The sequence below is a fragment of the Misgurnus anguillicaudatus genome, chromosome 8 (genome assembly GCF_027580225.2).
Source record: "Misgurnus anguillicaudatus chromosome 8, ASM2758022v2, whole genome shotgun sequence".
Lineage (NCBI taxonomy): Eukaryota > Metazoa > Chordata > Actinopteri > Cypriniformes > Cobitidae > Misgurnus > Misgurnus anguillicaudatus.
In genome coordinates, this window is record NC_073344.2 from 3,835,271 (window position 1) to 4,364,753 (window position 529,483).

The window sequence follows — 529,483 nt, forward strand, 5'->3', positions numbered from 1 at the left end:
GGCATGATTCAGTTATTGAAGGACACGTGACAAGGAAGCCTATAGTCCTTTAATATTTTTCTATGATGACTAATGATGTGTTTTTAAATATTGAGAAGGGAATTTCCCTTGGCAGATGATGGTGCAATGTGGAAATGAGATTTGGTTGAAATAACGTCCGTTGTTTGTTCAACGTTGATACAACATGAAACAAAGTTGAAACAATAGTGAAGTAAACGGTTGCAAATGGACAATAAAATAATGTTTTATGACATTGTAAAGTGTGAATAACTCAGAAAAAAATAAAAACAAATTTTATGAAACTGATGAAAATACTAATGTTTAAAAATGTAACATGTAATTGAATATACAGGTAGCGAGGTAATCTCGCGAGATTTAACAAGACTGGACTGTTTTGACGGCTGTCTGCGAGATCTTGCGTATCACACGAGAACGCTTCGGAGAAAGAAGAGGTAAGGAAATATAAAGTCAATAGGTCAATGTTTAAAACGCATAACGTTATTTTATTCACAAAGTGTTATGTCAAAAAGCACGATGCCAATTCGTTTTTTTATTTTTGTTAGTTGGGAATGTATCCGTTATAGTGGTTAATTTGCTAGTCCACGGGATGTACCCCCCGAAATTGGACTTCGTTAATATGAATATTAATATGATATCTGTTGTTATCAACTTAACCACTTGGTTGTTTTTACCTTAGAAAAGCAACTAGTTATAAATGTAAGTGCTTTTTTGGGCAACTTCGGTGGAAAAAGTGTTAATATCGTAGTTCAGTCAGTGTATACTGTATATCCGAGAGGTCTTACAGGCGCCACAGACACCTATCAGCCTTTTGTAAGGAGGAGCAGCTCGATGAGTGCGGTCAGTTAATGCTGCTTGCTCTCTCAAATTCATGTTACTGATTAAGTGTTAAAACTTAGATGAGATGTTGGTGTTTTGTGGCTCACGAATTCGCAATAACGGATACATTTAGCAATTCGTGTTAATTACATTAATCTAAACTTATTGATGACGTTATACAATGGGGGTCGAATCCAACATTAATCATGCAGAGGTTTTCACGACGGGGTAATGTGTATAAGTGCAGTTATAAAGTTTAAAGGGACTGGATAGTCGACGTGACCTTAGTGTTTCCATGGCAATCGGTTAATCACATGTTACATTACGTTTATGCTCGAACCTGCGGTCCCTCGCGCTGTATCCATGATTTAAAGCGGCATGAAACACTTCCCTACTAAAAAATCCAGCAAAGTCCAGCATAAGCTGGTAGCTGGTTTTAGCTGGTTTAAGGTGCAGGAGCTGGTTTAAGATGGTCCTCCTAGCCTGGAAAAGTGTTTAAGCTGGTGGGTTAGCCGGTCTTCCAGCTGGATTTTTCAGTAGGGTTAACTCCTTTGTATGAAAAGGTGAAGTCGTGTAAGTTGGCATGTTCTATTCGAATTAAAATTAACTGTAATGGTGTAATTCTGCTCACTTCTCTTGTTGAATAATTAGCACGTTTTAATGGAAATCGAAAATATTTGTAGACAAATGTGCTCTTGTTTTCAGTATATCTTATAACTCTTTTGTAATGTTTTCGTTATCAGAAACCTTCAATTTAGAAAAGTGATGGTGATCTTGTCAATGCTGAGATTTTCATGCATCAACAGCCACTACATCTGGATCAGGTAATGTTGTGTTAACCCTAATTTTCCAGTTATTACTTAAATGCAGTATGCAAGTGTATGCATTCATGTTCTGATAAAGGTCATTTATAGAATTCATTTCCAATATTGCACTAATTTTACTAATTTTGTCAGGATTGAACAAGAAACAGACAGCAAGGGTTGTCAGCTCAGAAACAGAATGACACACAAACACAAGAAACTTCACAGGTGAGAAGTGAGAGTGGCTTTATAAAAACACCTGCTAATTGTTTCTCAGGACTGGTTTATCATTGTCATTAGGAAAATAATGTAGGATACAATGGTTACTTTTCAGCATAGCAATTAATTTTTGTATGCCACTATTCCTATTACAGTATGTAGGCCTACATATTTCAAACCCTTTGTTTTCAGTATACAGAGACAAAAGTTAAAGGTGCTCTAAGCGAATTCACGCGTTTTAGACCATAAAATTTTTTTGTTACATACAGCAACCATCTCCTCACTATCTGCTTCTTGCCTGTCCGCTGATCAAACTGTAAAAAACGTGATCTCTGTAGACAGCCCAGGCTCCACAAACTGCAATAGAAACACAGTGGCCAAACCTAGCACCACAAAACAAAACAAAGTGTTCCAGCCAATAAAGGAGGAGAAGGATTTGGGGGTGGGGGTTGGGCATGTTCATGAAAGCACGGAAGGGAGGGAGAGGAGTTAGCTATGCTCCGTTAGTTTGAAAACAGTTCAAACATCAACAATAAATGACGTCTCGCAGATTCGCTTAGAACGCCATTAATTCATAGTTCATAGTGGATGTTGATGCAAGTTTTAAAGAGGCTTCATGTTGACAGAAAAAAATGGATCTTTGTGGTGGTGTACATAACAGCATTTATTTTTTCCTATCTTTATGTATTATGGCTTTAATCATAATTTTTTTAATTATTGCTATGTCCATGAGCTATCACCCACCCTTGTAATGCACCACCAAGCTACCATTTAGTAATAAAAATCAGTAATTTACCATTTCTTTTTGTGAAGCGCCTCCCCTAAAACCTTACAATGCATTTAATATTTGTTTTGTAATCGAATCAAATTCTACTAATCCTAATAATTAAGATGCAGTGTTTTGTATTTCACAATTTATGTTTTCTTTTTTAAAGGAGCTATGACTTGTTTTTTATTTTATTATGTGTTTTAAATTGTAGGCAGATCACCATGCAATTTGAAGAAGTGTGATAAAATACACGTAAGGGATAATGTAGAGGCAGCCGGTAGTTATCGGGAAATAAGCCCCTTCAGTGTGATACAAGACCCTCCTCTTCGCGTCGGGTCCTGATCACACTGTCGGGGCTTATTTCCCGATAACAACCGGCTGTCTCTACATTATCCCGCTTATTACACGGCTACTTGTCACATAAGAAAAAAAACAGACATGAATATGAATTTGAAACATTTTTTTTGGCATATTTGTTTTAAATTAACATTTTTATCCTTCCGCGAAACTTTGCACAGATGCATAAAATGATCGTAATACCTTATTAAGATCCTCTGCTTCATACTTGTCTGTCTCCATTTTTTCTCTTTTAGCCAGTCTTTGAGAAGTTTTAATGCCCCTTCTGTATTTTTTTGTGTGTTGGCTTCGTAGCTGTCATGCTCTATTTTGTCAAGTTCAGTCTCAGTAAGCTGTCTGTGTCTTGTCGTGGTTGTCCAGTGTTTGTCACAAGATGGCGCCAAACGGTAATCTTTATTGATCTTTATTGGCGCGGAGCGATTTTACTCGTACAAGTAGTCCGGCTATGCGTTATTACTTTGGAGTGGTTATTATTTAAAAAAGAACGAACCTGCAAATGTCTCAACTGACCAATCAGAATCAAGCATTCCAGAGAGCCGTGTAATAAAGTGTGATAAAGTCGTGTGTCTTTTCAGATGCCCAAATCATTCCCCCTTAAAAGGTAATGAAGTAATAGTGTCATGACAAAAATGGAAACATTCTTAATTTCTTTAAAAGTTGTACTTTGGCCACAGTTTTCTTCTAACCAAAACATTACATTTATGTTTCTGTACTAATGAAATATGTTTTTCTTTTTCTGAACTTTATCAAATGCAATGGTCGCTAAGATGAGCCTGAAGAGGAGATTTGGGAAGATGGTGTTTCATAAGTCTTTGTTTTGCCAGATCACCAGTGGTAAGTTTGTAAAACTTATATTAAAAATAGGATTAGAACATCTCCTAATCAAGTTTTTGATCAGGTCGGGATGTCTGCTAACAAGATGCCTTGCTGGTTTGGGCGAGTTTGAAGTCTCACACAGACAGTCCAGAGGTTCTGAAGTGCACGTAGGAGTTTTCCTTTACTCAAAACATGTTCTGAGGGCAGAAAGAATATGATTGGTTCACAAAAACGACCGATCAAAATGCTCGTTACTGGTTTAAACCCTCAGCGGAGCCTTCAAGGCAGCTTCTGCAGTGAAGCAGTTCGAGCTCACCGTTGGTAAGATGAGTAGCGCAGAAAGATAGGAATGAGAATGTTTCGAGCATTTAAGTGACGTGTTTCCGTGTTTTCACGTGTCCGTGGCACGACTTTCTTTTTCGTGCCAGTTTCACGTATTGGTTATTCAATTGTTTTTCCTATTTTCTTACCATTGTTGCTTGGGATTGGGGTTAGAACAACTTTCTGTTTCATAAAATGACATCCTCACCCTAACCCAACTCTAACCCCAAGCAAGAACAGTTTAAATTTCTGACAAATAAACGTATAAACCAATGCCATTCTAACCCAAACCCAACTTTATCCTCGCGCGAAAACAGTTTAAAAATCTGACGAAAACCACAAATCTAACCCCAATCCCAAGCGACGATGGTTTGAAAAAAGGCAAAAATATTGAATAACCAATACGTGAAACTGGCACGAAAAAGAAAGTTGTGCCACGGACATGTGAAAACACGGAAACACATCACTTAAATGCTCGAAACATTTCGAGCTGAATTCAAAAAAAGTCTCATTTCTATCTCACCATATCTGCGCTACTCATCTGACCAACGGTGAGCTCGAACTGCTTCGCTGCGGAGGCTGCCTTGAAGGCTCCGCTACTTCTGGCATCCATCTAAGCTTTCATTGGTAAGGGACTGCACAAGAGACTGTTAGATCTACACATAAAGCAACCAGTCAATATTTTTTGTTTTGTTAAGCATCTCATTTGGCGGTGTTGAAAATATAAGGTCGATATCACTTAAGCATTCAGTATTGGATTCATTTGTGACCAAATCGATCAGAAGCACCATTCGCTTCCATAGTATTCTTTTATCCTACTATGCAAGTCAATGGTGCTTCTGGTCAGTTTGGTTACAGACATTCCTCAAAAAAATCTTCATGTTCATCAGGACCCTTTAAGGTGTAAAAACATCTCAGCAACCATCAAGAAAAATTGGAGGCAACTAAGCTTAATTGCAGATGTTGTTGCAAAGGGCCTGAATATGTATAATGTAAATATGATATTTCAGTTTTCTTTTTTCATACATTAGCAAAAGTTTCTAAAATTCCGTTTTTACTGAATTATTATTAATGTCTTAACAATTACAGTATCACGCAACAACATAAAAATAAAAAGTGAAAGGGGTCTGAATAATTTCTGAATGCACTGTAGATGATCTTGATTGAACCTCATTGTCATCTTTGTAAACACATCAGCTTTCTTCCTTCATCAGATGGCTATGCAATGTTTCAAGTCAGACCATTAAAGAACACGGATCTTGCCCTGATGTGCATTAACAAATAAAATGTGTAAAATGCAGCATTTTTTAAAAATGTAATAACTTGTTGTTTTACCTCTTTAGATGCTGTCATCATATTTTAAGTACATCATGAGCCAGAATGGATGGATGGTGGTGGCCATAAGAAGACAACTACACCAACAACAAAATGTATATTTGCAGATTCAGATGAATAAAATGACTTTTAAACATGATTTTGTTTTTATTGGAAACCATTAGGAATTTCTGTGGTGGTTTTGTTGTTTTTTTCAGCAGGGTTGAAGGGCAATTTCCTATGCAGTAGCCTTGTAAAATAGGCTATGCATTATATTATATGCCACGAGACAGCTTTCTGTAGGCTATGTCTTGACATAAGCTATATATGGTAATGCATATAGGGGCGGTTTCCCGGACAGGGATTAGACTAGTCCTAGACTAAAATAAATGTAAGAGCTGTCCAAACTGAAAACAACTTGCACTGACATGTCTTACAATACATCAGTGCACTTTGTTTAGCCTTAAAATGCACACAAGTAATGTTTTTAGTAAGGCATGTTTGTTAAAACTAGTTATATTTCCTAATTAAACTAAAGCCTAGTCCTGGATTAAGCTAATCCCTGTCCGGGAAACCACTCCATAAAGTTTAAAAATCTATTTATATGGAGAAATATAACCGCAATAGAAAGGTTTGTTTCTGTTGCTGTCAATGTTGTCTTTTGGACATTTCATTAAAAAAAATCAGTAAACTCAAAATCTGACGAGGGTTTGAAAGGACATGATGCTTCTGCGCAGCAACAGTACCATGGGATCTTATAATAATCATTACTTCATTTTTAGTCTATCGTCTGCTTTTCTTAGCAGCTCAGTCACGCGTCACCTCGCCATGATTTGGATCACCTGCATGGCGTTATGCGTGTCTCGCTGTGTTTGCACGATCACCCTTTGTTAGATTTAATCCCGAACAGCTGATTCCACTTGATGACTTGTGATTAAGAGGCGCATTAAGCATTCAAATTGTCACATGTTGTGCATTGCAAAATTAGCATACGCCAATGTAAAGTGTTTGCAGCCGCGTTTCAAACGAGGCATTGATCAATATTCTTGCGTGTGCTGGTTTCTCTCCGCGTTCTGTGCTGCTGGTGGGCGAGTCTCGGGCTCTGATCGGCCCCCATCCAGGGCATTTGCATTGGATGTTGTTAGTAGTGCATAGTTTCGCGCGTTTCCATGTTGGGGTGTCCACTTCCAGGGGTCTGTCATGAGATGTGTTGATAACGTGCATTTTGGTATTGATGTGTGCCAAGACATTTTAGAAATCATGACCGGATGGCGATTTACGGCCATGTCCTGAGTACAGTACGTATGCTATGTATAGTGACCCTATATATATACAGTAATGGTGACACAAAATGATTTAAAACTTGAAATAAGGTTTTGGATATTGCACATCTCCAAGTCATTCACTCCATGTGCAACTGCGTTCGCTTTGTCGCGCCACCGGGTGTCACTGTGGCCTCGGGGCTTCAGCACTGGCACTCAGAGATCGATTGCTAAGTCTGAGGTAAAACACGCCCCCCTCATTAGCATACAGACGAAGAAAAGAAGAAATAAATAAATGTATAAATAAATAAATGTGGAAATAAATATATATAGAAATATATAAATGTATAAATAAATACGTGTAGACATAAATACATTTATACATAAATAAATGTGAAAATAAATAAAAGTAAAAATAAATCAATGTATAAATAAATGAATAAATAAATAAATAATAGTGTGAAAAAATACAATTATACATAAATAAAGAAATACAGGTATAAATACTCATTTATGTTTGTTTTTTTACATTTTCATGTATATATATTTATTTATTTATTTCTGTATTTTTGTTTTTTACATTTCCTTGTATATTTATTTATGTATTTATTTATTTATGAATATGGCAGAATTGGCTCCCCATACATTTAATGCTTGTACTTCGTTTTGTAAATCAGTTACTTTTCAGAATGGAATAAAGAATACATCTTCCTAAACATTTCTCAGTATCAGAAATCGAACGCATGGCTCATGATTAAGTGCTGCTTCACATAATCCTCTGACACTACTCACATCGCTGTTAAAGGTACAAATAACGGGTTACCTTTCAGCCCTTAGGAAGTAATGGATAAGTTTTGTTACCACAAACGAAGTGTGTACCATTAAAAGCAATTAGTGTTTCATTTGTCATTATCAGAAGAGCTTTGTCACATCTGGAAAACTGGAAACGCATTTCTAGTTTGTAATGTTTACCCCGTTTCCTTCAATATCAGAAAGAATTCCCTTTAAATTTACATTTAGAGCAAATCGATGGTTTGATACAGTACTGTTGTACGCAGGCAAATACTAGGTATTACTTGGATAAGATAACTTTTTGTAGTGGCAAACACTGCTTGTGAATAGCAGACTGCTTTCCCATGATTAATCGACAACCTTAAAAACACATCTGTAAGGATTTGACATTATCAGTGATTCAATAATAATACACTTGACACCAACTTCACCTTGTGATTTGGTACAATTAGAATTCCCCCAAAAAATCATGAAAATATACTCTTTACCACCCCTAAATGCCTATGCTATGGCCATTTCCAACTTTAACAATTCCAGCCATTTTCAGCATCTCTTTCCAGCAATAGGGCATAGTAAGATAAACAAATTGTCTGGTAAGGTTGCAACTTTGATACCAAAACCATCAACTGGTGACTACCAAAACCATCAACTGTGTAAACCACTTTGAGTGTTTAAAGATGGAATAGAGATGTCGATTATCAAATCAATAAGAATTTTACAAATGTTACCCATGTTACTTTGTTCAATGATGGAGATTAAATCAGACCGCGGCAAAGGACGTACATATAGATGTAGATTTTTGAAGAAAAGATTGACATACCCAACAATTGGAAATATTAGGCAGCATCTTAGCGTATGTATGAGCTGGAGTTACTGCCGAATCAAGATTACTGTGATTTCTAACCATGGATGGAATAATGGATCTGAATTGTGAATCAGAATAGAAATCAACACAGCAAATAACATAATCGTGTTCATTTGGCTCACATCCTTCAATGTCATAATTAAAAATGACCCATTTGCCTGGTTTAAATCTTAATAAATCTTGTATAACAGCCAAGTGGCTTAAATTTTAAAACAAAACCCCTGTACATATGCTGTGCATGTGTTAATTAATGGCCAATACAAATACTGAGTGCATACAGTTAGAGTGAATCCATGAATCATTCTGAACAGATGTGAAACACACATCACATCTAATATATCTCTGACTCTGCCATGTCATGAAGACAACACTTGCAACCATGTCAGTTGTGATTCTTGAAACTCAGAATGTCTCTATTCATGGAATCAACCGGAATCCACGAAGTCTCGCCAGTCCGTCCTTCCGGCAGAATTTAGAAGTACAGCTGAGTTCCAACTGCTGTCTGCTGGAGGTTGGCACCAATGAGACTCGTAAACATGATAAGGCTTTATTTTTCAGCGATTTTCTTGAAGGCCGCCGACATATATCTCTGCAAAAACATAAAAACAAAAGAAAGGAAAACAAGAGAGCTCCATGGCCAAAAAACAACTTTGTATAAACAGATTTGTTAGGAAATATCTTGTTTTGACTATTGCTATAACTAGTTTTGACTCCCATAGAAAATATAGAAAACAACTTGTTTTGATTCTCATAGAAACCTGGAGAGGTTGATCCATAAACTGACTTAGCTTGAAAACTTGGATGTTGAACATCGACCTATGGGCAAGACAATCCAACGCATCCCAGACCTATCTACCTATCCATCGATCTAACTGATGGCTGGCTAGTCTTCGGAGGGTACCAATTAGGAGATAGGAGATCTCCTACCCGGAGTAGCTCCAAAAATAACAAACTAAAATAACAAACAGCACGCCAACCACACAACTGGCGCTAGGAACAGCCATGCTGGTCATGCTCTTACTAACCGGAAAATGCGTTGGACCACCCATGTTTGAATCCTACAACATTTCGATTGTTTAGTTAAGATTTGGGAGTATAAGCTAATTTTGCAGACTAATATTTGTCCATCTAGGTTTACCTAGCAACTGCACTGCTGAGTTTTATTGTTGAATTTTATTCTTTTATTGCTGAAGGGGTACCTAGTAGGACCGCATAATGATCGTCCCATCTTGGTTTTAGACCTGAGTGTTGTACATTTTTATAAATTATTTGCCCTAGCACAATATTATGTTGTCCATAATTTTTACAGCATCCTGAACCTAATTTTGCTTTTTTTTGTACCGCTTCAGTCAAAGCCATACAAAATGTAAAAAGAGAATCTGATATTAAATGTAAGTTTACTTCTGCAAGGTCTGAAGTTCATTGCAGCTATGCCATTGAATCCTCAAAAGCTTACAGACATCCTGACAGACCTTACCAGTAAAGCATTTACCCTGATCACAATCAATAATGTTTCATTTCATCTGGAATGATGTTTTGAACCAGCATATTAGCCATAAAGGCAGCAAAGCCTTTCTTTGTGAAAAAAACTTTACACCAAACGAGAAAAATATCAGTTATAATTGTAATATCTTGATAACCCTTGCATTTAGGTGTAAGGTTATAAAGTCACTCTGCAATTCACCAGACAGCCCTGAGGTGTTCTGCTTATAACTGATAGAATTTGGGTGCCGAATTGTGGTTTTGACAAGTTACACATGCGCAAACAATTTCTTTTGCATGTTTCTTAAAACCCCTCGCCTACCAATTTGCCTTAAAATGTGAACACATTTGAAAAACGCCTAAGCGTCCGACACTGTGTATCTGTGTGACCACATAAGGAAAAGACTTTTGGCTTTACGAATTGGTGTTAAAATTTCCAAATATTGTCATTTGCCAATTTGCAACTATTTTCAAACCATTCTCATTTCTCCTTTCTGGAGCATTGAATTTGAAAATCAGCTTCTCAGCTATGTCTGTGAGCTGTTTGTCACCATAGATGACACTTTTGAGCAGTAAGAGTTCCTCTGCAGGCCGTTCATGCGGCTGGCAACCGTAGCTGCCTGGTCAGCAAGGTATTTCCTTTAATCTCACTAGAATCTCCCTTCCGGTGGGCTTTTACCGCAACCTGTTCCCGGGACATCTCAGGATGCTGCCAACCTGCTCGAGAGATATGCACAGCTCCACAGGCATAACAAAATATTAAACATAAATGTTAGTTTTGTTACTAGCCAATTCACATGTTTTTGTGATTTTGCCTTTCATTTCCTTTTTGTCCACAAAAGATAAACATCATTGTAACAATCAAATTGGAATTCTTAAGTGGCAAATTGTCTAAGAACACTTAATATTTGTATAATATCTATACAGTCACAGTCATGGCTGTTTGGAATTGCTTCAGACAGACCAAGTAATTTAGCTGGATTTGATGGTGTGCCTTCTTCAATGTCATACAAGCGGCTCTCTCTAAAGATAATAAAGCATAAACAGAATATGGCAGATAATGGTTATCTTTTGACCAAGCAAGGCCAAATACACTGCCTGAATTTCTCGTAAACAAGCCCCCAGCTTTGTAAAACAAAGTCAAGTTGTTGTGAATAATACCCATACAGTACAGACTTATTTCAATTTGTTCGTTAACATACAATGTAAAAGACTTTCTGTGATTAATCATGTCAAGTGCAGGAGCTTTGCATAAGGCTTCTTTCAATCCCCCAAAAGCTATGTTAGCTACTGAAGTCCAGTTAACTGAGTCTTGGGCCTTTAGATTACCTTTTAACAAATTGTTTAACAAAGGGTTGTGATTTTTCTGCATACCCTTCAATCTAATTATGACTGTAATTACATAAACCCAAAAAAACACCTCAGCTCTTTAATAGTTGTTAATAGATGTTTTTTTTTATTATTATTGCCTCACAGCGACTAGGTGTTTTTTGTCTTTTACCCTGCGATACTTTGAATTTGGGTCAAAGATTACTTCTGTTACTTCTTTATTGTACAAGAAATCAAACAGCCTGACGTCTCTCTCATGTTCAGTTTTTGTCTTCTGAACAATTCAATATATCATCAATATATTGAATGATGACTGATGTTAAATGTCTTAAAAGTCTTAAATGTATTTTGCAAAGACTGCTGATATCAGGTTGACCTTAACTTGTAAAAGTAAATAATGATAGAATTTATTTTACAATAGGTACAAACCAAAATCCATTAGTCATATCAAACACTGTAAACCATTTGTGTTCCGGTTTAATCAAGCTGGAAATCGTTGATGAGTCAGCCACAAGAGGTCTTATCTTATCAATGTATTGGTTTGCTTAGCTACTCTATAATCAATTGTGAGTCTCCATGATCCATAACTGCCATGTTACATTTCAACTTCTTAAATTAATCTGAATTTCAAATTAATCACCACATCCAAACACAAACGCCTGAATAATGTCACTTACTAAACTGCAACAGTGACTACATGTGGGACAAACTGAAAAATGAGAGGAAGATCTAAATATCATGGATGAGTTCACATTTATGTTACGAACCCTTGTTTAAAATATGCTTGTTGGAAAAGGGTTTAGCAACATAAATGACACGTGACACTCACTCACACGTCTCTTTTCCCCTATTCTCAACAAGTGATTAAACTTAAATTATGCTTAAACCAAAAAAAACTTAACACAGAGAAACATCAAAATAAAACACAAGTTATCTCGATAGGCCAGCCAACATCATGATGCACACAGAATTCACAGCTGCGTACCGCACAGCAAAGCGGCTGCCTAGCCCATAACACCAAGTTTCTGTGAGAAAAGTCAAACTTTCTCCTGTTGCATGAATAGTTTAGTTTCTGATGTTAAAGAAACTTCTGTAAGAAAATCAGATGGAAAGATTGTTATCTCTGCTTCTTATCAATGAAAAAATAAAATATGTATTTAAAATATGGACCCTAACATATAGAGTAGGCCAAACATAAGCACTCTCTCTCTCAAAGCTTTAACGAGAGAAGAGAAAAGCTTATCGTTGTTTTGTTTTTGCTTCAGCAATTGCTGGAAGAACAGATACAGCGCCTCACAAACCCCCTCCTTTGCTCACACAAACGTTCAGTGATTCTCAACACTTTCATTTATCCTTCATTTACAACTTGCAAATTCATTCCAAACTACTTATGTTGTTCCTTCCTACATCAAACCAAACCTAAAGATTTATCCAATGATCTCTTTTAGCTCTATCGTCAGTTAAACGTTCACTACTTAAAGTTTCACCAAGAACTTCTTCAAACTTTTTCTGTCTGCTCCTGATAGATTGACTGAAACTATGTTGAACCCATCTCTGAACAATAAAGAAAAATAAATCTATTTCAGAGATTACAAACAGTTAAAACTGATCATGGATATTACATTCCCTACTTCCTTTGACCATCATAAACTTACTCCCCTTACTCTAACCTTCATACACTTACTTTGAGCCCTCAACTCTATGAAAAACAGCACACTGTCTTTCACACACACCATTCGTATCTGAACATAAATTTATTGAGCATTATATTTTATTTAGTTAACAAAATGAGAGTTGAAACACTTTACCCTTTATTTTACCCATCAAAGGTTTTAGAAAAATTTTCTGTGGTTGTGTACGCTCCTGTGGAGCTTAATGAAATAGTCCCTTTTATCAGACAGTTGATAGCAGCTGTAATCTTAACAATAATTTGGAAGATTCAACCACAAACTTATAATCTTGTCCCTTAACTGTTATGTTTATACATGGCAAATTTTAAAAAGCAACTTCCTTAAACATTGTACAATTAAACAGCATATATATCATGGTATAACTGGCATTTGCAAAGGCAGATCTTCATTGCCAAGCACAGTATAGAAGTAGCAAAACCAAAATACAATACTCATCTGAACTCACAAAGGACATGATTTACCCTTTTTACAAACATTTTCTGTGTCAAAATCTGAAACTGGTTGTATCGATGTCACTACCAGTGTCGCATGCATTTAAAATCTGGTAAAACCGACGTAATTTGCTTTTGATCAACAAAGAGTTGTAACTTAAACATAAGCCATTTTAGATTTTTGTTTATTTTCAAACTGAGCTTTTAACTTTTGCCTATCTATCTTATAACCCCTTCAGCATTCCCTCCATAACTTCTTTTATCTCTGTTATGTTTGTCTTGATTTTACATTTTCACTTTTCAATTTCTACATTTAGACAAAGTGACAAAAATCCAAGGGATACGCTTCGATTCTCTGGTTTTCATTTTTTTGAATTTTACACGTTTTTTTTAACTCTTTACACTCTTAAAATGAATGTGTTAAATTAACACATCTTGTGTCTAGTTAAGGACAACACATCTAGTGTGTTGTCCTTAACTTAACACATCTCTGTGTTATTTTTGGAATAACACACTTTGTGTTGTTTTAACACATCTTGTGTTGTGCATTTCATTTATTTAAGCTCACATTCTACACGAAATGACACACAATGTGTTAAAATAACACAGAATGTGTTAAATAGTTTAACACAAAACAATGTGTTAAAATTAACACATCCTTTCTTAGAGTGTAGATACGTCTTTAATATGTCTTTACTTTTACCTTTGTCTTGGGAACCTAAAGACCGCCCAACGTACTTTGATGTTATATTAGCAACTGAATTTTAATTTTTCCTCTTGTTTGATCTTAAAGTGCTCTTTCAGCTGTTGTTTTAGCTTTTTAATTATATCATCTAGCTTGATTGATTTTTAACTATAACTGACTGCTTCATTATCAAAGTAATATAATCTGACCAGTAGACAAGCTACCAACACAGTACGTACTAAATTTTCCAAAATGTCAGAACAGAACACACTCACTCTTGCTTTTGCTTAAGTGGATGTGTCAGGAGAGAACACCGGACCAGCCAGAGAGTTACCCCATCATCACTCGCGGCTCGGAGTCAGAAGCCAGTGGTCTGGAAACATTTCCATCTGGATGTGCGAGACAAAATCCCGACTCCTCGTTCGGATAGAGACAACAAAAAAGTTATTCTATCCTGCCGACTACGCCAAAACTGTTAGATCTGGTCTCCACACCACAGACAAATAAAAAACGATCCAGCCCCGGACACCAGATCACGTCAGAAAATATACGTTTACTTTGTTAAAGTATTTGTCAGATATGAGGCTGATCAATCGTTGCTAGAGGAGAGCTTAAACAAAGTCGTAAACAGAGTCGTGAGACGGAGGTTTTAGATGATAAAAATAGAACAGAGTTTTATTGATGGACAGTTAGTTTCAGTTGCATATGCCTCAATGTTCAAACCTCGTCCACCCCAGGAATACAGCATGCACTTGTTATATCCAAATTTGCTCAGCTGTAACATCCCTTAGACCTTGGGCTTTCATAAACATTCTCTTTATCTATCTTGTTTACACACAGACAGAACAGCTCTATGAAACTTCCCAAATGTGAAACTGAACCACCAAGAGACATATAAAATATAGAAATACAATTAATTAATATAATAAAATACAGAAATATAATAATGAATGAATAATGAATAAAAACAATAATGAATAAATTAATTAATAAACAATAATGTAATAATAAAATGATAATAATGAAATTGATAATGATAAAATAATATTAATCAAATACAATAATTAAATGGATAATAACTAATGATTATAAAATGATTATGATGATTATGTAAATTAATGATTAAAGATAAAAAAACACAATAATAAAAACATTCTGCACGTGAGGATCTAAGGTAGGATCCTTCAAGGGAAAACAAACTTTCTGCTGCACCACTACGATCACCAATCAATATAATATGGACTGACAGCTGCTTTCTCCCAAACACGAATTTACTTGTTTAAAAATAACAATAGCAGATAATGTCCATTTAGGTGTTACTTTGAAATGACAGAATAATGTTACAAATATTTTATATTTTTTAGCATTTCTTATTATCAAAATATATGTTAGACAGCTGGAAATGTTAAATAAAATAACGAGACATTTACAAAAATTAACCATGGTTAAAAAACATGGTTACTGTAGTAAAACCACGGTAACCGCAAAATAACCATGGTTTGATAACTATGATTAGTGTAGTAAAACCATAGTTCCCTTTCAATACGGTTCACTTTGCATTGCGTCAGTTTGCTGACGCTATGGGGGGGAACTCCTGTTTACTCCGCAATTGAAGCCTATTGGTTAACGTCTATAGAAAATACAGACCATTGACGTTTGAGCCCGCGCGGGGCGGGGCGTCACTATATAAGCCCGGGGCGTCACTATATAAGCCCGGGGAAATATATCAAGAGCTCATTACTTTTCTCCTTCAGTGCGAACCTTCTCGCTGCTCCGAAGAAGAAGCCCTTACTCGCCGTCGATCTGAGCACTGCAGCGGATTACTACACACCAGCGTGTTCCGCTACCGCTTTCCGGTTGAGCATAAAAGAGCGAATCTTCATCTAAAAGAGCAGAAGCACGTTGAGATAATGTTGCTTCAGCATTGCGGCTCATGCCGAGCCCCTTTGCCTGTGGAGGATTTCCACAAAGAGTGCGTCATCTGTCTGGGTCCTGCCCACGCCGAGGCCGTACTCACTGAGGCGGGCTGCGCCCACTTTGAGCTCCTTCCCATCACGGTGCTGCGCTTTCCTAGATATGTTCAAGAGGAAGGCTTCACGTGATCTCCATCCTAAACAGCAGCGGAGCCGTGAAGTCGAAAGTCGACCCGATACCGAGTCAAACAATCTCATCCCCAGCGTGCTCTGTCTCCCCGACGTCATCCTGTCACTTTCGTCCATGAGGACCAACGCCCCCTGCCGAGTGCTAGCAGCATGGTTTCCTTTGGGTCCGGTGACAATTTGGAGATGATGTCATCCTCTAAGGAGTCGGGGATTGGGCGGCTTCGGATGACGACGCCCACATCGCCGCCGCTGAAGAACCAATCGAGTCGCGTCCTCACGACTCTGAGCTCATCCCCATTCTAACGAAAGCTACAGCAGAGCTCAATATCCAGTGGTCGCCGCCGTCAGAGCCTCAACTTAGCCGGCTGGATGAGTGGTATCTGCAGCCCGGGCACCGTCAATCATCCCGCCAACGGCAGGCGCCGTTCTTTCCGGAGGTTTACCAGGAGCTCACCAAAGTCTGGCGTGCTCCTCATTCCACCCGAGCTCAGACCGCCGTCAACCTTTAAAGACCTGCGCAGCGCGACTGACTTGGCCCTCCGCGCTACTAAAGTCGCCACTCAGGCTGTGGGAAGAGCCATGGCCAGCCTGGTTGTTCTGGAGAGACATCTGTGGCTGAACTTGACGGAGATCAAGGATACGGATCGGGTTGCCCTTCTTGACTCGCCCGTGTCGCCGTCGGGGCTCTTCGGCTCTGCTGTGGAGGGGTTCACCCAGCGCTTCACTGAGGCACAGAAATCGTCGCAGGCTATGCGGCATTTCCTTCCTAAACGATCTGCCTCAGTGTCTGAGACCGGCTGCCCAAAACCGCCGCCAGCTCAGCGCCCTAAGCCAGCGCCAGCTCAACCCCAGCAGACAGCTGAAGCGGAGGTCAAGCGCCAACGTCCTGCACGATCAGCTGGCCCGCCTCAACGGCGCGGTCCCCGTCCTCGAATCACGCTGGACCCGGCGCCGCCTCCCTGAAGAGAGTCTGAGGAGGCAAAGAGGCTCTGGTCCCGCTTCGACCGGCCCGCCCTCAAAAGTTCTGCGTGTTTCAGTCCCCTCGGGCACTGGACACACCCTCGCTGTAACAGCGAAAAACAATTTTTTACCTTTTCACAAAAAGAGCAAATTTCCTCCTCTGTACACACACACACGGCTTACCGTCCATAAGCATATCAACGCTCGCCGTCAAACTTCACGTTTGGCAATCCACCCCCGGTATGGCGGGCTGGATTCTAAACGTGATCCAACACGGTTATTCACTTCAATTCGCTCGGAGACCACCCCGGTTTTGCGGCGTTCTCTACACCACCGTCCCAGACGATCGCATGCAGATCCTCAGGGAAGAGGTGCATTCTTTATTACTAAAAGACGCAATAGAGACGGTTCCGGCGGATCAAAGCTAATCAGGCTTTTACAGTCGTTATTTTCTCGTTCCAAAGAAAGACGGCGGCCTCAGACCGATATTGGATCTACTCGTTTTGAATCGCGCTCTTGCCAAACGGCCATTCAAAATGCTTACAGCCAGATGAATCATGGCATTAATTCGACCGGGCGATTGGTTCATATCAGTGGATCTGAAAGACGCTTACTTTCACATTCCGATAGCACCATGTCACAGGCCGTTTCTAAGATTCACGTTCGACAGGACAGCATACCAGTACAAAGTTCTGCCCTTCGGATTATCTCTGGCACCACGCACATTTACCAAATGTGCGGATGCGGCTCTCGCCCCTCTCAGACAGAGCGGCATCCGCATATTGAATACCTCGACGATTGGCTTATTCTAGCCCAGTCAGAGAGGGAAATGATTGTTTACAAGACCGTTGTACTACAACATTTGGGGAATTTAGGGTTCAAAATCAACCTCCAGAAGAGTTTGCTAACCCCCATGCAGTGGATCGCGTTCTTAGGCATGACGCTCGACTCGATAAAGATGCAGGCATGGCTTACACCGGAACACGCGCTCACGGTCAGACGCGAGGCGGCATCGTTCAAAGCGGGTTCACATCTCCCTCTCAAACGATTCCAGAAAATATTGGGAACCACTAATACCGTTGGGAATGCTGTTCATGAGACCGCTTCAGTTTTGGTTGAAAGCGAAAGTTCCGCCCCATGCTTGGTTGTCGGGCCGCTTATTAATCAAAATCACGTTCAGCTGTGTGAAAGCGCTTTTGATATGGACATCCCCTCACCTTTTCCTCTCGAGCACGGAGCTTGGCTTTGTGAGCAGGAGGAAAGTGGTGACTACGGATGCGTCTGCGACGGATTCGGGCACGCACTGCGACGGCGAACCCGCCTTCGGTACGTGGAACAACCAGCTGTTTCAGCTACATATCAACCACCTCGAGATGTGGGCGGTTATCTTACCGCTGCGACACTTTTGACCGAAACTCCAACATCAACACGTTCTAGTGCGGTTGGGCAGTATGACGGTGGTCTCATTCATAAACCACCAAGGAGGGCTGAGATCTCGCTCCCTATCCAGGCTGGTGAAACGGCTTTTGTTATGGGCTCACGCGAACGTACGTTTGTTAAAAGCGACTCACGTACCGGGTGTAGCCAATACAGGTGCAGACATTCTCTCACGCAGCGGTCCGCCGACAGGAGAATGGAGACTGCATCCTCAGACGGTCGAGAAAATATGGACCGTCTTCGGCCAAGCAGAGATCTATCTGTTTGCATCCGACGAGAACCCGCATTGCCCGATCTTCTTCTCGAGACACCACGATGCCCTGTTACAAGCATGGCCGGTGTGTCTTCTATATCCTTTTCCTCCGGTGGCTCTGTTACCACAGGTCCTGCGGAGGATAAGAGAGACGAAATGTGCGATAATTCTGATCGCCCCGCTTTGGCACAATCCACCGTGGCTCCCCGACCTATGGCAGCTGATAACATCAGCACCATGGCCAATACCGCTGAGGAAAGACCTCCTATCTCAGGTGAGAGGGACGATTTGGCATCCACAGCCGGAGCTATGGAAACTACACGTTTGGTTTCTGAACGGCAACCATCACGCCTTTCAGGACGAGTGTTAAATACTCTATCAGAAGCTAGGGCCCCATCTACCAGGCGCCTTTACGCTCAAAAGTGGTCTATTTTTTCTGATTGATGCACGACGAAAAACTTAAACCCAAACACCTGTGAAGTGGAGCATATTCTCTCCTTTCTACAGGAAATGCTGGACAGCGGTCGCGCACCGTTCTGCCTCATACCGCAAGTCAGATCAGCTGTTCGTAAGCTTCGCGCAACACTCTTTAGGTATGGCGCTCACTAAACAGAGGCTATCTAAATGGATCGTCGAAGCCATTGCTTTAACATACGCCTCCCTGAATGAACATTGTCCAGTCTTTTTGAAAGCTCACTCCACGTGTGGTATGGCTTCATCGTGGGCTTGGTCTACGGGGATTTCTATTTTTGACATTTGTAATGCGGCCGGCTGGTCCTCGCCTACTACGTTTGTCAGATTTTATAGCCTGGATGTCCCTGCCTTACAAGCACAGGTCTTATCGGCTTAATGTTCACGCGACTGCGTTTCTGTATGCCATCACGGTGCGCTGCGAGCTCACCGTCATGGCTACCTATTAATAAATCATGCACAAGCTCGCGGCGCGCTCAGGGAACCCGCCGTCTCGTGCTCTGTTATATATGCATCATGGTGCGTTTAGAAACTTCACTGTATGCGTATTAACTGTCTTATATATGGTGCTTTCACTTACGCTCGCTAGAGCTATGTACACGCTTTGTATAGGGCCACATGCAGTGTCTCTCCGGTAAGGGCACCTCAGCCCGTTGTGTATGCATGGCGGGATGGGATTACGTTCCTCCATAGCATCAGCAAACTGACGCAATGCGAAGTGAACCATATTGAAAGGGAACGCTTAGGTTACTCACGTAACCCCGGTTCCCTGAAATAATGGGAACGAAGCATTGCGTCGCTGGCCGTGCTACAAACGTCTACGCAGCGAGTGTTATTCGGCTGCGCGCTTCAGTCGAATAATAATGAGCTCTTTACGTATTTCAGATTGTTTGCTCATCTGCAATACGTCTCTGAGACGTTTCCTAAAAGATGTCATATAGACATATTGAAGACATCCGCAAGATGTTTCTGATTTAGAATGTATGTAAAGCAGCTCTTTCTAAGACCTTTATAAGATGTTTTTACACACCAGATGTATTCCAGATCTCCAGATCTTTACCAGACATCTTGCAGACGTACCTGTGCTATCTGGGATGAAGTAGGCGGTTTCGGACGCAGCACTGCTTTCGGTGCTGCGCATATAGAGGGTATGCACGTCACGTCACCTTCGACGAAAGTGACTGCAGTTACACCCATTGAGTGGCAAAAACAGAGCGGCAGCATTTGAGTACAGTGTGAAATCAGCAAGAACACGGGGAAAACGTGTCTAAATGGGAACAGCTGTTGTGCGATAGACTGTACTAACAGATTAACAAGAATACAGAACTATTGTTTTACAGACAAAAAACACATAAAGGAGAAGTAAATTGATCGTTCATTCCGTTCACAGATCACAGGTGGGTTGACAAGTTGCTAGGGTCACTATAAAGCAGAGGTTTTACTTTCTACCTAAAAGTATTTTTCAAGTATTTGTATTTTAACAGTGTTTTCCTTTGGAAAACATACATTCCAAAGCATTTCATAATGTTTACACTATTACATTCCATAAATACACATGTTTGATTTACATTTAATATTTAAGTACATTAACGTACTTTTACTCAAGTAAAAGTACACAATTTTAATGTAATTAGGTATTAAATAAATTTTTATATGCAATATTAAAGAATACGTAGTATGATTATGCTTTAGATTAGAATGTAGTGAAGTAAAAAAAATCCAATACAAACATCCTAATAAAGCCAGCTTGGAAAATGTAACTAATGTAAGTATTGTCCACCTCTGCTTTCAAGTCCAACTAAATTTAATTTAAGCTGATAATAGTCAGTTTTACTGGCATTTTCGCAGCAGCCCCTATGAAAATCAGGCCTTTTATTGAACGTTTGCCACTCAACAGGGCGAATTCCGGCGTGGTCACGTGGAAAAGTGACGTCAATGCATACCCTCTATACACATATCGTTAGCCTCATAGCATAATTGCCTAAGTCATTTTTTGGCCAAATTTTTTCTGCCTACTTTTACTGTCCTTCCACTGCTGCATAATCCTGCCATTCTAACTATGTCCTTATAGCCAAGCACATAATCCAAAAACACTATCTGTCTTAGCATACAATGTGATTTCTAAATATTGTGTTTTTTCGTGTTTTCCAAAAACATTGAAATATGACTTAGGCAATTATGCTATGAGGCTAGATATGCATCCTTTCCTGTAGGCTATATGGGATATTTTTTCAAACGAATGACTCAGGATCCTCGACATTGGAACAGTCCTTCGACGGATGTCGAGGACATATCATGCTTAAAATTCTGGCTTCCGAGGATCCTCCCTTGACATTGAGAAACACCTCATAGGCCTACACCAACTTTTGCTTTTGTAATAGACATCTGTTGAGGCTTTGAAACCTTTAATCATTGGTTCGGAGCGTCTTTCAAATTGTCCAAGTCACGTGAACTTAGCAAACGAGGCGTAATGTCATAACTGTTCGAAACGTTTCGAAACTCCGATGGTTCACCAGTAGGGATGTGTTGATCTAAAAAGGAACTCATGAATCAATGTCTACACTAATTTTGGGTGTTTTATTATTATGAAATGTTAATAACATGAAATGTGTTTATTGTGTTTGTTGGACATTTGGAATTTAACGTTATTTTTATAATGATTGACATAAAAACCAAGGCCGATTTTTGATAAGATTTTGAGAATTTGGAAAACAATATTGTTAGGTCTATGTCATCACCTAACATACCACAATCATGGCCGTAGCCAGGGTTTGAAAATTACTGAGGTACAGGGTGGGGTGTTAAGATGCTATCCCAGGTGAAAAAAGTGCACTTAAATAAAATAAATTTTTTAAGTACACTTAGTAAATGTACTATTTTCGTGCACTCATTTTGTGGCTTATATCACATTTGTTTTTGGTACTTCTTAAAATTAAGTTAAGAACATCTAAGTGTTATTTTGAGACATCATTTATTTCAATAAAAATCTAGTTGGTACTGGTATTCTTACTTTTTCAGGTAAACTGAAGTATAACTTTACATTACTTACAAATGTACTTGCTAGTATTTAAGTGGTTTAAGTACATTGAAGCATACTTTATTTTTACCTGGGATCTAAAATATTCTGTCTTAACCTTTTTACACTTTGATTACACTTCTGTTTTGGGGGATGGACTTGGACTGCTGAATTATTTATTACTTTTTCATGCAACAATGTTTATTTTTGTAATCATTTTAATAAGCAATATTATATAACAAAAACGTTACAAGATTTTAAACAAGAACTTGTTTAGTGCTCTTATTGTTTTCAGCATGAGTTTGTTAAAGGTTAACTTCAAAATTAAATGAAATATTAGAATTATTAATGCTTATGTTTTGTTGAGATTAGCTTTACCGTTTTACGCTACGTGTTTTAACATATTTGGCATATTTTATTTAAACCCAATTCTTCTACATCTTTGTAGCCTACCAGAGTTATTTTCTGTTTTCAATAGTGTTGTTGATACTGTTGATACTCTTACAGACACAATTATGATGATTACTGCTTTTATCCTGTCAGCAATAACCTGCTCTCGCTGAATGGTGCTTAACTTTCAGTTTCCATGTTGCCAGATATTAGTACGAAAAACAAGCAAAAATAATTGGCCTTAAAAAACAAAGTTTGTCCAAACCTTGTATTTCAGAAATAAATCAGAGAAATCGCTAATACTAACCTACACCTAACAATAACTTTATACATAATGTCAAAGTGTCACATTAATTGCTAAAACACTACGTCTAAAGAGGATTTTTAACAATGGAATCTGGCAACACTGCAAATTACCTGCGCCGTCGCAGCTTAAGCCAATCTTCTTCATTTTACACTAAACTATACAGTAAACTGTCCTAACTTAATTATATATGCGGATTCGTTTTGAAAAACGAATTAGTCATTCAGAGAAATTCAAATTTTATTTTTTTATATGAAAAAAGTACCGAGGTCCGGACCTCTGTGACCTCATAGCTGGCTACGGCCATGACCACAATAATACTAATATTTATTACATGTAATGATTTGTAAGTCATGTTGAAAGCATTATACTCTTGTGAACATATTTGCAATTATTTGAATAAGGATTTATGTTTGGACCTAGATCATAACACATTTTGACCAGCAGGGATCGCAGCGTGTATGGTGTTTCGTTGCCTTTACACATTTTGACCAGCAGATGTCGTCAGCGTGAATGGTGTTTCGTTTCCTTAACACGTTTTGACCAGCAGGTGTCGTCAGCGTGTTTCGAACGCTTCGAAATAGTGAAGCACTTTGTGAAGAAATTGGTTCAATTGATTCAAAGCTTCAAAGGGCCTCATTTCTCCTATTACTGTTTAACCATCATGTTACCACTAGACGACTTATCTTGGATTGACAAACAAAAAACTACTAACATGGGAATACCGATTGCATTGTGACAAACAATTCAACATTTCACATCAACACGTTATCTCGCCAACTCCAGCTTTTCAACATCATCTTCCCCAGAGAGTCATATGTCCCACCCTTGAAGACGATCTATTGGTTAAAAAATACACCCAGACAATGACGCAGCCTTGGCAAGGCGGAAGTCGTTTCTCATTGGTCAGTGTCGTTTAAGGAACATTCAACAAACAAGATAGGCTGAATCACTGTCGAGATGGATGCAGGTAAGAAAATCGCAAGAAAACAATCCATTTACAGTTTCCTTTATGTGACCAGATGTCATGAAATTGTTAAAAAACAAAATTCTTCTTTCGACATCCGACTACGTGCCCGTTATTGGAGAAGCGGCCTCTACATTTTGGGATTTTGTCATTAAATATGGTACATAGATGTCCTAACTGCTGGCAGCTGCACAGTTAAAAGAAAGTCTCCAGTCATAAATGAGATGGACACAGTTTTGTCGCCTACACCATACTGCACCAACACGTAGTGGTCAATTTGAGAAGCTATTTGATATTTTGTATGTTACAAAAGATTGTACGCGGCTTTTCCAAACCGCATTTTGGGGCATAGCGCGCTTCAAACGCGTTTACGATGCACAAACAAGCTGTCTTGCTAGACTTGGCAGGTTTTAAGAGACGGTCAATATGTCTGGTTGCACGTTAATTACTAGTATTGACGAGGCCGGGTACTTGTTGTTATGGACATTTTGTAAATAGGTTTTTGAAGTCCTCTAATAATCTTTTTGCCAAGAGATTCTGCGTTGTGCCGTGTTTTAAGCTTACAATCACGTGAATCAGATCAGCAGGTGTCTTTAAAAATAACGTCTGGCCGTCTAACAACGTGAAAATTACATTAGTAAGTATGCAGTCCTGTTCCTTTTCCACCAACAGCTACTCTCACATACGACACTTTGCGCTTTGGTGAGATCGAAGATTTCCCAGAGACTTCAGAGCCTGTCTGGATTTTGGGAAAGCAGTTCAGCGCCCTTACAGGTTACTAAGCTGTTGTTCACACAATTTTGACATCCAGCTCTCAACCAGAACTGATTACTGTGTGATAATCAAGTACTGTTTTGTATATATATAAAGGGGTGATGGTTTGTGTTTAGTTTTTGTTTCTCAAGTGATTTCCTTCGTTCCCCAGAGAAGGAGGAAATTCTGGCTGATGTCACCTCACGTTTGTGGTTCACCTACAGGAAAAACTTCCAGCCAATCGGTGAGATGCAAATACTTAGTCACCAGTCAAGATATAAAGGTGGTCACACACCAACAGTCCAGTATTATTTTTTCAAAGGGTTTGTTTAGAGATGTGATGTTACAGGTGGCACTGGGCCTACTTCAGATACTGGCTGGGGCTGCATGCTCCGATGTGGACAGATGATTCTTGCAGAGGCCTTGATCTGCAGGCACTTAGGTAGAGGTAAGAGGAAATTGTTTTTTTTTTCTGGCTTCAAAGCATATTTAGTCTTTTATCTGAGATAATGTTTATTATATGTTTTATAGACTGGAAATGGAGTCCAGGTCAGCGACAAAGAGCGGAATATATCAGTATTCTCAATGCTTTTGTTGACAAGAAGGACAGCTATTTTTCCATCCACCAAATAGGTACATCTTAAGTCATTTAACCGAGTATTATACATATACAACAATGGTGGTTTGGTTAAAGTTTTTTTACTTGTTTTATTTAGCTCAGATGGGTGTAGGTGAGGGCAAGTCTATAGGCCAGTGGTATGGTCCTAATACAGTGGCACAGGTACTCAAGTAAGTTTACCAAATCAAATTTGGTAACTTTAAAAATATAACACACTAACTTCAAAACACTACTCAGGGAAAAAAATTATACAAGTGGTCTTTCTTCTTGGATGACCTTTGCATAAATATTGAGTGTCTACACTACTTTGCTCATTTAGGAAACTGGCAGTATTTGACACCTGGAGCCGACTGGCAGTTCATGTAGCTATGGACAATACTGTGGTCATAGAGGAAATCAGTGAGTTTCCTTTTGTAACCTAAGTTAGGACGACACAGTTTTTAATGGTTGAATTTTAAATTCTAAATATGTTATTGCATGTTTATACCCTTTTATACATATCCCAACAATCTGAACTTATGTCAACTTTGACTTTATTATACTTCTGGTTATTTATAAAATACTCAAGTCCCCCCTTAACATCAGCACTGAAAAGTATGTGCTCCAAATTGCTTATGTATTGTGAAACCATCCTTAGCAGCTACGTGTTTGCTGAATTCAGCATCTATGTACATATACATCTATGGTCTGAGCTTGTACATTTGAGTGAAGCCAGGGACTGATTCGCATATTCATATCTATGGTCCGAGGCTTATTTGATTAAGTAAAGGCGGGGACTAATTTCCATATTCATAGACAAACAATTATGTAACAAATAAGACAAGGATGTACAACAGTGTTTCATACAAGCTTTTTTAAAGTATAAAATAAACTAAAATGTTTGTTTTGATCTCAAAAATTAGATGGCTGACAAGAAAATATTTTGATTGTCGTTTTTTTTGGCTGTCTGTAGAAAGATTGTGTATGCCGTGGCTGGACTTTGAGAGGGGAGCCTATGCAGCTTCTGTGGAACCTCAAGAGATGAATGGTGATCTAGAGGGGGCGTGTGCTCTGGCAGAGGATGAGACTGCTTTGTGGAAACCACTAGTTCTGCTGATTCCTCTAAGACTAGGCCTGAGTGATATTAATGAAGCTTATTTTGAACCACTCAAGGTATAATCTATTGTAAATATTGACTTGCTCACACAGTATCTGTTGAAGATTAGTTGCTGAAAATATTGACATACTCCATAACGATCACGCATTTGGCCAAGTGTTTGACTTTTTCTTATCTCCAGCAATGTTTCATGATGCCTCAGTCTTTGGGAGTAATAGGTGGGAAACCGAACAGTGCTCACTATTTCATTGGCTTTGTGGGTGAGCAATGTTTCTCAGCATAATCTTTACAGAAAGACATGGATAAGTTTAAGTAAATGTTTACTGCTGTACATCAGTACATTTTATTTGAAAACACTACTTTTATGATGGTGTCTTGCAGGTGATGAGCTTATTTATCTAGACCCTCACACCACTCAGCCGGCTGTGGATCCGAGTGAAGATGTTCAGTTTCTGGACGAGTCTTACCACTGCCAGCACCCTCCATGCAGAATGCATATATGTGAGCTTGACCCCTCCATTGCAGCTGTAAGTGGATCCTAATGCAGGGGTTACAAAAACCCAGGGCATTATCACTTAAGTAGCGTGCACACCAAAGCATTTATGCCGGCGTATGTTTTCAATAGGGCTGCAGCTATCGATTCTTTTTTTAATCGGTTAATCTAGCACTTAAACTTAAATAACCAAAACAAATGATCCATAACGAAATGACGTGACTGTAAAATGACCAAGCATTTGGCTTTTATTTAAAAAAAAAAACAAAAAAAACAGAGGTATTGATTCCAATTCCAACATTTGTCTCCAAAACTAAGCCTATTTGTTGCAGTTTTTACTCATTTAGTGTGTATACTGTTAGTGCCATTTTAATTTATTTTTAGAGCAATTTAATTTATTAATATGCACAACAGGTTTCATGTTGTAATCTAGCCCTGACATCAAAGTAAATATCTGTTTATGTAGATTTCTACACCTGCAGCATTTACCATAGGCTACTAACAACCTGTGTGTGTGTGTGTGTGTGTGTGCGCGCACACATGCTGTGCATGAGGAAGAGTGACGCCCCAGTCAGACCAGTTGCTTCATTGCAGTTTGGTACGGCAGAAATACATACATTAATTTTCAATAGAACGCTGCATTTAGCTTGCATTGCGGTGCATTTTAGGTGAAGCATCCGTTTGAAAAAAACGTCATGACATCACGTCTTTGTGTATACAGTGAATGCATGGTGAAATTCAGGGTTTCCTGCAGAAAATTAGTTAGTTAAGGTGGTAGAGTTGTGCGGGGGCGTGGCAATTAAAGGGGAGGGGCGTATGCGTCATGATGAAAATGAAAATATTTTTATTAAAAACACTCAAATAACACTTAATTTTGAAGAAACTATGACAGAAAATGAACACATACTAGATTATTCAAGAATTAAATGTTTTTAACAGATACCTCTAACGGGAATAGCTGTGTGATGAAGTGAAACTAAAGGGTTAATAAACACAAACTAAAGCAGATGTTGTAGAACGTCTGGCGAACGATGATAGATAGCACGAAGATTGTATAAACTGATTATTTCCCACTGTTAATTATTATCTTAAAGGAGTGTAACTACTGTAGCATGTAACTAATGCACATAAATAACGTGAGCAAGAGCGCTCAACAATTATATCTAATCAACAGGCATGTGCAACCTAGCTAGCAAGTTGCATAAACAACATAACCACTATCTAACTTACTTTAAATTTGCAAGAAATATAGACTAATACAATATCAGGCTTAAATAAACCAAAACATAAGTCCACTGACAGTTCTCACGGACACACGTTTTATCAACTGTCTATCCTCCAGACAGTGTCGGACAACATCTTTGTCTAATTTCGGCCGTGTGGTGCGCGTGCCCACTCTCGGTGTGAAGCGCGTCTGCGCTATTCTCCGAGATGCACTTGACGGCCTTTTGCGCAGCGGAATTATAATTTTTTTGGACAACCTAGTTAAGGTGGTAGGGTTTTCCAGCTTAGGCGGGCCGCCCGAACTGCAAAGTGCTGCGGGAAACCCTGAAATTATTGTTGCGTGGTAGCATAAAAGTTTAAGCATATGTGATGCATACATTGCTGCGATTGGTCTGACTTGTGCGTGAGAGACGAGGGTGCACGCGTGTGTGAAGGGGTTCTTTTAGGGCTATACTCTTTTGCAATTGAACGTGAATACACTTACTCAAAAACATCAAAGCTAAACATCATATCTACTCAAACCAAATCGCGACATCGCTACAAATACAGTATGGGATTAAAATCAGCGAACATCAATGTATAGGCTTAGGCTACGTACCTTGTTTTAGCGACGATTGGTGAAACAGCAGTGGATGTTTTCGGTTCAGATACTGATTGTAATGTAATAAGAATGTAATGATCCCAAACTTCAGACATTCTCTGACATTTATGTACATCTTTACTCTCCGCCATCGAGCCAAATAAATTCAAAATGTATCACGCGCTATGGCGTGCTTCCTGAACATTGAACAACGGTCTGTTGTTCAACTGTGAGTTACTCGATTAATCATTTCAGCCCTAGTTTTCAAATGTTTCCAATGGAAGCCTCGCTTTTCAAAGACGCCAGCAGCTGGCGGGTTTTGTCTGTGCTGAGAGTTGAAAAATTTTCAACTTTGGGTGAAACGCTCAGCTCGTCAATGTCACTTCTGACTTGGCCGTCCAATCTCAGTGGAGGAGGGGCGGGACCAATATCACAACAAGCAATCAATGCATCGTTCAAGACTGATAAACAAAGCAGAAGTATTATAGCAACCAAACCGACCTATAGTCTGCATCCACTTGGCATTTCCAGCCGCATTTTAAAGCTTTGGTGTACACGCCCCCAGACATACTAAAATTAACCCTGCTTTATTGTCTTGTAAAGCCATTTTTACTCCTCATTAAACAATTTTTAACACTTGTATTATAGAGTGATACAGTAATACAGTGTGATATAATGTTTCAGTGGGTTGTTTACATGTGCTGACCTGGACCAGTGCTGACCTCATTAAATATTCATGCAATTTATATGGTTGCATAAACACTCTGCATACTGCTGTAGATTCAGTGTCTGAAGGGAAAGTTAGAAATGCCAAAAACTGTGTTAATCCTGGGGTTTCAAATGTACATTAACATGTGGATTAACAATTTCAAGTGTGAAAACTCTTGCAGTATTATCAATACAAAATATTGTCTTTCAGGGGTTCTTTTGTCAAACAGAGGATGATTTTGATGACTGGTGCGCACAGATTCGTAAGGTATCTGCTCATTACATTGATCTTTATTTTAAGAAGCGTCTGTCTTGATTATATCTCTGTTCACTGTTCTTTTATGGCCTGTGCAGGTTTCAAACTGTAGAGGCCTCCCTATGTTTGAGTTAGTGGAAAGTCAGCCATCTCATCTAATTACAGCAGATGTACTCAATCTCACTCCAGGTAATCTCTTATGATGTATGGCACTATGTACATAGATTTCATTTGTTCATGTATACAATACATGTTAGAGAATTAAAGGCACAAATCCAACGTTATTTTGTTGATCAAACTATAGGTTAAAGGAACCGTATGTAGGATGGTGGCCAGAAATGGTACTCCAATTACTTTCAAATTACTGTAGAGCGGTGTATCCCATTCCCCTCCCCCCTGACTCGAGGTTGCCAGATACTATAGCCTGCAGGATCCAATAGGAACGTACTGGTTGCTACTAGAAGCTTCCAATGGCAAGTGATGAGTCCTTAGGGGTGGGTGATATCTCGATATTCAAACTATATCGATATATTTTAAAAACTCGAAATGGAATTTGACATATCATATACATCGATATAATGTTTATATTAAATTCTGATTTCGCCACTTTGCTTCTTTGCCTTCTCTGCGTGCTGTGCTCACCCCCGCCTCCTTGCTTTTGTCCCCCCTCCCCTTGCGTGTTGTCTCATTTAACATGGCGGCGCCCGTTGCGGAATCAACACTGGCCACCACGAATTGATCTTCCATGATTCCCGTTTACATGTATATTTTACTGTTTAAAACGGCTTAAATTCATTGTTGCGAGCGCTCAGCGCGCCCCTCTCTCTCTCTCTCTCGTTGCATGAAGCGCTTCGACAGCGCGCATCTCTCTCTGGTGACAGTGAGAAGGTGGCAGTGCTTTAATTCCCGTTTCTCCGTATACTTTCTTTTTCGCGTAAATGTCATCAGTCACGGATGTTACTGACAGAGAAGACGACTGATCTAGTTTATCATGACTACACAAAGGTTAGCAGTAGTGCTTCACACACACACACACGTTTTCTTGATGTGAGAGCTTTCTCTCTCCCTATGATGCGGTTTGCAAGCGCACGTGTTCTGTAGTTTTCTGTGTAACAACAACAGTGTTTTCTCTCATATTTAACCCATTTACTCCTAAAACCTATGTTATTCCAGGATAAATACCCTTATCTCCTGAGGTTTTACAGAAAAAATACTCAGAATTCTCAACATCTACCAAAAATGTAATATCTAAAGATAAGTTGTTTTATTTTTGAATAAAAAGAAGACAATATGTAATGTATTTTCTTAGTTAAAGTATAATTTTTGTATATATTTTTTAAATGTTGCAGAAGCACTTTGTTCCTACGTGAACTACCTCTTTGCACTTCAATAAAAAAGCACTTGTGGATTTTGATATATTTGTTTTGCAGTAGTTTTTTGGGGAGGGTATTTTCCACGCAAAGGCATCGACATATTTAAGCAATATCGCTCGAGTAGGAGTGTGATATGTAAGGGATAGTGTAGAGGCAGCCGGTAGTTATCGGGAAATAAGCCCCGACAGTGTGATCAGGACCCGACGCGAAGCGGAGGGTCTTGTATCACACTGAAGGAGCTTATTTACCGATAACTACCGGCTGCCTCTACATTATCCCACTTATTACACGGCTACTTGCCACATAAGAAAATAAATGGACATGAATATAAATTTGAAACATTTTATTAGCATATTTGTTTTAAATTAACATTTTTATCCTTCCGCGAAACTTTGCACAGATGCATAAAATGATTGTAATACCTTATTAAGATCATCTGCTTCATACTTGTCTGTCTCCATTTTTTCTCTTTTAGCCAGTCTTTGAGAAGTTTTAATGCCCATTCTGTATTTTTTTGTGTGTTGGCTTCGTAGCTGTCATGCTCTAATTTGTCAAGTTCAGTCTCAGTAAGCTCTCTGTGTCTTGTCGTTGTTCGATCTTCTATCCACTGTTTAAATGTTTTGTTTTTTCCGTACATGTCAAATGTCAAATTAATTAATGTCAAATTTTTCCATTCTTAATTGTGGTTGTCCAGTGTTTGTCACAAGATGTCGCCAAACAGTAATCTTTATTGGCGTGGTGGGATTTTACTCCTACAAGTAGTACCGGCTATGCGTTATTATTTTGGAGCGGTTATTATTTGAAAAGAACGAACCTGCAAATGTCTCAACTGACCAATCAGAATCAACCATTCCAGAGAGCCGTGTAATAGAGCTATATCACACGACTCCGAGAGCGATATTGCTTTTATACAACAGTTCGACGGCACACAGAGTTATTTTAAAAGTCTCTTTGTTTGAGAACTACTACTTCCGCCACGGATTTGAGGGCGGCCAGAATGACAGGTAACACTTTCGGCTGCTTTGAATCTCATAACAACTCAATGGACGGATAGGCGTTTCTTTATATTAACGTTTCTTGGTCACAAAGTGTAGTTTTAAGATTAGTTCAGTCGAGAATATATAAGTATTATATTTAAATCTACAGTCGATTAGTAAAGATAGCGCCTGTTTGAAAGTTTTGCTTAGTGAGATTCGGTACGTATGAGAACCAAAGCATGAGCGGACGTCAGTGTTCACTCGCCCCGCTGACCACCGCCCTCTCTGGGCTACATCTCTGACAGGGGTTCCCTGGCTCTCATGTTGGCGTTGTTTGTTTTTGATGGTCAAAATGAGATCAAATCAGCAGTATTTGGTGTCATGATAAAACTTAACTTGTTTTCTTATTTATATTTAGTGTCTTTTGTGTTGTTATTGTTTTGGCGCGAGGTAGAAGTTAATAAAACTATACTTCTATAATGTTACTATTGGTTTACCATTTCGTCTTAACGCGATACGAGCACTCGGTTATTATTAGACTTCGTTCTTGTCAGTACTATATAAAACTGTTTTTTTATAAGTGTCAGAGAGATGTTTTTGCATGCTGCTTATAAATATACCAGTGGCGATATCTCATAACATGTTTTAATAGTCACGTCGCGATTAAATAAATGATCAATGTCCACATTTAAAAGCTGCGGTGCTTACCTGCAGTTCCACTGTGTTTTCGCGTTCAGATAAGAGATATAGCTCCAGAAAAAATTTGTGTTTACATTCCTCTTTCCAAGTGTTAATCGTCCACACGATGTGAAAAGACATTACTCCCATTAACTTTAACGTAACATCCAAGAGCGCTGATCTTTGACGGAATAATAACTTTCGATTGGGCATTCACAGACTGATTTACGAGCTAGTGAACAAAGAGACACACGGAGAGTGATTCAAAACAGAGCGGTTGTGTGTGTCCGTGTGTGGGTGCAGTTTTTCCATTCAGAGATGAGCCTGTTTAGAGGACCTCCATTCACTAGGTGGCGGAATGATACGAAAGGTGAAGCGGTTACTGTGCCGTTATCAGTAGAATATTGCACGCCTCTTAGCCAATCAGATTCGAGAACCAGAAAGAACTGTTGTATAAATATATAAATATATATATTGGCTATCGAGATATAGCAAAATATACCGAGATATAATGTTTGCTCCATATCGCCCAGCCCTACAAGTCCCACACATTAAGTTTTTTTCTTTAAAACCTTTTAAGCCGACCGGCCACGCTAGCAGGCCGGACGAGTCTTTATTTACAAACTATTAAGTTTACAATGTATCATATTGATGAAGAAAGGTATTAAACTTGTCATGCCATATATCATTACAAAGGGTTTAAATGTCATTTTGAAGTGCTGTTTCATGAAATAAATGCTATAGCAAAATAAATAATACAATTAATGCAACAAGGTCATATCTGATTTGTTCATTCATAAAATGACATCATACCTTTTATGAAACAGCACGTCCATAGTAATCCCAGACTCGCGCTGCTCCATGCCAAACGTTCACAATATAACATCCTCTTGCAGTTTTTGTCCACACACATATCACATATGAGAAATATTGATATTCCATCGGATTTTGTATAAAATAATCCTCAATCCATATTGTTTTTTTATAATTGTGCACGCAGTGCGATTCTACTATGGAGAAGGCATAACATTTCGGCATACAGGTTGCCAACTCTGCTGTAGTTACCACAGCTGCAGCAACGAACGTGTCGGATAAAAAATGTCTAATGTTATGAATCCGAAATACATTGACAAAGTTTGAATAAAAAAAAATGTGTACAGTAGATGGCTTTGAAAGAGGAGACGGCTGAAAACGGAGAAAATTTTGAATCTATCACAGTTTCGCAAATGCATTAAAAATCTACTTAAATAAGTGACGATTGTATAAACACTTGCCTAGTTTAGGTCATCTTTTGGCGAACGGACCACACTTTGAGAATTACTGGTATAACGTTATACCTTCTCCATAATAGAATCTCGCTGCGTGCACAATTATTAAAGTCGCCATGAAACGGAAGTAGCGAATGCCTTATTTTCCCCGTGGTGACGTATATCCGAATGAAACGGCTTTTGAGATGAAATAAGGCAGGGCTGGATTTGAATTTGTCCATCGAGATCTGATTGGATTGTTTGAAGTTGGGTCGTGTTGCTAATTGCTGCGATCTTCTCCCGGACCCCGCCCACTTGCCATACTTTTGACCGGAAGTGAAGAGAGATCATTTTGAGGAGGGGAGGAGATTTGCATTTTTGATTTAAGATTATGAGCACACACGATTTTTTTTTTAAATAATGAAGCTCACAGATAAGTCATTTGTTAATAATACCACAATATAAAATATATATATATATAGTTTTTCATTTCAATTTCATTGCGACATTGAACAACATGGATTGAGGATTATTTTATACAAAGTATGATGGAATATCAATATTTCTCATATGTAATATGTTTGTGGACACAAACTGCAAATGGATGTTATAATGTGAACGTTTGGCATCGAGATTGCCCTGATCGCATAACGTTAGGCCTTCTACATATTAGAATCGCGCTGCGTGCACAATTATTGAAAAACAATATTGGATTGAGGATTATTGTATACAAAATCCAATGGAATATCAATATTTCTCATATGTAATATGTTTGTGGACAAAAACTGCAAGTGGATGTTATAATGTGAACGTTTGGCATGGAGCAGCATGAGTCTGGAGGGACGTGCTGTTTCATAATAAAGGTATGATGTCATCTTATGAATGAACATTTCAAATATGACCTCGTTGCATTAAATTTATTAGTCATTTTGCTAGAGCATTTATTTTATGAAACAGCACTTCAAAATGACATTTAAACCCTTTGTAATGATATATGGCATGACAAGTTTAATACCCTTCTTCATCAATACGATACATTGTAAACTTAATAGTTTGTAAATAAAGACTCGTCCGGCCTGCTAGCGTGGCCGGTCGGCTTAAAAGAAAAAAAACGTAAGTGTAGGACTCATCATTTGCCATTGGAAGCTTCTTGTAGCAACCAGTACGCTCCTGTTGGATCCTACAGCCTATACTATCTGGCAACCTCGAGTCAGGGGGAGGGGAATGGGATACATCGCTCTACAGTAATTTGAAAGTGATTGCAGTACCATTTTTGGCCACCATCCTACATACTATTCCTTTAAAGTTAACATAGCATATAAAAGTAACTTTAAACACTTAGGGTGGATTGCACCAACAAGGATTCATTAAATATTTTGTCCGCCATGATGAAATTGCCTGTGTAATTAAACAGCAACAATGTAGATGTTGTCATTCAAAAAGTAAATAAACAGTTTATGCAGGGAAAGGAAATGCAATTTTGGTATTATAAATCACTACCTAAATAAATCTGTGATCTAACTGGCTGATTCAAAATAAAAACATTTGACAATTTTTAAAAGCAATCTATGGTATTGATTAACGAAGCAGGATATATTGCAAAGCTCAGATATTGTGATATAATGAACAAGATATGTGGATGCAGTTGTCATGTTGCAAAGCGCTGCCATGTTTGTTCTTTTACTGCCATTGTTTCTCACTGTAACGTGAATGACGGAGAAGCACAGTATACGAGCACCGGTCACCTGTGCTGTTAATATTCTGTGTCTTTATGAAAGATGTCTTTGTATGTACTGTAGGATAAGGAGGGTATCCTGGACTTGACAGTTCAAAGCTGAAAAGACTAAAGGTCGACCAATATGGCTTTTTCTCTGGCCGATGCCGATATTTGGAAATCAGGGCAGCCGATGGCCGATATGTTTGGCCGATTTTCTATATGTACATAATAATCAAAATGTTCTCATCATTAGCAGATATTTTAAATGTAAAAATGTCACTATTTAAGTCAAAGTATTTAAACAAATTATGACTGGTCTTTCTGAAGAGTTTTTCAACCTCCTCTGCACCATGCATTTATCAGACACAGATATTACCTGACACTCTGCTGTCATCATCTTTGATCAGTTTTTTACCATGGCTTTTATTGCTTTGTAGGATAAAATCCTTATTTGGTAAGACTGATAAATTATTTATTCATCATAAAGTTGAGATAGTAAATGTGTTTTGTTTTTTAGTTGAGACTGTTATTTAGGGCAAATCTTTCTAAACACATTAACATTCTCATTTCTGAGGCGCTATAAGTGACTGATTGTGCTGACAGTGACGTCTTGTGAGTTTAGTGTTGGGACAGATCTGTTGTTTCAACCGTTCATTCAAACGAATCCGTTCAAAGGAATCAGTTCGCGAATTGGATGCGTTATGTTCTAATCCAGGCTGAGCAGCGCAAACCTGTAAACAAAGTGTTACTGTAACAACACGAAAAACATTTCCTCAGTGGATATGATTTGGTCTTCTGACCTTTCGCCATTGAGTCAGTTTTGTTTTGAGTAATAAAAGCAGGGAGACGGTTTAAAGACAGAAAGTGTGCGTGCGCGGCTCTGCTCTCTCTGTCACGCAAACAAAGATCATCATCACCCATTAATCACATGAAATGAGCCTAATCTTTGCACGGACAGTGCACCGCGAGACATAAGCCCGTTGCGCTGTTGTACTGGCTGCTTAATTCGCGCGATCCCGCCATCCTTTACTAAAGCTGTTTGTGAACAAGGCACGGCTGCACACACGGGAGATCTGCTTGCAGCAAGAGGCAGCGTCACGAGTTCTACAACAATGCTTAGGTGCCCGCAGATGCGTCTGCCTAATAATCGGCCTAATTTTGCAGCAAAATCAAAATTTTAAAATATGCCAAAAATAGGCCAATTAATCGGCCCGGCCGATAAATCGGTCGACCTCTAGACAAGACAAGTAACTGAGCCACCAAACTCACTCTGTTAAGACGTTATAATTAACGCATGGTTGAATCGTGCCACCGCGCTCGTACCCATGTCTGTTTCTGATCATTTAGTCACACATATAATTGTAGATTTTTTTTAAGCCTCCTCAATTGCAAGTTTAAAGTTAATCCCTAAATGAGGATGTGGTTTTTACTGAAACGTTAAATTAGGTCAGGCCAGTAGTGCTTTGTTAACCCTATAGCTTGGAATCTGTTGAGAAGCTGAAGTGCAGAATGATCCCTGATCAGTGGAACACTATCATTGGAAGTGAGACATTCATTTTTTTTATGCTTACTAAATCTTTTAAATGCAAATCTGGTCAATGTTTTGGTGCAGACTCATTTATAAATATCCTGAAAGGCAAATTTGTTACTACTAATGCCAGTTTCATACCCAAGCATGAGCAGTGCACGCTCACGTAGCAGGAGTCGGCTCTATTTTTGGATTGACGTGAAAAAGTGTAATTTTATCCTAAAATCATGAATGTGATTCTAAGTGTATTTTAAACAGTCATGACTTTGAGGAATTTAAAAGACAGCAATGAAATATTTTGAAACACTGTTGCCAGAAGACTGTGCTGATATAATGTGCCATGGGCTTTTTATGTCTATAATTGTGTATTGTGTACCATATTCATGCTAGCTGCAGTACAATAATAGGCGTTTTATTTTCCTTTGTAATTTCTCAACAGACTTCTCTGATTCAGACCGGCTGGAGCGTTTCTTTGATTCTGAAGATGAAGAGTTTGAAATCCTGTCTCTGTGAAGAAATATTACATTTGGCCAGACTTTTAGAATCCTATGGCAGAGCCCCTCCAAAGAAAAGAGGGGAGAGAGAGACAAAGAAAGAATATCATTGACGTCCACGGCCAGTGTGGCATAGTCACCTGCGTCAAACACACAGCTTTCTTCTTAAACTGCTATATTGACTAATCTGTGTCCTCCTGAGTGAGCCAAAGTCAGGGCCCATAGTATCTTCATGTACTTGCATTTAATTGTATCTATAAGTCTTAACACTATAGATTTATTTTTAAGTGATATGGTGCCTTTTTACCCTCAGACACAGGTTTGCCATAACATGTTTTAAGGTATTGGTTGGAATAACTGCTTATCAGGTTTGATTTAGCATTTACTTTCGACAAGGTTTTGGACCTGTATTAACTTGTAAATGGCAATCAAGGAAGGTTGAGCATTTACATACTGGGACTTTTTCAAGTTCAGAATCTCTGTACACAAGTTTATTTTATGAATATTTAATTTGAATTCATTAAAAATAATAACAATCAATTAGTTTTAAGTTTGTTAAAGGAATAGTCTACTCATTTTCAATGTTGAAGTGTGTTGTTGCCTTGACTGGGAGTTGTTGGTGCATCCCTCTGTCGTCTGTGTGCGTGCGCGTGGGCGCTGGAGCGTGCTGCGACGCTTCGGTGGCATTTGGCTTGGCCCCATTCATTCGGTGGTGCCATTCAGAGACAAAGCCAGAAGTGACAAAACACATCAACGTTTTTCCTACTTAAGACGAGTAGTTATACAAGCAAGTTTGGTGGTACAAAATAAAACGTAGCGCTTTTCTAAGCAGATTTAAAAGAGAACCTATATTTAATGGCGCAACAGCACCCTTGGGAGTACTTCGACTCGCCTGAAAAGTCCGCTCCCCTTCTCCCTCTCATAATGGGAGAGGGAGGGTGTTACTGCGCCGAGTCGAAGTACTCCCAAAAGTGCTATCACGCCATAAAACATAGTTCCTCTTTTCGTCTTAAATAGGAAAAACGTCGATGTGTTTGGTCACCTCCAACTCCACCTCTGAATGGCACCACTGAACGAATGGGGCCAAGCCAAACGCCACCGAAGTGTCGCAGCGCGCTCCAGCGCCCACGTGCACGCACACAGACGACAGAGGGATGCATCAACAATTCCCAGTCAAGGCAACAACACACTTCAACACTGAAAATGAGTAGACTATTCCTTTAATTATGCAGCACAGTCAAATATAAAAAAAACATTGCTCATTTAAGCTAGCTGATTTGGAGGAGCTGTTCACCTCCACAGAGTTCCGATTGGCTTATTCTCTGATAAGCTGATAATATTCTCACTTAAAAGCTTAATATCTTTGTGCACTTCTTCAATGGTTCTTGCTGCATCAATCACCTGGATAAGAGAAATCAAGAAAAACATGTTATACATATTATAAATACATGCTGTAAAACACATTCAGTCTTAAATGTAAAAAACCCGCACCTTCCAGTTTACAGAGGTATCTTCCATTAGCTCTTCAAACCTTTGATGAACTGTGTTTTGGAAATGGCTTGTTTCATACCGTTCAGATCCAAACTCCCCACGGTTTTCTGCCACACTAGGATTAAGCTGCAGAAACATCACCAGGTCTGGCTTTGGCAATCCAACATCTGGATTCTTGCACCAATCTATAGAAAAGCCCTGAACATATAAAACAACTAAACTGATTTTTAGGCTTGAATTCGGCTGTTGTTGACTTATCAAAGTAAAATGATTCAATGGACATATGTGCTGTCATCATGTTTGTTTAAAGAATTCATCTCAACATTATTTATACTATTTTTAAATCATTTCTTTGATAAAATGTTTTGAAGTAACAAAAAACACTTACAGGCTTGGCACTAGTGAAAGCCACTCCTGAAAATGCATAACGGTCCACCACTAGATTAATTCCCTGTTCCAACTTCTGTTTCATCAGAGGTCTGAAATAAGAAAATGGATCTCTGAAATACTGACTAGTTACATGTTTATCGACCTTTGATAGAAGCATAATCTCTCGCATTAATGGGAAAAGATTTATATTACATGTGTACTACGAAACATGGATGAAAATATTAACTGGAATAAAATTACTGTCGCTGCAATATATTTAGGAATGAAAACGTACACCATTTCCCATCGGTTTGCTGAAAAGAGCAGATGTACAGTGTGATCCTCCAGATTACTCTTCTTCTCCAAATATGAACTGATGAGTTGACCAATCACCGTCGTTCTGTCTAAAAAACATTGTTTACCAGCACTGTGCATATTAATTACACCTATGTCTCAAACCCAGTTGTAATCTCTAAGTGAACTCACTTCCAACATTGAATGATGGAGCCCAAAGCCTGAACGTACATGTGTGAATACGTATGTCGTATTGGTAACTTTAGCATTAATTTGAAATGCCCCCGTGTTTTAACTTGGCATGACTAGCATTACCTTTCAACACAGTCTGTACTCTCTAGATATGTCTGCATAAATTCCGCACCTGGTAACCTATACAATGATTTCTAACAAATCCAGCAAGAAGGAACGATTTATTACTGAAACTCATTCATCAACAGAAATGGTTTTACCAGGGAATCGCATCATTTCTGTTGCTCGTCCACTCTGCTGTAACTCCTGCACAAGTTTGTGACACTGTGTGGTTTTCCCGGCTCTGTCTACGCCTTCCAACACAATCAATGCTCCTCTTCTGCAAGACATCTTTATGGCGAATAAAGACTTAGAACCGCAGAAATAAATACAACTATTGAATATCAGGCCGTGCTCTCTTTACGCGGTTCTTTCATTCAAAACCTAAAACATTTCCGTTGGCGCAAGTCTTTTCTTCTTTTTCTCGTTCTACATCCTGTTCTTCTTCTTCTTCGAGCTTATTTGGCGGCTCGCATTCTTAAAAGAGCATTACCGCCATCTACTGTGGGTAATGGATCAAAGACACTATATATCCTTTTCCCCAGACCATTCAGGACTCAAGCTTTCGATTGTTGTTGTGTGTTCCAGCTCCTCCATCTCCAGCTCAAGTCCGTCACAATCCAGAGAATAATAATAATAATAATAATTCTATCTATATTCTATTTATTAAATTAGTACCATTTAAGAATTGCATTAATAAACTGTCCCCTTTCTCTAGATCCAGAAGCTTCTTTAGTGTTAGTTGTTGAACACATTTCTTCTTAAATTCTTCTATTAGTTTAGCCCTTTCCTCTGAATATCTATTGCATTTAATAAGTACATGTTCCACTGTTTCTCTAATTCCACACCAATCACACAGTCCTGTAGGATGTTTTCCTATTACATGCATTGTTGAATTAAGTCCTGAATGACCAAGTCTTAATCTTGATATAATACAGGCTTCCTTCCTTCTCCCCCTCGAAATCCTTCCTCTTCCTGCCATTGGATGTATTGAATGTAAATATCTTCCTTTTTGCTCATTATCCCAATAAGATTGCCAGTTTTTATTTATCTCTCTTTTTATTATTGACTTGAGTTCTGCTTTACTATACATTATTTCCACATCCCTTTTTTTTATTTGCCCTAGATTGTTTTGCTAACTTGTCTGCTGCTTCATTCCCTAATACTCCAGTATGGGCCAGGACCCACAAGAATTGAACTATATTATTTGTCCGTTGCGTTATCTGTAATATCTCCAAAACAACATCCTGTCTAGTTTCTGATTTTTTTACTTCTAGACAAAGCAAAGCTGAACTTGACACATACAGCTCGGAGACATCGATTTGATGTCTGCGTTTATGCAAGACGTATTATTATATTGTTATATTATATTAGTATATTGTTTGCTCATCTGCAATACATCTCTGAGACGTTTCCTAAAAGATGTCATATAGAAAAGACGTCTGCAAGACGTTTTTGATTTAGAATGTATGTAAATCAGCTCTTTCTAAGACCTTTTATCAGATGTTTTTACACAGCAGATGTATTTCAGATCTCCATGGCCTGTATTCATAAAGAATCTTAATGCAAAAAGTATAGTGATGCAATTCTAAGAAAATTCGTAGAAATGTGGGTGTTTACTCTTAAAATTAAAGAAACAATCCTAGTAAAGAAAAATAATTCAGAAAGCATCTTAACCCTTAAAAAGAGGTCTTAAGGTCAAAATTGTTAGGAGCACCGACGAGGACTTTTAAGAGGCTTAAAGTCGCCATGAAACGGAAGTAGCGATTGCCTTTTATTACAGTTAACTATGCGAAGTGATATGGAACTGTAATGCGGTTAAGAGAGCTGCTTGGAACTACGTTCGCCGTGTGTTTCCCAGAAAATAATTGCACACCTCAGAACATTCATCATCCATAGTATAATCAACTTTATTATATAACATAATATATAATAATATAAAATGTTACATATATATACACACCTAAAGGATAATTAGGAACACCTTACTAGTACTGTATGGTACTGTGTTTGACCTCATTTCGCCTTCAGAACTGCCTTAATTCTATGTGGCGTTGATTCAACAAGGTGCTGAACGCATTCTTTAGAAATGCTGGCCCATATTGATAGGATAGCATCTTGCAGTTGATGGAGATTTGTGGGATGCACATCCAGGGCACAAAGCTCCCGTTCCACCACATACCAAAGATGCTCTATTGGGTTGAGATCAGGGGCCTCATTTATAAAGCATGCGTATGCACAGATTTGATCGTAAAGTGTGCGTAGGCAAAAATCCACGGCAAAGTCCATATTTATAAAAACTGTCTTTGACGTGGAAAAGTGCTTAGCACCACGTCAGGGTCTGAGCAGACGTACACACTTTTGCTTGTTTGATTGCTGCAGGTTTTTGGAAATATAAGCCATTCTTGCTGTTTGAAATTGGGTTTAAACATTGACAAGCGCTCTTTTATATGTCTGACATTAATTACGCATCATTTAAAGGCGGAGATCTAAAATTTCTCGGCTGCCCGCACAAGTTCAAGTTCATTTGCAATTTATATATTTGAAAGGGGTACGAGCGTTTTCTGCGCGTATGTTCGGTTTATGAAGCACACGTACGCATTTTTGTTAAATGATCGTAAGATCAAATGTAGGATGGTTTTTACGCAGCATTTTATAAATGAGGCCCCTGGTGACTATGGGGGCCATTTTAGTACTGTGAACTCATTGTCATGTTCAAGAAACCAATTTGAAATGATTCAAGCTTTGTGACATGGTGCATTATCCTGCTGGAAGTAGCCATTAGAGGATGGTCATAAAGTGATGGACATGGTCAGAAACAATGCTCAGGTAAGCAATAGCATTTAAACGATGCCCAATTGGCACTAAGGGGCCTAAAGTGTGCCAAGAAAACATCCCCCACACCATTACATGACCACAACCAGTAGGGTTGGGTATCGTTTGAATTTGAACGATTCCGATTCCAATTCCGATTCCTTGTTTCGATTCCGGTTCCTATCGATTCTCGATTCCGATTCTTTTAAGAGGCAGGGTCAAAAATGTTTAGGATATTTTAAATGAGCTAGCTAACCAATGGTCTTTCTGAAGGAAATAGTCTGACCTTCACCATCAATTTTAATTTTATAAACTTTTGACTTTTTATGAACTTTACTATTAATTTCTCACATGGCTGTTTTCAACAATATAAATATCAAATCTATGAACTTGAATATAAATATTATAAATTATGAATATATTTTTACAGGGGTACACTTACCTCAAGAGAGCTTTATTTTTGAAAACCTCATGAAAACACATGAGTGTATGATGCTGCTGCAGGTACTTGAACATGTTACTGTGCTCCCACTGATGGGCTAACTAACATTCGCATTCTTAGCTCATAAATTGTCTATGAAAAAATACATGGGCTAATTTGTTAGCTCAATGTTGGTGCAAGGCATTCTTTTCAGGGCTCGCAAAATCGCTAGCCCGACGTCCTGGGGCTATTGCGAATTCCTGTCGGGTTATCAAAATGCATCTTCGCTCTGCCCGTGCGGGCTATCATAGGAAAAATATTTTAATGTTTTTGCATTCTCTCAGATTTTGTTAGGTAGTATGTACGGCGTCGTCTTGTCAGTCATTACTATCCTCACGTAACAAGAAGTGAAACTGAAAGCATAATTAAACCCATTATTCCTTTCGTGTTCACGTCTGAGATGCGCACTCCTCTGCATCCTGGGTCCGCTCTTCACAAGTACGCGCTTGTTCTTGTGCTCAGCAAAAAGCGCGAACTTAGGTAATTTAAAAATAATTAGTCCTTTTGTTTTCAGAGACTAACATTGTTTTAGCGTTTCTTTTTTCTACCAGGGATTTCGAAATTTAGCGAGCCCTCATTGTATATATTGTTTTACTTACTTGATACGGACTGCAGTGCAGTCACTGCTGTGCCAAGCTGGGGGTCATAGACAGAGGAAGAGGCAGCGGAGGACGGTCGGCGCAGCGCGTCAAAGACGGGGCACACATTTATTTCTACTCAATGAACGAGGTGCTTTATTACGTTCAACGTGCACCCTCCTATGCACGAAACAGACGCTTCTTTATTGGTGTTCAGCGGTTTCTTTATCCGGTCGGCGGACTGTGAATCGAAACTAGGAATCGAATTTTAAACTTTTGAACGATTACGGGGAAAATCACAAAGCTAGTCCCGGTTCCAATCGATTCTCGATTCTCGATTCCCAAGCCTAACAACCAGCCTGCACAGTGGTAAAAAATCGAGAGTCATCAGACCAGGAAAAAATTTTCCATTCTTTAACTGTCCAATTTTGGTGAGCTCGTGCAAATTGTAGCCTCTTTTTCCTATTTGTAGTGGAGATGAGTGGTACCCGGTGGGGTCTTCTGCTGTTGTAGCCCATCCGCCTCAAGGTTGTGCGTGTTGTGGCTTCACAAATGCTTTGCTGCATACCTCGGTTGTAACGAGTGGTTATTTCAGTCAAAGTTGGTCTTCTATCAGCTTGAATCAGTCGGCCCATTCTCCTCTGACCTCTAGCACCAACAAGGCATTTTCGCCCACAGGACTGCCGCATACTGGATGTTTTTCCCTTTTCACACCATTCTTTGTAAACCATAGAAATGGTTGTGCGTGAAAATCCCAGTAACTGAGCAGATTGTGAAATACTCAGACCGGCCTGTCTGGCACCAACAACACGCTCAAAATTGGGGGTTGTCTTGACCAGGACCACACCCCTAAATGCATTGAAGCAACTGCCATGTGATTGGTTGATTAGATAATTGCAAATTGCATTAATGAAAAATTGAACAGGTGTTCCTAATAATCCTTTAGGTTAGTGTATATATATATATATATATATATATATATATATATATATATATATATATATATATATATACTGTTATACTTTGCTCTTATGGCAGTGTTTAAGAGCACCAGCCAAAGCCTCTAACACCTTGTCCACATTGGCCTTGCTGCTGTTACATCCCATCAATCCCACACGTAAAACCTGTTAAACAACATGAGAAAACCAAATAACTTCCAACCGTTTTTTAAATTTTTGTAACAAAATACAGTACATATATAATATTCTCAATTTTTGTAACATTAGCAAAAAAAATTATATAATTGTCCTGTTGTCTGCTAAGTAAGTGATCAGGCCACTTAATGATTTCTTACCATACCAGCAGATGGCCCCAGACCCCCAGAGATTTCAATGTTATAGGTCTTCATTATATACCCAGTGATTTCTCGCCAGTCATATCCTGGTGGAGCTACTATTGTGGTCACTGTGGGAAGTCTTGCTTTCTATAAGACACAGTACGTTTCAGGACATGTAATAATAGTTACATTCATGTAATATATGTTACCTGTTCTCACCAAGATGCGTACAAATGACACGCAGTGTGACCATCGCGCAATAGACACGCCAAACCCCGACCCCGCGCGCACACGATACGCCAGTCCCTCCCATTCACCTATATGGCGAATTGTTTCGTGACGTTTTATTTATTGTTTTCTCATTTGTTTTCTAAGTGAATGGGAAGGACTGGCGCACCACATGCACGCAAAATCGGAATTTGGCGTATCTATTGCACGATAATCACACTGCGTGTCATTTGTACGTTATATATATATATATATATATATATATATATATATATATATATATATATGTATATGCTTAATTGGTAGTGATGTTTATGACCTTGTCCTGCACAAACAGTTTTAGGCCCATCTCCTCTAGGCCTTTATGAAAGTATTCTGCGACTTCTCTGTGTTGTTTCCATAAGTTCTCAAGACCCTATGAAAAGATACAAGATAAACATTTGACATTTTCTACATTAAACATAAAAATAGTTATCTTAATCTATTAAAAATAATCTCTTTCTGGTTTGCAATATAATTGGATTTTGATTGATGCCACAGTATGTTTCTGTGTGTCTTTTAAAAGTGAATGTCTTTCTTAATTAAAGTATTAAAATGAAAAAATCTGATAATCAAATACAAAGTGTGTAAGATTTAATATGCTCTTACAGTTTCTGCAACGATTGCCAGACTCTCCCGCAAACCATAAAAAGCAGAGACAGGTCCAGTGTGGTGATAACTGCAGAAACAATCATTTTACCTTCAGGTATGTGCAGTTTTCTTAACATGGACAATATAATAATAAATGCTTGTAAAATTCATTTATTTTTGTGGATAAATATGATAAATGGTCCTTACGCGCGTACAGGCTTGTCATCACAACCCCAATAATTTGCCAACCAGCTCAAGTCCAGAAAGTATGAGAATGGCTTGGTCTTCCTGTTAAATATTTTCTGGCTGTTTCGCGAAATAAAATGTAAATCTGATAAGACAAGAAGCCACTTAAAAGTAAAGAAGTAAAGTAAAGAAAATTAGGCTTTAATTAATTGTAGATGCTTGGCACACCATGCTCTCTCGCTGAAAGAGATTGGCGCTGTTCCTGGTGGGGCGTTTAAGACCTTCTGAGAGCCGGTATACATAATGTCAATACCTAAAGATACAACATGTGTAAATGTAAAATCACAGATCCACAGGCAGTGAATGTGATCACAGAGCACAAAACATGCTGATACCTTGTTTATCCATGTGGATAGGAGCACCTCCGAGTGCAGCTACAGAATCAACCAGAAACAAACAGTTGTACCTGAGTGACAGATCAGAAATTACACTTTATTATTAGTTTTAATGACAAAGGAACAAAAGGGAAAGAAATTGTTTGTAATTGTAATCTGGCACCTATGGATAAATCAAAGCGATTGCTTACTTGTGGCAAAGGTCACCTATGCCGTCTATGGGGTGGACCACTCCTGTGGAGGATTCGCCATGGGTGATAAAGAACACCACTGGTCTATATTTGTCTAATGCCTGTAAAAACAGAGCAGGCGTTTTTAAATGATCAGTCAATATGTTGCAATCTGTAATTTAGAAACGTTAACCTTACCTGCTCAATTTCCTCATTTTTAAAGTACCCACCAGCAAAGGTTACAATTGTGTTCACCTTGGCCCCTGTTGAAGAGTGTATTTGAAATATTACTGCAACTACTGCTGCTACTGTTTCTTTTTTTCTTGTTCTAAAAGCAGAATTAGTACCTATCCTCTCAGCAATCTCTGCAGCCCTCTCTCCCCATATGCCATTGACCGCAATGAGCACACTATCTCCAGGCTCCAGTGAGTTAAAGATGGCACACTCCATAGCTGCATGACCTGGTCCACTCACAGCCAGAGTCACTCTATTTCGAGTCTGAAATACATACTGAATGCCACTCTTGATATGATTCATTATCTGGAATAAACAGAAGAAAACATTATTAGATATTTTAAACTTTCATGTGGGGTTTGTTTGTAAAGGATAATATTTAGTCAGTTGGCCAAAAAATACCAAGACAGAGTATCAGGAACCTAATGTAAACCAGAGAGGTCTTGTATCATGCTCAGGGTTGTTTTAGCTTATGGTTGTGAAAAATATGGACAAAACCAATCGATGGCTTAAATTAACCTATAGAAAGTGTCCATATTTGACCCAACAAAGAATTAAAACAACCCCACGTTTTGAGTTTAACCCTTATGGGTTGTTGAGGCCATTTTTGTTTGTTTTTTAGTCTTAATTTGGTCAGAACTTTCTCTGTGTTTCAGCAAATGGAATGATTTCGGTGACAAAACTTATATTAGCACATATTTTGAGAAAATGCTTTGAAATTTTTCAAAAACTCAACAATATACCATGGGCAAATTTACTACCCTTTTGGGTTGTCCGTGTACAAAAAAGCCACTAAATTAAATGGCTGTAAAAATTTATCAAATTAATATTTTTTCCAATTTTTTTCTCACAAATCTGTTAATCGCCCTCAGCACTGATCAAAACTACAAAATGCTTAAAAAATGTCCATGATTAGGGCCCGAGCACCGAGGAGCAGGCCAGAATGGCCTGCACCGAAAGGTGCGAAGCCCTATTGTTTTTGCTCGAATTTATTATTTTTTTTTTTTTTATTTTTTTCAACACTTGTGCTAATTTGGGAGCCTTAACATACTCGAAAAGTCTTGAAATTTGGCACACACGTCAGAGTCGCGTGCCACTAGGCTCATGCAAAGGCTGGAATACGGGCGTGGCAAGGGAGCTCTGTAGCGCCCCCTGTAATTCAAAAACAAACATTGGGGCACAGATCGGGCAAAAATGTACGCACATGTACGAGAGTTGGTACACATATAGATCTCATCGACCCGAACAACTTTCGCCCTCTAACATTTAAGCTCCGCCCAACAGGAAGTCGGCTATTTCGGATTGTTTAAAAAATGCATGCGGTGAACTTTTGAATACTCCTTCTAGGGGATTCATGGGATTGACACCAAATGTGGTGATCATGATGTCGAGACATTGTACTTGCTAAATTGCGAAGGGATTTTTGATATCTCGAACGGTTCTGCCATGGCGAGGCGACAAATTAATGGCGAAAACAGAAAAACAGGAAGTGTCTAATATCTAAGGCAAAAAATGTCTTACTGTGATGCCAAGCGGGGTGTTTGTTCATCTGAAGATTCCGATCGTATCGATGTGCCTATTGTGAGTCTCGCGTATAGCTCCACCACCAGGCGCCAGGAAGTGTGTCAGTCACAAAGGTGGATTTTTTTGACAGTTCCATCCGATGTTCTTTTAAATACTCCTTCTAGGATATTCATTCGATTGACACCAAAAGTGGTCAACATGATGCCGAGACATTGTAGATGATAAATTGCGAAGGGATTTTTGATATCTCGAACGCTGTTCCCATGGCAACGTGTCAAACTTTACTTTCATTTTAAAGGCATATTGAAGCCTTTCAGTTCCATGCAGTGAACTTTTAAATACTCCTTCTAGAATATTCATTCGATTGACACCAGAAGTGGTCAACATGATGCTGAGACATTGGAGATGCTAAATTGCGAAGGAATTTTTGACATCTCGAACGCTGTTCCCATGGCAACGCGTCAAACTTTACTTTTATTTAAGGCTTTTTTAAGGCTCTTGGCGTGTTTGGATTAACTTTAAATTTGGCACACACATCAGAGTTGTTGGCAGTTAAGTGTTGACAAAAAGGTCAGATAAAGGCGTGTCTATTTAGTGGCTGACTAGCCCCCCCCCCCCCCCCCCCGTTTGTCTAAAATGTGGGGTTTCTTTTACCTACAGTCCCCAAATGGGTCAGTAACAACATTAAATAGCCCACTGATATTTACCCACTTGAGGCCCTTGCCCACCGTGCATCGTTTTCTCGGACGCACCGTGTAGCGGAAAAATAACGCGCGAGGGCCCGCCATCGCTGCTTGCAGCTATATTTTTAACTTTTTAATTGCCACGTTCATAAGTGGTGTCACTGATTTGATGGAAAAAAAACACACAAAATTACGGATTTTCAATATAAAACGTGATTGTGGACTGAATTTTTTAAAACCTTTTTCACAGTCTTGGGCTTGTCAAAGATTGGTAAAAACACTGGCTTTGATGGATTTTTAGTTTTTGTGCAGCATCAGTTTTTATTTTTTTATCCCTAATTAGTTGTTCGTGGCTTTTTTGGCCCCATTGACTTCCACCACAACAACATTTCTTGATTGCAGAGCCATGGCACCTTATTATCATGCATTCTAATTGTTGGCGGTTTTTCCTTTTGCTAAGGGGTAAAATTTGTAATTTTTACTGTTGATCACCATGTGGCACCATATAACTCAATGTACAAGCCAGAAATTAGGTCGACTAAAGGCTTAATGGTGCCACATGGTGATCAACAGTAAAAATGACAAATTTTACCTCTTAGCAAAAGGAAAAACCGCCAACAATCAAGAATGCATGATTATATGGTGTCATGGCTTTGCAATCAAAAAGTGTTGTTGTAATGGAAGTCAATGGGGCAAAAACAGTAAATGAGGGGGGAAAAGAATAAAAACTGATGCTGCACCAAATCTAAAAATGCATCAAAGCCAATGTTTTTACCAATCTTGGCATGCCCAAGACAGTAAAAAAAGGTAAAAAAAATCCAGTGCACAATTACTTTTTATATTGAAAATCAATTTGTGTTTTTTTTCCGCCCCAAATCAGTGACACCACTTATGAACGTGGCAATTAAAGAGTTAAAGTCATGGAAATTTTGTAAACATTTGGTAGGTTTGATCAGTACTGAGGTTGATTAACAGATTTATGAAAAAAATAGAAAAAAAATTAATCTGATAAATTTTTACAGCGGGCTTTTTTGTACACAAACAACCCAAAAGGGTAGTGAATGGGAACAACCCACAAGGATAAACAATCCAGCATAGGTTAATTTAAACCCAATGGTTGGGTTTGTCCATATTTTAACTACAGACTGAAGAGTCTAAAAGGGTTAATTTTGTTATATTAACCAGATGACTGTGTGTTTTCCTGCTTACATAGCTACTACCTGAATAGTTTCATACAATGGGGTGGACATGGAAATATCCATAGTGTATGAGACTGGTTATCAGGTAAGAAATATACCACATTAAACAACATGCATTAAGAGTTGGATGATAAGTTGCATGATTCATAACAGGATGGATCTGGCATAAATACAGTTTTATTGTTTTTTAAGAAGCTACTTTTTGCCACTTCACACTTTCGACAGGAGAACTTTACTAGGGCTCTCTCACAAGCCACTTACTTACACATTTATTTCAGCCAATATTTACATTGAAGCAACACATTATTTAGCATTAAACAGCTCATGTACTATAAACTTTATGCATAGTTTCAGCTAAAGTACACACTAGATAAGGACTTACATTATCTCAATGGTTTCTGTATGCAGGTGGCCCAGCATGGGCTGTGCCCCAGCTGCTGAGATCCGTGCAGGTACATTGGATGGTCCTGGCCCGAGCATGAGACGCTGGGGGACGGGGTAGGGCTGTAACAGACATGCTGGTGGAGGAACGGACAGAGAGGACATGCTGCTGCCAGTACACTGAGAGACTGATGCAATGGTTAACTCGTGTAAACTATGGGCAAACATTTATCCTGTTGGTCAATAATCTAACTCTGAACAATGTGTCAGAGCGGTAAGAGCCACTGTTTTATAAACCTTAAAGTTTTAGGTGAGAATCTTTGAAAACATAAAAAAATTACACAATAAAATATTTTTTGAAAAATGAAACTCTACATAAAATAGAATCTTTTGCTATACTGGGTTAATTATTAGTTGCTTATCTTTGCAGTGATGTAATCAAGGTTCATTTATACTTTCCAAAAGCAGAATGATTACAACAGAACTCTATGGAGCAGTTTCCAGGACAGGGCTTGTAGTCTCAGAGTAAACTTTGAGCAGTTTAAGCTGCCTTAATTTTAAAACACTTATCTTAACATATATCAGTGCCATTTTTTGTCTGAAAATGCACAACTGTATATATGCTTTAAATATATATATGCTTTTTATATATATATATATATATATATATATATATATATATATATATATATATATATATTTGGGTTGACAATAATGTTTCTTAATTTTTTTTATATTACAAACTTCATAAAATACTGTGAAAGTTTCCCGATGAAACCGTAAGAAATGAATGCAATTTATTACTATAATATGTTTTGATGTGGTCAAATACTTTCCAAAAAGTACATAGTGATATTAAGAGGTAGCATAAAATGAGGTTAAAGCATTGTTTAATGTCATGCAAATTGTAGTTATCAACATTTTTGTACACATGTACAATGAACATTTATTTTATTTTATTTCATTACAATTATTAGATAGTTACCACAATCATTCAAATTACCAACATTTAATTTTATATGCTCTAAAATTGCATAACAGAACAGTTTGCATCAGTACTCTAGCACTTCTTCACAGTGATGGCTAGAGATATTACAACAGTTATATGCTTTATTTGCTTACAGGGAGGCCTGTGTTTTGTGCTGGATAAGCAGATGCTTCCCAAAAGGGTGAGAACTAAAACAGCCCTGACTGTAAACCACCCTACCCCGAACTATAGTGCCCTTCACCTCCCCAAGAAGAGTTAGACCAAGGTATGGAGTCAGCTAAAAAGAGAGACACATGAAAAGAAAATATTTTTTCTCATCAACATATTAATAATAAGCTAAATATCTTTTATGTTTTGTTTAACTTACTTTGTTTTTGTGGTGAATGTGCTCCTCTTTAACCTGTAATAATAAGTGAAACAAATATTGTTGCAGGTGTAGCTTAAACAAACATGTCCTTAGAATGATCTCCTTGATAGAAATAATTTGGTAGATTAAATCTATCTCATACTTACTGTAAACTGTTTTTCTGGATCCCAAATAACTAAATCTGCATCATGACCTGGAATGAGATACCCTTTTTGGTTGTCAAGGCGACAGAGTTGAGCAGGCTCTTTACACAAGAGTCTTACTGTGTCAAAAAGCGAAAACCCTTTTTTAGAAGCTGATGTCCAGAACAAAGATAAACCTGTTGGGATGAATAGAAAATGTTGTAATATTAGGGTGCAGGGAAAAAAGAGCATGTGAACTTGCAGTAACCTCAAGCAGACATATTCTATAATTGCAGATGACAGCTGCACAATGTTCAGGAGGAATTTTATACCATTTCTCTGTGCAAAGTTTCTCTGTGGTTTTGGGACATCTGTTGTGAACTGGGCTGCGTTCCCCGAAACCTTCTTAGCTCTACGTCGTTCTTAAGTTGTACCTTAAGCTGTACCATTAATACGTGTTTCCCGAAACGTTCTTAGTTACGTATCACTTATGAAGTTTATTTAACTAAGTTCGGGAGGAGCATGGTCATGTGATCCAACCAATCAGTGCAAAGAGGTGCCTATAAATGGCAGTCCCTCACCTCTGTCCCGTGACAGATTTTTTGCAGCATTTGGCCCCGCCCATGTGTCGTCACATCCGGTTTCGAGCGTTGTTGTGCGACGACATGCTTTCTCGGCCCGCCACTACTTACCCAGCAAGGATTAATTTCTTTCTACCTGAAAATTTGGGGATATTAACCGACACTTTCCACTTCACACCAGGACGCCGAATCCTACTCTCGCCCCTGCCAGCGAGACGTCCGCCATTTTTTTAGCCTCGGTTCCTATCCGGCCCAATCGAGCCGAATCATTAAACAGGGACTGATAAAAGCCTCGAAACGATCACTATTGAACTATATCTTTCGTGCAGGTTTAACGCTATGACTAAATGTCTCCTTTCAGACTACTAACCATTTCCCATTGAGCCTCTCGTACTCATCTAGCAAGCAAGGCCACCGGGCCCAAATTTTGCGCCCTCCACCTTCCACCCTACTCCGCCGAGTACCGGGTTTTTTCCTAATGCCTCTCACCACCGGTGGCAGGCGCTCGGCAGGTCCGGGCCGCGTCCTAGAGCGCCGGTTTCAATCAGTTCCCTCGCCCGCATAACAGTGGCTCCCGCTTCCATTTCACCAAATATTTCTGTTATATCCGCCAGCGTCGCAATCCGTTTTCCTCATCTGTATTTTTGTCCATAGGATGTTAACTTCAGGTGCTTCCTAGCGTGAGGCTGCCTCCGCTAGCGGCTCAAGCCCTGACGCTATTATCTCTCATTCCTCTGTTTTTAGTTCAACCTGTTCTAAATATCACCAAATATAACCGGAGATTGCCTCCGCAGACCACCGATCCTTATTCATTCAGTACCTCCCCATGCAATCGTTTTGAAACGCACGGATTATTAACACAGGGACCCAAAATAGTCATTGGTTTTTAATCGATATAATATATGCTTCCTCTTTTTATCGATATTTTCCTCTGCAACTCGGACTTCTCGATCTCAATGTAGACCGTGTTGATTTTTCTTTCCACGTTACTCTTAAAGTATTGTACTTACATCCTTCGGTTTGTATTGATTTAGCTACTGTACAGAAATAATTTGCTCTGCTTTTCCCTCTAGTTGCAAACCTAATAAGCAACCGCTCACGCTTTCATCACAACGGCAGACTTTTGCGCTATCACCACCGGCCCGAATCATACTTTTAAATCAAATCTGTCAGTCAGTTCTGTAGTTTTTCGAGTCGTGCGATCTCACATTTGCCAATATGTAAGTTATCTAGAAGCAGCGTCTCCAGCTGCTGGTGATGCGCTACCAGGCGGACCTAACTCGCTTATTACACACTATTTTAGAATATATTGCGTTTCTCGTCACAGACCCCCAATACAAACTTACTTTAAAGCGTAACTAAACCCCTGGTCAAAGCCTGACTCCACCCACTGGCAATATTTGAAAAATGCAAGAAAAGTGGGCAGATCCCAACGGAGATAGAGGGGACGAACTAAGCTCGTACCAAGTGTGTGGTGAGATCGTAACAAGGGCGTGGTGAGCTTGAACCTGCTTACGTCACGAGTAATTTTTTGGACCCAACATCCAATAGGAAAATTCAACTGCAGTAGCCACCGTTCAACCTGAAGAGGGCAGCACTTAGACGTTTTTACACCATATATTGGAGTATTGAAACACTTTATATCTTAATGTCAAAAAACTTACTAAAATAAATGAACAGCACTAATAAATGATCATTCTTACAGATCATTAACTAAAAAAAGTTGGTTTAGGGTTTAGTTACTCTTTAATGGTTTTTCCCACTATTAAGACGATCATTTACTGCCGACACCGTGCCTCTATCGTGACCGGCGTTAAAGTGTCGGCTCGTATGTCCTTCTAAAGGACGGTTTTTTGTTCACTAAGAAGTTCACTAACTAGCTCAATCCTTGCCGCCGACGTTAAAAGCTGTTCCTTGTTCGCGTCATACCCTGATGGATATACAGCTTACCAGGGTTTTTTCAGCACCCGCAGCAGCGCGCTCCGCATGTTTCCCTCACGTTAAGGGGTTATTTATTTCAAAATCTAACTCTATATTCGTCACCTGCTAGTCGATTCGTTCTTTTGTAGTCGATGGTGGAGCTATGACGCTGATTTTACCATTTAAATGATGTCTGACATTAATCATTGCTTAATTCTGTCCCAGGATCCCTACATACTCGAAATATATTATTCCAATCTGCCTCTGCAGATCCCGAGCTGTTTAAATCATATGCCGCACAAGGTAATCTCTTAATCTTCCTTTAAGCGTTTTTTCCTATTTTTAACCAGCCCGTAAAATAAAAACCTGTAAGTATAGACCATGGGAAAGTTGACGTTAGTCTAATACCCTGATTCGCAGCATTCATTTAACGCCCGCTGGCGTAATATAGGCTACCGCATTCAATTCCGCATCACGGTTTATTTAACTTGTGGGGAAATCAGTCGCAAAAAAGTTGGGTTTTCGGTTTTATTTAATGTAACTATGCAATTCCCATATTCGCTGAAAAATCTCAATCTAACCACCCGATGCTTTTCCAGCAGATCTCCCTCACAGTTCAAAAGGTTTTAAAGATCCTGGCATTTTGGCATCGCTGAGTGCAAATCATGGGACCCATCCACCTCCTTCGGGTTTCTGGGTTTTAAGCTATATTTCGGTCATATAGCGTTGTCGTATTTAATCTCCTTAGCCAGTTTTGTTTTAAATGTAAACTCCTCTCATCTAAAATTTTGGTCTGTCCTACATGCTGCTCTGGTAGCATTCTAAATAAAATTGAAAACGCTCAATTTTTTTAAATTTGTCAACGAAACACTGCGCCCCCTCGCTATGCTTTTACGATGGTCTTCGGAATCAAATTTAACTGCCACGCATGTGCCAGGGAGCAAAATCGTATTTTTTTTTTCCATCACCGGTAGTTAGCCTGCCGGCATCAGAACTGGATGCAAGTCCATCCCTAGTAAGTCATCATACAAAAGCGTTTTTACAAAGTCACCAGGTAAAATCTTGATACCTCGATTTATATTCAGAGACATTTACCCTATCCTCCAAAGGTATTAATCAACGGTAAATCATTTAACCATGAACTCTTTTTTTTCTCTACACTGTAAAAATCAAATTGTTGGCCCAATTAATTATTTTTTAGTAACTAAGAAAATTGGTTTAACTTTATATATATATATATATATATATATATATATATATATATTTTTTTTTTTTTTTTTGCCATCCAACATTTCATTAATTGGATTTTTACAGTGTAAGGAAACCACACCTGGAACTAATTAATTTGCTCGTTTCCAACACCTGAGCATTCCCGCTGTTACCAATCACATTCGCATGTTCACATGCCAATTCAATCGTGTTTTTTCTAATTGCTCAGCGCTTGCATATTAGCTCTTATTTCACGTAAATTTCTATCAGCATTTGCTGCTTGTCTAAACCTCATTATATTGTCATTACATAACAATAGTTTTCTTTTTAAGCTCTGCTATTTGCATTACTGCACATTTCCCCCAATCAGAAACTATGCAAAGTTTCTTTCTTCTGTTTTTTTCGTCTTGCCCCTTCAAAGTGCTGGGTGAGCCCCATTCGACCGCAGGTGGGACCTACCCGTCTGGTGCTGTGAGCATTCCAGCTAAAGCTCCCGCAGATGCTGCGAGGGTCCTCCCTGTCAAACACTTAAATTCGATGCCCAGTTTTGCTCCAAAAAATTCACGCCTTTTAATATATGCACTCTTGTTTCGACTGCATATGGGGTCTACCTCTCCGATGCCATGGGCATTTCAGGTCCGTTTCCGGATTTTTCTTTGTTGGGCATCTCATTTATTCAACAGTTAAGTCATTCAGGCTAATTAAGTGGCATTAATTTTTATAAACTAATCTTTGGCAAACCTTCATCAGCTATAAACAACTCTAAAACTCTCACCCGTCATCAAAACTATACAGTTGTGTTCAAAATTATTCAACCCCCCAATGCTGTTAAGGGTTTTAGGGAATTTAGTGTACATTTGTAATTGTATTCAGAATGAAATCCTACAATGACTTCTTAAAGAACCATATGCAACTAAAATGACATCAATTGGTTTTGTAATATAGTAGTAAATGTTTCTTTTGTGAATTCTTCATTGACACAATTATTCAACCCCTTAAAGAACTACCACTCTGAAGAACAGAGGTTCATTGAAGTGTTTTCAATCAGGTATTGAAAACATCTGTGGATGTCAGGGAACAGCAATAAAGCCTAATAAGCACCAATTAGGCAGCTTTAAAATGACTGTGATACTCAACTCCTTCTAAACATTTACTGGTGTGGTTACAAACTTGGTGAAGTCAAAAGAATGGTCCAGGAAGACAAGAGAAGAGGTGATTAATCTTCACAGGAAGGGCAATGGCTATAAAAAGATTGCAAAGATGTTAAACATACCAAGAGACAACATAGGAAGCATCATTCGCAAATTCAAGGCAAAGGGCACTGTTGAAACGCTTCCTGGTCGAGGCAGAAAAAAGATGCTAACTGCGACTGCTGTGCGCTATCTGAAGCGTAGAGTGGAAAAAAGTCCCCGTGTGACTGCTGAGGAACTGAGAAAAGATTTGTCAGATGTGGGTACTGAAGTTTCTACTCAGACAATACGGCGCACCCTGCGTACTGAAGGCCTCCATGCCAGAACTCCCAGGCGCACCCCCTTGCTGTCTCCAAAGAATAAGAAGAGTCGACTGCAGTATGCCAAAAGTCATGTGGACAAACCACAGAACTTTTGGGATAGTGTTCTGTGGAAAATTAGAACTGTTTGGGCCCATGGATCAACGCTATGTTTGGAGGAGGAAAAACAAGGCCTATGAAGAAAAGAACACCTTGCCTACTGTGAAGCATGGTGGGGGGTCAATCATGCTTTGGGGCTGTTTTGCTTCTGCAGGTACAGAGAAACTTCAGCGTGTGCAAGGTACCATGAATTCTCTTCAGTACCAGGAGATATTGGATGACAATGTGTTGCAGTCCGTCACAAACCTGAGGCTTGGGAGACGTTGGACCTTTCAACAGGACAAGGATCCCAAGCATACCTCCAAATCCACTAGAGCATGGTTGCTGAAAAAAGGCTGGAACATTTTGAAGTGGCCATCGCAGTCACCAGACTTAAATCCGATTGAGAACCTCTGGTGGGACTTAAAGAAAGCAGTTGCAGTGCGCAAGCCTAAGAATGTGACTGAACTGGAGGCTTTTGCCCATGATGAATGGGCGAAGATACCCGTAGATCGCTGCAAGACACTTGTGTCAAGCTATGCTTCACGTTTAAAAGCTGTTTTAACTGTAAAAGGATGTTGTACTAAGTACTAAGATTGAATGTCACTTGGGGGTTGAATAAAACTGATAATGATGTGAGCACAGAAAAGACATTTGTGGTTATTTCATTATAAATGTTATGTTATATTTGGCTGACCTACACATGCCTCTTTGATGTAATTGTAAGCAGGATGACTGAATGATCAAAATCAATGTCAAACCGGCCAAAACAATCAATTTCAGTTGGGGTTGAATAATTTTGAACACAACTGTATTTAGAAATAAGCCCATTCGCCCAAACTCCATGCCGCCCATTACAATTGACTTAATGTCTAGGTGCCTTTCCGCCTTTCGGCTCGGTCACCACTCCCTCTACCACTCCATCTATACTGCCCGCACGCTGGACGCAGTGTTCATTTTGTGTTTTTTGCTTTTTTGCTTTTTTCACTGTTCAGGATTTGCAGTCATCTAAAATTTCAGTCCAGTCATCTACCCTACAACTTCTGATTAAAAAGTTCCAAAACCTTGATACAATCTCATTTTTCTTCAAAAATAGTAAGACTTTCAAATTTAAGAAGGGGCACTTTCTATTTTCAGTTTACCGAACCCCATCCAATTATATAATTCGCTACTAAATTACCTGCAGTACAGATGATCCTGGTCGAAACTTGTTTTGATCCTCTTTTCATCGACAACCGAATTTAATTGGCTACGAGATTTTGGTAAAATTTGTTTTAATCCAGTCTGATATCCAAGCAATTAAATTTTCATTCAGCTAATTCATTCAGCATCAGTGCCCCAACCACTCCCGCTCCAAACCGCCTCTCTAATCAACAAACTTAGGCCCTCAGTTGCCGGATGTCAGAATCATTCAAATTCTACATTAGATTCAACCACTTGCATATCAGAAAATCTTGTGTAAGCCTAGTTTGTTTTGTTTGCTTCACCTGCACATTCATTAAAATGAATAAATAATTATATGTATATTTATCTGTGAGAATACACTGTATGTACAGTATGCGTATATATTTTTTCCCAGCATTTTTTTTTTCACACACAGTTGAACTCTACCGTGCACGTCGGTGTATGGGCTCCCCGTTTGTAGGCAGTGCGGGATTTTCTTCAACAAATTTAAGTTTCGCCCCTTCAAATCGCTGGTCGAGCCTCATCACTCATAATTTTCTTACCTTTATATTTTCATGTTGAATTTGCAACAGGACCTACCCATCCAATGCTGTGAGCATCTCCGCAAAAGCTCCCTTCGGATGCTGCGAGGGTTCTCCCGGTCGGACACCAAAATTTTTGCCTTTTTAACCCTATTCTAGAGCCTTCCTGTTTGACTGCAGGCGGGACCTACCCGTTCGATGCTGTGAGTATCTCCGTTAAAGCTCCCTTCGGATGCTGCGAGGGTTCTCCCGGTCGAACACCAACATTTTTGCTTTTTAAACCTTATATCAAGCATTTCCTTTTTAATACAGGCGGGACCTACCCATCCGATGCAGCGAGCATCTTCGCTCAAGCTCCCTTCGGATGCAGCGAGGGTCCTCCTGGTTGGACACTTAATTTTGCTTATTTAAAAAAATGTATCGTAAAGCATTCCCGTTTGACTGCTGGCAGGAACTTCCCGTCTGATGCCGTGAGCACATCAGCCAAAGCCCCCGTCAGATGCTGCGAGGGTCTTCCTGGTCAAACGCCTCATTCGAATTTTGCTTGTCTTGCTTATTAAATTTCTCACCGTCCTCACCAGCATTTCCCCTCTGCATGTGGAGACGTCTCGTTCGATGCTGCTAGCATCTCAACCAAAGCTCTCGTTGGAAACTGCAGCGGCCTTCCAGTGAATTGGCCTTAACTCGTTTAATTTCCGCACCATGTTCTAGTTCGCAAATGCGCTCCCCGTTTGACTGCTGGCGGGGCTTTCCCATCCGATGCTGCGAGCATCTCAGACAATGCCCCCGTCGGATGCTGCGAGAGCCCTCCCAGTCAAACCACTAGTTTTCCCACCGCTTTCTATAGGTCTTTACGCTTACACTTTTTGGGGATGTTTTTTCTGGCTGCTGTCTGTCATTTATGTGGCATTTTTGGGGAGTACTCTGGGTTCGGGCTAAAATTCCGAGCTCGGAGCCCTCTCCTCGGACAGCACGCCAAATATGCTTTATCTCATTCCCTATCGATTACATGTTAATGCGAACTCGGGAAATGAAGTTTATTTAACTAAGTTCGGGAGGAGCATGGTCATGTGATCCAACCAATCAGTGCAAAGAGGTGCCTATAAATGGCAGTCCCTCACCTCTGTCCCGTGACAGATTTTTTGCAGCATCCCTCCTCCACCCCATCACCTCACTCTCATCTAGATTCATTCATCACAGTTAAAGAGAGGGGAGTACTCTGGGTTCGGGCTAAAATTCCGAGCTCGGAGCCCTCTCCTCGGACAGCACGCCAAATATGCTTTATCTCATTCCCTATCGATTACATGTTAATGCGAACTCGTGAACTGTAAGTCGTTCGTTCGGAAGGTTGGTCTGGAGCACTCTTAGCTATACCTTATCCCACTTGACTCCGCTAGGGGCCATGATTGTGATAAAAGCTTGTGTATATTGCAGTCTATATAACTAAATATCTGTAAAAAAAAAAGTTGAAGTACACCCCGTGTTAAATTAGCCATTTTTTTTATTTAAGAATAAAACATTCACATAATTAGACATTATTAGACTGATGGTTGTTAGATTTTTAATATTTTTTCCAAAGGAACATCAGCTTCGAACTATTATTACAGGCTAAGGGGCCAGTCACACCAAAAGCGCTTTAAACGCTTGCAAACGCAAGGCTTTTCATATTGCTAAGTAACCACCGAGTCAGCTGTCTTGTCAATCAAATATTGAAGCATGAGCGCTCTTTTGCTGTTAACTGTCATATTAGCAGAAACTTTAAAAAGAGGGCGCTTGCTCTGACCTTGTTTGAGGGTGAGAGGTGCACAAACACGCAGGAGAGAGTGAGCGAGTGGAGTCCGGTTCTTCAAAGCAAATGTAAACTCCCCTTACCACAACGTAAGGCCCGCCTCTCCCCTCATTCGATTGGACAATGGAAAGACTCGAATGACGTCGGGCGCTTCTCCGCTCTCAGCGCTCCTTCAAAAACGCGTGTGCGGCAGGCGGCAAAAAACCGCAAGGCGCTCGTCGCGCATAAACAGCGCGCAAACGCGCCCTGCCCATAGAATATCATTCAAAAAAGGCGCCTGCAACCAATACTAACCAACTGCGGAGGCGCAGACACATGCGTCGTGGCGGTCTGGGACTGACGGTCCCAGCTTGACGGTCTGAGGCCGGAAGTGGGCCTTATAAGGCATTCCGCTACTTCTATGTCGTTATAAGTAATACGGTGATTATGCAGGCATGCGGGTTTTCTGTCTTTTATGCTCCGTATGGACGCTAACTTTGTTAGAAAATCATATACCCATTATATCAAAAGCATGGACTATGATCAAGACCCACGTCGATAAAAAAAATGCAGGGCTTGCAGAGCGATTCACTCGACATCAAAGTACCGTGAGATCGTGTTTTGCTTGTTTTAAGAAATGTATTAAAAAGATTTAATTTAAAAAGATATATTTACGATATTTGAGATGCAACTGTATAATATTTATAAATATATAGGGCGATTTCAGAATGACTGAGGCACTTTTTGCCTTATGAGATGAATTATATTTTATATATACACACACGTATGTATGTAAGTTATGTCTGTTTATGTATTTGTGTAAAATAATGTAAAACGTAAGAATTGTTATTTGCTACAGACAATTGTTAATAGTTTTTTTTTTTTTTTGTTAAATGTATAGTTTATTATCCATTTTTTATTTGTCATAAATAAATAAAAAAGTAACACAAATCTTAAAAAATAAAGCTTGAGCATTTGATTTGAATGAAAAAGCATTTTAATAGATTTTAATGTTTAATAATTCTCCGTCCATCTCCGGTCTGAGATTACAACTCCGCCACTTCCGGCCTCAGACTGTGTGTCATAAATGAATAAAAATAAATGTAACACAAATCTTAAAAAATAAAGCTTGAGCATTTGATTTGAATGAAAAAGCATTTTAATAGATTTTAATGTTTAATAATTCTCCGTCCATCTCCGGTCTGAGATTACAACTCCGCCACTATAGAAAGATATCATATGTTGTAAATAATTTGTTGTTGTTGATTAAATTTTACATTCACAAATGTACATTTTGTAAACTCCTCCACGTTTTGTAGTGTTTAAAGAGGAATTTGCAATATATTTGAAGACATTAAAAAGTATGAAAAGTCCTAAAGCAAGTTATTTATATACTTTAATACAGGATTTTGAATTAGAAATATGAAATCCCCCTACTACGCTGTTTATTTCCGATGTTTTTTTTTTTTAATGTTTTTATCTTTTTTTTCACTTGATATGTACTGAAGATGAATGTAAATTTAGTCTTTGTGTGTAAATCTCAGTCTTGTTTTATAATTCTCATAGTTATAAATGCCTTTTTGTATCTTCTTTCAAACTTTGAATAAAAAAAAAACTCTGCCACTTCCGGCCTCAGACTGTCAGGCTGGGGCTGTCAGTCTCAGACTGTCATGACGTAGGGTTCTGCGCGTCTGCAGTTGGTCCTATCTCCCTGCAACTGCCATAAACACTTTTGTGTGACTGGCCCCTAAAGACACGATTAAAAAAACATTCTGGGTGGAGGAGTTTGTGAAACTATGGCAGGCAGCTATACAGCGAATCTTACTATTTCATTTGTGCATTTCAAATCCGTTAAATCTTTAGTTTACCGGCTATTTTAGCTGCAATAAAACAAATCAAGTAAAATCGCATGCCACGGGAGCACATTCATCACAAAATCATAATTGTTAATTTTCCTAAATAGTATTATTGATGTTAAGTCGACTTTGCATCAAACTTTTTAACCCTTGTGTGGTGTTCGGGTCTGTGGGACCCGTTTTTAATGTTTACTAAAAGAAAAATTATGCAATTAATTGTTGTTTCATCCTCAGATTCATTGGCCTTGGCTCATTTTCTATAAAGAACATAAAAATAAACAACTTTATAATTACTGTACACTGTACACCCCCCCTACACATTTATATTACATATGTGGTGTTCGTGTCAACTGGACCCGGAGGTAATAAGAGAGTGAAAATTGAATGTGCTATGTAACTTCACTCTGTTTTTCTCTTATCTGGGACTCCTGTGAGTGCATGAGTGTGTTTGTATATATTTCTGTATATATGTGATGTATGCATGTTAGAGTTTTGTCCTTCTGCTCTTGCTGTAACAGCGCAAAGATACATCATGTTATATATCAAGCATGAACACTTGTCTGCCCCCACTGTCCCTAACACTTTACCTTTTGTCTAACAGGAACCATTCTACATTTTACCATTATATCCCTTACAAAAAATAACCATGGTTGTATTGTAGTAAAAGTGTAGTAATCATGGTAAACTGTTGTATTGATTACTATTTGTAAAACCATGAGTTACCACAAAACCTATGGTGTGTGTGTGTGTTTGTGTGTGTATGAGTGTGTGTGAGAGAGTGAGAAATAGAGAAAATAAAATTTCATATCCAAGCATTTTCATTATTTTAGGTTGTAGCCAAAAGCAACACATTGTACTGCAGTGTGTGTGGACATAAGATGGACAGGAAGACACAGTACATGTCTATAAAATGCAAGAAATGCATATGCAACACAGCTACACAGTAAAAATCTGCTTCTTATGTGTTGTGTAGGCTGACATGAACAGGTAATGTGTTCAGTGTAGATAATGTGTTATAGTACTGCATTTGTTCAGATGGGGCTTGTGCTGTGTAGACGGACACAAATGTGTACATTTTCAAACTAAACTATTCAAAGAATTAAACATCAAAGTGATGAAAAACTTATTTGAGATGAAAAAGTGATGAAAATACTTATTTTATATAAACATCTGGGGGAGAATAGAATTTTCTTCTCTTATTTCATATTATCACAAAAACGAATAGCACTTTAATCTATAACTAGTCCTCTAGCAGTGGTAAATGACAAATATTAACCATAAATTCTGTCTATATTACTTGCAATGAGGCTAAAGTAATCATCTGTAAACAGTTATACATAAATTTGTATGACTGCATTGGTTTAAGATACAAATAATACATTGGGTCCACTAGACCCACAAACATTGTCTAAGTAACAGAAATATGAACACCACACAAGGGTTAATGTTTTCTAACTTTTGAGGCAGCTGCATGCCATATTCTTTATAAACACTCAAAAGAAACTGCTCCACTTGATTATTGCTTGTATAAGGTCAACAAATTTCCACATTAAAACTAATCAAAGCTAAAATCTAAAACAATCATAATATATACAGTATTGTTCAAAATAATAGCAGTACAATGTGACTAACCAGAATAATCAAGGTTTTTAGTATATTTTTTTATTGCTACGTGGCAAACAAGTTACCAGTAGGTTCAGTAGATTCTCAGAAAACAAATGAGACCCAGCATTCATGATATGCACGCTCTTAAGGCTGTGCAATTGGGCAATTAGTTGAATTAGTTGAAAGGGGTGTGTTCAAAAAAATAGCAGTGTGGCATTCAATCACTGAGGTCATCAATTTTGTGAATAAACAGGTGTGAATCAGGTGGCCCCTATTTAAGGATGAAGCCAACACTTGTTGAACATGCATTTGAAAGCTGAGGAAAATGGGTCGTTCAAGACATTGTTCAGAAGAACAGCGTACTTTGATTAAAAAGTTGATTGGAGAGGGGAAAACCTATAAAGAGGTGCAAAAAATGATAGGCTGTTCAGCTAAAATGATCTCCAATGCCTTAAAATGGAGAGCAAAACCAGAGAGACGTGGAAGAAAACGGAAGACAACCATCAAAATGGATAGAAGAATAACCAGAATGGCAAAGGCTCAGCCAATGATCACCTCCAGGATGATCAAAGACAGTCTGGAGTTACCTGTAAGTACTGTGACAGTTAGAAGACATCTGTGTGAAGCTAATCTATTTTCAAGAATCCCCCGCAAAGTCCCTCTGTTAAAAAAAGGCATGTGCAGAAGAGGTTACAATTTGCCAAAGAACACATCAACTGGCCTAAAGAGAAATGGAGGAACATTTTGTGGACTGATGAGAGTAAAATTGTTCTTTTTGGGTCCAAGGGCCACAGGCAGTTTGTGAGACGACCCCCAAACTCTGAATTCAAGCCACAGTACACAGTGAAGACAGTGAAGCATGGAGGTGCAAGCATCATGATATGGGCATGTTTCTCCTACTATGGTGTTGGGCCTATTTATCGCATACCAGGGATCATGGATCAGTTTGCATATGTTAAAATACTTGAAGAGGTCATGTTGCCCTATGCTGAAGAGGACATGCCCTTGAAATGGTTGTTCCAACAAGACAATGACCCAAAACACACTAGTAAACAGGCAAAGTCTTGGTTCCAAACCAACAAAATTGATGTTATGGAGTGGCCAGCCCAATCTCCAGACCTTAATCCAATTGAGAACTTGTGGGGTGATATCAAAAATGCTGTTTCTGAAGCAAAACCAAGAAATGTGAATGAATTGTGGAAAGTTGTTAAAGAATCAGTGGAATAACAGCTGAGAGGTGCCACAAGCTGGTTGACTCCATGCCACACAGATGTCAAGCAGTTTTAAAAAACTGTGGTCATACAACTAAATATTAGTTTAGTGATTCACAGGATTGCTAAATCCCAGAAAAAAAAAAATGTTTGTACAAAATAGTTTTGAGTTTGTACAGTCACAGGTAGACACTGCTGTTTTTTTGAACACGCCCCTTTCAACTAATTGCCCAATTGCACAGCCTTAAGAGCGTGCATATCATGAATGCTGGGTCTTGTTTGTTTTCTGAGAATCTACTGAACCTACTGGTAACTTGTTTGCCACGTAGCAATAAAAAATATACTAAAAACCTTGATTATTCTGGTTAGTCACATTGTACTGCTATTATTTTGAACAATACTGTATTTATATATCATATAATATATATTTTTATGTTATATTTAAGGTAAACAGACAGGCGCGGCTCCAGAAATGTGTCCATTAAGCGTTATTCGCATTGTAAACCGCTTGCGCATCCAGTGTCCAAGCACACCCAGGTAAAAAAGTAGTATACTTTAGTGTATTAGAAATATGATTGAAGTACATGAAGTATAAAACAAGTATGCTTCTACTTGTTGTACTTAATTTAAAGAGTATTTAATATGTACTTTTTAAAAGTATACTTCCAAAAAGATGAAATTAAGTTCAACTTAACAGTCCAAAAATAAGTATACTAATTTTCCAGTAATTCAATTATTTTTAAAATGTACTTTTGGAAAGTATACTTCCAAAAAGATGTAATTAAGTTCAACTTAAGAGTCCGAAAAATAAGTATACTAATTTACCAGTAATTCAATTATCTTTTAAGTGTATTTTTTGAAAGTATACTTCAAAAAAGATGTAATTAAGTTCAACTTAAGAGTCCAAAAAATAAGTATACTAATTTACCAGTAATTAAATTATTTTTTAAATGTACTTTTTGAAAGTGTACTTTGTTGTCAATGTATTTTAAATTGTATAGAAGTTTATTTTTTGTTAAGTGTATTAAATTTGACATACTTAGAGTGACAATTCAATATACTTATGGGAAGTATATTTTTTGGAAATTAATTGTTAATTTACTTTTTTAAAGTGTACTATGATCTCACTTCATTAGAAGTGTGACTTCTGTACACTTTATACGGTACACTCTAAAATAAGTGTATTTTTAGTTGCATATCAGAGTACTTTCATAAAATATGTTAGAATAATAAAATGTATACACTGCATGAAAAGAGCTGTATCCAGAAAATACGGATGGGAAATCCCTGCTTAACTTTAGATTTGTCAGATAAATGAGGCAGAGTGCTTGGAAACGTAATACTCAGAAGTAAACTCGTGAAACATCCAGAAACCTTGTGTATATAGACGGGTTGCACGGCGACGTCACTAACTGGTTGCGCGCGCCACCGAGAGGCAGAAAGAAGAGAAGTGCATTGTGTTGTATGGTAGTAGCGGTGTGCTGGGTGCCTGATGTTAACATACCAGTAGATGCGACTATTACTAGCATTATAATTATAACATTATAATTCATACATGTATCACAGTAACACTGCAAAAATAAAGACAGAAAAACAGATCCAGCTAAAATCAAGTCTTATTTATATACAAACAATAAAGAACGCTTCAATAATTAAGGTTGTTGCAGTTGCGGATCAGCTCACCAATCGGGCTTTCTGCCTCCTGAATGCGCGCGCACCCTGCAATGTTTGTAAACTTGCAACCCCTCTATAGGAACTGGTGGAAGTTTCCAGGAATCCTCACAGCTGGATAATTCATAAAGGTTTTTTATTTAAGAAAATCTGAGCATCACTCAAAATCATCACTGTTTTGTAAACGTTATACATTTTATAAAAATATTTTATATTTTTATTATTGATAAAGTATAAAGAACAAATCAGTGTGAAAACGCAGATTATAAAAAGTACATAAAGTGCCAGCAGAGGATCCAAAATAATGAAAAAAAACAACATTTGAAACATCCAATGCATCTTGGAATTTGTAGTCAATTTATATCTACAGCATGTAAGAACGCCAGGGCAAAAGACTCCAATTCCCAGAATGCACCTGCACCCACCCATTCATTCCCACCAATCAGGATCAACGTATTATTCAAACCGTTACTGACTCGGTCTTCGTTTTCATGCTAAACAGTACGGCTGAGGTAAGTTTGACTTTCATTCCTCTACATCGCGCAGATCTGTTCCGTATTTTTTTCCTATTTTGTTCTTCATTGTGATTATTTTTGTCTTTATACGAGAAGTGTTTTAATTTAAAGCACACACAGGAAACATTAAGAGTATACACTGTACACAGTAACGTTAACGTTAGTAAGTTCAACATGCGGTTTTTCAGTGAGCAAAGTTAACGTTACATGCAAAATGCCTGATAAACGAATCAATTTGATGTTTAAAACTTTAAAAATAAAACTGCAAGATTACTTGTGTTGGAGACTGTGTTGCTAACTGTAGCAAATGGCTCTTTCTGCTATTTTAAACGATATAGACGATCTTCTGTTGTTTAAAAGCTCATTGCTGTAACGTTAGTTCTGATAGATGCTGCTTATTTTGCAAGCCTGTTTTAATAGCTTTATTCTGTTTAGTAACCAAGCCAGCTTCACTTTAAAGGCACACCATGAAACTTTTTGGCCACTAGGGGGTGCTAGACATGTATTTTTCACGCCTAGCGCCCCTAGAGGCCACAAGCGCCGCAGCACTGTCGCAAAGGAAAGGGACTGGCCAACCTTAAAACTAAGCTAAAAACTAAACATTTAAAACGCTAAACGATCAACATTTTGAAACAACAGGGAGAAACGCAGTCATGTTACAACTTTCTGATGAGGAACTCGTCGTGGCAGAAGCCATTTCTCAATCTGAAGGTTGCAGCCTCCGGATGTCGTATTTCTAAGCTGCATACGTCATCAAGACTCTCTTATTTCACAATATTAACGATTATAAAGTTGACTATTGTACTTAGTTAATCGTAAATTGTTGCAGTATGCTTATGACTTGCGAATGTAATGCTCAGTTTACCTTAATAAACCAGGCTTGATGACGTATTCAGCCTCCATATTTGACCTCCGGAGGCTGCAGCCTTCAAATTGAGAAACGACCAGACGTATTTCCTTGCCTTTTTCCAAACAAATATTGTTGCATCGTCTCTCTCTCCCTCGCCACCAGGATTTTCCGCAATGGCGCTCGTTTTTTCTCTCTTTTGTGTGAAAATTGTCGCTCCAAATCCAAGTAAACCGATGTGATCCAAGCAGACCTAAAGTCTGCCGCTTTGTAATACGTCACGCGAGTGACAGCGGAACGCAGCAAATGAGGAAGAGAGAAGAGAGAAACGCTCGGATCTGATTGGTGAATGAGTAGGGTTTGGTTTTACACTGTGAGCAAGTTTGACTGCTGTAGCATCCTGAATTGTAATGTAAATACCATAGACACAGTAAAAGAAAGGTAAATACGTGAACACAGCATCTGAATACAGCGAACTATAAGCAAGATAATCGCCGTCATTTATAAAGAAGATCGCATTTATGTATGAATCAAGATCGTGAGTTTATATAAAAAAATTGCCTTAAAGGGGAATTGAACCCGGGTCGCCCGTGTTATAGGTCCGTGACACTAAAACTGTGCCACAGAGTCACATGCTATAACTTGCTCTCTACACTCCTCAAGTAGCCTCTAGCAAAATTCACGTTAAAAACAAATTTTGTGGAGGAAGTGACGTATGCCGTAAAGCAGTAGAATTTTGTAGTTTCTTTTGGTGCTCTGGTTACTACCAGAAACCCTAAGTTTTAAAATACGAGTAAAAGTGATACAGACCCCGTCAGGCTATGGTAGACATGTCATTCAACCTATTTAAAGTCGATGTACTACCACAAGGGTCTTGAAAATTTATTATGAAGGTTGAAAAATTGCATGGTGTCACTTTAAGTTTAAGATAAACTAACGTTAGATGCTGTTGTAAAGAAGCTTGGAGTCAAAATATATTTTAAAGTTGTATGATTGCCTTCTTTTTTAATATGATGTCTATCCATGTTTGTGTTTACAGAGGTCATGTACCATGTGGTCGACCTTGCTGACGCCGAAGAGGTTTCTGTGTAAAAATGATGTAAGTTCAGTTTAATCAATTAATTTAATCTTGTTTTAATTCATGCCCATGTCATGCTAGCTACCAGTCAAATATGGCAGACAATTAAAAATACTATTAATCACCTATAAAACCTTAAATGGCTCAGCACCTTCGTATCTTAGAGAATTAATATCAGAATACAATCCAACACGTACACTGCGGTCACAAAATTCTGGTCTCTTAATTATCCCTAGAATATCAAAAGTGTCTAAGCTCTGAAATGATTTGCCAACTGATGCCTGTGAATCAGACACAGTCAATCACTTTAAATCTAAAGGGACACTTCACCCATTTGTATTAAGCTTTGAATCTTTAGAACCCCAGTCATATTTTTAAATGGTCATGCATCATTTCCTGAGACAGGAGAAATACAGATTTAAGTGTTGCACTTCCTTCTTTCAATGATGTAAAGATCATCATTTTGCATCATTGAAAGAAGGACGTCCAATATCTTTGTTGAGGGGGTGAGACTACAAACACCCCTTTTTCAGTCAAATAGGCACCAAATTCGAAATGTATGTTACATTTCCACTACAAATATGAGACACTTTCAATAAAGATTAATGTTTCTACAGGTGAAATGGTCCATTGAAGGATAGTTCTGGTGTTTGGCACTTTGGGTCTCGTTGTTGGTTTGTTTTGGATGGACTACAGTGGTGGACACTGTGGTTTTGACAATGGGTCGTGTCTTGAATTTTTTTGACTCATTTGACTCTTGACTGCTTCGGAATGGAAGTCGGGGGCCATTAACGGGGATGTCGTTGGGACGGCACTTAGCGTTCATTTTCAAAACTGAGTGGTTTGTGTTGTTCGTTGATGATTAAAAACAAGTAGTGTAGCGAAATGCAGTTTCTGTCGTGTTTTATTTGGCATTTTGTAAAATTCCATTGACTTCTCTTGGAAGACTCATTGCTCGCTGATATATCACTCTGCCGCCGGAAATGGAAAAGGGGTCTGTTTACATGTGGTTGTAGTTTTTTCGCTCGGTTTCTCTCAGAAGGCTAGCATGAGCAGAGCAACTGTGCCCTCGGAGTAGGGCACAAATTTTCCCCATATTTGATGGCTCAGTGACCAGCCTTAGGTTTGAAGTTGAGCTCGATTGTGACTGTCTATACGCTAGACACCAAGTTCCGTTCAGCGTCCTTGTACGGCAAAGTGGTTGTCGCCATCAAGTGGTCAAGAGTGTGCTAACGCTTTAGACTCAAATATAGAGCGGAAGTATATGCGTGGCTGTGAGGTGTCTGAAAAAATAGATACACTATAGCAAATAACACGGATTGAAATCATACATTGCTCTGATATATGTGTTTTTAATCATCAACGAACACCATGAACCACTCTGTGAGTAGCAGAGTTTTGAAAATGAACGTTAAGTGTTGTTTTAATGACATGTTTGTGCATGGCCCTTGACTTAAATTCTGAAGCAGTCAAGAGACGCTTCTAAACAAGTCAAAAAGTCAAGACACAACCCATTGTCAAAATCCCAGTGACCATCACCGCAGTTCATCCAAAACAAACCAGAAATGAGACCCAAAGTGTCCAACACCGGAACTACTCCTGAAGACTTTTTTCTTTAACAAAGCATTCACATAATTTGTCTAGTATATTATACTTATCTCGCAAAAGTTAGCTTGTACGGAACAAAGCATTCACATAACCGGTCTGGGTAATTTACTAATGCCGCAATAGCTAGCCTGTCTGGAACCGAGCATATATTAAAACACAACACTGTGTGACACTTGCATTACATGTGAATGGCCCCTACGCTAATAGGATTTTGTTTCTCTCTTCCTGTCTCGTCCTCAAACCCGAGGACATTGAGACAAACAGACCAGTTCCGGCTGCCGTGGAGGTCAACACACCACTGATCTACTGGCTGCCCTTCAACGTGATGCCCAGCCGATGCCTGACCCACCGACGGTACCCGTTAAATCTCCTTATCCGTTTACATCCCATATATATATGTGTATATCTTTTCCTCCTAGGACTTTTTGTTCCTCCCTGAGGTTTTTTTCAACCCCGGGGAGTCAACCAACATTGGCTTAACTTAGCACCCTCTTGTATATGAGACATTATTAATTTGCTCGCTTGTAAAGTTTATTCATAGCCGCTGTATTTTGCTACTTATATTGTCTGTCGATTTTTCTATGTTTCCCGTGCTTCTTTTAATGTAAAGCTGCTTTGAAACAACTACAAATTGTGAAAAGCGCTAAATAAATAAAATTGAAATTGAAATGTCTCTTTCCTGTTTTACAGATGCAGTGAGGGAGTGATTCCCCAACATCGAGGTGGCAGAGATCCAGGACCTTCTACGGAGGAAGTGCAACAATGACAGTTACAAGGCCTCCAGTAGTTCAAATCAGAGCTAGATGTGCATATAGTACAAGTTTGTCGCAAATGTTCTCTTCCCGGCATTTCAAAGAAAGTCGACTGTTTAAGGTTCCCCATTTTGCCAATATCTGTTTTGTGTGTTACTTTTGTGTCAATAATAAAGATCCTTTTTTGAAATGCAGTTTGTAATCTGTTTGTGTGCATTTGAACTGAATTTTTATATAATACACTTGTAGTGTAATAGCAATATTCATGCTTAAGTATAACAAAATGGGGATAAAAGTACAAATTAAATATACTTAAAATATAAAAATACACTATAATAATATTGCACTGAAAGTACGTGTTTATGATGTTTAGGTTGTAATTGAACTTCACTTTAAAAACATTATTATTGTCATAGTGGGACACTTTAAAAGCACTAAAAATAGTCAGGAAGTGCATTTGTAGAGCACTTGAAATATTACAGAGGCATACTAAATTAACATAGTTTATAGTAATTATAAGTATGATAGCAGTATGCACAAAATGTACTTAAACACAACTATAATTTGTGCTGCAATGGCTTTTTAAGTGTATTTCCATTAAAATGGCAATACAATGCAATTGTACTGTAAGTGTGCTTAATTACTCATGAATCTTGATTTTCAGGAGTGTATTTTAGTGCACTTGAAGTTTAAAAAAAGTTGTTCCATTTTAGCATACTATTTACACTTGAAGTGTAATCAAATAGGTGTTAAGTTGAAGTTAATACATAATTGAGTACACTTAACTATACTTGGATTTGACGAAAATAGAACAAAATCTAGAAAATATACTTAGTACACTTTTTTAAAGTATATTTTTAATAGAATTTTTTTCACCTGGGCATAAACGCGTGAACTAATGAACAACAATTTGTTTTTATATATTTTAAGTGTAATGCCAAGCCAGGTGACTTGCACGACCCACCTTATTTCCCTGTGCAACGCATTTATTGGGAACCCCTAATATAAATTATCCTTTAAAGTGAAGGAATAATGGATGCATTGGAGCAGTTTATGCATTATACTTTTGGACATGAAGGTGTGAGTTTTGCATGGGTTTGATAAAAAATAAAATATACAAGGTTTATATTTAGTTGTTTGCAATTTGAAATATTTTTACCAGATATTCTTAATAAATGTAACTTGAACTATTTCTGAAATGTTTCTTTAATAAATAACACCGCTCTCTCATAACGCAGTGAAGTACCTATTACATAAAGTGAACAATTGATTGTCGAGCAATCGATATTAGCCTATTCAGCACCAATGCCATGGACAGCACCTGGTAACGTCGTACGTAAGAAAGTATACCTTAAGAAACCCACTAAGGTACAGTTCGGGAAACACGCCTAGAAAAGGTAAACCTGTAGTTAAGGTTTAACTTAAGAGTCTTCGTAGCGCGCTAAGAGAGAACGTTATCGGGAAACGCAGCCCTGCTCTTTTGAAGTGAAAAAAGTTTTTTTTGTTGAAGTCTCATTCACTAATAAAAGTTTTTACGCCTAATTCACAACACGTGCATGCACGCATTAGTTTGTTCTTATACTTGTTCTTACGTTAGTGAATTCGCGTGCACAGGGTTGGTAATTTGCATAAAACACGCCCAATTTCACCGGGACAGCAAGACCCGGCACTTGTGGGCCAGTACAAGTGACACAGTCTATACAGATGTGAAGCTAAGATTAATCTGAAGAGTTGCTAGGTTTGTCTAAAAGTCTCTAAATGTAGCAATAAAGTCGCTGGCAACATTGCTTCAGCCAATTCCCATTTCTTGAGTATTTAAACCGCACCCACTGATTAACATTGAATTTGCATACAAGTTGAAAAAAGAAAACCAAAAAATAAAAGAAACATAAAATTTATACTGAACTTTACATTTTAATTTAGTCAATATTATTGCTTGGGCGTGGATAAAAAGCCTTTTAAAAATGCATATTTGGGATTAAACTTGGGATAAATAAATATTTGACTCATTCAAGTAATTTCCCTTTACCTACTGGCTGTTTTAGTTTCGTGTTTAAAAAATGTCATTTATTTTTCCATCATATATTTTTCTTATTTAAAATGAAATATTAAATATTAATCTTATAACATCATTTAATACTGTATATAAATATTTGGCGGGATCCGGCGTCTGGGGCTGGATCCTAAATATTTTGTCTGGTGTAGAGACCTGATCTAACAAGCCCTAAAGTCCTCCAACAATCTTTACAATTTTGATATTGATGCTATGCGTTATTTCCGAGGGGCAACTTTCCGATCTCTCTGATGAAGCCAATATGAAGTGACTTAAACTGCAATTCATCGACTGGCCGGCAGAGGCAGGCTCCAAAAGGGAGTCAATCCCATATACCCCCATGTTAAAATGGCCAACTTTACAGTAGAAAATAATATGTTTACAGCCTGGTACAAAAATAGTATATTAAGCTTTAAAGTTCTGCATAATTAAGGGCGTGGCCACTTGAGGGGTGAACAGCTACTGCGGTCACTAGAATCAAGCTAGGCGGGCATGGTTTCAGCAACCAGACACCTCAGCTTCAAACACATCCCGCCTCTTTACCCATTTTCGTATATCAGCGAGTGATGCATGATGACAAGCGGCCAAGCGTGCGACAGCAGGAAACGACTACATTAAGATTCAGAAAAGTTCAAATGAAACAAATGGGTGACGTCACGGACACTACGTCCATCTTTTTTTACAGTCCATGGTTATTTCTTCCACACAGTTCTAAGTGTTTTTATCTTAAAATCATTGAGCATCTGGCACTGTGCTCTTGCAGTCATAACAGTATGACCACTCCTATAAGTAGAATATTGATTAACTTTCTTTATAGATAAACAGTTTTTTTGTATACTGTACTGCTAAAATTAAGTAGTCTAAAAATATTTTTTTAACTCTTTCCACCACAAGTCAAAAACCTAAAAAAGACTTGCAAAAATTCCAAATTGTTTTAACGTCATGCTTGCATTTTTACATGCCTGAAGACTAACAAACAGCTTTTGGAATCATTGGCTTACATTTTTTTACTCTGTACTGCGAATGTTTACACAGTGTTAACAAAATAAAATAATGAAATAGTGTTGTTCTTTGTGTGTTAACCACTAGGACTCTGACTTGATCCTTGAGGGTATGTTTTTTCAAGTAAATCATTAGTCTGATTGGTAAACAATTGGCTCACCACTCTTTATCTCCTACAGGACTTTGGTCAACATAAGATACATGTGAATCCTTACAATCAATGAGAAGTGTGTTAAAGTATAAATGCACCACAGCCAGCCTACCAAATTGCAGTGAAGAGATGCCTCCCCATGCCTCCATGAAGTCTCCATTGTCCAAACACTTTAGGTCAGGTGTGCAAGGTGAGTGATCTGACACAACCATATCAATATCACCAGATTTAAGTGCAGACCACAAGAGTTCCTGACAGAAACATAAAACAGATTTATGTTTTTGAGTAATTTTACTGTCAGCCTGGCTGAAATCTGTTTCAATGACTACAGTGCATTTTTACTGATACCTGATTGGCTGCATCGCGAATGGGGGGACAGCACTTGAAATGAGTGGCCCCTGCTGGAATGTTCTCTGCAGACAGGTTGATGTAATGATGTGTGGTCTCTACAGTCAGGGGAGCTCCTGCTTGTCTGGCTGCTTTAATGAGCTCCAGAGACTGGGCTGAAGACAGGTGCACAATGTGGCATCGCACTCTAATTGATAATAAAAACAGATTTTCAGTTTACCCATCACCTCATCTCTTGATGGGCTACAACACCACAAAAGGAACCTGGACAGAAATGTCATGTAATGGTGCTCCAGATATGTCAACATGGTCTTGGAATGTAGAACATTTCTGCTTTATAATGCTGAGCGAGAATAACGGCCTAAGTTATTTAATATTTAGTAGATATTGGCTATAACAAGATTAAGGACTGCCATTACTGTGAACAGGGGACAATGCAACGCTCAATATGGCCGCTCTGGAGACGTAAGTCCCGTCTTCCAGTTAATAGAACCAATGATCAATGGATACAGACTGATGATTCTCTGGGCAAAGACTCTAGAGTTGAACAATGGTAATGATGGTTGCATTTGGTCAGAAATACGTTGTTTAATTGTGATTTTTGCACGTGAATTTATACTTGTTTGCCATGCATTCTCTTATGTGTATCTCTTTACCCATGTTGCTGTGCTATATATCCATGATTTGCTTGGCATTATCTCCCATGTTGTCTGTTTATACATCTTCACTGTATGTGATTTCTGTACTGTCTTCACTTTGCATAATACCCTTATATGATTGTACAGCGACCTTGAGCTTGGGAAAGGCGCTATATAAATAAAACGTATTATTATTATGTATAATGAAGCATCTATGTATTTATTTCTATGGCCATGAGGCAATAAGATATGTTTGCAACTAGTCCCATTATCATAGTAGTTTTAGAAACATACTGATACTGCAGGCAGAGTTGAGTGACGGTGTGGATGGCCTCATATTCCATAATGTCAGGTCTGGACTTCAGGAAGGTGGAATATTCACATGGATTTGCTAAAAAGAAATAATGTTAATGTATTGTGCGCAAGACATTTTATTGGCTTTAGCAGGATCTTACTGTCATGAATTGTGGACAGAACCCAGTCACAGGAAGCAGGTAAACAGAAAATACTTTATTTAATAAGAAAACAAAAACCCACGAGGTGGTAAAACAGGCAAACAAAGACAATAAGAGACTGGACAGGACTAAACACTAAACTAGACCAAACTTGACTTTAACTGACTACAGGTTAACATGGACCAAACTTTGACATGAATACCCACAAATCGAACCAGTAAGTAAGTGATGTGACGTATTTCCTTTCCGGTCCGAGACTTCCGGTTCAATAGAAACCAGTGTAGTGGGAGCATGCATAAAACATGATTTAATCAGTTAAAGGTATTGCGGATGATTTTCTTTTTCCGGGTGGATTATCAAGACTATTGGTCCGCTTAGTTGTCAATCAGGAGTGTTGCGCAATAAAAAAAAAATTAAAAATGGAGAAGGCGGGTCTTTTCTAAAATTCCAGAAAATCCTCCGCTACACCTTTAATATTTACTGTATGAATGAGGATGAAATTAAAGATGTGGCTTGATATATGATTCAACCATTTTGTGTTGTTGATCGGAGGTGACGGGTCTTCAATGCGCAAATATAAAAGCACAGAGATAAACCAGTATCTTTACAATGGGAAGTCAGTCAGGTGTTTGTACATGGATTTTACCATGACTTCGTGTTTTTAACTTTTCAAGGGCTGGTTTAAAATGTCACAACTGTCCCTTTGGTATGAGTTTTTTTTAAACAGCAGTTTTTAATGTACTTGTTTATGGCGACACGTCAAGCTTCACACGGCCCGAAACAGTCAGCAGTATCATCCAATTCAACACATTGTAAGTTATTTGAACAAACCAAAATAAACATATTAAACTACTCCATGTACTGAGTATTGTTTTCGTTTTATGAAAATATTATTACATTGCTTCTTATACGCACAACTTTAGGTGGAGACATGAGCTTATGAAATAGTATTTGAAAGTATTTGCTTTTTCATTTAAAACATAACAAAAGTACGCACAAACAAATTATGAACTATTATAACATTATTATTATAACACTAAAAGCAGATAGTGTCGTATATATTCTGTACTGTAATCACATTTTTGTAATAATATATAGTAGCAGAATAAATTAATCAGCTAAATCAGCATATTTTTATCAGCATAATAGTAGTTGTGTTTAAACAATTATTGTATTTATTGTTTACTGGCAGTTTCTATGAAAGGTTTTACTAGATGGATTTATAAATACAGATCATGAGGGCATGTGCGCCACATACACATTCAGTTCAGTGCATGGATTGTGGTTAAAACAAATGTTTTGTAGAGATTTACTGCATTTGTATTAGCTATTATGGCAACCCCTAACTGCACAAATTATGTCGGTCTTTCTGGATTTCATAATAAACATTAAAAAGCCAGTCAAAATGGCACACTTGTGTTCTTCGCAAGCTTTAGTGGCTCACCGGAAGTCAACCCATTCTCACCAAAAAGCGTACAAATGACACGCAGTGTGATTATCGTGCAATAGATACGCCAAATTCTGATTTTGCGTGCATATGATACGCCAGTCCTTCCCATTCACTTATATGGCGAATCGTTTCGTGACGTTTTATTTATTGTTTTCTCATTTGTTTTCTGTTTTTTTTACCATTTTCGCTTGGGTTTAGGGTTAGAACAACTTTTTGTTATATAAAAATGACATCCTAACCCAAACCCCAACTCTAACCCCAACTCCAAGCGACCATGGCTTAAATATAGATAAAAACATAGAGAGACCTGTATATTAAATAACCTGCTTAAACAAATGTGAAATCTAACCCCAAACCCAAGCGAAAATGGTTTAAAAAACAGAAAACAAATGAGAAAACAATAAATAAAACGTCACGAAACGATTCGCCATTTAAGTGAATGGGAAGGACTGGCGTATCATATGCACGCAAAATCGGAATTTGGCGTATCTATTGCACGATAATCACACTGCGTGTCATTTGTACGCATCTTGGTTAGAACGGGTTGGGAAGTCATAAACCGGAAAGCTCGAAGATTGCGGCGCCCACATTTACGTCAAGAAACAGGTGGATAGGCGAGAACTAATGAGGGCAACAGGTGACATGAATCAAACCATAATAGGATAATTAATGAGGAGACGAGGGGGCGGGGTCAGGAGGTGAGACAAAGCACATGGCCTGGGTAAACAAAGCCAGTGCTTCACACAAAACATGGACCTGTCATGATCCTGCCTCAAGACTAATAATAAAACAAGGACAAGAGGGCAGAATCATGGGCAGAATCTTACCCCTTTCCTCAGAGGCTAGATGTTGGACTTCACGCTCTGCATGAAACTAAGTTTGGAGAATAAATAGATATAATTAGTACACTTCTGAACCAAAAGCATCATTTATTGATTATTCACAAGCAGCTGACAAATACTATAATTAATCTGCCACTTACATAATTATCAATTATAAGCAAAAACTTCTCAAGATATAATTGATATTTTTGTGTAAAATAATTTGTACAAAAAGTTTAAGGGGCCCTATTTTAACGATCTGAAACGCAAGTGCGAAGCGCAAAGCGCAAGTGACTAATGTGGGCGGATCTTGGGCGCTGTTGCTATTTTCCCGGTGGGAGAAATAAGTCTTGCGCCAGGCGCAAATCAATAAGGGGTTGGTCTGAAGTAGGTTCATTATTCATAGGTGTGGTTTGGGCATAATGTCAAATAAACCAATCAGAACGCTATCCAACATTCCCTTTAAACGCAAGGGCGCAAGTACCATGGCGGGTGGGGTTGCTATTATAATGACGGATTTACCAGGCGCACGCCAGGAGCAGTTCACAGCTGAGGAGACCGTATGTTCTTGTAAGAGCAGTCAAAGACAGAGAAGTTGTTTTGTATGGGGATGGGAGAAACCCGCCCAAATCAGCGTAGGTTAAACAGGCGTGAGAGGAAATAGCCACAATTGTCTCATCAGTTGGCTTCCCCATCGTTGCGCCAAGCGCTACAATGACCACGTTTACATGCGCACCAACAATGCGATTTTTCCAATAATGCGAGTAAGGTCTTAATCGCAGTAAGATGTTTACATGACTGGAGCTAACCTCTTCACTCCGGTTTACATGCAGTTTTTATTTGATTATTCACACATAGCCCAACACAGACCACAAATGATGAACTCACATATATGGTCCACTGTTTTAATTTACTTACATTAAATGACAAACACGTTGTTATAGATGTATTTCATTATCCGGTGCCGTGATGAAGATATAAATATGACGGTGGCTGTAAAGGGCGTTCACATGATATAAAAATATAGTTTTAAAAATCGTTTTATATTAAAGATAATAGCAGAGTTCACACAACAACTATAACGATAGCGATTTTGGCACATGATGAACGATAAACCATTGACAGCCAATCAAATCTATTTGAACTTGAAGTGCACGCGCACTTAACATGCAGTAGAAAGCTCATTCATTGTTGAGGTTATAACATAAAATTACCTCAGGTATACAGAGCTGATGCAGTTGTTGCTGTGAAATTTTTCTACCACACTGACTACGCCTAAAGGTAAGATATTAACCTACATTCATTGTTTAGTTACGCGAAACGCAGCGAGTTGAGGACATCTGCTGGTTTCCCGCTGTGTAAATGCAACAAGAACAGCATACGCATACACAATTGCAAAAAAATTTTTATTACAAGAAATATCCAATATTAGGTAATGCCGCGCTCGTTGAGCGAATTAGCATGAAGTTATCATTATGATGTGGTCACTAATATTTTTATCATTATTATTATCGTTATAATGTCCCTTAAAGGTTTTATACACTGCTGTCGTGTTATTTGAGCTGTTTCTGAATGAAGGCAGACTGCTGACAGCGAGTCGTGTTGGCAGAGTTCACGTAAAACTTCCTAATGTCAAGTTTAAAATGAATTTGTGCTTAAGGTGCGTGACTAAAACACACGTGCACTTAATTAGTGCGGTATAAATGCGATTAAAGCGTTTACATGGACGCATACTGCGATTTTAAACGGCGTACGCCACCTCTTTTAATGCGATTATACTTACTGTGATTATGAGCTTAATCACATTATTTTTATCGAATTATTGCGTTTTCATGAGGTAAAGTATTGTAATGAACTATAAGGTTTTCTTGGTGTCGGCTGAGAAGTGTGTTGCTGACATTGATCTAGACCTGCGAGTTTGACAGTCTTTGGCTGCGTTTACACTTGGCATTAACATGCGACCTGTATCCGGATGCTGTCCACATACACATTGAAAAGACAAGTGTAAACGCGTCTGTGATCGGAATGTTATCCGATCTGTGTGTCCTGATGCAGAGGTAGTCGAGGACGCATTGTGATCGGAACTCAGTGTAATGTAAACGCAATCCAGCCATCGTATCTGCATTTACAGGTCACAAAAAACCCCGCCCACTATCATCTCCTCTCACTGACAGCTGTCAAAAATAAAGGACGTTAGGTCATGGAGCGCAGGTCAGAGACGCATACATTCATATTTGTGGAGCAATGGAAGCTACGCTTAAAAGTATCTTAATAAATCGACATTCAAAAGCATTTTAACACTGCTGACTGTATTTAAGTTATTCAGGCATATGTTATATGTTCCTATTCATAGAGAGATTTAATATTTAATGGCAGAATTCAGTATCGTTTTAATGTTTGAGTTTCCATGGTGTCATATCAACGTGAATGTTGTTCCCTATCAAAAGCTTTACTCGATGCTGCGCTGCTAAGCGCTATGGGGAAAACGTCTTTATCGTTGACCAGCTGAATATAGTGTGCAAACACGTCAATGAAATTGACCCGGAGGTATATAGCCTCGGTTGATGACGACATCACAGCGCACCCAATGCGAGGCTATAAAATAGATGAGCAACAGCTGTGTCATCAGGTCTTTTTATTTTCAGACCAACTCTGAATGAGTGTGTGCTACACTGAAATGCAAATCTCTCTCTTACCTTTTGAACTTCACTTGAGATCTTTGTTAGGAGTTAGATTCCAACAAGATAGAGTGCAGACTTTCTCTCTTTCCGATTTTAAAGGAGTTTAAGTTAAAAGGAAAATATGAGTAAGAAGAGTCACGAGCAGTCTAAGTCGTGTTTGTTTTCGCTTTATGGCGAAGGACGACACACACACTTAACTGTTTTGTGTGTTTGGGGGAGGAGCATGCGGTCATGGCTTTGTACAGTCTGATGAGTGCGAGCATTGTGAATCATTCACAATATAAATGATTCGTGCTCGCCGTGATTTTTTTCTGACCGCAACCTCAAATTAAGTTATATTTCTTCGCGTGATTCCGAAGCGCACTCCGGTGTTTCTTCGGGTTATGTGGGGGTAATTATAATAATGACGTTGATGATATCTCACTCGGTTCTGCGGAGTTTCATAAACCAGCCTCCGAGCGTTTCTCGCGCGATGAAAGTCGGTCGAGGAGCTTCTCGAGGTGGTAACACGCGCCATGTTTGGCCTCGCGAGCCAGAGAACCCCAAACAAAGCAAACTAGCGGATAGGTTTCTATAGTGACAAAGGGAGAGGACGAAACATGAGCCTCTCTCTTTCTTTGAGGATCTCCATGGTGAATTAAATAAATCATGGGAAAGACCATACTCATTGCGTGCTTCATGCCCACGGCGTCAATTTACGACTATCGTGGGTACGAAGACGCGCGGATATACCAAAATGCCACAGGTGGAAGAGACGCACGCGAGTTATCTATCGCCTGGCTCGGCATCCTCATTAAAGAAGCCTACCCTGCCCACGAAACCGTGTAAATAACTTCAGCTCTCATGGGCAAGGCTTATCAAGCCGCAGGTCAGGCTGGTGCTGCGCTGCATACTATGGCAATATTACAGGCATACCAGGTTGATCTGTTAAAGGATTTGAGTGCAGGCGAGACGATGGACAAAGAGACATTTGACGAGTTGCGTATGACTACAGATCTGTCTCTTCGTGTCATTAAATAAACGGCTCGCGCTATCGGCCGTACTATGTCTGCTCTGGTAAACACAGAGAGGCAGAGGCGTCATGCCCATTCAAACTAAGGGGGCACGTGCCCCCTTGGTTTTTTTGAGCCAATGGATTTTGCATCCAACCTCAAAATCAAATAAGCGTCCATTAATCTGTTATTTGACTTTTAATCTATTTAATATGCACACTATTATACATTCTGTGCTGCATCCTTGTCACTTTTCGGAGATTTTCGCCGTTTTGATAGTGTTTTGATCATGTTACATTACTTTTATTCTGGCGGCAGCTCGTGCTGCACTCAGCGCAGTCGCAGACGTCATCAGCGTCTGGGCGCGCTCACGAGCTCTCTGCTGTTGCTGGCTTGCTGCTGCATTTGGCTATCTGAGGAATTAAAACGTGTTAGAAACGCTCACAACATTTCCAAACCCCAGTACGGTAATGTGCAGTTAACCTTCTTTGTGTAGAAAATGTATGGTTTTAAATGTGACCGTCTCAACGTTATATTAGTAGAGATTCATCTTCTTGGCACAATGCCAAAGTTCGCCAAAGTTCACGCGGGCGCGGAATCTCACATGCTCACATATGAGGTAAAATTTAATGCAAAAATCCGTTCCTCTAATAATTTTATCTAAACATATTTTTAAAATCATTATTGAACATTAAAATCAATCACGTGGCTATAGCTTATGTCATTTCGTTGTTTATATACTTTATGGATTTAAAATTACATTCATTTTATATGATAATGCATTGTGCAAAATGCATTAATGACACAATTAAACAAGCCATTAAGACTTAAATAAATAAAACATGCCGTTTCAGGTGTAAATATGATGCAAATGTGTCATTATTCCGATTGAATAGTATTTGATATGAAAGTTAGTCATCACTTTTATTTTGGAGGTTTTTGCATGAAAGCAGGGGTTTTCAGATTGTTAGAAATGTACGTGCCATGGAAAAGACTGAAAGCTCTCTAATATTTCGTTTGATGTCTGTGTATGCACAAATTTCTGTGAGCTGTTGACACTGTGCCCCCTTAAAAAAAATTGGTGCATGACGCCCCTGCAGAGAGGCATTTATGGCTAAATCTGTCAGGCATAAATGAGAAGGATAAAACTTTTCTTTTAAATGCCCCTGTTTCCCCATTGGGTTTATTTGGTGACACGGTTGACTCCGTTGTCACGAAATTCACTGAAGTTAAAAGCATGAAGAAATATTCCACTCTTTACAGTAGGGCTCGCCGGCGGGCGGGGCATATCATGTTACATCAGATCGCTCCGTCCCGTTGCCTTTACGAAGCCTCTCCACCTCCGCCGCCTGTGGGCTTGCGGGGGGGGGGGGTTTCCAGCATAATGTTAAAGGCCCTCTGTCTTCAATGTTAAAGGCCCCCCATGCAGGGTTTTTTAGCATTCCCCTAAGAGGAAATAATAAAATTAATACCATTATCAGAGAGTCTGGCAGCGTGGAAACTCCTGCCAGGCGTTTCTGCTTGGGTAATAAGCACAGTACACTTAGGATACATAATCCAATTTATTCGTCGTCTTCTGCACTTCAATGGCGTGATATTCACTTCCGTGAGACCGGAACGAACGCACGTACTGTTGCAAGAAATACAAACTCTACTGATGAAAGGGGCCATAAAACATGTTCCCCTTCCAGAGAGAAGGTCAGGCTTTTACAGCAGATACTTCCTGGTTCTTACAGTCTGCCTAGCTTTATCACCCCGCACACACACAAAATGTATGGATGCAGCACTGGCTCCATTGAGACTCCGGTGCATCTGCATTTTAAATTACATGGATGATTGGCTAATACTAGCAAAATCGCGATAGGTGGCGCTCCAACACAAAAACATTGTGTTAGCACATCTACTTTTTCTAGGGTTGAGACTCAACGCCAAGAAAAGCGTTCTTTCTCATGCCCAGAGAATGACTTATTTAGGGATAGTCTGGGATTCGATTACGATGCGGGCACATTTGTCTCCAGCACGAATCGAGGCCATTCAGCATACCCTGAGCAGAGTCAGGCTAGGCCAGGATCTCACTGTGAAATAATATCAGAGGATATTAGGGTTTATGGCATCAGCATCCACGGTGATTCCTTTGGGGCTGTTGCATATGACGCCGTTTCAGTTGTGACTCAGAGCCGGAGGGTTTCATCCAAGGGCCAACCCTCAAAGGCTGATTAAAGTGATGCGCCACGGGCTTCATACACTAACTATGTGGATAAGACCCCGGTTTGTTGCCTTGGGTCCCACGCTATGAGCGACTTGTCATCGCAAACTGCTAATGACAGACGCCTCCCTGACGGGCTGGGGTGCGACCTTAGATGGTCGTCCAGCTCAAGGGGAATGGGAGGGTCATCAGCTCGGTTGGCACATCAATTGCCTAGAGCTGACGGCTGTATTTCTGGCCCTGAAATATTTTCTCCGCCAAATGAGAAGCTGTCATGTCCTAGTGCGGGTGGACAACACAGCGACAGTCTCATACTTAAGTCACCAGGGAGGTCGGCGCTCGCGCAATCTGAACAAGATAGCGAGGCAGATTTTTCTCTGGGCTCAGGACAAGTTCCTGTCACTCAGAACAGTGTACATCCCAGAAAACCTATATGTAGGAGCAGATTTACTGTCCAGGCAGACATTATCGACTGGGGATTGGAAACCCCACCCAGACATAGTGTCTCAGATATGGACCTGATTTTACAGAGAGAAAGTGGACCTCTTGGCCTCTTTTCAGATAGCGTAATGTCTCCTTTACTTCTCTCTGAGTTCCCCAGCCCCCCTGGGTCTGGACGCAATGGCGCACACATGGCCGGACAAACGCCTTTATGCGTTTCCTCCAGTGGCGCTGCTCCCGCAGGTTCTAGCCAGAGTTCGCCAGCAAGGCTCTTGCCTCTTTCTGATAGCACCGCGTTGGCTGAACAGAGTATGGTTCTTTAGAGATAATATCTCTCCTCAACGGCTCGCCATGGGCAAGTCCGGAGAGGAGGGGCGTTCTGTCTCATATGATAATGCATCTCAGGCCCGACCTGTGGAATCTCCATGTTTGGCTCCTAAGGGTGATGTTACTGACATTATTTTTCCACTAGAAAGAATTATGCCTTTAAATAGGGTGTCTTTGAAGCATGGTGCATGACACATAATGCAGATCCTGTTAACTGCCAGTTTGCTACAGTTCTGAGTTTTCTGCAGGAAAAGCTGTCAGCAGCTTATGCCCATCCACTCTCAGGTTTTATGTGGCCGCTTTTTCGGCTTGCCACGCTTTGGTGGACGGGGCGCCGCTCGGGAGGCATCCAACGATTGAGGCCTACAGCAAGAACTAAGATTCCTTCGTGGGACCTAGCTAAAGTCCTTGAGGGTCTGTCGATAACTTCTTTAAAAAGAATTGGGGATATGCAGGCTCTGGCGATCTCGCCATCCTGTCTAGATTTTGCCCCAAGAATGGTGAAGTTGATTTTACATCCTTATCTTGTTTACCTGCGTAAGGTTCCCTTTTCGACTGCACATCCGGTCATTCTTGAGACTTTCTGCCCTCCGCCGTTCACCACGCCGGAGCAGGAGTTATACCACAGATTGTGTCCAGTCCGTGCTCTTCAGACTTATGTCCACCGCACTAGCCAGTGGCGTAAGTCAGAGCAGTTGTTTGTCTGTTTTGGGGGCCGCAACAGAGGTGCTCTTGCCTTTGAGGCGCGCTGTCAAGTCTCGCCAGCAGGTCTGAGAGCTCACTCCACCAGGGGAGTAGCCTGTTCTACTGCTTTAGTAAAAGGGGCCTCCTTGCAGAGCGTTTGTGATGCGGCAGGCTGGTCCTCTCCGCATACATTCATAAGATTTTATAGCTTGGATGCTCATGTCACTCCAGGATCTCCTGTCCTCGAGTCAACATCTCAAGCTGATGTCTATGCCATTTGTCCATAAAAGGGGTATCCCCCACTGCTACTTTTAGTAAGGGGTGCCTCCTTACAGAGCGTTTGTGATGCGGCGGGCTGGCCCTCTCCGCATACATTCATAAGATTTTATAGCTTGGATGCTCATCAGGCTTTTACAGCAGATACTTCCTGGTTCTTACAGTCTGCCTAGCTTTATCACCCCGCACACACACAAAATGTCAATTTCATTGACGTGTTTGCACACTATATTCAGCTGGTCAACGATAAAGACGTTTTCCCCATAGCGCTTAGCAGCGCAGCATCTCGTTCCGCTTTTTCAGGGAACAAGGTTACAATCAAGTAACCCATCCGTTTCTGTCTCATTTAACACATTTTAAGTTAGCTCTTTTAATTAAATCATATTAAAATTACCAGGAAACATAACAGTTCATGGTTAAAATATAAATATACATATAAGTTCAGGCAGAGCCAAAAGCCCTTTATTAAGGCAGAATAAAACAGTGGAGTCGGTCATGTTTCACGCTGATTTTGTTGTTGATTTAAAGCATGCGGGTGCACGTCAAGTTCAGGTAAAGTTAAACAGGACATTCATCCGCGGTGCGGACGCTATAAGAAGGCTTTTAAAGCTGAAAAATATAACGCTTAAAATGTGAACATCACGGTTGTTGGGGTTGCTTGTTATTCTCTGCTGTTGGCTTCTCAGTAGCACTGTACAATACGGGATTGCGGTTAGCGCGAAAACCCTAAATCCTGTGGCTAAAGACAGCTGTACCCATTTTGATTGACAGCTATCCACCCAGCGCGCGTCTCCCCGAACGGGATCCGATCACACATCCAGATACAGAAGCCACATTTATGTGACAAATGTAAACGCGCCGTGTCCTGATATACGGATGATCGGATCTGCGTGAACGGATCACCGAGATCGCATGTTAATGCAAAATGTAAACGCAGCCTCTGTCTCCTCCCTCAGACTAAATGAGGATGATTGGTGTCACCTGGAGGAGAGGAGATTTAAGAGACCTGATGCAAGGTAAGCGCGTGGGAGAGGACTAAATGTGAATGGCCGTTTTGCGCTCAGAAGAGTGGGGACGCTTTGGGTTGCTCGAGGCCAATAGGGTCTGTCCGGCAACGAAGATAGTTAGCGAGGGTGCTTATTGTGTGTAGTTAGATATGCTGGGGGGGATTTAGGAGCGCTGGCCACTTATTCATGTGCATGAGAGCTCAGACGTGCATGGACATTATTAATCGATAATGCGCAGAGCAAAAGACATTCACTGTGCCCTGTTATGGGGTTATTAAAACATTGATCAGCTAACTCCCACCTGAAGCGTGAACATTTATTCTGTGAACGTGAGAACTGACGATGAACTGTTCCTGAAAAACGGAGCCTCTCGGATTAAACCCAATCCTTACCAGGAAGAGTCCATCTGTCCGGTTGACGACCGGCTTGATTGTACTTCCCTGAGACCCCGGGGCGGGGTCTTGTTGCCTGGAGACAGGGAAGTGTCTTTTAAACATTTGTTTCAATTGTTTGTTTGAATGCATGTATGAGTGTATATTGTTATGTGTCATTTTAAAAGTTATATGCAAAGTGAATAGCATTAATGTATGTGCGATCTTGGGGGAAATGCCAGATCTATCACTGTAAAAATTGTGTGTGTCACAATTTTAGTATTGTGGTGGAGTTTTGCAGAGCGAGGTCTTGACCCACGTAGAAGGTGACGTTCTCGCGACCTTTCGCAACGTTCCCTAAAACTTCTCTAAAGAGGATGAAAAGACCTGAACCTTTAGAGAACATTAGGTACATTCCTAAAACGTCCTTTGTTGGTTATAAAAGTCTTGCAGTTCAAGGTTCCTCATGTGACTTTAGGGGGACGCCCGAGACATTTACAGAACATTCCCACATGGTACTATTTTGGTCATATCATAACGTTCCTGATATGACTGTATGATGACGTTCCATATTGGTTATCCTGTGGTCACATAGGAACGTTACAGATAGGACACCTGCGACTTTAACAGAACATTCCCACATGGTACTATTTTGGTCGTATCATAACGTTCCTGATATGACTGTAGGATGACGTTCCATATTGGTTATCCTGTGGTCACATAAGAACGTTACAGAAAGGACATTTGGAACATTAACAGAACATTCCCACATGGTACTATTTTGGTCGTATCATAACGTTCCTGATATGGCTGTAGGATGACGTTCCATATTGGTTATCCTGTGGTCACATAAGAACGTTACAGAAAGGACATTTGGAACATTAACAGAACATTCCCACATGGTACTATTTTGGTCGTATCATAACGTTCCTGATATGACTGTAGGATGACGTTCCATATTGGTTATCCTGTGGTCACATAAGAACGTTACAGAAAGGACATTTGGAACATTAACAGAACATTCCGACATGGTACTATTTTGGTCGTATCATAACGTTTCTGATATGACTGTAGGATGACGTTCCATATTGGTTATCCTGTGGTCACATAAGAACGTTACAGAACGGACAGTTGGAACATTAACAGAACATTCCCACATGGTACTATTTTGGTCGTATCATAACGTTCCTGATATGACTGTAGGATGACGTTCCATATTGGTTATCCTGTGGTCACATAAGAACGTTACAGAAAGGACATTTGGAACATTAACAGAACATTCCGACATGGTACTATTTTGGTCGTATCATAACGTTCCTGATATGACTGTAGGATGACGTTCCATATTGGTTATCCTGTGGTCACATAAGAACGTTACAGAAAGGACAGTTGCAACATTAAGAGACCATTCCCCCATGGTACTATTTTGGTCGTATCATAACGTTCCTGATATGACTGTAGGATGACGTTCCATATTGGTTATCCTGTGGTCACATAAGAACGTTACAGAAAGGACATTTGGAACATTAACAGAACATTCCCACATGGTACTATTTTGGTCGTATCATAACATTCCTGATATGACTGTAGGATGACGTTCCATATTGGTTATCCTGTGGTCACATAAGAACGTTACAGAAAGGACTTTTGGAACATTTACAGAACCATCCTACATGGTCCTCTGTTGGTCGTATCATAACGTATTATGTTATACTCTCTGAATATAATGATGTAGATTGCAATGCATCTTGGAAACAGTAGTCAGTTAACAGCAAATCGTTCAATCTGCTTTATGAAAAGAACTACCTTTCCCATAATGCAACAGCTTACAAGAGGACCCGGAAGTCACATGAAATTCAAACTGCCACACTTGACGACGCGTGATCTTTGTTTTGTCTTTATATAATACTGTAAGGTAAGTTAAGATACTTTTCTTTTTAAATAGATTTCACTCGTTGTTCTACAGCGAGTTACATAAATGTTTTTTCTGTTTATTTGCTATTCTTTTCTGTGATGTTTTTTATTTCTATGTTAGGCTATATATTCTTATTTGCCATTTAAAGTATAATGATAAACATGCAGGCTTACAGTGAGCTAAACAATTTTTATAAAGAGGATGTTAAAAAAATCTTTAAGATGTTCGATCTTTACAAAATAAATTAATGCTCAGCCCACAAAGAAGCCAACCAAAGATCAAATGATTTGTGTACAAAACAAAAAATCAACACTTTTTGGAAATACTTTTGTAAAGGAATTTAATACCTAAGAATCATAAATTAGCGTTTGTCTTACAAAAAAAATGTAATCATTATTGTGCTTTGTTTGCAGAAGTCATGTACCACACATTGTCAAACCTGAAGAAGTGTATCTTCCTGCAATCTGGGTAAAGAAGGTGTAACTTTAACACACATTATTTAAAAACATAAGAGTCATGTTCATTATTTATCTTTGTGTAATTTGATTTAAATTACAATATTGAATGTATTGAATTTGTTAAATTTTGTAAGAGGGAATTTCTTGTATGGGTTAATTTGCCTAATATTAGTATTAGATACAAAAGCACAAGTGTTTTGGCTTAAAAGTGACAGCATGTTTTAAAAATGTTTCAGGTAGTGGGGCTTGGATTGTTTGAAGTAGTAAAGAATAATGGCAAATAATGAAGCAGGCAATAAAAAATACTTGACCAAGAAGTTTTGGAGCTTAACATTTTTGTAGTTTGTAATTGCTTTTTTCTTTAAGTTGGTAATTTGAAAATCTTTCTGGAAGTCTGAAATCTTCCTACATATTTTTTTCACATCTCGATTTGAATGTTAAAAATCTTAGTTCTTGGATTTGTGATGTTTTGTAATATGTGTTTTTGCCCTTACTTATGCATTTTATGTAAATATATTTTTAACTGGATTTGTATTTGTATGCTCTTATTCTGCAGGCTCCAGACCTGGGGCCTATAACATGAAGCTGGTTTAGTTGGTTAGCCAGCTTTGTTTAGGATTAGTTTGTGCAAATCCTGGGTTTTGGGTACCATGAAAATAGCTTTTACCAACAAGGCCTGCACATTGGCTTGGTTTTGTCAACCTGAAACTAATCCTGTAACCCTGAGTTTGTTGAACCATTTTCATGGTACGGGCCCCTGGAGATTGAAGTTCCTAAAGGTTGATGTTTATCAAGCTTGTGACCTTATCACATGGTGTTATTTTTTTACATTTATATATCTAATACACATTTGCACATCTGTAAACATATATTTAATATTTTGTGGGCTATTTTTTATTTTATTTAACCAGTTGTTGTATATTGACATATGTTACATTTTATGCACTCCAAATGTAAATGTTTTGTTTTAATTGCATCTTTATTGTTTAAAACAATTTAATTAATGTGGGTTTTTGTTAGCTTTTATGTTATTCTTGTATTTTTTGGCTATTTATTTGTTTTTGTTTTTTATTATCCTTCTGTTAATTTGCCAGATTTTGACCTTCTATTTGTTTTTCCTGTAATCTCACTTCATTTGGACTTCATTTCCCATAATCCTTTTCACTCTCTCACCTGAACTGTGTATGTTATTATCCTCACCTGACAGTCATCCCCCTCATCACTCCATTGTCTAAATACCCTGCTTTTCCCTTTGTCTAGGTCAGTTCTTGTTAATAGTGATGTGTTGTGTGTTTTGCTGTTTACCAGTTTCCATGTTCCTTGTTTTATATTAATTAAAGATTATCATTTTGGATTCATCATGATCTCCATCTCATCCTTTATCCTCCACCACACCAACCGTATCAATTTCACAGTATAATTATATATTGTTTGAGTTATGGCTATGTTCTGGGGGTTCTGGATAAGTTGTGGGTGAGTCTCAAATGTTCTGGGAACTTTACTAGGCAATGTCTTTAACACCAGCAGTGTCGTTCTGGGAACATAAAATTTCTACATAAAATATGGTTCCCTTAACATTTCCAGAACGTCCTGAATGTTCCGTGGAGGTCTGCCAAATAACGTCCTCCAACCCTTTAGGGAACTCCACAACACGTCCGTCTCATAACGTTCTGGGAACTTTACTGGGCAACGTCCTTAACACCTGCGGGGTAGTTCTAAGAACATTATGTGAACGTAAAGTGTACATAAAATATGGTCCCCTTAACATTTCCAGAACGTCCTGAATGTTCCGTGGAGGTTTGCCAAATAACGTCCTCCAACCCTTTAGGGAACTCCACAACACGTCCGTCTCATAACGTTCTGGGAACTTTCCTGGGCAACGTCCTTAACACCAGCGGGGTCGTTCTAAGAACATTATGGGAACGTAAAGTGTACATAAAATATGGTTCCCTTAACATTTCCAGAACGTCCTGAATGTTCCGTGGAGGTCTGCCAAATAACGTCCTCCAACCCTTTAGGGAACTCCACAACACGTCCGTCTCATAACGTTCTGGGAACTTTACTGGGCAACGTCCTTAACACCAGCAGGGTCGTTCTAAGAACATTATGGGAACGTAAAGTGTACATAAAATATGGTCCCCTGAACATTTCCAGAACGTCCTGAATGTTCCGTGGAGGTTTGCCAAATAACGTCCTCCAACCCTTTAGGGAACTCCACAACACGTCCGTCTCATAACGTTCTGGGAACTTTCCTGGGCAACGTCCTTAACACCAGCGGGGTCGTTCTGAGAACGTTATGGGAACGTAAAATTTCTAGGGGGGGAGTAACCACTAGAGTGCAGTGTTGTGTGGTGAAGTGTTTTATTAGGTGTCATTTAACCCAGGAAAGCCATATAAATGTGATCTTTAACTTAATGCATATATTTAAATCAGAGTTTTCTATTTATCTATTTTGGGATTGTTAATTAAGTGATATATACATATTTCGCAAAAGTTCTGTTGTGTGCAGTGTGTACCTTCTTGTTCTCCATTACTTCTAGTGAACCTCTGTAATATTTAAAATAGAAGGTTCATTACAGTATAATCGCAGTATTGACAAAATCCCATTATAATCGCATTCAGTGGCGTAGCGTCTGGGCATGCAGGGTATGCACGTGCAAATGGGCCCAGGCCAATAGGGGGCCCGCCCCAGCTTTTAATTAAAACTTGTTTTCAATTTAATTTTTATTTCTGGCTGCAATAAATATATTTTTGTATGCATATCATGTGTAGTGATTTCTTATTTCTCCATAATGTCTAATTTCTCTGTCATTTCTTGTTTGCGCTTATTATTTTTTTTGCACTCCTCGGCTGCCGTAGACTACTACGCTATCATTTTTTTACATGACGCATCGCCGCGCCAAAAAAAAGAAAACACAGTGTGAGAGGTTAATATAGCGGCAATCTACATGAACATTAAGGATGGACAAATATAAACATAAAAGTGGGGCCTTAAAGAGAAAAAAGAAGGCGGAGAAGTTAGTCACGGGTCAAAAACTACCTAAAACATTTCGTTTTTCTTTACTTAAATCTACCCTTTAAAGTAAAAAAGTAAAGTAAAAATATTTGACTACTTTATTCAAATAATATAGTAAAAATATTTGACTACTTTATTAAAAGTATATGTTGTTAACAGACCATTGACCGCGTTTACATGCACCCTAATAATGCGATTATAATGGGATTTTGTCAATACTGCGATTTATACTTTACCTCATGTAAACGCAATAATTCGATAAAAATAATGCGATTAAGCTCATAATCGCAGTAAGTATAATCGCATTAACAGAGGTGGCGTACGCCGTTTATAATCGCAGTATGCGTCCATGTAAACGCTTTAATCGCATTTATACCGCACTAACTGAAGTGCGCGTATTTTTAGTCACGCACCTTAAGCACAAATTCGTTTTAAACTTGACATTAGGAAGTTTTACATGAACTCTGCCAACACGACTCGCTGTCAGCAGTCTGCCTTCATCCAGAAACAGCTCAAATAACACGACAGCAGTGTAAAAGCTTTAAGGGACATTATAACGATAATTATAACGATAAATATATTAGTGACCACATCATAATGATAACTTCATGCTAATTCGCTCAACGAGCGCGGCATTACCTAATATTGGATATTTCTTGTAATAAAAACCTTTTTGCAATTGTTTACATGTCACTGAATAGAGCTGTTCTTGTTGCATTTACACAGCCGGAAACCAGCAGATGTCCTCAACTCGCTGCGTTTCGCGTAACTAAACAATGAATGTAGTAGTTTATTATCTTACCTTTTGGCGTAGTCAGTGTGGTAGAAAAATTTCCCAGCAACAACTGCATCAGCTCTGGATACCTGAGGTAATTTTATGTTATAACCTCAGCAATGAATGAGCTTCAAGGAACTTCAAGTTCAAATAGATTTGATTGGCTGTCAATGGTTTATAGTTCATTATGTGCCAAAATCGCTATCGTTATAATTGTTGTGTGAACTCTGCTATTATCTTTAATATAAAACTATTTTTAAAACTATATTTTTATATCATGTGAACGCCCTTTACAGGCACTGTCATATTTATATCTTCATCACGGCACCGGATAATTAAATACATCTATAACAACGTGTTTGTCATTTAACGTAAGTAAATTAAAACAGTGGACCATATATGTGAGTTCATCCTTGTGCTCTGCATTGGGCTATGTGTGAATAATCCGAAAATAAAAACTGCATGTAAACCGGAGTGAAGAGGTTAGCTCCAGTCATGTAAACAACTTACTGCGATTAAGACTTTACTCGCATTATTGGAAATAATCGCATTATTGGTGTGCATGTAAACGTGATCAATGATGTCAGGAGACGGGGAATCCTAAGCTTGCCAGCATAAATCGGGCACGCCGTGTAACGGGAGGTGGATCTGTCTCTACACAGGACCTGACGCCAGCAGAGGACATCGCTGCGTCCACCCTCACCGCTGAAAGGGTTTGGGGGCTTTAAAATCGGAAACCCAAGCAAGGTCCAACCCCAAAGTACACTTACAAATCAAGTTCATATACATTAAGGTTTCTTATGAAAACATTTTAATTATTATTTACATAAAATAAACGTAACACAGCCACACAACAAACTTATGAAAATATTTTAATCGTTATTTGCATGAGAATTTTTTTAACGCAGACACACACAATACATAAAAACTATCACCACAATGCTCACCACAATGGTTTCCCTTATCTCATGTGTTAATATTTTTTATTGTAACAATTAATGATTTGCAAAAATAACTGTTGCATTTGTGTAGATTAGCTAAGCAATGCGCGTTGTGCACGCTATACGTTATGGTCAAGCATGCGCCCTTAAAATAGCATAATGAACTACGCGCAACGCGCCACTGACTTTAGACTAGTTTTTTTCTGGTTAGTAGCGCAATTGTTTTTTGAAACTGCAAAATAACATCAGGGATGGTTTGCGCCGGAACACGCCTCCTTTTTTGCGCTGAACCGCCCAGGGAGCGCAAGTTCATTCCCTAGTTTGCCGACGTGCGTCTGTGGAGGGAAAAACCCGCTGTGCGCCGGTGCAAAATACAAAATGATACATGCGTCACTGACAAAGTCAATTGCGCTGGGTGCAAGATAGGGCCCTATGAGTTAGTGGGTGTGTTTAAAAGGAAATAATATATATGCCAGGGAAAACATGAGTTGGCATACCAGCAGAACGCTGTCTGTGCCCTGGAGCTGCTTCATAGCTGCATGAAGATCAGCATCATTCACATGAGGAAATTCATCCACTCCGCTGTGGATCAAGAAACACTTAAATCCAGCCACACCTCCTTGAATCATCGGCTTTAGCTCCAGCTGAGATGGAGAAACAGAGAGAAGGGTAGGCAATATTTATAACTGGATATTAATATTTTGTGGATTATTTGAATATTTAAGCCACACTTCTTTTGTTCTTCATATATTTAATCATTTGACTTATTAATTGATTTATTTAATTTTTTTATATCGAAATTAAAAAATATAAATCATTAATACATCAAGCAAGTTTATTAGGTTTAAGTCAACTGTACAAAATTAGAAAATCAGGAGATCTTGAAGAGAATCAGCTGTCCACTAAAAATTACACAGGCAGTTAACAGTTAACGTAATTGAGAAACGTGCAAAGTAAAAATTAATTGTATATTAAGGCCTATCTTCATTACTTTGGAGATTTATATATATTTTTGCTTGATTCTGTCTTTTAATTTAATTTAATTACTTTTTCATATTTTATTATCTGTTAAATTCATGATTTTTATTAATAAAAAGGAAAAATACGGCTGGTACCGAAAATTTATATTTTATTGGTTCACAAAGTCACAGTAGTACCTGGTTGCCAGGGATGACCCCTCCCCAAAATGCTGTGTCTACAAAACACTGTCCAGTAGCCGCATATAGCTTTTCATGAAAGTTTCCTAAAGTTGTAGTTGGTGGGATGCTGTTTCTGGGTACAGTGGAGTAAATTTAATCAAATGTTTTTGAATAAAATAAACGATTACAAAAGATTTCAGCTGTAATTTTCCAGACATTATCCAAGGGACTATTTTTACAACCATATCTGAGGTTATATGAGGTGTATTTCCTGGAAGGTCTGTATATGTTGTTATGCATTTAAGCCTGTGCATGTCTATACATATTTACAAAAGCACATTTATTTTAAACAAATACTACTATACTTACAAGGGCATGTCTACAATAGTGGTCACACCCCCAGCAGCTGCTGCTCGTGTGGCGGTCCAGTACCCTTCCCAGTTGGTACGACCTGGCTCATTGACATGAACGTGGCAGTCCACTATACCTGGCATTACCAGACTGTCTCCCACATCAAGTATCTGTTATAAAGATGCTTTAATAAGTACATGAATAAAGAAGTTTTGGTATATAACCCATATGATTACAGGGCTGGTTGTTACACAATTAGTGAGTTTCTATATTATATATTTTTTATGAACACATACTTTAATGTCTTGTCTGTTAAATATATTTTGAACATGTCCACTGTTATGTTACCGTAAAGTATATAGGGGTAAATTGTTACAATGGAGCAATGTAATATACAGCCAGTTTGAAAGATTATTTTAAGTTTCTAAAAGTTTTTAGAAAGGCTAAAATGCGTTATATTAAAATTATCTCACTATAAAATTCAAATCAATTTGAAGAAAGTCACATTGACAGAAATTGCCCACACATTCTGCAGTGCCTGTCTCCAGCAGGAGGCGTATGTCCCACTCTGAGTTTATCTTACCTCAACATCTCTGTGCATTATTGCTCCTGAATCAGGCAGAATGCTTTGAATCTTTCCTTCTTTTATTATGATAACTGCAGGTAGAATTTCCTTTCCACACAGAACCCTCTGGCTCCGCACAGCACTGACAATTGTTCCTGGTTCCATTGCTGTACCTAGTCTGAAATATCTTATGCAGTCTATGACTATCTGTGTTATACTGACTACAAAACCAAGTTAAACTCTAGGGTCAATGTGCCTTCACTCACTGGCCTTTATGCAAGAGTGGGGAGATTAAAGTTCTTTGACCTGTTTTGTTTCTTACTTACAAAACATAGCAGTCTGTTAATAAACGGAACAGGTATAATAGGCCCTCAAAGACTTTGCAGAATATCATTGATCATAATTTCCTAAAACAGCCAATTGTCTAGAAATTTAAACAAACTAGTATTTTCATACTGAGCAATTTTATTTGCAGTATTAATTTCTGGGACAGTTTTTACCTTTAAGGCCATATCAGGCGTCAGGCCCACACCAGTAGTTCTTAAGATAGATAAATTATTCAAGACATTGCTCTACTGAGCTGAGACACAGGAGCAGGAAGGGTTGGGACGGAGGAAGAGAGAAGGGAAAAGAGAAGAGAAGCGACCACAAGGGACTGTTCAGACGGCTATTGTCTAACTGAATGCTGTTTCTCAGTGCCTGTGGTGTCTTCTGGTCTTTACCACACAGTAGGATAAATAACAGAAACCCCAATTTATCCCCAAAATCAATAAAAAAATTGAGAGAGATAGTATACATGTGTTCAAAATTACAGATATGGTTTACTCTTCGTCTTCTTAATGCAATAAGATGTTGTAATAGTATCAGATAAATACTTTTATAAATACTATATATTATATAAATACTAAATACCTTAAATATCAGATCAGCATTTTTATTGCATAGCATCGATGATGTTGTAAATTAACATTTTTTAAACTATGTATATATCACATCTGTGTCATGAGTTGCATTGGAAGATAAACACAAAGATAATAGAATGACAGAAAAAGGAAACGTTACAGATATTTTTAAGATAAAGTGAATAACCAGTTCTTGATATGGCTATATATGTATATGTAGATATATATGTAGATATGAAACCTGTATGGTTTTGCTTTCGCAGAGGGAGAAACCCAAGTGGCCGCTGCCATGCTATGCCTGGATCGTCTGTGTCCCTGCCCTCTATTGTACAAAGACTGACCAAATAATTACGTGTACAAACACTGTATCATCATTACAGCCTTCAAAGAACTGATGTTCTGGTCTGTATTTTATTTCTCCATATAGAATGTGACACATAGGCTGCTATTTTACACTTTCTAAAAACAAGTTCTTAACTTCTAATCTTTCACTTTTACTACAATATTTTTATATTATTTACATTATTTATTTCAGTTTTACTGTGACTAACAGAATAAATATTTTATCTAAATATTACTCTCTAATAATTATTTTTCAATTGTGCTTTGTACTTTTAAAATAACTAGAGTATAAAATTACTATAAATCCATTAAAGCCTATCATTTTCTCTTTGATATTACAAATTTAATAAAGATAAGAATTCTTAGCCTGTAATTCACTTCCTGACCTCAGATAATGCAAAGAGAAGCTGAGTCAGAAGCAGAGGTGGATTAATGTCAAAAGGACAAGCTTTCATTGTGAATGTGTTACATGGCTTTACTGGATTTGTGGGGGAGCACAGTCCAACGTGTTCAACAGTTTGAGAACTAAGAGTAATCGTATCCAAAAATACAAATTCTTCATGATAGATAGCTCAGAGGAAAGGCCAAAATGAGGCCAACTGTAATATTTACAGTTATTTGCAATTCTATTGTTTAAAAAAAATTTGATCCAAGATGATACTTGATGTAGCATTCAGACTTCTTTGTCCTTATTCCATCTCACAAAGGTTCTGCTTTGCAGGGGCGTGTCTAGAGGGGGGGCATGGGGTGGCACCGGCCCCCCTTGGAATATGATTGGCCCCCCCTGGTGCCCCCCTCCAATCTCATTGGGCCAGCTGGATTTACTGTCAACCTGAAAATTCCCACCGCACCATTGGACCAGAGAGCTGTCAATCACTGTTTGATTTGAGACTCGCGCGAACGCGAAGACGAAGCGAGCACAGTAGTTGCGCATTTTTAAAACAGGAGGAAAGAGATACCATGACACCCACCACACCATTGGACCAGTTGTCAGACACCCACCACACCATTGGACCAGTTGTCAATCACTGTTTGATTTGAGACTTGCGCGAACGCGAAGACGAAGCGAGCACAGTAGTTGCGCATTTTTAAAACAGGAGGAAAGAGATACCATGACACCCACCACACCATTGGACCAGTTGTCAATCACTGTTTGATTTGAGACTCGCGCGAACGCGAAAACGAAGCGAGCACAGTAGTTGCGCGTTTTTAAAACAGGAGGAAAGAGACACCACGACACCCACCGCACAATTGGACCAGTTGTCAATCACTGTTTGATTTGAGACTCGTGCAAACGAGAAGAAGGAGGGCTCAACAGACTCAACACTGGCACAAATCAAATAGATTTTCCATGATTACCATTTACATTTTATTTTACTATTTAAAACGGCTTCATGTGCTTTTGCAAGCGCTCAGCAGCGCCTCTCTCTCTCTCTCTCTCTCTCTCTCTCTCTCGCGTGGACGCTTTATCACTACTGCGTGCGGAACCTCGACAGTGCCTCTCTGACACTGAGTGAAGGAGTTAAAAGTTGGCGGTGTTTTTCACCTGGGTTCCTCCGTTGTCTTTCCACGTTAAAGTTAACAGTCAACAGATGTTACTGACGGTTGATCGAGTATTATGACTTAACGAAAGGTTAGTGTTTTCCCACACACACACACACACACCAGTTCTCTGTGCACGAGCTCTCTCTCTCCCTCCCTATGGTGCGGTATGCGCGCGCACGCTTAACAGTATTCTCTGATATTTTTGAATTTGCGCTGAATTGTCTGCGCTATACGCGATCTACAATAAAACTATCACTCGCATTTAAAATTAAAAACGCTCATAAGCACAATCAGATGAGAAGAGCAACAGGCTCTGCCCTGCATGAGACACACAGGTAATCCGAAATCACCTCGTATCAGCTCTTCAATGTAAATTGTATCAGACAATGTCACATTTAAATTAGGATTTTAGCAGTATAAAGTAACAGCTGGTTGGATTAAACACGAGGTGTTATTGGGTCGTGTTTAGTCAGTCACTAGCTTAAACTCTTTCTTGTTGTCTGACAACATATCAGATAATATGTTAAAAATAGCATTCAGTTTTGTTAAAATACAATATGGGCTAATAAACAATGAAAGTCAGATCAGACAGAGTAGAAAAACAAATGTTTAAGTAGGCTAATATTTTCCCAAAATCCTGATATGTCAGAATGTTAACTAATACCAGCTACACGCAATGTAGATAGCCTACTTAAAGGAACAGTTCACTTAATTTAAATGGTCATATACCTGGACTTGTTTCAAACCTGTATGGGTTTCTTTCTTCTGCTGAACACAAATAAGAAAAGAGTTAGGAATGTCGGTGGCCGGGATCAGTTGATGGATCCCATTGACTTCATATGTAGGTACAAAATAACATGCAGTCAATAGGGTTCATCAACTTTCTGGCTACTAAGATTCTTCAAAATATTTTATTTTGTGTTCAGCCGAAGAAAAACTCATACAGGTTTGAAATAACTTTAGGATGAGTAAATTATGACAATTTATTTAAAGTTAACTATTCTGGAACAGAACTGTTGTTTAATGAAAAAAAAAATGAATACCATCTATATTAGAACATGTGGCATTGCACAAGATTTTGGGAACCATGCTTAATATTTTCTAAACCAGTATTTATTTTCATTTGAATTTTTTGATTGGCCCCCCCTGACTGGTTCTTGGTCCCCCCTGTGCCCCCCCATTTATAAAATCCTGGAATCGCCCCTGCTGCTTTGCATCCTGGGATTCTGCAACTCAAAACATTTTGGAATGTCCAGCATTTGAGGCAAATAGATTGCACTAATTGTCTCATCTGAATGTGGCTTTCTTTTTTATAATTATTTGGTAGTTCAACGAGATTGTATTTGTTAACATTGTTAATGCATTGTTTAACATTAACTAATAAATGCTGATAAACTTGCTCATTGTTGGTTCATGTTCAGTTCAGTTGGTTCAAGTGCATTTGATAATGTTGGAAAGTACAACCTTATCGTAAAATGTTACCAATTATTTAATTTATAAACTTATCAGCTTCTGTCATAGAACTGCCTATTACAAGAAGCGAAACAAAGTCAATGTCCTGATGTACACTTCAGTGGACATTCATAAAGTAACAGTTTTTCCTAGAAAGCTATGTATACTGTTTATTAAAGCTGTGTATATAGTTTAATAAAATAAGTAAAAAAAAAAACGAATTGTTGGCAATAAATACATTAATAGTAAAAAACGAATAAATTAGTTATACAAAAATGTTACAAAAAGCATTACAAAATGTTGTAATGTCTTGACTGCCATTGTTTAATTATTAAGTAAAATTGAGCTCACCAATAAAAATGCTGCATCTTTAAAACCGTACTTGGGCACTAATATTCTTGATTTTTATTTAAGGCACCACACACATGCAATCATTGCCGGCATTCGACATTGAATCTCATTCATTAAACAGGTTATACAGAGCTGTGTGTGTTGTACTCCACAGGGAATCTAATCTCACATCCCTCCTCCTCCTCCTCTTTTTCTCCTCCCCCTCTCTCTCTACTGCATTGATGCTTATGCCTTTCTCAGTGATGATGTCACTGGTTCAGTCAGTCTCAGCATCACTGCTCTAGGCAGCCAGCAGAGCCATTTTGGCTTTTACATACCAGGCAGTCTAACATCTTTCCTCCAAGAAACCTTGCCGTACGTGTAGGCCTCACTGGGCACCCTGCTATACGATACTCCATGGAACAATAAAAAGTTAAACAGAGGAAAAAGAGATATTTTCAACATCAGAGGAAAAGCTAAAAACAAGAGAATTTGAGACACTAGCACAGGAGCCGGGAGAGGGAGCAGATCTGTTTCTAAGTCAATAGCCGAGGGCATCAGAGGATCATTGTAAAGGTAAGAATTATTTCATTGTTATCTGGTTCTAAAGAAAAATGCAGTATTAATGAGGCTCTGTGTGTTTATTCAGTGTTGGGTCACCTGGGTGGGACTGGTTTGGGGTGCGGCCATTCAGAGACAGCATATACAGACATTATTATAAAAAAGAGAAGCATTTTTATTGAGTACTGGAACAGATGTTGTTCACAGTAAATGGCCTTCTGTCCTTGTGTACATATTTCTAAGTGAGGAGAGATAAATGCCCTGTCATTCATTGTATTACATTGGCAGCCATACAGTAGCGTCTCCAAGAATCAAGATTTTGCCAAAGAAAGTTTAAATAGATGGAGAGGAATTCATATTTTCTTTTTCTTTTATCAAGGAAAAACAACACATATGACTTTTTTCAATATTCTCAATATTAAGTATCCAGAATTAATATAGGCTGAGAAAAATACAATGAGCTACATGATGTACACATGATGCTATACAATCCTGCTATGTAAATAAATGTAATTGCTTATGAATTACACTATTTTTTTAAATGTAATATTGTAAACATATTAGCCAAAAATAATTATTTATGTAGATTTCTTAATAATGTTCAAAACACAATGACTGGCGAATTATAACTATCTGACAGCCTTGAATATTTTGTGTATTGTTGATTATATGGGGGAAAATCATAGAGACTTTTGATTGTAATTTCTTTTCTTTTTTGAATTGTATTATTTCTCTCTAAAAATGTTCATCTGAGACAGAGTCTAACTGTTGTCTAGTCTTAATTATACAACAGTTCTTTCTGGTTCTCAAATCTGAGTTATTATTCCGTCAAAGATCAGCGCTCTTGGATGTTACGTTAAAGTTAATGGGAGAAATGTCTTGTCACATCGTGTGGACGATTAACACTTGGAAAGAGGAATATAAACAGCTATATCTCTTATCAGAACGCGAAAACACAGTGGAACTGCAGGTAAACACCGCAGCTTTTAAATGTAGACATTGATCATTTACTTTATCGTGACGTGACTATTAAAACATGTTATGAGATATCGCCACTGGTATATTTATAAGCAGCATGCAAAAACATCTCTCTGACACCGTTTTATATAGTACTGACAAGAACAAAGTTTAATAATAATAATGGAGTGCTCGTATCGCGTTAAAAATAAATGAGAAAGCAATAGTAACGTTATACAAGTATAGTTTTATTAACTTTTACCTCGCGCCAAAACAATAACAACACAAAAGACACTAAATATGAATAAAAAAACAAGTAATAGTTTGATCATGACACCAAATACTGCTGATTTGATCTCATTTTGACGATCATAAACAAACAAGGCCAACATGAGAGCCAGGGAATCCCTATCAGATATGTAGCCCAGAGAGGGCGGTGGTCAGCGGGGCGAGTGAACACTGACGTCCGCTCATGCTTTGGTTCTCATTCGTACCGAATCTCACTAAGCAAACGTTCAAACAGGCGCTATCTTTACTAATTGACTGCAGATTTAAATATAATACATATACATTCTCGACTGATCTAATCTTAAAACTACACTTTGTGACCAAGAAACGGTAATATAAAGTAACGGCTTTTCCGTCCATTGAGTTGTTTTGAGCTTCAAAGCAGCCGAAAGTTTTACCTGTCATTCTGGCCGCCCTCAAATCCGTGGCGGAAGAAGTAGTTCTCAAACAAAGAGGCTTTTAAAATAACTCCATTGTTGTTTTCTAGTTTTCGTTTTTCAAACGTGTGCCGTCGAACTGTTGTATAAAAGCAATATCGCTCTCGGAGTCGTGTGATATAGCTCTATATCATCACGGCTGTGATTGCCTTTGGCACGAGGCCGTATCACAGCCGTGATGATATAGAGCTATATCACACTCCTACTCGAGCGATATTGCTTAATTATGATGTCACTGCAAGGTAAGTCACCAATTGTTTGTGTACATGTAAAGCACTGTTTTAGATGGCACTTTAATTTCGTTGTACTTGTTACAATGACAATAAATTTGAACTTGTATATAAATGAATCTAAACATATGTTACTGTATTTTACTGTAACATATTTAATATTTTTTGCTAAATCAGCTTGAAGAAAAAAACATTTGAACTTTTTTGACTTGGATTGACCTATAAATTGTCAATTATATTGTTGGAGTCTAAGTAGGGTAGAGCAATAAGAATCCTATGACACACCAGAACGTGACTCGGCATGTTGTCATTCTATAGTTAATGGAAATTGCATTATTTTACTTGCACAAGATTTAAGATCAAATGTTTTTGTTCGGATTAACCTCTTGAATACTGAAGCAACCAACCACATATTGATAAACAGCAATGGAACTCGCCGAAAACACGATTGAGGCTTATAGGCTATAAATCTCTCCTGACACGTTAATTGTACCCTTGTTTTGGTCTGACACAGAAACTGAGCTGGAGTCCGAGTTTGTGGCAGCCAGCTCTGTTATTGGGCCATTGTAATCCTTAGAAGCGTACTGACATTTAGCCAGTAGTGCACTTCTTTTGTTGTTGCTCGATGGGACCAGTATCTCTCTGGACTCTAGATCTAGCTGACCATGCATAATCCTATAAACACAATTTTGTGTTGATATTTAATATTACTTAAATTTTGAGGAACATTTATGGATTTATTGTTTTATTAAATTATATTTCATGACTGCTCAGTTGAGGTAATGCTAACTGTCTTGTCTTCAGATAAAATAAATCTTAATTTTCCTGTCATCCACTCATGCAATGTCTTTATGAATACCACAGAAATTCATACAGTAGGTTGCTATGGTGATGTTAACCTTTAAATGAAAGCATTCATTTACACACATGATTTACCGCATTTGCAAATGCAGCATGAGATCAAATTATTTTGATCAGTTGATGTATAATGTGCTATGGAATATTACTCTACATATTAACATTTTACATTTAAATATTTATCTTGTTTGGCAGTAATTTTGCATGCAGTTTTTTAACATCATAAGATCACAATGGTCAGAATGGTCGCTCTAGTCCCGCCCCCCAGTAAAAGTAACCAATCGTCAATCAGAATCCTCTGGGAGAGGGACTATGTGCATGCGCATAATTGACAGGTCTTGTTCCTATCCCTGTAGGCATTGCAAATATGGTGGCGGAGTGACTTAAAAGGACTTTGAAATTATTTGAGAGACTTGAGAAACTTTGTGTTTCTGTAGCTAAAGTTGGTAAAGCATTGTGTTAGCAACAAAAGATTGTGAGTTTGATCCTCATGCACAGAACATCCAGTACATATACAATGTTTACATAGAATAACTGTAATTGGCTTTGAATAAAATAAAAAATGTAAAGTATGAATTATTTGCCTAATATATTTACACTTTAACTTTTTTATCATACTTGATAAATAATTTATGCATCAATATATTACTCATATAAATGAAACAATGTAAATCCACCCAAATTTAGAAATACACTCAATAATGGCCATGGTGCCAGAAGAACTCTTTTTGGCTGTGTGGTTCCACAAAAAACCTTCCAACTTTCCTTCTTAACATCCAATGAAAAAAAAAGGTTCCTCTGTGACCTTTTAAGCACCTTTATTTTTAAGAGTGTATCATTATATCTAGCTTTACTATACATATGCATGAACAAAATATAATTTTCTTATTTTATTAGTAAGCATTAGTTAATTTGTGATTATTTAAAATATATATTTAATTAATTGTGTTGCTACAGGCTTTTCTTTGTTGATCTTTTTTACTTTCTTTATCATTTGACAGGTGTGAGCACTGACCTGGACATTTAGAGGAAAGTTCTCAGCACGCACACCAAGGGCACCATGGCAGGGGCCTCAGTGAAGGTGGCGGTGAGAGTTCGTCCCTTCAACTCTCGGGAGATTGGTAAAGAAAGCAAGTGCATCATACAGATGTCTGGAAACACAACCAGTAAGTGTACCTGTAAAGAATATATCCTGCTACCTAAACACCCTGATTTAATAATGGGTTTATAGAATATCAATTTAATTGTGTCTAAATTTTGTTATTTATTCTTGCGTGCGTTGTGTGTTTATAAGCCCTGTCTGAGTGTTTGACTTCATCATAAGGATTTTATAAGGTCGGCCATTTTGAGTCATTGTGAGAGCACCTAACTGATTCACTGAGCAAGGGGTGCAGCACAGAATCTGATCTCACATTAATATAATTAATCTAATATGGTTGCAGAAACTGAGAGCTATTAAAACAGATATCAAATAGCATTCTGTGTGAACTTGTCACAGCGGAAAGACAGTAATGTCAATGACAGCTACAACTGTAAATAACAGTGATCAAATTTTTGTTTGTCGTGCTTGACAGTTGTTGTGCAACCACCTTCTTTGCTGGTTGGTTGAGGAATAATGGTGAATGGAGACCCTATTTTCTCTGTTAAGGATTTTGGGCAGTTACTGCACTAAAGCTAGACATATCCAAGTTGATGTATTTAAAAAGCATTTAGGCACGAGAATTTGTATGTTTTTTACAAGGTGGCTAATTCATAATAATTAAAAAGTGAGTCACAATAACGACACCCCAACCCTAACCCCAATGTCACAGGAGCAGAATAGCAAATCATTATCAAGTTATTTTACATTTACATTATTACATTTAAGCACATGCACATAGATAGGCTCAGATTTTTTATTTGTCTTAATCACACAAACACTATCATAAAGTAATAAGGTTAGAAATATGTGACCCTGCCGGCTAAAGTCTCATAATTGAATTAGGAGCATCAAAGTTTGATTTCAACCATTTAATTAACCATGATTTCAATCTTTGACATGGCCTGACTCAGTAAATATTAAAGATATCAAGATTATGTTTCTCACAAAATGTTTTATGCAGTAAATCATTAAAAATGACTTTTTTAGAGGCAAAAAATGCATTTCTTATGTTGAATTTCGAGAAGAACAAATGGCTTGGCAGATGTCTCATTTTACAATATAATTATTTCAGATGTTTTAAAATGTATACATTATTGTCATCATGCATCAGAAGCATGTTTTGTCTTCTTTAATACAGCATGTGAAGGCGCTGAATTGAGAATAGAGGGAAATGTTAGGAGACAGGAGAGAGATTTGATTTCTATCTGTCCGGCATGGCAAAGCCATTGGTCAATAATGGATGAGAACTTGTCAAATATTTAGAGTTGGCCTAATTTAGCTTCCTCCCTTCTACCTTGAGACAAACAATATGTCCACCATTTTGTCTTACTCAAAGTAACGTGTGATAAAACATTGAGAGGTATTTACATCAAATGTTGATTTGAAAAACTTCAGTGGTAAAAAAGAAACGACAGTAAAACAAAAACTGCAGGATATTTGAAGGCACACAAAACAATAGTGGTTTGATGATAGGAGATAATATTCTTACACCACTGCATTGTTGCAGAATTGGTTTACTGTATGTGCATAGCCTGGGGGCCAGCCGATCTTAGCCACGCCCACCACAATTTGAAAAACGGGAAGATCGACGAAGATCAAATTCTGACTAGAATTGAGTATGACAACGTCAGGCTAGTATGTGCACTGAATTAGGCACGATCACTGAACAAAGTGGCAGAACTTATTTTTGTTGTTGTGGGTTTAGCTAATGGGGCAGAATGTAAATACTCAACTGCTGATAACAGTAAGTGACAATAAAAGCCCAATGCATCAGCTTCCAGTTATTTAGTTTTAATGGACATGGACTGCGACCCTGGAACAATAGAGAAATGAGACAGTAAAATCCGTAACTCTTACTGTCATTGTAAAGAAATCTTAGTCAGATATGTAATAGCTAGAGATGATATCACTTCTCCTGTCACTAAATTATTTCTTAAATCACACATACCACCAGCTCAAGTGTTGATGGAAGTGTTTGTGATGATATAAACTGCATTTCAATATGTAGTAAACATTTTATTGATATTTGTACTGTTATTCTATAATACATGCACATGCCCTTTACGTTACTGTTACTTTAACTGAATTTCAAAAGCATATTGTAACACTTTTCAAAACCTGCATGTCTTTAGGGACACTATTTGAAAATGCTGAAAATAATGTTGTATAACTTATTTTCACCTAAATTAATTTTGACATACAGTACTTGACACAATTTACATAGCTTCTTGAACCTTGTCTGTCAGTATTACACACATCTTTCTTTACTGTAGCATTGCATTAAGATTGTGGCTGTACGGTGCTTATTGGATTGTAAATAAACACACTATCATCTGCCTAAAACTAAACACACATCTTGATCTTAGCACAGCACATAGCACTAAATCAATTTGAAATGCAAGATTATGGATTTCCCGTGTCTATTTAGTGCCCACTTACTCCCTTTTAAAAGCCCTTAACACAATAGCCAGTCTGCTTAAACCTTGCAGTATAAAGACCCAGCAGAGTGGCATAATGGAGGAAATCTATTCAAAATCTAATGTAAGAAATCTCTGATTACTTAACATGTTTGACCTTTACATGTTTACACCTTTACATGAGCTATGGCTTTAAAAGCATGCATAGGGTGAGATAGAATTTTGGGGTAATCACAGAACTCAGAAAAAGAATAAATGCTATGCAAAACTGAAATGCAATTAACTAGATCTTTATGAAGAATTATAGGTCTGTGCATTAGCTTTAAATTCTGTACACATGGTATGAGGACTGATAAGGTCATGAAAGAAACATTTTAGTCAGTGGTGATTTGGAGAGTGGCCAGTCCCAGTCTGAGGGTGTGAGTTGTTGCTGGTAGAAGTCTGAGCCCAGAGTCTTTTGTGCTCTGTGCTGGCTGCTTTGTCACCATTGCCAGCTTGAGATGGGTCAATAGCCGAGTTCCCACAAAGCTGTAGAATAGTGGAAAGCTGGAGTGATTGACAGCTTTGGCTGGTTTAAGCCACCCTGCGATCACTGAGGCACCATTGAGCTGTTCACACAAGCCTTCATGTTTTTTTAAAGGGTTTCTTTTTTAGCGAAAATCATCTCATTACAGAGCAATAGAAGATTTCAGATCTTTCTTTATAAGAGAGTGAGAATAATATAGTAAGATTCAGTTTAATGGTCTCTATAGCAGCAAAAAAATCTTTTCAGATTTTATTGGTCTCAGTGGTGCTGTTATATCTGTGTGATGTTCTCTTTTGATATATAGATGCACATGGGACCAACCTTAATTTAAAAGTTGGAGCATTGTCCACTTGATAAAATCACATGATCATGGGAAAGTAAGGTTGTGGATAAGAGTTTGTGAGGATTTGATTGCCATGTTGATTGAAACACTAAATGATGTTCCTATGTCGCAAGTCTCTTTTTTTACCACTGATCTATATAAATGACTTGAGTGCGCATAGAACACTTAACGTAACAGCGTGAAGTGAAGCCAGTGCAGAGTTCGAGCGGCCATCTTGGTATACCCAACCGGCAGAAGGCGTCATTGACTTCCATTCAAAATCATGATCTAATTTTACCCGCTTTATAGCGTATCAGTCACACAAGATTAATTTTTAGGATATGTGTACGTAAATTAATTGTTAAAGAAATAGTCTACTCATTTTCAATATTAAACTATGTTATTACCTTAACTAAAAATTGTTGATACATCCCTCTATCATCTGTCTGCGTGCACGTAAGCGCTGGAGCGCGCTGCGACACTTCGATAGCATTTAGCTTAGCCCCATTCATTCAATGGTACCATTCAGAGATAAAGTTAGAAGTGACCAAACACATCAACGTTTTTCCTATTTAAGACGAGTAGTTATACGAGCAAGTTTGGTGGTACAAAATAAAACGTAGCGCTTTTCTAAGCGGATTTAAAAGAGGAACTATATTTTATGGCGTAATAGCACTTTTGGGAGTACTTCGACTCGGCGCAGGAACACCCTCCCTCTCCCATTATGAGAGGGAGAAGGGGACCGGACTTTTCACGCGAGTCGAAGTCCTCCCAAAAGTGCTGTTACGCCATAAAATATAGTTCCTCTTTTAAATCTGTTCAGGGCTTGTGCGGCACGCTGGCACTGCTTTGAGGGTACCACCTCAGTCACAGTAAATTTACAGTTTGTACTGTTTGTGTACCTTTAATTCTGACAGTGTATTTACTGCACAATACAATAATTTGATGATGATCTACCTCTCATTTTGAATTTTTTACCCTTAAAGGTATAGTGGAAGATTTTCCTGAATTTTAGAAAACTTCAACTTTATTCATTTATATAGCACATTTTACTGCAATTTCAATTGCCCAAAGTGCTTCACAGTATTTCAAAGACATAAAGCAAAATATCAAACCTAATAAAAAGAAAATTAAGAGAAACAGGTCAGAGATAAAATGAAATAAAATATATAAAAGCATCAAGAAACTATCTCCAATCAAGGTCTATTCTCAACGAACGCTAAATTACGCTACATTAGAAAAGAACCACCCTGTCCACTTTTTGAAAAAATGCACATGCGCAACACTCTATCTGCTCCCGAGAGGGAACGCCTATTAAACTTGTGCATGAGCATGCACAAGCCTAGTTTTAGAAGGTTTTAAAACATTCAAGGTTTTAGAACATTTCAGTGTGATACCTTTTACCATTTGGTCATAAGGTTACTTTAGACAAATTGAGAAGTTTACCATGTCTGTGCGGTGCGTGGCCAGGGCTAGCATCCCTAATCATAGCTTACATCAATTTTTATTACTAGCAGTGATTTTAAATGAATTTCTCCAAATAGCATGCCAAACTTTACCTGTGGAGTAGAAATTTTGCGACTGAGGCATCAGTGGGTTAGCCCAACCTGTGCTTTTAGCACACGCCAGCGTGTAAAATATTCTTCCAAAAACACTCTGGTCTTGCTTCTTTCTTTAGAGGCCTTTCTCTTCTTGTCATACAATTCGTAAACAGTTTGTCTCTTGCGACCCTCAGACATTTTGAAAAAACATGGTGAGAATGGCGAGCTTCAATGAATGGCTGAAACCGCAGCTCACCACACATATACAACTGAAAGTGCCCATGCGCAGAAAGCGAAAACTACCAAGGGACCAGCACGTATGACAGCCTTAAAGGAATAGTCTACTCATTTTCAATATTAAAATATGTTATTACCTTAACTAAGAATTGTTAATAAACAATGATGATAGAGGGATGTATAAACAATTCTTAGTTAAGGTAATAACATATTTTAATATTAAATTTTTTTATTTGAAAATAGACTATTCCTCTAAGTAAACATATCACCAGAATGATTGACAACTATGAGGACCAATAGTCTTGATGATCCTCCCAGAAAAAGAAAATCCTCTACTATACCTTTAATCAGTAACACAACATGTTAAGTAGAATAAAACCAAACTCCACAACTGCTATGAATAATTCAAGCAGTGACATGTCAAGGTTAGCATGTTTAGCACTGATTTGAGTGGTTAGTAGCCTCCAAACCTACAATCTCCACCACCAGACGAGAATGTTACCTGCTGGGCTCCTAGCAACAGTCTGTGCTAGTAGGACAGTTTTAGTATCACAGTGCCTGCATGTTACTAAGTTTAATTTACACAGCTAAATGTCTGTCTGCATTTCAGTTCTTTTGATTATATCCTATATCTTTTTATTAAACCATTGGAATTATTTGTTCAAAAAAGCAAAAAAGAACTAAATTTAAACTTCAGTCCAATTTAATAACCTTAAACTTGTGTGCTTTTATTTTTATTTGGCTTACTTTGATTTAAATAAATAGGCAAACATTTAGTTTTCAGGTTCCAAAGTTTTCAGCTAGAAGATCATTTAGCACACAACCCAACACAATTTGCAGTAAGAGTCAATTTAACATGGCCCTGCTTCTATACTGATGACACATGATGTCCCTTGGGTTATGGTGCTCTGTTATAACTCATACTGTATGTACAGCCAGTTCTCCATTGCCCTAGAGACAAATGTATAGACCAGATTAAAAGAGTCTGTGCTTTCTGTTAAAAAATGAATTAATTATTTTACTCCAATTCCTTAAGTGTGGTTGGCCATTTTAGGGCTTCCTGTGTTGCATAATGTGACCGCAGGATGTTGTTTGATGTGTGCACTTGTGTGGTGTTCAGATGTGGATTTTCATGTATTTCGGCTGGATTTTTAGGCTAATTTTGGCAGACATTTGTAGATTTAATTTTTGTAGCTCTGTGATCCTGTAGTTAGCAGATAAATTGATTGTTTTCGGGCATTAGTTTTCCTTGAGGCAGTTGAAAAGTAGAACAGGAATTTACAGGAGGGATTATGCAAATGACAGATCCTTCTGTTACTTAGCAGCTATGTGGAGGGTTGGGGAGTAACGGATTACATGTAACAAGATTACGTAATAAGGATACAGAAAAATAGTAACTGTAGTTTGTTACAGTTACGTAAAAACCTAAGTAATCAGATTACAATTACATTTTGTAAAAAATTAGAATACTTTCAGGATTACACTGGTTTCACTCAAAACTAAATAAATCATTCTTTTGGCATAATAACAACACTTATTTTCAAGCACTGATTGATTGTAGGCCTACAGTAGTTCCCATTTCAGTAATGACTCACGTGAGCCACCTGCTGGTGAATGCGCAAATATCCACAGATACAGTTGAATCGCAGCTAGTTGAGACAATACTTCCCGTGGGGAAAATCATGTTAGCTAAAATGTTGTGTTTGATACTGTTTTAAAACTCTGTGGCTGGTATGATTGCAGTTGTAAGTTTTCTAGTGGTTCCAGAAACTGTACAAATTAACACAAAAGTAGTGTTCTCACTATGTCCCTTCTCAATATCTTCTTGGAGAGAAAGATGTTAGCTGTAAAGGTATGGGAACTACCACTGGCAACGTCACAGGGCAAATTATGGCTTCAGTCAGCATTTTAAAATAAACATAGTTACCTGTAGATTGTGTAGACCAGTAGTCTCCAACATGTCCGCATGGAGTCTGTGAGTTTTAAATGTGTTGGGCAGTAGCGTCGCTCGCTACAAGTGGCGAAGCTAGTAGTTTATCTACATTTTTCAGTGGCTTGGTGGTACCTTCGCTGCTTTCCAAATCAAATAGCTTTTCAGTAGCAAAGCTCTTTTTTGAGCAAGTAGTGTGGTAGCTTCCACACAAGCTACAGTTTCCCAAATATTTTTTGAAGTCATTCTGGATTTCCGTTTTGAATCAATACAGCCCTGCTGAAAAAAACAGCATACCAGCAAGACCAGCATATGCTGTGTTTTGGTGCTGGTTTGCTAGTGAACACCAGCTAAACCAGCATCAGCACCAGCATTAGCACCAGCTAAACCAGCATCAGCACCAGCTAAACCAGCATCAAACCAGCATTAGCACCAGCTAAACCAGCATTAGCACCAGCATCCCATGCTGGCCATACCAGCATATGTTGTGTTTTGGTGCTTGTATGCTGGTGACCACCAGCTAAACCAGCATAGACCAGCATAATTCCCATGCGGGTCCACGCTGGTTTGATGCTGTTTTTTTTCAGCAGGGAGGAGGACGTCAGTCCCGTATTTTCGAGATGTGCAGCATTCATTTATAAAAAAAAACCTTCCCACCCACGTTCTGTGAAGATTCGTCCTATTCTACCTCTGATTTGGTAATGCTCACTGCCATCATCAGTTTCATTAGTTTTTTTAAATAGGTCAGGATCAGGTCAGGGCCAATCAGGGTCAAAGGGAGGCGGGTCTCTAAGCAGAGTTGCTCTGTCTGGAGCATAGATATGTACACTAGATGTCGCCTTGGCTACGGCAGTTTATTGGATCGAATGCGTCAAATAGAGCCGCCATCTCGAAACAGGGAAATCCCGCATCAGCATCATTGTAGGCAATGGTGTAACGGAAATAAAATCACCATAAATCGTCATGAATGTGATTTTCTTGGTTTTCTTTTGGTTCGTTTCAACAGTCAGACATGCATTTAGCATTGAGGTAAAAAAAATAAAATAAAGTTTTGATATTTTGAAAATCTACTTTTTCTAACTATAATGCATAGTGCTAGTAGCCGTAACATCCATACACAGCACAAATGTCCGGCATCGTCCATGAATTCGGAGTACAGGCGGAGTAGTATTACCTAGCTACTTCTAATGACAAGACCCCTGTTCTAAGATGGCGGCGGTTTTGATGCATGCTTATGTAGCAGAGCGGTGCTAGAGAAAGAACATGAGCCTAAGATTTTAAGGAACTCCGACTACGCCACACCGTAGAATTTCCTGTAACCCGTGGGACCCCAGCTCCTGCGATAAACCAAAAATAAAGGTTAAAGACACTTAACATAACATAAATAAAGCACATTTAATGGATGGTTTAAACTACTGCTCACAACTCCTCTACAGTAGTGACCGTTAATACTACACATAAACAGCACAGACCATAAAGCATGGGGAGGGTTAATTACACATACCACTCCACTCTCTCACAGTGTATTATTTGGGCCACACACACAAGGGCACGTTGCATAAACAAGTAGTCACATACAGCAAACAAATTATGAAACAAAATAACCAATTCACAAGAGAAAACAACACATAATACATCAGACAGGGGAACAACGGAGCTCATACAGAGCGTCGTTTAATCTTTAAAACAGAATGTTCATGTCCCCAAAACACAGGAAGTAGAGCACTACGGTGCTATGGTAAACGACCGACCAGACACCAGCAGCACCCTTTAATGATGACAACCTGTCCGCACAGCCAGCTGAATAGCAGCTCTAAAACAGTGTGAACGGTAACGGCAGACGTATTCACGGCCCGGAACGAGAGGGAGAATCCTAAAGCGAATACAGATGTAAACATTATGAATACACATTACTACTCTCACTTAAAGTTGCAGGTTACACACTTACCACTTCTTACGCCAGGCACGACACCTTACAAACACCGGCATACAGCTGTCATGGCAGCCACCAGTGCCCTGGCATACAGGGAGTCAACCTGAGAGGCTAGCACTCTTAAAATCCATGGAACAGTGCTAACAGGCACCATCATCTGAGCCAACACACACTAGAATTCACATTTAGTTTTAAAATCACACACACAAACACTAAAATAACCATATGCTAGGAACTAGCACGCTTGGCTTCAGCCAATCAGCCTTTAAAAGAGAGCCCTACTCTCCAATAGGTGAACACAGCTGTCAATCACCTTGTCCCACTACACTTAGAACCCCAAGGCGACATCTAGTGTATATATCTATGTGTCTGGAGTTGATTGCGGAGGCAGCTCCGCGTACACCATCGAAAGTTTTAGACTACCCACAAAGTGCAAAATGCAAAAGTACCGACAATATTAAACTAACTCAACTTCACTTTTTGTCATCGAGTACTGTCTGAGGCCCTCGCTCTCGCTGGTTTGTCAGATGCGCGACAGCAATCAAATCATGCATCAGGAGAGGAACATTCCCGCAGTACTTTAACAGAAATCAAAGCACCATCTCACAATTCAAGCATCTCCCGACCCGAGGTACAGTTGTGTAGTGGTGCCTGGTCTAGTCTGGTCTAGTAGTTTCTAAACTATCTTGGACAAGAACGTTGGTTGGGAACGGGCGGTCTGGGCCTACCCAGTCTCCTGAGGATGCGTATAAATAGCACGAAGTGTAAAACTCGTGCAATACATATGCCAAATTCCACTTTGGCATGCATATGATACGCAGGTCCTTCCCATTCACTTAAACAGGGCATCTTTTTTTGTCGTTTTATTTATTGGCAGGGGCGAATATTTCATCTAAATGTTGGGGGGGACAATAAACATAAAATTTTTCAAGAACAATTTTTGAAGGGGACACCAATAATAGAGGCAAAATTACTTGCAAGGAAATGTGTACAGATAGAAAACGTTTCTCTTTCTCTATGAACAGACACAATTTTAATACACATGAATGCAGAGGTGCAATTCCGTACTTAAAAGTATAAATCCGAATGAAACAATCACTTCGCGTCAATGGCCAGGGGTTTCTTTCATAAGAATTGAATTGAGGGTCTGCATTAGCCCGCGCCTGTCTCGTCCCTCTTCATGGTTCTTTTTGCGCGTTCCCCCGCCTATCAATCATCCGAGGCGCTTCTTTATCACCTTACTTTTTTATTTTTTTTACTCAGTAACGGATATGATTTAAAATATAGCCTACAATACTTTAAACAAAACATAGGCTACTTAAGTAAAAGTACAGATTTTAAAAAACTCCTCAAAAAAGTAAAAGTGTCACGATACGTATACACAAAACTAAAGGAAAGAACCCAAACGCAAGGATACAAAAATATAACTATGAATTTATTTACAAAATAACAGAAACACCCACGTGGCGGTAAAACAAAGGATAACTAAAGACTGTGATGGAACACAAACACGGGAACAGATATCAGCAAACACGGATGACATGAACACTGAATTTAGACAACGAACGCGCACAGAGAACGCGAGGGCATTATAAAGACACCACATCAATGGGGAACAGGTGAACATAATTAATCACGTAAGACATGAGTACATAAGGGAGTAGGGTGAAAGTGACAAGACACTGAACACGTGTCACACATACATGATGTGAAAAAACACGTGTCCCCACGTAAACACAATGCTGCCATAACCTTGCCCTCTAACATCCGACCTGAAACATAACCAAGGTCAGGCAAGACCATGACAGCCACAAAACACTGGGAACACGTGGAAGCCACACATACTATATGACTCCACATGTCCCCACACAGAACATAATACTGTCATGGCCTTGCCAGATACACTCAGACCTGAGTCTAGTACAAAAGGTCTGGCAAGCCCATGACAAAAAGTACACAAAAAAACTTAATTACAGTAAGGTGAGTAAATGTAATTACTTTCACCTCTGCATGAATGCATAAAAATGTTTTCTTGATCGTTTATCTGCTTCTTTTCTCATAAAACGAAATATGTTAATGTTTATATGTTCAAATAGTTCAGTTTTAAAACATATGAGGATAAACTAAGTGATTGGAAACGTTGTTTTGTAGTATATATAGCTGATGAACGCGTCAGCTCCGTACACTTCTCTACCACCGGACTGTGTGTCTGTGTGTGACAAGTGTGTTCTTAATTAATTATTCAATTTACAGTAGTCTGTTATATTTATTATTATATTGTGTTCCCAATTCATTATTTAATTATATTGTGTTCATAATTCATTATTTAGTTTACAATAGTCCGTTATATTAATGGTTATATATGAGTATGTATTAAGTTTGTCACTGTTAAAACTAGACAACAAGTAATATTAAGAAGTGAAATGCAGATCATACTGATCCTTGTCTGTATGGGTTGATTATTCGTCGATGTATTGGTAATACCTCGGGGTCTCGGTAGGGGGAGGCGAATCACCTGTGCACGTGTCTCTGCCTCATTCAATACAGACGAGTGAAGGCAAGAGCTGCATGCGTGTGTGTTCCTTCGTCTCTTTCTCACTATTTTCCCCTTTTTAAGGTAATTACCATGACAAAGCAATATAGAACTTGACAATATGTTGTAAATACATTTCGTAATGGTATTAGGGTTTTATATGAATAAAAAAGACGTTTTGCACTGTTTAAAAAGCTAACTGCTAACTGAGATGATGTGTAACTTTATCCTACCACACGCAAAGCAATTTAGAAGTTAACACCATGTAAAGAATATATTTTGTTATGGTATTGTGATTTTATATGAGTAAAATAAATGTTTTTGCATTATTTAAAGAGTTAAGTGTTAACTGAGAATATGTGTAGCTTTATGCTAGCAACCGGACACCTCGTGGCTCCGTTATGTCTAAATCCCACCATATATGAGTGTTTACTGTGTCATTGGTGTTTAAAGGAGCGGTGAATCAAAAACTCAATTTTAACTTGATAATTTGTTATATAAGAGGTCATCATACTTAAATGAACATCCTGCAAGTTTCAGAACTGAAAACGTCCGTGCTACTGAAATATAACCGTCTTTGGCACCAAGCCAGCTAAACACTCCAGTGAAAAATTCGGAAATCTATGACGTCAAAGTAGAATTGAAACACCTCCCCATAACCAAAAGGACAAGTCTACTTTTGTAGCCCCGCCCACAGCTTCGCGTGACACGTGTGTCTCAGTAAGTAAACATTTAACCAAAATGACTTTTTAAATACATTTTTTTCTGAGAGACTTTTATTTTGACGCGGTGATCTGTTATGATACCATGGAAACGCATTGTGAAAGAACCGCGTGGGAACAACCATGGGAACAACACAGAAGCTAAATACTTCAATTCGGAGGCTTGGAACTTAACATTAGCAATATGCTTGGATAAAGTTTGCTTTTGAAGAAGTTCCAGCTCGTGTGGGGAGCGTTTGTTAACGTTGTGGACATGGATTCATTTGTAAAGAAGTCGATGCTGGATTTGCAGAGAGACTCAGAAGCACCACTTATATTGGATCTGACAACAATGACACAGCAGTATAATACACAGTAAGACATTTTACTTTATTTAAGTTACTGCGTTTCACTATTGCTTTGTTAAAAGAGATTGCTTTATATGTCCTGTTGTAACATCCGCGTCTAAATACGTTTGTTTTAATTTATTAAAAACATTAAACGATTAATAAAGGTACAACACTTAACAATACGACTGTAATTTAAAGGTAGAAATATACAAAGTTAGTTATAAGGAAGGATTTATCAACCGCAGTTTAGATTCTGATGCCCGTTTACTGTGTTGTATACGGTAATTTAGGCAAGTTGCGTTTGAAAGGTCAAACACTCAACAAAGCTTATTTTTTATCATATAACTGTGGTATTTAACATTACGTGAATGTAAAAGGAACCTCACAAGCACAATAGAAATATACAAAGTTATTGATAAGGATTTATTAGACGCAGTTTAGATTCGGATGCATGCTTACTGTGTTTTATACGGTAATTTAGTCACGTCGAGTTTTGTTTCTACTTTAATATACGTATTGTCATTTATGTGTATCATCTTTAGCACCCAGAATCTTTTGTGTCTCAAACATATTTGTGTTCGGCTGCTATTTTTATCACATTAATGTTTTTAAAACATTTCCCTACATGTAATGACGGGGAATGAAGCTGTCCAATCATAGCAGTGGGTGTTTACGTTCAGGTCTTCAATGCGGCCCGCCCCTTCAAACGAACCATTTCTCAAGACAGCCACTAATCCATGTTACAAAATAGCGTATTACTTATTGCTTTTGATGTTTTTGAATGTAAAAACAACGCGAAATGCATAAGTAGACATCAATCAACGTCATAAAGCAATAAAATCGACCAATTCACGGCCCCTTTAAGCTAAATACTGCTACATTTACATTTCATATTTTTGTTGTAAAGGTTGTGTATTTATTCATAAGGGTAAGTTCATGCCACGCTGAGACAATGAATACTGTTAAAAATAATTAATTTGAGTGTTATGTGAGAATTCATTTAAAAAAAGAGTATTAAAATGTAATTTGATTATTTTATTTAAAACAATTCACATTTCATATAGTTAAAAATATAGTTTAGGAAGCATTAAAAAGGTGCTTGTGACTCTGGTGAGTGAATTAATGTTGAAATGTATGTTCTTTTGTATACATTGTGTAAAAGCTCATTCAATACAGACGAGTGAAGGCAAGAGCTGCATGCGTGTGTGTTTCGTCGACCTTTTCTCACTATTTTCCCCTTTTTAAGGGTACAACATGTGCTGAGGTAAAAGGGGCGCGGGCAGTGGACCAAACCACTGTGAGGCAAGGGAGGGGGGAATCAAAATATAAAACGTTTTTTGTTGGTGCTCCGTTTGCATTTGTATTGTTTTACTTCTTACACAATTATTTTAAGTATTATAAATCATTAAATTATTTTCAATACACATATTTTAATGATATTTTTAGGGGGGGGACAACCCTCAGATAGGGGGGTCCTGTCCCCCCCGACCCCCCCGGGATTTCCGCCTATGTTTATTGGTTTCTCAATTTTTTTCTGTTTTTTAAACCATTTTCGCTTGGGTTTAGGGTTAGATTTTAGATTTGCTTAATGAGGTTAATATACAGGTTTCTCAATGTTTTTGTCCATATTTAAGCCATGGTCGTTTGGGATTGGGGTTAGAGTTGGGGTTTGGGTTAGGATGTCATTTTTATATAACAAAAAGTTGTTATAACCCTAAACCAAAGCGAAAAGGGTAAAAAAAAGCAAAAAAATTGAGAAACCAATAAATAAAACGACAAAAAAGATGCCCCGTTTAAGTGAATGGGAAGGACTTGCGTATCATATGCACGCCAAAGTGGAATTTGGCGTATGTATTGCACGAGTTTTACACTTCGTGCTATTTATACGCATTTTCAGGAGACCGCTTAAAATGCTTTTATCCAACCTTTTTTTCCCTACGACGTTTGTCATTAATTATTAGCAAAATATGAAAGAAGGGAAAACGTAAGTTTGTATCTAGTGCTATGTAAAAAATAACTTTTAACTGAACTAGCTTAACCGACATTTAGCCTATAAAGAATGTTCCTATAGACCCCTTCAAGGTTTGTAAACATTGAATGACTATCGGGTGCGCGCGCAGCATGGGGTCAAACTGTTCATACCATCCAGGCTTTATAATGTAATCTAACAGGGCTGAAAAATAATGACTTACCTCAAATGAAGTGAACACAACAAACACAAGCCTCTTTGATATTTGCATTGTTCCAGTCTGCACGTTAATTGCTTGCAGCTGCAGTTGTTGTATTTTTTTGTTTTTGAGATTCTGCATGAATCGCGAAAACTTAACGAAAGACCTGGTGCGATTTTCACAACCCACGACGTAAGTAGGCATTTTTGACGATATCGAATAATACGCAACTCTATCTGCTGTAATGGCTTTTCTGACCCTGACATGCGCAGTGGAAACTGCCTGTGACGTGAACCGTGAAGGGGTCTATAGTCAGAGACATAGGCATTAATTTAATAAGAGTTAACAGAGATATATTTTTAATACCAATTTAATAAAAATCTATAGGGTCTGTTTCCAGGACACGGTTTAGATGAATCTAGGACTAGGCTTTAGTTATATTAGGTAATTTAAGTGGTTTTAACAAACATATCTTACAAAAACAATAATGTGTGCATCTTGACACAACCTTAATGAAAATTAACCATGGTTTTACTACAGTTAAAAAAACATGGTAATCATAGTAAAACCATGATAACCACAAAATAACCATGGTTTTGACTGTAAAAAAATCCGTAGAAATTACAATGTTATTGCAGCTGGGTTGCCGGTAATTTACCGTAGATTTACAGTTATGTTATTTACTTGCAAGAGTTTGTTCAAAGTTAAATAAATTTTAAATATTAACAAGTCTTTATCTTTACAGAATAAAACTATACAATAACAGCCTCATGCAAAGCATTCTGGGAACCAGAAATCATCATCAACCTTTTTCAGTTTTTTTGCTTCAGATTTTGTTTCCCAGAATGCTTTGCTTGATGCTGTTTTTTTAGTTTTACTCTGTAAAGACAAAGACTTGTAAATGTTTAATGTTCATTTACTTTGAACAAACTCTTGCCAGCAGGGTCCGAAATTAACACCCGCCAAGCGCCAAATGCGGGTAGATTTTCCGTTTGGCGACTAAATTCAAAAGGCTACCCGCCACACTGGCGTGTGATTTTCATACCAAAATAATAATGCAACATAATGTGTTTGCCAGTAACTAATCTGGAAATGAGGTGAGCTAGCCACAGAACGTCCCTACGCTCAAAGTCTCGCACTAGAGACGGTCTGTAGCTAGTACTGCAGGTAACTTGCGGTCTGCAGCTATCTGCTGCATATTAGCTATCAAAATGCATCCCCGCCCTGCCCGTCGGGCTATCTTGACTTATAGGAAGGGAAAAAATATATTTAAATGCTTATGCATTCTTTCACAGATTTGGATGGGTAATAATGGTGTATGAAATTCAGGCATTTGGGTATTTAAATTAAGTTTGAGCGCGCGCTCGAGTTTTACTTTCACTTTCGCGCGAAAAGACGCAGTACAAGAAGCAATCCGTCATGATTTGTCATGAATTTGTTGGGCAAATCCTCCAACTTCGTCCTGTCAGTCATTACTATCCTCACGTAAGAAAATTAAATCTCTCGCAGCAAGCTTTAAAGTATAGATTGTATGGGCAGTGAAGAGAGTGACTTTGTGCAGAATCTCTCTTAAAGCGACAGTAGCCCCTGTTTTTCTGATCGAAGAAATGATCCAATCTGTAACAAACTGTGAGTTTTGTGACCCACTAAACCACTTTTAAATGGTGAGTATATCTGGTGTGGGGATGAGCAGGAAAAGTTGGTTTACATGGAAATCCAATCTTTTTGTTTGTTAAAAAAACAACAGCATCAAAACAACAACAAGAATAGCAGATTAAACATTGTGGGGATGCGTTTTAGAAGAACGCATGCATGTTTTCTTAACATGACAATTAAAAACCAACACCAATAAAACATTTACTTAAATATGCTATGTGTGGACGGGTGATCACCATATCATTGCACTGTACAAAATGTTAAATATGTACGTAGATACCCAGATTGTGTGTTGTTCAATGACCAAGTGTCTCAGGAGAAACACTCTCTGCATGTGTCTGCATGGTGGTATCCTTTTCAACATATTGACTCTCTGAAGGTCGTTCTTGTGTATCAGCCTTTTTAGAGGTCAAAACACATTGTGTGGCTTAAAGGAAACATGGTTCTATTATGATATTATACTGCATGTATCACATCTGTCTGGTTGCTGTTTGGTGTGTGTTGCAGATATCTACACTCTAAAAATGGCAGGGTTATTTTTGATCCATAATGGGTAAATATTGGACAGAACACACCACTGGGTTAAAAATGACCCAATGCTGGGTTGACCCCATGTTTGCATAACAACAACCCAACAATGGGTCATTTTTACCCGTTATGGGTCTAAATAACCCAGCCATTCTTAGAGTGTATGGGAAATGTCTATATCTGTGTATTAGTGACTCTTAAGACTATAGTGACTGTAAGTTTTCTCATCAATGCTTGACAAATCGACTCTCTCTATTTAGTAAATGTTGCATATGTACTGAAAATGGGTGCACTTGAAATGGAACTGTTTGATTCCTGGATGATTATGTGTATTTCATACAGACTACTTTAAATTGTTATAGGTTTTATTTTAAAAATATATTTCAGCTTTTTATATTTTTCCTTCTGCACATAATGCTGGGTTGTTTCAAACCCATGGTCGAGTAAATATGGACAAAACCAGCAGATGAGTTTAAATTTACCTATGCTGGGTTGTTTCAACCCATGCTTGAGTCAAACATTTGTTTGTCCATATTTTACTCTAACCATAAAACAACTCATTATTTCTCACAACATTTTTTGATGTGTGTAAAAGTTGAGTCAGCACCCAACCTTAAGGAAGCTGAGATGTATTTCAGAACAGTATGTTCCATTTAAATTTCAGCTAATAGTGGCAGATTCTGAACTGTAGTGTCTGTATTGTTATGTGGCTGTGAGTAAGACTGATATTTTAAGAGGTACTGATGACAAACAGGAAATTAGGTCATTTAAATGCAGGTACATGAATTCAGTGATGTCATCATTACTGACGTCATTTTATGATCTGTAAGGGGGAAGAATCGTACTATTATCCTTCCTGTTGTCACTTAAGTTGCAGTGGTTATTTGATTTAGCTTTTTTTGATTGATCTTTTCAGTTATTTTGACGCAAAACCCCTTTTGGCATCTATTTTCTAACCACCCATTATTCAGTGTTAGAGGTGAAGCTACATTAAGTGGGGGCCCAAGGCAAAATTAATCAGTCCTTATTAAAATATTTTTTCTTAATATATCTTTGTTACCCAGGCATATTATTATACAACATACAAATATCTAACAGAACATAAATTGTTAATAAAAAAAAGTCAGTAATCATTTTAACTTTTTCCCTACTAGCGTTTTTTTTTTAAGTTGCCAGCACCAGCATTTTTTATGATTTTCACAAAAGTTTAATGTCTTTCAGATTTAAAAAAAATATATAATCATAGAATATATCAAATGAAAGAAAGACCCTCTGCTTTTAAAAAAAAACATTTAATCCTATATGAATTTGCTTTTTTTATCAAATATACCTTAAATATACCTTTTAAAGGAACACGCCCAGATCTTGGGAATTTAGCTTATTCACCGTATCCCCCAGAGTTAGATAAGTCCATACATACCTTTCTCTTCTCCGTGCGTGCTGTAACTCTGTCTGACGCAGCCCCCGCTAGCTTAGCTTAGCACAAAGACTGGAAGTGAATAGCTTCAACTAGCATACTGCTCCCAATAAGTGACAAAATAACGCGAACATTTTCCTGTTTATGTGTTGTGATTTGTATAGTCACACCATGTAATAACAAGGTCATATGAGACACACCGATCTTTTAACAGTATACATACTGTGAACTATATTCTCAGAAGGCGAAGCACTGCTACTTGGGCGGAGTGATTTGCTTGCAGCACCCAAGAAGCCCCCTGGTGAGGAGCAGAGAGTTCGGTCGGAGTTGTGCAAATCACTCCGCCCAAGTAGCATCTAGGGAATCGGCATGGCACGAGCGCAACTGGCTTTTAAAGGGAAGGCCAGGCACTTGAGACAATGTGCTTAGATAATTAAAATAGGGCCCTAAATCTCCCCTAATGTCCCTCATAACTGTGCTGTGCAAATAGGGCTCAGCATAGATGTTTATATGTAAGCTGATTTTTATAATTCCTTTATTAAATTAAATGTTAAATCTAAACATGTTAAGCTCAATGTTAAGCTACACATTGGCTTGATATTGTTGTGTTATCTTTCATTAATTTTTTTTACCCCAAAAGTGAATTTTTAAAATTAATTTCTCACCCTCATGTCGTTCCACACACATAAGACCTTTGTTTATCTTGGGAAAACACAAATTAAGATATTTTTGATGAAATTCAGAAGCTTTCTGAGTCCCAGACAACTCAACTCATAAATTTTAAGGCACAGAAAGGCAATAACACATTGTTAAAAAAAGTCAGTGTGCTTTCAGTGGTTTAATATTTATTTCATTGAGCGACAAGAATACAAAGCAGCACATGCATTTGTTTAAAACATCAGATACATTTCATAGGGTATACATTTCATATGGTAAATAATTTTTTTATTTCTCTGAAAGGAGTTTCCAGAGGCTCATTGTGACAAGTTACTCTATATAGACCCTGTTATTATAAAGTCAACATGTATTATATGGGCCAATAATAGTGGAAATTTCCAATGTGCTTTATTATGTTCTTGTGGCCAAGATTTGGTAGATAGATCCATATAGAACCAAGAAATCTGCCACAGTTATTAAATTAAAAAAAATGTAAATAAAATGTTTTCTGTGAAATAATTACTGATGTTAAGAATGTGACAGGAAGCCCCAGTCTTCCCTATATATGGTTTATGGAAATAAAGGAGTGATACTAAATAATTGTATGTCCGCAGTGAAGAAATTTTCATTTACACCCATTATTATATTCAGCTTGTACCCTAATATTTGTCTGATTCCTGTTTCTCTGTGATGATTTTTATTTAGCAATGAGAACACTGGTCTACATCTATGTGGACTAGAGTGACTCAGCATAACTGTTTCTGTTTGGCGGCCATTTAAAGGCTGACAGGACGGTATTGGGTGTCCAGGATCTCTAACATGTTTTATTAACCTTGTTTATTCTCTGCCATCTTTGCTTTCTTTTTCAGCGATCATCAATCCCAAAGCACCCAAAGAAAACAAAAGTTTCAATTTTGATTACTCGTACTGGTCACATACCTCGGTGAGTCAGAAGAAATGATCAAGAAGTCAATAACTAAAGATAAATGTAAAAAATAATTTTACTTTCCAAACATTTCTGGTTATCCTCTGTGGAGCACAAAAGACTTGTATAAGTAAAGGGTGCTGTTGATCATAAAAGTAGTTCTTAAGACTGCTGTATTACAAGCCCTCTGAAGTCACCATAATTATATGGATGCTTAATGCAAAGGTCCAGATTTTTTGTGACAAATAATTAACTTTTTGCTCTGATCATCAAATCACAAAACTGATAAAAATAGTTGCAGAATGCACAAAACAGTGTTCATATACAATAGTCACTGTAATAAGTTCAGTTTTGTTCCTGGTTAACTATGGAAATTAAACTTTTATGTCTTTTTAATTTCTCATCAGCCAGAGGACATCAACTATGCCTCTCAGCAGCAGGTGTACAGAGATATTGGAGAGGAAATGTTACTTCATGCCTTTGAGGGCTACAACGTCTGTATTTTTGCATACGGCCAGACAGGTGCTGGAAAATCATACACTATGATGGGCAAACAGGAGAAGGACCAGCAAGGAATAATCCCACTGGTAAGATACATGCTCATACTGTAGATACGACGAGTGACCTTTTTGTGTATCTGAAGTATTGTCACTCCTGTCACATGGTTACTGCTGTATAAAAAGAGATTGAAACTGTATTCAGAAGTAGCGTTGAAAAGATCAAATCAAACAGAATTAAATGACAAGCTAAACACTAACCCGAGACCTGTACACACAGTAAGAAATGGTTTATTGACTGATTATTCTTTGTTTATTATGTCTGTCTGTAACCATCAGCTGTGTGAAGACCTTTTCACCAAGATTAGTGACAACAATGATAACAATATGTCCTATTCTGTGGAGGTAAGTGATTTAATCACTTCTGTTGCCTTTTAAATGTTTATGGATCTCATTTTGGCAAATTGCTTTACATATGTATGGTGTTGAGGTGGGTAGTAACGAATTACATTTACTTCGTTACATTTACTTGAGTACATTTTTTGGGTAACTAGTACTTTTAGAGTAAATTTAAGGATGGGTACTTTTTACTCTTACTCAAGTACATTTCTAGTGAAAAAACTGTACTTTTACTTCGCTACATTTGCGGAGTTACTGCGCTACTGTCAAATGGTAATAATTAATGAATATATATTTTTTAAAAGTTTATAGGGCGTGTTCGAAAGTCTTGCGAAACAGGCTGCGTCACCCTTTAGCGCACGACTGCACGTAGATGATAGGAGAAGCAGATGAGGGCGCGTGTGCATTCTGTTCTGCGAGATCTCTGTTCTGAGTTTTTTGCCATATGCACTCTTGTGCAAGCGATCATTAGCGATGACTAAACCTAGTGTAAGTTAAACCATACAAACAAGCACGTTCACTTCATCTGCACATTTCCATATCATTTTCCCACAACTAAACAAACTGAACAGCATAATGTAATGACGTCTTGCATTTATACACAAATCCGGACACCTCACTAATGTGTAGAAAATACATTCAAATAAAAACGGGATTGTATTTTATTTAAATCCTTCCTAAAGAATGAATAAATAAAAATAAAATAATTAAGTTTGTTTTTAAAGAAACATGTATTATATATTATTATAAATGTAGAGTTGATTTGCAAAAACGGATAAGTTCCATATGAAATTCTAAAATGATCATTTTTATAAGGCTCCTGTTTATGTTCAGTAATTGCACTTTAATGGCAATGAAAATAACCTATTCATATAAAAACATGATAACAAACAGACACGCACGTTCTGTTTACTGTTTGCATGTTTAAAGGCAGATGCTGACAAGTTTGTCTTGTGAACATGAAAATAAATACAGAGTTAACCGTCAGAAAAACATCTGTGTGTGTGTTTGAGATTTTTTCTCAAATGACACGTTATATGATGTTAATGTATCCATTGCAGGACTGAGATAGGCTGCTTTACTTGTATATAAGCAGAACAATGGGACTTTTAAGGAGAAGTTTGTGAAAACCCTCCAAGTAGTCTGAAATTCAGTGCTTTTGCGCTACTCTCTATCAGATCGGAAGTAACGAGTAACTAACTACTTGAGTAGTTTTTTCATCTAATACTTTTTTACTCTTACTCAAGTAAATAATTAGATTGATACTTTTACTTTTACTTGAGTACATTTTTGCATAAGTACTTGTAATTTTAGTTGAGTACAGATTTTGGGTACTCTACCCACCTCACTATGTGTCTGACACATCTGGGGCCCTGAGTAAACTCAGCTGTTACAGTACTCTAATGATAAAACACCCTACAGTTAAAATGTTGTAACACCTCGTTCTGTATATTTGCCTTTTTGCTTGTTCTCCATTCAAACAATATACTATCATTTGGCTTTTAGGTTAGTTATATGGAGATTTACTGTGAGCGGGTGCGAGATCTTCTAAACCCAAAAAACAAAGGAAATCTGCGTGTACGAGAGCACCCTTTGCTAGGCCCATATGTAGAGGATCTGTCCAAGCTTGCTGTCACATCATATAATGACATTCAAGATCTGATGGACTCAGGGAATAAGGCCAGGTAATAATGTTTCTTTTCTAATGCATAGTGCTACTCAAAAGTTTGCATTGACAATGTGTTTCTGTAATTACAAGATGGCATTTTCTTCTTAGTGATACTCAGAGACTATCAAATTATTGGTTTCCATGGAAACTCTCATAAAGCCAAATTGGATTCATGTGCAGCATTTTTAATGATGACAGCGGATACTTTTAGAACATTAACACTGTAATATCGAACAGAAATGTGTCAAGATACCTAACTAACTCTAACTACTAGTTACTGCTGTTGTTTTGGTGTCAATGTTTTAAATGAAAACTTGTACTAATGCATTTGACAAAGAAGCTATTGTTTTTTACTGGCTAGAAACTCATTATTATTGTAATTTCATGACTTAAGTTCTACCGCAAAACAAACATTTATTTCTGCGAATTGCGTTAATGCATTTCTGTGATCTTAGTGATAATCCGATTTCTAATTTGACTCAAGGTGTTGTTTACCCCAGCAAACACATCAGACATGTTATCTCAGACATCCCCCTACGCAATATATTTAGCCTGTTATATAACATCTCATTGGCATAGCGCAACAGACAGGATCTTATTATGTAAAAAAAAAAATTATTACACAATTTGGATTAGATAAAAAAGATAAATTGTGATTCTTTTTAATTACTTTGTTACTACAGATTTAAATGGCTGTGTAGTCTGAGCGGTATTAGAATTGAATCTGAACAGTATATGATGAATGTTTATATAGATCACAGTACAGCAATAGGAGTCTCTTTGTTGTGCATTACATTTCTGTCTCTGTTAGGATGATTTACAAAGGCACAACCATCTTCTTTCAATGCACATCAATACCCCACATAGATAGATTACATCTCAGTGTCTGAGCACCTCATATGACTGATGTTTCTGAATATTAACATTCTTCTGTGTCCTGTAATTCAGGACAGTAGCCGCTACTAACATGAATGAGACGAGCAGCCGTTCCCACGCTGTCTTCAACATCATCTTTACCCAGAAGCGGCATGATGCAGAGACAGACAACACTTCAGAAAAGGTACGCACTGCTATTGCATGTTACAGACCTTGTCAGTCACAATAAATTTAGAGGGCAGACATGACAGTTTCTCTCCCATCACATGATCAGCCCGCGACCATATTGGATGACGTTTGGCATTTGGGCCATTTTTTGGATTGGATGTTGTGGAAAGTGAGATGGACTTTTTTAGTATATTTATTATTTAACCTCTTTGGCAGGTCAGCAAAATCAGCCTGGTTGATTTAGCGGGCAGCGAGAGAGCAGACTCCACCGGAGCTAAAGGCACACGCCTCAAAGTGAGTGTTGCTTTTATTGAGCATCTAAAATTCACTTATCCTCTCTTTTATTTTCTTTGCTTTATGAGACTGTACCAATCTTATAGAAAATCATAAACTCCTCTGTCTTGCTTAAAATGACAATTTTCTAATTTTCTTGATAGTATTCACCTTCTCCCCAAAGATAAAATCCCCTTCTGGGCTCTCAGACAACAGTCCATTTTTTAACCTTTTCAAGTTTTTTAATTCTATTCATTCTTTCGCTCACAGGAAGGGGCAAACATCAATAAATCACTCACCACCCTGGGGAAAGTCATTTCAGCTCTGGCTGAGGTGGTAAGTGTTTTGTTTTGCTCTGAGCTTTGAAGATATATTATTTTGTACCTGGAGAGTTCAGTCAGCTTAATACTAAATAAACATGCTATTTATTTTCTCACTTATTGTATTCGCAGGATTCTGGAATTAACAAGGTATAACACTGTCTGTCTGTCTGTCCTGAAGTTACCATTTTATGAATAATGTTCAGTAATAATATGCTAACATTGTACATAATAGGGTACAAATGATTTTTCACACAGAATAAAAAGAAGAAAAAAGTGGAAAATTTTATTCCATACAGAGATTCAGTTTTAACCTGGCTTCTGAGAGAGAATCTCGGTAAGTATGAAAGATATTTTGTCATGTATATTTTATTTCATCTTGCCTCATAATACACTTTTACCTTGAACATTGTGCAGGTGGCAACTCTCGCACCGCAATGGTGGCCGCTCTCAGTCCAGCTGACATTAACTATGATGAGACCCTCAGCACTCTCAGGTACACTGCTTCAGTAAACATCCACTTCATCATTATTTCTCTGTCTGAAGTTGTTAATAAGCTAGTTAATGTGCTGACGGCTAAAGCGGTACGTCTCGCATAACGAGAACGTTCATGTTCCCTCTCCACACACCTGCTCCATACTTCAAATGCCCTTCAAAGATGCTGATGTGCAGTTAAACTGCTGAACAGAGTAATTGGGCACCCAGGAAAAGGGTGTGCCCGCGTGCAATAGGGAACAATGTCTGAAATCTAATATTAGTTGTTTTTCTTATGTTTTTTCTCTATACCATGATTTATTGATGTGTCGTATGTGTTATCCATAAGAAAATGAAATGTCAAAGCACACTGTTGTACAACATATAAGAGTATGTGTTCAGTTTGAATTCAAAGTGACTGGCAGATCTGTGTGTGTGTGTGTGTGATACAGGTATGCAGACAGGGCTAAGCAGATCCGTTGTAATGCTGTGATCAATGAAGATCCTAATAACCGACTGGTGCGTGAGCTGAAAGATGAGGTGTCACGTCTGAAGGATCTCCTCTTTGCCCAGGGTTTGGGCGACATTATTGAGAGTAAGTATATCTTTTATTTCAAACTTAATTGATACATAAACACAATTCAGTTTTTTATTTCACCAGACAGCATTTGTGACATTTAGGCTGTTTTAATGATGATTCAAATGTATAGTACTAGACAGATATCAAAAAATGTGGGGTTCAAAAGTCCACACTGAACTTTTGGTAATTAAGACCTAAAGTAAGTTAAGCCTTGCAATTGAAGTTTTATGATGTCAAAAGAATAGGAATTATTTTAAAAATCTGACCTTTTCCAAGTCACTAATCAAATAAGCAAATTTGTGACATGAACCAAGTAAACTTCTTTATACAAAGTATGAGATTTCCTTGCTTCCTGTAGTGTTTTCACAAGAAAGACTTTTGAACCTTATTGTATTTTTCTATGTCTATAAATGATGAAGAGAATTGCATAGATGGTTATGGATAATCCCAAATTAAGCACAAATAAGCAATTGAAACACACACATTATTTATTTTGGAGAAAAAAAACTCACATCTCAGATGATCCTCTACTCGTCCCTGTGCACATCTAATTCTGTTTTTTCTCTTTCTTAAATACTCGTTTCTGTTGTCATTGTACTGTATCTTGATGCTGATCCCAATAGGAAAATGCCTCAGAACCAAGGATTTGGTCTTCAACCCTCTGGGTTTGGTTTAATTTAGTGTCAAGTGACTTTATAAAGTTTAGACTCAGATTTTAGCCTTCTGTGTCTAACATGAATTCTCACTTTCCTCTCTCTTTCTCCCCCCCCCCCTCTCTCTTTTTTCTTTTGTTCTGTTTAATTTTATTATGATTGATTTCTCTGCTCTATATTACTCACATTATTATCTTTCCTTTGTTGTTCTTAGCATTTCGAGGGCCTTTTGAAGATTTTGGTGGTTTGAAATGTGTGTTTCTTGGGCTCTATCTTATAAGATATACTCTGACTTCTGTGCTTTGGCAGCTTTTTATAGATAAAGCAGATCTTTGCAGCCCCCGGGTTCATTAGTTTGAAGGGAAAGTAATATTCTCTCATGCAGTCATACAAAAATCATATTAAAGTCATATTCTTTTTATATTCCACAAAAGCCATCAAATATTGCCTGTTAAGTACAAGGCATTACTTTTTGTAACCCTGGTTGGTGATGTGCTTTCTCAGCTGGAAGCTGCTTTATCTAGTCTGTTGCTCTTTTTTACTCTGTTTTGTTAGCTTTTTATTTTGGCTTGCAATGCAAAACTAGATAAATGTTATGTCACACTAATGAGCTAATTGATTTCACTCATTCACTCAGTTTGTCTTCTTTAAATAGTAATAATTCTAGAATAATGAACAAAGAGTTTTACTTAAGACGTTAACAAGAAATATATAAACACAAAAATGGCACCATAAATGTAAGGGTAAAAATATTATGAAATATATATGATCAAATTACCACGTGAAATCTTGAGAAATGGGACAATTTGAGCTGTCATTCATTTTTAAATTAGAAATGTACAAAAAAACCTTTTACTAGAAGTGATTTTAAATGGATTTCTCCAAATAGCATGCCAAACTTTACCCGTCGAGTACAAATTTCGCGTGGGAAGCCCACCTGCGCTTTTAGCGCATGCCAGTGTGTGAAATAGTCTCCCAAAAACACTCTGTTCTTGTTTCTGTCTTCAGATGTCTTTCTCTTCTGGTCATACAATTCATATACACCTTTTCTCTTGCAACCCTCGGACATTTTGGAAAAAAAACATTGTGAGAACGCTTCAATGAATGGTTGAAACCGTAGCCTACCACACATATACATGAAAGTGCGCATGTGCAGAAAGCGAACCTAGGGACGAGCACGTACGAAGGCCTTACGTCAACATATTATCAGAATGATTGACAACTGGGATGACCAATAGTCTAGATGATCCACCCGGAAAAAGAAAATCTTCTGCTATACCTTTAACTCAAATACATCATTGCACTTTCTGATAATATACTACATAATATACTATACCTCTGCTCACACACCCTAAAAATATCCAGATCATAACTCAAAACATCAAATAGATTAAAACATATGCAATATGGAAAAAATTACAAATCTCATAAACTTACATTTTATTCACAATAGAATATAGATAACATATCAAATGTTAAAAGTGAGACATTTTGGAATATCATGCCAAATATTGGCTCATTTTGGATTTCATGAGAGCTACACATTCCAAAAAAGTTGGGACAGGTAGCAATAAGAGGCCAGAAAATTTAAATGTACATATAAGGAACAGCTGAAGGGCCAATTTGCAACTTATTAGGTCAATTGGCAACATGATTTGGTATAAAAAGAGCCTCTCAGAGAGGCAGTGTCTCTCAAGATGGGCAAAGAATCACTAATTCCCCCAATGCTGCAGCAAAAAATAGTTTTCTGAGTTATCATCATCTACAGTGCATAATATCATCCAAAGATTCAGAGAATCTGCAATAAACTCTGTGTGTAAGGGTCAAGGCCGGAAAACCATACTGGATGCCCGTGATCTTCGGGCCCTTAGATGCCACTGCATCACATACAGGAATGCTACTGTAATGGAAATCACAACATGGGCTCAGGAATACTTCCACAAAACATTGTTGGTGAACACAATCCACCGTGCCATTCGCCGTTTCCGGCTACAAGTCTATAGGTCAAAAAAGAAGCCATGATCCAGAACCGCAGGCTTTTTCCCTCGGCCAAGGCTCATTTAAAATGGACTATGGCAAGTCTGACTGTTCTGTGGTCAGATGAATCAAAATTTGAAGTTCTTTTTGAAAAACTGGGATGCCATTTCATCCGGACTAAAGAGGACAATGACAACCCAAGTTGTTATTAGCGCTCAGTTCAGAAGTCTGCATCTCTGATGGTACTTGGTTGCAAAGTGTGTGTGGCATGGGCAGCTTACACATCTGGAAAGGCACCATCAATGCTGAAATGTTTATCCAAGTTCTAGAACAACATATGTTCCCATTCAGATGTCAACTCTTTCAGGGAAGACCTTGCATTTTCCAACATGACCACATACTGCATCAATTACAACATCATGGCTACGTAGAAGAAGGATCCGGGTACTGAAATGGCCAGCCTGCAGTCCAGATCTTTCACCCATAGAAAACATTACACGCATCATTAATTGGAAGAAGTTGAGCAAACTAAAAGCCTGTATTAGACAAGAATGGGACAACATTCCTATTCCTAAACATTGGTCCTCCTCCGGCTGTTCCTTATATGTACACTTAACTTACATTCCTTTTTTACACACAATTTCTACAGTTTCCCAACTTTTCTGATTTGGGGTTGTATTAAATAAGCAGAAACAGAAATATAGATGTGAACTAGGGCTGTCACTTTTCGTTCGAAAATCGATTGCACAATCGATCGGACCAACCAAAAAACGTTTCGAAAACGAAAATAGGCAATCGATTTTAACCAAATATGTACACAATTAATTTAAAAAGAATTAAACAGTTAAAAATATAGATGTAACAAAACTCACAAACAAGCGGAAAAAGAAAATAAAGAATTCCGAAAGTGCAGTAGGTGTGCGAAAGCTAAACAAAAAATACCCAGCAATTTTACGCACCTATAGTTTCACGCTTTCAATCGCTGCATCTAGTGTTTTGCAAAGAAAATGGAGGACAACGTCAATAAACCTGTGCAACACGAGACAGCGTCGAAATTGTGACCTTACAGGAGATGATGAGTTATGACAAGGAGCCACCCTTGCGAGCTGACAGCAACCCGCTTTTGAGATGGAAGATTGTCAGTACGAAATACGCAGCTGGCAACGAAGTACCCGAGTTTCCCTGGGACATCAGTGCGGTCGGAGTGCGTCTTCTCAACAGATGGACATATAGTGAATGAAAAGCGCTCTGCTCTTGACCCCTAAAATGTTGATCGACTTGTTTTCCTGACCAATAATTTGTAATGGCCCTAGTCTTTTTGCGCATTTCATTATGCCTGCCTAGTGCCGCCTAAGTGTCGGTTACGTTTAATAAAAAAAATACACAGCATGTTCTCAACTTCAAGTAAGTCTATTTAAAGTTTCATTTTTGAACAGTTGTTTGAAATGGATCGAATCATTATTTAAAATAATTTTTGAATTGCCTAAATCATAAAAGCAGCCGGTTGAACCTGCAGTAATGTTTTTCATTTATGGCAGCAGTCCACTCTGCATATTTTTTTTAGAGAATGTTGCACTACTGTTGCTGTTTTTTATTCTGCACGAAACTTAATGACAATGAATAAGAAATATTGCTGACTTGTGCGTTTCAGGCGCTCTCTTTACATTTGTCTGTTATTTGGCGTTAAATGGAAACGTCTTTTTTAGACATGGAAAATCGATTTTACAATCGATTCAATGAACACTTATATATTAAAAATCGAAAATGATTTTTTCACAAAAGTGACAGCCCTAATGTGAACATGTGAAGTTGCACTGAACTGAATATTGAAGGAAAAAATGGAAGGCATGGCTTATTTCATCCTACTGGCAATTTGTTGGATCTATAAAAGTAGGCATTTTGTTGTCTAATAGTGGTCACAGCAGACTCATAGTTTAATTTAAACATCTTTAATCAAAAGTTTATCATAATGAACTGTTCACCACAAAATAAAGTAAGATGTGCTAACAAAGTAAATACACTATATTTCAATTTCATGTGGACCTCCCTATGGTCTTACTTTTTATCAATAAAACAAAACATTAATGTCATGTAACAGAACTTCTCTTTCTTAGCAAGACAAATAATAAGCAGTATGTGGAGATTTTTTTCCTTTTTGCAAGAAATGTAAATTCTATGTAACCATTCCAGTAACTTTCTAAAATGGACGTGTGATACTGCTTTATTTTCTTTAAGGTTTTGTCAGGGTTTTTATGAGAAGGCTGAATGCACTTTCGCCAAACCCAGAGAATTATCTTTGCATTTAGCACTGGCTAAAGTAAGTCATTGAAGTAAAGCTTAGAGTATATTTAATCTAATTTGTTCAGTGTGTGCTGCAGCCATTATTCAAACAGATAATGCTGAGGGGGGGGGGGGGCTACCAGGTCAGGGAGAAAGCTTGTTTTGGCACGCAGTACTGTAGCTATAAGTGCTTTTTCAACGTGCGTTATGTAATCCTTGCATATCAGCTGTCACTACACATAGTGTATTACTCTTCAATCTTCATTTTATACTGTATTAGGATTAAGTCATCAGTCACTAGGGGCCGTGTCTTCTCAGTTTGTGCCCAGGATACTTGCCTGAAGCTCTCTTAGGAGTATAATAGCACCAAATAAGCACTCTGTTGCCATAGCAGCACGGTCAGAGCTGAAAGATGTTATTGTGCAGAAGGTTACATAGATATTGCAAAGCCAGACTCGCTAGAATATACATTTTGTTACATTACATCATTTCAAATGGTATTATATTTATTTTGAGGTAGAGCTATATGATGTTTAGTCATTTGATATCTGGTATTACTTGAGATTGAGAAAAATGTGGGAGGAGTAAATGTGGATTTGTAGCTCAGATTTGTAATACTGCATTTCTCTGTTTAATGAATTTTATAAGTGTAGAATGGATCTGGTAATGGAAGTTTTACTGTGGTCAATGATGACGAACACTGTGGTTTGTGTTGATGTTCATGACAGTCACTGCTTTTAGTGGAAATATGAGCTTCTCTGCTAATGTGTAGCTGTAGCACAGCCAACAGTTTCTTACAAATAGTGTTTGTAAATTATTATGAGAGACAAGGCATTACTAGGCTCACATAGTCAGACTTGGGTGGTGGCAAAATGCTTGAAGAATAGCATATTTAAACAGGAAGGAACTGTTTTGTTTTTAGGGGCTTGAAAAAAATGAATCGGAAAAATTATGGCATGCCAAAATCCACAAACGGTTGTACAGAAAATAAATTACAAAAAACAAAACAATTAATGATTATTTTACAGAATTCTGGTGTGATGTCATTTGGTTATTCACCATTATAATAAAGATGTCATAAACTGCATTTGTTTATCATTTTAAAATGTTTTCTGAGGTCTGCTTATAATGTTAGCAAGATTTTTACAACAGAAAACATCATCACTTAGAAGTATCAGGCTCAGTGGCGGCCTTTGACTGCTCGTCCGAGGGGCGCAAATTCAAAATATGTGTTCGGAGTGTCATGTGTGTTGCTTGTGTTTTCAAGGTGTGTGTTTGTTGCGTCATGTGAACCATGTGCATCACGTGTTTTGTCAAAATAAGTGCCTGCTGCAGACGCGTCAAAACGGTTTATGATAAAAGAGACACTCACATAAAAAAAAAACATGAGATATTATTTGAGTATCTGGCAAACACGAGCGTCTCTTTTATCATAAACCCTTTAGACGCATCTGCAGCAGGCACTCATCTTGACAAGACACATGATGCACATAGGATCACTCGACGCGCAGAACACATACTTTGAAATTGCGAACACACACATGACAGGCTACATAAACGTTTTGGCTAACTTTGCATCGAGCGCCCTCGAAAAAAGAAGTCACTGGCCGCCACTGATCAGGCTATTATTGCATATTCAAATACTGCTTTAAGGCACAGTTCACTAAAAATAATATGGGTCATTTTGGTTAAACATTATAAATAAATGTACATACAATCAAACAATCTGTAACAAACAAATCAATGTGGTAAACATGGTAAAAACACCGTAGCTCATACTTTTAAATAAAGCCAGTCAACACTTTTGATTTCGCAGTGGACATTTTTGATATGCATTAGGATTTGGATATCCATCCTTACTGAATAGACTGGTGGTTTGTCTGTAAATGCCATTTAAACCTAAGACCTGGCCATTGCTGGATACTTATTAAATACGTTACTTGGTATTGGTATTTATCTTTGGCAATAGCCTACTAACAGAATATTTTGCTCAATGTACACTAACAATTATAACAAACCAGTCTCAATTAACAGCATGGCTCATTGCATGCCTGCCTGTTAAATTTTTCAGATGCTGCTCTCGGGTTGCTCGCATTGAGTGCCCAAAATATACTTAATCCTGCAGTTACAGGGTGCTTTAAATGGCTGATGTCTCTTTGCTACTCTGTGCCTGCTCTATAGCTACTGTTTTATTTCCACTACTCCTCTCCACTTGGCTGTGACTGTGTATTCTCTCTTTGTATATAAGGTGTTTCTTCTCACATGTGAAATTTGAGGAATTCCAATTCATTTGAAGCTACATTCTATCTCTCTCTCTCTCTTTCTCTCTCTCTTTCTTTCTCTGTTATTTTCTCGACATTTCCCTCCTTCTGCTCTTCCTTTTCTGCCTGCTTCTGTCTGTCTCTCTAAACTCTGTGTCTGTAACTCCCTGCCTTCCCCCTCCCTACCTCCGCACCTCTTAACCCTTCCCTGACAGACTTATCCGATTACAAGAACAATAACAATAGTGGCCAAGCTGTCAATCAAAGGGATGATCTCTCCACAGTGACCAATGCTATGACGGGGATGAGTCCCTCTCCCTCTCTCTCCGCCCTGTCCAGTCGGGCTGGCTCCATCAGCAGTCTCCACGACCGCATCATGTTCAGCCCAGGCAGCGAGGAAGCCATTGAGAGACTTAAGGTGCCTTGTACAACCCATCTGCCCAGCAGTGACACTAATCTCTGCTCAACAATCTTCCTTATACTTCAGATTAGAGGGGTCATATTATAATATTTTATCATTTTACTTATTTTTAAAGGTGCAGTAACCTTACCTGTATCTGATCTTTCAAAGACCTCTCTGTTTCAGTTGGTTAACAAAGATGGCTTGGTCTGACAAAGTTAGTTTGTTTTTCAGTCTTGTCTGACAGGTCTGTTTACTGTTTTATGCAGATTTTAGGCTGAGAGATCAGCTGACTGGCTTAAAGTCCACCCTAGACCAACCTAAATTAGCTAAGACCAACCTAAATAAGCAAAGACCAAAAAACAAGCGTATAATTGTTTAGGCTTTTTATCAGGGTTGTTTTCAAAACATCAAGGAAAGTACATTTTTCATGATATAACCCCTTTAATACAAAATGCTGTACCTACCCAGATAGCATCCAACCATTGAAACAATTTGAAAAATTGTTGATTTGTCAATGTTAATACCACTGAACCAACATCACGTTTACACCCTCCATCAATATCGAAAACACATTGAAATTTCAACAAATAACCATTATTGTGATCTGTGTTTGCTTTAGCTGGGTCATTGCTTTCTTTTGTTGATCATCACCATTGATGAGATTCATAGACCGATTCATGATGTCAGAGATAGATTCAGTAGTTTAACTTTCTAAGTGTTTTTATAATTCTCAAAATAACAGACCTGACACTGCTTCCAACTAGTACTGTAGTATTTATTTCTTACACATCTTTAACATTATTTCATTAATATTATTTAGGTATATCTACAAGAATTAAACTACTTGATAACCTTAGATCTTTATATTTTTTTTTGCCATAGCAGATGTATTTTAAAACACTGCTTCAGCAGCCAAAGTTAACTTACAATTAAAACACAAGAGTCAAGGGTCCAACTAAAGCAAACACAGATCACAATAATAGTGATTTGTTGAAATTTCTATATTTTTTCAATATTAATGGCGGGTGCAAACGTGATATTGATTCAATAGTATTAACATTGACAAATCAACGATTTTTAACATTGTTTTAATGGTTGCATGCTATCTGGGTACTTACTAATAGTCAATAAATAACTGTTTATAGATACACATCACAGAAATAAATAAATAAAACTAGCATGGACTTTGTTGCATGCGTTAAAATGTAATTGTTTCCAATACCAACTAGGAAACAGAGAAAATAATTGCTGAGCTCAATGAAACATGGGAAGAGAAGCTTCGCCGTACAGAAGCCATCAGAATGGACAGGTTTGCTTTTTGGAGTAATTCTGAGTAACAGCAGAAGTATGTGATACTTCAACACATATAAACATACATAGGGTTGATTGAAAAACATCTGATTGGTTTTGACAGAGAAGCACTGCTTGCTGAGATGGGTGTGGCCATGCGTGAGGACGGAGGAACTGTAGGAGTTTTTTCACCAAAAAAGGTAAAATGATTATAAAACACCTGTTTTTATACACTTCAAACGGTTTGCAGGTGGATCACATATTATTGCTATAGTGGAATAACTAAATAAGCATGTACATGTCTTTACACCCTCCTTTCTGAAGCCCTCACAGAGAAAACCTCAGCCGATTTTTATAGACACTGTTGGGCTGTTCTCTCCCAATGAGGTTTGTTGCCTTGGATACTGTGTGGCTGCATCCTGATAGCTCTTCTAAGACTGCTCTAATGTACCTATGTGTGCTCTTTTCCCATCAGAGCTCTTTAAAGCACTATTTGTGGTTTCTATTTAGGACTATTGTTCATTAATATCTGATATGAATGCTGATATGCTACAGTTCATTTTAATCCTTACAGTAACAGTGATAGATTATGAAAAACTGTGACATGACTGTACTGGAGTCTTTTAATCGCAAGCATCATGGCTCACGTGATGCTTGGATTAGATTTCTTGTCTGGAGTCTTAATAAATATGACTGCATGCTGTTTTGAATGGATTTGCAGATTGAAATTTTTATGAAAAGATTGATTAGCTTATTTCATCTTGTATATCCATTTTAAAAGTCTTGCAAGGCAGCAATGTAATCCAATAATCAAAGTATTAAATATCTGCAATTGATTCAGACCACACAGTCTAAAGCTGAGACAACTTTTATACGTAAATTCTCAGAAAAGGGGAATTATTCTGTCTGGATGGCAGTGGCGGCTCGTGACTACTCTTCCGAGGGGCACAAATTGAAAATATGTGTTCGGAGTGCCATGTGTGTTGCTTGTGTTTTCAAAATGTGTTTGTTGTGTCATGTGAACCATGTGCATCACATGTTTTGTCAAAAAAGTGCCTGCTGCACATGCGTCAAAAACGTTTATGATAAATAAAGACGCTCACGTTCACAAAATACACGCAAGACACTCCCTTAACTTTAAACTCTGATTAAGCATGAGATTATGCGAGCATCCGGCAAACGCGAGCGTCTCCCCCATCACAAACTCCTTAGACGCGTCTGCAGCAGGCACTTATTTTGACAAGACACGTGATGCACATAGGTTCACTCGATGCGCCGAACACACATTTTGAAATTACAAACCATACATATGACGGGCTACATACATGTTGTGATGAACTTCGCATCGTAGACTCTCGAAAAAAGAAGTCACCGGCTGCCACTGCTGGATCCTAAAAAATCCTATGTCCCATTTAGGAACAGATACAGTGGTGTGAAAATTTTTTACCCAAAAGTGGGGCCAACACTTTTTTAAAAAACGGAAACCCTTCATACATATTGGTGACTGCCTTTGTACCTTTTTCTTAAAGTGCAGATTGACCCATTCTAACTTATTATTGTGACATTTTAAATGTGTGAATTTTTCTATGGTCCTTTACCATTTTTCCAGTATCCAATCTGCAAAATTTACATTCATGTATTTGACTATATTTATATAGTGCCTTTCAGCAACCCAAGGATGCTTCACAAGCCAAATAACAACAAATAATTATCAATAAAAACACATGAAATCAGAGATTGAACATCAATTCTGTCAGAAAATCGACACACAATAAACAAACAAGTGTTGTAAACCAGAGAAGCAGAGAGAGTTATTTACTAAACAAAGTAAATAGGTGAGTTTTAAGTTAATATTTGAAAATCTGGAGAGAGGAGGCAGCACAACGATTACGGGGGAACTCTTTCCATAGCTTAGAGCCTATAATATTGGACATCCCACCACCCACAGTGAATTTGAACTTGGGCACCACTAGCAGGTTATCAGTGCTAGATCTGAGAAACAGGGCAGGGACATACAGAATGGATGCACTAACTCCACTAAATATGATGATGCGAGGCCAAAGAAGTTTAGAATTGAAGTTTTAACTGAATGTGGTTGGCAGGGAGCCAGTAAAGTTGGGAATGGCGTGCAGTTGTGAATGGCGTGCAGTTTTATTGGGCGCAAGCAGCAGAGTTCTGTATCATTTGGTAGTGATTAATAACTAAAACGATGCTTTACTAGCTACAGGAATCTGAGATTAACGTGAAAATAAAACCTAACCATGTGTTAAGAAAATATTTCATGGCATCGCTTGCTGATGGTAGGGGTGCTATTTTTTGAGAAAAGAGTCACACAACCCTTTGTATAAGTTGGAAGATACGTTCAATTTGATCCTTAAACTGATACAGTAGTTCACCCAAAAATCAAAATTCTGTCATCATTTACTCACTCTCATGTTGTTGTATAAATTTCTGTATAAATTTCTTTCATCTGTTGAACTCAAAATAAGATATTTTGATAAATGATGGTGGATAAATTACAACAGAATTTTCATTTTTTTGTGAACTATCCCTTGCAAGGGCTCATTATAGTTCTGCGTAAGTTCTACGTTTTAGGTCTACAGGTCAGTTTTCATTTATACTGCGTCATCATACTCATTGACGTGCACTTACACATACAGACCGCTAGTAAGCAGTATCCATGCATGTAACCCACAGTAGCAGTAAAACAACTGAAGAAAGCGGCGCTTGGTAACCCTCCAAAGAAGAAGAAGCACTCCTCAACCTGACCCATCTTTGTCCTGAACTTGACCCATCTTTGTTTTAATTGTCGTTATCATAAATCCATATGAGCACTTGACAGGAGGGGTTCTAGCGGACCAATCACAGGTCAGCGTAGAAAGGACGTGTTGTTACATTTTTGCAGAGGTGCACGTCAGGCTAGCTACGTATAGCTTATTGCATAGCTTCAGCATAGAACCTATGCACGACTATAAATCGCACTATGCATCGTGTGTTAACTATTCTAGGTGGTAACCTTAAAAAATTATTAGGTTAAGACTTTGTTTGAATGTTCAGTGTAATTGACAGCAATGACTTTATTGCAATATGCATGCTTAATTGTGAATGATCTGGTCTTCTAAATCTGTCTGCAGAGAAAACAGTGATTGGTCTTTAACATTATTCATTGCTGCCTTGCAAGCATTAGTATTTCCTTTGGGATATGCAGAACATCTAGAACGTAATGATTTAACATTGAGTAATTATGATGAACTATTTTGGGCTCTAATTACAGACACCCCATCTGGTGAATTTAAATGAAGATCCTTTAATGTCTGAGTGTCTGCTATATTATATTAAAGATGGAATTACCAGGTTAGTGCCGGTGTTGTTGTGCAATCATTTTCCTATTGTGCTAAAAAGCCACACTTGATCAGGTTTGTACTTCTTCTGTTGCATTGCCCAGGGTAGGGAGAGAGGATGCCAGCAGTAGGCAGGACATTGTTCTGAGTGGTCACTTCATCAAGGAGGAACACTGCACTTTCACCAGCACCACTGGACCTATGGGAGAAGGTTTGGTTACATTAGAAATACAGAAATAGGGGAGAAAGAATGGGGAATGTTGTAATATAGAGTTCGAATGAGCTTCAGGGTTGAAATCACTATGGCACATGTACATGTAAAAGCTGAATGTAAAAATGTAAAGCTTTACAGTCCAAAAGTATAGTTACATGTGTTATACTGCATGTGTTTCAGCACTTCCCAATCTCCCCTACACATACTTCCCTATACTGTACATAGCCCAAAGTTATCATGCATGTTTGTCCTGTTGTTTACAGCTGTCATTCTAGAGCCGTGTGAGGGGGCAGAAACTTATGTCAATGGGAAGAGGGTGACAGAGCCCACTGTTCTCAAATCAGGTCTGTTTCAACTGTATGTATAGTGTTTCTAAGCATAAGGAGTTATAAGCAAAAGTTTGTTAATCTAGGCTTTAGTTGTTCTATCTACTAGTGCTAATGTCTTGACCCATTAAACTTTTGTAGGAAACCGAATCATTATGGGCAAGAGCCACGTGTTCCGCTTTAACCACCCAGAACAGGCCCGCCAGGAACGTGAGAGGACACCGTGCAGTGAGACTCCAATGGAGCCTGTGGACTGGGCTTTTGCTCAGAGAGAACTTCTTGATAAGCAAGGCATTGATATGAAGCAGGAAATGGATCAGAGGTAAAAGAAATAAATACAATATCAAGATGTGTTTTTGTGACTTGTTATCTTGTAGATTAATTCTGTGTGTACAGACTGCAGGAACTTGAGGATCAGTACCGCAAGGAAAGAGAAGAGGCTAACAATTTACTGGAGCAACAAAGATTAGTAAGTGACTTCAATGACACAAAAGCTGCTTGTGTAGCAGAGCACTGAATTAGCAGTGAAAAGATCATGGGTTTGACAGGGTACTAAACTTGTAACTGCATGCTTTTTTCCAGGACTATGAAAGCAGGTTGGAAGCCCTGCAGAAACAAGTAGATCGCTGTTACCCTGATGTGGCAGAGGAGGAGGATGAACCAGGGGAGCAAGGTGAGAAAAGCTGTCTAAAAAACCTCATTCACACAGCACGTTGGTCCCAGAAAATATTGGTGACTGCCTTTGTACCTTTTTCTTAAAGTGCAGATTGACCCATTCCAACTTCTTATTGTGACATTTTAAATGTGTGATTTTTTCCATGGTCCCTTACCATTTTTCCAGTATACAATTTGCAAAATTTACATTCATGTATTTGACTATATTTATATAGTGCCTTTCAGTAACCCAAGGATGCTTCACAAGACAAATAACAACAAATAATAATTATCAACAAAAGCACATGAAATCAGAGATTGAACATCAATTCTGTCAGAAAATCAACACACAATAAACAAACAGGTGTTGTAAAGCAGAGGAGCAGAGAGAGTTATTTACTAAACAAAGTAAATGTGTAAAAAAAAAAGTAAAAAATCGGGAGTGAGGAGGCAGCACACCGATTACGGGGGAGCTCTTTCCATAGCTTAGAGCCTATAATATGGGACATCCCACCACCCACAGTGAATTTGAACTTGAGCACCACTAGCAGGTTATCAGTACTAGATCTGAAAAACAGGGCAGGGACATACAATATAGATGCACTAACTCGGCTAAATATGATGATTGGAGGCCAAAGAAGTTTAGAATTAAAGTTTAAACTGAATGTGGTTGGCAGAAAGCCAGTGAAGTTGAAGTGAAGAAATACCCATAAAATTGCCAGACAGACTTCTGTGTGAACGCAAACACGCTAACCAATAGCCTATGTGTAGTCCTGGGCTGGCTATTCTTATTTTAATGTATTTTTAACTAAATATATAAAATGCAAAAACCCTTATATGTGGTTAAGGCAACACGTGAATATGCTGATTAGCTTTAATGTATTTATTACAAAATTAAGTATGAAATAAAACACATTTATTTATTTATTATAAAACCATTTATTTTAATACTAAACGATTGTACAACATGAAAGTAACACAAGAAAAAACACCCAGTTAAAGTAAAGCGCAGTAATTTACTACAGTGTTACGATTATATATGTGATTTAGGTTTTGAAACTTAACTTTACCATCAGTTAAAAGGATAACAAATAACAGACTTCATATGAATAATAAAGAGAAATAAATTAATGAGACAAAAATGGCAGTTAGATATATCCAAAGGGAATATTTTATGTTTGACCATCAGACACCGGAGGGCAGAGCAGCTGCACTGAGATCGCTGGAAATTTTAGAAGGACTTGCCAAGATAAAGCTGCCCTCGTCGGTGTATACGTCGCTGAACACCCGCTGATTCACCGGAACTCACATATCCCAAAGGAAATTTTAATATAGGCGTTATCTTTACTAACTGACCACATATTTGATGTTTATTCATATATATTCTCGACAAAACAGCTCTTAAAACTACATTTTAATGCACAGAAAGAGGAATATTTTGAATATTGTGCAGGCTTTAAGCTTCTTTGTCGTTGACGCGAAATGCGTTCTGGGAAACTTGGCTGTCAGAAGCACCTCCTGATGCATCCTCGATAAAATGGGCGGATCAAGAACACATCCAGGGATGTTAGGTTAACTTGGCTAGATGTGAACTTTGATTTGGAACAGTACTTGGGCCGCGACTGATGAGGTTTTACAAGTCCACAAGAACACAATTACAGACAAGAACGTATATTGAGAAATGCCGAAGGCTTTTATTGTGGGCAGCCTAAGTCACACTTAAAGGGTGTGTTGCAGGTTAACCACCACTGTCGATTAATGGGTACATAAATCACTCAAGATATGTGTATAATTTTTAAAATGTCTCAAAAATGGTCTTAAAGACCACTTTTTTATGTTTTTGGTATTAACGTTTTTTTTTACACAATTCTGCGATGACGTCACGTTGGGGAGAAGTGGAGAGAGCCTCAGCCAGAGCCATAGAGATAGATGAGACATTTATTGCTGTTTAATACTTAAGTATATAATTTGGAAATCATATATACATCGTAGGAAATATATAATGTGTTATACTGCAAAGCTACCATGCTAATTATTATTTATGATATATGTGGAGATAAATAAAACTTCGCAAATCTGCTGATTTGATCCATTCATGTCCTGACCACCAGGCTAGAGATTTTTAAACATCCTTAATCCACACTTACTAGTCTATCAAATAATATCTCAAATATATTGTTTTGTGAAATAAAAGGATGCTTTGTTATATTGTTTATGCAATTATAACGAATCACATGATCATTTTATACGCAGCAGCAGTCAGCAGCTGCAGCACACTCAGATCCGACCGCATACATACTGTAATAAACAGGCGTTCGGCGGCTTTTTACATCACGACAGACTATGCCATTTGAGGAGGAACCGCTCATTGATCACCGTATTTTTATAAATCCTGTACATTTTGGACCTGCCGAACAGGTTGAGCACTTTTATATACTTTGTTGAGCAGAGAGGCTGCACAGTTTGACCAGCGGGCTGCGGGAACCGGCGCACATCACGCCGCCAGACGGTGTTAACTCGAAATGTATAACTATTATCAGATCGGCCCACCGGGAAAGTCCCGACTCTCCCGATTGCCATTCCGCTACTGGCTGTAAGAAAGTGAGTGCGTTTGGGTCGCTGGTCCCCGCGAACAGATGTGACGTGCCTCACGAGTATGTTAATTGTTTGTTTACTTTCTACACGAAGATATGCTAATGTTATGCTATCTGGCTGTCTGCCTATCTCTCTATACTAGCCTATCAATCTGTCTGTCTATCTATCTGTCTGTCTATCTATCTGTCTATCCATTTATCTATCTATCTATCTATCTATCTATCTATCTATCTATCTATCTATCTATCTATCTATCTATCTATCTATCTATCTATCTATCTATCTATCTATCTATCTATCTATCTATCTATCTATCTATCTATCTATCTATCTATCTATTTATCTATAATCTGCGCTATCAGAACTGTACTTTACTCGTCTTTCTATAGTCATTCTCAATGCTCTCAAGGCAGCTTTGGTCAATTCTCTCCCCAGCGTGACGTCATACAGTGCGTTGTGAGGGAAAGGAGAATCATTGCAAACCGCTGTACTTTTTCATACTTTTTCGGGTTTTGTGATACCCAACAACATAAAATACAATGAATAACAGTTTAAATGTTTATTATCAACAAGCAAATTGCACAAATTCGTTGAAAAATTTAACCTGCAAAACGCCCTTTAATAATCATGCTGTCTAATCAGCATGTTGATGTGCCACACAGAATCTGAACATCCACAAGAATCTGAAGTGAGACGTTCACATATTGAACCAGTTTTGCACATCCATGGACGTCATTAAGGTGTACCAAACAGACATTTAGGCAGTGAAGCTTTTGTGCATGTCCACAGACATCCATATGAGAGTGAGACGTTCACATATTAAACCAGTTTGCACATCCACGGACATCATCCATAAGGTGTACCAAACAGACATTCAGGCAGTGAACCTTGTGTACATGTCCACAGACGTCCATATGAGTCCTGAGGGAGGGCGTTCACATATTGAAACAGTTTTGGACATTCACGGACGTCCATAAGGTGTCCAAACAGACATTCAGGCAGTCATCCACGGACATCCAAAAGAGGTGCGAGAGTGACATCCAGACACTGACCCTGTTTTGCATGTCCCCAGACATCCATAAGTGGTTGTAGTCTGATGTTCATATGCTGGACCTGTACTGCATGTCCACAGACACCCATAAGGTGAACCACACAGACATTCATACACTGAACCTTATTAGAACATCCATGGACATCCAAAAGTGGAGCAAGAGTGACGTCCAGACACTGATCCTACTTAGCATGTCCACAGACCTGCTTAAGAGGTCGTAGTCTGACGTTCATACACTGAACCTGTACTGCATGTCCACAGATGCCCATAAGGTGAACCAAACAGATGTTCACACACTGAAACTTTTTGGCACATTCACAGACATCCAAAAGTGGAGCAAGAGTGACGTCCAGTAACTGACCCTGTATTGCATGTCCACAGACGTCCATAAGGGGTTGTAGTCTGACTTTTATACGCTGAACCTGTACTGCACATCCACAAATGCACATAAGGTGAACCAAACAGACGTTCATACACTAAACCTTTTTAGCACATCCATGGACATTCAAAAGTGGCGAAAGAGTGATGTCCAGATACTGACCCTGTTTGCATGTCCACAGACGTCCATAAGGGGTTGTAGTCTGATGTTTATATGCTGAACCTGTATTGCACATCAACAGACGCCCATAAGGTGAACTAAACAGACTTTCATACACTGAACCTTTTTAGCACATCCATGGACATCCAGAAGGGTTGCAAGAGTGACGTCCAGACCCTGACCCACTATTGCACGTCCAGCAGATGTTTTAAAGTGAGTCTGAACTAACAGACGTTATTCAGACATGATCAGAACGTTCACCCGGACGTTCCATGTTAGGTGGGATATAAGAATAACACGTCACACGCTCATATGAGCTTACAATAGAAAAAAATGCCTGCAGGACAAGATATATTGTTCAGCTCTTTAAAATGCACATGGGTTTTAAATGCACATTAACAATCACTTACACACAGATTCTGGAAAATCATTGGCAGTGTGAACGAACCAAATATATCAAACGATCCCGGACAAATTCCGGGTGCATTTTCCATAATGGCTTAAGATTATCCAACAAAATCTCATAAGCTGTTTATTTGTTTTTCAAATGTTGGGTCAGTGTTAGCCAAAATGACCTGGAAACATTCAGCACTGAGACAGCATTTAATGTTTTTTTTTACCCATAGTGCAATGGACTGAGAGGGAGACAGAACTGGCGCTATGGGCTTTCCGTAAATGGAGGTGTTATCAGTTCACATCTCTCAGAGACCTGCTCTGGGGCAATGCCATCTTCCTCAAGGAAGCCAATGCCATCAGTGTGGAGCTAAAGAAGAAGGTGAAACCTTTGTAGAAAACACTCATATAAACCCATAATGTGACAACAGGTGCTGATTCTAGCTATTGGTTCTCTTAAATCTACTTACAGGTTCAGTTCCAGTTTGTGTTATTGACAGACACACTGTACTCTCCTCTTCCGCCTGACCTGTTACCTCCTGAGTCATCTAAAGACAGAGAAAAGAGCCCATTCCCTCGTACCATTGTGGCTGTAGAAGTCCAAGATCAGAAAAATGGAGCCACACATTACTGGACTCTGGAAAAGCTCAGGTATTTGCTGAATGTATCTACATGTATAGGTACAGGTCAAGTATATTTAAGGCCTTTAGCACCATAGTCCTTGAATATCCATAGCGATTTATCTGTGTTAAATTCCATGCCTTCTTGAATCCAGTGCCTTAATTGTGAGTGATGTGTAATGCTGCCCCCTGTAGGCAGAGGCTGGACATGATGAGAGAAATGTATGATCGTGCTGCAGAGGTCCCCAGCAATGCTCTTGAAGACTGTGACAGTGTCCTGACAGGAGGAGACCCTTTCTACGACCGGTTTCCCTGGTTCCGTCTGGTTGGAAGGTAAGTGAGGTTACATTTCTTAGCCTGACTGGACGGACCAATTAGTTTTCGCTCAAGGAGGCTTTCCTGTACTCCATCAAACTGCTGTTAATAAACACATTGACAACAGCTTTCATGAAAGATTTTTCACTTCTCCTTAAAGTTTCCCATATACTGACATGATTTCTGTTATCCAGAATGGAATCTGATATATCAAGCTTTTCTTTTCATGTAATACTGAAGCGTATTGCAGGTCAAGACAAGTGCTGGGAAAATGAAATGTGATAAAAAGCTGATCACTAGAGGATGTTTGTCTCATTGACAATATTTTGGATCCTGCTTTTTCGGAGAAGCATAAAATTGATTCTCAGTGCTCTATTAAATTAGGTCAAACATTTACACTTTTATACTTTTCTGTATCTTGCTTTTAATGTAGTCGTTGCTATATCTTAATATCGATGGAAATCCTGTTACAGAGGCTGCTGGCCTGCTGTGTTACATCAGTTGCTCATAAAGGCTGTATAATGCTCAATTTATTTTGTAGGAAATGTGGCTGTGTCCAAAACCTATAAAAGCCATCTTGCAACCCAGTCAGTAAATGACTAAACAAACTCTTAAATAAAGGTGATACATGATGTCATAGACTGTATGATTTCATAAAGAACCTTTAACATCAAATGAACATTTCTGTTTCATAAAAGGTTCTTTGTTATGGAAAAAGTTATTTAGACTATAAAACAATAAGAAAGAAATGGTTGTTTTAAGAACTTTTAACTGAAGAGTTCGTTAGGGCAGTGGTTCCCAAAGTTTTCCAGCGTGCGGCCCCCCTTGTGTAAGGCAGTGGCGAAGCTACGGGTGGGCCTGGCCGGGCCTGGGCCCGCCCACTTTGAGTTGTGGCCCATCCAATCAGAAGGCCATTTTCCAGAGAAATGTGTAAATAATTTAACAAAAATAAATAATAGTACTACGAATAGACATCTTATCACACTATAATTTCATATATGTAATAAAATTATAAATATAATTAAAATATAAAATATAAGTGCAAGTTTGCATGTTCAGGCAGTTTCGCAGTTTTCTTTTACCCTATTGGTGCACACGCTTGTCAACATGAAACGTTGAATATGATTCGTCAGTCATTGTTAGTTCCGCCTACGCGCGATTGAACTGAATTTGAAAATAGCGAGTCGCAAATCATCGGGTTCCGGCCAAGATGGCGTCCGTGCAGTCGTAAAATCTCTGTCTCTCACTAACCTTTGTGCAAATCTTGATTTTTTTCTCTTCCCTGATGGTGAAAGGGTAACTAATGCAAATGTTTTGATATTTGGAATGACTCTGTAACTTTTTTGAAGTTAAACGGAAGCTATCCTTACTGCTAAAAATGGATCAAGATAATGTGAAGCGTGTACACGACTATACTAAACCCAAAACTGGAGAAGATATGTATTGCCAGCATTTACCGGAGACGCCGACTAAAAGTCCATTACCGAAAATGAGACGACACTCGTCCGAACCTTCAAATGTGGTAATTCTGGTGGCAATCGAGAGGCTGGGGAAAAAGCAAGATGTGTTTATGGTAGGGCTGTCAAAATTAATGCGTTAATAACGCGTTAACGCAAATTCATTTTAACGCCACTAATTTTATTAACGGAGATTAACGCAACGCGCAATTTCTGTTTGACCCTTGGTCCAGCCCATAGTTGAATGAACAGAGACACAGACAAATGTGACTCTCTCTAAATGAGTAAAAGGTTTTCATTGAAATAAGAACATTAAGCAAATCGTCTACCAAATCCATTGCTCTAAATGCTCGTTGGACATCTGATATGATCTTTATTTATACGTCTGAGAGGTGTAACGTTCCCGTCCTCCTAATGCTTAATCTAATACAAAAATGCGTCTCAATTCATTTTGGTTTCGCTTTTATGCATGACTTAGAAAATAGACTGCAGGACTTGCTTGATGTTAAAAGAGTCATTAAGAGAGATAAAGTTCGGTACCTGATTAATGTTAAAGAGTTATTAAGAGCGACAAGACTCAAAAGCGATCCCCTCACGCTGACTGACTGATATCTGAAGCGCGTGCACTGCACACAGACGCGCGAGTGCGCGACCCGGATATATAGACATCTACACAAAATTACAGTTTTACAAATATCTGTTTTGATAAGAATTCACGCAGGTAGGCTCTATAATCTGTTATGTTTTAAGTAAATGTTTGGTTAACTGTTGGGTAAAACTATCTGATGTGTAACATTATATTAGATCACTTAGATTTTAAGCAGTCTGTCTCAATGTCAATCAAACAAAAGGAAAAAAAGTTGAACATACATTGATGATGTTTTTGCTTTGTGTGTGCTAAATCTATTAGTTTTACCAGTGATTTTAAGGTATTGATGTGGTAATATAATGTGTGGATGTGGAAATTTTTGTGGTAATTTGACTCTTTCAACTTCAAACACGTGTAGTTCTGTCATATTTTGTTATATTTCAACAAATCATGCATTGTTCTATGTTTTAATAGAGAATGTCAAAATATGAACAACTATTTTTTAAAAATTTGCTAATTCCGACTCAACTTGCCAGCACAGGTCACAAATGATGCAGCAGCAAACAAAAATGGAGAAAGAAAAATCTTCTGAAAGGAAAATTCATATACAAAACAATGGCTGGTGATTCTGTTAAAATGTAAACAGGCTGTTGTTAACATACATTTGCATAAAGCATCTATATATGTATATATGATTAGAATATTAAAAACCAGAAAAGTGTTAAATTAGGGTAAATTTAGAATGGATAAAAATGTGCGATTAATTTGCGATTAATCGCAGTTAACTCATGAAATCATGCGATTAATCTAGATTAATTTTTTTAATCTATTGACAGCCCTAGTTTATGGAGAAGTTACTAGAAATTGAAAGGTCTGTTGCTTCCAACTCTATTCTAATATCTGATCTTAACACTAAAGTTGATCTAGCTTCTGAAAAAGCTGAGGGAGTGATGATCAAAACAGATAAACTGGACTCACAGTTAGCGGCAATGAAAGCGGAAAATAAGCAATTGTGGGAAAGAGTTGACGAGCTGGATGAGTATAAAAGACGTTGGAATCTCAAAATAACGGGGATTTCGGAAGAGAATGGGGAAAACGTGAAGATGATCGCAATGGAAGTTTTCTCTCAGGTGTCCCCAGGTTTGAGAGAGAATCTACAGACCTCTATTGATGTGGCACACAGAATCGGACCGAAAGATGGGGGCATGCACACACGGCGGATTATTGTGCAGTTTTTGTCACGCTCTATCCGGGATCGGATTTGGTCAGACGCCAAAAACTCTGAAGTTCTTAAACAGAAAGGCATCAAAATAACAGAAGATCTTACTCAGCGGGCGAGAGAGGCACGTAACAAGCTGTGGCCATTGGTGAGTCAAGCAAGGAAAGATGGAAAACGAGCTGGTTTTAAAGGATCGTTTGCCGTTATTGATGGAAAGAAGATTTCTGCGGACAATATGTGACTTGCATTATCAACTGTCGGTGCTTCGCGGTGGATCTAAGATTATCGGTTTCCCGGCTCGTTAATGCACAAAAGCAAAGTTTTGGCGATGTTAATATCCTTTTTGCTTTTAAATGGCACTTTTACCTGAAATTATTATTACTATTGTTAAGGTTCTGTTACCCTACAACATTTTGTTAAACATGAAGGGTTAAAATTTAAGATTTTGCACTTTTCTCTTTGAGTTTAATATAGCAATACTCTTCTGCCGCAGGGCAGTTTATTCCAAGTGTTCTTTCAATGTCTTTTAATGTTTCTTGTTTTTCTCTTAATGTTCGGGGGATTCGCGATCTTACTAAGCGCAAGGCTTTATTTTTATTTTGTAATTCTAAAAAAAGAGATGTTTATTTTTTACAAGAAACTCATTCTGCAGTTAATGATGAATCATTCTGGTCAACACAATGGGGTGGAAAAGGTTTATTTTCTCACGGTTCTTCTTATTCTGCTGGAGTAGCAATTTTGTTTAACAATAATTTCAATGGCAAAATTATTGAATCTCAATCCTCTTCTGAGGGAAGATGGTTAATAGCAGTGGTACAGATCAATGAGAAAATTGTTATTATTTGTAATTATTTATGGCTTTAACAGATCTGAGTTGAACCGTATTCTTCTTAATACTTTGTCGTTAAAAATTTCTGATTTAAGTGTAAAATATCCTTCAGCAGCTTTTATCGTGGGAGGGGATTTTAATGAGGCCCCTGACTTACATTTGGATAGATTTCCTCCAAGACTCGGTGTTAACAGTATAAACATGGTGATTAATGATTTCTGCAGCAACCTTTCTTTACTAGATGCTTACAGACACGTCCATGGCAGTTCTTCTTCCTCATTTACATGGTTCAAAGGTGATATGACACAAAAATCTAGAATTGATTTTTGGCTTGTATCTGATTGCCTTGTTTCATTTATTAGGTCCTGTGATATTTCTTCTGCTCCGTTGACGGATCATGTTTGCATATCTCTTGAATTATCTGAGTCTTTTTATAGCACTCAAAGAAAACCAGGATATTGGAAATTAAATACCACCTTCTTACAACATACCTCATTTTGCTCGGGCATCAAAAGTATAATTGAAAATCTTGAAACTAATTCAAATTCAGCTATTATAAAATGGGAATATTTTAAATATGAATGTCGTAAATTTTCCGTGCAGTTTGGTAAGCAACTTGCTAAGACAAAGAATCTGAGAAGCTCTGCAATCATTTCAGATATAAATAATATTTTATGTTTATCCTCACCTAGTGATCAAGACAAAGAGAAGTTATATTCGCTGAGGGAAGAGCTTGACGTTCTTTACACAGAGAAGGCTAAAGGCGCCTTTGTTAGGTCGAGGGCAAATTGGTTAGAATTTGGAGAACGAAATTCGTCATATTTTTTTAATTTAGAAAAAAGAAGAGGTGAACTTAAAAGGATTTCTGCACTTGAAATTGAAGGTAATTTGACTTTGGATGAAAAGAAAATATCTAAATCAGTATCCGAATTTTATCAACAACTTTATACGTCTTGTTTTAACCCTGAGTCTTCCAAAACATTTTTCTCTAAAGTGGAATCTTTCATTCCAACTTTGAGTAAGAATAGTCATGATGTTTGTGAGGGTGAATTGACAATGGCGGAGCTGGATTATGTGTTGTCTAAATCCCCGTTTAATAAGAGTCCGGGCCCAGATGGGCTACCTTTTGTATTTTATAGACTATTTTGGAATGATATTAAACATTTACTTGATGCTCTTAATGAATGTTTAGATAGAGGGGATTTATCTGAATCTATGAAGCAAGGCTTAATTACTTTAATTCCAAAGCCGAATAAAGATAATAAAATATTAGATAATTGGCGCCCTATAAGTTTGCTTAATTCAGACTATAAATTATTAGCTGCAGTATATGCAACAAGATTGAAGCCATGTTTAGAAGAACTTATTTCTCCCACTCAATCTGGCTTCATGAAAGGCAGACATATTTCTAATAATATTCGTCTTGTTTTAGACCTCCTTGATTATTCTGAATTCGTTAATGATGATGCTCTTATTTTATTTTTAGACTTTTACAAGGCGTTTGATACAGTAGAGCATGATTTTATGTATGAACCTCTTTTTCGTTTTGGACCCAAATTTGTGAATTCCATACAAACCCTGTATCATAACATTACTAGCTGTGTCTCTCTTTCCAAAGGGACTTCTCCTCGCTTCGTTGTAGGGAGAGGTATCAGACAAGGATGTCCGGTATCGCCTGTCAGGTTTAAAATACTTATGAACCTTAACAAAAACAAGACCACGAATGAGGTTATAATATTCTGCAGGGAGAACCCAGATTGAGACGTCTCATCAGGAAACATTCAACTGTCTCTCGTCTTGAGCCTCTCTGCGGACTGTTTTTATTTAGGATTTAATCACTGGTTCACTCGGTTCATTCCGAAGGTCGAACCTCACAGACTGTCACAATTGTAACAACATCACACATTTTGCTAAGTCTAGAAAAATAGGATTGACTACATTTGACCAAAAACAAGATAGTAACTTAATGATTCAGCTTGATGATGCAGTTACCAAAGGTCATATGATAACAAAAGAACATTCTACGTACTTTTTCACCTTGGCAGTTTTCTCCGAGTAGCTAGTAAGACAATATGGTTCTAAGCAAATGATTGTACATTCATAAATCTAAACCAAGGATTATACATTCATAAATGGTAACATAAAACATACAAAAATGTAATATGAAAAACATTTACTCCAACATCGCCTTTTTTATTTCTTTTGGTTGTGGAGCTTCTAAACTTATACATAATACACTGCAATAATATTAAGGGCATTCAGATAGCAGATAGCACTATTTTGGTAAGTCAACTTGCAGACGATACATGCATTTTTCTAAAAAATAAAAATCAGGTTCCCAATATTTTAAATGCTTTAAAATAATTTTCTGATGCCTCTGGGCTCGCGGTTAATCATAATAAAACAGAAATTTTGACTATTCATGACTCCAATGTTACAGAGATTTCTGGTATCAAGGTTAAACAAACAGTCCGATATCTTGGTATCCTAATTAGCAAATGTCCTAATGAAAGAGTTGACCTTAAATGCAAAGGAATCTGACAATCCATGGAGATGTTTTACTTTCTAAAGCTGAAGGTTTATCGAGGCTTGTATACCCTGCTCTCTCTCTGTATGTTAACCCGAAAATGTGTTCTCTCATTGATAAAGCTGTATTTCAATTTATTTGGAGAAATAGAACTGAATATATAAAAAGAAAGACTGTTATTAGGGTTTTTTCACAAGGTGGTCTTAATGTCCTGGACTTTAATACACTTAAAGGGAAATTCCGCCCTAAAACGGAATTTAGGGTGTTTTTTCGTTGTTAACGAGTCAAACTTTCATTTAAAAGCATATTTATGACTGAAGAGCAACATTTAAGATATTTAAGATGTTCGTTTTCTGGTAAACTGGCCTTTGAATGTGAGTGAATAGGGCATGTCGCATGAGCGCACAAAATCTCTATTTTTACAACACTAAGAAGGCTCGACACAACGTGATACTTTACTCGAAGTATCACGTGGGTCTCTACACATGAACGCGAGCATTGAGAACATTGTTTGTGTACACAGATTTTAGTAAAAGCGAAAAGTTTGGAACAACTTACCGTGCTGTTAAACTGCGTCCCGCCGCCATATTGCCAGTCATGAGCAATCGATTTCAGAATGCGATTGAATGGACTCCATAGGACGCTACTTTTTCAACTACAGGGTCAATATTGTTTTTCACTTGAGACAAAACAACAAATTATCCGTGCATTTATATGGAACTATGCTTTAGGAGCTATCCATCTTTACTCTCCTTCCTCCTTATGTCGCATTCTGAGATCGATTGCTCATGACTGGCAAGATGGCGGCGGGACGCAGTTTAACAGCACGGTAAGTTGTTCCAAACTTTTCGCTTTTACTAAAATCTGTGTACACAAACAATGTTCTCAATGCTCGCGTTCATGTGTAGAGACCCACGTGATACTTCGAGTAAAGTATCACGTTGTGTCGAGCCTTCTTAGTGTTGTAAAAATAGAGATTTTGTGCACTCATGCGACATGCCCTATTCACTCACATTCAAAGGCCAGTTTACCAGAAAACGAACATCTTAAATATCTTAAATGTTGCTCTTCAGTCATAATTATGCTTTTAAATGAAAGTTTGACTCGTTAACAACGAAAAAAAACCCTAAATTCCGTTTTAGGGCGGAATTTCCCTTTAACATAACTTTTAAAATTAACTGGATAAAACATTGTCTGGCCCATAGAAACTCTGTGTGGTTTCATATCCCCAATTTGATTTTTGAGAAATGTGGTGGGTTAAAATTTTTGCTTTCTTGTGACTTTAAATGTAGTAAACTTCCCATTAAGTTATCCAATTATCATAAGCAATGCTTGGAAGCCTGGAAAATAGCTTTCAAGCACAACTTTTCCCCACATTCTTGCATTTTATGGAATAATCAGTATGTATTGTCTAAAAATAAGTCCATGTTTAAAAAAGATTGGATAGAAAAAGGAATTTGTTTTCGTTTCAGATTTATTAAACAGAAATGGTGATGTTTTATCAGCAATTCTTATCTGTATCAGGGTTGAAGCCTTCCCTGAGAGAATATAATGTGGTTGTAAAAAAACATCTCTATTAAATTGCTTCTCCTTGTTAAAACACATCTAAGCTATAACATGGTTGCAAGACAGATTCCAAATATTGTTATTGGAGGTATTAATATTATGGATAAGAAGTGTAATAATCTCCATATTAGAAAGTCTCTTGTTCAACAACTAAGTTGCTATTCAAAAGCAATTACAAGATGGAAACAGATGTTTTAAATAATGTTTGTCTTTTGACAAAATATGGTCAGAATATAACAACTTTTTACTCCCTAATATGGTAAAAGAAATATATTTTAAGATTTTGCACCGATATTATCCTTGCAACATTTTTGTTAATAAGTTTAACAAAGAGAAATCTCCTTTATGTTCTTTCTGTGATACTGAATCTGAAACCCTTACTCATCTATTTTGCTCCTGTATCTTTTCTGTAAACTTTTGGAAACGAGTATCTATGATGATTTTTGACACATTTCATAAGTTAGTTGTAATTGATGACTTTATGATTCTTTTTCTGGAATGTAATTCTGGCTCCTCTGATTTTGATTTTGCAGTAAAATTGATGATTCTATTAGGGAAATTTAATTTACATAAATCTAAAATACTTTCAACAAAACCTGCCTTTAATCTTTTTTGTATAGATTTAAAAAATTTCTTTGAATCTCTTAAAACAAATATTAAAAATAAGAAAAAGAAGAAAACATCTCTTATACTGGGAAAAATCTTATCTAGTTTATGATGATCTGGTTCGTGTGGCTTTGTAATGGAAATGTAACTGTTTTTTTTTTCTCTGTGTAAACTATGTATGTTAATGTAGTAAGGTCTGTTATGCGTCTCCGCCTGTTATGTATGTTATGTAATGTTGTATGTTTTCTTTTCTGTAATGTTTAGTGAACATGCATTAAAAAAAAAAAAAGAGTCGCAAATCATCGCGTTTAACAGCCATTCCACGATGACATCTGCTGTTGTCTGTTTACTTTTGGAGACAGAGACTGTACATCACTCATGGAAATGTTGGATTACTGAGGATTTTTGGTTTTCCGTTCTTGCACGGAAATCAGAAAAAACACTTGATATTTCGATTGTGTCCAGTGGGTGGTGCTAAATCTGATTGGCGCGATATGCGGTCATTTATTTTCAAAATAAAAGTTTTTCAAACAATGTATTTGTTAGCCTGTAAAATTATTGTCTATATAGGCATGATATTTGTCACCCAATTATTTGGCTTCACTGATTGAAAAAATATATTAAAATAGCCTAAATGTAAACATGTTCATGCATAGTTGTAACCATACAAATTTAATCTATACATTATTTCTTTGTTTTAGATTTTTTTTATTTACTTAAATTCTTATGAATAATATAGATTTTATAGTGTCTCTTTGTTATTTATGGACTGTATGCACATACACGCACATATCGGGATTTATAAAAAATAAACTTGTCGTAAATAAGTGCGCACCGTACGGATGCTCTCCACTGTGCGTACGCACTCTTTTTGAGCGGAGTGAAAGAACAGAAACTCTGTTCTTGCTTTTATACACATTTAGTTTTAATATTCCTGTTTCATTCATTAAGATCGGCACTCAAATTGCATCTAGGAGTTGCACCTGCCTATAAGTAGCAAATATTTAACAGATCAGAACAATAATGAAAATTATTGAAAAGACGAAGCCTCTACAGTTAATGGAGTGCCACATATCTGACTCATGAGCGCGTCTGCGTGTTTGAAACGCAAAGCTATAAAGAACTATATGAATAAGTCTTTTCTTCACTCAACATACACTAAAGGCTATGTTTCATGTAGGCTATTTGAGGAATGACAAGAAGTTTATTAGTCTTTATCATCTAATCATAGACAAAACTATAAAAAAATTAATAGTTTTAATTTTATTAGGCCAAATGACAGAAACAAACCCGAGTGCCTATACTACAATAGACTTTATAACCTGTAAGATGACGAAAAATAATGTGATGTACCAGGACATTTAATAACGTAGCCCATTTAAAGTTTAGCCTAATATAAAGAGACGTTCTTACAATGATGGTTTATATAAAAACACTAACAAGTAGATTTAAACTCATTGGTTTTTATATTCTGGTTTCATCTGCTTACCTGTAAATATGTTTTTTTAAGTTGTACTTAACTTTCCGTATGTATGAACTTTGTTTTTTTTTATATCTTAATGCCTTATGGCTGCGCCGCGTAATACATCATTGCCTTTATGTTTTATTATGCGAAATACTAACGCGAAACTTTTATATGCTGGGCTCGTCTACTTGCTATAGCAGCCTATTCTCTATAAGGTATGTAATATTGTAGTCTTAATGCATTGAGTCGCAATAGAATCAATGGTATATTGTCGCCTGAGATAAAGACGAACATGACCCGAAACGATCTCCACCATCCGCTGGTCGAAAACATTTAATCTCCCTCTGAGTTTGTTTTCCATAAAAAAATGTATGAATATAATGACGCCTGTCTGGTCATATGTGAAACCATTTTCAACTTTGACAATGCCAGTGTCAACTAAACAGTGTTTTTATAATTTCATAAAAACCCAATGAGGCCAAAAAATTAATTTCTCTGGACAAAAGTATATTTTAAATATATGCTAAATAAGTTTTTTTTTTAGATTCAACTATTTAATAGTAACCTTTTTAAAACTGCTAAGTTTATAGGTTCGTAACATAAAGTTTTTCTTCCAATGTGACGTGAATATATTTCCTTGAATTCAAATATATGAAGGGCTTTAAAGTGTATTTACTTGTGAAAATATATTTTTGTAAACATATTTCAAAATATATTTCAGCAAATATATTTTTTGTTTTTTTTTTAAATATTTTATATTTATATATATATATATATATATATATATATATATATATATATATATATATAATATATTTTCTTTGCGTTTTGTAACGTCAATACATATTAAAATGATATGCAGACCACATTATGCCCAGTAAAACTAAGGGTTGTACGCTCCATATATGGTTGTTTCTGGGAGGAGATGGGGCTTCTCCGCACAATTTATTGGGCTCACTGGGATTTATGAATGGAATTTTGCGCTGTTTCTGGAGTAGGCAATGCATGGTTTTATAAATCTGAAAACTTTGCCTGCATACGCACACTTTAAGGATGGAATCTACGTAAAGTTTTATACATGAGGCCACTGGTATTTTATTCTGTGCTTCCCTCCGTCTTTCAAACTACATCCTTTCAAACTCTAGCTGTGTCCCAATTCAAGGGCTGGAACCTTATAAGCATGCGACCTTAAAAGGTGAGCACTCTGTCTCCAGAGGACTCATAATTGGCGTCACCCGCTGCACTCGCCCACCGCGCTGTCAGCAGGACACGGCGGAGACGTTTCTGACTTATTAAAATAAATATGGAATAAGAAAAATATTAATTTATTTTATGTAAGATATTTGCAGTAAAATGTCCAAAAACCACTAGGCCAGTGTTATATATTTTGTCCAGCTGATTACTATCAATAACTGTAATGTTTTCAACTACTTGTAAATCGTGAGAAAATTTCCATTCAAAACATTGTTACGGGGCAGTGCAGTCTACTGTCAATGACGTTAATATCCATGTGACCCTTTGTCACCGCCTTTACTGACGTAACCCACATGACAACACTGGTCAAGTTCGGAAAAATAAAATGGCGGCCAAGGAAGCGACTGGAGCACAAATTTAGTGTAAATAAACGTATATTTTCACTTTTTACACATTTTAATTGCATTTCTAGCGAGAAATTAGTATTGTAGTTTTCAAATATGTGATTAGTTATCACAAAGGCGCTCTCTGTTCATATTTCAAACACGCTGCCTTTGAAGTGCGTCGGAAAGCCTTTCTCTGAGCTGCCTTCAGGCCTCCGAGTTCGAAGTCATGTCCTCATGAGGCAGCGAGGCAACAAGTCCTCACAGTCCTCACAGCCTTGAGGTTTCGGATGCAGCCAGTGTTGTGGACAAATGCGGAACTATGCGATAGCGGCTGCCGGGCTACGCGGCGCGCTTGCTTATGAACTTATGGATAACTCTTTACCGTCTGCCGCTGGTTGTGTCAGCTCCTGTTAGCGTACGGGCCAACCAAACGACCCAAGAAGAGTTTGGAACAAAACGAGAGAGGATCAATTTGTTGTTGCATTATCTGGATGGAGAAGAGCTTCACGACAGCATTTAACTACACCGAGATTCTGATCCTGCTTGTGTTTTACGCGATGGGTGAGTTGTTTTGATTCGTAACCCTTCAAAAAACGTATGCTGTTATATTGATCACAACATTAGTGTGTCGATTATAATCAGCGCGTCTTCCCGCGGATGATATGCTCATCAAAGGTATTGTACAGCAATATAAATGGTCATTTTAAGACACTTCACAATAAGATTTGTACTGTCAATACATTATGTGAAAAATCATTGTAGATTGTAAGTTGAAAACCTAATTCTGTGCTGTGTTAACCATCAAATTTGGACTTATACTGTAATATCTATGACTGAAAATTTCATTTTGAACATCACATATAAACTTACATAATGAAATAAACGATGTCATCAAACACAACATTTATAAGACTTGATTACCTTATCCATCAACGTGTTTTCTCGTTCTCGTCTGATTTATGGCCATCAGCGGTTGAGTTAAAGACTACAAATCCCATAATTCCACGCTGCTTCAGCGCGTCAGTAAACAACATCATTGTTGTTGTTTGATCTGTCGCCATCTATCGGCGCAAATAATACAAACTGCATCTTTAAATAAAAAAGCCCATGGAAAGGCAACGTTAATAATAAATCCGTAAGTGATAATAAAAATAATAAAATGGCTTCATAAATGGATCCCTTCTAAAACAAAACTCAATATATTAACAGATAAATGCAAGAAAACTTTTACAGTAATTATCTAGCATCGACAGCTTTACCGTTGTTTGTCTGCTCGACGCCCTCCCGTCTGTATCGTCAACCGCCCGCTGCTCTCTCTCGTCACGTGGCTTGCTCAAGTTCAACCACTCATATTGAGCAGCTCCGCTGTTCACAAGATTCAGACATGTAAATAATAATAATGGAAGTTAATATTTTAATCATAAATATGGATTTTTATACATATTCGCAGGTGCAAGAACTGGGCAATGTTTCAAAGCTAACCTGACTGACATTCTATCAATCTGTCACTCGACAACAGAGACAGAGAAGCACGCAAATGACTAAACTTCTGGTAGATTTTACTGTTAAACAACTTAACATTTCCATTCATGATGATATCAACAAGTTAAAAAAAATCTACCTGTCAACAAACCGCAGTTCTCCCGCCGATATGATATGAAAAATGGTGACTCGAGTCCTGCCTGGATGTTGATTCATGTGCACTTTGCGGTGCTAAGGCCAATATTTTGGGGTATATGTTACTTATTTTTTTAGTATTGCAGTTATTACTGTTAAAAATTGGATAGTGAAGGTAGAATATACCCATAATTTTTTATTTTACTTGGTAGCTTATATACTTAATTAAATTATAACTAATTTTCATGGGTTAAATTTAACACCCTCCAGAGTAATTTTTTACAGTGTACTTACAGCCTCAAGACTGCTGCTGTGACAATCGGTCTTAAAATACGTCCTTAAAAGGTCGCAGCCTTTGAATTGAGACACAGCTTCTGTAATCGCGAAAAGATGCACAAGCTGCGAGTTTTATACATTTATAACAAGAGCCTATGATATGCAAACTATCACACCAGCAAACGTGCTATTTTCCAGAACATCTGCACAATCACAAATGTGACATTTTATACAACAGTTCAATAAAGTTACTGAGTAACGTTTATAGATAGGCTACATTCTGATTTTGATCTGTCCAAGAAAACAGAATAAACTGCAGATCCACTGCGTCTCCGAGCAACACGCGTTTTTATCCTCAAAATATCTAAATTTTTGACAGAATCAGAAGAGTAAATGGTTCTATTAGGCTACCCACAGTCGGCTACCCAGAGTCTACTACAGTCAATTTCAGTAGGTGTTTAGATAAGAGAGATTTTCCGCCACCTACTGGCGGTGTTAGTTTCATAGTTAAAAGTATACTTTTTTCCCAATCATTTTATATTTCTTTATTTACATTTTTACATTAAAAACATTAATCTCTTAACATAATTTATGCAATTATAATTTGCTGTGTAAATCCGCATGCCATATCTAAACAGCCTGTGTCAATCCAAAAATGTATTTTATTGATACTGACTTCCTTTTATTTTGTCATAATATACACCGTGTCTTTGCATTCTGATTGAATTTGTTGACCAAATTTAAGAATCTGACATAAGAGGACAGATAGCTACAATTAAAAATATATATAGTTTTTGTCTTGACTTCATTAAAGTTTTGATCTTCTCTTAACCGAGTGAGCACATTCTGAATTATATTGCATTATAATGACGATGTAGTAGCCTACCACTAAAATTTTACTAAAGGCATGTTGCATATTACTTGTTCTAAGAACCATATTTAAATACATACATTTTTGTGTAATTTTTGCTACTACATCATGATGTTTGTAGCGTAAGTATGGCCTCAAGCATAAACTCAAGGCCCCATAGTCCTGCCCTATAAATCCTGTATGTGCATACAGTCCATAAATAACAAAGAGACTCTATATTATTCATATGAATTTAAGTAAATAAAAAATCTAAAACAAAGAATTAATGTATAGTTTAAATTTGTATGATAACAACTATGCGTGAACATGTTTACATTTAGGCTATTTTAATATATTTTTTCAATCAGTGAAGCCAAATAACTGGGTGACAAATAGCATGCATATATAGACAATAATTTTACAGGCTAACAAATACAGTTTTGGAAAAACTTTTATTTTGAAAAACAATGACCGCATTATCCTGCCAATCAGATTTAGCACCACCCACTGGACACAACCGAAATATCAAGTGGTTTTTCTGATTTCCGTGCAAGAACGGGAAAACCAAAAATCGAGTCATAATTTCGTTTTTTTCGTTTTTCTGAAAAAAAAAAACGAAAAAGGAGTTGTTTTCTTGTTTTTTCGTTTTAATATGTGAAAAGAAAAACAAATGAACTAATGAGTACCCGGACCAACTGTTGCTGGAATAAAATGTACACTTGAATGACAACGCATGCAATTTTGTATTGCGCCATGTTGTTTGATGGCCATTTTCTCATTAAATAACAATCTCTCAAACGAGTTCTTTAGTAAAATCAAATCACTAACGTTACCTGTTGAATCTGTCGTATCCTATGACGCTTTCACGTCATGCATTTTGCTGACGATGAATGACAAATCATTTTTCGGAACTATGTTCACGTAACGTAAATAACGTACAAACTAATTCCTTTACTAATTCAGTTTATATTGAGTTCTGTGTTTTCAAGTGAATTAATAATTTGGTGTGGCACTGCCCAAAGACTGTATAAAACAGGCACAGCCCCACCTGCCCATATACTGTAGACAAGCAACTGTTGGTTATTTTTAAGTTGTTTTATAATTTTGACGAACTGAGCTTTTTCAATAAATGGACAGCTGCTGGCTGTTTTGAAAAACGCCATGCTTCCATTGGGAAAAAAACATACGCCCACCACGGGCGTAAAAACTTTGTTGTGCACGCCCCCAGTTTATGTACATTCTATTTCTATGCTTTGCCCACCCTGTTTTATAAAGGCCCACCCACTTAAACATTTCTGGCTTCGCCACTGGTGTAAGGTGCATTCCTTCGCGCCCCCCCCAAAGAAAATTTGTGACAAAAAAACTGTTCTAAAACTTAACATTTTAATAAAAAAAAAAACATTAAATTATACAAAAAAGTAGTGCTTTTGGTTAGTAGCCTTATTTTTTTAGGTTTAATTACACAGAATTCATGATAAATTAATGTATTTCATAAAATGTAATCAAATTAGGGCCCCCAGTTTGAAAACCACTGCGTTAGGGAACCAAAAAATGCTTCCTCTGTGGCATTGCTTTAAAGAACCTTTGATAGCAACTTTAGACACAACTGGTGCATATTGACTGCAATGTGGGTTATTTTTGTAGGAAAACAAAAGGTTAAAAAAATTGATATTTATTAATTAATTGTTTCAAAATGCCATTTTTATGAATGTGACCAACGACTTGATTCACACACACAAGATTGCAGTATATCAAAGGCACATCTACGATGTCTTTAAAAACTAAGTGGATAAAGGCTTCTTTATACACCAAATGCTATACAAATATTGGATTTGTATGTGCCTTGGTACCTTGCTACCTCCACATTCTTAGGTTTCGAACACAGCCATCATGTCTTGTGTCCCTCCATGGCCCATCCTCTAAGCTTCTAAGTTAACCTATTACAGGCATTTTTACTTACCCACTTAAGTAACAAGTAGAACAGCAAACTCTTAAACAGACAGAATGCCCCTCATACTAACTGGGATCCCATGTCTTTGGCTACACCAGAAACTCCCTTTTCTCCACATGCCTTAGTGAGCAAGCGAGTGACCCAAACTCCTCCCCCACCCCCTCCGAGCCCACATCGACCTCTGAACTCACTGAGATGGTCCAGTCATGGACAGACAAGAAGGTGGGAACAGAACTGGATGACTTGGACAACGATTTCTTATCGGATGACCCGTGCTCGGATTTTGAGGAGGAGGAGGGGGAGAATGAGGCAGAGCTCCGCAGAAGCTCCAGCAAACCCGAGGACCCATTTTACGATCGCTCACCATTGTTCAGTGTAGTGGGAAGGTTGGTGTGGTTTCAGGAGCATGCTGGGAAAGGAAACTAGCTCTTTCACACTGAGACTGGTTAATTGTGCGACATTGTCTCGCCATGCGTCTACACACATACAGAAAAATTGTATATTTAATAAATAAATATACTTAAATATTGCACCTTTTATATCTATTAACTGTGATAATGTTTACACACATACATATACAAGAAAAAAGACATAAACAAATACAAATATAATAATGCATATGTGCAGTTAGTTTGCTTTAATTGTGTTTAGCATCATGCTCAATAGTTGTTTGCTAGGTGATTTCAAACTGTTTTGTTGTATATTGATTTAAAATAACTCTAAGCCTATATAGACCATCTATGGGTTTTAAAATGGAATGGTATACAGTATGTTTCCTGTGGGAGCTCCTTATGTACACACATGATCAAGTGTCATTGTTTATATGGAGAAAAATGTTATTGCTCAGAGGTGGTTTATTTCAAGATCACCAGACATAGTGGAAATCTTTATTTTAAACTCTATTCAATTTAATGACTAAGATGTTTATTTTAAAATAAAGACTAATGAGACAATTGTTGTTATGCAGTAAGAATATATAGAACAATGAAATGAATGTGAAAAGCACAGAATATAGTAGATACATTTTAGTCATACGAGAAAATCGTTTTAGTTTACACTCTCAGAAATAAAGGTACAAAAGTTGTCACTGGGACAGTACCCATTAAAAAAGGTAAATCTTTTTACCCAAAGAGTGCATATTAGTACTTTTAAATTCCAAAATGTACCTTTAAAGGTACATATTTGTACCTAAATGGTACATATTAGGACCTTTTTTAAAGGGTACTGCCCCAGTGACAGCTTCGTACCTTTATTTTTGACAGTGTATATTCTAATCTGTTTGATGACGGACTTTAGTGTCTTGGCAAATCCTTCTAAAGGTATTAGAGAGACACACCAGATCAGGAGGCATTATTCAAAATTTCAATTTGATTTCCATGTAATCTTGTTTAGCTGTTTAGGGGAAACTGGAATGTTAAGGAGTTCACTTTTGTGATTTGTCTTTCTTTTGGGAAGGTTTTAGTCAGCATGTCTGGATTGTTTCCCCCGTCCACTTGCATTATCATACATTATACTCATCTGTACGCTGCAGACACACACCTTGAGCTTTCGGGTTCAATTTTACCCTTCTATCTGTGATAATTGAAATCACAATTGGCTCAATCTTAGTGTTATGCCAAGGTCTGTGTTGCAACTTTACATGCACGGTATCACTTTTTCAAAGGAGTCCATCAGCTCCAAACATTTATATTAGATGTTTGTTGTGTGTACTGCAGAAACAAACAAGACCAGACATTTTTACATGGCATTAACATCCAATGAATTGGAAAAGCTATTTATCTAATGACTTACTATGTGGTTCTTGTAATACAGCAGTATAGTTCACCTACCTCAAGATGAAAGAGCTGGTTTCTAGCACAGCTGTCTCTCTTTTGGGCATGTAAAGTCATATGCCTTGTTTTTACCCTTTTTGTTGGCTGCTTTTTACTTTTTTGGTATTTGATACTGTCTGGTATTGTCTGTTTTAGTTTGCAATCTCAGTTACTGACACTTTTAGTGTTTCTTTTTTCGCCCTTTGAATCAGTTATAATATGTTTTTGTCAGAAGCATGCTTTTTTTGTACTTCATCAATCCTCTGTTTTTGTTTAGCATAACTGTATCATTCAGTGTTATTCAATACCTATAGACGGTTTCATTGGACGCATGTGCGGTGACGCGATTACGCGTCTGGTCGGAACTTTACTTCCGGTTTCTGTTTGTTTAAGGGTCAGACTAGTTGCTAAACTGAACTCTTGAACAAATACCTCATTGAAAATAACAAATGGTTTGGTGTCCTAGGTAACCTATACTCTTAAAACGAATGTGTTAAAATAACACATCTTGTGTCTAGTTAAGGACAACACATCTAGTAAAAGGTCAAATTTTAGAAAGAACCGCTTTTTCCACTTTTAAAAATAAATGCAATTGCGCAACACTCCTGATTGACAACTAGGAGGACCAATAGTCTTGGTCTTAGACCCGGAAAAAGAAAATCCTCCGCAATACCTTTAACTTAACACATATCTGTGAACATTTTGTGCTGTTTTAACAATATCTTGCGATTCTACTCATTTGAACTCAAAATCAACCCGAAATGACACATAATGTGTTATATAGAATAACACAAAACAGTGTGTTAAAATGAACACATCTTTTCTTAGAATCTATGTGTTGTTTATTTTGCTTGTTATATAAATAAACTACTTTAAAAGGACTTTGTTGCTATTTATTCTTAGCAGAGTTTTCTGGAAGTTAGGTGTTTTACACGAAAGCCGCATGTATATGTTGTTACTGCTGAAACCGTTTGTAGTGAATGGGCAATGTTGTCATTGATGACATGATATGGATAAAGAGGAAACAGAGTTAGGGTTGAGTTTTAAAACTTTTTGTATTATGAACATCAACAGTAAAAAAATGTAATAATATGGGTTTAAACAACATAAAACAAAATTTTTTATCCTCATCATGGATTCAATTGCCCCTCAGACAAACAGTCCCATAGCCATACAATAAAAAAAATTGTCATTCCATATATACTTAAAGATGCAGTTTGTATTATTTGCGCCGATAGATGGCGACAGATCAAACAACAACAATGATGTTGTTTACTGACGCGCTGAAGCAGCGTGGAATTATGGGATTTGTAGTCTTTAACTCAACCGCTGATGGCCATGAATCAGACGAGAACGAGAAATCACGTTGATGGATAAGGTAATCAAGTCTTATAAATGTTGCGTTTGATGACATCGTTTATTTCATTATGTAAGTTTATATGTGATGTTCAAAATGAAATCGTTTGGTTGGCCCGTACGCTAACAGGAGCTGACACAACCAGCGGCAGACGGTAAAGAGTTATCCATAAGTTCATAAGCAAGCGCGTAGCCCGACAGCCACTATCGCATTGTTCCGCATTTGTCCAGGACACTGGCTGCGTCCGAAACCTCAAGGCTGTGAGGACTGTGAGGACTTGTTGCCTCGCTGCCTCATGAGGACATGACTTCGGACTCGGAGGCCTGAAGGCAGCTCAGAGAAAGGCTTTCCGACGCACTTCAAAGGCAGCGTGTTTGAAATATGAACAGAGAGCGCCTTTGTGATAACTAATCACATATTTGAAAACTACAATACTAATTTCTCGCTAGAAATGCAATTAAAATGTGTAAAAAGTGAAAATATACGTTTATTTACACTAAATTTGTGCTCCAGTCGCTTCCTTGGCCGCCATTTTATTTTTCCGAACTTGACCAGTGTTGTCATGTGGGTTACGTCAGTAAAGGCGGTGACAAAGGGTCACATGGATATTAACGTCACGGACAGGAGACTGCACTGCCCCGTAACAATGTTTTGAATGGAAATTTTCTCACGATTTACAAGTAGTTGAAAACATTACAGATATTGATAGTAATCAGCTGGACAAAATATATAACACTGGCCTAGTGGTTTTTGGACATTTTACTGCAAATATCTTACAAATTGCACCTTTAATACCTGCATTCCAGGGGCCTCATTTATAAAAGTGCAACGTAGGAACTATCCTACATTTTATCTAAGACCATTTCTGAAATGATCGTATGTGTGATTCAGAGAAAAGGAGCGTATGCACAAAAAACGTGCTTCCGCTTCTTTTCCAGATGTGGCATGTGCGATTTATAAATCACAATTGTGCGCAGCTGAATGCTCTTAGAACTCCGCCTTGTAAACGCCCCTAATTTAATTCATTAGCATATAAATATTAAATTATCAAAGGCCAAATTCTCTGATTGCTACAATGGCGAGTGGTAAGAAAACATATTTGTTGTCGTTTGCTGAAGTTTTTAATATTTTTAAATTCTAACATGGAAACTTTATTGACATCACTCCAGTTAAGGCGATTATTAGTGGACCTTTCAATTCACCTGTTTAATTTAAATATAGTTTTACATGTAAAAGTAATATTTGTGTCTTTAAAGTTTTGTTTCACTGTGCCATGCCTCCTGAGCGGCAGTGTAAAAATGTTTAAAATTCAAAGATAGTATATTAAACTGTCTGAATATATTCCATATGGATACATTTGGATTTACAGATGTTTAACATTCAAATCGATGCATTGGAATAATTTATATTAATGTTTGAAATACCCATCACTCTTAAATGTCGCATGTCCCTTATTGTACACCGAGGCTTTACAATTTAGTTCTTCTTACGTCGTTTTAAACATTACATTTGATCGTTTTTACTTTCATTCAATAAAGCACATGTTCTGTAACATTTACATGTGCCTTAAACACCGTGAAACAATTTAGCTATATTTTAATTTTTTTTTTTTTTTTTTTTTTGAAAAGATGACGATATAGTTCAAACAACTCTGAATTGTAGTTGAGAATGTCACAGCACACTGTTAAAACCTTGTCGGTAATGTGTCGGTCGGGCCGGGCTCGGAGTCGGACACAAGGTGCAGGTGCAGGTGCTTCGGTTATGTTTTTTTGGGCCCGATCTAAGCTCTAATACAGATGATGTTGACGCTGGAAAAGTTTCGAATATTAATTTATTTTTTAATCAGACATATTCAACACTTTTTTTACATTAGCCAGGGGATGAAAGAGAAAAATAATTAAATAAAAACATGGAAATGCTGACATATATTATTAATACATTAGCAGCTTTCTTGTTTATCAGATTATAATTAGATTTTAGGTATTGCTTAACTTCTAATAGAAAAATACAGAATAATGGTTTATAATCACCATATTTACATTTATGTATACTAAACTTTGCCAACAAAAGTAACACATTAATCAAATAATATTATTATATATATTATGTTTTTTTTAGTAAGGACTCCGAAACTCCAAAACAAATGAAAAAAGGGTTTCTGTATGTTGACCACAAAAGGTACAAAACAAACAGTTTCGAATAGCCTATGCCTATCTGCAATACTGCAATATTTCCACAAGGAAATGTGCGTACGTCAAGTCGGAACCTGACGTGGAAAAGCACATTTCAAAGACGAGTTTTATAAATCCGAGAGTTGGAGTGGATTTGAGCGTACGCACGGTCTAAGATCAAATCTGTGCGTAAAAATGCTTTATAAATGAGGCCCCAGGTATATAGCCTATGTAACATGTTCATTCAAACACAATTATTTATTAACAATTATTTATTTTTTTATTTTTTTGTACATCAGACACCTGTATTTCTAGCGTTTAGTTTCACTGCAATGCCATTATCCTTAAACTCACCACAAAATTCAGTTTTCTTTCCCTGGTCAGAATGACTAGCTAGCTAACTTGCAAAATGTACTGTATTGTTATTGTATATTGCTGTAGGTCAGTGATAGGCTTACAAGTGTTTGAAGTATTTACAGTTGAGGATTTTTTCTCAGCAAATGTCATTATACAGTATGCAATTACTTTGTGTAAATCAATTAAATTTTTTTGAAAACCCTAATTTAGTTCCTTCTTGCGTGTATTTGCTTTAAATTTAATCAATGTTGTGTTTGTTCCTTTGGCTGTATTGTTAATAGAAGTACTTTGAATATTTATTTTATTTCCTTTCTCTTTCAGGGCATTTGTGTATTTGAGTAATTTACTCTATCCTGTACCCCTGGTGCATCGAGTTGCCATCGTCAGTGAAAAGGGAGAGGTCAAAGGTTTCCTCAGAGTAGCTGTACAGGCAATATCAGGTAAGATTAGGACTGCAAATGTCCTCCAGAAGCAAAGAAATATGATAAACACTTCCAGGTTACATTGTGGTGAGTAAGTATAGTGACAGTCATTTCCTGTTTATAAAGCTGTATCAGTTCTTTGGCTGGAATAAAAATAAGACTATGTTTTTAAATGGTTAAAAGAAATACAGTAGAAATAGATTTGGTGTTATAGGGATTGTTTATCTGAAGGGCAAGCTGTGTGTGACTTCTTGAAGAAATGATGTGAAGGTTCTCTGGTTTTTCCTCCAGCCGATGAGGAGGCACCAGACTATGGCTCTGGTGTCAGACAGTCAGGAACTGCCAAGATTTCTTTTGAGGACCATCAGTTTGAGAAGGTATTGACATTAAACACTTGGAATGGAATGATTTCACTATAGGGGAAGCTGAACAAACCGCTAAGACCAGCAAACCATATTAGGCTTGTTTAAGATGTATTTTTCAGCAGGTATGCTAGCTTGTCTCTCCTGGCCTAGTTGGCTTTCTGTCGTTATTCAGCTTTTCCAAGCATTGCCACCTGACAAGTGATCAGAACCAATCAGATCTAAAATCAGATTTGCCGGGGCTGGGAGACCACCATATGATTTAAAGGGTTTTAAGGGCAGGGAGGACCACCTTACACAGCATGGATTTCCATGGTAATTTCTATTGGTTAGCACTGTTATGGCTAGTTTGCAGGTATGGTTTGTTTGCAATAGTCAGAATAATCTAGATGGCCGGTTGCTGGTTCAGCCCACTAGAAACAAACCAGCATATCAGCACCCAATACATGTTATATGCTAAAGTTTAATTTGAAGTTTCCTGTTGAGAAGTTCCAGACAGAGTCTTGCCCTACTGGTCTTTCCAACGCTGGGGTCTCTCAGGAAGAGCTGCGAATAGTGGAAGGGGAGGGTCAGAATGCAGAAATGGATCTATCAGCAGATGAGGTCAACAATAACACCTGTGCAGCTAATAAACACTTTATATCTGGACTTTCATCTTTAATGAAATTATTTCATTTTTTTGTGAGTATGTCTCATTTATGTCTCATTTTGTTTCTTTTTCATGACTTTTACTTATGCTTTACTTAGCTAACCCGGAGGAGCTGGACAGCCCTGTCAAAACAGGTCTTGATGGCATTCTGGATGGAGCTCTGGATCATTTAAAAATTGGAGATGTCTTCACATTCAGAGTTACTGTGCTGCAAGCATCAAGCATATCTGCAGAGTATGCAGACATATTCTGCCAGTTCAAGTGAGTGACTATTCTTTTGTGAATAATAATTTTGTTTCCTAAAAAAGGTAAAAATTTTAAAACCATGTGTCAATGTACCTAAAAATTTGTCAAGATACTGTTTAAGTCAGTGTCATGGTTTGGTATCTCTAATATGTATTCTGTATCTGATTTCCTTTAATTAAATGTCCCTTTCTTGCAGTTTTATTCACAGGCACGATGAAGCATTTTCCACAGAGCCATTGAAAAACACTGGACGTGGTCCTCCCCTTGGCTTCTATCATGTGCAGAATGTAAGTCACACAATAAGAATGTTTACATCCACATTAAAAGTTTGGGATAAAACAGTAATTTTATCTTTAAAATGGTCAATGTAATGTAAATAAGTCCAGTTGAAGTATTTGCTAATTCTGTGCTGAATAATGCTGCGTTTACACCAACCGCGTTTGAGGCGTCAAAATCGCGTCTACCGCGGCTAGTTTGCCGCTTGAACAGTTTAAATGCATTCGCGCGTGTAGAGCTAAGTAGACGCGCGGAAAAAGCAAGCGTTTGACGCGTGTCAAGAGGCAAAATCCGCTTCTTGTGGGAGGGGCAAGTGCTATGCGGTTGTCTGTTTGCAAGATGGCTGATGTCGATTGTGCATTTATCGAGAGAGTTACCGGTTTGTATTGGATCACCTTACTATAGGGGGAAAATAAACGGCGCGGGTCGATAAATGTCACGTGACTCAAAATTACCAGGTTGCCCAAAATCCTCACTGATACTCTTCCAAGCGAGGTCCTTTTTATTCCTGTCTATATAGAAATAAGAACTTGTGCCATATAGCTCCAGGTGACTGCTTATGGACAATATCAAGCATACGTTCCTTCATGTTGAATGAGTGACTCCGGGCGGAGCTGCCGCCACAGCAGCAAGCAGGCTCCTGATTGGTTAACGTGGCACAAAAATCCACAGCAGCAAGCAGGCTCCTGACTGGATAACGTGGCGCAAAAATCCGCCAAAGTTCAAATTTTTCAACTCGGGCATCAGCCGCAAATTCGCGTCAAACGTAAAATGCACAAAAAGCACCATTAGCGTGTACTGCGCCAGACGCTCAATTTGCGGCATTTGCGCAAACTAGATGCGCGAATGAGGCGGAATTGCGTCTAACGCGATGCGCCAAACGCCTCATCCGCGCCGCGAGACCTCCAGACGCGTGTCAACGCGTCTTCACATTGACTTAACATTTAAATCACCCGCGCTTCACGCCTCTACCGCGGCTGGTGTAAACGCAGCATAAGAGTCCTAAGAGTGTAGCTCAAATGTAACCTTATCCCTTTGACATTTATGCTTCTTTTCTGAAACACGGAGGTGAGGCAAGATGTGTTAATATTAGTTTACCCACCGTGTATATTTGGACATAGAGATTAAGCTTGTAGATCTGCTTATCAAAACCTATGGTAGCTTTAAAACTAAGTGTAAATGGATATCTTTTTGATTTTCCAGATTGCTGTGGAGGTGACCAAGTCCTTTATAGAGTACATAAAGACTCAGCCAATTGTATTTGAAGTGTTTGGGCACTACCAGAAGCAGCCATTCCCTCCACTCTGCAAGGATCTCATTAGGTAGATTCTGGAAAAAAAATTGTTTCACAACTCACAAGCATGTCTTCATCACAACTCTTCTGAAATAACAAAGTGTCTTTTTAGCCCCTTGCGTCCATGCAGAAGACCGTTCCCAAGAGTCATGCCTCTTTCTAAGCCAGGTGAGAGAAACAAGCATTTTCATGACCACTTAACTCTTTCCCCTCCAGCGTTTTTAAAAAAAGTTGCCAGCCAGCGCCAGCATTTTTCATGATTTTCACAAAAGTTTAATGCCTTCCAGAAAATGTTCTTCTTTAAATATATAAACAAACAATATATCAGATGAAAGAACAGACCCTCTGCTTTCAAACAAAAAAAAACATTTCATCCTACCTTCCTTAGTTCTCCTGTAATCACCTCTCAAACATGGGTAGGTTTCTTCAAAAACACCCAATTTTGAGCAAAAAGCTGAGATAATTCCATTTTTGCGAAGGACTTTTGATAGAGATCAGATGCAGAGCGATCTTTAAAACGTACACGGAGTTCTTTCTCTTTCACATGAGGCGCTACTTCCGGGTTGTATAAGTTTCTTGTTTTGCGGTATTGCGGCAAGACTGAAAATCTCGTCATTGGCGGGGAAGCGTTTTCTCTTAATTGACTAGATATCTCGTCAATGGGGCGAAAGAGTTAACTGATATTTAATGCCATAGAAGCCATCCATTCTCACTCCATATGTCACTGCATGTTCTGTATAGTTTTTCAAAAAGGTAAAGCATTTACGATTTGTATTTTTTATGTTTTCTGCCAAGTCTCAAGCTTTTCAGCACATAGTCTTGGCTTCGTCTTTGTTGCTTTATTATGTTGCTCTTAGGCTCCGTGTGCCCATGTTACAGTCTTTATGTTGTTGGTGGTGGGTGTAGGCCCAGATAACGACACCTCTTCTGATCGGGAGAAGAACCTGGAGCTGATTCGCTACCTGTTGCCAGAGGTCTTCAACGGGGCTCTGGTGGACTCACTGTCAAGCCACGCCCTCAGTGCAGCAGGCGTGGCTGTTTCCTACCTCCTTGAGGGGGAGGAGCAAGCCAGATTGCCAGCCCCACCCTTGTCTATCTGTTCAGTAATTAAAGCACAGAAGCCGGGTCTGTAATTATTATGAATGCCTAAGGCCAGTGTCCCTGAACCTAAATATCTAGTCTTTGTAATGCAGACAAAGACTGATTCCAGTGTTAGATCAAATTCAAAATTTTTGTAGTTCCTTGTTATTTCTCAAAGGGGTCATATCATAATAGATCTTACATTACCTTACAGTAGTACCTTTACTGAGTAACACTATTTGATGATCAATATGGGCCTTCTCAAAGAAGAGGATAGATTTAATTAACTAGAAGAAATGTGATCCACCAAACATAGGGTGCATTTCATTCAGCTCCTGTTAGTAGTCAGGGGACTGTCCTGGGGGTCGGACATGTACAGTGCTGTCCCAATTTCCAAATGATTCCAATGTATTAATGCTCCACTTTGCTGCTCACTGCGCAGTGGACTATAGGGAAAATTATGATATGACCCCTACATGTAAATGACCTTTTGTAATGGTTAGAGAAAGTGCCAACTAATTTTCTTCATTTTTTATGGAGTCACAGAAACTCTCTCTGCATCGACTGACTAAGAGACATGTTGTTCCAGGGACTGTTTAGGCCTGATATAAAACTGCGTGTGGGTGAATGTCTTTTTCTCCCTCAGTGTTCCCATTCCTCATCAAGCAGATGGACAATTTCTCTTTGACATCATTTACCAGAAAAAAAAGATGAATAATACTCCATTAGAAAAACTGGTTGTTCTGTCAACTGAAACTGAGCTTGATTATGCAGTAGTCCCTAAACCTCTGCAGAATTTTAGTTTTAGAATAGTGTTAATAGGTTCTTTAGATTCTTTCCCCTAATAGAACATATTTTTTTCAAAAGGTCAAAAAATTACTTGTTACTGTAAGAAGTTGAATTGGCTAAAGAGTTGATTAAAATAAAAATGTAAGTTTTAATTAAATCAAGCATTTAACGTATCTTTGAGGGCATCTACAGTAAATCATAATTTACTCTTAAGTTAACAATACAACATTATAAACAGCTATATACATAACAAAATTACAGTAATGTATGGGAACATGGACCAAAAATGTTGACAACTCATCCTGCACTACAGATTTTTATCCAAATATTTAGATTATGAATGTCCGTATCTCTTATATCACCTCAAACCAACTAGTAAACAGAAAAATCTCACTGTATGGCTGTGATGCACCTACAGTAAGGATATTTTTAAAGAGATGATTCCAACATGTCTGCCCTGCATTGGATACTGGAATGTGTATGCTCTGCCCATATACAGTATCCTCATCCAATATGCCGCTCATTAAGCAATTCTCAGGCTCCTTGTGTTTAACATTCATCTTGACATTTGCAGATGTTTAGGGATCACTGTGCTTTACATATATGACTTTATTCATCTTAACAGCAATGGGCCCTGACCTTTCAGTCCTTCTCCTGTCTAACTATGATCTATTCTACTTATACTGTGATTTATATCTTCTCTCCTTTGGTACTCTTTAGTATTCCTCTCATCTGCAATTGAGTATTGATTTTATCCAGATCAATATTGCTCAATATTGATTTGATTCTCCTTGTTCTGTTTCTTTCTTTTTTTTTTTTACATAGTACCTGCCACCAAACTGACAGCTCTCACACGACCCACATCAGGACCATGTCACTGTAAATATGATCTGATGGTTTTCTTTGAAATCTGTGAGCTAGAGGCGAATGGAGAGTAAGTGTTTTGTCTGAACCCCGGATCTTTCCACTTTGATTTTTATTCTCTCTCTCTAACAGATTCAATCTGAGCTTAGATTTAGAGCTGTCCTTATAAACAATATTAGATTTGATTATTTGATTTAGATTATCATTCAAGTGACATAAAATCGAATACTCTAAGAAAATCATACAGTTCTCTTTGTTAAATTATAGTCAGTGTGTGTGATTAAATAAATTGACCTAGTTGAGTGTCTTATATAAGCTATAATGTCTGAGAAAGATGAATTATTTTTAGCACACCTTGAACTTGACATGCTTAAAAACTTGAAGCATTAGCATGATGGTCTATTGGTTTCCAGTACACTGTTAGAGTTAACTGTAATTTCTACAGTTACTTACCACAAAATGCACCATCAAAAAATACCATAATTTTCTTTTCCAGTTCATTACTGTAATAATCATTGCATTATGGGTATTAACATTTAATTTACAGTGATTTACTGTGTGTTCTAAATTTGAGGTAGACTGCTGTAAAACAACAGCAGTAGTGCTACTGTAGTTGAATAAAACAGTGTTACAAAAGCATATAAAATGGAAAAATAAAAAAAATATATATGAAATGAAATACATTTTATTTGTTATGCCTTTAGTAGTAAAGCAAATTTCAAAATGTGAATTGTTTTTCAGTAGTGTAAATAATTTATTGAGAATTGTAGATAGAAACAAGAAAGGGATTATGTATAAATGCTTGACCGTCAGATTTGGATTTGACCTTAAGACTTCAAAACACTAGTGACGCCAAGATTTCGCTCCTCAGAGCGTCGAGAGAGTGACAGAGGAGGCTACTTGGGGAGTGTAGCGAGTAACTTTTATTAAGTGACTCTGTGGCACTGTGGTAGTGTTACAGACATGGATGACCCAGGTTTGATTCCCCTTCAAGGTGATATATTTTTTAAAACTAGGTTACAGTAAGGGTATTATACTGTAAAATTGAACTGCGGTAAAAGCATCATAGTGTAAAAACATGAACAGTTATGGTACTGTAATGGGGCAGTTACAGTAATAACTCACTGGTTTCCGCATATATACAATAAAGGTCCAACAGTGTAGATATCAGTAAGCTTGACAATGCATTTGTGTATCTTCCAGTTATATTCCAGCGGTGGTGGACCACAGAGTAGGCATGCCCTGCCATGGTACATTTATGTTACATCAGGTAATGGCATTTGTTTTTATGGGTTTTATTTGTTTTTATGGGAGCTTTCCCTACTTTTGAATAATTTTTTCTTTTGATTGTATTTTCTGTAATATTATAACCATCAGGTCTCAACAGTAAAGATTTTTCTGATAACTTGGTTGAGCCAGTTTGGTCAAATATATTTTTATTTAAATGTTATGTTTACTACTTTATTACATTTTTTATGTATGATAATAGAAGGTAATACATTAAAAAGGTAAAGTGCTCCAGTAAACTCCTGTATTATATAATGTATTTTATGTATGATATTTATATAACAGGGCATCCAAAGGAGAGTTACAGTCACCATAGTACATGAGACAGGGAGGGATATTGAGTGGAAGGAAGTGCGAGAGCTGGTTGTAGGTGAGTTTAAGCTCCAATCTTACCTTAATCCTTATGCTCTAAGTGTAAATCAGAAATATGTTATAATGCAATATTGGGATGCAAGTTAGTAATGCATGCTTGTATTTGACAGGGCGCATCCGGAACACGCCAGAAGCAGATGAAGCAATTATTGACCCCAACATTCTCTCTCTCAACATACTGTCGGCAGGATACATCCGGCCCGCACAGGATGACAGGTACCACTTCCATCATACTGTTAATAACAAAACTTGTTGTATGTATAGTTTTGAATTTTATATAAATGGGCCATTTATAATGTGTTTTTTCCTGTATTCATATTCAGCACTAAACATTAGAAACTCTGAAATGTTGTTTGCATATTTTGCAATCCAGATTATGTTACAAACCTCTGTCTCCTATAGAGCAGTCTTTAAAAGATTTGACTGTGCAATGCTTCACTATTTATAGCAGGATTTTATTTTAACAATAGCTAGACCTAAAGAAACATTTTACCCAAAAAAATTCTGTGATTATTTGCTCAAACTATGACCTTCTTCCTTGAAACTATGAACAATATCCTTGCCCCCTTTTAGCATGTAATAAAATAAAATGGAAGCTGATGCTATAAAATAACACAAAACATTCTTTGGACACAGTGGTTAACAGATTATCATTGAATGTGTCTTAAACTTTGTTCTGTTCTTCACACAAATTCATTATGTGACTTCAGAATGTAATGCATAATACATAGTTACAATGTTGTGATACTTTTATTGTGTTTTTGTCCTTTTGGTGCACGAGAGTCCTAGGTTTCATTTACTTTCATTATATGAAAAAGTGTGGCCAGGAATTTTTTTTTTGGAATTGTGGGTGTGCAAATGATGACAGAATTCTTATTTGTAGGTGTTCTGTTCTTTTAATATGACTCTCTCCTCTGGCATATGATCTGGAAGCTGAAGCCAATCCTCTGACAAGCTGTGCTCTGCACAACTTTAAAGCGATTCGATTTCGCCAAAAGAGAAATAAGGCCTTAAACCAAACCTTCCAAACGTTGTCACGAGGGAGTGCTAAAGAATCAAACGGCACAGCAACAGTGCCAACCTTAGATAAAGAAAGAAGCATATTCACACTTTTATGTTCCTGTGCACAAACATACTATAATTTGCTGCAAGTTTGTGGTGGCTGTCAACCGATACTTTCAGAGCTGCCAAATTTAGGCCTTTACAGAGATTTACACAGGGCACTGGTAATGGTATTTAAGGGTTGACTCCGTACCAACATAGCTTTGGTACAATGCCTATATGGTTCATTAATATTAGGTTAGTACCTCAATATGATTTGATGGTAGGTAGACAAATGTGTAACAGAGTTGCATATCATGTATCTAAGTACTCAGAAAAAATTATTTTATCAGCCTTAATGATGGAGGTCACAAGGTCAAATGAAGAATGACATTAAATAAGTGAACCAACTAAACCATCTTAATATATTAATATTATATGATATATATTATTTGTATCATATATATTTAAAGATGGTTCTCTAGTTCACCTCCTAGCTGGCTGTGCAAGTCTGTCCATCTGATGCTGTTCTGCATTTGTGTCCATTCCTCATCTATTCATTCCATCCACTCTGTCTAAGCTCCATTGACTCATGTGAATGCTCACTGAATCACACAGTGGATCTACTGCATGCAAATCTTTAATCCGATTAATTTGGTGTTATATAAAAAAGTATTTTTATCTTAAGCAATGTGAACAGTCTAAAATCACGAAGACATAGCTTATACTCTTTGTCTAACACCTTACCAGTTAAATTCATCATTAACATACCCTCATCATGACAGTAATTAAAAGACAATGTTTTGCATGTCATGCAATGCAAGCAACCAAAAGAGCATTTTGTCACAACATACATTCGTAATGCATTACTATGACATCACTTGAGGTGGACATCGTTTAAATTGACATGCTTTACATTTTAAGGCCAACAGCACCTGCAACCAACTTATGCAAAAGCATTACTAAATGGAGATATTTATACTTTTAAGCAGTCTTGACCTCTCTCATGTAATTTAACCAAATAGTCTCATTACATAATCCACACCGCCCAAAAAAACATGTATCAGAGCTGGATTTATGCACCAGTGCAAAGGAACAAGGAAACCAATGTGAGTTGTGCAAAAGCCTCGACAGCTGTGTGTACCATATTTTATACATACAAAAAAGCAAAATGCTGCCTCATTAGAAGCAGTGGCGTGATTTAAACAGTCCCTGCAGTACAGTTACAGCTATTTGGTTCTCAATACAACCTTTTCTTCACAATCTTCTTTTTAAAGATACTGATTCTGCCATTTTTCCAGTCTACTAACAGAATGTTGTTTTGTGTTTTTCCAGACAGTTTCTTGATTCGGACATGCCTAGGTATTTTATGATCAAACCCCGAATGTATATCTTTTTCTATGCCCATCTGTCCAATCATCTTCCATCATTCTTTGCATCATTGTTTGCCTTTATATTCCACATATTTCTATATTTTTGTCAGTTTTTATTTCTACTATTTCTGAAAATTCTTTGAAATATTTGAGAATTTTGGTCTGTCTCCCATGGAAATGCTTTAGTGTGAAGCCTCTGTTCTGTATTGTATGTTTTTTGATATTATGTGGCACTTCTATGTAACTGAGTAATGTAATTGCATGGCTTGGCTTTGAATGGACTAAATCGTCCAGAGGAGGTGTTGTAGAGATATCTAAGTCACCTTAGGAAAATACACTGTAAAACGTGAACGTTGGATCTACTTAAAACTAATATACTTTCATTGATAACACTTAGAAATTAAGCTATTTCAACATTTTTCACTTAAAGTTAGAAAAATTCTTTTAAAAGTTACAATTTGTGGTGTTACCAGTTGATGTCATTTTTAAAGTAAATTCAACTTTCCTTTTTTACAGTGTATAACAAAATCATAGTTCATTTACTAAAATTTAATTCCTGTCGTCAACTTTAGGCACTATGTAGACTACAGTAAACCCCCCACATTTACACATGCTTACACATTAATTTACAGCTCTTGCTCAACAAATTATGAAAAATTATGACATCTCCTAATAAAATGTAGGGTTTCTTTAAAATAGTTTTACAACTCGGATTAACTTTTATCACAAATGTCAAAGCAACACCATAAAACACAGCTTGGCCTGTGTGAGGGCCAGACCACACACTCTATTTACCTCAATATTAACCATGCATCAACTCTGAAAAATGTGTGTTAGTAAAATTTGTGTTATTGTCCATGTAGACAAGATCATGTAAAAAATGTGTTTAGTTAATTTTACTGGCAGCTCTGTCTCACCCGACATTCTCTGCCAAAGGTGTGCAAGATCTTTTTCCACTAGGGGGCAGTGTTGATTAATGTTTTAATGGTTTCACACATGTTACTGTTGTTTTGTGTAATGACTATGCAAACATTTCCAAGGGTTGCTTGTCTTGCAAACTGTAATTACCAAATAAGGACAACTGTAATCTCAGAAATTAACTGGGTGTTTGTAAACATAAGGGCGGTGTCGGGAAAAGAGCTATGAGAGCATTGTTGTCCAAATTTGTTTCTCTTGTTGTACTGCCAAGCCTGTTCCGTAAGCGGGGGCAATTACAGATGACACAGAGAATTTTATTTCTCAGAAGCATAATTCAACACTGCAGGACCTACAGTGTTTTTGATGCATGTTTGATCTATAAATGCTCCATCAAGCTTTCAATTCATAGTTCAAAAAACAGTGAATAAAAATGAATTACACATTTTGGCAAAAAAAACCTGTAAAATCAAAAACACTCGTGCAAGTAATGATGAAGGCAAGCTTATGCAATAAGCAGGTTTCCAGTGGGTTCTTAAAAGCGTTTAATTTGATTTTAAGTAGACGTGTCACCTTGGCAACTGCACTATAAACAATGTCCGCACCCAAACACTTTGTAATGTAGTCCCTACTGATCTCAGACCCGCAAATTGTGGAACAAGTTGTTTGCGTCCATATTCTCACAGGAACAGAAATGTATCCAGTAGACTGCATGATATAAGAGCTCACCAATTGATAAGAAATAGTTAACAAGTATACTACTGTATCTTACACGTCTGCTATAAACATTCCTACAGTCTAATTTAGACCGTAAATAGAAACAGAGGAGCTCAGATGCAAAAGCCTCTAAACGTCAGTTCCTTCAAAACTGAGATGATGGTACTTGAATGCTCTAGGCATGTATTATACGTTCATCAAATACTTTATCTTAAAACCCTCTTAATCCCAGCCTATGGTCATTCAGAAATACCGGTTCCTTGGCAGAATTCATTAAGAGTCTGATAAAAATGCTCATTTAAGAAAACATGTCAGACGCCCTTAGAAGGTTTTGCATCTGAGCTTTTCAAATGTATTCCCTTGTGTAGGGCTGTCACAATGATTAAATAATCGTCTCATTGCAATTGTTTGACCTCATCGCGATGATTTCAGATCACCGCAATGATTGCACATCTCTCTAAAAAACACAAGGGGGAGACAGTCTTTATTAACGAGACAGTATTAGATTACTTTTAAATATGTGTTATGTGTATTAATATTTACTGCCAGATAAACCTTGCAAAAGATTCAATTTAAATAATCACAACAATGTGTAAAAATTATTTCATGAACAGACAAAAATGTATGAGAATTAAATGTCAAAGCAATAAAACAAGTCAATTAATCCTCATAATTGTCAAAGTCCTAAAACATGCAATTAATCGTCACAATCGTCACAATTTTACCGTCAGCCAAAATTCACAATCGTGACAGCCCTACCCTTGTGTATCTTCCTAGAGCATAACTTATTAAAAAAAAAAAGAGAGAAATAAATATTAATAGGAAAGATATGGGAAATTAATCTCTTTTATTGTGTGTAAATGGGAGGCAGAGTATCTCAATCCCTAGCTATGTATTCTTATCTTGATATATGTCACTGTTTACATATAGTGAACAGTTGTGTCAGGAACGGTACAATTGGTTGACCTAAAGGGGAGTGTGTTGACTTTTTTGTCAGCAAGTGTTCATTTGCGTACTATTTACGATTTCTACAGTGTGACTATAATTTATGTGCAAGAAGCAGGCAAGTGCCTGTAGTAGTTTCATGTATGTCAAGTGGATACAATATTAGTATTGTTGTGCTGCTTGTACTTTCATTGATCAGTATATAACTGAGTATCATAACAGAGAAGAGAACTTATAAAAGATACATAATATCCTGTGTGATTGATGTAGTTGCTTTAATGATAAAAGCACAGTTTATATTTCTAAACTGTCTTACTGTACCAATGAATATATTATTGATTCTTTCCTTTCCACATAAAGCATTTCCTTGGGGATTGATCCTAGGTATAAGTGTCCCTATACCTGCCGAATGGTCTTATAATGTTCGTGGTTATGTTTGTCATCGTTCACCTCATTTTATTCATTTTGTCTGTTTTTGTTATATCGTTTTACACACAATGGTGGTGGTGGTGTGTTTACAGTATTATTTGCTAATGCTAAAATGTTTTGTTGCATGCATTTATATCGCATCCATTCTATTCTGTAAAAGTGTTTTTTAAAATTGGCACTTTATTCTTCTGCCAGGTTGACATTATGTATTTACTGCAGGGATGGGCAACTTTGAAAATGACGAGGGCCAACATTTTTCTCTTTTATACCAAGGGGCCAGACCAGATTGCTGAACCACAGGCACACATTTTACATCATTTTTATTTTCATTTCCTTTATTAAGAAACCACAATGTAAAATTAATGTGTCTTTAATGCTTTTAACTATAAAACTTAGCTAATTGTAAATAACTTTAATGTCAGTTGACAAGCATTTCAGATAAAACTTCTTAACTGCATTGCTTAACGTCTGTAACAAGCAAGGCCCTTTTAAATAAGTAGTATACAGTAGAGAACTTTTTCAACCCACCCTAGAGAACAAAATTATTAAAATAAATATGTGGTGTAATGACGATTTCAATTATCACAGTTTTACTTCCATAATAATCCTTCATTACAGACTTTGTTTCTACAAACCAAACACATGGTGAAAAGATATTCCATTTCCCATTTTTGCTGGAAAACACGATTTTCGTTGTCATTTTTTTTCTTTTTGCTCATTTTCTCATTAAAGTACTTCACATTAGCCCACACATGGCACTGTGCTTAAATACTGTGACGAACCATGGAAACTAGCACTCCTTACTGGTTGGAAGTATTTAGGTCCTAAAATCATAATTTGAAGAGTTTCGTTGCAAAACGAGATAAATCCGTTTTTAACGTTTTTGTCAAAACATGTTTATTATTATGTTATCATGTTATTATTTTGTTTTATGGTGCTACTTAGCTGTATTTTTTAAGTTATGAAGGTTTAAATCAAAACAAACCAACTGCAGTTGAATTGATATTAACTGGAATGGACAACCAAAAAATTAGATTTCTGAAAAATAAAAAAAAACAGTTATCTCATTTTGCAACGAAACTCTTTATTTTCAAAAGTATTTAATTTAGTATAATATGGTCCAGCGGGCCGCATTAGTTGTCCATCCCTGATCTCCTGTATAATAGCTTAAATCTGTTAATATTGTGTAAATATTATTATAGGTAAAAGAATATGTTAATTCAAAATGGTCTTCACATTAAATAGACTATTCAAGACTATTTTCTACCCTACAGAACATTTTACCGCTTTGAGGCAGCTTGGGATTCATCTATGCACAACTCTTTGCTGCTTAACCGCGTCACTCCTTATGGAGAGAAAATCTACATGACTCTGTCGGCCTACCTTGAGGTAACCAAGACCAGTCACATGAGATGGAAAAGGACATTTTTTTAAAGAGCTGCAGGTGTACATCATTTAGTTACTAACTTAGTCCTCTGAGAGTGTTTTAAATAGCCAAATCCACTGCATATGTGAAAAGAAGTGAAACTGGCAGTAGCTTTGTGGCTCTAAAGTTATTTTAATACTTATTATGAAATGTTCACAATGGTTTTCATAACCCAGATGGAGAACTGCACACAGCCCACAGTGATTACCAAAGACTTATGCATGGTGTTCTACTCACGAGACGCCAAGCTCCCTGCATCTCGCTCTATCAGGAATCTCTTCAGCAGTGGCAGTTTGAGACCATCTGAAGGGTACGGCTGTTTCAAATAACAGCAATTGTAGCTTCAAATTAAATGTTTATACAAGTTGTATTTATTACACATAGGAACCGAGTAACCGGTGTGTATGAGCTTAGTCTGTGCCACCTGGCCGATGCAGGTAGTCCAGGTGAGACATCACTTGTCACATTGTTAACTTCTCTGATATTGAACAATTTAGAGGATGCTGGTAAATAATGTCCGAATGTGTAGGGATGCAGAGACGGCGCAAACGGGTGCTGGACACGTCGGTGGCCTATGTGCGAGGGGAGGAGAACCTGGCTGGCTGGAGGCCCCGTAGTGACAGCCTCATCCTGGACCATCAGTGGGAGTTGGAGAAACTGAGCCTCCTGCAGGAGGTGAGAACAAGTTTTCTATTAGTTTGAAGCTGTGTCAATGGTTGAGGATGAAACAACATGTTGTGTTCTGTGATACTGTATGTTACTGTAGGTGGAGAAAACTAGGCACTACCTCCTCCTTAGGGAGAAGCTGGAGTCCACCCTGCTGCTGGGCCAGGAGTCGCTGCTGTCCTGCGGGAGTGAGGATCTAACCGAGTCCTCTTTCCCCTCCACCCATCTGGGCCTGGGTCACAACCCGGGCCTGGGCCCCGACACACCCAACGAGAGGCAGAGGGAGCTGGCTGCCAAGGTGAATACGTGACTAACCAAGAGCTGAGAGAGAGTATATATTTTTAATATGAATTTAATGAAAATCTTTTATGACAGTTATTCCCGAACAGGAGTCAATTACCCCAGGGATACTTAAGAAAGTTTTGCTTTGTGAAATATATAAAACAGAAAACAAGGGTATAAGATATGTAATCTGTATTTATCTCATTACTTTTTTTTAACTCTTTTTTTTATGGGTTGTGTAATGGGTTTTCATATACATGTCAAAGGGGTCAATAAAGGGGTACTTGATGTTGTTTTTTGTTTTCCCCACCAGTGTCTGCGTTTGCTTAACCACACCTTCAACCGAGATTACGGCCATGTGTGTGTTAGTGCCAGCGAGAGCAAGGTGAAGATGTTATTATGAATATTTTGCAGTATAATCAAATTTCCTGCTTTTCCTGTCAGAAATTAATGGTACATACATTGATACAGCACTTGATAAAGTAGCTTTAAAGGAAATATCTTATACTTCTGAATAGCACTTTAGAAATGTAGATAAATATGTTCCATAATGATTGTATTCAAGTGTTTAATGACATGTTATTGGTGTGTTTTAGTTAAGTGAGATGTCAGTAACTCTTCTGAAAGACCCTGCCTTAGTGTGTGCTGAAAGCACACTCACACCCTCTTCCACATGCCCATCTCTTGTGGAAGGACGCTACAGCAGCAACACTGAACTCAGGTCAGTGCATTGTCGTCTTATCTAGAGTGAGACCTAGAAAAATCAATCTTTACATGTTTTCCATTGCCTATATTGTTAAATCTGTGTGTGTATTAGACCCCCAACACCTCGATCTCGCGCTGTCAGTCCCAACCCTGATTCAGAAACGGATGGCAAGAAGTCTTCTCCACAGTCCAGACCGAGAACTCACATTTTTGTCCCCGACATTCAAGAAATCCGTGTCAGGTGAAAGTTCAGACCTGTTAAATGTTTGTTGTAGTTAGTACACAAATGTTTTTACATGAAAAAGTAAAAGTTTCCTTTGTCAAAAGAAATCAGCAGATGCTAAGATTTATTTATGTTTGTTAAAATGTTTTTTATCTATATTTGCCTTTAACTGAATGTATAGACCGTTTCATCGGATGCACGTGCCTGGTCCGAACTTTACTTCCGACTAGTTGCTAAAACTGAACTCTTAAACAAATACCTCGTCGAAAAGAACAAATGTTTTGGTTTCCTAGGTAATCTACTTCTTGTTTATTTTGCGTGTTATATAAATAAACTACGTTTAAAGCACTTTGTTGTTATTTATTCTTAGCAGAGTTTACCGAAAGTTACGTGTTGACCACGAAAGCCGCTTGTTTATGTTGTTACTGCCAAAACGGTCTATATCTTGCAGAGCCCCTAAGGTGACATTGAAGTTAAAAAGATCGAAAGTTTAGTTTTGTGTGCTCAAGTGAAACTTTCATGTGCTCAAGTGAAACTTTCATGTTCTCACGCGAAACCTGCATTTGCAGATTTTTTTTTAAGTTTAGTTTTGCATGCTTACGTGAAACTACCGCATGCGCACGTGAAACTACCGCATTTAGTTTTATGTGCACACGTGAAACTTTCGTTTTCGTTTCATGTGCGTGCGTTTAGTTTCGCGTGAGCACGTGAGGGTTTCGCGTGAGCGCATGGAGCTGGACTTTGGATTTTTTACTCCGTTGTCACCTTAGGGGCTCGGTAATATCTATATTTGAATTGTGTTTTATAGATTGGCTGCATTATGACTTTTTTTCTTTGCATATTTGTACACTGACTCTAACATGAACTCTGTTTATATGCTGCAGCCCTATTGTGTCAAAGAAAGGTTATTTGCACTTCCTGGAGCCCCACAGTAATGGCTGGGTTAAGAGATATGTTGTGGTACGTCGGCCCTATGTCTACATTTATAACACAGAGAGAGACACAGTGGAAAGGGCCATTCTTAACCTGTCCTCAGCACAAGTGGAATATAGTGAAGACCAGCAGGCCATGCTAAAGGTAATGTAAAAATCTTGTGTCTATCTGTGTTGAACATTACTTTTGTTCTACGAGATGCCAATGAAATCAGCATTAAAAAAATATGTAGGCATGCATAATGCTTAATGTAAAGACTCTTCCAAAAGTTAAGCAACTTAATTATGCTTAACCAAAAGATACTTGACTGCATTTTGGTTCAATTCTAAGACAGCAACACATACACCAAAAGAAGGCATTGCAATGCCAGAAGGTATTGAAATAAGCTCAGTGAAAAAACTATAGATTAGGTTAGGTGGACATAGAAGAGAAATGCTAATTATACATTTTATTATCTCTAATACTTACAAACATTAATAGTTATACCCTTTATCTTTGTGTGTTGTTTTCTATGCTTTTTAAAATTATCACATTGTTAGGTTAACAACTCGCAAGTTGAATCTCCCATGCAGAATACTTTTTTTGCGTGTAGAATTGCTGCCAATGTAGTGTGTTCTGAATGTGGGTTTCATGATGGTTAAAATGCTGCTGCAGAAGGGAGCTACTTGTGAGGAGTGTGCAGTATGGATTAAAGTGGATTTTGGAACGGAACTCAGAGCTTATATCTTATTTTATGCATTGAAAAGACGATTTGATTCTACAATTCAACATTTTGTGACTTGTAATCTGATTTCTGACTTATTTTTAGACCCCCTACACATTTGCAGTATGTACAGAGCATCGTGGGATACTCCTTCAAGCCAGTAATGACAAGGAGATGCATGATTGGCTATATGCCTTTAATCCTCTGCTTGCTGGATCTATCAGGTACAAGGGTACTGTACAGTTCTGTGCAAAAGTCTTAGGCCACCACCAGCTTTTTTGTTTTAAAATTAGTTTTAATGACAATTCTTAGATATTTTTCGTGTTTCTTTATTTCGATACAAACAGAAAATAAAAAAAAACAAAAATTTTCACACTTAATACAAAAAAAAATCATTTTCTGGTTGTATTTTAATGTAGAGATTGCAAAATAATTATACCAGTACAATTGCAAAAACAACAAAAGCTGGCATGGTGGCCTAAAATATTATGCACAGTACTGTAAATCTTTCTTACTTCCACAACCTGTCATGCCAAATATTATATAACTTTATCTTTCCCATTAGGTCTAAACTTTCCAGAAGAAGAGCTGGGCAGATGAGGTTTTGAGACCATCACATACTGTACCTACTTTACTCTTCAAGGACAAAAAAACAAAGGAATAAACTTGTAAATAGATCTATTCACAAATTCCCTAGATTCTGTGCTTGATCAAATGTCTATCCCCTGCTATCTACATGTGTGTACCCGCACACACTTTCATTAACTGTGCACCTGTATATCAAAATCCCCATTTTTCTGCATCTACAGTGCCCTAAATATTCAACTTACAGCGCCAACAAAACAGGCTAACTACTTTATTTGGCTAGAGATAATAGATGCTTAAGTAGTTTTGAGGAGCAGTTTACATAGAAACAAAGCGGACGATGGAAATTCCCATTTATACAAACAAATAAAAATTTGTAACTGTGAAGAGTGAGATTTATATCCACAAGGCTGTGTCTTATCTAGAGTTCAATGGGAAAATTAAGACTACTGTAGTAAATCAGCCACATGGCCTTATTGTGTTACTTCTACTTGAGTATGTTTATGAGCTTTAAAGCATAAAACTGGTCAGTATTTAATTCAACGGACCATATGTTTATTCATCTCTTGGCTATGGCTGATAGAATTGATCAATGATAAGCAATTCTTCGCAAGAACCAGATGAATCACATCATATTATGCTCTTTAAGTGCAGTAGAGCCCATCATAAATACTTATATACATTTATAATGTTTCCCTTTCTAAGGCCATAAAATACATAAGGACTTTAAAATAAACAGAACGTATAGGGAAAAAATTGGCAACGGAATGTGGTTGCATTTTCATATCTCTATATGATAATCATTATAAAGATTTGGCCTATTTTTGTTGGATGACTGGTCAGTAGATATATCTTATGTGTTATAATCCTGTCTAATATTTTATATAACAAATTATAAGTATCCCTATATTATCTGATATCGGTGTAATTTATTTTAAACATTTCTGCTAAAGTCTTATTATTTATTTAGCATTTTTATTTATTTCAGCATGTAATTATCGACAAAGACTATAATATTTTTGAAGGCGTATAGTGCAATTTCTGCATAGGGCACTTTTTTATCATGAGTTGACTCCCTTTTACTGACCACTTTTCCCCAACCCAGTAAAATGCATTTGGGGAACAGGATGGAATGCTTGGATAGCTGTTGTGCTGTATGTAGATTCGAAACACACAAAAACAATCCTAAACGACCTAAATGTTTACAGTGAAGATTGAAGATTGTTAGAACAAATCCGCATTTGTACAGAACTGATGGAATTTTTTACTAGCTCCCCTGTGAGAGTGAAGGAATGTGATTTTGTTGTATGACCCTGTACACATTTTAAACTTGGTGAATGTATACTTTCAGGCCCACATATCTGTACCTTTCCTTCTCTCCTGCACAGGCAAAAGGGAACACTAGTTTTTAAAGCAAAAGTTTGTACATGTATTTTCTTTTAGCTTATTGAGAGAATGTGTACTGCACTTAATGTGGTTCGCTATGACATTTTTCATTCTTATCTGATTTTACCCATGCAGGTGAACAAAGAAATCAATTTAGCCATAAACATTTTTTTTTTTTAAGTTTCCTTACATTTAACATCATTAACTGTGTTCCTGACACAAGCTCTGCTGTCATAGTGTGTCTTAATATGAATCTCATGCTAGTTCAGATTTGTTGTGATTATAATTATATTAAATATTGCAATGGGCTGATAAATGGCAAATTTATTATAAATTTATTAATTTATTTTGTTTATAAAGTTCTCAGGTCTGCTCGTTGTTATGTGCTTAATATCATCATGCTTGGGTTGTGCAAACAGGCTGCTGCATTATAAAATGCTCAAACTACATGAAAATTTGTTTCACTTTGGAATGGCTGAGATTGCAGACAGAAATTATAAAGCTAATATACTATAATGTGTTTTTAATTTAAACTGTTGTGTGCAAAAGCATTTGCCATATTCTGAGTGTAGGTTGCAGGTATGCCTTGCTAAAAGGTCAATTATAAAACCACCAAAATACAGTATAAGCATGACTGAGGCCAGCCAACCTACAGGACTTGCTTAGTACGGCATGTTATAAAAAAGTAATTTTCTGTAAAACTTAAAGGCGGAGTCCACGATGTTTGAAAAACGCGTTGGAAAGGAGACGGGCCGACTACCAAAACACACTTATAGCCAATCAAATCAAATCAAATGCCGGGTTGCGTATGTGTGGGGCGGGTCTATCAACAGAAGGTCCAGATTCTATTGGGGTAGGGGCGTGTTTGTTTAGGTGATTTCAAATATCAACATTGGCTTTCATACATCATGGACTCCGCCTTTAATGTTAAACAGCCAATGCTAAAATGATTCTGAAGGAACAAATACAGTATATCAAAAATAATTTCATCCTTACGTACTCTTTGCATTTTTTGTGTGTTCAGGACAGCAAAACAATCGTGTTTTATTTCCTAAATGACCAGTTCAGAATAAATATGAAACTCATCTACTTTTAGAAATAAATGTGTGTGATATATAAATGATAAATGCTTTAATTTTTGTCTGTGCACTAAGTAGAAAGTAATACAAAGAATTGAATGATAATCTTCATGTTGCAGTATAGCCTGTCGTTGTTACTATGAACTTACATAAAACATGCATTATGCCACATTCCAAAGTGAACGAATAGGTCAGTTCTCCTTCTAATTGACACAAATTATTTATGTGCTTCCATTCTATTACGCATATTCATTCATATGCATTTTCTATCTTTTTCTTTAAGTTTTTCTTGCATTGTATATAAACATGATTGCTGTGAATGGTGTAAAATGCAGTTGTAACCAGTTTGTACCATCTTCAATGGACGGTAGTTCAGTGTCTCTTTCTGAGTGTTGGAAAATGAGTCAAATGTTTGTGTACACATAACACATTCGTCAGATACGAAATAAATGTGGAACTTATGTAACACAGTGAATTACTTCATTATGTGTGTGTGGCTTACCTTGTGTGTGGCTTACCCTATGGTGTGGGAAGACCATTCATTTTTTAATTGCATAGAAATGGCATTTTTGGTCATCATGGGGAAATAACCTTATAATTCATACAGAATTATGTTTTTTGACAATCTAAAATAGCAGAACGTGAGGGTTACACTCTAAGAATTGGTGCTAAATAGCACTAAACGCTCGTAATCATCATACCTGTCAACCCGTTTTTGCCGGGATTCTCATTATTTCTATTAAAAAATCCCACTAGTCATATTTGATGTTTGCTACATTCACCTCCGGTAAAGCAGGCGGCAGTATATCTGTAACATATCACTTAAGTGGGATGCTGGTGCTAATGCTGGTTTGGTGCTGGTATAGCAGGCGCAAAGGCTGGTTTGGTGCTGGTTTTGCTGGTGCTAATGCTGGTTTGATGCTGGTTTGATGCTGGTTTAGCTGGTGTTCACTAGAAACCAGCACCAAAACACCTATGCTGGTCTTGCTGGTATGCTGTTTTTTCAGCAGGGCAGTGAGCAGAGGTGGAAAGAGTAAAAAAATATTGTATTCAAGTAAAAGTGAAGTTATTGGTCTAAAAATATACTCAAGTAAAAGTAAAAAGTAAGTCATTTTAACTTTACTCAGAGTAAAAGTTACTTTTTTTAGAGGTGGAGGATAGTTCAAAAACGACAAGGGAATATAAATCTCAAACTTGTTGTTTTTAATTGTAGGAACATCTTTACAATTAAAGTGCAATAACAAAATGTTAATAAAATAAAAAGTAAACCTGGGCATAGATTAATCTAGATTAATTTCATTCAAAATAAAAGTAATTTTTGCATAACATATGAGTTTGTGCTGTGTGTAATTATTATGTATATATAAATACACACACACATTCATGTATGTATTTAAGAAACATGTACATGTGTATATATATTTATTTATATTTTTATATATTCTAAATTATATATAAATAAAAGACGATATTTAAATAAAACATTTCTTAAATGTATATATGTTTATGTGTGTGTGTTTAAATATACATAATATTTACACACATCACAAACTCATATATTATGCAAAAAATTACTTTTATTTTGTATGAGATTAATCTATGTCCAGCCCTAATTAAAAGCTTTTTTAAACTAAAAAAACATTCATTGAATTGTTTCATTATTTTTACTGGTGAGTTATGCACTTTTGAAGCAAAATAATATGAGGTCAGCAGCTAGGAAATACGTATCACTAAGGTTGTAATTGATGTATTGCTGGTAACATACATTATTTTATTAAACTATAGTTTAAATGGGCAGATGACAAATAAGGGTGAAACAGCATTTTTTCAACAAAAAAAAAAGTTCTAAATTGCTTGAGAATTGTATGCATTTGTTAAGTTCAAATACTGTTGTTTTTGAGACTGTTAGAGGTTAACAGATTTGTTTTCTCATTATGTAATTTATTAAGCTTTTTTCACAGCGCCAGGCAAATTATGTCCTGCGGTGTGACATAACATTACTGTAAAATTCAAATAATTCAAATTTAAATATTATTAATTTCAAATACAAATCAGGTGTTTTAAGTTTAACAAATATTCTTAAAGAATGATCATTAAAATTCGAAATATATTTTTTTCCATACCGGTTTTACGATTATATTCTTTGCTTGTGCTATCTTTTACCACTCACACCACTGGAAATATTGTGTAAAATGAGAAAAAATATTTGAAAATGTTTATTATTTTTTATATAGTTATATTATGCAATGTTTTCAAACTACGGTGGTCCACCAAGACTCACACCGATCATGCACTTCTGGACTCTGGGGCGGAGGGGAATTTTATTGACAGTTCACTTGCACGTAAGCTTCAAATTCCCTTCATTCCGCTCACTCACCAGATTGCACCCTTCGCCCTTAATGGACATCAGTTACCTACCATCAAGCAAATTTATTGAATACTTTTGTAACAAACAAATTCATTTGCATCTCTATTTGAAAATTAATGAAAATGCAACATATCAGTACAATCTTATTACTTAGTGTAAGAATTTGAACTAAAAACATAGTGAACAAGACATAGTCATAAAGACCATTCATTTCTATTTTTAACTTAAAAGACTAAACAAATATCTTGTTTCTCAGGAGAAAGTCATTACAATCATGCTGAAATAATTGAAGGCATGATAAAATCATCAATTAAGCTCTTTGAACAAAGATTCCAGTGAAGAGACATTTGACATTCCTTTAGCTTTCTTTTCTTGATATCTGTTGATGTAATAGAGACAGCGATTACATGTTTTCTATACAAGTGTACGGCTTAGAGAATGTTTCACCAACTCAATTTCCATATTATTTACTTTCTCCTTCTCTCCCTAAGGATCTCCTTATGCCTGGCTTCATCCTGTGCTAACCTTTCCCGGTACCTCCCTTACTACCATGGTTTTACTATAGTTAAAAAAAACATGGTTACTGTAGTAAAACCATGTTAACCACAAAATAACCATGGTTTTGACAGTAAAACTGATAGTTCTGATAGTGCTGATAGTAATCAATACACCATAAAACCATGGTTAATTTTCTTAATATCTCCTTGTCCTTTCTTTGCTCATGCCTAAAAACTGTCAAAAGTCACTTTAAAAACAATGGTCAGTGACTGTTAACATACAACAAACAAATGAAGACAGATATATATTTATGTTTAATATAAGTATAATATAGGTATATTATGTATAATGAAGACCGATATATATTTATGTTTAATATATGTATAATATAGGTATATTATATATAATATTGACAATATGTGTTTTATATATATATATATATATATATATATATATATATATATACACAGTCTTGTTCAAAACAATAGCAGTACAATGTGACCAACCAGAACAATCAAGGCCTCCAGTACACCCCCTATTGCTACGTGGCAAACAAGCCACCAGTAGGTTCAGCAGACTCCCAGAAAACAAACAAGACCCAGCACCCACGACATGCACGCTCCCAAGGCTGTGCAATTGGGCAATTAGTTGAAAGGGGTGTGTTCAAAAAAATAGCAGTGTCTACCTTTGACTGTACAAACTCAAAACTATTTTGTACAAACATTTTTTTTCTGGGATTTAGCAATCCTGTGAATCACTAAACTAATATTTAGTTGTATGACCACAGTTTTTTAAAACTGCTTGACATCTGTGTGGCATGGAGTCAACCAACTTGTGGCACCTCTCAGCTGTTATTCCACTCCATGATTCTTTAACAACATTCCACAATTCATTCACATTTCTTGGTTTTGCTTCAGAAACAGCATTTTTGATATCACCCCACAAGTTCTCAATTGGATTAAGGTCTGGAGATTGGGCTGGCCACTCCATAACATTAATTTTGTTGGTTTGGAACCAAGACTTTGCCCGTTTACTAGTGTGTTTTGGGTCATTGTCTGGTTGAAACAACCATTTCAAGGGCATGTCCTCTTCAGCATAGGGCAACATGACCTCTTCAAGTATTTTAACATATGCAAACTGATCCATGATCCCTGGTATGCGATAAATAGGCCCAACACCATAGTAGGAGAAACATGCCCATATCATGCTCCATGCTTCACTGTCTTCACTGTGTACTGTGGCTTGAATTCAGAGTTTGGGGGTCGTCCCACAAACTGCCTGTGGCCCTTGGACCCAAAAAGAACAATTTTACTCTCATCAGTCCACAAAATGTTCCTCCATTTCTCTTTAGGCCAGTTGATGTGTTCTTTGGCAAATTGTAACCTCTTCTGCACATGCCTTTTTTTAATAGAGGAACTTTGCGGGGGATTATTGAAAATAGATTAGCTTCAGACGTCTTCTAACTGTCACAGTACTTACAGGTAACTCCAGACTGTCTTTGATAATCCTGGAGGTGATCATTGGCTGAGCCTTTGCCGTTCTGGTTATTCTTCTATCCATTTTGATGGTTGTCTTCCGTTTTCTTCCACGTCTCTCTGGTTTTGCTCTCCATTTTAAGGCATTGGAGATCATTTTAGCTCAACAGCCTATCATTTTTTGCACCTCTTTATAGGTTTTCCCCTCTCCAATCAACTTTTTTATCAAAGTACGCTGTTCTTCTGAACAATGTCTTGAACGACCCATTTTCCTCAGCTTTCAAATGCACAAATGCATGTTCAACAAGTGTTGGCTTCATCCTTAAATAGGGGCCACCTGATTCACACCTGTTTCTTCACAAAATTGATGACCTCAGTGATTGAATGCCACACTGCTATTTTTTTGAACACACCCCTTTCAACTAATTCAACTAATTGCCCAATTGCACAGCCTTAAGAGCGTGCATATCATGAATGCTGGGTCTCATTTGTTTTCTGAGAATCTACTGAACCTACTGGTAACTTGTTTGCCACGTAGCAATAAAAAAATATACTAAAAACCTTGATTATTCTGGTTAGTCACATTGTACTGCTATTATTTTGAACAAGACTGTATATATATATATATATATATATATATATATATAGAGAGAGAGAGAGAGAGAGAGAGAGAGAGAGAGAGAGAGAGAGAGAGAGAGAGAGAGAGAGAGAGAGAGAGAGAGAGAGAGAGACAGATATATATTTATATTTATGTTTAATATTGCAAACATAACAGACGAGAATATAACTAGACATCTGACTTAATTATGTCACACTACAGGACGGGCTGTCACACCACAGGACTTTCACACCTTGGCAGCCATTTTGAGTCATTGCTATACAAGACTGAGCTTGGACATTACAGTAACTGAATAGGTTCATTGTTTTAAACCTGAATATGATTTTTTTTCATATTTTTCTTTTTTCTCGAACTAGATCAGTCACACCACAGGACTATCAAAAATGGACGTTCATGGTCTGACAGAAATGGTCTGACAGAAATTATGAAATTTATCAAATTAATAAGAGATTAACACTCACCTTTTAAGCTCTTTAGCACATCCAAACATCTGGGGGATTTTCTGGTAGGGGGGTTGACTAAAAGAAGCCTATGGCTGACCATGTGACTGCCATTACAAAAATCTAATACCCTATGTCACACTGCAGGACAGATTTGTGTTTCAAAACTAAATGTACTGTAAATGTTATTTTAGTACTTTTTAGCATTTTGAAAACTTAAGTTAATTAAGCAAATATATACAAAATAATGCCAAGGCATTTATTAGCTGATCCAAACATATCTGCTTTATTTTACTCATATTTACATTTGATGAGTCATCAATGTTACAGTCACACCGCAGGACATTTTGCTATTCATCTTGAAATATGAACAACACCAAATAAAGTTTATGTCCCAAAATCATTATGTTGAAATAAAATGATGTGCTATGCCCCACTGGCATGTGTTGTTTTAGTTGAGAAATGCAGTTCAGTAAACATTTACACTTAATTACAGAAAAAACATGCGTCACGTCATCTGCCCAAATGAGCATATAATAAGATAAGTGTCATGGCTATATACTTTTATCCTTTACACGTTTATTGTCTTAGCTTTCCTGACCTGGGTACCTGATGTCTAAGACCTTTTTCTTTTACTCACTCTCTCTCTCTCTTTCTGCAATGTCTAATGACCTGCGCATTCTCGAGGACATTCTTTGTGTTTGACTTGACGCGAAGCTGCTTTCTGTTACATTACATAGATAGATCTAAAATCTTCTCACTGTCATCACAAACATGGTAATAGTTGACCCTCAAAGATGTTATATCTTGTTTATTGCAGTTATTGAATTTGCATTATTTTTATAAAATCCTGCTTAATAATCAAATGTCTGTGCGCTTTTTTCTCTGTGACCACTTGTTCTAAAAGCTCCGAATCTTTACTTATCATACTAAAATTCTTTATTCACAAATGTAAAGTTCTGAAAACAGCACCCCAGTTTCATGTTTTTAAAAAGGAGCTTGACATGTTTACAAAGGTCCTGAAAGTTATGAGATGTGAAAAGGCCGAGAAATTACGGGTTTTGTTTAATAAGTATGACTTTGTTTAATCCCCTTCATTGCTTTTGGTTGCATGTATATTTATTTTATTTTTTGTTATTTTATTTGAATTATTGTCTGTATGGAGACTTATTTCTATTGTTATAATATGAATTATATGAATTTCTCAGTCTGTGAGAACTTACAGTTGTGTTTATGTAAGCCTATTTTGGTTTGTTAAGATGCTTGAAATTCAATAAAAAAAATAAAAAATAAAAAAATAAAAAAATAAAAGCTCCGAATCAAGAATGTACTTATCCTACTACGATAAAAGCTTAGCTCATTAATAATAAATAAGTGCAACCAACAGATTGGTTAAATGCAGTGGGCGGTGTCCCCCTTAGCAAATCCTACTGTCTTGACAGCGTGGCTAATGAATATTACGTAGGGAACATGACTGGACGCTCCATCAACGTACCAAGCAGATATACGTCAGTAAAAGAGGAGGGATTTATTACTCTGCTTTTCCTGTTTCAAAATAAAGCGTGTGTCGCATTATCACTTTGAAGTGTAACTGTGAATCATTGACAAGACGCTAAAGAGTACACAAGGTCAGTCAATTAATTTTGCATAATTTCAAAGGTTTACCCGACATTATCTCTGGCTGCCCTTGTAAAATGATTGTAAAGGCAATTTAAGGGATTGAAGGGTAAGCTAACACGCTAACGTAGTTACTAATGTAAACACATGTCCTAAATTACACGTGTCAATCACAGTTTAAATCGGTTGTGTAATTGCATTATCCTGTATTAAAAAGTCATTTATATTATTTAGTTGTTTAAGTTTGCGATGTTTATTTGAACGACTATGAAAACATCAGAGCCTGCAATATAAATTTGTCTTAGCCATGACATGATATGACATAGCATACGTTGTACATATTGACATTAAATAATAATGTATTTTTTTAATACCACAGTAAGGTTTGGTATTCTGTATTGCACCGAGGAAGATGTATTTCTTTAACTTATCAATGTAATTAGGTAATGGCTGAGAAGGCTGGTCCCTCTGTCATTCTGGATCACAATGTAAGGGGCAATTCTGCACTTTATCCAGGGTCTGACCAGAATCATCATCATATTTCTTTGGACCACCGTGTTGTCCCTGATCAGTCAGACAGGTAATGCATAGACAAAATCAGTAAAGAGGATGAATAATATCCTCTGCAATACAGTTCCTAAAAACTATCTTTTCTGGTACAGAATATATATGGACTACAATGCCACGACTCCAGTGGATCCAGAGGTGGTCAGAGCCGTTACTGAAGCTTTAACTGATGCGTGGGGAAATCCCAGCAGTAATTACCTTCCAGGTACAGTATTTTCATTGACAAACTGCAGACAGATGATGGATCTCACAGACCTAATAAATTCTCACATTCACTGAAAAAAAACACACCAGTTGCACATGATTTAATTAAGTTTCGTTAAAATGAATTATTTTTAAAAAGTTATTGGATCTACAGTATGTAATTCAATTATGTACACTAATTCAACATGGTTGAATCACGCTTCCTTAAAATGAAATTAAGGTTAATTCCATTTTTAAGAAAACTTAATCCAATCATGTGCTACCGATATCTTTATTTCAGTGTTGTTTTTCAACCATCATAGGTCTTAAAGCCAAAGACACTATTTACCATTCCAGAGACACCATTGCAAGAATGGTCGGGGGGAAAGCAGCAGACATTATATTTACATCAGGAGGAACTGAGGTAAAGAAAGTAACTGTGTAAATTAGAAAATATTTTACTGTCCCATTTCAGTAGAATACTGCACAGGCCTAAAGCACTTTTCGCATGACTTGTATCAACCTTTACAATGTGCTGCACTCTTTGAAGCAAAGAATTAATTTTCAGCTATACTCATACAGTACTGTAGTCGCGCATTACTCACGGGCCAGATGTTTTAATGCAACACTTAAAAGTTCAATCAATATCAACTTGACCCGGTTTGCGCAGCCAGTAATTACTGGACAATTCTCATGCCATATATCTCTGAATTATGCTGGCATGTAAAAGCATGCACAGACTACACGTCCAAAACATAATACAATTCTGAGAATAATCATCTTGTTAATATACAGTATATTTAATCAATATCGCTCAAGTAGGAGTGTGATATTGCTTTATATTTTGGCCTGTGGCCTCATGCCTCTGGCATAATCACACCTGTGATGATATATAGAGCAATATCACACAACTCCGAGAGCGATTTTGCTTTTATACAACAGTTCGACGTCACACATTTGAAAAAAGAAAACTAGAAAACAACAACGGAGTTATTTTAAAAGCCTCTTTGTTTGGGAACTACTTTCTTCAACCACGGATTTGAAGGCCAGAATGACAGGTAACACTTTCGGCTGTTTTGAATCTCATAACAACTCAATAGACGGAATAGCCGTTTCTTAATATTATCGTTTCTTGGTCACAAAGTGTAGTTTTAAGATTAGTTCAGTCGAGAATATATAAATGTTTACTATTCAAATCTGCAGTCGATTTGTAAAGATAGCGCCTATTTGAACATTTGCTTAGAAAGATCGCTCACCCCGCAGATCACTGCCCTATCTGGGCTACATCTCTGACAGAGATTCCCACAGTATTTGGTGTCATGAAACTATTACTTGTTTTTTATTCATATTTAGTGTCTTTTGTGTTGTTATTGTTTCGCGCGAGGTAAAAGTTAATAAAACTATATTTGAAGAGTTTGGTTCCAAAACGGAATAAATCCATTTTGACTAATTTCGGTAATAACATGTTTTCTTTACCAAGAAAGTGACAAGATGAAAAAAACAATTTTTTAGTCCTGCTCGATTTTCGTTGGCTTCGCGTAAAATAATGGAAAGTTTTTCATAAGATCCCCTGGGGTCAATGTGTTAGCACGAGAGAAGCTTGATGCTGTCGGGGGAACAAACAACCGGCATTTTCCGTCTCCTGAGTGCCTCTCACGTAAATTATTAGATGTTGATGGCTTACGTTTTTTTCCCGTCACAGAAACCACCACAGGTTTAACAATGCCATTAAAGTATTATTTTGTTTTTGTTTGTTTGTTGATCATGAAGTACAAGATGAGAAAAAACTAGAATTCCATGTATTCAACGCGCCGCCATTGTTTGTTTACAATGCGTGGAATGGTGCGCTGTAATTTGTTGAGCGCATTTATTGCATTCTGTAGAAAAGGGGGAGTGGCGTTTATTGCGTTTTGGGAAAAAAGATGACAGAATAACACGGCGGATATTGTATTTTTTGTAAAATTAAGAATTTATTTTTAAATATTGACCTATTATAATACTGACCTAATATGATACTGACCTAATATAATATTCATTTTTTTTAAATGCCGTTTATTGCGTTTTGGAACCAAACTCTTCGTTTATTAGGGCCCGAGCACCGAGGAGCAGGCCAGAATGGCCTGCACCGAAAGGTGCGAAGCCCTATTGATTTTGCTCGGATTATTATTTTTATTATTTTTTTTATTTTTTTTTTAGGGCCCGAGCACCGAGGAGCAGGCCAGAATGGCCTGCACCGAAAGGTGCGAAGCCCTATTGGTTTTGCTCGAATTTATTATTTTTTTTTTTATTTTTATTTTTATTTTTTTTAACACTTTTGGGCATTTTGGGTGCCTTAACATACTCGAAAACTCTTGAAATTTGGCACAGACGTCAGAGTCGTCCGTCATTGCAAACGGGCAAAGGCTGGAACACGGGCGTGGCACGGGGGCTCTGTAGCGCCCCCTGTAATGCAAAATAAAACATTGATGCACAGATCGTGCAAACATGTACGCACATGTACGAGAGTTGGTACGCATATAGATCTCATCGACCCGAACAACTTTCGCCCTCTAACATTTAAGCTCCGCCCAACAGGAAGTCAGCTATTTTGGATTGTTTAAAAAATGCATGCGTTGAACTTTTGAATACTCCTCCTAGAGGATGCATGCGATTGACACCAAAAGTGGTGAACATGATGTCGAGACATTGGACTTGCTAAATTGCGAAGGGATTTTTGATATCTCGAACGGTTCTGCCATGGCGAGCCGACAAAGTTGTGGCGAAATCAGAGAAACAGGAAGTGTCTAATATCTAAGGCAAAAAATGTCTTATTGTAATGACACGCGGGGTGTTTGTTCGTCTGAAGATTCCGATCGCATCGATGTGCCTATTGTGAGTCTCGGGTATAGCGCCACCAGCAGGCGCCAGGAAGTGTGTCAGTCACAAAGCTGGATTTTTTTGAAAGTTCCATGCAATGTTCTTTTAAATACTCCTTCTAGGATTTTCATGCGATTGACACGAGAAGTGGTCAAGATGATGCCGAGACATTGTAGATGATAAATTGCGAAGGGATTTTTGATATCTCGAACGCTGTTCCCATGGCAATGCGTCAAACTTTACTTTCATTTTAAAGGCATATTTAAGCCTTTCAGTTGCATACAGTTAACTTTTAAATACTCCTTCTAGGATTTTCATGCGATTTACACGAGAAGTGGTCAACATGATGCCGAGACATTGTAGATGATAAATTGCGAAGGGATTTTTGATATCTCGAACGCTGTTCCCATGGCAATGCATCAAACTTTACTTTCATTTTTACACATATTTAAGGTTGACAGTTACATGCTGTGAACCTTTAAATACTCCTCGTATGGGATTCATGCGATTGACAACAGAAGTGGTCAACATGATGCCGAGACATTGTAGATGATAAATTGCGAAGGAATTTTTGACATCTCGAACGCTGTTCCCATGGCAACGCGTCAAACTTTACTTTAATTTCAGGCATATTTAAGGCTCTTGGGGTGCTTAGTTGAACTTTAAATTTGGCACACACATCAGAGTTTTCGGCTGTTAAGTGTGCACAAAAAGGTCAGATAAAGGCGTGTCTCTTAAGTGGCTCACTAGTGCCCCTGTTTGTCTAAAATCTGGGGTTGTTTTTTTACCTACAGTCCCCAAATGGCTCAGAAACAACATTAAATAGCCCACTAATATTTTACCCACTTGATGCCCTTGCCCACCGTGCATCGTTTTCTCGGACGCACCGTGTAGCGGTAAAAAAACGTGCGAGGGCCCGCCATTGCTGCTTGCAGCTATATTTTTTTATTATTTTTTTCAACACTTTTGGGAATTTTGAGTGCCTTAACATACTCGAAAACTCTTGAAATTTGGCACAGACGTCAGAGTCGTCCGTCATCGCAGAAAACCAAAGGCTGGAACACGGGCGTGGCAGGGGGGCTCTGTAGCGCCCCCTGTAATGAAAAAAAAAACATTGGTGCACAGATCGGACAAACATGTACGCACATGTACGAAAGTTGGTACGCATATAGAACTCATCGACCCGAACAACTTTCGTACTCTAACATATTAGCTCCGCCCAACAGGAAGTCGGCCATTTTGGATTGTTTAAAAAATGCATGCGGTGAACTTTTAAATACTCCTCCTAGTGGATTAATGGGATTGACACCAAACGTGGTGATCATGAAGCTGAGACATTGTACTTGCTAAATTGCGAAGGGATTTTTGATATCTCAAACGGTTTTGTCATGGCGAGCCGACAAAGTTGTGGCGAAATCAGAGAAACAGGAAGTGTCTAATATCTAAGGCAAAAAATGTCTTATTGTAATGACACGCGGGGTGTTTGTTCATCTGAAGATTCCGATCGCATCGATGTGCCTATTGTGACTCCCGGGTATAGCGCCACCAGCAGGCGCAAGGAAGTGTGTCAGTCACAAAGCTGGATTTTTTTTAAAGTTCCATGCAATGTTCTTTTAAATACTCCTTCTAGGATTTTCATATGATTGACACCAAAAGTGGTCACCATGATGCCGAGACATTGTAGATGATAAATTGCGATGGGATTTTTGATATCTCAAACGCTGTTCCCATGGCAACCTGTCAAACTTTACTTTCATTTTAAAGGCATATTTAAGCCTTTCAGTTGCATACAGTTAACTTTTAAATACTCCTTCTAGGATTTTCATGCGATTGACACCAAAAGTGGTCAACATGATGCCGAGACATTGTAGACGCTAAATTGCGAAGGAATTTTTGACATCTTGAACGCTGTTCCCATGGCAACGCGTCAAACTTTACTTTTATTTAAAGGCTTTTTTAAGGCTCTTGGCGTGATTGGATTAACTTTAAATTTGGCACACACATCAGAGTTGTCGACTGTTAAGTGTTGGCAAAAAGGTCAGATAAAGGCGTGTCTATTTAGTGGCTGACTAGCCCCCCGTTTGTCTAAAATGTGGCGTTTCTTTTACCTACAGTCTCCAAATGGGTCAGTAACAACATTAAATAGCCCACTGATATTTACCCACTTGAGGCCCTTGGCCACCATGCGTCGTTTTCTCGGACGCACCGTGTAGCGGTAAAAAAACGTGCGAGGGCCCGCCATTGCTGCTTGCAGCTATATTATACTATTGTTTTTCCATTTAAGGATATCTCACAACGTGTTTTAATAGTTACGTCACGCTAAAATAAATTATCAAGTGTCCCAATGTAAAAGCTGCAGTGCTTACCTGAAGTTCCAAACAGTGTTTTTGTGTCCTTTTAATGGAAGGAGAGACACGTAAACAGATCGCTCCAGAGAAAATTATTGTTTTTATTGTTTTAATACAAGTGTATTTTAATCATCCACACGTCGTACACTTAAGTTTACATTCAAGAGCGCTGATCTTCGATGGGATAAATACTTCTGATTGGGATTCACAGATTCACGAGCTAGTGAAATTATTAGAAACACGGAGAGTGTTTAAAAACAGTGCGTGTGTCCATGTAGGGCTGTGCAAAAAATCGTCTGCGATTCTCATGCGTGTTTCATCAGTAAAGCCGGTTCCTTGATTAGTAGTAAAACGCCATCAGCTGCTTTCAGATTGAGCTGCATTTACTACACAGAGCCATAGTTCACAGAAAAGCTAGGCAAAACCGTGTTCATAATCGAGGAAAACCGACTCCGATAATCTATGCGATTTTGCCTATAGCTTCTCGGTGAACTACGGTTCTGTGAAGTAAATTTTTATGTTTACCCATTATGGGTCAAAAATAACCCAGCCATTTTTAGAGTGTAAATAAAAAATAAAAACAAAATGAAGTCAGAATCACGTAAGGTGCAGAACATGTGTGCAAAATGCCTAAATGCGCAGGGGAATAAAACACAAGCCACAAATAGTTTAATCAGATAACATGGAGTAATATATAAATAAAATAAAAACAAAGAAATTATTAAAATAATGAAAGTATAGCCAGAATTGCCAGTTTTGTCTTATTAACTACAGAAACAGAGAGACTTTGGAATGGTTTCTGAAAGCCGCTTCCCATATGGACGTGTAGCCATGTAACAGGATTTATTCCGAGACTTTAAAAATATTTATTGAAAGCTACTTTTTCACATATTATTAACTTAGCATTATCATAATAGACTGTATATTTTTATATTGGGAGAAAGCTGTTATATGTGAAATCAGATAATGTGCACTCTAAGGGGCCAGTCACACCAAAAGCGTTTATGGCAGTTGCAGGCGCCTTTTTTGAATGATATTCTATGGGCAGGGCGCGTTTACGCGCGCCGAGCGCCTTGCGGTTTTTTGCCGCCTGCCGCGCACGCGTTTTTGAAGGAGCGCTGAGAGCGGAGAAGCGCCCGACGTCATTCGTGTCTTTCCATTGTCCAATCGATTGAGGGGAGAGGCGGGCCTTACGTTGTGGTGAGGGAAGTTTACAGTTGCTTTGAAGAACCGGACTCCACTCGCTCACTCCCTCCTGCGTGTTTGTGCACCTCTCACCCTCAAACAAGGTCAGAGAAAGCGCCCTCTTTTTAAAGTTCCTGCTAATATGACAGTTAACAGCAAAAGAGCGCTCACGCTTCAATATTTGATTGACAAGACAGCTGACTCTGTGGTTGCTTAGCAATATGAAAAGCCGCGTCGCACTGCTCTTTTTTTAAAAAGTTTAAAGCGCTTTTGGTGTGACTGGCCCCTTATACAGCCAAAATTAAATGATCCTCATTTTATAACACATCTGCGACGATTCGACTGTTAGATTGGTAGTCGAATCAAGCTTCTCCTGTCAAAGCATCCAATCTTCGACTATTCGGGTCACCCCAAGCTAGGACTATGTGCATATGCAATGATATTTGTGTATATTGTAGGCATTCTGATCACTTATGGTTTCAGTATTTTGTTATTGCATTTATTTCAGCAAAATAAAAGGCTGACAACTTGCACTTAGTGATTAAGATTGTGTGAATAAAGGCTGCAATTAAAAAAGTAAAGCCCAGTGCCCGGTTGCATGAAAGTCCTTAAGCTAAGAAATCCCTTAAATATAAGGTTAAGGCTGCCCTTAATAAAAAATGGGTTGCAAGAAAAACCCTTAAGTGAACCTTAAGGCTGTCAATAAGTATTTACCCTTAAATGCTCAAGTATTACCTTAAGTTCTGCTATGCGTTGCAACAAAGTCCTTAAGTCACATTTTCCCTTAAAAACTTAAGGGACTATAACAGGTCCCTTAACGTCACACGCGATGGCTGATTTTATGGTTATTTAAGAAAATGAAGTACCAACGCGCATTTCTAACGATCGAAATAATCCCTAGAGAAAAGGATGCGCATTTATTAGGAGAATAGCGGTTTGATCGTCCGTCAATCTAAAGTGTTTCCAGTTTGAATTACTTTGAGGTTTTATACACGCGGCACTTTACAGTCTGTTATTTGCGATGTTTCATTGTACACAAATCCGCCGTCTGTTGAGCTGCGTGCGTTGATTTGTTACCGCTGTGAGATTTTGTAACTATAGCAACCGTGTCTCCGCTGCCGTGTTTTGGCAGAGACTACCGTAAAATACTTAGTATAAACACTTAGGTAAGGGTGACAGTTAAGACCTTTGTTGCAACGCCACTGTATAAAATATAATTTGGAGTAAATTTGAGATCTGCACATTCTAAAACAGATTCATTCATGATTAAGTCCTGTTCATTATTATCGTCCTCCTCTATCAAAGTAATCCTCTAATCCCCTTCAGAATTTGGGGCAAATCCACGAGATTGATATCATATAAGCTGTTTATACAGTCATCTTCTGTACCTCGTGGTAAACACGTGCTTCTAGGTGATGCATGTGTCATATTCAGATTCACAATTATTTTTACCAACATCCAAAAACTGAAGTGTTTTCAACATGTAGCAGTTTTTAAATGTATTTAAAATGCCATGGTTATGTTGTCAGAAGTTAAGTTACAAAACAGATAAGCTGTTCCTGAAATTTCTGTGTTGACATCAAAAATCTCCACACAGAAATGAAAATCCTTGTCCGGCACTGACCTGATTGTCATTCATCCGATTTGATATTATGGTCCGATTTACTTACGGTAAATGTTTTAGCAAGCCACGTTCAAGGATTTTTGTATGAAATGATAAAACGTATTGTCTATAAAATTATTAATTTCAGTATTTTTCATGTTATTAAAAAAATGACTATTGTATTTTAAAGGCTAACACACATATTTTTGTCATTTTTATGGTCATAACTACTTTAACGCTCTAAATTTCATAATTCGATTATGCAACTTAAGCCGAGTTTTCAGACAGTATCACATATGATAAATGCTTTCTCATTTGTAATTAGTTCTGGATAACAGCAATGCAAATAAGAAAATGAAGAGCTCAGATGCAAATGTGTCTGACATGTTTTCTTGTAAATTAGCATTTTTTTACCAGACTCTTAATAGATTAGGTCAACAAACTTTTTCTGAATATGGTTTAAAATGAAATTATTTAATAAACGTACTGTATAATACGTCTGGAGAACCTTCGGGTATATCATTATCCTATTTTTGACGGAGGTGGCTTTAGCAGCTTTTGCATCTGAGCTCGACAAATGTTGATATACATTATGCTGACTGTAAACTTTTCCTTTGGATGTCAAGTGGGAGATGGATCTGGAGTTATGAGTTGTGTTGCATCCTTGATGCAAATTTCTACTATTTTTCTTTTTTTTTTGTCTTTTTTTCATGTACCATCAGGCAAATAATTTGGTGTTTCACACAGCAGTGGAGCATTTCAGAAAGAGCATGGCTTCTTCAGAGGAAAGCACACACATCCAGCAGCTCAATGACAGAGACTACCTCCCTCATATAATTACTTCCAATGTCGAGCACGACTCTATCAAAGTCACTGCTGAACATTTGTTACACTGCATGAAAAGAGCTGTATACGGACAAATACGGGATGGGAAATCCCTGCTAAACTTTAGGTTTGCCAGATTTTTGAGGCAGAGTGCCTGGAAAGGTAATACACCAAAGTAAACTTGTGAAACATCCAGAAACTTTACGTTTGTGGATGTATATAGGAACTGGTGGAAGTTTCCAGGAATCCTTACAGCTGGTTGTGAGGAGAGGTGGGTGTGAGGTGTGAAGGGCTTTTTATATGTTAATGACCCACAGGTAGAGGTGTCTTCTTTGTTCTCAGAGCTGAGTGTGGTGGGGTGGGGGGTTAACCATGTCTCTTTAAGACAGCACATACAGTATTGTGGTACATAAAAACTGTTTTCTAAATACGTTTATTATTAATATAATTTAATTAGTCTATTTAAGAAACTTAGCATCATTCAAAATAACTAAAATTCAATGGACACAATTACAATTTTAATGTGTGAAAGTTATGTCTCTGACTCAAGAGAAATGCAACAAATGTTATTTCAGAATATTTATTTCCAACACTTTGAAAACATGTCTCCAACTGCCCTAGGTCAGAATATTGTGCACGTTTCTCTCAATGCTGCATACATCGTTTAAAAGAAGCCGTTCAAACGACATCATGTAACACATTTTTGCTAGCTAGAATGTTGATAAATTAGTCAGTGAAATGTAAAGCTGCTTGATTTTGCTGATGTCTCATGATTTGAAGTTCACTGTTTCTATTGTTATTATAATTCTACCCTAACATTTCATTAAATCTTTTAAAATAGAAACAAAAATATTAATAGACAGGTCCATAATCTAAAAGACAGTCTTTCACATGAATGCAAAACATGTTGGGTGATACTGACTGACAAACTCGGGTAAACATATCTGCAGATACCTGTCAGCTACTGTACTTCTAATCCAGAGGTGCCCAAAGTTGGCCCACAATAGATCTTTAATTTGGCCCATCATGCCACATGAGATAAGGAAAAAGAACAAAAGTCATTGACGCAGATGTTCATATTTTTAATTAAACATTTTCTAAAATGTATCATTTTTTTGTTGTATTTTTACATTACAAAAATGTAAATTAATATTAAATGCAAGGGATTAAAGTGAATTTTTTTATGTTTCATGCATACTTGAAGGTGTATAAAATGCATCACAAAACTTAATGAACTCGGGTACTACAGGCTAAAAATGAAGAGGTTTTGGCAGTGGCACACAGAGAAAAGGATATTTTAAATTGATTGGCAAAATGATTTTTTTTACAAAAAGCCTTGGAAAATAAAACTGCATTAGTTATGCATAAACAGAGTAATGTTTGCTTATTTATTTTTAAAATATTAGAAAATTATAAATTAGGGGTTATCAGAGCAACTTTAATTTTATTATAACACAACAACATTTACTTTTGGCCCACAGCCCTCAGTCAGGTTTGGCCCTTGTAAGGAAAATGTTCGGGCACCAATCAATGTGTAGTTTATCTGAGGAGGTAACTGTTTAGCATATGATAATGCATGCTTGTACAAAGTCAGTCCACATATTATAATGTTTGTCTTCAATCAATCAATTTGAATAAATGAGATGGGGACTTTATAATATAATAAGGGTCCATATATCACAGTGATAAAAGACATACATGTATTTTTACTTTAACATGAACTAATGCTGAGTTAAGGCATATACTATCATAAACTAAGAGTCATCATTAAGATGACATGTTTTTCATTGTTAGTTAATGCATTCATTTACAATGAATTAATTTGAGTTCATGTTGTAATTAAGTAAGTTCAGTAAGTTACATGTCTTAACTCAGCATTAGTTTTGTATTTACTTATATTTAAGTAAGAATTCATTTAGGTATATGTTCAATGTTTCCAATGATGAGCAGTTAATCCACTAAACCCAAAGATAATTCCTGAGGCATGTTTAAAGAGTTTTGTATTTCATCAAAGATTTTATATTTAAGAAAATCTGAGCATCATTCAAAATAACTGTTAACATGTTTGTCAACTAAACATGTTTTGTCAACGTTATAAACTTTATAGAAATATTTTTATTAATGACCAAGTATAAAGAACCATGCATAGCGTGAAAACGCGGATTATATAAAAGTATATAATAAAGTGCGAGCAGAGGATCAATCAAACTTGGGCTGGAATGATTGTAGTGCATCCAATGCATCTTGGAAATCGTAGTTTACATCTACAGCAGCATATGCTACAGCAGTGACAACGCCAAAGAAAAGGACTACATTTCCCAGAATGCACCTGCACCCACTCATCTGCCCCCACTCTTCAGGTGCGACTGCTTGACCTATGGGCTTGACGGGAAAATTCAAAATCGCGAACCGTTACAGCCTGGACTTCTCGGAGTCTTTCTTTGTTTGTTTGCGCATCAACAGTAAGGTAAGTTTGATTTAATTAGTTTGTCTGCATCGCGCTGATCGGTTGCCTATTTGTTCATATTATGTTATTTACTATGATTCGTTTTTGTCTTTATACTAGAACTGTTTGAATTTAAAGCACAAACAGTAAAACATTAAGGGTATACATGGTACACAGCGGTAAACATGAGGTTAAAAATACGCGAAGTAACATTCAAACCGGGCTGTTAAAAGAAGCAATTCGATGTTTAAGTTTTTAAAACAAAACTTTAAAGAAGCCAAGATGAGAAGTTCTTTGCTTAAAACAAACAAAGCAACAGTAACTTGTGTGTTGGAAATGTTAGCAGCTAGCAAGTGTCTCTCTGCTATTTTAAATGATAAACAGACGATCTTTTGTTGTTTAAAAGCTCATTGCTTTAGTTCTGGTAGATGCGGCTTATTTTTCAAGACGGTTTTAATAGCTTTATATTGATTTGTAACAAAGCCAGCTTCACTTTGAGAGAACCTAGATGCTAATTGTAAAGAAGCTTGGAGTCATAATATATTTTAACGTAATATGTTTGCTGTTCTTCATCTCTTTAAATATGAAGTCTATCCATGTTTGTGTTTACAGAGGTCATGTACACTGTGGTCAACTTGTGGACGCTGAAGAGGTTTCTGGGTAAAGATGATGTAAGTATATTCATTCAATTTTAAAAACCAAACAGGTTAAATAGTAAACAGATGTGTTATGATGTATGTGATTTTGATTTTTAATTCTGTGTTTGACAGAGAAATAATGAAGTAACAGTGGAAGCTAAAACATCAGACTGATCCAGACACTGAAGAAATTGATGTCACTGCAATCTGGCCAAAATGATGTAAGTTTAATAATGAAATTATTAAATCAAAGAGGTTAAATAGTAAATAGATGTGTTATGATGTATGTGATTTTGATTTTTAATTCTGTGTTTGACAGAGAAATATAATGAAGTAACAGTGGAAGCTAAAACATCAAACTGATCCAGACACTGAAGAAATTGATGTCACTGCAATCTGGCCAAAATGATGTAAGTTTAATAATGAAATTATTAAATCAAAGAGGTTAAATAGTAAATAGATGTGTTATGATGTATGTGATTCTATTTTTATTCTGTGTTTGATAGACAACTATATTGAAGTAGCCTACTGTAATGAAGCTGCAGAACGTCACAGAGACTCTGAGGACATCAACACAGAATATCAAGTATGAAGATGGACATTATGAAGTTCTTTGATCATATATTGTTGTATCTTTGTATAGTTTAATGTAAACTTTCTAAAATGTACAACTTTATCATTTTGATTTGTCATGTGTGTGTATATCTGTATATGTATATGTGTAATAGTATTATGCCAAATACTTATATGTACTTTTATATTTCCAAAGGGCTCCCAAGAGATGTCTGTCCAGATGAGGGTGCATCAACGTTACCTTTGCTGACAAGTATATGCTTTACAATGTAAAACCTAACAGTTAACTTAACTCAAACCATTTGGGGAAATTGGTTGCCTTGAATCATTGGGTTTTGAAAAGGGCATACATTTGAGTACTGTGAACTTAAGTCTTGTGCAATTATGCACTTATATTTAGGTAGTGTGAACTTAAGTATAGGTGCTTAACTGCATGTGACTCAATTTGTTTAAGTTCACAGTACTCAAATCTATGTGTTTTAAAACTTGAATGGTTTGATGCAACCGGTTTTCTTAAATGTGAGAAATTACAGTGTTACAGTGAGAAATGTTTGAATAATTCCAAGACAGAGCTCTGTGATTGATTCTACACTGCAAAAATCACTTTCTAACACTTTTTGTCTTGTTTTCAGTAGAAAAACTAAAAATTCTTAAATCAAGATGTATTTTCTTGATGAGCAAAATTACCTTAGAAAATATGTCTAGTTTTTAGACAAAAATATACAATTTAAGATAATTTGTGCCTAAACAAGAAAAAATATCTAACAATGGGGTGAGAAAATTGTGTTTTAATTAAGTTTTTAAGAAAAAAGAAAACTTAAGATTTTTTTCTCACACTATTGGCAGATATTTTTGCTTGTTTTAGGCACAAATTCACTTAATACACAGACACACACACATTATTTATTTGGTCTAAAACTAGACTTATTTTCTTGGGTCATTTTGTTCCTCAAGAAAAGGCATTTTAATTTAAATAATATTTCTACAGAAAACAAGACAAAAATACTATGTAAGAAAGTCATTTTTTGCAGTGTAGGACTAATTTCTTTAGATTATTTAGATATTTACTACATTACAGTGGCAGCTGGTGACTTCTTTTTTTTGTGAGCACTCAATGCGAAGTTTGTCACAACATGTATATAGCCCGTCATTTGTGTGGTTCCCAATTTCAAAATATGTGTTCTGTGTGTCGAGTGCGTGTATGTGCATCACGTGTTTTGACTAAACACGTGATGCACGTGGTTTACATGAAGCAACAAACACATATTTTAAAAACACAAGCAACACGCATGACACTCTGAACACTTATTTTGAATTTGCAACCCTCGGATGAGCAGTCACGAGCAGCCACTGCTACATTACATTGTACTGCTTTGAATGTAGTTTTCATTGTTGCTTTTATTTTGTTTTATTTTACTCTAATATTGCTTTCTCTGTCTGTATATTTATGAGTTTAAATGGTATTGTTTATGTATGCAACTTTTAATATTTGTGTATTATATTATTTTGTGATTGTGACAATTGTGGATTGTTCAGTTTTTTTATTAAATAAACATTTCAAACTCAAGTTTTTTTTTTTTTAAGGGTTTTGGGGATGTATAGTAGTATATAGTGGGGGGGTGTAGTCTATCTGCATAGCAGGCAAATAACCAATCAAGTCACTAAGCTATGAGGGCTTGGGTTGGGCTTAAAACAAAGTGTAACCAATCAAATTATCTCAACTGGAAAGTTTCAAAGTTGTGTCCCAATAGTTGTCAGAGTTTTGGGAGGGGGTTTTAAAAGCAACCAATCAGTGTTGAGATTAAACACCAATGGGGACACTAGAATTGTGCAAAGGTGTGAAATTCCAGTACCTCTGTAGGTGTGAAAGTGGCCCCTGCCAAAATCTTCAATGGGATTACTTGCCATGGCAACAAATGGCTGCATATTCCACGGTGATATCCCCTCAGCAAGATACATCCGAATTGGTATCATTACGGGAGTTTCCTAACTTGGTGGAATTAGTAGTTTACCCTCAGTGGAACTAGTAGATACTTCCGAAAATCAGTAGTGTTTACAGGAGTTTCCTAGTACGGATACACCTCTTTTCATGCAGTGTTAAAAGATGGCAAAGCAGGTTAGCAGGACTGGACTTTCCTTCCAAAACTATATTCTACATAGAAACATTTTTCTTAAATGCATATAAAGAATACTAATTCACTACTTCTTTGTTTGTTTTTTATTATTTTGACTTGATTGGATTCTTGTTGTAGATGTCACATTTGTGCCTGTTTCCAAGGTGACTGCACGGGTCGAGGTAGAGGATATTATTGCAGCGATCCGTCCCACCACCTGCTTGGTATCAGTTATGCTGGCCAACAATGAGACTGGCATCATTATGGTAGGCACGTTGCCTAGACAGCAATCCTGTTATTGTTAAGGCCTATTTAATTAAGCTTTAATAACAACCAGTTTGTTTAACCGTAATTTAGCATAAACACCCAGGTTAAAAGATCCTTTTTCAACAGCCAATTAAAGACATTTGTCAGAGGGTAAAGGAAGTAAACAAACAGAGGTCTTCGTCAGCTCCCAGAATCCTCTTGCACAGTGATGCAGCCCAGGCTATTGGAAAGATTCGAGTGAATGCACACGAGTTAGGAGTAGACTACCTTACTATCGTAGGACACAAGGTGAGTAACCAGAGATGCTGTTGATATATAATATCTCACTTTAAGCAAAGAAAATGAAGAGATAATTAATGGTACCTCTCAGTTTTATGGCCCTCGAATCGGGGCTTTGTTTGTGAAGGATCCTGGAAGCCCAACCCCAGTTTACCCTCTGCTTTTTGGAGGAGGACAAGAGCGCAGTTTCAGACCAGGGTATGATATGGTTCATTGTATATGGTTTCATGTTTAAGTAATTAATTATTTAACTGAATTAAAACAAGTGTATTATTCACTTTGAAATCAATACTGTTATGTCTTTATTTCTTAGAACTGAGAACACAGCAATGATAGCTGGCCTAGGAAAGGTAAAACCCATAATATTACTGTTAGTATCAATATACCACAAGCATCTTGTTCACTACCATTCAAATGGTTTGACACATTGTGTTGAAAAGATTCTTATTATCGCAAAGCCTATGCTGAAATTCCTGAAATTGGTTTTGCTGACAAAAAAAAAATGCTTATGTATGTAGTTAATTACAAAAATAGTTTTTATGTGTGATGTGTTCCAGATAGTTGGATAAAATAAAGCAATAAGCCCCAGAAACAGGGGGTTACCAGTGCATTTTATAACAGCTAAGGGGCATTGTTAGGCTCTTAGCTTTTATAAAATGCACTGTAACACCACTGCTTCGCGGGGCTTATTGCGTTTATAAAATGGTTACTTCATGCATAGCAGGATTTCATTAAATAAAACACAAATAAGTTGCAATTAAATTAGTACAAATATAACTCTTCCGCCAAACAAAGTAGTTCCTCGGAATCAAGTGTGGCTGAAACAGAGCGCAATTCCCAACCAACACAGGCACAGCAAAGACACAATGAAAATATGATTTAAGACTTTGGTGTTTATTTTATAAATCAACATTCATCTAATTTATACATTAACATTTACATCGTGCAACTTGTTGTAGTGATGATCAAATATGCTTGGAAGCATGCTTAACTCTTTCCCGGTCAGCGGTTTTTTTTTTTTAAGTTGCCACCCAGTTTTAGTTGCCTTACAGAAAAATCATCTTCTTTAAATAAAAATAAAATATCAAATGGAAGAACAGACCCTCCGCTTAAAAAAAACAGTTTTATCCTACATTCATTTGTTCTCTTATCACCTCTCAAATTTTCAGCTAAAAGCGTAGATATTGCATTTTTGTGAAATACCTTTTGTAAGAGATCAGATTCAGAGCCATGATCAGAACATACACAGTGTTTTTAGTGTTGAGTGAATGCGTCAGTGTTTAAGTTGGCTAACATCGACATCCAGTGGATAGCTAAAATATGAATTTAAGGTAGAAACTCCTCAGGGAACGTTTTCTCTTTATTGACGAGATGACACAACAATATTTATTGACATTTATCTGGATATCGCCATTAATTGTGCAATTGTAGACAAATTAAAAATATGATTAAAGACTGTGGTGTTTATTTTTTTATAAATCAGTATGCAGCAACAGTGCGCAGTGATACTTATGTAATGCGGTCTGAATCGTTGGTTTTTCCATGGTATTTTATCACGGCTTAGAACGCGTTTCAACCAATCAGAATGAAGAACCAGAACTGCCCGTTTTATAATAGAAATTAAGGGACTGTGACACTACACTTTTATTTTATTTACTTCCATTTATACGCATACAAATGCATCAAACCAGAAATGCAAGCTCGTTCAAAGATATTTTGCTGTATACCAAAGTTCAAGTCTGATGAATTCCGATATGCGAATTTTTATCATTTGAAGACATGTGACCAGTAGAAAATCGGTACATCATAGCGTGACCTTTCTATGTTGATAAGCGATGATAAACGAAGCGTTCCCAGCTCAAGTTCTAAAAAAAATTTGCATGCTCAACGTCTAGTGTGACCATAACCTTAATCGCCCAGTTTTAGAGACATCTTGGGTTGGAACCCATTGTAAAGTTGGTTGAGAGAAAGGGTGGAATCTGTTTATACATTTTAATTTGTTCATTTTTAGTCAATATATAATTTCCATACTTCAATTTTCTTCATATTTTTAATTTCATACTTCATATCAAATTTCATTTCAAGATGAAAATTTGTGGATTTCAGTTTTAAAGACTTTAAAATAGTAAAATAATAAAAGTTTTATATATTTGAAAGGATGAATAAAATCTTTCTTAAATGTTTGACCAGTGGTTTGTGTGTTAATTGTAATTTATTGTACTCACTTTTTGTTGCTTTGTGTGTGTTTTCGGGAAAGGCTGCAGAATTGGTAAGCCAAAATCTAGCCGACTATGAAGCCCATTTTTTGAATATCAGATTGTACCTGGAGCAGAAGTTGATTGTAAGTAATTGTGTGGTCAGTCAGAACATTTCTATGTACACTAATGTGAACCTTTTGTTTAGAATTATATTTTAATGTTATTCTAATGTTATAGGCAGTCTTTGGAGAGGATAAGATTCATTTTAACAGCCATTTTCCCAGCTCAGACATTTTGCCCAACACATGCAATGTATCCATTTTGGGAAGAGGACTTCAGGGTAAGTTGAATACTCATATCTAGCTTTGATTGTTATACGGTGCACTCCATAAGTATTGGGACATTAAAGACAAAATTGCTCTTGTGTTTTGTTTGAACATAAGTTATTTGTAAGTGTAGGGGGGTGCCAAATCCTGACAAAAGGTAGCTGTAAACAGCCTCCAAATGGCTGAATTTAGCTTTTAAGCTGTGAGGAAGTGTGCGCAAGGCAGACGCTGAAATAAATTACAGTATACTGTACTTAGGGCTCTACTAATAAATGAATAACTTGCCTCATCTTACTCCAATCCTTCAAGTCTAATCGACACTGTAGCTGTGTCCCAATTCAGGGGCTGCGACCTTCTAAGGACGTATTTTAAGACCGATTGCGTCACAGCAGCGCGACTTCAGGCTGGCAAGGCCGTCCCAATTCGAAGGATGCTTAGAATGAAGCCTCAAAATGCGTCCTCATTTCTCTGCGCTGTTAAGGATAGAACGAATGGATCCTTAACAGTCGAGGATATCCCAAGATTCATTGCGCGCCTGCAACGGCGGCTGGATATTCTAAAATAAACAATTAAACCTTCATTAAATAAAAGTGTGTATTTATCAAAAAAAGTTTGTCACTGTTTTAGTATTACAAGTTATGTTTTGTGTTAATATTATTTTTATGACGCATATATTTCTAAGGTTGATTAATTTAATTTTATATACCGTTGAATAGTTTAATCTACATCAACGTGTCATATTTTCTAAACTAAATTCATATTTTTCTGATTTCATATTTATTTTAATAAGTCAGAAATGTTTCCGCTATGTCCTGCTGACAGGCGCAGCAGGTGACGCCAATTATGGGTCGTCCGAAGGTTAGGCCGTCTCATTTCAGTTCTCTTCGCGGACTTCTGAGGCTGGCACCTTGAAAGACCGAGTGCTCATATTTAAGGTCGCATGCTTAGAAGATCGCAGCCCCTGAATTGGGACACAGCTTGTGATTGTAAACCAAGAGCGCGTGCTGCATCCGGAAGTGCTTGCGCAACATTACGCACAGTGCTTAAACATTGATCACTTATCGAACTGTCGTTATCGTTTATCAGGAAAATTATATCGATAAAATGATCGTTAACGAATTATCACCCAGCACTACGCCCACGTCACATTGCTGTGTGCGTGGTCACAAATGCTTAACATTTGTACACGTATTTAAGCACCGCAGTTTTAAATTAAGTGATTTTATAATGCGCGCGCGCTGTTTCTGTGTGAGAGGACCCAGAGGAGCGTGCAAGCTGTTCATCCGCTTCTCATTGAGCTTGTGAGTATTTTTGCCGCTGTGTTAGCCTTAAATACACATAAAAATTCCCGGCTTTTGCAAGTATCCTAATAAACATGACAATTTAGGTCTTAAGAGAAAGTAAACAGCTAAAAGAAAAAAACGCATGTGTAACAGTATATTAGAACTGGTCTGTGGTCTTAAAGGGGAAGTTACCTAATTTTGCTCATGTCACTCGTGTTAATCAAACAGCATTGAGAGAAAATCTCTCACTGCTTTTAACTAAATCACTTTTTTAAACAGAGCAAACCCTGAATTATTTGTTTATGTGTACTGGGCACTGTATACAATTTACCTACATATGCTATACAGATACAGATCACAGGTCATATTGTGTTATATTTAACTGTTATACTCTATATGAAGTCTGTTATATTTAAAGTGAAATACTACAATTATCCATAAAGACATTAGTGAAGTTTTTCCTTAACATATTGCACGTGTGTTGGTCAGAAGTAGGTCAGGTCATGACCCTGTAGATTTGTAAAATGTAAGAGCTCCTGTGAATAATTGATCAGTTTTCTCCCCCTTGCCGTAGGGCGTAGAGTGCTGTCTGCATGCAGGAGGTTATTGGCTAGCGTTGGTGCTGCCTGCCACTCAGACAGAGGAGATCAGTAAGTCTTCTGTATTTACAAAGAAATGGTACACTTGTTTGGGGTTGTTATCATTATGGGCCCAAACATGGTTACATTGAATTTCTTTTGTGTTTTTAACATATTTTAGTCAAGTATAGTTAGCAAGCTAACCAGCTAGTCTGGTTTGTTAGTGTACCAAAGTCACTTCACGTAATCAATTTAAAACACTTATACAAACTGTATTAGCATGCAGTGGGAAATGAAAAACCCTGCAAACTCAATGATTAATAAATGAAAAAGTGCAACTTTTCCCACACAAAAAGAAGTTAAATTGATAACAGATGTTTTGCCCTCTTGCAGAGCCTCATACTGTTGTAATCAGCTTTTTTGAGTTTCATTCTGGTTTGTGCAGATTTCAAATGTCAAATTAGCTATTAACTGTGAAGGCATTAACTTAACTGCATAATATTTTTATGTCAACTTATTTAAATTAATCAAATATGTTAACTGTTAACTTTGATGATAGAACAATGCTACAGGCATTACGGATTGTTGGCCCATGCTATTAACATTAGTTTTATCCAATAGTATTTGCCTCAATTTGTTGCGTCACTCTTAGCGTGAGCTTTAATGTAATCTATTTCCTTAAAGAAATAATTTATCTTCCTTTTATTTTTACTTTGACAAGTAAAGGATGTAATTTGCTATTAATTCCTCAAGCTTCCCATGTTCTTCTGAGCTGTGGGATTCCGTATGACGTGGCTACCAATGCTCTGAGGATCAGCATGGGCAGAAGTACCTCTCGTGAAGATGTGGACATTGTCGTGGAGGACCTGAGAGCCACTGTAGAGCAACTGCAAAGAATTAACTAGCGTTTGTCAAAAGTACAAGCTTCAAGACAGCAGAATGTAATATTTAATGTTAAACTTACTTGATGTACAATTTATTTTTAAGCTAAATGCTATTTTTGTCAGTCCGTGATGTAAAGAAAATAATAGTTTCCTGGTCCAAGCTTCCGCTCGTTTCATAAGACAGCCACTGTTTATTCCAGGGTTCCCACGGGTCCTTGAAAGTTTGTGAATCTGGGGAAAAAAATTCAAGGCCCGGGAAAGTTTTTAAAAATATAAATACATAGATACAGGTCATTGAAAGTGCTTGAATCTATTTTATGCAAGAAGTTTTCTGACAAAAAAATATTATTCCCTGTGTGTGTAGGATAATATCATAAAAATTCTAGACTTTTTAAGCATGCATGCTAAACTGTTCACTTTAAATGTTGAAAGTTGATTCATACCAAAATGCTTTTTTGCATAGTTGTGTTTGACACATGAAAACGTCTGGGGTTACCTATGTAACTGTTGTTCCCTGAGAAGGGAACGAGACGCTGCGTCTCCCTTGCCATAATTCCTGCGTCCCTGTAACGCTGTCTTTGGCAATATTTCAGATAGCGATATAATTCCTGGCTCCCGCGTCACCCTGTCTTTGTCGTTAAGCCTCACTATTTGTTGAATTTAATATACACATTCAGATGCACTTACCCCTGGAGGCGTCCCCAAAGTGTCACCGCAGTGACGCAGCGCGAGTTCCCTCGAAAGGAACTATAACAATGTATCTTAAAAGGTAACACAATGTAACCTTGCTCTCACTTGAAATGTGTCCCCACATTTAGTCCTTGAATTTTAAGGGTTTTGCACCTGGAAAGTCCTTGAAAGGTCCTTGATTTTGAAGTTAACTAAGGTGTGGGAACCCTGCATATCACACATTTAAAGCTGCAGTGTGTAATTTTTAGAAGGATTTCTTGACAGAAATCCAACATAATATACAAAACGATATTATCAGAGATGTATAAAGACCTTTAATAATGAACAGTTATGTGTTTATTACCTTAGAATGAGACGTTTTTATCTACATACACTGAGGGTCCCCTTACATGGAGTTGCCATTTTGTGCCGCCATGTTTCTACAAAAGCCCTAACGGACAAACCAAACTTTTTTTTACTAAGTTGTCTCTGATGATGACATGTTTGTTCGGTGGCGGCTACCATAGTTTCTCTATGTGTTTCAAATGCGAGAGGTGAGCAGTGGACTAAGCCGTTGGTTGCACTTCGCAACCTCACCACTAGATGCCGCTAAAATTTACACACTCCACCTTTAAGCTATATTTTTATATACTTGCCGGTGTACAGTACATTCTTCAAGCTTATGACAACCCAGACAACAATACTTTAACAATTGATTAAAGATGAATTACTTTCTGGCCATCAGGGATTTAGTACAGGTATGGCGATAAAAGTTAGGATTTTGACTTCGATAGTTTTACACTGCACTGTGAGTGTATATTAGTCTAGTTTGTTGTTTGCTTAAGGCAGGAGTTGTGGCGTGTGAAGTCAGGCTTAACAAGCGGATAGTTTGCTTGCTTTAAACTGCTTACATATGGCTATTGGGAAGTCATGGCCAGTTTAGAGTTCAGGGTTTTTAGATATTTGGAGAGAGTTTGACTCTCTTGATTTTAAATTAAATATACGTATATAGACCATTTCAAATGATGTAAACAACGCTGGTCCAGAAACACTTCCCGTTACAGTTTGTGACAGTTATTTTTTTATTTCACACATATCATTATCTTCAAGATGTTTGTTTAACTTCAGTTAATTCAGGTTTATATGTTCTGTTGGTTTATTTTATCCCAACGTTTATCTAGTGTTAAAAAATGGAAACAGGAAGTGCTTCTGGACCAGTGTTGTTTACATCTTTTGAAATGCTCTATATTATTCAAATTCCCTTTAAGGAAAGTCGCTGCACTTTGCTACCAATTTGCAACATTTCTGGGTATCTATTTTAGTTGTACAAGACCAAGAATGATTTTGATTTAAATTGTTGAAGACTAATATCTACTTAAACGTTTTAGACTTACAGTTATATGTTACAGTACATTGACGGTACCATAACTTTAGTTTCTTATTCCAAACTGCAATGGTTGGAAAGTACTTACAGAGAAACAGTGATAATGATGATTGGCTGTTTTTCCTGGACGGGGAGAATTTCCTTTGATAGAACGGGTGTATTAAGCACTGCTTACACACAGCGAGAAAGTCGCTGGTGGTCTGAGCGGGGCTTAAAACAGCGGACTCATCTAACTGCATCAAAAAGTTTTAAGAATAGTTATGTTTCCTGGCCTTTGCTACCTTAAAGCTGCATTTTGTAACTTTTGCCTCTTATATTGTCATTTCTATTTGAAGTCTAAAAATTGCATGTTACTTTACGTATTTATCTATTAAATGACTTCAAACTGATATTTTATGTAAAATTGTACAGACAGCTCAACTTGCAAATCATTATTATAAGCATATCTTTGCGAATAAAAGTAAGGTAAAGTAATAGGTTTATACACAAAATTTTATTTAACTTGCTCGATAACTCATTTTGGTTTATTTTTAACTAAAGTTATGGATTGCAGCTTTAAAATGCTGCATTCATAGGCAGCTCGCTAGGTTTTGGAACTGAGCAATTGCATATGTCTGTGTAATCAAAAGCATGTGTTTGCCTTTGTATGAACTTAAAGAGCCCCTTTCATGGATTTCAACTTTTTAACTCTAGTTACAGTATAATGTAGCAGTTTTGAGCATAAAAGGGATGTGCAGAGTTACAAAGCTCACAGTCCAATTTAAAGGAAGATATTCCCTTTAACCGAAGGCATTTTTAATGTACTACAGTAAACGCCTGAGATGTAGTTCTACAGTTATTTCCGTGACCTGATGACAGGGACGTGTGCATTTGAATAATGCCCGCCCACTAGCTGGTTATACCCGCCCACTTGCTGTTGTCAGAGAGAACTGATTTGTTAAATAGCCCAAGTCTGTTTGCATTGCGGAGTTATTGATTTCAGTATGTCTGGAAGAAGCTGTTTTTTTATGTGAAGGTAAAATAATATTGTACAGTATGAAGAGTAAGTGAAATAGTGGTTACAGTTTATGCAATAAACAGTTGCAATGCAATTCATTCGCACTGTAACCAGAAACTATATTTCTCCTTTTGAGAAATCACTGCTTCCTTAAACATGTAGAGGTCAAGGCTGGATTTGTGCTACGTTTGCCCCTAAAGGATTAATCTGTTCCTAATTTGTAGTGCTTCAGGATCACATTCACAACCAGTATACATTATTATGTGTATAGTTATTAGTTGTGTACGATCGCAGTGCTGTTAAAATTATAACAAATAGTTAAAAATAATTAAATAAACTGACATCCTATATGTGAATTTTTCACGAGTATTTGCGCCATGTTGTCTGGATAATTCAGTAAATCATACAAAACTATACAATGTTACAATCATGCAGTGTAGTGTGTTACATTGTAAACTTCAGAGGACTGTAAAATAGATCGTCTCTTGTGCGTGTACGTTAAATTAAGCCTTTTAGCGTACTGTAGCCTGCTGTATGTCTAAACTCAACCGCTGTTTAAACCTGTATAGCTCTAAATCGACAAGCAAATGCATAAACAATTTGTTTTATTCGGTGTATAAAACGAATGAAGCAGTTCTCGCTTACAAACTCATTTGACAAGAGCCGCGTGCCGCGGTAAAAGTGTGAGTAATAAGTGGAGGGAGACGGAGCTTCTATAAACCTCATAACACCTGATACATTTATACTCAGTGCTGTGTTTCTTAATAACGTTGTTTTTAATTAAACATAGCATGCTGTGAAGACTTTAAAACCTTTCTTACTTACGATGTTAGCGGCTGCTGTCCATGGGAATGGTGCTGAATTGGTAGACAGCGATCTTTCTGGATCCATATTTCAAACAGGCATGTTTATACATATATTCATACTTCTTTATAGATAGATTGTCTATTCAAAGAGAGTAAAACATATTTTGTATTCACTGCGCCTTTTTTGCAAGAAAGTATTTGGCTACTTTCATAATAAACTTGACGTTGTACAACAACAGTAGGCGCAAAACTATCTGCACGTTGTGTTAAATCATATGCGCGACACTCAGATAAATGTAGTGTGTTTACACGAGAGAGTTTGGTCTGCGCTGCGGAGAACGCGTGTATTATATTTTATTTTAGCTGTTTAGATGTTTGGTGTCTGGACATCGACTGTGTTTATTATTATGAAGCAATTCTGCACCAAGGTTTGCCGTCATGCTTTAACACAGTGAACGAAAGTAACAGGTTATTATGTGATAGACAACTAGTCCAGTTCTCTTCAGTAGGCTACACAGCAGAGCTTCACCGAAAATGACAACAAGTGGCCACGATCAGACTGCTGCTCCTGTGCTCTCACTCTGTCTAAAAAGCCCCGCTGTGACATAAAGCGGTTTTACATTACAGACACTAAATATCTATGCAGACACTTAAATGAAGAATTGTAATACACTGATTATTTATTCAGGGGTTTACCTTTATTTCTGAATATGGAAAAATTACAGAGGTCTGAATTTTCGTGACCCAGTTGTTGCAGCCACAACACAGCCGAAGTGTAATTTGGTTACAAATTTAGCATCGTGAAGCATCCTGCTCGATTTGTCCTTGGGAAGGAGTTTCTGTTAGATTTGTTTCTTTCTGCAAACTCTCTAAATCTGATTCAGGCTCAAACTGCAAGGCAATACCGATGCAATAGCCTACTAGAGGCAGTTTACAGAAAAAATTGTGTTTGATTATCTGTACACGCATTAGAAGCCGAAACCCGATATGGTAATAGACATTTCGAACGCTACAAGGATTGACCAATCACAATCGTTTAGAATCCCTGACCAATCAGAGTATACTTGGCGTTTGTGGGGGTGGGGCTTTGGAGAGACGCCCTGCAATCAAGCGTTTTAGAGAGAGATGTTGCAAATATCTATATTATGAGTTTTTTGAACTTTAATTTAAACACCAGTATTGTGGTAGAACACAACAATAAATATATAAACTTTTTTGTGGTCATTTTAGTGGCTCTTTAAATGCACCAGTTAATTTGGAAGACGATTTCATCCCTTACTTAAATCATAGAGATATTTACAGATTGAACGAACTCTTACTTGTGGAATAAAAGAGAGAACACATGTATGTAGGCTGCTGTTACAGTGTGATGTGATGGAGTGTGCATATTCCAAATGAGACGGATGTATCTGTTACCAGTACAATAAACTACACCACCATTACTGAAAGAGCTGAATGGACTCTCTTTATTTCTAAATGCCGATCTGATCTTCCCTGGCACTGCATCACTGAAGTTCATATGCTGTAACCAAACGGCTCCAGTCTAAACCCTTGTATATATCCAGACACTTTTTTGGCCATTCAGATAGAAATGAATATTTAACATGTGAAAATGAGGCTTACTGTAATCTCTAATCAAGTGCCACATGCATGCACACCAGTCACACGTTTTAGTAGGTCTTCAGAGGCCAGTTCTCTTATTACTGGGGTGTCTGGAGCCAAGGCAAGGGCAACCTTTTGCAGCTTGGTAAGGGAGTGTAAGGGCTACGGCTGGGCCATGATGAGCACAGGTGCATCGTGTCGTCTTTCGTTACCTTTACAGCTCACTGGGCAAGACCTGCTCCTCTCCTCTGCTAACTCAACTCCGCCAGTTGGCAGACAGTTAGGTGTCAACTTCCCCTGTATGTGTGTGTGCACGTGCATGTACACAGCGGGGGGTAGGTTAAAGTGCCTACTTCCAGTCAGTCAGATCCAGTCAGAGGCAGCAGGTGCAGAGAGGCACGGTCGACATGGTGCTCCAAAAGGCCATCACTGCTGCCCGCGAGGGAGATCTACAGTTCCTCAGGGATCTATCCAAAACTGGGCGTCTTTCCATAGCCATTGCGGACGCTCAAGGGGCTGGACTACTTCACCATGCAGCACGATGCGGTCAGCTGGAATGCCTTTGCTTTCTAGTGACTAAGGCGGGGCTGCCTCCTAACACAAGGGCCCTTAATGGGGCCACGCCTGTCCATGATGCTGCAGCTACAGGTCACACACGTGAACTACAGTGGCTTGTACAGGTTGCAGGATGCAATGTGAAGGTTAGTACGTTAGATAGCTGTCTGCGGGTTAGATAATAGTGGTTTGATAATAGTGAAACGGGGTGGTTCGATGTGTGTTGCAGTACAGAACAACCTAGCAGTGTAGGGTCACACGTATAGAGGTTTATCTGTTGTCATGTAATCCAGCACACACTGTTGTTTATCAAGGATGTGCACTTTTACTGTATGTGACCCTGCCTGCCTGTGAAATCCAGGCTAAAGTCTCCTAATCAAATTTTGATATTTGGAGCATCAAAGTGAGGAAAATGAATTCATTTACTGGATTTACATTGATCTTTGACATGCCCTTACTCAGTAAGTATTAAAGATATAAAGGTTATGTTTTAACAAATTATTTGTGATGATTTTATGTAGAAAACAGCAAATTCGAAAAATTGACTCGATAGCTGGGTTTTCAGATGCAGGGTTTTCATTACTGTGTGGACTTAGTAGAAACAACCTAACAATCTCCTCTACCTATCCCATTGCAAACGGGAATATCATTAGAAACACCTGCTCCAAATATAGTTATTAACATAATAAGTGGCCCACTCAGTAAAGGAACTGTAGAACAGTGTGAATGGTGTGGTGACATCACTTTCTCTTTTCTCTGTTTACTCTTTGCCCAGTAGTATTGCATGACCACTATAATCATGACCAGATGGTTAAGTGGGGGCTCAATCTAACCGTTAACACTATTTGTTTACCAGGGGAGTACAGGCCGTACCGCCCCTCCAAGATCCTCACCCCCAGCTCATTCTCACACTAATGCAAACCGGCTCTTTTAACCTCAGCAACCTCTTGATCTTATTTATGGCCAGCTGTGCTGTATTAAAGTAGATGTTTTAAGTACCTTGTTATCATTGACCAAAATGATAACAATATTCCGAGTTGGTGGTCTTGCTGGGAGTTCATCAGAGAGTTTTTTTTTAGGCCTGAGCCTGCCAAGGTGAGGTCAAAGTTGTATGTGGGTGAATTATTAATGAACATTTCCTTGGTGTGATTAAATAAAGATGGCTACACTAATTTGATCACATTGGTGAAATAGAGGAGTGGTGGTCAGTTGTGGAACCTGGTCTTTGTCAGCAGCAGCAGAATTTTAGTTGAATAAGCGACACAAAGCGTTGCTATAATGGTGTTATGATGACACCATCACACAACCTCGTTCAAACTGCATGTTAGTTTAGGATTGCGGTCATATGGATTCGGTGGCAGCACTTAAACCGTTGTTGGAGGCTAGGGATTATTTGTGGTTTTATTGCCACTCATCACATGCAAAAGCATTAGCATGTAATATTGATACTCTTTCCTTGTCAAACTTTATTTATGAAATGTCTTTTGTTGAATATGTTGATGATAGTTTCAGTATTGGATGTAGTTTAGTGAGTTTAGTTTAGTCACCCAGAATATTAATTAGCCACAAATTTCCTCTGGAATTTCTAATTGGTTTTGAGAATAGTGTTATTGGATCAAGAAGTAAATAAAGGATCTGTGGTTAATGTTTTATAAATAGAAAAGTGTGCATAGTCTTTGTTTAAAGGTGCAGTGTGTAATTTTTACAAAGATCTCTTGACAGAAATGCAAAATAATATACAAAACTATATTATCAGGGGTGTATAAAGACCTTTTTATAATGAACTGTTATGTTTAATTACCTTAGAATGAGACGTTTTTATCTACATACACAAAGGGGCCCCTTACGTGGAAGTCGCCAAAACTTTTTTACCAAGTTGTCTCCGACGATGACATGTTTTTCCAGTGGCAGTTACCGTAGTTTCTGTATGTGTTTCAAAAGCAAGGGGTGAGCAGTGGACTGAGCCGTTGGTTGCAATTCGCAACCTCACCACTAGATGCTGCTAAAATTTACACACTGCACCTTTAAACTTTCCCATCTATTGTGAAACTATTGTGTGATGTAAAAATGCAAGTTGCTACAGAAAAATTAACAGGACTAATACCACTTTTTTTGAATAAAGAACTATTTTTTAACTAGCCTATTATTTCTGTGCATTCAGGATCAGGACTCTGGAGGGGCTACGCCACTCCATCTTGCTGCCCGGTTTGGCAGGGTTGAAGCTGTCCACTGGCTGCTCGCTCATGGGGATACATCACAAGTGGAAACAAAATGTGGTGCTCTGCCTGCTCACTATGCTGCTTTAAAGGGTGACCTCACCTGTCTAAAGCTGCTGATTGGTCAAGCTCCAGGGTATGGTTTTACCAACTCAGACACATACAGTTGACATTGTACTTATGCCTTAGAATATTTGAGTCACTCTCTTAGTAATAAAAAAATAACTGACTAGTATAAAACAGGATTAAAGTAAAGCCAAGTATTTATCTAAAGTAAATGGATGTCATAGTATGATGTAAATTTATGTACTTACATCATTAAACCATTTGTAAATATTGGAACTCGAGTGGTACTGTAACACTGGGTGCAGAAAGTATTCAGACACCTTTACATGTTTCACTCTTTGTTTCATTGAAGCCATTTGCTAAAATCAAAAAAGTTCATTTTATTTCTCATTAATGTACACTCAGTACCCAATTTTGACATAAAATACAGACATGTAGAAAATTTTGCTAATTTATTAAAAAAGAAAAACTGAAATACACATGGTCATAAGTATTCAGACCCTTTGCTGTGACACGCATATTTAACACACATGCTGTCCATTTCTTCTGATCCTCCTTGAGATGGTTCTACTCCTTCATTGGAGTGTTTAAAGCTCCCGTTCTTTCTGTGTTTTTGAAGCTTTGGTTGTGTTTATAGTGGGCAATATAACGTGTTCATGTTTCACGTGTAAAAAACGCAGTATTTTTCACACAATTTACTTATCTGTATAGTGCTGTTTTCACTGTCGTCAAAACGGGCTGATGTCTTCCTTGATTTATAAAATCCCTGCTTCAGAAATACATAACGAGTTCTGATTGTGTAGTTTGTTTAGTGTGTTGTGATTCGATAGCAGCTTAGCTTAGCAGAGCCGTTTGATCCAAAGCTGGTGACTGACATATACCTGTGGGAGGAGTTTAGTCAACAAACTGTTTTACTGACGTCATTAAAGCAGGAAATAGAGGGCTAGTCCTAACCGGCCGTTCGCTGTAGGCTTTGAAAGAGGAATATATTAAAGAAAATATATCGCCTGGCAGTAAACTTTGAGCTTTATCATTTTACAGGTATTATTTATGCTATTTTAGCAAAATTACACAATAACCAGGGTTTTACAAATGGGATAAGGTAGAACATGACCTTTAATTAAACTGATTGGACTTGATTAGGGTAGGCACACATCTTTCTATATAAGACCTTGATGAATGCATATATTAACCTCAGGAGTTAGAAAATCCCACCCAAATTCCCTTGAGCTGGTGTATAATAGATGCAGCCTGTCTTTCACATCATGTAACAGCCTACTGGAAATGATGAATGAAATGATGAACTATGACAACCTACAAAAATTAGGTAAGGTCTACCTAATATTCCTCATAACTAATTACTTTTAAAAATTGAGTAACATTAACTTTATTGGAAGTAAGCAACAGTTAATTTACTAAACTATTATTCAAATTGATTAGCCATTACGAAAAATAACACATTACTTATTCAGGGAGGTATACATTTAAAAATAGTAGACACAGGAGATTGCATAAATTGCTTTTAATGACCAAATAATTTTTTTTAAACATTTAATAATGTACTAATATATAAATTAATAATCAGTTTAATATGAACTAATGATGAGTTAAGCTATTTACTAATCAATAACTAACTGTAACTATGTTATGAGTCATATGAATTCATGCATGAATTACACCCACCTTAACTACACATTAATACATGTTTGTTAGTTAATGCATTATTTAACAGTTTGCGTACCCCATATCAAACATGCTCTCTAGAAGAACGAATAAACTTTTGTTTATGCAAAATGTTTAGGTTTGTAATGCAAAACTGTTTATACATTTGCTCCTGCAGCTGAGCTAAAAATATTGAATGGCACTGGATTTCTTGCAACATTTACCGTTAACCTTAATCATTAAATGTACAATTATGCATTAATAATTAAAATTAGTTCCACTGCTGCCATTAAGAGTGACAGACGCTATTCTTTCTAAATTTAAATCAGTGTTAGCCTACAGACGATAGTTATTGTGTGAACTGGCTCGTCTTATTATCAAAATGCACATACAGTATCTGTCTTGTTATTCTTTTAAGCCATTATTACCCCTTCCAAATGTCTGACCAATTTTCACATTTGCTCCTCTCCTTTAAAACCACCAAAAATTTGGATTTTGATGAGCTGAATTTGTATAGAATGTGTAATTGATAACTTTTTAACAGTGTACCCCTCCAAGAAAAGTCATTGTGTAGGTCCTACACAATAATACATTAACAAGTCATTAATTTATGTTAGATTATGATAAGTTAATGATGAGTTAGTAATGATGTACCCCCTTAAGTAAAGTCATGACCTAATCATACATTAACTAATCATGAATTTATGTTAGTTTATGAGTAGTTAACAATGAGTTAGTAATGATGTGCCCCCTCAAGTAAAGTCATGACCTAATCATACCATTACAAATCATGAATTTATGTTAGTTTATGAGTAGTTAACGATGAGTTAGTAATGATGTGCCCCCTTAAGTAAAGTCATGACCTAATCATACCATAACAAATCATGAATTTATGTTAGTTTATGAGTAGTTAACGATGAGTTAGTAATGATGTGCCCCCTTAAGTAAAGTCATGACCTAATCATGCATTAACAAATCATGAATTTATGTTAGTTTATGAGTAGTTAACGATGAGTTAGTAATGATGTGCCCCCTCAAGTAAAGTCATAACCTAATCATACCATAACAAACCATGAATTTATGTTAGTTTATGAATAGTTAACGATGAGTTAGTAATGATGTGCCCCCTCAAGTAAAGTCATGACCTAATCATACCATAACAAATCATGAATTTATATTAGTTTATAAGTAGTTAACAATGAGTTAGTAATGATGTGCCCCCTTAAGTAAAGTCATGACCTAATCATGCATTAACAAATCATGAATTTATATTAGTTTATGAGTAGCTTCGCATCTAAGTTTGCTGCAGATATAAGTTACCCAGTGGCGGAGGCAGAAGGTGTTTTACTTGCATTAATTGGGAGGATAAAATTACTGTTTTCTTCCATCAGTTTTGTACATTTTAAGATGGAATTACGTTATTCAATCTAACTGTATTACAATCGTCCGTCTCTCAAACAGAAGGCTGCATCCTCCGGAGGTCGGATATGCAGGCTGCATACGTCATTAAGCCTGGTTTATTTAAGTTAAATAAGCATTACATTCACAAGTCATAAGCATATTACAACGATTTACGATTAACTATTTAAGCATTAAGCATTTATTTAGCTTAACGCCCGTGGCTTAACGTAACTCAAGCACTGGTTCTGAAACATAGAGGACCCGGAAGCAAAAAATTCAACACTGCTTTATTGAAAATCAACTTAAACCGTCCAGTCGGGCCGTCGAGTCCCGAGCCACCAAGAGCGAGTTAACTTTAGTGTTGCTGGTGTACACCGTTTTTATTTAAGAGTCTTTTCTTTACCGCAGTGATTCATGCATTCACACGAATCTGCTACTCAGTGCAATCTAACCTACCGCCAGTGTTGCCAGATAGAGTTGATGGTTTCCAGCCCAAAACTGTTCCAAAACCCGCCCAAACGCACAAAAAAACGCCCAAAATATTTAAATCAACATTTTGGTTTAGTTTGATCAGCATTTAGTGATTTTAACTTCCAAAATTAATGCACCATAATATAGCTAGCGACACCAGAACAGAACCACACACTAAATGACACAACTTGTTCACAACAGCTACATTATGCCCCCTCGCCCACACGCACAATGCAATTTTACAGCGTATATTTAAGTGGTTTTATGATTATTCAAATTCCCAATTCGTTAATAACAATTTCAACAATGTCTGTTTTTTATCTATTTATATTATTATTAATAATGTATTTTTACTCCTGATAAATAGGTGTGTGTGAGAGAGAGACCGTAAATAGGCTTACCTTATGCAGTAAATGCAGAACAATAATTGGCTGTTGGTTGAACTTGCAAGGATGCTGAAGAACACTATTAACATCTGAACTTTTCAGAACTATGTACAGTCTGGCTGAAGTTCATGGTGCCAAAATTGACTTAATGACAGCCGAACATTTGGTTTTGTTCACCTGAAATGCTCCGATAATTCATCCACGGCTCAACCACATGTAATTGATGTCCGTTTCTCAATCGCATATGCAGGGTGCATACGTCATCAAGCCTAGTTTATTTTAGTTAACTGACCATTACATTCGCAAGTTATAAGCATATTACAACAATTTACTATTAACTAAGAATAAAAGTCAACTTTATAATTGTTAATATTCTGAAACAAGACCGTTTTGATGACATAAATGCGACCTCCGGAGTCCGGAGGCTGCAGCATTCGCATTGAGACACGGCTGATGTGTGACAAGCAACGTATAAGTTGCAATCCGTAGTCCGTGTCGCAGAATTTGCAGTGCTATTTACCGATTTTAAAAGGCATTATCCATTGCTTCAGGCCCGGGTCCCTCTCCCACTCCTATCTGTAACTTTTTATATATTTTCCCACATCGACATCTTGATTTCTCGCTGAGACTGAGAGCTGCCTGGCTGCTATCACTTGTGATTGGCTAAATGCGGACTCGTCATCGGCGTGGCGTCGACACAAACCAATAGTGTCTGTCTGCGGAGTGCAAGAGAGGGGCGTGCCGTTAAGCGGCGTAACTTTTAGCAGGGGGCGGAAATTTAAGTTGTCCAAGTCACACAGAATCCCGCGAGATGTCCGACTTCCGCTAAACTGACACGGCACATTCGATAGCTAGTTTAATAGTAAGACGATTGTTTATAGCTCTTTTTCAACTTTAGCGTAATGACAAATAACGTTACTGCCGTAAATATTTTAAATTGAGGGCACCTGGGCACGGAGGAAGCTTCATAAGACGCTCGGATGGTCTTATATTGTCTCATCCATCGTCATTTTTAACATGGGTAGACAATATGGCCATATACGGCATATATGGACATATTTACCAACCTAAAATTATTAAAGTACCGAGGCATACCAATATTTAAATCGTGAACTGTTACACAGTGAGGGTGATTTCGTCTTTTTTAAGTAAATGTGCACCTCAGACAGTTTAATATGTATTAAACCAAGATGAAATTAATTTGCAAACTTGCAAAGACTTAATTCTTTTTAAGTTTTAAGAGGAATCTACAGAGCTCACGTGGTTTTATAAGAAATGGCTAACAGATAACATCTGGTGATATTGTGAAGGTTTATAAAAATAACTATTCACAACAGGTAACATTGTAAAGGTGTATAAAAATAACCATTCACAACAGGTAACATTGTAAAGGTGTTTTATAAAAATAATGCATCCAATGTCAACCCTGTGTAGAGCTGAGAAATGTGGTTGTTTCTCAGCAGCAGTAATGTCCAATGGTGCCAGCTCAACACATTGGTGCAGTTTCCCAGGCAGGGCTTAGTCAGGGGTGCCCAAACTCAGTCCTGGAGGGCCGGTGTCCTGCAGAGTTTAGCTCTAACTTGCATCAGAGCACCTGCCAGTAAGTTTCTAGTATGCTTAGTAAGACCTTAATTGGCTGCTTCAGGTGTGTTTGATTAGGGTTAGAGCTAAACTTTGCAGGACACAGTTTGGAAACCCTTTGTTTAGATCAGGGGTGACCAACCCTGTTCCTGGAGATCTACCCTCCTGCATATTTTAGCTCCAACCCAGCTTTAACAAACACACCTGACTATAATTTTAAGGTTGCCCTGAAATGCTTGATTGGCAGGTTCAGGTGTGTTTGATTGGGGTTGGAGCTGAACTCTGCAGGACAGTAGATCTCAAGACACAGGTTTGGTCACCAATGGTTTAGATTAAACCTAGACTGGGCACTTATATTAGGACATTTTAGTTTTTACAAACAAACCTTACAAAAACAAGACTGGTGTGCATCTAGAAACAAAACAATGGCCCTGATATATGTTGAGATGTGTCAGTATCAGCTATCGTGGTATTGTGAGCATACCAGCTATCGTGGTATTGTGAGCATATGAATTTGAAAAATATATTTTGTTTCTAAAATTATAAGTGGAACATTTTATGCATCTTTATTTGACCTCAAGCAAAGCATCAGATCCTGCGAACCGTTGGGAACCACTGTTCTAGAGCATGTTTGATTTCGGTTACCCAAAGTGTTAATTAATACATTAACTAACAAACATGTATTAATGTGTAGTTAAGGTGGCTGTAATTCATGCATGAATTCATATGACTCATGACATAGTTATGGTTAGTTATTAATTAGTACATGGCTTAACTTATCATTACTTCATATTAAAGTAATTATTAATTTATGTATTAGTACATTATTATTCATGTACTGTTATTGTAAAGTGTTACCCATAAAGCTTCTTGAACATATTCCATTCAAAAATAAACCAAAGTCTTCATAAGATGTCAAAATATAAATTAGAAGCAAGATTCAAAAATACTGTTTCTTCACGTTATTATTAAAAATATGAGAGGGAGAAACTGATCTCATTTACCTCAGTAGACTGGCATGCTATATGGATACAAACAAACATTTCAACCTCATTTAAAACTAATTAAATGCAAAATACAACAACTTCATATTACATATAACCAGGCCCGGATTGGCCAAAGGGAGGACCGGTCTGTAATTTTGGCCATGAGGGCCAGTGTTGTCATGGCACCGGGTTGAAGATTGCTGTCCCTAGGCTGCAAACACTTGTCCAGCCCCACTTGCGTAATTTGCGGGTTTAAAAATGTTAACACAGGACGCGCGGTTTTCTTCTGCTTTTCAAAGCGTTCCCCAGCTAACAAAAATGCGTAACTGTTACGTAACGTTGACGTAATATGATGACCAAACTTACGTTGTGAAGATGAACCGAGTTACGTCATGGCGACCGTAAAAATGAAATTCCTCGATTTGTCACCGGGACGTAACTTCGCGGGCACGTCGTGACAAAGTAACGACTTAAAAGTTTTATGTTGGTAACCAGTTAGTAATTTAAATCTTTTATTTAATAATCTTCAGGCGAACATCTGCAGCAAGGGCGATTCCAGGATTTTATAAATGGGGGGGGGGGGCACAGGGGGGACCAAGAACCAATCAGGGGGGCCAATCAGAAAATTTAAATGAAAATAAATACTGGTTTAGAAAATATTAAACAAGATATCCAAAATCTTGTGCAATGCCACGTGCTCTAATATAGATGGTATTAAATTTTTGTGTTTTGCATGGATTAGACAACACAGTTTTGTTCCAGAATCTACATTACAGAGTTGCATGTAGCTGGTATTAGTTAACGTTCTCACATATCAGGATCATTTGGGAAAATATTACTTAAAAATCTGTTTTTCTACTAATTGTATTTTAACACAACTGAATGTTATTTTTACATATTATCTGTTCTGTTGTCAGACATAAAGAAAGAGTTTAAAATAGTGACTAAACACGACCAAATAACACCTTGTGTTTATTCCAACCAGCTGTTACTTTAACTACTGCTAAAATCCTTTATAAATGTGATATCGTCTGACAAAATCACCATACATTTACATTGAAGAGCTGATACGAGGTGATTTCAGATTAGTGACTCATGCAGGGCAGAGCCTGTTGCTCTTCTCATCTTTTTTTATGAGCGCTTTTAATTTTAAATGCGAGTGATTCCTTCACTCAGTGTCATGTCAGGAGAGGCACTGTCGAGGTGCCGCACTCAGAGAAAGAGAAAGCGAGCACGAGAGAGAGATTTTTATTGTAAAATAAAAATGTAAATGGTAAAAATGTAAATGGTAATCATGAAAAATCTATTTGATTTGTGTTGATTTGTGCCAGTGTTGATTCTGTGGCAGTGTGCCTGCTTCTTCTTCGCGTTCGCATGAGTCTCAAATTAAACAGTGATTGACAGCGCTCTGGTCCAATGATGCGGTGGGTGTCGTGGTGTCTCTTTCCTCCTGTTTTAAAATGCGCAAATACTGTGCTCGCTGCTTCTTCGCGTTCACGCAAGTCTCAAATCAAAAAGTGATTCACAGCTCTCTGGTCCAATGATGCGGTGGGCATTTTCAGGTTGACAGTAAATCTAGCTAGCCCAATGAGATTGGGGGGCACCAGGGGGGGCAATCATATTTTAGGGGTGGCCAGTGCCACTCCGTGCCACCCCTCAAGACACGCCCCTGATCTGCAGTACAACTAATTTAACTTGTCCTTATTAAAAGTTGCCTATAACTAAAAGACTTACAAGGATGATAGACACAGTGTTGGAATACTTAATTTTATTGAACATGAACATTACATTACAAACATTGAAATAAACATATGTTAAAATAAACATTTAAATGGATTATCCATATAATTTAGACGAGGATGTCATTTCTGAATTGTGCAGGCGTAGTTTTGTCAGACGGAGAAAGTGAGAGAGTTGTCCTCTTCATGTTCCGGTTGCCAGGGTAACGCTGCCCTAACCTTCACCAGTCCAAAACACCAAACGTGTCCCACAAAACTTTAAAATAAAGACAATAAAATAAATAAAGGTTAAATAACATCTACGCGTTTTCATAAATATCGTTTTATTTGTTGAATTTGTGAAGTAGTGTCTTACCTGAAAAAACGAAATTTCCTGTCAGATGAACATTCCTCAGTGCACCATAATCCTGCACCATTTATACTGTCAGACGAGATTCTGTGAGCCTTAATAAGTATGTTTAAATGCTGTTTTTATAACTCTTAAGCAACTGAAATAAGCCCCCACCATAACAATTTCACACAAAACATACAATCCAAACTAGCTATTCAAAATCTTTGTCTGCAATTTAATAACACAAAACCATTTCTTTTGCTATTGTTTTGACCACAATTAACAATATTTATAGAGACTTACAATGTTTGCAGCTAGGATAATTTATTGTGCAAATGTAAATTTAATTGAAAAATACAGTACAGTAATCAAATATTCAGAGAAAATGCAACATTCTCAAACAAAGATTAAAAATAATTGTGAACATGCATGTGAAAACCCAGCTGAAGTATTTATTTGTGGTTTACTGTTTTCTACATAAAATCATCCTACATAATGTAAACATTTTGTGAAAAATATAAACTTGATCTCTTTAATATTGACTGAGTAATGTCATGTCAGCGATTGAAATCATAGTAAAATTAATCCTTGAAATTAAACTGTGATGCTTTTTATCTCACAAAAACATTTGAGACTTTAGTCTGATTTTTCACAGTCTCAGTGACATACTGTATACTTGAGCTGTTACACATACCAATGATATTGTAACATTTAAAAATGGCGAGCAACAACAATGCATCTTTTCTATACATTTACATTCTGCCTCAAATAAGACTGGGTCAAAAATGCTTGACCAAAGCTTGTATTATAATTATTAGCATTATTTACAAGGTGAATAACAGGTTTCACACACCAGCAGTTACAGTAAATAACAACAGATCATTGAAACCGTGAACTTGAGAAAACAGCTATACTTTTAACGTAAATGATTCTTCAGACTGTATTTAAACCAACGGGACTCTAAAATTAAATTAAGGACAACTATAGCAGATCACGACATAGATTTCCATTGATTTCTTAAAGCTGTTGCAAGGTGAAAAGCTTTAATATACATAACTGGACTAGTTTAGCCTTCATTGCATTTCTGTTTTATCACAATCAACTCAATTCTCGAATGCATAAAATCCTTCTTTGGCATATTTTGTTACAAAACATTGGAGTGTGTAACCGATGGCATTTCTAGTTGATGTTGATAAGCTTATGCGGGCTACGTTAAAGGTATAGCGGAAGATTTTCGTTTTCCGGGTGGATCACCTCTGTTATTGGTCATCCCAGATGTCAATCATTCTGATTATATGTTGACGTATAACCGTCTTACGTGCTCGCCTCTCGGTTCGCTTTCTGCACATGCGCAATTTCACGTGTGTGTGTGTTGTGCTACGGTTTCAACCATTCATTGAAGCTCGCGTTCTCGCTGTGTTTTTTTTTCAAAATGTCTGAGGGTCGCAAGAGAAAAAGTGTCTACGAATTGTATGACAAGAAGCGAAAGGACTATAAAGAAAGAAACAAGACCAGACTGTTTATGGGAGACTATTTCACACGCTGGCTGCTGGTGTGAGCTAAAAGGACAGGTTGGGCTTCCCATGCAAAGTTTCTACTGGAAAGGTACATTTTGTCATGCTATTTGGAGAAATCCATTTAAAATCACTGCTAGTAAAGTTGATGTAAGTTATGATTAGCAATGCTAGCCCTGGCACGAGTCACGAACCGCACAGACACGGTAAACATGCCGACAGCAACTTGTAAACAGAGCGAATAGAAGAACTAGGCTCCTGCATGCTCTCTCTCTCTCTCTCTCTCTCTCTCTGTCTCGTGCACGCGTTTAACAGGCGTTCCCTCTTGGGAGGAGGTAGAGAGTTTCGTGTGCATTTTTTAAAAAATACGGAGGGGCGGTTCTTTTAAATAATTCGGGAAAATCTTCTGCTATACCTTTAATTAAAACAGCTTATAAGGGCTGACTTCCCGTTATTAGAATCATAACACAAAACAGGGAACGTAAATCACCTTGTGTTTTTTTAACTGGGTTGAACAGAGCAAAGACTTTACAGTGGAAAGAAAACTGCATTGTACTGTCCCAGCGTCACATTGTGTAAACTGCATTTATAGTAAGGAACTGCACATATGCAGATATCATAGCAAATAGCAGTAAATACGCACACCTTGTTCTCTTCTGAAGTTCACGCGCACTGTGAGACCGTGAATTGAAGAAGGCGCTAAAATGCAGAGTAAAGACGGAGCGGAGCTAAGAGGGCTCAGCTTAAGGGGGTTGTGTGTGCGGCACAGTCCTTGGCTGGGGCCCCAAAAGTTCATGGGCCCTTAGGGCGCACTCACACTATCCAAACCAAACCGTGCTCGGGCGCGTTTGACCCGGGGGGCAACCTTCCGATCTCTCTAATGAAGCTAACACGGAAGTGACTTAAACTGCAATTCATCGACTGGCCGCTTGAGGCTGGCTCCAAAAGGGAGTCAATTCCCATAGAGTCCCATGTTAAAAATTTCCAACTTTACAGTAGAAAATATATTTACAGCCTGGTACAAAAAAGTGTTTTTGGCCTAGATAATTTTGCCCTTCATGACAACTGTGAGGGGGGTGAATTTTTTTGTAACTCATCTGTTTGGATTATATTAAGCCTTAAACTTCTGCATAATTAAGGGCGTGGCCGCTTGAGTGTCGGTTGAACAGCCACTGCTGTCACAAGACTTGCGCTAGGCGGGCGTGGTTTCACCTCAGCTTCACCCATGTCCCGCCTCTTTACCCATTTTCGGTTTTCCGCGAGTAATTCGCGGGGACGCGCGGCCAAGATGTCGACGGCAGGCAACGCCTACTTTAAGCTTCAAAAGCGATCTTCACAAACCAATGGGTGACGTCACGGACACTACGTCCATATTTTTTTACGGTCTATGGTTTGACCCCCAAAGCCTGGTTTGTTTGACTAGTGTGATCGCTCTGTTCCGCGCCCGGGCGCGGATTGGTTAATAGTTCCGCAGCCGGGTTGCAGAGGTGGGCCGGAGCGTGGTTCACTTGGGCTCAGGCGCGGAAGGATGTTGTGTGAGCGCATTTGCACCTGAGCGTGATTCAAAAGGTGAAGACGTCAGTTGTGCGACCACTCACCTTCATCTGCCTCCGTAAAAACCTTTTGATGCGAATGTCCGAGCTGCACACATGACAGATCAACTAAGCAATATGATGACATTTGAGAGGGCTGTCTGTAATCGCGCACCAAACGACTACGAATAAAAACACAGACTTATCATTACGGTGGGTTCCAGTGTTAAGAGAGAGCTTTACTTCCTGCTTTTTTCAAAACAATCGCATCTTAATGAAGAAAGCGCGCCCGGACTCCGATCGGTAAAAAGTACAGTGTGAGTGCGTGCACCTGGGGTAGTAGGGAGGGGTGACAATCGCTCTGGGGAATGGTTTGGTTTGGTTTGGATAATGTGAGTGCACCCTTAGAATCGTCCCAACCCAATGTGTAAGAAGACAAATAACTATCAAGGGTGTGTGGAAAATGAAGGACAGTTTATGATTAAACCTTTAGAGATAGCTAATTATTATTATAATTTTTTAAATAATAATAAGGTGAACAATTTAAGATCTAGCATGTATAGCCATGATTTACAATCAGCGTGTAGTCCTATTTCTAAAATTATGAAAAATAAATTATGCAGTTTTAATTTTAGGTCTGTTGATCAAACTACTGTAGAAGAGCTGTTGCTTTCAATTCCAGATGATAAACCTTGTGGAGCTGATCAGTTAGATGGAAAATTATTTCTTAACCGATCTGTCATATTTATAATAGGTGTTTGATTAGTGGCAAATATCCAAATCTTTGGAAAGAATCTAAAATTATTCCATTACTTAAAAAGGGAAAAATTGACTTTGTAGGTTCTTAATGTAGACCAATTAGCATACTTCCATTTTTGAGTAAGCTTTTAGAGAAGATTACTTTCAAGCAAATTTTACAATATTTTAGTACAAACGGATTACTCGCCAAAGCTCAACATGCCTATAGACCAGAACACTCCACAAGTACTGCTCTTATACATATGACAGATGAATGGTTAGCATGTCTAGAATATAAGAAACTGGTGGGTGCTGTTTTAATTGATTTTACAGCAGCTTTTGATGTAATTGACCATGATATTCTTATGGCTAAACTAATATGTTATGGTTTTTCATTGACAGCCCTGGATTGGATGGGAATTTATCTTTCTAATAAAAAAGAGAGTATTTTATAATGGATCTTTTTCAGATTCTAAAAATACTTATTTTGGTGTTCCACAAGGTAGTTGCTTAGGTCCATTATTGTTTTCTATTTTCATAAATTATTTACCATATGTTGTTAATAATGCTCATATAGTTATGTATGCAGATGATTCTACAATGTTTTCTGCATCACATTCATCAACTGAACTTCAGAAAAATTTGAATGATGAGCTTCAAACAATTTCTAAGTGGATTTGAATTAACAAATTAATTTCAAATATAGAAAAAACTAAATGCATAATTTTTAGCCAAAAATACAATATTTCTAAGGCTGCAGATTTGAATTTATTTATTGATGGGATGCCAGTGGAACAAGTAACAGATGTTAATTTGTTGGGTGTGAAACTTGACAATACATTGTCCTGGTCCAAACATATAGATCATATAGTAAGCATTATGGGAAAAGGTATAGCAGTGGCCAGGAAATGTTCTACATTTATTTCGTCTTTAGTTTTAAAAGATGCGGTGCAGTCAATAGTTTTATTGCATCTTGCGTACTGCCCTATAATATGGTCAAGCGCATCAGAGAAACACTTACAAAAACTTCAGATGGTTCAGAATACAGCAGCTAGATTGGGACTCTATTATCAGTTTCAGCCCAATGTTGCTGATATGCATAGAAAATTATCATGGCTCTTAGTGAAGGATAAATTACATTTATGATTGTTGGTATATTTTTATAAGGTAATCAAGTATCACACACCATGTTTTTTCTTTGATAAGCTTGAATATGTTGGTTTTAGGCATGATTATAAAACACAAGTGAGTAAGGCTTAATTGTTTTTACCACGTCCACAATCATAGTTGATGAAAAAGACTGTATTTTATCGTGGCTCTGCTGCTTGGAATGTTGTTCCTACAAATATACGTAAAAGTAATTGCACACATGTGTTTAAAAGAAAATGTGAAAATATGCTTTTAAAGGGATAGATGTACTTTTGCTTGTGCTGATACTACTAATATGTTTGGGTATAGTTCTGTGATCTGATTAGAATAACAATTGTATTTTTGTTTTTATTTTTATTTTATTTGTTTGAATTATTTTTTGTATAGTCCAAATCTGTGCACCCCAGGAAGATTAGTAACCACTTTGTGGAACCTAATGGGGATCCAAATAAACAATAAACAATTATTGTTTCAACAATAAAACCGTGCTCTAACAAGTCAAACGCCTTATAAGAAACAAGGAATAGTATTAGACTTTCTTTTTCTATTCCTTCCCTTTATAAAGACAATTAACATTCACAAATAACCTTTGACAAGCCACTATCAAGGCGATTGGCACATACAAGAGCTAATAATTTGTAATCCGTTCCTAACAGGGTTATCGGTCTCCAATTATCAGTAGAAAGCAGATCTTTGTCTGTCTTTGGGATCAATGTAATGAAACCACCTTTCATTGTGTGAGAGAGATTTTTATTTAAAAAACACTCACATAGGGCTTCAAATAAAAGCTGACGTACATATTTTTTAAAAACATAGAAATCGATCTATAAGCCATCTAAGCCAGGTGATTTGCCCTTGGCCATTTGATTAATAGCTTTATCCAACTCCTCAATTATTAAATCATCATCCGTAGTATTTTTAAAGGCATCCTTAATTATGTCAGTAAAACCTTGAATTTTTTGAAAAATGATTTTCAGCTTACTTCAGAGTAATTGGAACAAGTTATTATAAAAATCTCTAACTTCCTTTTTGATTAGACTCAAATCTTCAGTAACCATACCATTAATGCTCAGTTTAGAGATTTTCTTTTTTGTTTGTCTTAGTTTTTTTTAGAATAGATTAAAAAAGTAGGAAGAATTATTTTTATCCTATTGAATACAACCACCACAAGCTTTATCTAGGAATAATGTATCTAATTGAATTTTCAAATCTTCTAATTGGGCTTTCTCCTCTCTAGACAGCACGGCTTTAGAGCATAGCCTATTACTATTAATAACAATTACATTTTGTTTGACCCCCTTTTGCTGAGAAGAGTGTTTTCCCTTTTTAATTGCTACTTCCTTAATTTTAAATTTAAACCACTCCCAGTTATTAAATGGAGATGAATCTAAAGACACATTTAAAGGAATAAACCAGTAGTTCAACCTGGAGCACTGACCATTGTTAGATGCGTTGAACCATATTTTCAAATTTAAATTTGAAACCATATTATTGAAAATGTCATCAAAAGTGAAAACAGTTCACCTTCTGCTCCTTACAATTAGGAAAAATTGCTTTACGTTATTTTTCAGTCCCCTTACATTTAATGATAACAAGGATAACATCATAAAGAGTCTATACATGCACAGACAAATATAAGTAAATATAAATACAAATATAGTAAATATAAAATTTACTAAGACTATGCACAGGAATGAGAAATCTTACTAGCCACACAAAAAACCTATAGTAATTTGTAATCGCTATATAACAGGTAAAAACAAAAAAGTCAGTCTGAGTCTAACCTCTTGTTATCGATCAGCACATATAGCCTTCCTTTAGGTTTGCAAGCTTTCCCCTCCGAAGGGCCTCTTGTACAAAGGGCCACAATTTAGCGTGGGCTAGCCTATCTTCCTTAGAGAGAAGTCCTTCTTGAAGCTGATGTGAATGTCTTTACAGACTCTAGCATCCTTGGATTTTCTCCAGACTTCATCCCGCAATGTGTGCATTCCAAACTGAATGATGACAACTCTGGAGACGTTGTTTGTGGTGGCGGCATTTTCTCTCTTGCCAACCCTGTGCACGGTGTCACGCACCCTCTCCATCGACATAGGGATAATCCGGGGCAAAATCCCGATGACTGTCTCGCAGACATTCTCTTCATCTTTTTCAGGCAAGCCGATCAACTTAGGTTCCACCTTCTCTTATATCTAGTGTGTTCTTCACACATGCTCTTCAGAATTGCATTCTCTTTTTTAAGATGCACAACTTGAGATTGAAGTTGAGCTATGTCTTTTTTATTCTTGTCGATGGCTAATGAATTGGCCACTATTAGCTTTTCAAAGCATATAAAGCGTTGAGTTTGGTCGTCCATTTTTTTTTTTTAGTTAGCTTGTGTATCGCCTGGAGAATCGCATTTGCCATGTCTTCTTTAGCATGATCAGTAGGAACTACAGTATGTCATCTTTAGCAAGGTCATCTTGTGTCTTGCTTCTTTTGTTCATTTATTTATCGGTGTGTGGTCCCAGTTAACTTTGCTTTCTTAAGGACAAGGCCTTGTCATCGTTATTGTTAGCTTTAGCCTGGTCCACCTCAATCTACACAATCGCGTCTGCGTCGCACGCTTCATAAAGGGCACTCAAGTTGTAAACATGGTTCGACATCGATGTTAGTAAATAAAATATGACTATTACAAACAAACTGGATTAATTTTTTGGCTAATTTTAGGTTTTGATTCAAGGGCTGCTAAGAACACCACCTCACACTCTGCCATCTTAGGACCTCCTTAGCTCAACTCTAGCAACAGCAGTTCACCCCTCACTCAATCTTGCTTGTGTATTGTATATCATGGGTTTCTAAACTTTTTTTAAGACCCAGCATTTTATTAAAATAGAAATATAGGGGAAAACACTAACACATTTGTTCCCTTTTATATATTGAAATACTTGATGGTAGAGCGGTACGATTATGGCAAAAATCATAATTGTTAAGGCTACTGTATTTGCACTGAATTGGAAATGATATATTTGAAAAATACAATGAGTTGCAGGACTGCAGAGAACAGTGCACTAGGCTGAGGATTTAATAGTATTATTTTCATATAGTGAATCATGAACTAAAGTGGGCCGGTCTAAGGCATGAAACTCCAGGGCTGAAAATGAGTCCCACTCCGGCCCTGTTGTTCAGTGTCTTGGTTTTGGTTTCAAAACTGCTGGCCTTGTGATATTGTTGGAGAAGATGAGGCATGTAAAGCCCCAGAAGATCCCATGAACTTTACATATACCTTTAATGATAAATAGGCAGCCAGTAATTGATTTAACAGAGTGGTAGACATTCACACAATCTTGAAAAACCTCACTTACTCTCTAGTTCAAACAGTTGTCCTAATGGTTCACAGAGTATTGCTGACCAGACTTTATGTGTCAAGATGACTTTACCCCATGTCAAAATGGGGTAAAGGCAGTGATTAGATCAAAAATGTATAAAATCAAATAAACCAATAATTGTTGGCCAAACAGTTTGAGATAGCCAGTGACAGCAGTATAGGAAAATGAAAATGCGTGAACAGTGATATGAAAAGATGATAAAAAATGAAAAGACAGTGATTGCAACCATCTATGTGGAAGGGCTTATGGCTTTCACACAAACATAGATTTTATTGCTGTAGCTCACCAAGTTGCTTTATTTTTGGTCGTTAGCTGGCCATAAAATTACTGGTTCCTGTGAAGTTAGCCTACTAGCTAAGTTAGGAGCCTTTGTTAGTAACTACTAGCCTCTGAAAACTGATTGCAATTGTAACGGGCGTGCAGTCTATAACAGTTTATTTCAGGTCAAATGCACGTCCATTAACCCTTGTATATTCTGCGTTGTGTTCTTGTTGCGATGAATGAAGAAAAGACCCAAAGCACAACCGACTGCTGGTTACTCTTTTAATGAAGATGGAACAGCGCTTTTGTCTGTACAAATCTGTACAAATCAACAAACAAAAATAAATAAGGCTCTGTAACATGCAGTCTCCTCCACATAGCACACAGATCTCAAGCTCCTCCTCTCAGCCTGCCTGGCGCAAACTGCATATACATACACTACTGATAAAACTTAGTTTTATCAGCAAAAATACTTTTAAATAAAAATGTGAAAATGAACTAAATAGATTGAGCATTTTATAATGTAATTAACATCATGAATTTCTTTTACATACTTAATGCAACAAATGTAAACACTATGCCAGATTAATTATAATGAACACATACCTGTACAAATCTACAAATAAAAATAAATAAGGCTCTGTAACATGCAGTCTCCTCCACATAGCACACAGATCTCAAGCTCCTGTTAGCAGATAAACATATAGAAAACCCCATAAACTAGCACGTGGAAACATGTCTATTTTAAAGCTTGTAAAAAGTCTGTTTACAAGGTTTATAATCAATTGACATGTTAACTGAATGTTCACATCCTCAAAACAAAAATGTATACAGGCATAAAACAAAGTTTGCATCGTCCAAAAACCGAAATAAGTGTTTAAAACTGACGAGCAAAATAATACGTTACCTCCTCTCAGCCCGCCTGGCGCAAACTGAGAGAAGCACGTGAATGACGACACAAAGACTGCGACCTCTTAAAGTGACAGTACAGGTATGAACACCATGGTCTGAATACAACATACAGGTGTAAATATTAACAATAAAACACATCTCAAACATAAAGAAAACAATGTTCATCAGGACTTAGTGACATTTCAACCGTAAAAGTAAAGATATAATTTCAACCTGGTTACATTCACCCCACCTGAAATTCACCAACATCCTGAAGTGGAGTCTCAGGACTGTATAGAACACATATGTCATCTGACACTGACACCAACTGGCCCAAATGAAAAATATAGACCTAGTCCACAGTCAACTTAGAAGTCACCTCACATACAAGGTTAAGGGAAGAAAGAGATTGATCAGGTCTCTGAATCCCCTTAGCTAAATGCGACGCCTTATACGCCACACAACACTTGGGCCAAAAAATTCTTCCACAGACATCTGTAAGTATCAATGCTTATACACAGTCCCCCCCCCCAAAAAAAAAATCAAAACTAATCTTTGCAAAACAAAGAGAGACTAGGGATGGCTCCCAAACAAAATGTTTGAACTCCTTAGAAATGGTTTCTGAACCATAGATTCTATTAGTCTGTTCACTGATTTCACTACTCTTCCTGCACGTGTTCTAACAATACCCTCAGCTGCAGTGTGTGTGTGCGGGTCAGCGTGAACCAATGCGTTATGTGGTGAGTGTAAAATATCTGATTGTGGTGCAAGTGAAATGGTTGGGTAATCTGCAATGGCACCAACAGGACTGTGCAATGGTCTAGACTGATCCAGCTCTTCTGAATCGGCTGACTCAGATTCGGGTGGAACTTCAGGTGGCAAAACTGCAAGACTCTCACCATCTCTGGAATTTGACAAATTCTGTGCACTGTCATCATGAGTCAACAACTCAGACACTGATGCTGTATCATCGCCACAGTCTTCCTGATCAGACTCCTCGCTGGCCAAAGACTGGTCATTTGCATGGGTATCCTGACTCTCGTCCATCCCAGAAAGTGGCAAGAAGTTGACCTCCAACAAAAGATTCCTGTGCACAACTCTTGTGTGTCCCTTAGCATCTTGTATTTTGTAGACATGGATATTGGGATTTGCACCAACAACTGTGTACACTCCATCCTCCCATTTGTCGGCCAACTTCCTCCTCCCTCGTTCACCTTTATTTGCCACCAAAACACGATCTCCCACAGAGAGGTAAGTACCCCTGACACGTTTGTTGTATTGCTGGGCCTGATGCTGTTACCTTTTGTAACACCGGCCAGACAAAGGAGCTCTGCAATCAAGTTGCTCTCAAAATTGGTGCCCTGATCGGAATGTATTCTTTCAGGGAACCCGTAAACACAGAACACATTGTCCCAGAGCTTTTTAGCGACTTGTTTTGCCGTCTGATTGGCACAAGGGAATGCATGGGCAAGTTTGGTGAAGTGGTCTGTGACCACTAGGACATCCACCGAATGCTGCTTACTGTCCGCCGCCGACCAAAAATCCATGCACACTAACTCCATTGGGGCAGAGCTCTTGATGCTTTCTAATGGTGCACGTGCAGCAGGTTCCGGCGATTTCCCAAACACACACCTCTGACAGCATCTGACATGTGCCCTCACATCCCTCTCCATATCAGGCCAATAAAAACGCTGTCTTGCCAGTGAGAGAGTGCGGTCCTGACCTTGATGACCTGCCAGATCGTGTATGCCTAACAATGTCCTATCTTTTAGACTCAAAGGCAACACATATGAAGATCTTTTTTGCTTGGACACAGGATCTCTCGTCACCCGGTACAACATGCCGTTATGGACTTCCAGCTTGTCCCATTGCTTGAACAATCGGAGGACCTTCGAATCAGCACCATTCCTTTCCCGCCTAGATGGTCGCTTCTTGGCTGCAACGAAAGGCAACACCTTAGAGATGCAGGGGTCTTGCTCTTGACTGAGCTGCAGCTCCTGAACGGATAACATGGGCATAACATCCTGACCACATGACAGCTGTTGGACGTGTTGAGCCAGATACAGTGCCCTGGATTCCGTTGCATCAATCCAGTCACAGTGTGCTTGACAAAGAGCTCTGATCTCAGCTGAATCACACGCCACCTCAAACGTTATATGGTTTTCAGATCCGTAGATTTGAGACTGACAGCTGACCCTGAAAGCATCCTGCACAGAATCTTCCTCTATCCTATTAGCTTCCTGAATCAGTGTGGGATATGGTTCCTTCAGCAGCCTCTGACAAATGGGCTTTGCGAAGAGGTCGCGACTCAAGGCATCAGCCACCACATTCCTTTTTCCAGGCAGGTGTTTGAGATCAAAGGAGTAAGACGCAAGCTTAGAGACCCAGCGGATTTCACAAGCGTCAAGCTTTGGCTTTGTTAAAAGGTAAGTCAGTGGATTATTATCCGTCCAAACTGTAAAGCTACGGCCTTTTAGCCAGTGGCTAAACTTTTCACAGACACTCCACTTCAGAGCCATGAACTCTAGTCTGTGAGCTGGGTACTTTCGTTGTGACGCATTGAGTGTCTTGCTTGCAAAAGCAACAGGTCTGGCCTTGGACTCTCCTCGTGGCACTTGAGAAAGCACTGCTCCAAGTCCGTCTAATGAAGCATCGACTGACAGAATAAATGGCTCGTCAAAGTTTGGATGGGCCAGCACAACGCACTCCAACAGCATGGTCTTCAACTGGTCAAAAGCAGTTCTGCATTCCGCCGACCAGTCTGCAGGAGTAAGCTTACGATAGGTCCCTAAAGGCTTCTTATCTCTAGCTGACCATCCCCGTCTCTTCTGCCCAGCCGTAAGTGCGAACAATGGCTTCGCAATGGAGGGACAATTTGGGATGAAATGCTGGTAGTAAAAGACCATGCCAAGGAAAGATTTGATTTTCCGAATAGAAGGCGTGCCCTCATCTCCCTCCATGAGGTCTTGCACTGTCATCTTGGTGATGACCTCCACTTTGGCAGGGTCGACGGCCACACCCTCGCCATTAATGACATGTCCAAGGAATCTGACTTGTTCTTGAAGCAGATAGCACTTCTTCGGAGCCAGTTTTAAGTTGTTCTCCCGCAGTCTCTGGAACACTGTGCGAAGTCTGGAAAGGGCCTCATCCTCCGTCGACGCAAAGACAAGAAGATCGTCAAGATAACACAGGAGTTTTGTAAAGTTCATGTCCCCAAAGATCCCAATCATCATCCTCATGAAGGACGCTGGACTGTTACAAAGTCCCTGTGGCATTCGATTATATTCATGCAGTCCAAAGGGGGTTGTGAAAGCAGTGTACTTCTTGTCGTCTTCGTGCATTGGGATGTTGAAGAAGCCATAAGTGAGGTCCATCGTACTAAAGAGACAATTGCCACCAAGAGCAGCCAGACAGTCAGACTGGTGTGGCAAGGGATGGGCATCCTTTAAGGTTCGGGCATTCAGCCACCTGAAATCGGTGCAAATCCGCAACCCACCGTCTTTCTTCCACACCATCACCAGTGGTGAAGCATACTCGCTCGAAGACTTCCTGATAATCCCCTTTTCCTCCATATCAGTGAGAACCTGCCTCAACTTCTGATAGTGGGCAGGAGGGACCCTCCTATACGGCAGGCGAAAAGGGCGATTGTCAGTGAGATGAATGCGGTGTGTATATCCCTTGACCTCACCACAGTCCAATGGGTGCTTGGAGAAGATGTCGTGATATTCAATCAATAGCTGTGTGAGCCTAGACTTGCAGTCTTTACTGACCTGGCATGCGTCTATGTCAACATCACTTAGGCCCAACTCTGATAGGCTTTTTTCCAGCTGACCAGCTAAATAGACACTGGGCCATGTGTCATGTTGCTGTTGCGCTATGTCATGTACTTGTTTCTCCATATGAGATTGCTGTATCTCAAAGTCAGTTTCTTTGTTGTCTGCATCTGGTTGTTTCTCTGAAGCCACATGTAGACCCTGAGAAGCAGCTAGATCCTCGATTGCCAAACATGGAAACACATCAGCCAATTTGCAATTTCTCTTCAGTGTCACAGCTTTGTCAGATGGGTTAACAACTGTCATTGGCACCCATCTATCACCCCAGAGAGAACACCTCGTGGCATGGCTTTTAAGTTGGTTGGCTCTACCACAACTGTGCTTCCAGGTGACATTGGCACGCTAGCAGGAAGTCTACCCCAAACCAAATGCTCATGCCTGGGTTGAAGTATCACTGCTTGGGTGAGCTTGACAGTGCCTATTTTGTCAGGAACCACACTCCCTCTCCAGCGCTCAACATTGGTGAACATCGACAAGAACTGTTCAACATCGGGATCAGACTGATGCTCAGGTCTGGAAGCCATGCTCCAATAGTCATTATCACCCTTAAGAACACGAATCATGTGTTTGATGACATTTGAGCCCACTATGAGATCATCATGCTGACCAGGCACAACCAAAGTAGGTACAACACAGCGAGCACCGTAAAGCTGCATCTCCAAGTCATAAAAACCCTGGAGTCTGCAGACCACCACAGCCAATCAAAACAATATTTTCTTCAGGGTGCTGCTTCTCAGGCAAAACACCAGCAGAGCTGAGTTTCTCTACTGCATGTTCACTGATGCTACATGCCATAGAGCCAGAGTCCAACATTCCTTTAAGCTGTACACTGTGATTGACAAGGACAGTAGCATAAAACAACTCACTGAATGCTTCGATTGTCTGTGTGGCTTGAATGACAAAACGGGTCCCCTTAGGTGCTTTGGCAAAGCAGTCCTCATATAAGCGAGCTGGGTCTTGTGTATCAGAGAGGGATTTGTCCACAATACCAACACCGCCCCTCCCAGGGTGTGGGTTTTCTAGTTTAACTGTGGGTCCTGTCCACCAGCGCTGTTGGCAGGTCGAGAGTGGCGCTGGTTGGTCTGATCAGGGCAGTCCTTCTTCCAGTGACCAGGCGATAAGCACTTTAAACACCTGTTCTCTCGTCTGCAGTGAGACAAAGTGGAGTGATCAGAAGCCCTACAAACCCTGCACACCTTTCGAAAAGAGTGAGGAACTGTGGCTTGAGCTCTGGGGTTAGCTGGCACTTGTGTTTGTTGTGTAACCAGTCGGTCTAACTAGTTCACTAAACTGCTCAAGCAGACATTGACAACACTCGCAGTAGTCATGGGAACTGGAGATGGCCCCAACGGCACAGTGGTGTTTGGAGCTGGTGTATTATCAGCCATAGGCACATGACACTGGGAATGGACTTTGCGCTCTACTGTGCTTAGCTTAACTGGCCTAACAGAAGCAGCTTGAATTTTCTGTTCTTGCATGTGCTCGTCAAGCCTCTCTTGGATCTCACATGCCGACCATTTTTCCGCAGACTTGAACTTGAAAACACTTGCAAGAGACTGGTCTGGGCAGTGTTTGATAAACATCATACTGACTTCATGGCCCGTGTCATCAATGCATAGACCCTGTCTTTTCAGATATTCATCTGCTACATCAACTGTTTTGTTTAGCCTTATCCAATATTCCATAGCATCTTCACTTGGCATGGGCAGTGTGTTGTAAAAATCTGCCAAAGGCATGCTTGAGTAAGTCAGTTCACTAAAGTGTTGTTTCAGGATATCAAAAATCACATGGGGATTGGCAGCATGGTTAATTGATGTGTTGTTACGCAGCTTAAAGGCGCTCTAAGCCAATTAAAGCGTTTTTGACCATAAAACATTTTTTGTTACATACCGGAAACATCTCCTCACTATCTGCTTGCTGCCTGTCCGCTGATCAAACTGTAAAAAAACGCGATCTCTGTAGACAGCTCAGGCTTCACAAACGGCAATATCAACAAGTGGCCAAACCTAGCATCACAAAACAAAACAAAGTATTCCAGCCAATAAATGACAAAAAGGATTTGGGGGTGGGGGTTGGGCGCGTTCATGAAAGCACGGAAGGGAGGGGGAGGGGGAGGAGTTAGCTACGCTCCGTCTGTTTGAAAATAGTTTCAAACGTCAACAATTACTAACGTCTCGCAGATTCGCTTAGAGAGCCTTTAATCTTCACTACATCCCCTGCTTTGCCCATAAGTTTTGCCAGGACTTCCTGTGAATGTTCATGAACTGGAATAGCTTTCTTCTTTAAATACAAAGTCATAAGATTTTCCCACTCATGAACTGTGAATTTGTCTGAGCTATCACCCCTGAATATAGGAGGCTCCCTTACATCTGATTGCATGACAACCTTGACGTTAGGTAATGTCATCTCTGAGGGCTGTACAGTAGTACTGGTGTTGTGTGTGCACCGGTCAGATTGTAGCTTAGCTGTGATGGACTCACCTAGCTTCTCAGCTAACTGTGTAATGAGTGAGCCCAAGTCTGTATTCTGCTCAACTTGGCTCGGCATGGCACGATCTACATAACGTGTAGAGGTAAGCTGTGGGGTGTGTAATGCTGTGACACTAGGCCCTGGTGTTCTGGACTCTAAGGGTCAAAAAAACAAACCCCTCCCCACACCAAACTGGTTCTCAATAGAGTCACCCTCAGCATTGTTAACTTCACCCTCAACAAAATATGAGTAACCCTCTGCCATTTTTCAGTCACTCCATACACAGAAAGCACATGAGATTAAAAAAAATCAATAAAATAAAATCTTAATGGTCAAACTGTAAGAGTACAAAAAAACATATAGATAATCACATCAATCAGCAATCAATTGCATATCATTAAAGCACTCCCTTAAATGGTGTTATATTGAAAAAGACAAAAAAATTAAACATCAGGTTGCAGTCCAATGGAATACCTGACCACGGTAAAAGGCAAGTGAATGCTGCTACCCACGGCGAACGAGCTGACGTCGATCTTCAGACCAATCCTTGAAAGGTCACGGCACCATTGTAACGGGCCTGCAGTCTATAACAGTTTATTTCAGGTCAAATGCACGTCCATTAACCCTTGTATATTCTGCGTTGTGTTCTTGTTGCGATGAATGAAGAAAAGACCCAAAGCACAACCGACTGCTGGTTACTCTTTTAATGAAGATGGAACAGCGGATTTGTACAAATCAACAAACTAAAATAAATAAGGCTCTGTAACATGCAGTCTCCTCCACATAGCACACAGATCTCAAGCTCCTCCTCTCAGCCTGCCTGGCGCAAACTGCATATACATACACCACTGATAAAACTTAGTTGTATCAGCAAAAATACTTTTAAATAAAAATGTGAAAATGAACTAAATAGATTGAGCATTTTATAATGTAATTAACATCATGAATTTCTTTTACATACTTAATGCAACAAATGTAAACACTATGCCAGATAAATTATAATGAACACATACCTGTACAAATCAACAAACAAAAATAAATAAGGCTCTGTAACATGCAGTCTCCTCCACATAGCACACAGATCTCAAGCTCCTGTTAGCAGATAAACATATAGAAAACCCCATAAACTAGCACGTGGAAACATGTCTATTTTAAAGCTTGTAAAAAGTCTGTTTACAAGGTTTATAATCAATTGACATGTTAACTGAATGTTCACATCCTCAAAACAAACATTTATACAGGCATAAAACAAAGTTTGCATCGTCCAAAAACCGAAATAAGTGTTTAAAACTGACGAGCAAAATAATACGTTACCTCCTCTCACCCTGCCTGGCGCAAACTGAGAGAAGCACGTGAATGACGACACAAAGACTGCGACCTCTTAAAGTGACAGTACAGGTATTAACACCATGGTCTGAATACAACATACAGGTGTAAATATTAACAATAAAACACATCTCAAACATAAAGAAAACAATGTTCATCAGCATTTGGTGACATTTCAACCGTAAAAGTAAAGATATAATTTCAACCTGGTTACACAATGGATAATATATATGGTAAAATAAGGTGTCAATCTACTTACTGGAATTAGTTCATTTGCAATAACAATATTCTGTAGGGAAATTTTTTTTGCACTGTTTATGAATTGCCGCAGTGCATTATTGACAATTTCTGTCAAGGTTCCCTTTCAGTCGGTCACTACGACGTCACGTCGTGACCGACGAATTGGGAGCTCGCTTAGAGAGACCAATCTGCTTCGAATACTACTAAAACGCCAATGAACTTGGCATTGAGATATTTGCATAATGCTGGCGCCGCCCCGCCAGGTGCGCATATAAGGCGCACGTGCAAACAGGGAAACCAGCCCTTCTTCGCTTCGAAAGCCGGCTTTATCTGACTGAGAAGCTACTATCTGCTCTTCGGGGAACGGTTGCTGAAGTTGATTGACAAGCAGTACTAACACAGCGGACGCTCGCAGTATTCCACTGCTCTGCATATTTTTTGTTTTGAGTTTAGTGTGTGCGTTGCCTTTCCCTGTGCGCATCATCAGCTGAGCACCTAAAGAGTGATTTCCCTAAAAGAGTGATACGTGAGAGCTCTGTGTCTTTTTAAAGACAGCCACTCTCTCGTATATTCGGAGATCAGCGTCCTTTTCAGGATTGCTTTTCGTCCGTGCGATCTTGGATGTGAGAGGTATAAGGGTTCCAGTTACGGTCACGAGCGCTGTCTTCATGCTTGGGCATCAAGCACTCTGGGGCTGCGCTCGTGGAGAGTTTTTGTTCTCTCTGTGAGAGCATAACCCTCTTGGATTGCGGAGACGACTGACGTTTCTACGGGAATGCTGTCCGCGTCTTTGCAGTGCTGACACCGCCATGGTGCGACTGTCAAGCGCTCGCATGACGCTCTTCGCATCACTACGCTGAGGAGGACGGAGGATGCGTCCTCCACCTACCGGCCTTTCATCCTCAGCCGGTTGAGGTTCCGGTGGAGACGGCAGAGTCGTGTTCTACGATGTCTGCCGAATCCATTGGACCTCCTTCTGGTCCCGTTCACTTCTGCAGCATCAGAGGGGTGTCCAATTTTCCTCCGAAGTGGAGTCGTTCCGGAGATGGCGGCCGTGCCCGCTCGAGCGGCGGTAACGGTTGAGTTGGAGGGGTTAACCCCTCTCCGCCCGAACCGTACCGCCCACGTGATTGGTATTTCGGAGCTGCTCGGGCCTCTCGGTCCTCTGCTCCTGTGCCTTTCTTCCCGACGGCACGTAGAGCTGACGTGGTTTGCGGCCATCCGGCCGTTCAGCTTCAGCTTTCACCCCTCACCTCCCTCACCAATGGAGCCGCTAAGGGCAGGGACCCTTCAGTGGAGCGGGGGGTTGCGATGCAGCTGCGTTCCTGGAGGGACCACCCAACCCTTCCCTCCCGTGTTTGTAGATAGTCGTCCGGTTACGGGCGCTGTCCGTCAGGCATGCGGAGAGGCGGCTTCAGCCCTGCACGCAATAACGTTGCTACGGGTTCACCAAGGATTTACGAGGGAGGCCGCGACCTTCAGTCGTGCGATGTTCACGACAGTGGTTCAAGATCGCCACCTTTGGCTGTGTCTGGCTGACGGACGCAGGCGAGAACAACTTCTTGAATGCTCCTGTCTCACAGACTTCGGCGAGGCCGTGGAGTCGTACAGCTCCGCTGCGCAGACTGAGGCGATCTCTGTGGTCATGCCCCGGCGAAGGAGAGCTGCCCTTGGTAAAAACCACCACGCCGGTTCCTCAGTCTGCCTCTCGCCGTCGGCGTCCTGCGGCGACCACCTCCGTTCCCCTTTTCGGACCCCATCTCGGCAGCGCGGGGGGAACCGGTCGTCAGCAGCTCGCCCCGCCCGCTTAGCCACTTCCCGTGAGATCGGGAGTTTAAGTGGCCAGTAAGCGGGCGACCTGGATTGGCAGAGGATCACTCTTCAGGAGACGGTGATTCGCTCCTTCCCCCGATAGAGGGTCGGGTGGAAAATTCTTGGTTTGCATATGTTCCACCGGCTGTTTAGCCGGTGCCCACTAACCACACACAGAGTGCATTCCTCTTCCCTCTCCAGGTCTCCAGAGGATCGAGAGAGCCGTGAGCGGGCACACACCAGCTCACCCTACCTCTCCTCTATCGCCAGCGGGTGTTCTGAGGAGTCCGAGCCCTCCACTCAGGAGACCGGACCACCAGCAAACCCGTCGGAGTCTGCGTCCTCAGCTGAGGAGACCGGACGACCGTTTCCCTCAGCGGGCTCAGGTCAGTGTCACACACACACACATACTGTAGATGCTTATGCTGTCACGGCAGACGCACCGGCAGTCCCGCCTGTCCCGCCTCGCTGCCCCGCCGCGGGTACACCGGTAGTGTCGTTAATTCTCCTCGTACGGTGCCTGGGTGCTTGGCTTCAGTTCCCAGCCCGTTCGTTGGGTTTTACGCACGATCCGCCTCGGTTACGAAATACAATTACCGGCACAACCCCGAAATTCTCGGGCTTTCGTTTCACTATAGTGAAAGTATCCGATGCACATGTACTGCGTGCATAAGTCGATGTCCTGCTGGCGAAGGATTATCGAGCCGGTCCCTCTTACCGAGATGATGATATGATGATAGGGTTTTTCCAGCCTTTATCTCATAGTACCCGAAATACGCGGTGGGTTACGATCGATTTGATTTACGCCCGGCTCTACGGAGGTGGTCTTTTGGATGATAACGCCGAGGCTCGTATTTCAATATTCAGATCGGTTGCAGCTTTAGACCTGTAAGACGTGTACTTTTGTGTCCATCTCCCCTCGCCTTAGACCGTTTTTTCGCTCTGCGTCGTGGGGTGGGCATATTAATATTAAGTACACCATTCGAGCTGTCTCTCTCTCTCCGTGTCTCCATGAAAGTGTTAGTCACGGCATTAAAATATCAGAGAGAGAGCGTTGTTCGCATTCTGCTTTATTTACGTTGACTTATAATAGCCCGTTCTTGGCAGACGTGCGCGAACACAGAGAGTTAATGCTTCGGCATCTCGCTCGTTTAAGTCATCAGGTCGACTGGGAAAGAGCAACTTTGCCCCGTGCAGAGGATCCTTTTTCTCAGTATGGAATTAGACTCGATCAACTAATTGGCGTGTTTTACAAGAGCGCGCAACTAGTCAGTTCTGACTTGCCTCGGTTTAATTCGAGGGAAGTACGCGGTCCCTCTGATACAATTTCAGAAGCTCCTGGACATATGACAGCATGCTGCAGCCGTGACACTGTTCGAGCTGCGTCATATGAGACCGCTTCTGAGGTCCCTTCGTGCCATTTACATCCCGGGATCGCTCAATACAGCGGTACGCGCTTCCGAGCTGCGCCCCCGGCGAATGGCGACTCCACCCCCAGACGGTCCAGCTAATTTGGAAGAAGTTCGGTTGTGCGTAGATAGATCTGTTTGCGTCGCCGGACGATACCCACTGTCGCCTATTTTATTCACTAACCGAGGGCAGCCTCGGCGTGGATGCGTTGGCACACAGCTGACCGCGGGGGGTGCGTAAATACGCATTCCTTCCAGTGAGCTTTATTGCGCAGACACTGTGCAAAGTCAGGCAGGACGAGGAGAGCCTTTTATTAATCGTCCGTACTGGACGACCAAGAATTGGTTTTCATAGTTAATGCTCCTCGCGACAGCCCTCCCTGGCGGATTCCCCTGAGGAAGGACTTTCTTTCTTAGGAAGGGGCACATTTGGCACTCGCGCCCCGACCTGTGGATATCCATGTATGGTCGTTGAGCGCGCGCAAGGTTTAGGTGATTTATCGCAAGCGGTATCTAACACCATCGACGCGGTTCGAGCACCGTCCACAGGACGGGCTTACGCGCTTAATGAAACCTTTTCGTCACCTGGTGCTCTTCGCAACGCGAGGACCCAGAGAATGCCCTTTAACATTATGCTTTATATCTTTAACATGGGTTAGATGGTAGGCTGTCCCTCCGCCATTAAAATTGATATCGCCGCTATTTCTGCTCATCACTCACTTATCTACGGCAGATCAGTTGGCCAGCATGATTTAATTATTACATTTTAAAGAGGCGCTCGCAGGCTAAACCCCTCGCGCCCTCCCTCTTTTTTCCTGAGACCTGTCCATGGTGCTGAAGCCTTCAGGTCTCCGATTTAGCCTTTGCAGTTTGCGAGTCTGAAGTTTTTATCAATGAAAACTCTGACCCTGCTAGCATTGGCCTCCATGAAGAGAGTAGGAGATTTACATGCATTCTCTGTTGACGATTCGTGCCTTTAGTTTGGTCCTGCTGTCTCACTGAAGACCCAGACCAGGCTACGTGCCCAAAGTTCCCACCACTCCCTTCAGAGATAAGGTGGTGAGCTTGCAAGCGTTGCCTTTGGAGCAGGCAAACCCAACCGAGGCTTTGTTGTGCCCCGTACGCGCACTGCGATTCTACGTGGTCCGCACGCAAAGCTTCAGGACCTCAGACCAGCTCTTTGTTTGTTATGGTGGCCAGCAGAAAGGGAAAGCTGTCACTAAGCAGAGGATGTCTCATTGGATAGTTGATACTATCGCCCTGGTTTATAATTTGCAGGGCATTCCTTGCCCCTTAATTTGAGAGCGCACTCCACTCGGAGTGTTGCCTCATCTTGGGCATTAGCTCGTGGTTCCTCGCTAACAGACATCTGTAGAGCTGCTGGTTGGGCGACACCTAATACGTTCATTAGATTCTACAATGTTCGTATCGAGCCTGTATCCTCTCGTGTTCTATCCTCACCAGGGAGGACACGGAGAGCAGACTCGCAAGTCGGCTTGCAGCCTCCGACTGAGGCTCCAAATTGAGTTTCAGTATGGAAGGCTAACAGAGCAAAAATGCGTAATGGTTTGATTTGCTCTCTCCACTGCCTTGACAGCCTTTGTTGCGGAGCATTGGCTGTCAGCCTTTCACTAGCTGTATTCTTACGAACCTACGTGTTTGGCCAGGGCCCCACATTGTGTCCCAACGGGTTCCTTTGTGAGTATTATTCCGTGGGGTTAATCCTACCAGCCCACGTTTCCCTTAGCAGAGCACTGCTTTGCTTACACAGCCACGGCTGTCATTTATACCTCAACTACGGTTGACTTTCGTCCACCATTAGCCCTTAACGGGGCGGTGGCTTCCGCAGCGTCCCTATACCGCTCAGTTAGGGCGCTTCCCAGTCGCTGGCACTACTGTGGGGTTAAAGGAACATCTAGTGCCCGGCCTTCTGCCTTGAAACCTAATTCTCCTATCCTTAAGTGGAACCGGAGGGCTTTAAGCAGACACTGGAAGAGGTCAGCCCCTAGTGGCGTTTTTAGTAGGGTTTCCCAATTCGTCGGTCACGACGTGACGTCGTAGTGACCGACTGAAAGGGAACGTCTCGGTTACGGATGTAACCCTCGTTCCCTGAAGGAGGGAACGGAGACGTCACGTCCCGTCGCCACAGGTGCTGCCACCTGCTGTTTAGGCCGGTCACCTTCCGGCTTTCTCAGCGAACAGAAGCTGATTTCCCTATTTGCACGTGCGCCTTATATGCGCACCTGGCGGGGCGGCGCCAGCATTATGCAAATATCTCAATGCCAAGTTCATTGGCGTTTTAGTAGTATTCGAAGCAGATTGGTCTCTCTAAGCGAGCTCCCAATTCGTCGGTCACGACGTGACGTCTCCGTTCCCTCCTTCAGGGAACGAGGGTTACATCCGTAACCGAGACGTTTTCTATCCTTTTATTTTTTATTAATATAGCTGATCATATCACATAGTACAGTAGTTGCCTGACACCTGTGTACATTTACAAATGTACCTTTTCTCAGGTGTGTAAATCGACAGACTAACATGGGCGCCACGCCACTGTATTTGGCCTGCCAGGAGGGAAATCTACATGTGGTGGAGTATCTTATTAAAGACTGTGGGGCTGATGTGCATCTAAGAGCACAAGATGGCATGACATCTCTGCATGCTGCAGCTCATATGGGCCACCATGCACTGGTGGTATGGCTTGTGAGTACCACATTTGTCTGTACTCATACAAATATTGAACATCATTTCCAATGGTCTGATAAAATCATACTGATTTTACAAGTTCTGCATTAAGGGTTTAGTTGTGTATTTCAGGCAAAGTTTACAGACATTTGCCTGTCCAATCAAGATAATGAAGGGGCGACTGCTTTACACTTTGCTGCTAGTGGAGGATACCATCAGATCTTGGATTGCCTGTTACAGATGGGATCAAAGGTCAAGAAAGATTACTGGGGTGGAACTCCTTTGCATGATGCAGCAGAAAATGGAGAAATAGAGGTAATTCCAAATTAGGGTGTAAGTACCATGTGTTGTGTCACTATTAGAAGTATTGACATGAATATGATTCTGTATACACAATTTTCCAGTGTTGTCGAATCCTTCTGAGTCACAAAATAAGCCCAAAAGAGAGGGATGTAGATGGATTCACTGCTGCAGACCTGGCTGAATACAACGGCCACTTTGAATGTGCCAGATATCTTCGCTCTATGGAGAGAAATGTAAGATTTTCTATTTGTATGCACATGCTAAATGGAATCAATCTTTATATACAGCCAAGCCTGAAATTATTCATACCCCTGCCAAATTCTGATTTAAAGTTACTTTCATTAAACCAGTAAGTTTTTTTGGGACCAGTAAGGACACAGGGTTCCCCCAAAAGATAATAAGACGATGTATATGAGGCATCATTGTTGAAAAAATTATTACTCATCTTTTATTTACATTTGAAAAAAGTGGCATGTCCAAAACAATTTATACCCTTCTCATTAATCAATAGAAATGCCTTTATTGGCAATCAAACACTTCCTATAATTGCTGACCAGCTTTTTGCATGTCTCCATTGGTAATTTGGCCATTCATCTTAAGCGATGATCTCCAACTCTTTTAAGTTGGAGGGTCTCCTTGCCATCACCCTGATCTTTAGCTCCCTGCACAGAGTCTAAATTGGATTTAAGTCAAGACTCTGACTGGGCCACTGCAAAACGTTAATGTGTTTGTCTGCTAACCATTTCTTCACCAATTTTGCTGTGTGTTATGGGTCGTTGTCGTGCTGAAATGTCCACTGGTGCCCAAGGCCAAGTTTTCCTGCAGACTGCCTGATGTTGTTGTTAAGAATTTTGATGTATTGCTTCTTTTTCATGGTGCCATTTACTGTGATTAGGTTCCCTGATCCATCAGCTGAAAAACACCCCCAAAACTTTAGGTTCCCACCACCATATTTGACAGTGGGGATGGTGTTCTTAGGGTTGAAGGCTTCTCCTTTTTTATGCCTAATGAAGGCCACATCATTATTGCTGAACAATTCAATTTATGTTTTATCTGACTATAAAACAGTAGACCAGAAGTCTTCTTCTTTGTCCAGATGAGCATTTGTAAAGGCCAAGGGGGCTTTTGTGTGCCTTATCTGGAGAAGTGGTGTCCTCCATAGTCTGCGTCCATGGAACCCAGCAGTTTGCTGTGTCCATTGTACTGTCTGCCTTGAGATGTTGCCATCATCAGAGCCCAGATTCATCAGGATGGCCTTGGTGGTGATCCTTGGATTCTTTTTTTACCTCTCTCACTATCCTCCTGGCCAGCACATGTGTCACTTTTGGCTTCCAACATTGTTCTCTGAGATTTTTCACAGTGCGGAACGTCTTGTATTTTTTAATAATACTTTGCACTGTAGCTAATGGAACTTCATTACAATTATATATGGTCTTATAGCCCTTTCCTGACTTGTAAGCAGCCACAATGTGCAGCCACAGTTCCTCAGTGAGCTCCTTTGTCATGATTGTCCACAAACCAACAGCAGATATCTTCTGTTTTTCTTTATTGTTGATTAAAACGGTTGTTCCCACGAATTAGGGTAATTAGGATGCTTGGACTATCTGGAATGCTATAGAACTTTGGATTATACCATAGACTGTGACAGGTAGCCAAGGGTATGAATAATTTTATTTTGGCCACTTTTTGTTCAAATGTAAATAAAAGATGAGTAATTTTTTTTCCCCACAATGATGCCTCTTGAACATCATCTTCTTATCTTTTGGAAGAGGCCTGCGTCCTTTCCGGTCAAAAAGAAACTTGCTGGTTGAATAAAAGTAACATTAAGTCAGAATTTGCTAGGGGTATGAATAATTTTGGTCTTGACTGTATATAAATATGCTTAATCCTGCCCTCAGGCCATTCAGAAATACTAGTTTTTAGGCAAAATCCATTAGGAGTCTGAAAAAATGCTAACACACTTAGCTTCATGTAGTCCTTAATAATAATATATTTGCCTATAAAATTTTAAAGCAAAAGCTCCCATTCCAAGATTTCCTTAACAGTTTAAATTGCAAAACTTTCAAGATATACAAGTTTGTATTATATCTGGGTCATTTACAGTACTCTTTAAAATTACGAAATGTGAATTCATGTGTTTATTGGCTTTGACTATCATGCCCAGTACCATAACAGCAAAAACATCAGAAATAGTTTATGAGTCATATAGTGCTTCACTATAGTGCTAGAAGAGGCTTTCATGTGCAGTTCATAGAATGATCTCAGTGACCTCAAAGAACGCCTCTAAGCCTTTTTGTTTCGTGTGGTAAATAAGATGCTGCTCAATTTGAGTCATAAATATTTTAAGGGTGAACTTGGGTAGTGGAGTTGGGTAGGGCCGAACAACTAAACCACATAGAAAAAATACTTTGATTCTACATTATTTAGAGCACAAAGCGGATGGATCAGTCTATGGGGAATTCTGCGGGTTGGGTGATTTACTGTATTTCACAACTATGAATCCTTTCTTTAGGTTTTGAAGCTGTTCCTCATACTGTAGGTGTTCACATGTCAATGAGCAGTTGAAATAGCAGCTGTTTTTGCTGTTTACATTTCTTGAATTTCTTCCAACATACTTAAAACACATTTAACAAACAAATCTTAAATGCGTGATCTAAAATCCATATGAACAGGTTTTGGAGAAGCAGAATATTAATTTTCTTTATGTAAACATTAAGGAATCTTGTATAGCGATGCACCATAAATCTGTGCAGACCTCTATGGACTTCGTTGGTTACTCAGCTGTTAAATTGTAAGCATACCACTGACATATAGTACTTACTGTAAAGGTTAATTGCAGTTTATTTCCATGAAAGGTTTCAAAGCTGAACCTGCAATAACTCCTTTTAGTTATACATTTTATAGCTAATATACTGTATTAGATATTTTTCAAATTTGTATGTCGGAATGGAATCATACAGCACATTTTTATTGTAAATGTGCATTATAATATGATTATGAAAACATTAAAACCTTTTAAAGCCATATCAACAGGTTAAAGTGTCTAAAGTTTAAGCCTAATAAAATTAAATAAATACGGTTTATACAACTTTAAGTACCCAATCTGAGATTTCACAAAAACCCTTTTGGTTGAATGAATTACACTCTTCATTCACCCTAGTTAAACTTTTCCATAGATCTAATCCAGTAATAGAAGCTGCTTGTCATTATAGGTATAAATAAATTAACAATCTATTGATTCTAAATTGATGTGAGAGCCTCAGGGTGCCACTAGATGTCAAAAATAAGCTGACCTGTCTCAACAATAGATTTAATTAGAGAAGGAAGGCAGGTAAAGCATCAGATCCTGCAGTTTGCATTCTCTCTGCGAGCTGGTGATGTATCAGTTACCTTCTCACCAGCAGCCTAGCTCAGGTAGAGGGCCGGGGGCTGAGCTGGTTATGGGATCCACAGGGTTTGGTTTCAGGGTTTTTACCATTCTAATGTGTGGAAACAGATATTTGATCTATCAAATCAGTTAGAGAACAGGATGTTTGTTGGCTTAAAACGAGCATCTGATTGTTTATCTTTGTTCCTTTAACCTTATTTCCATTGTAACCAAGGTTAACACATCTGTTCCTATGCCAGTATTTTAATACTGGCTTTGGATAGTTTAAAGATAGAAAGTTTGTTAAATATTTTAGTTATTGTTTAGTTCAAAAAATGAAAATTAATTATGTTGCCTTGCATAAATGTATGTTTCTGCTAAATAGTATATTAATAAATAATATAATATTATAAGAACGAATGGAAATAAAATATGAATGGCTACTTATTAGAGCTTTGAATGAACACTTTTTAGAGTGTGTACGCGACATGCACCTTGACACAGGCAGACTTTTCTGCTCTTCCGTTGCAAATGACAATGTGTGGTTAAAAAATCTAAACTTTACTTTGAAGTCATTGCATGTCCCCCTATATCCAGTGGAAATTACGCCCCTGCATTAGTTTATTAGTACCTCATAGGTACAAATCTACCCATACCTGTACCCAAACGGTATATATAAAGACTTTTTAATGGGTACCGTCCCAGTAACCGCCTCTGAACATTTTATTATGAGTCTAGGGGGCTGTTTACACTTGGTATTAAGATGTGTTTTCATCGATCGGATCACAAGTGGACCAGACAGACACATCATGTTTATACCTGGTATTTAAATCCGTCTCTTTTGTCCACTTTCAACCACTTCTGTCCTGAATATGAGGGGATGGTTTGTCGAGACGGGGGGCGAGTCTCTCCGCTGTCATTTAAACGTGAGCGGGAGTAATCATGAGTTTATATGGATGCAAACGAATAATATGTCGGAGGCTGCTGCCTTTGTAGTAAGTAAACATGCTGCACAGTGTTTTGTACATGTATATGTAAGAGCTTTCTTGGAATTTTCAGCACAATTGATGAAATAGGATCGCGCAACTTTCACACGCTTGCAAAATTTGCATTTGATTTGAATGAAAAAGCATTTTAATAGATTTTAACGTTTAATAATTCTCCGTCCATCTCCGAGATTACAACTCCGCCACTTCCGGCCTCAGACTGTCAGGCTGGGGCTGTCAGTCTCAGACTGTCAGGCCATGACGTATGGTTCTGCGCGTCTGCAGTTGGTCCTATCTCAGATCGCCGAGTCCCAATTTGCATTTCCTTTGTAGTAATGTGGCTGTACAAATGTTAACTTTATTAGTTCAACCAAAGAAACATGGTTACTACACTTTTACTATAGTAAAAGCATGGTTCATTTTCATCTGGGTATTTTTGAGTTATATACACAAGTATAAAATACGTTAAACAATAGTTATACTATAAACTTTAAATATTTAGACTTTAAAATAAGTAGCTTTCGTTACACACATTGCACATGAACGTCAGAACCAGACGCCTCACAAACAACCTGCGTTTGTTCTACGACGACATGTTTCACTCCTCCACTTGGTAGAACACATTGTAAAATGTATTGTGGAAAAAAAATGATGAGAAAAAAAGACGGGAATAGTAAATAAAATTATATTAGACATAAGTTATAAGAATGAATGAAATATTGCTAACAGTCATGGTGTGTGTAACTAGGCAACCACGTTTTCATTCACGTTGCATGACGTCATCGAAGTATGTCTCAGAACGTGCATACTCTTTTGCTACACACTCAAAAGTATGTAAGTTTTCCTCACAAAAACAGTACATACTTTTAGGTCGTAGTATAAGTGGGCGAATTGGGACTCAGCACTGGTGTTTAGTACCTCAGATTAGATAAATGGGCGGAGAGAAGGTGGTCGCGTGTGGCTGTTCGAACACATTCAACCACATGTGCGTTTACACTACAAAAGCAATCTGATCAAAAGGGGATTAGACTAGCTCTGAATGTGGTTGAAAGTGGTCCAAAGTGGACTAGCTTAAAAGTTTTGAACACCGTTTACACCTGGCATTAACGTCGTCCACTTGTGATCCGATCAATGAAAACGCAGGTTAATGCCAAGTGTAAACAGCCTCTAAGGCCCAAAATTTACTCAGATCCTGCTCTGGTCCCACCCCTTTTCCCTGTGATTGAACGACTAAGTGAAAAGTGACATTGACAAGCTTAGTTTTTGAAAATTTTTCAACTCTGGGAGCTCATCACTGAGTGCGGAAAAAACTTCTGCAAAAATAAATCTAATTTATTTTTTCCACCAAGAAACAAAATTAAGTCAGATCACAGTAAAAGCAAATGACATGTTGTTTTAGTTCAGTTATTCAGCAAAACACTTTATTCAACAAAATACATACAGCAAAAATTGCCTTGCATAAATGTTTCTATTAAATAATGACCTATTTAAAACAGTGTAACAAGAATAATACAGTATTTGCTGTTGCTTGTTGCTAGGGTGTTACCAAAGTGTTGCAATGCTTTGCTATTCTAGATTTTTTAGCATGTTCCTATGCAGATGGTAGGGTTGTTAAATCAACCCATCCCCAAATTATATTTTCGTCCCTATATGCTTCGTTCACTTCTGCCAATATAAATCTCGGAGGTTTTGTTATCCACCAGGAGAAAAACTGAAAGTCAGATCACGTATAAAAAGAAAAACAAACTGCATGATTTAATTCATCTGCGCAGCACAAACGAAGCAGGATGGCTTGCAATACTTGCCAGAGTTCATTCTTTAGATCTAGAGGTTTGTTCAGATTCCTATGGACGATAATATTAGTGATGATTAAATCCATGTCATGATTGTGTGATGTTTAAAAGGCCAAACTACACAATTGAAGGCAATAGATATTCACACATCTATCTATGGTCACAGCAATTGGAAAAACTTCATTATGAATGTACTTAGCTGTTATCTCAGCATACTAAAGAAGACTCAAATCAGGAATAAAACATTTCACTGTACTTCAGCTTTAATTCCACCTCTGAGCACTGGGACAGGCCATCTCATTTCCTAACTGTGCCTGTAATGGATTGTTTGGGCCACTAGCCAGAGAGTTGCGTGCTAGGTATTTCCTCATGTTTTGGTTTCATCCCAAAGAGGTCACCCTCCCTGAGCCCAAGCCACCGCTCACAGTGAGAGTGCCTGCTCTCTGTGACAGCTGCAATCAAATAAACAGATCAATGATCAGATTTATTTTACAACATATATCTATGCTTTTAGGAGGCCAGCTGCCTTAAATGCATCTCCTCTGGCTACCCATAGAATTTTAAGGTTTATTTTAGTACAGCAACAGAAATTGTGCTGCTTTGGGGAATGTTTTTAGAAATTGAATTAGTGAGAGAGGATCCTTGTGGGGTGTATAGCCCAGCTCTGTGATTTGTTTATTGCAGGAACTTTCAAGCATTATGAAAATGTGCTTGGGGAGTTGAGAAAGTTTAAACATACTCAGGGAGTCAGTATGGGGCCTTTATAGTAATGCAAAATCTAATCAGCCACTAGGGGGTGGTAAGGGAGCCTTTTTCTGTCCCGCTGAGATGAATCTCTAAAGGTGTTTCTCATCAAATGTTCAGTCATATCTGAAGAATGCTCTGATTGCTTTGACCTTTAAATATGTAATATTGAGAATAGAACCATTCAGAAGAGAATTTGCTATTACAAAAACCTTTTCTAGTGTTTAGCTGATACAAACAATCAATACCAATGAATTTTTTTTAATACTATGCAAGATAATGAGCAAGTTGAGTTGCAAACTAATTCAAAGAAAATAACTGGACAAAAATTTAAAGCTGATAAGTTGAAGAAACTGGAAGTGAAGTCTGCTCAACCTGTAAATTTAATCTTTACTGAAGAATCGTCATCAGCCAGGAGTTCATGATTCCTCCTGCCTTTTGCTTAACAGCGAGTCTTAGCTTATTGTGTTTCAGCACCCAAATTTTACATTGGGCATATCAAAAATGTTTATTATCATTGAGTCATACATTCAAATTTGTTTGTCTTTAAAATTCTTAAAATTATTAACATCACTTCAGGACTATGTTTGATTGGATACCCCGCCTTTGACGTCATCAACAACAACATATGGGAAACAGTTTCTTTGTTTATTTTGCTATCTTAGCCATGCAATTTGTGTTTTAACATTTACAGCATTGTTTTTATTTGCTGCCCATGACACCAAAGCAAACGTGCTGCCTGTTTAGAACCAGACCATGTATCTCATTTTTGTAAAATGTATATGCTGGAAAATGCTGGATAAGAAATGATTAACTTTAGTGCATTGTCACCTACTTTTCCAAGATTATAAATAATTAAGCATACAATGGAAAGGTTCTCCAACTACTTTGTGTACTTTCATGCTAAGATTTTGAAATGCTTCATCAATTGATTAGTGTTTATGTATGTAAGGTCACGTTCCCGATTTAGTGTGGTACCAGAGAGTGCATCTGTTTCTCTGTTTACTGTTTCTGATTTGACAGTCTTCCACTTTCCACCTCACTGCGCGTTTGTTTGCATGTGCCTATTGGTTTGTTCCTTCATTAGTGTCATTGCCGGTGGCTACCCAATCCACTGTGTGAATTATTAAGTGCATTCTCCTATCAGAGTTTATCGTTTATTGTCTATTGGGCCATAGGCAGTTGTTAGGATGGTGTGGATGAAGTCAGGCCATCTCTGTGTTTGGTGTTCAGATTCTGTGTCACTGTCAGTTGACACAGAGTGATCAGATAGTGTGTGCCTGGATACCAAGCAAAATTTCGCGGACGGTAGTTTGTAAGTAACTCTTGTGCTTTTTATGTAAAGCTAGTTCAGGGCTTGTATATCTTGTTTGTACACACAGTAGTTTGAACAGTATTGTACATAATTAATTTATCTTTTCTAAAAAGGAATGGCATAAATGCTATTTTAGAACCTGCATTATAACATAGAACCTGTTTGTAATATATATGATTTAATATTTTACATAATTCATAATTAAATATATTTAAATTAAATGTTTTTTGAAGGTTTCTAACAAGGTTTGTCATGTAATATCATATATTATACAACAGTTCTTTCTGGTTCTCCAATCTGATTGGCTAAGAGCTATGCGATATTGTACTGATAACGGCACTGTAACCGCTTCATTTATCACCGTGATGATATAGAGCTATATCACACTCCTACTCGAGCGATATTGCTTAATTATTGCAGTACAGTTTATTGTAATAGTGTACATTCACTGTTTCAGGACTTCAAAACTCTCGTTACGGACCTAATAGTATTAATCTAACATTGGCAAGCATCTTTATTGGGCTATTTATTGGCTATTATTGATATTTTTTGTTTAATCTGTAAAGCATGCAGACTCAGTATTTAGTTCAGCTCAGGGTGGTTTATCTGTAGTACATTAGACATGTTTTCTGTATTTTCCCTTTCTAACATAAACTTTACAGCACAGAAGATATATAGGTGAAAACACCTTTCAGTGTTTTAACAGAATCCTCTTAATTCAGGACCTGTCAAACATATTCATAAAGGGCTTAACCAGAGGTGTAAATGTATTGCTTACATATCAACAGAAATGTGTGGTCTTGAATTCCTCCAATGAGTGGAGAAATATGTGAAGGGTTGAAGCTTACTAAACTTTCTCAAAATCTTATAGGCCTGCGTATTTCTGCCATTTCTGGTCTTCTTCTGAAATAATTTTAATTTGTGTGCTAGAACATAACATTGAGAAATATTTCTCTTTCTGCTGTAGATTTTTCTATGTTCTTTCAGTGACCTACTGTATCACCTAAAGTTTTCTGTTGTACAAAAAACCTTGCTTGCTTTTTTATAAAAAAAAACCTCTCCAGAGCATTCATTGGCAATTAAAAACTGTAAATAGCTCTAAACCGGTTTTTCCAAATATGACTTTTTGCTGGCATTAGTCTCATCATCGTCTGTGTGGCCTCTGAGTCAGAGTAAAGGATGGGAGGACTGCGTTGCTTCAGCATCCACTGCCTAAACTATAGAAGAGGATAGTTGATGGAAACCAAATGTGCCATGATGTCCGCTGGCTTTGATTTAACGTTCACACAGAGGCAGATGCATCCGGATCGTGAGTGAGGAATTAAACTGTTGCTAAAGGTCACCAAGAGAAGAGATTCCATTTTGCTAATGTAGTTTTACCCCATATACAGTACCCACATTACCCCTGCCAATGTTTATCTATTTATGAATTGCACAACTTCTGGGAAATTTTATTCCTGCTTTTGCCCAAGCCGTGTCACAGCGCATTTCAAGCTGTTTGGACTTCAAAGTACCGTGCGAGAGGAAATTGGGAGGACCACCTCGCAGAGACAAAGCAAAATAGCATGCTGCGGCGTATCAGTGTTCCCTTTGATACTCTGTGCGTGTGTGTGGTTTAAAGAGGGCCCTTTGAGAGCCACATTTGATATGTATTCTGCATGGAGTCCATTAGGATAGTACAGTTTCATCAGTGGTGATTTAAATGTTTCCATATACTCTGCATTCTCCCTCTGGTAAAGTAGGATCAATACAACTATTTTGCCCCCACCCAAGCTTAGGCCCCTCTGACTGTAACTCTGACATATCACTGTGCAGAAAACAACACTGTACAAAAGAAAGGCCAATAACTGCTGCTGTTCAAGTGCATTATTGTGATTGTCAAATGGACTTCCAGAACAGCACTGACACCGAAACTTTACAACAAAGTTATCGATTTCTTCAGTTAATATGTCACGGTAGACGGCACGCTCACATCCTGCCTCCTTGTTACTCCAGTAACTTTTTAGAAATGACCTGAGACGCCATTGCTATTTCCCTCTTAACATTCTCTAATTATTAAAGCTGCGTGGACACAGGAGATCCTGAATCTTTGGTGTTGGTTTTTGTAACACATCTTGATTTACCTTCCTTGTTTACTTGTTTACTTTCCTTGGTTCATTGAACTCTTGCATAAATCAGTATCGCACTCACGAATTGCGCTGTTGGCCGTATTGTGTATCAGCATGATTACCTGCGGCACGCAGCCTGACAGCTGCGCTGATACATGCACAGCTGTGCTGATACATGGCCTTAACGCATTGCTACTCGTGTGATTTTGCTTTAATAATATACTCTTTATATTGCAGCTCAGCACAACTGCTCAGCCTCTGGAAGAAAACTGTACCATAGAGGAGGAGCTGAGAGAAAAAACAGCTGTGTCACGGCAACTAAGCTCAGATTATTACAGACAGATCACCAACATAGACAATAACATGGACAGTCTTAAGGTAAATCTCGTAAAGTCTTAGTCGTGCATACATTTATACCATATGGTTATGCAAAAAAGCATTACAGTGGCTCTTTTTAAAAATGAAGTGATCTGCCTCACTGCTTATTGTACTGCATATACGGTATGGTACGGCAAGGTAGTTTTCTTGCATGCCATATTGCCATTAAAATAGAGCTCACTTTATGATATTAATTAGTTATTATTATTATTATTATTATTATTAATGAAAGTAAATGTAATGCGCTGTAAGTGATTTGACAAATCTGACTGTCCTTCCATTTTCTTGAACCCCAACAGCATCCAGAGATAGAAGATTCACCTCAAGCCCATTACCCCAGCCCAAATCCTCCACCTTCCACCACTAACCCCCCGGTCACCTCGCCTCCATCCTCTGCGTCACATGGGAACACTTTTCAACATGTCCACATGGCCACCACGGGTGAGAAAGCCTTAAGGGAAGATGTAATACCCCAAGCAGCCTGTATGTTCCGCAATCCTGACAAACTTTTATGGGAACTGCTGTCATTATTGACTCATCCTTCCTTAATTTCACTTAATGACTTAATTCCACTTTTCTGAGTAATGGTAATCAGCCTATGTGAATATGATCAGATTATAATCAGAAACAGATGACAGTAACAAATAACGTTCTTGTTCTGATTGCAGTGGTGAAGAATCTTAACTCCAGTACGCCTGCGAGTAAGATACTACCAGAGAAAGGGAGACTGTTGATGGGTGATATGAAACTAGGAGATGTCAAATCTATTGCTAGCCTTAAGAAATCTGTACTGACAGCAGATTTGACCATTTCTGTTAGTAGAACCAACACAGACATTCTTTCGTTAAAATGTTATTTATTTACTGACTTTCATTTCTTTGCCTACATGACATAAACTGTAGCATGCATGTAAAAGATATATTTAATATTAGTGCTGTTTTTATTTAAACTAGCTACCAATGTATTATGCTATTGTCTTTTTTCAGAATAAAATGGTGGTGTTACCCACAGAGGAAGCCAATTTGTCTGATATAGATTACCTGGTACCCAACCATGATGGTCAGGGAAGACCTATAGCAGAGTGGAAGAGACAGGTGATGGTACGACAACTACAAACCAGGTTATTCGAACAGGAAACTCAACGCTTGAAGGTGCAATATATGAAATTAAATTGTGATATTGTAATTGAGAGCAATTTTCTTCATAGAAGCTTCAAATATTTCTCTTAAACAGGAAAATGGGAGTAGATTTGCAAAGGTGGATAGCTGGAGATACTCCCATGCTCACAACGCCATCCTGGGCCCATTTGGAGAACTTTTAACAGAAGATGACCTTATTTATCTGGAGAAACAAATTGAAAGCGTGTCGATGCAAAAACACTGCGAGGGCTATGAAATTGAACTTGCCCGTCTGGCTGAAGAACTTCGAAACATTCTTCCAGCACCCATAGTCAACATCACCGTCAACACCCAGTACAGAAACCCTTCTACACAGACTCCCTTGCCTGTTTGGTGTAACCGTATTTCAGGCATTGTGAAGAGTATGTCACTGCTTATGACCAACCTAACAGACCAGCCTTATTGCAAAATGCCGAACACTGAGCTTGTTAACGTCTTCTCTCAGGGTTCAGAGAGACAGGCTCCCAACAGAGGCAGGAGAGAAAAGATAGAAAGTGAGATTCACCAGTTTGGAGTCTCGGTGAGGAACCTAAAGTCCAACTTTGAGAATCAGAATGCTTCATCATTAGAGGACTTAGATGAGACAGAATCATTGTGTAAACCAGACCAAGAGCCGGTAGTAAATGCATTGGATGAAGCCCTTAAAAATCAAGTTGAAAGACCTGAGGAGGACCAAAGTAATGTTTCTGATATAGACTATGGCGATATTAGCGATGTAATGGAAAGCACAAGCCTGCGTAAGGAACGCATTGTGGTTTTGTTCCTGGGTCACTGGAAGAAGTCAGCTTACACCGTAACTGTGAAAAATGCACAGAGGAAGAAAAGTGTTGATTCACTGGACATGCCTAGAAAACCCAAGTATGAACGCAAGACCAGCTTGCATATCCCTCAAAAGAGAACAATGGAGAATGGAAAGTTAGGCCATTTCTTTCAACAGAGAAGTGCTATCAACAAGATGATTGGGAATTGGAGAAGCATGATCTCATTTGTACCATCACGCCAGATCCGAAGACTCAACCGACAGCAGGCCGTTTACTCACCTGAGCAGTTCCTCCCCCGTGTGGATGGATCTCCCGTTAACTATGACACATTGACTTTAGATCTTTTCATGCTCGGCTACTTTCACATTCTGGAGCTGGATTTGCCCTCAGATGAGAGGAAAATGAGACACCTTCTGTGTTTTGAAGTTTTCGACCACGTGGGTCGTTTCACCTGGGAGACTGTTCGGGATTTCCACAAGGCCGTAATTCAGGATATTGAGGCTGGGAACCGGGAATGGAAGGATGGATTTGAGGATATTAAAGTGAAGTTCTTTGGAGATGGACAAGGCCAACCAGAGCTTGAACGCTCAGAACAGACGGCAACAGTAGAAAAGAGGCCTGTACCTAAAGTCATCGTTCAAACACCCACTCCAGATGAGAGTGATGTCCTGAGACATAATGCTGATTTTACTAGTCTGAGCAATGATGAGATATGCAAATATATCGACCGTAGTTTCGCATTCTGGAAAGAGAAGGAGGCTGAGATATTTGATTTTGAGGAATGACAATAAGCTCACATATAGACTACTGTCTCTGCAATCTTCCATTTTTTTCTTTTTTCTGGATTTGCTGTAGTACTGGTACTAATATTTATACAATTGTAATATTTGAGACAAGCTTTCTGCCATTTATCCTCCGATTTTTTCAGAAGTGCAAGGTGGAAGACTGCCATAAACTGAACTGCTGTTCTGTTCTGACACCCTCATCAGAATTTTTCTTATGTTTTTGTTACATGTAGACTTTTAAAAATCTAAACCATTATTTATTTGCACCAATATTGGAGACTGCTGATTCTAATTATTATTAAATAAATAACCATCTTGACTGTCTACTTTTAAACAGAGAGTTGTGTGTATCTCTTTAAGAGCAGGTGGGAGCTTAACCATACTATTTAGATTCTTAGTATAGCCTCCCTAGAATGACTGGCCTAAAAATAGTTGAGTGAAAGACAAGCTTGCTGTCCCAATATCTCTGCAGAAGACAGTGTGTTCCTCGCCTAGCCGCAACAAAAATAAAGAGAATAATGTGTGATTTCTTCTTTTTTCACTAATAGGTAAGTTTCATTTAAACTTATTCTTGTTTAATTCCTTTTGATAAAGAACTCATCACTTATATTGTAACTTATAACATCAATTACAATACTTTATTCATACTTTTCCCTAACCTATATGATGTGATGTAGGTTTAAAACTTTGTGTTTAAAGTACAAAATTTTTAAGCAACAAAAGTGTGTGTATTCTTCTTTTTAAATTCTAAATATTGTGGTCTCCAGTTGTAGAATTCAACACTGAAAAGTATTATTTCTCTTAATCTTACAAACCCATGTGGCTTTGCCAGTAATAGTTTTTGTATTCTGTAATCAAACTCTCACAGGCATGGAAATAAATCTCAAATAGTAGTATGTTTAAGTCTTAGTATTATACTCTCCCATTGTGCCTGTCAATTATATTAGCTTTGGCAGAAACTAGTTTTTAAATCTGACGATAAACGTCAGATAATTTGACTCGTATTGATGTGCTAACATGACTTCATTGCTGCTCATCCAGTTTTTCCCCAAATGATTTTTTTCCAAGCCAGAAAGGCAGGAAATTGTCCTTGGGTCACAAGAGGCTGGAAGTTAACTACATTGCTATGACCATGAATGTTGGAGTTGAATCACATGTGACTGATCATACCCATTTTGTCTTATTTCTTTGTAGGCAAACACCAAACAGCTGTTGCTAAGATCTGAATGCATTAAGGTCATAGGTCAGAGTCTCGTCATGGTGCGCAATGTAGACGACCTAGACTTCTGCCTCTCTTCCCATCCACAGAGCGTCTTAGAGGGCCTGCGCTCTCTCTGTTCTCAACCTAAATTTGTGGATGTCACCTTGAGTGCCGGTGGGCGGGATTTCCCCTGCCACCGCGGCATCCTCGCTGTCTGCAGCCATTACTTCCGTTCCATGTTCTCTGGAGATTTTGTGGAGAGCATTGCTGCTCGCGTAGAGCTTCACAATGTAGATCCAAATGTGTTGTCGACCCTGCTAGACTTTGCTTACACGGGAAAACTCACAATTAATAAAAACAATGTGGAGGGACTTATTTGTACTTCCAGCCAGCTCCAGTTCCATGCCGTTCGTACTGTATGCACCCGATATCTGCAGCACCAGATTGATGCCACAAACTGCTTGGGAATTCTTGAATTTGGAGAGATCCATGGCTGCCCTGAAGTTGTTGCCAAAGCCTGGAGCTTCCTCTTAGAGAACTTTGAGGCTGTGAAACAACATGAGGAGTTTTTGCTGATGGAGAAAGACAGGCTGGTTGCCTGCTTGAATGACGAGGATCTGAAAATAAGAGATGACTGTTCTTGTGTTGAGGCAGTTTTGGCATGGGTCAGGCATCACAGGGAAAGTCGGATACATCACCTGCGAGAACTCTTGAGCTTGGCTAAACTTGCTCTACTCTCACAATCTTATCTCACAAAGAATTTGCTTGAAGAGCCACTGGTACAGGACTCAAAAGATTCCAAAGAGTTGGTAGAGAGAATATGTAAAGAGGTCAGACAAGTCTATGCATTTAATACTAGTCTTTTTTAAATCTACTCTATGTGTACTGTATGTTTTACTGATTTCAAACATACTATATATTTTCAGTTTATTAACTACTAAATGTAGTTTTTTTAATGTTTTTTTTTTCAGAAACAAGAAATGACAGAGGACAAATCAGGGCAGAGAGTTGCTCAGAATTGCCTCAACCTGCAGGAGGTTTTATTTGTGATGGGTGGTCGCTCACTGGATGACACGGATGATGAGGATGAAGATGATGAAAGTAATGAAAGGTTGCAGCCTAGAAACTGTGGCTTCTATAACCCAAAGCTTGGTAAGGTTTATTTTAGTGCAGTTGTAATAGTTGGCTTGTTACACTAACAAGTGTAAAAAATTTTACATTGAGCAATCTGGGGTATCTAGGATGTGATGTGTAGATGTGTTGCTGTGCCATAAGGATGTCTTTGTTAAAACAAAGTTTGTGGTAAAATTATTGTTTCTGTATTTGGCAGACACTTTTGTCTAAAGCATGACCTTTTGCGTTGTAAATGCAATACTCTACTAATTGAGCCACAGGAATAATTTTGCTTTTGTTGTGAAAATCAATGTAATCACAGTAGTCAAAAGTGCAAAAATGTGTACTATATTATTCTATTTGATCCAACATAAACACAATTTTTTTTCGTTATTTCACAGGGCAGTGGTATCAACTACCAGATTTTCCCAACTACAATAAATGGGGTTATTCTATTGTATCTTTAAACAACAACGTATATGTCACAGGTGAGATAAAGACATTTTATAAGATATTTAAACTGAACTGTTGCACTTTTTTTCACAATACTAATTGTAATATGAATAATTGTAACACCTTTTTTTACATTAGTAAATGCATTAGCTAACATGAACTAATAATGATAAATAACTTTTACATCATTTATTAAACTTAGTTCATGTCATTTTCAGCATTTACTAATACACCTTTTAAAATCAAAAGTTGTAACTTAACATTAGTTGATGCACATTGAACCAACACGAATAACTGTATTGGTATTAACAAACATTATAAAAAATTAATAAATGCAGAAAAACAATATTGCTTATTGTTTCATCATGATTTACAAAAAGACAAACGATAATATAGAGAGAATAATGAAACAGTACCAAATGGGAGAACAACTTTTAATTTTACAAAGAGAAAACAAATCCACAGATGATCTAATGTTTTCATGGTATGTATCGAGACTTGGCCCGCTGATAGAAGGATTTGTAGTTTTACAGCACACACTTAAATGGTGTATTACATTATTAAAACACAGTTTCTGTGAAGGATTTGGAGATGCTGAGACAGACCAGTCCCCGTCTTATAGACAATCCTGCTAAGATTTAGAAAAAGCTTTCAAAAATGTGAGGACTACTGCAAAGTAAGAAAACATTAACTTTGTGAGGTGAAAATAACTGACTGCATTACAAATGGGGACAGTTGAACCTTCTTGGTGACTTGAAACTAAACTTAAATAAGATAAGCTTTACTAATTCATCTGAATTTATCTAATGGAAAAATTGAGAAAGGATTTTTTTAACTCTCAGGAGGATCAAGAGGGTCTCAGACGAACACTTGGTCCACCACAGAGACCTGGAAGTATATCACTCGCCAAGGAAAGTGGATCACAGTTGCGCCAATGTTGCGACCCAGGACTAACCACTCCTCTGCTACTCTCAATGGAGAGATTTATGTAATGGGGGGTAAGAAAACATATTTATAACATTTAAACAGTTGCACAATATGTTTTCAAACACTTGGAGCCATACTTGTAAATTCATAAATCATAAATCTTGTTTAATAAAAGTTTTATATGCAAATAAACTTTTCAAAAAATGGTTTATTTTATGTTTCAAATAATTAAAGATATCTGCTTGTAATATTGGTTTAAATAAAGACAAATGGATTTAGACAATTTATGGTTGTCAAATGTGTCCATCAGTCATTTATGAACTGCACCACTGCTAACTCTGATAGGATACACATGTGTACTTTAGGGTCCACGTGGCCTGCATACAGTACATGCAGAAGTCAACTGAAAATACAGAAGTCAACTGTTTAAAACTAAATGAAAATGACAGCATATTTCTTCTAAAAATAATTAGAGGTTTCTTAAAACAGATTATATTTAATGCAGAACTAGACCGTTATCTTTATAATACAAAGCAATGGCTGTACTGAGTCACAGACAACTAATTTCTTGTGAATAATAAGAAACATAACTTTTCCTTTAACAGGAACTACAATGGATTTTGTGGAGGTTGAACATTATGACCCTTTCAGTAATTGCTGGACTCTCACTGGCCCAGCGCTGAAGTATGTGACTAACTTTACATCCACCTCATGTAATGGAAAGCTGTACCTCATTGGCTCTTGTGCTGTTAAATATAATGCCCTAACTATGCAGTGCTACAACCCTGTCATAGGTAAGAAGCAGCACTTGACAGCTAAATTAATATGTATTTAAACCCCCAAAAAACACATTTAAATAACAAATTAGATTCATGAGAGAAGTGTGGTTTGTTAATATTTATATGTATGACAGTTGGCCTAATGGTTTTATGACACACTTCTTTTCTTTCCTTTATCAGATAGCTGGAGTATCATCTGTTCACCTTATATTCCCAAATATCTCTCATCTCCTCGCTCTGTCTCTATGGATGGAGTCATTTACCTTGTAGCAGACAACACCAAAAAAGTCTATCTGTATGACCCTGACAGTAATATGTGGGAAAAAGTAAGTTTATACAATAAAAAAAATATTATTTCTCTTTACTAAAATTCTTAAAGCCAATTCTTATATTTCCATTCACATTCCTCCTGCGCAGATTCAATACCTACACACTCTTCATGAAAATGGGGACTTGGTGGTTCTAGGTAGGAAACTGTATGTCACTGGTGGGCACTGGAAGGGCATGGAGGGGGATTACGGTGTGGAGGTGGAGATATACAACCGAGCATCCAATACTTGGAAGGTGGAATGCTTCCTTCCCAGGCTCTGGACCTACAGTGGCTATTGTTCTATCTTTCTGGACACTTCCCAGTGGACTGAACTCTTTCCTGATGAGACTTAGGGTCTTCTATCATCTGCCTTAATACTGTTTGAGGACTGTTTTGCATTTTCCAACTGTATGTTGGTGATTATCTTTTAGCAAAATAAAATAAATAAAACAGCTTACTGCATAAAATAAAAAACGTTTTTTTTTGTATTTGATGTATTTAAAATTTTGTAGGCTATGTATGACTGTGTATTAAGAAAATTATTTTTTTCTCTCTAATTGGACCTTTACCCAGGCAGCAAGTAATTTATACCTATACTCTCTGGCCAATAAAACTTAGAGTAAGTCGCCTTTAGTTTTTTGTTTTTTATTATGTTGCCATGTTTAGTAGCACACCACAAAGATGTTTTTTTTATTTGTCAAAGAGATAGTTTATCTAAAAAACAAAAGCTTTGTCATTACTTACTCACCCTCATGTCGTTTGACTCCCAATGTCTTGCTTTGTTGTTTAAAAACTGCAAAATAAATGCAGATTTAAAAAAAAAGTAGTTTTAGGTTTTCTTTTTACTATGGTAGTCGATGGTTGACCTCCTCTTCAAGCTTGAAATGGACCCAGAAGTGTCAAACACAACTCCACTCGACTCGTGCTATATATTTTAAGTGTCCTGACCTGAAGGCATGCAAAAGGGTTTGGTAAAACAATTAAAATATAATCCATTATCTGATGAAAGTCTTGACCTTATGCCTCTCTTTCAGTATACACTCCCTGTGCTTAAACTCTGTTGTTTATGCAGTTTTAGTATGTTTACTTAAAAAGTATGTAACAACTAAACAAACAGCGATATCCAAAACAAGGAAGTAAAGGAGTAAATGTCTTATTATTTATTTAACAATTTTGTTGGCGCTAGTAACCAGAAAACCAAAAACAACACTTAAAAGAACAAAGTTGAACGACACGAGGGTGAGCAAATTATAACGTTTCGTTTTGGGGTAAACTATTCATTTAATGCTTCAGCCTCAACCCTTTCGGCGTCCTTGTAACCATGGAAACCGGAAAGCTTGCGTTCTAATTCCCATGACAACACGACAGAGCGTCCTTTTACTTCGGTAAGCGTCCTGCTACTTTGGTAACCATTTGCACCAGCCTCGAGTTGGTTCTGTGATTGCAACTTTTACACTGGTAGTCACTGTACTTATAGTACGAAATCAACGTTTAATTCGCTTATACGCACTATTTAAACCATGCATGGTTATACCCTGTGCGATGCGATGCTTTAAATAGTGCAACGGCAAACTATTTTATAGCTTACGGAGAATAAAAGCTTTCATTAACTAACTTGCTAGATCCAGTTTAAGCTTTCAAAAAGACTTCAAGTCTCAGGAAGAATTGAGGACAATTGGGAAAACGTCGCTGGACGGTTATTAAAGTACTTTGGATCGGTACCAGTTTCCAGATGAGTTGTGAAGGGGATCAAGGACTGGAGGCTGTGATTCAGGTGCGTGTTTTCCAGCACGAAAGCTGATCCACACCAGCTGTAACTTTAATGGGTTATTGCACCGTTACCTTTTCAAAACAGCATGTGTGAATGAAAGAGGAGAGCGTTTGATTTAATATTAACGACTCGAGCCTTGCAATGTTTCAACAAATTAAGGTCGTTCGGGGGTCAGTTTCAGGTTCATCTGTGAAACTTGAAGACAAGTGATGATCTCCGAGACTGATTTCCTTGTGCTGACATCCTATGAAACTGAAACAGAGAATGGCATGACGAAATAATTAACAATAAATAATACATTTTAACGTAAATAAAATACTGATTTTGATTAGCAGACATCCAAGCAGTGTTTACATCAATGCACGCGAGACTTTGGGTTTAACCACTCTTTCGAAAATAAACCATGGTTTTACTGGGGTAAAAGTGTAACCATGTTTTATCTCGTGTACTATCAGTGGTTTTACTACACTTATCATGGTTTAACTATGGTTTTTGAAAACCGTGGTTGTCAAAACCATGGTTATTTTGTGGTTTTACTACAGTAACCATGTTTTTTGTTTTAACTGTAGTATAACCATGGTTAATTTAAGTATCTCTCCCTACACTATTGTTAATGCAGAAGCTGGAGGAGTCACTGCTGAACCCAGATAGCAGTGCAGAGGAGAGGACTCACTCTGTGAATGAGGATGAGGAGCACTTTAATGCCACACCTGTTCCTGCCCGTATTCGTGAGATCATCACTAGAAACCTGACTGAAACGCCCATAGGTACTCTATACTGTGTATGAGCTCATTGAGGGCAGGTCTTCTGAAGTATTGGGGTATAGTTAGAAACCATGTTCTATCAATTCCTGCTATTTCTTTCCTCCGGTGATGCATAAGCAGGGAGCGGTGAGTTGCAGGGGAACTGTGTGCAAAGGGATGTTCCATCTCAGATGTGCAGTGACGGAGACCAGCTGCTCAACAGGCACTCTGCTCTCACCAGAAGGGTAGGACACAAACCTCAAAGTCTGCACTCATAAGGTGTCAGAATTTTATCATCTTTACTAAATAAATAGACTATGATCCACAAATAATGAATTTGCATTAAATGGTGCAAATCTATGAGTCTGCCATGCTATTTGCACTTGTTGCACATGCCATCATGCAATTGATTAAACTTTTAGAAAAGGAAGTATACCTTGTTGATTAATTCGAGCATAAGATACCCCAAAAGACTCAATTTATAAAAAAGTAGAACCATATCAGCAACATGTCTTATAAATAAGCCATAGAGATTCCCTATGTTGATCTTAGGTCAGCAGCCAGTAAATACAATCACTATAGTTGGTTGTAATTTATTTATTGCTATTAACATACTTTTTTTTAACTATATATAGTAGGCTACTGTCCAAAAGTCTTAGGCCACCATGCCACAATTAGATTTGTTGTTTTTGCAATGTAAAAGTGATCATAAATAATTGTTTCTCAGTCTCTTTAATAGAATACATCCAGAAAATACATGAAATGTGTACATGGTATTAAAAACTGTATAAAAATGTAAACTGATGTGTCTTTTTTAATGTAAACTCCCCTTCCACTTGAGCAATAGCAGGAAACTGCAGGATCTCTTAAAGGGTTCACTTTAAAATGAAAATTCTGTCATCATTTATTCGTCCTCATGTTGTTCTAAATCTGTAAGAATTTCTTTTTTCTGATGAACACAAAAGAATATATTTTGAGAAATTATGGTAAACACACAGCAGTAAGTGACCATTGACTTCCATAGTAGGAATAAAAAAAAATGATGGAATTTAATGGGTACCGTCACCTGTGTGCTTACCATCGTTTATCAAAACATTTTGTTTTATTCATTCATGTCATTTATCACAATACTTCCAAAAAATTTTTTTCCTACTATGAAAGTCAATGGTCACTTACTGCTGTGTGTTTACCATCATTTCTCAAAATATATTCTTTTGTGTTCATCGGAAAAAAGAAATTCTTACAGATTTAGAACAACATGAGGACGAATAAATGATGACAGAATTTTCATTTTAAAGTGAACTATCCCTTTAAAGCTAAATAAAATTAAACCTAATTTCTAATTTTAAATAGATTAGTCTTTTTACTTCATTCTGCTCAAAAACGCTTAAGATGTGTTTAGTGCCAAGAGAGGTCAAACTAAACACCAATGATGCCTAAAGAATACATTTAGTCCTGAATTATTATTATTTTTTTTACATTTTCCTGTATTTTCTATTTGTACTGTATCTTAATAAAAGTTATTGAAAAATAAATATGGATGGACACTAAAACTTCTAAAACAGCACAGGGGTGATTCCAGGATTTTATAAATGGAGGGGCACAGGGGGATCAAGAACGAGTCAGGGGGGCCAATCAGAAAATTCAAATGAAAATAAATACTGGTTTAGAAAATATTAACCATGGTTCCCAAAATCTTGTGCAATGCCACGTGCTGTAATATAGATGGTATTCTTTTTTTGAATTTTGCATGGATTAGACAACACAGTCCTGTTCCAGAATAGTTCACTTTAAATAAATTGCCATAATTTACTCATCCTAAAGTTATTTCAAACCTGTATGAATTTTTCTTCTGCTAAACACAAAATAAAATATTTTGAAGAATCTTAGTAGCCAGAAAGTTGATGACCCCATTGACTGCCATGTTATTTTGTTTCTACATATGAAGTCAATGGGATCCATCAACTGATTTTGGTTACCAACAATCTTAACGCTTTTCTTTTTTGTGTTCAGCATAAGAAAGAAACTCATACAGGTTTGAAACAAGTTTAGGTATATGACCATTTAACCATTTAAATTAAGTGAACTATTCCTTTAAGTATCTAAATTACAGAGTTGCATGTAGCTGGTATTAGTTAACGTTCTGACATATCAGGACCGTTTGGGAAACCCTTACGAAAATTAACCATGGTTTTATTGTGGTAAAAGTGTAGTAACCATGGTTTTTTGGTGAATTGATTACTATGAGCAAAAAACCATGGTTTTTTGGTTTTAACTGTAGTAAAACCATGGTTAATTTTCGTAAGGGAAATATTACTTAAAAATCTGTTTTTCTACTCTGTCTGATCTGACTTTCATTGTCTGTTATACTGTATTTTAACACAATGGAATGCTATTTTTACATAATATCTGTATCAGACATAAAGAAAGAGTTCAAAATAGTGACTAAACACGACCCAATAACACCTCGTGTTTAATCCAATCAGCTGTTACTTTATACTGCTAAAATACTGATTTAAATGTGACATTGTCTGATAAAATCATCATACATTTACATTGAAGAGCTGATACGAGGTGATTTCTGATTACCTGCGTGTCTCGTGCAGTGCAGAGCTTTACTGATGCTTTTCTCTTGTTGTGTTTATGAGCGCTTTTAATTTTAAATGCGAGTGATAGTTTTATTGTAGATCGCGTACAGCGCAGACAATTCAGCGCAAATTCAAAAGTATCAGAGAATACTGTTAGGCGCACGCGCATACCGCACCATAGGGAGGGAGAGAGCTCATGCACAGAGAACTGGTGTGTGTGTGTGGGGAAACACTACTAACCTTTCGTTAAGTCCTGATACTCGATCAACCATCTTCTCTGTCAGTAACATCTGTTGACTGTTAACGTTTACGTGAAAAGACAAGGACACAGAGGAACCCAGGTGGAAAACACCGCCAACTTTTAATTCCTTCACTCAGTGTCATCCAAGAGTCGAGGTTCCGCACGCAGCAGTGAGAAAGCGTGCGCGCGAGAGAGAGGCGCTGCTGAGTGCTTGCAACAGCGAATGAAGAAATTTTAAATAGTAAAATAAAATGTAAATGGTAATCATGAAAAATCTATTTGATTTGTGTTGATTTGTGCCAGTGTTGAGTCTGTGGCGGGGCGCCCGCTTCTTCTTGGCGTTCGCACGAGTCTCAAATCAAACAGTGATTGACAACTGGTCCAATGGTGCGGTGGGTGTTGTGGTGGCTCTTTTCTCCTGTTTTAAAAACACGCAACTATGCTGCTTCTTCTTAGCGTTCGCGCGAGTCTCAAATCAAACAGTGATTGACAGCTCTCTGGTCCAATGGTGCGGTGGGTATTTTCAGGTTGACAGTAAATCTAGCTGGCCCAATGAGATTGGAGGGGGGGCACCAGGGGGGGCAATCATATTCCAGGGGGCCGATGCCACCCCATGCCCCCCCTCTAGACACGCCCCTGAAACAACAAGTCCTGTGGTGGTGACCTAAGACTTTTGCACAGTACTGTATAGTCACAAAAAGTTATGTCAAGTGTTATCCACTTAGGATATTTTAATGAGATGAGAGACATGGCTATATACAGCAAATTAAACCCTGCATATTATAAGTGAATGGTCCATACAGGCGAAGCAAGTCTTAATACTTGTGAGGCTGTACAGACAACACAAAATGTGTACAGATGTGAAAATAATGTTCATTCTAACAATAAGTGACTGGTCACTGTGAATGTATGCAGCTTGTTTGACTGACGCATCACCTGAGCTCATGTGTGAATATACTCACATACATAACAGCAGACCAGCCACTTAGTGATGGATCCTCCTTTGAAATGTAAACCATTCTTAAACAAAATGCTGTTTTGTGCATGAGAATCTAATCCATGCGTCAGCTTGTATGATCTAAATGTTGCTCGCTGCTCAGCTGCATGCACAGAGTGTAGATGCCGAGAGAGACGCGCATTTTACCGGGACAGCAAGACCTGGCACTCGTAGGCCAGTAGAAGCAACACAGTAGCCTATCTATACAGAAGTGAAGCTAAGATTTACCAAACAGTTGCAAGGTAAAGTCGCTAAGGCAACATTGCTTCAGCCAATCCCCATTTCTTGAGCAAGTAAACCCCACCCACTGATTAACATTGGATTTGCATACAAGTTTTAAATGAAAAAGAAAACGAAATTTTGTCACTATTATTGCTTGGGCATGAATAAAAATGTATTCACAAATTCCTTTTCAAGTTTGCATTTTTATTTTAATATTCGCACTCTTGCCTCGAGATTGTAGTGAAAATTAAATATCAAATCATTAATTGCATTTTATTTTTCAATTTGGCAGGAAAGATGCATTATCACATTGAAAATGAAATAATTTAATTTAATGTTTTAATATTTTTTTAGCACTTAATTTTAAACTTTGGGACATATATTGAAATTTTATTTTTTATTTTAGCATTTAATTAATTAATTTAAAATTAGCTGAAAAAACCTTGCATCGAACACAAATAGAGTTCATATTTAATAATATTGTGGGTCATTGTGTATCGTAATATCAGTGTTTCGAAGTTGCAAAAATGTATCCATCCATCCATCATTAAATTAACTCTCTGGGGTCCTTGGGTGACTTGGCATCCTTGAGCAGTTTTTACCTGCACTGACTTTTGTGCTTTTTTCAGTTGCTTAAAAATATAATAATGGCAAATATATATATATATATATAGACGCGGACGGGGAAAAAAGGTATACCCCGGCCTTAACCCCAGCTATTCTTCCCGACGAGCTTGCTGGCGCCTTGCATGGCTGACACTGCCGTCGGTGTATGAATGTGCGCGTGAATGGGTGAATGTGAGGCTAATTGTAAAGCGCTTTGGATGGCCATAGGTCTGTTAAAAGCGCTATATAAATGCAGTCCATTTACCATTTACCATATATTGCTTAAATATATGAAGAGTTTGGTTCCAAAACGCAATAAATCCATTTTGACAAATTTTGGTAAAAACATGTTTTCTATACCAAGAAAGTGACAAGATGAAAACAACTATTTTCTGTTACAAACTTTCACACAGCATCTTTAGGTTATAAAAACATAAAAAATTCAAATCCATAAGTTGATTTTCAAAGATTTATTATAAAAACTGATTATTTTTTCCACAAAATGCAATAAATCCATGACAAGTTTTTATTCAAAATGCCATAAATCTATTGAATCAATAGCCTATATAAATTTGCATTCATCTTTGCCATGTTATATTCATTTAGTTGACTAGTTGTACACACTAATTAAAAATATAAACATTAATGTTATTAATCAAAACACTTACTTTGTCATATTAAGAACCCTGTCATTGCGGTTACTTGACGTCTTCGCTTAACGTCTTTCACAGCGATCAGCTGTAAAATGTTTTTGGTCCTGCTCGATTTTCGTTGACTTTGAGTAAAATTATGGAAACCCGAGTGCCCGTCTCCCGAGTGCCTCTCAGGGAAATTATTAGATGTTGATGGCTTACGTTTCTTTCCCATCACAGAAAACCATCACAGGTTTATCAATGCAATTAAAGTATTATTTTTAGTTTTGGAACCAAACTCTTCATATGTAGAAAACTTATAGAAACCCTGGTTTTACTACAGAATAAATTACATAAATTAAGTGCTGCAATGATGTGTCACAGTGTTTACATTCATCTCGCGTAATGACAGCTGCTGCTCCTGGAAATGGATAAAGTTCCAGCCTATCATAAAAAGCTTAGCCACAATTATCAAAAATATGGGAATACTTCAGAGGCAAAAATCGTCTTTTGTTCCCTTTGCAAAACCGAAATGGCGTACCATGGCAGCACAACAGCGATGCACATGCACCTCAGAAGAAAACATCCTTGTAAGAGGATCCTTGACGAGCCATCTTTTTAAGTATTTATTATTACAATCAATTTTAGGAGTCATTGTTGCGGTCTTATCTGCTGTGTTTTGTTCAAGAATTAATTCATATATGCTAGGTAATAATGGTAATGCTAATCGCTAATGAAACTGTAAACACATATAGGCCTACTGTAAAGGTTACCTTGGCAACAATAAAGCAAACTTTAACTTTTAATTTACATTTAAAGATTGTTAGAAGTTGTTTATGCACACATAGACTTAAAATTAACTACTAGATTTACATTAGTACGCTGTAATCTAAAAGTGTGTGTAAATAATTTGGCTACTAGTGCATTTTGTTTACTTTTGGCATAAGCCAATTAAATAAAACATAATCATAAGTACGTGATTAATAACAATTTATCTCATTAGTCAAAAATAGTTTTTCATAATAAAATGGCAAATTCACTACACTTTCTGAAATCAATTAATATTGTTATCAAAGTAATCATATTAAACATTGAAATCAATCACATTCAGTTCATTTAAAAATATGCAAATTTACTATCCTCTTTAAAATACAGTTTATATTGTTAGCATTCATAGTTCCCCTTTTGTCACTCACTCGACGTTGTGTCGATGAAGTGACTAGGGGTTCGACCTTGGGAGACCAATCGCTCTGATTCTCTATGTAATAAGCCAATTAAACTTACAGTAAATGAAGTACTAATGAAATGTACATACCTTGACTCCGCCCGGAGCAACGGTTATAAAACGGAGGCAGGTAGGGACTTCATTAGTTTCAGTTCTTCGGAGCAGATGCTAATGTGTGTTTCTTTCGTATCGTCTAAAGATTCTATAATCCTGCTCTGCGGCTGTTGGTGTGATGATGCGGTTAAGCAGTCTCTTTTCCGGTTCCAGCACATGCTTATGTGCATTTGAAGAGTCCCCTTGGCGTTTCAGCAAACCTAAAAGAGTGAATTTCCTAACAATCGCAATGCCTTTTTTACGTATGTTCTACTGGGTGCGGTTGGTAACTCTCTCCCTCTAACAGGCACGATTGCTGTCTTTGGGTCCCGTCCAGGGGCGGAGTGGGATCAAAAAAATCTACCGGGAAATTTCGTATATCACCGGCCCTCCGTGGTAAAAAAAAGGTCTTGTATTTGTAGTAAAACTACGGTAATACAAATCGTAATCAATCTGCAAAAAAAAAACATTTACATAATAATAATAAAATCATCAAATCATGGATAATTTTCCTAAATGAGTAACTATACAAAATGATACCTGTTTGAAAGACGGAGATGCGCACCTGTCAATCAGCTATTACATAACAGAGCGAGACCAGAGATGAACGTGCTCATAAATGGGAGTAATATGGAATACTTTCTTTACATCTTTGAAAAACTGTAAGAATTTTTCCCTTAAATATCATTTTTGTCATATAAAGTTTTGAGAGATAACAATGTTTTTTTCCACTGCTATTGCTCATTTATTTTAACGTGTTTGGCGGATTTACCTCAGAGTTTATTTCAGTTATTTTGCTGTTTTTCCGGTAATAATATTTCCTTCTTTTTATTCATTTCATTATGCTGTTATATTAATTTATGTGGATATTTATTGCCATATAAGACGTTAATTGCCGTTACTCTCAACTAATAGTCAAATCATATGCGGAATAATGTGTGTATCTTTGAAAGAATACAGTTAATCCTTAAAAATCATTTTTGTCAAAGTTTTAAGAAATAATAATGTTGTGAGGATATATATTGCCATATTGCAGTTGAATACTCTTGTTTATAATATGAAAATCACATAGTAGGAAATATATAATGTGATACTGCAGAGTTACCCTTCTTATTTTTATTTATTATATAGCCATATGGAGACAAACATTTGCAAATATGCTGATTTGATCCATTCATGTACTGACCACCAAGCTAGAGATTTTAAACATCCTTAATCCACACTTACTATCAAATAGTCTATCTGCTTGATGGATCAATCCGACCACATATGTACTCCAATAAACAGGCATTCGGCTGCTTTGGCCCATAGGGACGATGAGGGCAATTTGAGATCTACAGTGAGTTCTCTGTCAGATAAAATCCCAGATATCATTGCTCAGCACGCTTGTTGTAGCCTGTTGAGTTTCCAGAAATGATGGATGAGTTGCCCTATGGTGACATTTCTGCTAAGAGCATTTGGCTGGAGTGTAACCCTCCACCCTCCCCAGAACGCCCAAAGCTGAATATTAGTTTCTGGGGTCGGGTCGTGACATTCAGTCATGCCCGGCACCAGTGCCTTTCTTTCTGGAAGTGCACGACGAGCTGACAAAATATTGAAACTCGCCTGTTACTGTGCGTACCAACTTTGTCGGCTCATCCATCCTCACCACCCTGGATGGGGGGGGCAGCCAAGGGCTATGTTCAGATCCCTTCAGTCGAGCGCGCTATTGCGGTGCATTTATGCCCGGAGGGCGCTGTCTTCTGGGGAAATGAACCTAAGCTCCCTCTAAGGCATGTAGATTTTTGGAATCTTTGGTGTCGAAATCTTATACTGCTGCTGGGCAATCTGCCTCCGTTGTTCATACTATGGCTATCCTGCATGTTCACCAAGCCAAAGTATTGAAGAGCCTTCACGGGGGTGGTTATGACCCTAAGCAAATGCAGGAACTGCACACAGCGACTGACCTCACCCTTTGAGCGACAAAGGTCACTGGGCGTGCTCTGGGTCGATTTATGTCCACTATGGTGGTCCAGCAGTGCCATCTTTGGATTAACCTTGCTGGGATGAAGGACGCGGAGAATGCTTGCTTTTTTTAATGCCCCCGTTACCCAAGGTGGCCTTTTTGGTTTGCAGAGATAACACTCCTCGCAAATGCTCCTCCTTGGCCAGTCCCTCTGAGGGATGACCTTCTTTCTCAGGGGGCGGGCTTGATATGGCATCTCAGACCAGACCTCTGGAACCTCCTTGTCTGGTCCCTGGATGGAGCATGAAAGACCTAGCTGGTTTACCACCAGCTGTAGTGGAGACCATCACCCAGGCTAGAGCCCCCTCTAGGAGGCAGCTCTATGACCTAAAGTGGCGTCTTTTTGTGTCCTGGTGTTCCTCCCATCGTGAGGACCCACAGAGATGTCCAGTTGCATCTGTGCTTACCTTCTTCAGGAAAGGTTGGACATTAATTTGTCCCCCTCTACTCTAAATGTTTATGTGGCAATTATTTCAGCTAACCATGTTTTACTGGATGGGAAGTTTGTTGGGAAGCATGGTTTGCTTGTAAGGTGCTAGGAGACTTAACCCTCCTAGGTCTAGCCTTGTACACTCTTTCGGTATCTCTCTGTCATCCTTTCTGGACTACAGGTCTTTGTCTGCTTTGGAGGTCAGCAGAAAAGGAAGGCTGTCTCCAAACAGAGGCTTGCTCACCGGATTGTTGATGCCATCTCTCTGGCGTACTGTTCCCAGAATTTGCCCTGTCCACTGGGGGTGGGGGCTCATTCTACCAGGGGCGTTGCTTCCTCTTGGGCACTGGCTAATGGTGCCTCTCTGGCAGATATATGTAGAGCTGTGGGTTGGGCTACCCCTAACACCTTTGCCAGATTTTATAATCTGAGGGTACAGGCGGTGTCATCTCGGGTGGTGTCTGGTCCGAGCACTCAACCTGGCTCTGAGTTGTGCGTTTGTTAGCTGCACAAGTTGTTTCCCATTAATTCGCCCTGCAGTGAATATGGGTATTGTTTACACTAGAAAACCCCTAGTGTCACTTTATCAACACAACGTCAAGTGAGTGACAGAAGGGGACCATCTTGGTTACGTATGTAACCTCCATTCCCTGAGGGAGGGAATGAGACGTTGTGTCCCTCATGCCACAACGCTGACTGCCCGCTGACACGCTGGTCTTTGGATCGGCTCCTCAGCACTAAAACTGAATGAAGTCCCTACCGGCCTCCGTTTTATACCTGGTGCTCCGGGCGGAGTCACTGTATGTAAATTTCATTAGAACTTCATTTGCCAAGTTTGATTGGCTTATTACATAACGAATCAGAGCGATTGGTCTCCCAAGGTCGAACCCCTAATGTCACTTTATCGACACAACGTCTCGTTCCCTCCCTCAGGGTTACATACGTAACCAAGACGATTTCATGTTTAAATTTGTTCCTAATGTTAATTATTGTGTTTGTTTTTTCTCAGGAAGAGGCAAAGCTGTGTACAAGATTTCTTTCATAAAAATTATGTCACTGTTTGCACTCCCCAAATGGTCGCTACACTTACCGATAGCATATTTTGCACAGTGTTGAGCAGTGCTTTTGTTGAATTTATATGGCATTATTTGTGCCTGATGCTAAAGTGTTGTATACATTTTATTTTTGGCACTTTTTTAAGTATTTTTTGGAAAAATGTAATAAAAGTTTAAATATTATATTAGAAGTTGTACTTATCATTTTTTGTAAATTTATCCAAAGGATTAATTAGCTAATCAAAAAAGGAACACTAGATTAATAAAAATAAATAAATAATTGTTAGAGTAGTTGAAAAAAAAATCGCTAGATTAGTCAACAGAAAAAAATATCATTAGTTGCAGCTCTGCATAAATTACACTAAATTATAACAAAATATTTCAATAGAATATATATTTAAGCAATATCGCTTGAGAAGGAGTGTGATGGAGCTGTGATTAGGCCAGAGCTATATCACATGACTCGATATTGCTTTTATACAACAGTTTGATGGCACAAGTTTAAAAAACAAAACTAGAAAACAACAAAGGAGTGTTTTTAAAACCCTCTTTTGTTCCGCCATGCACTTGAAGCTCAGAATGACAGGTCACCATTTCTGCCGTTTGTTTTCAATGTCAGAACTCAATATATGTAACAGCTGTATCTCAATATTACTGTTTTACAAAATGTAGTTTTAGGATTAGTTTAGTTCAGGCAATAATATATATGTATAACATTCAAATGTGCAATCAATTAGTAAAGATAGCGCTTATTCAAACATTTGCTTAGGAAAAATTGGATGTGTGAGTTCCAGGCGCGACCAGCGGGTGTCAGTGTTTGCATACCCTGCAGACCACAGCCTCATCTCTGACACTATTTTACACTGGCTATCGACCTGAATGATGCGTACTTTCATGTCTTGATCCTCCCCTGACACTGGCTGTTTCTGCACTTTGTGTTCGTGGGGCAGGCGTATCAGTTCAAAGTTCTGCCCTTCGGGCTGTGGAGTCAGAAGCATCTGAGGTCGCTTTGAGCCATTCACATCCTGGGCACACTGAATCACACGGCCGACGAGCTCTCGTGAGCATCACTCCCAGGCGAGTGCCAACTCCACCCCCAGACAGTCCAGCTGATTTGTAGTCGGTTCGGGGCCACACAGGTAGGCCTGTTTGCGTCTCTGGAGACCGCTCACTGCCATCTGCTCTAATTCCTGACTGAGGGAACACTCGGCACAGACGCACTGGCATATAGCTCGCCCCAGGGCATGCTCAAATATGCGTTTCTCCCAGTGGGCCTTCTCACACAGACATTGTGTAAAGTCAGGGAGGACAAGGAGCAGGTGTTGCAAGCAACCCTACTGGCCCAACCGAACCTGGGTCCCAGAACTAGTACTTCTTGCGACAGCCCCTCCCTGGGACATTCTTCTGAAACTTGCACCCGGACCTCTGGAAACTTTATGTGTGGTTGCTGGACAGGATGCGGAGGTTCTGAGTAGCCTATCCCAGCAGGTAGTCCACACTATCAATTAAGAACGAGCGCTGTCTACGAGACATGCTTATGCTTTGATGTGTAACCTGTTTATCAAATGGTGTTCTCCCCATTGAGAAGACCCTGGAAATCCTTGATCGTTTTGCTCTTGTCGTGTTTTTACAGCATGGGCTGGAGCGTTGACTGTCTCCCTACACTCTTAAGGTGTATGTTGCTGCAATCTCTGCCCACCACGATCCCATAGCAGATAAATTGGTATGTATGTGCCTTGAGTTCAGACCCGCTGACTCCTATGTGATTTTAAGACCTCAGCCCGGCTATGTGCCCAAGGTTCCTATCACTCCTTATAAGGATCAGGTGGTGAACCTGCAAGCTCGCCACAGTTACTGTATCATTGCTGAGGCAGCCGGGTCTCTTATGCTTGGCTCCTTAGCGAAAAATGAAATGCAGTTTAGCTGCCGATTGTATTTATACTCTCCCGGAGGGGCGTGGCCAACATATGCAAATACTGCATGCCAATGTTGATTGGCTCTTTCTACTTACACTCAAAGCAGATTGTTCTCTCTAGCGAGTTCCTAATTCGTCAGTCATCGACGTGATGTCTCTGTTCCTTACCTTTAGAGTACAAGAATTACATCTGTAACGGAGACGTTTTCATTGCTCTATTCGCCAAGTGTATTTTAATCGGACATGCTATGAGACACAATGACCGCAACTCCCTCAATAGTTTACACATCAAGACCTCTGATCTTTCAAGGGAATCGGGTGGATTACTTCACGATCTGACGAATAATGACATAGGGAGCTAGGAAATTGATTGAGAGATTGACAGAAAGTCTTTAAAACAGCATTTGTGCAGCTTAATGTGTGAGTATGTGATGCTCTGTTAGCAGCTTTTTCCAGTCACAGATAAAGCGACCCTACAGCTCAAGTGCTTCACGCCTTCCTCACTCATTCATGATCAGTGGCAGAATGATAGCGGTTACTGTTACCATACTAGTAGAATATATCACGCCTATCAGCCAATCAGATTCGAGAACCAGAAAGAACTGTTGTATACCCATATACAGCCGATTTTGCAGGTTTTCCTACAAAGCAAGCAGAGGTCTGTAATTTTTATCATAGGTACACTTCAACTGTGAGAGACAGAATTTAAAAAAAATCCAGAAAATCACATTGTATGATTTGTAAATAATTAATTTTCATTTTATTGCATGACATAAGTATTTGATCACCTACCAACCAGCAAGAGTTTCGGCTCTCACAGACCTGTTAGTTTTTCTTTAAGAAGCCCTCCTGGTCTCCACTCATTACCTGTATTAACTGGACCTGTTTGTTACCTGTATAAAAGACACCTGTCCACACACTCAAGCAAGCAGACTCCAACCTTTCCACTATGGGTAAGACCAAAAAGCTGTCTAAGCACACCAGGAACAAAATTGTACACCTGCACAAGGCTGGGATGGTCTTCAGGACAACAGGCAAACAGCTTGATCAGAAGGCAACAACTGAAGAAGTTCAAGATGACTGTCAATCTTCCTCTGACTGGGCCTCCATGCAAGATCTCGCCTTGTGGAGTATCAATGATCCTGAGACAGGTGAGGGAACAGCCAAGAACTACACGGGAGGACCTGGTCAACGACCTGAAGAGAGCTGGGACCACAACACACACGACACCATCATGGATTAAAATCCTGCAGCGCCGCACATGGTTTAACTCAAGCCAACACATGTCCAGGCCCATCTGAAGTTTGCAAAAGACCATCTGGATGATCCAGAGAAGGCATGGGAGAAGGTCATGTGGTCAGATGAGACCAAAATCGAACTTTTTGGTATTAAGTTCACTCGCCGTGTTTGTATGAAGAAGATGGATGAGTACAATCCCAAGAACACCATCCCAAACGTGAAGCATGGGGGTGGAAACATCATGCTTTTTTGCAAAGGGGACAGGATGACTGCATCGTATTGAGGGGAGGATGGGGCCATGTATTGCGAGATCTTGGCCAACAACCTCCTTCCCTCAGTAAGAGCATTGAAGATGGGTCATGGCTGGGTCTTCCAACATGAAAACACACAACCAGAGCAACTAAGGAGTGGCTCTGTAGGAAGCATTTCAAGGTCCTGGAGTGGGCTAGCCACTCCAGGACCTTGGAGAAGACATGCATGCCAAAATCCCTGCTGCAGTGTGTGCAAACCTGGTGAAGAACTACAGGTGAAGATCTGGATTTTTTTTATTCTGTTTCTCAAAGTTGAGGTGTACCTACAATAAAAAGTTTTCTCACTTACAAAGAATGGAGAGATTTGTAATTTTTATTTACAGATCTCTCCACTCTTTTTAAGTGGGAAAACTTGAAAAATCAGCATTGTACTAAATACTTGTTCCCCCCACTGTGTATATATATATATATATATATATATATATATATATATATATATATATATATATATATATATATATATATATATATATATATATATATATATATATATATATATATATACTAGGGGTGGAACGGTACACACAAGTCACGGTTCGGTTCGTACCTCGGTTCAGGCTTCACGGTTCGATTCACTTTCGGTACAATGGAGGAAAAAAGCAAAACAAAAATGAAGAAGGCATTTTTTTTAAGCTTCTCTTAAAAAAATAGGTGTCCTTATCAGTGTTATTCTGAGATGTCATGAATATGAACTGAAATGCATTTAACATACTATCTCGTATTTTAAAAATATATACCACTTTAAGTAATCTTGTACTCATCTTTCATACAAATAGGGGTTTAAATGTATTACAAGTGTTACCTAAATACATTTTTAAATTACATTTTTGGCCTTATTTCATATTAATGTAATAAAGAACAAAAAATAGGATTGTAGTATGAATTAATAGGTGTGTACGACTTAACTAGGCGCTGCAAGAAACGACAAGTGGATGACGTCAGAGTAACGCGAGAGCGATTTGAAATCAGCCTCCTCCGCAAGATTTCTCGCGGTACTCTGACGCTGATGGCGCTGCGTAAAGTTGAGCGCGCTTAAAAAACTGAAAGCAGCTGAACTCGACAGAACTGCCCTGCGTATGCCTGTTGTACATAGCAGGACAATTTATCTCCTACTTCTCAGCGTGAGAAATACAAAGTGTGGCATTTGAACTGACTGAAATGCGTGTTTGTCAAGGTGAATGTGTGAGACTTGAGAGCCCTGATTAGATGTATTTCCACTCACATACCTAACAACTGCTGAACAACGCCGACGCACAGTCCTCGTCTTTTCCACCACTCTCTCGCCTGTACTATTGTAACTGACTGAAAAACTGAAGTTTTGCCAAACTTGCGATCTTAAAGGGGCCGGCGGATCCTCACCACCATTTGCCATACTCGCTGTCGCTGCTATTTCACTCACTGGACCGTGAACCTGACAAAAAACTGCATTGTGCCAGAATGTAGACGGTCTCTGAGAGAGCGCATACATAGGCGGAGCTCGGCTGCATCGGCGCCAATCAGAGCTTCAGAGCTAAAGCGGGGCAACAGATTAGCTGTCCATAAAGAACCCGCGGATCTAACAGTAGTTCCGCATTACATTAATTATTTTGCACGCAAGTTTTTTTTTATTTTCATACCGTGTATTCTCCGTTTAAATTCATGCACCGAACCGTGACCCCCGTACCGATTCGGTTCGAAACGAATACATGTATTGTTCCACCCCTAATATATATATATATATATATATATATATATATATATATATATATATATATATATATATATATATACACACACTCACCTAAAGGATTATTAGGAACACCTGTTTAATTTCTCATTAATGGAATTATCTAATCAACCAATCACATGGCAGTTGCTTCAATGCATTTAGGGGTGTGGTTCTGGTCAAGACAATCTGAACTCCAAACTGAGTGTCAGAATGGGAAAGAAAGGTGATTTAAGCAATTTTGATTGTGGCATGGTTGTTGGTGCATGAGTATTTCACAATCTGCTGAGTTACTGACATTTTTACACACAACCATTTCTAGGGTTTACAAAGTTTGCGGTAGTCCTGTGGGCGAAAAAGCCTTGTTGATGCTAGAGGTCAGAGGAAAATGGGCCGACTGATTTAAGCTGATAGAAGAGCAACTTTGACTGAAATAACCACTCATTACAACCGAGGTATGCAGCAAAGCATTTGAGAAGCCACAACACGCACAACCTTGAGGCGAATGGGCTACAACAGCAGAAGACCCCACCGGGTACCACACATCTCCACTACAAATAGGAAAAAGAGGCTACAATTTGCACAAGCTCACCGAAATTGGACAGTTGAAGACTGGAAAATGTTGCCTGGTCTGATGAGTCTCAATTTCTGTTGAGATATTCAGATGGTAGAGTCAGAATTTGACATAACAAAAATGAGAACATGAATCCATCATGCCTTGTTACCACTGTGCAGGCTAGTGGTGGTGGTGGTGTAATGGTGTGGGGGATGTTTTTTTGGCACACTTTAGGCCCCTTAGTGCCAATTGGGCATGTCGTTTAAATGCCACAGCCTACCTGAGCAATGTTTCTGACCATGTCCATCCCTTTATGACCACCATGTACCCATCCTCTGATGGCTATTTCCAGCAAGATAATGCACCATGTCACAAAGCTCGAATCATTTCAAATTGGTTTCTTGAACATGACAATGAGTTCACTGTAATAAAATGGCCCCACAGTCACCAGATCTCAACCCAATAGAGCATCTTTGGGATGTGGTGATGGAACGGGAGCTTCATGCCCTGGATGTGCATCCCACAAATTTCCATCAACTGCAAGATGCTATCCTATCAATATGGGCCAACATTTAAAAAATGCTTGTTGAATCAAGGCAGTTCTGAAGGCGAAAGGGGGTAAAACACAGTATTAGTATGGTGTTCCTAATAATCCTTTAGGTGAGTGTAATATTCATAAATAGCTTATTCTATTTAAATATTTTGTTATAATGTCACAATTATACCTTATAGAAACCGTGGTTTTACTACTAAAAAAGTGCAACCATGTTTTTGGCTAAATGCAATTTGCAAAAAATAAATATGGTAGGTCATTAAAAGTTTGCTAAAACAAGAAGCTTGTGGTTGCCTAAGACTATATTATACTGTTCTAAGACTATTGTACTAGGCATACAAAACACGCTTGAACTTCACTCAATGAGATTCCCAGAGGTTGATCAGAAATGAAACTTAAATCAATTTATATCTATAAAAATTGAATATTGTGCACTCGAAATATGATTAAAAGTGCCAATACCCTGGACCTAAAAAAGCATTTATCTCTGTCTTGAATAAGAATAGTATTATATGCAGATTTATTAGATCTTGCTTGCAAGTCAAAAGATGCTAGCATGGTGGAGATTACTTCCATCAAAATCTTTCCTGGTTCTGATAATAAACGTTCAGGGATTCTCATTGAGAAACTTGGTGGCAAGGGTTGTATGCACTATGAGTGTACACAGTGCGTCTCTCCATAAAAATCTTTGAATGTTGGCCTCTGTCCAGCAGTTTATAAAAGACTGAAAACAGAGAAAAAAACATTACTAATAATGTGAGAGGCTGATGGAGCACCTTTGGATTTGATTACTATTTTCCTTTATTTTTTCTGTGCATGACGGTGGATAGACAGATCTGTGTGTAGGGAAGAGATCAAGGGAAGGAGTCACAGAGGCTCTTTGACAGAGAAAGAGGGAGCTACATGGCTTTGAAATGAAATATGTGCACAGCAAACATCAGAGAGCCACAGTGCTCTTTCCGAGGGGGAAAACCTGTTTAGAGTTTTTGATAAACAAACTCAGTGGTAAAGGGCCTTGTGAAAATTAACTGTGTAACATGGACCAATATATATTTATTGAAGCTGGACTTTGGCTCTGAAAATGTAATGAGCAGCCTCAAAGGTTATGCAGGTCTGATTAATAAAATGAGCCACAGCTAGAGTTTATTCTGTCTCTACACTCTCAGAAATAAAGGTACAAAAGTTATCACTGGGATGGTACCTTTTAAAAAGTTCCTAATATGTACCATTTAGGGAAAGATATGTACCTTTGAGGTACCAATATGTACAGTACCTCTAATGCCACTTTTCCAATGCATTGTACCTCACGGTCAGGTCGGGTCCGCTCATTTAACTTTGGCTTGGTTAGTTTTTCCATTGAGTTTAGTATCACTTGAGAGTGGTAGGGATTATAAGCGTGTCGTTATTTTTGCGCTGCCTACGGTTGTGACATCATACATGTGAGTGCATCGTTAAAATGTTGAAATGTATCCCCATCCCCATATATTTATTTCTCGGTTCACTACAAAATCAAAATTGACAACCACAAATAAATGTTTGCACATTGCATTTATTACTACTTCTGTATCACATGACAGTTTTTGTACAAAAACCCGTGGCGTAAGTCGACACGCTCCACTGAGCCTCATTTAAGTTGCAAAAATACAGTGTAAGTGAACATGCGTGCCGCGAATGTGCCGCCACAAACCGCAAGCCTGGAAAACACTGGTATGGTGTTCCCTCCATGGGTGTTCCTGATTCTCAACCTGTGTGAGGCAAAAAGGTACGGATCCAAGTGCAGTTTATTACAAGTAAAAGGTGAAAAACAAGGCAAAAACAAAACCAGGGAAACACAAAGGACTAGCGACATCTAACAACAAACCACAAACAAGGACTGAACAGGCAGAGTATATATGCATGACAATAACCAATGACAAAGCAGGAACAATGAGTAACCAGGACAACACACAAGGGGAGAGGCATGAACACAATGAATAACCATAGGGGGCGGAGACACTAATTAACACAGGGAGCTACACTAGGAACAAGGGTATACATGAACACAGGTAAAACACAGGTACACAGAGACATAATATAAACCCAAAACACAAGTACAACAAAACACCAGAATGACAGAACACAGGGACACAGGGGGCACTACGTGACATAGCCCCCCCTCAAAAGGGCGGATTCCAGACGCCCACCAGAAAACACCCAAAGTACATAAGTCCAGGTGGGCGGTGGTATGGAGGTGGACCCGGGGGAGGGATGGTGGGCCAGGGCCATGCAAGTCCAGGGGCAAGGGCCAAGGCGGAGCCGCGGGCGGAGGCAGGGCCAAGGCGGAGCCGCGGGCGGAGACAAGGACCAAGGCGGAGCCGCGGGGGGAAACAGGGACCAAGGAGGAGCCGCAGGCGGAGACAGGGACCAAGGAGGAGCCGCAGGCGGAGACAGGGACCAAGGCAGAGCCGCAGGCGGAGACAGGGACCAAGGCGGAGCTGTAGGCGTAGACTGGGACCAGGGCGGAGCCGTGGGCAGAGCAGGCAGCCAGGGCGGAGACTGGGAACAGGGCGGAGCCGCGGGCAGAGCAGGCAGCCAGAGTGGAGACTGGGACCAGGGCGGAGCCGCGGGCAGAGCAGGCAGCCATGGCAGAGACTGGGACCAGGGCGGAGCCACGGGCAGAGCAGGCAGCCAGAGCGGAGACTGGGACCAGGGCGTAGCCGCAGGCAGAGCAGGCAGCCAGAGCGGAGACTGGGACCAGGGAGGAGCTGCGGGCAGAGCAGGAACCCAGGGCGGAGTGGCAGAGCAGGAAGCCTGGGCAGGTCAGGAACCCAGGGCGGAGCCGGCAGGGCCCAGAGAGGGACTGGATACCAGGGTGGTGCTGGTGGTACCAGGAACCTGGGTAGAGGAGGACAGAGAGAGGCCCTCTGGGCCTGGTTAGACAGGGCAGTGAGTACACATATAGTCATAGCGGACCAGACAGTGAGGGCAAGGAGCTTGGGGACAGCCATCTTGGGACAGGCAGGGAGTTCATTACTGGCCATAGTTTTGGTGTCAATAGGAATTCTCTGGAGCTTCGGGGTGGCCACACTAGCTGACCAATGTGGCACAAGGGACTCACTCGGCACAGATGACTCACTCGGCACAGATGACTCACTCGGCACAGATGACTCACTCGGCACAGATGACTTAGACGACACAGAAGACTCACTCGGCTCAGAAGACACAGAAGACTCACTCAGCTCGGGGGAAACAGAAGACTCACTCGGCTCAGGGGAATCAGAAGACTCACTCGGCTCAGATGACTTAGACGAGACAGAAGACTCACTCAGCTCAGAAGACACAGAAGACTCACTCGGCTCAGGGGAATCAGAAGACTCACTCGGCTCAGGGGAATCAGAAGAATCAGGGGACTCGGGAGATTCACTCGGCTCAGAGGACTCGGGAGATTCACTCGGCTCAGGGGACTCGGGAGATTCACTCGGCTCAGGGGACTCGGGAGATTCACTCGGCTCAGGGGACTCGGGAGATTCACTCGGCTCAGGGGACTCGGGAGATTCACTCGGCTCAGGGGACTCGGGAGATTCACTCGGCTCAGGGGACTTGGGAGATTCACTCGGCTCAGGGGACTCGGGAGATTCACTCGGCTCAGGGGACTTGGGAGATTCACTCGGTTCAGGGGACTCGGGAGATTCACTCGGTTCAGGGGACTCGGGAGATTCACTCGGTTCAGGGGACTCAGGGGAATCACTCGGTTCAGGGGATTCAGGGGAATCACTCGGTTCAGGAGACTCAGGGGAATCACTCGGTTCAGGGGACTCACTCGGCACAGGGGACTCAGTAGACTCAGTTGACTCAGTAGGCTCAGTTGACTCAGTAGACTCAGATGGTTCATGTTCGAATCTTCTAGCCATTTGAGGGTGTTCGGGGGACTTATGCTCATGAGTCTGGTTGACCTGCCGTCGAACTGGTGAGCCACACAGTGAAAAAACATAGCACAACGCCAGTGCCAACATGGATGATTCACACAGATTAAAAAGTTCGGGGAGCTCCGAGGCCTTCAGTGAATCAATTGGCACAAACTGTTTCCAGAGTTCTGTAGCTGTCTCATGTGATGTAACACACCTGCTGGCCGATGATTCACTCGGGGATCTGCTCCGGGAAGATTCACTCGGAGATTGACTCAGGGAAGATTCACTCAGGAATTTACACAGGGAAGATTCACTCAGGGATTTACACAGGGAAGATTCACTCGGGGATTCAGTCGAGGACGCATTCGTAGATACATTCGAGGACTCACTCGGGGATTCACTCGGGGATTCACTCAGCGAAGATTCACTCGAGGAAACGAGCGATCCAGAGATTCTGGTCGCTCGGACAGTGATCAGCGGGTAATCCAAAATACTGGAGATCAAACGGCCGACCCGGGCTTTCATGGGATGAACCGGATAACCCTGCGACTTGTGCACAGGCTCAGACACGGCGGAAGTCATCTTGTGAGCGGGGTCGGACCAAACACAGGGAAACCTTGGAAGCACGAGGGAAAACACACAGGGGAGTGAGGAATTGCTGCTGGATCCTTAATGGGTGGTTTGTTCTGTCACGGATGAGACTGGGTGAGACAAGATGAGGCAAAAAGGTACGGATCCAAGTGCAGTTTATTACAAATAAAAGGTGAAAAACAAGGCAAAAACAAAACCAGGGAAACACAAAGGACTAGCGACATCTAACAACAAACCACAAACAGGGACTGAACAGGCAGAGTATATATGCATGACAATAACCAATGACAAAGCAGGAACAATATGTAACCAGGACAACACACAAGGGGAGAGGCATGAACACAATGAATAACCATAGTAACAAACAAGGGGGCGGAGACACTAATTAACACAGGGAGCTCCACTAGGAACAAGGGTATACATGAACACAGGTAAAACACAGGTACACAGAGACATAATATAAACCCAAAACACAAGTATAACAAAACACCAGAATGACAGAACACAGGGACACAGGGGGCACTACGTGACAATTGTAAAAAGGGCATTAGAAAATTAGTTGACATTAGTTTTAATAATTTTCAGTTGTCAGACTAAACTACAGGCTTACATTTCATTGATACACAGAGCCATAGGAAAATGAGTCTGGGTCTGCAGCAGCTCGCCGCTTGAATTGAGCCGTGCGCAGAACTCAAGCAGAAAGGAGTGAAATCTCCTCATGCACTGAATACGTAGTAACGGCAATCCACGCACGCTGGGTGTCAACTTTGAAGAAAAGTTCTCTTATAGCATTACCTTGGCCACTGTCTGTCTTTCCCCACCATGCTGTTTAGGGGAAAATTAAAAGGTCAATGGCCTTCTCTCATGAGACTGTGAAAGAAAACACTAATTTTACATTGAACACAAAGGCACTGTTTGTGATAACAGTGCCCTCTTTTTGCTGTCTAATGAATGCCAACTGTGCACATTGCCCAAGAACCCTATTTTAAGGCATAAGCTAAAACTTAATAAGTCTGGTTCATATTAATGTCCATATTAATCCACACATTTATATTTTTGGAGACAAGAAAGTGCTCTCTCTCTCTCTCTCCCTCCCTCCCTCTCTCTCCCTCCCTCCCTCCCTCTCTCTCTCTCTCTCTCTCCCTCCCTCCCTCCCTCCCTCCCTCCCTCTCTCTCTCTCTCTCCCTCCCTCCCTCCCTCCCTCCCTCCCTCTCTCTCCCTCCCTCCCTCCCTCCCTCCCTCCCTCCCTCCCTCCCTCCCTCTCTCTCTCTCTCTCTCTCTCTCTCTCTCTCCCCCTCTCCACGTCAAGCCAATTAAAACCTTGCCAGTGTTAAGTTAATAGACACCATGCATATGAATGTAAACATCACAATGTTATGGTAATATATTGTAGAAATGCTATATGCATAACTATTGTGTCATAACAGCTTGCCAGCATATGATGAGGAGGTGATCAATCTTTTTTATGCATTTTTCATCCTTCCTCTGTCTTGCTATAGGAATATATATCATTTTCATTTCTTCTTACTTGATGTACATGGATTACTTACACTGTGACTGTGTTGATTTGATTTAGTACCAATAGACTAATGTTTGACCAGACTAAGGTGTACTAGTTGTCCTTTTGTCCATTTTGAGTTCCAAAATGTCAGGTGTCCGCACCGGCAGCATTTAAGACATATTCCTGCATCCCCAGAACGCATTGTGCTGAGCTCAATGGAAAACATAACTCAAAGATGGGACAAAGCAAGAGAAATGTTCATTTTAAAAGATGTTGTACCTTTTGCGTCACCTGTATTAAATGCGAGTCAAGTCTCATGTGTCCTTTGCGTGAGGAACGCAATTTGCTGCAAAGATTTGTTGCCTACAAATAGACAGTTTCACTGGACGCACATTTTACACAGTAACGCTAAAGCTCAGTGTAGTAGTTGATCTGCTTTAGCTATGATTTGAAGGCAATTTAATTGTTATTTAGTTTGCTTGTTATCAGAAATAATCTACTCTAGAGGGACTGTTTTTATTAATTCTTTGCAAAAGTCTACCCAACGTTAAGGTTCGGATTTTGTTTGGATACTGCTATAGGAAGTTTTCTATAGGCAACTTTCTGTAGGCTGCTCATTGATGCTTGGAACAGAATATTGGTGAACACCTTTATGATACTTTTTTACCAACGTTTTTGCAGAAATTGAGTGATGAAATGAGAATTTAACCACTTTAGAGTTTGTGGTTGTGTTGTTGAATTATATCTTATATGTTTTGTTTATTTGTCTTTGATCTGGCAATTGGTTGAGATAAAATGGACTTAGTGGCTCTGAAAATTGTCTCCTGGGGAGAGTCTAAACCCCATTGTGACAGAACAGACCCACTGTGGCACATCTTACAGCGTTTAACTAATCGAAAGAGAGAAGCACTTACCATGAAAGTTTCCCTCTAAATTTTTGGGCAAGAAGCTTGAGTTTTGCCATTGAAAGCACACCTCTGTCTCCCAGAATAGTTTCAGCAAGCTTTTTTGACCTTTATAAATTCCCTGTGAACCAGGATAAACCCTGACCCAGTTTAAAAAAGCTGCATTGTCTCAGGGGGATGGAGAAAATGTTGAGGTGAACTTTGACCTCACTCTGTTGATACTGGATAACTGCCAGCCTGAGGTTCTCAGGCACTGGGGTTGTGTGTGTGCATGTGTATTTATGTGGGAGTGTGTACATTTGTATGTGTGGATGTATGTCAGGGGATTGCATGGGTATATATTTTACAGCTCCGAGGCAGTTTTTGGACTAGGATTGTGTGAGACTGTGTTTTTGTAGGAGTTACCCAAACTCAGAGTTAGATGTATGATAAAGCTGAAATGTTAACCAAACGGAGCACTGTAGAAAAACAGCAATCACAGGGCCATGAGATCTTAAGCAAAGAGGTAAATCACCAAGAAAAAGAAACAAGGAATGAAAAAGATTTCATAGGTCCGTGTACTTTTGGTCATTTGATATCCTATATTATGGCTCAATTTTATTTTTTTTATTTGTGGTATACAAATCAGTTCATGGGCTCTATATTAAATTTATACTAGTGGTTGTCGCAAAAATGACCCTTACATCTGATTGGCCAAACCACGGCCTGGATTTTTTCTGTCAGGCAGAATAAGAGTCCGCAGGCCGCTGTCAAGTCCTTAAAGTTTCCAATGTGAAGCAGCATTTAATGTTAAAGAGGACATTACATGAAAATCAGACTTTTTCCATGTTTAAGTGCTATAATCGGGTCCCCAGTGCTTCTATTAACCCAGAAAACATGAAAAATAGCAAACCTGTAACTTTGTTTTGGTAAGGCTCTCTCTGCAAGCATGTGAATAAATAGTTCATTCGAATTTCGCTCCCCCATGATGTATTAAGGGGCTCTTATTATAATGATACCGCCTCTTTAACTGTGCTATCCAACCATGAATGGCCTCACGAGCGCGATAGACAGAGAGAAAGAATGACTGATAGCACGACGCGTTTGTATTCCCTCAAACACAAACAGGAGCCTACAATCTTATAACTTGTAGTTTTAATAGTCTTTCTAAAGATTGAATTAACGTTCTAAAGGATTAACCTTACCTTAGTGCAACAGAGAGAGAGAGAGAGAGAGAGAGAGAGCAACGCGACGGTTCGCTTTCAAGTATGTTGTTTAATATGTTTCTCTGAAGTTTATATGAATGAACACGAGGATTCACTATCACTATCATACACAATAGGCATAAATATGTTGTTTAATGTTTCTCTGAAGTTTCAAATGAATATGAGGAGTTACAAGAAAGAGAGTGAGAGACTGACAGAAACGCGATTGTGTTCAATTATACACAATAAACTTAAACATGTCATTTGATCTGTTTCTCTAAAGTTTAATCATTAAACGTGTTGTTTTATTACAGATCATTTAAATGTGCTTGTGTGGTTTGGTCAAAGACGTATATTTTATTGTAACATGCTGAAAATCATTGTGTCTGTTTAAAACCTTGGCAGCATGAGACCTAAAAGTCTTTATTTTTATTCCAAAATGTTCCCTATCTGTTGATAAACATGTGTTTAGTATGCATAAAACAGATGATTGACTTTTTAAACTCGTTCAAATATATAATGCTTAGCATCGCTTACATAACTTCTTTCGTGAGAAAATCTCCCTGATGCTTTGTCTTGACTACAGCGAGCGCTTGAGACTCCACCCACCTGAGCAGGTCATTTGGATTTAAAGGGATACACACAAAAACAGTGCATTTTTGCTCATAAAGTGCCTATTTTAACATGCCACAATAAATTACCTATATGGTAGCCTGGGTGCCAGCCGATCTTTGCCCCGGCCACAACATTTTAAAAGACGGGAAGATCGGTCTGGGGTTTCTCCGTTGAGGAGCTACTATGCGAGACCCAAAGCTGGTCGAACAATCAAATTGTCAGGACGGGCTTTATACGGTGATGGACAGATGATCAACAGTAACGTAATCAACCACGTCACCAAAGAGCAAGTGTGTTGAATCACAACGAAATGACTGCCACTGTAGAATTCAGAAGTGTGGATTCTGACATTGAGTGTGTTTTAAAAGATATCAACAGAGCATTGATTTTAAAAGAGGAACAGAGAAACGCGATCAAGGCATTTGTTGATCTGAAAGATGTTTTGCCGCCTTTCTACGGGATTCGGCAAAAGCTGGTCGCACTTAATGAGGACCGATTTAAAGAAGCAACTGAAATGGGTATATCACGGCGATGCAACTCGGCATGCACGACGAGATGGATATAATTAGCGGTCGTTGCCAGCTTCTTTTCGGAACCCCGGAATCGTGGCTGCTGAATTAGTGGAGGGACATGCTAGGCTCCGATATTTTTCTAGCAAACGTAATGAGTATCGTTGTGGATGAAGTTCAACTAATGTACAAATGGTAAGAGATAGTCTGACTGTATGACTTAGTAAATACTTAATGTTGTGATATAAATTAAATGTTGTAAACATAGTAGGTGTTGATGTACGTTCGCTAACTCAGACTTAAGTCACAATGTTAGTCTCATTGTAGCGAAATAACTAGCAGTTCGGTCAGGCTGCAAAAGATGTCATTTCAACATACGTCACACACTCCGTTGCTCTGATTGGTCGTAGGTCTATCCAATTGAGTGCAGAGGCATTTTTCGGTTGAGACACGCCTCATAATCATAGCCCAATGGAGTGGTATCAGACTCAAATTCTGACTAGAATTGAGTATGACAACGTCAGGCTACCTATATGGTATTTTGAGCTAAAACTTCACATAATGTACTCTAGGGACATCAAAAATGTATTTAATATCTTAAAAACGTCTTGTGGAATGTCCCCTTTAACTCCGCATGATAACTCTGATGCAGAAATATATTGGACACATAATGAGGGTGATCCTGTGCTGGGAGATGCGCTAGATGGATAGCTGTCAATCACAAAGGGCTACATGTTTTTAGTCACATGATTTAGGGCTGTCGCGGTATAGGTTTTGTGGCCCAAACTTAACGTTGGATAGACTTTTGGTAACCGCAATCCCATACAGTGCTACAGAAAGCAAACAGCAGAGAATAACTAGCAACCACAACAACCGTGATGTTCACATTTTAAGCTTTATGTTTTTTAGCTTTATCTTTGTTTATGTGCAGCATCCACACCGTGGATGGATGTTTCAGCCGGTGTAACGATACCTGAACTTGACTTTCACCCGCATGCTAGTTTTTCATCAACAACAAAATCCGTGTGAAACATTAAGATGACCGCCAACTGTGAACGCAGCATTAAAGCCGCTCTATGCATTTCCGGCGTTTTTGTCAAACAGCGACCCCTCTGGAGTCGCTGGAGAATACATGCAACTGTCGTAATTTCCCACTCTAGTACTCCGAAGGTAATGACCAGGTAATGTTTCACAATTTCATACAAATATTAGGCTACGGCATAGTCTACTTAACTACAGATGATGGTAATAGGATAATAAGAAGTTTATTCCAAGTGTAGAGTGCATATAATAATAAAGTACCGCGTTTGCTAGCAATAACGTTTTTACATGATTGCAGCTAAATCACAAGTAAACATTACAAAAAGCCATGACAAAGTTAATTGTGTACGTTGCATTATTTCATAACGTTGTTCGTTATAATGTCACTATACATGATTATTGCTATTTATCATAATAGTGTGCAAATTGTGCATGTTTACACTATTTACAACCTCAAGGCTTATTTATGTCCTGATAATTATGTTAGATATTGACAACTGTTGTCATGATAATCGCATGACATACTACAAGCAAGCGCAACAACATACAACATAGACCGCAAACAAGTTAACAAATAAGTGATTTACTTACTAGTACATCAACAAGATCGCTTGATCAGCATCCCATCCAGTGCTGTCTTTAAGCTCACGCCAACGAGTAAAAACCTGACCGAGTGGGACTCTTGTCCGGTTCCTAACGCGGTCAGATTCTCTTTTCCTTTTCCTACTCTCTTCCGAACGCGCTTTCTTAACTTTTTAATTGTTTAGCATCACGTCTCAAATTCGCGCGTACAGTTGTTGTTATAGGCTTGATCGACTTCATGCAGCGCTGCACGAACCTACAGCCGAATGATGGCAAAGTGCCGTCTCGGATCATTCTCGCAGTACTTTGACGTCATCCGGCGGTCGGTTCTTGCAGCGCCACACGAAGTCGAACAAGCCTAATGTGTGTGACGTCGTTGCCTTAAAGCAAGTCGTGATTCTCGCGAGATTTGTCAGGGGCGGTTCTCTCAAGCTTGCATTGGTGGTTTTGCTAGTGGCGTCCTCCCCGAGCTTCAACAGGAGGATGATTCGCCCTACTATGACGTTGTTTTCCACGGAAATAACTTTGAAGCTGTTATATTAAGGTAAAATAACTGCATAGTGTGTTTAACGTTACACAAAAATAATAGTTTTGGGCGTTTATAACATTCCTGTAGTAATTTGTGCTCTGTACTATTAGCAAGGTTTAATTCTCCCCAATCTTCTAGAAATCACAAAGAGGTCTGGCATAATTATGTGTAGAAAAGTTCATATTTTCCAATTCCTGCAGTATTTTTGTTCACTAAGTAAGGTTCAAGAGGTTATGAATGTATAAGCAATCATAAACATTTTTGTGAGGATATCTTAATTCTCAAATTAAGCTCAGTTATGTGCATGTATTTTTGTGAAATTTAAAGAAACCATCAGATTATGTTTTTTTATGTCATGTCTCCTTGTGTTTCTCTTTATATGTGTTATATTTGTTATATGTGTTATTAGTTGTATATTTGTTCAGCAGTGGTTCATTTTTATAAAGCGATAAAATGATCAGGCAAATTGCCCAGAACAAAATTAGATGAAAATCTAAATAAAACATTAAACAGTTTATGTAATATTCTCAATGTTTTTATATGTTTTTAAACAGTTTCCATTTGAAGTCTTGTCCATTCCACCTTAGCAGACATATACCAATGAAATTATTTTTAATAGATCAAGCACTATTGTGGTACAGATTACAGCCATTTTAATAAGGGTGTAAATATCACAGAGCAATCATGCTCTCTTGTAAGTCTCATTCACTTACAGTCCAACTTTTGAACTTTATTTCTTTTTTATTATTATTTTTTTGCGTATGACACACACATTCACCCCTTAAGTTTTGAAATAGAGGTCTGCGTGTAACTTATCTCTTGTCAAAACAAATAATAGTAAATTGAAATTACTTGTAAATCTGAGTTGATTAAACAAAAAAATTAAGCCAGCAAAGTATTTTTTACAGTGTATATAGAGAAATAATAAATGACCACCAAACTTTGTGGCAGCATACTGTATAGCTCTTGATCTCTCAAATGTCGTTAGAGGTGAAGCTTCGCAACACTTGTGTTCAGAAATATTTCTGCATCAGTTATGAGACAATGCTGATTGAGCTGTGTTTTAATTGGGGTCTACTTCGTTTCAAACTGTGCGCATTTGGCACCGGATTGCGGGGTTAACCCCACAAAAGCAGGGCTAGCAGGGTTTTATAACACTGGGTTAATTTCAGGGATAACTCCGCTTTTAAATTCCAATTGTGAAACGATCCTTAACCTAGGGTTTAAAGCAGGGTTTAGAACTAGGGATGCATAACAATTAATCGCGATTTATCTATAGCAGAATAAAAGTTTTTGTTTACATCATATATGTGTGTGAACTGTGTATAATAATTATGTTTATATAAATATGCACACGTGCATGTATAATTGTAAGAAAAAATATATATTTATATATTAAGTATTTATATTTATGTATAATATAAATTATACATAAATATACAAATGTATATAGTACAGATGTAAACATTTCTTAAATATAAACATGCATGTGTGTGCATTTATCTATACAAAGTTATTATACACAGTTCACACACATATACACTCACCTAAAGGATTATTAGGAAAACCTGTTCAATTCCTGATTAATGCAATTATCTGATCAACCAATCACATGGCAGTTGCTTTAATGCATTTAGGGGCGTGGTCCTGTTCAAGCCAATCTCCTGAACTCCAAACTGAATGTCAGAATGGGAAAGAAAGGTGATTTAAAGACACACTATGCAGTTATTTTACCTTAATATAACAGCTTCAAAGTTATTTCAGTGGTAAACAAAGTCATAGTAGGGCGAATCATCCTCCTGTTGAAGCTTGGGGAGGACGGCGCTAGCAAAACCACCAATGCAAGCTTGAGAGAACCGCCCCTGACAAATCTCGCGAGAATCACAACTGGCTTTACGGCAACGACGTCACACACGTTAGGCTTGTTCCACTTAGTGTGGCGCTGCAAGAACCGACTGCCGGACGACGTCAAAGTACCGCGAGAATGATCCGAGACGGCACTTTGACGTCATCCGGCTGTAGGTTCTTGCAGCGCTGCATGAAGTCCATCAAGCCTATAACAACAACTGCACACGCGAATTTGAGACGTGATGCTAAACGATTTAAAAGTTAAAGGTGCTGTACGTAACGTTTCTACTTAAATGAATCCCTTTTCAATTGGCTGTGTGCGAATGGGTTGTAATCTCACATTAAAATGATCCACATTGCAGGTTTGGCTATTACCTCTGAAAAAAAATATTATAATTTTTATGGGAAAGTACCGGGTCGGATTTGACGCGAAATCCAGTGACGTCACCCGCATGCGCGTTCCCGAGCCTCTCGCCTCGTCTACTGACTTTGCGCTCAACAGCGACGACACTGTCTGATAACAGACTGAAACGACCTGCTCCCAGCACAACACAGACTCCAACACAAACTCCACGTATTGTGAAGAAAAAAAGTTATCTGCTGAAGCTTGTAAGGCCAAACTTGAATCGGATCAACTTCGGATTTAAAAAAAACACAGATTAACATTGGCAGGGCATTTGAATTATGGAGAATCCTCCGCTTTGTTTTGGGTATAAAAACGGATCCGGAGTTGGCTTTCATTCTTTTGGACAGGTAAGCTAACATTACGACAAAGCATGTCAAATATATTTCGATTATGTGCTTTAGTTTTGTAGATGTTGTTTCGGTTTGCTAGCCTTCGCTTTAGCGTGTGTTCGCCCAGCCGTCGCCGATCGATGACGTAAAACTGCGGACGCGTTTGTTTGCGTGTGTCCACTTTTTAAAAGTCTTTAAACTCGTACAGTCTGACATTGATGGAAACTGAGATAATACAGTGTGACATGGCCCTAACTACGATATTGATCTCACAGTGTGGCAAGCATCAAGCCTAAAGGACTATTTAAAATAGCACAGTGTATACCGGGCTTTACTGTTATACTGAAACTGTTCAGTGTAGTTCACTAACCGTTTTCGTTATCTTACCGTAAATTTACCTACGTAACACTACATTACATAGGCTAAATGCAGTCAATTAAACGTTGCAGTGGGAGTTTACCTGAGTTTCCAGCATGTTGTGTGATGCTTTCTCCGTTGTGTTACATCTCAGTCTGGCTGTCGCTTATGAGTTCGAGCACGCGCTTGTAAACTTATTGGTTGCAATCTGAAACATCACCACTAGAGGCCACTGTAAACTACATACAGCGCCTATAAGAAAGCGTGTTCGGAAGAGAGTAGGAAAAGGAAAAGAGAATCTGACCGCGTTTGGAACCGGACAAGAGTCCCACTCGGTCAGGGTTTTACTCTTTGGCGTGAGCTAAAAGACAGCACTGGATGGGATGCTGATCTGGCGATCTTGTTGATAGACTAGTAAGTAAATCTCTTATTTGTTAACTTGTTTGCGGTCTATGTTGTATGTTGTTGCGCTTGCTTGTAGTATGTCATGCGATTATCATGACAACAGTTGTCAATATCTCACATAATTATCAGGACATAAATAAGCCTTGAGGTTGTAAATAGTGTAAACATGCACAATTTGCAAACTATTATGATAAATAGCAATAATCATGTATAGTGACATTATAACGAACAACGTTGTGAAATAATGCAACGTACACAATTAACTTTGTCATGGCATTTTGTAATGTTTACTTGTGATTTAGCTGCAATCATGTAAAAACGTTATAAGCTAGCAAACCCGGTACTTTATTATTATATGCACTCTACACTTGGAATAAACTTCTTATTATCCTATTACCATCATCTGTAGTTTAGTAGACTATGCAGTAGCCTAATATTTATATGAAATTGTGAAACATTACCTGGTCATTATCTTCGGAGTACTAGAGTGGGAAATTACGACAGTTGCAAGTATTCTCCAGCGACTCTAGGGGTCGCTGTTTGACAAAAACGCCAAAAATGCATAGAGCGGCTTTAAGCAATTTTGAGCTTGGCATGGTTGTTGGTGCCAGACGGGCCGGTCTGCGTATTTCACAATCTGCTCAGTTACTGGGATTTTCACGCACAACCATTTCTAGGGTTTACAAAGAATGGTGTGAAAAGGGAAAAACTTCCAGTATGCGGCAGTCCTGCGGGCGAAAAAGCCTTGTTGATGCTAGAGGTCAGAGGAGAATGGGCCGACTGATTGAAGAGCTGATAGAAGAGCAACTTTGACTGAAATAACCACTTGTTACTACCAAGGTATGCAGCAAAGCATTTGTGAAGCCACAACACGCACAACCTTGAGGCGGATGGGCTACAACAGCAGAAGACCCCACCGGGTACCACTCATCTCCACTACAAATAGGAAAAAGAGGGTAAAATTTGCACAAGCTCACCAAAATCGGACAGTTGAAGACTAGAAAAATGTTGTCTGGTTTGATGAGTCTTGATTTCTGTTAAAACATTCAGATGGTAGAGTCAGAATTTGGCGTAAACAGAATGAGAACATGGATCCATCATGCCTTGTTACCACTGTGCAGGCTGCTGGTGGTGTAATGGTGTGGAGGATGTTTTCTTGGCACACTTTAGGCCCCTTAGTGCCAACTGGGCATCGTTTAAATGCCACGGCCTACCTGAGCATTGTTTCTGACCATCCTCTGATGGCTATTTGCAGCAGGATAATGCACCATGTCTCAAAGCTCGAATCATTTCAAATTAGTTTCTTGAACATGACAATGAGTTCACTGTACTAAAATGGCCCCCACAGTCACCAGATCTTAACCAAATAGAACATCTTTGGGATGTGGTGGAACGGGAGCTTCGTGCCCTGGATGTGCATCCCACAAATCTCCATCAACTGCAAGATGCTATCCTATCAATATGGGCCAACATTTCTAAAGAATGCTTTCAACACCTTGTTGAATCAATGCCACGTAGAATTTAGGCAGTTTTGATGGCGAAATGGGGTCAAACACAGTATTTGTATGGTGTTCCTAATAATCCTTTAGGTGAGTGTATGATGTAAACAATTTTTTTTATTCTGCTATAGATTAATCGTGATTAATCATTTTGCATCCCAATTTAGAATGGAGATAACCCAGGGTTAAGCACAGTGTGAATAGAGTTAATATTTCCAGTTCTGGTTAAATGTAAAAATGAAAATCAATAATCTCAATTAAGTAGGGTTCATCTTTTTAGATAATCTAGTGTGACAATTTACCCGCCGATGGGGCAAATTGTCACAAGTGAACATTCTCTATTCAACAGTCTAAAATTCCGTAATGAGATATGACTTCAGTTCCAACCCTGCTACATCACACCTGTCTGTAATTATCAAGCAACCCTCAACACTTTGATTAGCTGAAAGATAAAATCTGCAGGATGGTAGCTCACCAGGAGCAGGGTTGGAGACCCCTGGTATACAGCAACACAAATTAATCAAAAGATTTTTTTAGTGCTCTCTACTGGCTTACCGCTGTAATGACTTTGTTAACTAAATGGGGGAAGTTGTTAGCTTTTACATAAACTAGGGTGACCATATGTGCCATTCTTCCTGGACGCGTCCTGGCCAGGATTTCGATGCGTCTTCTGGAAGTCGTATTTGTTGACCACATACGCCATTCATTAAAAAACACAAGACATACAATTTTAGTTTCATTTTTACCTTAAAATGGAACGGTTGCTTTTCTGTAATAATAATCCTCTATGACATATGCGGTCGACAAATACGACTTACGGAAGATGGACCAAATCCTGGCCAGGATGCGTCCAGGTAGAATGGCACGTATGGTCACCTAAACCAAACTTGAATGGCAAATCTCTAAGGAACGTGTAGGAAAGCAAAGTTTGTAAGCAAGTTTTTGGCCAATTTTGATTGCGAATTTGCTGCACCGTGCACAAAAATAAAGTTTTGATATAATTACGATAGAAAATTTACAAAATATCTTCATGAAACATAATCTTTACATAATATACTAATGATTTTTTGGCATTTTTGGAAAATAATTTTAACCCATGCTATGTACTTTTTTGCTTTTTCTACAAATATACCTATGCAACTTACAACTGGTTTTGTGGTCCAGGGTCAAAATTGTGTCTACCGGTATGCATCAATATCAAATTTACTGTTTGAAAAATGAGTCTTTATTTACAGTAACTTAATAATGAATATTAACATTTATGCATCTTTGAATATGATTTGAAGAAGTGAAGGAGGGAGGGGATTTAAACATACGTCAGGTGCAGTCGATGAAACACTTCCATATAAAGTGTATCCTCGATCGCTTTTAGCTCCTCAAAAAGCCCCCCCACTCCTTGTTCCTCACCTCCTCACAGTGGAATTAAAGAATTATGATGTCCTACAAGATTTCAATCAGTTTCCAGGTCACAAGCGGGAGGACTGAGAAGCAAATTTCAAGGCCACTTGATGCAGTATTGTGAACGAACATGTGTTTGTGTTTGCATTTTGCATGTGCATATTGGCTGTGTCCCGTTTTTACCTCCCAATAGGACATCTCTACAGCAGCTGTGACTGTAGTCAAACAGTGCTCCATGGTGATAGTTTTAGTTTGTGCCTGGGGTTTGCAGTGGGGTCTCTGAGCTGGGGAGCTTCATAGCTCTCTGTTTCTTGGCCAGTATTGTTTTATTATTCACATTGGAGCTGCAAAAGCAACATTCACAATCAGCTGGACATCTTTCAGTGGGTCCGCACTCCACCAGGGACAGAGAAGAAGGGCACAAATAATGAGGACAGCTAGGCACAAAGGATATAGGTTTTTGTGTTGTGTGTATAGTATTTGTTTATGTATACAGTATGTGAATGTTTGTGTATGCATTGGTGAATTTAAATGTGTGTAGAATTCAAGTAAGCGTGTTTATTAATATAAAGTGTGTGTGTGGGGGGTATTTTGTGGTTTACGTGGACATGAATAGTGTATAATGACATGTTTATTATGCTATAAACATGGTTTACGGGGACACAGGAAGTGTAATAAGGAACATAATAAATGTACTTTGTTCATAGATTAAAGACTGCCAACAGGTTTTTGTGATGGTTGGGGTTAGGGACTGGGGTAAGTTGAGGAATAGAATATACAGTTTGTACAGTATAAAATGCATTCTGCCAACTTTGTGTGTATATATATATATATATATATATATAGAGAGAGAGAGAGAGAGAGAGAGAGAGAGAGAGAGAGAGAGAGAGAGAGAGAGAGAGAGAGAGAGAGAGAGAGAGGAATTGTATGTCCGCTCCAGCTGTGTTTGGGAATCTGACAGATTATTCACTACATTTATTCCTTTTATTAACCCTCTGGGTTAAGGCCAAGCCAGTAAGAAGCGCTCACAGCTGTAACCCCCTGCATGCCACAGCATATGGTTGACTCTGTTCTCTGAGCTTTGTTTACGGGTGAAATTGAAAGCACAAGATTTGGTCATTGCCTCTGGGTTTGGAATTGAAGTGAACATATTATTCATGTGCGGTATTTGAATGTGCTTGAATGTATTTTTTGTTTCTCAACCCTTGTGTATGTGTATAAACGTTTGTTAACGGGTGGAAGTGCTCTTCTTATTCACTCAACTCTGGTTAATGCACCCAGGGTGAAGAGTGCAGATTTATCTTTAACTGCACTGTAGTAATTGTGGCTGTTTATAAAAACAGACGGTTAACAGTAATAGCAAATCAGATTTGGAGGCCAGCTAGCTGACCAGCTAAACCAGTTCAGCATCAGTTTAGAAGACCTGATTAACCAACATGATCTCATGAGAATACGTGTGTATTTTTATGTTTCAGTGTGGTTGTACAATACATACATTTACTTACGTTTAAAACACACTGAAACGTACAATATCGACGTTTTGACATTAAGACCAAGTCCACAATCACTTTTTATATTGAAAATCAGTCAATTTGTGTGTTTTTCCCCCCAAATTAGTGACACCACTTATGAACTTGGCAATTAAAGAGTTAAAATCATGGAAATTTTGTAAACATTTGGTAAGTTTGATCAGTACTGAGGTTGATTAACAGATTTATGAAAAAAAATTGAAAAAAAATTAATTTGATAAAATTTTACTGCCGTTTGATTCCGTGGCCTTTTTTGTATACGAACAACCCGAAAGGGTAGTGAATGGGAACAACCCACAAGGGTTTAACAAGCTAAGATTATCTACACCTTAAAAATGCTGGGTTATTTTTGGGTTTGTCCCTTTTTGACTTAGCACTGGGTTGAAAATAACCCAGTTTTAAAAGTTTACTGTAGATCAGTCTAAACAAGATTCAGTAAATAAAAATCAGCAAAGGCTTTTTTTATTCGACATGTACAATACGTGGGACATTTCGCCTCATATGGGCCAACTTTAATATATTAGGTTTAATTCTATGCTACACTAGGTCTAATTGAATGCTAAAATAAAAAAAATGGACAAACCCAGTGTTGTTAAATTAACCCAGCAAATGTTTATATTTGTCCCAACAAAAGGGTTAACATAGCAAGCTGTGCAACATTAAAAATGGGGGGGTGGATCACACCAAACGCATTTATAGCAGTGGCAGGTGCCTTTTTTGAATGGTTTTCTATGGGCATTGAGCGTTATGCGTGCTGTTTATCCGCTCCAAGCGCCTCGTGTTTTGTCCGCCTCTCGCGCCACACGCTTTTGAAGGAGCGCTCTGGGTGGAAAAAGCAACAAATTAATTACAATCTAACTAGTGCTCCTGTATGGCTCTGTGGTAGAGTATTGCTTTAGCAGCGCAAAAGGTCATAGGTTTGAACCCATGGAACACACATACTGATAAAAAAAAAGAAAGGTATACTTTGTAATGCACTGTAAGTTGCTTTGGATAAAAGCATCTGTCAAATGCGTAAATGTAAACTAGTGATTGTATTATAGGGAATATTTATTGCTAATTTAAAAGATATATTTTGCTGATATGTTGCACCTTTTGTTGTAAATTGGTCTTTTGGGGTATCTTATTCGAATTAGTCAAGGGGGTTGTATGATTCTCCTATTCTGGAAGTTTGATCAATTGTGAATAATTACATCTAAACAAATGCATAGAGTTAAGTTAATTTGTTTCTTAAAGTATTTGTCAGTAGGCCTAATACAGTTATTTTGGGGGGAAATGTGAATAAATGCATTGCAGGCTGATTTAAGGTGTGCCCTTAAAATTTCTCCTAGTGCTCCTGAAATTTTCAGTCATAGTGCTCCTAGTAAAAAAAGTTAGTCTGGAGCCCTGCCTTAACTGCAATTTCTGATTATTTGTAAATATGCACAATAGACGGGTTCTTCTCTAGCAACATCTTTCAACACATAAACATGATCAGCAAAATGTATTCAGTTCTGCTATTTAATAAACCATAATTGCAATTGTATATGGTGATTAATATAAAGTATATGAAAATATTTTACCATTTAAGTGAATAATTGGTACAGAGTTGGAACCACAGAAAGTTTGATAGAAAATGAACATAACACATAATTCTAAATATATGTTTTCTTTCATATTAGAGGATCAATCCACCCTCATGACCACGTGGTAGGGAGGCCTGAATATTCTTGGCCCTTTTGCAAAGAGCTTTCAGTGGCCTTGAATGTTCTCTTGTTGGCAGATGAGATCAAAGAGCTGCCGTGCCTTGATGTATTGAGAAATATTTATCAAGCGAGACAATACAAGGAGTGGCACAAATCATAAATATTAAGAAATATAAAATTCTAACACGAAACACATTTTAGAGAGAGGGCAGCACAAGGCCTCTCTCTCCATAAAAATATACTGAATCTGAGGAGAGCATGAAAACGGGAAAACCATAAGGCAATATAAATCCAGACTTTTCAATATCTAGCATGTTGTCCATTATTGTAAAATGTCAGACTATAAATGAAAGACCAGCATTTGGGATGGGGCCTCTCTTACAACATGATTTTCTTGCTGAGGACTATAAAAAGTACAGATACACTGCTGTGTGATCAGTTGATGGACCAGGACGTGAGCTTTTAAATCTGCACTCTGTTTGTGTAAAAACCTATGTGATCCTTCTCTCAAAGACTTATTCTGTCATCTCTTTATTTGGTGTACTCTCATTCCAAACACTTTCTTCTTTGTAAAACTAAGGAAACATCTTCAGTTAGCATAAATTCAATAAAAAAAGATGAATGATCCATTAGGAAAAAAAATTCAGTATACTCTTGGATTATGGAGGACTAAGAGTCAAAAATTATAAATAAATAAATAAATAAATACATGTACAAAGAAATATATAAAACAAACATAAATAAATAAATAAATAAATACAAAAATAAATATGCAGAGCAATATAAAAAACAAACATAAATGAGTATTGCAACTTTGATTTCTTTATTTTTGTATTAAAATATTTTTAAAACATTTATTTATTTCTGTATTTTATTAAACATTTTTATTTATTCTTTTATTAATTTCCACATTTATGTATTTATTTATGTATTTATGTGAACATTTAATTATTTTTTACATTTATTTATTTATACATTTATTTATTTCCACGTTTATTTATTTATACATTTATTTATTTCCACATGTATTTATTTATACATGTATTTATTTCCACACGTATTTATTTTTACATTTCCGTGTCTAATATGTTAATGAGGAAGGGCATGTTTTCTTCAGCCATAGCAATGCACAGAGTGGCAATGCTACAGTAGTGTAGACACGTGTTCTGAGGCCACAACAGTCACATCTTTTGCTCTTACAAAATGGCATGCAAGGGAAGAGCGTGAACGTGATTTTGAGTGTAGTGCAAGTGAAATGAATGTTGAGAGAGGTGGGCGAAATGGCAAAAATCACAGTTTAAGTAATTTAATATCACTGTTTCTGTATGTAAGCATGCATATTCTTTACCCCAAGCATCGCGTTATAAACATCCATTCGGGATTCTTGCACACATTACAGAAACCGCATCTTTAACAGGTCTGGTAACAGACAGTGAGACATGATAGGGTGTGCTCGTGAAATAATCCAGTACACTGATAGATCATTGATAGAGCTTGATGTCGACAAGGTTTATGCACGATAAGGAGAAAAAACACCCGCACTTTCACTAATGCCCACAAGCATATTGAATATTGAGTTTGAAACACGACTAAAAATCACTTTAACATTCGCGTTTCATAATTTTGTATGAACAACGCATGATGTGATCATTCATATGCCTGAAATACTGTTCCGTCGTGGGCTCAGTCTCCTCTTCCAACGTGCCCCTTTCAAACACCAGCGCAAGTTGCAACACACAACCCATCCGGGCGGACACCTCTCTCCTATCAGCAGGCAATGGTCATTGCTTTCTGTCGATTACACATCATTATAAAGTTATGACAAAATGCAGGCTCTGTAGAAACTTTAATTCTGAACAGCAAGAGCAAATTTGTGTGTGGCTAACAACCATTTGAAAATTCATTGCTTACACACCACAGAGCCTCAGTGGCCTCTAGACACGTGTGACAGCATTCTCCCCAGGGACCAAAGCCAAGCCTGAGGCTGCAGATTGGCTGCAATATAAGAGAAATACCAGCTCTTGAATTTAATACCATCATAATGCAGGGTTTGTTTAGTGCTGCTAGAAAGAGGGATCCAATATCGACACATGTCATTGCATCATCCATCAGCCCTGCTTTTAAAGTACAGCTTTTACAAAAGATGTAGACCAACTTCTGTCTTTCTGATATTGCTGGGAAAGTTTCCTTCAGTAGCAAATCTGAAATCATTTTGTAGTAAGATGGTTAAGGTTAAGATTTGGATCGAAAAAGCTGGATTCTCTCTTTCGAAGTTGATGAGAAACGGTTTGGCATGCCGAGTCAATCAATACCATAACCATGTGTTAATATGGACCATGTTAATGATACGTATATTGTAAATCTTCTGTTTATTGCAGGAAAAGCTTTTTTATGAAATTATATACATTTAAGTTGTGCTGTAGCACATCTCATAAGTCCACCGGAATAAGCTTGTGTGTGTGATTTTTTTTACGTCTTTGCATCAAACACATTTAGTAAGCTTTTGTGTTGTAGCAACAAATTGCCTCTAATTGTGCCAAAATAGTTGCAAAGATACATAATCAATAGTGTAGTACAGCTGTTTCCAAAGGAGCCTTTAAACACAGCTGCTGCTGCACCCAATGCCCCCCAACTCCTGACCTCGCCCTCCCTCTCCCGCTCTCTTTCTTTTTGACTTTTCCTCCACCCATGTTTTTCATTTTCTGTTTCAGCTTTCAAAAGCTGTCACCTTAACAACAGTCTGTATAATAAGTCCCTGTTCTCTCATGAGCTCTGAACCCCAAAACCGCCCAGAGTCGGGTGCTAGTTTGCCCTACTTTGTAGTATACTGTATGAAATTAAAGCTTTCTCAATGACTGTAGAAAAATGTTTTATTAAGGTTTGGGAAGCCCTTGGCTGCAGTTGGAAACAGTGGGACTATTGTCCCTGCATCTTGTAAAGACTGGTGCTGTTAAGCTTAGTGGTACTTGTGAAGTGTTAGTATGCAAGTTCAATATTGGCTGTAAGTTGTTTGTATCTGTACATTTCTGTGTTTCTTTCTTTTGTGTGTGGTGGGGGTTAAAGGTGATTCTTACCATCCCTCTCTTTCTTTCTCTTTCTTGCTTAGTTTGAATCAGCTGAGACAGCATGTTATTCAGTTGAGAGGAAACATGTGTTTTTTGTTAGTAGGGACTGGGTGTCTGGCACCATGATATCCACTGGGGGTTAAAGAGGGATGGGAGGGGTTGGAATGGTAATGGGATGTTGAGATTGAAGATCCTGCAGGAGGATGGGAATAAAGGCAAAAAACACCACCATTGTGTAAGAAAATCTCTAGACATACTGTCCCAACTCTTTGTTACACATAAATACACACAACTAAAACTAAAACTACCTGCATGGCTGATCACCATGTTGAATTGCTTGGCAAACATCTTCACCTGTTTAACCAGCAGCACTTCTGACAAGAAAGTATTTTGTTTTTTATTTATTTATTGAACTGGGACCATGCCAAGTGTTATGCCAGAGATATCTGCAGTCCCTAGGCATGATGTTGTTTCACAAAATTACAGTACTTGAAAACACCATAATATACAAAGAGGAAAATACAAAAGAGAAAAGAAAATCATACGAAAATCATAGTTTCATCAGTTAGAATCACATACCCAATGACTATGTGACTAAGTGGCAGTGGCAGTTGACCAGCTTTACCATCTGAGTGGCTATGCTAGTCCACAGGCTACACCCGCACTAATGCAGGTATAATATATAAGTTCTGGGCTAAGATATAAGTTAGAGTAAAAAAGATACATACTGTACAGTCCTTAACCAATTTATTAGACCACCAACTTATTTAAGGTTTGCCCTAAAGCACTTTATTATTTTTTATTCAGATGCCCAATTACAGTTATTTACTTGCAGTCCTAATAGAAAAATGTTATGTTTGATTAATTTTTGGAGTTCTGAGAGAAATTTAATGTGCCAGTTAAAATACGCGAAATTCATTTGACATTCCTAACTCTTCACGATTCCAGATTGATAATAGAATATAGCACTGATTATTGTGAGGAAATTTTTCAATTGTTTTAATTTTTCTCACTTTTCAATGTATTATTTAATGACACTAAAACATATTACAGACTATGAATTGGCCACTGTGTGTATATTTTGTTGTAGCTGGAGCAGATGCTGTTGCAGCAGTCAGGAGATTCAGACCAGCAGAGCGTGTATGGTGCCGAGCAAGGCTGGCTAAAAGAAAACGGCAGATCTTACAAGTTGAAGCTGCAGGCCTATCAGGAGAGTCAACATAGGCAGGCCCAGCTAGTTCAGAAACTACAGGCTAAGGTCCACTGTTTGGTTTCATTTAACCTTTTACCATTTAAAGCTGGAGAATGATAAAGTTATTGGAATATTTGCAAAACTGTTTTGGCAAAGCTGGCAATGTGCACCATCCTACAGTACATTGCAGAAAAAACAAAAGTGTGTTTGTATCCACAGTTGCTCCAGTATAAGAAGAGATGTGGAACTCTAGAGCAGCAGGTGCTAGAGAAAACCTCTGAGTCGGAGAAACTAAGGCTTTCGGTATGTCCCATCGAACATATTCACAGTATTAAGAAGGAATTCATCTCTGCTTCACATAGAAGTTTCAAAGAAACAACACACGAAAGCATAGTTGGAGTTCTTTGATATAAGAAATCAACAGTATCTGCTCCTGTCTGAGGCATGTTGTGAGTAAAACAGTGTTTGTCTGTGTTCATAGTTGCAGTCTCACCTTGACTCTTCAGCACAGCGTCTACAGTGCTTTAAGGAGGAACACAACCTGGATGTCCAGAGTAAACTGGCCCTGCTGGAAGATGAGCAGAAACGGTGCGAACAAATGTGATACTGTATGTGCTTCTGAAATTGAGAGTTTAAGAGAAAATCACAGGCAGAAAGAGTGAAAAAGAGAAAAAAAACTATAAAAAGACAATCAGCCAAATAGTGCACTAAGGAGTTGCATTTTGGAATCAATAGGGAGTTGTACATTTTAGAAAATGAGAATGATAAACTTTGTTTTTAACTTGCTAGAGAGACACAGCTCTGCTCCATTTGTCCACTGATCAAAACAAGAGTAACAAGTCTCAGGAAGTCAGATAAAGAGCATTAAAAGGCTGAATGACTCTTAAAATATCCAAGGTGCCACTTTATTCCCCACAAGCCAACACTGGAACTAAACATGCTTTGAAAGAAGGGGGTGTCAAAAACAAATGGTTTTCAGTTTGTCAAAATTATCACAGGGTTACTCGCCATCTCAGCCAAAAAATTTTACGGCACTTCATACAAAGAGCCTGCCAACCTACTGTCCCAGATGCCAACCTTTAAGTCATGATTTACTGTGCCACTCGCGACTATTTGAAGTCCTGTAGTTACGGCACACTCTGGGCCACCTGGCTCACAATCTCATGTTCATTTTTAACCTTAGTGCCTCTGTCAAAGTTTGTACTACAGAGTAGGGGTGGAACAATACATGTATTCGTTTCGAACCGAATCGGTACGGGGGTCACGGTTCGGTGCATGAATTAAAACGGAGAATACACGGTATGAAAATTAAAAAAACTTGCGTGCAAAATAATTAATGTAATGCGGAACTACTGTTAGATACGCGGGTTCTTTATGGACAGCTAATCTGTTGCCCCGCTTTAGCTCTGAAGCTCTGATTGGCGCCGATGCATCCGAGCTCCGCCTATGTATGCGCTCTATCAGAGCCCGTCTACATTCTCTGGCACTCTGCAGTTTTTTGTCAGGTCGACGCCGGTCCAGTCAGTTAGTGAGCAGCGAATGGCAAGTGGTGTTCCACAAGAGTTAGACGCTCCGCCAGCCATCGCAAGTTTGGCAAAACTTCGGTTTTCCAGTCAGTTACAATAGCACAGGTGAGAGAGTGGTGGAAAAGACGAGGACAGTGCGTCGGCGTTGTTCAGCAGTTGTTAGGTATGTGAGTGGAAATACATCTAATCAGGGCTCTCAAGTCTCACGCATTCACCTTGACACACACGCATTTCAGTCAGTTCAAACACCACACTTTGTATTTCTCACGCTGAGAAGTAGGAGATAAATTGTCCTGCTATACACAACAGGCATACGCAGGGCAGTTCTGTCGAGTTCAGCTGCTTTCAGTTTTTTAAGCGTGCTCAACTTTACACAGCGCCATCAGCGTCAGAGTACCGCAAGAAATCTTGCGGAGGAGGCTGATTTCAAATCGCTCTCGCGTTACTCTGACGTCATCCACTTGTCGTTTCTTGCAGCGCCTCGTGAAGTCGTACACACCTATTAATTCATCCTACAAGCCTATGTTTTTGTTCTTTAGTACATTGATAATATGAAATAAAAATGTAATTTTAAAATGTATTTAGGTAACACTTGTAATACATTTGAACCCATTTTTGTATGAAAGATGAGTACAAGATTACTTAAAGTGGTATACATTTTTGAAATACGAGATAGTATGTTAAATGCATTTCAGTTCATATTCGTGACATCTCAAAATAACACTGATAAGGGCACCTATGTTTTTAAGATTAGCTTAAGTACTAAAAAAATGCCTTCTTCATTTTTGTTTTGCTTTTCCCTCCATTGTACCGAAAGTGAATCGAACCGTGGCGTCTGAACCGAGGTACGAACCGAACCGGGACTTCTGTGTACCGTTCCACCCCTACTACAGAGTGAACTTCATCCAATCATTTGTGGCTCTGCACACACTCTTAACACGGATTATTTAATTTTCTCTGTCAGAACTTCATGCTACACTGAGAATTAATGCTAAGCAATCTGCCTTAGGATTGAGTTTCCTACGGCATTTCCCATGGAGATTCCGGAAAATACATGGATGATGTGTCCCAGAATTTATCCCGGAATTGTTCGATTCTGGTTCATTCACACTGCCAGTGATTTTTCTGGAATCTGTGTAAAAATCCCATACAGACACGGGACGAGACAGGATATGTAATGTAATTGTAATCATGCACATTGTGGATTTCTCTCTTGAGAAGCCATGCTCATGCATTTTATTTCAATTCGTTCTTACTGCACACTGTTCCATTAAAGGCGGAGTCCATGATGTTTGAAAGCCAATGTTGATATTTGAAATCACCTAAACAAACACGCCCCTACCCCAATAGAATCTGGACCTTCTGTTGATAGTTCCGCCCCACACATACGCAACCCGGCATTTGATTTGATTGGCTATAAGTGTGTTTTGGTAGTCGCCCGTCTCCTTTTCCAAAGCGTTTTTCAAACATCGTGGACCCCGCCTTTAAGCTAGCGAACGATCTCAGCTTTAGTGTGGATAGTGACAAGCTCGTTTCTGCTTCATTCAAGTTTGCAAAATGTTTTCGTCATGAATGTTGATCTGCATTTAAAACCCCTATTCAAAGATTTGCACGGTAACTACAACCTCTTTCACACATAGCAAATGTAAACACATCCCATAGCTGATTCTGGGGTCCCTTCATAAAGGGGACCTAGTAACATTGGTGTAACATTTCCTCATGCGCAATTTATGATCTTATCATAAGCAAAAATGCACATGCATGGTTTCTTGAGAGATAAATTGCGCATAACAATAAGCAAATCCTGGGATCAATTCCAGGTCATGCTTGTGTTCACACAGAAGGCACTTTTATGGCAATTTTATGTCAGTTTTCTGAAATCAGCATGCTGTTTTGTCACAACCTGAAAATTTAAGTTAATACACAGATTAACCTGAAATAAACCTTGTACTTGTATCTAGCGTATACAATATATAAACCTATTTTGCAGCAACAAACCAGCTACCAGCTGTTCATACCAGCTTAGGGTGGTCAACCTGGTTTTTGGAATGTGCTAGCTGGTTGACCACCTTGAAAAAGAAGTTACCATTTAAGATAGATTTCCAGAAACTAATATTTAATGGCATCTTTCTCCCTCTCTGTTACTCACCACTTTGATAATCACTTTGTCCACCGGCCTCACTGCCTTACACTCTGGCGTCAATCGTAAATGGGTGGATTCTGCCATAAATTATGTAAATAACCCTGTAAATTATTCGACACGCAAATCTGGTGGAAATTAGGCTTAAACTGACATTGACTTTATAAAACTGTCAGGCACATTCCCTTCTAAGCGTGGCCGGCAACGCAGAGTGTGACATGGATTTTATGAGCTTGTAAACATAGCAGCAAATAGAGGCCACATAATGGAGAAACAGAGGGGGTGAGATCATGCGGGAAGTTTAGAAAGTAGATTTGGCCTGTGGATTAACAGATGGAGGTCATAGGCGACGTTCTCTGAAGTAGTGCCATTTATTTCACAGGTGTTCTGGTTTAAGCCAGGTCAACGCGCTGCTCCGAGAACAACTAGAACAAGCTAATGAAGGCAATCAGGCTTTGACAGAGAGCCTGCAGAAGGCACGAGAGGAGGCAGAGCAGAGGGACACGCGACTAAGGAGGGAACTTGAGGTGAGGGGGAAGGAAAAGGGAATGAGAGCAAAGGAAGGGGAGATCTACGGTGTATGTTTTTATCCAAATCCACAGTTTAAGGAAAATCTTTCCTTAATCCAACCCAATGAAACTCAACTCTGGAACTTGTGGAATTCCACCCTGGTGCCTGTTTTGTCAGTCTGGACACTGTCTTTGTTTTAAATCATTGTTGTGATTTTCTCAGTCGATTGGAAAAAAGAGTGAGAATTCATTGCTCTGCTGATATTACGGAGCTTGTGTAGTATTAAGTCGGACACAGTCAAGAAAAGTGTGTGAATGTACACCTACAAATTTATATGTAACCATGTGCTTGTAAATATGTATTTATGTATGTGCAGCTGTGTTTTGTAGCGTTTTTAACCTCATGCATTGCTGCCCTCTTTTCTTTACCTAACCTGCTGACCATATGATCATATGGTCATCCCATGTCTCTCCCAGATGAGTACCTCCCGAGTGGGCCGCGAGCAGGCCCGTGTGCGATCTCTCTGGCGGCAGGCTGCACTTCTGCGAAGTTCATTCACCCAGCTGCGGGCCTTTGCTGATAGGTGAGTTTAATGAGAGTGCAGCCAGAACTGGCAAAATGCGAAAGTCAGAGTAACATCATGACCCCATCCTTTCTAACCCACTGTCATTTATCCCTGGGCCAGGATCAAAGTAAAGTGGGTCACATGGGTCTCCCCTTAGCCTTTACCACATCCTACAGGGGAAAATGATGGTTAGATTGCCCCTTAGATTACCCTTAAACAATCCATCAGAGCCAGGCTTGATGAGGGCTCAGCCTGTGTAGATGCTGTGATCATTGTTGAGTAATTTGCTGTAATGTGAATTACTCAACACATGGACATCGGAAAAAATGTTCACGACCCTTACTCGGACACGACACTGTTCAAAGAGTTTATTCCCAGTTCACAAAATGTAGCTTTATAGTTTCAACCATCTGGCTTTTGTCAGTCACGAACAAAACATTTTCTTGGGATTGCTCTGAACCTAGAACATGCTTTTTGGTTATTTAAGGAAATTTCATTGCCCTCCTTGTAATTCTTGCTTTGTGCTTACAGGAATCTGTCAGACATGCGAGCAGAGTGTGCAGTGGCCGGCCGTCGTCTTCATATGGCCTGTGTGCATTTGGAGACTTGCATGAGCCAGCACAGTACCCCTGCTAATAACGAAGTATCTGCACTGGAGAGGGAGCTGAGAGACAAGCTTAAAGAGGCTATGCAGCTACAGGCCCGCTTTGATGCAGAAAAAGTCGAGCTTAGCTCCAGGTCTGTACAACATGTCTGTCTGTTTACACACATATGTCCCATTAATTTTTCATCTAAGTAATATATAAGTGTCATCATGCATGTTACAAAAATAATTACTATACGGTATTGGGGGCCAAGGTTAAATTTTGGCATTTCAAAGAATTTTGCAGTGTCACATACATCAGCACCTATCCCTAGATGAATACAATGCTTTGAACTTATTTTTGATGTCCTGAACTCACATCTCCTAGATGAATCATTGTGCATTGTCTTGAGTGTTGACACACAGGGAAGGTCAACATGAATTGCCTCATCTATCTAACTATATATATGGCACGCCAAAACTAGAAAGAGAGGGAGGGTGTCTTTATGTTTGCAGTTTGGTATTCACTGCATTTTTCTATTACTTGCATAATGTTTCAGTAGCCTCTGACATTTTCTTCTGTGATCGGATCCATGAATCTGACAGAGCAGTGTTTGGGTCTTCTGATGAATGGAGTCATTGCAGCTTCTCTCTCCTTGATCTTTTCATCAGTCACAGTTATAATGGAGAGAGCCATAATCCTTCTCTTATGTATTATATTAACTTTTAGTAGAGTTTCAGTGTGGAGTAAAGAAAAGGTAGATAAATGAGGATCGAATAAAGCACTGTGAGTGCACTAGTGTTCTTTTTTAAAAAAAAATCGTTTTTGCCAAAGGATAATTTCTTTCTTTTGAAATGAAACCTTCAAATGCCTACACTGTAAAAAAAGATTTGTTGGTTCAACTTAAAAAATTCAGTTACCTGGTTGCCTTAAAATCTCAACTTACATTCAACTTAAACATCTTAAACACACTTCTTTTGATCCCAGAATTTCTCTGAACTTTTAATTAAACTTTCAAATAACACCTATTTTAAACAGATGCATACATAGTATGATGAATATGTTAAAGAGCAACTATCATCCGATTTAGGATTTTACATTTCCTGTGTAAGTGTGTGTTAACGATATGCAAAAGGTATTCCAAAGTAAACAATGACGCAAGTTTTCGTTTCCAATGTAAATCTTTTTTCTTGGACTACAACACACGGATTGTAGGCAACACAGATTGTAGTTTGCTTCCTGGGCCGGTTAACGTGAACACGACGGTCATTTTCATAATTCCGCCCACTTCTGACATACAGCCTGTAAGTAGTCTATGTTTTCATATTTAAAGAATTTACTACTGTCTAAATCCAGTGCCGGCCCGAGCCTCTTAGGGGCCCAAAGCAGAATTTGTCTGGGGCCCCCCTCCCACCAATTTTTTTTTAATTAAAAAATAAAGAAATTACAATCATTTATAAAAAGAACAAAGTTGCACTTTAAGTAAGGTCTAAAATTAGCATTAGGTTCAGAAATCAAATCAAATGAATCATAACACTGTCTTTATTGTTTGAATTAAATATAATTATTATTTTTTAGAGCTACAGAAGTGATTTTCTCATTGCAATGACCTGGTTTCTGCCTAATCTATACATAAACCTAAGACATAAACAAATGTTTTATTGGAATAAGAGTACTGTGGAGATCATTTTGTTTATATGTGCTCTTTCAAGAACAGATGATGTTATGTTCGCTTGCTTTTTTTTGCTGAAACGCGTCTCCAAATGTGTGCACTACTGAGTGCACTTAAGCGCACGCGCACACACAGACGGAGGACAAATTACAAACATCGCAGAATAAAAACGTTAAGTTGTTTTTCAGTGCTCTATTCCTCAAATGTATGCTAATGGACTATGACACACAGTAGCGTAACTCTCTCTAAAGTATAAACATCAAGTGTTCTGATCTCTGAAAGGCATAGTGAGGATCACTTCTGACTGGAGCTGGACCGAACACATTTAACCACATGTGCGTCCAGAAACCTGCTCACTTTAGCGCCTTTTTGCAGGGTAAATTGTTTAAAATCACTTGAAATGTTAACATTTGCAAGCTTTTGAAACACGTGCAAATGATAAACTTTCCATATTAGTCCGCGAATCGCATGTGAGCCGAACTGTGGGTTCGATCACGGATCAACTGCGATCTTTCACACCACTAGCTGCTGCTGCACAAATTAAACATACTGTAAATAATCATGCAAACATACCTTTATCTTGCCCTTTTTCTCCTCCTCTGTCCTTTTCTTCTTTCTCTTTTCGGCAACAGAGGGATATATCCTTTTTTGGATGTTTTGGATGTATGATACATCCTTCAGCTTAACGTACTGGTAAGCTAGCCAATCGGGGACACATGGCTTTTCAGATTCATGAGCTTTGTAACAAATCAGAGCGTTAAAGGAATACAGGGATATCTGGAGCAACAAAAATGTACGATATGTGGAAATGAATGTGTTTTTGAACCATAAACCATGCAAACACATTGTACTATACCAAATACACAAAATAACAGTTTTTAGCAACAAAACAGTGCTCTTTAAAATGAATGCTTATTCTGACATATTTGTTCATATATATGTGCAGAATACTGGAACTTGGTGAAATGGTGAAGCAACTCAGAGCACAGAACAGTGAGAAGGAAGGGAATTTGAAAGCTCTGCAGCACAGTTTGGACATGAAGGTAAGCTCACTCATGAATAAAGCAGTGACACCGCAGAATCTGTACCTCAAAGGTGTAATATTAATAAAATCACACTCCGACTTTTTGTGTGGATGCATGTTTCATTTTTGGTGTATCATGGCTGTTTAAGAATTTGCTGTTTGATCTGAATGCTTTCCTGCACAGGAAAAAAGTTGGTGCCAGGACAGAACTGAGAGGGATGCCTTACACGGCAAGATTAACAGTTTGCAACTGATACTCCACAACATAAACAAGGTTTAGTGAACATGATTATGACATTTTAGCCTAGATGTACAGTACTTAACATGCTAAATAGTCCTCCCAAATTAAAATGAAGTTGTTTTAAACCTTTACAGGTATACTAAACATAATACAGTGTTGGACCTTTGAGCACATTACTGTACCTTAAGGATCTATTGATTGTTTTGTACCTCTAAAATTTAACTGGTACAAAATTCTTCTTTAAGGTACATTTCAATGAGTTGTATACTCATAAAGGTACAAAAATGAACCCTTGAGGGAACCACCCCAGTGGCAGAAAATATACAGTTTTGTACCTTTTTTGTACCTTTTTCCTGACAGTAGGGCAATATTATTAGTGAATAATAAAGCTATCAAATAAAGCTATTGTATGACTACAATTTTATATTACTTAAAATAACGTTGAATACTTTTATAATTTTGTTATGGTGTTGTTTTGTCCTTTTGTGAGTAGACAGAAGCTGGCACTGTAAACTGTAGCAAATGCCATATAACAATTCATTCAAATTGATTTCAATAGGTCTTAAATTGAGAGAGAAAAAAAACAATAAGTTATGTTACTGGCAACTTAAAATTAAGATGAGTACTAAACTAAACTAATAGTTATTAATGTTCTTAATAATATTAATGTAATAATATCAATATTAACTTACTTTAATAATTGTTTATATTGAAGATTTTTTTTTAATTGGTAAAATACTGTCATTGTCAACTCTTTCTCATATTCTCTGTTAGGTGGTTTGTGAAGAGAATTGCCCAGAGTCTGCAAAAGATGAGCAGGCTTCGCTTACTCTTTTCTCTTCTCAACGAGACAGTACTCTGATAGCTGTGCAAAAAGCCCTCTCACAGAAACAGGCACAAATTCAGGTTAGAAAATTCAGGATACACCATCCTGACACATTATTAGCTGTTATCACTCCCAAAGCATTTACATATTTTATAGATCAACTGTGTAATTCTATCTACATATGAAGAGTTTGGTTCCAAAACGCAATAAATCCATTTTGACTAATTTCAGTAAAAACATTTTTTCTATACCAAGAAAGCGTTAATATGAAAACCAATATTTTCTGTTACAAACTTTCACATAGCATCTTTAGGTTATAATAACATAAAAAATCTAATCCATAATTTGATTTTCAAAGTTTTAAAAAAAAACTTTTTAATATATTTTTTTCCGGCAAAATGAAATAAATCCATGACAAAATGCTATATATAAATCAATGTGCATTCATCTTTGCCATGTTATATTCATTTAGTTGACTAGTGGTATACACTGATTAAAAAACATTAATGGCATTAATCAAAACACTACGGTTTTGGTCCTTCTCGATTTTTGTTGACTTCGAGTAAAATAATGGAAAGTTTTTCATAAGATCCCCTGGGGTCAGTGTGTTAGCATGACAGAAGCTTGATGTTGTCGGGAGAACAAGCAACAGCCGTAATTTTTCCGTTGCCCGAGTGGCTTACGTTTCTTCTCCACTGCAGAAAACCACCACAGGTTTATACATTCCAACAATGGTATTATTTTGTTTTTGTTTGTTGATCACAAAGTCGATGAGGAAAATTAGGATTCTGTGTGTATTCAACGCGTCGCCATTGTTTGTTTACAATGCGTGGTGCGTGGATTGGTGCGATGTGATTTGTTGAGCGGATTTATTGCATTCTGCAGAGAAGGAGAACTGGCATTTATCGTGTTTTGGGAAAACATGGAGAAAGGATGACAGAATAACACAATACTGATTTTGGTGGTTATCGCGTTTTGGAACCAACCTCTTCATATGTTAAAAACACTTTCTCCTATCTTGGTCGGGTTTGAAGAGACGTGGGGCATATGTAGGTTAATTTCCTTTGAAAATAGCATAGCAACATTGGCTATCAGTGTTATCAACTCTTTTCTTTTTAGTAGTTTACCCCATTAATGGCGAATATACCCACACAGCAAAAGGACTCCGTGGCGGATCAGCCGCGGAGGTATCACGGCTTCCGGAACGGACCCGCGAAACGGACCTGGGTCGGCGTCCACTTGCGCGCAGTGACGGATCCGCAATGAAGGCGGATCGCGGACCCGCCGTGGCCTCGCGCTGCATCCGATCCGCATCCGTGGCGCAAATTGATTCATACATCCGCCGCGGACCCGCAACTGACTCATTAAAAGTCTGACTCAAGCTCCGGGACGAATCCGCAACGGATGCAGACCGGAGCTACTGACTTCGGAGCAGTTCTGTTACGGATCCGCCCCGGAGCTTATTGCTATCATGACCGGGTCCGTTTTGGACCCGTTTATCTCACTTTCAAATTCAAAACCCCTTCTGTTCTTACTGTAGGATAAAATAGGATAAACCAAACTAAAGGATAAAACCAAAACTATCACTAGGCCTGGCCACTGCAGCAATATAGAACCTTAAATCTGCATTGCCTTGTATTTTTAACCTAACAATATTGTAAATAGGCCTAACAGAAAAGTTTCACTAAAAGATATCAATTTAATGTACAAAAGTAATTACTACTCATTGGAAATATAAAATTGCCATTTACATTTATGGACAGTTATAGCATATTCTGTTTTTGTTAAAAAATATTCTTTTTCTGGTCAAAACCTAATTTAGTGCTTTATAGGCCCAGGTCAATGCAAACATAAAAATACTTGATCTATTAGGCTACAACTTCAATGAAATGCTGCACTATGCACAGCTAACACATCTGACAATGAATAACTGGAGAAAGACAAGTTGTTCAACAAAAAAGTTTTTTTTTTAATTATTAATCATTTCTCCCATTACACGTCTCCTCGTTGCCCGATCTGTTGCCAGGTTGAACACAGCACCTGTAATGAAACAGACAGATGTTTATGGTATGTAGCATCCAAAGTCAAGTATGCTTATCATAGTAACGCCACCGATTCACCGAATGAAGTACAGTTTTTTCACTAGAAATGTACTTGAGTAAATGTATCCTTAAAAATCACTTTAAAAGTACCCAAAACTGTAAATGGAATTCGTTACACACCTCTAGTTAAATCACAGACACTCAAAATAACAGACGAGAAGAATGTCTTTACCAACCACGCTCAAAATAAAAGACGAGAAGATTGTCTTTACCAACCACAGTCGCTCTGACTGACACCTGCATTCATTTATTGACCTAATTAGTCACTGATAAGGTCACATGGCATCTTGCAGTGTGACCGTGAGTCGGAACCGAGTCAAACAATGAGTAAATTGCCAAAGATTAATTTTCATTATAAAGAAGATGGCAGATACACTACACCAAAATTGCCAACATGTAAACTTAATAATGCACAGCTAGGGCTAAACCATTATCCACGAGTGAACATGCTAAAGTTTTCCTAATATCAACGTCATTCCAATCATTAGTATACAGGATTATTAAAAAACAATGTTTACTGGCACAATTATATCAATAAATCAATACTTACTCAAAGGGTTCAGCTGAACCGTGTCCCAGCAAGAAAGTCTCATTGACAGATGTGCATCGTTTAACCGTTCAGTAAAGGCGCGTCCGAGGATCCGACATGGGTCCGTTCAGGATCCGCTGTTTGACAGTAGAATTTACCGCGCTGCCGGAGGCGGAGCTGATCCTCTGCGCGGCTCCAAAACGAATGTGACAGTCACGCGGGTTTGGCGACTTCAACGCGGATCCGCATAGGAGCCTCCTGCTGTGTGGGTATGTTGATATTTACGATACAACTATACAATGAATGGCAATATCTGCGCACCTTAAGGATCTGCAGGCTCGTTCAGAGGCTTCCTTAGAGCAAGTTGCTTCCCTGCGAGGTCAGCTACACGTAGTAGAGGATGAACGCAGAAACCTGGAACAAAGAATCCAGGAGTTGGAGCAGGAGAACCAGCTTTTGGAGAGAGCTGAGGAGGAAAGCACCAGAGATACCCAGAAATACCGCATCTCACTAGGCAAAGTCACCAGGTAAAGTTTGGAAAAAAATTGCAGAAGTGTTGATGTAATTATTAAATGTGCTCCTGTATAGCTCAGTGGTAGAGCATTGCATTAGCATCGAAAAAGGTCAAGGGGTCATACACAGTATACCTTGTAATGCACTGTAAGGGATGCTTGGGATAAGCGTCTGCCAAATGCGTAAATGCAAATGTAATGTAAATGTGACCCTGCATGTGAAATCTAGACTAAACTTTCATAATCTAATTAGATTAGATCATCTTTTTAGGATAAAATGACTTTTAGTCGGTGACCGACCTATTGGGAGCTCACTAAAGAGACCTATTTGCTTCAAGAAACATCCAAAGAGCCAATGAATGTTGGCATGCAAATTATACTCGCCGTGCGAGTATGAATGAGAGGCAGGTGCAATGCATAATCAGCTTTTTTTCTTCAAAAACATGCAGCAAGCTGCTTGTGAGAAGCTTCCTCTATCTGGGAAAAGGACTACTTGCTTAGAAATTGTTGGAGTTAAAGCACTGTCAGCAGAGGCTCTGCAGTTTTATTCTCATTTTTATTTTGAGTATGTGCATTGCCGTTCCCCTGCGTGATTTATCCATCTTAGCACTAAAGAGCAGTTTCCCTAAAAGAGCTGCACGAGTTGAATTTGTGTCTTTTTAAAGACAACTGTTCTCTTGTGTACATGGTTGTATTGCGTCTGTTTAAAAATGTTGTATTGCCTGTATGTTTCTGGATGGGACCCGCGGATGGTCATGTTCATGGCGGTGTTCATGGAGGAGTCATGTTCCCATTGCGGGAATGTCTGTCTGTCGCTGCATTAGGGGGGGGGGGTCACTCTCTGATGCCGGCTCGGATGTGTTGCCGCCTTCGGGGCAGGTTGCACAGCCCGTGGCTGACCCAGAGATGATGGCTATGCTCGTTCGGGCAGAGATCAGCTTGGAGTGGACTCTACCTCCACCACGCGTACTGTCTCGCCTCGATGATCGGTTTCACCCACATTTTCAACAAAATAGCAGTTTCCCCTCCATCTCCAGGTCTCTAGTGTCATGGTCCCATTCTGGTTGCCCTCATGTTTTCCTCAGTTTTCACTCTCTGGACTACATTTCCCATCATCCCTCACTTTCCCTCACCTGGTCTTCATTTGTAATCATCACACCTGCCAGCAATCCTCATCACTCACCTATATATAATGTTAGTCTACCTTATGTTGTTGGTCATTGTTTTGTAGTTGCGTTTCTGTTGAAGTTTCTGTATCTAGTCACTGTGTATGTTTCAGTTTGTGTTAATTTCTTTTAAAGTATCATTACAGTTATTTCCTTCGTCATCATCTTGCCTTCCTCCAACACCACACCCTGACAGAATGACCAACCTAAACTGGATTCTCATCAGGTGAGCTGGAGGGATAACTCTATTAATAAATGCTTTGTTTGGGACTGGATCATGATCTTCAGACGATGGTTTCCCCCGATCAATGTGAAATCTCCTTTGTAGATTTCTTAAATTATGTTCTCCAATTAAACCGCTCTAACTTCGAGATTGATTGTTCCTGAGGACAGATTTAATGTTAATGATCCAGTCCCAAACCGAAGCCGCCCTCCAGTTCACCATAACCATGATCCAGAATCTTCCACCTCGTCTTACCTTCACAAGTGCCCGTTTGAAGACTCGCTTATCTGTTCCCCACAAGATGAAGACTTGCTCCTCTGTTCCCCGCGAGCCGAAGACTAGCTTATCTGTTCCCCGCGAGATGAAGACTTGCTCCTTTGTTTCCCGTGAGCTGAAGACTTACTCCTCTGTTCCCTGTGAGCCGAAGACTCGCTTCTCTGTTCCCCGCAAGAGGAAGACTCAACAAATGATATCTTGTCTGGAGGATACTTAGATGATGTCTGTACGGGCGGCCTGAATCCCAAGTCTGGTTGTGTATGGTTTCCTGTGAGGACTCTCAAGCCCATGAAACTGAATCACCTGGCTTACCTAGCTTTTAATGCACTGTAAGTCGCTTTGGATAAAAGCGTCTGCATGTTTTGGACTGTGGGAGTGAGCCCACAATGTCACAGAGAGAACATGCAAACTCCACACAGAAAGGTCTCCTAAACAAAGTCTTTGTCTGACTTAGCCCTTGCTTAAACCAGAGACCTTTTTGCTGTGAGCAAACAATGATGGGCGTTAACCCATTGTGCTGCCCTCTACAATGAACACACAGTTCCCTTTCAGTCGGTCACTACGACGTCACGTCGTGACCGACGAATTGGGAACTCGCTTAGAGAGACCAATCTGCTTCGTATACTACTAAAACGCCAATGAACTTGGCATTGAGATATTTGCATAATGCTGGCGCCGCCCCGCCAGGTGCCTTTATAAGCAGCAGGTGCAAATAGGGAAATTAGCTTTTTCGCTTCGAAAGCCGGTATTATCTGCTCCTGAGAAGCTACTCTCTGCTCTTCTGGGAACGGTTGCTGAAGTTGATTGACAAGCAGTACTAACACAGCGGACGCTCGCAGTATTCCACTGCTCTGCATATTTTTTGTTTTTAGTTTAGTGTGTGCGCTGCCTTTCCCTGTGCGCATCATCAGCTGAGCACCTAAAGAGTGATTTCCCTAAAGAGTGATACGTGAGAGCTCTGTGTCTTTTTAAAGACAGCCACTCTCTCGTATATTCGGAGATCAGCGTCCTTTTCAGGATTGCTTTTCGTCTGTGCGATCTTGGATGCGAGAGGTATAAGGGTTCCAGTTACGGTCACGAGCGCTGTCTTCGTGCTTGGGCATCAAGCACTCTGAGGCTGCGTTCGTGGAGAGTTTTTGTTCTCTCTGTGAGAGCATAACCCTCTTGGATTGCGGAGACGGCTGACGTTTCTACGGGAATGCTGTCTTTGCAGTGCTGACACCGCCATGGTGCGACTGTCAAGCGCTCGCAGGACGCTCTTCGCATCACTACGCTGAGTAGGACGGAGGATGCATCCTCCACCTACCGGCCTTTCATCCTCAGCCGGTTGAGGCTCCGGTGGAGACTGCAGAGTCGTGTTCTATGATTTCTGCCAAATCCATTGGACCTCCTTCTGGTCCCGGTCACTTCTGCAGCATCAGAGGGGTGCCCATTTTTTCCTCCGAAGTGGAGTCGTTCCGGAGATGGTGGCCGTGCCAGCTCGAGCGGCGGAAACGGTAGAGTTGGAGAGGTTAACCCCTCTCCGCCCGAACCGTACCGCCCACGTGATTGGTATTTCGGAGCTGCTCGGGCCTCTCGGTCCTCTTCTCCTGTGCCTTTCTTTCCCGACGGCACGAAGAGCTGACGTAGCTTTCACCCCTCACCTCCCTCACCAACGGAGCCGCTAAGGGCGGGGACCCCTTCAGTGGAGGGGGGGGTTGCGATGCAGCTGCGTTCCTGGAGGGACCACCCAACCCTTCCCTCCCGTGTTTGTAGACAGTCGTCCGGGTACGGGCGCTGCCCATCAGGCATGCGGAGAGGCGGCTTCAGCCCTGCACGCATAACGTTGCTGCAGGTTCAAAGGATTTACAAGGGAGGCCGCGACCTTCAGTCGTGCGATGTCCACCACAGTGGTTCAGGATTGCCACCTTTGGCTGTGTCTGGCTGACATGACGGACGCAGGCGAGAACAACTTCTTGAATGCTCCTGTCTCACAGACCGGCCTCTTCGGCGAGCCCGTGGAGTCGTACAGCTCCGGTGAGCAGACTGAGGCGATTTCCTATGTCATGTCCCGGCGAAGGAGAGCTGCCCTTGGTCCACCACGCCGGCTCCTCAGTCTGCCTCTCGCCGTCGGCGTCCTGCGGCGACCACCTCCGTTCCCCTCCTCGGACCCCATCTCGGCAGCGCGGGGGAACCGGTCGTCAGCAGCTCGCCCCGCCCGCTTAGCCGCTTCCCGTGAAATCGGGAGTTTAAGTGGCCAGTAACGGGCGACCCGGATTGGCAGAGGATCACTCTTCAGGAGATGGTGATTCGCTCCTTCCCCCGATAGAGGGTCGGGTGGAAAGTTTTTGGTTTGCATGTGTTCCACCGGCGGTTTAGCCGGTACCCACTTAACCACACATAGAGTGCATTCCTCTTCCCTCTCCAGGTCTCCGGAGGATCGAGAGAGCCGTGAGCGGGCACACACCAGCTCACCCTACCTCTCCTCTATCGCCAGCGGGTGTTCTGAGGAGTCTGAGCCCTCCACTGAGGAGACCGGACCACCAGCACCCTCATCGGAGTCTGTGCTCTCCGCAGAGGAGACCAGACGACCGTCACATTCAGCGGGCTCAGGTCAGTGTCACACACACATACTGTAGATGTTTATGCTGTCACAGCAGACGCACCGGCAGTCTCACCTGTCTCGCTTCGCTGCCCCACTGCGGGTACTTCGGTAGTGTCGTTAATTCTCCTCGTACAGTGCCTGGGTGCTTGGCTTCAGTTCCCAGCCCGTTTCGTTGGGTTTTACGCATTATCCGCCTCGGTTACGAAATACAATTACCGGCACACTCCCAAAATTCTCGGGCTTCGTTTCACTATAGTGAAAGTGTCCGATGCACATGTACTGTGTGCATAAGTCGATGTCCTGCTGGCGAAGGATGTATCGAGCCAGTTCCTCTTACCGAGATGATGATGATAGGATTTTTCCAGCCTTTATCTCATAGTACCCAAAATACGCGGCGGGTTACGATCGATTTGATTTACGCACCGGCTCTACAAAGGTGATCTTTTTGGATGATAACGCTGAGGCTCGTATTTCAATATTCAGATCGGTTTGCAGCCTTAAAACTGTAGACGTGTACTGTATGTGTCCATCTCCCCTCGACTTAGACAGTTTTTTCGCTCTACGTCGTGGGGTTGGCATATTAATATTAAGTACACCATTCGAGCTGTCTCTCTCTCTCCGTGTCTCCATGAAAGTGCTAGTCACGGCATTAAAATATCAGAGAGAGAGCGTTGTTCGCATTCTGCTTTTATTTACGTCGACTTATAATAGCCCGTTCTTGGCAGACGTGCGCGAACACAGAGAGTTAATGCTTCGGCATCTCGCTCGTTTAAGTCATCAGGTCGACTGGGAAAGAGCAACTTTGCCCCGTGCAGAGGATCCTTTTTCTCAGTATGGAATTAGACTCGATCGACTAATTGGCGTGTTTTACAAGAGCGCGCAACCAGTCAGTTCTGACTTGCCTCGGTTTAATTTGAGGGAAGTACGCGGTCCCTCTGAAACAATTTCAGAAGCTCCTGGACATATGACAGCATGCTGCGGTTGTGACACTGCTCGAGCTGCGTCATATGAGACCGCTTCAGCGTTGGCTTTATGATCGAGTCTCGAGGAGAGCGTGGCGCACCGGCATACACCGTGTAAACACTACACTTGCGTGCCATTTCAATTTTACCCCCTAGTAGACCCAGCATTTCTGATAGCAAGATATGCCGCTGAGGGGTTTCCTGGCATTCTGTAGCATGTGATGCCCTAAGCACAGGATGATCAGCCACGTATGAGGGGCTTGCAGTCTCTGGGGTGTGCATAGCACCCCAACTGCCGCGAGCGGTGCGCTGTATATCTGGGACTTGTACGCTCCGCTATGGAGATGCGAGGGAAGGATGTATTAGTCGACACCGACAACATTGCGACTGTTGCGTTATTTACCGTTAAGGCGGTTTTGCGCTTTCGTCACCTGTCGCATCTCGCTCGTCATCTCCTCCTTTGGAGTCAGAAGCATCTGAGGTCCCTTCGTGCCATTTACATCCCGGTTCGCTCAATACAGCGGCAGACGCGCTTCCCGAGCTGCGCCCCCCGGCGAATTGCGACTCCACCCCCAGACGGCCCAGCTTATTGTGGAAGAAGTTCGGTCGTGCGTAGATAGATCTGTTTGCGTCGCCGGACGATACCCACTGTCGCCTATTTTATTCACTAACCGAGGGCAGCCTCGGCGTGGATGCGTTGGCACACAGCTGGCCGCGGGGGGTGCATAATACGCATTCCTTCCAGTGAGCTTTATTGCGCAGACACTGTGCAAAGTCAGGCAGGACGGGGAGAGCCTTTTATTAATCGTCCGTACTGGACGACCAGGAATTGGTTTTTCATAGTTAATGCTCCTCGCGACAGCCCTCCCTGGCGGATTCCCCTGAGGAAGGACTTTCTTTCTCAAGGAAGGGGCACATTTGGCACTCGCGCCCCGACCTGTGGGATATCCATGTATGGTCGTTGAGCGCGCGCAGGGTTTAGGTGATTTATCGCAAGCGGTATCTAACACCATCGACGCGGTTCGAGCACCGTCCTCAAGACGGGCCAACGCGCTTAATGAAACCTTTTCGTCACCCGGTGCTCTTCAAAACGCGAGGACCCCAGAGAATGCCCTTTAACATTGTGCTTTTATATCTTTAACATAGGTTAGATGGTAGGCTGTCCCTCCGCCATTAAAGTTGATATCGCCGCTATTTCTGCTCATCACTCACTTATCTACGGCAGATCAGTTGGCCAGCATGATTTAGTTAATACATTTTAAGTGGCGCTCGCAGGCTAAACCCCTCGTGCCCTCCCTCTTTCCTCCTGTGACCTGTCCATGGTGCTGAAGCCTTCAGGTCTCCCATTTAAGCCTTTGCAGTCTGCGAGTCTGAAGTTTTTATCAGTGAAAATTCTGACCCTGCTAGCATTGGCCTCCATGAAGAGAGTAGGGGATTTACATGCATTCTTTGTTGACGATTCGTGCCTTTAGTTTGGTCCTGCTGTCTCACTGAGACCCAGACTAGGCTACGTGCCCAAAGTTCCCACCACTCCATTCAGAGATAAGGTGGTGAGCTTGCAAGCGCTGCCCCCGGGGGACGCAGACCCAACCATGGCTTTGTTGTGCCCCGTACACGAACTGCGACTCTACGTGGTTCGCACGCAAAGCCTCAGGACCTCAGACCAGCTCTTTGTTTGTTATTGTGGCCAGCAGAAAGGGAAAGCTGTCACTAAGCAGAGGATGTTTCATTGGATAGTTGATACTATCGCCCTGGCTTATAATCTTCAGGGTATTTCTTGCCCCTTTAATTTGAGAACGCACTCCACACGGAGTGTTGCCTCATTTTGGGCTATCGCTCGTGGTTCCTCGCTAACAGACATCTGCAGAGCTGCTGGTTGGGCGACACCTAATACGTTCATTAGATTTTACAATGTTCGTATCGAGCCTGTATCCTCTCGTGTTCTTTCCTCACCAGGGAGGGCACGGAGAGCAGACTCGCAAGTTGGCTTGCAGCCTCCGACTGAGGCTCCAAATTGAGTTTTCAGTATGGAAGGCCATCAGAGCAAAAATGCGTAATGGTTTGAATTGCTCTTCCTCCGCTGCCTTGGCAGCCTTTGTTGCGGAGCATTGGCTGTCAGCCTTTCACTAGCTGTATTCTTACAAACCTATGTGTTTGGCTTGGGCTCCACATTGTGTCCCATCGGGTTCCTTTGTGAGTATTATTCCGTGGGGTTAATCCTACCAGCCCACGTTTCCCTTAGCAGAGCACTGCTTTGCTTACACAGCCACGGCTGTTCTTATTACTGTTTATTAGTCCACCATTAGCCCTTAAGAGGGGCGGTGGCTTCCGCAGCGTCCCTATACCGCTCAGATAGGGCGCTTCCCAGTCGCTGGCACTACTGTGCACACAAAATAATAAATTCAGTGAACACAAAATAATGAATTAACCCCCTTCAACAAAAAAAATTGTTCAAGTTACTTAATTATCTTTGTTGAAAAAACATTTTGAAGTTGGATTTTTTTACAGTGTGGGTCGTCAGATCAATTGGGAGAAGAGCAAGCTCTGCCCCATGCAGAAGATATTTTTTCTTGGTATGGAATTGGACTCGGTTGAACAGCTGCGGCAGCCCTAACACTGCTTGGGCTGTTACAAATGAGACCACTTCAATGCTGGCTTCACAACCGAGTACCAAGAAGGGTGTGGCTCAGCGGAATGAACCGAGTGAACATCACACTGGCATGCTGCCGCACCTTCACTCCGTGGTCAGACGCCTTGTTTCTCTGGGCTGGTGTACCCCTAGAACAGGTCTCCAGACATGTTATCATATGCACGGATGCCTCCACCACCGGGTCTCAGGGGTTTGGACAGCACCACAACTGCACTGGCACTTCAACTGCCTTGAATTGTAGACAGTGTATCTTGCACTCGACCGCCTCAAAAGTGAGATTCGAGGCAAGGATGTCCTAGTCCAAACAGACAATTCTGCGACCACAAAGTTGTCTGCGTTCTTGTCACATGTCGCAACTTACACGCCACCTCCTCTTGTGGAGTCAAAAGCATCTGAGGTCCCTTCATGCTGTCCACATTCCAGGTTCACTCAATGTAGCACATCCCACTGCCACCTGTTTTACTCTCTGACCAGTAGAATACTCAGTTCAGATGTGCTTGGCACACAGCTGGACACGGGGTCTTCACAAGTATGCGTTTCCCACAGTGAGCCTGCTTGCACAAACACTGTGCAAAGTCAGGGAGGATGAGGAGCGCATCCTCCTAATGGCTCTGTATTGGCCCACCAGAACGTGGTTCCCCGAACTCATACTCCCCATGACAGCCCCCCCACCGGATTCCCCTTCTTTCTTAGGAAGTGGGCACAATATGGCATCCGCGTCTGGACTTGTGGAATCTCCACATGTGCTCTTTGGACAGGATGGTTCTAAGGTTCTAAGTGGCTTACTCCAGGAGGTAGCTAACACAATCGCTTCAGCCCATGCAAAGTCTTTGAGACACGCTTATGCGCTGAAGTGGAATCTGTTCGCCGCGTGGTGTTGCTCTCTTTGAGAGGACCCACAGAGATACCTGATCAGTGTCGTGCTTTCTTTCCTTCAGCAGCGCTTGGAGAGGAGGCTGTCCCCCAGTGTAACACTAAAGGGCGATTTATAGTCGTGCCGTAGCCTGTGCGTAGCTCTGCGTAGCCTGACGCGCACCTCACAAAATTTTTAACAGCACGTCAGATCTACGCGGGCCGCAAGCGCTGTGATTGGTCCACCAGAACCCCTCCCGTCAGGTAAAAAAACTGCGTCATAGTTATTTCCGTTTGTGACAGTGAAAACAAAGATGAGCCAAGTTGAGGAGTGATTTAACTCAAACTGCATCAATTTACTTTCATCATTGCTAGTCTTCTCAAATTATACACAACAAGTTGCTGTTTCTTCTTCGTTTGTGGGTTAACTTGCTTAGCTTCTTCTTCTGTGACTTCTGCTGCTGCTACTGTGGTTACACGCGTGGTTACTGCCTACCAGCGGTCTGCAGGGGTGTTTGCACGTCTCATTTGCACGTCTCATTAGAAAGCCACCCCAGAGACCTCGATTTGCATATAAAATTTGGGGCTCCGCAGCGTTCCCAGCTACCGCCCAGGTGGGTACGCTTTCCAGTGTTACCTAAAGGTTACACTAGTGGGTTAAGGAACAAGTAGCGACCGGCCTCTCTGCATAACACCCTGTTCCGCCTACTCTAAAAACAAGGGGCAGAAGGTTTATGTAGGTCACTGGAAGGGGCAGCACCCATGGCACTTTGCAAGGGATTCCCAATACGTCGGTCACCGACGTGACGTCGAAGTGACCAACTGAAAGGGAAAGTCTCGGTTACGTACGTAACCCTCGTTCCTTGAAGGAATGTAATGGAGATGTCATGTCCCGTCACCACGGTTTGCTGTACCATTGCTGAGTCGGCTGGGCACTAGATGCTAGGCTTTCTCAGCGAAAAAATAGCTGATTATGCATTGTACCTGCCTCTCATTTATACTCGCGTGGCAGCGCCGGCCGATGCAAATATTTCATGCCAACATTCCTTGGCTCTTTGGATGTTTCTTGAAGCAGATAGGCCTCTCTAGCGAGTTTCCAATACGTTGGTCAAAGACGTGGCGTTTTTGTTTTTGCTTTTTTTCAAAGAACAAGACAACAAGTCTTGATCAATTTTGTTAAACTCTATTTATAACATTTTTGCACTTTTTTGGAAAAAAAATTTACACCACTGTATATATACATAATGTATATCCTTTTCTCTCTATCTCTTTTGCTAGTGGAAAAGGAGAGCTGGAGAGGCAGCTCTCGGTCCTTCAACAGCAGTTAGAGTGTGCGCATGCAGAGCAGGAAAGTTTGAGAAGCTCCTCTCTGGATGTTCAGAGACAGAGAGACCTCCTCAGGCAGCAGAGGGAGGATCTGGAGAGGCAGCTGGCTCGAGAACGTTCTGAATCTGAGAGAGGGTACGGTATTGTGAAATCATAAACCCCCAAACTTCTTTCTTGGCCCTTGTTTGTTTCCCTGTCCTATTGTTTACAGTCAGTATCACTAGCACATGTTGTCCTTAAAGTAGCCTTGAACCAAGCCAAACTTGTATTGTTTATCAAATTCATAAAACATAAAGATACATAATGCATTTACCTTACCAGTCAGGTTGAAAATAACAACCCTGATTGTAATGTGTGACCATGTGCTGTGTAGATGAGAAGAATTGTGAATGATTTTGGATGTCTTTTTATCCCAGATGAGGAAAATTTTGTTTATAGAAACATCTCTTGTGTGTATATTATTTGTATATACATACTGTATGTGTTTACATTAATATTGTGTGTACAATGTTTGCAATGCTGCTGATTTGGTTGTTCTAATACAGTTGTATACTTTGGTTTACATGAGCTTTAGCTTGAGCTTGCTTTGGGTTAAGCTGTTTTGCCCATATCTACAAATAAAAAGGTGTGCATTGATAATACAGCTTGGCTGTATGTCCTCAAGTGTTAAATTTAGGTGTTTACACAATACATAGTACAAGTGTGTATGTGTTTTTACAGACGCCACGCTCTCGAGCAGCTGGAGACAAGACACTCTGATGTACGTAAAGAGCTGGTCACTCTAAAGGAAGTTTTGAGTCAGCTGAACTTACAGAAAGAGGTTTTGGAGGATGAAAAAAGAAGTCTCACACAGGCTCTCTCTAGGGTAATACACATAGTCACACAATCACACAAAAAAATGCATGTCCACTTATCATCCCCTTATCCCCTCACATACAATAATCCTTTTACTCACTACATCACTCACTCAATCCCATAACCACTCATCTATTTCATCACTCTCACACTTAGTCACTCACTCTTTCACTTATCACATTGTCCATAATAACACCTGAACTAAGTCTGCATAAAAACTGTTCACACCTACATGTTCCTACAGTGAATTACATCTAGTCATAAAATTGTTCATGCAGATTCTTTTGCATTATTTATCCACTGAGTAAATACAGAGGGTTTTTTCCTGTCTAAAGTCCAACTCAGTTGCTGAATTACTGGAAACACAGTTTACTCTGACCTTGGGTGAGTTATCCAACTCAAATTTATTTGTAAAGGGTCCATTTTCCCCATGCAAAAGTGCTTTTGCAAGATTTTTCATCACTTGCTTTGTGACTTACAGCTATGGCTTTTCCACACTTTTGCAGGTTCTGTCGCAGATCAAGTCGCAGTGGTCTGCATTTTACCCACTGTTTTTAAAATATGCAACGGTTATGTGAACTCTGTAACTGATGATTAAAGTGTATATTGATGTTTACTGACGTTTGTATTACTTTACTTTAGGTGGAGGCCCAAAATGCTGAGCAGGAACTGACACTTACCAAACTGCAAAGTGAAGATGCAGGGCTGAAAGATTCTCTGGCCAAGATGGGAGCCCTGAGTGAGGGATTGGCTAAAGACAAGGTTGAACTGAACCGCCTTCTTCTGCAGGTCAGGGTCATAGCAATGTTGCTGTTAATCAATTGTAGACTATAATGTGTTAATGGATAATATTTATGCATTGTATAATGGTGGATTACATCTGCTAATGATGCCACAGTAGCTGCAGAGCAAGAACAAATATACGCTACTGATAAGACATGCATGTATGCAGACATGCTTCTGTGTTAGTCATTATCCCCTGTTAGCAGGTCTGGGGAGGGTTTTGAAAAACTTATAAAACACTGCAAAAACAGGCTTGCAGCAAGCAAATGTGGTTATATGAATGTTGAAAGTACAGGAAACATGCATTCTATTGGCTTACATGTTACATGTTATGAACATTGTACAATATAGAGGAGGTTTCCCGGACAGGGTTTATATTAATTTAGGACTAGGCCTTAGTTATATTAAGACATTAAAGTAGTTTAAAAAAAAAACTTAAAAAAGAGACAAAGCAATGACACTGATATATTTTAAGATGTTTTAAAAATTAAGACAGCTCAAACATGCATTTTAGTCTGGGACTAGGATAAACCCTGTCCGAGAAACTGCCCAATTGAGTTTCATGAATATATAATTTCTTTTGTTAAAAGATCTTATTTCCTTTAAATGGAAAGAACTATAAATTATATAATTTATATACGTGACACTGGTATGGGAATTAAAAACAAATCCAAAATAAGTCAAAACTTATAACAAATTTTCCTATGATTGTACAGAAAACATCATGGGCCCTATTTTTACGTTCTAAGTGCATGGTCTAGAGCAGTGGTTCCCAAACTTTTTCAGCGTGCGGCCCCCCTTGTGTACGGTGCATTCCTTCGCGGCCCCCCAAAGAAAATTTGTGACAAAAAACTGTTCTGAAACTCAACATTTTAATAAAAAAACATTCAATTATACAAAAAAAGTAGCTATTTTGGTTATTAGCCTTATTTTTTTTAGGTTTAATTACACAGAATTCATGATAAATTAATGTATTTCATAAAATGTCATAAAACTGGGGCCCCCCTGGCACCATTTCGCGGCCCCCAGTTTAAAAACCACTTACAGCACTTACAGTTTTTTACAATCACTTTGCTACTATTTTCAGAACATTGATGTCATTTTTCACAACTCAAAACGGATATTACTTGTAACACAGGCTGTCTAATGTCCAAAACATTGCACTGTGCATTCACATCTTTAAAAAAAATCTTGCACTTGCACAATCATTGGTTTAAAACACAAATTTACTGTTCCAACAGTTACTGTATGATTGAAACATAACTATAGATCACCCGCACACAAGCAACTGATAGTTTCACTATGTTATTGTTCATACAATCATTAAATTGTATGAACAAATTGTATATTTCTCCCTGTCTCGTCCTCGACCCCGAGGACAATGAGACAAACAGACCCAGTTCCTGTTGCTGTGAAGGTCATCACACCACTGATCTACTGATGCCCAGCCGATGCACGTCCGACGACCACCGGCTGAACCAGTTTAATCCGCTTACCCGCTTCCTATCCCTACCGTGTTTATATATATTAATTTCTCCAAAGGGTTTTTTGTCCTTCTAGGAGTTTTTCCCACTGGGTTTTCTCCTAGGGGTTTTTTCGTCCCCGGGAGAGTCAGCCAACTTTGGCTTAACTTAAGCACTTTACTGTATACCTTACACAGGGCCGTTTGAAGGAATTTGGGGGCCCCAAGCAAAATGGACATGGAGGCCCCCCCACACGCACGCAAAGCCTACAGGAACCACAGCATAGCCATACAGTTTAAGGTTTACAGTTTAAGGTTTATTTACACAGTTTGGTGGGAATTCAATAGTGATTTGCACTGTTGTTTTTTTTAACAATATGACAGCACACACTTATCAGTTTAAACTTTGGGCTGTGCATGATTTTAGCTATAATTATAGAGCTTGTGGTACCTTGTGCTATAGAGGAAACATCAGCACTGAGAAGTGATGCATCTGTTGATGTTGAGGATGACGTTGATGGTGTAGCTGGGAAAATAATTGAAAAAAAATCTGAAATTACCTGTTAAGTACATTTCACCATTTCACTGTTAGCATATTGAAAGAGGTCACTATAAACAGCTCAGCTCAGTGAGAGAAATTCACTCTACCTTCATCAGTGGATGTATCTTTAGGAAGAACCTGCGCGCTGAGAAATTTAAGCAAAGCACCTTGAGAGAGAAAGAAAAGATGGTAACACTTTATAATAACAATCATGTAAAGATGGTAAATTGATAGTAGTTAATTAATCTTTAATTGTCATTTAGCTGTTAGCAAAAAGTCTTTTTACTGTTAACAAACAATGAAATTATAATTAAATGACTAATTATTAGTAGTGTTGTAAATTAACAGTTTATTGTAACACACATATCTATCATATAATATATTAGGTATCGGGTAATGATTAAAAATGCTTGTAGATCTTTAAGAAACCATTTTTAAAACATCTATAAACATTACATAGATAGACGGACCAAATATTCCTAACACTTTGTTAAGGGTTACTAACTTTGTTGGTTTGTAAACTGTCTATAAACATAGACAAAGTTGCAACAAATGACTATAATACTATGTTAAATAGTTAATAAACAGTACCAGTGAAACATGTGAGTTGTCCTGATACTGTACTTGTAACAGTGTAAACATTGCTACACAGAATAAAGTACTGTTCAAGATCTGTTGGTAACTAATGTCATATTTGCATAAACTGTCACTACTGTATATCCTGACACTAGCACATTAAAATAAGCTATGAAAAAATAATGTTCCTCTGCCTCTTTCTGGTAAATAACGTATAGATTTTTTACAAAGTATTTATTAAGTAAAACGATCGGTTTGCTAACAGTTAAATGACAATAACTAAAGATTAAATATCTAACAATTTACCATCTATTAATGTTGGTTGTTATGAAGCGTTACCGAAAAGATGTGTTAGCAATAGCATTTCCATATTTTGATATTTAGAAGGGATGCAGCTGCTTTCACAACTACCAATGCTTAAAAACTTCCCAAGCTATTGTTTGATGCACAGAATTTATCGTGTCGTTTTCCTAACCCCATTTGGTAGATACATTATTTTGTTAAATAGATTATCACGGTGTGGAATAGTTTGTTTCATTAGCACTTTCATTTAAACCTATTATAAAGCTACATCAACGTCATGGAATTAAACAGCGATTTTGAAACAGATCTGCGTCTTCCTTATCTTGTTAAAAAACATATTACAGTATATAACCATATTCCGTTTGTTCGAGAAAAAAGTTGACTAACTGTTCGTTACAAGCAGCATTTGCCGTCAGGCAGGTATAGCTAACATAAACAGACTTTTGCTACTGCCTACCTGCTGCAAAATTACATCATTTGCACAAGACAAGTAGAGCTATTTCATCCAATGTAAATTATTACTTACCACTATTTTGTTTTTTCTTATACTCCTCTTCCTTTCTTTATTGGCTTCCAGAAGCATAAATCCGCTTCATGATGACTGCCGAAGTTTTGTATTTTGCCGGTAGCAGAGATCACATGGTTGGCTGGCTGCCTGTTGTCAGCGACTAGTACTGAGAGGGGGTGTTGTGTCGAACTCAGTTCCCCCTATGTTTCCCTTTAGTGTAGTGCTTTTATAGCGTTTTCATCACGTTACATTTAGAAAGATTAAAGATTTGAATTGGTTATACTAAAAAGGCATAATATCATGTATTTTATAATACAATTTATTAAATATTTCATACATTTGACAGTTTTCTATTTGGGTATTTCTTTTAAAATATAGCCTGTCTTTTTCTTTTTTTTTCCTCTACTGGTTGTTTTTAAAAATGTAATGTTTGCATACATAATTAAATAAATATGATACATATAATATGATTCATACTGTAAAAATAATTGACTTACCATTAAAAACAATACAGATAAATTACAGAAATGCACACATATACATCTCAGTAGCCATTCAAACTTTAAATATATAAATAATAAAACCTATAACATGGTGAAGAGCGCCATAAAAACACTCCACTGAACGGAAAAATAGGGGGAACATAGGGGGAACAGACTTCGACACAACAGGGGCCCTCTTGAGGGGGATTCCAATAATAACAGTGTCATTGCACTTTACTGCATTGCATTGACTATCAAAGGGACACAGTTTGTCGTTGCATTTATTCTCAACCAGTCGTTGTGTTGGGGCCCCAGAAAATTCCGGGGCCCCAAGCAATTGCTTGGTTTGCTTGCCTTGTCGCGACGGGCCTGACCTTACATTATTACTACGCTCGCTTGTATGGTTTATCCTTAGCCGCAATATTCTACTTCTTATATTATCTATTGATTTTCTGTGTTCTCCCCTACATTACTCATGTAAAGCTGCTTTGCAACAATTAACATTTTTGAAAAGCCCTATATAAATAAAATTGAATTGAAAAATCGAATTGAATTAAATATTGTAGAACAAATGATACAGGTTTCATTACGGTACTACATGTACAGTAAATACATCTATGTACTGTAAAAGTACTGCAGTAGTAGAGAGAATACTACAAACACAGTGGAATCATTTAACAAAGTTTGTAATACATTGATGCAAAACACTACAGTACAAGCACAACATAGGTCACATTATTCCACAATCTGCACTTAATCATCAGTAAGGAGCAGTGGCAGCCAGTGACTTCTTTTTCGAGGGTGGTCGATGCGAAGTTCGTCACAACATGCATGTAGCCCGTCATGTGTGTGGTTCTTTTTTTCAAAATGTGTTCTGCGCATCGAGAGATCCTGTGTGCATCACGTGTCTTGTCAAAATAAGAGCCTGCTGCAGATGTGTCTAAAGGGTTTATGATAAAAGAGACGCTCGCGTTTGCCAGATACTCGCATAATCTCATGCGTAATCAGAGTTTAGTGTTAAGGGAGTGTCCTGCGTGTATTTTGTGAACGTCCGCATCTCTTTTATTAGAAACGGTTTTGACACGTGTGCAGCAGGCACTAGTTTTGACAAAACACGTGATGCACATGGTTTACGTGACGCAACAAACACATATTTTGAAAACGCAAGCAACACATATGACACTCCGAACACTTAGCCGCCACTGGTAACAAGTTGGCAGAATTGGATTTATTGGAATTTTGCATTTATACAGTGCAGTGATAATTTGTTAATGCTCCATGCTTATTGGTGACAATGAATCTCGTTATCTTGAAACTTTCATGATTTTTAGTCAACATGGAAGATTGTCTGTTACAACTATTAAGTGTAATGCAACCATTACTTATCATTCTGAGCAGTTGTATCAATTGATAGTTAGATCATTGTAAGGAAATGAATAGACACTCATTTGAAATGTAATGTGTGAATTGTCTTTTAAAATAGTAGTACTTTGATGTTAAGTTGTCATATTGAACAGGCGATTTTTTTTTAATTAACAACTTATCTAAGTTTTACATGTATTGTATCTAAGCAATTGAGAAAAGTGTTAGAGTTTTGAAAAATGTGGATTGTGATCATTGGTTGTTAGTTTTGTGTCTAGAGTTGTAAAAAATGACATCAAGGTTCTGAAAATAGTAGCAAAGTGATTGTAAAAAACTCTAAGGTGTGTCCAAATCCACTTTTGCTAGTCTTAAAGGAATAGTCTACTCATTTTCAATATTAAAATATGTTATTACCTTAACTAAGAACTGTTGATACATCTCTCTATCATCTGTGTGCGTGCACGTAAGCGCTGGAGCGCGCTGCGACGCTTCGATAGCATTTAGCTTAGCCCCATTCATTCAATGGTACCATTTAGAGATAAAGTTAGAAGTGACCAAACACATCAACGTTTTTCCTATTTAAGACGAGTAGTTATACGAGCAAGTTTGGTGGTACAAAATAAAACGTAGCGCTTTTCTAAGCGGATTTACAAAAGGAACTATATTTTATGGCGTAATAGCACTTTTGGGAGTACTTCGACTCGGCGCAGTAACACCCTCCCTCTCCCATTATGAGAGTGAGAAGGGGAGCGGACTTTTCAGGCGAGTCGAAGTACTCCCAAAAGTGCTATTACGCCATAAATATAGTTCCTCTTTTAAATCCGCTTAGAAAAGCGCTATGTTTTATTTTGCACCACCAAACTTGCTCGTATAACTACTCGTCTTAAATAGGAAAAACGTTGATGTGTTTGGTCACTTCTAACTTTATCTCTAAATGGTACCATTGAATGAATGGGGCTAAGCTAAATGCTATCGAAGCGTTGCAGCGCGCTCCAGCGCTTACGTGCACGCACACAGACGACAGAGGGACGCATCAACAACTCCCAGTCAAGGTAACAACACATCCCAATATTGAAAATGAGTAGACTATTCCTTTAAGACGGGAAAATGGTCAGCGCACCCAGCGCATGGTCATCCCTGTTCTCTTAATGAGTAATGGTTGTGTTTTGGGCGTAACGTGCAATAAACCAATGAGATTCTCATCTCCCATCCCCTTTAAAGGGGTCATATCATGAAAATCTGACTTTTTCTATGTTTAAGTGCTATAATTGGGTCCCCGGTGCTTCGATCTACCTAGAAAATGTGTAAAAGAACTACACAGTAACTTAGTTTTGATAAGTATTGATAACTACCCGGTACTCAGTTCTCTGCATCATGTGAAAAAATAGGTAATTGAAATTTGGCTCCCCTTGTGATGTCAGAATGGGATAATAGCACCCCTTAATCTGCACTATCCAACCACAGCACTGCCATTTAGTACAGAGATCAGCTCATTTGCATTTAAAAGGACACACCCAAAAATGGCATATTTATGCTCACACCTACAAAAATGAAATTTTAATATGCTATCATAAATTATCTACTGTATATGATATTTTAAGCAAAAATGTCACATACGCACTCTGGGGACACCAAAGATTTATTTTACATCTTTAAAAAGGCTTGTGACATGTCTCCTTTAAAGGCCAGTTGCACTCACACCATGGCGGAGTCCCTATTTACAGGTACATGGCAGAGTTTCTAAGTGGAAAAACTGTTAGCAGATGAAGAGCACCAGTTTAAGATTGATGTTAAAAAAAATTCGTAGTTTTTATTTATTGAATTTTTTTGTAAAAAAGCTTTGGTTCTCAACAGGGTTTTAATTGCTGAAAAGGTATAGATACATGATCACTGTAATTTAAAATAAAAATGTTTACAAAAATAATTTATAAATATGTAAATAAAGGTTTTTACTCTAAGCGGCCAATCACACCAAACTCGTTTTACACGCTTACACGCATTTAAAAAAAAAGTTCAAATAAATGCAATATTTGCACTTTTTAAAAAGAAAATTCCGCTTGCTTACCAGGCTACAGGTTAAGCAGCTCTTCACGCCTCTAAAGTCCTATATTCTGTCCTAATTTTTGTCCAAGAGACACAATAACAATCTTTTACATTTTAATCCTACATTTAATCCTAAAATTTTTCATATTTAAAATGTTGCTGCTGCGTGTCCATGTGTGTGTAATAAGCTAAGTAAATGTGCATTGTCGTCCCATAGCCGCATAGTATTACTAATGCGCTTTTTAAATAACAAAAAATTGCATCATTGACTCAAGACCAGGCTTTTGTTGGTCAATGCCGCAGCGCACTAACAATGCGCCTGAGCACACGTCGCTTTCAGATCAGCACACCCTTGGGCTCACAGATGGCCGCAAATGCATTTGCTATTTAAACAAGGTGGCGCAGGACGTGAAAGTGATCAGTGATCAAAAACTAGCAAAAAAAACTTGCGCTGTATTGAACCAGGTTTAGGGCTTCATGTCTCATATAGTACATTGGTCCAACTTGTTAATTTGTGATAATACTTAAAGGTAAAATATATCATAAGTGTAACATCCTATTACTTGAAAGATATCACTGGAATAAGTAGCCGAAGTGTCTTAGTAAAACCCATTCCTGCACTCTAAAAAATGCTGGGTCATTGTTGACTCCTGCTGGGTAAATATTGGACAGAACACACCGCTGGGAATGCTATGTTGTTTCAATCCAATGGCTTTGTTATTTCAACTCATGTATGGGTAACAACAACCTAGCATTGGGTAATTTTTAACCCATTGGTGTGTTCAGTATTTACCCTGAAGGGTTTAAAAACAAGCCAGCATCTCTTTGAGTGTGTTTTTTTTTTTCAGAAATGTAAATGAAATATAGAAATACATTTAAAGGCACACCGCGGAACTTTTTGGCCACTAGGGGGCGCTAGACATGTATTTTTCACTCCTAGCGCCCCTAAAGGCCACAAGCGCCGCAGCACTGTCGCAAAGGAAAAGATCTGGCCAACCTTAAAACTAAACTAAAAACTAAACCCTTAAAACGCTAAACGATCAACATTTTGAGGCATCAGGGAGAAACGCAGTCATGTTACAACTTTCTGATGAGGAACTCGTGGCAGAAGCCATTTCTCAATCTGGAGGTTGCAGCCTCCGGATGTCGGATTTCTAAGCTGCATACGTCATCAAGACTGTCTTATTTCAGAATATTAACAATTATAAAGTTGACTATTATACTTAGTTAATCGTAAATTGTTGCAGTATGCTTATGACTTGCGAATGTAATGCTCAGTTTACCTTAATAAACCAGCTTGATGACGTATGCAGCCGGCATATTTGACCCCTGGAGGCTCCAGCCTTCCAATTGAGAAACGACCAGAAGTATTTCCTTGCCTTTTTCGAAACAAATATTGTTGCATTGTCTCTCTTACCCTCGCCACCAGGATTTTCCGCAATGGCGCTCGTTTTTACTCTCTTTTGTGTGAAAAAATTCTCGCTCCAAATCCAAGTAAACTGATGCGTTTAGGTCTGCCGCTTTGTAATACGTCACGCGAGTGACAGCGGAACAAATGAGGACAGCAAATGAGGAAGAGAGAAGAGAGACACTGTGTGAGTTTGAGCAAGTTTGACTGCTATAGCATCCTGGATTGTAATGTAAATACCATAGACAGTAAAAGAAAGATAAATACGTGAACACGTGAATGCAGCATCTGAATACAGGGAACTATATGCAAGATAATCGCCGTCATTTATAAAGAAGATCGCATTTATGTATGAATCAAGATTGTGAGTTTATATAAAAAATTGCTTTAAAGGGGAATCAAACCCGGGTCGCCCGTGTCATAGGTCCGTGACACTAACACGGTGCCACAGAGTCACATAATACAAGTTACTTTCTACACTCCTTCAGTAGCCTCCAGCAAAATTCACGTAAATAAAAAATTGTGTGGAGGAAGTGACGTATGCTGTAAAGCAGTTGAATTTTGTAGTTTTTTTGTGTTCTGGTTACTACCAGAAACCCTAAGTTTTAAAGTACGAGTAAAAGCGATACAGACCCCGTCAGGCTATGGTAGACATGTCATTCAACCTATTTAACTCTTTCACCGCCAGCGTTTTTTTTTTAAAAGTTGCCAGCCAGCGCCAGCGGATTTCATGATTTTCACAAAAGTGTAAGGCTTTCCATAAAATGTTCTTCTTCAAATATATAAACATACAATATACCAAATGAAAGAACAGACCCTCTGCTTTCAAACAAAAAAAACGGTTTCATCCTACCTTCAGCAGTTCTTTTGTAATCAGCTTTTGAATATGGGTAGGTTTCTGCAAAAACACCACATTTTGAGCAAAAAGCTGAGATAATTCCATTTTTGTGACGGACTTTTCATAGAGATCCCATTCAGAGCGATCTTTAAAACAGACACGGACATGCAGCAGCTTGCCATAGGGCAATAATTCCGGGTTTAAAAAGTTGCGGAATAACGGTATTGCGGAAAGACGGAAATACTCGTCATTGGCGGGGAAGCGTTTTCTCTTGATTGACGGGATATCTCGTCAATGGCGGGGAAAGAGTTAAAGTCGATGTACTATCACAAGGGTCTTGAAAATGTATTATGAAGGTTGAAATATTACATGGTGTCGCTTTAAAAAGCCTCGTTTTTTTTTATTGGAATAAATGCTTAACCAGTTTATTTTGTTGTACCTTACTAAAACAACTTTGATTGTAACTTCAGATTGTGTTGTGTACCTGTTGAACTGACAAGATATTATAATGAATCAGAGCAATTGTGCTTGATGTATTTGCTGGTAGGTGGAAACAGAGAAAGCAGAGCTTGGTGAACGCAGACGAGAGGCAGAGCTAGAGCGAGCGTCGGCCAGAGAGGAGATAGCTTATTTGCAGCAGGAGCTTTTAGACTTGACAGCAGAGAAGCGAGCTCTGAAAGCCTCACTTATTCACCTCCAAGAGGCCCGAGTGACCCAAGATACGGAGTACAACCTCCTGCAGCGGGAGAAAAACATAACCCTGGAGCAGCACACCCAGGTCAGCCCCTCTCTTTCTCAATAAATGATTGGGTGTGTGCCCCATTACCCACCATAATTCATAGCTCTCAGGTGTGCTCTGGTGGCTCTTGTTGTCACATTAAAAAGTCAAGGAAAGATATTGGACCCATCTGCCGAGGTACTCAACACCTTTCTCCAAGCGTCCCGAATATGAATCTTGGCCCAAGTGTGCTTTATGAGTGTCAAAGGAATTGAATGTGGGGAAGCATATAAGTGATCCTGAGTACAAATGAAGGAGAGTAAGACTGAAGGGATAGATATTACAGATGGGTAATATCACGGCGAGTGAGTGAGAATTAACCGAAAAGACAGTAAATTATAGGCTTGATCTGTCTGTGTCAGACTGTGTGGAATTCGTCTGGTCTTTAACTACACTTATAGAGTCATGTTTTACTGAGGTGCCACTACACAAAACTGTTTTCACAAACTGGTAACACATTACAAAACGGTTGTATTTGTTAATATTAGTAAATGCATTAGCATTCCATTTTAGTTAATGCTAATACAATTGTTCATGTTGGTTTATGTGATGAACTAATGTTAACAGTTACAACTTTTCATTTGAATAATGTATTAGTTATTAATAAAAGAGTTTGCAGCAATTCGACCTTGGGCGCAGTAAAGTTTGAGAGATATTATTATTAGATATTGCATATTATTTGTTCATTCTGTGTTGCCCTGTTTTTTACCTGCTTTTTAGTTTACCTTTTTACAAGGGTACAGACATTTTGTTTTCAAAATGCACAGAGAGAAAAGTTTTTACATTTCAGGACATATTTGGACTGATTTCACACTCTTAGAACGGATGTGTTAAAAACAACACAAACAGTGTTAGTTTAGGGACAACACACTGCATCTCAGAATACACACATTACTTTGTGATTATTGGACACTTCTAGCACAACTTGTGTTTTATTTTAACACAAAATAAACAAAAAATGACACATTCATTTTCACTTCATTTTTGCAAAAAAAATGAACAAAATTAAAGGTGCAGTGTGTAATTTTTAGAATGATCTCTTGACAGAAATGCAAAATAATATACAAAACTACAGTATATTATCAGGGGTGTATAAAGACCTTTCATAATGAACCGTTATGTGTTTATTACCTTAGAACGAGACCTTTTTATTTACATACACTGAGGGTCCCCTTACATGGAAGTCGCCATTTTGTGCCGCCACAGAAGCCCTTAACGGACATTTTTTTTACTAAGTTGTCTCCAACGATGACATGTTTGTCCAGTGGCGGCTACTGTAGCTTCTCTATAGCCCTTTTCACACAGAAATTCCGTAAAATACACGTAAAATGCATCCTGGATTTTTCCGGAATTTTTCCTGGATTTTTCTCTCTCCAGAAACAACTCGCGTGCATTTTTGTTTATGATAAGACTACAAAGGAGCGCGTGAATGCACAGTTCTATGCTGGTGAATGATCTCAGCTTCAGAGTGGATATTTGACAAGCTCCCTGATTTCTGCTTTAATACAGTTTTCAGACATTTCTCATCGTGATTGTTTATATGCATTTAAAACCCGCATTTTGAGGAGCTGAACAATATATCTCGTTGGGATGACATGCGGGTATTTTCGTTTATTATAGCTCCAATGAGCACGTGACGCGATATTCTTTAATGCTGCTGAATGATCTCCGTTTCAACGCAGGAAGTAACGAGCTAACTTACCTGATATCTGCTTCAGTCTAGTATGCTGACATTTCTCGTAGTGAATGTTGTAAATCCCTCATTTTAAAGAGTTGAACCAACTTCATGTTGCCATGACACGCGCGTCCTCACTACAGCACGTGTGTCATTGTTTATGCGTCTCATATATCATTTTCTGATAACTGCTTCAATCTAGTTTGCAACATTTCTCGTGGTGAATTTTCATATGCATTTTATCTCTCGTTGTAAGGAGCTGAACCATAACTTGTGTTGTGATGATGACGCGCGCGTCCTCACTTCGACACGCCCTTTACGGCATTCTAGTTCACACAGAGGGTTACCCGCGTATCTTACTAGGTCCTCTTTCCGGCAACGATCCCAGAAGATTAACGGAACGAGTTTTTGTTCACACAGACGCTTGTCTGGCAATTTTACGGGTATTTTCTAGGACCAGAGGTCTGTGTGAATGGGGTTTAAGTGTTTCAAAAGCGAGGGGTGAGCAGTGGACTAAGCCATTGGTTGCAATTCGCAACCTCACCACTAGATGCCACTAAAATTTACACACTGCACCTTTAACACATCCTTTTTTAGACTGCATTTGACAACGATTGACCACCTACCAAATCATTTAATTTTATTAGAGAAGTACAAGATTGATACTCATGGCATTTGTCTATTACATCTATTACTGTTATATGGCTATTTCTAAATTCAAATTAAATTTGTACTTTTGTATGTTACAAAAAGGTAAATCACATGTGTTCATCCAGACGATAAAGTGTGCTTGTGCTTGCATATGTGCAATATTTAGGTCAGTAAGCAGAAGCAAGCTCTGCAGGACCAGTTAAGCACATGTCACAAGGAAATGGAGCTGAATGTTGCCTCACTGCAAAGGACCTGCAAAGAGAGGGATGAACTGGCAAGAGACAAGGCCAATCTCACAGTGCAACTCACCTCAGAGCAACGCAAATCCAAGGCCCTGGCCCAAGACCTGGCTGCTCTGCGGTAAGTCAATGTGTGTTTTACTGTGAGTAGGATTTGGTGCATTAATATGTTTATATGGGCTAAGTGTTTGTATTTATGTTGGAGTTTGAAGTTGGCAGGAAAAGTAAACCACCTGTGTTTTCAGCTTTTTTTTAGTAATTATCAATTGGGTCTTTTTATGTAACTCTTCCTCGTTTCCCTAAGCCGCATCTGTAAGTCATTGTGAGGTTAAGCTTGTTTTGCAGTGTAAATCATCTCTAGAACATTTAATCTGTCTTTAGTAGTGTTGGTTAAGGAATGTACTATTTGCTATTTGAAGATGTTACTAAAAAATAACACAACACAACCCACTGTCTTTGTATTTGATAGATCCATCTATGACTTTGCCAACAATGTTGGATCCTACAGATTCAAGTCCAGTTCACTAGTTCTTGCACTAGGTCTTTCTTTGTCAAGGAAATTACTTGGCCCATTTAAAGGTTTCTTTGTACATTATTTAAACCCTGTTGTGAGTGAACACTTCTACTCAACCATACAGAGATGGAGAGAACAGCAGGTATGAGACAAAGTGATGATTTATCAAAATGAAGATAGTGTATTGACCCACAAGCAAGACTGAAAGAGACATTCACCAAGGGACTGTACCTTTAAGGAAGGGGTGGTAGATAATGACGAGTTCCGGTTTTAGGTTGTGTGTTTTGTTTTGATATCACTCGCTGTACTGTGTGATAGTAGTATTGAAGTGGATAGTAAAGCTGACTCAACGCATCTCCGTCTCTTGTCTCCTCATTTACTACACTCCACATTGGTGACCCCGACGCTAGTTGAACACGACTGAATTATGTCACACAACGATGGTGGTGAAAACACAGTGGGCGCGGCTAATGTCGTGGCTATCTACGCAGCCACCATTAAGTTACCAGACTTTTGGCAGCACAATCCACAGCCGTGGTTTCAGCACATCGAGGTACAGTTCCAGCTAAGAGGAATAACACAAGACGTTACGAAGTATTTCCATGTGGTAGCAACCTTAGATGCCTCGACGACGGCTAGGGCTATGGCACTGTTAGAGGCTCCGCCAGCTGACGGCAAGTACGACGCACTGAAAGCATTCCTGTTGAGCCTGTTTGAACTTTCGGAACTAGAGAAGGCAGACCGCCTGCTGTCCCTGAACGGCCTGGGCGACATAAAGCCATCTGAGTTAATTGAGCGAATGCTGGCGGTGCTGGGCGGGGCGGATCCCTCGTTCCTTTTCGCCCACATTTTCCTGCGGCAGCTTCCATCACCCGTGCGCACCGCACTGGCTAGTTCCCCCCTCACTTCCTCCAGAGACTACTGAGCGCTGGCTGTGGAGGCAGACAGGATTTTCCTTGATAACCGGCAGCAGTTTGTCCATGCACTGATGCCCACCCAGCGCACGTCTGCCACGTTTGTTTCACCCTCAGAGGACGACCCAGACACTGCAGCTGCGGTGATGGCCCGCCGACAGCGTGAGGACGGGTGGTGTTATTACCATTCCAGGTTTGGGGCCAAAGCTAAGCAGTGTCGTCAGCCTTGCAGTTTTGTAGCCCAGGGAAAAGCCAGGGCCGGCACTCATTATCAACCCGGCCAAGTGCGAGTTTGGACGGTCGTCCATCACTTTCCTCGGCCACCACGTCACCCCGCAGGGGGCAGTTCCCCTCCCTGCCAAGGTGGAGGCTGTCACCAGTTTTCCACGCCCACGCACGGTGAAGTCCCTGCAGGAGTTCCTGGGCATGGTGAACTTCTACAACCATTTCCTCCCCCGTCCGGCCCAGCTCATGCGTCCATTGTACCACTCCTTGCGGGGTAGGAGACCGGCAGACATGTTGAATTGGTCCCCAGAGATGATTGATGCGTTTGATGCATCCCGTCTCCGACCGCCCCAGTTGCTCTTACTACGGATGCCTCTGATTACGCCGTGGGGGCTGTGTGTGAGCAGTGGGAGAGTGGAGCCTGGCAGCCGCTGGAATTTTTCATCAGGAAGCTCCGGGACAACGAGAGAAAGTACAGCACCTTCGACAGGGAGCTCCTGGGTCTTTTCCTCGCCACCTGTGATTTCCGTTTCCTGTTGGAGGGCTGGCAGTTCACGGCTTTTGTTGACCACAAGCCGCTGACGTTTGCTATGGCCAAGTCTTCGGAGCCATGGTCTGGTCGACAGCAGCGTCAGCTCTCGGCCATCTCAGAGTTTACCACTGACATTCAACACGTGGCTGGCATAGACAATTTTTTCGCTGCCTGCCTTTCCCGGGTGGTCGCTTGTTCCGTCCACTTGGGCATCGACTATGCGGCCATGGCTGCGGATCAAACCGCTGACTCTGAGGTGCAAGCCTAGAGGACGGCCCCCACAGCGCTGCTCATGGAAGATGTGATGTTTGACACAGCCAACGCTACACTCCTCTGCTGGTAATTGCAGTGTTTCCCATACATTGATTTACTTGTGGCGCGCTGCCACAGAATCAACACTGTCCGCCACGAATAGATTTTTCATGATTACCATTTACATTTTTATTTTAATATTTAAAACGGCTTCATTCACTGTTGTTAGCGCTCAGGCTAGCGCTCAGCGGCACCCCTCTAGGGGGCGAGCGCTCTCTCTCTCTGACAGTATCTCTCTCACATGACACTGAGTAAAATAATTAAAAGTTGTAAATCAGAATTTTAGCAGTAGTAAAGTAACAGCTGGTTGGATTAAACATGAGGTGTTATTAGGTCGTGTTTAGTCACTATTTTATACTCTTTCTTTATGTGTGACAACAGAACAGATAATATGTGAAAATAGCATTCAGTTTTGTTAAAATACAATATAACAATCAATGAAACTATTGGGGTAGAAGACTGGTGTGGCAATCAGATGAAAGGGGGCCCTTGATGTTGCTATAGCCCCAGGGCCCAAAGTCCTCTTAATCCGGGCCTGCCAACAACATAAAATACAATGGATAACAGTTTAAATGTTTATTACCAACAACAACCTTTAAGATTCTTCATATTGCTCACTCTCTCATCATCTTTCTTTCTTGTTCTCTCGTTTCTTCTTTTGCTTAGAGCTGAGAGAGAGTCTCTAGAGTCGGGCTTGCTTGATGGACAGGAACTGGCCTCATCGCTAGAGGCTGATCGAGCTAAGCTAAAAGAAGAGAAAGCTATTCTACAGGAGGCCAGTGAGGCTTTGACGCGTGAGTGTCTATCCTTTAGGAGCCTCCACACTTCTCTCACTAACTTGGCAAACGCCAGCTGGCCATTGGGCCCCAGTAATAGCCCACAAGGGACCCATATTTTATCCCAGAACTGGGGAACAGCTGAGGGGTCAGTTAAGGTTTTCTCTAGAGCTTTACAAAGTCCCCTTACAGACAGCATCCACCATTGTCCTGTTTATTTGTTGGTGCTGTCACTACCTATTGTGCAATGCTGATTCCAATGAGCATTATAATTTGTTTCCAGCTTGTTGGAACTCATTTTGTCCCTAATGTATATTGTTATTAAGAAGCATATTTCTACTTTGTTTTTCGCACAGGTGAGCTGTCCAGTGTTCAGAGTAAACTAGAGCAGCAAATGTCCCGGGCTTTGCAGGAGAAACAAGCTTTGGAGTTAAAATTCGCTCAGGCTGAGAGAAATGCACAGCAAGCACTCATTACCATACAGCAAAGCCATCAGGAACAGTTACATGCTGAGCGAAAGTACAAGGTATCCCTGAGGTTCTAAGAGTTATCAAGGATGATTTATACTTCTGCGTTGTACCTATGGTGTAGGTTATGCCGAATGCAGAATGTATCCTTTAGGCTAACGCACAGGTCTTAGAAGCAGACCACAGCATCTGTGATTGGTCTGATTTGTAATGAGAGACAGTTCAGTAGGATGCAAGAGATGAAACTGAACACATACATGTATTCTTTATCTCATGGACATATTAGCTGTCTATTGAGGTTTCACCTTCTTTCACAGAAACACAGTTTTAATTATTGATCCAATTTTTATATGAATTAAATTGTGTTGTGTAAGACTATCTGCATTTACTGCATTGTATTGTGAGCTATAAATGTTGGACAGTGCACAAACCACCATGCAGCAACTACTGTTAGATTCAACACAGAAGCACGCTGTACTTGTTTCAGACACATTTATAACTGCTTTAGATCTGGGCCTTGACTATCAATTGGTCCAAGAAATCTCTGGCAGCGAAATTATGAATTGATATGCAATAACTCCAAACTACTAAAACTCTGCTGTAGATCAAGAGAGTATCAATTCCATTGAGTATTCAAACCATCTTTGGAATGTAACAAATGCACCTGCCCTGTGAATCCCAGGAACGCATGTTAGCAGAGTTGTGTGCACAGAGAAAGAAGGCAGAGGAGCAGCTGCAAGCAAAGTGTGAGGAACTGCGCATGCAGAGTCACAAGGAGCTGCAGCAGCTGCAGGAGGAACTGGCCAAACTGCAGCAACACTGCACAGACACTCTGCTACAGGCCGAGAGCCATAAACAGCAGGTGTGTACGCTTATCAATTTCTCGGAGGACCAAATATAAGACCTTTTCAGATCTACCTTTCCAAGTCTTATCAAATGGCTTGTCTAAATGTTAAATCAATAAGTTTGATGAAGTTTTTGAATGACAGGTCCTCTCTGAGAAAGAGGCTGAGAAGGCAACACTTAGCGAGCGCATACTTATGCTGGAGCGTGACATGGAGTCAGCTGGGCTTGAAAAGGATCGTATGCGTCGTGACTTCCTAAGCAAACAGGAGCAGGACAAAGTATAACAAATCTGAATAGATCTATGTTCTGCTTTGTACTATATAGACATTATAATATTTTTTCCTATTCTTTTCACTGTAGGACACAGTTTTAAGATTGCAGGCTGAGCTGCAGTCCCAGCGTTCTCGTTTTGAGGAATCTTTGAGTTCCCGTGAACATTCAGAGGGTAGCCTTAATGACCAGATCAGAGAGATGTCTATGCAGAAGCATGAAGCTCAACAAGAGGTCACACCAAAATTTACACTCACAGTAACAAACTTATCATCCAGAACACACGAATCATATAGCTCAAGAGAGCAGTACAATTCTGTTTGTGACATGGCCAAATAACCAACCTGTATGTAATAAGGGGTGTTAGTTGGTTTATGTACAGTAGGGCCAGGAGTCCACTTTGTACAAGAGGCAGTCTTTGGAAGAACCATTTAGCATAGACTTCTGTTGAACTTGGCATTGGTTAGTGCATATTGAGCATTCTCCAGATGCCACCAGTTTAATAAGTTTGCACACAGAAAGTTGTTTACATGATTGCATGTTGTGCTTGTATCCATGTGTGTACATTTCCACTTTTTAGGGACAAGGACAACCTGACCTCAGCACAAACTTTCAGTTACTGTACTGTAGATTCTACCAAAACCTCAGGCCACAAATTTAGTTGCTCCAACTGTTTAATCCCCAAGCATCCATCTCTGCGTGAGATTGCCTGCTCTCCATTCCTGTTTGATTATTTTTATTAACCCTCCTTGTACTTGCCCTGGTCAGACAATGACATATCACAAGCTGTAAGATGGTGTTAGGAATGAACAATGTAAGCCAGAAAGGGACAGAGGGGAGGATAAGGCTTTTTATGTTCTATTGTGAAAGCATCATAAAGTCCTAATATTTCTAACCCAGGACCGGTACTAGGCTTGCTGGACTGGGGGGCAGTCAGGCATTTTGCACTCAATGTAAAATATCCGGATCAAAATTATAAGCAATAACGTTAGTAAAACTTTGGACTGTTGGTGGTGCTAGCGGGTTTAACCTGATAAGGAACACTGTGCCGTACACGGTACACCCCCTCCCTTGCACGTGAGGCTGCATTACGTCATTGTAACTTTGAAGCATTAAATCTTCAAAATATACGGTCATGCGGCACATCGGGATTCCATTAAGCGCACACACAAAGCATAATATGATTTTTAGCAGTCATAAAACTGTGATCTAGTTGTTAGTTACCTGAACCGGGCGGCGCCGATTTAGGATATTTACTTATCTTCAAAATCTTCCCTTTATCTGCTTCGGTGAAATTGTCCAAAACAAATTGTTCATAAATCCCCAAAAGTCCAAGGAAATGGAATATCCAAGCCTTTAAATCCAAAACGATTTGTTCATCTCACAATCTTGACATTTCTGACCGAATTACGATAAAAATAGTGTATACAATTAGTTCACTAACGGACATTCGTTCGAATCTCGCTTTTCATTCACGACTTATAATGAATATATTCATATGTCACGTTTATTGTGCAACGTCTGAGGAACAAATACGCCCCCTTGTGGAATTTCAGCCGTTCCATAAGAGGCTACGATAGACACTCCAAATATGCTGTGGTGACTATTTGGACAAATGTGTCAAAACGTTATCCCCTTTGCCCAGGGAACAGCACCAGACAAAAGCACAAGCCCTAAAATACTGTAAGTGTATGTTGCGACGAGTCCAAAGATAAATCACACTGCTTTGTTCATAAAACAGCAAATTGTGCTGAATTTCCACCAACTGCGGAACGGCTGCGCATCCGCTGCAGAACGGCGGCAGAGTCAATCGGTTTAGTGTTAATTTTGTCACCTATTTTTTATTTAGTCTTAGTCTTAGTCTTGTGCATATCTTTTTTTGTTAGTCAAGTTTTAGTCGACTAAAAGTCTCATCATTTTAGTCTAGTTTTAGTCAACTAAAAGTCTTGTTATTTTAGTCTAATTTTAGTCAAAAGAAGACTTAATTTGTCTTAGTCAAGTTTTAGTTAAAACATTTTTGTCTTTTTAAAAATAAATTATTTCTGAGATTATTTCTGATAACCATTTCAGTCAAATAGTGTTACACACATCTCAAATATTGGTTAAATGTCATAGGGGTGGTTTCTCGGACAGGGATTAGACTAATCCTAGACTTAACCACTTTTAAGAGCTCTCCAAACTGAAAACAACTTGCACTGACATATCTTAAAATTAGGGCTGTCAAAATTAACGCGTTAATAACGCGTTAACGCAAATTCATTTTAACGCAATTAATTTCATTAACGCCGATAAATGCAACGCGCAATTTCTGTTTGACCCTTGGTCCAGCCCATAGTTGAATGAACAGAGACGCAGACAAATGGGATCCTGTCTGAATGATTCAAAGGTTTTCATAGAAATAAGAACATTAACCAAATCGTCTAGCAAATCCAATGCTCTAAATGCTCGTTGGACATCTGAAATGATCTATATTTATACGTCTGAGGTGTAACGTTCCCGTCCTCCTAATGCTTAATCTAATGCAAAGATGCGTCTCAATTCATTTTGGTTTCGCTTTTATGCATGACTTAGAAAATAGACTGCAGGACTTGCTTGATGTTAAAATAGTCATTAAGAGAGATAAAGTTCGGTATCTGATTATTGTTAAAGAGTTATTAAGAGCGACAAGACTCAAAAGCGATCTCCTCATGCTGACTGACTGACATCTGAAGCGCGTGCACACAGTGACACAGACGCGCGAGTGCGCGACCCGGATATATAGACATCTAAGTTACACAAAATTAAAGTTTTACAAATATCTGCTTTGATAAGAATTCACGCAGGTAGGATCTATAATCTGTTATGTCTTAAGTACATGTTTGGTTAACTGTTGGGTAAAAATATCTGATGTGTAACATTATATTAGATCACTTAGATTTTAAGCAGTCTGTCACAATGTCAATCAAACAAAAGAAAAAAAAGTTTAACATATATTAATGATGTTTTTGCTTTGTGTGTGCTACATCTTATAGTTTTATCAGTGATTTTAAGGTATTGATGTGGTAATTTATTGTATGGATGTGGTAATTTTTCTGGTAATTTAACTTTGCTGACTCTTTCAACTTCAAACAGGTGTAGTTCTGTCATATTTTGTTATATTCCACCAAATCATGCATTGTTCTATGTTTTAATAGAGAATGTCAAAATACGAACAACTATTTTTTTGAAAATTTGCTAATTTTCTACAGCACATGTCACAAATGATGTAGCATCAAATAAAAATGAAGAAAAAGAAAATTCTTCTTAAAGGAAAATGCATATACAAAGCAATGGCTTGATGGCTCTGTTAAAAATGTAAACAGGCTGTTGTTAACATGCATTTGCATAAAGCATCTATATATGTATATATGATCAGAGTATTAAAAACCTGAAAAGTGCTAAATTAGGGTAAATTTAGAACGGATAAAAATGTGCGATTAATTTGCGATTAATCGCGAGTTAACTCATGAAATCATGCGATTAATCTAGATTAATTTTTTTAATCTATTGACAGCCCTACTTAAAATACAACAGTGCCCTTTGTTTTACCTCAAAATGCACACAGGTAATGCTTTTAGTAAGGCATGTTTGTTAAAACTAGTTATATTTCCTAATTAAACTAAGGCTTAGTCCAGGATTAAGCTAATCCTGGTCCGGGAAACCCCCCAATAATCACTTGACAAAATATACTTGTTGAATGATGTTGAATGCAACTTTGTTAATGGCGGTGACATATCTCTATCGCGTGTAAATTGCGTCACCATTAATTCAGTGATGAGCGATAGAAAAGCACCCAGACAGCGATCAGTTACAAATAATAAGCTTTTGTCCTCACAATATACTGTACATTCAGAATACTTGAATAATGTTAGGTACATCAACGATGTTGGTAAATAGCGAATGTGGATCAGAAAGACAAGCCGTCTAAGTTACTGAAAACAACAGGTGCACGAGAATACTACACAAAAACATCAACACAATGCTGCATAACACTAAACTTTTTAGCTGTTTGTGAAATATTAATCATAATGTGTGTGGGCTTATTTTACACATGAGACTCTTACTGACCTGATCGTGTATGCCTTATCCATAGTAGAATCGCGCTGCGTGTGCAGTTGTTGAATAACAATATGGATTTAGGATTATTTGATGCAAAATCCCATGGAAACAACGAAGAAATATCAATATTTCTCATATGTAATACGTTTGTGGACTAAAACTGCGAATGGATGTTATATTGTGAATGCTTAGCATGGAGATTTCAGCAGTGCGAGCTTGTCTGGAGTTATGACAGAAGCGCAGTTTCATAATAAGAGCACGCAGTCTTTTTATGAATGAATTCATATTTAATTATGACCTCATTGCATAAAATGTACTAGAGACGATTATAGACAAAAATGAAGAGAGATTTTATCTTAGTTTTTATTTTATGCAAAACATTTTAGTCTCGTCTTTTTTCGTCAACAAAAATGCATGTTAATTTAGTCTTAGGGGCCAGTCACACCAAAAGCCCTTTAAACGCTTGCAAACGCAAGGCGCGACACACTGCCTTTTTTTAAAAAAGAGCAGTGCAACGCGGCTTTTCATATTGCTAAGCAACCACCGAGTCAGCTGTCTTGTCAATCAAATATTGAAGCGTGAGCGCTCTTTTGCCGTTTACTGTCATATTAGCAGAAACTTTCAAAAGAGGGTGCTTGCTCTGACCTTGTTTGATGGTGAGAGGTGCACAAACACGCAGGAGAGAGTGAGCGAGTGGAGTCCGGTTCTTCAAAGCAACTGTAAACTTCCCTCACCACAACATAAGGCCCGCCTCTCCCCTCATTCGATTGGACAATGGAAAGATGCGAATGACATCGGGCGCTTCTCTGCTCTCAGCGCTCCTTCAAAAACGCGTACGAGGCAGGCGGCAAAAAAACGCAAGGCCCGCATAAACAACGCGCAAACGCGCCCTGCCCATAGAATATCATTCAAAAAAGGCGCCTGCAACTGCCATAAACGCTTTTGGTGTGACTGGCCCCTTAGTCAGCGTTTTTGAACATTGCTGCAGTCTCGTCATCGTTTCGTCTTAGTCATAGAAAAAAGGTCATTGACAAACATATTTCGTCTCGTCTCGTCTGACGAAATTAACACTAAATCGGTTTCCATTCAATGTGAAATGTGTGTATTTCCACTGACTGCGTTCCGAATCCGTCAGAGCTCCGGCCATCCGCAGCCCTCCGGAACAAGTTTGCAAAGCTTCTATTTTTGCCGGATGCCGGACAGCTCCACAGGGCAGAGCCATGACTATACCGCATGATCATACCTGATCTTGTGTCATGATCTGGGCTGGTCCAGCAAAACGTCATAATTTAATGTCATAATGGGCAAAGACAGAACTAGATATTGTGCGATCATCACATAAATTTGCGAGACCTCATGGGTCCTCATCACTTCAGCATGCAGCCGCTCTTGCAACAAATATGGAACTGGTGGGTATTGGCGGACGGCGGAGTGCGAAGCCGCAACGCAAGCGGAGCCGATCTGCAGCTGCTCCGCGTTAGATATTATAATACAACGTAACATTATAAAGCATGTTACGTTTTACCTAACAATGACCTTGTGGAGTGGAAGCTCCTCCTGAACTAAAAAATCAGTAGATTTTTGCGTGTGAAGTTTTTCTCAAATGCTGAATGAGCTGACGCTGATGACGCCATGCACAGCTGTTACAATACTGTATATTTACTGAACCATCTTATAGAATTTATATCTATATATTATGCATGCTACAACCAAACTGCATAATCTAATTTTAATAAACAGAACTATGTCTGAAACAAACATGTTGAAAGCTGCTGAAGACTTACCATTGGCCGTTCTATTTGAATAAATAATAAGGTGAGTCTAAGAAAGGATTGGGGGTTATTTTGGGTATGTTTTACTTTAAATATAATAGTTTCATATTAATATGTGTTGGGTTATTACGTTTATGTAATAATGAATTGCATTGCATTTTTTCTGATATAAATTTTAAAGATGCGTTTTCTTTAAGTTACCGTCGTAGAGACTAGTAGTACTTTTGAGTGAGTTAAATACTACTAAAGATACCTCAGAGCTTTTTGTAAGACAACCAGACATTGGTGGGTGGGAGCTAATACAAATAGTGTTTGCCAACAAGGGATGCTATTTCTGAAAAGAGACACTTTGTTTTTTTATGGTTGGCTGGACATTTGGGGGAGCAGAGGAAAAATCTGGTGGGCAATGCCCCCCAGCCACCCATAGACCCGGCCATCAATGAATTAAACCGATGATAGCTTGGCACAGGATTATTTCTCTTACATCAAGATTTTTTTCGAGAAGAAATCAGCTTGTGTGGCCCTGTGAACTTGCACAAACACTGTTTTACACACCAGTCTACACCCACTTACACACCATATACAGAGCACTGATGTTTTTCATCATCGATGCTGTGTGTGGCAGTCTTTGGAGCCTGTCCTTTTTTACTCTGTTTCTTTTCTCTGTTTCTTTGCATTCTGGCAGCATTTTGAAGGAATGTGCACCGTAAAATGATTAACTGTAGCCAAGCACTTACCAGAATGTGGGTCATATTCCTGTGTGTTTACATGGGCGAGGAGTTTCATCTGATGAAAGTATACAAAAATGCGAACCAGCTTAACTAATCCTTGGGCATATTTCACATGCACTTTAAACACATTTTTTGAGTACAAATAATAATGTGCCCTGAGATCCAGAGTTGAAAGCACGCAGAATTCCTTGGATGAGCCTGATGCTCACATGCTTTGAGAAGCTGAATGGAACAAGACAGTGGAACTTTACTCATTGGCTGTGTTTCCATTGTATTCATCTCATGGAAAATGAAATTGAATTGTCCTGAGCAAAACAGTGCCACGTATGGAATATGACTGTTGGAAGTCTTTACTCCTTCTCTTGTGTTATCTTACCATTCTAAAAAATATTTTTAGTCATTCCGTTTCTCTCTTCTGTTTGTCTTTTTTATCCCTGTCTGAATCCTTACCTCTTCTTTATGTCTGTGTTTTTCAGGTACAGCGGTTGAGGAGGGAACTGAATGAGGTGGAGGAGAGCAGGGACTCTGGTCGTAAGGAGCTGATAGAGGCCCACAGAGAGCTGAGGGAGTGTTTGCAGAACAGGGACACCCAGCGGCAAGAAAACTTGGAACTAAAGAGGGCTTTAGGGGATGCTGAGAGAGAAAAAGAGACCATCCAGAATTCCAACCAAGAACTCCGAACAGATTTGAAGAGAGCGGAATTTGAAAACCACAGGTTTAACATACTAGTCTCATTAAAATGTGAATACCCAATATATTTTACGCCTGTGCTCGCTTGAGGTATAAAACATCCAAGCATCATTTGAGATGTGAACAACTTTTACAATAGATATTTCCTCCTCTGGCATAATTCTATGGGATAGCATATATATGGGCATCATAAATATAAATTCATGTTCCCCTTCTCTTTGTCTCAGTTTAAAGCGAGTGGGAGAGGAGAAAGATCAGAGGCTGGCAGTGTTGGAAGAGTGCAAATCCTCCCTCCAGCAGGAGGTGCTAAAGCTGAGAACCAACATGCGTGAACTTGAGAAATCTCGACTGCAGGCACGCAGAGAACTGCAAGAACTACGCAGACAGGTCCGGCATTATTAAGTTTTAAAAAACCTGATGAAGTCTTTTAAGTCATGTACATGTTAGGGATGGGAAGATTACCCGATTCAAATGGTGCATTTGGCATAAAATGTTAACAATGCAATGCATTCGTTTAAAAACTGTGCAAAATTAGCATTTGCACCCCGGTTCATCATTACTAAGATATCAGCACTCAAAGCGCTTTACATATGAAAGGGGGGATTCCTCTCAACCACCACCAATGTGCAGCATCCACCTGGATGATGCTACGTCAGCGATGACAGCCATATTGCGCCAGACTGCCCACCACACACCAGCTTATTAGTGGAGAGGAGACAGATTTACTAGTAGTAGATGCTATTTTCTTGTATTTTTTTATTAGGGCCCGAGCACCGAGGAGCAGGCCAGAATGGACTGTACCGAAAGATGCGAATGCCTATTGTTTCCTTAGGATTATTATTAGGGCCCGAGCACCGAGGATCAGGCCAGAATGGACTGCACCGAAAGGTGCAAAGCCCTATTGTTTTCCTTAGGATTATTATTAGGGCCCGAGATCCGAGGAACAAGCCAGAATGGCCTGCACCAAAAGGTGCAAAGCCCTATTGTTTTTGCTTTTATTTTTATTTTATTTTTTTTTTAGTTTGTGGGCAATTTGGGGGCCTTAACAACAACGAAAACTCTAGAAATTTGGCAGAGACATCAGAGTCGTCGGCCATTAGGACCGGGCAAAGGCTGGAGCTCGAGCGTGGCAGGGGGGCTCTGTAGCGCCCCCTGTAATGCAAAAACAAATATTGTTGCACATATCGTGCAAACATGAACGCACTTGTAAGAGAGTTGGTACTTATATAGTTCTAATTGACCCGAACAACTTTCGCCATCACACCTTTTTGCTCCACCCAACAGGAAGTCAGCCATTTTGGATGGTTTTAAAAGTGCATGCGGTAAACTTTCAAATACTCCTCCTAGGGAATTCATATGATTGACATTAAACGTGGTGAACATGATGCTGAGACATTGGACTTGCTAAAATGGTAAGGGATTTTTGATATCCCGAACTGTGCTGCCATGACGAGGCGACAAATTTATGTAGAAATCAGAGAAACAGGAAGTGTCTAATATCTAAGGTAAAATTGTCTTATTGTGATGACACGCGGGGTGTATGTTTGGCCAAGGACTCCGATCGCATTGATGTGCCTACTGTGAGTCTTTGGCATAGAGGCACCAACAGGCACCAGGAAGTGTGTCAGTCATGAAGGTGGATATTTTGACAGTCGCATGCGGTTAACTTTTAAATACTCCTCCTTGGAGATTCATGTGATCGAGAACAGATTTGGCCAACATGATGCCAAGACATTGGATATGTTAAATTTTTTATCTTGACAAGAGATGAGTTGCTACAACTTATAAAATGAAGTTGACATATTTCAACTGTATTTCATAAGTTATAACAACTAATCTCTAGCCAAGATAAATAAAAGTAAGTTGAAATGACTTGTAAATTGTATTTGATTAAGCAAAACAAATTATGGCACCAAAGATTTTTTACAGTGTGGTCTTAAATTATTCTTATAATGGTTTTCGAAGCTCATGCACAAATCCAATACCAGTTTATATTGCATAGCATCATATTTTTTCATTACATCATACATCGTTTTGAACCGAATCGAAATCGGGCCGCAGTGCATCGTATTGAGGTGAATCGCATTGCATCGGTAACTGCTTCATATGCATCTTTAATGTATTGCATCGTAGGCTATGCATCGAGTTATGCACATCCCTATTACATGTATGTAGTGCTAAAAAATTCATTACAGTTTTACATATAAACAAAATGTTATTGTTTGTACACAATGTACGTTAGGACCAGTGTGTGTTAAATTATACACAAAAACCAAACATATTTGTGCAGGTAAAGACACTGGAGGGTCAGTGCACTCAGCAAGGGCACGAACTGAGTGACATGCAAGCCAGACTGACCCAGGAAGAGCAAAGAGAAGAGGAAATGAGAAGAGATAGCTTTTCTCTCAGACAAAGAGTACTGGAGAGTGATGCCGGCAGAGAAGCAGCCCTGAAAGAGGTACAAACATAGACATACAAAGAGAAAAACACACGTTTTTACACACATTCAAGTAAGAAATGGGTATAAGAGGCCTTGCTGTATCGTAGACTAAAGCACTGCTTAAGCCATGCAGAGTGCCTGCAACCCCTTTTATTGTTAATAATCAGAAAGGACTGGAACTGACTGTTTAAACAACTGATACAACTGATGCTTGTATATCAACAGGTTGCAGGCCTGCAGCGACGTGTAGCTGAGCTGGAGGAAGCGCAGGACAAGGAGAGGGAGTTTCAGCAACAACGGGATGTCAGCCTTCAAGAAAGTCAATTAAAACAGCGAGAGGAGACGGCTCGTCTGGAGGGAGCACTGCAGGAAGCCCAAGCCCAGCTCAGAGAGTTAGGTCTGAAGGTCAGTCTAGCAGAAGCCCGGGCCCAAGGGCTGGAAGAACAACTGGGACAGAATGACGCTATACGGAGAGATCTCGAGCATAGGCTGAACATTCTCAGTTCTACTCTGAGACGTACTCTTGGAAGTGGAAGACGTTCACCCACACCTGGAGAACGTGGACGCAGCCCCCCACCATGGAGAACACGCTCACCTGTAAAAGGTACAGTATTTAGCAAAGATTAGTTTAAAGCTCACATAACACATGCTGTTTTAGCTAATATCATGTTAATCTTGAGTATGTATACAGTAGTATTATATCCTTCATACTGTATATCCAAAAAATCGTTAGTTTTATCTTATAAAACTTTATAAAAAGACAGATCAGCTGTACCGATTCATTCTCAATAAATCCAAGCTCCTGGAGGCATACCTTGTAGTTTACAATTTCAATCCAGCATTAAACAAACACACATGCACACCTCTGCTGCTACCCCGGATAAACAAACTATAGCCATTGTTCCCATAAGGCTAAGTTCTTTGGGTAGCAAGCTTATTTCCCTCACAAACAATAACACACTTCTTTGGTGATGTTGATTTCGTATCATCTCTTGGTTGGTGTGTGCGTGTGCTATTCTGGTTAAAGTGCCCATATAAGGACTTCCACTGTACTTCCTGCACTGAAATTGCCTTTAAAATAAATAAAGCAAGTTACGTATGAATCTTTTATGCTTAACAAAACTGAAACTTATATGAACCCTGGCATTCTGCACAGTATTATTCTGTTACCCTCCCAAATGTTTTTGCCTATGTTTAGCATGATAATTCCAACTCTTAAACAATGTAAATAAGTCAGGATACATGAAACAGCTTTAACCCCCTTTTGGGTCATGTGCTGCTCACACAGTGCTGCTCTTCTCATTTACATGTTTGACATGAAAAATTACATGAAAACATGTGTAAAGATTTTTATGCCCTCAGGTGACATCATGTCAGATGACCATGCCATGGGGAGGTTGTCAGTTAGTTCTTTGTCCCCTTCTCATGGAGACACTGGAGAGCTGGATCTGGATGCAGTTCAAACATCACTGCGTAATTTCCAGCAGGAGCTCAGGGATGCACAGAGAGACCGGGTACAGTATCTTATGATCTGGAGCTATTAGAAATTGTTTCAACATGACCACATAAGCAACATGGTGTAACATGTTAAAGGGACACTACACTTAAAAAAAATGCTTATTTTCCAGCGCCCCTAGAGTTAAACATTTACAGTTTTGGAATCCATTCAGACGATCTCCGGGTCTGGCTGTACCACTTTTAGCATAGCTTAGCATAATCCATTAAATCTGATTAGATCATTAGCATCATTAGTAAAAATAACCAAAGAGTTTCAATATTTTTCCTATTGATAACTTGATTCTTTTGTAGTTACATCGTGTACTAAGATCAACAAAAAATTGAAAGTTGCGATTTTCTAGATCGTTGCACTCATGAAGGACACAAGGCCCGCCCTATTAGACTCATACCCCCCGGGTATTCCGAGGTTACGGACACAGGAAAGCCACAAGGCTTCCTTTCCCCACCTACACAGTGTGAAATATGCCACGTGTGCACAATACATTCACTGTTTCACAATACCCTCTCATCGGCGGTGAGCAATATGGATGTAAACTTTTGGGGGTTATGGCCCCAGCTGTCCCAGCAGAGGATTGCTATCATGCAGTGTTCATGCAGTATGTGATTAGGCGTACAACATCCCCATAAGTCTGACTATGTTTAACCTTACGGGCTTGTGATAAACAGTGGAATATCTCACTACAAATACAGGTATCTGACTCCCTGTGTGCGCGTGGCGAGCTGTTACTAAGCTGTTCATTATTAAGGAAATGCCTATCCTTCTCGCTCGGGTTCTGCATCCGACCCTGCACAAAGCAGCTTGTGAGCTGGTGCCTTGCAGCGAATGGCTCCGCTAGATGATTCACGCACGTCTGCATTGCGCACTGTATGGTACAGTTCAGGAGTTTGCAACATCACTGTATAGCTGTTGACAACCTCTATTAAATGGCAACCTTGCTTCAAAGAACACAGTATATAACTGGCACCAGACACGCATAAGGCACAAGAACTACCTGTTCCAGCATATAAGGAGTGTATCTCCTCGCTCTGTGCTATTGCAGAACCAAGCTCTATTCTTCCATGGCTCTGTGTAACACACATCATTGCTTTACGCCACACAATATGTAACTGGAATCCTGTGCGCTGCCATCCGTTACAGTAATGTCCCAGGTGCGTGGAGTTGAATCTTGCACTTGTATCCTGCATCCGGCCATCCAAAGTGGTGAGCTGTGACAGGTTTGACTGGTCGGCCATCAGTTTGTGTCTGAACACACAACCCCTGTGGGCCTAGCGCAGCCTCAGGCACATATGACGTGTTGGCGCTAATTATGGTTTGTCATGGGTTTGTAACATCTCCATATGATTGGTGGCGCAAGCACCTATGTTTAGCAGTAGGCTTGTTCCACAGCTGACAACATATACTATAATAGGCAACCTCATGTGTGAAGGGAGCCGTTGCAGACATGTCAACATGGAGCTACAACATCCCCATCGCTCGGCAGTAGGGGTGGAACAATACATGTATTCGTTTCGAACCGAATCGGTACGGGGGTCACGGTTCGGTGCATGAATTTAAACGTAGAATACACGGTATGAAAATAAAAAAACTTGCGTGCAAAATAATGAATGTAATGCGGAACTACTGTTAGATACGCGGGTTCTTTATGGACAGCTAATCTGTTGCCCCGCTTTAGCTCTGAACCTCTGATTGGCGCCAATGCAGCCGAGCTCCGCCTATGTATGTGCTCTATCAGAGCCCGTCTACATTCTCTGGCACTCTGCATTTTTTTGTCACGTCGACGCCGGTCCAGTCAGTGAATGAGCAGCCGACAGCGAGTATGGCAAGTGGTGTTCCACAAGAGCTAGACGTTCCGCCAGCCTCTTTAAGATCGCAAGTTAGGCAAAACTTCAGTTTTCCAGTCAGTTACAATAGTACAGGCGAGAGATTGGTGGAAAAGACAAGGACCTTGCATCGGCGTTGTTCAGCAGTTGTTAGGTATGTGAGTGGAAATACATCTAATCAGGGCTCTCAAGTCTCACGCATTCACCTTGACAAACACGCATTTCAGTCAGTTCAAACGCCACACTTTGTATTTCTCACGCTGAGAAGTAGGAAATAAATTGTCCTGCTATCTACAACAGGCATACGCAGGGCAGTTCTGTCGAGTTCAGCTGCTTTCAGTTTTTTAAGCGTGCTCAACTTTACGCAGCGCCATCAGCGTCAGAGTACCGCGAGAAATCTTGCGGAGGAGGCTGGTTTCAAATCGCTCTCGCGTTACTCTGACGTCATCCACTTGTCGTTTCTTGCAGCCCCTCGTGAAGTCGTACACACCTATTAATTCATCCTACAAGCCTATTTTTTGGTTCTTTAGTACATTAATATGAAATAAGGCCAAAATGTAATTTTAAAATGTATTTAGGTAACACTTGTAATACATCTGAACCTATATTTGTATGAAAGATGAGTACAAGATTACTTAAGAGGTATACATTTTTGAAATACGAGATAGTATGTTAAATGCATTTCAGTTCATATTCATGACATCTGAAAATAACACTGATAAGGACACCTATGTTTTTAAGATTATCTTAAGTACTAAAAAAAATGCCTTCTTCATTTTTGTTTTGCTTTTCCCTCCATTGTACCGAAAGTGAATCGAACCGTGGCGCCCGAACCGAGGTACGAACCGAACCGGGACTTCTGTGTACCGTTCCACCCCTACTCGGCAGTGTTTAGCCAATTACCTTCCCTGTGCAGCAATCAATTCCTCCCTTGGCTAACGTCGCCATGATACAGAGGAGAGACAGTTATGAACGCCAGGTACTTGTATATCCTATTACCCAAAGTAGCTGCCAATTTGACTCGACGCAGACCCCCCAGCTGTGTGGTCCTGATGCATAATCAGCGCAACGCGTCGGTACTGAGTCTGGATATTGTGAACGGGTAATATAGTTTGTGCCTGACGAGAGAGGTTAAACAGCTTGTGCAGCCGCTAGTATCTCACCCTAGACGATGACCCCTGTTGCGATAGAAGACCTATGTGCGCTACTAAGCGCACTACGGCTGTGCTTATAGCGGGGTTTGTGTAGACCCACACACATTCACAGGGTGTAACGCTGTTCCCTCTTAGCTGAGCAAAATGTGCATCCTGTTATCTTGATTGCCCCTTTTGGGAATGTTGGGAGTGTATTTTCATTAGAATGATTTCTGCATGCGTGCGTGTGAGCAAATAAGCACGGTCTGCATGCCAGCTTTTGCATTTATGTGCTTGGTTGGGGATCCGGAAACGGGCTTCATGTGAGTACGCCTCTTTCAGGAGCACCCTGGATATGAGTCTGCTCTGAGATATTCCACCCGAGACACTGCAGTGCTGGTGACGAATGCCTCTCTGGTTGACCGACTGGCTTACAAGTGCACAGCGCACCACTTACTGTACCAGGCAGCAATTTGCGACTGCTCTTCATTAAGCAGCTCATGTCTCGGCTGCCGCAGATGCAACACAGACTTAAGGGCTGTTAAGGGCTTTAGACTGTTTGAGATTGGTTTGGACGTAATGAATCGGTACATGATGGGGGAAAAGTATGCGCTTTGTCCTTATCCCGGTTGTGCTCTGTATGAAACACGTTGTGCTCGGCCAAGTGCCAGCAGTTACGTGTTGCCACAATTGGGTTTTGCTGCTTATACACGCAAAATCAGTAAGGACAGCGAGCCCTTCCTACTAGACGACCCTCTTTACGCAGTGCCTGTAATGGTGTGAAGCAATGACTATGACCCGGTGCACTGTCACATGTCGAACATTCTACCTTTGCAGCAGTGAGTAGATAAAGAAGAAGCGGGCTGTCTACCCCAAGAGTTTACACGCAGCTATCGCTGCGTTTCATGCTGGTGCCTTGGGCGCGCAGTGGCCGGCCACAATTAATTCTTTTAAGTGACAGAAGCGGCCGAATCACTCGCCTATTATAGTGCCGTCATGGGCTGTATATGCCCTTAAGGGACTATGTGCCTAAACCACCCTCAGTGCAGTTAGAGCGTAGACGGTTGCATTCTACCTTCCCATCTAGCTGATGTGAGCTATGTCTGGTATGGGTGTTATACATTTATCTAAGCACTCCGCTCTGACATTGCTGTAAGAGCAACTCTTTATGCTTCAGAGATGGGCTGTGGCATTTGTAAACGATTACTGTGACCTGCCCAGCTCATTCTAAGAAATTTCCCCGCTGCTAAGTGTCTAAGTATGGAGCCGTGCTTTTGCTTTATCCTTGTACTTTCACGCTAGCTATCTTGGCCATTGTGCATCATATGTTAATACTAGCAGATACTGTGCGCAGATATGCTTGCTACTGCCCATGTTGGGCTCGGCCTAGCCATTGTTGTCATTCTGTTACAGGTTGATTATCTGCTGTAGGGCTGCAATAAGACCTACATGCAGACTTTGACTGTATGCATTCTGTTCTGAATGAGCTTCCGATTGAGTCCCTAGAGACTCAGGCATCTAATCTACTTTGCGTTGGCTTACACCGACTGGGCGGGGATTGTGCACTGACTCAGCTAAGCATTGCGGTGCACGGACTTGAGTAAGCTCTACTGGGGCTGCTCTTCACTGTTCTCACAGCGTTTTTGAATACATCTTCCATAGCGTTAGCAAACGCAATGTCGAGTGACCGCTCTCAAAAGGGAACGTCTCAGTTACTATCATAACCTCAGTTCCCTGAGAGACAGAAACAAGACATTGCGTAAGCCACCATGTCACTGCTCAGATCAGCTCTACTGTTTGTTCAATTGAAAGAATTTTTTTTCGAGAGTATTTTGCCACCTTAACAGGCTATATAGTAGCGGAAGTCCCGCCCCTATATGCCGCCATGGGCGACATTGGCCAGTACACTGGCGTTATTCAATAAAACCTTCAGAGAAACCGGAAGAGGAAGGAGTTCCCATAGCGTCAGCGGATGCAATGTCTCTTGTTCACGTCTCTCAGGGAACCGAGGTTACGATAGTACCCGAGACCTTATTGTTTTAGCACGATGTTAAATGGATTTCAGAACGGTAAAAATCAAATGTTTCACTCTAGGGGATCTGGAAAATTAGCATATTTTTAAAAAAAAGTGGAGTGTCCCTTTAAACCGTACAAATAGATCTGTCTCTGTTTGTTTTTAGGATGAGGCCCATGCACAGGTGGAAAATCTTGGCAAACAGGTGGAAAGCCTGAAGTCCAGTCAGGAGAAAAGCAATACAAGTATCCAGATGCTGAAACAGTCTATCAGAGAGCTTGAGGAGGGTAAGAGGGAATTTTTGGGAACACTTGGGCACACTGTGACCAGGACGACTCGAGTTCTGCTTTGTTTTTGATTTACGTGGATGTTTGTTTGTGTTTGCCAGGAAAGCGTGAGCTGGCCGGGCATTTAGAAGAGGCGCAAGCAACCATTTCTGTACAGAATGAGGCAGTACAGCGTGGAGAAAGAGAGAAAAGAATCATGAGTGAAGACTTGGCCAACGTGACAAAAAACCTACAGAAAATGGAGACAGAGGCAAACGCACTGCAGGTTAATACTTAAACACCCTACACAAGCAGACATTATATACACAATATACTCAAATTAGCTTTGTAGTAATTGGTCATAATTGTCCATTGCATTTCATTAAGCTATTTTAATGCATTTTACATTGCTAGAAAAAATTGGCCAAAAGATGTACCCCAGCTGTCGCTGTGGCAGTACCCTTTGAAAAAGGTCCATTAGCAGGGTTTCCTGCAGCACTTTGCAGTTCGGGCGGCCCGCCTAAGCTGGGGAACCCTGCTGCCTTAACTAGGTTGTCCAAAAAAAAATTAGCTGCACAAAAGGCTATCAAGTGCATCTCGGAGAATAGCACAGACACGCTTCACACCACGAGCGGGCATGCGCGCCACACGACCGAAATGAGAGAAAGAAAGAGACATAGTACACGGTCACTGTCTGACGGACATGGGCGGATTGACCATCTGGCAATTCTGGCAAATGCCAGCCAAACGACTCCCAGCTAATCGAATTACACAGAGCAAGAATGTTAACCAATCAAATGAAAGAAGTTGGTGTTCCTTAAGACAAATGGGAATTCCAGCCAATCACATTACAGAGCTGGGCAGCATTCCAGCCAATTAAATGAAAGAAGGCGGGAGTTTATGTTCACTATGTTTAAGCGTTTGTATAGTGCTTTACACATGAATGCTTATTGTTTCAAAGCTATTTTACAGAAAATGCGTCCTTGTGGACCTTTTGAAAGGGTACAGCCCCAGCCATAGCTAGGGTATATATTTTTTCTGACAGTGTTATATTAAGTTAATTGTAAAAAATTTCTAATGCTGGGGACACACCTAAGGACACCTAACTAACATTCTAAGACACAATAAAGAGTGTTTTTTGCATACATGATTTTTATCTGTGGTTGTAAACAAAGACTGAGCACTTGAAAAAACTTCTCTGCCAGTAGGTAGCATTAATAGCACATCACCCCTTTGTGTTTAGGAGAAGTTACAGCGCTCTAAAGCCTCTGAAGAATGTCTTGAGGCTGAGCATCGCCGTATGAAGGAGATATGTGAGGTTGCAGAGGCCCGAGCCACCAGGCTGGAGCTCACTCGGCGAGGGTTGGAGGGAGAACTCCAACGTGCCCAACTCCGAGCCACTGAGATGGAGGCTGAGGTCAGCTCACTGCAGGAACGCCTTACCAACCTTCGCAGAGAGCTTGGAGAAAGTGAAGAGCACACCGCCTTCCTGAAGGTATGTGTACTGTAGGTTTATGGAGTGTCTTAAGGCCTTTTTACACCTGGTCACTTTATGTGTTTTCTCTGATTGGATAGCTATCTGATTTGTTAAAACTGTTCTATTTACATTTGGCCACAAATGCATCTTGGCAAAACGGATATGAATCCGATCTTTTACCCCCGCCCAAAATGCAAATACACTATTTATTACTCCGCCTTAAAAAACTTAAGATGCAATAATAGGCAGTCCTTACTGTATGTTGGGCAGGAGACGCGCGTCTCCTTGCTCGGCATTAGCTGAAGCTCGCAGTACAGCGCAGCAGGAGAGTGACAGCGCAGTGATTTAATGTACAGGTCCATGATGGAAAAGCATTCACAAAACTCTCTCTTACAGTGTTATTTCTTTGTTTAATATCATTTGAGTTTGTAATTAGACTCTTTTATTGATTCTAGGAAGCTTTTTTACCCGCTGTCATCACTCCATAAAGCAATAAGCGTGTCGTCTTTGTTTGTTTGGCGCTCTTCCAGCTTACTTGCGAGAGACATGCTTACGTTTGGGAGGAGTAAAGCGCTGACGTATGTGGTTTCATCAACCAGATGTGTTTGGAAGTTTCTCCTCTGTCCAATTGCCACGCCCACTTTGTCTCTCAGTTCCCCGTGCAGCTCACCACACCTTTAATTAATTAGCCTCAATCAGCCACAGGCTTTATTAGACAGCACCTGTGCATAGCCTCTGCCCTTTGTTCATGCTACATGGAAGATCCTTGTGTGTTGCTGCTGAAAGATGTTATGTCTCCTGCCTTGTGTGCGTTATTGAACTATAAACCACACACACATAAAAATACTTGCCTAATAAATAAAACACTCTGTAATTAAAGTGACTGGACTGGGTTGTTCTTACCGACACCGCCACTGGTCTCAAGCCAGCCACCTACCATCCTATGTTAAACCTCCTTTTCATGGTCCTTCGAGCCGGATCCATTGACGACCAGTGGAAATGTCCAGTCACTCCCTGCCTTCGTTATTTCAGCGTCCTCACCGCCAAGCCTCGCGTCCTGCACACTATGATAACTACGTCATGGAATATGATCAGCGGCCACAACATACTACTGAATTACCAGAGCCACCACCGCTTCACTCTGCAGACATTTGTGGTGTTGGACCTCAGTATCAATCACAGTCCGAGTCTGAGGAGGACCAAGAACCACCTCAACTATCCAGTGAGGAGGATGAAGAGGAAGAGCCGGAACCACCGGCAGAGCCAGCAATGAACCCTCGCTCACCTGTCCCTTCTGGAAGACCCCTAGCCCCTGAGTACCCACATGTCCCTCATGTAGCCCCAATTCCTGACCGTCAAACTGAGCTCTTACAGCAGTTACTAGAAGAAGTAAAGAATCAAGGTAGACTAATCCACCGCTGCATGCTAGACCAAGGTCACTCTTTGCTGTCTCGTTCAGCACCATTCTCTGAAACCTTTGGCCCTCCGTTAGTAGCATCACAAGTCCAGCATGCTGCAATGCCACCCCAGGCTACCACTCGTGACACTAAGCCCTTTCCTGCTCCACCTCGGCAGCAGCTTCCTTATCCACCTCCTATAAGCCATGCCCCTGCCAGTCAGCCCTTAGTTCAGTACTGGCAGCACACGATTCCTTCTGACAATAGTCAGTTCCCTGTCACGGGTCAAGTCCCAGTCTCGCGTAACCCTTTGCTCCCAGCCTACATGTCGTCATCTCAAATTCAGCCTAGAGCTATGGCCCACTCTGCCCAGGGGCTGTACCAGCCCCGAAATGTGCAGCCTCACCATCATACTTCTGCAGCCTCACCAAGCCATTTAGCCCCCCCTTTAGGCCGACTGCACCCATATAGTAAGATAGAAGGTCCCTCATTCCCTGATCTTACTAGAGAAGATGAAAGCCAATATATGATGTTAAAGATGGCCCTATCCAACCTGTTAGACCCAGGAGAGTCAGAGCAGTATAAATATCACATCTTACTGGATCACTTAAAGGTAGATCAGGCAAAGCGGCTTGCCTTAGCTTATGTTTATGCTCCAGATCCTTACACTCAAGCTATGCGGGCCCTAGATGAGCGTTATGGCCAACCCAGACAGCTTGCTCTCAGAGAGCTCCGGGCTATAATGGAGATGCCTGCTATCCGTATAGGTTATGGTAGAGGCCTAGATCAGTTTTCCCTTAGAGTACAAGCCTTAGTGGGTCTCCTCCAGTCCATGGGTCCCGAAGGTCACTCTGAGCTTACCTGTGGCTCACATGTCGAACGCCTATTAGAGAAACTACCCAGTGAGCACTTTTGTCAGTTTAAGAGAAGCATCAGTTTGAGTAGATCAGGTCCCCTATGCTATAACCTCCTAGATTTTTCCTCCTGGTTGCAACAGGAAACCCGTTGCCAGCCCAGAAGGGAGAGAACCCTTCAACCTGTCCGACCAAAGCCACCACCCCCTCACCCATTCAGAGCTACAGCTATACTCCATGGTAGCAAGACTTCCCAAGTGACCTTCCCTAAAGTCCAGATAGCTCCTCCTAGGGTCAGTCAGCTTCCCCTCAACCCCACATCCATGCGTTGTCCATTGTGTGCTTACTGTAACTCACCTGAACATCACGTCAGTAAATGTGATGACTTCCTCACGCTCACTGAAGATCAGAGAGCTAGTTGGATCACAGGACAGAAACGATGCTGGCGGTGTGCACGAGACCACTTTGCAAACCAGTGTGATCTGAAGGGACGCTGTAACCAATGTAATGGGAAACATCTGCAGGTCCTATGCAACATCAATCAGAGGCAAGTGCAGAATTTATACCTAGACCATCCTAGTGATTGCAATAAAGTGCTGCTAAAGGTAGTTGAAGTAACCCTACGTAATGGAAACAAGTCCTTAGACACGTATGCCATATTAGATGATGGATCAGAACGTACGATCCTTCTGCATCCTGCAGCCCAGAAACTTCAGTTGATAGGAGAGTCTGAGAGCCTGAAGCTGAGGACAGTGAGACAGGATGTCCAGACTCTAAACGGTGCCACCGTGTCCTTCACCCTCATTCCAAAGGCCCATCCAAAGAAAACCTATGCCATCAGGCATGCTTTCACTGCAGATCAGCTTTCCTTATCTGAACATTCTCATCCTGTGAAATCCCTCCAGCGGCGCTACCCTCATCTCAGGCAGATTCCCTTGAAGCAGCATGATAATATAAGACCCCTCCTACTCATAGGAGCTGATCATACCCACCTGATCACTCCAACACTGCCTGTAAGGTTAGGCCCCCCCGGAGCCCCAGCAGCTATCAAAACCCGTCTCAGCTGGACATTACAGGGCCCTGCTAGAGATATTGTTAGCTCTCCCTCCACAAAGTGTCACTATATCTCCTTTAAATGTCCACCTGATGACATTCACCACAATGTGCAAAAACTGTGGCAGCTGGACACAGTACCTTTGAGGAACACAAAATTGGTTGTCCGTTCTAAACAGGACAGAGATGCACTTCACCAGCTGGAGACTCAAACCATTCGAATTCCTGTTGATGACATCCTAAGGTATGCCACACCTCTCCTCCGAGCTGATCCCTGGCCCCCCTTAAAGGCCCCTAAGGAAGCAGTTATGTCCCGTTTTCGCAGCTGTGAGAGGAGACTGCTTCAAAATCCCTCACAGGCGGAAACCTATACCAGAGAGATCCAAAAGCTAGTTGATGCTGGGTATGTCAGGAAGTTGACTCTCTCTGAAGCAGCAGATGCCCCAGAGTCTTGGTATATACCTCATCACATTGTGTGTCATAATGGAAAGGACCGCATTGTATTTGATTGTTCTTTTTCCTATCAGAATCAATGTCTGAATTCACAATTGCTTCCTGGTCCAACCCTTGGGTGTCACGGTGATCCGTGTCATGTTTTGTGTCTGTTCCGATTGTCGTCACCTGGACTCTTGTTAATTAATTACCTGCCTCATCACACCTGTGTATCGTTAGTCTGTTTGTATATATACCCCTGCCTGTTGTATGTGCACTTGCCGGATGATTGTCGTTACTCTCATGTCTGTTCTTGTTCCACGTTTGATGTTCCTGTGTTACTTACTTGTCTGTTGTTTTTACTCCTCGTGTTTTGTTTATTTATTAAATGTTATTTATTCAACCAGAACTCTGCACTTGCGTCCTCACTTCCTCACTCCTGCATCCCAGTCGTGACAGAATCATCCGGCCATTATTGGACGCAGCGAGTTCACGGAGGGCGGCTCCCCAGGAGTTTCGTCGAGGGGGAGTAGTGACATCGGGGTTCATTCCCCATCAGCCCCGATGTCTCTTGGGGACCACCGTGAGCGATCGCTCACTCCTGCGGGAGGAGGATCGGCCCAGGCGGTCCCCCAACGGTTGAGTCGTCGTCGACGGTCCCTCGGAGGACCACCATCCTGCTCGCAGGGGGATCCGGAACGGACCACGCCCGATCATTTCCCCGGGGTGGCTACCGAGCAAGGGTCTCCGTTTCCGCGAGGGGATGGGAGAAGATTTCCGGGGGCATCTGATCGTCGACGATTCCCAGGAGGGGGGTAATTCGTCTGCCTCGGTTCTCGGAGCGATCGCTCCGGTTCTCCTGCGCAGTCCGGCAAACCGTTCTGTTGGTCTCATCCCGGCGGCTGCCAGCTTCGCCAGGGTCCCCAAGCCCTCCACCCCTCCCTTGGACTCTCGCTACCAGACTTTGTTTTTGTTTTGTGTCATGTGAGTGTCTGGTAGCCACTCGTAGAGGGAGGGGTTATGTCACGGTGATCCGTGTCATGTTTTGTGTCTGTTCCGATTGTCGTCACCTGGACTCTTGTTAATTAATTACCTGCCTCATCACACCTGTGTATCGTTAGTCTGTTTGTATATATACCCCTGCCTGTTGTATGTGCACTTGCCGGATGATTGTCGTTACTCTCATGTCTGTTCTTGTTCCACGTTTGATGTTCCTGTGTTACTTACTTGCCTGTTGTTTTTACTCCTCGTGTTTTGTTTATTTATTAAATGTTATTTATTCAACCAGAACTCTGCACTTGCGTCCTCACTTCCTCACTCCTGCATCCCAGTCGTGACATTGGGCCTTCCCTCCTTGGAGTTCTCCTTCGTTTCAGGCAGCACAAGATTGCCATCAGCGGTGACATTAAGTCCATGTTCCACCAGGTGCGCCTGCTACCCCAAGATAAACCCCTCCTGCGCTTCCTCTGGCGTGACCTAGAAATTAAATCCCCTCCAACTATATATGAATGGCAAGTAATCCCATTTGGCACCACCGCCAGCCCATGCTGTGCCATTTATGCCCTCCAGAGGATTGCAAAGGATGCACAGGCCGATGAGCGTGTTACCTATTCCATACAACACTGTTTCTATGTGGATAATTGCCTTCAAAGTCTCCCCACATCAGATGAAGCTAAGGACCTCCTTCACTCCCTGCGTGCAACCCTCTCCTCTGGTGGCTTTGACATTAGACAATGGGCCAGTAATGATCCCAAGGTTATTTGTGATCTCCCTCCCGATGCTAGGTCAGACCAGGCAGAGCTCTGGCTGTCACACCATCCTTCTCTTGACCCCATGGAATCTACTTTAGGCCTTCATTGGAATTGCCATACAGACACCCTGAAATACAGGCATAGAGCCATTGAAGCTACTACTCCAACCATGCGTCACATCTACAGGGTACTTGCAAGCCAGTATGATCCTCTTGGTTACATCCTCCCCTACACAACAAGAGCCAAGATAATTGTCCAGCACCTGTGGGCAAAGGCAAGAGAATGGGATGACCCAAACCTTCCCCACAACATCCTAGAAGCCTGGCTTTCCTGGGAAGGAGAACTCCCTAATCTCTCCTCAATAGTACTGCCCCGTTGTTTTGTACATTGGTCAGCAGACAACCCCTCAGCCATCCTAGACCTGCACATCTTCTGCGATGCGTCAGAGCAGTCTTATGGCGCAGTCGCCTATATGCGCACTGAATATGATCAACAGGTGAATGTATCCTTCCTAATGGCGAGGTCCCGTGTTGCGCCCAAAAAACAACTCTCTATCCCTCGACTTGAACTATGCGCAGCCCTGATTGGAGCTCAACTGTTCAACCTCCTCCAAACCGAGCTCACCCTCAAAATCAGACGGGCTACTTTATGGAGTGACTCTACCACAGTCCTCTATTGGCTTCTCTCAGACTCATGCCGCTATAAGGTCTTTGTTGGAACCAGGGTGGCTGAAATCCAGGAACTCACCAAAGGCCAGGAATGGCGCTATGTGGATTCCCCAAACAACCCAGCTGATGATCTGACTAGAGGAAAGCAGCTATCTGATCTAAGTGAGCCTTGCAGGTGGAACCAAGGACCTGCCTTCCTCTTGCAACCCCCTGACCTGTGGCCAACTAACCCCACAATAGATCAAGCTGAAGATCCTGTAGAGTTACGTAAGCCCAGTTTCTGTGGTGCCGTATTTTTTTAACCAAAAGCCCTCCATCTCTGACCCTACCCAATTCACCACCTTTCAGGATCTCCTTGACTCTACCGCTGCCTCCTATCATGGGTTGACAGAGCCTCCTGCAACACCATCAGCAGCAACCTACCTCGATGCAGAGATTGCCATCCTAAGACAGGCCCAGCTGGATTCCTTTGGAAATGATCTGGCATGTCTTCAGTCTCACAAACCCCTTCCACATTCCAGTCGTCTTCTCTCTCTTGCTCCAGAACTGGATTCAATGTCAGGTCTCATTCGAGTAGGCGGAAGGTTACGACAAAGCAATGACCTACCCCCTGATGTTATACATCCAGTTGTCCTAGACCCTGCCCATCCAATTACAAAACTTATAATTAAAGATTGTGATGACCACCTACATCATCCTGGGCCAGAGAGGCTATTCGCTGAGCTAAGAAGGAAATTCTGGATCCTGAGGGGTCGTGAGGCTGTCAGGAAACATCAGCACAGGTGTGCTAAGTGCCAGCAGTCCCGTGCCAAACCCCTTATTCCCCAAATGGCCGATCTTCCTCCTGCTCGCCTACTCCTCTGTAAACCTCCCTTTTATTCCACCGGGATAGATTGTTTTGGGCCCTACACTGTGAAAGTTGGACGACGGAGTGAGAAAAGGTGGGGAATTATCTTTAAATGCCTGACAACTAGGTGTGTACATCTAGATCTACTTAGTCACAGGAATGCAGATTCCTTTTTAATGGCACTAAGGCGCTTTATAGCACGCAGAGGCAAACCTTTTGAGCTGCTCTCCGACCGAGGTACCAACTTTATCGGGGGCAACAGAGAGCTACAGGAAGTCTACCAATCCCTGACCTCTGACCTCCAGGCAGTCCTGGCTAAACAGAGGATCTCCTTCAAGTTCAACTTCGGTGGGACGTGGGAGCGTGAAATTCGTTCCATCAAGATTGCCCTACAGACCACCCTAGGTGCCCAAGCAGTCACTGAAGAGGTGTTACGCACTGTGATGATTGAAATTGAAGGTATCCTCAATTCAAAGCCCCTTGGTTATGTCTCTTCTGACATTGCTGATCCTGATCCTGTGACTCCTAACCTGTTGCTCATGGGGCGGCATGACTCTTCCCTCCCCTTAGTAACATATCCTGACTCTGAGCTAAGCAGTCGCCGTCAATGGCGTCATAGTCAGATTCTTTCTGATCACTTTTGGTCCCACTTCATTAGAAATTATCTGCCTTCTCTCCAGTCTAGACAGAAGTGGTACACTGATAATCCTAACCTTCAAATAAATACTGTTGTTCTCATTCTTGACCCTCAGCTCCCCCGATCCCTCTGGCCAGTAGGTAAAGTGATTTCCCTTCATCTTGGTAAAGATGGCCGTTGTAGAGTTGCAGATGTCCAGGTGGGGGACAAACAGTACACAAGACCCGTTGCCCGCCTCATCCCACTCCCTGCCCTAACTGAACCCCTTGACTCTCCACTTTAGCAAATTTGCAAAGCAAATTTGGGGGCGGCTGTTTGGAAGTTTCTCCTCTGTCCAATTGCCACGCCCACTTTGTCTCTCAGTTCCCCGTGCAGCTCACCACACCTTTAATTAATTAGCCTCAATCAGCCACAGGCTTTATTAGACAGCACCTGTGCATAGCCTCTGCCCTTTGTTCATGCTACATGGAAGATCCTTGTGTGTTGCTGCTGAAAGATGTTATGTCTCCTGCCTTGTGTGCGTTATTGAACTATAAACCACACACACATAAAAATACTTGCCTAATAAATAAAACACTCTGTAATTAAAGTGACTGGACTGGGTTGTTCTTACCGACACCGCCACTGGTCTCAAGCCAGCCACCTACCATCCTATGTTAAACCTCCTTTTCAAGATGCATTTACACTTCTCTAGTTTCGTCTGGAATGCGTCCCAGACCACCTCCTGAAGTGGTTTGAGCGATCAGATTTAAATCCGTCTGGAAAACGTTTCAGAGGGCATTTACACCTGGTCTTTTTACGATCAGATAGCTATCTGATCAGAGAAAACGCATGAAGTGACCAGGTGTAAATGCCCCTTACTTTCATTTATCGGCACTCTAAAATGCTTGATTCTGATTGGCCAGTCGTGGCATTCCAAGTTATGTTATTTCCAGTTATACCACGGCTCTGTTGAATGCTGTATTCTGATTGGCTGAGAAATGTTCCGTGGGTATGCATTAATTTCTGATAACCGCACACCTAACATGTCAAATGTCTTAAAAATAAGCACCAGAGCAATGTTTGTGGTAACCGTGGTATAAGACAACCCATTCTCACTCCCGAAGGCGTCAAAACCTGAAGCATGTTCAAACCGCCCCAGCGCCAGCACGAAGACGCGAAGGGTGCCCCCATGCATCACCACATGGACGAAATGGGAACTCCGCTGCCCCCATGCCAATCCCCCAGCGTCAGACACAGACGAAAGGGAATCCCGGAAGGTGATGGCGTTACGTAATGCTATGATCGACAGGATCATGCCACTTCTGGACGGTAACTACTAAATTTTTGTTCCAAATTTTTTATCATTGTCGGTTGGGGTTAGAACGACTTTCTGTTACATAAAATTAAATCCTAACCCAAACCCAACTCTAACCCTAACCCCAAGCGACAATGGTTTAAAATCAGAAGACAAAAAGTATAAACCAATACAGACATCCTAACCCGAACTCTAACCCTAACCCCAAGCAACAATGGCTTAAAAATCAGAAGACAAAAAGTATAAACCAATACTTAAACTGACATCCAAACCCCAAGTCATGATTAGCATGAAGGCCACGGAGTTCCCATTTCGTCGTTATAGTGATGCATAAAGGGCACTCTTCGCGTCTTCATACTGTGACGCTGAAAGCGTTTGAACATGCTTCAGATTTTGACGCCTTGGGGAGTAAAAATGTGTTGCATAAAAGGAATAATTGACTCCGGCCCTTTGAATTATTTGAAAATAATGCACACCCGCACTTCGCGTCGTGTCGCACCTTCGTGTGCATTATTTTCTTATAATTCAATGGCTCGTTGTTGATTATTCCTTACACAACAACCCCTCAAGACTAATAACACACGGTAACCCAGATGCTGCAAATCATTTTGACAGGTACAGCTTAATACTGGGCAAAAATGAAATGTAAATGTCTTTTAATAACATGTAATAGCCTGTGACGTTATATTTACAAATGATTAAACTTTGTGACATTTGAACGTCTTGTCTCAGCTTAAAAGCGAAAAGTACATTTGGTAAAAATATTTCAAATCAATATTTAAAGGAACAGTATGTTGGATTGTGGCTTAAACTGGTATTGCAATCACAAAACTTGTGGCTAAAACTGGTACTGCAATCACACAACTGGTGGCCAATACACAACATGACAACATAAACATGAGTTGAGGGCTGCAACTCCACTTTTTAAATGACAATATCCTGACCAGCCCACTGTTGTCAGTGATATAAGAATTTGAAATGAAATTGATTTCTTAACGTCTACTGACATATCAGGGCCATTTTATGATTAATTGATATACATTTCTTACATACTGTTCCTTTAATGTTCCTTACCTTACTTGTGAGGTAAATATCCTTATAATAAGCGGTATAATGTACAGGCAGCCAGTTGTTATCACAAAATAAGCCCCTTCTGTGTGATACAAGACCCTGTCTGGGCTTATTTCTGTGATAACAACCTCTACATTATTCCTTACTTAACCTCCATAGTGACTCCTGCAATTGTAATGTATGTAGGTCTTCTTTAGTAAAAGCCTCTGCTAAAAAACGAATTGGTTATTAATTATTAATCTTTGCATAGCAAACTATAATACAGCTCTGTTGCCTCTATGTAGCTTGAGGGTGAAAGGTTGGCAACTGCCCTGGCACATGCAGAACTGCAAGAAACCCAGCTGAGAGAGCAACTGCAGGCTAAGACTGCAACGCTGGCAGACAGCAACGCTGCAGCAGGAGCAGCAAGAGATCAGTCTGCACAACTGCAGCGAGCTCTAACAGCCAGCGAGCATGACCGAAAGATGCTGCAGGTCAGCATGGGTTTGTGTGCTAAATGTAGATGCAAAGTGTTTTAATGTGAATAGTTTATGTTATGCATAGGCCATTAGCAGGTGTATGATTGTGTAGCATAGATAATGTAGAGAAGTACATAAAACAAACTCTTAAGCGGTAGTTTCCCGGACAGGGATTACCCTAAGCCAGGACTGGGCCTTAGTTTAATTATGAAATATACATTTTTTTAACAAACACGCCTTACTAAAAACATTACTTGTGTTCATTTTGAGGCAAAACAAAGGGCACTGATGTATTGTAAGATATGTCAGTGCAAGTTGTTGTCAGTTTTGACAGCTCTTACATTTATTTTAGTCTAGGACTAGTCTAATCACTGTCCGGGAAACCACCCCTAAGAGCTCAGCATATGGAAACTTTTCATGGCAACAAGTTGCAAAGCAAATCCTTTTCTTAGTTGGCTAAAAATGCTAAAAGTTTAAGGCTTGATTTGAATTTACACAGAGCTTTAATTGAAATCCCCAAATCACCGTACTACCATGGCCACAATGTACACTGATTTATGCTGTGGCTCCATAACTTTTCCAGGTTTGGCTTTTTTGGTATTTACCTTTCCCGCCTGTTTTCCTGAAGGTGCTGGATGATGGCTCAATAAAACGCTGAACTGAACTCATTAATTTTTCTACGGCTCCTCTTGAGGGCTTTTAAGCCGTAGTATGAGTCAGTATTTTAGAGATGCTGTACAAACAAAAACACTACACCCTCAGTGTAAATCTTTTTTAGTTTGCCTTCGACCTGCCAGCTTTTGCCAATAAATAAAGACCAGAGGAGAAAAAAGAAAGAGAGATGGAAAAAGATCCTCCTCATTAAAGCTGATGTGGGTGTCTGATTAGGTATAGGTAAGACTTAAGGCTGTTCATTCTTGCCAATGCATGTTTGTGTGTCTGTGTGGCAGGAGAGGATAGATAAGACACGGGAGGCTCTGACAGACAGTCGGGCGCAAAATCATTGCCTGAGTGAAAGACTTCAGAGCCTGCAGAGAATCCAGGAAGAGTCGGAGCTTAGGGTCTCCGAACTGGACAAACAGACACGCTGCCTGCAGGAGGTCATGTACACATGAATACTTCTACTGTTAAGACAAAGTTTTTAATAATGCTTGGTCTTCAAAGACACACATGTCTAACAAATTCTGGAAAACGTTTTGGTATTATATTACTTTTTTACTTTTTTGTAAATAATTTACATTCTAACACGCTAACTGATTTAGAACCAGTTATTATCCAGACTGCCATATTGATGGTATATTTTCTATATGTTTTTAATTCAATAGGCTGTGAGACATAGGCATCAGGCTGAGCAGGAGGCAAAAGAGAGCTGTGCACTCCTGCATGGAGAGAAGGACCAGCTACAGGAGCAGGTGACTGCCCTGCAGGCCACTGTCCATCAGCTGGAGGGAGAGAAAGCTGAGCTGGAGAGGATGCTGGTTCGTCTGGGCAAAGACAGGTCCTCTTTAAAACGCACCCTGGAGAAGGTACATGTCAAACCATTGTAAACACTTCATATATATATATATATATATGTATGTATGTATGTATGTATGTATGTATGTATGTATGTATGTATGTATGTATATATGTATGTATATATATATGTATATATATATATATATATATATATATATATATATATATATATATATGTATGTATATATATATATATATATATATATATATATATATATATATATATATATATATATATATATATATAATTTGGAACATTTACTACACACTCTAAGAAAGCATGTGTTAATTTTTAAAGGGACACCACTTTTTTTCAAAATATGCTCATTTTCCAGCTTCCCTAGAGTTAAACATTTAATTTTTACTCCATTTTGGAATCCATTCAGCTGATCTCCAGGTCTGGCGGTACCACTTTTAGCATAGCTTATCATAATTCATTGAATCTGATTAGACTATACGCATTGCGCTCAAAAATAACCAAATAGTTTTGATATTTTTCCTATTTAAAACTTGACTCTTCTTTAGTTACATCGTGTACTAAAGTTGGGATTTTCTAGGCAGATATGGCTAGGAACTATACTCTTATTCTGGCGTACTAATCAAGATGGCTGCAGGAGGCGCAATGATTTTAAGCAGTGCCTGAAAATAGTCTCCTGCTATTGAAAGTTACCAAGGGCACTATTTTCAGGCGCTGCATGATATCATTGCACCTCCTGCAGCCATGTTACGGCAGCAAGTCCTTGATTATTACACCAGAATGAGAGAATAGTTCCTAGCTATATCTGCCTAAAAAATCTTAACTTTTCATTTTCCGTTGGTCTTAGTACACAATGTAACTACAGGAGAGTCAAGTTTTCAATAGGAAAAATATAGAAACTCTTTGGTTATTTTTGAGCGGCATGCTAATGGTCTAATCAGATTCAATGGATTGTGCTAAGCTATGCTAAAAGTGGTGGCAGCAGACCCGGAGATCAGCTGAATGAATTCCAAAACAGTAAAAATCAAATGTTTAACTCTATGGGAGCTGGAAAATTAGCATATTTTCAAAAAAGTGGAGTGTCCCTTTAACACATTATGCTACAATAGCACTGCACTGAGTATTTAGATAACAATAAATGTCATACTTTTAGTGCCTTTTTGCATATGTTTCACTTTTAGAGATTTTGCCTTGTGCACAGAATAAAAGAGTTGACTTTCTCCAATTTATTTCAAAAATAATTTGCTACTATTTATATATAATCAGTGCATTATTTTTTTGTGTGTAAATAATCACAGTTTGCTGTCTGTCCTTAACTGGTTGGGGTAAGTTAGCACCAGAGCTTGTTTGCAGTTTATCTCGCATGGAAGGTTTTGGGGGATTTGTGACAAGCATGACTTTAATCTTTGGATGTGTGTGTGAATTTACTGATCAGTCTTCTTATTGTCTTTTCTCTATAGACATCCTCTTTTCTCTATTTCAAACGAGGCACGCACATTGTCGCGGTTACGTGCCTTAAACCGAAGTGAACTTCAGTTAAGGCAGTCTGTATTTACAGTATTTATCGGTCTGGCTAGTGGCTAAACTTGAAACAAATAACTTGGCGAAAAATAAATGTTTTGATTTGCTAAAGGCGAAGGTACATGAAGAGCATGGATCACAACTGTGCGGAGAAGTTTGGCAGCCAGGCAAGAATTCAACGACCACCAGTAGCTAACATTGTATACATTCATTTTACACAGTAACGTTAGTTTAGTGTAATAGTTGATGCGCTTTAAACATGACATATGAACGAATGTAATTTACTTGTCATTTATTTCCCTTGTTATCAGAAATGAACGACTGTAAAAGTGCTCTGTTGTTATTGATTCAATGTGGAAATCTACCGGAAGTTGCATTTAGTCCAGAAATTGTGTTTAGTCCACAAAAGCCATTTGCTTATGTTATTGCTGCTGAAACCATCTATACGACTGAAACACATTAATGTATATGACTCCATATGATGTGGTATGTTTTGTGCTTGTGTTATGTGCAGGTGGAACAGAATCGCCGCAGGAAGGAGGAGGAGGCATTGCACTTTGGGCGTGAGAGAGAACAGCAAGAACAAAAAGTCCAAAATCTGGAGCAGGAGCTAAATGAGGCACAATTAGAAAGTCAAGCACTACAGGTGAGAGGGGAAAAGGGTATTTTTATATAGATAGCGTCTGTTCAACAGAATTTTTGCTTTAGTTTAATCTGACAATCAAGTAAACCTTATTGCCATAAAACTATAGGTTATAAACTTAATTGTATTGTACAGTAAGCCACCTGAAAACTAGTAATAGTATATCTCTCAGTACGCTGCACAATTTGAGGTAAAATACATGTTTGTAGCCCAAATAGTGTGAAACAATTCAGCACTAAATTGTAATACTGTAATAGTCAGGTTTACTGATGTGAATGAACTCCTAACCCTGAGTATTGAGCAATGGTAATAATGATGGTTGCCATAGCAAGTACCACTAATAATAATAAATGTGTCATATGAACATTTTCTTTGTGAAAAACACTTCCCGTTTGCAGCTCATTTTGTTTGTGTCCTGGATTTAACTAGCACTGACCCTCACTCACCACTGACAGGAGGTTTTTTCTATAGTCTCAGATCTCTATCCTGGAACAAACTTACTCCCAGAGGCTCCTGGAAGTGACAGCTCGGCACAGGCAAGAACTGGATGTAGAGACAGAGCGGATGAGGGACTCCCAAAAGCAGGCAGAGAAAGCCGTGGAGGCTCGCGAGAAAGCCCATCGACAGAGGGTTCACTGCTTGGAGGAGCAGGTTCGAAACTACATACATACATAATAGTACAAACTACATATGGAAAAGTCAACATAAGTTATGCTTCCAGACACTGCTTTCATGTAGTAATACGTGTGTTTCTCAGGTGTCAACATTAAAGGAGCAGTTGGAGCAGGAGATGAAGAGGAGGCAAGCGTATATGAGGCAGATGCTGCAATTGAGGCTCTAAAAACCCACTGGCCTGGGATTCAGCCAAAGTGACCAACATCTGACCACTGACAGCTGTGTGTCACAAAACATCTGTTTCTCCTTTAAGCCCTATAACCAATAAAACAGGACCATTACATGCAAAGCCAGATTAAATGTTACACACACACACACACACACACACACACACACACACACACACATATTAAAACACCTGAATCACTGGTCTCAGGGAGAATCGTGTTGGACTAAAATTGTTGCACAAATAGTTTAAGTAATTCTGATCCACACTATAAGAACCCAATAACAACAAACAAAGAGATCACTGTTTTCACAAACACTTCTCAATTGGCAAATTGTTTTAAGGATTTGAGAAGCGAACTGTTGAAAAAAACATAAATCTACCTTTAGTTCACCACTGCTCTTCTTAGAGTATTAAGCAAATTTTTACCTCTATATGAAAATCTTACACCGATTCTTAAAGAACTGTAGTTACCACTATAGGTCCTCTTTTAAACGACTACTTAAACTACACAGTTATTCTCTTTTTACTTTCTAACATGTTTAAAACTATGTAACTTACACCATTGTTGCTATTATTTAATTACACAAAGCCATTTTGAGTATAAAAATCATATTATTTTGTTTGTAAAAATTTGCGTAATTACAGGCTGAATGAATAAACAAAATCCGGATAGAAAAATAACTGATGAAATAAAATTTTTGTTTTGTGTCTTTCATATATTCCATGTTGTTATTTGTGTGAAAATGTTTCTTAATTAATAACTATAAAATAACTGATTTGTTTCGTCACAAAGTATTTTTATTAGTCAAACAAAACATACATAGGAACAAACAACCAGATCTGAAGAATTTAAGTTTGTTCATTTTGGATAATTGCAATAGTTTATGATGTGCGCAAACAAGCTATAATCTACCTATAAAAGATCCCTTGTGATGTTCTGGCTCCAAGATTGGATTCCAATTACAAATAATATCCACCTGAGTTGAAAGAATCTTCACTGAGAAAAGAAACACTATAACCTTTACAACAAAGCCCGGGGCAGCTGTTTCAGGCATATTTGAAATTATCTTTGAAATCATATGACAAAGAAAGCCTTCGTTAAATTTTTGCTTTCTTGTTCAGAGGGCTTTTATGTATTTCTTCCCTTTGAACATCTGCAAAATATGACTGACGTGACAACTACGGGGGCACTTACACTACTATGTGGTAAAGTGTACCCCACTGAAACATGCTTGCAGGGAAGAGTATTTCTTAGCAAAGGTTAAGAGCAGAGGAGAGTGCCCTGTCAGAGGCTCTTTAAAGCAGTCCTTTGATTACCATAGCTCCACCCAGTGCTTATCCAGTTACCGGTCTCTGTTTAGCTATTGGATGAGAGTCTCTACTCATGCAAGGTAGTGAATCCCTGGGGGGGTGGGGCTGGGTCTGAAAGAACTCCTTTGGCAAGCAGAATAGAGGTTTTATTGAGGATATTTCTAAGCTAACCATCAGGGACCAAGTCACTGGATTGTAAAAAAAATAGAGCCGGATCGCTCTGCTTCGTTCTCTTTCCCACTCTGTTCATTTCAGTGAGCAGCACGGAGCACAGCAGCTCTTAAGCACCCAGCAGCACACAGAATGCAAGGAATCTACCTCCTCGTCTTAGACCAACAGCCAAAGTACCACTGGTGAGAGAAGACCTGAGAGGAAATAAAGGGTGGAAATAAAAACAGAAAGAAGAAGATTAAAAGACGATCACTGGTTGAGCATTTGGCACAGGGACTTGTGTTGTTCCGTGAGTGTTATCTTGTTGCCTTCTCTGAGTGTCTGGTCTTCTAGTCCTTTCCTCCTCCATCCCTGTGCAGACAAGGTCATGGGGTGGCTGAGGATATCAGTGCTCTCCATATGCATGCTTCTTACTTTGCTTGGTGATGTGGAGCCGGCTGTACCTCTAGAGGACTTCTACCCATTTGGCCAAGATGAGGGTGACTCCCAGACTGTCGAACAGGATGATGGAGGCTCAGGACTGGTGGCAATATCTATGGCTTTCCCTTTCTTCGGAGAACGGCACACTGGACTCTATGTAAGTAAGGGTTGTGTGTTGGTATTGTTGTGCATGAGAATCAGCTCCTTCATTCAGTGTCTTAATTGGTTTATATATGTATGCCTTTGAGACAGAGCAAGGTCTCATAGGCTAATATTGGATAATGAGCCTCTCTGCCATAAAGTTTTTACAAGTCACATACACATATGGCCACACATGCACAGCAACTGAACTACTTGACAAGTTTTCAGTGAAGAGATGACAGCTTATATTGCTGGTGCTACACATCTGCATAAGATGTGGTTTGAGAGACTGGGGGCAAAGAAGAGTGAGAGGATCTGTCATGAGGAGAAGGAGCAAGAGAAAATAAGAGAACGTGAGGGCGGCAAGTGTACTGACAGGTCTATGTGCTTTGATCAGATTTGTGTCCTGCTTTGGGCTTGGCAAATGGTGCTTTGATCTGTGTCATGTACACTTCGTAGCCTCAGTGCGGGGAAAGCTCCATCCTTGTAAATCAACACCATCTGTTGTGTCGAGCATCCCACCCATTCTGCCTCCGAAAATACATCGCTCCACCCAAGGCATCAATCCTAACCATCATCTCTTCATCTCCAACACTCTGTCCAGCCTCGGTCGAGGTACCACGGCAACAGAGGTTAGGTTTCCAGACTGGGCTACAAGCTAGTGGATAAATGAGATCACAATCCCAATGCAGTGGACGAGTGACACAGCAGACATGCCACTCGACAATCTCCTGTCCAGCCGCTAAATGTCATTCATACTGCACCCACACGAATTTTAGGGGTAATATTGTGTTTCTTTTCTGAGCTATTTTAAAGTCATAAGTCACTTAGATTCATGTCCTGGCAAAGGCATACTACTAAAATAGCATGATGTTAAGATTGTATGTATAACTTAACTTGTGAAGCCTGAGCACATCATCCTGAGTGGTCTCAAATGTCAAAGTGTGTAAATATTCATGGAATTGGAGACGAGACAAGACCTGCTGTAGATAGCGTTGTATATCTAAGATTAGATTAGCTCAATGTGATTAAGGACACATGGATGCTAAGAACAGAAAGAGGGGCATTTCTCTAACAATAAACCAAGTGCAAACAGGGAAGTACATTTATAGTTGTGCATCTGGCAGACACTTTTATCCAAAGTGACTTATGGTGCATTCAATCTTTACATTGTTCTCTAGTATGCACTTTTCCTGGGAATTCGAACCCATGACCTTTGTGATGCAAACACGATGCTCTGTCATGTTGAGCTACAGGGACACCATATGTTACTCTGAGTTGAATGAAAATCAAAGATTATAATTCACCAGTGCTTTGAGGCATGACATAACATAATGCTCCAGGGCTGCTTTAACTGAATCAGTTGCAGTGTAACTTTATTTGCACTGTGACCACATGTTGATCTCTTCTCAACAAAAGCTGATTTTGAACATTGGGTACACAAGGACAGATCATCATAGATCTTATTCCGGATGAGCATTTTACTGTAAGCCTTTGGGGTAGAAAAACAAAAAATCTCCTGCACCAAATTGGGAGCATCTTCAAAGTGAAACGGAAAAGGAATCAGTGCTGCATGGTCTTTTCTTATTGAGTCCCACTCCAAAACTATTTGGAAAAATTTGTTTTATAAAACTACAGTACTACAGCTAAATATAAAATACACAAACGTTCTATACTGGCAGGAATTGTGAGAGCAAGGTTATCCTGACCCAACATTGTTTTAACTGCTGTGCATAATTTTGTCCTTCTGATCTGGTTTGGGAGAATTTAAATGTACCCGTGACCTCTTCCGTGTCCCTTCACCTACCTTTGCCCTTCCTCCTCCTCATCTTCAGCCTCGGATAACAAGTTCAAGTGTCTTCCCACTGGACCTTCCCAGCTGCTCTATTGCAGAGAGGAGAGATCCCTTTAACAGAACGCAGATGCATCTGTAAAGTGTCTCGGGGGATGCCAAACAACGCAGGCTTTTAATTAACTAAACTTATGAATGGTACAGATAAAGGGTAGAAAGGGATGACATTCAATGCAAGGAAAACATTATATCAACTTTCATGGAAATTTAAAAAGCTTAGAGTTTATAATTAATGTGAATGAAATTGTGTGTAGGTTTTGAATAAGGAACAGACCTCCACCGCTGATTTTCAGGGCTTAAGTTAGGAAAACAATACCTCCCAACAAGTTGTTTGTATGGGAGGCTATATAAAGGATGTTTATAATTGTTTTAGGCATAGAATTTTTCATCTATTGGTTGAGTCAAAACAGAGAAGGGAAAATGATGGGGACAAAAAGATTTGAGGTTTCACGGCACACTGAGAGCACATCTGCTAAAGCTCATTCTCAGCACTTCAACACTTCATGTTTGCGCAACTATACAGAGGGAATCTTCAACCTTGAGGGATTTTTCTCTTTATCTGTTTCCCTCTCTCTATTCTCTTTTCTCCTCTCCTCCTCCTTTAAACTCAAGTAGCCCAAATATTAGAGTATGTGGGGACATACGTGTGATTTTGTTAGGGGCTGGGCAACTTGGCGTGTAATGCTTTATTTCAAGATAAGTCATATGTTATGATAGGCTTTGAGGTATTTGAACCCAGTTCAAAAAGGCAACCGCTGAAATGAATTTTCCTTACTATATTTATCCTAGTATGAAGAATATTTTTGTATATTATTCTAAGATATAAGGGAGTTTAGTGCCATACAAGGGGTCATAGTTTAGTGTTCTGTGGAATGCCTGTCATGATAAAGAAAGCCACCAGAGCTGCATATGGGCTTGAAAGCCAAGGGAATCCAAGGTCAGTAATACAAACATCCAATTCAGCCTTTTCTTCAAATTACTAGGATGAGCACCTAAAAGGTTAAATGTTTTGCCGATCTGATTTTTGTGCTCCTTTTTGTGAAGGGATTTGTTTTGGCATGGCTTTTCTATAGTATTAAAATTACATCCAGTTACTCTAAAGAAAACTACCTAGTGAAAACCTTTAATTTATCCAATTAAGAATCATTTAAAATGTGGTTGCATGACATTGTAGTGGGACCATGTACACACATGAAAGTATGCATTTCAAGCTGTGTATAAAGGGTCTGATAGGACAACATAAGTATTTTTTTAATTCACTTTAAAAATTATGGGATATTTTCAACCCAACATTGGATCAAAAGGGGATGAGTACAGCCCCTTGAGTTGTAATGGGTTGTTTTGGTCAAATATAAACATTTTCTGCTTTAGTTAACCCAACGGCTGGGCTTGTCCCTTTTTGACCCAATGCTGGGTTGAAGTGGAGTGTAGAGAAAGCAGCATGTTTTTAATTAACAATAAAACAGCATGTGAATGAATTTATTTCTGTTTACGAATTATTTTAATAATGTTATTAGTGGCTAAGTTTTTTACAAGACGATTACTGTATAGTCAAATTTAAAAAAGTGACAAAAGAGCTAAATGGCACTCACTGGGTAGGTTGAGCGATCTTAATTCAATCATGTTGGCCCTACCCTCTTATAAACAGAAGAAAAACTTAAAAGAATGCAAAAGATACAAAATACTACACTCTACAAGAATGCTGGGTTATTTTCAACCCAGCACTGGGTCAAAAACGATGAACCCAACCCATTGGGTTGTAATTTAACCTATGCTGAATTGTTTCAACACAAAATGCTGGGTTGTTTAAAACCTGTTGTTGGGTCATACTGTATATAAACCTTTACTGGGTATATTTAACTCAAGAGCTTGGTTTGTCCATTTTTGACACAGTTCTTCCCAGAATTTTTGAGAGTGTATACATGCAACAATATCATGGCTGCTTCATTGAAATATATAGATATAAAATATTTTAATGCATTGGGTTGATTTGAGACAGAAATTAGGGTGATGCGTCAGGGTGGTAGAGGCAGTGGTGTAGTGGTGCCTGGAGAAGTGGGTATGATCTTAATTTATGCCCCAATTGTTTTTAAGTAGAAGTGGGTATACCCCATGCCATCAAATAAAGAAGTGGGTATACTTTTGGGGTGGTTTTGCAGATTAGATTTACCTCTTTCTTAAAGCTTTAACAGTTTTCCAATCTCATTTGTTAGACTTTTACACTTCAGACAGGCCTACCTGTTTAGGCCTTTAGTTTAGTTTAGGCCTTTAAAATATCAAGACATTTGGAAAAGCAGCTGGTTTTAGTTTTTCCACATGCTACGAAGGATCAGAAAAAAATGCCAGCACACATTACAGTTCTAGATTAATCTCTAATGTTGTGCACAGAAAGATTTCCGCTGCTAATTTAGCAGCAAGATAAGCAACTTTGATCAATTATATCTGTACACTGCTGCTGCCACCTTTTCACTACATGCACCACTCAATAAACTTCTGACCTATTCGTCTGTATAACTCTCCTTTCCCAGCGTCCTTCTTATATCATTACCATGAAACAGTTTAATAAAGCAGCCAATTCTCAAGTGTTTTGGTCATCTGTGAAACATTTACTTTAATCACACTTTTGGTTTGTATTTGTCAGTAAACTGCGCCTGCACTTTCCATACCTCCATCTTTTCCATCTCCCGGTTCTTTCTTTGTCTTTTTCTCTCATTCTCATGCTCTTATAGGGCGCCTCTGAATGACCCTAGAGTTGTGGCCCTGCAAGCTGTTTGTCTATATGAACCACACGTTTGCCACAGCACGCTGATGCAGAGAGGGGAATACTTCGGTCAAGCAATTAACCAAGCACCTGAGTCAGGCCAAACAAAACTTCCTCTACTGTTTTTACAGTAAAGTCCTCCAAATTATGGTTTCCATACGCATGGGTAAGACAGAAGAAAGGCTGAGTTTTGACACTACCTTGTTGTGGTAGTGGGTAAAGAAGAGTCATATTTTGATGGTAAAATAAAGAGACAGGGTAGCTGGCATCAGAGAGTAAACATTTAAGTTGTGCAGGTGCAAACCAGTTGGCACAAGTTAGAAATCTCATTCTAGCTCTGTTACTCTGTGCTTTTTTACTGGATAATAGAAACAGATCAGATGATTAAAGAAATTAAATAGGATTATAAATGTAGTATCTTTCGAATTCTTAAAAATAACTTGTTGCAACTTGTATTCTACTACAATTGCATTTAGTCAATTTACCTGTTTATTTGTCATTGTAACATTTTGCACTTAAAACTGCTCTCGGGCTGGACATTCATCACAGTACGCTCTCACAGTCAACAGAGCAAAGCTAGTGGTCAGCGAAACCAGTGTTGGACTCTGTGGTTACATTATAGACAGTTATTACGGCCTCACCCTCTAAAACCACTTGGTCTGGCAATGGACAAGAGAGGTGAGTCAGTGTGTCTGAACAGTCCCTTGGTTTGCTCAGCTGCAAGACACGGATGCCTGGCAGAACAAGGCAGCTGTCTGTTCCCTGATGTGGAAAGGGATATATCCGCCATAGGAGCCTGCCTTACTCTTTCATCCTACAAGGCTACTGCTTACTCTAGAGTGTCAACACACTGCTGGACTCGTTATCCTGTCTTCGCTTATTACAAGTCAGCATGTTTCATGCATCGTAGTCATCAAGTTACTGTTCCAGAGAGTTCCTGGTCCCCACACAGGCCTTTCGCAATATCATCTACTGCAAGAGTCACTACAACACATCACATTTTCAGTTTATAGTTCTCAACGAATCCTTGGAAATTCGTTTTTTGCATGGTTTGGTTTCATTTGATTTCTGTTGGTCTACGGATTCTTTGGTATTCCAGTCTCATAAGGTAAACTTGAAAATTTGTTGTGCCAGAGAGGTGAGCAAAAAGAACTTTTGTATCCTAACTATTATAATTCTAACCCTGAGCATGTACTCGCTTTTAGGTCAACAACAATGGCCTGGTGTCTTTCCTGAGGGAGGTGTCCCAGTTCACCCCTGTGGCATTTCCTATTGCTGGAGACCGCAGAGTGGTGGCTCCATTCTGGGCAGATGTTGACAACCGGCGTGCAGGAAAAGTCTTTTATCGGGAGAGCAAAGATCCTGCAATCCTGTTGAAAGCCACTGCAGACATCAGCCGTTACTTCCCAGAGTTCCCTACATTTGTCACTACATGGGTGCTGATTGCTACCTGGTATCAAGTTACATTTTTCGGCGGAAGCTCAATAACTCCGGTAATAGATACATAACCTTCGAAATTATATAATCAGTACAACTGTATAGTGCTATTACAACAGGGCTACTTCAAAGCTTTTTTATAACGGACTTGACAGCAGGTCCTAAATCAACTTTCATGCTAGATAGTTCATCTAACTTTAAGCTTCATATTCTTCAGTGGAAGTTTATAGGGTTTTAAAAATTAGAATGAAGTCCTAAATAAAATATTTCTTCAGAAGATCTCCAAGAAAGATAATGAATATTGAACATTTGGTGCCTTCTGTTCTCTCCTAAAGGTGAACACGTTTCAAGTAGTGCTCATCACAGATGGTGAGCTGTCCTTTACCATCTTCCAGTACCACAATATAACGTGGACAACAGGGATGCATGCTACCAGTGGTGGTGACCTAGCTGGCCTGGGCGGCATAGCTGCACAGGTAAGGTCATTGTACATCTACATTAAACCCATGCTGAAGGCTCGTTGCTGTGGTCTGTGCAGCTGTTTGTATTTATACACTGTCAGAAAAAAAGTGGCCCAAAAATGTCCCAAACTGTCACTGGGGCAGTACCCTTTATAAAGGTTCTAATGTGTACCATTTAGATACAGATATCTATAACTTGGTACCAATATGTACCTTTGTGGTACCAATATGCACTCTTTGGGACTAATTGGTAGCTCTGAAGTACTAATACGAACTCTTAAGGTGTACTTTTTAAAAGGATACTGGTCCAATGACAGCATGGGACGATTTTGTTACCATTTTTTTCTGACAGTATAGTTCTCTGTTGGTCTATGCCATTCTGCCAGAACAGTCAGTGACTGTGTCCAATAGACAATCACTGTGACTGTCAGACCCAAATATTTTCAAATTTTTTACATTTATGTGAAAATAAACACTCTGGAAGAACTCTCACCCCCATCCTCTCTATTCCTAGGCAGGTTTTAACGCTGGGGATGGGAAGCGCTATTTCAACATCCCAGGCTCTCGCACAGATGACATTGTTGAAGTTGAGACCACCACTAATGTGGGCTATCCTGGCCGCTGGGTCTTTCGCATTGATGATGCCCATGTGCAAGTGGGTGGTTGCAATGACTCAGGTAAACCATTAAAGCCAGAAATAATTTATGTATCTATGCATAATGAACTTCTATAGAAACAGAAAAAGGGCAATGCACTCAGACTGTGCAAACTGTATTCTTATCCTCAGCCTCTGTCTGTCCTAACTTGAGGCCTTGTCTACATGGTGGCCAATGCATTGATGACTGCATCACTGGAAATCCCTCTTTCACTTGCTCATGTCTGGCTGGCTTCACAGGACGCAGGTGCCAGATAGGTAAAGGAATGATGAAATACTTCCATCCCTCACAACCTGTACTCATCTTGCCAGGAAAGAGCAAGTCAGCTTGTAAAAACAGAATTCCACCCTGTAAGCCAGGGGACAATCTGAGGGAGAGAATTTCCCTCTAGTGTTTCCCTAGTGAATGTAATACACATTGTAGAGCTCATCCAACATTATGTTGTGGTCAAATCATTACCTTTTCCTTCACCCTCTCCACTTTAGGATTCCCGTCATGTTTTCATTCCTGTGTGCACTTTTAATAGGAATCATTTGTCAAATATTTTATATGTTTGGATAGAGGTTGATGAGTGCTCCTCGTACCCCTGTCAGAATGGAGGAACATGTGTGGACAAGATCAACTTCTTTATCTGCCTGTGTCCAGTGGGATTGACGGGGACAACATGTGAAACAGGTAAAATCTGTGTAAAGGGCATAGTTAAAGGCCAACATAGTCAAATAAACTAAAATAAAGAATGTCTGTGAAAGCCAGGCTAACAGTTCATAATCTAATTATTAAATTAGCAGTATTAAAGATTGATTTTAATCATTAATTTTACTTTAATTTCAATTTTTGATATACCATTTCTTAGTCAATATTAGAGATATCAAAAGAAAAATAGTCTCTACATTGTGTAGAATGATTTTATGTAGAAAACAGTAAATCATAATGAATTTCTCCAAAGTCTGGAAAGATAGAATGTGATCAAGAATGGATAAGGTTTAAAAACTTAAAAAGTTCTTCTTTTTGTGCTGTGCCTTCTCTTCTCACTGATTTTGTCCTCCCCTTATCCCCTGGCGCTCTGCTGGCTTCAGCCTCCTGTTCGTTCCCACAGTCCAGCCTGCAGAGATGTATCAAACCTCTAATACCTTTCACAGCCAGAAGTGCATACTTTCAGAGTGAGGGGAATGGTGTGGAGGATATATTAATCAGCTGAATAAATATCCATGTGTGTGTGCGTGTGTGTATGTGTTTATTGCCTGCAGATATTGATGAATGCCAAGAAAGCCCGTGCCTTAACGGAGCACAGTGCATACAAGGTGTCGGCAACTTCACTTGTGTATGCCAGGCAGGTTACACGGGCGTATTATGTGAGTCAGGTGAGTACGACTTTTGGGAACATCACTGAAAGGGCACAACTTTCCTCGGGGAACCTTTTCATTAGGGCTGTAACGGTTAGTCGTGCAAAGGTGCGTTTTCTCAATAAATGAATTTGAATGAATTATGGTGAAATCATGGCACATCCCAAAGCCAGGGGGAGCTCTCATGCCGAAACTCCTTTTGTGCCACAGAAGATGTAGCATTACAAACCCTATTCCAGGGCTGCATTCCACTCCAGTTTTAGACACGCACTCGCAAACTTCCCCAAACACTTATCCTCGAGGGAATCCCTGTTGCCATTTTGAAGTGCGTTCCACTTCTTGAATTGGACGAGGGAAGTTTATATGCACAGACCCTCGCTCCCTTGATTTTGACCAAGGGAGCGAGTCTACTTCATATGTACACTTCAGGCAGCTCCATATACCACAATGCAATACGATTGTGACTTCACTTCAGCAGCTTGCGCTTTGCACAGTTCAAATGATTGAGGGGGCAGTCTCCACTTTCACTGTTATCAAGGGCTTAGGGCGATCCATTTGAACCCACTTCAAGTGTTCTAGCAGTAGTGGACACTCGTACAACGTAAGCAATGACGTACATCCGAGTAAACAAGACTGAGGGAAGCGAGGAAATGTCTATAGGAATATTTATAACGCTGTTCTTCAAATTGTTTCAGGTATTTTTATGATAATAAAGAATATTTTGAATGATTTTGTTTAACAAGTGTTGCTTTTTTAAATGCACGTTATAAACGACTCCAACTCATTATGATTTTAGATTGATAAGGACTTCCTACTGACCAAATGCCGTAGTACACGCACAAGCTATGCATGAAACACTGAATCGCAGCCTTCTGATTCAGAATCGATTTCAGAGAGGCATTTTTAATAGGAAATGCGATTAATCGTTACAGCCCTACTTTTCATCTTTCCACTTAATGCTGCGTGCACACCACCAGCAACTAGCAATGGCGGAGTGATGCGGTTTTGTTCATTTTAATGCAAGCTTGGCGACTTCCGGCAATACAAGTGACAGTGACCGCTGCCATCAAGAAGTAGACGTGCCCAGCAATGCAACAAAATTAAGAACAGTTTAAATTTATGAAAATGATAAGTGACTTTTGGGAGAGACTACCCATGAGTTCACATCATCTTTCATCATAAAGGATAGTTACTCATTTGTTTATAGTTGTTACTGGGACAAACAAAATTAGCCACGCCTCCTAACGACCAAATTTAAAAAGAGAGATGACACACAACCGCTGGTGGTGTGCACAAAGCATTAAGTGCGATTTATCCTTTTGCGTAGGACCTAAACCGTGGTCTCTTTATACTATTTATACTTCTGCATCAACGTGCAATTACACATGCAGGTCGATATTAGGCAATGTCCATGGGCATGTTACAGTATTAAGGCAAAGCCGAAGAAAAGGCAGCTTGTGTGTACGTTGTTGGACAAGTATCAGCAGTGATGGAGGTAAATAGACCTTTGTTGCAGCTTCAAGTCCAATTTATAGTCGTGCGTAAGGTCTACGCCATAGCTACGCCGTTGGTTATCCATAGCCTCTGCGTAGCTCTGGGTAGCCTGATGTGCACCTTGACAAACTGTAGCCCTTTTCACACACAAATTCCGTAAAATACACGGCATATGAATCCTGGATTTTTTCGGAATAGTTAGATTTTTTTCATTCACACTGCCAAGTTTATCCGGCATGTGACGGTCCCGGAAAGACACGTGACCTATTGAAAGTCCCGCCCTCTCTTCTACGCAGCGTCTGAAGTTTGCATATTGTATATTATTTCTCCCTCCAAGAACCAGTCGCGTGCACTTTTGTTTATGATAAGATTATTAAGGAGCGCGTGACGCACTGTTCTAATGCTGGTGAATGATCTCAGCTTCAGAGTGGATATTTGACGAGCTCCCTGAGCTCTGCTTTAATACAGTTTTCAGACATTTCTCATCGTGATTGTTTATATGCATTTAAAACCTGCATTTTGAGGAGCTGAACGACTTGTTGGGATGACGCGCGGGTATTTTCGTTTATTATAGCTCAAATGAGCACGTCACGTGATATTCTTTTATGTTGCTGAATGATCTCCGTTTCAACGCAGTAAGTAATGAGCTGACTTACCTGATATCTGCTTTAGTCCAGTTTGCTGACATTTCTCGTTGTGAATGTTGTAAATCTCTCATTTTAAAGAGTTGAACCAACTTCATGTTGCCATGACACGCGCGTCCTCACTACGGCACGTGCGTCATTGTTTATGCGTCTCATTTATCATTTCCTGATTACTGCGTCAATCTAGTTTGCAACATTTCTCGTGGTGAATGTTTATATGCATGTTATCTCGTTGTAAGGAGCTGAACCATAACTTGTGTTGTGATGATGACGCGCGCGTCCTCACTTCGACACGCCCATTACGGCATTTTTGCGGCTTCTTGTTCACACAGAGGGTTACCCGCGTATCTTACTAGGTCCTCTTTCCGGCAACGATCCCAGAAGATTAACGGAACGAGTTTTTGTTCACACAGAAGCTTGTCTGGCAATTTTATGGGTATTTTCTGGGACCAGAGGTCTGTGTGAATGAGGTATGTGTTTGGTCCACTAGAACCCCTCCCGTCAAGTAAAAAACCAAAGACCAGGTTGAGGAGTGATTTAACTGAAACTGCAACATTAGTCGTTGTTTATTTACTTCCATCACTGCTGGTCTTCTCAAAACATAAACATCAAGTTGCTGTTTCTCCTTCGTTTGTGGGTTAAACTTGCCAAGCTGCTTCTTCATTGACGGTCGCACATCATAGGCTACGGCATAGGGTTCACCTGTTGGGCTATGGCGTAAAATCGACACAGAAGTATAAATTGGGCTTTAGGATCACTCTTATTTTGGGTGACTGGTGGCATAATATACTTTTGGTTGCAGGGCAACAGATTTGTATTATCAGTTACTGAGTTTTTGCTTTAGGTCAGGTTTTATGTTCCAGCTATTTATAGTCTATGCAGTCCCTTAACTGACTTTTTGAAAAACAACACATGACACGATTTCACTGCCTCAAAAACTGTACTTTCCACAGTGGAAGTTATTGATGAAACACGAGCTAAGCTGGAAACTAAAACACTGGCCTTTGCACATCTTGAACCTCTGTTACTGCATAAGCCCAGATTAATTTTAATACTATACACCTGGTCAATGAAACCATAAACCTGCATTGACATTAATGCATCCTCATATTTCATAATACGTATGCAGTAAAAATTTGGGTGTTTTAAGGACTGCCTTTCTTAGAGTGTCTGCACTAACAAATTAAAAATTTCCGTTTTTTCAAATGTAGACATAAATGAATGTTCATCCATGCCATGTTTGAATGGAGCTCTTTGCGAAGACCGGGTAAATAACTACACCTGCACCTGTACAGCAAACTTCACCGGAAGCCACTGCGAGACAGGTGTGTCTTCTGTTTAAACTCTTTATTTGGCTTTTGCCGTTTAACAAATGCCATCCGCGACACATTATTCAGTCTTTGTTTTTGTTTCCCTTCACAATGGGAAAAATGTTTAATGATAGAATGTGGTTACACAGCCAGCCACCTACTTTTCCTTTATATTTGGCTTTCTCTAACATTTTCCAACTGTAACTGACAGAGAAATATTGAATAACTGAAATACTGAATGAGGAGCAGGGAATGTTCTGGGTTAACTGTGGCTTCTGACCACATGTCTGACTGATTGAACTGATGTATTTGTTAAAAGCAGCAGTCGCATGGTTCTCAGATGCTTTGGTTTTGGTGCGGTCAACAGTTTAAGTTTGTTGACGTTGAAGTAACCAACCTCTTAGAAGCAGTTTTTCAAAATAAGCATTACTTTCCCGTGTGAGATTTGAGGGTTGTGGTTGCAGTTTCATAAATTAGAGGGCATTGTTCGGTTTTACTTTATGTTATTTTATGTCATTATGTCTTAGTAATACCGAGTGTGCAAGCTTACATTGCTTTTTCATTATGCCCTAAAAAGAGTTGGTCGTCGTTGAAAACTCCTCTAGTACTGATGCTGCAAATGATTCAGGTAAATCATCATCATTTTAAAGCATAATTAGCTTTTTTTCCTTCAAGATCACACAATTTTATTTTCACCTTCCAGTTCCCTGTGTTGGAGATGGCTGTGAAAAGCACCAAATCTGCATATTTATTGGCCCTGGAAACTACAGCTGCACCTGCGCACCTGGTTACTATGGTGAAAATTGTGAAGGTACAGTGGTCTGAGGGTTTAATCCAGTAGGTGTCTCGTTTTCAAATGGGTAAGAACATGGCACAGAGTAAAACAATGCAGACAGCACCATTACACAGGAATTTGAAATGCTACCTAAGAAGACCATGCAGTCGTGATGGATGAGCATAATTATCCAAAACTACACAACCTCACCCAGTTTACTGCTTGAACCTTGCAGCAAGCCACTTGATGTTCTAAATAATTGTTTTATGGCATTTTTTACTACTTTACCAACAAGAGGAAGGGCTTCTGTCTAGACTTAAAAGGGCCTCTCTTTTATGAGACAATTCCAATGTTGGGAATTTACTTCCTTGCAAAAAAGTAAGATGTGTTTAGAAGACTGGCATCCAACCTCCAATGCTTGGGGGTATAGATACAACATTCTTGATAACCGCAAGAGTTTCTGATTAATATAAACATAAACCAAAGCTTTTTAGAGAATAATGTCATAAGGTTTGACTGCTGTAATCGATCTGATATTACACCAGGTAACTGCTTGTGTTTTGTTTTATTCATGCAATTTGCACTGATCATTGTAGATCCTTCATCACTATTATCACTTTAGTTAAGAGTATGCAAAAGGACGACAGCAAGTTGAGCTGAAATAACTATCAATGCTTAAAAAGACTGTTAAATCTACTGCATACCTTCCTGCCCAGCAACTTGGAAAGCATAGTGGAAAAAGTCGCAGAGTCCTCTGAGGAAGTGAAGGTAGCAGCTCAAAGGCAGAACCCAGGAGTGTCTAATAGGACACAGAGATCAAAGGCACCGACTTTAGAGACAACAAGTGGAAATGGCTTTAGTGAATCTATTAATTTCCCCTAGGGTCATGCGTTTTGATCAAAAACATGTTGCATACCTGTATTATCAGAAAGCCAACACCCTCACGCAAGCCTTCTGGACTTCAAAGGAAAGCAATTTAACAGCAATAGAGTCACTAACTTTGATCTACTGCTGAAATCACTGGAATACTGAACACTGCTATACAAAACTATATGCACACATATGTATGATATTTATCTTATTGCTGCACACTTCTTCCAAATGTACACTTTGTATCAATTTCACTGATTCAATATCTTTTTTTTTTCAGAGGAGTGTCTCTGTCAGAATGGAGGTGTTTGTGTTGATCTGAATGGCACCTGTGAATGTCCGACGGGTTTTACTGGAATCTACTGTCAGTTTGGTATAAATCAACTACAAACAAAACTAGACTTGTTTTTTTTAATGAATTCATATCTATGTTACGATTGATATCTAAAAGATTTTTCATATGTTAGAGGTAACACAGACACCCTGTAGTAACAGCAGACCGTGTCCTGATGGAGGCCCGTGCTTAGAGTATGGTGGCACATACCTCTGCACCTGCCAAACCGGTGTCGACTTTGACCACAAGGACTTCTACCCATATGGTAAGAGCTCTGGGGAGATGTGATTGCAAGGCTATGCGCTATGCACCTTTTTTAAAATACGAACAAATACTTGCTAGGATATTCCCCCAAAGCAGGCATTACGTTATGTAAATGGAAAAAAAACATTTCTTATAACGTGAATGTAATATTTAAGCTTGGCCACAACAAAGATGTACAGTGAGGAAAATAAGTATTTAAACAACCTGCTATTTTGCAAGTTCTCCCACTTAGAAATCATGGAGGGGTCTGAAATTGTCATCGTAGTTGCATGTCCATTGTGAGAGACATAATCTAAAAAAAATCCAGAAATCACAATGTATGATTTTTTAACTATTTATTTGTATGATACAGCTGCAAATAAGTATTTGAAAACCTGAGAAAGTCAATGTTAATATTTGGTACTGTAGCCTTTGTTTGCAATTACAGAGGTCAAACGTTTCCTGAAGTTTTCCACCAGGTTTGCACACACTGCAGGAGGAATTTTGGCCCACTTTTCCATACAGATCTTCTCCAGATCAGTCAGGTTTCTGGGCTGTCGCTGAGAAACACAGAGTTTGAGCTCTCTCCAAAGATTCTCTATTGGGTTTAGGTTTGGAGACTGGCTAAGCCACACCAGAACCTTTATATGCTTCTTACAGAGCCACTCCTTGGTTATCCTGGCTGTCTGCTTCGGGTCATTGTCATGTTGGAAGACCCAGCCTCGACCCATCTTCAATGCTCTAACTGAGGGAAGGAGGTTTTTCCCCAAAATCTCACAATACATGGCCCCATTTTCATCCTCTCCTTAAGACAGTGCAATCACCCTGTCCCATGTGCAGAAAAACACCCCCAAAGCATGATGTTTTCGACCCCATGCTTCACAGTAGGGATGGTGTTCTTGGGATGGTACTCATCATTCTTCTTCCTCCAAACACGTTTAGTAGAATTATGACCAAAAAGTTATATTTTGGTCTCATCTGACCACATGACTTTTTCCCATGACTCCTTTGGATCATCCAAATGGTCATTGGCAAACTTAAGACGGGCCTGGACATGTGCTGGTTTAAGCAGGGGAACCTTGCGTGCCATGCATGATTTCAAACCATGACGTCTTAGTGTATTACCAACAGTAACCTTGGAAATGGTGGTCCCAGCTCTTTTTAGGTCATTGACCAGGTCCTCCCGTGTAGTTCTGGGCTGATTTCTCACCTTTCTTAGGATCACTGAGACCCCACGAGGTGAGATCTTACATGGAGCCCAGTCCGAGGGAGATTGACAGTCATGTTTTGCTTCTTCCATTTTCTAATGATTGCTCCAACAGTGGACCTTTTTTCACCAAGCTGTATGACAATTTCCCTGTAGCATATTCTAGCCTTGTGGAGGTGTACAATTTTTTATCTAGTGTCTTTTGACAGATCTTTGGTCTTGTCCATGTTAGTAGTTGGATAATTAATGATTGTATGAAGTGGACAGGTGTCTTTATGCAGCTAATGACCTCAAAACATCTAATTTAGGATAATAAATGGAGTGGAGGTGGACATTTTAAAGTCAGACTAACAGGTCTTTGAGGGTTAGAATTATAGATGAAAGACAGTTGTATAAATACTTATTTGCAGCTGTATCATACTAATAAATATATTGTGATTTCTGGATTATTATTTTTTTAGATTATGTTTGTCACAGTGGACATGCACCTTCAATTTCAGACCCCTCCATGATTTTTAAGTGGGATAACTTGCAAAATAGCAGGGTGTTCAAATACTTATTTTCCTCAATGTATCTGTGGTCGGCTTTAAAATAAAATCATTTCGACGTGCAAAGTGGTAAAAATGATCCCCTATGAGGGAACATGGTGAAGTCGTTGTGTGTGTTTTTTAGTACAGCCCCGATCAGCCTGCGATTCCTCACCGTGTCAGAATGGAGGGTATTGCTTTGAGAGAGATGGAGACTACATTTGTGAGTGCAAATATGGCTACAGAGGCAAGCATTGCGAAAGAGGTATGTTACATCAAAGAATAGATATTAAAGGTGCTGTAGAATGTAAAACTGTATTTACTTAGGCATAGATTAATAAAATAATTCTTTACATGGTAATGACATATTGTGAGCCTCAAACACGATTGTTTGCTGCTTCTTATGTAAACCTTGTGCATGCAAAAGACCACTGGAAAACAGGCCAATCTTAACATAACACCGACTGTGACGTTACAGTAAAGATGCAACATTAAATTTAGGGGTGAACCCATAAATGCCGATATACACTAATAATACGTGGGCGATAACTATTCTGAATCGCACAGCCGATATTATTCACAGCTATTTAATTTACTACGGCTTTTGATCAGTAAGTTCTTATCAATCGGAAATCACTGTTAGTTTGAGTCGTTTATAACTCGTCAAACATAATCATTATACATATTCTTTATTATCATGAAAATACCTGAAAAGGTTTGAAGAACAGCAATAAAAATATATCTTTAAGCCATTTCCTGGAGCTGCCTTGTCATAGCTGCGTATGTATGGTTCTTTGTCTGCAGCACATATTGCGTTTCTGCACGAGAGCGCCCTCTGGCTTTTGAATGTAGCAGCATTTCACCGTAATTCATTGAGAAGCATAGCAAGCATCATCGGTTGACATATCGGTGCACCCCTAAATAAATTACACATTAAATTAAGTGCAATGTTGTTAAAATGCTAAAAAACTGCTGAGTTAGCGCTATATGCTAGTTAATGCTATATGTTAGCGTTTAGGCTGAAGTGACACTATTGACATTACAGTTACGTTTTGCAGGTCCATACTGAAAAAAAAAACACAAATTTATTACTTAGAAATGCCCATTTGCAATCTTCAAACAATAGGTTATTCCTCAAATTCCATATCTTCATCTGATACAGGATCAAACATAAGGTCTGTTTACACACACACAGAGTTACTGAAAGGAGCCAATAACCAAAAGTATTATTCATGACCCTTTCAAATAATGTAATAATAGACCTTTTAATTCTAAAGGCAAATCCTAAGGTTGTAAATGGACATGTAAAACCTCTCTGTATCATTTTTGCACTTAATAAAGCCACATACCTTCTATGTAGATATCAGAGAACAATTTAACATATTATTTCAATGCATTCTTTGGCACCTTTAACAAGAGCAGCAGTGCTATTAATATATAAACACTGTGGTCGCTCTAGCGAAGGAAGTCCCGCCTTCCAAAAGAGTGCCAAAAGTCTTAAAGCCTAAAGATTAACTTTTCTCAGGGGGCAAATATGGCCACTGAATGCAATAAGTTTTCCTTAAAGGGAAATTGAATGGATCCATTCTACATCAATTTTGTCTGTGCATGTTTAAATGAGTGTTTGAACCTTTAGTGTTTTTTTAATGGTCATTGCCAATACTGAGAAAGCATTGTGGTCGATATGAGGCCAATATAACACAAATGTATTTACAGTAAATGAGACATACAGAAAATTGATGAAACTAAATGTACACTTATTGTGCAGTACTGTACAGTATGTGCTAAGTTAGTGGCATGTAGCTTAGCTACAAAAAGTACACTTCACATGATACTATGTTCATCGTGGACAGTTAAATACATTGGATATTGGATAAAAATATACACAAATTGAAACATATTACTCACAATATAATGTTCGTAGCTTATCCACCTCACATGACCCAGCTTTATATTTTAGAGGATAAAAGCTTATTACCTTTCTCTCCTCAGTCAAAAAAAGTATCTGTGCCTCTAGTCCCTGTCGTAATGGAGGTTCATGTAAAGAAGAAGCTGACAGCTACCAGTGTGTGTGTCCCTACCGTTTCACAGGGAAACACTGTGAAGTGGGTGAGTGTTTAGTGTCATGAAACTTAGATGCCTGTTTAAAGTACTTTCCTATCTTTCACATAAGCGTGTATAAGCTTAAATGTGTGCAATGCTTTAAGCTTGTTAAATTCTGAGCCAGCAAAAGGCACCAGGGGATGTTACAGTTTTCATTCACCCCCTCTCTTTTTTTGGTCGAACGGAATAGGAGTATAATCTGCTTTTCTTCATGCTTGGAAAATGGCATTTCCGCACACACGGAGTGCCATAAAACCCTGCGAATAAAGCAGCTCTTCAAAGCCAAGAGGCTTTTCATCTCTGGATTTTCATTATCCCAACTCTGTCCCACATTAGAATTGTGCAACTGCTTGGCCTTGTATAATGATCCAATTCGCTGGAATTTGTTCAACACTTGGATTTCTCACATGTAGGAAAAACAACTTGCCCTGGCACATGCATGAAAAACAGTTTCTCTCTTTTTTCTGTGCTACTGTAATGATCAGTGATTTCTCACACGTTGACTTTGTTCAGATGCACACAGATGGCCATGTTTTCTTTAACAAATGAGTACTGTTCTAACCATTCGATGCTTAATGTTTAGGAAAGCCGGATCCTTGTTCTTCCAGTCCATGTTTGAATGGGGGAACTTGTTTCCACTACATTGGCAAATACAAATGTGAGTGTTCACCATCCTTCATCGGAAGACATTGCGAGATCAGCAGAGGATCCAAGCTGGATTTGGAGGGTAATCAAATATATTTTTTTTTACCTACCATTAACACAACAGGAATCAAGTGCTCCAGTAATCTCTTTCAATGTGCGCTCTAAAAACAATAAAATAAATAGCACTAAAAGTGGTTCACTGGCTCATAATCATAGGGGAACCATTCTAAGTGCCATATAGCACCTATGTAGCATCTGTGAAGAACCATATTGTGGTATGTAGAACCATATGTGGTGCTATAGTGGTGCTATATCACACCGTATATAGCCCTAAAAATGGTTCCACTATGATTACAAGTTTTTAGTGCTATTTAGCACCAATTTTTGAATGTATGGTAGTCACTATTCATTCATGTAGTGTAGGGGTAACTGATATGCATGTTAGCAGCAGAACAGCAGTCGTCCATCTTCATTCAGATGATGCCAGGAAGAAACAGCAGGTGCCAATTCCTGCAATAAAGCGGGGTTGTGTCTCCCTCCCCAGAGGATGAGCTGGATAAAGTCCTCAGTGCATTTGATACTTTCTCTGAACAGGGGTTATAAATCCGGCGTTACAGACATCCGTGTTACTGTTGGTACTAAAAGGTTTTCCATAAGGTGCAGTAAAATTTGTGTCCTGCTGTTCCATGACAGAATGAAATACCATCTCCTGTCACCCTAAAACATTTCACAATAAGGATGTTTTTACAGCTTCTCGCTATTTATGAATTTGCTTGTGGTTGTAAATGTGGCCGTGTGGATTATAGAAACTGGTTGGTTCTTGATGTTTTAAGCAAAGCAGTATTTTATGTTGAAACGTCAAAAGAAATAGTTGTTACTACATTTTGGTTTGTAGTGTATGATGGTCTCTTCCATCTTGAAGATTTGCTTCATGCAAAGGGTCACACCAAAAGATTTTTTTAAACTTATCAGATTTTCAAACTGTGAGATACCACAAACATGATGAAAAAAATATATGATTTACCAGTTTTGTTCCTATAGTGTGGATTGCCACAGCAAATCTTCAAATTCCCTTCACATAAGTTCACAAAGAACGAGGTAACACAGGTAATCTTGCAGAAATCTTGTGATGTCTCTCATGGTCAAACATGACTTCACAGTAAACAAACACAACATGTTGAATAATGTAATGATGCACCGTGATGTAGCCCAAGAAGGATGTTGAGGTACAATGAAATTTACACTTCTCGGGCTTGCCGAAGAGTTGATATTGGATTAGGCGTTTCAAAATTGCTCTTACATGTTGAATGTGTTCTTCTATAGTTTCGGAATGAATGAGTATGTCGTCGATGTACACTATAACCTAACGATCCAATATATCCGGGAACACATCATTAATGAAGGATTGGAATGCGGAAGGACTGTTAGATAGGTTGAAGGGCATGACCAAGTATTCATAGTGGCCGGACTGGGTAGAGAAGGCTGTTTTCCACTCGTGTTCCTCTTTAATGCGGATGAGATTATAAACGTTGCGTAGATCTAGCTTTGTGAAGTACTTGGCTTTGCTGAGTTCTTCTTGGGCTGAAGGCACAAGTAGTAGAAGATATCAAAACTTTACTGTGATCTCATTCAGAGCTCAATAGTCGATGCAGGGTCGAAGACCTCCATCCTTCTTCTTCACAAAGAAGAACCCGGAAGATGCTGGTGATACCAAAAGCCGAATGAACCCCTTCTTTAACTCCTCTTTGATGTACTTCTTTATAGCTTTGGATTCAGGTTGAGAAAGAGGGAAGATTCTACCTTCAGGTGGTGTTGTGTTGGGCAGGAGTTCAATACTGCAGTTGTTGAATTAATTTGGAGTGGTGCCTCATGATTCGAACAATGTGGTGAGCAAGATTCATCCCAGTGAAGGATTCGTTGATCTTTTTATGAAATGACAGGGTTCTGGAGTTTTAGCCATGGCAGTCCCAAGATGAGTGAATGACGAGGAGAGGTAATGACATGGAAATGGATCTGTTTGTTGTGTTGAGAATCCACTTGTAATTCGATGTCCTTGGTGATAAATTTGATTCTTCCCTCTTCTAGAAGCAGACCGTCTATCGCCTCCTCTGCCAAAGGAGAGATGCACTCAATTAGCGGTATAGCATTCAGTCTAGCAAATGCTTCAGACATAAAATTGCCTGCAGCCCCAGAATCGATGAGAACCGGGAGATTAATAATACGCTCCTGCACCTTTACCAGGAAAATTAATCTGCACACAATCTGAAAAGGAAAGGTAAAAATGTTCAAACTCACCAGGGTGTTTCGTTTGTTGGGTGGTCTGGTAGGACAAGCAGACAGCAGATGTCCGGGTTTACCACAGTAAAGGCATAGTTGGTGATGAAGGAATTGTTCTCTCTTTTCAGGATTAAGGTGAGTGTATCCGAGCTGTATGGGTTCAGTGCTTTCTGCCGATGAGATACATGCCGGAGATTGACGGGCGAAGTAAGTTGTCTATCTGAATAGAAAGTTCCATGAACTCAGATAATCCTCTCCCCTCATCGCAACAGGCAAGTTCAGTTTGTAACTCACGATTCAGACCCTTGAGATAAATGAGCTTGAGGGGCTTCTCGTCCCATCCTGCCTGGGAAGCAAGTGTGCGAAAAGCCATAGCATAATCGGCTGCCAAATGGTTACCTTGGGTTATGTTTAGAAGTCGTTCCTCAGCACTTTCTCCTCCAGCTGTATGTTCGAATACACTACGAAAATTGAGCAAGGAAATGGTTGAAAGAGTAAAATGCAGTACTGTCCTCCTTCCATATTGCGGTAGCCCACTCTAAAGCCTTTCCGGTGAGAAGTGTGCAAACGAAAGCTATCCTGTTTGCATCGTTGGGTTAAAGAGAGGGTTGTTGTGTTACAAAGAGAGAGCATTGCATCAAAAATCCTTTACACCTTACAGGATCTCTGTTAAACTTGTCCAGGGAAGCTAGTCGAGGGTTAGCGGCTGATGAAACTGCCGAAATAGCCGCAGATGATGGTTCGACCGGTGTTGGGTTGGTCGTTACTGAAATACCTCGTAAGCTTTGAAGAGCCGTGACGACTTCCTCCGTGAGAGAGGTGAGACAAGCCAGCTGATGTTGATGACCGGCAGGCTGTTGTGCTTGAACGGAAAGCTCCATAGAGAGTTGAGAGATGGCAGCTGGATCACTTTGTGGCGAAGTCTTCTCTAATGATGCATCGTGAGCAGTGGCGGCTTGTGACTCCTCATCCAAGGGCGCAAATTCAAAATAAGTGTTCTTCGCATCGTGTGCCCTCAGAAAAAGAAGTCACCAGCCGCCACTGATCGTGAGGCTGAGGATCCATTTGCAGGCTTTATTAAAATTCTTGTAGTCAAACTAGGGGTCAATAACAGCAAACACAGCATGTAGGAAAGGCAAATCTCGTAGTCAATAATTCAGGCAGAAGGGTCAGGGCAGGCAGCAAACAATCGTAATATCAGAAAAACAAATCAAAAGTAACAAACCGAGTATTCACAGACAGAATAACTCTCAGACTGACAGCCGTGGCAAATCGAGACTTCGCACTGCAGTCAAGTTCAGTTTATATAGGCAGTGGATGATGGGAAACAGGTGGTAGTGCAATCAGTCCCGTTATGTGGGATTATGGGAAATGCAGTCCGAAATGAACTAATACTCGGGAGATGGCTCCCTCCGGTGTCCTCCGATCACCAGGCCTCCGATATTTGTTCATCACAAATATTTCCGATTTGCGACCAGAGCGTCTCTGACGTGCTTCCGAGCAGACACTCTTAACACACTGCGCACCACAGGAAGACGATTGGGACGTTACCTGGAATTGTTGTAAGGGGGAATATCTGCCCAGATTTAGCCATATTATCTTTTGGTGTGTACCAGGCTTTAGTTATTATTAAAAGCCTCTTCTAACTTCATTCAGCTCATTTAATCTATTAAAACATAGTATGTTTATATTGGTTCAATTCTTCATCCTCAGCTTCCATTGTTTCTCCGCTACAATTGCATTTGCTGCTTCTATTTACTTCTGATTCCTGTTCAAATATATCTACAGAAAGTTATGCTGCGACTTAAAAAAATAATTTTCTGATCAAATGTTTTTGTAATGTATATTATATATTAAATATTAAGCATTAATATAATTTTCTCACTGCCTGTAAAATCGTCTTTGTGTACTCACATTACAGCTCTGGATTGTGGCTCCCCTGTGAAGGTCAAGCATGCAGAAGTACAATATTCCTCTACGACCCCAGGCTCCAATGCTCTGTATGCATGTCACCCAGGCTACACTCCCCTCCTAAGAGCAACCCAGACCACCTGCACCAACCAGGGGTCCTGGAGCCCGCCTCCTGTCTGTGAAGGTTAGTGGACAGTTATTGGATATTCAAAACCTTAATTACTTCAGCAAATGCATCAATATTTCTGCCCTGAAACCAACATTTTAAAACGGTTAGTTACACTCTAAAAAATGCTGGATTATTTTCCACATAGCACTGGGTCAAAAGGGACAAACTCAACCCCTTGAGTTGTAGTTTAACTTGCTGGGATATTTCAACCCAAAATGCCCCATTTAAATATACATTTTTTTCGGTTAAGTTATCCCAACGGCTAGGTTTGTCACTATGTGACCTATTGTTGGGTTGAAAGTAAGGCAAGCATTTAGAGCTCATGAGCCTACTAAACATCAAACGAGAAAACACAGCAAAACAAACTGTTCAAATTAACATATTGAAGGGTCAGTCAGCATCATCCTGCTTTAAACACTCACCCAAAGTATTCAGATGGTGGTGTATATGCTCTCTATCCATGAGCTGTTACTGTCTCTTATTGTCTTATTATCTCTTTCCTTTCAGAAATAAATGAGTGTTTGTCTCAGCCATGTATGAATGGGGGAACCTGTCGTGACAGAATAGCCTCCTACCTGTGTGAGTGTGAGGATGGATTTACCGGCCAGCGCTGTCAAACAGGTAACATGATATGTTATCTTCATTTCATAATATTGATATTGACATCTTAATGTATGACGATCCGAGTTGACTGGATGCTTATTATATGTTTTGACAGATATTGATGAGTGCCTTTCTGAGCCATGCAAGCATGGAGGTACATGTGAGGATCAGCCTGGGTCTTACTTCTGCCATTGCCAGCAGGGCTATGCTGGACAGGACTGTGAGATAGGTACTGAACAGAAATCATGTATCCAGGAATGAAATACTGTACACTTTTTTCATGTTTAAGTGCTATGATTGGTCACCAGTGCTTCTACCAACCTAGAAAATGTGAAAAAGATCAACCCAGTAACTTAGTTTTGGTAAACCATTCTCTACAAACACATGAAAAAATAGGTTGTTGAAATTTGGCTCTCCTTATGATGTCATAAGGAGCTCTTATTATAATAATACCACCATTATCACCCTTACTTAATCTGCACCATCCAACCACAGCACTGCCATTTAGTGCAGAGAAAAGCACAATTTTGTTTTAATTGCAACAAACCACCATCATTGTAAACAGTGTTTGAATTTCATCAGCTCATTTGCTTTTTAAAGGACACACCCAAAATGGCACATTTTTGCACACACCTACAAAGTGGCAATTTTAACATGCTATAATAAATTATTTATATAGTATTTTGAGCTAAAACTTCACATATGTGCCCTGGGGACACCAAAGATTTATTTGACACCTTCAAAAAGTATTGTGCCATGGCTCCTTTAAAGCCTTAGGCGCTATTGTTCTTGCAGAAGTCTGAGCTGTTTTTATTGCTTTTTCTCAATGTACTCCATGTCTTGTTTTTCAAAAATTGCTGATTCATAAAATAAATGAGACACTGTGTAACACAGTTTAAATGGCCGTTGAGATACCTATGTTTGCTCTCATTCTATTGTGCTCCTTCCAGCTCTTTAAAATACATAATGTGTACTGTGTGAATTTCCCTTTATAGGGTGGATTTATGGAGTGTCAATCGGTAGGTTTAGACAGGGTCTTAGTACTTGTTACCTTGAAGGATTTAATAATATTTGCTTTAACTCATGTTTCTTACATCTGATTAGAGACACAAACACCTTGACACCTCCTGTATCTCCTGCAGGCAGCCAACCTCTTAGAATGAAGGATTTCCCATCTTATGATAAAGATGTATTTTTATTCTGCAGAACAGGATGGATGCGAGCCAAATCCTTGCTTGAATGGAGGTGTGTGTCGAGACTACAGGGGGAACCATCTGTGTGTGTGTAAAGAGGGTTATGTTGGAGACCGCTGCCAAACATGTATGTTAACAACTTTTTTTTAAATTACAAAAATAAACTTGAGATTAACTGATGTAGATATACCCAGAAGCAACAGGACTTGATAAATAATTAAGCCACCCAGATAAAGAAATTGTGCAAACGTTTTAGGCCAGCGTGCCACCATTAGATTTGATATTTGTGCAATGGTATAGTGGCTTTATATAATTATTTCTCCGTCTCTTTATTAGAATAAACCAGAGAATAGAGGACATTTGTATGCTGTATTAAAGCCAGAATAACATTATAAGCTAAAGTGTCTTTTGATAGGTTGCCTTAGGTCTAATGTCTCAATTGGTCCTCTGTTGCCGTCTAGTGGATAATCCATGTGTACTGCAGCCTTGTGGGAACCGAGGCATCTGTCGAAGCGATAGGAGAGAGAACTACAGCTGTGCCTGCAGGGTGGGCCGCACAGGGAGAGACTGTGAGAGAGGTCAGCTCCTGATCCTCCATTATTCTGTGTCAGCTCATATCTATTCATTTACTTCTTCATTTATTTGAATAGAAATGCAGGCTACATGGAAAGTAACCAGATATTCAGCTATAATGAAATTCAGAATTTACTTGTTCTTATATAAAAATCAGTTTGCCTCTAGTGAGATATATTGACTTGCTCTCAGTAAAGAAATAAATTCCGGCCATACCTCACCAAATTAAAATGCTTTTAAATACTTTCACTGTTTTCAGACCTGTTACCTCCATCTGGCCTGCATGTGTTGCGGGTTGAAGAAAATGAAGTGGAGTTACGCTGGGATCAGTCGGATGCCACTCAGAATTTGATCAGCGGTTTCGCCATTGCTTTTGCTCCTATTGGTCGTGTACCAAGGAAGACAGACTTCCTGGAGAAGCAGCATTCTACATATGTGCTGCAAGGCCTGAACCCCGGACAGCTTTACAACATCTCTACCTTCTCGGTCAAACGCAATACCAACAGCAATGACATAAGCCAGCCCGCTTTCGCACTCATCCGCACTAGTGAGAGCTCTCACTTTTCTTCTGTGCCTACATGGTGATTGTCATGTCCTGTTTTTAGCTCCACAAGACAGGATTTGATTATGCATTTTGGCAGTTGATGTCTAAATTTACATAAGGATAAAAAAAATTATAAGGATGTTTAAATTAACATGTACATGTAGTCTTCGCTCACATGCTTTTCCTCTGACAGGACCACGTAAGGTAGAACAGCTGGAGGTAGTGAATGTATCATCCTCTCAGGTATGGCTACGCTGGCTTGTCCAGGTTGACCGCCACTCTGCAGTCAGTCAAGTTCGAGTGTCCCTGTTGCCTCCAGATGGGAGTGGACCTCGCACGGCTGTCTTCAATAGCAGTGTCACAGAGTACACCTTCAGGTCAGTCATGACAGAGTTATTCATCAACACATATACACTAAAAGAGACAGACATCCCTACTGAAAAATCCAGCTAAGACCAGCATAAGCTGGTGAGCTGGTTTTAGCTGGTCCCCAGCTTGGTTTTAGCTGGTTTTGCTGGTGTAGGAAGCTGGTTTTGCTGGTGTAGCAAGCTGGTCTAGGTGTGTTTTGGTAACATTTTAAGCTGGTCTAGCTGGACTTAGCTGGTCATGCTGGAATACCAGCTGGCCCACCAGCATGACCAGCTTTGTCAGGGAGGACCAGCGTAAACCACCTTAAACCAGCTAAAACCAGCTACCAGCTTATGCTGGTTTTAGCTGGATTTTTCAGTAGGGATTATAACATATTTCAGAATGGTTTAAAACCTTTCTTATGAGATGTCATGCTACATGCTTTGTGAGAAGCATTGACATTTTATTTACAGTGAGGAAAATAAGTATTTGAACACCCTGCTATTTTGCAAGTTCTCCCACTTAGAAATCATAGAGGGGTCTGAAATTGTCATTGTAGGTGCATGTCCACTGTGAGAGACATAATCTAAAAAAAATCCAGAAATCACAATGTATGATTTTTTAACTATTTATTTGTATGATACAGCTGCAAATACGTATTTGAACACCTGAGAAAGTCATTGTTAATATTTGGTACAGTAGCTTTTGTTTGCAATTACAGAGGTCAAACGTTTCCTGTAGTTTTCACCAGGTTTGCACACACTGCAGGAGGGATTTTGACCCACTCCTCCACACAGATCTTCTCTAGATCAGTCAGGTTTCTGGCCTGTCGCTGCGAAACAAGGAGTTTGAGCTCCCTCCAAAGATTCTCTATTGGGTTTAGGTCTGGAGACTGGCTAGGCCACGCCAGAACCTTGATATGCTTCTTACAAAGCCACTTCTTGGTTATTCTGGCTTCAGGTCACTGTCATTTGAAAGACCCAGCCTTGACCCATCTTCAATGCTCTAACTGAGGGAAGGAGGTTGTTCCCCAAAATCTTGCAATACATGGCCCTGGTCATCCTCTCCTTAATACAGTGCAGTCGCCCTGTCCCATGTGCAGAAAAATACCACCAAAGCATGATGCTACAACCCCCATAATTCACAGTAGGGATGGTGTTCTTAGGATGGTACTCATCATTCTTCCTCCATACACGTTTAGTGGAATTATGACCAAAAAGTTCTATTTTGGTCTCAACTGACCACATGACTTTCTCCCATGACTCCTCTGGACCATCCAAATGGTCATTGGCAAACTTAAGACAGGCCTAGACATGTGCTGGTTTAAGCAGGGGAACCTTCCGTGCCATGCATGATTTCAAACCATGACGTCTTAGTGTATTATCAACAGTAATCTTGGAAACGGTGGACCCAGCTCTTTTCGGGTCATTGACCAGCTCCTCCCGTGTAGTTCTGGGCTGATTTCTTACCTTTCTTAGGATCATCTTGCATGGAGCCCCAGTCCGAGGGAGATTGACAGTCATGTTTAGCTTCTTTCATTTTCTAATGATTGCTCCAACAGTGGACCTTTTTTCACCAAGCTGCTTGGCAATTTCCCCATAGCCCTTTCCAGCCTTGTGGAGGTGTACAATTTTGTCTCTAGTCTCTTTGGACAGCTCTTTTGTCTTGGCCATGTTAGTAGTTGGATTCTTAATCATTGTATGGGGTGGACAGGTGTCTTTATGCAGCTAACAACCTCAAACAGGTGCATCTTATTTAGGATAATAAATGGAGTGGAGGTGGACATTTTAAGGGCACACTTACATGTCTTTGAGGGTCAGAATTCTAGCTGATAGACAGGTGTTCAAATATTTATTTGCAGCTGTATCATACTAATAAATAGTTGTGTTTATATTGTGATTTCTTTTTTGATTATGTCTCTCACAGTGGACATGCACCTACGATGACAATTTCAGACCCTTCCATGATTTCTAAGGGGGAGAACTTGCAAAATAGCAGGGTGTTCAAGTGCTTATTTTCCTCACTGTAATAGTATGGCTATTCCAGTATTTTGTGCAATATCAAATTGCATTATTACACCATAAAGGGCCTACTGATCATTTTGATCATTTTGATAATTTTGTTACAAAATAACAGGGCCACAAACAAGGTCCAGAAAGAAATGGTTTGGTCTACTGGACCCCATCATGCAACATCAGTGCCAATGCGTCTCATTGATGCTGGTTTGTTAAAAGCACTGCAAAAAAGCATTAGTCATCCTCAAATAATAGATCATTAATGCTATAACAGCATCGACTTTTCTGAGACGGCTTTCCAGTAGATTTTGGAATGTGGATATAGGAATTTTCCCTGCCCTCATTCAGATACAATGGGACCTTCTGACATTGGACAACAGCACCTTGATCATTCTTTTTAATAAAAATAACAGGAGTTTTATTTCAGTGCACATAATCTATGATTATTGTGTGCTGTGAGTCTTTAAAGCAGTATGTGCTTGGCTTAGCTTCATATTTACAAGGTGGATATTACTTACAATATTTGTATAAGCCACTAGGTTGGTTGCAGTGCAGAAAATATATTAACTTTATTCATTTATTTACTTTATTAATATATATTGCTCCCACAGCACATTGCTCCCAGGTCAGATGTACACAGTGGACATAGTTACACAGAGTGGTCTGCGCCCTGAAGATCTGCCATCAACCAGCAAATCTGCTGGACCAATTCACTTCTGGACCAGTAAGTATCTCTTCAGCTCTGTTTTACAAACAAATGCAACTCTGTCATAACACCACTTTCCTGTCCACTCCATCAGGACCCCTCCCTCCTCAGAATCTTTCACTCTCTCGTATCACCGCTACATCTGCTCGGATAACATGGGACCGTCATCCACAAAGTCTTCCAGATGGTTTTGTAGTAAATATTACTCGAGGCCTCAACACTCGTAGTCGCTACCTTCCTGACGGAAGCTTAGGGACGTACACCCTTCGCGACCTTGTTCCAGGACAGCATTATCGTCTTTCCCTGACCTCTGTACGCAAAACAGGCCAGGACAACATTCAAAGCGTCCCTCAACATTTAGCTTTTACCACTCGTGAGTCTGCATTATTTTAAAGCACTGCTTATTCTCAGAAAGTTAAGGTGTTGTTGATGTGGCGACTTCTCTGTGTAATGTTTTGCACAGTTCCAAGAGGTGAAAGACCTCAGGGTGGACAGGATCATCAAGTGGGTCAGACCTTGACACAAGTTCAAGATGGGGGCACAGTTGACAACACAGATCATTTTGAAGAACCACTTAGGTAATAATACACAACACATATTTTTATGTAACTTGAACTTAACAAATTAAGCTCAACAATTTCAACTTTTTTAAGTAAAAACTTAAAATAGTAGGTTGAATTTAACTTCATGCTGCATTTTTACAGTGCACATCACGGATGTGTTATTATCAGAAGCCCACTTTTACAATAATCAGTTCTGTCTGTTGTTTTCTCTTTTAGATACACAGAGCTTATTGATGGTAGAGGGAGGATTACAGCCAAATTTACCAGCCTTCCACATAAAACCATCAGACACCGTACAAGTAAGTAATCATTACACATATCATTTTTACTGCATTGTTTTTAAATTGAAGTTTAAGTTATACATTTCATACAGTTTTATCAGTATTTGTACTATTAATTTCAGTTACAAATTCACAACCCTAAAATAAGAAAAATATATATGCACACATTTTCTTGCACTGTTCTGCACCTCTGGCTTTGATCTGTATTAGTCTACGCTGCAGTTTTTGTACTGCGGAACTGATAATATTGTTGGTTCATTTTGACCACTTACTTTGTTTGCATCTTGTATCTTTCATTACTGTGGATTGCAAATGTAATAAAGGTCATGTATTCTTAAATAGAGCCAGATCCACCAATCAAATTAGAAAAGATGGAAGAAACCACCAATAAGATCAGTCTTGCTCTAGAAATTCCGGAAGAAGAGGCAAAGAATATATCTGGTAGGTGATGTTTCAATGAAGTTTATCCGTATAGATGGAATGCAATATTTTATTTCCTCACACTTGGACTACTGCAATGCTCTATTTTATGGTGTCCCTCACAAATCGCTAAATCTGTTACAAATGGTGGAAAACTCAGCAGCTAGAATTATTGTGCGAACTATAAGTGATCATTTATTTCCTGTTCATCAACACCTGCACTAGATTCCTGTTAAAGAGTTTAAAGTTTTACTCCTGGCATTTAAGGCACTTCATAACCTGGCCCTGACATATCTTATTCATCTATTTCTTAGATATACTCCTTATCGTTCTTAAGATCGGTATCTTCTCTGTCTTTAATAACACTATGTGTGCATCTGTCTTCTATGGGTTTGCAAGCATTTAACATTGCCCCTTTTTTATGGAAAAAGCTTCCACAGGATATCCGAAAAAGGGACTCTTTGCTCACTTTTATTTATTTATCTGACGCTTTTATCCAAAGCGACTTACAATTGCTATATATGTCAGAGGTCGCACTCCTCTGGAGCAACTAGGTGTCTTGCTCAGGAACACAATGGTGTGTCACAGTGGATTCGAACCCGGGTCTCTCAATGCACCACTTTTAAATCTTGGAAATATCTTTTTAGGCATATGGTTCTATGTTCTATGTTTTACTTTTGTAAGGTGTCCTTGAGTGCCATGAAAGGCGCTTTTAAATAAAATGTATTATTATTATTATTATTATTATTATTATTATTATTATTATTATTATTAGGGGTCAAGCCCAGAATGGGCGAAGAGCCTTATTGTATCCGTTAGTTTTCTTCTTCTTCTTCTTCTTCCGATTCTTCATTTTCCGTCATGAACATTTTTCCACCATTTTGAATTATTAATAAAACCTACTTTTGCGAACTCGTCCTAGAACTTTAACCCGATTGCCACGAAAACGGTATGTAGCATCTAGAGACACTCATGGCAAAAAGTTATGGAATTCGCGTCGATTCATCAATCCGTTTACGTAAACCGTGTCAACAAATTTTACGTAAAGCGTACTAAAAAACGGATTTGAGGCTGTATCTTCGCCAAACTTAAGCCTATTAACATGACACTTGGTATTTCTTATGCCAGTCAGGATCTGAGGGGGCATGCCCAGTTTCGTCGCAGCGCCACCTAGTGGTAAGAAAATTGTTTTACATGCCTATAACTTTGGCTGTGATCGACGTATTCTTGTGGGACTTGTTTCCTTCGAGTCCTGGGTAGTTGCTGAGTCCAATGATACCAAACATGCCAGAATTTGACTTACGGTCAGCCCTGCACAGCAAAATAGCACTTACAAAAAAACACGCCTGAATATCTCCGCGAGCGTTATTCTGATCGTCTCGAAAACGGCATATGAAGAACAATGCATTACCTTCTGAACAAAAACCTCTATTGGCGTTATATTATAATTTTCATCAGAAATGGCCGAAAATTGCAAAAAAATAATAATTACCTTCAAATTTTGTGTTTTTTACACTGTTTTTTATAAATAGTTATAACTCTGCAACGGAATAGTTTTTTTTTCACCAGATTTGATACGCTGATGTATGAGCAGAGTCTGAGGCCACACAAAAAAATTGGTATGCCTGCACCACTAGTTGGCCTTATAATTGAACTGAACCTTTCATATCAAGAAAGCCCTATGATCATACAACTATTTCATTGCTAAACTAAAGTGTATAGTCATGAAACTAGCTAGATGTAACGCAGGCATGACCTGAGGTGGCATGCATGATTTTGTCATAGTGCCACCTAGTGGTTTTGAGATAGAAAATGGCTATTTTTGTCTAAAACTACTGCAATAACACATCTAAAACCGTGAGTCATCATGGATTATTCCTTTCATGGCTTGGAGTAATCACTGGTGGATGTCAATTTACTCTCTAGCAACCAATGAGAATACCTTATCAACCGTTTTTGCAAGAGCTTTTTCTCTGCATCAGAACATCGTAGAGACATGGGGATGGTCTCTTTTGACTCATTTAACTTGTTGTAACACACTGAAAAAAAATCCTTTCAATTTACTTAATTTTAATGTGTACATCGGTCCCACATAATCCGATTGTGTAAAACCAACATAATTGTCCTCAATTAATTTTTATGTGTCAGACCAAAACATTTTAATTATTTTAAGTAGTCTAATATAAATATGTTGAATCAAAGTGATATTTCTCTTTACTATAACACATTTATTTTGTAATTTTTAAGTAATTTTATTATGTAAGGGGACTACATTTTCATCTGTAATTCCAACATGCTTTTGTAATGCTTATATTATGGGATTATGTAACTCTAAAGCAATTTCATTATGTCTCTGGCACCAGAATAATCACCCATAATTATCCAAATGTTATTTATTGTTTTATAAATACAAAATACATTTGCATTGGCATAAAAAGCAAAGAGTTTTGTACAAATGTTTAGTGATATTGAGGCAAACCACTGCTTTCAGATCATCAATTCATTTAAATCACTACACATTAATTCATTAACAGTCAATAACTATTACAACAATCAGCACATGCAGTACATACATAACGGGTAAATTTCCCAGAATGGTTTTAGATTAAGCCATGACTAGCCCCTAGTTATATTAAGACCTAGTTATATTAAGATATGTTTTAAAAAAAAATTTTACAAAAAAACCTACCTTAAAAAAACGACACTGGAGTACATCTTTAGACAAAACAATGGCACTGATATATGTCAAGATATGTCAGTGCAATATGTTTTTAAATTAAGGCATTGCAAAAGTCTGGGACTAGGAAAAGCCATCTGTGAAACTGACCCAAATGTTTAAAATAGTTACTATCACAATAGATTTAGAAGTGCTAAAGCACAAACACTGCATTCCAAGTGACATGCAAAACAATAAGTACTATTATTTTTAAAATGGATTTACAAACTGGAAAATATCAATCCTTAAGAAAGTCAGAGCTACAGCATTTGTATAAACTGTTAATCAAAGATTCAACAAAAACAAAATACAACAACCATTTCCAAAATCGACTCTGAGCAGCAAACTGTTAATGTTTTAATAAGAGAAAACACTTAAAACAGATAAACAAAGTCAAAAATGAGCAGCACAGTCTTTCTGATCCTTTCACTGAAAGAAACAGTTCGTTAAAGTTACGCTCAATGCAGTTCCATTAAAATCTTTTGGATTTCGGAGATCAGGATAGCTCAGGTTTAAGGCATACATCAGCTCAAACAACATGGCAAGATGTTGCAACACCTTCATGGCTTCCAGGACTATACAAAGATCCTCTTCTTCATCACAAGAAGCTTGTTGTTTGAGAGCACAAATCCCAACAGTGGTGTCTTCAAATGACCTCACTGATGCTGACTTCATCCATGCCCTGTACAAAATAGACAAATGAAGTTAAAGAAACAGAAAAAAAAGGTTACTGTTACAATAAAAGTGTCATTGGAAATTAGTACAATGCAAACAAATATAAATGTAAGTATACAGACCCATGTGCATTGCCACAGCATGTTACAATTGGTTACAAATACATGGGTTACAAAGCAAGGCAGCTGCACTGTCCACAGCTCTGTGTGTGTGTGTGTGTGTGTGTGTGTACACTACACTGGAATGAGTTAAATGAAGAGGCCACATTTCGAGTGTGGGCTACCATACCTGACAATCACAGCAAAAGTACATTCTCTCATTTTCTCACTCTCATGTTGTTACTAGGGATGCACCGAATCCAGATTTTTTAGGTTCGGCCGAATCCCGAATCCACCGTTTAAGATTCGGCCGAAACCGAATACCGAATCCTACTCGCATCCTTATTCCATTAACACAGTAAAACACATTAATGAAGTAAACAACGTCCACAGCAGTGTATTTTTCATTTCATTTAATTTTAACTACATTATGCCAGGATGACAAGTTGGAAAAACTATTTTGACAATTACCATAAGCCTATGCATAATGAAAGCGATGCGCTGCGACACGTTCGTTTTTCCAATAAGCAAGCAGCTCCGCGCTGAAAACTATATTTAACTTTGAGTGAGAAGCTCCGCTCGTCAATGTCAGTCTTCACACGGCCGTCCAATTACAGTGGAGGAGGGGCGGGACATTACCACAGCAACCAACCGGCTCACAGCTGAAGCATCACACAGCTACCAAGCGCTCGGCTGAAAAACAGCTGACATTTGGCGTCCTCAAGGCGTTTTCAGCCGTGTTTAAAAGTTTTGGTTTGTCCAGCCCCTAAGGCTCACCGAAAGATAAAGCTCATCTCCACGTCAGCACCCGATGTGTGTAATCAACGGCCGCGTGACGTCGACCAGCGTAGCGCAAGCCTAGGGTTCGGTGGAAAAAAAATCTAGGATTCGGCCGAACCCGACCCCGTCAAAAAGCCCAGTATTCGGCCGAATCCGAATCCTGGATTCGGTGCATCCCTAGTTGTTACAGACCCGTATAAATGTCTGTTTTCTGGTGAACACAAAGGAAGATATTTATTTTGAGGAATGTTTGCAACCAAACTGTTCATGAGCCCCATTCACTTCCATAGTATTATTTTTCCCCACTATGGAAGTGAATGGGGCTTATGATTAGTTTGGTTACAAACATTCCTCAAAGATCTTCCTTAGTGTTCATAATAACAAAGACATTTATAAAGGTTTGTAACAACATGATAGGGAGTAAGTAATGAGAATTTTTATTTCTGGGTGAACTACCCCTTTAAATCTTCCCAGGTGTTTTAATGACCCTTGTGCCAAAAGATGTTGTAACTAAAACATACTAAAAGTTCTGTACTTCCAAAAATGTTTACACATTTTTATGTCTATGAATCTATATTATTTACTTCTGTCATTTGATCATTAATTGTTTGAAGTCTTTTTGCTAGCTGTCCTCCTTTCTGATAGAAAAGTTTCATCAGGTTTTTGGATTGGAGGTCCAGGTGACACGCAGGAACATAAGACAGTAGTGATTCTTTTAAATTCAGCATTTATCTGAAAACAAAGTAACCAACCATTGTATATTTGAGTACTGCGAGTCAAAGAATAATACATGTATATTAGTTACAAAAATAAGATTTAGCTCCTAACAGCAGTACAAAAGTGAAAGAAATTACTTACCAATGCTTTTGAGTGTATAGCGCATGCAAGGATGATGGACCTATAAAAGGAAATATTCAGAGATGAAATCAACACATAACCTCAAATGATTAAGACCACACATACACAGAGCAATAATGAAATAAGTAGGCCTAACTGTCATTTTGGACAAAATGAGATCTTAAAACAACAAGGTGCTCTTCTGAAAACGTCAGCTTTAAGGTGTGGCCACTTCAAAAGCAATTTTTTTCAGTTAATACACCAGACGTCACGCGAGACATTTAAAAAAAGCTTTTTCTAATAGAATCAAGTGTTGCTCGTGGCGTAGCGAAGTCACGAATAACTGTCACGGGTTTAATCTGATTAAGCAGACAGTTTGTTTAATCCGCAATGTCATTATTAATGTAGTCAATTGATATCATCTGGTAAATTACTTACATGGATAACGTTACTCTGGACAGAATAACTTTTGGTTAGCGTTTTATTTGTCCTGACACGTTTCTATAGAACAACTGAGTAAAAAGTGCCTCAAAAGTCATCTCAAAGCTGACAGTTTTCAACTCAGATAAAACTACCAAACGTGAAATAACGTTAAACAGCTGACGTTTTTAAAACGCTGTGTTTTTCTTTATGAGCCTGACTGACTGACTGACTGAAACGTTAACTTCACCAACCTTCCCCAAACTAATTTTTACTACAAGTCATTGCAATGGCTACATATTGTAAAAAAAAACAGTCTATCTAGTTAAGATGTATCACGTATAAAGCAAACATAAATAAATAATAGAACTTACTTTAATAACATGGTGTCCGTCTGAGACTGACTGCTGTGCTGAGTCTTCATTTTGGCGCCAAAAACAAACAATATTTATTCTTCTTTTATGGCAATTGACGTCCTTTTCATTGAGCTTTACTGCCACCTGCTGCTCAGGAGGTGCCGTTTTGTGTGCAAACCCAATTTTATTGCTTTAAGTATTCAATTCAATCAATTTTAATCAATGTGAGAATAATGTTTTCATTTTACATTCAAACAAAACATTTTAATCCTAATCAATTAAATTATGTTTACACAAGGAATATAAATATTTTGTGTTGCATATACATGTTTATTTTATGTAAATTCAAAGACCCACTAAGTCAATTTTTTTCAGTGCATGTTGTGACCCATGTTTTGCCACTCCAAACATCACTCAAATGTCCTTCAGTGCTCTAATCTTCCATTTGATTGTCAATAACAGAAGGACAATTGCAGTAGACAAGAACATAGATTATTTTTGTTGATTACTTTTGCATTTTTTCATCTGAAATCATTAGGTTTACCTAGGTTCTTTTGTCTGCTTATCCAAACTCAACTTTACACCCTGGTATTGCTGCTTGCAGCTATATTTATTATTATTATTATTATTATTATTATTATTATTTAAAGGTGCATTATGTAACTTTTAGAAGGATCTCTTGACAGAAATGCAATATAATATACATAACTATATTATCAGTGGTGTATAAAGACCTCACATAATAAACTGTATTGTTTTTATTTCCTTAAAATTAGTCATTTTTATCTACATACACCTTGGGCCCCTTGCATGTACAAAAAAAGTTCATTTTTCCTACCCCACTGTTAGATATCTTTATTTGTTTTAAAAGAATCTTTCATCCTAAACTCACGGGAATTCATTATGTATTTTACTAATTCGTATGAATTAAATGATATGATTTAAAAATGTATTATTATTATTAAAATCGTACAAAAACACACACATTTTAACAAATATGTAAAATACGTACAATTGCCATGAGATTGTGTTAGAAATTTTAGATCGTTATAATGAAAAAAAAACAAGACGAAAATTTTAAGACGTTCATTTTTTGTATTGGAAAAGCTGCACTCTTCCCAGCCTCGCAAGTATTCAGGAAGCAAACCATCTGTGTGTGCTTTTGAATTTAATACACCTTTTTATCATTTTAGAGTCATCCCAAGACTGCAGAACTCAGACTTGCCAGAATGGTGGTACGTGTGTTCAGATCGACGAGTTATTCAGCTGCACCTGTGCTACTGGTTTCAAGGGAAGGCGATGTGAGCTATGTTAGTATGACCATATTTCTTCATTACAAGAATGTGTGCAAATACTGAAGTAGGAAATCTTTCCACTATTATCTTGCAATAAAAATGTATATATTCATAAATGAGCGCTGTCTTTTTATTGAATTTCTCTGCTCAATTGTTTACAGATTGCCAGCGATTGTCTCACCCATGCACTCGACTTTACTCTGAAACAAAGAGCGTGCCTGTGTGGGAAGATGGTGTCTGCCATTATTTGTAAGTATCTCTTGTCTGGCAATGTTAACAGCAGAGCAGTCTTTGCTGTGGGTCTATTGTTTTTATCCCAATTGAATCTACTAGATATTAGATATTATTTGCTGAGTACTTCTTTTTACTCGTCAGGTACAAAAGGACATATAAAGTTCAACAGGATGTTTGTTTTAGAGAAATCTGCGAGCCTTTACTGCCTAAAAAAACTACAAGTAAGTACAATTTACAAACTGTCATTAACATTAATTTTACAGTGAGTTTGATGTTAGGTGGTTTTTCAGAGTATTGCCTCCTTTTGCTCTTTAAACAGCTTCTATTCTTCAAGACAAGCATTTTGTATAAGATGTAGGAAGCATTTATTTGAGATTCTGGTCCATGTTGACATGATTACATTATGCAGTTCCTAAAGATTTGTCATCTGTAAATTATATCAAGAAAAGTGAGCATATGGCCAGTGTGGCATTGTGATGGAGGACCCAGTTTTGAGTGATGGCAGCACCCCCACGCTGTCCAGGGACATTGGTAATTGCCCTCTGTCATATTACATTTCTTCCGTAGTGCCTGGCACATAAATAAATGGCTAATTACATGGGCATCTATCTCGAATACTCTCTGTAACAGATAAAAGGATACACAAATAAGTAAATATGATATGTCTGAAGTACTGGAAGTACAAAGTCATGTCGTAAATTTTGACTCTGTCAGAGTTTCTTTCAAATGGCACCTTGCGAAGTTGTTTCATCGTCACTACTTGATGTTGTCAAATAGGGTGTCATTATTCAAAATATGCTTTCTTATCTCTCAAACCTAATTGCATTGTTGGCCAAAATCATATTTAAAATTGTCTCTTGTACATCTGTAAACAAGCGCCCTCGTCCTCCATGATGTCTTTGCCTTTCTACTCTGTACAGAATTTAAACACAGTATGTTTTCAACATAAGAACCATAAACAATTTACAAAAATAGTTTTAAAAAGTACATTTAAAGAGTATTACAGCATGATAACCAACCTCATGCATTCAATACAGTGCTAAAAATGGATGTTACAAAAGTTACAAATGTTTATGCAATACTATGCAGTCATAAGTATTTTACTGTACATTATACTTTAAGGGGCAGTTTCCCAGACAGGGCTTATCCTAGTCCCAAAATAAAATTCATGTTGAGCTACTTTAATTTCAAAACACCTTGTATTAACATATTTTAACATATATCAGTGCCATTGTTATGTCTCAAGATGCACACCAGTATAGTTTTTTGTAAGGTTTGTTTGTAAAAACTTCTTAAATATCCTAAAATAACTAAGGCCTAGTCCTGGATTAATCTAAACCCTTCCCGGGAAACCGCCCCATAAAGTATATTCCTAAAATAGTCTAAAATACATTATGATCATTTAGATAGTTGCATACCTGTTCTCATTTCTGAAGGTTCGAGAGAGGCTCGATTGTGAGTGGATTTTAAGTCAATTTTTATGTTAGAGAATTTTGTGTAGTGTTTTAAAAAATAATTTACAAAATAGCTTATGGTTTTGGAGATTTGGTGTGTATGTTTGCACTTTGAGTAAATTTCCAAAATCGTGTGACATTAAAAGATTTTGTGTGTAAGCAGTTGGAAAAAACTGTTAGGTTTGTTGTGTGCAATGGTCCATTATCATGTTGGAAGTAACCATGCTGCTTGTAGCACACCAACTTTAAGGATAAGAGTAGTTTATATATTACAAGCAGAAAAAATGGGCAAGCGTAAGGATCTGAGCGACTTTGACAAGGGCCAAATTGTGATGGCTAGACGACTGGGTCCGAGCATCTCCAAAACTGCAGCTCTTGTGGGGTGTTCCCGGTCTGCAGTTATCAGTACCTATCAAAAGTGGTCGAAAGAAGGAAAAGCGGTGAACCGGTGACAGTGATATGGGCAGCCAAGTGGGGATTGAAGGCTGGCCCGTGTGGTCCGATCCAACAGACAAGCTACTGTAGCTGAAATTGCTGAAAAAGGGAATGCTGGTTCTGATAGAAAAGTGCTTCAATGGGTCAGGGCAGTTTTGGTGGCAAAAGGGGGACCTACCAAATATTAGGCCGGTGGTCATAATGTTGCTGATCAGTGTAAATGTTTAGATATGTCAGTGCAAGGTGTTTTTAAATTAAGGCAGCTCAAACATTTTTGTATGGGATAAGCCCTTTACAGAAAACCACCCCTAAGAATCTAGCTAAAATCTTTTCTTTTTTATTTGCTGATTTCTACATAAAATCATTTTTGCATAATGTAAAGAACATTCTGTGAAAAATAACCTTATATCTTTAATATTGAGTTAGTAAGGTCATATTAAATATTGAAATGGATGTAAAATCAGTAACTGAAATAAAACTACAATCTCATAATCGGATTGTGAGGCTTTAGACTGGATTTCACAAACAGGGTCACACATATACATGATATACTACTAGATTATTGTAAACATGCACTACAATGACTTATTTTCTTTCTCAACAGACAGAAGAACTCAAAGACAGCAATAATATGGTAAGTATATTTCCTAACACTGACAGAAAAATGAAAAAAATATTTTACATATTGAATATCTTTAATGATTTTTCGTTTGTTTGTTTTAGGATCCTAAATGAATGAGGATGCATTACCAGCACTGTTAAAACTTTTTTGCATCACTGGTCACCTTTCGTTGACTGAATTGTCCTATGGATTGTCTTGGTATTTACAGTTCCAGTTCTGTATATGACTTTTGACCATGATTAAGCAGCTATCTGCATCAAAGACCATACCTCAAATGTAAATATTTTTGAATATTGACATGTAGTGCCGTCTAGTCCCTCAGGAATTTTTTTTTATAACTGCCTGCTTCATCTCTAAAACCTACAAGTATTCCTCATTCAATCTGAACTGGTTATAGCCTTATCGTCTCATACAACAAGATCACAAAAATACTGGAAGAGAAACATCACACCTTTGTTTTTGTTTTTTGTAAAGCAAATCTCTCTGCTAGCTACCATGTAAATAGTGTTTATAGTCTGTTTTTGTCGTTTAATATTTTAATAATAAAAATATTGAAAATCATGCTTTTCTGCTTTTTTGAGGGGTTGCAGGCTTCTACAAATTAAGTTTAAGAGACATGAGGGGAAAGGAATAAAAAATTAATTGGAAAAATCTTTTTAATATTTTTAATGATATCGCCTAAATAGAAAATCAGCATTGGTAAGCTATATTTTACGTGTCTGGAGATTTTTTTATTATTATTTTGGATGTATTATATAGGATCAATAACATGAAGCAATATTCTAGACCAGGGGTCTTCAATGTGTGCCAAAGCACATTCTATTATTATTTATTACATATTTTTTATATTAGCTTGGTTTGGTTTACGTATGTTCACATTTTAAACAATACAAAAACATATCAACAAGTAAAATTAAATAAAATCAACAAGGAAAATAAAAAAGTTTTGAGTAGACTATATCAAAAATTAGCCCTTCAGATTGTTTTCTCCATTGTGGTAGCCCTTGCCCACAAAAAGGTTGGAAAGGAGACCCCTGTTCTAGACTCTAAACTGCCACAAGATGTCGCTATATTTTCGGAAAATGCAAAAGGTGCTTTCTGTCATCAGGCAAAATTCCCCAAGATTATCAGTTCTGGGTGGAGGGGATACAGCTGCGGCATAATCTCGCGAGATGTTGGGTTTAGAGTTAGGTTTGGGCAATATTCTGTTTTGGGGTAGGATTAGGATGTAAAACAACGGTTCCATACGATACAGCTACGGCCTAAATCCCGTGAGACTGGGTTTATGGTTAGGCTTGGGGTAGGATTAGGATGAAAACAGTGCTCATTCGGCGAGATTTCGGCTGTATCCCTTCTAGCCACAACCAAGATTTACAATTTTCATCATCAAGTCAGTTGTAGGCCTACATATCATAAAAGCAAATTCTCTTTATTTTGGACAAATTGCAAATGCTTTGATCATGCAGTTGCTACGTTTTCAGTTGCTCATGTAATTTTCAACAAAATACATTATACTGCTTTCTGTTGAATAGTCTTACACCTTAAAACATTTAGAATTTAGTTCATCATATAAGTCATGACATGCAGAATGGCAGAGGTGTAAGTACTTGAGTAATTTTACTTGATTACTGTACTTAAGTATTACTTTGGGGAATTTTTACTTTACTTGAGTACAATTAAAAATTAATACTTTTACTTTTACTTAATTACATTTTTTTAAGGAAAAAAGTAGTTTTTACTCTTTACAATTTTATTTACAGTCAAAAGTGCTTCTATTTTAGAGATCTATTTACCCTTGCTGTATCAAACCAATTGAATTGTGATGATGGTCAGTTTAATTTAAATATTGCTGAAATGTCACCTATAGAATGACTCGAATTTGTAGCAGAAGCTTGTTTAGGCTAATGATCTTCAGCTGATGTGCACTAATGTTTTTTTAATAATATTTTTCATTATTGTTTAATGACTAAATATTATAAAATTTAGTCATTAAACAATTATTTGTTTAAAATTATTTTAATGTTTTAATAATTTGTGCATAATAAAATATTATTTTCCGTATTTAGTTAGGACTCGTCCCACTGCGAAATGCCTACTGCATTTTATGTAATAGTTTAGATTATTATTATTATTAGTTTTTTTATTATCTATGTTTATTTATTATTAGGGATTATTGCATTGTACCGTAAATATTTAATTGGTTTCCTTAATCAGATGCCATTTCACTTCAAAACAATTATTTTTTTTTTTACTGTAGATTAATTATAGAAGCAATTGGTAGGAACCATTTATCAAATTAATAGTACCAACTATTTCCAAAATTATAATGTAATTGTAATTTAAATTTGATTTCTCATTTTAATTTTAAATATATTATATTAAAGTAATTTAAACAAATAAACAAAGAAGAACCCAATAAATAAATATACATTACATTTAAAACATTACATTATCGTCATTGCAGGAGTGCAATTTGCTGGTTGTCCTGCAGGTGACCTTGTAACTCTGTTGTCTTACGATGCACTTATGTATGAACGATTACTCCAGAGCACTCGTAGATCTTTTTTCATGATGAGTAGATGATTTTCAAGCGCTACTTAAGTTACGAAGCTTTTGGGAAACGGACAGTAATTTTAAGATGATTCGTACGATAGTTTTTACGATCAACTTAGCCTTACGATGCTTTTGGGAAACGCGGCCCTGGCCTAAATCAATGGTCTTAAGCTTGGTGTTTTCTGTGTAGTCGAAATGTTATTACGAAAAACAATTATTTTTCCACATCCCTAAACAAATCTGGTGTTGTTTTTTGAAATGTGGATCAATCTACACAATACAATAATTTTATGTTTATAAATTTCTGGAAAAAAAAACATTTTTGACAGAAAACTTGCGGTTGTCACCTGCATAACACACCACAGGAGCGAGCCCGTATCCAAACGTCGTTGCGTGCGCGTACTGGTTTTAAATGACAAGCCTCCAGCGACTCCCGCCCCCCATCCCCGTTCTTCAATGAAAAGTTAGCTTGGTGAGGGGGAAAGACCATGAAAGGGAAAAGCTGGAGGATACTTTTACGGGTTGTTTGTTTGGGATAGTACGTTATCTGTGGTTTGTGCGCATGAGTCTGATAAAGAGAAGATTGAAGAATAAGCGTAGGGAAAGTCCAATGCTATAATACTGTCCAACTGTTTGACTGGCCCCGCTCGTGCAGTCGCTGAGATTGAGCGCGAGCTAACATAAGTTAGCTGGACGGCTATCGGACAAGGAGGAGGGGGACAAACCGGGAGAAAGGTCGACACAGAGCGCCGTCATCAAACTTAGTAGCATGTCGCCCTCGGAAAGTAACTCAAGCTTTGGATGAGTTTCCGTGGCGCCTCGATCGCAGAGAGTTTGGGACTCGACGGTGGGTTGTGATGTTTGTACCAGCGCGGGGCTCCGGTGGAGGCGCGACGGCGGTGCCCCGGAGTTGGCCGCATACTCTTGCGTGGAAACTTGGGGGCTTATTTCTCCTCCTGTTTCTCGAGGGGGCCCGATGCCTCACCAACCCCAACAATGTGCCAGGCATAAACAACAACAATAGACCGAACGTGAACGTGTTCATGAGCGAGGAAGAGGTGAAGAAACTTCTGGGTGTGTATCATTTATTCTCCCGTCTGCTTAACTTTATTCTAGTGCTGACGCAAAGCGATTGGTCAAGTTTTACATGTACTTTTTACTGGTCTGCAAACTTTCTTATTTGATTTATAAACTAACCGCCTTCAAAATGTACCTCTGTGAGCTGGTTTGTGTTGAAAAATAAGTTTTAAACATATTCGCAAACTACTGAAACTTTTCAGTGTTGTAGTTGGTTAGCTCCACATGTTAGCTTTCATATTTAACTTAGGCCAAACACAATCTGCTGGGTCCATGTAACCTCCACGTATAGACAGCTTGGGTTGTAAGAATGCGCAAAGTCCAGTAAGTAACGTTATGTTTTATTGGATGCACAACTTGAATGGATTGTGTTCAATTACATTATTAACATAACATCTGTAAAGAAAGATAGTTTGGTGGTTAAACTTGGAAACGTGTAATTATGTTAAAACTGGTTGCTACAAAGTTATCGTGTGTATTCCAGTGTTTCAACGTGAACTTAGAGCCTTTATTTATCATATGTGGTGGCATTAACACGTAGGTCTATATTTTGAACATAAATGGGACGTGCATTGAACTAGTTTGAGTAATTCATCCCACGTCAGATGTACTTTAATAGTTTAATAAAAAGTTTACACCGTGTCATGCAATTACAACACGCACATAGGTTCTCATACATAAGTACAAGACACATTTAAAAGTTTGGCTTGATAAAAAAAATGCAAACATTGTTCTCTTGTTTTTGGACATAAAGCGCTGTGTTACATATATTATCCGATTTTGAATTAGGGTTTTACTGAGAACATCTGTGATTTATTCTGTAAAAATGTATCAGTGGTGTTTGCAATGTCAGCAGATATTGCTAATGTCACATTGTCCTTTAATGAAAAAATGAAGAAAAAAAACTGGGGGGCGTGAGCATAGGTGGCAGAGACAATTACATTTTGGAGCAGTTGTTTAAACTTGCTTTGTGGTATAACCCATTCAGCTCATTTATGAAATTACATGCAAATCTTAAATCTCTGAATCTGAATATTGCCTTAAGGAGTGTAAGCTTTCAAACTAGGCTGTAACTAGAGACTTTGAAATGGCTTTGAATAAGATTAATGATCAAATTCAATGAAAACTACTTGAGGGTGATTTGCAAGCTTTTTCAAATCAAATTGCAACAAGCCAGACTAATCAAATGTGATGGGTTTATTCATTTGAAAATCCCATATTTAGTACTCCATATCTGTTGTGTGGGTGATTTGTTGTATGGGTGTTTAATGGCTGATCCTGAAATCTAGAAATTGTAATAAACCTGTTTGTTGTAACACCTGTTAGACACCTGTGAAAAAAGCACAAAATAATTAAATCAAATTCTGTCTATACAAAAGGTGGATATTGTTAATATATCTGCCTAAAATAGATAGATATCCACACATTCATTCATTCATCCATCCATGATCCTTCATCTAACCATCCTTGTATTATGCGTCAATGCATATAAATAGATTTACAATTAAGACAAAAATGATAATTGTGAGTTATTTCCCCTGATATTGCATTAACAGTTATCATTTTGATTAATAGTGTTTACATTGTTTTCCTTTCATTAAAGGGATACTTCGGCCAAAAATGATATTAAACCCATGATTTACTCACCCCCAAGCTGGCCGAGTTGCATATGTCCATCGTTTTTCAGACAAACACATTTTTGGATATTTTAGAAAATGTTTTAGATCTTTCAGTTGATTAAATGTGAAGTTACGGGGTCCACGACCTTCAAGTCCAAAAAAAAGTGCGTCCATCCTTCACAAAATAAATCCAAACGGCTCCAGGATGATAAACAAAGGTCTTCTGAGGGTAATACACGCTGTGTTGTTGTAGAAATATCCATATTTAAAACTAAAACTTAAAAATGTAAATAACTACCGTCCGGTAGCACCACCATCTTAGACTCCCATCTTAGACTTAGTTTCCCACACATAATTGACTTTACTTGGGCGGGCCGCCCAAGTATATTAACAAGCGCCCAAGTATATCTGGCATCAAATTTTGTCTCTTTTTCTTTCGTGATAATGCCACTCTTTAATAATCACATTTTGCTGACAAGCACGTTGTGTCTCTCCCAATGAGTTCGGTGTGCGTTCGCATGCCCTTTGTTTATTAATGAACTGGGTGCGACACGGATGTTACATTGTATCATTCAATATTTCTGAACTTGAGCAGAGTTTTACCATTAGAGGTCTTCACGGAGGACCCGGGACACGTACGGTTCCGGTTTATATTTTAAATGATCAGTTAGCTCCGAGTCGTTCCTAGTTTAATTACTTTGGTTCCCAACTCTGATTAATATTGTGTGTAAAACCCGTGTCGATCGGAGAACCTCCGTGAGCGCTACCGCGCTGAAGCTTTGCTCGAAGTATCACCTGGATCTCTACACATGAACTCGAGCATTGAGAACATTGTACAGAGTTTACTAAAAAGAGGTTTTGAACAACTGACTTCGGTTGTTTTGGTGTCCTCTCACCATTTTTGCCAGACATAAAGAATCGATCTCTAAATACGAATTAATGAATTTTATATGAGGCTCCTTTATCAAGTAGAAGGTCAATATTGTCACTTGCGACAAAACAACAAATTATTCGTGCATTTATATGGAACTATGCTTTAGGAGCTATCCATCTTTACTCTCCTCCCTCCTTACGTCGCATTCGGAGATCAATACATCTTGACTGGCAAGATGGCGGCGAGCGGACACAAGTCAAAACAGCCAAAGTCAGTTGTTCAAAACCTTTCTTTTTAGTATACTCTGTGTACACAAACAATGTTCTCAATGCTCGAGTTCATGTGTAGAGACCCAGGTGATACTTCGAGCAAAGTATCATGTTGTGTCGAGCCTTCTTCTTAGTGTTGTAAAAATAGCGATTTTGATGCTCACAACATATTGAAGGCATTCAATATGACCCCGCTGTGTAAAAAACTTTTCAGTCCCAGTTATCAGTTACTAAGAGTTGCTGACATGTTTCAAAATGATGTTATTATGTTAGGTAACAAAACAGTGATTAAAATAATATAAGGTTGGATTTGGTGACTTACACACCTAACCCAGAAATCTAAATAACATAAAATGAAGAATGGACTTTTATGCCTCTGTGTTTTGAAGGTATAAAAGTCAATTTCTTCATCTTATGTTTGTTTATCTTTGTTCAATATTTTAACCAAAACACATCACAACTTTTCACAAATTCACAGGAGATTATCTTCTGACAGTAAGAGAAAAAGACCAAAAGCACAGATTGCTCACCCCTGTATAAGTATGTAAAGTTGCTGCGTTACAATTAACCCCACGTAGTGTTGTAACGGTATGGCGGTATACCATGATATTAACATATACGATTATCATACCATAAATATTTGCTTATTTCCGGTTTTGGAAAAAATTATAATAAAGGAGATCTCACCTGCGCTGATCCGCATATGCAACTTCATTCCACGTGACTGCTAGAGTTCACTCGTTTATATACAGCAGAGAAAATGTCAGAGCCAGAAACTACAAATAAGGAGCTCTTTTCCAAAACGCGATAAACGCCATTTAAAAAAAATGAGTTTGTCATGTCATTTGGCTGTGTACTGAACCTATTCACTGCTCCATGAACATTTCATGCCAAATCATTGCATTTCCTTGTTAAAATGTAGGTACAAGATGCCGTTCTTTTCCGAAACGCGATAAGCGCCGAGCCTATTTTTAGCCTAAACGCGATTTATCCTCTCGACCAATCAGAATTCGATGAGCGTTCGACGCAATTCAATGGCGGCGCTCTGAACAGATGTTTGTTTATGTTCATTCATTTCTCAAAATGAGGATTAATGTCATGTTAATACATCATCCGGAGAAGGTACCTCTTTGCAAGGCGATCTTCATCAAAGTGTTTGGTATGTACAACTTTCGTTTCAGAACTGGCTCATTTAATACTGTTTTGTACGTTTCTCCTTCGCGATAAAGTTTTTTTTCCTGTGAAGCAGCCTGTTAACGTAACATGAAAAGTACTGCACTGTTAAAAATAAATTGTTGGCTCAATGAATTATTTTTTAATAACTAGTTCCACAGAAATTTTACGTTCACTCAAAGTGTTACATGGATTGTTGTTTTTTAGTTGGCCCAAACTTGACTCAAATATAAAAAAGTATGTTTGCTCAACTAGCTTTATAGTTCATTCAACTAAAATGTTTTAATCAGTTGAATCTTTAAAAACTTACAGCAAAGACTCTGTCAATTAAAATTTGACTATTTACTCAATGTTTTATGTGTTACTTCAATTAATATTTATTATTTGGAAATGTTTAATAAACTTTTTAAAATTATTTATGAAATAATTTATGCTGGTGTTGTTAACAAAATAATTAAAGGCGCTCTAAGCGAAATTCACGTGTTTTAGACCATAAAACATTTTTTGTTACATACAGCAAATAGGGATGGGCGATAACTTATCGTTTGCGATATACCACCAAAATTTGTCCTCGCGATGAAAATCTGTCGCCTCACGGTAACAACGATAAATCTAGTTGATGAGGTAGTTTGTGTGCGCCCAATTCACTGTTCACGTGCGGAGAGAAAACAAACATTGCAGAAGGCGGACGTGAGGCTGAGGAGGTGCTTGTTGTTATTACCATGAATTTACCAGAATGCATTTACCAGTAAATTACAAAAACGTGCTGTTTACACATCTGTGGCAAACGCTGACGGTCGCGAAGTTGTTCGTGACCAAACAACATTGCGTTAGGCGGCGTCAAATGGAACCTGCGTTTGCACATTAGGCTTCACAGAGAGGAGCGAGGTAAAGTTGGTTTCAGGTTTGATATTCGCTGCATATCCGCCTAGGCTGCTTTAGGGGCCGTCTGCAAATCACAAAGGGTGTGCTAAGGATGTCGGCAATATGGCAAATAGATGGTAAGCTGTTTAAAACCACTTTGTTGAAGAAATGTGGCGGTTGACTTCAGGTGTGCTCGATTGCAGCACATGTAAACAGTGCTGGGGTAAACGCGTCATCTATAAAAAAACGTTCTCATTGGGCCGAAGCTGTCAGCGCGGTCTGACGTCGTCTGTTCTAAATCCGTAATCCTATATTTTTCGTTCACAAATAGCACTTACTGGTACATTACTGGTAATCAATCTTACAACCTGTCTTACTGGTAAATTGGGAGTAAAGATTTACCGGAAAGGTTCTGTTCACACATTACCTGTTAACTGCAATTTACCAGTAAATTACCAGTAAAGACTGTATGTGTGAAAGGGACTATTGACTGTTCCACACTAAACTTCTTTGCTTTATCAGGTTACTTTAGGCCGAGTGCCGGAGGCAATCACAGCTGTGATGATATAGAGCTATATCACACGACTCCGAGAGCGATATTGCTTTTATACAACAGTTCGACGGCACACGTTTGAAAAACGAAAACTAGAAAACAACAACGGAGTTATTTTAAAAGCCTCTTTGTTTTATTCATATTTAGTGTCTTTTGTGTTGTTATTGTTTGGCGCGAGGTAAAAGTTGATAAAACTATACTTGTATAACGTTACTATTGCTTTCCCATTTACTTTTAACGTGATACGAGCACTCGATTATTATTAAACTTTGTTCTTGTCAGTACTATATAAAACGTTTTTTTTATAAGTGTCAGAGAGATGTTTTTGCATGCTGCTTATTATGGGATACACACACTGATTTACGAGCTAGTGAACTAATGAGACACACGGAGAGTGATTAAAAACAGCGCGTTTGTGTGTGTCCGTGTGTGTGTGTGCAGTTTCTCCATTCAGAGATGAGCCTGTTTAGAGGACCTCCATGGCGGAAATGATACGAAAGGTGAAGCGGTTACTGTGCCGTTATCAGTAGAATATTTCACGCCTCTTAGCCAATCAGATTCGAGAACCAGAAAGAACTGTTGTATAATAATCATTATTCCACATGTTCAGACTGAGCAAAAAAACTATTTTAACAGAATAAATTGAATATTCACAAAATGTGTGCCTAGGTAAAAAATTTACTTTTTCTGAAAACTATTGAAATGGATTTATAGCGTTTTGGAAAAGAGCTCTTCAAATGCTAACCTCTATCCCCGCCAGAAAAAAAGTTAAAATCTGCATTATGGAAATACTTCGGGTATCCGAATAACGAACGCGGGGTTGTCCTTGTAGAAGGATATCCAGTTTGCAAGAAATGTGGACGAAGAGTGTGCTGCAAAAGGAGGAAATACGTTGAATATGTGCAACCATATTTGCAAACACGTCCCTCTGTGCAGATAAAGGTGTGTTTTGTTTATAATTTAAAGCAGTATTATTTCCGTGATACAGGGTGGAATCCCGAAATCCAGTCATGAAATCGGAGCCGTATTTGTGTTTAATTTTCGGACAATCTTTTTTCGGACACAAAGCTGTTATATAAATGCACCTCTGAAGGGAACTGTCTTGAGAAAAGTCTTGATGGCTATCTCTCAGTAATGCCTGATAAAGCGCTACTGCTACATAGTAATGCTGGTAACCTATCTCTCTCGTGCTCTCGCTCTCTCGCTCTCTCTCTCTCTTTCTGTCTCGTTTTCTTAAAACGCTAAAGCCCGTTTATGTGATTTATATTACAAGTAAATTTTAAGTTGATTATACGTAGGCCATATCTAAAGAGAAATAACGTATTCCTTATTTTGTTGAAAACCGTGATAGTTTCTGAGATGATTATCATTCTGTGAAAATCTCATACTGTTACAACCCTAACCCCGTGTTAGTTTGTGCCCCGCTCACCCCTATATCACAATTTGTAATTTAATGCAAATGAAATCAATGGCTTAAATTACCTAGAAACCATATTTTGCACAGTCTTGGGAAAATATTTAATTATTTTGATGAAAGGGGGACAAAGTTTAATTCACTAATGAATGAGGACAGTCTATCACTATAGTTCTATCAGCAATGTTTTCCATACAGTAGCATATTAAAAACAAGAATCTACATTTTAAAGCTTTGAACTGGTTTCCAGGGCTTTAGCTTTGCTCAGTCATCCTCTAGCGCCATACTTATGCCATCCTTTGTAAATCTGAGCTGTTATGTGTGTGATTTTTTTTTTGTCATATAACTCATCTAGTGTTACCTCTTTTTGTGCCTACACTGGATTTCTGTGTCTTGTCAGTGATGACAGATGAAGTCTTTGGTGGGCTTTTACGCTCTTTGATGCTTGTATCTGATTATTACCGTCAACATTTCATTTGTAGTTTTATGTGAATTGCTGTGGAATTTGTCTTGTGTTGGAGGCTTACTTTTTTATTTAATGAACTTTAGAAAATGGATAATCTCATTTGCTCTATAGCTGTTTTATTATTTGAGAATCCATTCTAAAAATCATTGCACAATGACAAGGCACATATCAACAGCTGACCATACTAATCTCTCCATATTCTCAACATTGTTCATAGAATTACATAAAAATACTACCTACACATTGTTGTGAGAGATAAAAATTAAGAAAAATCTTAGGCCTTTGCCTATAACTCAATATGAACATCCAGAAACTAACTTGTCACAAGTCTCTTCCTAAAGGGCTCTGGGTAGAATGTCAGTGCCAAAACTCACTGTCTAATAGGGTTAAAGGAACACGCCCAGATTTTGGGATTTTAGCGTATTCACCGTATCCCCAGTTAGATAAGTCCATGCGTGCCTTTCTCGTCTCCGTGCGTGCTGTGGCTCTGTCTGGCGCGGCCCCCGCTAGCTTAGCTTAACACAAAGTCCGGAAGTGAATGGCTCCAGCCAGCAAACTGCTCCCAATATGCGACAAAACAACACGAACATTTGCCTATGTATGTGTTGTGATTTGTATAGTCACACCATGTACAAATAACAAGCTGATATGAGACACAGCGATCTTTTAACAGTATACATACTGAACTATATTCTCAGAAGGCGAAGCACTGCTGCGTGGGCGGAGTGATTTGCTCGCAGAACCCGAGAAGCCCCCTGATGAGGAGCAGAGAGTTCGGTCAGAGTTGTGCGGGTCGCTCCGCCCAAGTGGCAGTGCTTCGCCTTCTGAGAATATAGTTCCCAGTATGTATACTGCTAAAAGACCGCTGTCTCTCAGACCACCTTGTTATCTGTACACGGTGCGACCACACAAATCACAACACATAAATAGGAAAATGTCTGCATCACCTTGTCACTCATTGAGAGCAGTTTGCTAGCTGGAGCCATTCACTTCCAGTCTTTGTGCTAAGCTAAGCTAGCGGAGGCTGTGTCAGACAGAGTCACAGCACACACGGAGATGAGAAAGGTATGTATGGACTATGGACTTATCTAACTTATCTATATGGTGAATAAGCTAAATTCCCAAAATCTGGACGTGTTCCTTTAAGCATAATGTATTTCCATGTTTATCTGTTTTATTACTTTGTTTATTTGATATTTTTCTATTACTGAATCAATAAGAATAGAATGTTTTGAGAATTTCTAAGATCATTCGAATGCTTCTAGTAATGTGTCGTGTTGGTCTTAAATTTCACTTATAATAGTCTTAGATTTTACTTACTTAAACTTGCAAGACTTCTGCAGTGAGGTTGAGCAGACAGTCCCTGAATGCATGTATGGACAGTTGGACATCAGCAGCCTCAGAATTTGCACAACCAGTGCAATAGAGAATTTGGTTGGGCTGCACAGAAGTCAGATTACCATTGTTGTGGTAAGATTCATAGTTTTCCATGGCTTTTATTGTTTTGGACATTTTCCCCCTATGCTTTTTACTGAATGTATATTAGGGCTGAAACGATTCATGGAGTTACTCGATTATTTCGATAAAAAAATTCCTTGAGGCAAAAATTCTGCTTCGAAGCCTCGTTAAATTCCTATGACGCGCACTACACGCGCCGAGATCTGATTCAAACGGACCGTTGTTCAATGTTAAGGAAGCACATCATAGCGCGTGGTACATTTTGAATTTAGTTGGCGGGATGGCGGAGCGAATATGTCCATAAACGGCAGAGAGAGAATGTCTAAAGTTTGGGATCATTACATTATCATTACATTCAGCATCTGAACCGAAAACATCCACTGCTCTTTCACCAAGCGTTGATGAAACAAGGTAACGTAGCTTCCGCTGATTTTAATCCCATACTGTATTTGTAGCGATGTTGTTATGCGGTTTGACTAGATCTGATGTTTTTAAGTAGTAAACGTATTCCTGTTCAATTGCAGGTGATTATAGCTTTAAAAAGAACCCCTTGACACACACGCATGCACTACAGGTGTGTGTACCAAAAAACGGCACCACAGTGCAATCATATATGGGCAACTTGTAATCTGACATATTTTGTTCAATAATAATCTCTGTCTTATTGGAGTTTAGAATAAGGAAGTTATTCTATCTCACGCGAGTCAGACCAATCGTGCAATGCATCACATATGCTTAAACTTTTATGTAGCCGCGCAACAATCATTTCAGCATGCATTCACTGTATACAGCGGGACGTGATCTTGTGATTTTTGAATGGATTCTTAACCTAAAATGCACCCCAATGCAAGTGATGCAAACCAAATGCAGCGTTCTATTGAAAAGGAATGTATGTATTTCTGCGGTACCAAAATGCAATGAAGCAACTGAACGTCTGACTGGGGTGTCACTCTTCCTCGCCCACAGCACGCGTGCACAGACAAACGCAGGTGCACGTGCGCGCGCACACGCACAGGTTGTTACCATAGCAAATAGGCTCACCCCAGAAATTATATATTATTTAGTAGCCTAATGGTAAATGCTGCAGGTGTAGAAATGTACATAAACTAGATATTTACTTTGATGTCAGGGCTAGATTACAGCATGAAACCTGCTGTGCATATTTATAAATTAAAGTGCTTAATTGTTGGCACTGGCACTTATAAACACTAAATGGGTAAAAATTGAAATAAATAGGCTTATTTTTTGGAGCCAAATACCTCTGTTTTTTTTAGAAATAAAAGCAAAATGCTTGAACATTTTACAGCCACGTCATTTTCGTTATGCATTATTTGTTTTAGTTGTTTAAAAACACACACAAAATTTTTATCCGATTACTCGATTAATCGATCGATTCAGTGCTAGATTAATCGATTACAAAAAGAATCGATAGCTGCAGCCCTAATGTATATTTATTTGTGTAATTTTGTTAAATTTATCCCCTACTTTGCATACGGAGAGGGGAACAAAAGCTTTCTTTGCATTTAAAGAAACGCACACAAAACCAGCATATTTTTCATTGTATTGTTCAACATCATATAATGAAAGATCTGTGGTGTATTTTGTGCTGAATCTTTACAGACACATTCTGGGGATACCAGAGACAATTTTTTATATTGCTGAAATAGGCCTGGGCGATTTGTCCCCCTAAAAAAATCTGTGATTTTTTTTATAAAAAACTCGATTTACGATTCGATTCGATTCCCCCCCCCCCCCGCCCCCATTTAAAACAAAATTGCAAACTGTACATATATTTTAAAAATATATATTTATTTTATTTAATTAAAATGCATCAACATGAAACTTATGTGAATCCAAACCAACTCCACACAACTGAATTCAAAGAGCATTTTTTTGGAGGAGCTGCTCTCTTTCGCCAGCTGTTTTTGCCATGTTGTTTGTGTATGCATGCGCTGCCCTCGGGAGAGGGGAGGGGCAGAGGGCTGCGCCGCAGGGAGCGTGCTACGAAAACCCTGAAGGAAGATTTGTCGAATGCAAAATGTATGTACTGCGCTATACTGCAGAGGGGGAGAAAAAATCTAAAAAAATCGATTTTATTTTTGAAAATATGAATTGATTTGACTTACCAACTCGATTTTAAAATCAAATCGATTTTTCCCAGCCCTATGCTGAAAACACCTAGGTTAGGGGCCCTTTAATATGTTTGACTCTTTGACTTTTTAATTTGTGGCAAAGTGGTGCAGAAGTGCTGTGGTGAGTGAAATTCTTAGCAGCGTGCTCTGTAACAGTGCATACAAATGGTAATGTTTAAAAGGTAGCATGAACTATACACCGTATACATGCACAATATAAATGTAAACAAAAAAGCCCCTTAAATTTTTTAAGCAGTGTACAAATAGACCATTGTTTTGTTGAAGCAACAACATTAACCATCTCGATTTATTAGTCTGCTTTCATGCATTGCCTTGTAATTCATTTTTTGGACCACATACCTATTTGTCAAGTTCTGCTAGAATTATGTCTAGTTTTAATGTCTATTTTCCCCATCCTTTCTTTGTCCTTGCCTGCTTTCTCTGTCATGCTCTGTCATTTCCTGCTGTTCTCTGTCTGAGCTCTCCAGAGTTCTCCAATTACTTTCACAGATCTTAATCTTGATGTTTTTTAGGACTCTGTCACAGCATGAAACCTATTTCTACTTTTTAGTATATGCTGGGATAACTTTGGGACAAATATGATGTGTGTAATGGGTGGTTGCCGATTAAATCAGAAACGAAAAGTATCTGTTAATGATGAAGGGTGGTATTTGATGTGCATATTTACATCCAGATCACAGTCTCCCTTTTTAGATCTAGATATTCAGTTAATATGGAATGCATGGTAAACACATTGGCTTTTTATGAAGACTGTACTGGGGAAAGCCTGGTTTCGTGAGCTTCTACTTAGTGTTTTTTATTAGGGGAGGTCAAATGTTGCATATGTGACCCGTGCTGGCAAAATGAGTCGGAAAGTGCATGTCTAATTTCAAGCTAGAGGCAAAAGAAAGTATAAATATCGATCTTGGTTAAAATTGTGGTTTTCATAAAAATACGTATATTAAGCCCTCGTCTATAATCATTAAACATCTAAAATGATCTTTATTTGTACGTTTTCCTGAGAGGTGTACCGTCCTAAAATGTTTAATCTAAAACAAAGATTTGTGTCCATCCGCATGTGCGTGACATTTTGGTTCTGATTTTAAAATATTCAGGGATTAGAAAATAGAGTGCAGGACTTGCTTGATTTTAAAAATAGCTATTAGAAGAGATAAAGTTTGGCACCTGATTGATGTTACAAGAGTTAGTAAGAGCAATACGATATGAGAACAATCTTCTTTGCGCTGACTGACAGACCCGATATATAGACATCTATAAAGACATAAAGTTTTAAATATCTGTTTTGACAAGAATTCACGCAGGCAGGACCTATAATCTGTTATGTTTTAAGTAAATGTTTGGTTAACTGTTGGGAAAAATATAACATTATATTAGATCAGTGGTGTCAAACTCAGTTCCTGGTGGGCCGGTGTCCTACAGAGTTTAGCTCCAACCAGGTCCAACACACCTGTTTGGAAGTTTCTAGTAATCCTGAAGATCCTTGCATTACAGTAGATTTTTTTACGGTAGGTTTTGTAACTCATTATTGAAAATTTGCTCTAACGACTTATTTTGCCAGCCCGGGTCACATATGTTATAGTCTCAATCATATCTTTGGTCTCATGACCATAATAAGATTTCAGAGGTATTTAGTATTTGTTGCATTTAATAAATCTAAAATAATATAAAGACTTGATATTTTTTTACTGATACTATTTTTGTAGACTTGAGTACCACAAATAAGCTGCAACGTAAGCTTAGTTTTTGGTTAATAGGGCTGTGCAATAGGGTTGCCGCGGTGACGTAATTTTCCCACCGGTTAATCAGCGCGTCACAAACCCGGTGATACCGGTGTCACCGTGTGGGAGGGGCTTATGAATGCGCATGCAGACGTGCACATTTTACTTTCACTTTTGAATTACGCAACTGTTTAAATGCAGTGCTTGCGTACGCTGCGTTAAATTGCGTATGAATTTGCATGCAATGCGAGCGCAACAGCTGGTTTTCTTAAGTGCTTGAGTCAATGTGCGCATGTAATTCTCAAAGAACCAGCCAGTCCCAAGCAGAGCAACCGGCTACTTCTCCATAAAGCGCTGCTTGAATGATGGGTTTTTATTTTTCTTGATAATAAACACAACAACAAAACAATCTCGCTTATATTAAACATCATATATGTATATTATAACAAAAACGATTAAGCGCGCGGCTTCTGCCTTCGTCTGGTCAGTCAGCTCGCCTCGCAAACTCTGACAGGAATAAATGAAATCTGACACCTGCTGCTCTGTGACGTGAGGCGCGTTCAGCTCCACTGAATTCAGGCACCAGACACATTCAGTTTGCTCTCTCTAATGAAACTTAATGATTAAATTACACAAAAATATTAAAACGACGGTGAAAGACGGTGTCGCGGTGGGCAAGTGATCTAACCGGTGAGAGGCTGAAGCACCGGTTATCACCGTTTCACCGACTATCGCGGCAAGCCTACTGTGCAAAAGTATCGATATTTCAATCTGTACTATCGATATATATATATATATATATTTTTATATTTATCGATAGTACAGTAATCTGTACTATCTATATTTTTTATACGGCCAGATAGCCGTTTTGACATGTTTGATAAAAAAAGAAAAAGTAGTGCAATGTATTGCAACATGCAACGTATTATATCGTACCGTGATACATTGTATCATGACCTATGTATTGCGATATGCATTGTATCGTGAGGCCCTTGCCAATACCCAGCCCTATTGGTTAACAGACATTGTCGGCCCTCTTGTGTCTGATTTATTTTGTGGCATCATTAGATGTCCAGTACCCATCTTTATGGCAGTACATGAAATGTTTAGATCATGTTTATTCTGGTTTATGATGCTAACTTGCATCATTTTTTAAACATTTTTCTCCTATATAAAAGAAAAACACCTTGGATGCTGTTGACAAATGGTTGCCGCTGCCTTTTGAGATACTAGCTGAGATAACATATCTATAGGTATTATCAATTTAGTACATTAAGATGCTATCTTGATTGTTAAGAAAGGTTGAAAGCTCATTCATTACGCTTTAGAATGTCTAGACTTTTTAAAGTGATCCTACAGTATCAAAGCTATACTGTGAACCATAGCCTGACCTTGGTATGGGATGCAATTAATTATAGTTTAGTTTCTGAACACTTTGTGTCAGCCAGTCCTAGGCTTGCCGCGATAGTCGGTGAAACGGTGATTACCGGTGCTTCAGCCTCTCACCGGTTAGATCACTTGCCCACCGTCTTTCACCGTCGTTGTGATATTTTCGTGTAATTAAATCATTTAGTTTCGTTAGAGTTGAGCAAACACTAAGAACTGAATGTGTCTGCTGCCTGAATTCAGCGGAGCTGAACGCGCGTCACGTCACAGAGCAGCAGGTGTCAGATTTCATTTATTTCTGTCAGTCAGTGTGCGAGATGAGCTGACCGACCAGACGATGACAGAAGCCGCGTGCTTACTCGTTTTTGTTATAATATACATATATGATGTTTAATATAAGCGGGATCGTTTTGTTGTTGTGTTTTTCATCAAGAAAAATAATAATACCCATCATTCAAGCAGCGCTTTATGGAGAAGTAGCCGGTTGCTCTGCTTGCGACTGGCGGGTTCTGTGAGAATTACCTGCGCACATTGACTCAAGCACTTAATTAAACCAGCTGTTGCACTCACATTGCATGCAAATTCATACGCGATTTAACGCAGCGCACGCAAGCACTGCATTTAAACAGTTGCGTGATTCAAAAGTGAAAGTAGAATGTGCACGTCTGCATGCGCATTTATAAGCCCCTCCCACCCTTTGATACCGGGACCACCGGGTTTGTGATGCGCCGATTAACCGATGGGAAAATTCTGTCACCGCGGCAACCCTAGCCAGTCCACAAAAGAGTTCAGAGATTTCAACCGCATGGTTTTGTTATTCAAACCTTTTTTGTAGGTCATGCGAGTTCCTATTTTTTGTCTACATATCGCCTGTGATAATGAATATATAATGAATATGCGGTATGGCTCAGCTTGTCCGTGAACTAGGGCTTTGTGTAGGAAATGCCGCTTCATCTGAAAGCAGCTGATGGCGATTTACTACTATTCAAGGAACTGGCAACCGCATACAATTAATCGTGCAGCCTATATAATTTTCTTTTAAATCATATCTTACTACTTTGAACCATGAGTTGAAGGTGCCTGCTTGGGGATGATGCTGAAACCCTGGATCACAAAATATCATCAGTGTTAAAGATGAGAGACATTTACCCACTATGTGCCGTTAAATGCCAGAGGTGTAAAGTACTTGAGTAAATGTACTTCTTTACTGTACTTAAGTATTTTTTGGATACTTTGTACTTGTACTGAGTATCAAAAATATAGGCAACTTTTACTCTCTACTCAATTACATTTTTGATTGGGTATTTGTACTCTTTACTCCACTACATTTGAAATGACACTTAACGTTACTCGCTACATTGTTTATTCGTCAAATAAAAACGAAACGAAAGTGTCAGAGGGTGATGATGGATAGAATCTGTGGTCGCGAGGTTACACGCACACACACAACTGAGGGACTTCATTTGGCGCTGCGCAGAGCAATCGTATGAAATCAAAGTACTGCGAGACCGAATCAAATGCATATGGAGAAGTCTGGTCTCGCGGTACTTTAATGTCAAACGCTGAATGACTTGCGTTGAGCCACCGTAGCGGGACATCTGCGTGCTGCGTATGTCATAAACTGTAGAGAAAAGTTCGCGTCTGGTCTGAGAGAAGAGATAAAGAGCAAACATATGGATGCATATCACATTTGCTTCAGTCAAGGGACCCTTTGTTAAACATGTGATGCTACAATCAAAACAAAAGTGAAGCGCGATCGCAGGATCGGGTCATCCCGCAAATCAAAGGCAAGCACAAATGTTTATATTCTCTGATGCTATTTTATCAGCTAACCTGAGCTGGTAAGTTACATAACTTGATATAACTTACTATATAAGCCATAATAAACCAGCGAGGTCCTGTACTGATTGCCCGAGTAACTTAAGTACATTATAAGATTGATAATAAGTACAATTTCACTGTCCTCACATTTAATCAAGTATGCTGTAATGTATGAGGGATGCATGACTGAAGAAATGTAGTGCACTTTATGTGAGATAGTGGTGTTACATACTACATGTGTTTACAATTAATCTTTCAAATGAACAACTTCACGTTTTTAATATGCATTATCATATTTCTGTTAGTGTAATTTTAGTTCACTGGAATTTTTTAAATATTAAAATTATATCTTTTTTAGGATAGGCCTATATAAGAATATTTGGTAACACTTTACAATAAGGTTCATTAGTTAACAGTAGTTAATGTATTAACCAACTTGAACAAACCATGAGCAATACATTTGTTACATTATTTATTCATCTTTGTTAATGTTAGTTAATAAAAATTTAAGCTTTAATTGTTTGTTCATGTTAGTTCAGAGTGCATTAACTAATGTTAACAAGATTTTAATAAAGTATTAGAAATTGTTGAAATTAACATTAACAAAGATTAATAAATGCTGTGCAGTTCATTATTCGTGCATGTTAACTAATGTAGCTAACTAATGTTAACTAATGAACCTTATTGTTAAGTGTTACCATATATTTATATCACAAAGTTAGGCTATATATTTTTCAGCATGGCACATTCAAGTACACAATGACACTAGACTAAAATTAAATGGGTTTAAATTAAATTTAATGTAGATTTCTAGACTAAATCTCATGGCATTTAGTTGAATAAAATTAGACTAAAACTAAATCAATTCAGATGACAAAAATATGACTAAAACTAAATTACATTTTAGTCAAAAGACTATGACAATGTTTAATCTGTGTTTGTTCTGCCAGGTAAAATTTTGAGGTGTTTAATTTCTTTTCTATATTAGGAAATAAAACCTCATAAATAAACTTTCTTAGTTTTCACTGCCCAGACCTACAATGTCTCTTTGTGTTGAGGACTAGTGCATCTTTGAGCCAACATTCAGTACGAGTAAAAATACTTGAGTACTTTTAAATTGGGTTACTTTAATACTTTTACTCAAGTCGTATTTAAATTGGTGACTTGTAACTTGTAGTGGAGTAATTTTTACAGTAAGGAATTTGTACTTTTACTCGAGTATGGCTTTCAGCTACTCTTTACACCTCTGTTAAATGCTCATTTAATTAACTTTCTTCTAAATTATTTTGTAGTGTATTTGATGTTACGAACCAGCTTGACCTTTAGCTTATATGAAAGCCCTTCCTAATTTCTGTCATAGAAGTTTGTTTACTTAGTCAGCAGCTGTACTGCAAGAGTTGTTACAGTGATGGCAGGGAGTTCTGTGGTTCCCTCTTACCGAACAAGCTCTGTTTGCTTGACTGCGGTGGCAGCTGTAGTAGGGCCAGCTCATGTGGTTATAATTATTGACTGAAGCTGACTCCTTTTGAGGATTCATTACTGAACTGCCACAAAGCAGCCATGACAATCTGGAACCTGCCTTTTTAAAACAATGCATTTTCGGCAGACTTTGAGCTTGCAGGAAAATTGGTCGTGGTCCTATAAAAAAGCAGGCATGCTGGGAGCTAATGTTTATTAATAAGCTCAGTGCAACGGTGATGGGACAGTAAAAGAGGATCGTCACTAGCATAGCTCTTGAAATAATTTTAAAAGGTCCAGCCGTGAGTATGCATGAACAGACAAAACAATGAAGCTTCACCCTTCATAGCACCTTGGATAGTTAACTGAAGTGTATTGATTACAGATGAAGTTGGTTTATTCATAAGGACCAGCAGACATGTGCTAACTAAATCCACAATGAATTTTAAAATTCATTCTTACAAACCAGAACAACACCTTTTCCTATGTAATCGTGACCCATGTTCATGAAGACGCATTTAATGAATTTAATTTGCATTTTTTCCACTCCACTTATTTCCATCCACAAATGCAACTTGTTTCCAAGTAGAACTCAAACCCTTCAGGAGCTTTTGTTAAGCCTCTGTATCCAGCTAAAAACTTTAAAAGCACTCTGATCATGTGATATTAATGGATTGGTTTAAAAACTGCAGTATAGTGTTTGAGCCTTTGCATATCGTCGCTGCCCGATGAAACTCACGTACAGTCTTGTTCAAAATAATAGCAGTACAATGTGACTAACCAGAATAATCAAGGTTTTTAGTATATTTTTTATTGCTACGTGGCAAACAAGTTACCAGTAGTAGGGATGGGCATAATTAATCGACGATCGATAATTGATTGTTAAGAATTTCGTTGATGACGTTAATTTGTTATCAATTAATCAAATGCATTTTTTTATCTAACTCCTGTTTCACAAATACTCCGTATGCAGTGCGTTTGCGTATGTGTGCGGCGAATCCGTCAAGCACCCGTTGCAGTGCGCTGCTGACCGCTTATTCTGCTTATAAAACGTTCATGTGATTGACACTTTCTGTGAACACTTTTCCGCATAAACAATAAAACAAAGCATCATTTTTTTTCACAAAACAATATATTTTAGATATTATTTGACAGACTAGTAAGTGTGGATTAAGGATGTTTAAAATCTCTAGCCTGGTTGTCAGGATCTGAATGGATCAAATCAGCAGTTTTGCAATGGTTTATTTATCTCCACATATATAATAAATAAAAATAAGCAGAGTAACTTTGCAAGTCTACCCTTCCACATTATATATTTCCTACTATGTATGTATTATGATTTCCAAATAATAAACGAGAGTATTCAACGACAAAAAGCGTCTCATATGGAAATAAATCCTCACAATATTATTATTTCTCAAAACTTTATGACAAAAATAAGCAACTGTATTCCTACAGTTATTTAAAGATGCACACATTATTCCGCATATATTTAAATATTATACGAAAGTATTCATATAACGGCACGTCTCATATGGCAAATAAATATCCTCACATTAACATAACAGCATAATGAAATGAATAAACAGACAATGAAACAGGATTGAAATATAAATTGTATTATTATTACCGGAAAAAAGCAATATTGCTAAAATAATCTCTGAGGTAAATGCGTGAAAAACGCTGTTACCCGCACAATAAGTGCGAAAAAATGAGCAATAAAAGTGAAAAAAGCATTATTAGGCCATGTCTCAAAACTTTATATGACAAAATATATTTAAAAGAAATATATACTTACAGTTATTCAAAGATGCACACATTATTAGGGGTCAAGCCCCGAAGGGGCGTAGAACCCTATTGTTATTGTTAGTTTTCTTATTATTATTATTATTATATATTATTCTTCTTCTTGTTCTTCCGCCATTAAAGTCAATGGCAGCCCATAGAACCGTACATAGGAAAGTTATGAAATTTGGCACACATGTAGAGGACAGTCTAAGAAGTTACTATAGCAACATTGGTGTGTCTGACTCAAACCCTCTAGCGCCACCAACAGTCCAAAAATCCACTTATGTTCATGCTCACAACTTCTGACCCGTGAGTCCTAGAAAATAAATTCTTGTTTCCTTTGAATCCTTGGCTCATGATGATTCAATTGCACACATTGATGTCATTTGTGTCATGCAAATCTTTCCGCCATTTTGAATTTTCCGTAAAACCTACTTTTTCGAACTCCTCCTAGACCGTCCGTCCGATTTGCATGTCCTTTGGTATGTAGCATCTAGAGACACCCCAGACAAAAAGTTATCAAAAGCTTTTTGATAGACCAATGCGTTCTCGTATAAATTGACAACATATATGGCGGCGAGCACGCCAAAACAGACGTTTGGCTGTATCTTCGCAACACTTCGGTGTATCGACACGAAACTTGATATATGTCATTACAGTCATGAACTGAGGGTGCCTGCAACGTTTCGTCACAGCGCCACCTAGTGGTCACGAGATTCGAAAAATGTCTATTTTCGCTTATAACTACTTCAAACTTGAGTCTAAAATCATGAAGTTGGTCTTGTTAGATTCCTTGAGGCATGCCGAGTCAAACAATACCAAACGGTTTTCGGTCGGCCATTTTGGGTGTCGGCCATTTTGAATTTTCTCATTAAGTTCAGTATTTCACAAACAGAATGGCGTATCGCTACGAAATTTGGCATGGTTCATCAGTGACATGTTCTGAGCGCACCTATAAATCTTTAGGACGGCGCCACCTAGTGGTCAGGATATGTAAATAAATTGTTTAAAATCTTTATATCATTTGATTAAATTGCCACTATGACATAAGACTTCACTCTATTGATTCCTTGGCTCATGCTGAGTCCGACTGTACCAAATATGTCTGAGTCAAACCTACTTCCTGTCGGCCATTTTGAATTATATTGAACACCTACTTTTTCGAACTCCTCCTAGAGCGCTCGTGTGATTGGCTAGATTTTTGGTATGCATCATCTAGAGACACTCTAGACAAAAAGTTATCAAAAGCTTTTCGGTAGACCTATTTGTTGTCGTATAACGCATCAAAGAATGCGAGGGCGAGCACGCCAAAATGTGTTTGAGCCTGTATCTTCGCAAAACTTTTGCGTATTAATATGAGACTTGGTATATGTCATAACAGTGATGACCTGAGGGTGCATGCACCATTTCGTCACACTGCCCCCTACTGGTCACGAGATATAAAAAATGTCTATTTTTGCTTATAACTACTGCAAACTTGAATGTAAAATTATGATAGTGGTCTTGTTAGATTTCGTGAGGCATGCCGAGTCAAACGATACCAAATGGTTTTTGGTCGGCCATTTTGTGTGTCGGCCATTTTGAATTTTTCTTTAAGTTCAAGTATTTCAGAAACGCAATTACGTATTGTTATGAAACTTGGTATGGTTCATCAGCAACATGTTCTGGGAGGACTTGTAAACTTTCCGGTGCCCCCTAGTGGTCAAGAGATTTGAAGCTATACCTCTGCATCTCTTTATCGTATTTACACCAAATTTGGTGGGTGTCATCACAATCAAGACCTGAGTCACAATTTATTTTTTGGTCAGTGCCCCCTAGTGGTCAAGTTATTTAAGGCTATATCTCTGCATCTCTTTATTGTATTTACACCAAATTTGGTGGGTGTCATCACAATCAAGACCTGAGTCACAATTTATTTTTTGGTCAGTGCCCCCTAGTGGTCAAGTCATTTAAGGCTATATCTCTGCATCTCTTTATTGTATTTACACCAAATTTGGTGGGTGTCATCACAATCAAGACCTGAGTCACAATTTATTATTTGGTCAGTGCCCCCTAGTGGTCAAGTCATTTAAGGCTATATCTCCGTATCGCTTTATTGTATTTACACCATATTTGGTGGGTGTCATCACAATCAAGACCCGAGTCACAATTTATTGTTTGGTCAGTGCCCCCTAGTGGTCAAGTCATTTAAGGCTATATCTCCGTATCGCTTTATTGTATTTACACTAAATTTGGTATGTGTCATCACAGTCATGACCTGAGGCACCATCTATTGTTTCGGCAAAGCGCCACCTAGTGGTCTCAAGATACAAAAAAATTGCTATTTTTTCATAAAACTAATGCAAACTTAGATCTTAAATTATGACAGTCATCACGTATGAATCGATTTTGGCCATGTTTGGCTTGACCCCGGTATCGCTGCTTGCAGCTATATTTCCATATTACTCCCGTTTAGGAGCACGTTTGTCTCTGGCCTCGCTCTGTTATGTAATAGATTGACAGGTGCGCATCTCCGTCTTTCAAACATATATCATTTTGTAATTACTACCTTAGGAAAATTAGCCATGATTTTATCATTGTGAAAATGTTTTTTTTTTTTGCAGATTAAAAACGATTTGTATTTCCGCAATTTTACTAAAAATGCCATGGTTATGGTGGTATATTGTGGAGTTGGAGACCATAGTAAATTTGGGTCTACTGTTGTTTTACAACAAATAACAACTAAAAGACTATGTTAGTATAATTAAACAATGGTGAAAGGGGCTCACAAAAAGCACGCTGTTTCACACATACTCTGTATGCGGAATAAGCCAAGTTAGCGCTGAGGTACCTGTGCATCCCGGCCAGTCTCCTCAGAGCGGCTGTTTTTGGCGGCGGCTGGACTGACGGTCACCATGGGTTGCGGTCGCGTCTGACCCCAAAACATGCTTTTATTTCTCAAAAAAAAAACAGTAGACTGGTGCAGAAGTTTTATGCGAGTTACTAAAGTTAGTTATTTTACATGAGGCTTTAAGTAGCCTAATTTGTTATAGCCTGATGTTAGGAAGGCTAATATCTTGCACTTTCTTCTGGCTTGAATAATTTTGAGTTACAGTACATTTTGACAAAACCTTTCAGATCTAAGTATTATGTGTTTTTTTTTTTTTTAATTTAATGTTAAACATGAATCTGTTTTTTTTTATTTTGGAACTAATGAGGTCTCTGTTTAAGAACGCTGGCTCGCAGCTGCAGGTTCCGCTGCTTAAGAGCACCGCACATGCACGCACATATATGTTTGAAACATAGTTTAACTGTGTGCCACAAGTTGATCTTCTAATAAAGGTCTCATCGAGGAAAAACAAGCTGTATATTTGTATTCATTGCATTTTTTATGTATAAAAGTTAAATAACAAATTTTATTATAAAAATATTAATGATTAATCGATAGTCGATCGTTAATTCTCCCGACGATCGACAAAGAAAACTTAATCGAATGCCCATCCCTAACCAGTAGGTTCAGTAGATTCTCAGAAAACAAACGAGACCCAGCATTCATGGTGTGCGCGCTCTTGGGGCTGTGCAGTTGGGTAATTGGTTGAGGGGGGTGTGTTCAAAAAAATAGCAGTGTCTACTTTTGACTGTACAAACTCAAAACTATTTTTTTTCTGGGATTTAGCAATCCTGTGAATCACTAAACTAATATTTAGTTGTATGACCACAGTTTTTTAAAACTGCTTGACATCTGTGTGGCATGGAGTCAACCAACTTGTGGCACCTCTCAGCTGTTATTCCACAACATTCCACAATTCATTCACATTTCTTGGTTTTGCTTCAGAAACAGCATTTTTGATATCACCCCACAAGTTCTCAATTGGATTAAGGTCTGGAGATTGGGCTGGCCACTCCATAACATTAATTTTGTTGGTTTGGAACCAAGACTTTGCTCGTTTACTAGTGTGTTTTGGGTCATTGTCTTGTTGAAACAACCATTTCAAGGGCATGTCCTCTTCAGCATACGGCAACATGACCTCTTCAAGTATTTTAACATATGCAAACTGATCCATGATCCCTGGTATGCGATAAATAGGCCCAACACCATAGTAGGAGAAACATGCCCATATCATGATGCTTGCACCTCCATGCTTCACTGTCTTCACTGTGTACTGTGGCTTGAATTCAGAGTTTGGGGGTCGTCTCACAAACTGCCTGTGGCCCTTGGACCCAAAATGAACAATTTTACTCTCATCAGTCCACAAAATGTTCCTCCATTTCTCTTTAGGCCAGTTAATGTGTTCTTCGGCAAATTGTAACCTCTTCTGCACATGCCTTTTTTTTAACAGAGGGACTTTGCGGGGGATTCTTGAAAATAGATTAGCTTCACACAGACGTCTTCTAACTGTCACAGTACTTACAGGTAACTCCAGACTGTCTTTGATCATCCTGGAGGTGATCATTGGCTGAGCCTTTGCCATTCTGGTTATTCTTCTATCCATTTTGATGGTTGTCTTCCGTTTTCTTCCACGTCTCTCTGGTTTTGCTCTCCATTTTAAGGCATTGGAGGACATTTTAGCTGAACAGCCTATCGTTTTTTGCACCTCTTTATAGGTTTTCCCCTCTCCAATCAACTTTTTAATCAAAGTACGCTGTTCTTCTGAACAATGTCTTGAATGACCCATTTTCCTCAGCTTTCAAATGCATGTTCAACAAGTGTTGGCTTCATCCTTAAATATGGGCCACCTGATTCACACCTGTTTCTTCACAAAATTGATGACCTCAGTGATTGAATGCCACACTGCTATTTTTTTGAACACACCCCTTTCGGCTAATTCAACTGGTTGCCCAGTTGCGCAGCCTTGGGGGCGTGCGTGTCGTGGGTGCTGGGTCTCGTTTGTTTTCTGAGAATCTACTGAACCTACTGGTAACTTGTTTGCCACGTAGCAATAAAAAATATACTAAAAACCTTGATTGTTCTGGTTGGTCACATTGTGCTGCTATTGTTTTGAACAAGACTGTATGTCCAAAACAGTTACTTTTCAGGAAGTGAAAAAAACACAGTATATCAAAAGCAGTTAAATGTAGCGTTGTCATACTTGGTACGACATCTTTACATGTAACCATGTTCTTGCCAGTGTAATGATATAATCCACATTTCACCAAAATTTAGTTTAAATGGACATACGTGCATATTTTACAGTAACTGTGGTCGATACGCGTTCTTCCGATCATTAATTAGAATGCCCAAGTCGCGTTTCATATTGACAGATGATTAGCTCAGTTTATATTATATAGCCTAGTTAAATACGCTTACTTTATTTAATATTAATTATAAGTGTATTAAATGTCTCTTGCAAGCTATGAAGGGACAATGAATCAATACACTGACATGGTAATGCTACAGCAGGTGCGTCCGTTTGTGTTGAAAAGTGGTGGGGACAAAAGATCAGATAAAAAACATTATTGCAAGACAGGGAAAATATTGAATAACGGCGCATCAAAAATGGGCATAGCGTAGGCTAGTCAACAACAAGAAAATACTCATCATAAAACCCTCAACAATGTCGATTGCACACATGTAACAGTCCCTGCAACACCAGCTCAACCGAACAGTGCCAAAGCACCATACCGTAGAAAACAGCAGCGCGTTTAGTCAATGATTGCAATGAATCTCATTACATATGTACAAGAAAACACACCATAAGCATACAACGCAACATATGTGACCCTCGACCTCAAAACCAGTCTTAAGCATCGCTTGATTTTTCAGAACATTTTAACCAAATGCCTTCAAAAAGCGGTGGGATGTCCCCAGCGTAAATAACACTATGCTAGACAGATACTTTGTTTGCACCGTCCTACCGTAATTTAGTCACTCCTAGACGTACGTCTGGCGTCAGGGGGACGTTTACCTCAATGAAGGAAATATATTGTCTCACAGGCTATGTTTATTCGGCTATATACAGTGCTGAGCTTCGATGAAACTTTACGAGACCGGCGAGACGCTTCACAGGCGGGAGATACGTGGCGTGATTGACAGCTTTGACACCAAATGGATAAACGTGAAAATCAGATGACATGATTTCACAACTTTTCATTGGCCATTTAGGTATGTGACGCATACTGTATACGGAAATGAACCTGGAAATTCATTTAAAAAATGTCTAAAAATATAAAAATCGGCAAAATGGACATACGTGGTTTTCATCGGACAGCGACGATATTCTATTACTTTCAAGATAATTTTTGTCTGGATCTTGATTGATGTTGTGGATCACAGTTGCTTTTATGTATTACCACCACAAATACACAATGGAACTGAAATTGAAACACTTGTCAGATAGAGTTACATGGTGACATGTTGTACTGTAAGTGGGCAGTGCAAATGAATTGTTTAAACATCAGACATAGCTCTAGTCGGAATACTTTATGCGTCATTGCTTATTAATGCTTTTTGAAGCAAATCTTTCTGTTTTTATAGTATGGCTTGTCTGTAGAACTTAGATCTGAGGCCAAAAAATCTGTTACCCAGGGCTCTTTAAAGCGGAAGGCCACTCTAAAACAACAATATGCTCCAACACTATATTTAAGCGCATATATGTAGTAGAGCCCCCCGATAAAGGATTTTGAAGGCCGATACCGATACAATTGTTTGTTTGTTTGTTTGTTTGTTTTAAAATCCGATATTCCGATATATTGGACGGTATATAAATTTTTTATTCAGAAACGCGCAACAAAACAGTAACAGATTTCCCTAACATTAGTTATTATTTATTTGTTCATTTATTACTTATTATAACAAGTCACTTGATTATTGGACCAAAAAGAAGTACAAGCAACACCGTCATGACCGCAACCTTCTTAAAACTGATGACATTAATCCGAGCGCGTCATTAAAGCCCAGTTAAAACACACTTGCTGGTTTTAAGGAAATGTCAAAGCTAGGGCTGCTCAATTATGGGAAAAATCATAATCCTGATTATTTAACATGATTACTTAATGACGTAAAATCATGCACCTGCGCGCGCACACACAATTCAATGCATTTGTTAAGTGTTGTTGCCGAAGGCTACACGTGTCAAGCAGTGGTGCTCTTAGAGGTGCCTTTAAACGCATCGATCCAGCTGAACGCGATTTTTATATTAAACACGAAGGATGCATTGCTACAACTTCTTGAAATGCACTTCATAAACAGGATTACTACCTAGTAATCTGACACCAGACTTTCTTTACAAGGTAACATATATAACCTTTTACTGGCCTAGCATATTTAATATAGCAGATTTGGTGGTAAATGTGGGATCTTTTTGAAAACGTCATGTACATGAAATTATTCATAAATAGAAAGGATAATCATTTCACTTCTCACTACTTGTTGTAAACATAGCCTATCCTAAGTGATAGAAAAACAAAACGAACATTTTCTTATGACCTTTTGCAGAGTCGGCATTAACACATTTTTATTAAGTGGATATGTTTACATTTGTTAACTGAAGTTAAACAAGGGAGAAACTGATTTTTATCTTCACTTTAGCAGGCAGAAACTGGGAAGTAACACAAACACATCTCCCAATCGGTCTTCATGTGGATTAGTCATTTACTGCGATTCTCTTTGGCAGTATTAGTAATTATTTCTCCAAATGTCTGAGCATATAAATCCTTCATTATCAGGGGGATAGAACTTACATAAATAAATGTATGCACTTAGACACGTTTTACCCCTGGTAACCACATGGGACCTTTCCCTGCTTCCAAAACACATCCATAGTTTTACTGTTTTGAACAATGGTAGGCAGCTATTCTGGTACAGTTGGCTTTAACTGAATTAAGATTAAAGTGAAAATCTGTGTTTCTTGAAACTCACATGTTGCTAATTAGAATAAAGCAGATACTTTAGTGGTCAGTCTACAGGCTACATATTTTTTAGATTTTGGAAAGCTGATTTTGGCACGATCCGTTTGTCATAGATGTTTGTGCCGATTGTTAAAAGACAATGGGACATAGCACTTAAACAAAAAAGAAAAATTGGATTTACTTTACACCAAATCTCCACCAAAAACAAATTATTTAATAAGATCCTGTACCTTACCAATTTTGTTATGTTGCAGGCTGATCCTACAATCGTTTAACCTCATTTTTTTTCTTCGAATTAATCCCTAAAGTGAAAACCAGAATTTTAAAAATGTCTGTAAATTTATTAAAAAGAAGAATACTGAAATATCCAATTTACATAAGTATTCAGCCCCTTGACATGACATTAGATCAGTGGTTTTCAATTCCAGTCCTCGGCCCCCCCTCCCAGAACATTTTAGATGTCTCCATATATGCAAGGCACCGTTATAAATGACCTCATATCACTCCGCAAGTAGTTTATTTATTTGTCACGATGGAACTTCATTCAAAGTAGAGCTCACAAAGAGCTTGCAGTCGGATCTCTGGCGTGTGGTGTAGGGCTGGAACGACGCGTCGACGTAGTCGATTACGTCGATTATGTAATTACGTCGATTTGCCGGAAATGCGTCGATGCGTCGCATTGTTTACGTTTTCAACTGTAGGCGGCTTCAGCTCCGACCGGATAATACAAGTGTTATACCAAACAGCCAGAACGTGATCAAAAGTGTGGGAATACTTTAAGCAGAGACCAAATAAAACACATACTGTGTAAAACTGAAATGGCATACCACAGCACCGCAACATCTGTGCATGATCATCTTAAAAGAAAACAACCTGGAGCTCTCCGACCTCAAAATGACGCGATGGCAGCGTAAGTATTTGAATTTTTACAGTAAGTTATTATACAACAATAGAATCAATGCAGGCATATATGGTGCTTAATACAGCTGTGTTTACATCTTAGTTTAATACGAGCTGCGAGACGCCTGACAGACACGACATTGCATCGCGTCTGGGCAGTATGTTGAAACAGTAAATAAAAAGCGGGACATGTTTAACTTTTTATATTAAGAAGTTATGAAATAATAAGTTACTGTGTTACCTTGATATAGGCATGTGCCCGCGTGCACTGAAAGCCAGCTGGCAGCGCGGAGTTCCCATAGCTTATTTTTTTGCTATGTGGGCAGATATTATAAAAGCTCGTCTCGTTAGGTATTCCTGACATGCGTTTATTTAAAGTAACAGCAGCGTAAACGCCGTTTATAAAATATTAGAAGATCATGCTAACTAAATTTGTATTTACCCGAGACTTAAGAAAAGTTAAATGTTAAAGTTGATGCTAAATGAGAATGCAGTAACGTTACTACTGATAGTAATAATATTAACAGTAATAATATAATGTAATGTAATGTAATATAATGGTTACATTTTATAATAAGGGTTCATAAATCACAATTAACTTATTTTTACTTCAGTCTGAACTAATGCTGATTAAATGCATGTACTAATCATAAACTAATGAAGAGTCATCATTAAGTACAACATGACATGTTTTTTAGTTAATGTATTAATAAACAATGATTTCATGTGAGTCATTTTGTAGTTAATGATGACTCTTCATTAGTTTATGATTAGCACTAGGGCTGGAACAATAAAAAGCGGGACATGTTTTTATATTAATAAGGAGTTATTATTCAGTTTGATTTATTTTTATTTTACTTCTTTAATAATAATATATTTGATTTGTTTAAGGTGAATAATGCCCCTTTTGCACTGTTTATGTTAGGCTGAATTAATGTTGGACTTGTTTTTATGTGATTTGTTATATTTTCCTTGGCACTGGCACTGTTTGTGTATTTGTTTAATTGAGAAAATGCTTCAATAAAATGTTGGCATAAATAGCAGATGTTACATTTATTATTTGTAAAAAAAATCTTTAGACTATTCGATTAATCGAAAAAATAATCGATAGACTAATCGGTTAAAAAAATAGTCGAAATTTGCAGCTCTAGTGTGGTGTTGGCTGCGAATTAAAAAAAAATCATGCGTTCGCCTACAAATAGAATGAGAGAAACACATCTTTCACTCTCAACCAAACTAACAAACTAGCCAATCAGAAGTAGAATAGGGAGGGGTCTTTGAGGTGCGGCTGAGATCCAGCTGCAGATGCCGCGCGGCCGCGGAAAAGTCACAACAAGTTAACATTGTCAGCAGGACAATGAAGCCTAGCCTAGGTAAGACGACCTTATATATAAAGGACTTAAATCAGTGGCGCTGGGCATGGATAGAAGGAATAGGCAGAGACAAACAGCAAAATTAAGAGAACCAGCCAGGTGTTTGCTGCTTTGACAAAACTGTCTGTTTCAAATCAGGCTATGCCAGTAATGTAAATATCAGATTTCTCGTCGAGGTGAAATGCGGTCTCGCGATATCAGTATAAAGTTGCATTTGTGTCAAAACGTTTGCTTGCATTTTATTATTCTGTAATCACTTATGTTAATGCACCATTTACGCGAATCAGATCCAATGTCATCCTGACAAACACACGCCTGTATTTGCTCCTCTTAATGGTTTGTGAATCTTGCGATTACAGAATAATATAATGACAAACAAACACATTCATGGATCTGGTTTGCCCACGCAGATTGACGATTGGCCACTCAGATCTATCAATTTTGAGCTCAAATTATATTTCAACTGTATTTCATTTTATGTGTGTGTGTGTGTGTGAGAGAGAGAGAGTGCGTGCATGCGTGCGTATGTATGTCGCCAAGGCCTTGGTAGGTGTGCCATATATTTTCCTGCTTTTTTGTCCTTTGCCAATCACACCTATTGTTGCACATAGATAGCACATATATAGATAATGAAAGTGAAAGTTAATATTTTTAAATGAAGACTTCATCTGCCATGCTTCACAATGTCCCAAAAGAAAGACTAGCATGTTTTATTTATTTAGGCTGTATCCAAATAACCACACTTGCGGTTATTTAATAGTCCCTGAATAAATGACATGAGAGAGACATGAGATAATAAGACATGAGAGAGATCGCTCTGTTCACATGCACTGATGACTGGCTGCTGTGTGTGCGTGCGGCTGAATGCAGACAAAAGCAGCTGGGAGGAAAATGAAAGTTTAAACGCTCCAAACTTTAAAACGCATGCAAATATATGTGTTGTATACGCTGTTTGATGGGGATGTGAAGACGTGTCGCGCTGTTGACCGAAGCACGTCCTCATAGAAAATACTCGTATATCTGTAAAGGAATGAGAGAGAAATACAAATCTGCACGTCACACATGAGCAACGGGTTGTAAAAGTGCTCGCGCTGTGTCTCTAATTGCAGCCGCATTCAGGATCCTTTTGATGACAAAAGTAAGCAGAAAGAATGGTTTATGAGATTGGCAGATTTCGCAAGCACCGATCGAGTCATTCAATGCCATTATCGGCCGATAGCGAGTTCGAGAAAGTGGGTTTAGTGTGCGTTAAGAGCAATGCAATTTGCCAGTTTTAAGACATGGGACAGTCTTGAGCACTTACTTCCTGTTGCGTGCATGCGCTCTCAAGTGGCCAAGACCGCAAGTGGGGGTGTTTGAACGCAGCCATAGTCCTTTATTTAGTCAACTGATTCTTACACTTGTGTGATGTTGACCAATAGGAGAACAGAAGCTGTTCCATACACACCATTCAAACATTGCAAAGCCAGATGATTTAATGACTTATGGTTTGATTTTACATATAGAAGGAACCCAGATGTTTCTGGTCACAGGCCTTCTTCAGTGCATAATCTGACACAGTTACTATAGTAACACAAAAATATTGTGTATTCTGAATGGGGCTATAAGGGTTGTTTTCATTTAATTCATCAATGGTTTGTTCTTTAAACAGCTAGGCTGTTTTTCCTGTGTTTAATGAGAGATTACATTTTCCTGAACAACTAGTAGTGGAAAATAGGCACAGCATTACAGTGGGTTTCTGCTCTTTTACTAAACACACCGTATCAAATTTTCACTCATGATGGCAGAAGAGATAATGGTCCACTGGAATGCCACCAAGCCTGAAACCACAGCAGGCCCAGTATCAAGTGAAATCATTCTCCATTAAAATGCCTGAAAGCTACTTCTAAAATAACATAGGCAAAGTATGGCACCAGTGACAGATTCTTTTGCTTTGCCCACATAGTTGCTTGATTTAAACATATGCCCAAAGCAAGTAAAGAGAATGAGAAGGCTTTTAAGGGGAGCTGAAAGACGAGTAGGGGACTATCACAAAAGGAGTCCATGAATAGAATCGGAATGACTGGCAGTGGTAATCTCATTTGTATGCTTGTCTATTCGAACTGCCATACTGAATGGGGGCTGGCCCCCTTTTTCCTTCTTTTCTGTCCTGCTTTAAACCAATAATTTATTTGTGGAATCTACACTACTTCTCTTTTCTTTAAAGTCTAAGCTTGTAATGTGCTGGTGTAGGAATTTGGACCCTTTTGTCAACAATTCAGTTTCTGAATAATTTGAATTCTCAATTTTTTTAAATTTGAAATAAATAATGCTTTTCCCACCAGCATTAAAAAAAACGTTGCTAACCAGCGGCAGAATTGATATGATTTTCACAAAAGGTTAATGCCTTCCAGAAAATGTTCTTCTTTAAATATATAAATATACAGTATATTTATTAATTACCAGGTGCCATGTATCGTGTATCGAATCGTATTGCAGGGTTAAGAAATTAAGGTTGAGAAATTAAAGCAACACTATGTAGTTTCCATGAAAAAATGACTTACAGCTCCACCATGTGGTTGAAAAGCGCAACACTGCCTGGTATCAGACACTCTTCTGCCGGCAGGGGGAGGGGCGGGGCTGTGTGCTCTACCCTCCACCGCCACTTTCAGAGTGTGCTTGTAGCAGCTAGGAGGCTGCTCAGGTTGCAGCAACAGTACAATTTGTTCAGTTAAAAGTTGTTCTATCACTCAAATAATTTTAGAGACATTATTTAAAGGTAAAAAAGACATAGTGTTGCTTTAAGTCACAACCTCGAACTTCAGATAAAAAAATTGAATCGTTGATGCTGCCATGCCCCCATGTCACGTCCGGTCGGCTTGTTAAGCGGGAAAAAAAACACGTGTTGAGTACTGCGAATCAACCTAACTTAGCTAGCTACAGCCAATCAAAAGATAGCATGGCAGATGCAGGAGACACCTCTCCTTACATAAGACACAAAAAACAGCAAGCGCTTCCTGCGTTCAGCTGAATTTAGAGCACGCGCACGTGCACATCGGAACGGAATCTGTGCCAGGAACGGTCGTTTTTTCTGAACTGAGATCTGTTTAAGTTTCACAACAACCTATTTCAGTTGCTTAAGAGTTATGAAAACAGCATTTAAACATGACTTATCGGGGTATATTATCACAATCTCGTCTGACTGTAATAAACGCGTGTTTTTAAGGTGCAAAGTACTAACAGGAATGTTCATCTGACAGGAAGTTTCGTTTTATCAGGTATGTGTGTGTACCATATTTTTCCACTGGCAGCACGACTTACATGGCAGGGCATCTCTGGGTTCAAGGTCAGATGTTATATTTCATAAAAGTCTGGTCTAAAAATGGCATAGCATTTTTTTGTGCTTTCAAAAAAAAGTAAAAATCGAGAATCAAGTCGAGCCGTGACCTTAGAATCGAAAATGTAATCAAATCAAGGATTTGGAGATTCGTGTCACCCTGAAGAACACGATGGTTACATCAAGGCAAGACAGAGAAGGATTATTACTAAAGTCTCTTATTTCACTACATTGTGGCTACACTTAGTGTTTTCAAATTACCAAAATGTTTTGGTGTTTTGACACATGTAAACGTTTTGGTTACATATGTAACTGTTGTTCCCTGAGAAGGGAACAAGACACTGCTTCTCCCTTGCCATACTTCCTGCGTCCCTGTAATGCTGTCGTTGGCAATATTTCAGATAGCAATATACTTCCTGGCTCCCGCGTCACCCTGTCTTTGTTGTTAAGCCCCACCATTGGTTGAATTCAGACGCACTTACCCCTGGAGGTGTCCCCAAAGTGTCACTGCAGTGACGCAGCGCGAGTTCCCTCGACAGGGAACTGTATCAAGGTATCTTAAAAGGTAACACGATATTACCTTGCTGTCACTTGAAATGTGTTCCCACTAGGGGTGTCAACAATAATCGATTTGGCAATGCACGATTTAGCATCGATGCAGCAAAGTGTCATAATCGATTATGTCACTGTTTATTTTCTGGCCTCAAGTGGACAATAAAGTTGTAAAGTTTCAATTTCTTCCGGGGGCATAACAACAACAATCACGATGGCTGAGGCGGAGAGAGATGACCGTGATAGACGGATAAATAAAAACGCACCCTTTTTCATGGAAAGTGAACATATGGGCACATTTCGGATTCTATGAAGTTAATGGGAAACTAGACAAGACTTGCGCTGTGTGTAAATTCTCATCTCAGGTATATAAGTGTCATTGTCTTAAAGCTGCTAAGCTTCCGTTTTTGTTGAAAATAGTTGTACTTGACTGATTAAAAATTTGCCTTGTGTGTACAGTAGAATTCTGATGCATCGCAATGCATTGTAGAATCAAATTGAATTGAATCGTTACCTGGTGAATCGTAATTGAATCGAATTGTGAGGGCAGTGCCAATGCACACCCCTAGTCCCCACATTTAGTCCTTGAATTTAAGGGTATTGGACCTGGAAAGTCCTTGAAAGGTCCCTGAATTTGAAGTTAACTAAGGTGTGGGAACCCTGATTATAACAATTGTACAGGGATGTGATTTCTATTCAGTAATTTGGTATATACGGACAGGATTCAGCTTACTTTTGTAAGCCGATGCATGTGTGCTCTCATGACTTGAAATCAGTAAGAAATAACCTAGCAATTAGGGATGCACCGAAATGAAAATTCTTGGCCGAAACCGAAAACCGAAAAAGAGGAAACCAAGACCGAAAAACCGAAACCGAAACACCGAAATAAATTATTATGCCAATTATTAGTATAATTGCATTTATGGTGTACTAACTTTACTAGGGGTGTGTGACGGATCACAAAACTCACGATTTGGATCACATAACAGTTTTTGAGGCACGGATCAGATTATTTTTCGGATCAGCAAAAAGAGGGTGGGGAAAATCTAATAACAAATAAAGAAATTGCAAACATTTATAAAAAGAACAAAGTTGTGCATTAATAAGGGCTAACATTATCATTAGGTACAGAAATCAAATTAAATTAATCATAACACTGTCTTGTATAAATTAAATATATTATAATTTTTAGAGCTACAGAAGTGATTTTCTCTTTGTCGTAGGTTGTTTGATTAACATTAATGACACAGACTTAAGTAGATTAATCTTTAAGACCAAATAAGCACAGAATGGTTTCTGACTGTAATCTATACATACACTTAAGACATAAACAAATGTTTTTATTAAAAAAAAAAGAATACTGTGGAGATAATTTTGTTTGTTTGTGCCCTGTCAATAACAGAAATATTTTATGTTCGCTTGTTTTTTTTAAAAGCGTCTCTCTCGTATGTGCGCTATTGAGGGCACTTAAACGCGCGCACGCACACAGAGACCGAGGGCGAATCCCAAACAGCGCAGCATAAACAGCCGCTCCACATAAAAACGTTACGTTGTTTTTCATTGCTTTATTCGCCAAATGTATGTTAATGGATTACAGTATTAGACACATTAGCGCGACTCTCTCTAAAGTTTACACATCAAGAGTTCTGGTCTTTGAAGGGCATACTGTGATGAATACGTCTGGACCAGACACATCAACCGCACGTGCCTCTGTGCGTACAAAAAGCTGCTCCCTTAGCGCCTTTTTGCGGTTAAAAAACATCCACACCGCTGACATGTTGCTTCAGACAAGCACGTGCAGGTCGCGGTTTCTGTTTGTGTCATCACAACATTTCGGCCGTATTGTTTCGGTGATAAAAGTCTTTTGGCCGAAAATTTTCGGTGGCCGAATATTCGGTGCATCCCTACTAGCAATTGTTATAAATGTATTTCCAGAATTTAAAGTACCTTTTGTTTGTGTGGTCCTATGGTGTGGGGACCAAATGTCCTAACAAAGAACGTTATACCAGTAAAAATTTGAAAAAATATCTAAATGGTTTATTTGAAAATTAAAAAGTGCAGAAAGTTTTCTGTGAGTGTTGGGATTAGGGATTTGAAAAGGGAATGTACATTTGGAAAGGATAAAAGTCTTTTAAGTCTATGGAAAGTCCCTATAAAATGTAAACAGTGTGCGTGTGTGTTGATTTGTCATCAGATCTTGTCTGTCTATGGCATTCCACTGCATGAAAAGACATGTTGGTCCTTTGAATTCAGTGTTAGTGAGTTTCTTTTGAAATAGGGTTGCTGTAAGAAAAAAATTAAATAGTTGCAATGACTACAACATCTCTATTAGGTTCTCTGTATGCACTTTCTTTGTAAAATATGAAATTAATTTATGTAGTGTTAAAAGTTGTCTTTTCACATAAGTGTTTTCTGACACTGTAGCTGCTGAACCCACACTGGGCTGTGTGTTTCTCCAGAGGTCAGATTTCTCCTTGGAGAGTTGTTCTGCCTACGCTTCTCTATGATTAGGGTTATTTTCACCAGACATCCAAGATGTGACACCACCACCACTTCCGCTGGGCCCACTGACGTTCTGTCCCTCCCTTTGCAGTTCAGTTTACCATGATGATCACATTCATGGCGAGTCTATGAAAGGTAACGGGAAGTGCCACATCTGAAAGTGTTTTTTTCCTTTGCAGTGCTGCACTCTGTGTCTGGTCTGCATGCCTGCCTGCTAGTTTCTCATTTACTTTTAGCCCACACCTGTTTGGTATTACACTGATTACTCGCTTGACCATCTGTCATAGAAAAACTCTGGTAGACGAGAAACTCCAATGTAGCCGCCATGCTGACATTCCTGATTATAATGAGACTACTGATAAACTTTGAGGCTTACCCTGCCATTTACCTTATTTTGCATGTTTTGCCACTCTCTTTGGGTTTTGCTTGACCCCTAGCTCTTTCTGGCTTTTGCACCCTTGTGTGAACGCCAAATTCAATGGACTTTACTGGCTACATAGTGTGCAAACATTTGTAGGGAGAGCTGTTGCTGTTTGGTCCATGTAGGAGCATATGTGTCACGTCCAGTCAGTCCTCCATTTTGTTTGTTGTATGATGGTTTTTGCTTAATTTTACTGTTGATGCTTTTATGGTAAAACAAAAATATGGTTTATTTTTCTCAGAATGATTAAAAATGCAGTAATAGAAAAGTACTGAGTGAGGTGTTTTAGCCATTGCATCCTTTTTGGCTGGTTTGGTTAACTAGAGGCACCCACTTGCCACCCATTGACCACTGCTGTAACATTGGTGAGATATTAAACCATCTGAAAATGTTTTTAAAAATGTCATGTCCTAATACATACAGACATTTGAAATCCTATTAATGAATCTTTGAATAACAAATAATGTTCGGTTATTCGTGCAAACAAAGCTTTTATTGCTTTCGTTGTGTTGGCTTAGGCTGCTGCTATGGTTTTAAGGATGGGCACATATCTTGCATCCGATTGGTTACATTTTATACAATGCATGATTCTAGTGTACATGGAGTTGACCCTCTTCATACAGAAGAGAGGTTTGCAAGATGGAGCAGAACTTATAACTGTGCCTTCACACCACCACCGGCGAGAGCGTCAAAGTAGCCGGAAGTAATTTGTTTTCAATGAGAGCCGACGGCGAGCTCCATTGAGCAGCGGCGCGTCATGTACGGTGTGAGCGTCGAGGAGAGTTGTAATCAGCTCAACTTTATGGTAATGAGCTATGACACGGTCTGGCGCCAACCAATCGTAAGGGGGAAACATTTGGCCTGCAACCAATCGGAAGGCTGAAACCTCCACTTGAGCATTCCAGAGAATGCATTCGAGCGTCCGCTACACCTTTTCTATAGCGTGGTTAGTATTGACGCTCTTGCCGGTGGTGGTGTGAAAGCACAGTAAGAGAATGGAGTCTTCTTAAAGGGACAGTTCACCCAAAATGTTGTGCCAAACCTGTATAAATTAATTTGTTCTGCTGAACAGAAATAAATATATTTTAAGCAATGCAGTGTTGGAGCACACTCGACTTCAATTGTATTTTTTACTACTTTCGAAGTCGTCAGTGTCAGTGGTGCTTCTGCTTCCTGTTTGATTACAGATATCTTCCTTATCACATCTTTACCTTAATGCAGTCTTACTCAAGAAACAATAAAATGGCCAAAGCCTTCTAGACAACACACATCCATAGGAACACAATAAAAAAATCTCCCCTTCCAATTGTCTGTTGGAATTTATAACAGAGCTGCTCTCCGTTCCCTCCTTTTCACTCTCTGAGCTTGTCTGTTGTTTGTGTTCTGTGAACTGAGGGATCATGGATGAACTAGACCCTGAGTACAGGAGACTCTTTGTTCTACCTGTGCTTACCTCTTCTCCTGGCTTTCACTTTGTTTTGTTCCACCTTTCTAAAGATAGACATGTGATCTACAAGAAACAAGGAATCTAAAACTGCATGTCTGGTAAAGAGGTCTGCGGTAATGTAGGGTCTGTTGGCGATGACATGGATGTTAATTGCTTTTCCATTTACGTATTGTATTTAATTTCTGCTTTATTCTTTGTGCTCTGTGTTAAATAAAATAGCCTTGTTTTCTTTGAATCCCAGACCACAGCTTAAAAACCACAAATTCTTACTCCCCTTTGAAGTAGTGACGTAGTGCATTTTCACAGTTTTACAGGAGTCGCATTACCACCATAGAGCAATGGCTGTATATTTTGCAGAATTTAAACATAAGTATCAGAACAATCTAAAAAATGAAACCTAATTGCTTGGCTTATGCTTTGTAGCTGAGGTGGTAGAGTGTTGCGTTTACAGCACAAAGGTTATGGATTTGATTTTATGGGAACACACATACTCATAAAAACATGTATTCTGTAGCTTGAATGTCAATCACTTTGAAAAAAGTAACTGCAAATGCACAAATGTAAATTAATTAGTAGCACATTGTAACCAATCACATTAGCATGATACTTAAAACGGATTCCAATTCTGACATGTCGACCCTGTAATCTTAAAATGTGCACTTTCTGGTTCAAACATATATGGCTGATCTAAACAAGTATTTCCACTTGACATTGTATCTCATTTATTACAGTTGACAGAGTAAATCATGTTGTCCAAATGTTGGGGCAAAGAACCTAAAATTTAGTTGGACTGAGTGCCCTCAGTTATAATGATCGACTTGTTCAAACAGGGCACTATCCTAGTGTCACACAGCAGAGGGCGTAGCCAGAATTTTATTTTTGGGGGTCCCATCTTAAAATGAGCCCACAACATAGCTCGGTGATTAGGCCTATTACCTTTTACATAAGTCTACTAGGGCAATTATGAAGTGTCAATGATGTCATCATACTCAGTCTAGAAAATCCACCAATTTATGTTCGAAAAACAGCAAGGAAAGATTTAAAAACAAATATATACATCATAATTTACTGTTTATTTATGTATTTTATTATTGTAAGGTTTCCGTCCTTGAGTGTCCTGAAAGGTGCACACAAATAAAATGAATTATTATTTATTTATTATTATAAAATCATCGCATTTTTACTTCAGTTTCATCACCATGACAGCATACAGCATAGCTCAGCAGCTATAATTCAAACCATGGGATTACCTTTTACATGACAAGGCAGAGTCTACATAGCGCGATTATTAAAAATGTCAATGATGTCATCATAGTCCAAAGAATCCACCAGTTCCCATTCAAAAGACAGTAGGGAAAAATTATGTATCTCATGGAGACGATTTTGCACGTTTGGGTCATGCTTAGCAATTAAGCTAAACAGTTCCAAAAAAATTGCCCTTATTTAAGGCCTCTTCATTTTCCATGTGGCCGTGTAAAGCAATGCCTTGTTTTGCACAGAGCATAACCATGTCAATGACCACTTTCACGTATTCGCAATTGTTCTCCACAAACGTGCGGTCATCCCGAAAGAGCTGGTTTAAAACAGTACCATGGGTTTTACGAGTTGCTTTATATGCCTCATATTTACAAATGGAAAGGAAATAAGATTTGCTGGCTTGTGTCTGATGCATGACCCGTGGAGGTGTTTCCAGTCTGTGAATCCATCGCAGATGAAAATGCCGACATACTTTGCAAAACACAGCATTATTTGTTAAACTATATTCAAGCCATGTGAACTCATTGTACCATTTTGGGGAAAAGCTACGATTCTTTCCGACTCAGTGTAAGGAAATGTGGTCATCACTGGTTGGGAAGGCGGTTCATCAATTGCAAACAAATCATTGGGCATTATGCCGATCTGTGTCGTGGAAGTCTCACCGCTACACTCCTGTGATGTAGGCGTTTCTGTGTCCTAAGAAGCCTCAGGTGCCACTTCACTCTCTGTCGCAGAAGCAGACTCGGATGATGTAAATGTCACATTTTCTCCTTCTTGCTCATCTTTCCGTGCTTTTTTGAAAAAGCGTAATATTGTTCTTTGGGCGCCAGTTGCCATTATCACTAGTGATGCACCGAAATGAAAATTCTTGTCCGAAACCGAAAAAAGGAAACCAAGGCCAAAAAACCGAAACACCGAAATAAATTATTATGCCAATTATTAGTACAATTGCATTTATGGCTATCACTGTGTGCTAACTTTACTAGGGGTGTGTGACGGATAAAAAAAACTCACAGTTCGGATCACATTACAGTTTTTGAGGCACAGATCAGATTATTTTTCGGATCAGCAAAAAGCAGGTGGGAAAAATCTAATAAACAATAAAGAAATTGCAAACATTTATATAAGAGAACAAAGTTGTACATTAATAAGGTCTGAAATTAGCATTAGGTACAGAAATCAAATTAAATTAATCATAACACAATAAATTAAATATATTATTATTTTTTAGAGCTATTTGTCTCTTTGTAATGGGTTGTTTGATCAACATTAATGACACAGACTTCATTAGGTTAATCTGACTGTAATCTATACAGACATAAACAAATGTTTTTATTAGAAAAAGAATACTGTGGAGAGAATTTTGTTTATATGTGCCCTGTCAATAACAGAGAGAATTTATGTTTGCTTGTTTTTTTTTTAAACGCGTCTCTATTCAAATTATTACTCTAGTGCAGCACTGATTTGGAGACATTTACAGTACATTAAAACATTAGGATAGGTGAAGAAAAGAAACTGATCCACCATTGCAAACACAGTTTAGAACAAACAAGAAGACAACAAAGAACAGGAATCAAACAATATGGTAACAAACATGCTCCACAGCTTTCTGTTTATGGATGAAATAAAATTAAAGAAGAAAAACGATAGTATGTGTGCAAATGCTGTCTATTTCCTTTGTATAATTGTTTGTAGTGGAGTGTCCTGTCTAAATATTTTCATGCGCATGCGATGTTGTACGCGGACTGTGCGCGCACTGCCCGTGCGATCTCAAATTGTGGGCTGCACGCGGCCGGTCCGCGCGGCCGGCCGCAGACCCTCCTGAAGACGAAAATGATGGCGCGCATACGCGGACGTCCCTAGTATACTTTCGGCTTTAAGGGCACTTAAACGCATGCATATACAGAGCCTGATGGTGAATCCCAAACAGCGCAACAGTCGCTCCACATAAAAACGTTACGTTGTGTTTCATTGCTTTATTCGCCAAATGTACGTTAATGGATTACAGTAAGAGACACATAGCGCGACTCTCTCTAAAGTTTACACATCAAGACATTCTTAATCTTTGCAGACGCGTGCAAACAGCTGGACCCTGAGTGAAACCTGCTTGAGCACGAAGGGGAGGGGTGGGAGAGACTGATCACCGTGAGGCTGAGTGAAACCCAAGCGCTAGCGCACAGATGAAAGGGGCGCGGTTGACATTCATTTTCGGTTAACATTTTCGGCTGGATTTTTTATTTCGGCCCGAAAACGATAATGCCATTTTCGGCCGAAATTTTCGGCGACCGAAATTTCGGTGCACCCCTAATTATCACAGAATATTAATGAACTCTCATGCGAAGATGACAGTGTAAGTTACGCACAACAACACGTGTCACGTCTCATTTTATCATGCAGCATTTAGATTGGTCAATCTATCAATCAGGCTAAGAAATCAACATTTTCTTATTTTATTTATTTTATTTTAAGCAATTGGAAATCTGAGAGGGACCAGACATGTAAATGAGGGGGCCAAGGCCCACCCAGGCCCCCTCGTGGCTACGCCCCTGTCACACAGCTGAATAGTGATGGAATGACTTCAGCTAATGAAGCAAGTTGTTTTGAAAACGTTACTTGATGCAGAGTGGATATTTTTCTAACCACCACACCTTAACATGCTTCTGGTTCCCCATCAGTAAACTTGTATGGCCGGATGATTTTTTTTTGGCCTGGAATCCCTTTCTCTGCAGTGGTCACAAACAGAATGGGAATTCAGGTCCTTAGTTCTTTTTCTATGCCATTTTCACCACTTTTATGAGTCATCTCTCTTTTTCATTGGCTGGTTTAGGGATAATTCAGAAATACAAAGCTTTGTGAAGGTCTTCAAGCAAGAGCTACCAATATAATGCTTTATAGAGTTCTCGGCCTGTAGACATGTTTTTTTTTCTTTGGTTTTTAAGAACGGTGCGAGCAATTCAACCATGAAAGGAGTTTTGAAGCTATATAAAAGACATTACCCCCCTCCCAGATTGCTCTGTAAAGGTTTGGTTTTGAAGCAAGCGGAAACCATGGGTGAGAGCCTTTTTTTCCTCAAGCACTGAGGTTAACCACAGGGCTTTTGAAACAACCTTGTTACTTATGCTTTAGAAAAAGAGGTTAAGAGCTTATACATACCTCATCTATATGTGCAAGACATGGGCTTAGACAGTGTAAGATTCTACACCGGGATTGCTACACTAATGCTAGATTTGCTAAAATATAGAGGTCAGCAATGCATGTAATAGGTGTAAACAGTCACCAACTGATCTGATCAACTTGTTATGAGACTGCCCCAAATGCCCCTAAAACTTTGAAGATGCCTTTGCCATAGACCATGAGGCAAATCCACTTTTGGCCATTTTTGGGCTAGCAGTTGATACCAGTCCACCCGTAACGGTCCAAAAGGCTTTAGCCTTTACTACTTTACTAGCAAGATGTCTCATCCTTTTAAAGTGGAAGCATGTCTCACCCCCTTCTCTTGATACATGACTAAAGGTGTTCACTTGCATTAAACTGGAAAAGATCAGACTCTCACTTACTGGTTCTTTACAGACCTTTGACACGGTGTGATGCCTAGGGCTGGGCGATATATATCGGGAGATTCTCTCAGTAGTAGTAGCAGCAGCAGCAGCAGCAGCAGGCTGCACATACTGTATGGTTTAATAAACTTGTTTGGTTAATCATCAATTTCAACTGTTTTCAAAGAACCTTTTGCTTTCTTTTGCATTCTTCATCCACCTGTTCTGTGGGCTCCATAATCAAACCAAGACTTGTTACTCTGCAACTTCCTTAAAGGGTCTTTTTTGTTTCATTGCCATTCTCGTCTCTGCTTACATAGCAGTGTTTATGAGGCTTATCAAAGCAGTATGAACCAAACAGCAATTACTCTCAAGTATGCCTGTATGTGTCTAGTAAATCTCAGCAGACACTCAAAGCTGGCTGATTTATTATTTTAGGCAGGATATCTGTTTAGACCAGGACGACACATTAGGTTTGTTTACATGCAACCAAATAATTTGTTTGTATTCGTATTGATGGCTCAAAGTATACATGTAAATGCATTAATCATAGTATTTTCTCAAACGGATGCTACAATTACTTTGTGCACATGCGCAGAACAAGTGTGCTTCATTTCACATCTTATATATACCTTTTTTTACGTATCGCATAATTCTCGTCACAGCAACATGCAATGGCAACACGAATTGTTAAGGTAACATGGTCACTCGCTGTACATTCTGCAGCATTCATGTCTTTCATTACATTACATAATGCAATAAAATGGCATCATACCTTTCAAAAGTGTGTTTTCTTTGCCTATATCTGAAAACATCTTAATAACTTTCTTGTTAGAATAACTCAACTTAGATTTAGTCCATGTATCCAGATACATTGGTGTGAAAAAGTGTTGGCCCCTTCCTGATTTTTGTATTAATTTTTGCATGTTTGAGATCATCAAACTAATTTAAATATTAATCAAAGATAACACAAGTAACATACATTTTTTAAATGAATTATGAGGAGAACACAAAATCCAAACACGCATAGCCCTGTGTAAATAGTGCTTGCCTCCTGCCGTTAAAACATAACTGTGGTTTATCACATCTAAGTTCAGTTTTTCTAGCCACACCCAGGCCTGATTACTACCACACCTGTTCGCAATCAAGAAATCACTTAAATTAGACCTGCCTGACAAAGTGAAGTAGACCAAAAGATCCTCAAAAGCTACACTTCATGTTGAGATCCAAAGAAATTCAGGTACCAACGAGGAAGAAATTAATTGAGATCTATCAGTCTAAAAACGCTTATAAAGCCATTTCTAAAGCTTTGGGACTCCAGCGTACCTCAGTGAGAACCATTATCCACAAATGGCAAAACATGGAACAGTGGTGAACCTTCCCAGGAGTGGCCAGCCGACCAAATTTACCATAAGAGCACAGCGACAACACATTCTAGAGGTCACAAAAGACTCCACAACAACATCTAAAGAGCTGCAGGCCTCACTTGCCTCAATTAAGGTAAGTGTTCATGAGTTCCAAGACGAAAACCACTGCTGAGCAAAAAGAACATAAAGGCTTGTTTCAGTTTTGCCAGAAAACATCTTGATGATTCCCAAGACTTTGGGAAAATACTCTGTGGATTGATGAGAAAAAACTTGAACTTTTTGGAAGGTGTGTGTCCCATTACGTCTGGCGTTAAAGTAATACAGCATTTCAGAAAAAGAACATACCAACAGTAAAATATGGTGGTGGTAGTGTGATGGTGTGGAGCTATTTTGCTGCTTCAGGACCTGAAGGACTTGCTGTGATAAATGGAACCATGAATTCTGCTCTCTACCAAAAATCCTGAAGGACAATGTCCGTCCATCTCTTCATGACCTCAAGCTGAAGCGAACTTGGGTTCTGCAGCAGTACAATGATCCAAAACACACCAGCAAGTCCACCTCTGAATGGCTGAAGAAAAACAAAATAAAAGACTTTGGAGTGTTCTAGTCAATGCCCTGACCTCAATCCAATCCTATATTGTGGCATGACCTTAAAAAGGTGGTTCAAGCTCGAAAACCCTCCAATGTGGCTGAATTACAACAATTCTGCAAAGATGAGTGGGCCAAAATTCCTCCACATTGCTGTAGACTAATTGCAAGTTATCCCAAATGCTTGATTGCAATTTTTTCTGCTAAGGGTGGCCCAATCGTTTATTAGGTTTAGGGGGCAAGCACTTTTTCACACAGGGCCATACGCATAAACTCGACTCTGCTTTTTGGCAGAATTCAGATTTTGTGAATTAAAGATCAAAGGATTCGTACATTAGTTATTGGTCTTTGGACTCTGAATAATCTTTGGGATGCTTTTGGGCTAGTTTTGAATGTCCATTGTGCTGGTTTGATAAGCGAATCTGGCAATCCTGGCTGTGCTCTTGCACAGACGTTTGGTTCTGATTATATAGAATGTACATGTAAACAAACATTTTAATCAGATTGCAATATTTAGGATTACATATAAGCTCTATTGAATCGGATTAAATTCAGTCAGATTGGCAAAATTTTGTTCATGTAAACTAGGGATGTGAATTTATGCAATTCTCCATATTCGATGATTGTTTAAATTAACGATCAATCAATCGAATAATCGTTACATGTAATAGTGCAATAAGCCTTTACTCCAGTGGTATGATGTAACTCTATATTGTCCAATAGCCAAATAGCTCACGCTTGTAAAACTTCAACCAAAAATATCTATTTTGGTTTTATTTGTGTGTGTTAGGAAGGGGTTAATGACCCTTCCCCCTTCTGTTTGAACAGACCCCTGTCAGACTGGCTCCAGACAGCCGTGGCAGGGTCTTCTAGTCATGATAAGGTTGCCCCGGGGCATGGTGAGAGATTTCAGCTGTCAGTTAACTTCACACTTCCCTGAGCCTCATTTGTATGAGAATCAGGCTCCACTTGCAACCTCAGCCTCAAGCTCAGCAGCATTGCCTCGCTCTCTAATTGTTTATTGCATGATTGAAGTGGTAAAATCAAGAGCATAGGTGTGCTGTGCTGCTTTGGAGTGAAAGGCTTTCAGCTCGAGTCTATCTCAGGAATGCAGCCAGGAATGAAACTCTGTTTAGATTACAGTGTCTCTAGCCTGAGGTATAAGAAAATGGGGGCTAGGTTGGGTAGAGCCAAGTTGTTTTTTCTTTGGTAATAGAAGGTGAAGACCTTAAACGTAAACATACTCCACTTTTCATTTTCAGTAAGGTGGAGGTGATGGCTGAGTTACAGCCCTCTGTTGAAGAGGGAAACCTTTCCGCATGGTTCTAAAAGGAATGGGGGAGGAGAGAGGAATGAACTGTGGTCAACACTTGGGCGGCAGCCTTGGTGATTTCATAGGTAGCCTACCATAGACTTTAGGGAAAGCATTCCATAGTCTTAGCATGAACCCTTGTGGTTATACTAATGTCATCCTGTTTGGAAATTGTAGTCCTGTTTTAGTGGCTGTCTTGCCTGTTCTTTACAACAGTGGTTCTCAAACTTTTTCTGTGTTTGGCCCCCCTTGTGTCAGTGCATTCCTTCACGGTCCCCCCCACATTGAAAATTAATGACAAAAAATTGTTCTAAAATTAATTTTTTATTAAACAAAACATTAAGTTATACAAAGTAGTGCTGTTGGTTAGTACCCTTATTTTTATTAGGTTTAATTACACAGAATTCATGATAAATGAATGTATTTTATAAAATGTCATAAAACTGGGGCCCCCCTGGGGGGCCCGGACCCCAGTTTGAGAACCACTGCTTTACAATATAATACAGTGATATAACCAGGGGTACATGGTTTTACATGAAAGACTTTGCTTTGTTTAGCCTAAGGATTAAGACTGTCAAGTGGTTATAATTATATAACAATGACTTTGATTTTTTTCACCTTTATGCAGTCTGTTTCTTTAGAAACCATTGTAATTTAAGTAAAATGGGACACATTTCTGGTTTGTCCGGGGTTATTCAGGTACTTGAGGTGAAAAAAGGTGAGGATACATGTGATACACAAATAGATGCCGTAAAGATAGGCGCATATATATATATTTGGATGGATAAAGAGATGCATATTCCTCACCACACTGAAAGAGTGTATGTCTGTTTTATTTCTCTCTGGTATGATGTGTTGTGGCCATGGTATCTTTAAGCACCATAATGTATTTTCAAGTCCTGTAGAATTCATTAGGCCTAAATAGGCACATACGATATTTTGATGGTGAAATAGGAAGTTCATATGAGCACATAACTGCTGTCTCACTTGAGGAAGGAGGGGAGTGTGATTTGTAAAGCTATTTAACCATTTAAACTTGGTTTAAACTCGGTCCTGATCAGTTTTCCTATCTCTTTTTCTCTGCAGGTCTTGATGCCGAGCTATACTATGTGAGGGATGATGTGGTGAATCTTTATGCCCTGTCCTTCATTCTGCCTGTGCCCAGTGATACCAACAGCCTGCATTTCACTTGGCATTCCAGCAGCAAGGTTAACAGTATTCATAATTTTTATTACTTATGTTGCAATGTCTTGTCCTGTTTTCTGTGGGGTAGGGCTGAGTCATAGAAATCGTGTATTTATTATTTTCGTAAGTGGGACATTTGTGCCTCAGATGACAGGAAATTGTAACCAAATTGTAGCTAGTTACATTCTGAATGTTTGGTTAAAGAAAGGGTGTTGTGAGAAAGTTATTATCACGTATCACGCAATACTCTTCGGCAAGACATGCAATATAGGAAGACATTGGCACCACGCAATGCAATGTGGACACATGCTATACATTCTGCAGGGTCCATGTACTCTTTCATAACATTACATAAAGCAATAAAATAGCATTGTGCCAAAATTGTGTTTCCATTGCCCATATCTGAAAACTTTTAGGACAACTTTTTCCAACCCAACTTTGACTTTCTACATTCACCCAGAGAAGAAGCGTGCACTTGCTGAGAGATACTGCGTATAGCGTTGCCAAGTTCATGCGGCTACATTTCGGATTGTAGCCGAAATGTTTAAAACCGTTTTCTGCGGTTTGTTTTATTGTGTGGGATAAGGATGAAATGATTTAGTTCATTTAGTTATTGGTATGTGGGCTGTGAATGATCTTTAGGATGGTTTTGGGCTAGTTTTGAATGACTATTGGGCTGGTTTTATTACATGGATTATGCAACCCTGGCAGTGCCGGATAACTGCCAATTGCCAGATAAGACAAAAATTTGTGCTTGTAACTTAAACATAACCAATGTCATACTAAATATGTCACAGGTCACGGAAAGTTGAAGAAATTATTATTATGCATAATGACTTTACGGCACCTTTTATTGGGCCGCTGTGATATTCAGGAAATGTTTTGTTTATTCTACTATGCAAAATTAATCTTCCTCCTCCTACTTTTCTTCACAGGTGGATTACAGGTTGGGGTTTCAGGTAGAAAACACATCAGCCATGGATCAACCTCAGAGCAACATCTCTGCCCAGGGAGAGGTCCCTCGCAGCCGCTCGGGTGCGTGAAATAAACATCCTGCTCCGTTTTACAAAGATAGGTGTTCCTGTAACTCAGTTGGTAGAGCGTTACGTTAGCTGCACATAAGGGTTTTCCTTATAACTGCCATACTGATTAAAAGAGGTATAGCTTGAATGCATAATTTGCTTTGGATAAAAGCGTCTACCAAATGCGTTAGTTGCTGTCTATAACAATAAGTAAAAGAGCGGCTTTAGCTGTGGATGTTTTTGTTAATGTTTGTCATGCTGTTTAACAGGAATTGATCATATAGTAATGTTAAATGTAGGGCTGTGCCGCTAGACTATGATATCAGGGATCAACCTACTATAGTCAGATGTTTCGCTGATGCCTTTGATGATGCCATCTACATTACCGCATAACCTGCAGTTGAGACATTGGCATGCATTGCATGCTTTTTTTCACACGAGAGAGCTTGTAATGCAGGCGACTCAGACTTTCCTCGTGTGAGAGAGCTTGGTTGTAAGCAAAGATCGTTCCCGTTTCCATCCACGCACGTAATTTACAGCTAGGGCTGGGTACCGAATGTCGATACTTTTATGGTATCGAATGAAAAACTCCAAAACTTTGAGTATCGAAAAATTGTTTATCTTTCGGTGCCAAATTTCGATTCCAAAAGCAGCTTTGTCTGTGAAGCCTGTACTTCATGTATGTACCTAAAGCGCCGGCGATTGGCTGTCCACCACCACGTGAAGGGGAGGATTACTGAAAATACTCGCAGTCCAACTCACAGTCACCCAACACAAGTGTAGAAAGGATGCAATAAGAAAGTCTTTGTGACAGTTGTATAGCCAATTGAGTTAGCGCAAGTATGGCCGTGTTGTCTTCGTGAAGGGCACGTCAACCAAAACGGCGTTTCTCCTAAAGTGACGAGGGGTTTCAATTTAAATCATGCACGCAGCCTGTGTCTCTGCTTGTTTTACTCGCGCCTGGTTCCGCATGGCAAGGCTTTGCGCGCGCGTCTCCCACAAAGGTCTCGACAAGGTGTTTAAACTTGACCCACGCGCGCAGCTTGTGTCTCTCAATGCTTATGAAATACTCACGCCTGTCCCTCCACATCGCAAAGCCTTCATGCCCTCATCTCCCAAAATGGACGATGCGTTTAAACCTTTTTTTTACAGTCTATGGTCGCACACGCGCAGCCCAACACTCCTTACAAGCCTGACTCGTTATTTAAAACAAACTAAAATTCCATTTAACTGGTTTGCTAATTTCACTTGAATGAAATGACAATGAATGCATTATCTACTAATTTTAAAAATCCCAAATGTATTTAATATTTTGGTAATTATGAAGTTGAGTATTGTTTACAAAAAACAAACATGCATACAAATCTTCCCAGTAAAACTCAATCACCCATTTAAATATTTTAACTTTTTGTCAAAGTTGCAGCTATAATGAACCCACAAATACTGTTAGTCCAAGCTTAATACAATTTTACATTTCATAAAATACAGCAGTGTTAATTATAATCTTAGTTTCTTTATTTTTGTTTCCTTATTTTCATAAAAAAAACTGATAAGTGTGCTGGCGCACCCCTATTCAAAAACCACAACCAGTTTTATTAATGTTGCCCTGAGTGAGAAGTGTTACCAGAATTTGTTTTAATTAAGGTGAAAAATAAAATTTGTGTGTTTAATGTTTTTTTTAATGTTTCAATGGATTTTAAAACATATGGTATCGAAAAAAGTATCGTTAGGAACCGGTATCGAAATTGGCACCGGATTGAAAGATTTTAAACAATACCCAGCCCTATTTACAGCGCGAATGACTGTTTAAATTAATGACAATAATTTGCAGTAGTAGTTGATTCTGTGTGGTCCTTTAAAGGTTTCAGTCATGAGTAACTATGCTGCCAGCTGCTCTGGACACGTGCTCTAATGGAGTAATGGTTGCGGTCACATGGGTATTTTCTAGCTATGTTTGCCATTAAAGAAAACCTGTGTTTTTTAACCAATCCAGTGGGTTTTCAGATAAAATGAGTTTATATATAAGTTAATAACTTTTGCTTTGCCCCCTGATGATATTGTTTATTAGCGATCTCAAGCCGAAGGTATACTAAGGACATCCGCATATGCGCAACGTCCGCATGATGTCATTTTCGTCATCAGGAGGGTCCGTGCACCGCGCCCAAAAATTTACGACAGCGCATGCGCGTGGAAATTTTGAGACAGGACACTACACTACAAACAATTACACAAAGGAAATAGACACCATTTGCACGCAGACCATCGTCTTTTCATTTGTTTTCACTTCTTCTAAGAACAGAAAGCTGTGGAGCATTTTTGTCACCATAATGTTTGATTTCTGTTCTTTGTTTTCTTGTTGTTTGTTCTAAACTTTGTTTGCAGTGGTGGATCCGCTATACTTTTCTTCATCTATCCAAATTTTTTTATGTAAATATTCTAAATCAGAGCTGCCCTGATAGCCTGGTAGAGTAATAATTTGAATCAGAAATAATTTGAATTGCGTATTCATGTCCAACGCGGCCATCCGCGTGTAGCCGCGGGGAGTATACCTGTACATGGAAAGCTACACAGAGCCGAACATGGAAAAAAGAAATTTTTTTGTCTTACATATGGCCAAGCCGAACATGGAAAAAAGTAATTTTTTTGTCTTACATATGGCCAATAGCGGGCTTTCTTGACGATAGGTTGCGATTAGTTATAATTTTTATCATCATAGTTTAACATGCACATTGTGTGCTTTCACTCGCATAAGAGGGTTTGTGGGCTTCATTTTACCGGGAAAGAGCTTTAATGTGTGTTGATTCCTTCTCGCACGCACCTGAAGTTGTAATGCACTCTTGCTCTGACTTTTGCTTTAATTTCATATAATTCAAATGAGTAAAGTATTTACAACTTTACTCTACTATGTTTAATGCAAAAATGAGTGTGATCTCACTTGGTGTTTCTCTGTATGTTTAGTATTTAGAGTGGACCTGTTCTGTTCTGGTAAGGCCGATGGAGAGGCTGTGTTAACAGTGCAGTTGAACCTGACTACGCCAGCCAACAACTTTACAGTGCTCAACTTCAAACGCAGGAAAATGTGTTACCGAAGTAAGATTTTTTTTCTTTAGTCCGACAATCTGAGCGTATTAATTTTTCCAGTTCTTCTACAGCAAATCTGTTAGTTTTGCAGATTTGGCAGATCACTGTTTCTGGGGATGTAAAACTGACACACAAACAGAATAGTTACACAAGCTCTCTATCATATGCTTTCCCAGAGGAAATGGCCAATTAATTTATTATCTGCTTATTTAAAGCATATGTTTAGGTGTTGGATGTTTTTGTGTGCCCCCATTTTCCTCTCCCTTAGAAGAACTGGGTCAATTGTGTGTCTTACACTTTGATAGGAAGGAGTCAGATTTTTCTGCCTTGACAAATTGCCAAACTAAACCTATGTATGTATGTACCCAAATGTATGTACAATTCTAATTGTAATGAGTAATAATCTAAATAAATGCTCCTAAATGGAAAAATGTAATGTCCTTCAATAACACATTGCAAAATAATAATACTAAATTTTTATTGAATTTTTCCTCTTTTGGCTTTATTTCACAGGAATTGAGCAGCCAGAGCCCCCTAAAACTTTGCCCTTCCCAAACACAACCATACAAAGAATCGACCGTATGTATCTGCAGTCATTTAGGCTTTTAGTGAATACAGTTTTTATACTGAAGAAATGCTCTTGTAACATCTGCTGTTTTTCTTTTTGTCCTCAGCAAGCAGTTCGAATGCTCCTACCACATCCACACGTGTTTTCTACATCAGTGTCTGTGTGTGCTGCATCGTCATTTTCCTGGTGGCCATCATCCTTGCTGTGTTACACCTGCACAGCATGAAAAGAGTGGAAATGGATGACAGGTGTGTGTGTGTGTGTGTGTGTGTGTGTGTGTGTGTGTTCAGACTGTACTAAAACTGTCTGCTTGTTATCAATGGTCTTCTTGTTATAGTGGTCATAATGGCTGCCATGGGTGGCATCTTATCAGGTGTCACAAGTTTATTCCAAATTTGTTATCCGTTTGATTTCATTTCTGTCCTCATTCAATTAGATTTGTTACAAACCAGCTTAACTGAGTTTTTCCTTAAATTAAGTTTATCAATACAAAAAAACTGTCTGTTGCACCATTATGTAAGCGTGGTAGATCAGCTGTCCTTCAAAGCTTAAGAACATAGGCCCACTTATCTACTCCAATATTTCAATCTAAGAACTAGGACCTGTTCAGACGACTTTTACTGGTGCAAGGTCATTTTTGCTCCACAACCCAGGACGTGACCTAGTAAAGCCTAGAATTTAATAATAATGTTAATGAGTCCACAACATTATATCAGGATTGGGTCCAATGAGTTTCAGCAGGGGAAGTTAAAGCATTTTTAGGTGTTTAAGTGTTTAACCTTTGGACCTAGTGATTAATGACTTTAATTAGGCCAATTACACAGCACTTACACGGTTTCTCAATGCGCTGAAGTTCAGGGCCATCTAAAACCTTATACTTTTTAAAGATATAAAGGGAAGAAAATAGTATTTTTATAGAAAGGAATGTGTTTAAAGCTGAAAGCCTGGTCTGTTTCAGAACATAAAAATGTGTTTGTTTTCTATGGTTAGATATGGTTAGCTGAAATTTCTTTTAGCTGGTGCGTTTCCTTTAACACAAATAGTAGAGCATTTTGCAGCATAAAGGTATTTGGTTCAAACTTCAGAGAACATGCATACTGATAAAAGGTGGACTTTGTAATGCGCTGTAAGTTGCTTCGGATACATTTTCTGCCAAATGCATAAATGTAAACTGACCCTTTATTAAGCACCGCCTTAAATCCGTTACTGACAAATCCTACTATTGCAGCTGTTGCCATTTGCCATTTTATCAGATGTGCTTTTACCTTCTTTTATATACAGACACAAGTACCTAGAGAATATGCATGCTGTATTTATACATTATATTTCAATAAATCTTAACATATGCATGCATTTTAAAGAAACACGCTTAACAAGTACAAACCTCTTTATTTGCTTTAAGGTAAATTATTCTGCCCTACAAAGGCTAAGTGCAGTAACTACGCAAACACTGAAACTGAGAAAAATGCCCTTTTTTTACACCAGTCAGTCAAACATGTTACTGCAATTTTGGCACACACGTTTTTCTGAAATGCGACAAAATTGAACCAGGAGACTTTGTCACAAGACACAACAGATCTCACAAAGCCCATTTCAACTCAATTTTAACCAAATGCGTAGTTACTGTGCTTTGGGTTTGTAGTGCAGTATTGTTAATAACTTTTTTTTATTAACATATTATTCATAGTGGAGACTGTAGGGGTTGATGAGTTCATGTTGTCATTCATTTATCTGTAATAGATTAAATGTATCACATTGCTCTCTGTTTGTTTTTTGATGTGGTAGATGAAAAATGCTTTGCAACTTCATTTCAGCCCATGTTTAAGAATATTATCCATTTAATGTTCACAACAGTAAACCAAGGGGGGGGTGGAGCTAAACAAAGGGTTAATTTCCAAAAAGCAATCAATTTCCATCTGTACCTCACTTTCAGCGTTAGTGACAGTGGAAGCTCCCAGGGACTGTCTCAGCCTTCCACCCAGACCACCCAGTACCTGAGGGCAGACACCCCCAACAACGCTACACCTGTCACCAGTAAGACACATTGCAACCACACTATTTCCCCCTCACCTTTGACCTCAAATGTGCCACTCCCTCAAACATCCCAAACTATCATCATCATCATCCCACTTCCACTCTTGTTTTGAAATGGCCGAAAAGCATTCTCTTGAGCAGGAGATCTGCTACTTTGCACCGTAAGTAGGTTTAGAGCAGATAAACAACAAATGGGTTTTAGATTCCACACCTCTGGCTGTCTCATGGTTGTTCAGTTTACACCAAATGCACATTCCTTTGTAAACTAAGAAAATTGGTAACGAATGGTCGAATTAGCTAAAGTGGAATCAGAAGGTTGGAATAAACAGCCGCGTAAATTCCCATCTCCCCATTCACACTTTTCTCTTTCAATTTAGTATTGCCAGCGTAAATAGTTTTTACGTGATTTTTGTCTTCAGATAATTGTGTTAGGGTTAGGACATGGTGATGTAGCTAAAAATATTGCCATTTTAATATTTGTCAGCCTTTTGAAAAGAAAAATGCACTCAATTTAAGTTTAAATCAGAGATCATATTAAAACATCTCCTTAATACGATTATCCTCAGTAGTCACAAGGCAAGGAAAGATGGCAAAACTAGTTTCACACTTAATGAAACTTGTGGCCAAAAGGCAAGTTAAAGTTGTTCACAGTTGTTCAGTGTTCTGTTGCAAACCAAATCAGCGTTTAGGTTGCTGTCTTTGTTTTTTAAGTATGGCTTGCTTCTAAAAAGTCACCTCATGAATTTGATTTAAAGGCATACTCTTTTATTGTAGTGTGTAAATTTTACATTCCCCTCAAATGACATGATTGGTCTAAAAATATTTGCTATTTTCAGTTAAAGATAAAGAGGTGGGTTAATAACCTCCCCCAGTCTATTAGTGGAGTTGTTGTCGGGTTAATTTCACAACTTTTTACAGGGTCCGCAAATGTATTTGGAAACCACACTTTTAATGTATAAATTTCATTTTATAGTTTGCAAAGAAATTTCCATCTGCAAACAATTTTATAGCGCTTCTCAGAACAAGCAGCGCCTTTCTTAGCAGTAATTTTTGGCACAGTACTTTGACTATTTAAGGGATGCATAGTTCATCAAATGGGCTTTGTATGTTTGTTTTTTAGAAAGATTTTTTGTTAGTTTTTTATTAACAGTATATCCATTGTTTTATATAAAACTTTGAAACTAACATTTGTTTGGTATAATGTTATTCTTGAGGTGTACTAGTGCTATTTTTTAAAAACTAAAAGGTCTAATAATATTAGTATATTTTGAGGGTGGTTTAAGGATCCCCATATTTTTTAGATCTGCTATATTTAGCCAAAATAGGAAGAGTTTGGTTCCAAAACGCAATAAACGCTATTTAAAAAAAATTAGTTACTGCCAAAATCAGTATTATATCAGGTCAGTATTTAAAAGTAAATTCTTAATTTTACGCAAAAATACAATATCCGCTGTGTTATTCTGTCATCTTTTCTCACTTTTTCCCCAAAATGCAATAAATGTCACTCCTCCTTTTCTGCAGAATGCAATAAATCCGGTCCACAAATTACAGTGCACCATTCCATGCATTGTAAACAATGATGGCGACGCGTTGAATACACAGAATCCTAGTTTTCCTCATCTACTTTGTTCTTCGTGATCTTGGCAGCATCAAGCTTCTCTCATGCTAACACATTAACCCCAGGGTATCTTATGAAAAACTTTCCGTAATTTTACTCAAAGTCAACGAAAATTGAGCAGGACCAAAACATTTTACAGCTGATCGCTGTGAAAAATGTTAAGAGATGACGTCTCAAGTATAACCGCAGCAATGACTATATGACAATGTGTTTTGGTTTACACAGCTCATGAAAAACAAATGTGAGACAACTATAAGACAACTGAGACAACAATAAGCCTGAACATCAATGAAATCAATAAGAACATCAATGAAATCATTAAGACATAAAATATAGAAATATAATGAATAGTATAATAAAATATAGAAATATAATGAATAAATGAATGAATAAATGAAAAGACAATATAAATGAATAAAATATAGAAATAGACAATAATATATTGATAAAAATGATAATAATGAAATTTATAATAATAAAAATAATATTGAATAATCAAATAAACAATTATATGGATAACTAATGATTATAAAATTATAATGATGATTATGTAAATAAATGATTAAAAATAAACTAAAAAACACAATTTAAACATTCTGCATGTGAGGGTCTAAGGTAGGATCCTTCATGGTCATTAATGTTTATTTTTTTAATCAGTGTATACCACTGTTCAACTAAAGGAATATAACATGGCAAAGAGGAATGCACATTTATATGTTGATTTAATGGATATATTTTTTTGAAGAAAAAAAAACTTGTCATGGATTTATTGCATTTTGTGGAAAAAATAATCATTTTTTTATAATAAATCTTTGAAAATCAAATTCTGGATTTAATTTTTTATGTTTTTATAACCTAAAGATGCTATATGAAAGTTTGTAACAGAAAATTGTGGTTTTCATCTTGTCACTTTCTTGGTATAGAAAACAAGTTTTTACTGAAATTTGTCAAAATGGATTTATTGCATTTTGGAACCAAACTCTTCATATCTTGCTGACCCATATGTCTTTCAAAGAAAATACTATTGTATTATCAGTGCTGTTTGTTGGTAGAGATAATCGTGTTGCGCAGACTGTACTGTATACTCATGTTGTGTGTATCGCCTCCTAGTGGTCATAAATGCTCAGTGCACTGTGATTAGCTTTATGTTACTTGTTGTCTTGTCACCCTTGATCCTTTTGTGTGGAATAGCTTAGGCACCACCCACCTGCCATGACTGTCCATCCTTCATCCATCTCTCTCTCCCTTTTTCTTTTTTCTCTCACCCTGTCCTTTGTCCACCCTCTGTCAGATGCTCAAACTGGCTCTGCTCCCATGCTCCAGCTTGCAGGCGCCTCCTTCCCTCACCCCGGCGCTCCCTCGCACGAAACCAAAAGTAAGTTCTGTGTGGCAGATAAAGAGGGCAACACGAAATCGTAACATAAACGCATTCACTCTGAACCTGTTTACATTACCATCATCACCATTGTTCCTATTGATCTCTTTACTGAACTTGATCATGTATTCACATTGTATTACAATGGAGCATATCACAAATACATATTCATCTGCTTCATAAGTCATAAAACATCAAAGGGATTAGTTTATTAATTATATTTGAAATAGTGCATCTTTACTGTCAAATCATGCTATTAGTATTCCATTAGAGAAATGAAATGCTCTCCTAAATATACGGATTACATACAATGTTACAGTAAAAGATTTTGTGGGATTTACAGCTTTTTACGTTTGATATGATGCATAATACGATCATTTTTAGGTGCTTAAACAAAAAGCAGTGTTTTGATATTAAGTCAATTTCAGAATGATTTTATGTTAATTATTTATCTTTAACCACACCCACTTGAATAAAGGCACTTTTGTCCATATTAACTAGAAAAGGGACGTGTGTAAGTGTGTGTAAGTGTGTGTAAGTGTGTGTAATGTTTTAATTCATCCACTGTACATTTAAAAAACAATATAGTTTTAGTTGTCATTTTTGCAATTCCTCAAACTACCACATGGGGGCAGCATGATGCACACAAGTGTGAGCTGAAATATTTAGTTAAATTAAATCATTGCTCTGTGCATCTTTCAGCAATAAAACACTGACTGGCTGTTTTGTCAGTGAACTGAACTAGAAATATTTCTGCATTTTGTCTCGCACTTATTAAACTGTATTGTATGATTAATAATGTAATATTTTTTTTACCAAAGAGCAGTCTTAAAATTTAAGTGAGCATAGACAGGTTAACTTGACACTGGCATTGTAAGCGTAGACAGGTTAACTTGACACTGGCATTAGCAAACCACTGACATTTTAATGTAATGGCTCAACAGGTTTTCTCTGATAATTATTCACTACAAAGAATGTCCACGGTGTGTTTCAGATCACTGCTTTTGAAACCAGTTAACGCTTGACTTAAGATTTAATATGAAATAAAAACAACTCCAATATAAATGTTTAGATTTGTGGGAAGAATACAAATCTAAAAACAAGTTGCCACAACATGTGCATGCAAGCGATACAGAACGTTTCAGTCTGGTTACATTATGTGCTGGCATTTATGTACTTGTGTGATTTGTTTTTTTTCTGCCTTGTGTATTTTAAAGAAAGCTGCAGCTAAATTACATAATGAAATCTCCATCTTCTGTAAACATTTAACACAATTGACTTGGTTACACACCGAAACATGTTATGCAAGAATGGCATTGCAGTGTTTGCTTTAGACAAAGCTGTAGTTTATATTCAATGAATGATTGTGTAAAGTCTTCCAGTTTTTTTAAATAACATTATAATCTATTATAGTCTATTCATATCCAGTTGGGAAAAGTGCATGTATACTGTATTAACACATGAAACATAGTAGCTTCACCTTTAAATTCTGTATAGTCTTTTAGAATGGCTGCCCAACTTATTTTTATAAATTAATGTTTACATGTTATTTCAGGTTACCCCTCTCTGCGGATAGAGAAGAATGACTTAAGGAGCGTATCACTCCTTGAGGCCAAGGCGAAAGTCAAAGACATTGCCATCTCCCGAGAGAGAGTAACACTCAGAGACGTCTTGCATGAAGGTATTTACTTCTGAACAACTCATCCTGTGCCATGTGCACATAGAAGCCACAGCATGGAAATAAGTACTGTGTGCTGTTGAAAGCATGGTTTTCTCAGTACTCATTGTTTTTTTTTTGTACTTGCATTTTCTTTGCGAAGTACTGAATTTCCTTGAAAACCGTGTTCATCTGAAATTGCAACACGGTGAACACGCGTCACTTGGCTGAGGTTAGAAACATTTCCTCCTGCAAAATAATTTTCTTAGATCACTCTAGAGCTGCACTCCAGCGGGACATCTGCACTCAAGTACTTAATTGGAGCCCAGAGATGCTCTCTATACTGGGCCTTGTGCCAACACAACGTCAGGTCTACAGAGAGGATGTTAAAACACATTTGCTGTGATGCATATACATACCCGTTCTTTAAAAACTTGCGCCACTTGACTTACATTCTTGTAAAATCTCTGCCATATTATTTCCTCTTTAAAGCTGCTTTTTTTCCATCAGTGAGACTTGAATCGTGTACATCTAGGCACACACTTTATGCAAATTTTTTATTGGGAATTATTGTGTTGTCTTTATCTTAGGTTCACTGCCAAGTCAGCAGTTAATCTAATTACACCAAGGGAAAGCATTTTATTAGACATTTTGGGGGGAACCTTAGATTAATCCCTTTAGAGAGTCATTTGCGTTGTTTGTTTTATGATCAGCTTAATGATGTTTTGCCCCAAGCACACATTTCAGAGTTCGCGATAATTACTTTATCGACTTATCGCACGATTAATAAACATGACCTTGTGATTTTTGAAGAGGTGATATATTGCCATAGTGTTTACATGCGTGTTTGTTTGCATAAAAATGAATATCACATGCATTTTATTCTGGGACTAGGGATGGCGAACACAAAAAAATGTCTTGATTGACCAGCGAGCCTCATTAGCTGGTTGAAACCGGTTAACCAATTAGTTTAAAATATGCTACGCTGTTTGAAATAACAGCCATTTCAAGCCATGCCTGCAACTGTCGTATCTCTCTGTCGCTTTGCCTCCCGCTCACACACACAATGCCCCCGCGCCTTCCCTCCACCCCATGTCACTTTTTTAAAATTCCCTACAGCGCGAAACATGAGTCCCGCAAACGCTGCGCAGAGGAGCTTGTATGTAATCGGAGGACAAATGGCTCCTTCGTTTCGAAATGGTTTGGGTACAAGGTGATCGCGTTGAAAATAAAGGCGTTTGTATAGCGTTAGAAGCTCATTTGAAACATTGCCGTGGCTCATTTAAGAAAATGACAGCTCCGAAGATACGCCGGAAGACACTTCGGATACTCCGAAGATACCCAAGTTTGAGGTAGTGCTAACAATAATAAAGAAAGAGGATGATCATCATCACCTCATCTGTTACTACTGAAATGTAGATGTAATGCACTCTAAAAACAAAACGGTGCTGTATAGCACCAAAAGTGGTTCTTTGCTCGTGGTCATGGAAGAACCGTTTTTGGTGCCATATAGCACCAGTGAAGCACCTGTGTAGAACCATATAGTGCTATGTAGAACCATATTTGGTGCTATAGTGGTTCTATATGGCACCTGTGTGGTTCTGCACAGGTGCTTCACTGGTGCCTCGCCGGTGCTATATGGCACTGGAAACGGTTCTTCTGTGATTACGATCCAGGGCAACAGTTTTGGTTCTATATAGCACCGTTTGTTTTTTTAGAGTGTGTATTTCCAAATCTAACACCATCTTATGCGGAATGTTGCCTAATAGACTGCAACACGATAAAACCAATGGATTAAACAGGCACCTTCAGAATGCTTAAAAGACACACCAGCCAAGGCAGGTCTAACTTACTGTGTGCCTTCTAATAACAGACAGAACAACTCTTTTGTATAATTAATATTATTATTTTATTTTATTTTTTTCAAAAAGACAAGTGTCAACTTCTGTTAAGGGCAACATGGACGATGCAATGCTCTGCTGATGCGAGCCGCGAGAAAGCCTCTTGTCTGTTCTAGAAAGAATGCCGCAAAGATATTTAATGCTAATGTATAAGTTTGATTCATTTATGATGACGTGGGTGTGTTCTAGTTAACAATGCAATGCAAGCGAACGCGCCGTGCCGGTGCCTCCATGTCACGGTTATTATATTGTCTGCTATATTTGCTTTTTATTTATTTAATACATGCAATTGTTTGAAACGTTTATTCAAATTAAAATACAATTTATACAAAACGAAATTCACTTTAAAGAAAGGCTTTTCTTGATATGGTCAACCATCAGTCATCGGTTAACATCCCTATCTGGGACTAGGATAAGGATAAGCCCTGTCCAGAAAACTGCCCCCTAGTGTTTAGATTTGAGGTGTTCAACACTAGCTATATAAACATTACTATACCTTTTATAATGTTTTTATGTTTTTCTTACATTTCAATGTCATAAAATAAAAATAATTAAAAGTTTTCGTTTAAAGAGGGGATGTACTTGCATTATTATGCTGTTTTATTTTCATTAATCAGTGACATAAAATTGTCTTAAAAAGACTTGATTATCAGCATTGTTTCTGGGGCGATTAACCAACTTATGAAAAGTAGCAGGCCTACCTAATGCTATGTGGTAAATGCATGGACTAAAAATTCACTTCATCTGTAGATCAATGCAGACTTGGCCAAACTTTTTAATGCTTGCCTTGGCCTTGCTGGAAACCACAGAACAAACCCCAGAACACAAACCAACTTACAGATGTTTGTGTCATTAAACCAAATATGACGTTAGATAGCTGAGAAGAAAGAAACAGCACGTGTTAAGCTGCAGGGCCTTAAATGAAACATATTTGGTCGGTGCTATATAAATCTTTGTAGAGCAGAAAAAACACTTGTGCTGCTGGAGAAGAGCACGCATATATCAGACACTTGCACTAAAGGAGCAGAAAGCATTTTATTTTGTAAGTGATACCACAAATTCATGTTATGATTTTTGCAAGGTGTTAATGATGAGTCTAACTGTAAACACATAAATGCTGCTGTGACCCCCGTGTGATTGCGCTGCTGAAGGATAACACCAATGACTTTTGGCATTTATTGGTTGGGCGCATACCAGTTTACAAACAAACAATTGGATGCCAGTCTCATTAAAATGCTGATCAGCATTCATGAGTTGATTAGCAGTGACTATTTATGGTTAAAAACAGGTAGGGATGCTCCAATCGATCGGCCGATAATGCATGCTATGCTTCTCAATGAATTACGGCGAAATGCCGCTACATCCAAAAGCCAGGGGGCGCTCTCGTGCAGAAACTCAGAATGCGCTGTAGACGAAGAACAATACACACGCAGCAATGATGACACGCAGCTCCAGGAAATGTCTTAAGGATATATTTATATAGCTGTTCTTCAAATCTTTTCAGGTATTTTCATGATAATAAAGAATATGTTTAATAAGTTTAACGAGTGTTGCTTTTTCAAATGCATGTTATAAACGACTCAAACTAACAGTGATTTTAGATAGATAAGGACTTACTGATCAAAAGCTGTAGTACATGAAATAGCTGTGAATAAGATCGGCCGTCCGATTCAGAATAGTGATCGGACACGTATTTTTAATGGAGATTGGCATTGATCGGAGCATCCCTAAAAACAGGTGTGTACAAGATGGCATCTGAGGCTGATTCGCATAAGCACACTTGCAGGTGATCTGTGATTTTGTGAAGGGCAAGCTTAAAAATGTTTAAGGCTTAAAACACCCTTTTTTGGTGATAATTTTATGTTCGCTCTTGGTTTGTGCGTGTGTGCGCTATTCTAGGTGAAGTGCCCATATATGGACTTCCACTGTACTTCTAGCACTGTTGATTCTACCATTGTTGATTATTGGTCTAAACCAAAATTACAAATCTTTCAAGCACATCTCTGGATGATGCGTTGGCCTGCTTCTCCGGGAAAATTACCTATTAAAGAAATAATGCAAGATTGTTACGTTAGAATCTATCAGTCTAAAAAACTTGTATGAACCATTGCAAAGTGCATTCGGCACAGAAATACTCCAATGATATGTCCAACTGCTTTTTTGACACTTTGCCTATGCTTAGCCTGAAAAAAATCGAACTCTTTAGCAGTGTTAATGAGTCAGAATGCAAGAAATTTCATTAAACCCCCTGCTTTAAATTTTAGAATGTTTTGCTTGCAGTTTTTTGGCAAAACTTAAACAAGTATTAAAGTCATGTTCCTATTAAGAAAACCCCTAAACCTCCGTCACAAGTGACAGTGCAGTACTGTCCCACACTTAACCAACTTAATAATCACAAACTACTTGTGAACTGTGACCGAAACACGTAACTGAAACCTAACAGTTTGCACAATCTGTAATGCAACGCTTTTCATGTCATTTTTTATGTAAGTTCTGCATTGTGACCAACAAACCCGCTGTTTACCGGAAACTTCTTTTTTGTTCAGTATTTTTGCCTTATGTCAATACTTGTGTTAGTCATTATTTCAAGGTTAGTTGAAGCTCTGCTCTTTCTAGATGACTTATGGAACCAGGAACATGTCAAGATCATACATTACCCCAAAATAAAATATAACTGTAGCAGCACCATAACGTACATCGTAGTACTTTAAAGACCTTTCATTTTCCTAAAATATGCATGTATTTGTATCAATGCATCTTATAATATGCATGAATATATTAACATTGATGCTTGTGGTGTGGCTGGACTAAATTCATGCAGACACACAAGGGTTAAACCAAGTCTCTACTTCTGCAAGCTGACATAAGAGAAAACATGTTTTAACAAGCATGGTGGCAAGAGTGAGGAAAGACAATCAGATAGAAGAGATGCCGGAGTCTTAGACGATATGGTATTGACGTCTAGCATTTATATCACTTCCCAAAATACAGCGCTTACTGAGGGCTCTGCAAGAAGCATCGAACCCATCACATTCTATGTATATGTGTATATATACAGTGTGGGAAAAAATATTAGCCCCCTTGGTAAATATGAGCAAAGTAAGTGAAAATAACTCCACAATGTTTCTCATTTTGAGCTTTGATTAAAAAAATCACAAAAAATATGTTTCATTGAAGAAAAACAATTAAAAGTGTGTGTGGGAATTACACTTTGAAATAAATGTTTTCTCTAATACACACTGGATACAATTACCCCCCCCCCAGAAATTTTTATAAGTAAAATATCTCTGAAGTATATTCAAATTGATATTAACAATTTCTTAGCACACCAAGGTGACTAAAAACATGAAACTAAAGTGGCTTTAAGAAAATAGGTTAAACCATAGAAACATCTATTTCCACAATCAGGGCAATAATGAAGATGTTTTAATCGACTGGAGATGTTGCAAGTCTGCCTGAAAGAGGATATATTGTCTTTATTGTCTTAAAGGATTAGTCAATTTTCTTTAAAAAAAAATCCAGATAATTTACTCACCACCACGTCATCCAAAATGTTGATGTCTTTCTTTGTTCAGTCGAGAAAAAATTATGTTTTTTGAGGAAAACATTCCAGGATTTTTTTTTTTCATTTTAATGGACTTTAATAGACCCCAACACTTATTAGTTTTAATGCAGTTTAAAACTGCAGTTTCAAAGGACTGGACACATAAGGGTCTTATCTAGCAAAACGATTGTCATTTTTGGCAACAAAAATAAAAATATGCACTTTTAAACCACACATTCTTGTCTTCCCCTGGTCCTGTTACGTGCCAGCGCGACCTCACGTAATACATCATTACGTCAAGAGGTCACCGATGACGTATTGAAACTACGCCCCAGTGTTTACAAGTGTGGAGAAAGAGGACCGTTCCAACATTGTTATATGTGGAATGATACTAATTAATGTCTTCGTGTCAGTTCATTCTTTAAAATGGTCCGCAAATGTGCATTTCACATTTGTTACACATGACCTTTCGACATCATTGCGCAATTACGTGAGGTTGCGCTGGCGCGTCACAGGACCGTCCATTAAAGTACATTAAAATGAGAAAAATCCTCGAATGTTTTCCTTAAAAAACATGATTTCTTCTCGACTGAACAAAGGAAAGACGTCAACATTTTGTATGACATGGTGGTGAGAAAATGGTATAATCCTTTAAGCTCAGCAAGGAGAATAATTTAAATTGCCAAAGAAGGATCACAAATTGAGAACTTCAGAAATCAGGGCCGTTTCTCAATACCAAGTACACCAAGTTCGGACTTGTGTCCTTCGTAGTTTGGACTTGCAAGTTCAGACGCGAGTCCGGTTATATTGCAAATGGAACAGCAGAGTACTTAAGGTCGTCATTCAGTCTAACCAATACGTGCAGTTCTGGCTATTCTTATTTTAATGTATTTTTAACTAAATATATAAAATGTAAAAACCCTGCATATTTTGAAAATATGAAATGTGGTTAAGGCAACACGTGAATACGCTGATTAGCTTTATTTATTACAAAATGAAGTATGATATAAAAACACAACCATTTATTTTAGTACTACAAAACGTTTGTACAACATGAAATAAACATAAGAAAAACATTGTTAAAGTAAAGTGCAGTAATTTACTACAGTGTTAAGATTATATAGAAAATATATGCTTTAAGTTATGAAACTTAACTTTAACATCACTTAAAATGATAATATCAAATAACAGACTTCATATGAATAATAAAGAGAAATAATTTGACAAGACAAAAAATGCCAGTTAAATATATATCCAAAGGGAATATTTCATGTTTGACCATCAGACACCGGAGGGCAGAGCAGCTGCACTGAGACAGTGGCAAATTTCAAAGGGACTTGCCGAGATGATGCTGCCATCGGCAGTGTACACGCCGCTGACCACCCGTTGATTCCCTGGAACTCAAATATACAAAAGGAAATTTTAATATATCTTTACTTACTGACCACATATTTGAAGTTTATTAATCTATGTTCTCGATTAAACGGCTCTTAAAACTACATTTTATTGTACTACACAATATTGTAGTTTTGAATATTGTGCAAGTTTTAAGTTTCATTGCCGTTGACGCGAAATGCATTCTGGGAAACTTTGTCCGCCAAGTCACCTCCTGATGCATCCTTGATAAAATGGGTGGATCAATAACACATCTGGGGATGTTATACACTCTAATACTGCGTTTGCACCAGCCGCAGTAGAGGCGTCAAGCGCGAGTGATTTCAATGTTAAGTAGGGTGACCACCCGTCCCGCGTAGTGCGTGAACGCACAGTGTTTGAAGCCCAATTCATGCATCCCGCAAATTGAGACCGTGTCACGCATAATCAATGCTTGCTTAAAAAAAGTTGGTCGCTCTATATCCTTGAGCCCCACGCAGCCAAACTAACATTACTAGACAGTTCAGGCTCGCTCGCTACTCACACGCTACTGTTGCCCCTCAGCTGAACTGCTGACAGGTTGTTTCGTTGTTGTCATGACAGCGCAGTCCGCATGCAGCCACGCACGTGCATCCCTTTTAGATGCGCGCTTTCCAATTCGAAAAATGGAGAAAGAGACTGAGTCTGACTCTGCACCGCCATCATCAATTAAAAAGAGAAAGTGTGGGTACAAGAAAGACTGGGAAAATAAATATTTGTGGCTGAAAGTCCTAAAGATGTTTCCAGAACACTGAACAGTTTTTTTCTTGCGCCTGCGTTTACTAACATGCAAGTTCACCATCCTTCCTCCCTCTTCTCGTTCCGTGAACCCCTGGAGTTGTGATTAAGACTTTTTTTAACGGTTTCTGTGTTGTTGAGCAACTTCAATTCCTGTTAATTCTATAATTTTATATTATAATGTATTTAAAGTGAATAAATTATAATGAAAAATAAATTAAATAGCTAAAGTAAATCGTAAGTGAACGTGCATCTGTCAATCATTGAATGTTCATAATATTATGAATCTTTATTTAAAAAAAAATACACATTGGTTGGCCTATTAATGAGCATACATCATGTTTAGGGGAATAGGGCATTATTAATATGCCATGTACACTGCAAAAAAATAATTTTCAAGAAAAAAATGTCTTTGTATTTTTGTCTTGTTTTCAGTAAAAATATCTAAAAATTCTTAAATTAAGATGCTTTTTCTTGATGAGCAAAACGACCCAAGAAAATAAGTCTAGTTTTTAGACCAAAAAAAAAATCAAATTTAAGTGATTTTGTGCATAAAACAAGGAAAAAATCTTAAATTAAGTGTTTTAGAAAAATGTTAAAGATTTTTTTTTCTTACCCCATTGGCAGATTTTTTTGTTTTGTGCACAAAATCACTTAAATTTGATTTTTTTTTTGGTCTAAAAACTAGACTTATTTTCTTGGGTCGTTTTGCTCATCAAGAAAAAGCATCTTCATTTAAGAATTTTTAGATATTTTTACTGAAAACAAGACAAAAATACAAGATTTTTTTCTAGAAAAAAAGTTTTTTTGCAGTGTAAGGTGGTATGTGCTGGGTAAACCACTATCAATAAGTCGGCCCGTGGGTCGGGGCACCGCCGGGCCAGGGAGTGTCCCACATTGTCCCTCAGAAACACACCCCTTGCCCCCCCTTGGGCTTATCAGCAGGTGGTCACCCTAATGTTAAGTCAATGTGAAGTACCGTTGGTTAACGCAACGCATTTTTCCGGCAAAGTTCAAATTTTTCAACTTGCGCGTTTGCCGCGGCAACGCTCAACACGTGCAAATGAGGCGGAATCGTGTCTATTGCGCCGCGCTTTAACGTCTTAGTTTATTGTCCGTGATAGACGCGATTCCGCCTCATTCGCGCCTGTTGAGCGTTGCCGTGGCAAACGTGCGAGTTGAAAAATGTGAACTTTGTCGGAAAAACGCGCCGCGTTAACCGATCAGGAGCTTGCTTTAGTAGTGACGTGATTACAGAAAGCGAGTGGAGTCGCAAAAGCCCCTCCCATGACGCGAATTTCCCCGTGAATGTTTCGATTATTAGAATTTCACGTGCGAATAAAGGAAGTACGCTCAAACTGTTCAAGTGGAAACTAGGCGCGGTCAACGCAATTTTGACGCCTCAAATGCGGCTGGTGTAAACCCATGGTAAGAAAGTATGTGTTAAGTATTTAAACATCTTTTTGTGTTATGCTTTTAACACATTATGTGTCATTTTAACACATTGTGTCATTTTGTGTTGATTTTGTTAAAAAAAACACAAGTTCTGTTAAAAGAAACACAAAATGTGTTCTTTCAGTAATAACACAGATGGGTGGATTCTGGGACAACGCATTTAGTGTGTTGTGCTTAAACTAACACTAATGTGTTGTTTTTAACACATCCGTTCTAAGAGTGTATGAACTTGGCATGATGCGAACTTGGAATTGGAACAGTACTTAGGACGCGACTGATGACGTTTAACAAGTCCACAAGTACAGACAAGAACACATATTGAGAAATGGCCCAGTTGAGTCTTGGGGAAAAAGTAAAATAAAGGAAAACATCCAGTATATCCATCATCGCAAGTTGTTTAGGACACAGCTTAAGAAATTCTCTGCTCTCATGCAAAACAAACTCCTAAGTCCTGGACATCTTATTCAGGTACATGGCTTCATGGATTAAATCAAATACCAACAGATAAAAAGTCAAACCTGACTTGCTCTGCTAGAGATCTTATAATGGGTCGTGGTTGATTCTTCCATCAAGACGTTGGTTCAAAACAAACCTCAAAATCAACAAAAACTGGTCACTACGCACAAAATCAAGGATCTGCCATAGCCATCCCAGTTCCCTGACTCGAACCATACAGAAAATGACTGGAGTAAACTGAAACGGAGAGAGCACCAACGTATGAAGGGGCTGGAGAAACTCCGTATGGAGGAATAATCTAAGATCACTTGCAATGATTTCTTCAACCTCATCAGACATGTTTTAGTAGCTAAAATGTTGTTTAGTATCTGCAGCAAAAACATTTCTGTGACAGTACATTTTTTCTGATCTGTCTTTATTTTGCTCTCCAGGGACGTTTGGCCGCATATTCCACGGAGTCTTGCTTGATGACAAGGACCCGAGCAAAGAGAAACAAGTCTTTGTGAAAGCAGTGAAAGGTATATCGTCTCCTATAACTTTCATCTGATGTCTCCCTTGAGTAAGGGTCTCCAAAAATGAACCTTTTTAAAAGACTTTAACAGCAACCCCAAAACTAAAATGTCCTAGTAGGAAGAATGCTTTCAGTTAATCTTTATAATTAAATGTACTTTAGAAATTAAACGTAAGCATTTTAAATCCATAAACCCTTAAATACTAAAGTTTGCAGTTATGATAGCCGTTTCTGCAAAAAGCGGTTAAATGTCAGGAAAAATATATTCAGTTTTCCCATCACGCAGGTCAACCTCCTTGTTTGACCTCCTGCCCTGTTTACTCAGCGCAGGGCTGATACCTGGCACCAAGCAAATCCACTGTACCAGCCTCAGCTGTGCCAAACCACTTGGTTTCCCCTTAGCCTTGCCCAAGGGACAGGAAACAATACACTACACACATGCACCAAGCATCCGACAAAAGCTGTGCTCCAAGATAAATTCAGACCTCTGTGAACTCGATTACAATGTGTTCACTTACCTGGCAATTTGTGTGAGTGGGTGAAACGAGCTGTTGGACTGCTTTTAGTGCAAAAAGACTTTTTCATGTGGAAGATTAAGGGGTTGTTTAGGATGTACATGCATCTTTTACTTGCCAGACAGTGCAAGGTAAACTAAATAATAACCAAAAATGCATTCACTTGATCTCCAGTCTCTTTAATCTGACAAAATTCTGCTTAATATTAGCATCAGGCATTTTCCCTGAGAAACACACCTTCAAGACTCATCTTTGTCATTTTAATAAACAATTCAGGAGGTTTCTGACTCAGGTTAGGGTTGTCCAAGGTTGCTTCACTCTCTGACTCCATTTTGTGTTTGACGAATCAGATCATGCTTCAGAGGTTCAGGTTACCATGATGCTCACAGAAAGCTGTAAACTACGGGGACTTCACCACAGGTGAGTCAAAATCATCTCATCTTCTGCTTTCGTTACAAAACTATGCGTCAAAATTAAGTTAAAGTCTGAACCCAACCTGTTACCTAACTGTGTGACTCGTGTCTGTGTTTTTTTTTTTTTTTTTGTCTGATTATTAACCCAAAATCTTACTTTAATTTAAGTAGACATGGGTTGAGTGGAGTTTCTGCTATTTTGAACATCTGGCATCTAAAATTATGGAAAATAGGTTTTAATACTATAATAAACTAGATTTGTAGTATGTGTTTATCTGTGAGCAATCTCATTCAGTATCATCTCATTTAGTATTGAGTATCACTTTATCCTTATTCTGAATACATTTCCTGATATTACTATAGCCACAGCACAAACAACCCACAGGTCAAGGTGACTGTTTTTTTTTTTCACTTGATGAAAAACTTGGGATAGGCTCAGACTCATATCCTGTCCTCAAAGGTTTCCTGTCACAAAGGCCCACATCTGAGGTTAAGCAGTCAGCGTGGTCCATGACCTCAAATTTTTTTTTATATTTTAGTTTCCTTAGCAATGTATGTTAATTTCTGTCTCTTTGTGCACTGTCATGAGTGTGGTAAATATTTTTGTATTGCTTGCTTGTGAGAATCAAATAACACCAAGGCATTTTTTCCGTATTGCTGCCCACATTAAACAATGTATTTACTGTATGTGCGAGTATTTTATTTTGCAGTTTCACCTTTTGTCTACACCAACAGAAGAACCAAAGTTTAACCTAAGCTTTTTCTTTCTACCGCAGGAACCTGCTTCCCATCAGTCATGTCTGTATAGAAGATGGTGAGAAGCCCATGGTGCTGCTGCCATACATGAACTGGGGAAACCTGAAGCTTTTCCTGCGCCAGTGCAAACTTGCAGAGGCCAACAACCCACAGGTGAGACCAAACTTTTTCTACGAATTTTTAAAAAAATACTTAATCTCCATATCATATACAATACAAATAACACTATTACATTTGATGTATTTTCAGGTTTGTATAAATGAAGAGTTTCGTTCCAAAAGGCTATAAATCAATTTTGAATAATTTTGGTAAAAACATGTTTTCTATACCAAGAAAGTGACAAGATGAAAAACACTATTTTCGGTTACAAACTTTCACATGGCATCTTAAGGTTATAAAACCTAAACCATTCAAATCCATATTTTGATTTTCAAAGATTTATTATAAAAACAAATTATTTTTTTTCAAAATGCTATAAATCTATTGAATCAATATTTAAATGTGCATTCATCTTTGCCATGTTATATTCATTTAGTTGACTAGTGTTATCCACTGATTAAAAAAATAAACATTAATGGCATTAACCAAAACACTTACTCTGTCATATTAAGTACACTGTTGTGGTTATACTTGGGACATCGTCGCTGAACTTTTTTGACAGCGATCAGCTGTAAAATGTTTGGTCCTCCTGGATTTTCGTTGGCTTCGAGTAAAATAAACGTTTTTATAAGATCCCCTGGGGTTAATGTGTTAGCACGAGAGAAGCTTGATGTTGTCGGGGGAACAAGCAACCGGCATTTTCCATCTCCAGAGTGCCTCTCACGTAAATTATTAGATGTTGATGGCTTACGTTTCTTTCCCGTCACAGAAAACCACCACAGGTTTAGCAATGCCATTAAAGTATTATTATTTTGTTTGTTTGTTTGTTGATCACGAAGTACAAGATGAGGGAAAACTAGGATTCTGTGTACTCAACGCGCCCGCCATTGTTTGTTTATAATGCGTGGAATGGTGCGCTGTAATTTGTGGAGCGGATTTATTGCGTTGTGTAGAAAAGGAGGAGTGACGTTTATTGCATCGTGGGAAAAAAGGGAGAAAATATGACAGAATAACACAGCAGATATTGTATTTTGAATAAAATTTAGAATTTACATTTAAAAATGGACGTAATATAATACTGATTTAGGCAGTAACTCTTTTTTTTTTAAATGGCGTTTATCACGTTTTGGAACCAAACTCTTCAAATATTTACTATGGCAAAAAGTATTTAAACAAATAAGTAAATATTTAACAAAACATTTAAGTGGTAGTTATTATAAAGAAAGGTCGGCCAAGAAATTATTTGAGAGAGAGATGTAAAACCTCATTGATCCATGTTAGCTAAAATAAATGACATACTAATAGGCAATGCTATCCATACAGTATGTATGCAAGTGAATAAAGGGCTTGTAAATTCTCCTGACAAATAGCAAGATGACAGTATTTTTGCTGTTCGTCATAAATCATTCTGTGACAGGTGTTTATGTTAGTGGAAGAGTACGTTCTACATTGTTGACCCTCCAGGAGAACACCTGGAGTGTTCAGATTATCCAGATTTAATTGCTTTCCTTCAGAACAATGATTTCGTTGTGCTGATCCCCTGTCAACATCAAGTGAACTTTCTGTTGATGGGTGCTTTACAGTAGTATGGTGTGTACAGTCAAGCCTTTGTGATGGTTAAAAGACAGTCTTTCATTCTCCTGGCATTCAAGGACAGGATCATATAAATTTGATCTGTAAGCTTGACGGATTCTTAAAAGGGTTAAATGGGTGCTTCGAGCTAACAATTTTGTACTTCAAGACCAAGCATGCTGTGGCAGTTGAAAGCGAGTTGTGTTATACTTCCTGCCTCAAGGCACAATTGGCATTTTGTTGCAGATAACGGATAAAAATGATGAATTATCCATACTTTGGTTAATACCCTGCATTTTAGCATTGTAGTAAACATGAGGTGATAAGGATCCATTTGGAAGTTTATGTCTGTTTGGCATCTTTTAAGGATGTGCAAAACTATACATGCTTATAATATCAGATAGTCTGTGTGCTGTTGAGTCTGTGTGCTGTGTGAACAACTTGTCGATTCTTATGGAAGCCCTGGTTAAGGTCACGTCTTTTAGACCCTAAAGGCATGCTTGTTAGGGGGCGTTCACATGGGATGCCTTTATGCTTCATAAGCATTCAAGGGTCAAGGTTTGGGGACGCATTTTTTTTTTCAAAACTGAACATTGAAATGCAGCTTTAAAACTGCAACATGCAAGGTTCTGTCCCAGGTTGCATGAAAGTCCTTAAGCTAAGAAATCCCTTAGATATAAGGTTAAGGGTATTCTTAATAAAAAATGGATTGCAAGGAAAAACCTAAGGAACCATAAGGCTGTCCCTTACCTTATGCCAAAGTATTCCCATAAGTTGTGCTATGCGTTGCTACAAAGACTGTAGTACCCATTTACCTTAAAAAGTTAAGGGACTATAACAGGTCCCTTAACGTCACACGCAATGGCTGATTTTATTGTTATTTAAGAAAAGGAAGTACCAACGCGCATTTCTAACGATCCAAATAATCCCTTAGAGAAAAGTTATGCGCGCGTATTAAGAGAATAGCAGTTTGATCGTGAGTCAATCCAAAGTGCTTCAAGTTTAAATTACTTTAAGGCTTTATACATGCGGTACTTTACGGTCTGTTTATTTGCGATGTTTCATTGGTTTAGGTTTTGTAACTATAGCAACCGCTTCTCCATTGCCGTGTTTTGACAGAGACTACCGTAAAATACTTAGTATATAAACACTTAGGTAAGGTTGACAGTTAAAACCTTTGTTGCAAAGCTTTTAAAGAAGTCCCTTCCCTCAGGGATTTGTTCTGAAATGCACGGATTTGAAAAGCTCTGTGTTCTTTATTGGCCAGCTAATCTGTACTTTGTGGTTGGCCTGGATACCTCAGATGTCAGCCGGAAACATGATGCTCCTTACCATGTTTGAAAGATTCGGTTGCTGACAGGAGTTACTTACAGGCTGGGAGTTCGAAGTGGGAGGAATTTGCACATTTGTATTTCTCACGCAGAAAAACTATTTATCATATTCAAAATGTTGCAGCGCCCAAAATGTATCTGGCTGCACCACTCTCTCTATCAAGCCAGTCTCCCCTGGAGTTCTAGTCGAGCGTGCTGCGTGCCACTTATCAGCCAATCAAAAAAAAAAAAAAAAAGAGGCTACACAATAGCCAATCAGAAAATAGCACTGTTGTATCTGTGTAAGATTTAACGCAAAAACCAATAAAAAAGCATATCATCGAAACGTAATATGTGGTAACCTCCTGCTGTCATGCTTGAACAATTAAATTAAAAGCCTGTCTCTTATAGACGCCTGTCTCTTTTAGACGCCTGGTGTGACAATATGTTTGGAAAAATAAAAGCCCAGGCTATTATTTGAAGTTTTACGGTACTTAACATGTACTAATACACACTTACACACCAAAGGAAATTTAACAATGTGAATAGGTGCCATTTAAGGATTTTCATGCAACCGGGCACTGGCAATTTGTGCGCCTTTTCCCCAAATGCATCTAGGGTTTTTTTACACCTAGTAGTCACTTCATGTGTTTTCTGTGATCGAAGAGCTATCTGATTTGTTTAAACTGTTCCATTTACATTGAGCCACATATATGTGCCTTAGCTAAACTTATATCTAATCTTCTATTCCCACGCAAAATGCAAATACAATACACTCTAAAAACAAACGGTGCTAAATAGCACTAAAAGTGGTTCTTTGCTCGAAATCATAGAAGAACCATTTTAGTGCTATATAGCACCAGTGAAGCACCTATGAAGAACCATACGGGGGCCATATACCATATTTTTTGGTCTATACGCGACGTATAGTCCACTTTGACTTTTTTATGTTATCTCGTCTTAATGTCGCATTTTTGAATGATGCGGCTTATACTCCGGAAAGTACGGTAGCACCACTATAACACCACATATGGTTCTACATAGCACTATATGGTTCTACACAGGTGCTACACAGGTGCTTCACTGGTGCTATATGGCACTAAAATGGTTCTTCTATGATTACGAGCAAAGAACAACTTTTAGTGCTATTTAGCAGCGTTTGTTTTTAGAGTGTATTTATTACTCTGCCTTAAAAAAAACTTACGACGATGCTTATGTAACCAAATTCAGGGCAGGGTCACAAGCTGGAGCACGTAGTACAGAGCAGCAGGAGAACAAGGCGGTATTTTGTATTTAGACAATTAGTTGACTGTCCCAACCATCTGATAACATACTATCAAAAACAGTATATTGTACTGTATGTAAATGTAGTTTAATATTTATTTACCTTAGCTTGCCTTGCCACCTTCTCTTTCCTTTATTTACACCACTATATATAAGTTCTACCATTTGTTCTGTATCATTTATTTGTACTATTTACCTAGTGCTGTAAATACAATAGTGCACAACATAGTGCCATAAAGACGTATTCTCAAGATACCCATGTAGTCAAGATAACAATCTTACTGTATCACTGTAACCAAAATTCACACTGAACAAGCAGGAATGAACACGCAACCTTAAGATGCATCTGACAGCTGGGTTTCTTGTAGACTGCAATTATTTTGTTCTAATAGGTTGTGTATGTTTCTTCAGACAAACAAACCTATTTAGAAAGGACTGTGTTTTGACCCTGTCAGCTATCACATTAGGTTTCTTCTCATGTCCGACTCACAACAAATTACATGAAGATGGGTGTAGTTGAGCCGCTCCCTGTAGTTAAAAAGTTCACATTTCGCTGTGTGCCACAAAAGGATGTTTTATTTTCAGTGAGGTGGTCATTCAGACTCTTTGTACAAACTGAGATGCATCAGAGGAACTCGTTTCATCATCTGGTTTCTTAAGAGGTGAAACATGACATGAGTTTCTTGGTGCAAACTGTTATGTGTTTCCATTCTTTCGATTTTTGGTTTCTGATGTAGCATTGTCCAATCTCACATTTCCATTGATCTTCTCTGACCATTGTTTTCTTTGGTCTACCCACACAGGCCATCTCTCAGCAAGACCTGGTGCACATGGCAATACAGATTTCATGCGGGATGAGCTACCTGGCACGGAGAGAGGTCATTCACAAAGACCTGGCTGCCAGAAATTGTGTGTAAGTGCAGTGTGTCACCATTTTCTTGTGGTTTTCTTGTGGTTTCATGGGTACCATTTTGGCATTGGCCAAAAGCCAAAGCTTTATGGTCTGTTGATATCATCTGTGGCATGCTGGTTATTACCACATAAAGGTAAATAAAATAAAGGATGGTGGATGTCTGCAAGTGGACCATACCACAGTTTTCATTGTGAGGGCTTGGTTTCATTACTCATATTATACTTTTTTTTACCAATAGAAACATATTCAGTATTTGATTGTGAACTTTTTGATCTCCTTGGCTGTATCTATCAAGCTAGGTTAGTCTTTTTTTTTTAAATGAAAATGAAAATCGGTGACTACAAATATGTAAACCTGAACTAAGCAATAGCCTAATTTAGGTTACATTAAAATTCTGCTTCCCATACTACTTAATTAAATTGAATTGAGGGGACACTTCACTTTTTAAAAAGATATGCTCATTTTCCAGCTCCCCTGGAGTGAGACATTTGATTTTTGCCGTTTTGGAGTCCATTCAGCAGATCTTGGTCTGGCCGCGGTACAACTTTTAGCATAGCTAAGCCAATTTTAACGTCACAGCAGATACGCGGGCCGGACCTCGGGCTTATTTAGGCTTCTCCATCTTTTTATAGTTTTCAATTTAATTAAAAGAATCTTTTGACAGACATTTATGATTGCAAAACAAACATTGGAAGACGTTTAACCTACCGGATGAGTCCGCTACGCACAGCCACACATTTACAATGCAGCTGTTTTAACAGCGTATTTAAACAGCAGGACCTTCAGTGCACCAGGAAAAATTATAAATGGAGTACTAGATTAAAACCTTGGATACTGTACATAATCTATGCAGACAGCATCCAAGACACAATCTATTAAAGACTTCTCCCTGTATTAATTTTGTGTAAGAAGGCTGTGTCTTTATTTCTTGTTTGTGTATGGATTGACTTTTTTTCTTAGTTTAACTGTTGGATGGATACATGAATAGCCATGTTCTGTGGTAAGTCCTTACATTTAAAAAAAAAAATTATATGCAAAAGCGAAGTTGTAAGATATGGTAGCATGCATGTTTATTCTGTTTCATGTTTATTTCGTTTTGTTTTGTATAGCCCTTTTTATTTTTTTATTTCTGCACCCGTTGCAACTGCGAGCAGCAGAGCAACCTGCCTTCGCTTTTTAAAAATAGTGTGTGTTGATAATAAACGTTTAAACTAACATTGTGATATGCTGAAAATATTTATTTTATATAGTTGTTATTATAGGCAAGTGAAGTGTTGATTTGAGAGGATCAATTCATCAAATATGTCGTCAACTTGCTGTCGGCCGCTAACCACTTGGTTATCATAAAAAACTTTAACAAACAAAAACTGCTCTAAAATGTAAATAAAAAAGAAATATAACTATTTTGCCATTTAAAACAAAACTGAACTGCTTTAATTGTTGCAAGAGTACAGCTGTACAAGCTGTGTAAGGAGTTATTTTTTGCTATTTCTTTGGATTTCTTTTGCAAAATCTATGCGGAATTTTGCAGAATGATTTAAAAAATTTTAAAATGATCCGAGAGAAGTTGCGCTGTGAATATTACAAAACAATAAAATATTTTATAACTATATTATACATTTTATTAAAGGATTACCCTGAATTAAACTGGACCAACATGAACCAACAGATAATGGATAATGTGTTGTCACGACCATAGTTTTATACATATATTACTGTCTACAGTGTAAGAGTAAAAAGAAAAGGCTTCTCATAATTAATATATATATATATATATATTTATATATTTATTTATCCTGTAAACGGATTTGAAATAATAAATAATTGTTGCGTCATGTAGCAAGAGAGACGATAGAGATCTCATTAACTTCTCCGCAGAAAGTTTTATTTCAAATTCAAGTTTTACATATTAAATAGGCTATTAAAAAGTTTGTGCTTCTCTCATAAAAACCTCAAAGCAGACAGCACAGACATCTACTCACAAACACACGCGATGCAGTGACTATATCTGCAGACACAGATTCCTAATGGGGAGAATTAAAAAGGTCGGACTCGGGTCGGACTCGGGCTGAGAATTCTGATAAGCTGTCGGACAAGGGCCGGGCTAGGGCCTAAGCGTCTGGGGCCAGGGCCGGGTCAGGGCCTAGATTTTTGGTTTTTAATAGGAAAAATATTGAAACTCTTTGATTATTTTTGAGCACGACGCTAAATGGTCTAATCAGATTTAATGGATTATGCTAAGCTATGCTAAAAGTGGTACCGCCAGACCCAGAGATCGGCTGAATGGATTCCAAAACGGTAGAAATTAATGTTTAGCTGCGGGGGGGCTGGAAAATTAGCATGTTTTCAAAAAGAGTGGAGTGTCCCTTTAATGTTAATTTATTTAACTGTTTATTGCATGATGTATCTTAAAAGATTTGAGTTAACTGGGTTGCAGAAATTATATACGCATGTAATATGTATATTGTGTGCAAATATTTAATTAAACATTTTTTTTAAAATATTTTACCGGTCACATTTATTTTCCTTTTTGTGGAAAGTGGCAAGTTTGCTTTAAAACAACTTGTGTTGTAAATAAAGCCAAATTAAACCAAAATACTTAAAAAACAAAAATATTTTTCCCTCAAGCTACAGTGAAAGTTCTGCTGCATATTTACGTTTGGAATAATTGACGACAAGCCATTGAATTATTCAAAAATAATTCACATCCAAGGTCGCGAAGTGCCGTTACACCGCGGATGTACATTATGTATGGAATAATTGATGCCGGGCGGTTGAATTTTTGGAAAATAATGCACACCCAAGATGGTTATGCGGCAAAAGACGAAGCGAAGGTAATTTAGGACAGGTCAGGTGTGCTTTAATAAAAAAATACCCACGAACATTTCTCGACCAGAATAAAGCATTCGACAGCCCCGTCATATATAAATACAAGTTATTAAGGTAACATTCATGTATCTATTTGTTTTAAATGTTTAATGTCACAGCTTCTTATTTTTTCCAGAATTGATAACAGCATGCAAGTAAAGATCACAGACAACGCACTCGCCCGCGATCTCTTTCCCATGGATTACCACTGCCTCGGGGACAATGAAAACAGACCTGTTCGCTGGATGGCTTTGGAGAGTTTGCTCAACAATGACTTCTCTAGTGCCAGTGATGTGGTAAGAGTTACTGCTCGTATTTGTCTGGTTTTCAACAGGCTGTTACAAATACTCTGATAATATATTGCTTCAAATTGACAGCTGGTAATCTCTGATGTACATTTAAACTAGACAACAGAATAGTTTTCTTTTTCTAGGAATTTGACAGATGATTTGAGTTTACTTTACATTTATTTTAGTGTGCATAGGCAGTTCACCACTTGAACATGTTTAAAAATGTCTTTATGATGCTGGTAAACCTTCAGTACATTTAGTTTCAAAAAGTACCTGCTAACAGATTTTGAATTGGGTAACTTCTTTGACGTCATGCAGTCTGCACCTTCGCGTTGTGTGTTTGCTGACGATTACTGTAATCATTTCAGATGCCTATGAACATGTTGAGGCCTGGGTCATCTTACAGCAGTTAACACATGTACAAATTTCCTTTATATGTCTATATCAGGATTATTGCCATGAATATAAACATATATAGTGAAATTTAAAAAAAGGTTTTGCTGAAATGTTCACATTTAAGCAAATCCTGTGCTTGGGTAATCCTAGCTTAAAGATGTGCGTGTGTGTCAGGAACAGTGTTTTTGTCGGTCCATCTCATATAAAGTGCCAGGGAGAAACCCAACCTAAACGCAAACATATGCGGAAAACACGGATACGCAGAAACAATGCCGTAAGGGGCATGCCGCAGTGAGGATGCCCATGTAATAATGGCAACATGAAGTTATGGTTCGGCTCTTTAAAATGATGGGTTTACATGCAGATTAACATTCACGTTGAGAAATGTCTGCAAACTGGACAAAAGCAGATATCCGGTAACTTGTCACTCTTTGCGCTGAAGCCGAGATCATTCGCCAGCATATAAGAATAGCTCGCCATGCGCTCATATGAGTTTATAATAAACAAAAATGCACGTGTGTCATTGCAACAAGATTAACTCTTTAAAGCTGGTGTTTACTGCATATTAAGTGCACGCTGAAGTGGAGATAATTTAGTAATGGTGCGTTACGAACCCATATGAGCTTATAATAAACAAAAATGCCCATGTGTCATCGCATCAAGATATATCGTTCAGCTCTAACGCACAATTACATTCACAATGAGAAATGTCTGCAAAGTGGACTGAAGGGAGCTTGTCAAATCCACTCTGAAGCTAAGATCATTCACCAGCATACTAGAACGGTACATCACGTGCTTCTTTATAATGTTATCATAAACAAAAATGCATGCGAGTGGTTTCTGGAGAGAGAAATAGTGATATTAGACACTTCAGATGCTGCAGAGAAAAAAAAACTACCAATTGCAGGACTTCACGTGACATGTCTTTTTGGGATATTTATGCTATCTGTTTGAACGCACATACAGATTCCAGCAAATAAATTGGCAGTGTGAAAGAACCAAAAATCTAAAGATCCCAGACAAATCCCGGACGCGTTTCCAGTGTATTTTCCGTAATGTTTGTGTAAAAAGGGCTCTAGACAGTCGGGAAGTTCTGAATCCGCCTTCCTGGTTCATAAAGACACACACGGGCCAAAACCTGTGAGGTATCTGACCTCTGCAACCCTCCAAACTAGGAGAACAATAGAGGCTGATGCTGCTCTCTTGCCAGAGACATTCATTAAGGTCCGGTTTATCATCATGCAATTGAAGCTGATGATTGGAATGGAAATTCCTTTTGTTTACTGGGATACAGTGGACAGTCGTCAAGGCTTCATAGTGCAGTATACCACCCACACGGTGAGACTTTAAACCAAGTGCCAGATCTCCAGTAACCTATGTAGATTTGTGCCAAACTCCCATCTCATGTCCTTGCCACATAAACACATCAATGCAAGAGACGGCATCCTTTTATATGTTGTCAGAAACCTGTCTCCTTTTAAATATCTGGCAAGATGGATTAAAATTATTTCAAGACAGATTTGGTTCTTTTCATGAATGGGAATGATTACGTTTAAGTAGGCTTTGCAATAAGAAAGTGTGCTGCCCTCGAGCACAGAGAGTGCTTAACTTTTTGCATTTCCCAACATATCCCTCTAAAGGGCACAAACTCTCAGCTGTTTACAAAACTATCTAACTGCACTGCAAGTAGCGCACATTTTTATAGTCCCGTTAGTTTGTAATTAAACTTGCTGATTGACGTCTAAACCAGACATGAATGGCTTCAGAAAATAGCCTCCATTAAACAACTTTACAGCTTTAACGTACTGTCATGTAATTACAATAATTTGCACATTGGTTTGTGTCATAGTTAATGATGTGAAACAAACCTCTTAATGTACGCTAGAGAGCCATGACAGTTTATTACTCTGACTTTAATGTTACTAAAATCACTGAAATAAATCTAATTTTCCTTATTTTGTATTACTGGAATGCTTTGTTCCCAAAATGCACCCTGCTGCTGATGGCTCTGAAATGGTTTAAACGGAAATAGATACAGGGTCAAATTTAATGCAGATGCATTAACATCCTTTGGTCTGCATACCTGGATTCTGCTTTGTATATGTAAAGCTAGTTTTAACATGATAATGATCCTTGTGAATATTCTAAAGGAATGTTTCTGCATTGAAAAACTGAATTGTAAACAGTATCTATATATTTCTTGCCTCAAGTGATTTCATTGCTTGTTGAAAGAATGGGAACGCATTTTGTGGCTTACTGACAGAGCTTTCATGTGTCTTTGCAGTGGGCTTTCGGAGTAACTCTTTGGGAGCTGATGACCCTTGGACAAACTCCGTATGTTGACATCGACCCCTTCGAGATGGCCGCTTATTTAAAAGATGGTTACAGAATAGCTCAACCCATCAACTGCCCCGATGAACTGTAAGTCTCTATTTTGACATTTAAGGAAAATTGTTATAAACGTAATTTTCATGTGCCAGTTTCAAATCCAAAAACAATCACAGCAAATGTTCCCATATGCTTGGGTGTGCATTATAAACTCCTGTGAAGTAATTTTGTGTTCCTGAGTGATTGGCAGGGCTCCCAAACTGTCAATAGGAACTCCTTTTTTTAAATCGCGATTGTTTGTGGTGGAATTTTTCTTTTTTTAGGAGACACCTAGCACGAATAGGACAGCTGCCGGCTCTCGACACAATTACAAGCCGGCCCTTATCGGCATCCTGCAAGTGCTAGGGAACCGGAGCCTCGGTGATCAAATCAGCCAGGAATTACAAAGCAATGAAAACCACTGACCGTGTCAGTGACCCAAACACAGCAAAATTTATTGTCTTATGCACAGTTGCCAGAAACCAGTTTGTGGATGCAGGAAAAGCTAATCAGTGTTAGATCATAGTTTAGCGCTATTTTCCCCTAGAGAATAATTTTTTTTGCTGTGTGCTTGCTATATTGGAAGGCTTGAATAGAGTTGTAGCGATAAGGAGATCTTTCACTCAAGCCTGTTTAATTTGCCAAAATCTTGACGATGCATTGCTGTAGATTCATCAGTGGTTGACTGCGTACTGTCACTGTGCTGTGGAAACTGAATGTTTTTGCTCATTAACAGGATATTCTCTGTTTGTTGTTTTAGGTTTGCAGTCATGGCATGTTGCTGGGCCTTGGATCCAGAAGAAAGACCAAAATTCCAACAGCTTGTCCAGTGCCTCACTGAGTTTCATGCAGCTTTGGGGGCCTATGTCTAATCTCTCACCCAAGGCTTTTCACTACAAACCAGCAGCGATGTTGAACAGCACTATTCCAGAGTTACTGCAGTGCCTTACTTCATCTAGCCATTTTGTAAACTGTTTCTTATTTCACGTGATATAAAATGTGACTTTGTTTGGGAGGTGTAAACTGACATCTTCTGTATGTCACAGCTGAATGAAATATCAAGGACTCTTTCCCACGCATCATCCAATTATACACAACTGTACAAAATGCTGATATTAGGATGTCTACAGGAAGCTGCAGTTCTCTTTGTTTCACAAAGAAACTTTTTACATTTTTCTCACAATTGAAACAAGAAAAAGTGCCCTATTGCTGAATATTGCTGTCGAAGACTTGTGTATGTGTAGATACATTTTCAAAGTTTGAAGTGGGAGGAGTTTTATCTCCACTGCATTTATATTTTAAGACAATTTAGGTATCTCCACTGCATTAGATCAAACTGGACATGACAATTGGTACGCTTAGTAGGCTCTCTAAGAAATGGACTGAAAAACGAATTTTCTTTTCTCCATACAATCACACAAATGGTGGAGCCTTACTGCTGGCCATAAGCTTTATCTTCCTAAATTATGAGATGGCAGCAGAGGTGTGGACCAGCGTGTTGTTGCCATCCTGCAAGTCAAACTGGACTTTGGTACGGGGTTTATGAAATTCCTAAAACTTTTGATGTTTGACTGTTCTGTGTCAGAACAATGCCTTCCTTCTATGTTTAAACTGTGTGAGTACATGGAAAAGTAAAGAAAGTCACTGTGAATATTTGAAGTGTACAGCCTAAGCACCATTTTTAAGAAATGTTTTGTTAAGAATCTATAGGCTCTTTATTCTATCCTTGTGATCACTGCATGTTGATTTTTTTAAGGGTTTTGTAACCTTTACTTAATTCATACCATACCAATTAAATGAAGCCTTAAAAAAGGGGATCACGGTGTGTTGTTGTTTTTTTTGACAGGTTTAACTATTAAAGGGACACTCCACTTTTCTTGAAAATATGCTCATCTTCCAGCTCCCCCAGAGTCAAACATCTGATCTTCAATGTTTTGGAACCCACTCAGCCGATCTCTGGGTCTGGCGCTAGCACTTCCAGCACAGCTTAGCATAATCCATTGAATCTGATTAGACCATTAGCATCGTGCTTAAAAATGACCAAAGAGTTTTGATATTTTTCCTATTTAAAACTTGACTCTTCTGTAGTTACATCGTGTACTAAGACTGACGGAAAATTAAATGTAGCGATTTTCTAGGCCGATATGGCTAGGAACTATGCTCTCATTCTGGTGCAGTGATGTTGCGCAGTATCCGAAAGTGGTCCCCTGCTATTGAAAGATACCAAGGGGACTGTTTTCGGGTGCTGCGTAGTATTATTGCGCCTGCTGCAGCCATGTCCTTGATTATTACGCCAGAATGAGAGTATAGTTCCTAGCCATATCGGCCTGGAGTATTGCAACTTTTGGTTTTCCGTCTGTCTTGGTTCGCAGTGTGGCTGCAGAGGAGTCAAGTTTTAAAGTATTGAAACTCTTTGGTGATTTTTTTTTTTGTGCGATGCTAATGGTCTAATCCAATTCAATGGATTATGCTAAAAGTGATACTGCCAGACCCAGAGATCCGCTGAATGGATTCCAAAACGGTAAAAATCAAATTTTGAACACTAGGGGAGCTGGAAAATGAGCATATTTTAAAAAAAAGTGGAGTGTCCCTTTAAATCAGATATATCAACAGTGGTGTTATCTATTTTTAGTGATCTAAGCTGTAGGAACGGCTTCTGTTACATTTTAGTGTGCTACAAACAGGATGCTTTTAATAGTCTCTATGAACATATGAAATACTTCACAGAGCAGCTGAATTGGGGAAGAGCAATAGGGAAGAGTTATGTAATGGGGTTTGTGTTCTGTCTGGCTACAGATTTGCACAATATGTATGCAATGTAACTTGAAGATGTACTGTTTTGTAGCTGATTGTTCGTTAATCCTTCTCAGTGTAACATATATTAGGGTGTACCATTTTATAGCCAGATGTGGACACTAGTTAGTGAATCTGGCCACTGCAGTCATTTTTGAAGGATTTTTTTAATTTATTTAGTTTGTTTAATGATATGCTTGACTTTGTTGCAACAGTTTGGGAAAGTCCCTTTGTTTTTCTACCATTTCTATATGGACCTTGTTGTGTACCCATCCGATAAACTGCAGTGGTTTGAGAATAATAGCATTACTAAAACAACTATATAACTGTTATGTTTTCTGGTTTATATACAGATATTATCTTTATGGTATGCAGGAAAAACATTCATTGTTCTCATTCGCGCCCACAAAGGGGATGGAGTCTGCAAAACGTTTCAATTTTATGCAATGCTGTAATGGAAAGTTATAGAAAATCTAATTTGTTTGCTGGATGAATGAGCTCATGAAATAGACCAATGGCTTAGAAATATTATCAACTCATACAAAGATTTATTTTTCTTTTGAACTGACATATTTTGTTTGTATAATACACTGTTTAATCTTAAAAGCAAGTTATACATGTATGTTACACAAACATATCTGAGACTTATCAAAATCATTCACACCAATAAGAGTAAATACATACTGCAGAGATGCACTAAGACAGTTTCTGTCCAGAGGATACGTGACTTGCTTTTGCTTTGTATTTAGTGGTTACTAAAATGTGCAAGTATGAAAGGTTAACTAAAACCTAAAAAAAAAGTTGTGCAAGTGATCTTTTTAAAGGTCACAAGATTTCCAAAAAATAAGTCTTTGTTAATTTACATGAAACCTTTTTGTTTGTCAAGTAAATGGTCAAGTTTGACAACACACAAACTGAACTTACTGCATCGCTCCAGCATTCTCACAAAGTTTTTTTTACAGTGTTGCTTTATGTTTTGTTTGATTTCAGTGGAGCCCTCCAATGACATCTCTCTAGTTTGTTTTAAAGCATGTATTGAATGCACTAAAGAACACAGCTCTGTGTAAATGGCAATCTAAGCACTTCTAGGAAATGTGCCAGAAAATTGAAAAGGTTACGACAATATTTGCCAACTGGATTCAGGTGTGATGTAACATTCAGTGACATCAGTTGTGCCAAATGGCACTGATTTCCGAAGTTTCACTTGTCTGTAGAGCAGACGAAAGGAC

At 38.9% G+C, this 529,483-nt stretch overlaps 11 protein-coding genes and 5 long non-coding RNA genes across 50 annotated transcripts; 10 read left to right on the forward strand and 6 right to left on the reverse strand.

Moving 5' to 3' along the window:
• Positions 1 to 226: 226 nt before the first annotated feature.
• On the forward strand, positions 227 to 5,580 carry LOC129451096 (uncharacterized). Of its 3 annotated transcripts, XR_012370696.1 has the most exons (6): positions 227 to 452; positions 1,581 to 1,661; positions 1,794 to 1,868; positions 3,753 to 3,819; positions 3,884 to 3,968; positions 5,466 to 5,580. It is a non-coding gene; the product is annotated as an uncharacterized lncRNA (long non-coding RNA). The 3 variants fall into 3 exon arrangements; XR_008646583.2 differs by lacking the exon at positions 5,466 to 5,580 and having other exon boundaries at positions 3,884 to 4,448; XR_008646584.2 differs by lacking the exons at positions 227 to 452; positions 5,466 to 5,580 and adding an exon at positions 460 to 858 and having other exon boundaries at positions 3,884 to 4,448.
• LOC141365623 (uncharacterized) lies at positions 4,230 to 15,664 on the reverse strand. Its single transcript, XR_012370697.1, has 2 exons — positions 14,249 to 15,664; positions 4,230 to 8,942 (listed from the first exon to the last, which is right to left on the reverse strand). It is a non-coding gene; the product is annotated as an uncharacterized lncRNA (long non-coding RNA).
• An 8,058-nt stretch (positions 15,665 to 23,722) lies between these two features.
• Positions 23,723 to 38,156, forward strand: atg4b (autophagy related 4B, cysteine peptidase). 3 transcript variants are annotated; one of them, XM_055213868.2, is made up of 13 exons: positions 23,723 to 23,876; positions 24,546 to 24,647; positions 24,799 to 24,870; positions 24,976 to 25,074; positions 25,158 to 25,259; positions 25,343 to 25,415; positions 25,565 to 25,644; positions 26,198 to 26,397; positions 26,523 to 26,601; positions 26,723 to 26,868; positions 29,558 to 29,614; positions 29,701 to 29,791; positions 37,562 to 38,156. In XM_055213868.2, exons 1-13 carry the CDS (start codon positions 23,867 to 23,869, stop codon positions 37,633 to 37,635), a joined length of 1,185 nt encoding a protein of 394 aa, XP_055069843.2. In that variant the 5' UTR covers positions 23,723 to 23,866; the 3' UTR covers positions 37,636 to 38,156. The 3 variants fall into 3 exon arrangements, with proteins under 3 accessions (XP_055069843.2, XP_055069842.2, XP_055069844.2); XM_055213867.2 differs by lacking the exon at positions 23,723 to 23,876 and adding an exon at positions 23,883 to 24,033; XM_055213869.2 differs by lacking the exon at positions 23,723 to 23,876 and having other exon boundaries at positions 24,547 to 24,647; positions 24,764 to 24,870.
• A 260-nt stretch (positions 38,157 to 38,416) lies between these two features.
• On the reverse strand, positions 38,417 to 40,658 carry dtymk (deoxythymidylate kinase (thymidylate kinase)). The gene is made up of 5 exons (XM_055213519.2): positions 40,223 to 40,658; positions 39,772 to 39,880; positions 39,496 to 39,586; positions 39,108 to 39,305; positions 38,417 to 39,017 (listed from the first exon to the last, which is right to left on the reverse strand). The coding sequence occupies exons 1-5, from the start codon at positions 40,350 to 40,352 to the stop codon at positions 38,907 to 38,909; spliced, it is 639 nt and encodes a 212-aa protein (XP_055069494.1). The 5' UTR covers positions 40,353 to 40,658; the 3' UTR covers positions 38,417 to 38,906.
• A 1,295-nt stretch (positions 40,659 to 41,953) lies between these two features.
• agxta (alanine--glyoxylate and serine--pyruvate aminotransferase a) lies at positions 41,954 to 51,034 on the reverse strand. Its single transcript, XM_073870116.1, has 11 exons — positions 50,841 to 51,034; positions 47,167 to 47,353; positions 47,018 to 47,082; positions 46,841 to 46,941; positions 46,650 to 46,720; positions 46,483 to 46,567; positions 46,276 to 46,374; positions 46,087 to 46,156; positions 45,758 to 45,853; positions 45,229 to 45,357; positions 41,954 to 45,058 (listed from the first exon to the last, which is right to left on the reverse strand). The coding sequence occupies exons 1-11, from the start codon at positions 51,003 to 51,005 to the stop codon at positions 44,951 to 44,953; spliced, it is 1,176 nt and encodes a 391-aa protein (XP_073726217.1). The 5' UTR covers positions 51,006 to 51,034; the 3' UTR covers positions 41,954 to 44,950.
• A 679-nt stretch (positions 51,035 to 51,713) lies between these two features.
• Positions 51,714 to 97,475, reverse strand: LOC129450609 (allantoinase, mitochondrial). 2 transcript variants are annotated; one of them, XM_073870115.1, is made up of 11 exons: positions 97,314 to 97,475; positions 96,749 to 96,900; positions 96,398 to 96,512; positions 95,738 to 95,884; positions 79,157 to 79,202; positions 76,719 to 76,812; positions 75,787 to 75,973; positions 75,551 to 75,689; positions 52,342 to 52,514; positions 52,196 to 52,228; positions 51,714 to 52,105 (listed from the first exon to the last, which is right to left on the reverse strand). In XM_073870115.1, the coding sequence occupies exons 1-11, from the start codon at positions 97,458 to 97,460 to the stop codon at positions 51,959 to 51,961; spliced, it is 1,380 nt and encodes a 459-aa protein (XP_073726216.1). In that variant the 5' UTR covers positions 97,461 to 97,475; the 3' UTR covers positions 51,714 to 51,958. The 2 variants fall into 2 exon arrangements, with proteins under 2 accessions (XP_073726216.1, XP_055069492.1); XM_055213517.2 differs by having other exon boundaries at positions 76,719 to 76,815.
• A 4,555-nt stretch (positions 97,476 to 102,030) lies between these two features.
• Positions 102,031 to 194,091, forward strand: kif1aa (kinesin family member 1Aa). 23 transcript variants are annotated; one of them, XM_073870118.1, is made up of 51 exons: positions 102,031 to 102,442; positions 106,199 to 106,363; positions 126,124 to 126,197; positions 126,587 to 126,766; positions 127,016 to 127,081; positions 128,582 to 128,760; positions 129,693 to 129,804; positions 130,005 to 130,082; positions 130,332 to 130,397; positions 130,514 to 130,531; positions 130,640 to 130,718; positions 130,799 to 130,877; positions 131,308 to 131,450; positions 132,303 to 132,341; positions 138,822 to 139,024; positions 140,239 to 140,318; positions 140,424 to 140,499; positions 143,574 to 143,653; positions 143,745 to 143,851; positions 144,118 to 144,198; positions 144,322 to 144,502; positions 144,577 to 144,649; positions 144,763 to 144,853; positions 149,645 to 149,793; positions 149,884 to 150,062; positions 150,227 to 150,364; positions 166,977 to 167,264; positions 172,896 to 173,014; positions 173,267 to 173,373; positions 173,848 to 173,981; positions 174,104 to 174,268; positions 174,450 to 174,540; positions 175,733 to 175,851; positions 175,936 to 175,991; positions 176,730 to 176,948; positions 178,518 to 178,626; positions 179,760 to 179,826; positions 180,129 to 180,213; positions 180,326 to 180,431; positions 185,567 to 185,590; positions 186,910 to 187,024; positions 187,238 to 187,371; positions 187,446 to 187,507; positions 187,591 to 187,736; positions 187,828 to 188,025; positions 188,323 to 188,394; positions 188,606 to 188,730; positions 188,827 to 188,955; positions 189,822 to 190,014; positions 190,679 to 190,797; positions 191,139 to 194,091. In XM_073870118.1, exons 2-51 carry the CDS (start codon positions 106,258 to 106,260, stop codon positions 191,179 to 191,181), a joined length of 5,682 nt encoding a protein of 1,893 aa, XP_073726219.1. In that variant the 5' UTR covers positions 102,031 to 102,442; positions 106,199 to 106,257; the 3' UTR covers positions 191,182 to 194,091. The 23 variants fall into 23 exon arrangements, with proteins under 23 accessions (XP_073726219.1, XP_073726222.1, XP_073726218.1 ...); XM_073870117.1 differs by lacking the exon at positions 185,567 to 185,590 and adding an exon at positions 182,592 to 182,618 and having other exon boundaries at positions 102,034 to 102,442; XM_073870120.1 differs by lacking the exon at positions 185,567 to 185,590 and adding an exon at positions 182,592 to 182,618 and having other exon boundaries at positions 102,035 to 102,442; positions 167,004 to 167,264.
• Positions 194,092 to 200,507: 6,416 nt separating this feature from the next.
• On the forward strand, positions 200,508 to 227,097 carry scly (selenocysteine lyase). Its single transcript, XM_073870147.1, has 14 exons — positions 200,508 to 200,651; positions 201,084 to 201,220; positions 201,303 to 201,412; positions 201,714 to 201,814; positions 210,105 to 210,276; positions 215,969 to 215,980; positions 216,117 to 216,244; positions 216,372 to 216,533; positions 216,616 to 216,722; positions 216,838 to 216,874; positions 218,782 to 218,865; positions 218,960 to 219,062; positions 220,906 to 220,978; positions 221,658 to 227,097. Exons 2-14 carry the CDS (start codon positions 201,087 to 201,089, stop codon positions 221,812 to 221,814), a joined length of 1,380 nt encoding a protein of 459 aa, XP_073726248.1. The 5' UTR covers positions 200,508 to 200,651; positions 201,084 to 201,086; the 3' UTR covers positions 221,815 to 227,097.
• On the forward strand, positions 212,358 to 215,431 carry LOC129437164 (uncharacterized). Of its 4 annotated transcripts, none has more exons than XR_012370701.1 (6): positions 212,358 to 212,674; positions 213,266 to 213,313; positions 213,424 to 213,512; positions 213,611 to 213,701; positions 213,798 to 213,877; positions 214,061 to 215,431. It is a non-coding gene; the product is annotated as an uncharacterized lncRNA (long non-coding RNA). The 4 variants fall into 4 exon arrangements; XR_012370699.1 differs by having other exon boundaries at positions 212,359 to 212,674; positions 213,266 to 213,324; XR_012370698.1 differs by lacking the exon at positions 212,358 to 212,674 and having other exon boundaries at positions 212,681 to 213,324.
• Positions 227,098 to 227,231: 134 nt separating the features above from the next.
• Positions 227,232 to 275,908, forward strand: espnla (espin like a). The gene is made up of 10 exons (XM_055213082.2): positions 227,232 to 227,952; positions 229,968 to 230,158; positions 261,698 to 261,884; positions 261,999 to 262,181; positions 262,271 to 262,402; positions 272,720 to 272,860; positions 273,160 to 273,301; positions 273,529 to 273,674; positions 273,847 to 274,011; positions 274,094 to 275,908. Exons 1-10 carry the CDS (start codon positions 227,659 to 227,661, stop codon positions 275,582 to 275,584), a joined length of 3,072 nt encoding a protein of 1,023 aa, XP_055069057.2. The 5' UTR covers positions 227,232 to 227,658; the 3' UTR covers positions 275,585 to 275,908.
• A 78-nt stretch (positions 275,909 to 275,986) lies between these two features.
• On the forward strand, positions 275,987 to 281,190 carry klhl30 (kelch-like family member 30). Its single transcript, XM_055213079.2, has 8 exons — positions 275,987 to 276,132; positions 276,779 to 277,615; positions 277,757 to 277,937; positions 278,300 to 278,386; positions 279,194 to 279,349; positions 279,884 to 280,072; positions 280,238 to 280,383; positions 280,475 to 281,190. Exons 2-8 carry the CDS (start codon positions 276,842 to 276,844, stop codon positions 280,718 to 280,720), a joined length of 1,779 nt encoding a protein of 592 aa, XP_055069054.2. The 5' UTR covers positions 275,987 to 276,132; positions 276,779 to 276,841; the 3' UTR covers positions 280,721 to 281,190.
• Positions 281,191 to 281,651: 461 nt separating this feature from the next.
• crocc2 (ciliary rootlet coiled-coil, rootletin family member 2) lies at positions 281,652 to 399,563 on the forward strand. Of its 3 annotated transcripts, XM_073870142.1 has the most exons (38): positions 281,652 to 281,752; positions 281,990 to 282,141; positions 282,758 to 282,905; positions 283,020 to 283,126; positions 324,210 to 324,377; positions 324,531 to 324,614; positions 324,793 to 324,899; positions 328,360 to 328,504; positions 328,964 to 329,070; positions 329,584 to 329,790; positions 332,255 to 332,351; positions 332,517 to 332,606; positions 333,348 to 333,479; positions 336,358 to 336,557; positions 346,534 to 346,716; positions 347,302 to 347,446; positions 348,079 to 348,225; positions 358,290 to 358,520; positions 361,013 to 361,206; positions 364,249 to 364,376; positions 364,715 to 364,884; positions 365,508 to 365,687; positions 365,815 to 365,949; positions 366,032 to 366,175; positions 372,998 to 373,236; positions 373,439 to 373,598; positions 375,502 to 375,669; positions 375,877 to 376,255; positions 377,014 to 377,165; positions 382,304 to 382,424; positions 382,526 to 382,689; positions 383,647 to 383,898; positions 394,172 to 394,360; positions 395,296 to 395,445; positions 395,671 to 395,871; positions 397,876 to 398,007; positions 398,476 to 398,655; positions 398,762 to 399,563. In XM_073870142.1, exons 2-38 carry the CDS (start codon positions 282,100 to 282,102, stop codon positions 398,843 to 398,845), a joined length of 5,862 nt encoding a protein of 1,953 aa, XP_073726243.1. In that variant the 5' UTR covers positions 281,652 to 281,752; positions 281,990 to 282,099; the 3' UTR covers positions 398,846 to 399,563. The 3 variants fall into 3 exon arrangements, with proteins under 3 accessions (XP_073726243.1, XP_055069053.2, XP_073726244.1); XM_055213078.2 differs by lacking the exon at positions 281,652 to 281,752 and having other exon boundaries at positions 281,759 to 282,141; XM_073870143.1 differs by lacking the exon at positions 281,652 to 281,752 and having other exon boundaries at positions 281,759 to 282,141; positions 283,023 to 283,126.
• LOC129450378 (uncharacterized) lies at positions 349,877 to 352,159 on the reverse strand. The gene is made up of 4 exons (XR_012370702.1): positions 351,628 to 352,159; positions 350,330 to 350,389; positions 350,133 to 350,207; positions 349,877 to 349,948 (listed from the first exon to the last, which is right to left on the reverse strand). It is a non-coding gene; the product is annotated as an uncharacterized lncRNA (long non-coding RNA).
• Positions 399,564 to 399,895: 332 nt separating the features above from the next.
• sned1 (sushi, nidogen and EGF-like domains 1) lies at positions 399,896 to 441,639 on the forward strand. Its single transcript, XM_073870144.1, has 32 exons — positions 399,896 to 400,907; positions 406,710 to 406,997; positions 407,277 to 407,417; positions 407,917 to 408,079; positions 408,190 to 408,315; positions 408,620 to 408,733; positions 409,306 to 409,419; positions 412,751 to 412,864; positions 413,427 to 413,477; positions 413,553 to 413,660; positions 414,775 to 414,867; positions 414,962 to 415,093; positions 416,951 to 417,070; positions 418,798 to 418,914; positions 419,492 to 419,635; positions 423,752 to 423,925; positions 424,418 to 424,531; positions 424,629 to 424,742; positions 425,720 to 425,833; positions 426,168 to 426,284; positions 426,539 to 426,826; positions 427,017 to 427,200; positions 429,798 to 429,910; positions 429,987 to 430,265; positions 430,356 to 430,470; positions 430,672 to 430,754; positions 431,079 to 431,177; positions 438,232 to 438,348; positions 438,495 to 438,582; positions 438,709 to 438,788; positions 441,061 to 441,090; positions 441,180 to 441,639. The coding sequence occupies exons 1-31, from the start codon at positions 400,698 to 400,700 to the stop codon at positions 441,084 to 441,086; spliced, it is 4,140 nt and encodes a 1,379-aa protein (XP_073726245.1). The 5' UTR covers positions 399,896 to 400,697; the 3' UTR covers positions 441,087 to 441,090; positions 441,180 to 441,639.
• LOC129450377 (uncharacterized) lies at positions 434,369 to 436,575 on the reverse strand. Its single transcript, XR_008646327.2, has 3 exons — positions 436,284 to 436,575; positions 436,010 to 436,157; positions 434,369 to 434,554 (listed from the first exon to the last, which is right to left on the reverse strand). It is a non-coding gene; the product is annotated as an uncharacterized lncRNA (long non-coding RNA).
• A 2,420-nt stretch (positions 441,640 to 444,059) lies between the features above and the next one.
• On the forward strand, positions 444,060 to 527,276 carry ryk (receptor like tyrosine kinase). Of its 3 annotated transcripts, none has more exons than XM_055212977.2 (16): positions 444,060 to 444,705; positions 491,207 to 491,328; positions 492,241 to 492,340; positions 495,286 to 495,417; positions 495,922 to 495,987; positions 496,083 to 496,224; positions 497,910 to 498,010; positions 500,920 to 501,003; positions 502,559 to 502,684; positions 512,599 to 512,685; positions 513,544 to 513,613; positions 514,383 to 514,515; positions 519,431 to 519,540; positions 522,545 to 522,704; positions 525,379 to 525,515; positions 526,222 to 527,276. In XM_055212977.2, exons 1-16 carry the CDS (start codon positions 444,489 to 444,491, stop codon positions 526,331 to 526,333), a joined length of 1,899 nt encoding a protein of 632 aa, XP_055068952.2. In that variant the 5' UTR covers positions 444,060 to 444,488; the 3' UTR covers positions 526,334 to 527,276. The 3 variants fall into 3 exon arrangements, with proteins under 3 accessions (XP_055068952.2, XP_055068953.2, XP_073726247.1); XM_073870146.1 differs by lacking the exon at positions 444,060 to 444,705 and adding an exon at positions 480,306 to 480,327; XM_055212978.2 differs by lacking the exon at positions 500,920 to 501,003.
• Positions 527,277 to 529,483: the final 2,207 nt, after the last annotated feature.

Coding starts and splice junctions, on each gene's coding strand:
- LOC129450609 (XM_055213517.2), bottom strand. CDS start 97,460: ATGGAACCAGGAACAATTGTCAGTGCTGTGCGGAGCCAGAGGGTTCTG. Junction 79,203..95,737: donor GCACAGACAGCGTTCTGCTG/GTATGCCAACTC, acceptor CTCCAAACTTAG/TTTCATGCAGAGCGTGAAGT. Junction 75,690..75,786: donor TTCGCGATGCAGCCAATCAG/GTATCAGTAAAA, acceptor TGTTTCTGTCAG/GAACTCTTGTGGTCTGCACT.
- klhl30 (XM_055213079.2), top strand. CDS start 276,842: ATGGTGCGCAATGTAGACGACCTAGACTTCTGCCTCTCTTCCCATCCA. Junction 277,938..278,299: donor CTTCTATAACCCAAAGCTTG/GTAAGGTTTATT, acceptor GTTATTTCACAG/GGCAGTGGTATCAACTACCA. Junction 280,073..280,237: donor GTGCTACAACCCTGTCATAG/GTAAGAAGCAGC, acceptor TTCCTTTATCAG/ATAGCTGGAGTATCATCTGT.
- espnla (XM_055213082.2), top strand. CDS start 227,659: ATGGTGCTCCAAAAGGCCATCACTGCTGCCCGCGAGGGAGATCTACAG. Junction 227,953..229,967: donor TTGCAGGATGCAATGTGAAG/GTTAGTACGTTA, acceptor CTGTGCATTCAG/GATCAGGACTCTGGAGGGGC. Junction 274,012..274,093: donor AGGAAACTCAACGCTTGAAG/GTGCAATATATG, acceptor TCTCTTAAACAG/GAAAATGGGAGTAGATTTGC.
- crocc2 (XM_073870142.1), top strand. CDS start 282,100: ATGAGTTGTGAAGGGGATCAAGGACTGGAGGCTGTGATTCAG. Junction 365,950..366,031: donor GCAAACAGGAGCAGGACAAA/GTATAACAAATC, acceptor TTTTCACTGTAG/GACACAGTTTTAAGATTGCA. Junction 383,899..394,171: donor AGCACACCGCCTTCCTGAAG/GTATGTGTACTG, acceptor GCCTCTATGTAG/CTTGAGGGTGAAAGGTTGGC.
- sned1 (XM_073870144.1), top strand. CDS start 400,698: ATGGGGTGGCTGAGGATATCAGTGCTCTCCATATGCATGCTTCTTACT. Junction 407,418..407,916: donor TGGGCGGCATAGCTGCACAG/GTAAGGTCATTG, acceptor CTCTATTCCTAG/GCAGGTTTTAACGCTGGGGA. Junction 438,349..438,494: donor GGGAAGGCGATGTGAGCTAT/GTTAGTATGACC, acceptor AATTGTTTACAG/ATTGCCAGCGATTGTCTCAC.
- ryk (XM_055212977.2), top strand. CDS start 444,489: ATGTTTGTACCAGCGCGGGGCTCCGGTGGAGGCGCGACGGCGGTGCCC. Junction 491,329..492,240: donor CTTGGCATTCCAGCAGCAAG/GTTAACAGTATT, acceptor TTTTCTTCACAG/GTGGATTACAGGTTGGGGTT. Junction 513,614..514,382: donor CTACGGGGACTTCACCACAG/GTGAGTCAAAAT, acceptor TTTCTACCGCAG/GAACCTGCTTCCCATCAGTC.
- kif1aa (XM_073870117.1), top strand. CDS start 106,258: ATGGCAGGGGCCTCAGTGAAGGTGGCGGTGAGAGTTCGTCCCTTCAAC. Junction 174,541..175,732: donor GCTTCTATCATGTGCAGAAT/GTAAGTCACACA, acceptor TTGATTTTCCAG/ATTGCTGTGGAGGTGACCAA. Junction 187,508..187,590: donor GGCCGATGCAGGTAGTCCAG/GTGAGACATCAC, acceptor CCGAATGTGTAG/GGATGCAGAGACGGCGCAAA.
- atg4b (XM_055213867.2), top strand. CDS start 23,934: ATGAAATTGTTAAAAAACAAAATTCTTCTTTCGACATCCGACTACGTG. Junction 24,648..24,798: donor GCAGTTCAGCGCCCTTACAG/GTTACTAAGCTG, acceptor TTCGTTCCCCAG/AGAAGGAGGAAATTCTGGCT. Junction 29,615..29,700: donor GGTGCGCACAGATTCGTAAG/GTATCTGCTCAT, acceptor TGGCCTGTGCAG/GTTTCAAACTGTAGAGGCCT.
- scly (XM_073870147.1), top strand. CDS start 201,087: ATGGCTGAGAAGGCTGGTCCCTCTGTCATTCTGGATCACAATGTAAGG. Junction 216,875..218,781: donor TGATAGCTGGCCTAGGAAAG/GTAAAACCCATA, acceptor TTTTCGGGAAAG/GCTGCAGAATTGGTAAGCCA. Junction 219,063..220,905: donor TTTGGGAAGAGGACTTCAGG/GTAAGTTGAATA, acceptor CCCTTGCCGTAG/GGCGTAGAGTGCTGTCTGCA.
- dtymk (XM_055213519.2), bottom strand. CDS start 40,352: ATGTCTTGCAGAAGAGGAGCATTGATTGTGTTGGAAGGCGTAGACAGA. Junction 39,881..40,222: donor AGAAATGATGCGATTCCCTG/GTAAAACCATTT, acceptor AATGTTTTTTAG/ACAGAACGACGGTGATTGGT. Junction 39,018..39,107: donor ATACCTCTGTAAACTGGAAG/GTGCGGGTTTTT, acceptor TCTCTTATCCAG/GTGATTGATGCAGCAAGAAC.
- agxta (XM_073870116.1), bottom strand. CDS start 51,005: ATGTCCTCTCTGTCCGTTCCTCCACCAGCATGTCTGTTACAGCCCTAC. Junction 46,942..47,017: donor AAAATGAGGAAATTGAGCAG/GTAAGGTTAACG, acceptor CTGTTTTTACAG/GCATTAGACAAATATAGACC. Junction 46,157..46,275: donor GATGACAAGCCTGTACGCGC/GTAAGGACCATT, acceptor TTGTTTCTGCAG/TTATCACCACACTGGACCTG.